Here is a 576,716-nt window from a genome sequence, read left to right on the forward strand (position 1 = left end):
TTTCAACTGGGAAAAAGGGAGTGGAAGGAGGGTTTAGGGTCGTGGCCTCAGCGAATCGACCAATCTCACTAAGGCAGGGACGCCGGGGTGGCTTGGGGGGGCCAGGAGCACGGTCCACGTTTGTGGAGCTGCCCTGCGTCTCAGATCGACGGGGTGCCCCCCCTCGCTCATCCGGGTTAGGGGAAGAAGGGGTCGGAGAAGGGGATGGGGAAGCAGATTCAGAGGGAGTAACAGATTTTCTGGATGGTTCTTTCCTTTCCCCAACCGAGTTTCGCTCGGGGTCTGATTTTACTACATCTGAGATCAACAAATGGAATTTAGGGAAGCAGTCTTCTATGGAGGGATCCCTACTGATCCCCTCTGCTAGCCTTTATCCCACTTGCTCCCAAAATTCTGTTTTGCGCGCGTCCTCGGTAGACAGACGGGGGAAAGCAAAGAACAACCACCGAACAAATTTCTTCACTAAATGTTTTGGGTAGGGGCCCTTCACCGCAAGGATTTCCTTAACTTGGGAATAAAATTCCTTTTGTTGGGCAGATAGCACGGTCCCCATGCTTCTTCCACCCAAACCACCTCACCCCTGGGGCAGTAAAAAAGAAAAAAAAAAGCAAAAAAAACGCAGGCGACTCCAGCAGCTGCCGTTCGTGCTGCGCACCACACGTCCCAACCTCAGGAACACGGCCAGCCCTCCCTGTATTAGCTGGACATGTTTCCACGACTAATACCAGACTGAAGTCTCTGCAAAGGAAAGCTGCCACCAGGGTCCGGGAGTCCTGAGAAGTGTCCTTTCTGCTGCCCTCTTGGCTGCGAAAGTTTGCACTTCCTGTCCCACGCAGGACACACTGTCTGGTCCCCCATGGGTGACGGAGACTTCACTGACGTACTTTGGAGAGCCCCTGCTCTCGGTTTCTTTCCGGCACGGAGCTGTGGTCCGGCGCGGACCGCTGCCCGCTCTGGCTTGGCGGCGGCGCTCCCCCCTTGGCGGCAGCGCGGCCCCAGGCTGGCGGCGGCGGCTCCCGGCGCTATTCCTGGAGCTCCGCGGTGAACCTCCGTCCACGCGATCAGCTCAGCGCTGGCCTCGGCCTCACGTTGGGGCGCCAATTGCGGCGTGGGTTTTCACTCTCCCCGGCTGCACGTGGCTCTTGGGAGCCCGGCTGTGGCGTAGCTTCCACGTGCTGCCAGGGTTTGCTGCCGCGGGATCCCAGACACGGCTCCGTGTCTCGGGCGTGTGGGCTGGCCAGCCTCTGTTACCGTGCTCTAGGGATCCGGCAAAGAGGTAAGGAATTTGTCCATTTACTCCGTGCTTGGCAGGAACGGTTTATTGGTCACGTGGCGCGGTTCGATGGAAAGACGCGACCGCTCCTGGCACTCGCATGGGAGAAAATGGCGCCTGGGCGCCGGCGGGATAGGGTTTTATGGAGGGGCGGGGTGAGAGGATCCACGGCCTGCCGCCCAATAGGGGCAGCTGCCATGGCGGTGATGCCAGCAACAGCGACCAACCAGAGAACCCCGCAGGGGCGGGCACCGAGCCTCGGGCTGAGCGGGATCGTGGGGATTGGGGTGGCCAGCACGGGGTTTCCCGGGGCCGGACGGCAGGGTGGTTACAGGAGCGGCAGAGGGGTAAGGATCCGGCAGCAGGCAGCACGGGGCCAGAAACCGCGCGGGGGGAACAACATGGGGGAAATGCGGGATTACAGAACTTGACTTATTTTAACATAAATTAAAAACCCTAATCTAAACCCAAACTCCGGGATGCAACAAGAAAGGAGTAAGAATTAAACAGAAGGGAACTGACATGGCAAAAGACTATAAAGACAAGTGAAGATAAAACTGAATGAAAGGAAAGCAAAAGCAGATAATTAAATTAATAAGAAGAATAGCTCAATGAACAAGAAGATAATGAATAAAATGATAACTGAAGTATATGAGACACATAACCATTAGAAGGTATAACACAAAAATTAGCTTGAAGCAGTTAAGGGAAGCAGTTTCAGAAATCTGAAAAATGCAACAAAATTAGAAGCATGAAGGATAACATTTACTAAATGCTGCTTAAAAAATCTTCCATGTGTTCATTACTGTTCCTCTTTCCCCTCTCCACATTTTTCTGATTCTTTCAAAAATCTGGTGCTTAATTTTCTTTTGTAGTGGTCAGCAGTCCATGCCTAAGATTGTCTTAAAAGGACCACTTATGGTTCATTTCAAAGGGTAGTTGAGCTTTGTATTTCTTTTTTTTACTACTTCCAGCTAGTAAAATTTGTAGATACTGCATTTGCTAATATACTGGCCCTCAGTTCCCTATGGATTTTGCCATCAGAAACAAGAACACGGCAATTATGCACATTTACTTTAAAAATAAAACAATCCATTACTCACTACCTGCTAATCAGGAACTGCAGTCACGAGGCATTACAGAAGAAAACACACTGTTGGAGATGTTTCTATCAATCAGAGAAAGTCTTCTGAATAAATGAGTTAAAGATCCTAGAGCAGTTTGGATTGGAAGGGGAGATCATTAAGTTCCTATCCCTCATCCATGGGCAGGGATAACTTCCACTACACCAGGCTGCTTGAAGCCCCATCCAACCAGGCCTTGAAGAACGCCTGGGATGAAGCATCCATGATGTAGGAAAGGAGTCCAACAATGATCTGTACAGAGAGGTCCACAAGTAGGAGGAGAAAAAATGTCACTGACTAAACATTGTTATAAAACAGGAAACCTTTCCCTAACGTGTATTCATTTGCACTTTCAGATGAAACACAAATGCTTTTGTGAGGACAACCCATGTCAGTTATTATAGTTATGTATATAAATGTATGTAAAACATTAGGACTCAGTTTAAACTTAGTGGCAATTTTCAAATCCAAATTAATTACTTTGCCTGGATGATATAAATCACCAACTTATAGATAGACTGATATCTTCTGATTAAGTACTCCCAAGCCAGAAGTCACATTTTTAAGAATACAAATGCATCATGCAGCCCAGAATAGGTAGATTGTAAGCCAGTTTAAATGGTGGCATCTTCCTTCTCTGACTAAGCTAAATTCTTACATTTTCCAGAGATTGAATACTAATATACAGATAGGCTGCACTCTTAATGATATTCAGCTGGCCTTTCCCCAGCTTCTTCCAAGAGATATTCATTGTGTTATAAAACACCTTTTTATTTTATTCACCCCTTCTTGGTGAATAGCTAATTTCCTTATTGTGAAAGCTTGGTTAATAATATATCTACAGCATTATGCTATTATGCAACTGTCTGTTTCTTGATTTAGAAGTAAGAGGGTGACCTCTCAATATAGCTAATTTAATCTGCAAAAATAATCTTGCAAATTGACTTGCCAGAAACTAATATTAGATGAAAACTTTGTTCTATTGAACCTGAGTGTCATTTGTGATTTTCCATAAAAGCCTTAATCTGCAATTTAAAAAAATCTCTGCTAATGTTGTCAGGTTTCATAAAATATCTATTCTATTAAAGAATTAGTGATGCTGATTCTGGTGGATTTGCAATATTTGGGTAGAAAACTTGGATCTGATTCAGATTCAGATCACCTTTTTGTATTAAAGTTTGGTAGAGCTGAAAAAGTGTTGCAGTAGCTAATGCTGGGAGCAAAGTCAAGAGCATATGGTTTTAAGAAAATGCTAATTCTTCTAGGAATGTGAAACATTCTTGTTTTCTATGAAAAAGAAAAGTTAGACCATTAGAATATTTTTCAGCAATGCCCATTTGTGACTGCAATTTTCTTATTACCTAAATAACTCTACACTTTGTTTTAGACTCCCTATTTCACCATGTAGGAACAATTAATCTTCACAGCAAAACAAATATGTGATGGTGCTGCACATTATAGGTAGTTCTACAAATTTCAGTATTAAAGCAGCAAATCAATCTGAAATAGATTTTAGACCTAAATATATTTAACTTTGTTAAATACTCAAGCAAAGATACAACAGCTATACTGAAAAATTAAAAATTCTTTGTGCATATCTGGAACAACCCCCACAATCACATAAAGGTGAGGATAAATAGGAAGATGATTCTCTAATGCTTAGGCTGTGCAGTGTTTGAAGTGATCTCCCACCAGACAGAGTGAAATGCTAACACCTTATAATTTAAAATTAAAATGCATAGATCAAAGTTATAGAGAAAAATCAAGCTTTGACTGGGTGCAAAATAGATGGGATTAGCTACTTGTGACTTTTCTATGATTCTTTTTACTTGCAGATAATGCGATGAATTGTATATGGACAAAGAGTATTATTTTTTTACATTCAAATATAATAGACTGTGTTACAGTCTAGTGAACAGACTGTTTTGTGAACTAACCAATGACTATATGTATGCTCTGTTCATACATATATGTTTTTACTAGGTCACGATTGGAGGCAAAAGGCAGGTTTAGGAAACAAGCGAAGTGTCTTTGAACACCACAAATTTTTGAACATTAATTCAGTTTAAAATTCAGACCTAGATGTTAGAACTCTTCCTTCTAATGGTCCATTGTATAGTACAATTAAGTATTGAACTGCATCTGAGGCCACAGCAATATCTATATATGTGTGTGTGTATGTGCATGTGTACATATTTTTATGTCTTTCCAGAATTTACCTGGTTTACATTTTGAAGTTAAGCTCCTGCTTGAGTACTGTTTTCAGTATGTTTGAAGAGTGTCATTGGACTTTGGCCTGTCACATCAAGATACACACATGCATGAGGAGTACAAAGACTTACATTTATCTGAAGTATATGTATATTGTTTACATATACTGTTCTTTATCATACCTCCATTTTTAATGCTGTCAATATATGATTATACAAACACATGCAAGAAACAAGATACATGTATTTGGTTATGTCTGCAAATAGCTATGTCAGCACGAACGAATTGCATAGATGTATTTATTAATATCTTTGTACAAAATACAACCAGGTGGAGTCTATTTCATAGCTGCGTAGACTTACAATTGTATTTTTAACATTTAAATCCTTAAAAGCTACCCAGTAAAGCCTAATTTTGGACATTATACTTATAATAATGGATCAAACTATCATACTGTCATTTTTATCAAATTTAATAAGTGAATTCAAAAGTGATGTTTATTTTTAAATTAACTGCCAACACTGTGTAGAATAAAGAAACTATTTTAATAGAGAAGAAATGGTAGCAGGCTTCTGTGTTGATATTACATAGAATGTGAACAACAAATAAACATCAATTCTAAATAAGTCATAATGATTACCCATTTGAATTGCAATGTCATTTTTGCATATTAAATAAAGAAGCATGCTAATGGGCCAAACAACTTGTAACTTGTATATGAAAATAACTTGTGTATGAAAAAAAAGGTCATCTGTCACAGTGTATGCTAGCACTTTCCATTGTTTCCTATATGCTTGGCTTGAACTTGGGCTATAGATATGTAAAACACCATATTTGATTAGCTTTTAGCAATCTCATGTTTTCCTAGTCAAAAAAAAAAAAAAAAAAAAAAAAAGCCACAGTAGGAACATCAATGTTTCTCTTGACAGTATCTTTTCAAAAAGTGATACAATCAAAGGAAAGCAATTTGCATCCTTATAGCATGTCTATCTCCATCAGGATAGTCAGTACATTTCTCAGATATTATGAAAATTTCCACCCTACAGTTAGAAATTATTGGTTAAGAGAAAAAGCTTTCTTAGGGAACAATGTGAGTCTGAATATGAAATGAACTACAAAAGGATCCCGGGATCTCATCATTTTGCTATTGCTGCTTGTATGGTGACTCATTCCAGTGGGCTTTGTTTCTCGAGCAGGCTGCAGCTAGGTCATCTGGAGAAAGTCACACATTCTGTGCTTCAGCTGTTGCAGTCTGAGTCACCCAAATCCTCCAGAAGGTGGAAAGAGGAGCTGTTCACATTTGGAAAATGAAAGGGTAGGACAAGGAGATGGAATACCAGTAAGGGTGGAACCTGAATCACACAGAGAAAGGTGGAGCTTGCTAAAATGAACCAGGGACCAGGCTGACCAGCCAGGGACCAGCAGTCAGGGGTTGAGAAGGGATTATGTAGACTTTGTTGCAAAGCAGACACAGCTGAAAATTGTTGGGTCAAGCCTTCAGGCTTAAAAATGTTGCATCCAAAGTTTTGTTATGGCAAAAGGAAACCAGATGTATGGAACAAGGAATTTATTGTCTGTTAGTGTTTTAACTGTCTAAAAGAGTAAATTATCATATTGTAACAGAAAAACTATGCTACTAATTCAACTAAATTGCATGTAAACAACCCACTACTGTTCCTGGTTTATATTCACCTTTCCTCTAGATCTTGAGTTTGAAATTTTCTATCTTTCTGAAAAAGCACTGAGTGTCTGTGAGCAGATGATACATGATATGTCATTAATAATCTAAGATTTTCACAGGGAAGAATATGATGCTCACAATAAGAGGCCCCTCCACTGAGCCTTGGGGGGTTCCTGCTCAGGCAATTTTTTGGCTGGTCCCAGCTGAGTGTGAATGTGGCCCTGCAGCCTCCCCAGGGTCAGCCACAGGGGCTTTTCTCATTTGGACAATGACCCCCTGGCTCTGCCAGACCCTTTCCATGGAAGCATTGGCAGGGCTCAGGCGCAGGCAGGGAAGGCAACAGGCACGTGGCTCCAAGGCAGGAGCTGAAACCAGCCCAGCCCAGCTCCTGCCAAGGTGAGCCCCAACTCTGAGACCAGCACTTGCAGCTCAGGAGTGTGTGATTTCTAAGCAGGATTGACAGACCTTATTGGTCAGGCTATGCCGGGTGCATTTCTCAAGCTCCCCTTGCACTCCATATGAATTGCAGAGATCAGAGACAAAGAAAAAGATGAAGGATGTTCTTTAGGGATCAAGCCTTGCCCATCCAAAGGTCTTGCCCTAGACTCCCCTCGCTGCCCCAAGTTGCTCATAAGCTCTTATGCACAGACTTAATGAAGGTGAGAATTTTTACATTCATTTACCCAGGCACTTGATAAGAAATGTAGGTGCAAAATCACACCCCACTTACCATAGAATTATTCATTCTGCACAGGATATTCATAATAATATGCTAATTCTTCATACTATACAGCTTAAAAATGTACCCAATCTTCATTTTCTTGAGAGCTTATTAACATAATATAACTACACATCAACATAAACATAGTCCTACCATTAAGCTCAGAAGAAATGTGCACAAAAGGAAAAATAATACGATAATTAGGGAAGAAAATAAGGAAGGAAGAAGTTTGACTGAGATCATCAAAACATCTTCAAGAGGCAGGAAGAAACCTAAAGCTTTTTCAGAAACCAGCAAAAAACCCAGCATAACTACTAGTCATTTGAACTATCAACTAATGAACAAAGGAATCAAAACATGGCAAAATGAAAAGTAGCTTTCTACACTCATATTTGCTGTGAAGGGCAATGAGGAAATTTCTTGACTCAAAGATAATTTTTATAAGGAATTGATGAGTGAACTTAACAAAGGCTGATGCCTCTAAGAAAGATGTTATTGAGCAACTAAAAAAAAAAATATCCAGGGTAGAAAATCACTGGAACCAGATGGTGGTGATGAAAGAATTCTGTAGGAACTGAAGTGTGAAATAGCAGAGGTAGCAATGAAGATATGCAATATATCCTTAATAAACCACACACTGTTCCCAAAGATTGGGAAGTTGTTATCTTAGGTTAAAAATAAAATAAAAAACCATATATGACCCTTGGCATTACAGACCAGTGGGTCTCATATTTGCTCCAAGGAAACTGGTTTCAAATTTAATTAAAGACAGCATTCATGCAATTATAGCCCAATAGGGTATGGCTTCTGTGAGGGCAAACCTTTCATACCTCCTAGAAGTTTTAAATGACAGTGGAAAAAAATTGGTGCTTCTTAACTGGCCAGAGTAATAATGTTTTGTAGGTTCGGCAGATTGCCAAACAGGTGTGGATCACAGTATACAATCTAGTAGATAAAAGTACAGGAAAGGTACTTCATTTTACGTTCCCAGAGTTATGGTGTCAGGAGAGGCTACTGGGTGCTTCTGAAGTGTTGTAATTACCATCTGAAATGAAGATGATCTCACTTGCTTGCTCCTTAACACTGTAATCTCAGGAGAAAATATTCTCTGACAACATTTCCAGAGGTAAATTGACTATTGACTTCTCACTGGTACATTTTTGAACTTGCTTTTACAGCAACTATAAGGGAGATGGTAATGAAAATTTAACTTTGAATAATCAGGCATCTACTTGGAAAGGCTTAAAAATGTTGCTTTAGGGGAACTAATATCAGTTTTTGTTATGGTCTCTTTTTTTCATTGCCAGAATTCTCATTTTCTACCTCACAGCTTGAAAGAAGGTAGCTGCTAGAGACTCTGAGGTAGCAAGAATTCATTAATTTTCTCATAGCTTCATCTTTCTTTCTATTCTTCATACCTAATTAGGACTGTGCAGAGAGAGGGACAATTCCATTTTATCAAAGAATGTATATTGCAAAATTATGCTATGAACAAAAAATGCAACCAAATAACCATTTATTTTGGGGAAAAGAAAACAGAGCCCTATTACAAGAGTGGAAGATGTGGGTTGTCTAAAAAGTTTGCATCCTAAAAATCCCAGAATCCATGTTTCTGTGTTCAATCCACATGGTTCAAGACTAGACAATATGGAAAAATTGTTTGGTGTTACAATACTAGGGTGCTGTGGGATCCTCAGCCCTGTGGCAATCAAAGTGTCTGGCAGCTGCATCAGCCAAGTTATCTCCCTCAGCAAATCTATCTCTGAAATGTCACCAGTGCACACTGTAACACCATGCAGATACATTAGCACAAATCCCAAAGCAATATATTCAAAGTTATATTGAATTCACTTTGAGGTCTTGCTTGTTCAGCACAAGAGCATGGCTCTGGGCACCATGCAGAGCCACTCTTACAGAACTGCACTCTTAAGAAGCCAAAATTGCTGATGGATTGTGCACGTAAATTGCCAGGAGCCTAAGCATGCCATATATTTAGGGCTGATTTACAAAACTTACAATGTTTACATCAGATTATTTTCTTATAGAAATCCTAAATTAAAAAAAAAATACTGTGCTTGGGATAATATGACACCAAATTAGTATGTACCTGATGTTTGGTTTAACCTATTTCTATACCACAAAGCCCTCATTGGACTTCCATCTACGTGCTCCTCTATCACTTTTCTTTTCAAATAAATACTATATCATAGTGAAGTTCTATTTTATACACTCCACAGTGCGCTGAGTTCTTGTTCAGGCAATACTTTGATACAGATGTTAAATAGCAGTAACAAAGATTTCATGCAAAATACAATTATGTCAGAAGAAACTTGGGTTCTTACTTGAAAGAGGATTATATATTTGCTAGTTGTATGACAGGTTAATTTTTTCAGTCTTTTAAAATAGTTATCTGGTTCAAATGGTCAATATGTTTTCACATTCACATTAGCCTCACTTGTAAATCAGTAGTACATTTATAAATGTTTATTTTTTGACATACTGAATTTTATAGCTTCAAAACAAATTATTTTTCAGCATGGTATAAACAGAACAAGGGAGTTAGTTATGAAAGTTGTTGAGTTTCACAATAATAACATATCTGTCTTCATATCACTTTTCTACTGTACAATACTCTTTTGTAATGCAAATACCAGAGTAATGTAAGCATAAGGCTAAGCTTAATTGCCTTACAAAACCTTTATCCATTTCTCAACATGCATTTTAGTCATTCAGCTATTCATTAATAGATAGTTTGCTATGTGGAGATGATATTTTTAATATGTAAGGCAATTTATAGAGTATAAGAGTGCTTACACTACAGAGCTGTTATACAGGTCATTGACCTGTAAGGAAATTAATGAAGAAAGCTTCTTAACTTAAGACTACCAGTGAAAAAAATGAGACATGCAAGCAATGCAAATACAAAACATTTATCTATGCAAATCTCTTCTACATATATATATAAAACCCCAGGAAAAAAATCAATAAATTAGATTCCTTTTTCTTTTTTCCAGCAACCACTCTGGAAATCATTAACCAAAGCAGGAAAACAAGAAAATGATCTTCAAGTATTATTCATTATTTTTTAGGGTAATATTAAAAAATTAAGATCTACCAGACATGAACCTTCTAAAATAACCCTTGCACATAGATTCAAGTGTAATTAAAACCCACATCAGTTCTTGGTTCTGAGGTCATCCTAATTATGTCTTAACACTAAGACACGTGCAGGACCTTGGATTTATTAAACTTCATAAAGTTCATGTAGGCCTACTCCTCCAGGCTGAAAAGGCCCCTCTAGATCCTTTCTGCAAGTGAATCAACTGCACTGCTCAGCTTGATTAATACTGGTTCCACTATAGACCTCTGAGGGACGCCGCTTGTTACTAATCTTCTAATGGACAAGTACTGTTGACTTCAAGTCTTTAGAAAGTGCCATCTGTTCAATTCCTTATCCATGTTATATTCCATCCATCAAACCCATATCTCTCCCATTTAGAGACAAGAATGTTGTGTGGGAACATTTCAAAGGCCTTACAGAAGTCAAATTACATGACACCTGTAGCCCTTCCCTCATCCACCAATGTGGTCAGTTCATCGTAGATGGCCACCAGATTACTCAGGCACAATTTTCCCTTTGTGAAAACATTCTTGGTGTTTCTAATCACCTCTCTGGCATCCACATGCCTGGATATAAATGCCACAAGAATCTGATATTACTGGAGATAAAGACAAAGCTGTTTGGACAGTAGCTCCCATGAATTTACTTTTTATATAGATGGCAAATTTTGGACATATATATTAGTATACCTTTCAATTTTTTGAAATGCTAAGCATATACATAAATGCTACTAGTATTTTATTAAATATGTTTTGACACGGGTGTTGTGGAAAGTACTGTATACATTTTTACAAGCATACTTTAGATTTCAGAAGAGTCCACTAGCATGTACTAGCTATTTCAGTGATTGATACTGTATGCTGTTTCTTGACATTAAATTAATCTGCTTTCTGATTTTAATTTGTGTTAGTTTCATACATTTGAAAAATATTTGACTCTGTAGGACATCTAGAGTGTATAAAGAGATTTTTGTTTTCCAGGTTTCTCATGTTTTAAATAGTTGTAAATATGTTATAATGAAATTATTTGAACTACTTTATGAAGTCAGTTATTCAAGCCCTTCATTATAAAGCTCTGAAATAGGGTTTCCAAAACTTGTGTCATTCATCTAGCTCTTTTCAAAATCCTCAAATATTTTTCTATATACTTTAGAGGAGTGGAAGTAAGGAGCAAGGAAGCAAGGATTATCATTGAAAACCTTGCACCAGCTGAAAATCTGTATCTGCAGATATATGAAGTAGTCTTGAACATCTCTAATAATTCTCAGTCTTTACAATCTCTGTATTCACACTTAGTATCACCATGGAGTTGTGCAGCATCACTTTCAAAATAAAGCTGTTTATTATTTCTGCTTTTGCAAAATAATTTGCTTTTTGTAATCCTCTCCTTGTAAGCATAATGCAAATGCTGCATTTCTACCAGTGTGATTCAAGCCATTTAGCATGTAGAACTGGCTTGTTCCATTTCAATGACTCTAGTGTGTTCTTCAGAGTGCAAGACTATTCATAGTAATCTACTCAGTTCTATTAAAAATCAACAGCATTAGGGATCTTATTTTGTCTTAGAATAGTTAGGAATAAGTTACTCAAACCTGTAGATCTAACAAAAAAATAATTTTCCATTTAGATTTTGCCTAAATATTTCTGAAACAGAAAATATGGCTGTTTCATTGAAACTATGAATTTGTCATCAAACTCTCCTGCAGGTGCAGTAGAAAAACACTTGTTGAGCATCTAATGCCACCTTCCCGTGCCCTTATTAATCTTCTGCAACTCTTATTTAAAGAAAATTGAAAACAACAAAAATCTGCAAAACAACAGCATCACACTTTCCTATGTTTAAAGTAGCATTCTCTTCCTGTGCTCACATATGCCTTGTCTTTTACATTCCTAGTTGAATGCTTAAATGCATTTCTTTCATTGGCACAGTCACCTCTACTTGTGATCTATATAAATATAACCAAAGCCAGTGGAGAAGTGGATAACACCTACATGCTATAGAGTCCTTGTCTACTGTTGTCTCCATCAGCAGTCCTCATGAAGACTTGTCAATATGATGAGGCTCCAAGTACATAGAAATTCAGGGCTGTAACAAGGGAAAGATGAATTGTGCTGTAGCTTTCTTGTCATTGCTGTTGGTACTGTCACATAAAAAGAAATACTGAAGCTTTACAGACCCATGGTCAAAAGAAAAGGCAAAAAACCCAAAAGAGACAGAATACTGCATAGAAGACTCCAGGAATATTAATCCTAAGATTTAGGATTACATTTTTACCATGTGCTCTCCTTGTTATGCTGGGGATTGGTTTTTTTTTAGTTATGTTAAATTTGAAATTTTAAGAGACAGTTGAAAGAAAGCAGATTATCACCCACTGTTTCCAGAAAGCATACCTACATAAAATCTTGTGGCAGCTTTGTAAGCAGGAAGAAACTGATCACAATCGGCCATTTCAGCACTGAATTCATGCATATTTCCCTCAATATTCGCAATTCCCATCCCTAATGGGAGCTGACAGAATGTAAATGAGTTCCTAAAGGAACCAGCAAAAATGGCAATTTTTCTCATTTAATCTTCAGATGAGCTGTCTGTCTCCCAGCTGCTGAGCTTCATTAGAATTCTGAAACTAATTTCACCTATCAACACATGATTATTGGTTTGAGTGAGGGTTTTGGGATATTCTGAGTAAAAATCACTACAACGCAGAGTTGGCTCAATAAAAAAAAAAAAAAAAAGGGATTTGAATAAAACTGGCAGGCTTCAGAACAGTCAGTTCTTACCCTGAAGAAAACTTTCATCCATCTTTAGAGTCTGGGAAAATTTCATTCTATAGATGATCAGCAGAGTAAAAAAATATGATAAGCGGGAAAGCTAGAAAGAATTACACTTTATTTATAAAACAAGTTAGAAATTATTAATATTTTTGTCCAATGACAAAAGTATTTAGCTATCACTGGTGTGTTTACCCAAATAAAATACAAGTAATAATGAGATTTAAATGACAAAGAAGTAGAATTTACTGAAAAAAAAAAATAGAATCACTAATTGATTCTTCTCTGCAAAGTGAGCAAATTTTCAATATTAATATCAGATTAATATTGTTTTTTCCATATCTTCCCTGAAGTCATGCTTTGGTCATCTCTAATATTTGTTTTCTATCAGTTGTTCTTAATCAAGCAGTCAGCAATCAGGTGTGTCTGTTTATCTCTTTCAAGATCTATGATGACCACAGATGTAATCAAAAATTAGTCATAAAACTCTATGTATACAAAGCAAGAAATAAAAAATAATTAGTTTTGTACATTTTAATTTATCCAGAAAATCACATATGTCTGCAGGAGATGGGTATAATTGTTATCATGACTGTGTGTCCTTGGCACTGGACAACTGTGTTTTGCTGTGGTTGCCTTCCCATTTATTACCAAGAAATCTGTTCTATGTCATCCATTTACCCCTGCATTTTGTTTTTATGGATCAGTACATGCTCGTAACAAGATGTATTTCATTTCTCTCACTGTTTTCATTTGGGAAGTCAAGTTTTCCCTAATCTTGCAAACTATTCAGTGCTCTCTTAAAGTACACAATAATTCAGCTTCGACCTAGTTATCAGTTACATCACAAATAATTTGTCTCTGTTGGTCCATCTGTTTCTGCACAGCTTACATGATTTAGTTTATTATGTAGGGGTAACAGAATGGCTAATAGTCTCAACTGGCAGCCAATTTCTTGTAAAGAAAGTTCCTTTCCCCTGTGATATTATTGAATGCATCACAGCAGTCTTGAAATTTCTAAGTGACTTTGCCTAGTATTTTACATTCCCTTTCTTTCTCCCAAAAGAGCATTGCTCTCAGCTTGCAAGACAACATTTTGATTGTTTCCAACTCTGATTTCTCTACGCTATTACCCATTTTAACTTAATGCAATTTTATACCAGGAACCTGTGACACATATGTTAAAGGACCATAGAAGCACTGAGCAGAAAGAATGTTGATTTCTTATCCCTTGGTCCAATGGCATGGGGCAGTTTGCAGAAAAATAAATATACCACAACAGAAATTAGCATAACCTGATACATGGAGATACAGTACAAAAGAAAAGGAACAAGCTAACTCTAAAAAAGAGGACCTGTTTTTCAAGGTCAGATAATTATATTCTTCTTAGAAATCAGGATGTCCCAGGAAATAAAAGAACTTCTTGAATACAGAAGACTTGGAGCTAGAATAGCTTCATATTCCCTTTTCATTTCTAATGGCAATGAAGTACAAGGATTTCTTAAAAATATAAAATTAAATTAAAGAACAAAGAATAACCATAAATACAACAGTAATTTGTGTTTTGTGTTAATTAAACCTCAACAGGCACTTTCAAAGAAAGCACTTATAAGAAATGAAAAGTAAAATTTCAACTATTTCTAATTCTAGTATACATATACAGGCTCGAGAGGTGGGCCCCTGCAAACCTCATGAACATCAACAAGGCGAAGCGCAAAGTCCTGCAAGTGGCTTAGGTCAATCCAAAGCACAGACACAGGCTGGGCAGAAAATGGATTGAGAGCAGCCCTGAAGAGAAGGACTTGGGAGTTTTGATTGATGAGAAGCTTGACATGACCCAGAAACGTGCAATCACAGCCCAGAAAGCCAAATGCATCATGAACTGAATAAAAAGAAGCATAGGCCAGCAGGTTGAGGGAGGTGATTATCGCCCTGTACTCCACTCCAGCAAGGCCACACTTGGAGTAATGCATCCAGCTCTGGGGCTGCCAACACAAGAAGCACTTGAACATGTTGGAGAGGGTCCAGAGAAAGGTCATAAAGGTCATTAGAGGGCTGGACCTCACCTTTCATATGAAGACAGGCTGAGAGACTCAGTGCTGTTTCAGCCTGGAGAATACTCCAGGAAGATCTTGCAGCAGCTTTTATTACCTGAAGGAGACCTACAGGGAAGACTGAGAGGGCTTTGTACAAGGACTGTAGTGATAAGAAAAGGGGTAATGACTTCCAACTGAGAGTAATACAGATTAGATACCAAATACAAATTCTTCACAGTAAGGGTGGTGAGGCGCTAGAACAGGTTATCCAGAGAAGTTGTAAATGCTCTGTCCCTGGAAGTGTTCAAGTTCAGCTTTCATGGGGCCTTGAGGAACAAGGTCTAGTAAAAGGCATCCCTGACATCATGAGGGGCTTGAAATTAGATGGTCTTAAAGGTTCCTTCCAACCCAAGGCATTCTCTGATTGTACATCACAGAATGCATGGTCAGTAAGCCATGTCCTATGTGCAGATTCCCATCACAGGCTTAAAAAGGACAAGTCTGAAAAATACTACAAGAGAAATAATTGCAGTAGCCCACATTTGGTATGAAAAACCTGTAACTGTATCAGAGATCCTTGTTATTTTTACAAACTAACATATGTAAGAATTGTTTATTACACAACTGTATTTTATGAATTTGTAGCTTCTTTACAGGAGCTTCGGCAGGATAACTACAGAAAGTCATTATTATTCCATACATATCAAGTGACTTTAACAGGACTCTTGTTCATTTCTCATAATCATACATTTTTTTATAGCTAATAACCCATAAAGCACCTTTACAGTCAATTTAACCTGCTTTAAATTTCTATTTATCATCTATACAACACACTCCCAATTGCTGCAGTTGTTTCAACAGGTTACCACTCTACTAATACATTAAAACAGCCTTCTAAGACCTAAACAGGGCCTAGAAAAAGTCTGAGGAGGGACTTTGTAGAAGGGCATGTAGTGACAGAACAAGGGGAATAGCTTCAGTGAGAGAGAAATTTAGATTATATGTTAGAAATTCTTTACTGTGAGAGTAGCAAGGCACTGGCACAAGTTGCCCAGAGAAGTTGTGGATGCCCTATCCCTGAAAGCATGGAAAACTGGAGTGGGTGGGATTTTGAGCAACCTGGTCCAGTGGTGGTTGGACAGTGTCGCTTTTGGTTCTTTTCTCCTCTCTCCGACTTCCTTGTTTTCGCCCGGACACTCTTTCCCGGAGCGCTGGCCAGGCACTTCCGGGAGCCGCTGGAGAGAGAGAGAAGCGACAAACACCTTTGCGGGTTCGTTTGATACGGACAGAGCTGTTTAGAGAGCGTGAACAAGACCGGGATAAAGAGACTTAAGAGAGTGGACACTTGTTGTGCAGTCCAAAGTAGGTTGTATTTGCCCGATCGCCGCACGTACAAGTGACCCCGATCTCGGGTCCAGACAAAGGTTTTATAGGGAAAAATAAGAGATAAGGTGAGACCAATAGAACAATGCCCAGTGTGAATACATTATAGGTAAAATCCAATGGGAATAACTCCAAGGGGAAGGATGAATACACGTAAAAATACAGAATAGAAACTCCAGCTTTAGGTTTAGGAAATAGAAACTCCCATCTCAAATTCACAAAGCCCTTTTACTCCGTTTGCGTAGCTGCACACTGCAACAGGACAGTGGGCTTGGAACTCAATGATCGCTAAGGTCCCTTCCAACCCAAACCATTGTATGATTCTATATTACAGTAAATTCAATGGTAAAGGATTTGACATATCATAGGAATTAATCCTAACAAAGTATTATCTGTGCTACCACAGTGTCTTTTCTGATTAATGTCCTTCTTTTTTATTGTTTTACTATTTGCTTTAATTCTTATAGTAGGTGTAATATGGACAAAACTCTTCTTTGCAAAAGATTTCATAGCTAGCTAGAAATGGCAATTTTTCAACAGGTTCAGTTCAGAGGCTCTCACTAACTGGATTTCTGTTCCTGGTAGATAAGTCTGTGATGATCATTCTTAATCTCATAATGAAAAAAAAAAAACAGATCCTGGGAATAGATATTGTTACACCAATTATTAATATGTGTACTGTGTCTTAAAGAAAAAAAATCTCAAAACAATTATTTAAAAGGTAATAATTATTGTAGAAAAAAACACCAACTTATTAAATAATATTGAAAGGAAAAGCATCTTGAATTGGATAACCAGCTGAAGATTAGACAGCTGAAGATGAGCAGCATATAACATTTGTATCATAGGAATACAAATTCATTCAAATTTTAATTTCTAATAACTAACTCTTATCTCTTCACATGATTTTGCTTACTTGAGAGGTCATTCTTTTTGTCTTATTTATATATAATGTTTTTTAGAGAAAGACATAGTTTCAAGGGTATGTATGGGAGAGATAGAATATTAAAAAAAAAGTCCCACAGTCTCAGAAATCACTGCTATTTCCCTAAAACCAATGAGACTACTTATGTTGGTTCCAAAGCTGACAAATCAATCCTAGACACCTCTAATCAGACAAAGCTGGAAAAATACAGCTGAGCTTTTATTAAATGAGTCTGAGTTGTTTTTTTCTTGTTCTTATTTTTTTTTATCATGAAAGGTTTTTGTCGGAACCCAAGGTGTCCCTCAGACACTCTTGGATGTTCTGGGCCCAGGGCAGAAGCCTCTGAGACCCTGGAAGGCGGCCAGGGACCCCTGTGGTCTTGAGCTTGACCCATGGAACAATTTACCAACCTTGCAGGAAGAACAAGAAATCACAAAAGTTTAGATATTATAATAGAAGTAGTCACAAAGTGAAAGGTAGGATTTTTGAGTGCTGTACAGGGGGGTTTTAGGCCTTGTACAGGGGGGTCTGAGTTTTGTACACGGGGGTCAGAGGTTCTAAGATGGAGGGATTTGGGCGTGCCCTGTCCTCCTTCTTTCTTCTTCCTATTCTCCATGTTCTTGGTGGTGTTGGCACTCACAGATTGGTTTAGAGTAGAAAGTCACTGTTCAACATAGGTAGTAGGCATTGGGAAAAAACTATAAACACCTAATACGTAATGTGTGATATAAAAGATAGCACCAGCCCCTCGGGGAGGGGAGACGGGGACAGCCGGAGACGGGGACAGCCAGAGACGGGGACAGACAGAGTCAGGGACAATGTCAGGGAGTCTGTGTGCCTTGAGATAATATGCAATAAACTGCCTTGAGACCGGACGACTGAAAACTACTGAATCTTTCTTTGAAGGCACGGGTTGGAGGAGAGACTTTACCACCATCCGGAGTCACCCAAATCCGGGGAAGACTCCGGCAGGTTTTGGGTTTTTTTTCTAGGGAGGTTATGCATAGATTTTGGATATTAAAGGAAAAACCAGGATACAGGTGTTATGGCATTCCAATTACTTTTACAAAGGGACATTCAGAAAGAGCATGAGTCATTGCTACATTCTTCTGCCTGTGAAATGGCTGATATTAAGAAAACCTCAGAAGCTAAATAACCTTATTTCAGACTTCTTTACCCCCTGTCATCTTTGTACACACAAAGCATGCATTATACCGGACCACTGCCCATGGCAGAATTTCATTTACATAAATGTTCTTCATGAATTGAACTTGTATTTTTCCCATCCTTTTTTTCTGGTTTTCTAGAACTATTAATATGGATATGAAGGTTTTTCATAGTGTCATTCACAGTGGTAGGTTATACTTATTCATTTGCTTAATTAGTTCATTTATCAAATGGATGTGCTCCATTGTAGAGAAGCCTGATTAAAAGCCTGTCTTTTCTGTCGGTTGGTTGGACTCCAGCTTGGCTGTGAGTTGATTTCACTAAAACCATCCAAAAAGTTTATAGAATGAAGACATGAGCCTGATCGATCTCCAGTTCCTCCTGTTGTGTTCACAAGAACATTAATAACAAGTATTTTTTTCTGAAATTACAGAAAATGAGGAATTTTCTTTCATTTGTGTGCTGAAGACAGAGTTAAAATTGGCCTTATTATAATTATTATTTATATTGCAGTGGTTTCATTGTGCATGCTACAAATGTGTAATACAGACTCATTTGAAAACCTAAATTCTAAAGAGAAGAGACAAAGGGGGAAACAAGAAATGGAGACAGAGAAAGGTGAAGTAACTGCTTAGAGACCACGCAGCAAGTCACAACAAAACCAAAAATAGAATGTCGCTTGTCTTTCAGTTCACATTGTCTCCAAAATCCCCAGTAAAAAATCATAAATTCTCTGAAATAAATTCTCTACGTGTTGAATATCAGTTTTCATGCGGTCGATTGAGTGAACATCTGCTGTTTTCTTGGCAACAGTTCCAGCCATTTTGAGGCACATAATATGTTTTGTTCCTTTGCAGTATTCATCATGGTACCTCACAAAAAATAAATATAATTTAAACTATGCTAACATATAGAACATATATTACAATATGTTTCACCTGAGGGCTGAATGGAATTGGCACAGGAACAGATCAAATTTTACTTGTGCATTTGTTATGTTTTATGCCCATTTTTGTTGAAAACAATACACATTAAAGGAAAAAAAAAACATACTTATGCTGTGAAACACAAGAGTAAAACAGTACCTAAAAGATAAAAAATTCTCTCACAAATAGCTGCATCTAGTAGATTTTGAATAAATAAATTTTAATCAGACAATCTGAGTGATTTTGACAAGATAGGAAAGGTTTCTCAAGGAATTGTATCCTTTTAATAAAGCTGATGGTTGGATCTTGCTCATCAATCTATCTTTTCCAAAGTAAATTATAGTCTAAAGCAATGGCAGTACAAAACCATTAAGTAAAAAGCTTGAAAGATTCTTGAATTTTGGTCATTGTTTTAGTTGTATCCCTAACCCATATAAAGCCAAGATTGAAGTCTTCCTCTCACATTTCCCATCCAAGACCTTAATTTCCCTGGGAAATAAATCTGGAAACACAGAACAGTAGGAAGGGGAGCAGGTTTGAGCTGGTTCCTGGTCAGGACACAGAAGAGATGAGGCACTCCACAATGTGCACAAAAGGGCAGAGGGAAGGAAGTCTTTGTCCAACTGATTTGCTTGCCAAATTAGGGGCTCAAAAAGCTTAAATATTAAGACTACAGCCAACTCCTATAAAGTTACCTTCCACTGAATTTTTAAAACTTGGGAGTTGAGGTTTTGGTGACTTTTTTTTGGGTGGGTTTTGGGTTTTGTAGGGGCTTTTTGTTTAGTGAGTTGGGGGGGGGGTTCTGTCTTGTGTCTTTGGGTTTTGTTTTTTTTTTTGGTTCATTGTGGTGTACTTCCTAATAAATAGGCACAAGGCCCTATTTAATTTGTATAGTTGTGACATTTTGACCTTAAATATGGCACAAAATGGACATATAACAGTAGATGAAGATGAAATTGGGAAATGATAAACAGCTTAAAGTAAAAGTCTCTGAAACCATTTAAACTTTGTTGATAATTTTAGTCTAATTTTAACCATCTCCAAATCAGTAATGTAATTGAAACTAATCTCCACAGTTCCAGCCACAGAGAAGGGAGAGTTTGACATCTCCTCATTCACTATAAATTTTGTATCTGCATTATTTTAAGACAGAATGAAATATTTTCTAACACTTTTCTGCTGACATTGACTCTGGATGGAATCCACATCTGTGCTCCTATGGAAGAGCAAATGCACCTTAGAAAGTTATTTCTCTCAATCTGATATTCTCTGAAGTTAGAACAAGCATCCTGATGCACTTGTTGCTCAGTCAGTGATTTATAATCTATTATGAATATATATTAACATAATTGATAGCTCAGCTTCCTTCTTGATTAGCCACAAAAATTGCTAAACTTTGAATTAGTAGAGAGGGGAGTAAGATAACTAAAAGCAAAATAACCACTGTAACCCTTGAAAATGTCTTCAATTTAGAACAGGCTCTCAAATAAATACCTCAGCAAAGAATAAAGCATCACATGTGCAGATTTTATATACTTCAAATTTACCTGCATATTCACTAGTGTTGCTGGCATAGCTGTGCACAAGGCTCGCACAAAGAGATGGACTTCCTTGTAATTCTAGCAAGAACAGAATATTTCTTTCCTTATCTTTCAATTTCTTCCAAATCACATTGTAATTTCCCTTCTTAGTTTCAGTTATCTTCTGCACTTTACTTCAGGCTTCTTGAATTTAATTTCATTGCATTTGGCTAAACTAACAAATATCTTCTTTTATAAGTTTCCTTATGAGTGCTTAGTGTTATTACTCTTCAACGTCAAATTCTATTTTGTAACCCACATTGCTATGTTGTTCCCTGCTGTTCAGCAATTTCAGTCAAGTGATTTCTATTCAAAGCTAATAAAAAATTGTTTGGCATCAGCTAACTATAGTAACAATGTTTCTAGAGAGAGAAAGACAGACAGACATTACAGTTCTAATTATTTTTATTAATTACGTAGTCTGCTAGGTTTTTAATTATACCAAACATAACTTCTTATAAGACTAAGGCCAAAATGCTTGCTTGCCCCTTACTTGCTTTCATTAACCTAGCCAACAAGATGGACACAAATGAGAATTAGATCATCTACTTAGTCATTTTTTTCTTTAAAAAAATCCTATAAATAACAATCTAGGTAACAGATAGTCCGATTATTAGAACACTCATCAGATGATGGAGGAGATGTGGATTACCTACAGGTAAAAACATACATCATCACCCCAAATGAGTTTTACAAACATCAGGTTATGAGGTAAACACCTTCAAAAATCCTGTCTTTCTGAACATATGTTACTTTTTGTAAGTACATAATTATCAGACTGAAAAGAATGAACAAGTAAGCACAAAGTCCAGTGACTGGGCTATGATCGACTTTTTGCACAAACAAGACTTGCATGAAAGATTGAAGAAAAGCCACTACAGGATTTCCATTAGGGTGGTAATAGCATAATCAGAAAGAAATTAAGAGCTTGAATTCAGATGCCCCTTCTGTTGGGTCTGGGATAACCACACTCACCTACAGGGCTATGCATGCAGATTATCCAAGAACATCTGCAATGACAATTTCATCAACAGTCACTAACCAGTTTGAACTGATAGCCAATTAAATGTCTTTTTTTTTTTTTTTTTTTTTTTTTAGTATGCCTAAAATAAGTTATGGACTGGTGGAATATATTGTTTCTAGTAATTTACAGCAGCTCTGTCAACTTTGGTTAAAAAGATCAAACAAGAGAGGTTGTACCAAAGACAAAGCAGGACAAAGCATCAGGAATAAGAGACCAGTGGTTTCTACTAAGAATGATGACATGAAGGTGTGAGACATTGAATCCACTTAAAGTCTTAAAGCTGTGAAAGAACAAGACTTAATCCAAGGAGAAAAGGGAATGATACAAAGCTCCATAGGACAAAATTGGTGAAACATGAAAGCTCCATTGCAATGAGGGGTTACAGTATAAAGACTATATAATACACTACTATCCTTCATTTCATAGCAGACCTATTTAAAAAAGACTAATATATATGGTTGTTAGGAAATACTGTTTCCTTCATGACCTTATGCTATTGTTATTAATTTCAAACAGATCTAAGCCAGTACTGATAGATATCATAAATTATTTTCATGTAAAATTTGTTCCTAAATCTTCATGTTATTTACACCCACAAGGATTCAAACATAAAAATGCGGCGTGGGTTTTTGCTCTCCCCAGCTGCACGCAGCTCTTGGGAGCCCGGCTGTGGCGTAGCTTCCACATGCTGCTGGGGTTTGCTGCTGCGGGTTCCCGGACACGGCTCCGTGTCTCAGGCACGTGAGCTGGCCAGCCTCTGTTACCGTGCGCTAGGGATCTGGTAAAGAGGTAAGGAATTTGTCCATTTACTCCGTGCTTGGCAGGAACGGTTTATTGGTCACGTGGCGCGGTTCGATGGAAGGACGCGACTGCTCCTGTCACTCGCATGGGAGAAAATGGTGCCTGGGTGCCAGCGGGATAGGGTTTTATGGAGGGGCAGGGCGAGAGGATCCACGGCCTGCCGCCCAATAGGGGCGGCTGCCGTGGCGGTGACGCCAGCAACAGCGACCAACCAGAGAACCCCGCAGGGGCGGGCACCGAGCCTCGGGTTGAGCGGGATCGTGTGGCTTCGGGTGGCCAGCACGGGGTTTCCCGGGGCCGGACGGCAGGGTGGTTACAGGAGCGGCAGAGGGGGAAGATCCGGCAGCAGGCAGCATGGGGCCAGAAACCACGGGGGGGAACAACACGGGGGAAGTGCGGGATTACAGAATTTGACTTATTTTAACATAAATTAAAAACCCTAATCTAAACCCAAACTCCAGGATGCAACATAAAATCTAACAAATTGTTATGAGACCACATTTTGTAACATGTAGCAAGACTGCAGTCTTTCACATCTCTCTATGTACTTCTAGCGAAGAAAGCATAGGGACAGTATGTATATATAAATTTCATTTTCATGTATATCCAATTTTGAACAGATAAAAGCTATATTTTTTGCATTAGCCTTCTAGCTATGCATATAGTACAAAGCACTCACAATACGCTTTAGATCTACGGATCCTACAATAAATATAGAATACAATGATTGCATAGCTGTAAATCAAATGTTGCTTTAGAGTGCACTAAGAATTTTTTCTCAGACAACTGAAAAGACAGGTAATTCTAATAGATTTGGAGAATTGTTGCATTGTGTCTAAGTAATATTTATAATATTTCATGCATCTTTGGCATTTCTTCAAGGTAGTGTCTCCCTATAACTAATCTGACACAGGTTTTTAAGGAATTTGGAAAAACACGTTTCATTATTTACTTCAAGAATCTTGGCTTAAAGATCACCTACTTGAAGGTAGTATTCTTGAAAGAGTATTCACAAATTAGAATACCTCTGAAGCTCATCCAGCTTATGCCAAGTATTAGCTTGAGCCCATCAGCTCTCAGAATACGAGCTAATAAGGCCAGCTATGGTGTTAACTCCCTTATCTGAGTGAAACGAGCCGAGTGTGTGCAAGAAGGCATGTTTGCACACCCCATTATGTAGTTTCATGTCATGTTCCAGACATATCTCGGTAGTTCAGTGTTTAAGAATTCACTTCTCATTGCTTTATACAGCTGATTACACATATAAAGACTCTGCTATTGAGCACACAGTGCAAGGGACTGTTTTGTTAACAAATGTTCTGTGCCACAGATGAGATGGCACATAATTACAAAAACACAGATCTGCTTTTCCTTTTGTTATTTTGTGAATACCTGTTTTAAAACAAGTAGTGAAACATTTTTATTCCCAAAATTATTTTCTGCAGCAATTTAACTTCATTCCTAGAGACTAACATTTATGGTTTCTATATTTTTCCTGTGTCAAATAATACTTTGAAGAATGTACGATCACGCCTTTTGTTACAGCAAGTCTTTCTTCTCATACCACCATAGCTGTGGGAATAGCTGAGATACATTCAATCATTAATTATCCTCAACAGCTGCTTAATGTGGATATATAGCTTTCAAGACCAGAGCAGATATCTTGTCATGGAGCTGTACTAACCCAGGAGATAGCTTAGAGTTGAATCTAAAAGGCCTAAGTAGTGCACTGCATTGATATGGCCTTCTTTTTATTTTGGCTTTTCTTAAAGTGTGGAATGAAATTCATGGGAACAACTCTAGTCTACAAAAGGAAACATATATCATATAAATACCTTAAGGAGATAATAGTGAAATAAATGTCATGTACATATTAAATCTCTATTGCATTACATTGTGATACTGAATTACTTAACTGCAGAGAGCAGAGCAGAACAGATACACCTAATTGAAGTATCATGCTCTAAACTGGCCAGTGGTTTTGACTCCCTAAATAAACATGCGAATGTGTAAGTTCCTCTGTTGACCAAATCTTGACTTCACTCACAGTCAGACTGTTTGTCCAAGATATACCTCAATGTACTGTGAGCAACAGAGAGCCCTCCCACCCATGTTGTGCTGCTTGAGGCGACAATAGAAGAGATAGAGGAGTTAGGAATGAAGGAGTGAAGGTGAATCTGGGAAAAATGAAAGTGTTTCTTTAATTTTGTCCTTGTTTCTCACCATCCAAGTCTATTTTAATAGGCAAGAAGTTAAATTTGTTTTCCCAAATCAAGTCTGTTTTGTACATGACAGAAATCGGTAAGTGATCCACATGTCTTTTCCTTGATCTACAAGGATTTTTATATTGCATCCTGTCCTGTTGAGCAGGGGGAGTGAGATAGCAGCCAGGGCATCCGGCAGTTGGCCAGGGTCAATCCACCACAGTCAGTAACAGCAGAACAATCAAGAACAATCACAAACACAAGAATATAATTCCCAATTTCCCAAAGAATTCTTTGTGTAATTTCCAGGGGTAAACATATATCTAAGGAGAACTAAATAATTCTAAAATAATTAGGCAAATTATTTGCACACCAAGAACCACATTAGTGAACAGCAGCCTTCAGAGTTCTTTGGATCTTTAAGGTCAGCAGCTTTAAATATTACAAATTCTTAATAAACAAATTTATAAAATGTTATTATATTTCCCTGATTGCGCTTAAGAATTCAATCTGACTATTTACAACGTTAATATTTTAGAGCCTTATCACAGTAGAATTAGACACACATGAAAGACATCACTCTACATACACATTTTCAATAAAATATTTTAAAGAGAAAGCTTCATCACTAGAATCATGTCATTCACCTCTTCCCAATTTATTTCCATAGAGATCTCCTAAATATGAATGAAGGTTAGAAAGATTTTACCTCTTTGCCTTCGCATTATGTATATTTATAATAAAAGAAAAGGGAAAAAAAAAAACAAACAAAAAAACAAAACAAACAAAAAAAAACCCCCTCTGTTTCTTGTCTTAGTCCTGCTCTAGTTATTTTGTCTTTGGAAAAACACCTCGAAGACCACGGAATGTTTGAGACTCCTGGCAGCAGATTTCAGCAGTTAATCGGACGCCACCCAGTGTTAGTAGAGGAAATCGCCATTACTTAGCTCCGCTCTAAAATGGATGGGCACTGGAGAATGAGACAAGGGGAAGGCTTACAAAGAAGGTCGAATTGTATTTTATTTGATGTAGTCTGCTTACTGCTGCTGTGCTATTAAATGGAAATTAAATTAGATAACGAATAACAGAGTAGACAAGAAATAGTGGGGGAAGTTTAACCTTCAGTTTTGAATTTTTATTTTGAATATCTATTGCAGGTAGTGTTGATCTAATGTTTAATATTGAATTTATAAACTACTAATTAAAAAAAATTCAACAGTGTTAGCCCACATTGTATAAAATATTTTCTGTCTTTTGAACAACTGTAGCTCTTGACAATTAATGGCTATTAGTGGAGACAATTTTGAATACTATGTCTTAAACCCCAGACACATATTCTTCAAAAAATATTTATATTATTTTAAATTTAAAACAAAACAAAACCAAACAAAAACAACAACAAAAATAAAGGGCCCTAATATATTACATAGTTGAAGGAAGAGAGTGCTGGGAAAAGAATAAATATATCCATAAAATTCAGGAGGTTTCTGAGAAGAAGAATCAATACAGAGATATAAAAAGCAACAATTGTTAAATCATTTGTGGACATGCCTCATAAAATATCAGGGAAAAGCAACAGAATATTTGAGAGTGGAAGGAGGTATTTTGCCTTCAGACACTCATGTTGTGAATATTTGTGACTTATAACTCATTTGGATGTTGCTTCTTTTCCTGGTCCAAGGCTGTTGGTGAGCAACTCATGATTGTTTCACTTCAGTTTATTTTTTGCTGAATGACTGCTGCTATTGGTTGATCTCTTGGTTGTTCATATTCACTTTGTTACTCTTGAATCTAAATTAAAACCTGCCTTGACTACCCATGCAGCAAATCAGCATGAAAACAGAGAGCCAAACCCAAACAGTTTACACACTGTGCTGTACTCAGGAACAGAAAATGAAATATCCAAGAAAACAGTGAGGTTTACTCGGTTGGTTTGGTGTATTTTATATATTCATGTGAATATATAATTCATTTTATTATTCATTTTATAATAATTAATTTTTATATTCATGTGAATAATTGTGCTGAAATCTGAAATCTTTTTGTACACTTTAATTCACAGCTAGGATAAAATCTTTATCTAAGAAAGTACCTGTGGCTATTCTTCATGTTTCTTACTATCATTTCCTAAAAATGATTGCTCAGAGCTCGAGAAAGAGCGTTTTATATATTGTTTTATACTATATGAAAAAAAAAAAGTCTATTCTTTCAACAATATGCACCTAGCAGATTAGATAACCACCATGCCATATCAACTCTAGTTTACATATACTGACAATGTGAGACATTTCTTAATGCCCTTTTTAGCTGATGTATGAGGAAATAGAACAATGAGTAGTCTTTAGAAGTATTTAAAGGAAAAGTCAATTATCATGAGACCTGTATGGCCAATTCTTTACTGCAGCTCCTAAGGTTATTTGAAACATTTCAGCTGAAAGAGAAAATACCTTTTTTTAGTAGTATATAAACAGCCCTTTTAAGGGGAACAATCTCTGCAATTATATCATCACTTTGTAATAAAGCATGTCAAATTCTTAATCCTGGTATTGTAAGTTAATATAGTGGGTACTTCAGTGAAAGAGAATTAAAATCAACATATATTAAAAAAAAAAAAAGAAATTGAACTTACATTGAATTTAACAGTTTGAAAAGAAATTCATAATATTTATAGGACAAATCAGAGCGTCTGCAATCTGCTTTTTCATGGTAACAATGGTTACCAGAACAGTGCATTCTTCATAAGCCAATAAACATGTAAGAGATGCTTAAAAACCATTTTATTGTTTTTAATTTAAATTTCAATAAGTTGTGGAACAAATGTCAAAGACAGTGTTGTTTGCCACTAAAGAGATTCAACATTTTCTAAGAAGCTGTAATTTCAGCATATAGTGGTATTTAGATTTCCATTTATGCAAACGCCTGCACTATAAAGTCAAGATGGACCCCAGATGCAAATGTAAAATTAGAACTAAATCCAAAGTTTTTCCAAACAGGCCTTGGAGTTTGGGTTGAAGTTCAGGCTGATTGATACATTTTTTCACATAAACATATTTTATACCCCAAAAAGAACAGAAAAATATATACTCTTCATCATTTTCTACTCTAAAGAACAGATAACTGACAACTGCAACAAAACCAATTTTGTTATATTGCTATAAGCATAAAATATAGCTGTACTTCCCAATTTAAAAGAATGGGAAAGAATGAATGACTGCTTTTATACAGTGTTTTTCTATTTATTATGTATCTTCTTCATTAAAAAGTCCTGAACTGATCAAAAAGAAAAAAGTAATTAAATTATTATCAGCACTAACAAGAAAAAAAGGGGTGGGAGAAGGATATGTAAATATATATGGTTAATAAATCTAATATTTAGTAATAGGAATCTCCTTTAACAGGTTTTACTCTGACATGACGGGGGAAGAAAACCAGTAATTAAATGAGTTTATGAGGCAGAAATAAATAAAATAATAATAATAATAATAATAATAATAATAATAATAATAATAATAATAATAGATTAGTCATTATTTAAGCAAAATATTATACAATTGTCACATTCATTTGTTATTTCAAATGCCATGTCTTTAGCAAGGAAATGAGTCTTTGAGTATTTCTTTAGATTTGTTTATTTGTAGAAATTATTTTATTTTTTGTAAATACAGTATATCTATATTTAATGTATGGATTATTTTTTCTGTTTAAGAGAGGAGCTGGTTAAAAATTAAATTATAGAGATTAGATATATTTTCTTTAACAAATTTTCCATTTTAATAGAGCCCAGGAGAATAAGTGCTGTTGCAAATTTGGTGGGAATTAATCACATCAAAATAGTTTACTTAAACCATAATTGCAAGCACTTTAGTATTTATATATGCAACCAGAAAATAGATGCAGTCATTATAATCTGTGATCTGAATTGTTCTCTGGGTCTGTCCTTCTCCATAGGAACTGAAGAAACATCAATTCAGTGATGATGGTGCCCAGTTTGAGTATGTGGGCTGTTAAGGGTTTCTGCAGTCTGAGCTCATCAGAACAAATACAGGTGAAGTCAGGCAATATAGAAGAAGGAATTAAGGAAAAAAAAAAAAGAGAAAAAAAAAAGAAAAAAAAAGAGAAAAGAAAAAAAAAAGGGGAAAAATGTCTATAACAAGAAAAAAAAAATGAGATGAACGAGGTCTGGATTCACTCCACTTAACTTGAGATAGCCTGCTAAGTTAGGATGATCAGTCACTCTAGGCTCCCTGCAGAGAAAAACAAATTAGACATAGGAACCTTCAGAAGGCAATTTACCCCACCTAAGAACCAAGTCATCTTCTGGTGGTTTGTCTCATACTGTTCACAGGGACAACCCTTGCTCCCAGATAAGGTATGCCACTTTATTCCTGCAGGTGTCTTTGAGCTTAAGTAAGAGACGGGCAAAGTGGCAAAAATAGTAAGGCATAGAAATTAATAGATGTCTAATCAGAAAAAAATTAAGAGCATGAACAAGAAAAGATTAAGCACAAGATAATCACCATGGAAGAGAAAAATTGCAAAGAGGAAACTGAAGAAACAAAGAAAAATGCAACAAATTACAAAGAATGCAAAACAAGAAAAAGGTTTTCTTTTTATTTATAAATTCAAATGAGCAGAGCTGGCACTGCTGGTGTGAATTAAGAGGCTGTGTTGCATTTATTATGTTTTATATTATTTTTATGTTGCAGTGCGCTGGAATAGCTCTAGCCAGTTGGCAAATGTTTGTCCATGCATGTGGTTTGATGAGCTACAAAGGTGATGATGATTTCAAGTATGCCGGGACTTGTAATATTCCAAAAAATCCCAAATTACAAAAAAACTACATCCATCCAGATAGGCAAAAATTCTCTAAGCACCCAGACCCTACTGAGAAATTCAAATTAATAACCTTTGTGAAACATGTATATTCATTCGCTACAAAGGGAGTGAGGGAAAAAGTGTGCAGAAAATGAAAAAACATCTTGAACTAATTTTTAAGCCATCTATGCTAACACAGGTTAACAAATAATTCAATGTCCATTATTTGTTGAGCCATGTACATCTTGTTAACTAGAAGGATAAAATACTCCAATTCCCCCATTGAACAGAACACTCTCTTTGACTTGGAAGTTGGGCAGCTACTAAACCCATTTAATTTACACAGGCTATCTAAGATGTTAAATGAACCATAAAGGGCAGATGACAGAGACAAATAATTCTTTTCCCTGAAAGTGCCGAGTTTCAGGGACTTGGTCTCCCTTTCACACTGACACACTGTGTGACACTGGAGGACATGGCTATCACTTTCTATAAATGGCTTAACCTTCAGCTTTGTGTGGTTTGTCTAGTACTATACCCTGACAATTAAAGAAAATCAATATCTGGCACTTCAATGCTGAAAACATGGAACCCACTTTGGAGGTAAATAATTAGTTCAGAAATGCTTCAGGCAATAATTAACTAAACTAGACTTATTAAGAACTCTTGCCTACAGCATTTTTCCTCTTCAGAGGTGTTTAATATCTATCACATAACTTCTAAATTATTTAAATTTAGGCATTTCAGCTTTTAACAGTGTTATAATTAACATTGTTTGACTGCTTACTCTTTTCATGATAAATTATTCTCAAATCACCACCTCAGCTTCACCTTAGTGAAGCTTTTGACCTTATGCTCATTTATTTCAGTCTTCAAAGAGAGAAGCACAGAAATTATTTGATTCAGAAGCCTCTGATTTACATTTCTATTTAATACTTATGGAGAGAAGGTATTTTTATATGTTTCTGTTTGAATAATAGATTATACATTTGATTATACATTTTCACAAAGAATTCCCATGCAAGCCACTGACCATGAGAGTGAAAGGATAACATCCTTAGCTGTCTGTGAGATTTTTTCCACTGCCTTTAAAAGGAATAGGAACTTAGGGAAGACTCTTATGGTGAAGTCCAGTGATGTGTCCAACATATTTCGAGTTTACCTCATTTGACTCAGTGACAGAAAATAAAAAAAAAATGTCATTCCTGTTGACTAGATACATTATGGCTCAACAGCTGGCTGGAAACAGAGAGTGGGAAGACAAGAGATAATTTTTGTCAGGCTAGATGTTTATCTTTTTCATGATCAGCTGTTCAATTCTTATCCAGGTTAGGTCTTAGCAATTGCTCAATTTTGAAAACATTTCTGTTGAAGTCAGCATTGCTTCTAAAGTTCTATAACATATGTAAATATTTGCAGGATCTGGGCCTCTAGGTATGTTCTGTCGCTATTATAACACTGGAAAAGTAACATTTTGAGGGCAAAAAAAGACACTTCATACTTCTGGGTGCAGTGGTTCTGTGGTATCCTCACTCTCTAAGCTATTTTCCCACCATGATTCTTATGCAAGTAATTTGCAAGAGCAAAACAAGAGCTTTTCACAAGGCTGGGCTTGGGGCTTGCATGTGTGTGTGTGCATGAACATGTGCATGCTGCTCAGAAATTCATCCTTCACCTTCAAAATTCTATGGAAAACACTTATACTAGAACATTTAAACTAAAAAAAAGGAAAGAAAAATTCTAAAGCCTAGTTTTGTGGGCCTAAAGCTAAACAAATCAGTCACTCACAGCCCCTCAGAGATCAGTGGAAGGAGCTACAGAATCTCTATATAGAATACTACCCCTTTTTCTCCTCTAATGCAACTGCTTGATGGATAAAATTGGTATTATATATAATCTATCTTCTCCAGTGCCTCATGAATATACCCTCATTTCATGGGTATAAAAGTATACTTCATCTTACAATGCTTTAAAAAACCCAAACACTGTAGGAATTAACAGTCATGGATTACTTTCTATATTTAAAAGCTTTTATATCATCCATTTAACAATTTAAAGGTGACTAGTCAGGAAAGTCAAACACAGAATCATAAGGTTTTACTTTATAAAGCAAAGTGAATACTTATGGAAATTGAGACACTTTAACACAGAAGAGAATTGTCCTGTTTTATTTCACCTACCAATCTTGAAATGTAGAAGTACAAACAATGCAAGCAAGATATCTGCTTTCAGTTACACACTTATGCTTCCTGTATACTCTCTACAAAGAGATTCAGTTCTCTGACCATTGGCACATGTCCTACACTAGAATACATAACTTATCTTCTGGAGTTGATTTATTGTCTGTAAAAGAGTTATAAACAGCTTATAGTATGGACAAATGGCGGCCTCATTTTAGTAATATAGAATGCAAGCAGCTACATACATAGGTTTTTAAGCTCTCATAAGTCAACAGAAATTAAGTTCATGATTTATAAGCTGTTCAGAGGGCCAAATGCTTGTGTCTCCCTTAGGATAAGGTAAATTGCTCTCAGAACACTATTAACAGTACTTACAAGTTCTCCACAAACTATATGAGAAGGTCTGAAAAAAGTTGCCTGTGCTTGAGGCAGGTAAAGCTAAACGAAGAAATTTCCTACTAAAGAAACTTAAGGCATATAAATTTAGGTAAGACAAACTTTACCTATCAGCAATTTCCCACTAGACATTTCTCTGCCCATTATCTTGTAATTTTTTTATATGAATGCCATATAACATGGTTCCTATTTTTACTTGTTTCTTCCAGTTTTATATCACTGACCTCACATACATCAATACTCATATTATATTAACAGTGTGAATGTTTAATTTTCTTTCCATGTATTTAAATTTTAAAGCTTAATTCAGTTACAATACTTAAGGCTACATCCATAAAATGTTTAATTAAACACAATTTATTTCAGAGTAATATTATTTGAGTGATTTTTTATTTATTTTCAGAAATTAAGGTAAAACAGGAACAAAATTTTTAAAAATGTCAATATCTACTATTTTTTTTAATAAAAATTCCACCAAGGATGTAAAGTATTCATTTAGTCAGTATGTTCTATAGATATTTGGGGAGAAAAACATAAGGTGGGTAAATACTTGCCTTGTATGTAACATGCAGTCACCTGAAATGCAGTCACCTGAAATTATTGTAAAAACACTCCGTGGAGGATTAAATAGGTTTGTGAATAAGTTGTTATAAGATTTTTGTTGAAGGCCAGGGTTACAAGAAAATAAAGTCAAATGGTGCATTTTATTATTTCATACCCATTACAACCTCATGGGTTGTAGATGGTACCCTTACTGCGAAAACAGATTGATTAATTTTCCGTATACTCCTATGTTTTTATATTGATCTTCACCTTATTTGTGTTCTTTTGTCTTTCATGGATTGTTTACCACAGAAAGTTTGGCAGACCATTTTTACTGCTACTCCTGTGTTCAGTGTAGAACTTCACTATGACAAGCATTTCATTCTGGTTTTAATGATTCAAGGGAAGTCTAAACTGAAAAATGAAATCCTGGCTCTTTTCAGAACAATTCATCTGAAGTCTTAGACATTTTAGGCACACTCAGCCAGCTTCTACAACATTTGGTTGATTTCCATATATTTCCATATATTTTTCCATTTCTTTGCAAACCTCTTGCCCTCCAGGTACATTTTTAATTCTCAGTAAATATTGCATCTCATTCAATAAATATTTCCTCTGTTGTGTTGAAAAAAGTGAAGACCCAGCTAATAGAACCATTGACAGTCTAGAAGCAAGATGCCATTCAAACTGAAGGAACAGAAAGAAATTCAAGTGGAGGAAATAACTTTACAACAGGTAATGTCTCTTGTTTCTGTATGACCACAAGTCATCCTTAATAGCATTTTAACATGAAACAATCATATAAGCCTCTGCCCAACTGGGATATGAGCTCAGTCTAACTAAGGCACACATTAGCATGAAAGAAAGTTTAATTACCACTCTCAACACTGTCAACTGCAAGGTTTTTGAACAATGAGGATTACATTCATGTCTCCTCAATAAACTCCCTGCTGTACTATAGGAAGATTTTCATTGGAGTTTGCCTAGATTTATTGTGAAACTACACATTATTATAAAAATGACAGCTTTTAGATGTCTTTAATGTAAATACATCCAACAAATATTTAATGTCTGAACTGTCCAACATTTTTCCAGATATTCAGGTGATGCTTCTGTGCTTGAAATAAAAGATGTATTTTTATTTAAAGATATTCCACAGTTAGTATTGGAAATACATTTATACTATATTTATATTTATATTTATATTTTCTGTCATATTTTTGAATATGTTGTCTCATGATCACCAACGAATTAGGGAACTAAATGGAGAATTTAGAGCATCCCATATCTCAACTGACCTTGTGTGTATCAGTGGAAAAGCAACAGGACACATGCATGAGATCAAATTATCGGCATTTCCTCTGACATGTTAGCAGTGATGAGGAAAGCAGATGGAAAAAAAACCATATTAGATATTGATCCCTTTCTCATTCCTGCATACCCTTTAATTAGATTTAGATTGTAAATAATGCTATTGTATCTTGTGACAGTATGCATGAAATGATGGCCTGAACTGTATCCATGTATATTTTGAGATATGAGTCAAACTGAATGGTTGGGAATTTTATGCATTAGAAACATGTTTTTCGTGACATTGCAAATTTTCTTAAAAATTAACATTAAAAAAATAGAATGCACTTTTGAATGCATATTGAGGGAATAGACAATGAAAACTAACCAGGACACCAATATGGTCAGGATTTTTGTCCTTTTGTTATGCCATAGCTTTCACTGCATCAGCATCTGTCAAGCCAATACCATGCAAACAAGCAAACATCCATTTTACACACAGAGTAGTACCTCACAAAATTATCCTTCACAAAGCTGAGGTGAGTCCAGCAGAGTTTTTCAGCTTAGATCTGTTGTCACACAGGGTCTGCTCTCTGACTGTAAAACAAGATCTCTCCTACAGTAGACCACATCAACAGCCTGACCACAGGCTCCTATGTTTTGCCAGAACAGCAGCAGCCCTGAGCAGCTGAGCAGTCTGGATAATTCTCCTGCATGCTTTGAATTCTGGACAGGCTTATTAGCAAGAGATCTGTGTTATAAAACTGCAATTACACTGCATAGGGTGCTGTGCTACTTCCTGGCACACAGATGATCCTAGATATCTGTTATTAAGACAGCCTGGATTCAGGAGTTTGGTGCAGAGAGACAAGAATTTCACACAGGGACAATTCTATATTGGTTCACTTCACATTGTTATGCTCTGTTAATCTCAAAATGTCATGACTTCAATGATGTTAAAAACAAATACATGAAAGTATACACCTGAAATTAAATATAAGGCATGTAAGTAAAGTTACTGATTTGGATTTCCCATTCTGTTACGTAGTGGTGCAGAGTAGCAATGAAATATATTCTTCTCAGTGGCGGCAAACAGGACAAGAGGCAAATTGAAGAACATAAAATTCCATTTAAAATAACAATTTCTCTTTTGCTATTACTTTTTACTGATAGGATCATCAAACAGTGGAATAAATTGCTGAGAGAGGTTGTGGACTCTCCATTGTTCAAAGCACTCAAATCTGATTGATCAAGGTCCTGAGAAACCTGCTTTAGTTGACAATCTCCACCAGTCCCTGCCAAGTTCCACTATTCTGCCAAAATACATATATTTTACTGAATAAGTCAGCTGCTTTTAAATATATAATAATAGGTATATTCCCTTTGAAGAGAATTGCATGAATATGCTGATGTCAGACCTTTCAAGTATTTTCTACTAGAGGATCAAAACTGGATATTTATTTTTTTTAAAGTGGGTTACAGTCCCCCATGATAGGACAGATCAAAAAACTCAGCATGCCATAATATGAGTTACAAAGGTTCCTATTCAAAGCCATCTAGTAAAAAACAAAAATGCAGTTTCTTGAGATTTAGCAAGTCCCTTTTATTTTTCATTTAAAATACTATTCATTGCACTCCATTCCACATGCCATGCAATCTATTTCTCTGTTCCTTCCTCGCAAAGCACCACCAAACCCAAGTATTATGAAGGATTTTGGAGGAGGGGAGGAGGTAGAGAAGAAGATTGAAAGAGGTTAATCCAGCCATTTCTCTTATGGACTACCTGTTGCTAGTGACTTCTCAACATATGGATACAGCAATGGGCAGCAGTGCTGAATCTTAAAATAAACTCAATGAGATGGTCTGAATGGAGTAGTCTTAATGGAGTGGCTGATCTTCAGTAAACACAAGCCAGTGGGAAGTCATGGATTACAGCTGTGTATTAGTAAGTGCACTATGGTTCTCCGTTGCCTGCAATCTACTCTCAAAGTAATTCCAAAGCCTCAGATATCTGGAGCTGGCTGCATACAGGAGACAGCCATAAATACAATGTCAAAGGCATTTGCTTTTCCTTCTTTAATCCACTGAAAATACAATTATCCCCAGAGACAGGAAATGAAAGAGACTTGGGAAAAGGGAATTTTTCTCAGTCCTACAGGAGATTGCTAAGAAGGGTGTCTTTTCAGGCTGTATTGGCTTCACTAATTTACTTATTTCCTGATTTCCTTCAGGCCTCATCACCTTTGTTAAGAAACTGTACTGTACTTTTTTTATATTTATGTCTGTAGTTTGAAAATTATTTTTTTTAAAGTTACTTAAGTGGCTTTGAGGATCAGTGGAATTTTGGCTTGAGTTTTTTTGGGGATTTGTTTGTTTGGTTTAGGTTGTTTTGTTTTTAAAGACAGTTGCTATTAAAATGTGCTGGATTAGAGACTAAATCCCTTGCAATTAATGAAGAAACATGTTAGTGTAAAAAAACCCAAACAATTACAAGGGAAAAAGAAAAGCAGCTTCCAGGGACTTCAGTGAGGGGGATCACAGCTGCCCTAGGCCAGCTCCACCCAGCTTGGCCAAGATGGAAACACCACTGGAAAAACAGATTTAACAAAGGTCAAAACACTGCACAGCAGTGAAAAGTGAGGTAAAGCACTGTGAGAAACAGCCCTGCAGACACATGGATCAATAAAGAGGGAGGAGGGGAGGTGCTGTAGGTGCCAGAGATAAGATTCACCTGCAACCTGTGGAGGAGACCAGGGTGGAGCAGGTATTTCCCTGCAGCCCTTGGAGAGATACTGTTAGAGCAGATATGCAGATATCCACCCTGTAGCCTGTGGGAGATGACATGTGGATGGTGTAGGTGGATATCCTGGTTTTATCCAGGATGGTGAATTTTTACACAGTAGCTGTGAGGGGGCGGAGGCTGAACCCGTGTGGATGTGTGGAGGTTGTTTTTCTACACCAGTCACTTCACTGCTGGGGAGCAATAGTAAGGGGCTCTCACTTCTGAGGAGGGGCATGTGACTGGTACTGTCGAGGGTCTGCTGCCATTTCATTCATTGTCTCAGGGGTCATTTGGTGCTGGATTGGTCAGTGAGCATATTTTGCATGTAAACCACCCTAATTTTGTATACTTTTGTTATTAATACTGACTCTGTTCCCCTTTGTTTTCTTGTAAATAGTTCTTATAACAACTTGGGATCTCTCTTTTGTCTCTCTCACCAGAGGAGTTGGGAGAAGGGGAGAAGCTTGTGATTTCTTTTTAGTGGGAGAAATTAATTAGTGAATACCATTCCTAAACCACCACAGTGGATAGGGTCTGAAGAAACTGTGGCATGTAGCAGACCCACACACAGCTGGTTTTCCCTTGAAGACTGCAGCCCCTTGGAAGTAACTCTCAGAAGCAAGGAAAAGTCTCAGGAGGCAAGAGCAGCAAAGAGACTGTTACGGACTCATCACTATTCTCCCACCCCAAATCATCCCTGTGCCTCCTGAGGACAGGAGGAGGAGGAATTTGGAATGAAGTAGTGAAGTTGAACTTTTGGAAAAAGAGGAGAGAAAAGGTGATCTTTAAATATTGTAATTTTTTCTTACTATCCACACCTCTTTTATTGTCAATGCCTTGGACTAATTCTCTCAAGTTCAGCCTGTTTTTATTTAAAGATTAATTCATAGGTTATCTCCCTGTGCCTGTCTCATTTTCTCCCACTGTCCTGTGGAGGAGCAGGAGTGAAAACAAGGCTGTGTAGGTATCTGGCTGCAGGCTAAGGTTAATCCACCATAGGTAAAAAATCCAATTAAAGTTACCTTGAATATCAAGAGCAGCAGTATTTTTGAATTCATTGTCAAGATGTAGATAGATTCTGTGAAGAGTCTGTAGCCTATGAATATAGGTATAGTATGTGCAGTACAGAAAGAATCCCACTGAAAGTACCCAACTTTTGTTAACAGTACCATAGAAGATGTGAAGAGAAAGTTTGTCTTGTAAAGATCAGCATCTCCAAAAGGCCAGAAGAACCCTCACATATGGAAGACTAAATGTCTCTCCCTCTACCACCTAAGATCTACAGACTATATATCTAAATTTTTTTACCAATGTTGATGTCATAGCTCCTGAGTGTAACAACTATGAGAGTGAGTAAGACAGTAAGCTCAAGCCAGAGCTTGAGCCAGAGTCTTTCACTATATATGTACAATATATACACATACATTTATATATTTAAGATAAAAATATTAATAAAATGGTAAAGATAAAGTTATCCTTTACCTGTGCTAAGATTATCCCACAGGTTGGTTTTTTTTTTCCTTTTAATTATCTATTTTCATACAATTTTAACCCAAGAAAGATGTTGTATTCAGGGCCTTGAAATAGGAAAGACTATTTGGTCTTTCAGCTAATTTGACACATATTTAATATCATACCACATTTTCAGGTAGCAGAGGGATCAAGGTGTCTCATTACATAAGAGCATTTTGATATTCTCAAATGGTGCTGCAAGGTATAGCATTTCAATACTTGAACACTTTTAACTCACACTTATTTAAGCACTGCTAATGGAATTAGAGAGTTATGCTGTTTCCTGACAGTAGGTATATTGTCCTGTAGATTTTTGCAGAACTTCCATTATCATTAAAGGGAGTTACACACTAGAGTAACAATGTCTATTAATACGAATAGCATCTTTCACAAACAGTCTTCTAAACAGTAATTTGGGTGTCCTAAAGCTCTCTAGTCATTCAGGAGAAATTACTCTGATGTCAACCCTTTAGCAGCAAAGAAACATCCATTCCTCTATAACCACTCACAAGAGACTCTAAAGCAAGACTTTTTTTTTTTGTTTGTTTGTTTTGGTTAGTGGAAATGTCTTCTATTCTTGAGCCTATTAACTTGTAACAATAGAAATAATAGGAGCTGAGACAGGTGTAGAAAGTTTAATTCTCTTCTTTCTTGTGAGCTTCAAATTTTAAAAGGGAGTTCAAAATTCATGATAAAAAAGGTTATTAAAATTCATGAATGCCAGTATAATATAATTTTGATCTGCACAGTTTTTCAGGGATTGTTGTCAGTTTCTATTCCACTGTTAGCCATCATTAACAGCAAATATGACAGATACACTAATGAAATCGATTTGGTCATGTTATCAATTTAATTCAAAAACGTAACCCCATTTTATTACCTTGTAAGTTATAAAGGCTTATAGGCTAATGTCATCTGTCACTGTAAGAGTTCTCTGCTGGACTCCTCTAATAAATAAATGTATGTTTATTTTATTTTTTTAATATTTTGAATTAATTACTTCAGTGCAGCAGTAATGCTGGTTTAGCTCATGGTAGGACTGAAATATTGGTCAATGGACTCCAGTAGGGCAACCTTTCAGTAAAATGAAAATAGCAATAGAGTATTGCCTTGGAGCCTTGCTACAGCTGAGCAATAGATCACTGTGCAGCAATATTCCCTGCAGTCAGCTCTCTGTCTAAGAAATGAATACATTCCTCATACCCCTATAAGAGGTGTGCCTTGTTGTAAGGATGTTTTTTAAGGTACAGTGAAAGTAGGACTGTCCTCAAACACATACCTCTCTCATTAATAACATTAGAAGGCTCAGCAAGATATTCCTCCTTGTAGATGGCAATATTTCTTTTGAGCATTGATTATCTGATGAAGCCACTTTATAACTTTTATATTTGTTTGGAAAAATAACAGACAAGGTTAGCTATCATTATGACAGGTGTCACGAGATGGCATCATTAGACACAGACCTCTGAATTATTTCACTGAGTGACTAAATGTTTAAACTTGGGAAACGTTTCAATTATGAATATAAGCTTAGGCATTATCTTAAAAAATTGAACGAATAGCAATATTTTTACTTCTGGTTCACATTTTTTCTTCAGGAAGAACTGTTTTGGAGCACAGGAAAATACTGTTGTATGTAAATAGTTCTTTTACAAGCTGATTGCCTTGTTTTTAGACTAAGGCATCTTTACAAGTAAATAGAAAGTCAACAAGCTTTACTGTGCGTCTATCTAGACTTTGTACTTCTAATTATTCACAAGACAGTAAAAGAATGATAAAAGACTTCTGAAAAAACAAAATTTTCTTTTTTAACTGGATAGAGATACTGAAGAAATCTTTAATACCTGTTCATCTCAGAAAGCCATTCAAATTGCAGTGGTTTCATATTATGCAACCTGTAAAAAATCCCCTCAAGAGTAACAAACCTGAGGGCTAATTGCCACCTGGCATACAAGTGCTCAGCTAGAGGCAACTAAAAGCTGGGCTTTTAGTTGGTACTGCACCACACAGTGCCAAACCCACACCAGTAGCCAAATCAGGATGACCAACCTTAAAATAATACCTTTAGGACTGCTGGTAACCATTGCAGTGGCTATGTCTACACAGCACTACTGGGTGCAACCAACGGGAAAAAAGGAGAGAAGAGGAAACTTCCTGAGTTTGCCAAACTGCTTAAGGAAACTACAGTCACCATCTAAATAATAAAAAGTGTCCTTGCCATGGAGTCAGTGACAAAGATTTTTTCCAGTAATATTTTGTTAATCCATGAAGAACAAATAATGAAGTACAGGAAACACTAACCTGATGTCTACAATTAAATGCAAAGATTTCACAATAACTCTTCCCTCTAACTTACCGTATTTATCTTTGGGTTTAGACAGTTTTCATGTCTAAAATTTCCTGATTTGGAAGAAATTCTACAGCAACACATGTAAGTTCCCGGAAAAGCCTTCAAGTTAAGAACAAGGCGTGGCCATTTGCTCTTCTCAAGAACTGTCTGTGTCATTTTCAGGGGTGTTAGTTTCCTGTGCACAGTGAGGTCATCATTATTTACTTAGCTAGAATTTGTGCCCCTCCAGAGCTCACCCTCATGTGATTTATCTTGCATGAGCTGAAAGTTACATTATCACTCTCATGTTGCTCTCTTCAATATTCTGAGAAGAAACAAATCTGTCTGTGGAGAAAACCAAGTGCTTCATGACTTCACTGAGGCAGAAATTTTAAGTTGTGTCAAATTAAACATAATTATCTTCAAACACCAGTATACTTTTTTGTTTGCTAATAGCACATTATTTAGGCTAATATGTTCTAAAGTTGTGGTCCATGTTGAATTTCTGCTCTGGAGTCTGCTAAATACATCTTTGTAGAAATGGAGAGTGTAGACAGAAGGAGCCACATTAATTTTCATCTCTCCAGGTGGAGATTGTCTGCATATACAGGAAGAAATATATGACCCTTGCACTTGCACTTACTTTAGTCATTGTGCTGGGAAGGCCCTCTTTACTGCCACTGGGGGTCTGTGAGCTGTTTTGTGCAATGTGTTTGTACATTAACAGCCAGACTGTTAATGTACAAACACGTTAACAAACACATCAGGCTTCTACTACCCACTTTTTGTAGCATCTTCACAATTCAGTAAAAAATTCTGGTTGACAGCTGATGTCAACCTTTCCTGTCTTTATAGCCTCTGCCTGAGGTGGGTGGCATCTCATGTTATGACTGTATGAGAACCCATACTAAACCACCTGTCTGATTTCTTGGGAACATAGAAATGTATACATCAGCTTCTTCCAGTGCAGTGAAGACAGACAGTTGCTCACAGTGCTTTATACAATGGTTTTGAGGTAATGCTCAAGCTCCTTAGATAATGTAAACTGCTCTCTGTACGTGCTAACATTGTTCCTTCTGCTATGTCAGACTCTATACTAACATAAATACCTTTGGAGTTTTTACTTCTAAACAAAGATCTTTGCAGAAATGTTCCTTTTTTATTCTAGATTTTGGTGTGGGTTTTATTTGTTTATTTTCTTTTTTACATTAACAGTCCTTATGTGTGTTTGGTTTTTTTCTTGTAGCTGTTCTTTGCATTTTATTGCTACTTATTAATACTTTTAGAAAAAACTGGGGTTTGATTATGTGTTAATCAACTAAGTTCATTTGCACAGGTCTTTTAGCATCACTGCAGCACAATATAGTGTTTTAGTGTCACTTTCACTAGCCTAATATTGGCAACATCGAATTTAGAAAATTGTGGGCATGGTCTGTCCAAGCCAGATGTGGAGGACATCAGTGCCATGAGCACATTGTACTTTGTGATTACAGATACATACTGTAAGGGTCCTCCAATGGCTTGCTGGAGCTCTGAAAAGGCATAACTAGCATAGGATTACCACATTAAACCAGTGACTTGACCTAGGCATTGAGTATCTTGAAACCAACATTAGGATCTATTTCAAGAGCAGAAGTCCTTTTTCACATATTTCCAAAAATTTGACATAGTTGAAGCCACAATTACTTTGATGGTGTAAGAAATGATAAATTGACATTCCCGATTTTCAGTTTTCCATTTTCTGCTAATATTTAGTGTCTATTTTGTCTCTGCATGTCTTCATATGCTTCCCATATCTTCACTAATCTGTGTAATTTACTGATACTAAAAAACTGTGCAATTTCAGTATTCATATGTCATTCATAGTCAGAAGGAGTACAGGAACTTGCATTGATCCTCCCACACAATTGCTCAGTATTAGTCACTATCTATTCTGGCTTATTGTCATTTCCACTTTTTAGTTTAGTTCCCAGTTTTTAGTTTATTTTTAATCAGTGACAGAATTACCTTTTCTATATTACCCATGGGTCTCTAAGTTTAATGGAATTTATATCTCAAAAGAAGACAACCATTATCAGTAAAATTCTTATCTCTGCAGTTAAAATAATGTTTCCTTTCTTATTTCCCTGTTTCAAATAATACTCCTTTTGACTCCCCTACCATGTATTGAATACTAAAAAACACTTATTAAACACTACATACTCTGAAATGAAAAATTTAATTTTTTCTCTGGTCTTGGTTGTTTTTTCCTTCAGTTTCTTTCTTGACCTCCTTTCTCCACTCAAGCCCCAGTCTGAAAGCAGAAGTAGAATACTGTGATTTCTGTCCATCTTTATTTGCTTAAGCCAAATATGAGAGATTGATTACTTTAATGTAGGATCAATTCTGTGATGTCAGAAAAAAATAGTCAAGCTATTCCTGTCTTTGTCTGTTATTCATGTATATGTGATTCTTAGTATACATCATACAAAGCTGTTTAAAAGGAAATGTCTTCTTATGTATTTTTTTAATTGGAAAAGATCCTGTATATATGTAAGTTTATGTGATGAAAGAGCGGGTTTTGGGTGTGGCTTTCTCCCCTGATTAAGTATAATAGATACTTCAATTTTGGTTTGGTTTGGGGATTTTTTGTGTTGCTTTTTTGTTTGGTTTTTTGTTGTTGTTTTTGGTTGGTTGGGTTTGTTTTTTTTTTTTTTTTTTTGTTTGTTTGCTGTTTGTTTTGTTTTTTTTGCTTTTTGTGGGTTTTTTTGGCGTCTTATGCTACATCCCCTGCTGGCTTGTTAATTTTTTCTTTCCACTAGATCAGTTCCCCAGGAATTCAGTGCTATGATTTTTCGGTCATCCAATCATTTACCACCTTCTAGTTCAGCTGTTCCTCACAGCTATAGAGGCTTTTCAGACACAGTGCTGAATTCTTTATTTTCTTCTCGAAACTCTAATTAGTAATCAGGATTGTGATGAATAGGCTATATGAGATAGTAACTGCCTGGGTTAAAGATTTATGCAACAGCACATGGGTACAACTTCAGTAAACAAGTAAATGATTGAGAATACCACATAAAAACTGAGCTGTTGCTAAGAAGAAATGAATTGGGAAAAAAAAAAAAAAAAGAAAAGGCCAAAAGCATAATTATGAAATTGGTGAATGATGTGTCACATTGATTGCTATAGTGTGCTAATGTTTGCTCCATTTGATATCCCATATATTAAAAGCAGTGCTTAAGTGTGTCCTTGCCCAGGCTAACAGAAAGCTACATAGAAGGTTTTTTCAAAAAATTTTTGGAGGTTTACTGCAGTTCTGAAGGTTGTTTTTATTAGTCTATTATGTGTTTTAATGTATTATTCTGTTCCTTTTCAAGCATGTTTTGAAAAAGTTACTTGTGTGCAAAATGAGAAATGATGGATATTTAATAGCATTCAAATAAGACATTACCCTCTGTGTTTTAAATTCTGCTTTGGAAGAGGCACATAAAATACTTTCAGAAACAAACAATTTTTTTTTATGTAACTTAGTTTTGTAAAATTAAAGTTCACAATATTCTGAAAACATATTGTTCCTGAGAGAGAAACATTTCACCACTGCTCTTAGAGTAGTAATTCACAGTGACAAAGGCAGCCAGTATATTTTGTTTGTTTAAAACTATACATTCTGGGGGAGGACGGAAAACCACAAAACACATTTTAAGTGTCTTGAAGTGTTTGTTGTACACAAGAGACTCAGAAACTAGAACGCACCTCTGAAGAGTAATCAGAATCTTTTTTCTTTCATAGTTCTTATCCAGAGTAGACCTTATAACCATGTACATCTACCCTTTTTTGTCTATTTAACGTAATTAGAAAAAAAAGACATAAGGTTGCATATTCAGAACTCATTGGACTGTACGATTCTAGATGTAAATATTTCAGATGTCCATTCTTAGATTCTCTTGTTCTTAGAGGATCCATTTTCCTGAAAATAAATGACCATAATATGATCTGTAACTGAACACATCAAAATGAACGTACCCAAGACATGAAAATGGAAGGGTAAAACTTCAAAACATAGTTCATGTCCTCAATTTCCAATTCCATCTTCCTCCCTGTATTCCTACCTTTCTTATCATCTGGTGAAATTCCTTTGGTGATGTCATGCTCAGGGAACAAGTCTCACTTATAAAAGGATTTTCTTTATTTTTCATAATTTAGCTGAACCAACACAAAACTGAATATTGTAAAGCAACAAAAATGATGCAACATCTTTCATTTCTTCTGTGTTTACTAAATAAGGCTATGAAGCTCCCTTTAAAATAAATCAAAACAGAGAGTTGGTAGAGTGAGGGATCTGGCTCTTGAGGTCTACATGTACAGTAAATCTATTTACCATCATTTATTGCATGACATTTTAAACCTGACATTGGTCATTTATAGTGCAGTCAGTCCATAACACTTTACAAGTGGCTGGGCTTTAATTGCTACTTTGATACTGGTCAAAATCCTGTGATTAAATAAGAATTTTGTATATATTTATTTTGCTTGAAGACAAAATAATCCATAGTTCATATTTTCCTGCAACCTATGCATTATATAAGCCTCAGTGTTTGAGTAGGCTTTAAAAAAAATTCTTTAATCAACTTTTCATTTTTGTACCTTTCATCTATGGTCACTTGAATAATCTCTACATCTTTTTCTTTAGTAGAATAGAACTAGCATAACACTAAAAGTTAATTGGAGTATTAGGTAGTATACTTGAAACCGTAATACATTTGCCAGGAAGAAATTAAGCTCCCTTGTTGAGTGTATCATACCAATATGTACTAAACTTATATGCCAAAAGGTACAGTAAAAGGAACATGGTTTTGTTTCTGTTTTATCATAATTTCTCCCTTGTCTATGCTGTCATTGCTAAATTTTCACTAACCAATAATGCTGAAAAAGTGGGCTTTCTAACAATGAGGTAAAACCCTGAAAATGGGATCAAGGAATAGGCTTCAAATTGACCCTTACATAAAAATAGGGGAGGGAAGGGAGGGAAGGGAGGGAGGGAAGGGAGGAAGGAAGGGAGGGAGGAAGGAAGGAAGGGAGGGAGGAAGGAAGGGAGGGAGGGAGGAAGGAAGGAAGGAAGGGAGGGAGGGAGGGAGGAAGGAAGGGAGGGAGGGAGGGAGGGAGGGAGGGAGGGAGGGAGGGAGGGAGGGAGGGAGGGAGGGAGGGAGGGAGGGAGGGAGGGAGGGAGGGAGGGAGGGAGGGAGGGAGGGAGGGAGGGAGGGAGGGAGGGAGGGAGGAAGGAAGGAAGGAAGGAAGGAAGGAAGGAAGGAAGGAAGGAAGGAAGGAAGGAAGGAAGGAAGGAAGGAAGGAAGGAAGGAAGGAAGGAAGGAAGGAAGGAAGGAAGGAAGGAAGGAAGGAAGGAAGGAAGGAAGGAAGGAAGGAAGGAAGGAAGGAAGGAAGGAAGGAAGGAAGGAAGGAAGGAAGGAAGGAAGGAAGGAAGGAAGGAAGGAAGGAAGGAAGGAAGGAAGGAAGGAAGGAAGGAAGGAAGGAAGGAAGGAAGGAAGGAAGGAAGGAAGGAAGGAAGGAAGGAAGGAAGGAAGGAAGGAAGGAAGGAAGGAAGGAAGGAAGGAAGGAAGGAAGGAAGGAAGGAAGGAAGGAAGGAAGGAAGGAAGGAAGGAAAACCTTGCTATGAAGAGCAATGAGTAAAATATTTTACACTCTATTTTTATCAGTACATAAAGACAAAAAAATAAAAATAAAATAAAAATAAAAAATGCCTTCCAACAGTGCAATGGTTGAATGCATTTATGTAATATAAACAACATTATTCTTTGCTTTTTCTACACAGTCCTCTCTGGTCATGCTTTACATCCACAATGTCCCAATGGAAGAAAGCAAACGACACCGGTCACTTCAGAGACAACTGAAGTAATAAAACACAACTTAACTCTGAACCACTTTTCATGACTGTCAGAGTTATCACGTTAATTGTTAAATAGGATTTTCTACAAATATACAACATATAAAAACTGTTAAATATATAACTTTAGGCTTTTCAAAATACATTTAATGATCTCTTTCAAACAAGTGTTACTTTTGTTTTCTCTTTAATTTGCTTTCTGGTGCTAAATGGTGTATCAGATGAGACATAGGCCACAGATGACCAAACATGCTCTTTGCAAATACTGTATTATCCAACTTTAACTATCAAAAATGGAACTGTAGAAGAGGCATGTTTAACTGGTTAAAACAGAAAATGATTTTAGTACGAGAAAGTCAATCTAAGTACAGAGGAATAAAGGTGCTGTGTAGACAGTTTGTGTTCTTTTTGTCCAAGTTTTTCAAACATAGGTCATTTTCTCTCAGTGCTCCGTTATATTCTCTTGAACATGGCATTTCAAGAGCAGGTCTCTGTGTTAGTTTTTACTTCAGCTTTCCATAAAGACTTCTGCTGGACAACATTTCAGCTTTGTGAAAGCTGGAATCATGTCTTTGTGGAGACCTTCAGTTTAATGACATAACTCTCTTAAGAGTAAGATTGTGTCCACTTTAAAATAGCTCTTTGGTCTATTGTAAATACTGAAAGTATAAGAAAATAAAAGCAATTCAGACAGTTTAGGGCACAAGAAGAGTTTCTCTTTTGCACCTCAGTGTCCTCCCATAGGCAAAACAGTCTTCTCTAAGGCTGATTGGGATGATACTCTTCATTGTAGCAGACTCTTCGGATTGAAACATGTAGGTAACAGCAAGTCCAGCAGTGGTGTATAACGCAGATGAAATGTTAACCATGAACATTTTTGTATTGCTAATGCCCAAGCATATCTCTTTTTTCTATATTCCTTATTCCAGTGATCCTTAGAATGGTAGAACAAACTTTAGCTCATAATGCAGAGGAATTATGCTGTCATTCATGAGATACAGAGAAACAGACAGTTGAGTTGATGACATATAACAGATGATGATCAACAGCAGTGAAACTTGACTAAGTTAAGTAGCTCACAGAGAGCCTAAACCACTCCTACGAGGATTCTGTGTTGCTGCATTTGTCAGGAGACCTGTAAATCAATAAGAACAAATGAGTCAGTGTGTTAATTTACAATTCTGCTTGTCTTTGCTGTCCATTATCATAAAATATACTGTACTGAGGTTTTTCAAGGAGACAGTTAATGAATTAGAAGATATTTATTTTGCACAGCATTTACCCTGAGAAAAAAACATATGAAAAATCATATATTTTATTATAAAAATGTTATGCTTTAATAATTATTTCTAATAAATTATAGCTTACAATAACGTCAATGCCATTTATATTCTACTAAGCTTCATGCACATTCCTTCTCATAAAAATCACAGAATGTTCTTTTACACACATTAAAGTTACAAACAACAATGTCAAATATACATGGTGATTAAGATTACTTTTACTTTTTATGTTCAAGATGTAATGAAAAATGGACTTGAAAGCCATGACCATGTATTAAAAATGCAAAGATGTTTGTACTGGAGGCTTTTCTGCAGTTAAGTTTCCGAAGAGCACTAGACTGTGCCTAATTTAAGCAATACTGCCCTCTAGCGATGCTATTACAAGTGCAAATTAATGTAAATAATGGTTATTAATAGTCAATTTAATCAGAAATTTGTTTTAGTTACAGACCAGAAAAAAACTAAACAAACAAAAAATCAAAACAAAACCACAAGAAACACAGAATACAATAAAAATGGGCAAAGTACTGCCCAATGAACCTGTTGCAAAAACAAGTGAATGGAAGAAGCATTTCTAAAGAGAAGCAAAGTTCACACTATTAAAGAAAACAAGAGTACTGGAAGACAGCACAAACACAAATGAGAAAATAATGACTTATTTATACAACAAAGAGCCAGCTACTCATGCTCACCCAAAATATGTGTTTAGAAATGGTTTAAAGATTCCACAGATTCTGTATACACCAAAATGTTGTGGGGTGTATTAAGCAAGCATGATTGTTACAAAATGCTGTTTGCATTTTCAAACACTATCTTCTGCTTTGGCATTGTTCTGTCTCCAAGTAGTCAGAACTGTTATTATTGATGGAAATACCATGCAAAACTCCATAAAATACTGAACAGTGAATGTAAAAGAGCAAAACAAATAAGAAAATCCAATTCAATTGGTTTAAACCATATATTGAATATTGCATTTTTAACCTAATCAGTACCAAGCAGTACATGAAAGAAAAATCTGCCTCCAAATCAATTTAGTGACAGCTTGAAACATATGGATCTCTATATATATGCATGTAGAAAGAAAGAAAGAGAGAGATAGACAGATGAATACTTTCCTTACAAGGCATAAAGTGTATGTCATAGATTTCTGCTTTTGTCCTCTCACCTTTTCCAGGAAAAAACACCCCAGAAATCTTGCAAACAGCCTTTCCTTTTCGGACTAGTGATCAGATCTCCAAACCACATGGCCTCAGACAGGCTGAAGGCAAAAAACCTGGTTGATTATTGTGATATATTCCCCTTCTTAAATATACTTTCAGCAAGAGAAATAATGTTTTGGTTCTATTAATTGCCCTCTTTCCTCTTTAAACTCTTTCTTGACCTTCCTGTAATGCCCCTTATTTTTCTTCCCATTAGAAAAGAACACAACTTTTAAGGTAGTAATACTTTTTAGGTTGCAAGACACAAACCAAACAATTTATGGTTTATTAGGTCTGAAAGTAAACTAGTATGTGTTAAGAATTAACTTGACATAGCTCCATCTTTCCTTTATAATGGCAGAATGGCCCACAGCTAAAAGCAACAGCGTAAACTGCTGATGGACTGTATGCTCAGTGTTTTCATAGTGTGCTTCTCTACCATATTGGTCCCAGGAAGAAGAGAGAGTTCAGGTGCAATGACATACATTCAGAGATAACCATCTGCTTTGTCATTTTATGGTGATAAAAGCCTCCTTCCTTCCTTGCTATCCCTGTCTCCACCCTGAACACCCCTACTGCATGAATATGGTATTAACACTTTAAAAGAAGATGAGAAGAGGGGAGAAAATTATGCACTTTAAAAATGCTGAGGAAGGGCATAGAGCAGGCTTGAAGTAAAGTGATGACAGGAAGAGGAACAGATTAGAAAACAGGAAGTGAATTTATAACTTTGGACAATGACAGGAGAAAATGAAATTAAAGGGGGAAAAATGTATATGTTAGCCAGGGAAGTATAAACATCATTTATTAATGAAGCCATGAAATATAAGTAAGATAGTTAATAAGATTAACAGATAAAAAGGAGAGAAAAGATAGCAGAGAGCATGATGAGTCGAGAGAAGAGGAAGAGAATGCACACCTACCCTCCCACCTCCTGTTTTTTCCCTTTCGTTCCTCATTACAGGTAAATTAATCACTCCCCAGAAAAACAGACAGATCAAATAAGAGAAAAGAGGGACTCCTAAAAAAAATAAAAAGGACTAGTTTACTATTTACAATAATAGTTCAATCCATAGAATATAATCATAGAATCTGTTAGGTGGAAAAATACTTTTAAGACCATCAAATCCACCCCAGGACTGCCAAGTCCAACACTAAACCATGTCCATAAGGACCACCACAAATATTTTAAATACTTCTAGGGATGGTGATGTGTAGTCTTTTCCAAAGCTTGACAACCCTTTTAACCCCTCTTTTAGTGAAGAAATTTTGACTAATATCCAATATAAACCACAGAAGTGCAACTTGAGGGTGATATCACTCATTCTGTCACTTGGGAAAACAGCCCTTATGGCTACAACCTCCTTTCAGAGTGATAAGGTATGTCTGATCCTCCTTTTCTCCAGGCTAAAGAACCTCAGCTCCCTCAGCCGCTCCTCAAAAATCTTCTGCTCTAGACATTTTCCCAGCTTTGTTGCCCTTCTTTGGATATACTCCAGTATTTCAATGTCCTTCTTGTAAATGAGAAGCCCAAAACTGAACACAGGATTTGAGATGTGGCCTCACCACATGGTGGCCACACATTTGAGATGTGGCCGAGTACAGGGGGAAAATCACTATCCAGTCCTGCTGACCACTCTGTTGTGAATACAAGGATTCCATTGGCTTTTCTGGCTGCCTGAGCATAGCTGACTCATGTTCAGCTACTGTTGATCAGCATTCTCAGGTCTTTTTCTGCTAGGTTGTTTTACATCCACTCTTCCCCAGCCCTGCAGCACTGCATGGGGCTGTTGTGACCCAAGTGCAGGACTCACCACTTCACCTTGTAGAAACTCCTAAACTTGTCCTCAACCCACTGATCCAGCCTGTCCAGAGCCCTCTGCAGAGTCCTTCTATACTCCAGCAGATAAACACTTCCATCCAACTTGGTGTCATTTGTGAATTGACTGGGGGTGCACTCAGTACCCTTGTCCAGATCATTGAATAAGATATTAAGCAGAACTGGCCCCAATACTGAGCCCTGGGGAACACCACTAGTGACTGCCTGCTAGCCAGATTTATTTCTATTCACCACAACTCTCTGGGCTCAGCCACACAGTATTTTTTTTTTTTTATCCAGTGAAGGGTGCATCTATCAAAGCAGCCAATTTTGCCAGAAGAATGTTGTGGAAAACAGTGTAAAAGTCTTTACTAAAGTTCAGGTAGACAATATTGGCAGCCTTTCCCTCATTCACTGAGTGGGTAGCCTTGGCATCAGATGAGGTTGGTCCAGCAGGTCAATACCTTTCATAAACCCATGCTCGCTGGGCCTGATCCCCTGTGCATATGCCCCAGGATGACACTCAAGAAGATCTGCTCCATGACCTTCCCTGGCACCAAAGTTAGACTGAAAGGCCTATAATCTTCTCCATAGAAGCCCAAGGTGGCAGTTCTGCTGACCTCCCTTTTTTACAACTCCAAGAATTGAAACACATGAATTGAAACACATGAGAAGTACCACTTCCCTAACAGGCAAGTTTAAAGTAAAATGGTGCTCTTGATGGCTGCTTGGCAGCAATTTTTGGAATATTAATTAGCTCATCAGATAGCAATAATAACTGTAAATTAAATAACTACTTACATAAAACTGCTTCAAATCCCGGGAAATTGGTTTTTGCACTGTTTTGGTTCTTTTTTCACTTCACTTAGGAATTTTCTAACAGCATCAAATTAAAGAAAGGCTGGATAACTATCACATAGAACAACATTTTTTCTGTTCATACACAGAACTCATGTCATTTCTAGGTACCAAAGCACATGTCTGTTTGTCACTGACTTCAGTGAAGTCAGAATTTCTTCCCAGCTCTTCAGCCAGCAGGTCCTGCTTCCTTTGGAAGGAGTCAAATATTTAGGCTGTAAGTTTGAGTTTCTTCAAATTTGAGGTACTGAGCAGGCATCTAGTACCAGAGATTAAAATACTACTATATACTTTCTGACTGTTTACATGGTGGAAGTCCAAGCCCCTGCATGTTACACAGGAATCTGCTCAAGAGGAAAACAAATTTTCCTGCTAATAATCCAAAACATAAGAAGCAATACAGTTCACATGACCATATGCATCTTTCTGTTGTTCTTGGGTGGCTTGAATATGTCCCAAGAGTGTTTGGCTTATTAGAGCAATTATAACACATTCCACTTAATTTGTCTTACTCTGGAGGGAGTAGAATAAGGGTCAGTCTAGACCCAACTGTGCCCTAATGGCACATAAAATATTTTATTTCTTCACTTTTATGGTCAAAACAAAGGAAAAAAGTTATGCAAGTCACCTTGAGAAGATAAGAATATAGGATGCTTTGCTGACTTACACAAGCATTTCACCAAAAGAAACCCCCACAAAAACCTCTCTTTCAGTGTAGTATCTAGGATTTAACTGAGTGACAAAAATGTTTGAATTTCTCATCACAACCAGAAAGTTGAGCCAGGCTTACTGTAAGTGTCAAATATTTTCAGTTAGGATTGAGTTTCAAGTATGTCTTGACCTTTTACTTTATATGGAATCCACATAAATACCAACAATTCCATGTCAAGCCTTATAAAACTTTAGCAGTTTCACCTGTTTTTTCACTCTGTGTTTTTAGAATAAAAAGTTCACCAAAGTTGTGGTTTTTGCTACAGGAGCCAAGTGCTCTCACATGACTCCTATTGCAGTCACATTGGCACTCTTTGATGACAATTCTATTATGTTTCCAGAACTGATTTCTGGAAATTTTCTGGATACCTACAAGTAATTGGTCATATTAAAGATGTTTCAGTGCTGCTTAAGAGCTGAACTACTTATATAAATTCTGTGTCTTGCACTTTCAACTACAGTCTTATGCCTCTGTGAATCTTAGGATTCTGTGCAGCATCCGTGAGTGCAAACAGCTTTTTTTTATGTTTGGGTTCTTTTTACCCAAGAAAATTCACAGAGATGGATGCTGGTTGAACCAGTCTCTGAATCACAAATCTACTTATAATAGAAACAGTTCCAAACCTTTTACCAACTGACTGCAAGTCAGATAAACAGCATGTATTTCCCCTCTGCTTCTGTGGCTCTCAGTTCCAGGTCCCTAAACAACTAAGCATATATGATGCAGAAAGAAAGATGTAAAAGCTTTAAAATGCCCTAGGAAAACCTTACACTGCCTTGCAAGACACCTCCTGCTTTATGGGAATAAAAATGTAAATTTCTGGTGATGATCCAAGGAGCAGCAATGATCTGTTTCATTCATGAGAACTCCCATAGTCCCTCCTGAAAATGTATTTTGTTTCCTTCCCTTCCTCTCCTTTTCTCCATGCTGTTCATATATACAAACTGAATTGCTTAGTCTTCAGAAAAAAAAAAATAGAAGACAAGTTACTCTAACTATAAAGTATCTAAAGCTATTAGGAATAAGAAAAAGAAACATGAAAGCTACCCTACTTAATGCTGTATTCTGTCTCACTAAGCTAGCCACAGGAAGAGCAATTTCAGAGTTCAAACCACAGTACCTATGGAACTAGGAGTTATAAGATTGAACAAATTTAGTGTCTGTGCTTCTGGATGAATATTTATAAAAAGAAGTGTAATGTATTAGGTAGTGTATATGCAGGTATATTTTGCCGTGCCGCATTCCAACAAAGTAGCAGATAGCTGAGTTACAGATAGCAGAATCCCACTATCAGCTACCTTCAAAAAGAACATGCTTTTTAACACCCATTGTATGTTTCTTTTCACTTCCACTATTCAAGCCTGACACAGAAAGAAGTGTTTATTCCCAATCTGAGACTCTTTGCATATTTTCCCCAATAACTATTTTAATATCAGTCTGTCTTAAAAAAAATTCCAAAAAGTCTCATTTCCCCTTAAATAACACTTTTAGTCCTATCTTCTCAACTTCCCCAGACCATCTGCCAGGACTGTCATCATGATCATTAATTTCCTTTTCTGTTAAAACCCTTTTTGTCTCATATTACCTTTTTTTAAATTACAAGATCTTGGAATACACTGGGTCAGATCATACACTCCTTTCTTCTGAATTGCCTATTACTTCATAAGCAATAGCAGTGAAGGAAGTGGGACTGTTGTTATAATTAGATAATCCTTACAATGACTGAAAATGTTGGAATCACATGTTGTAAACCAGCTGAAATACATCTGAACCTGGGTCATGCAGGTACCCCTTGTTTAAGAGCTCAGCCTTAAGCATGTGTAATTACACAAGTTTGGTTTGTGGCATCTGAGTATATGCTAAGGAAAGCAATGAAGGTGTCAGAATCACAGACTCATTTAGGTTGGAAAAGATGCCTCTAAGGTCGTTGGCTCCAATCTTGCATCATCACCTTGTCAGCTAGGCTATGGCACTAAGTACCACGTGCAGTTTTTTCTCCAACTTCTCCAGGCATGGTGACTCCACCACCTCCCTGCACAGCCTGCTCCAATACTTGACAACCCTTCTGTGAACAAATTCCTCCTGACGCCAAACCTGAGCTTCACCTGATACAGCTTGAAGCTGTGTCCTTTCCTGTCACTAGTTGCTTGAGAGGATGATCCCTGCCTTTTACAGCCTCCTTTCAGGTACTTGTAGAGAGCAATAAGGTCTCTACAAGTAGAGACCCCTGAGCCTCCTTTTCTCCAGGCTAAACACCCCCAGCTCCCTCAGCTGCTCCTTACAAGGAGCGCCTTGTGCTCCAGCCCCTTCACCTGCTCCATGCCTTTCTCTGGACACACTCCAGCATCTTAATATCTTTTTTGCAGTGAGTGGCCCAGAACTGAACATAAGATTCAAGGTGTGGCTCACCAGTGCTGACTAGAAGAAGAAAATCACTGCCCTAATCCCACTGGCCACACTGAGGTCAACATTGGTCCAAAAGAGAAAGACAGCAGCAAGAATATCTGTCCTCAGAAGATTCAAAGCCCTTGGATACAAAGGTGATCATGGGAGATTTTTTGCTCAAAGTAGCATTTAAAACTGTTGTGGATAACAAAAGAGCAAGGCAGGCCTCATTTCACCCCCTGTGAAAGTCTAAAATCAGCTCCTTCAAGCAACATGGGTGGAAAGAGGGAAGGATGAAGAGGATCACACATCTTATAAGGCACAACAATGCAAAGCAGTGTGTTTTCATCTCTCACGTGCTGGCTAAAATACTAAATATCCTTAAATTAACTCCAGATAAAGACCTTGAGCAAGTAACTCAATTTTATCTGATTTCTTTCTGCTCTTATAAATTGGTTAGAGGTGTGCACATATATGAAGGTTAACAGCAGATAAAACTAAGAGATTTGTAACTGGTGTGAAATTGTACACTTGAAAAATTACTACTTCTCTGTCACCCTTTTATTCTTCAAATAAAAAGCAACAGCAATATTAGCATGATTGAAAGTATCTAAGAATAGCCATGGGCTTTCCTCAGGATACTGAAAAGATATCTGGAGTTATTTTATATTTATATATTTATTTAAATCTATATTATATATAATATGTATAAATTTATATTGTTATATTGTATTATATTATATTATATTATATTATATTATATTATATTATATTATACAATTTCTGACACTTTTCTCTAAGGTAGGAGACAGGTTCAGATTAAATTACCAATGTATCTAAGAATTTATTTTTTATTTAAATGCAATACTTTAATTTTTACTGAATTCTGAATGTTCATACATATATATCTATATTCAAAGACTATATTCAAAGACTAATAAATCTTAAAGTTTTAAGCTTAATTAAATTAAATCTTTTTGTGAAAAATAATGATTTAAATATTTCTGTGTGCTAATAAATCTATGCATTACAATTATCTTCCATATAATAATGCTTTTATTGAAGCAATAGAAGAGTATTTTATTAAGAGGGTGATGTGACTTTTAATTTTAAAGTTTAAAAAATAATCTTGCCTATAGTTAAATTTATTAGTCTAACACACGGTAAAATTTACTAGTCTACATCATGGAAAAAATAAAGAAAAAAAAATAGTCCACACACAAATATAAGATTTAATTTTTCTTTTCTAATTACAAGGAGAAGATTGTTCAAGGACATCTGGGAGTACTATCTGATTGATTGTGTTGGTTCAGCCAACAGGAGGTTGGGATGAAGCAAGGTTAGTTGCACATTCAGTAAAAACTGGAACAGTGTTTTATTAAGACTGTGAAAAAAGTTGAATAATACATCAAAAGTGCATCATGCTTTTAGAGGGAATATTTAGGATGTTTCACCCATTAAAAGAGCTAATTCTGACTTTAAAAGCATGAGCTTTAAACTGGAAGTTCAATTGGTAGTGAAGGAACTGCATAATCAATGTTCACCAGTGAGATACTTTGCTTTATGTACTCCATTTGACAAGTGATTGTTTAAGAAAGCAGTCATGTTTCTCATCATTCCAGAAAGCAATGCAGCACTGTAAATTACTTCTGACAAGCAATCTTTAGAAATATTTTGTGTATCAGAAATAAATTTTTGTCTTTGGAATTATTCTGCTTAGCCTTTGTCTAGAACTTGAATAGAAAGTCGTAAATGGACAATTATAGGGAATCAGAGTAGAGGAGGAATATATATATATATATACACATATATATGTATATATATATATGAGATAAGAAGAATGCAGGAGGGTTTTTATTCTCTCAGAGACATGTTTGAAAACAAAAACAGGAACATACACAACATTTTTCTGTAGAAATAACACACAGACATTCACTGAAAGCAGTACAGCAAGTGTGGTCTTCAACACAGCTCACATGTAGGCAGATATATAAACAGAAGAAAGTCTATTACTGCTCTTAGTCCTTACGTCCTCTGCAAAAGGGAAAATCCTCTGAAAGTAAAATTTTCTAAAATGGAATTGTTAGACAGTCCTCTAATATGTACATGGAAAACAAAATAAGCATATAATAGCATAAAATAGTTCAGTTTCTTAAACCTTGATCCTATTCACTTTCTGTGAAAACCCCAAAAGTCCTGAACTAACAGATTGTTACATCCCTGTTAACAGGTTTATGAGATTTACTTCCTGGCCCTAAAGACGATTTTCAAAATGAGAAAAATCTTTCCCTAAAACAGCTCACCACAGAAACAGTGAGGTTCTTCAGGAACCTGAAATGGATATTCTTCAAAAAGTCAACTATCATTTTTTATCAGATTAAAGCCAAGGTTTTCTAGAGATCCTTCAAACCATCATTCAACCATAGACATTCTGAAAGCACAGTGGGAAATGTAGTGACTTAACACAGTGTTTTCTTCGCAATTTGAGGAGGGAGAGAATATTTCTTGAGGTAAGGGGAAAATTGACAGGTGTAGGGGATTGTGCATACAGCAACATATGCTGATCTTCTCTTTAATGAAAATGTATCCATACACCTTATAAACATTCAAGTCCCAGTTTTCTTCATTCCAGGAAATGTTTATGTTTGTTTTGTGATATATTCTTATAATCCCCAGTAAAATATCCTTTTGCACACCTATGATCATCCTCCAGTTTTAAGTTGTGCATGACTATGGTAAAGAAGTGGGAAGAAGGATGCAAGAGGAAATTTAAGGATCATTATCCCAAGCTAGCCAATTAAGACTATTTGATTCCCCTAGAATAACACCTTTAGGCACAGTGCAAATATATTTAAACTTAACACAGGTTATGGATGGAGTGTCTCAGAAACAACCAGTGTTTCAATGACTACTGAGGCAGAGCACTGTGCACTGTGCAGCATATTGGATCAAAATTCTTTGGCAAGATCACCATTACTCTCTCTACCCTGTTTCTCTGCTGTTTTGGCAAGCAGTTCTGTGATCAGATTTCTGCAGTAGTCTGAAAACAAACAACAAAAGAGGAAAAATAAACTGTGGCAAACTTCAAGGAATTTTCTGTAATTTGCAATAAATTTATACAGACAAAACACAGAACTATATAAAAGCAGCTTCAATAGAACTTTCGGGGAGTAGGAAAGGAAGTAAACCTTACCTTCTCTCAAAGATATCAGTCTCAAGTGCCTCTCCTAGAAGTGGGATGAATCCCCTACCTTGTAAAACCTTTCTCAACTAGACTTTAGACATACCTAAGCAGTGTCTCTTCCATAACAGCCCTTAAACTCCCCATCATTACAGTCTCCTTGGGTCAAATTCTGAGGTTATGAAATCTAAAAATGGGTATTATATATGATGATTATGACCTCAGTCAGGATCCACAAAATCTAGAGCTCAATTCTATGTAAGCATAGATGCTCAGTGTCTGTTGGACATGCTTAAGTATCTCTCCTTTTCTACAGATGCTACTTAAAAAGCCCTTGTTGCACACCTGAATATATCTTAGACTTCTGGAACATATAGGCTGCCCTGGACATATGAGTAAAGGGAACTGAATTCTGCCCTTATTCTCTTTGCACTAGCTGAAAAGTTCCAAGCAGCTCCTGCTTGTGGCTCAATGGGCCTCCTTGAGTCATGAGTGACCCACTGCACATGCATCAATGCCCAAACCATGTCTTTGTGACTGAGCATTTTGTCTGGGTTGAATGATGCAGATGACAAGGAAGAAGAAGATACCAATCATGATCAGTGGCTGTGTTAAAGAAGCAAGTGATTGTGGTTCAGTTAGTCAACATTATGAGACAGACCATGAAACATTTCTGTGGGTGCACCCTTAAGAAAGAAATGTCATCACAGCAATCCCATAGCATCAGGAGGATGAGATCACAGATAAGTGTCTTATTACACTAAGCACAAGTATTATGAGAGCTGTCAGTTTCTTTCTTAAAACATTTATCTGACCTTTGTTATCTTCCAAGCTTGTTTTCACATTTATAAGAATGACAAATAGTAACATCAGACCTTAAGACTATTTCAAAAGTGACTGAGCTATTTGAGAGATACTTCTTGGTTAAATCCGAGTAAAATGCTTGTTCCAATCATAGTTGTGCAATAGAACTTGTTGGTTCATAAAACAGTTATTCAGATGAAATGCAATGAACCTGAGAGGGAAATAAGCTTCAGGTGAAGACAGGGATCAAGCTCTAGTTTTGACAGTGTCATTAGTGAATCCATTTTAATGGCTCACACTGTTTCTGTGCTGGTCATCAGAGTACCATTTTTGTGTTCATAATCTAATGCAACAAATCAACTTCAGGAACCACTGACATGAAACTTATTTTTAATAAAATATTTTATGCTTTAGGACTTTAGGCCTTTCATTATGGTAAGATTTTTGCTGATGAGAATTCACAGATTTCTTTTTCTTATCATAGATTTTCCCAGATTTGAAAAAATATAGAAGAGATCTGAAAGAGTTCAGCTGCTGCCAGTATCAAGCCCTTGGTTCCTCTGGTATGTCTGGATTTGTGAGGAGGAGGTTTTCAAGACAGAAGGAAGAGATATCACCACGTTTTAGCAGTTACAAGAAAGTACATCAAAGTTAAGGGGATAGGTCCTAAAATATTAACTATAGTCCAGATGGCCTACGTGGGTGAAACTTGAGAATATTTAATGAGAAATCACACAAAACTCAGATGCTATAGAAACAAGAGACAAAACAGAAAAAAAGGAAAATGCATTACTGACTCTGCCAGACATGCTAGGCAACATTTCATAAATATCAGATGGAAGAAGTCATGATCAATCTTTCCACTGAGGTCAGGAATAACATGCCGTATAGAACAGGACTGGTGCACAAATGACATCGTATGTTTTGAGTTTCTGCTGTCAGAAGGATACATGGTTCTCATAATAGGTCTTGGCTTGGGCTAAGAGTTTCTTGGATGTCAGTGTATCAGGGTTAATAGGCAATGAATAGTTTGTGTTTCTCTAACAGTGACCATTTTTAACTAATTAATCAGAAATGGAAAAAATAGCACTTTTTTTTTTTCCCCCCACAAGTAGAAGCAGAAATCTGGTCTGTGTAGGAGACAATGTGGGTGTGTTCTACAGATTCTGCAAGATTCACAGGGACCACTGTGGGAATGACAACATAGACAGGAAAGTACTACTGAAAGACAACCTTGCAAAGTAAAAGTATGTTTGTCCCAGCAGTCATATCTCTTTGGAAAGCTTAGCTGCAATTCTTTTCTATATGCAATTAAAAACTCTGATCACAAAATCTTTTATCACTTCTAGACTCAATAGGTACAAGAACAGTTAAAAACTATTTAGAATAATTTTGTTAAAAAAAAATAAATTCCAGAAAGTTAAACTTCCATTTAAAAGTTTTATAATTAATTTTGCATTCCAGAAGTATTAATATGCAATAAGATACGAGCTGTGTTGAAAAGTAGAAAAAGCTTCCAATAGAAAAATAAAAACCTGGGCTGCAAATATTCTCCTATTGACCCCTGGGCATTTAAAAGCCTAACTAGCAATTTTGTTGGTCAATGAGACTTCCTGTAAAACAGACATTTTGAAGGGGCAATACAGTTTTTTTCATACATATTGCAACTACCTTTTTCAGGTACCTTCATGTCAAATCCTCTAAAAATGTATAGCCTGACAGTATTTGAGGAAAAAAAAATTGTCTTGATCATGTAAATGAAATTAAACCTTATCTTTTGGAAGGCCCTAGATTTCTACTGATGATGGGGAAGGATAACAGCAACTCTTTTCTGAAGTCATGTAGGTGGTAAATGCCTTATAAGGAAAAAATGAATCTGGATGTCACAAATAATTTCTTTGATATTTTAAAAATAATGTTCCTTAGGTTTTTTTGGTGTTTTTTTTTTTTATTAAAAAAACAAACAAACAAACAAACACACACACAAAAAAACCCAACTGCATGCTATGCAACTTCTAAATATAAGATGACATTTTCATCTTCCCAGCAAAAAATATTTCAAGCTAAGATATTAACAAGAAAACAGCTGCCTTTCTAATTAGTACATTTGATGCTTAGCTTCTTTTCATTACAGCACAGACAGGGAACACTTTGATCTAAATGTTTTAATGAGTTTTAAGTAGCATCAGGCCCCAGTAATTTAAAAATTATTTTATATATATACATGTATATGCACATATATATATATACATATAAATGCATATATATATGTGTGTATATACATATACACACATATATGTATTACACACTTATATGCATATTATAATTTTTAATGTACACCTAAAAATTGATCGGATCAATACATTCCCTTATAACACGTCAGCAGGAATTAAGCACATTATACTTGCTATGGATAGGCCATATAACAATGCCTGAACTGCAATGCTAATGAGAAACATTGTGATAGAACTGACGTTTCTTTTGGGTTCTGAAAGTAAAAATATTAAAAAAATAAGTAAATAAACTTAAATATCAAAGTGAAAATTCTAAGTTTTAACAAATATGATTAGTTGTTCATCTGACTGTTTGTTGATTTAACATTTGGGACAGAAAACTCTGAAATTATTCCTGAATCTCCTCCTTTTCCTTTTAAAAACTCTATACCAGCACACCATCTAACTAAAAGGTAAGGGTCAAGAGGCTTTACTTTTTTACAATATATGCACTATTAAGTCTTTAAATTTACTCCATACAATAAAGTATGCTTAATTAACCAATGGTACTTACTCTTCAGACAGACTTTCAAAATGCAGAACAGCTATATCAATGTGTAATAGAAGACATTTTCACCATAATTTTCTATTTAAAGGTGCACTTATGTTGATATTTGATTACACTAGTGTTCTTCTATAAATAGCAGAGTATCTGCATATTCCCCCAACAAGCTCTGCTCCTGGGAATTTTTGTTCAAAATCTGGCATGATTGTAAGTCAGAGCTCTGACATCTGGAACACTTTGGGCTACCTCCAAATGGGAAAAAAAAATCAGTATTTGCCAGAGGGTGTCTTTCTCAAAGATGGACCAACTAACCTTGGCCAAAAACATATAAACTGAAATTGAGCACCTTGCCATCAAAATTAACAGAGTGACCTGAAAAGAATGCTGTCACTCCTAGCAATGACACTGCTTTGCTCACTTTTTGGATATGCTGTTGCCTGATAGGCCAAAACTACACAAACTGTGTTTGGACAAAATTGACATGAATTATAAGTAGACATAATTTAGAAGCTACAGATTTAGACCTTTATTAATGTCAATGAAGAGAGAAATACATTTTCATTTAAAGCCTCATACATGGTTTGATCAGAAAGTAGTGCCAAGATTCATCAAAAGCTGTCAATTGCCATTTGCTGTGCTAATTCAAGACATGCATGTACTTAAATATACTTTTTTTTTGTTTGTTTTACAGAAATCCTGCTGAGTCTCCTGAGACCATTATGACTGGCTTATTTCCCAGACATATCTGTAAAGGGTATTTGGCTCATAGAAAATATAACATATAGTATCCTAAAGTGAAAAGAGTGGTAGAACACTTCTGTCTGTCAAGTTTGTGTGTTAAGGGTTGTAATCTCAAGATACAAAAGGTAAACTGAACTCTTGGCTAAGTCCTTAAAGCTTAAAAAAAGACAAGTAAAAAAAAAAAAAAAAAAAAAAACCACCTTGGTCCTTTTGCCAAATAAATATAATGATTTATTATCAATTTAATCCCTACTTTTTATTATCTATAATATAATTTATGACTGGTGAACTGTACGAACAAAGACTATGGTTCTCACAATTCAGTTCATAGTGCAAATAAGGCATAGAGTCTGATGTAATATCTAAAGCACTGGTTAACTGCCACACTTTACCTTAAATATAGCTCACAACTACCACCCAGAAACTGAGAAGAATGTTATTCACTGGGATTCTGAAGACAGGATAAAGTGTACATATCTGTAACATTTTCAGTCACAGAAAGAGATAAGGGGACTAAGCATATAATTAGTATATCAGTATCTGAAAGCAGTATGGCTGTTAGCACAGCAGAGTTATTAAATTTTATAATATCAGAGAAGCACTTAGCTGAATTGTATGAATCTGCAGGTTCTGGTTACTGTCTTAAAGCACAAAGTCAACCTGTTCACAGATTCAGGTCTATTTTTAATCAGATGATGAGTAAAGAACTACTCAAACAGTTTTTTGAGTTTTTCCCGTCTACATTTTTTTCCCTAAGGAACCATTCAAAATACTGTCTTCTTTGCTAGATTGCAGTTCCAAATTCTCCCCCGCTCCTTCCAATGTTCCTGGCTGCACTGTGGTACATCTATACAAGAAAGATTCAGCATTCATTTTCCCCCTTTTCTCCTTATCTCTAGACTAGAGATGAAGTAGATTTCAATTCCTACACTGAAAAGAGATCAGAACACGAGTTTCTTGCCTCATCAGTAATTATTTTCTATTAGGTCTAATCACTAAGTCTATAGGTTCAATTCATTAAACCCAGCATGCCATGTTTAGATGCCTCAGTGTATTGAGTGCTGATGGACCTGGTCAGGCTCCAGTGATCATGGATACCTGCCTATATTTCTTCACCAAGTACTGTATCTCCTAGTAGGGACACGGGTAGGCAGCTGTGGGAACTACCTCACATAGGAATAAATTGCAGCAGATGAGCCACTTCCTTGAAAAAAATCAATTTTGTACAATCTTCTGCCTTACAGGTATTATGTGACAAAAGTCTGCACAGGGAGAAGTAGAGCAGAATACCTGACTTCTGATAAATTGACTCAGTAGAAGTTTGGACAGCCCCAAACCTCAGAGGTTCCTAGAACTATTAGTCCCCAGGCAGCTAACTTGCAAAACAATGCTCAAACTCCATGAAACCTCTGACAGATTGGGTCCTGGTTTTCACTTTGAGTCCTCTGTGGTATTATTACAAAACCATGGCTGGTGCATTCTTCTCTTGTTCTAGTTTTTGAGAAAAAGACTTTTGGATCCAGTGCTTTGTGCAGAAGCCCCGAGTACCAATATGCACAGCGCCAGTTCAGAATTAAGCGAGGGAACATGCACTTAGAGGATATCAAACATGCTTAACCTCAAGGCAGCACTAAATTTCTCCATTTTGCCACAGTAGCCAGAACTTGGGGTGCATGCAGAAGTGAAATTATATGCCTCTGAGTAACTTTACTGGGAAAGAATATGTTTATAGAATTACAAGGACAAAGATACTAGGCAGACCATGTATCGAACACCATCTTGGATTTAAGACTCATCAATAAAACAGGAACAGCATGAACACAAATATGTTGCACTAGAGTATTCAAGTAGAACATGGTTCCATTCAAGAAAGCCTATTTACCTGTATGCTGTCACCAATAATCTGTTTCCATTTATATTTGTGCTTTAATCAGCACACCAAATGTATTGGCAACCATTTCTGAGCTCACCTTTTGACCTCACTGTTAGAAAACACTCATGGGCAACCATGGGCAAGATTCCTCAGGAATTTTCAAAAAGAAGTCAGAGTGGATAAAGCTGAGTGCGTTCTAGCCCCCGTGGGTTTTAAGTTGCTTATGAAAATGATCTTGGACATTTTGAATGTCTATTTTGGCATAATAGAACTTTTATTCAGTAAATATCACTCTGGTGCCTTTCAGTGGAAATATGATAAATACAGCATCACAAGACTCAAGATGAATGAATGTCTACTCCAGGGACAAGGAATGCTGACAGGCTTTTCACATGAGGGAGCAGATATCCTACTGTACATCTCTTCATCCTCACCATTCATCAGTCTCACTCTTCATGTTGTCTTTGAAGGATGTCTCCACCAAAGATGTTTCTCACAAAGAATTAATTCTGAAGGAGACCTAGTTTCCTTTTCTTAACAGAGTTAAGTTGCTTTGGAATTGCTGTAGGACAGAGAGCAGAAATCAGTAATTCCCCTTTGCAGATGTCTTTTGTAACAAAGTTGCACTGTAGGCAAGCTGGACTAACTGGACTACCTAAGGTCAGACCTTCCCTTAGAGCTCAGCCAGATGCTTTCAACAAACTCTATAAGATGTTCTGGAAACACTGAAATGTGACAAGTAAAATGATAGAAACTTTCATAAATGTATCAAACTGTCTGAGGACTGCACTAATGCATACTCTGTAATACTGCTAGTATGATCCTGATGATTTTTAGGCCTAAAAAATTAAATATTTTTAGTACTTTTTGTGTTTTATCTGTACTCATGAAAAATGAATACTTGAAAATACAAAGGAAAGGGACAATAAAAAGAAGTGCTGGCAATTTCTTGTTCTGTCTTTTCAAACAAATATATTTTAAAATTCCCTAACATCTGTTCTTTCCACTGGACTGCATGTAGCATCTAAGACCTTATTTTGCATTGCAACATCAACCAGCAATGGGTGATACTGCACAAAAGGAAGTGAGTATTGTTCTGTCTCATACAGCTGCCTGAAGTAAAGTACTGCCTGTCTGTGGTCCACTTCAGAGACACAAGAAGGAGTTCACATGTGGCACAGCTCTTCTTATAACACCTTCCAGCTTCACACAGCTTTCTCTCTCACTGAGGCCTGTCTCGTATTACGATACAGTCAATCCCCAATTTATTTCTAAAGCTAATTTGGGACCGCTACTGCCCGTCAGTTTAATGCCCATGAAGTGTATCAAATATCCTCACTCAACAGGATAGACAGGAGATGACTGAGAAACAACCTATGACCCTGAAAAATACCTTCACTCCAGCCACTGCATTAGCCCATAGTTGGTTACAGGGAAGCAAATGGAAATCATATAACTCCTTATGAAAAATTAAAGTCATAAAAGGTGCATGACTGACTGACCACTAAGACAAGCTTAAAAAATCTTAAAAAGGAAAAAAGCCCAAATTTAAAACTTTCTCTCATACTTTAAAAACCTATTATCTTAGTTTTAGAGGCACACTAATCCATTTATTTTCCTCTTGGAAAGAAGAAAGGTGAAATTTAAGGCATTTTTTGTGGGTGAGTAGCTATCAAGGGCAGCAGATGCACCAAAAATTTCTTAGTGGCTTTCAATATGGTGGGGGATCAGTCTCTTCTCCCAAATAACAACTGACAGGATGAGAGGAAATGGCTTTAATTTGGAGAGGTTTATATAAGATGTTGGGGAAAATTTCTTCACCAGATGAGTTTTCAGGCATTGCAGGAGGCTGCCCAGGGAAATTGTTCAGTCACCAGTCCTGGAGGCATATAAACGATGTGTAGATGTAGCACTTAAAGACATGGTTTAGTGGTGGACTTGGCTGTTCTGGCTTATGGTTGGACTCAAAGAACTTTTTCAGCTTAAAATTATTCTATCTTTCTATGATCCCTGATGGTCACCAGAAAAACTTGGGCCAAACTTCCTTACTCCTAATTAAAAATCAGCCAACCTTCAGTTGCAGACAAAAGTAAATGAGATGCCAAGATGTCATCCAGGGAAGATATGGTTGTCCATTGATTCTTGTACCAGAGAGGAGCTGTGTGTTGAGCTTTCTACTTATATCTGAAGTTTTGTTGATCCTGACTTTGGCTGTAATTGGGGAAAGGTTCTGTACAAATGTGTTGTTGTGTGCTATACACTAATAGGATCAAGATCTACAAAACCTTCTACTTCTTACAATATTGACATCAGTAAAATTCATGACAGTGACCTAAGGATATGTCAGTATTAAGAAGTCTTTTTTATTGGTATCCACAAACAGTGACTACAGTGCCTATTGCCACTAGTGTCGATTAAAACTTCAGGAAAAATATATTACAAACATTCAGTTTTAAAATCAATTTCATTGAGAAAATACATTGGTTCTATAAAATAAGCCCTACAAATGTTCTTGTTATATAGTGTCTTTCTCAGACTTCCATGTTTAATTTTGGTTTCTACCTTGGACAAAAATCATCTCCACTCATTCTTGGGTATTTTTTTCTGGCAGAATTAAAAAAATTATTGTGAGTTATATTTCTGGAGAAAGTAGATAACTCTGTCATTCTTAGTGATGGTATCACCATGACATTTTCAGGCACTTTGAACAACACTTGTGAAGATTATAATGTATTTCCACTCCATTGTGTACTCATGGCCTAAACAGAAAACTTCAGTTTCCATTCAAAAGGCAGAATTTTTGAACTTTCTACAGCATTGGAACTATATACACACATCATATTCAAGTTTGAATGCAAAGATAATTATTTTTAATAACTTTTTTGGTGTTCCTGATATGTTAAGAAAACACTAAAAAAAATCTAAACTAAAAAAAATCTAAACAGTATTACCATATAATAAATTTTTTTCTGTACATCAGTTGATTTCATCTCTCTTCATTGCCTCTCTCATGCTTTGTCACACAAGTGGAACAGTGAGATAAATCAACCATTTATTTGCTTTATTGCATACATCTCACAGCAGTAAAACAGAATTGATCACATAAGGAAGTTTAAGATGGGTTTCAGTGAATCCTTGAGACACTGTAAATTAATCATGCAAGTTGATATTATATTTCCCAAGGGAAATATATTTTAATAGATATTTTCCAAACCTTTTCCTCCTTTAATATATTTATAAATATTGTTACTACTCTTGTTTTTTTCTAAGATGATTAAACCATTATTTTTCCTTAGTCTTGTGTGTTGAAAAACAAGTCACGAAAATCTCTTTATTACTTATAAAAATATGCAACAAAATAACGGGGAAATTTTAAATGAAGGTACATATATATCTTCAGTAGCAATAATGTATTCCTAGCCTTTGTTTAGACCAAAATAGATGACACTGCAAGAGGATCCATAAAAATGGAAAGCTGCACTATATGTAGCATGTAATATACCCTGAGACAAGTTTTAAAGAAATGAAAGAAAACTGAACTAGTCAATTAATCCTTTGCATTACTTGATATTGTCCATAATATAGCATTTTAAATAATTAAAATTTTCATTTATTTTAAAGCTGCTTGATTTATAATACTAGAAAATACAGTTAAAATTCCCATTTGTGAAGTACAGATTAATGATTTTATGTGCAATAATATAATTTAAAACAGGACTGCTACTGGCTCACTACTGCATGAATGTTGTCAGTACATGATCATCTTCATTGCCATGTCTTCCTTTTTCAGGAACCTGAACTGGGAAAGTGCAGCCTCTGCTTGCTCTTGAGATCCTGTACTAAAACCTTCCAATGTCTACTGATTTGTGCAAGTCATGATAATCTTGTTCTAAGATAGCTACTATTCTGAGAATACTGAAACAAAGCATGAATACTTTTATGCTTATCCCCACAATGGAAATTTGCGGCGTGGGTTTTCGCTCTCCCCGGCTGCACGCGGCTCTTGGGAGCCCGGCTGTGGCGTAGCTTCCACGTGCTGCCAGGGTTTGCTGCCGCGGGTTCCCGGACACGGCTCCGTGTCTCGGGCGCGTGGGCTGGCCAGCCTCTGTTACCATGCGCTAGGGATCCGGCAAAGAGGTAAGGAATTTGTCCATTTACTCCGTGCTTGGCAGGAACGGTATATTGGTCACACATGGCGCGGTTCGATGGAAAGACGCGACCGCTCCCGTCACTCACATGGGAGAAAATGGCGCCAGGGTGCCGGCAGGATAGGGTTTTATGGAGGGGCGGGGCGAGAGGATCCATGGCCTGCCGCCCAATAGGGGCGGCTGCCGTGGTGGTGACGCCAGCAACAGCGACCAACCAGAGAACCCTGCAGGGGCGGGCACCGAGCCAGAGCGGGCTGAGCGGGATCGTGTGGCTTGGGGTGGCCAGCACGGGGTTTCCCGGGGCCGGACGGCAGGGTGGTTACAGGAGCGGCAGAGGGGGAAGATCTGGCAGCAGGCAGCCTGGGGCCAGAAATCGTGGGGGGGAAACAACACGGGGGAAACGCGGGATTACAGAACTTGACTTATTTTAACATAAATTATAAACCCTAAGCTAAACCCAAACTCTGGGATGCAACAGAAATTGACATCAACAAAAGAAGGGAACTGGGTTAAACTATGATTGGAAATGAAAATATTTTCCCTACCCCTAGTCTTAAATAAATTGTTAAATCTGAGTGTTGTTTATTATGGAAATACAGGATTGAAACATCTGAAACCAGTGATAGACAAAGTAACATTAATTCCTTTAATAGTCCAAACATATGTGATGGTTTTAGTTTGCTCAAAGACTAATAGCTCTACAGTAAGAACTGGCATATCTGCTTAGCTCTTAACCATCAGTCCTTTAAAGGAAGTCTGGTGATAATAGTTGTTGTTGTTATTGTTATTATTATTGATAATAATAATAATAATATTGATGATATCACAAATATTATTATTTTCCTAACAAACAGATGGGTGTTCCAGGTTGAAGCACAATACTATCACATAGTCTAAGTCATCATAAGGCTGATTCACCAGAAAGTGGTTTATGTGAATGGAAATCGTGTGTGATTTTTGGCATGGAACAAGGCCAGCAAACTTTGTACCTGATTTCAGAGTACAAACTAAGGGCTACTTGTGACCAGTGATATGGATAGGGTGAAAGACATTTTTTGAGACAAACTAGTAACACCATGGAAAATAACACTGAACTTTGCTGCACAGGGTTAACGTTGCCAGTAGGATTTCTGCAGGATCCTGTAACAAAAACATTATCTTTATCCTTCCATAATGTGGTTTTGTTTTCAGTGTTATTGAAATGAAATCCAAACAGATTAAGGGTATGGTAAATGTTTGTTGCAGTATTTTGCCTTGTTACCATAATTTGAAGTGAGTGATCCCTCACCATCTTCAGACAAAAGACAGCACATGTAAAATAAAACAAAAAGTTGAAATAGGGCAATTGATTGCAATAGTAAAGCCAGTGTTAATCTGCTAACTCTTTCACTTTGATTAGTAAGCTTTCCAGATATAGAAATAAAGGTGTGGTTTCATTATACTCTATGCCACAGTTCACTCTTAGTCTATTCAATTCTTCTCCAGCTTTCTTGCACATACACAGTTGCTTATCCACTTATTTCAAATCTAATTATGGTGCAATCAAAGACAGAAGTGGAACAGTTCAATGATCTGATAGAAAATTAACTCATTAAAAAAAAAGGAGAAAAAAAGACTTTCTGTCAGAGCAGTGAGCTCAACTGATTTATACACAGAATTGCTAGTTGCAAGAAATGGACATGAATTTCCAGCCATGCCTGGAAGAGCCTACTTTTCAGGGGCAATGTATACATATACTGACTCAGGTACAATCTCACAGTAAGTCCTGAGAAAGATAAAAGCAAGGCTAATGACTAGATGTAACATGATAGGAAAACACAGTGATTAGTAGTTGTTTGTCTTGATGCTTTGACATACACAAAATATAATGATTGCTTTCTATAGAGGCTTTAAATACATAGGACTCGAAGTATTTTATCAGATCTGTAGGTCTGCCATATTTTAATTGGACTAACAACCATAACTTTAAGCAGAAGGTTTTGCTATATTGGAAATATTTATCATATGATTTCAAACAATGCCTTTTCCATGACAACTGTGGTTCTCATCTTCCCAGGGATCAGCCAGCTATATAAAGACTACTATGTGTTTCATAGTATAATCATTTCTTAACTAATATTAACTGAACTCTACTAAGCTAAGTGGTCTTCTTTGCTTTTACTTATCTCCTTCCTTCTTTTCTTTATCTGACAAATTGCTTCCCACAGATTTGAAATTGAAAGTTTGAAGGCAAGTAATATGTCATATGTGTAAAAGCTGAAATAACGGTTGCTGATCATTTTAGATTATTTCTATATTAATCTGTGGGTTTCTTAGGCTTTTTTGGTTTTTTTGTTTTGTTTTTTTTTTTTTTTTTTTGGGTTTTTTTGGGTTTTTTGTGGTGTTTTTTTTTTTTTTTTTTTTTTTTGTATTAATAGGAAAAGCAAAAGCTAACAGCTAGGTTCAAGAAGGTAATTTTAAATTTTAAAAAGGATTTAAAATTAATTTTAAAAAGGATTCACAAGTCATCCACTATCTATGCAACATGTTCCAAATAAAGTTTAATGATGAAGAGAGGTGTTGGCCTTCAGACCTTTTTATTTAATGAGCTAACAATGCTTCACTTTCCTGGCCAGCACTGAGAACATTTTGATTTACAGTAGATGAAACTGGATAAAATGTTTACAGCTTAAGCTGGAAAATCTTTCTTCAGAGGCAGACTAAGCATATCCAGCTCCTGGCTAAAGAACTTTGAATCTATTTTCCTATCAGAGGTCAAGATTGTCAGCTATTTTTGCAATGGCTCAACCTGTACTGCACTTTCCACAGCACCTGGAAAGAAAGGATTAGTGAATAACCTTTTTCCACTATGGAGATCAAGAGTTAAAAGACTCTCACGGTTGCCTCTGAAGTTCCTTCAGATTATGATCAATGAGTTCATTCTATTTTCCTGATGCTTCTTCAGTTCCCTCACTACAGATTGAGCTAAGAGAAGCCCATAGTTTCTTTACTCTAAAGAAAACTGATTTTCAAGTAGTTTGATGGCTACTACAGTTTTGCTGAACAGCACACGCCACTTCAGAGTATTTGTTCAGTCAACATGACCAACATATCTGGGTAAACACACCAGATGAATACAAGCAACAAAAAGCAAGGGAACATGGCTGATCAAGCATGAAAATGAACATTTTTTCCCTTAAATGTCTTTGTGTTATCTTTACATTCAAAAGAGGCATTTCTATTGGAAAGAACTCTTGTCATGACAAAGCAATAAATATAGTTAAGAATATAACCTTTAGTGAAGTTCATTACTAGTCTTACTACAAGGAATTAATACTGTGAAATAGGAATATGAATGACCATTTCAATGCTTCTTTTGATTGGCTTAGCACAAAAACTTGGTATTACCTCTGGAAGAGATGCTTTTTAATATATCTAATCAGATTACTCCTCATATGTGGAGTAATTGGGTAGTAGCATATATGTAGAGAAGAATTTACTGCCATATCACCTAAAGACAGTAATTTTTGCCTGTTAGTTGAACTATTTCACTTGCACCTTCTTCCAAAAAAAGAAACTGTTTTTAAAAGAAACTTTAAATGAGAAATTTGACTCTAAATTTCCTCACTGTGTTGAACTACTATGTAACTAGTTTCCATGCATATGAGATCAATTATATTTTCCTTCTATCCACAAAACACTGTTCTTTAAAAAATGCATTGTTTTCAATTTAGCAGCTGCTTCAGGCGGTAAAAATTTAGAAACCATTCTACAGTGTGAGACAGGATAAACTAGAATGGCACATACCTTACATGAATGCCATATATAGGCACACCAAAGAAAATACCTGAAGCACATTGTGTTGCCAGTGCCAGTTTAAGTAGGCAAATCTTCTTGTTCCACCAAAATTGAAAAATATTGAGGATATTTTTGTTTGTTTTGCTGGCTGTCAGATGTCTTGTTTTTAAATGCTGTGACAATGTTGAAGTCTCCATTCTTTCCGAAGCTAGCAGTTCTGAACATGCTACATACTGTTGTATTGAAGTGACTGAAGCAAAGCCAAACAGAATATTTGTCATCATATTCCTGCATTTCCATTCTTTTCCCTGGCCTATCATTGGAAAAATTTGTCTTTGTCTTTTTCAGAAAATGGTCCCTTTCCAAATCACCCCTCAAACAGAACAAGCTGCCAGGAAGACTGAAAGGCACATACAACATGGTCATGATAGGTTGTAATGAGTGCTGTGGGTGTTAGACATTACAATGGGTGCATTTTGTGTTCCAGTTCAATGGTACTTTTCAAGATGACATTTTTACACATGGTTACTTCCAGTCTGTATTGTACATCATAAATAAGCATTTTCTGGGAGGCATATTAGGCATACTGACCAAGGAGGTACAATATTGTTATATTAGCAGGCCTCTGTTATGATTCATTTCCATATCATTTCACTACTGTTTTTTTCTGCATTTCATTCAGATTGCATTTATAGCTGAGGTGACATACTAATTTCTATAGGTTACATATATCTACCTTATATAGTATGCAGCATCCCAACAAGGCACCTCAGGTTTCTTTATGGCAATTTTAGAAGGTTTTTGAAAGATATCTAGATTTAGCATTTTATTGTGCTTGAAGTAGTGGTTTTACCCAAGTAACAAGCATTTTTATCACCCCAATATCTTTCTAGTTTGAGAGAGACATCTTAGTAAGCTACATGCACACACAGGCTGTGTGCTATAATCATGTTAGGAGTTGCAGTAACGCTGCTTTCCACATTTCGCTTGTCTAACAGAAAAATACCTTTTACCATTCTGATGATATGAGAGACTGTCACCTGTGACTCCCCCTACTCAGAAGGTGTTCTCTGGGAGCCCCTCTGCTTGGTCAGAATCTGAGTCAGAAGCTCTTAAGCAGTACCTAAAGAACAATCTGGTGTACCAGTTCCCCTCTGATTCCCCTGTTGGGGGCTTCCATATGGCATCAAATCTAACTTTGAGGATTGATGGTGCAGCTGTAAGGAAGCAGAAGGACAGAAAACGGTGATGACGAGCCCCCCCCCCAGCCAGGAAGAGTATTGAGGGATGAAGTGTATCTCTCTCTGCTTTGCATCCTGACCCTCCTTCTTTTTTTCCTTCCCTTTCACTTTCCTTTGTCATCTAGGAAACAGAATTTAATGGCAGATTCCTTGTCATGGAAGAGCGACACAGATTTGGATGCACACCTCATACACAGACCTTGTTGTCTTTTTCTCTGCTTCACTTCAGATGTGGCAGAAGATGAGATCATGGCCAAAATTCACCAGGTCATGGCAAACAACATGCTTCTGGCTCAGCATTGTGATGGCACAGCATCAACCAACCTCTAAGCAGGAAAGGAGATATCTCATAGGGACTGCTGAAAAGATGGCTCTTCCACTGATGCCACAATGCATCTAAAGCTGGAAATGAGCTTCAGCACTTTTGAATCCAGTCCTGTGGATAATGCATTGTATGGATATATGTGGTATTTGGGTCTGTAACATTTGTAGTTGTACCAAAAGGCTTCTGCAAAGACTACAGTGTGTTGTATAGCCACGGTAAGAAACGGGGCCTGTGGTCCCTCAGTGGTACCTTAAAATCTGTCTCTAATCATACTAAAAATGTAAACACCTGTATTGTTCCTATGGCTTTCATTGGAGGAGGTGGGTAGGAAAGACTGATCAACATTTCCATGTCTCTCTCTCTCCCCATCCCAGATCATGATACAAAGGAGAATAAAAGAACTTTCATTTCCATGCTCCAGGTCCTGGGTTAAAAAATGGCAGCTAAGCCATTTCACTGGTGGCTTGAGCAAACGGTGCTATAATGAGAAAAGACAGCTGCCATGGAGCCTTTCAATAGATTTCCTCCATCTGTGCAGGTTGCTGGCCAGAGAGGTCCTTCTTACTTTTCTATTGCAGTCTCAGTTTTTGAAATTTTATTATCTCTCCTCACTATTTCAGTGCACATAAGGTAAGCAGAAAGGGTTATCAAAATGTCTGTTGCATAAGCACACACAATTTGATGGACAGTTTCTTTCCTCTGAATGTGAGATCCTCTAGTCAAAACTAGATTTTAAACAGTATTATATTTACATAACCAATTTATCTCTACCAAATTATGACTTTTATATTATTCAGTATTTAATTTATCATTTCTTTTAACAATTAAATAGTTTTTTTCATTTCTTTCTTTGCTTTTCTTGATATTATGACCTAATGTAAGAGAAAAATCTTTTTGCAACACAGTTTCTATCAAAGTATCATAATTAGCTATAAAAGTATCTTAACAATCTTTATTCTTCATAATGAGCCTGTACCTTCTAACACTTTTGTTGGCTTGCTTACTCCCTTCATTCTGCATTGCTCTTTCTGACTTCATCAGATTATTTTTCTAATTGGAAAAATGCAAGCAGTCTAGTGCATGCTCCATTAATTACTAGTTTTAGTACACAATTTGCAAAAGGTCTTGGCAAATTGTCAATACAGGAAAAATGTCTATTGTAAAAAAAAAAAGGGAAAAAGTTTTCTGGTGAATTTTCTTTTGATTAGTCTGTGATGTTTTGGAATTTTGCACACTGGAATATCTAAACATTAACCATTTTGATTGGACTATAATTTCTCTGAAAAGGTCATATACACAAATTAAAAAATAGCAAAATCTTCACAGTTGCACACAGAAGGTGAAAATATGAACACAATATGAAAACAAAATTGTGGAAGAAATAAACTGGAGATGAATATGCAAAATAACGCAGATTTTAATAGCAGCAGCTTTCTGTAATACAAACTGTGAGGTGCTATTAGCTAAGTGAGCAAAGATAAAACACTAAGCTTGTAAACACAGAAAAATTAGGAGATGATATGAATAGAGTACTAAGAAAATAACATAGTTTTTGGGTTTTTTTTTTTTTTTTTTGGAAGCTCAAGTTATGACTTTTCTAGGAATTTTGGTACAGAATACTGTTGTGCCTAGTCATGTGGAAATTTGATTACTGCAATGACCATTTATAATTTCTGCCTTGACAGCCTGACAGTGTCAGCTGTTAAGTCTACAGGTCCCTGTATACAGCACTGAGATTTTGACCACACAGCTTTGTTGCTGTTCTTACACTGCTCAATGGCAACCTCCAGAGCTTTGATTCTGTTGCATTTTGTACTGTAACATTTCAGGCTGACATTTCTGGTACGGAACCTGATTTACTGCTTCTGCAGACAGTACACCAGAGTTGAGCTTCCTCCATGAGCAGAGTTTTCATGGTGCTGTTTCCCTCTATCAGCCTGCCATGGTTTGAGCCCAGCTGGAAAATAAGCATTATGCAGCCACTCCCTCAATCCCTCTCTCTCCCTTGCTGTTGTACCAATTGCTCCTCATTATGCCCTTTTGACACAGTAGGGTGCTAGGGATACCAGTCACTGTCAGCTGAACCACCACCAGACCGTTTTCCCAATTCATAGAATATCAGATGAAATTGGAGAAAAGCTTTATATTTCTCTTAATGCACAATTGTAATTTTTCTCTGTCCTTAAAATGTCCTCACAAGCTTGAAAAAATTTGTAAGCTCTCCATTTTCCACATGTATCCAGATAATATAAAATACATTCTGGCATATAAGAATAATTTCCAACTTTTAGACAACTGGATTTATTAGATATGCATAGGAAGAAAGATACTTGGCCTGCACTGTCCGTGGCAATGTTTCATATACGGCTCTCCTGGATTCTAACATACATACATACCATCTTGCAAGTTACACAGCCCTATTAGACTGAAAAGAAAATATTTAGGTCTGGGAGTCAGGTTCAATCTAGACTTTGAGCTCTAGGTTGGAGAGCTCGCTTTAAGTACCATCTGTACCGCAGCTATCTGCAGACACAGCATAGGGCATCTTCCCTTGTTTCTCCAAGGATTGAATGACCTTCGGCGTGACAGTCATTCAACTGATTCTTTTAATGTTTTAGTTAAATGCAAAACATTTCTCAGAGTTATTTCCCACTTGATACTATCCACAAGGCTACATCTGTTATTCTTTCCTAGTATTGCCCCCTGGTACATGAAGGAGAGATGATAAATCTGGGCTAGATTGCATCTGGCTTTGCATGGGCTTGCAGTGAATCAGACAAAAGGGTACAAGGAACTCCTCCTGGTTTCTTGAGCATTCAGTCAAGGGGAAGACACAAATTTATTCCTGATTTAGTAGAGCTCTGAATGTGCACAACTTTTGTATTTAATATTTATAGAAACATTGAGTGCCAAAAAAGGATCTAAGGCCATGGTCAGCTGTGGAGTTAGGTGACTTTTTTATTAATTTCATTCAGAAATACAATACAGAAGAGACCAAAAATACTAGGATAGGTAATTTGGATTTCTTGACTAGATTACTCCACACTTCAAAACAAAAACACCAAGTAAAACATTTCCCTTCTCCCTCAAATAAGAATAATACAATGGCAAAAAAAAAATATTCTGTTTCAGTTGTCTCTGTGTCTTGATTTTTTTTTCAATTTGATTAGCAAATTAAAAATCAAACCAAACCAAAAGAAAAAAAAACCAAAAAAACAGCCACACAATTTTTTACACAGTACAAGCAATGAGCAATGAGAAAGGCTGATGGTTAAGGAATACAAATTGTACCTTTAAAAAGAACAAAGCAATACAGCACAGTAAAGGCTCACCACACCCCTGATTATATCAATTTCATCCCTATCATACACCAGTACCGTCAATCACACTATATATTAAAATTTATTATACTGTTCATTCTCTTATTAAGAGGCTAATACAAAGCCTGCTTCCATTATTAATCAGAAACATTTTAATTTTAAGATCTCAATTGTCCATGGCTACTACTATTATTCAATTGTACCAGTGTAAACAATTCATTCCCTTTGGTGTTTACTTTCTAGCCTATGTCTATTGTGCAATCATCTACCTTCACAGGCTTGTTCTCTAGACAGGGCCACAAAGCACAAAGTCTCTTGTATTTTTGGGTTTTTGGGGTTTTTTTTGTTTGCTTTTGCTTTTGCTTTTTTTTTTTTCTTTTTTTCCTAGAAAGAAAAAAATCAGCTTATTTTACAAAACTGTTTTAATCTAATTATTCTAGTAACCCTTTTCTTTACATGTTCCACTTTGAAATAACCTTGAATGGTGAGTATAACTAAACTTAGGATTCTAGATGAAGTTTCATTTGTGTCTTGTGCAATGGCATTATTGCTTCTTTACTCCAGGATGTAGTTCTTCCATTGCTTCCAAGGCCCAGAACATTTAACTTATCAGAACTCATATTTGTTGGAGGACCTGATGCAGAAGTGATAGAGTTAATAACAAAAAAAAAAAAAAAAAAGAACTGAGTGTACTTCTGAGGATTTAGAGGAAACTATTATAACAAGACTATTAACTTTGGGTTGAAAGAAAAAAAAAAAAAACAACTAAAAGACAAATGCTGTTGGTAAGTCTTTGAGTCAGATAAGCTAGATTAAAATAATATTTGTGGGAAAACACAACTGGCAAACTGGGAAATAAGAGTTATTACAGTTAGAAATGGAAAAATATAAAGAAGATTAGCTAAGTAGTTTAAACCAAATAATCAAGGATGGAAACATTTCTGCACTGTGTTTATGAGGGTATAATTGAAAGCAGGAGATAGATACTTTTAAGTTTTTCCTTAGCGTCTTCCAATATGCTCGTGGATTGATTAGCCACCAGTGATTCTAATAAGGATATAGTGCCCACTAGAGTTTAACTTCATCTCTCAAACAGAACAATTTGAGCACATAAAGCTTTCTGTTCGGAAACTTTGAGTCATATTAACACTGCTATTTGGCATTACTTGTACTGAAATCAAGACCAAAGTAATTTAATTTGAGGCAACCATTGTAGTACTTTGAATGCCCCTAAAAATAGGTGGTTTTTTTTCACTTTTCCTTATTTACTTTTGTAACTGCATGGTCAATAAGCACATTGTCAAACTTAATGCCCGATAAAAGTTTCATTTCAGTTTGCCTCCTGGAAATCTTCATTTTATTCTAGAAGAAGTAAGGTTTTACAGCCTTTGCAGTTTCCCTGTTTAATCTTAATGTCTCATTTGTATTGAGACATTTGTATTGGTTATTTATCCAGTTTTGAGCTTTTTGCAATGTCTTCTAGCTCTCTGCTTGGGATATGTGTTCGAGAACATTTCTGGACGTTCAAGACAAAGGACTTCCAGGCCTCTTTCACATCCAAGTCAAATATTAATTTGAGTTGCCTGTATGAGTAAATTAATAAATTTTTTTTATCTTAGCTTGCCTCTTCAAAACTGATACCCTTTATTACATGCCTCTATTTACTCTTCTACTTAAACGACCAACTGCCTTATGATCATGCAGTCCAAGTCTATTTTCTACAACTGACATTTTCCATAATGTCCTCACTACTTAAAAAATCAAATTTTATAGGCAAATCAGCTTTGTTGTTTCATTGGTGGAAGTAACACAATTTCCGTATTCTGAGGGAACACATGTTTTATGGTCAGAAGCTCTAGCTGGGAAAAAAATCTGCTGCACATGATTTTCCCAAGGTACACACTTGACAAGATTTTGCATATTTACTCTCAAGAGTGTGGTGGCATAAAACTCTTTCAGGACAGGTAAGTTCCTTTGAGGCGTCTGCCTCACAGACAAGGTTCTGGAATACTCCAGGGCAGTGGAGCATCCTGGGATGCACAGAGCAGTATTTAAGGGGCTCTACTTACATTACTCTCTCACAATCAGGTGCAGTTTCACTTCTATTACACTTTGCTTCTTTATTTTTTTCACACTGAAAAGTAAGAACATGTTCCTCAAGCAGGTATATTCTCCCCACTGTTATTTTTTTTTCTTTCATTTCTCTTTTTCTCTTTCAAACAATGAAAAGTGATGTGCTTGAATAAACTATAAAATATAAGTCTGAGTTTTAATTAATAATGACTATGGAAATAATCAACTAACACATATGAATTATTAACTTTTTACTAGCCATTCTGTAACAAAGTAATTTCAAAGCTATTTCCAATTCCCTCACATGCCAGATGAAACTCGGTACTAAATAAAAGACGGGTGCCTGTGAGATGCAAAAGGAGTGGCAGTAACATATTTGTCTTACTTATTTTCATATAAGGCTTACACAAAGGAGGTCCTCTAGAACTAATTTAACAAATGTTCTGCTCGTTTGCATTGCTTTTTAATCTAAAAGGAAAATTTCTATTATGCTCTTTCTCTGAGGGTCTTTGTGGTTTCAGGTAAATAATTTTTCTTTGTAAACCATGACATTATTTTCAAAAAATTCAGTCAGACTCAGGGAAGGTCCCATTATTGTTCCATGGACTGTGTGGCTTCATATATTGGTACTGAATGAAAGACTCAATGCATTTCATCAGTATAAGAGCACGAGTCCTTTTTAGGACAACATTGGGAGGTCATACCTTTTTAAGGGATACTAGCAGAACACTAGTAATATTAAATATTCAAGATAGATTAAAACCTCATGTCCAAAGACTACTCTTTGCACAGTGAATACTCCCCCCACTTTCATTTTCATGGATCCCTTCATCCTGACTGAAAAAAAGAGCATTTAAGCACACACTCAGTTTTCTGTCAATATGCATGTACCAGTCTGAAAGCAGGACTGTGAATCACATTTCCCAGCATTAGTTAGAGGTGACTGTTATCTGGGGGCATTGCTTCACTGTAACTCCATTTCTTTTCACTTCTCATGTGGGGTCCTGATTTAGATTTCTGTGATTCTAGTGTAGCACTCAGTCTTTCTAATGAGACTTCAGCCCAAGTAAAGCCATGCACAAGCAGATTTTTATCTTCCTGTAAATTAAAAATTCTGCTAGAATGTCAAATGATTCTACTAAACACACAAAACTGGCCATGCTTGAAAATTAACTTTCTAGTCATTGCTCCAGTCCATGTGGCACTTGACAAGTGCTATAACACTAAGAAAAAAAGATGTTAATTATCACATGACTATTATTTATATCTCTATTTCTTGAGACACTATTCAGTTATTAAAGATAGTGAAAAATGGCACTATCCAGAATGAATATGAGATGAATATTCATAACATAGCTAATTGTCACTGACATCTCAAATTTCATTATAATTTCTGTTTTGCTTAGCACTTTCTCACACTCGCAATAAGCCCATCACTGTGCTATTCAATTACTGACTATAACACAAGTCCAGACAAAATTACATATATACAGTAGGACTCTACATTTCATAATCAGCAATATAGTTAGGATGTTTAGAGAAATGTTTCTTATCTCAGTATAGATGCATTTATGTAGCACACTGGGTCTTAACTTGCTTAACAGAATCTCCCACTTTTTTTTTTAATAGGCATTGTGTGTTTTAATTCACAGTAAATCTAATAATTCAATAGTTTTATACTTGTTAGTGTAACTAAAATCAACTTTTCCTGTCTATTGGGACATTATAATAGGCTTTATTTATTTACTCAGTGCATTCCTTTACTCCTTTGAATGTGCAAGTAGGAAAATGCAACTAAACAAAAAGGCTTACAAGTGAGCCATACTAATGTTTATCGAGACCATTATTTTTCTTGCAGGCTTGTTAAGCTCTTAAATATGCATCTGTATCAAGCTAATGTAGCCCATGCTTTTTGTGTAATATCACCTACTTCACATACACATAGACAATAATGGAGCTTAATTTAAAAATTACTGTGGTTATAATGCTGGCTATACAAAGCCAAAGAGAGATTATTTTAGCTTTAAAAATTGACTTGGGGAAAATTAACACAGTGAACAAGCATATTAAATGCTATCTGCTTCAAAGCATACTGATTTTTGCTGCTGCTAAAGAAAGGGTTATGTAATTTAAAATATCTCTCAGACTTTAACAAGCACTTCTCTTAGAAACACTTTCCTTTACAGTCACTATTATTTGAACTGCATTAAAAAAGGAGCTGTTTATTGTCAGCTGTTTAGAACTGAAAGTTTTGAACTGGACACTGTGATGAGGAAGTTTGTCACAGGTGGGAAAGTAGTCACTTGGGAAGGAGAATTTTTGATGGTTTGATCATGACATGTTTGCCAGAATTCCTTGGACTGTGGGTCAATAGATCTCCTTTTCCATAAAGGGGAAGAAGTCAATTCCTAACTAGAGGGAGGTCAAGCCACATGGAGCTGCAGAGCCAGCTGCAGAATGCCCACTGACTTCTGCTGCGATAAACGTCAGCCTCTGAAGCAGTTATTTACAAGTTCTGTCTGTAGTAGCCCTGAGATTTCCAAAGTATGGTTGGCTGCAGCATTATGCATAAGTTCTTTCTATCACAGTAACCAAGGCAATAAAGACTGAAGCTGACAGGTCACAACCCCATTACACTTTATGGTTACTGACATTCTTTTGCATTAATGGATACTTTTAAAAAATTTAAACCATTTTAAGAAACATTTTCCTAAGAAAATGTTTGTGTATCTATAAAAAATAGCTTCTCTCAGCTCCTCTTGGGTGTGCTATCATTATTTCTTTTACTTTCTGCTGCAGAAGTTGCACAGAGGTATATAAGCAGGAAGGGCAAAAAGAGCTGTGTGTATGAGAAAGTATTAGACTAACTGTATGTTTTCATTCTCTAAAAAGGGTAATAGGTAAAATTTAAAAAAAAATTCTTTAAAGGGAAAAATCAGTGCAGACACTCAGTTTAAAACTGATTTTGTCTGTCTGGTATTTACAGAAGCCATCCATGATTATTCTAACTTAGATAAATATTGAATAGAAAAAATGAACTTGAACAAACATCATAAGGAGAATCTTTCTTGAAAAAGAATTGTCTGGTGACACTCACAGGCCTAGTTAGCTGCCCCTCTCTGAAGAGGAACTAACAGCTAATGACAGTCTGCCAAAGAAGTTCTGCTGGAGGTCATATTTGATACTTGTGACATTTAAAAGAGAAATGTAGAAAAAAAAAAGGTGTTAATGCTGGGAAAAAAATCAGTGAACACAAACTGAAGCACAGCTGAGTTGTTAATCTTTATATCTATCTACAAACACCAGCATTTTCTTTATCCTGTGATGCAGCTAGCTGTCTGATACGTCCTTATGGTGTTTAAATATGCTAAACATAAATACTTATTTTAAGTGACTTGAAGAATACAATGGGAAACGTGTTTAAATGACATTTTACACAAGATTTTAAATATGTGTTTCCTTGAACTCCATCCTTCATCATCAGTTAATCAGCTGGGACAGAGTAGCTCCACTGTGGAGTTCAGAAGTGTATGAAACAGGGCATAAGATTCAATGCATGGCTAAAGTACTCCCAAAGATGCTGGAGTCACTGTTAATGGCCTGGATTCAAAGTCAAAAAATCCAGACAAGATACCTTGAAAATTCAAATGAACCATGAAAATTAGAAAATGTTCTCATGAGAGAACAATCGGGTTCTGTAGCACCACACATTCACTGAATTTTTTCCTAATCTTTGTGGTTTGGAGATAAATTTTCACAGGTGATCCATTAGCAAACTGGTGTTTTCTTCTTCAGTTTGCAGTTCAGCAGGACTGTGAAGATATGTTATAGAGCTTTTAAAGAAAAACAAGAATTTTAAGGGGAATCTTTAAATTTCCCTTTGGTGTGGTGGATGCTGCTTTTCTGATTATAGCAAATGTTGAGTGAAGCTGCTATTAAGTTCTTTATGGTTCCAAACTGACAGTACTGAACTCACTAAGGGAAAAAGAAATTGGTTGTCAGAAAAGAAATGGACAAATAAATAAATACACTGGTAGAAGTCAGAGAAAAATAATTTCCAATACTGCTATTGGAATTGCTGTAAAAAGCATGGCTTTAATCCACTAGAGAAACCCATTCAATGTGAAGACGATTTTGACAAGAACAATGGGAGAGTAATTACATCCCAGTTTATGACAGATTATACTATTAAACTGGCACAATAGTCATGTTTGACCTCACCTACACAGTAGTGTTTTGCAAAATAAGCAAGCAAGAAAACAGAACATAGTACCTGTAATAATAACACAATGTACAAAACCACTATTTAATTGCAAATTTTGATAATGGAAAACAAGGCAGCAAAAAGAAAGTGATATAATAAACCCTTCTCTTCTAAATATCCCTTGTTCTACTTAATATCTACAGGATATTTGAGTTCAGAAAGCAAAAGATCACCTCATTTGGAGATGAGATTCTTCTCATTCAGATATAGACATTAAGGTCAATGAGATTTACCTCACAGGTTTGAGACACCAAATTTATAGATCTACATGTGACTTACATAACCAAGACGTCAGTCCAGTCAGTAAAAAACTGTAGTTTCAGTCAGCTGTCTAAACACAGTATTGCCTTCCCATTTAAAATGCCTTCCAATTCGAAACGTCTTTTTAGAGTATAAGAGAAAACCCCATGGGACTGGAAGATATCATAGAGGACTTCAAGGACACTCTTCTGAAGAAGAGGCTGGAGAGTAGCCAAGAATACCTGAGGGATCACTCATAAATTTGACCTCTGTGCATGGAAAACTGGAGCACAGACATTTGATCAATTGATCCAAAGAGCTATTTAAGCCCCTCCAAAATGGACATCTTCAGCAGATGAACTGAGTTGATCCCTACATGCCCCTGCAGAGGACCAGGATAAAATTAGAACTATGAATTAAGTAATGTGCATCTACTTTCTCTTATGCATACATATTAAGTGGTTGGTTAAACATTATTCTGCAGTGCACATGTTCTACAAATGAGCCAAGCCTTGGGTTCATTATTAACCAAGTGCACTAACTTTTACAATCTAGCAGGTAAATCACTGGAAAGAAAGAAGATTATTGTCTTGTCATGTGAAGCAACTTTATTTGGAATACTTCATTCAAATGAAGGAACTACATTCTTAGAAATAGATTGGCAAATGGGAAGGAGTTCTTCAGAGAACAAAAGAATTAGGAATAAATACCTCAATTTTTACTTATTAAATTACTTAAATATTCCAAAGAACTCAGTGCTGGAACAACCACAGACAAGTGATGGAAAGGAAGAATAGTATCAGCTTGATACAGTACAACTCCTTAGGAAAGAAGGGGATTATAGTATACAGTACTCAGGGGTGTATTTAAAAAACAAAGACAAGAAATATAAAGAGAAACTTCCCATTCAGTGGTACTTTTTTAGTTATTCAGTAACCTCTGAAATATAGAAATCCCATTTCACAGGGTACTGAAAATCAAACTCAATTTAGTAATAGAAAATGTGCTTTAGGAGAGTTTCCTATATCAACAGGGAGACAGATGGGATAATTTGAAAAGCTCATATATTAGCAACACCTATGATTTTTCCCACACACTATTAGTTGTCAGATATTTTGTCAGGAAAGCAACTATCCTAAAAAAGAAACAAGATTTGTCAAGAGAATACCAAATAACTCTTACTCAGAATTCACACTGGTAGGCCCTTAGCAGGCTGCCTTAAATCATATCTATTCACCAATATTTCTGTTTAGCAGATGCTCCTTGGCTAGTAATTATTTTGGACTAGATTTAAAGAAAAGATTAAGGGCATTGAGTATTGATAACTAAATTAAAAGGGCTGGCTGCCAATAGCTATAACAGTAAGTAAAGAATAAAGAGCATTGCCTGCTCTGTGTCCTCTTGACCACACAGAACAATCATTAAGAATAAAGTGCTGTGATTCAGTCCCCCTCCTCCCTTTTCCCCAGGAGGCAATGCCTCACACACCACCAAGTATGAAGTACTCCGGGAACAAAGCCAAAAGGAGCAACTAGTTCTCTGAATGAGAACAGCTCAAAAATAGGTCTTACCCAAGACAGAGGGGCAGGGGGAGGGAAATGACAATGTTTCCTGCTATTGCTTATAATGCAATTTTTGTAAATGGAATGAAATTTGTATTAACTCATCTTTTACTGGCTTTCTTAAACAAAGTTCAGGATTTTAGCTAAATGATACTGTTCCTTTTATTCTTTTACTTTTGCAATCATATATACATACATATATATATATGTATATATATACATGTATATATATATATATGTATGTATGTATGTATGTATACACATATGTGTATATATATGTATATATACATATGTATACATATACATATACATATACATATACATATACATATACATATACATACATACATACATACATACATATATATATATATACACATATACACACACATACATATGTATACATATAGATATATATATGTATGTATGTATGTAAGCTATATTTTTGTCTAGCCGGACAAAAATTACTGTAACTTACAGTTACAGTAATTTATGTGTGAAGTTTAGAAGGAAATGCCTTCCACAATCCCACATCTTTCCTTCTCTTTTCCCCACTAATATCTGCTCCTGGTACACATAAACCAAAAATAAGCCACCAAACAGCTGCATGATACATACTACAAATAAATATACGTTATACACACACACACCACCCTATATGTGTATACATAAGCATAGACTTGCATTAACCCTTGTACTAAACTGAAGAGCTAGTAATAATGGCAGTAATTATTTGAAAAATCTCTTTTACAAAAAACCAAAGTGTAACTAAAAATAATAGCTGAAAAACAGAGCCCCTTCTGTTGGCTTGAGCTTGCTGTCTGAGACCGGTTATACAAAAATAAGGGCACTGACTTCACTGTAGTTGAAAGCAGGAACAAGCTACAATAAAAGTTATGCAATGTTTGCATCTCTTTAAGTTATTTAATTTATTCTTGGTAGAATGAAACACAACTGTTGATTGTCTCAGTTACATTTTCAAAGGGTTTCTTTCTCTTTTGCTTACAATCAACAGCTGAATCATTTCAAATACATGTTATTTTCCATTTGGAAAACACATTGTGATTTGTTTTTTTTTTTTCCTCAAGGCTTTCATTTCTAATGATGTTAAACATTATCACCAGTTTCCTATTTACTCTGTGTGCAGATCAACCTTGATTGTCAGAGAAACAATGTTGTTGGATGTGGTTTTTAAAATTAATATTCTTTAGAAGACTAAGTGCTCTAGAGAGCAAAAAATGGGGATGATATTGGAATCATTCAAAAATCCTCCTGTGGCTCCTGTTTAGGTGTTTTTAGATTCTACATTGATGACTACAGGGTAGAATAAGCTAAACACAAATGATACTGAATTCAGTGGCATTATACTGGTGATTCCTTTCATCAGGCATGTTCAGCATAAAGAAAATATTAAATACTCTCCTGGCTGTGGCTGACATACGAGCGGCCAATCTACTCTTGCAGGTGAGAGCCACTGGAAAACTGGGGAGGGCAGTCGAGGTTAGCAGAATTGAGCTGAGCAGTGACAAACAAGCTCTGAATCATTTCAAACTGTGGCTGAACTCCTCCTCCAGCATCCCCTCTCCAGAGGTCTGGCACCCTCTGAAAAGGCTTCAGTATGTGACAGATGAATCAGAGAGTATTCCTTGAGGGAATTCCACTGTTGCATGGCTCCACTTTGTCTCTTGTTCCCTCTAGCATAACACAGTGCATGCAGTTGTCACGTTCAAATATTCAGACCCTGGATTTACACAGAAATACAGATGTTTGCATCTGCATAATGAATACACCTCCAGTTTTTAGGGTATGCTCAGTGTGACTTCAGCATTTAATGTCTGATTATATTAGGAAGATGTGCATTGTGATTTTATATAAACTTCATGGAACAGTTCTCAGATCAACAGTCTGTGAATTTTAACTATTACATATCAATGTCTTTCAGTTGTTCCAAAATTTTGTTTTTATTCTTTTTAATACTCTACATACTGGGATAGGGCATGTCATACGTATTTTTTAGTATTAAAAAAGTATTACAGTAGATGTAAAATGGAATGAATATATGAACATTTTTTCTTGACTGAATAGTTTTCCTAATACCTGACTTTTAAATACCTCAGAACAATCTGGACACTAAGCTTACATTGCAGTCACTGGAGGGGGAAAAAAGCCCTCATGCAGAGAGTAATCAATATTATTTTCCAATAAGCATCTGAGAAAGGTCAGCACATTGGTAAGCGCTCATTTCGCTGTGTAACTTACAGATAGGAGCTAGGATAGATATCTGAAGCTCATATATCTACATTTTTGATGACTGTTAGAGAAATCAGCACAAACCCAAATGACCAATGCAAGTTAAAAAATGTATCTCTGTGCTTGTCCTCTTCTCTTTTTCCCTAGACTTCATCAAGGAATCACAAAATCTCAGTGGTTGAGCTTGGTGTGGACATCTGGAAATCCTTTAAGACCTACACTCAGAACAGCTAAAGCAGATTGCCCAGAGCTGTGTCCAGGTAGGTTGTAAATATCTCACACAATCCCATTGTGTTTGACCACTCTCAAAGAAAAAAGAAAAAAAATTCTTATGCATAAGTGAAATTTTCAGTACTTAAATTTGCATCTGTCTCTTTCCCTTTCACTGGGCATCACTGAGGCGAATCAGTGGCGAATCTCTCTTCTTTAGAACCCTCCTATCAAGTACCTCCAGAAACAGATAAGAACCATCTGAGCTTTCTTATCTCCAGGCTAAATAGGACAGATGCTGCAAGCCCTTAAAATCTTTGTTGCCCGAGTAAGTCCATGCTTCCCTCATAATGGGGAGACCACACTGGACTGATTTGTCTTTCCAGTCCTCACCAGAGATGAAGGCAACTCCTTCTGACCTGCTGGCAATGCCCAGTCTAATGCAGTCCAGAAGGCTCTTGGTCTTCACTGCAAGAGAGCTCAGCTGTCTCAGGCACAATTTGCTGCCCATCAAGACTTCCTTATTCTGCAAAGCAGTTTTCCAGCCTATCAATCCCCAGCCTGTACAGATGCATGGTGTTTTGCATTTCTTTGGCTGCAAAACTCAGAATTTTCCTTTGTTAAACTTCACAAGATCAATATTTCCATTCATTATAGGCATCAAGAAGTCAATTAATCCAATTTTTTAAAGTCATCCCAATGAATTGGAAAGACAAAATTGCTTCAAAGGGCAAATCATCCATCTATTGCACCAAGTAATGTCTGGGAGAATGGTCTACATCTCTCTCCATATCTGTAGCCAAACACAGACTGAAGAGTATTTGATGTTTTCTTTATGCTGAATATGTTTCCTTGCGTCACAAAAATTATTTTTAATGCCTTAAGCATTCTTATTTCAAGAAAATATGGATATTAAATTTTTACTAAATATGGTTGTGATGGTGTTCAGCTCTTCTTTGATCCCTGGTATTCAAAATGCAAATGCTCCTCCAATAGCATCCTTCCCCCAGTCTAAGGCATATCTTTTATTTGCTGTCTTATTTTAGTCTTTAGTTACGTTACACACTGTGTCAAAAAATTATTTTTAGTTGCAATAATTTAAAGATATTTTTGTAATATTTTATAAATCTCATATGATAAATATTCACTATTTCTACATCAGTCAAATTCAGTACCTTTAATATGGCTTGATTTTTTCACACGCGCCACTAATTTAGGCCCGATTTTAAAGTTTTCTTAATACGAACTACTTTTTCCATTGTACTTTGATCACTTTTAAGAGTTCATGTCATGGTAGCTTTCAGCAAAGAGAGAAATAACTGAAGTCAGTAAATTTAGTTTTTTTTTTTTTTTTTTTTTTTAACAAATGTAGAAAAGTAGTTGTTTTTATTATTTGCACTAGTCATTGAATAATGTTCGTATTGCCACTGGCAGATTAAAGTCCAGTGACAGTTCATACATTATAATCATAACTTGAAATTCACTTATAATTAAAGTATAGATTATTTTACAAAACTCTTTAGGGTCTTTAAAAAAAGAATTGAATAATAAAGATATAGGTATGCTAGTTAAAGGAACAACACAAACAAATGAAAATTTATATGTAAAGGAAAAAAGAAGAAATAACTATTCTTGTATCCCATAAGTTTTGTAAACACTTATGGCTAAAATGATAAATCCTGTTACTCTTGTAAAGAAGTTCTCTTCCAAAGTACAGCTTTATGATTGAATTATATCATATTAGACTCTGATTTTTTTTCCCAAAAAATATTTTCTTAAGAGTAATTGTCACACATATCACCCCATTAAGCCAAGTTCTGAAATTCTCATTCATTTTTTCATCTACTGAAGTGGCCTTCAATAACTCTTTCAAAAATGACAGAGCTCCCCCTCTGGCATGCCTTGTCCAGAGCTGTGACTCCTTTTGAAGAGAGGTCAGCTGGTGCAATATAGACCATGGAATGCCAAAAGCAGACTGTAGAGATAGGCCTATCATTTGAAGTCATGCATGCTTTTCTCCACCTTTTTGTGACTGTCTCTTCTTAATTTTTTAAGGCTGCTGGGAACCAAACTGGCCCCTGGCATAAGTAAGGCAATCTTAGCTGCCACTTTGCTGGGCTTAATTATTGCAGTGATGCAGAAGGGCTGTGCATTTATTTTTTTATTTTTACTGTCCTTGGTAGAATATTACTGAAGGACAAAGCAGACAATGTAATATATGTCACAACATATTAAAGAATTTCCATGAGGCCATATATTTTTTTAAACAACTTCAAAAAGAACTTTACACTTAAAAATGTAAATCTCTAAAAAAAAAGATAAACCCACCAAACATAACTAGAAGAAAAGGACATTGTTTGAGGATCTTACTGTGTCTTTAACTTTTTTCCAGCAAAAGCATATTCTGCATTCTCATATCAAAAAACAAAACAAAACAAAACAAAACAAACTCCTACCCCCCTAAAAAAAAAAACAAAAAAATTCACCTCAAAACTAAAAAAAAACAAACCAATGCCCAAAACAAAAGCAAACACAAACTGCTTTCAAAATATTCCAAGTTAAAAAGCACCAATAAGGTTTTTTAAATTACTTTCCCTTTGTTCTTACTTTCTTCATTGGTGTGAAGTCTACACTGTTTTCCTTCCAGGTCTGTCATCAAGCAATCTATGTAAACACTTGCCTGTCATTGTTTTCATCTAAGCAGGACTGATTAGTTAATTTTTTTCGGTTTTTTTTTTTTTTTGTTTGTTTGTTTGTTTGTTTGTTTTTAATGTCATAGGAACATAGGTTGATGCCACAGAGAAATGTTGGTGATATCTTCTACCGCTATGCTCCTTTGTTGAGAGAGTACAGGACAGCATATTATTTTACTTGGACCAAAATTGGTCAGACCAATCTAGAGTCAGACTAGGGATTGCACTTTTACTGCTGATCACAGGTGTTCTGTGGCATGATGAGCACTTGCATGGCTGCAGCTCTCCTTGCAGCCACACGCAGCAGGCCTCAGTGCTGTGGGCAGTGGATTATTCTGTTACTTCGAAATAACAATTCTTTTCTTGACACCCCTTTTTCTTTGAAACAGATATTGCAGCATCAATAATGAAACACTGTTGAATTGTATTGAAACCTAGAGCTTTCTATAAAGGCTGTCTTTTCCCCTGATTAATGCAGCTTTTCTTTAGCACTCTACCTCTGAATGGTTTGTCTGCTGTGTGTTTTCCTTCTTGAAACCAAAGCTGTCACTGCAAAATGCAAAAATTTTAAGAATGTGAGCAGGAAGATTTTACTAACTTTTGTTTCTAACCTTCTAATTTCTGTCTGCCATGATCATGTATAGATTTTAATGTTATGAACATGATTATAATGTATGTTTCCATCAGATTTCCTCTTTAAAAGTCATCATTTAAAGGAATCACTCCAATGAAAAATCCATGCTTTTGTATGAACTGTTTTTGGCTATTATTCTTGAAAAGAATATTTGAAGTTATAATCTCAGAGAGAGGAAAAGAAATTGTTCTGGATCTTCAGTCTTTATTTTCTGCACAGAACAACCTTGTTTTGCATCATCATTCTGTTCTCGCATTACCTTCAGTTTAAATAAAAGCATAATTTGGTTAAGTCCGTAAGAAATGACAGTATAATAATTCATAGGAAAATCTACGTTAAATAATTTTTTTCTCTCTTGACGCTACTACTGTTAAGCTTAAACCAAATTCCTATTTGTTACTCTAGCAGAAAAGAAGAAAATCTACTTTACCGTCAGAACAGTTAATCATTAGTGAGGGCCAAAGAATCATGTCCTGTTTTAATCATGATGTCAAGAAAAATTATTCCTTTTATTTGAAAACATGTCATAAGTGAGAAATTGCAGGACGTTTTGTTTTTCATTAAAGGTATTGACATTTTATCTCTGATTCTTCACAAAGGTAGCACCAGTTATTTCATCCTTGTGTTCATCAGCGTTAGAATCATTAAAGGCAGTGAAAAGCAGTTAAACTTTCTAAGACCTGGATATTGATCTAATTTAAAAAAATCTTCCCAGGTTTATTTTTATTGGATTTCTTAATAAGAAATAAAAGTGCAGGATCTGCACAGCAGTCATGCTATTCTCTATTAAGTCTGTCTCTTCTGTGGAGATGTCATCAGGGATGTCAGTTTCAGCCCTTGCATTGTTTTGCCTATACAGACTTTGATTTGTAGATTAATATACCTGTGCTGCACCTTTTTCTATCTAAGATATCTTGGAAGGACTATGGGTGTCTTCTACATGATGTATTTCATTATATTTTGCCTAAAGTTAGACTTCACATTATCAATACTGTATTTCTATTCTCAGATAGTCACACTAACCCTCTGCAGCCAAAAACTTACAGGAAACTATTAATTTACCCACATACACGAGGTACTTTAAGGTTGAGAGAAATCATTCACTGCTAGGGTCGGTTTCACTCCAGTGAAACTTCAGTATCTACACTTCACTGAGTCCAATTCCTTGTCTGTCTGCACATTCCTTGCCTAATGTGCAATTAAACCATGTCTCTATCACTCTACAGGAGTCTAGTCAACAACTGAAAACTAAACCCACATATCATATTTAATTAGGCAATTTAACCATGCTGATTTCAGGATTGCAGTTCTTTATGATTCACATTTGAAAACAAAACCCAGACTGTTTAGAAAGAAACTGTCATGTTGAACGGCAGCTGAAGGAGCTCTCCAAATCATAGTATCACTTTTTCCTGATGCATCAGCTCTTGAGTAGATTTCTCCAACAGTCCAGTAAGATTGGGACTGAGTGATAAATTGTAATGTTGAGGTCCAGGAAAGTTGGGAATTTGAATTATACTACAAGCCAACATCACTGAGAATTTAAAATAGAATCTACTTCTGTTGCCTTTCCCACATAAAGGTCTTTGGGCTTAGCTTAGGCTCAATGTAAAGAGATATTTTTAAGAGTCATTAGTGAGGCAGTATAATTTTGGTATATACATATTGCATATGTTCAGTTTGCAGTTTACAGAACTGAAAGAAGATCAGAGGTGGTTATATTGCATTGCACGTGGATAACCACGTTGCTCACCCATCTCACCAGAAAAAGCCTGAAATTCTATGACTGAACACCAGATAATAATGTTCTTAAAAATATTTTCAAAATTTAAAGTACTGAAAATGTATGGCATCTTCTAACCTCTCAAGTCTGCTCTATTCAGGAAGAACCAATGAAAAAGCAAAAATTTATTGGAGCCAGGATAGATTCCTTGGAAGTAATTTACATCAGTCTGTATCTCATAGAAGATATTCCTGGGTAAATACTGATAAAGCAAACCTAGATATAATTCTAGGCAATTTCAAACAAGAAATGCAGTTGATTATCTAACATCAAACCTCTTTCTCATGAGTCAATCTGTGAAGTTACAAAGCATTATTAGTGGTATATTGTTAGATTTTAAAAAATTAATGCATGTCAGAAAAAAATGTAGGAAGTTCATTTTTTTTTTTCACCTTGGTTATGAAAACTATAATTTGAACTTTTGGAGAGTCATCTCAGTAAATTCAGTCACCAAATGGTTTTCTTTTGTTTAGGAGCTGTATGATTGACTGATTCTTAATAAGTGCAAAAAATAGCTGTAGGCAAACAATACTAAGCTTGCAGTGCACAGAAGTAAGCTGAAAATCAGATGCCAGCCCTCAGCTCTTCCTGTATATTTTGTACATGGCAACAACAATAAAGTGATTTCTTGAGCATCTTTTCTAGCTTATTATTCACTACTATCTTATTTCATGTGGCACTTCAAAATGCTCTTTTATACCTAGGTTGCTAGAACAAGATAACAGCAGCTTTTTCCTAGTGCATAAAATTTAAAAGGTTGCTACTTAGAGGAGGCACCATTAAAAATCTGGATTTGCCAGCAGCTAAAGCCCAATTCTATACCTAGAATAGAAAAGCAATTATGGTATGCTGCTGTCTTTAGAAGGGTTGGCAAGTCTTGATCTCTTAAGGGTGACTTCTGTTCATAATAAGCAGAGAAACAGTGCAAGTAGGTAAGGTAGAATGAAAAAAATTATCAGAATTTAAGCTTCAAATGATAAAATTCCATTACCTTTCAAAGGTAATTTCATTTTTAAAAAATGTTGTTGGTTCTTCTGATTTCAGAAATTAGTTTGGAATCACATCTTTTTTTTTTTTTCTGTTTTGTGAAAGCAATCCCAGTGTTTGACATGAAGAACTTAATCCCACTTTTCAGCTTTAAAATGAGCACCACTAACAATTCCTGAGTATACCGTGCTCAAAGGGGATGAAAATCAAATGACTTAACATTCTAATTTTTTCCAGAATACAATCCTGCTGCCTCAGGAGAAATCAAAATAAATTCCCAGTACTGCAAAGAGTATGTGTGTTCTACCATACAGATATTTCTTAATGGCAGTGCATAGAGTGCAGCATGTTGAGCACATTTACTGCCCATCTTTTGCATTTGTTAAAATAGGAATATACCTGGCATTTTTGAGGTAGACTCAAAAGATTAGGAGGATAAAATTATTAAGAGATGTTCCTTTTGTAGCTGAAAAAGGTCTTATATTTGAAGCGACCAGTGAGCTGACTAGATTCCAGTATTGTTGCACATAAGCTGGATTTGTACTAACAATACAGTACTGATTATACCTTAAAGCAAGATTTACTTTCCTGTAGAAGATCATCCCTCTTTATTTACTGAGCTAAGCACTTCATGGGCAGTGCCTTGTCTAGCATGAAATAAAAGAGCTTGTATTGAAAAAGGCTGCTGATGAATGAAGAGTTATGTATGTTGTAATATATTTAAATTATTTACCATTTATGCATTTTAAATGGTTGTAAGAAACACACTTTTGTGAAGAATTGATACTAATGTTGTCAATTACCATATATAGCCTTTGGGAACGTAGTGACAAAGTTTTCTAATTCTGTGTTATCCCAAATTGGAGCATGGATGGATGTCATCTTGATCAATCATGTTCAGGTGAGATTTTCACCCTAAAAGTTAAAATATCTGGGTTTTTCTTAATACTCAAAATACTCAAAACTTGTATTTTTATCTAAATAAAGAATTTAATTCATAGATTCATAAAATCTTTGTTAATCCAAGGAAAACAAAATATCCTTTAAAAGCCACAGCAATTGCAAATGAGAGGCAAAAATATTTATTTTGCTTGCTAAAAATGGGAAAACTTACTTGATGCTGTAACAGTATGAGGTCACTGGAGATTGACATCTTCATATAAGCCAAGGGTTTTAAATTTTTTTTTCTTTTATTGCTATAGCTGCCTCTCTGGTATCAAACCACTAATCTGCTACTCAAATGATGTGTTATTAAATAAAAATAATGATATTTCTTTTACTTTGTCAATAGGAGATTTGTACTTGAAATGCAGCTAAAGAGAAATAGTTAAGACAGGAAATTTTCAAGATTTCGGGAAAAGTGTCTCAGCATTAGCCTGAACAGAGCTCATTCTATCTCAGTCTTTTCTGGACTAAAAAAGAGTCTTTTCTCCATAACTTACAAGAGGATTTCAGCCCCAAGATCAAGGCATCTCCTCATTCTCCATTTTAAATCTAATTTCCATTCTAAGAATTTAAGATACTGTGGAATCACAAAACTGGCACACAGAAATCCCACTAGAAGTACAATTCTGGAGCTCAGGTACCTGAAAAATGACACAAATCATAAGAAAGAAAATCCAGACTCATTCATTTGATTTAGTAGATGAAAAGGGAACAGATTCCAAAGAGAAAACTCCAACTAAATGTAGCCCTCATTCAGGCCAGTTCTCATGAGCACTAACATGAATTAAATCAAGACAAGATCTAAAAATTTGGCTTAGTAGGATTTGTAATTATGTGTGCCAAGGTCTGGCTTTTCTGTCTCTTTGAAGAATATCAATCTTTCTACATGCTTTTGTGTGTCTGTGTTTCTCTTCAGTACCAAATTTTTACAAATCTGTAGTAACACTTAAAATGTTACTCACTCTGCAAGTGTACTTTGGATTTAATTGATAGCAGGAGTGGTTGTTATTTCGGATATTTTGGGTCATGGAAGAGAATGATGAATTTCAGTTCCATGAGTGACCTCATGTAGAAATTCCATAGAGCAGTTCTGTGCACATAGGTAGATAGGAACTACGGTAACCGTGGTTGTGACTCTGACCTTCACTGGTGTTAATCTGAAAGTCTACATAGAGAGGCAGACATTTCAAATGGCATAATTTGATGGCAAAGGCTTTTTGCAAGGTAAGAGAAATAGTTCCTCCTGTTATTCCTCTTTATGAAAGTGAGACTGATCCTCATGAAATGATGAGCCCCATTGAGGAGGTCTTTCAATTCCTTACATTTTAACTGCAAGTTGAGTGTTTCACATTGTCTTACTTTTGATCTGGTAGATTAACTTATATCTTTTATTGACTTTCTTACAGTCATGGGTAGCCATCTAAAAATATAGATTTTCCTATAATAAAATCAGGATGGACTGGCACAGGAATGCCAAAATTCCCTAAGCAGTCCTCAATAATTTTGCACAGGTTTTTCTCTACTGCTACTGCAACACTAAGCATGTGTAAAATATCTCTCATGGACTAATGCTCTGAATTTTTCTATTACTTTAAACCAAAAAAATTCAGTGTGTGGTAAGTTGTAAAATTATGCTAAAGTCATGAGGTACTCCAACTGCAAAACTAAAAGCTTAACTACTTTATCAATATTAATGTTCTTCATATTAATGTTCTTCGTATTAAAAATAGGAAAATCTAAACTTAGAATCTTAGAAAGGAGTACCACTTGTAGAACTAGATTCCTCTTACTTGTAATATGAAGCTTTTATGCACATCAATTATACCTAAAAACTTAATGGAGAAAATACTAACAGCCTGCAACCAATCATAATTGTTCTCTCACGTTCTTAATTAATAAAAGTCATAGTACGATTTTTAATTTTACAAAGGAAGAAGTTTCTCCTAAGAGCTTCCTACCCAGCTGAATGTTAAATCAGATCATAAATTAATATACACTGCACATGAACTTTTGTTTCATAGCATTTACATTTCTTCCATGCATGCAAAGGAATTCCTAATCCAATCAAAATGCTGATAATCTTCAGTTTGGAGATTGGGTTTATTTGAGGGACATCTAGATTTTAAAAAGTAATAAAGGTAAAATATATGGGAACACAAAGAGTATAGCCAGGTAAATGAGCAGGTCTGATCCCTGCTACAGAACAATTATGACTGGTTGATAAACTGCGAATAGGAAAAAAATTCAGGGAAAAAAAACAAACAAAAAAGGAAAATTAGCATAGCCAATATAAGATTATATGAATAAAGAATGAATGACATTGATACAGGATGTTATACTAGATTCTGGGGTACAAAAACTCTGCAAAGTGCTGTGGGACTGGGTCTGGGCTGAATATCACTTTCCTGTAAGAGACTTATCTAAAATGCATATAAAGGGAGGATCTTCACTATTGAGTCAATGGAGCACTGCAGTCCAAGACGCAGCTAATTTTCAAAAAGTCTGTTTAGTTCTGCTAAAACTGTCATCTAGAAGATCACCAATAAAATTAAGAGGTTTCAGAAGATATTTGAGAAAATATATAAAGGAATGAAAACAGACCTTATGTGCAATTCAGAGAGTCCAGCTTGTCTGATCAAAGAAAAAGATTAATGGGGAAGAAGGGACTTAGTCACAGCCTATAAAGATCTATATAGGTTTTTATCTTGCATTTTCCTATCCAGAAAACAAAGGTATAATAAGATCCCATGACTGGCAGTGATGGCATTGATGATAGATAAATTTGCCTCAGGAGTGTAGCTAAATTTTCTAACTGATGTCTTTTAGAACCATTTATGTGGTATTACTTTTGAGCCTCCCCACCTGATGATTTAAAGTAATGCTTTTTAGAGCATTGTTTAATAACATGATGGTCTTTTCCAAACTCATAACCTACAGAACAACTTAACTGATAATTAGTGCTTCTAATATTAGAGGGTAAATTAATTCAGTGAATAATTCAGAGAAAATCCAAGGCTAATCCAGCAACAACCTAAATGAAAAAATGAGCATCATAAGCCTGTATTTCATGATTTAAACAATTTTTTTGCAAAAAAAATCCTAAAAGAAGATTCATTTCTTTTGGGTCAAGAAGTATGTTTCTTTATTCATGAGTCCACTGTTCTTTAAAAACATAGCATCCATTCTAATTTTGTCATTTGGGAAGGTAATATGCTGAGTTAAAATCTTGTCTATTCAGACTTTTTTTTTTCTGTAGGATGTGGACTACAGATAATTTGAACAGCAAAATTTCCTGTCTCTTGGGAAATATTCATTTGCTTTTAAACTCCAGCGCACTCACTGCAATCATGCACTAAAGCACCATATTTAAAACATGGAATGCTGGATATATTTAACAGGTCCAATTCTGTTTGCTGGTTAAAGATTAAGAGACCAAAAGATGGCATCTATTAACAATACTGTATAAAGAAAGGAATCACTGCACACTGAAGTAAGTCCCACTGGGGGCCTAACAAGCACCTGCCATTTTCACGTGGTGAGAGATCAATCAGTCTCTATGTGCAGCAAGATGACCTGCCAAAATCTGAACCACATGGGGGAGAGAAGAAAAATGATCAATTCCCCAAACTGTGTGCTCTGCAGTGATAAAACACTGTTCTATAAACACTTACACTCTTTTTGCAATTGTGATATCTTCACTTCAAAATTTGCAGTGAAACCCCATGATGATATACAGAAAAAAAAGGTATCAAAAATGTATTAGAAAATGAATTCTCTCTATTGTTAATGTGTAAATTCTTTGCATTAGGAGAAAAATAAGTTTTAGGGTTTTCAAACTGACAGTTGTGGAGAATAAACAATCAGGGTGTTTTCCTCATGTACAAGACCGCATTTCAAATTTTCCAGACTTCAGTTCATTGCTTATTTGATTCCTGGTTTTCATGGAGGACTGAGTTGGACAATGGAATACTAAAATGTTCTAAATATGTATCAAAAACACAACAGTGACAACTGGAAATGAAAATAAGAGAATTGGAACCTAGTATTTGTCTATTTGCTTGAAAGTGTTGTACTAACATCTCTATAAATTCACTTATTATCAAGAAGAAGAATAGCCCAAAAAAATCACAGAATCTTGCAGACAATTCTAAGACCTACCCAAAAGCCCAGGATATTCCAGTTTGGGTTGGTGCCAGGGCACCATACATTTACATGTTAAGGTAAGGAAAGCCAACCTCAATTTGCAAAGATGAGAAACCATGAATGAAATCTCTAGACAGTACTATTCTTTTCTAGGAAATTAAGTACTCAAACTCATCTTAACAGCTGACATGATCAAACAAAATTATCTGGAATTCTAGGGGAAGCACTTAGATAACGTACTTCTTATGTAATTAGCCTGGATTTTTTAATATTTTCGTATTCTCTCTCAAGTGTTCTTAAAGCCACTCTCCCACAATACGATGTGTGATTTTTTCATCTCCTGTTATACAGAAGACAGCTGCGGAGCAGTAGTACAGTAGTAAATAATACAGGATGAGAATCTGTTTGGTATACAGAAAAAAAAACAAAGAGGCTTATTAGAGGTATTTATTTGCATTTTCCCTTCACTATGTTAAGAGATGATTATACTAAAAATCCTCAATTAGAAACATCTAAAGAGGTCTTTCAATGTAACAAATGAAGTCCAAACTAGGAAAAAGGAAAAATAAAGAAGACAACAAAAAAAATCAAAGTACTGTATTATTCTTCATTAGTTGATTGGAAAGATACTTCTTTTTGAAACAAAACAATTCAAACGGTCTGAGAAAACAGTGTGCTTCTCATTCACTGGAGAAATCGTTCTGGAAGTGTTCATCCTTATACAAATATTACCTTTGTTATTAAGATCATGGTCTACAGAGGTTATCTGCTGACAAAGTGACTGTAGTGTTATCTCAGGAGGGACCCAAAGATGGCTATAACTGTTACATCAAACTTGCAGAAGAAAAAACATGACTTTCTCATAAAGAGACAGGCTTTTAAATAGCTAGTTCAGTTCTGCCAATTCCTGCTTTAGTCTAGTCTCTGACTTCAATTAGGCTTCAGCAAATCCATCTCCCCATTAGTTTTGCTCCTTAAACACCATTGTTGATATATTTAATTTTAATACCACACATTCAGTTGTCTCACGAAGACAAATACAACCTGACACTGGGTGGGATGTACTGCTCCTCAGTCTAAAGTAAAGTTCTGATTTTAATGAAGGGAAGAGGTAGACTTCCTCTGATTTCTGTGGTATCATGGTTTAACTCACAGTCTCTATAAATAAACACATCTCTAGGGTTTACACCATAAATTCTGTTATCACATGCCCTGACCAAGTTCCATACATTAACTCTTACTAAATTAACTTGTACAGTTAAAAAAAACCAAAAAACTTAATCAATGACAGTTATGTAGATAACTTTTAAGAAAACGCTTAAAATAAGCTCTTGATAAAGACTACAAAGATAGAAAAGAAACAAACAGAACCCAAAACCAACAAAAAAACCTCTTTGTATCCTCCAACAGAAATGCACATACAAGAAGGTAAACAGTAAATAATTTATTTCACACAAAACAGAAAAGATTTCAAACTGCATACTTGCCTATTAAATGAGAAGAAAGATATTCTTTCTTATTGGCCACAAATATGTATTCTGTACTTCTGTATGAGAGCCAAGTACAAAAATGCTGAACAATGCTGAAGTCTTTAGTGGTTGGTTCTTTTTAAAAAAACACTTCCAGGGTGACAAAATTTACTAGCAAGTTCTGTGTATGAATTGTGTATCACTTAGGCTTACTGTGATGCAATGCCTGTGGAAGAGATTCAAAGGTATAGCTGTGCAAAAATACTCAGAATATAAAATGAAATATTTCTCTTTCTAGGAATAGTAGACTAAGCTAAAAAATGCCTAAAATGATATTCAGATATCTTACATCAAGACATCACCTAATATCCAGTTTTACCTAGTCCTGAAAGCATTTCACTCTCTACCTACTTCTCAGTTTGGTCTCAACTTTCACTGTGTTTTTATATTAAATATCAATGTGTGTGCACTGACACTGATACACTGAGAAGCATGTGCTCTGGGGAGAACCCTGTCTTTCTTCTGCCTAAGCTTCCCTATGATCTACTGTGCCTAACCTAAATTCCACTTAACTCCCTAGAAAACTGCAAACACTTTTATGGTCAGTCTCAATCTAAAAAGCAAGGGAAAACACAGTGTTTAACTCCAAGGAAGCAACCTAATGGGTATCATCCATATTCCTTGCAATATAAGCTATAAAAGTTTATATTCACAGCCTGAACCATATTGAAAAGTTTTGAAGAGCTCATCTTAGAAGTTTGAATAAAAAATTGTAAATATTATCTCTTAGGTATTTGTAAGAATGTCAGTGTATTTTTCCTGGATCATTAGCAAACACACTGGCTAGTTTATGCTGAAAGACACTTCTGTTATCATTGAAGAAGGAATATTTTAAAGTACTACTGTGTTAAACAAATTAAGACTTTGCCAAGTATCCATAATATATATTTACGAACCACTCTAATTAAAACACATATCTCTGTATTTAGCTTAAAACCTGTATTTCAATCTGACTGCCTTATGATTTTTCAAGGTTCCTGTACCATATGCACATACATTTTGAAAAACAAATATAAATAAAATATGACAGAATAAACACTGATTAGAACATTTTGTAACATCATTAACATACCAGATTTACATGGCACAAATCTCCTAACATCTGCAGTGATTTAGAACCCCTCCACATCTTTCACAAAATGAAGAATAAAACAGCCATTTTTTCTTTTTGCTTCATTTGACACAATAAATAAAACAGTGTATTTCACTTATTTTGCATTTAACGAGAATCCAATATGCATAGAACATGAAAAGGGAGAAGATGGAAATATGACGCTGAGCCATTCAAGTCATCTGTTAGCCCAGGACCTAGGACAAGAAATTACCTCCATCAGACAGTCATTCATTGTTCTGGGAGACTCCAAGATGAATAACCTTGACTACAGCATCACCTCCCTTGGCACTTTTCACATTTCTTCATTTCATTTGTCCATATTGAACAATGGAATTTTAAACAAGGAACAATCTATTAAAGCTGGTGAAAGACATACCTGTATGTACACTAACATGCAAAAGGTTCTGAAGCCATTGCTGCTGACCATTCGTGACAAATATTAAGTCCTTGTTTATTTAGATGGTCATTGTTATTTGGCTAACTTTTAACTGGGAAAATGTTTTCTTGATTCTTAACAGGAAAATAAAAATCTGCCAAAAATGAAAATATATTCTGAAGGGTGCCAACTCTTGATGTAAAATGAAATTATATTACAATTATATCCATAGCGTGCTTGCACAAAGATGCAATGAGCATCATCCATTCAGACCTTATGAAAGAAAGCTCAGGTTAATACTCAACTGCCAGATTTTTCCTTCAGTTGAACTGTTTTGCTCAATATCCATTTGTATTAATAAATTAAATACTAGTCCTTAGTCAGCTTAAAAAAACAACTATAGTCTTCCCCTAATGAGAGTGGAGTGTACAACTTACCTAATTGCAACAGATCTGTGATTTGATACTATAGTCTGAACATTTTTAAAACAAAGAGTTCAGATCCATTTCAGATCTGCAGATGTTCATTGAACAAAATATTAAGTCTTTAAAAACAACCCTCCTCTGCAAAGTCCTACAGACTGTTGACAACCTCTTTAATTTGCAGTTCTTCATTTCCACAGAGCCATGTGGCAGCAATCTATCATCCACAAGGTTGTTTGTCTCTTTGCTCTTCTCCTTTGTCCACATCCTTTGCCCCAGGCATTATTCTGCTTCACAAAAATGAACTGCTTGTATTTCAGAAAGCCTGAATGCAAAATGTTATGCATTTGCAATTTTCCAAATCCAATAAAGCTGCTGTGCCAAAAGTAAGCTCTTAGATTCAGGAATCTAAAACCAAATCACTGAAACTTTAAGCTCTTAACCTTGGCAAACTAGTTTTGAAACAAAAAAAGGCCACAGACACCTTGTGCAAAACTACTTTTCCATGGGCCACTGCAGCTGTCAGCATTGCAGGGACAGCTACTGGACTGGGTATTGAGCAGGTTGTTGATCAGATACTGATTTTTCTACTTGTTATGCTGTTTGCCCACCTTTCCCTTTCATTCAACAGAAACCATCTCAGAATGGTCTCTTCCTAGCCATCTCCATGTGTATATTCCACACCCTATCAGGTGTGGGATCCCACATCTTCTCCCACATACTTCCCCAGTGAAGAACTATTACCATATGTTAAGATAACCTACAAAGCTAATATCTAATCATAAGATCAGTCTGAAAAACAAGTATTACCCTTACAGATTTTTTGACTACTTATCCTTTGTAACTCAGGGCTTTTTCTTTTTTAAAATTATATTTCAGATACATCACATACTTTTCCAAGGACAAAAAATGAAATGCATGCCAAAAATAATTTTAATGTGTATGTGTCATTCCTCACAAAAAATAATGGAAGATCTAGTCCTTGGCTCATAAAATTCTTCCTTATTTGCCTTTTTTACCATGCATTACCAATGACATATAAGATACATCCCTGTCTGCTATTTTAACAAGCACTTTTACTAAAATGATTGCAATTAATGATGGGCCATTTATAACAAATTATTTTGAAATTTTTACTTCCAAAAATGTTATCAGCATCACTAACAACAGACCACTCTGCACCATTAGACAAGAGAAAGGTAGCTTCAATAGAGCAAATAAAGTAGCAAAATTAACTTTTTTTAAATGAAAGTAACTATAGCTGCTAGATGTCTCATATTGGTTATATATTTCTTGTGCTTTCTGCATTTTTCATGTTCACCCTAATTTTTAGAGGAAATGGTTCCATAAGATTACAAAAGACAAATCATTCCTCCTAGAAAGATCAAAGTGCTCCTGTGATCAAGTCAAGTAATTCAGCTTGCTCTGACTCTATGGGAGGCAGAGAACTCAAAGAGCAGCAGCCCCTTAGATCACTGGCTCATTGGGTCACTCTCCTCTCTGTATGAAGACCTAATTCAAATGACCCAAGCGACTAGCCACTCACTGTAGATGAAAACTCTCTGATTAACCCTTATCAGTTCTGTGTTATCTTCAAAAGACTCAGAACTGTTCCTGTGATTTCTGATATTTAAGATGCAGTTCATCATTAAGCAGCAATGGGGATCTACAGCATGACCTTAACTGAAGCACCACTGTCTGTCTGGGACAATAACCATCTCACCCAAAAACTGCCAGAGTTGGTAGATGACACTGCAGGGATAACAGTAGAAGCAAGGAAATCTAAGATTTTACAGGAAACTTTCACAGAGATTTTCCCAGAAAAGTTTTAGGAGCGCATTGGCATGTGTAGTTGTATTAATAACTTTTGTATTAATGTATTTAAAAAATTATTACTTTTTTAAATAAGTATTATTAAAAAAGTATTACTTTTTGCCCCTTTCCTTTTTGCCCCCCTAAGTTGACTTCCGACTCTTGTGATCTACACTATGGAGTCCTCTCTAGAGGCCCAGTGCAGGAAAGTACATAATTTTATGGTGGCAATTGTAAGAGATACGGGAAGATTTCTGGTTTTAAGAGGCACGGTTGGACCAAAATATTCTACTGGACCATGTACTATCAACACTATAAAACCAGAAATGCATCTTATTTTACGGGGTTAATAATCTTTAGTGCAGTTATCTTATTCTTTCATCTTTTTATTGTCTCGTAATGGAATACCAATTTTAAAGGATATTGTTCCAGATAGTATCAGAGATTTAAGAAATACAACCGATTAGTTTCTTTCTGCACTTATATTAGGCCCCTTAAGAATAACTCACTTGGAAATAACTTGTGAGAAATAGTATCTCTATCTTATGGGCTTTTACAGAACTCAGCTTTATTTTTATGGATGTTGTTCATTTACTGAAAAGGTTAAAGATCTTTTAAAGTGTTTCATTATTCACAGCAACAGAACTTTACACACATTCTATGAACAAAAAACTTCCCCCATACCATCTGCAATTTAATTGTTTCTGCCATTATATACTAGCAGTGAAAACCCCAGATTTTTCTTACATTATACAATAACTTATAATAGGGTGCAGTATGATGAAATATATATATGTAGTGCTGGTCAACAGAATATTACCAAATCCAGCTCAATAAATTCTGATTTTCTATATTTAGCAAGACTCAGAAAAAAAAAAAAAACCACCACCATCAGCAAATAAGGTAAATGAATGGGGTTTCAGTCTTACTATCATGGAAAAAGAAAACAGGAAAATTTCACCCTGCTGAGGAAAAGTCGTTCAAATCATTTGTGCTTCAATTGCTGGCTTCCCTGAAAGCACAGACCACACATAGGGTCAAGTCTTCTAGGGCTGGATCACACTGCAGGCCAGAGCCAGCTGTGAGAAGTGGAAGCTGACTAATCCTGAGCCTTGCAGGTGCCCTCCTGCACAGAAATACATGGTTAGAGACAAAGGTCTGTACTAGCCTGGAGAAAAGGGGGCTGAGAAAAGACCTTATCTCAGACTTTGCAACTATCTGAAAGGATGGTATCCAGGTGGTGGTTGGTCTCTTTTGACAAGTCATAGGATAAGACAAAATGACCTCAAGTTCCACTGAAGGGGCAGGATGGTAGGGGGGTGTGTGTGTTAGATTGAATGTTAAGTAAAACTTCTCCACCAAAAGGTCTGTCAAGCATTGGAAGAGACTACCCAGGGAAGTGGTGGCATCACCAGCCCCAGAGGCATTTAAAATATGTGTAAATGTGGCACTTAGGGACATGGTTTAGTGGTGAATTTGGCAGTGTTTAGATAATGGACTCAATGATCTCAAAGGTCTGTTCCAGTGAAAACATGTCTATGATTTTATCATTCCTGTCATAATGCTTGTCTACCCCTGCATTTGTAAGTAGGCACAACACTATCACTGAAGAGGAAAGGAGAAAGTTTATTTGGGAACATTCTTCTCTCTGAATATGAATTAGTGGGCTGTTCTTGTACCAATGGACAGAGAAATCAATGCAATTTTATCAATACAGCATGCTGATAATTTAAAACATGAACCAAGAATTCATACTTGATGTTGTAGCGAATACAGTACAGTATGTCTTCAGTCTTGTTGATACTAGCAAAGGTTTCACAACATATACATGATTTGTGAGTAGAGATGTGCCTGATTCAAGGCCTCATTAAAAACAAAACAAAATAAGTAAAAGAAAAAAAAAAAGGAAAAGGAGATCCCAAAAATAGGAGTTGCTGAATTATTTATAGAACTCTTGTGAGATCTGTCATATGTTTCCAGTGTACCATTTTGCTTGCAAAGCTGTAACAACCTCAGATTTTAAAAACATGTGATATGTACAAAATCAATCAATAAAAATCTGTCTGAAAACATCAGCAATAACACACTAACTTTATTACCTAGCACTCCTAACTTGTTTTTTGATCATGAGGTTTACTAGTCTCTTCTCAAACTATTAGCTTTTCAGTCTGTGGGAAATAGAATTAGACTGCTAAAGGGTTGAAATGGACCTTAAGGATCATTTAATCCCAACCACCCCTGCCATGTGGAGGGACCCCTCCCGCTAGACCATGCTGATCAAGGTCTTATCATTCTGGCCTTGAACACTGCCAGGGTTGGGGCATCCACAACCTCCCTGGGCAACCTGTTCCAGGGTCTAACAAACCTCACAGTAAAAAATTTCTTCCTAATATCTAACCTAAATCTCCTCTCATTCAATTTGTACCCACTTACTCTTTTTCCATGTCACTACAGTTCCTGATGTACAGTCCCTTTCCAGTTTCCTGACAAGCCCCTTTCTAATACTGGACAGATCCTATGAAGTCTGTATGTAACCTTCTCCAGCCTCAACAGCCTCAGCTTTCTCAGCCTGTTTTTGTAAGAGAGATGCTCTACTCCTCTTATCAGTTTTGTGCCTCTCCTCTGGACTTGCTACAACAGTCCTTATGTTGGGGACATCAGAGCTGCATGCAGTAATTCAGGTGGGGTCTCACAGGAGCAGAACACAGAGGGACAATCACCCCCTTTGACCTGCTGGCCATGCTTCTTTTGATGCAGACCAGGTTGGCTTTCTGGGCTGCAAGTGCACATTGCTGCCTCATGTTGAGTTTCTCATCAACCAACACCTCCAATTCTTTCTCTGCAGGCCTGCTCCCAATCACTCCTTCACCCAGACTGTGTTTGTGCCTAGGATTGCCATGACCCAGGTCTAGGACCTTGCACTTTGCTTTGCTGACCTTCATGACATTTACACAGGCCCATTTCTCAAGCCTGTCCAGGTCCCTCTGGATGGCATTATCCCCTCCCTCCAGTGTGTTGACTGCCCCACAGAGCTTGGTGTCAGCAGCAAATTTGCTGAGGGTGCGCTTGATCCACACCACCAGCAAAGATGTTGAACAGCATCAGCTGCAGTAGTGACCCCTGAGGGCACCATTCGACACATGGACAATGAGCCCCAGGCCACAACTCTCTGTGTGCAGCCCTCCAGTCAGTTCTTTATCCACTGCATGGTCCATCCATCAAATCCACGTCTCTCCAGTTTGGAGACAAGGATGTCACATGGCACAGTGTCAAAGCCTTTGCATAAGTTCAGGGAGAAGATGTCAGTTGCTCTGCCCCTATCCCCCAGTGCTGTAGCCTTGTCATAGAAGGCACCCAGGTTTGGCAGGCATGATTTCCCCTTTGTAAAGCCATGTTGGCTCTTACCAATCACCTCTTTGTCTTCCATGTGCCTCAACTGTTTCCAGGAGAATCTGCTCCATCATCTTGCCTGGCACAGAGGTGAGACTGACTGCATTGTAGTTCCCCAGGTCTTCTGCTTTTCCCATTTTAAAAATGGGGCTTATACTTCCCTTTTTTGGTCATCATGGACTTCACCTGACTGTCAATTTTTTCAACAATGATGGATAGCTTTGACTGCCAGCCCCCTCAGGACACATGGACAAATATCATCAGGTCCCACGGACTTGTGCACATTCAGATTCTTTAGATGTTATTGAACCTGACCCTCTCCCACAGAGGGCCTTCATTCTCGCAGTCCCTGCATTTGCCTTTTTCAAATTGGGTGGCATGACTGAACATGCTGTTGAAGACTGAGGCATAGAAGTCATTGAGAAACTCAGCACTCTCTTTTTCCGGGGTAGTAAGGTCTCTTTTCCTTCTGGAGAAGGCCCACATTTATCCCTAGTCTTTCTCTTACTTGCAGCAAATCTATAGAAGCCTTTCTGTTATCCTTAATATCCCTGGAAAGCTAATAAGTGTGGCTATGTTGGTTTTTTTTGTGTGTGTGTGTTTTTTTGTTGTTGTTGTTTGTTTGTTTGTTTTTGGGTTTTTTTTGTTTGTTTCATATTTATTTGTTTGTTGGTTGTTTGGAGGTTTTTGGGTTTTTTTTCTTTTTTTTTTTTTTTTTTTTTTTTTTTTGTTTGGTGTTTTTTTCTGTTTTCTTCACATTTTGGTTAAGCTGAATAATACTGTAATGAAGATTTCCTTGAAAAGCCATATAAACCGTGCTGTGCAGATATTTCACTCTTTACAACCTAGCTACAATACTCTTCTAAGCTATGGTGCCAAATTTTTATGCAATGTTCAGCTTCATGGCAGAAGTCTGCATGCATACATACATTTATATGGCAGATGTTTTGTGCATGACATTTTTTGTTTTCCTTTAAAAAATCGTGTTATGTCTATGTAAATTCCCCGTACTTCAATAATTTTGCAAAGAGCTGACAAATACGCTCAGTACTGTATCTTTCAACGGGAATAGTACTCAAATACAGACTGCTTTGTCAACAACATCTGCAACACTTTGGGAGATGCTTCAAAATTTGTCATTTTAAATTTCATTAATTTGAAACATTTAAAATAAAAATGTATTATAAAATCATGCATTTCTGGCTTTCATTACAATTTTTACATTGCAGAGAATGCCATTTTGTCAGTACCCTTTATTTCTTTCAAGTTCACCGTCAAAAAGGCAACTATTCTTTTGTTAGTGTTAGAGTTTTATTTTCATAAGTTGAATTAAAAACAAATAAAAGCTTGGCACAAAACACACCATGAGAGGATGTTTTGACCCAGTTCAATTTTGATGTTCCTAAATGAAAAATAAAATATTATTTCTAGGCGATAGAATGGGAGTTGATTTCTACATTACTAAGTATATATATCCTCTCATATGAGCCTGATGACAGCCCAATGAGAACAGTGTGACTATTTCAGCAGTGCAGGTAGAGATATTTTCACACTTCCTTGAGCAGAACAGCTATATGTATACAGTATGCTACCAAAGAATTCTTGATTTGATTTTAAACATCTGCCAGTGGTCTTATATTTTTTATCATTTATTAAGAAGGACTAAGAGATTACTGATGAAACACAGACATTTGAGAAAGCATACACACTGTAATTACAGGACCTTCTATCTAACATTATTATATAAACACACATTTATTCTTCAAGTCATACCATTGATTTCAGTAGTTAGTTGCATCAAGAATAAGAGGAAAGAGAAAACAGCAGTTCACAAAGGAAAAACAAAGATGAAAGGTATGATATTTAACATAACAAAGCCCACTGAAAATCAGATGATTAAGTGCAAGTATGCACTTAATGAAATGGAGGTAAAAACAGTGTTGCTCTCCATGTCAAATTGTCTTCTGGAATGAGAGTAATAGGATGATTTGATTTAAAAATAAAGACATAAAATGTGACTATAAAAATAAAGCTAGGCATCAAACTTAAGTGTTTGAAAGCTTCCTCCCTCAAACGCATTTTGCACTGCTCGCCCAGCCTCCACTGAACAGGTTTACTGCAGCGTTACATGGGTAAATCTGATCCTCCGGGTTGCTTGCAATAGTCAAGATATCCACAGCCTCTGTTCAGATTCCCTAATGGCTCCAAGCTCTTATTTTCTAGAAATAGCAACTTACTATGAAAAGATTTCTGAAGTCAGTAGAAAATTCTGCATTGATCACTTAGCAAGTAACATGAAAGGAAAAGGCAAGCCACCTAAAAGGTTAAGTGATAAATATCTAAACCTTCTGTGTTCAATTCTTTTAATTTGCATGTCTTTTAGTATTTACGTTTATTAGATCTCTCTGAAGCTAGTATTAAATAAAAAAATGTTCATTCACATTCTAAACTGAGGCCCCTCTACTATTTTCCAGATTTAGGCAGAGAAGAATATGAAGTCTGGCTAAACCACCAGGATCAATCACGGAAGACATGGCAGTACCTCAAGCAATGATGATGACAATAGGACAATCCATCATTTGCATATCAGTCTAGTAGGTAGGCCAATCATTTGGGATGCATCTAGACCTATTTATGGCAAGGGTGATTGAATCTCCCATTCCTGCATTCCAGGAAAATGTCATGATCACCAGACAAATATCTCAAATCAGAATATTTTATCAGCCCCTTTTCAAAAACTAAAGCACTGTGCTGCAAGTCTGAAGTCACATGGAGAATTGAGAATATATTGTTCAAGCTCAATGGTTGACACTCATCAGGGGAAAGAAGAGAGGATAAAGACCTCTCTCCACGAAACATAGATACATTTTTATATTGACATGGGATAAAAAAACAGTTTGAAGGGATTTTATATTCTTCTGGAGATACCTAATCTGACTGCAAAGCCACTTGGGACAGAAATTTCAGTGTCCTCGTGGAGGTCTGGATAGGTACCCACTGTTCTGGCTGGATAGTAAAGTTGGCCACATTTGCTCATGTCCTTGTGAAAAATACAGTAATTGGCTTGTACTTGATCTTTCCCATGCTACCTCTACTATTATAAGAAATAAGTATCAGTCTTTCCACAAAATGTCTTTCTTTTGTGGCTAGAACAATGCTAAGAATTGTTCTGTGAGGGAAAATTCTCAGGACTTCATGGAGAAAAAGGAAAAGCAGTAAAAGCAGTAGGAACAAAAATGAAAAGAATAAAAGAGAAAAAAAAAAACACAAAGAAAAAAGTAAATGTATTAGGAAATAGAGATGCTACCTTTAAAAGCCCTGGTCCAGAAAAGTATAGCATCCTCCACAGATTAGGACATGAACTTTAAAACATCTTATCCCCTTCATGTAGGGGTACACTGGTGTATTTCACATGAGCAATGAATTTAATGCACTTTGTCTTTACTTCAGAGGCAACTTTGGAACTCTTCGGTAAGGGCAAATGGAGAAGAATAGTAGCATTGGCTGAAAAAAGTTAACTAGGTATCCATCAGCAATTGCTGATGGCCCAAAGGCATTGGAAATGTGTAATAAAGACAGACAGACTCCATAGATTTTGGCCTAGAATAATTTAATCTGCAATATTGTGGTCAGAAGCTGATGTGGCTGAAAAATAAAGTGATGGCAAAAAGTGATGCCTATTTTGGCATCCCAGACACTTCCCAGACACTTCCATAATCACTTAGTGCCTGACCAAAACAGAGGTCAGACATATACAGACAGAGTGAGGTGGGAGAATAGGAATGGGACAGTCTGGCTTTAGGCTGGTTTAGAGTACCAAAAAGCTTCACTGTCAATTGAAAGAAAAGATTTTATTGTATATGTGGCTGATTGATTTTACTGTCCCACCCTTGCCTAGCTTTATTTAGATCAAGGATCAGCCAGTTCTGTTCACTTCCAACCTCTTGTCTCATTCATGTAATGAGTTTGCTAAGATCTAATGAAAAACAGGAATAGCCCGAGCTTTGTGCTGTCACTTTCCTATGACAATGTAAACTGAATTGTCATTCTGCATACCTCTGCACGCTCATATGCAAGTGGCCAGGAGGAGTAGCTGAAAACAAAACCTCATGGGCAGGAACTAACTAGAACAAAAAACTGGCAACTTTATCCTTAAGGTCTGCCCCCAAGGCAAAGAAACTTATGTGCAGACATAATGTTACTGAGTATTTCTATTCCAAATGGTTAATGAAAACATACCAGGGGAATACTGAAAACCAGAAAGGTGTCTGCCTTTCACAGATTTTCAATAACGCTTAACAGCTTAATACCATTTATGCTTTTGAAACCATTCTTAATAAAATACTGTTAGACTTTTCACAAGTCTGTCACTTCCTGGGCCACCTCGACCTAGATCAATACACTCCTGTTAAGTGTTATTATGCACTGTTCACAGGTCCTTCACCAGTATCTTGTTGAAATGACAGTTTCCAATATGACAGGCCTTTCTGAATTAATTTTCAAGTATGCTTTTAAGAAATAATGTGTCAAATGTTATTATAAAAATCCCTGAGCTAAAACAGCTTTTTCATTTTCTTTATTCACTGCTTGGATTTTTTTTTTTTCAATCCAAGAATTCTAGCTTGCTTTGCATGATTTAAGAGAAATCTTTGTGGCTATTCTTAAAAATGGAGATGCTCCAAAATGGATATACAGTTGGATATACAGTGCAACAACTTCAGCTTCTAACTCTTGTGTTGTGAACACAAGTGCAAAATGGGTGTGTAAGAATTTTAGCATCTTAAATTCTTAGTGTTGATATGACATACCAGTTTCCAGCCTTCATAAGTTTACATTACATGCCCACAAAAAAATTGTTTTAAACTATATACCAAGTTCTGCATTAGTCTTTCCAGCTTTCTTCCTTGTTTGCATTATCAGATCTATTTTTCTTCCACACACACAGTGTATCCTCTAGTCCCCTCAGTTCAACCATAAGGCACTCAGCATCTATTGAATCCCTTCTTACACTGTATTGTGCTACTTTGTGCAAGAAATTGCACAAGTAATCTCCAGGTTTGTTTTCTCAGACAGTCTCTCTTTGCAGTCACTTATTAAATGAAAATTGATTTTTCCCATATTCAAACAAGAAATCAGTACCTTCAGACAATATCAATCTATCATGAAGGAGCAGACAGCACTGTCTCAAATTATCTGATCTAGCAGATGAGGAATGAGATTTAGTTGCTTAACACAGACAATAAGTGAACCAGCACCTTCTGTCTGACTTCCAGCTGTCACCCCACAAGGACACTGGTCTGTAGGTTCTATGTTACAGATGCTCACTCTGTGCAAGGTGCCATCAATACCCTTAAGTACCTGAATGCACTAAAATGATAAGTTGAGGAAACTAAACCACATTTATAATGTCTGTTTTGCCAAGAATTGTCAAAACACAAAAAGCCCAAATATTGCTATTACTAATAGGAAATTGGCTTATCTGATGCTTTTAGTCCATCTCAGTACTAATTCTTAACATGCTTATTTCTTAGACCAGTTACCATGCTATTTCAATATTTGGAAAGGTCTGTTTAAATGCAAATGATGACCAGGGTGTTAAACAATAATAAAAAAAATCTAGTATCAGGATCGTCATATACACTCTTTGATGGGCCTGCAAATTTTCCAGGCAGACACTTGAACTATCAATACTTGAAAATTCACTAGGTGTGAATTTTCTGTGCCCTGAGCCTTGCATTTTTAAATTTAGGCTATTTTTTGGTTTTGGGAAGATTAAAGAGAATCCTAACCCCATATAAAAACATAATTTTTACTGATGACCTGGAAAATTATTCAATTTAGAAAGAATTTCCTGAATGAAAGTATTTTCTGTTTATCAGACCAATTTAACAATTTAGACATTCTTTAAAATGCAGCTTTTAAAGCCTTTGAATACTTGAATATTCTTAGACATTCACAATTTATTGTATGCATTCATACTATCATATAGGAGTCAATGAACTTGCCAGATGTGATTTTATTTACATTTCAGACTTCTGGTTTCAAAGTATAGGGAAAAAAAAAGAAAAGGTTTTGCTTAGTGTTTTTACTGAAAACATAATTTATTCCTCAAACCCATTAAATAGATGATTGAAAATTATTATTATTGCCTTGGGTAGAAACAGCTTTTGTCTACTTACTGAAACTGACAGTTCAGACCTCAAACAGATCAAAATGTAGCACATTTTACAGTGCAGTAACTGTTTTCAAATATAGATTAATCTATATAACAAAGAAAAGCCAAAGTTCATAATCATTAATCAGAAACTAGATTTACCTCACTGAATCTAAAGCTGGCCTGTCTCTAAGTTAGCATAGTAAAATTGGACTGAATGCTGGAACACCCAATATGAATATGAGTTAAGTAATAGGAAGCCTGAAAGAAAATATATGTCTAGAATTCTTATCTATCTAAAAATTCTGTTTATTTATTTGCACAGTAATTGCAATATCTTTGAAACAGCCCATGCAGAAGTGAGCATTCATATTTTCTGTAACTTTAAAAGGACAACAGAAATTAGTGTATTATAATTCATTATAATCTGAAAATACATATTCTAAAAGTGAAGAACAAAACTTGAGTTTACCTAATTTCTTCCAAGGATTTATTTGAGATGTTAACAAATTATGATTTCACTTTGCATGCCATTTTACTACAAGATATTTTTGGTGTAAATTTTGATATCTTTTCAAGCAGTGTGGACCAGTGAATATCAATAGAACCAGTATTCAGCATTCATGACAGAGGAAGGTGGCTAATCTCTTTAAGGTAGTTCTTTAAGTATCTGACAGCTCCTTTCAATCTAAAGTCTACAAAAACCACAAAAATCTTTGCTAGCATTTTGGCTTAGGACTTGAAGATTACTTATTTGACGTGAAGAAGTGCATTTTGATAAGGATAACGGAAAATAAAATGTGCAGGTTTCAACACATTGGTATGACAAAGAAGTGCACAGCTTTGAAAAGATTGTACTAGCTGAAGCATTACTAACATGCAAGAAAACCTATATATTTTGAAAGAATAGTACGGCCCCTTCATGAGATGCTTTACCTTCATGAGGATTTTTTTTCTATTTAGATTTCTCTGTGCATGTAGTCCTTAAGACAGGGGTCCACAAAGGCCATCCTACCACTCTGTAAATTGTCTAAAGGGACTATTCTTTTCTAACACAAGAATTAGAAACATGATATTTAACTTTTCTGTAAATTATGATATCTAACTCCCATACTGCTTTTCTTGGAAATTAGCAGAAGATAATCTATTTCCAACACTGTCAATGATGACAATTTGCAGATTAGGATACCTTTTGTAAACAATGAGAGTAACGGAAACTGCTCAAAGCATTAAAATATTTTGTAAGCCATTGAAATAAATAGGTTGAATCTAGGCCTTGTAGCACACATCCATAGAGTGGCCATTGAAGCCCATGGTTATAACATGTAAAGAACTGGTATTTTCTCTCATAATTTATGTTAGTACTACTGAGAAGAACATCAAATTAATACAAAACTATTAAAAGGCTCAGTTAAAGCACTGTACAATGACTAGGACTGATTGTATAGATATGCTGTTACTTTAGAATGAGATGCTAATTAAAAGTAACCTAGTTCTGCCAGTTCATATAAATGCAGATATCATGACTTTTTGATCTCAACAAGATCTGCCAAAGTTATTCTGCAGAAAGTATCCTTTCTCAGTTTAGTGTGTATATATGAAAAGTAGAACACATCAATGTTTTAACATATGAAAGTTATTTCAGGCTAACTTCCAGTTATGTGGTATGGTCTTGGAAAATCTTAATCAAATATCAATTTCAGAAGCATACTACTGAGACCTGAGTTAGTTTTAAAGGACTTTGTGATGCATAATGCTTGGTGAAGCAATGGTCTCAGAGCTCACAAAACTGGCTGTCAGAAGGACTTAAGAATGTAAATGATTCTTTGTGGAAATAAAGATAGAGGTTTTCTTAAACCAGATTTCTCGACAACCAACTAGAAATTAAGAGTGAGTATATCTGAGCTTGACCCAAAAGACTTAATGATCTATTTCACCACAGAAGCGTATTTGTGAGAGACCTTTCTTCTGCTGTTAAGATTTCTCACAAGACAGTGGCAGGCATGCCATCATGAAGAGGGACACACAGAAAAAGAAAAGACAGAGAAGACATAGGGATTCAAATTGTGTAAACTCATGTGCTTCGAAGAAAAGATAGTCCCATAGGTTAAATACAGCCAAAGATCCTGATTCTTCAACAGTTGACTATAAACAATGAAAAATTCGGGATCCTAATTTCCTTCTTGTTTCTAAAAGCTAATACTTGGATTGGAGTGAAGGGATAAACCAGCTTGATGAAAAGTGTCCTCTGTAATTTTGGTCCACACATAGTGTTCCTGTTACAATTCGAACTGTGAAGGAGCTTAGCAGATGAATTGCTGACAGATCTATAGAGTGGAAGCACATGGCTATGATGTGTAAAGAATTGGTATTATTGTATCTGTTTCATAAGTTGACCACTTCTAACAAAGGGGAAGGGTGAAAATTAATTTGGCATGGCATGCATGCAACATTTCACTTCTCTAATCTGGTGCTGCCTGAAAGCTTGTTTTGGTAGGTATTGTATCCTGGAATGACACAGAACTAGAACTGGCAGAATGTCAAAATACTTCCAAAACCAGCTTAACCAAATGAAATCAGCTGAGCTGTGGAGATGTGAAATGCACATTTAGAAAGAGTCAGAGCTGGAATGTAGGTGAGGCTAAATACAGGAATACCAGTGTTATGTGAATACCTAACATCAGGAATATTACCAATAAGGACATTATACATAACAATATTTTTATTTCTAAGTTAATTTGAATTGATAAACCTCGTAAAATGTTAAGTTAGGACTCCCAAATTCACTGACCTATGGAGCTAAGAACTGTTAATCTTACTTCTATGGCTGGGGAAACTGAGGCAGAGAGGTTCAGTGACTTACCCAAGGCCACAGAGGGAGTCACTGTCAGAGCCAGGATTAGAGCTCAGGAGTTTCTGGCTCCCAGTTCCCAAGCTCAGACCACTAGACCATGGCCTCAGGATATTTCCAGCTCATCTTCAGTCTAAAAAAAAGTAAATTCTCAAGTATGTTACAAATATGTAACATATATATATATTTTTTTTTTTTTTTCTTTTTACCTGAATGTAATGGTATGAGTGAAAACACATTGTCCATAAGTCAGTGCTGAAAATCATACCAGTATATTTTATCTGAGTTATCTAAATCATACATATATGTATGATAAAGCTCTGCTGAAAAAAATTATGATTTAAATTACAGCCAATACAAATATGTATTGTATTTTTCAGGGTAAGGAACAAATTGCCTTTCCAACCCAGCCAGCATGTCATTTATATTAATGATGAGGCATTTCTATTAATGATAAGTTGCTCTGTGTGTATGTAAACTCTATTAAGAGAGTCAGGTCCCTTGGTGGAGCTAGATCCTTAGTAAATTTTGCTAGCTAAGCACTGAGTTCCATGTCAGAGTAATTACACCTTTTATCCACTGTGAGCTCCTCTCTTAGCTTCTCCATATTCCTTAATTTCCCACTTCAGCTAATTTAGCAGTAAAATCGCAAAGGTTTAAAAGGTTAGCTACTGAGGAACTGGCGCATGAATGTTCTGTTAAGCTCCGTGCATTGAAATCACATTATGTAGAAGAAGGAATTAATTAAGTAACAATTAGGTAGTGATGGATCATTGACAACATATCTACACTTGGGTGCTAAAAATTAATCTCCCCTGTAAAAACAATACATTATGCATCTTCTCATCTATACACGAGCAAGTTTTACACTTGAAATATAAAATGGATAGGCCCTTCAGCAACTTATTTTCGAAAAAGAGGCATATCTTCTGGCACAATTGAAACTATAAAATATTTTTAAAAATCATATAGCTTAATTTTAATAATTAATTGAAAAAGTAATGAGGACAGCAAAAGGAGAAGAAATTTTTAAAGGCAGGAAATTCTAAAGTGAGTGTAAGGACATTTGTTATATGAAAGTACTTAGTATGTTAAAATTGCTAACAATTGTGTAGTGTTCTCTTGTTATCTTCTTTTTCAAGTTGCCATGTTGTTTCCTCATATTGACAGTCAGCCTCTTAATACACAGATTGGCAGTTAGCCCAGTCAGTCCTCAATTCTAAAAGCCTCTTAGCCGATGAAAAATCTTTGGTTCATTCACACCTTGTAGAAAGAACAACAGGGCAGAAGTGACATCCAGATCCATTTAGAGTATACTTTGAGTCTGATTTTCCTTTGCCTTGCACCTTGTGTAGTCATTTATAGCTTTGCAAAGTGAGCACAAAATGGATATAAAACACTGCTACTCATGTGAGGAGAGAATTCTGATTTGGTTGCATTATTTCCAGAGGTGATCACAACAAGTGCCAGCCAGTTGAAAAATCTGGCTCTGCATAGAATGTGTAAACAATTTTGACACAAAATATAAAGTAAAAAGCAGCAGCCCTTTCCAAACATTTTACAGAAATTGCATTTTTGTTTTGCAGCAATGAATATGTTCACTTGCTGTTTGCTTGAAATTTTCATAGAAATAATACTAAATGCTTAACTCATCTACAGAAAACAATTCCTATTTTCCCTTTCTTTTAAAGAACCATATTTAATTATGAGTCCTAAAGTATATTCTCACTTAAAAGGGAGCTCATATCATCTATAAGATCTCTACAAGTTCTAACTTCCCACATGCTGCTTCTAAAACCAGTACTTAAAAAGTTGCATTTCTACAACACCTGCTGGAATCAATGTGAAAAGCTGGTATTATCACAACAGCTGGTCTCAGTCCATCAGAGTTCAACACTGTTCTGACTTTAGTATGGGTGACAAATTATTGTCAGCATTTATCAGTGATATCTCTGCTATACAATCTACTATCAGTATGATAACTCAAGATACTGCCAAAAATATCTTTAAGATGCAAGCTATATCAGCAGGAAAGGGCTGCTGATATTAGATTAATGAATGTGTTTTAACAAAATTGACAGTTAAAAAAATGAAGGACCTAATCTGGCTGTTGCTGGAGATGTGGTCAAAAATTATTTCTACTTCAGAACAGGATACAGTAACTAATTCAGTATGTCTTGACATTTTTTCCCATACTATCTTGTGGTCATTTTTCTGGCCCTTCCCAGCCAGAAGTCTTTCCTAGTACACTTAAATACCATGATGGCATGATAGTGCATGGCAACTCGTGTGTTGATTAGGAGCAGAAACAGCAGTTACTGCATTAGCAGCTATTGGTCTGAGAATATTGCTACAGTAAATAATGCCTCTTAGTGTTTCTGTTGGATTTTTATTCTTTTAATCACAGTCATGAATTCCATGGAGTCATCTTATGACAGTTTCCAAATTTACTACCATGGGCCAAAGCCTACTTTTCAACCAAGTAGCTAAAGAACATTTTTTTTTAATTCTTAATATGTTACTAATACTGTATTATAGGTTAGAATTTATTGCAGGGTTTTGAATTTGTTTTTCTTCCTGTCTTTTTTTTCCTCTCCCCCTTCTGCATTCAGAGCTTCTGTAAGCATTCTGAATTGCTAGTCTGGCTTGACTGGAAAGTACTGTGTGTTTGTTGTGTGTCTGCATGTGTGATACCAACTGTTGAAGACTGCTTGATGTTAGATGAGGGCTTATGCTCAGAGCTGTTCTACAGTTGCCTCTCTGGCAAAATCTTCTCTTACCGATGACAATGATGTATCTGTGTGGGGAGAGTCTGTTTTACAATATTACACTTGCCGTGGTCTTAATTTTACTGATGGGGCATGATTATGATTTCATTTATATTAATCAAATTCATGAGTCATTCCATTCATGTCAATAGCATTAAAGAGCTATAGAGACAAGTAAGAGTTCAAAATCAGGCTTCTGGTGTTTAATCTAAAAGCGTATCTGAATCACTTCATTAAAGACAGAAACTGAAGGATAGATCCTCTGCTTACTTTGCATTACTCAGTCATGCCATTAGCATTAAACATCAAATAAAGAGCTAAAATGACAGCTGGCAATGTGTCACAGTACATGGGTTTTCCGTTTACCTCAGATACAGAAAATACCCCTGAATTAATAAGATTCAAGACTATATTTCAAGTATGAAAAACTTATGGTATTAGATCTCCGTGCCCTTGAATGTTGGCATAAATGTTTAAAAAACCTTTTCCTTCTCTTGTTTTTTTTTGGGTTTTTTTTATGTCAATCTTACATAACTTGAATGTAAAAGATTTACATAGCTTGAATGCAAAAGATGTAAAGGCAAACTATATTTAAGTAAGACCTCAGAGATGAGTTAAGTTTTATAGCCCTGTCCATAAAGAATATTATATCTGGTAAATACAGAAGCATAAAAATAGTGTTCACAAGACATAAAATTTGTTTTGGAGGTATCTTATAAAGCATTATCAAATCTCCTTTAAAAAAAAAAATGAAATAATGTTAATTTTCTAAATACAGGCATTCTAAAACAATAAAATTTTTATACTGCTGTTTGTCTCCTGCTCAGACAGAGAAATTGTGCAGGGGATGATGGGCATTAATTTAGTCCTCACTGATAAGTACTTTTAAGACTAAATATTCTTGAAATTGCACTTATTTAAATTACACTCAAGTTCCCTGTAAATCTAAAAAAAGACTATAAGGAGGGAAAATAATTTCAAGAGGCCTAGCAAGTTAGCAGAAAATTGCTCTATTATATCTCTTCAGATTTTTTCCATTTATTAAGTCAAAGAGTTACTGGCATTTGAGAACATTTTCTAGAAATCTGTTTGATACATTATAGGCCCTAGAAATTATTACAGTCATATATGCTTTCATCTTCACCACAAGCATATGCCCCGAGATACCTAATCAGAGAACGGAAGGATTTATCAACAAACCAGGGCCAAAGCAAGCTGGGAAAAGGGATCTTTTGCTATATTTTCTGCAGATTTCACTGAAAACCAAAGATCTATCTGAGCAACTTGTTGTTCAAGTATAGCCAGAATAGCAAAAAATATTTTCTTTGGAACTCCCAGAGAAAGCTTTCTTTTCACCCTCTTAGACCACACATTGATTTTTACACCCTACACTAACGCAGCATAAGTTTGTATATGTTGAAACAATAAGATACTGTCTTCAGGCTGGATACAAATCTTAGTTAAGCCACTGGTGTCTTAGGAGAAAACCTTGATATAATGTCTACTCTTAGTAACCATGGGAAATATACATTTTCCTTTATTATCTTTTCCAGTGTTGTACTTTGTGATAATATTGCTGTATATTTCAGCATGCACACTTGGGCACACAGATTAATTATGAGGCAATAAACTTTACATAAAAATGCTGAAAAATTTCACTTGTTTTTCAACAAACCAAAGTGAATAAGAAATTGAAGTATAGAACAGAGAAGTCACCTACCGTGGTTGTCTTTATCCGTCCTCCTGGTTGTGTACAGGTCCAGCCTGATTTATTGATTAGCAAATCACAGCCTTCTCCTTCTAAACATGGAAGCATTTCACACCACTGTTTTGTTTTGATAATTCGTGCTATGAAACAGAAAAGGAAGAAGAAAAAACAAAACCAAAAACAATTGGCAGGAGAATTCACATATTACTTCTCTCTAAACACTTTCTCATTTGAGTTGTCTATTTTCATTATCCAATAATTCAGTAATAGTTCATGATGTAGAGAGTCCTAGGCAGTTTACAAAATTATTTACAACACCTACTGTGCAAACAAATTTAATTTCAAACTTAAAAACCAAAAAAAAAGAAAAAAAGACAGCTTTATTATAAATCAAAAGAATGTAGAAAATAGCTCTTTTTCTAATTTCATGCTCCTCCCAATGCCAATGAAGGAAACATTGTTGGTGAGGACTAATAATTGGAAACTTACTATCCCAGCTAATAATTTTGGTGTCCCACAACTGTGATCCATTGTGTTAGATTCTCTACAAACCCTAGGAAACTGTCCTTATCCTGAAGTGCTTGCACTGTAAATAGATATGAGGCATGCAGGGGAAAGAGAAAAGCCATAATAAACAGAGGGGTCAGTTTAATGACAGCAATTGAGAAACCCTCTGATACTTGCAAAGGTAGGGGTATAGTCAAGGGCAGAAACTAGGAACATAGGAAGCACGGGTATTGAATGAAGCAAAGGTTGAGAAACAGGAAGGAGACAATAAGCTGAGGGAAAAGACAGGACCAAACAGCCTATTACTACAAGGGAAAAGAAGTCTAGTTAGGAAGGTTTCTAACAGAAAGCTGGTGTGATACGTATTTCGTGTTTACTCTTAATGCTTGTGTCTCTGGCAAGCCAGTTCTGCAAAATTTCCACAAGGTCATACACAGCATGTAGTCTTGGAACAGCAGAGCCCTGACTGCAATAAAGTAAAAGCAAAGGAGTTGTAAGGGGAATCTTTTCCTCAAGGTATGGAGAGAAAGGGTTTTAATACCTGTAGACCTCTTTCTGGACTATAATACTATTTCTTTTGAGTTCACCTTTGTAGTATCTAGGTTCCTTCTCATAGAATAGAAAACAGTATTACTGATATCTGGTATTCTGTTATTCTTTCACTCTTCACTGAAGACAATATTGTACAGTGGAGTGTTTAGGATACTTTTCATAAAATACATATACAGACAGACACAGTGTAAGTGAAATATATTCATGCTAAACGAGGTAAGGTCTCCCAAATTAACTTTTGCTCAAACTGTAAGGCTTGCAGTCTGCAGAAAATGGTCCTCAGTTCCTCCAGGGATCATCTCACCATTTCTTGGCTGCATTATAGGAAAGCTTCAGCACTTCAGTTTATACATAAGTGTCCTAGGATTCAAGGCCAGAACTTGTCCCACATAGAGGGACACAGATCATGCTTTCCTCTATGTTGATGTGTGACACCAACACACATAACACACCTTCAATAATCATAAATAAGCCCAGCAAAAAGAGAACTACAGGAGAAGTACTTAGTAAAATAAGAGTACAAGAAGTTTATGCTGTACCAAATTAGTTTGGGGTCCAAGGACACTGAAAGTAGGCATTTATCCCAGTGAAAGCTGCAGCTTTATGCTCATGTGAACGTGTGATTCAACTTGACGTCTTCTGTCTGGAACTACTTAAGAATACAATTCCCAATGCCACTGGATCATGGCAAGAAATAGAAGTGCAATTTAAAGTATTTTAATAAAACCTCTTCCAATATTTTGACACAAAACAACTTGTGTCCTCAGCTCTGGTATAATTGTTGGTAAGCTCTAGTAATATAACAAAACCTGATTTCTTTCAGTGGAAGCTCAATCTGGAATTCTTATTAATATTTTAATTATAAAACCTCTTTAGCACCTAAATGTCTACATAGGAATTTGCACTGTTCTTTAGGGAATATATAAATCAATGGTGAAATGATTCATAACTAAATTTTTTTTGAAGCAACTCTGCTAGGGTTTTTAGCACATAATACACAGAAATGTGGCTTCTACTTGGGTACCCGAGATACTGCTGTATTGATAACTGGATCATATGTGTTTTTGAGACTAACCTCTCCTTTGTAACAGATAACAGCCTCAACCTTTCAGTGAAGGTCTGCATCCAGTTACAGGTTTAGCAGAAAAAGCTCAGTAAAATGCTAACACCAAATCTGACCTACTTGCATGCATATCTTTCTTAATTCACATATCAAAATGGCTATTTCTATAAATGTTTCAACAATATGAGGAATCACCGAAAGACTGAATAGTAAGCTAAACTCAGAAATATCCACTAGATTGCCTTTACTATCTCAGCCTTTACTACTGCCTTTACTATTGCCTTCACTATTGCCTTTACTATCTCACGAAAACCTCACTAGGAGTATTTCCTGGAAACATGACTCAAAGTAATATTATTTTTAAAAAGTATTGCTGAATTACTCTTAGTGTTTGCTTGATTGTTATGGGTATTATCACAAATCCTTGGGGTCGTTGCTCTGGGTATTGGCTATATCCACACAAATTTAAAACACACCAAGGGTATTGACAAAACATAAATTCTAAAACTTTTCTGTGCTGTGTATAGACCAGCTCACACATTTAAGCTTGAGAATCAGAACTTCTTTTGTAGGGAAAAGCTAGCTAGTTCACCTGATTTAAAGCTAATCAGTATCAAAACTGTGTCTCCTTAGCCCCCACGCCCTCTTCCAATCCTGCTTCCTGCCAAGATCTCTTCCCCATTACTGGTTTTACATCCCTTTAATTCTGCTTCTCCACCCACTCATTGCTTTGCTTCAGGAGCCTCACCAACACACAGGCCCTCACACACAGTGCCACGAGGGAGGCCTGTTCTTGTCCGCAGGACTACATCTATTTTTGCATTTTCACTTTTCAGTTTGCACATTATATCACAGTGTGAGAGTGAAGCTCTATGTGTAATATAGGAAGGGAGCAAAATGTACAACAATTTTTATCAGCATAATATCAAAGAATTTTCATCAGTAATTGAAACTGAGTTATACTAGTCAAAGCAAAGGAATATAGTGTATTTCCTGAGGCAGTGTAGTTGCCTTTTTTCTGTGTATATTCACCAGGGGTGTAATTCAGCCCTCTGCAGACAAAAGAGCAAAAAGCCTATCAGCTTCTTCAAATCCACTCTGAGCTCCATTATAAAGAATTAAATGATACACAGGCTTTGTGCAGAGCTTCTGCAAAGAACTGAATTTCAGCTTTAGAATCTGTGCTGACACTACCTTGCATCTCCTAAGAAAGGCTGTGCCTCTTCACACAAACTGGAGTTAATAGGAACTGACGTTGCTCAGCACATGGTAGAATTGCTTTCCCGGGTAGTGCCATTTGAACTGGAGAAAAATGGACTCTATCCAAGGGGTTTTCAGACAAATAGTTTCAAGGCATTGGATGCAAGCAGATGTTGTATCAACATCATGACAAAATACCCACCAATGTGATCTTAACTGTTTTGTAAGACAGAGAAACTTGCAATCAGTTTCCAGTTATTTGTAGAAAAAGTCTCCATTCATGATCAGTATAGTCTAATTTGAGACTGCTCAACTGAGTAGTGTTTCAGAACACCACAGATTGTTTTTTGCTAAATACTGCAACTAGATAAGCTTTGTCAATAAGCCTCTCACCTGGTTTAATATTATATTACTATTATACTATTAGTATAATATATTTCCAATGGAAATATTATATAATTTTAATATATATATATATTTCCTATGGAAAATAATGGTTTATTTTCTGTATACTCCCAGATTCAACCCACACTCAGGGAATTATCAATCTCTGCATCTCTAGTCAATCTTTTAACTGAAAATCATCAACTCTTTGTGATAGCAAAAAACTAAGATAAATCTTGTTCATCAGCAGTAAATACAAAGACTTACAGTCATCTAAAATATGGTAAATTAAACCACTCAGATTGTTGCAGTTTGTTGTCTTTCTTTTTTTTTTTTTTAGAGTTGGAGAGTGAATTACGGAAATAAAAGTAAAAATGTACTTTATTTTCACTGAATCAGAATATTGATTGAGGCAGCCTTTGGATACTGACACTTATGATCTCAGACTACATTATGCTTCTATGCATAAAAGGTGGTGTGCAAAGTGAATATTCTTTTTTTTTTAATACATTTATAAAATATAATCAAAATCATGATGCATGAGCCTAAATAAAGTAAAAAAAAAAAAAAAAAAGTAACAGAGAAGATACTTTGAAGTAGGGACAAGGGACATTTTTTTCCAAGCAGAACACAACATTTTGAAACATACTTCTTAAATGAGAACTTAGCCCAACTACACCTTTTCCAGAATGATGTTCTTCTTCACATTATTTTTTTTCAATGGTAATTTTTAGCAATTAATGCAAACTGTAACATATACATTGGAGAAAATATTTCCTCTTTGACTTTCATATATTATTTCACTGTGTTTTACTTGAACTTTGAAGAAAGCTGATCAGCATAGCGGATTCCCAAGGTTCAGAAAAGCTTATAGCTTTACCTCTTTAGAAGTACATAGACAAACACATTCATCTTAGTGTATTTTGCTTGCCCTATTAAAACTGAATAGGATCACATCTTTTATAATTATTCACCTTCAAATGATCCCAACTGGTTTCATAATCCCACTTATCTCCTAGCCTTTTTTAAATTTTCCTTTTTCCATTTTTTTCAACCCTAGCTTTTTGCTTTGACCGTTTCCCTCGTCTGCCTGATTCAGTACATATACACTATCTACCTATCAAAGATCCCTAAACATCTTACAGAACTTCCTATGTTTAATTAGTTTTATCTATGACTGGTAAATGCTGCTGATTGTCCCCATTGTGCACAGAGGTTAATCATCCTGACCAAGGTCACACAAGAATTTGTTGCACAGCTGGAAACAAAACCTCTGAATTCTTAGTGATCACTAGACTGGAGATCTTTCTGTGTCCCTTCTTCCTTCAGAGAGAGTGTATTTTAATATGTATTCATAAAAAAATTAAACAACAATAAAAATATGCAAAGTAATATGCTTTCAAAAACATATATCAGTTAAATTGCAGCAACAGGAAAAAGGCCATCTGAAAGACAAACTGAATCACACCACTCTAAGATACTGCAATCATGAACTGCCTTTAGAGCAGCAATTTGACTGTAATAGTGTAAAAACCCCAAATGACAATCTATTTTACAACAAGGAAATATCACAAAGCTTAGATACCTTTTACAGCAGTCATTCTGCTTCCTTAAAAAGAATTGAAGCACTGCTAATTCACGTAGAGTTAGATTGTCTCAATTATTTATAGGGCATCTAGACCAAAGACTATTTAGTTCTAAGAACAGCAATAGAGCAATGTCTAGACACCTATTTTATCATTTAGCTCTTGCTGTCAAGATTGGGAGGGATGTTTTAGCTGAGGTTGAGAAATATATGGGTAAAAGTGATCTCCTGTGGGCTACAGAGAAGCTACAAATTGAGACCAGGTAACTAAATCATGAGTAAAAGATTGAATGACGGGGCAGAGGCTTTTCCTGCAGCTCATCCAATCATAGTTCTACTGAGGGATAAATCCTATTGCAACCCCTGGGTTGAGAAAATACCGTCAATGTTCACTTGTACCCTGAAAAAGAATGACAATCTGGCTTTATCAGAATTTATGCAGATTGCACCTTGTACAACATGTATTTAGGAGAAGCAGGATAATACCTAGGAGACAATCTCCAAATTATGTAGTCATCCATATTAACCCAAAGAAAGACTCCCTAAGACACCACTGCCAGTTACATGAGTGGTCCCTAGGAATTTAGCTGAATTACCTGGAGTAAGAAGTTCTTGAATTAAACTGAGTGAAAGCAGGAAGCTTGGCAAACCACTGATGCAAAAACTACTTGAAAATACTTTGAAAAAGTAAGACCAAACTTAAACTACTCCATTTAGAAAGACATGCATACATTTGTTCAATTTTATGACATACTTAATGTTTTGCTTTATCTTCATAAGACTCAGTGAACTAAATATATACTGACAGCTTAAAAATAATTATACAAACTAAAACTGAAGTATAATCCAGATTCTAGGAGCACACTCATGAAGTTCAACAGCTCTTATCTTTTTTCCTGTTTGTGTCTCCAAATAAAAGAATTTCCTCATTATGATACCCCAAACAATAAATAAACAATGAAAAGCATACGAGACTAAAGGCAAAGGAACATGATACCTGACTTTTTGTAGTGTAGAAATTAGAATGTATTTTTCTGGCCTCTCTCTTTTCAGTTCTTGGAAAACTTTAATACTATGTGACTCACTGATATAGTGATAGGTACCTTACATTAGCCTACATCCAGATATTTAAATATTTTTATGACAGAAGCATTATCCTAACACGGAAAGAGTCCTACAAATCAGCTTCACTGTCAACTCGTGTCTGTTTCCATTTTACTTTTCAAGGGCCAGTATTCTTCTAATTGCTCTCATTTGAGATTGTAATATATCTCTGCATTTGTTCTCAACTCCTCAGTCTCTTACTGAGGAGTACTCAAATAGTACTCAAATAGTACTCTCACTGGCAAAATTGCTTACTTGGAAAAGTAATGCAGCAAATATAACACATATTTTCCAACTGGCTACAAAGCAGTTGGACAGAAACAGAAAAAAAATTATTATAATTTAATAAATTTCACAGGGTCACAACAAGCATCCTGGCAGCTATAATAAATGAATACTGATAAAATTTACATGTTGAATTTTATTTAGGGACAATACATGTGTTTCTAGTCTCTTCAAAACTAGTGTTTTCTAACTAAACATTAAAATGTCAGTCTTTAGAATAGGCAACCTGTCCTACAGCTTTGCCCAGGATTTCAGCAGTTGTCTGAATATCCATAGAGATACATATTCAATGGTTTTCAATCTATGAATGATCTTATTGCTTTGCTGTCTGTGGGTAGTTAGCATTTGCTGTCTAATAAGAGATGCTAATAGAACACCTATCCCTAGAGAAAGCCTTTGTCAGGACTCAGTGTTTTCTGTTTCTGTCCCCTGCTGTTCTGCTCTGCTTTATTCAATTAGTGTGCTGTAAGCAAAGGAAAATTACTAAAAATCTGATCAGTGATATGCCAGCAAAGAACCCTTCAGAGATCAGGTTTTCATCACATTTCACTTTGCTGCCAGCACATTGAGAACAGCAAATTTGACTGGAGAGGGACAGCAATTTCAGACCCAGAGGAGAGAATTTGAAGATTGTGGCAAATAATAGACAAGAAGGGTTAAAATGGGAAGCAGAGGGAAAACAGATATTAGGGAAAAAATAGGCAAGAAAGGAAGGAAAAAGAGGATAAATTCCAGCTATATGCAGTAGCTACTGAAGCTAATGGGCAAGGTCAAAAAACTTGAGCAACTTGTTCAGTGAGTGGAGGCAGTATGACAATGTAGGTAAGTGAAGGTGAAAGACCAGAACATATTGGGTTTTCTTCTCTCAAGTACACCAGTTTCAGTCCTCCTGATGATATGAGCAGAGAACTTCAGTGGAAGACCGGATTCACTATGATTAAAAGTCAAATGAGAACTGATGAGATACTCATTGCCATCCCTACGTTATGCAGAGAAGGCTGGGCAGCTGTGGAAGAAGGAGAAGGACCCTGAGAACTCTCATAGCTATGAAACATGTGAACATATAAAAGTAATCACTGAATACACAGTGAAGCAAGAATTTTAAAGAGGATGCCACAGTAATAATTAAACTTGCTCTAGGTTACATGGTCAGAGTTTTCACAAAACACACTAAAATTATAGCCAAGAATCAAGGTCCTTCTTGGGACTCTAGCTGTAAAGATTTCATGTAACTAGTCTTGCTGTGTACCTTTATTGAACTCTGTACATGCTTAGTAAGGAAAATAGAAAAAGAAAGAAAAAGAAAAGAAAAAGGAGAAGGAGAAGGAGAAGGAGAAGGAGAAGGAGAAGGAGAGAAGGAGAAGGAGAAGGAGAAGGAGAAGGAGAAGGAGAAGGAGAAGGAGAAGGAGAAGGAGAAGGAGAAGGAGAAGGAGAAGGAGAAGGAGAAGGAGAAGGAGGAGGGGAGGGGAGGGGAGGGGAGGGGAGGGGAGGGGAGGGGAGGGGAGGGAAAAGGAAAAGGAAAAGGAAAAAAAGGAAAAGGAAAAGGAAAAGGAAAAGGAAAAGGAAAAGAAACAAGGAAAAAGGAAACAAGGAAAAAGGAAAAGAAAAAAGAAAAAGGAAAAAAGGAAAAAGGAAAACGAAAAAAAAGAAAAAGAAAAAGAAAAAGAAAAAGAAAAAGAAAAAGAAAAAGAAAAAGAAAAAGAAAAAGAAAAAGAAAAAGAAAAAAAAAGAAAAAGAAAAAGAAAAAGAAAAAGAAAAAGAAAAAGAAAAGAAAAAGAAAAAGAAAAAGAAAAAGAAAAAGAAAAAGAAACACTCTCCATTTGACAATTGCTTTTGCAGGGGCAAAGCAATGAGAATCAGAATGTGAAATTTCATGTGCCTGAGGACAGAAATCCATTAGTCTTTAATCTTTTGACAGCTGTTTCTGGGATTTTTAGTTAATTTTCTTCATGTGTATTCAAAGGACAGGCATTTAGCTGATGGTTCTGCTGCGGCCCTCACTGCTTTTAGTACTTTCCAAGTCTGGTGTCAGCATGTGTATTGCTGCTGTGACATGGTGCTGACATTTTATTGTGCACCGAAAGAGATAATAATTCAGCTGTTCTCACGTACAATGGGCTTCCTTTGTCAACAACCACAGCAATGGGAAACTCTGCCCTCCTTTTGTCATGTATGTATGAACAGAACATGGAAGTAAATTGAGTTGAAATGAGCGTGATGACTAGCACAGAAAGAGACTAAGATGTCACTGTGAGAACAATTAAAAGTATTAGAAAATGGAACTCAGCAATGAAGCTGAACTTATCTCCTACCCAAAGTACTTTTCCTGTATTCCACATGACTAGATGCTGTGTTACAGTAAACTACATGCTTTTTGGGGTAAGCCTGTGACTTTTTGCTTTCATCAAATAGTAAAAGTAAGCTACAATTATACTAGGGATTTTGACACAAATCTATGCTTCAAGAATGAAGACTAAGAATAAATCCAAAAAAAACTAGTGAAACAGGTGAAAACAAAAAAAACAAACAAAAAAAAAAGGAACCATTTTAATGGTATCACTTTTCATAACGAGAATACAATTAATATAAGCAGTTGATTCTTTTGAAGCTTGTGTCAGTGACCCAGGAATCTTGCCATAGGGAACTGTGATGTTGAGCATTACATAGCTTGGAAACTGACCTTTCCTTATGACTTCTGCTTTCACTAGCCAGTGTTTGACCAACAGAGGAAAAAAAGTGTTAAAATACAGTAATGTTAGCTTATATAACATGCATTGTATTGATACACTATCCATGGTGAAACCCTGTTACAGGAGGATGTGCTCTATCTCAGCTGCACAGTCAATCACACATCTTGTCAGACAGCAGTTTGATATTATGGCTGTGCAGAATGATTTTTGACTGACAGGTTAGGTCATGTGAATTTTTTTAAGGTGCCTTTTGATCTATACAAAAATATTACTGTTCCTTACCCCAAAATTTTATGGTCTTATACAATTTTCCTAACTTTGTACTTCATTTGGACAACTGTTTGACTCATTACTTAGTCAAGCTTTCTCTGTAGAGCTTCTCTCATTATTTTGTAAGAATAAAAAATAAAATACAAATGAGTGCCTTCCATTGACCTTAGGTTGCTATTTTTAATTGATACTTATAATGCACATAAAATTGGGAAGTAGATACCTTAAAAAGACACTGCATCTCTAAAACTCAGCTAATGCAAGGACATTTTTACTTTGTATACCTAATGCAACAAAAAATTGATTTTCAAAGATCCTCTAGATTCTAGTACATAAAAATTATTAACACTACAGTTCAGAAGAAGATCTATAACAGAAATAGACACTGATTAGAAGGAATAGTCTTTCTTGGCCTAAGAGGCAATATTTGACATATAGGAACACGTCCAGCAAATCTATGAACAGACATATGTCTTCTTGATATTCCTACCCTTTTCACCACCAGAAAACCTAACTTTAAATTTTCAAAATTATTTTTGTTAAATCAAACTAGAAGGATTGGCCACAAAGTGAAAAGGGGAAATGCTGCCTCTGTCCCAGGGCAGGCAATGCATGTGCTCCCATGCTACAGCCACTCTGTTTGCAAGCAGGAGGCCTGTCTCCTGTCAAAAGCTGCACAGTGGAGGCTGGTTGGGCCAAAGGAGACAGCAATAGCACAGAAAATATACTCTGACTTACTTTTCTAAACCATCAAGTTTTAAAATTAGGGGCTGTAAGCATTTTTGGTTCTGCAGCAACTGCACCAATTGTTAAAAATCAGACCACCAGGCACAAAGCAGTTGATCAAGTCAGTACATCGAGAGTTAAAACTACTTTTCTGCATTGTACTCCTTTACAGGAAATTTGATAGTGTCATATATTTTAGGGGCAGAAACAAAAAAGTTTTTTAAAGGCCATAAAATTTAATCCATCAATTTCCATAAAAATTTTAACAATTTCTTGTTGACATAAAACATAACTTTTAGAAAGACATCCAGTGTTAACTTTCAGAAAATGCTCACATTTCTAAAAACTCTCAAGGCAGCTTATACAATTCAATGACAAAGACAAAACTTCTCAGTTCTATAGATTTTAGTATTAGTCCTATTGGACTCATTTAACTCTCATAACTCGTCTTCCTTTACTAAACTCCAAATGATTGAGTAGTCTACCACCAGCTAAAATAAAGTCACATCTCTAACAAAACAATCTGTGTGCCTAAAGGTTAATTATCTAAATTTTAAATCTTCTGCTTTTGCTTTTTTTATTTTTTACATTTGAAAGTATCTTCAGAAAAATAAAACAAACTAAGCATCAACACTGGAGAAACAGGAGATAATAACCCACAAAATTAACTGGAATAGAAGCAAGTTAGAATACTCCATCTGCAGGAATATAATTGTTTTCTTTTAACAGCAACTGTCTGAAAAAGAGCTTTCTCAAGTGACTCTTACTTTGTAAGAGCAATGGGAAAACCTCTTTGGAAATATCTACAAATTGTAACAATGCAAACAGTACAAGTTCACAGTCCTGACTCAGGCAAAACCTGAAATGGGTTTCTTGAGGATCCTTCCGAATAAAGCCCTGCTTGACTGAGTCTGCAGCTTGGAAATAGCCCCTTACAGATTAAGAAATAACAACTGCGAGTTCTCTGTGCTTCTCTTAAGTATAATACTGAACTATTTAAGTGTTCATTTAGACTCGACATTTTAAACATAGAAAAAAAAATATCTTCAAGAAATCCCCCCAGGGAAACTCCACATTTTTTTTTTTTTTATATTTTCACATAGCAAAATTGTTCTTTAAATTATCCCAGTATGCCTAATTATGATATTAAGCATGTGTGTATATATTTATGCATCTACGATATCAGGAATAAAAGTTGCTATTACTACATCACTGCAGTGTTTTACTCTGGTCAGCAGGATACCCTGTTTAACCACTTTAGTTGTACTGGAATAATAGAATACTTTGTATTGAAGTGTAGAATAATGTTCACACTTTCTCCTGTGAAACTGAAAAAAACTTTCATAATTCCATAAGTGTAGACCCTATTTAAACTTTTTAAAAAATCCTTTATGTTCAAGAATGGAAATATGTATATATTAGTATATATTATATTTCTTCCTAATAATGTTAGTAAACATAAAATTATTCAGATATCTTATGCCATTATCAGCATTTTGTGCATTCTAAAGTATTCTTCAAATTCCTAACTTTTGACTAGTGAAAAGGTAGATATTTTTAGCTGCCTATTACAAAGATTTCTCAGCATAGCAACTTAGAAATATTCACAAGATATTCAAAACCTGGGAGAATAATTTCATGAAAACAGATACATAGTCTGATAGTATGGAGGTTTGCAATTTCTACCATGTGCATAAGCAGGCACTTCAGTTTTCTGAAAAATCAACCTCAGAGCATATATGACAGAGGTATGTATAACACACACAGACACAGATTTGTTAGCAAATTCTTCAGCAGCTTTGCTGTAATATGAATGCTGGGGATTTTTGTGGGTTTTTTTTTTTTTCATTATTTAAAAAAAAAAAAACTTGTAGTGGATGATACAGCTTCAGTGCCCTGTTTATTACGTGTATGGTCTTGACTACTTGAATCTGTGCAACCCATTCAAAAACAGACTGCGAAATGCCAAAGATTTTCTTTCACTTCCAGCGCTGCTCAAGTTTTCTTTGAGGCAGTGCTTATCTGATTCATTGCCCGTTTCTTGCTTACAAAACATTCATATTCAAAGCACCATTAGCACAATAGCAATTAACAAAGAGTCTTTTATGCCAACATGCTACAACTTCATCTCACACACCCTTTACAGGAAAAAAGGTCTTTTCTTTCCAGTATCAGTGAAGCACTCATGCCATATGAAAAGAATGCTCCCTTTCAGTGCAGAAGGGACATGACTGTGCCTTATGTGAATCTACTCTACATACAACTGAGGGGAAGACAAGGTGACCTAAAAGATCTTTCTCATTTCTAACCTCTATGAAAGTTCATGGTATCAGGAATTGCATATTAACAACCAGATGCAGAATTTTGTGTGGAAATGGCACAGTGCTTCCACAGGATCTTTTTTCTTGATTTTTATCTGCTGTAAAGGATAGGAAAAGCACTTTTAGGTTTGTCACAAGTATGATCAACAAGAACAAGAAAAGACAGCAATTAGCCTTGAGTCATTCAGAACAGTCATTCACAAAATATTCCTAACATTGAGCAGTAAATGGGAAGCAGGAAGAATCTGCAGCTTTGTCACATTAGAATTGGTGGGGTTTATTGCCAATACTACTATATCAAGTTCCACATTGGCACTAAGACAGTGAGGTTTCCCATGAAGTTAGACTGTTTCTTTATAGTATGCTGTAGATGCAATGAACATATTAATTAGAGAAGAACAAGCGAACGTGGAAATGTTTTATAATTCCTCCTAATAACAATTATAATTTATAGTCAATTTCACAAGACAAAAGAGTGAGTAGCACAGGATTGGTCAGAAAAACACGGATGACAAACACATTTGCAATAATGGCATGTAGGCAATATCAAAGCGTTTTACAGTAATGTAAAGATAGATATGAGAATCTAACTTCCGCAAAGCATCTTCAATATCAGTCACTATATTTCCCATAGCTGAACTACACAAACCTGTGACATGTTAATAAACTCAATCATTCAAGAACAGCTGTAACATTGTCTAGAATGTGTTACCCTGAGTTCCCACTAGCACAACACACACTCATAAAACAAGAAACAAAAAAGAAACGACCCCTCAAAGGCTCTTGTGTGCCTTTATTTCACAGTGAATGAGCAGGCACAGTACAGCCTGCTGCTAAGCTTTTCCTTACCAGTTGGTCAAAACATGGATAGACTCTTGGTTACAGCTCCTAATGTGTTGATCAACTGACCCAGAATAACAAAGGCTAAGGGTAAGCAACACAGAAATTACTATACTGGATCAGACTTGAATCAGTCTAGTCTAACGTCCTGCCTCTGCAAGTAGCCAGAGGGATGTGTAAGAAACCAGCACTAGCCAGCTGCCCCTACTTCTGTATGTTCTAGCAAGAACTGTTCTAAGAAGAAATAATACACCTAGATTTTTTTCTCAATTATTGCTTTTCAAGCTGTTGATTGAGGGGCAAAGGGTGGAAACTGTACATCTCAGAGGAACAATTAATTTTGTTCTTGGTTCCCTGAGGTGTACGTAAGCCATAATACCATAAATTAATCCAAGGAGAATTTACCATAATAGATCTAAATTGATAGCATTAAAAATGTTCATACAGTTGTGTTTAAAAGTGCCTCTTGTGGGTTTTTTTTGTTTGTTTGTTTTTTAAGGATTTTTCATTGCCAGTTTGAAGGGAAAAAACTCACTATAATTTTTTTTCCATTAAAATACAGAAAGCATTGCATATGCATCACACATTAATCACAGATAAATTAAGGACACAGAAAAACAAATATGATAAATCACACATCCTTTTGCCTGAGATATAATACAGCATCAGGCTTCTATACCTCATTAACTGCTGTATTTGCCATTATTAGCACTTCACAAAAATGTGTGAACATATAGCTGCATCATGAAGCTGTTAAAAACAAAACTGTCTATTTTTTTCTGCTTCATCTTCCTCTACATATTAGATGAAAATCATCCATACTGCATACATTTCCTGGTTTAAAATATAAATCCTTTATAATGGAATCTGCAACATATTCCATTCACTGTAATACCTACAGCACATTATTTCCCCCTGACCCAAATATGAAATCTTTCCTAAATAATCTTGACTTGCTAATACTCTGTTCTGTTTCATTCAGCTTTTTACACAGCATTCAGCTGTGCTGGACCCAAGAGTGTCTTGGTAGGATATGATTAATGTGGCTTGCATTTACCATGTGCCTTCTCTCTCCCAGGACAAGAAGTATATGTGGTAAATGTTTTGTCCAACATTTCATTGTTTTTCTTCTGTTTTTCTTTTTCATTCTGTTTTTCTTAATGTGAATATATATATATATATATATATATATATATATATATATATATATATATATATATATAAGTTAGGGAAAAAAAGCCAATAAAACAAATCCTGGACTTAGAGTGGAAAGTGCTGAATCTTATCCTTAGCTCTTTGAAAAATTTATTTCAGTTGAAGTTAGGCCATGGAATGCTTTCCTTAGCACAGCCAGGTGCCAAATGAGGCTGCTGAATGCACTCTCATTCCTGCCCTCTCTTGTCAATAAATACATGTTTAATTATATTAACTTTCAGATACTTCTTTAAACATCTATCCTCTCTTCCATAGCAGCTCTCAAAATAACTCTCAAATTAAGAAATCACATTCATTTCCTAAATATACCCCATGTTTCAAATATTGGAAAGACTATTCTACTTAAATTCTTTGCTTCAGGAGAAAGATGACAACTGCTTTCATCAGGCTCTCTGGCACCTACCCGTAATACTAGATAATTTTAAACACAAACCCAAATTTATTATAAAGCAAAGTGTTAACAATTGGAACATGAAAAGAAAATATTAAAAGAATTTGGAATACTAATATCCATCTTCGTACAGGATGTTACTCTAGTATCTTACCCATTTGGGGTGCTAGTGGTCTATTTATTATTTAAGAGAGAGGAAGTTAATGGAGTTAAGGAATTCTTTCTATTATTTTTTTCTGATTCTATAGACTAAAATCTATAAAAATGAGGAATTGTTTCTTCTTAGCAGAATCACTGGTAAATCACACTCATACCCTTTAGTATGTTCTTTCACTCTCACTGCTATAGTTTCACATAATTTTTGTGCAGTTCATGCATAGATCATGAGAAATATTCACACATGCCAGTACCTGAGCAGTATATTTATACTAAGAAATGTGTAGCTTCTACCTTGTCCCAACAGCTTGACGGGGACAATGCATAATTAATTAATTACAAGCAGTTTAGAACACGTCCCAAGCCTGCACTCTTTCCTTCACCTTTTGAGAACATGAACAGCTCCTGCTTTCACAGCTTTTTTTGAAGCTGGAGTCTGGAACTGAGAACCTCCTCCAGGTACTCTGACTATACTGGCTACGTAACTCAGTTCCTTTAAGCTATGGTGTAAAATGTAAATAAGATTTAACATCTTCTGGTGATGTAGGCACTAGCAAACAAATCAGCTGGCTTGTCCTGCAGTGATGTATGTTGCCAAAGACACATTTCATTGGAAGATTTTGTCAAAGGCTTCAGGATTATCTTTCAGTCAGAAACAATAAAACTAGCTGTGGCCTGAAATCATACAGTCAACTACATAATTAACCTGTCCGTTTTATAACTAACTCATTAAAACAATGGGCCAGCAGTAACTTTGAAAAAAGGATTTTGAAAGATTATTGTTAAAATAATGTAAAGAGAAATGCCTTTATATAGGAGGGGATAAAAATAAACCCTAGATAGGAAAAAAACCATATTTTTACCAACCTTGATTTAGCATCAAAGGCTTAGCAGAAATGCAATTCTCAATGACTGTCTCACAGTAAGAATCACTGAAGTATAATTCCAAACTTTCCAACAAGAGTTTTTAAGATGTCTGCTTTTATATCCCTTTTTATTTATTTCAGCAAGTTACTAGAGAATGATGTAAATTAATTAGCATTATTATCAATATAAAGAGTATTTGTGTCTTTTTTTCAAGTGGTATAAACCAGAATAGTACCATTGAACAAAAGAAATCCATTTACATTAATACTAAATCTGGAACTGCTTGTGTTTATTAAGCATTGGGATTTTTCACTGAGATTTTATGTTTATCAATGCACATATTTTACAACTGACAAAATTGTAGTTGCTCTTGGAAACAAGAAAATTCAAAATATGTGTTACTTGAGAGAAAATGAAAGCCTGCACTTCACATCTTAGCTGCAACAGTTGTTCCTAATATAGCAAATAAAAGCAGGAATCAACTTCATGCAAAACTGTAAATTATCTCAATCATTTTAATGAGTGAATCTAAATAGGTTAAGAATGAAAAAATTATATATAAAAATGTATTTGGAAATATAAAAGCAATACAAGTTGAGGAAAAAATTATGAAACTGGAAAACACAAGAGTTGTTAATTTATTTTATGGATGAAGACTAGCAAGAATCATTGTAATTCTATATTCTGACCTCCTGTATAATGTTACCCAGAGGAATTCTCTGCATTCATCACTCTACTCACCACAGATAGCAGTAGCTCTCATAGAACTAGAGAACTGTTTTGGAAAACAAACAGAAAACCCTGACTTTAAAATTTTCAAACCACAACTTCAGTGACATATCCCAAAGGACAATGGCAATTGTTCACAAAAAAAAAAAATATTGTGCTTGTTTTGCATTTTTTAAAGTCAAATTTACAACATTGGTGCCTTAAACTCTATACTCCAGTTAGGGATGGAAGAGGCCTCAGGAGATTTCTAATTCTCTTAACTCTTGATCAATGTCTTGATTAGCACAAACTTCATACAGTAAAGCAATTTACTTTCATCATCACCAAGACTGCTGTCTGAACTCTTCTAAATTTTTCAATATCTTTATTGAGTTGTGAACATAAGAACTGAGCATACTAATATATTAAAATCTGTCCTATGTCTGAAAAGTGCAACAAAAAATTTTCCTATATTCACCCAAACTTTTCCAGATTTTTGTCTCTAAGATATTCACCTTTATGAACATTTTTCTTCTTCTAAATCTTTTATTGAAGTGTATATACTGGATCTAGCTGGGCTGGAGATAATTTTCTTCATAGGAGCTGGCATGGTACTTCAGACTTGTTATGACAAATGGCTTGGTAACACACTAGCGATTTAGTTATTCCTGAGCAGTGCTGCACAGCACCAAGGTTTCCTCTGCTTTTCATTCTGCCTTCCCACAGAGAGCAGGCTGGGGATGGACAAGAGTTGTGAGGGGACACACTTCCAACACAGCATATTCTGTGATTCTGACAGCTGATACAAACTGACCAAATGGATATTGCATGCCATACAATGTCACTCCTGTCAATAAAAAGCATGGGGTACTTTTTCCAAGGTAGACACACTGGCTGGGCATTGGTTTGCTTGGATGAGGTGTTGTGCAACTGCCTTTGCATTGTTCTCTCCCGTCTGACTATCACTTTAACTGTCTTTATTTTGATTCTTAGTATTTTCTTTTTTCTTTCTTTCTTTTGCTCTTCTTTCCCCTATTCTGTTGCAGGGACTGGGAGTGGGGGTCAAGCAAGCAGATGGTGAGTACTTAAGTTACTGGCTGTGATTAACCCAATACAGCCTATTAAAAGATACAGTTCACATGGCTACATACACTCTACCACTGGACAATGCTCCTGAAGCTTTAGTGGATAAATCCCAGTCTTGGCCTTTGGAACGTTTTGGAAAAAAATTATCCGTGTAGTCTTTACAGCAATCTATGCTGCCTACTTTCTAAATTGCCTCATGGTCAGAAGTGACTTCGTAGAGCTGCTTGAGTTCATGGAGGCATAATCCTCCAGTGCAATGCAGCAGATCCCACACAACTTTCTTTCCATATTATTCTTCAATCTCATTATGACTTCACATATGGTTTATCTTTTCAGGGGCAGAATGTAGTAAAAATCTTACTTGTAAGAGCCCAACACAACATGATGCTGAACAGGAAAATCACTCCATGTGCAGCCACAATTAGAGCCACAGCTATAAGACGTGCCCATGATGATCACTAAGAATAGAGCAACCTCACACCTTCCGGCACTTAGGTTCTACAAATGCTTCACTTATCTTCTATAAATGCTAGTCTTGGGCTCTTGCCCTGACATTGTAGGTTGAGAGCTGAAATGGGGGTTTCCCAGGCAACTCAAATCTGTCTAGCAACCACCCATGTAATCACTCATTACAAGGTCATCACAGTGTGTTTGCTATTTCCCATGGCATCATCTTGTTCCTTGGCAGCTACAGAAGACAGATGCGCATGGTGCCCGCTCAACCTTGTCTTCTGGTGCCAGCAATTGGAAGCTAGCTGGACATGTGATCCAACTTCTGACAGCCAGCAGCACTGTCCAATACTGATACAAGACCCAGCAGAGAAAAGCAAACAGAAAAGGTCCCTATTTAGTCCATACATTAGATGCCCTATGGACCCAGTGTCTGGTGCTGCCTGGTCCTGGTACCTGTCTGAGTCTGCCAGAAGACACAGGTAAACTAAGCACAAATCAGCTATCCACAGACGCATGTCAGGGAGAGCTTGAAGTATCCAGGGGATCCAGTGGAGGGGAAAGTTCTGGAAAGACTGTATTGAAATGGCAGCAATGGCATTTGGGACATCTGTCACTCTTAAAAGCCTTCCTTTGCAGAATGCAGTGACTGGGGTCACCTTAAAGGCTTGCAGTAGGAATGTAAATAGCTACTTTAGCATGAAGTGCCACCACAGGGGTTACATAAAGTTATCTAACACAGCAGGATGGGTAAAGCCATTAGAACTTCTGTGGCCATTGATGCTTTTTTTACCTCCTTTTAGTTTGTGAATCATTCACAAACACCAAAAGTGACCTTACATTTTCTCCCAAGTTAAGAACAAAGATTAGGCACTACAGATGAAAAGATCCACTAAAAATACAGCTCTGTAATGTGACATTCTATTTACGTTCACTTACTAATCTGCTAATTAATGACTTTTTTCACTTATTATGTGGCATGATTATTTTTAATTGTACATTGTTCTTGCTTGCTTCCAATTTTTGTGTCCATTGAGGAAGTACATTATATTAACACTAGTACCATTATTACATAAAAATGCAATTGATTTGGAAAAAAAAATAGTATACTAGCAGAAAATCTGCAATTTAAACTAGCCCAAGAGATCTGCAAATTGAACTCACCTCATTATCTTATTTTTGATATGCAGATTGAAGTAAACATGCTTCCATCTTTACAGAATAATTTTTATATTTAAGACTAAAGAATTTCAGAAACACTGTATAAGAGGCCCTTAGAATATTCACTGACACAAATAGCCTTTCAACATGTTATAGATACAGGCATTTTTTCACCTGGGATTACCTTTTCACCTATTGAAATTAAGTATCTACATTTGTACTAGACATTCCAGTGTTTGTCCCAAGTTGCCTTTAGATTATCAAGCAAAAATAACCAAGCTCAACCTCCACTTCCATGAATTCTTTTGACCTGTCCCTGGTCATTCTCCATATTTCCTTGACTTCCTAAGTACCATATGGATATTCAGAGAAGAGTCTTTACCTGGGTATTCTTTAATCTACAAAAAAAGGTATTTACTACTACTTTCAAATTAAACAGCTCCAGGGCTGCTGTAACAAAGTATTTCATTGCTATCACCTTCATCTAATATGATGTTTTCTTTTTACATAATTTTAGACATAAAAAGAAGAGGTTTTTCAGTGTAAAGGACTGCTATAATTGTAACAGATACACTGAGAGAGACATTGAGTTTATTCAGTAGCTGAGACAGCATTTATTGTAAAAGAATAATTTATTTGTTAGGGGAAAAAAACCCACAAAATCCAAAGTAAATATTGTTTGATCAGATTAAGTAGCCAAATACCATTGTTTACATACCCATAAAGGAAACTATTTTATTTGCCATTCATTGCTTGATGCATGCAAGCAATGTAATTCAAAGGAACAAACGCAAACATAAAAATGCTTCCATCTCACTTAGCAGGTACCTTAAATATCAGATTCTATAATCCATAAAAATCTTTGTCTTTCATAGGCTAAAACAGACCAGTCACTGCAAGTTTCTCAAGCAGCCTCTGAAAAGATACCTTTGAGAAAATCTCAGATTACCCAAAGGATTTGGTTTTATTATTATTCAATATAATTTTAATTTCAAATTAGGTAACACAGTCCTCTTTAAAACTAGTGAAGCAGTAATTTATTTCATCACCTGACATCAAAACAAAACTCTGGGGAAGCTTTTAAGAAAAGATACATAATCTTTAGCATAACAGACTCATGCCAGTATGGAAAACAAAACACTAATAAGAAAATAAAGGAAAAATGCCAAAACTCAGGTTCCTGTCTAGAAAAATCTATTGTCAATGAAATATTTTTTTATTTATTTGGATTAAAATTGAATGAAAAGTTTAAAATTCATCTAATAATTTAGAATAAATCAAAAAATGAAAACCATTGACCTACTGAATGGGACTGGAGTATTGATTAAATATTGATGCCGATTTAGATAAAAAAGAATGTGCTTCTACATTTGAGGCATCTCTCAAGATCCTCTTCCCACTGACTGCTGAAGACTGTTTACCACTTATGAATTATACTGGCATTCCATCAGTTTTACTTCACTCACAGCTCCTTTAAGAGGATTGAACAGTAAAGTAATATTCTAGAATGCACTTCAGTATTTGTCTTTACTGTACTAGGACTCCATATCCACATAGCCTCAGCTACCTACACTCAAATCAATGCTTTGACTTTTGATCAATTTAGAAAATAAATCAGAGCAAAAAAGTGCCATTTGACTTGGGTAATAGGGTTATACAGTCACAGTGTGACTCCAGGATTTCATGACCTGCACAGCTTCCACTTTGCTTTTAACCTAAAGGGAGCTCTGATACAAAAAAGCTCCAGATGTGCTCTGTTCCACCTACTTGAAGCAATACCACAGCTAGTATCAACAGAGAAGCTTAACCTAAATTTCTCCCAGTTTAAACAAAACTGAGTGTCAATACATTGTTTTCAATGGGAACTTTCTGCTCTATGGGACCCAAATCAACCAGATCCTTGAAGTAGAATTATCGTTGCCTCCCTTGCCTTCTTGAAATGAATCCATCAAATGACACTTTACTTTTATTCCCTATAGGTATGTTTTACTAGAATAATAAAATACCCAGGAAAACCAAAATAAAACAAGTCCCAAAACCACAAAACCAACCAAAAACCTCTTAAAGCACAAAAGTCTGAATGGCTGGGTGAAACTTTAGATGCTTGTAAATAATATATCCCTGTTCACTGCTCTTAGACTAAAGTGACCTTTCTTCTAGCTCTCCTTTTCAGTGTAATAATTTAGTGATTTTTTTTTACCTTGACAAGCTGGAGACATGGGCTGACAGGAGCCTCATGAAGTTTAATAAAAGGGAAATGCTCTGCATCTGGGGAGAAACAAACCCCAGTAAATGCTGGGGGATACCCAGATGGAGAACAGCTTTGTAGAAAAGAATCTGAAGGTGCAGGTAGATGACAATCTGATCAGGAGCTAGTAAATGCCCTTGTAGCCAAGAGGGCTAATGGTATCCTGGGTCACCTTAGGAGGAGTATATATTCTGCCAACCATGCCTTAACCTGGGAGTGGAAACCGCAGATCCTTTTCTCTGTATATTTACATGTCAGTAACACAGACAAAATCATTACACAGAATTTCAGATCTAGAACTAGCATAATTATCATCACTTCATTGCAATAGTGCAAATTACACTACTACAATAAACCAATATTTACAGTATTTCAGTGCAGTGTGAGCCAAAGAAAGCCTCACTTCCAGCAGTGGGAGATGCAGATTTAATATTTAGTCTTTTTCTCCCAAGGGAAATGTCAACTTTCCTGCCTTAATTCTCTTTGGCACGAAACATTCGCTTGAAATACACCTGGTTCAACAGAGAATGTTACAATTAAATACTGAATTCTGTTCTAAAATAAGCAGCTCAATTTAAATAATGAATGTCTCTTCATATTTTTTGCATCATTTTTAATTATAATACTACATGCAATTACTATTATGCAGTACTTTTCAGCTTCAAATTCCACAGCCAAAATTAGATCATAATAAAATATTTCTTTGGAACTTTTTTTAATTTCAATAAAAGGTTCTCTTTCACTCCTTTTTAATGTGAATGTTCATTTTAAATGCATCCAATTTAAACACTATAGCACTTTGACAGTGCATTACAATAAAACACAAAACTGACAGAATTAATTAATGAACAGTAATTACTGTAATTTACAGTAATTCTGTCTGACAGCATCTAATTACCAACAGAGCATCCCTATGACTATAAAGGTAAGCATTTTATTGCTTCTCATTTTTTAATGGGGAAATTGAAGCAAAAATGTTAATTAAGCCCAGAATACTGAAAAATTAGATGTCCAGAATTTAGTCTGGTATGTATCTGTGGTAGATTTAAAGCTTCTCTTTTTCTTCAGAATGGCTCATTAGTCTCTAGATTCTCCTATTGCTTCAGCATATTTTCAGAAAACAAACAGTCTGATTGGTAGGGGTAAGAAAATTTTGCAAATTATATATTTTGCTGGGGTTTTAATTTCTCACAAGGGGGCAAATCCCAAATATCTAAGAGGAATGATTATATTTTAGATTAGCTTGGATGGATTATTTATCTGGAATTCAAGTATAGCAGGTTTTAGGCTTTTTTAAGAGATTTTTCCTCCTCTCAAAACTCCTCAGATCTCTTTCTGTGGCAGCTATCTCCAACATCTCATTCCCCAGTCTGTATGAAATCCAGGATTGACCTGTTCCAGTCGCAGAACCCAGCACTTGCTTTTGATCATCTGGCTGGTGATTGCACAGCCCTCTAATTTGTCGAGGTCTCTCTGCAGGGCCTCTCTGCCTTTGAGGGATTCAACAGTTCCTCTCAATTTACTGTCATCAGTAAACTTACTTGCTATGCCCTCGAGTTCTCTGTCCAAGTTGTTTATGAAGATTTTGAAGGGCATAGGAATCCTCATTCCTATAGAATCCCACTGGTGACAGTTCACCAGAATGATGTCATCACATTAATTATAACCCTTTATGTCCAACCCATGAACCAGCTGCTCACCCATCCCATGATGTGTTTATCCAGCTGCTGTGTGCTGGACATTTTGTTCAGAAGGACACTGTGACAGACAGACAGCATGGAAAGCTTTACTAAAATTTAAAAAAAGTTGCTTTAGAGTCCTACCTTAAATCTCATGCTTTGCATTGTAAAAGTATATCAACAAATAAAACAACCTTGAACTAATCTAAATTGCTTAACTGAATACAGATAATGGTAACAGAATACCCTTCCTGATCCCATTTTCCCAGACAATGGGGATGTTTCCATTGTATTCAGGAACACAATATGCAAGTATATGAGTGTGGATGAGAACGAAGATCAGGTAGTTTATGATCATGTGTTCTTTGCCCATTTGTTGTAGTTTGGTGAAAAAAAACCCAACTCAACAGATTTAGATATTCAAGCTGCTGCACTACTTGTATAATCACCCCACTAATCTTCTGCTCCTCTTTGTTAGAACATTAGCTTATCCTTTCCTGTCACAGGTTCATCTTTCTGTCCCAGAATCACTTTCCACTATAATGGAAGCTTTTCCCATATAATACTACATTATCCCATACTTCTATCAATACTACCCTGCCACCAAGTTATTGCCAATATGAAGAAAGTTGAATTGGTACAAATCCATAAGATTACATATATGTTTTTGAACATGTGACAAAATATGGTTCTCACAGATACATTCTTTGGACACAGGAATGTCAAAGAGAGAAGGAATTCTAAGGTTTGCATTTCCCCACCCAGTTTTACTGTTTGTGATGGTACATATTCCTACACCATAGGCCAAGGCTGCAACTGGGCTTCTCCTCAGTTTTCTGTTTACAGAAGAGCTATGCCTTTCTCTGTTGTTTAAAATTACCAGAATGCAATTCTGTAAAAGTGCATTAAATAAATATGTTGGAAATATAGTAAAGACAGAAATATTTCTGAACTGGAAAATGAATGGTTTTCAAAGCAACACTATATCTCATCATGCTATGCAAATTGAACCTATCCCCTTGGATTTCACTGTTTCTTGGTTTCTGTTAACATATGAATCTGCTTACTTTAACCAACTTCTGGAAAAAATGAATCACCTAGAACAAGACCTGTGAGACTGCACTGAATCCTGCATGTACCATTGCACACTGCTTAATTCACATACGCCATAAATAGCAAAACTGCCATAATTTTTCTTAAAGGTATGGAAAATTCACACACATTGTTAGAAGTTCAAGACTACAAATATTTCTTCTAACATTGCCAAATAGCATTGCCAAAGAGCCTATAAAGTCACCATGCTATTTTTTCCCCTTTTCCTCAGAAAAGGGTAAGAAGCCAATACAGAAAGCTCACTTTCCATTTTCTAATACTTGTGGGTAGTGCACAAACACACAGCATCAGCCCCAAGTTCTCTCTGACACTGAAGAGAGAAAAATGAGACAGCACAAAAAAAGATAGCAGTTTAAATGGTGTCTACATTTGCGTATAAAAGACATTTGCCAAGCTTTCTCACTGGCTTTGTAACATTTACAGTTATAATCAGAGGTAATTAATAGATTACCTATAGTCTCTCCTGCATCTTCTTCCCCTTTTGGTTCACTAGCAGATGTATCACACATGCTCATATAAATACACACCTGTAAGTCTAGGAAACTGCTGATATTCTTACTATTCATACTGTTTGCACTATGATAATGTAGTTGAACATGTAAATAAAACAATGGCAAAACATTAAATCAAGATTTGGTGTGAATTATCCATTCATTGCATGCACCTTTAGTGCAACCTCTTTTTTAGTGAAGTGCAAATTCTGCAGGATCTCCTTTTCAATTGAAAAAGAAGCAACCTGAGCCTCTTTTGTAGCATCAGCCATGCAAATGTGAACAGAGTGAAAATGGATATTGCTGTGACTCTGTAATGCTCACAAGAGTCAGCTCTAGTGCCTCTGCCACTATTCCTACCTTCACCAAGCTGCAGAAGAATAAAAGCTGACTTGACTTTTGTCACATTTAATTGAAAATACTTCCAGCATTGTAGAAAATACAGTCACCTAAGAAAAGATTGATAAAGCAATCTGAAAGTCATGATTAGGCTGCTTACATACCACACTGAAATAGGTACTTGGCTGTCAGCAGCCTAACTACTTAACAGTGCCTGTTTGATGGGGAGCCCCATCAGGCCCTGTATAAATAGGACAGCAACGAAAGGAGACACCTTTGAAAAGTTTAACAGCTGCTGCAAATTACAGTGTGCTCCTGTATTACAATATTATTCCCTATTTTATCTATGCAGAAGGTCACTCCATTTCATGGGGAAATCTAATAGTCCAAAATCTAATTTCAATCTGATTAAGAACAAGAAAATTCAAATACTGAAATGCTCATTTAAAAGGGACACATTTATTGGATGTGAAAGCCCTGGAGCAGTTTGCATAGAAGTTCCAGGTTAAAAGGTCAACTCCTGAAATGCTGTAGTTTTTCTCACAAAGCTCAGATTTCCATACTGACAATTTTCCAGTATAATTTATTAAAGATATTTTGGCCAAATTGGACAATTTCTATGAAGTATTCCTATTTAAATATTCACTATATTCCAATGAAATACAGAGATTTTTCTATTCCTTCTGACTTTTCTCTGCATTCATGAGCTCTTCAGTTTCTCCGAACTATGCTTCCATCACTCAGGAACCACTTCACTGCTTAAGGACAAAGCAGGCTGCCTGGAATGCCATATAGCATTTAAACAAAGCAAGCTTAGTAATGAGAAGCAATATATTCTATTAGTCCTGTTGATCAAACTCATCTAGACAAGCTAGCAGACTTGAAACCTTTTCTTTGGGACCATACAGGACCACAAAAAAAAAAAAAAAAACTACTCATTTGACTTCAACTTGGATTTACAGTAGAACTTCACTGTACCATTCTGCAAAGAGGTAGCAGCCTTGGAATGCAGTTCATGCAGACTTGCATTAGCTAAATACTGTGGCAGCTGCAAAAGAGCTGCAGTGCAAATAAAACTCAGTGTTTTTCTAACAATTGCAAGGATCAATTTCAAATCAAGACTACCTGTAAAATCAAGAACACCTGTAAAATCAAAAACTTGAAAGCACAGCAGCAACATAAAGTGAATTCTAAGACTCCAGAAATCAACACTTTTTATTTGCTTTTATAGGTTATATAGAATAACACAGCATAAAGCTTTAAAGAATTTCGTGAAAATATATTTCACAGTGATACAAAAGAGCTGCATAACAAAATACAACACACTTATTGCTCAGAAATAACAGACATTTTTTCCAGTGAGGAGTAGATATAATGTGGGGAAGCCCATGACTTTTATCAGGTAGCTGTCAATTTAAGTAAAAACATAAGGAATAAAGGGGAAAAACACCTTGGTCGGTTGCTTGGTTTACAAGCAACTTGCTAAAGAACAATACTTCAAACCTGCATTTTAGATGTCATTTCTCTAACTTTTTTATCCCCTGTAATCCATCAATATAATATGACACTTCAAAGCTAGACTCTAATCTTTCAAATTAATATTTTAAATATATTGCAAGTGTTTTTGTTTGACTCTCTGGAAATGCTTTTTATTTTAATGAATAGAAGGCAGACCTCACAATGTGTGTTCATAATTTTATTGGTGCACTGCTGATACTGCTTTCTTGACTTAAGAAAACCAAGATACTACAACTGCAGTTAGTTTATGTCTCTTATCACATATTGGCTATCAATAAATTTCAGATATAGTTTGTCTGGATTAAAATCTACCGTTAGCCAAGTCCCAATAGCAGTGTTCATAAGAATTTATTTTATTAAATTATAATTCAATTTGGAGCATTCTTAGCAGCACTATCAACCTCTGGCATTTTTGACAGCAAGGTAGCTAAGTCTCATAGAGTACAATTGGTAGATGTTTTTATTATACCACAGTGCCCTAAAAGCTAGGGAATAGTGTTTTCTCTTTTGATATCAATTCAAAACTTCACAGGCTCTGTGAAGACTCTGAATCTGTGTTACTTAGATCAGTGCTGCAATTGCTATTAGGTGAAAGGTGGGTGAGGACTGGCACTGCTTTATTTTGCAATCCTGATATTTTGGGCTCATTCAGTATTGAGATGAGATTATTGTGTAGCTAGGAAATGTTATAGCTCTAAATAACCAATCATGATTAATTTATTTTCTACTCTTGGTTCATTAGTTGCAGCCATATCTTTTTCCACTAAAAGTCCCTTTAAATGGTTTCTAATTTGTTGGTGCAGTTTCACTACTAACTGTGAGGGAAAGAGGAAAGATTTTCCGACCTCCAATTGAGTGCTACATCAGCTTGTCTTAGCAAATGGCCAAAAATAAATCAATTGTAGTTTGCTCTACCTAAAGAGACAAATCATTCTAATCAAAGTGGTGATTTAACAGACTACAAGCTAGTGAGTTGCTTGGTTTGTTTTTTCTTTCATTAGACCAACTAAAGATTTTGTTCCTTTAATCTTTATTCATTATGTGACAGAATCCTATGTGGCACTAGACTAAATAGCAACTTAGTCCTTACTTGTTTAGTAAGTTCTTGTTTAACAAAAACTAGAATACTTTACATTCGTCTTACAAGCCTTCTAATCTGTGCAACAACTTAATGTAAAAATAAAAAAAACCTAAACCTATCATGCTCTTTTCTTTTGAAATAAAGATAGAATAGACAGGACCACTCTAAAGAAGTGATATTTAGTGATGTTCCACAGTAGTTCTAAGAAATCCCCCAAACACATGCATTTGTTTTTCTATCAACACTGAAATAAAGTAAATAGGCAGCAGACATTTTTTGATAAACAAAATATTCTGAGCCATTTTTTTCACCAAAGTCACAACTTTTCAATATTTCAAATGCCATCATTTGAGTTAAATTAAAGCATTGAGAAATTTCCAGTACAAATTTATACAACAGGAAGGTCATGGTGAAGGAGATGATGCTTTCCAAAGTATATGCTGGCTATTGTATGGACTACAATTATTTGATTAGAATTAGATTATGCTTGATTACACTACTTAGAATATTCTTACCAAAAATTTCTTATTTGCAATTTTAAAATGTGTTTGTTTGCATCTTAATTGTATTTTTAATAGCTTAAAGAATAACTAAGATTATATAATACCAAAAGTAAATAGATGATACAGTCTCAATAGTTTTCAAAGATCATTCATGTGAAAGTTGGAAGAATGCTTCTTCACACAGCTGAGGTTGCTGGATAATTTATAATCTTTTGTGAAAACTAGGCACACTATCATCTGAAAATGAAGATATTCTAGTGTGGATAATAGACAAATCTACAAAGACATTTATTAGTCACCTTTAGTCTTTTGTGATGGCTATTAATAGTAAAAGTACATGATTAACAATTTTTTAATTAAATAATAGTAAAAGCATAATGAAATGCCAAGCTTACTATTAATGTTATAAGGATCCCTCACTCCTTTTTCCTGGAATTTATGAACATTTTCCAAAGCAGCAAGCAGAAGTATACCTCCTTTTTTAGTCTGTTTTTGATAAAGAGCCTAATCCCTTTTAAGACAACAAAATGTCTGATTACTTAAGTGAGCAAAGCATTTTACCCAGAAAGTAAATAACAAACAAATTCACAGTAACTTAAAATTTCACACTTAAAATGAGATTAACTGCTGTCTCATCCCAGTCTTCAGTAAGAAAGTATGCTATTCTTTTTAGATACAACAAACTCCTATTTTAAGCTTTTGTCTGTTAAATCATTTGGACAACGTATGCTTAAGAAATAAAGACAAAAAGTAATTAATCTTCTGAAATCACAAACACTATAGGAAATAAGTTCAAAGACAGCAATAAAGTGAAAACTTAATGGGCCACATTCCCTGGAAGCACCACTTCAGGGTAGTTTTCTATAAAAATGAATTCAGCCCATTTCTTTGTGTTTCATGACATCGATTGAAAAATGATAAGAATGACAAAGAAGTAAAAAAGCTAATGTCTCTAATATCAGACAGACAACAGTAACAAGGAGATTTTAAACTGTATTTATGCACAAATAACAAATGCTTTAACTTGAGCCTCCATCCTGCAAAACTGGTATTTGTTCATCCTGGTAGATTCACTAATGCCATTGAGATCACAAACGCTTTCAAAACTAGAGACTGGAACCTTGTCTACACCAGAGTAATGTTTTGCTTATAAATACACTCAAATATTGAAAACAATCAAATTTTTAATCAGTTTTCCTGTTACAGCACACTTTTAACAATCTAGCACCCAGTAAAAACAAGAGACTGCTCTGACTGGCATAAATTCTATCAGTGAAAACCAGACATGTACATACAACTTTGTCTGCAGTGTCAGCTGAAAAATAGAAAGTGTATCCCTAACTAACCCAATTATGCTAGAAAATCACAAGTACATTTGGACTTATTTCTATTTGTTTAACATTACACAGATATTTGCAAATGACAATATATATCCCCAGAGGAAGAAAAAATAAACAAAAACAAAGAGAGAAAATAAAATATTTTTGAATGCAAATTGAAAACTAGAGAATCAGCTGAATAATTCTGTCATGCCACAGTGTCCAACTATAACACTGAAGAAACTGCTAATAGTTCAAAAACAGACAACTGAGGAGGAGGTAAAGAGATAGCAGCAGGAGGTGTCTGTAGTAGAGGCAGCCTTAGTTTCAGTGATAATCTAGACTTCTCAGCTTCACAATATAAGACATTTATCTGATTATGGAATTCAGAAAGATAGGAAGGAATGAGTTCTTGAAACAGCAAAGTAAAATTCCTGTGTAAGTAATTCCAACCAGCACTGAACAGACATATATACATAGGATATATTTCAAATTTTCCTCTGTATCATGACTTTTAAAACGTAAACAAATCTCAGCCTGTTCTAGCCTCCTCCCAAATTTTCCTCCCTCAATGTGGAATTCTGTCTGAGACGTTATCTGAGCTATCTGAGAATGAGAAATAATTATGTCTGAATGACTAATTTCCTCTCTCTTCAAAAAATACTTACTTTTATTGTTCTGGTGGTACTAATAAATGGATAGTGAAATTGGTCCAGAAAAAAATGGCCTGCAATTCAAAACAATTTTAAATATCTCACATTACAATGACCCAGTGTAAGAGCTCTGGATCTTTTTGAAGTATTCCATAATTTACTATGTTGATACAATATTTTATTATAACAAATATTTTATTATAAAATATTCAATATTATTGCTTAAGCGCCTTGGGCTGATGGGATCCGGAAAGTGTTAAAATATCATTTCAAATGTATCTAAGAGTGAAATTAGGAAAATTAAACCAAACCAAACCAAACCAGTTGTGTCTGTATTAAGAAAGAAAATGTTCTCTGTTTGTTTCTGGGCAAATTCTAATAATTCCATGCTTATCAACAGGCAGCTGATAATGGCTTCAGATGTTTTAACTCTCTGAGATGTTCTATGGGGGAAAAAAAAACAAATAAGGAAACAATTAAACAAAAAATAACCTAAAAAATGTTTAGCAAATTAAAGGGTTTGGCAGATAAATTCTCTAAAGTTACTGAACATGCTTCCTTTCCTTCATGATCTCCCTACCTATTACTGATCTCTGAATAGAGATCTTGTGTGACACAGGATAGCAGCTTCATTACAATGGAGAATTTTCCTCACAGTTTGCTGTTATTATTGAAATCTAAAAGAGAGAAAACTGGCACAAGGTAGTGGAATAAATCAGCACAGGAAGGACTGAGATGGGCAAGAAAGACTAGGTGGGTATGTAACCACAGCAGGATATTGCCTCATTAAACTCAAAAACTCTTCTACTGGCAGCTAACCTGAAACAGCTGAAAAATGTGTCATGTATTTCTAGGGGCTGATACAAATAAGCTAAGATTGTCACCAGTCACTTTGTATCAAAGATTGCTTTGCAATATCTAGGAAACTTGTAGCACTAGCAGGAAAATCATCTAGTATCCTTTTTTTACAGCCTTTGCCTTGAGGGTATTCTTCCCCCACCCAACCCACCTGAAATCCCTTGCTTTTCATCAAATTATTAACGCAGAAAAAGTGTGGCATAGACCCCATGGATTCTTCCATAATTTTTAATTCATGTGAAGACCACATTTTTTATAGACCATGCCTTTTATAGAGAGCAGGGAAGAGGTTTGTGGGAAAGGTAATGTATAGTGGCAGCCATCATCATTTAAAAGATGTGCTCATTACCTTTCTTGACATTAGAATATTTGATTAATAACCCTGGCATTTCATATTTTTGTAAGAGATAAAAATGCTTGGTAATTTGTGTACCATCTGATATAAGTGTGCATGTATACATATTTAAGGTAGAGCAGCTTCTCTGGCAACAGTCTTTTTTTGGTATTGTTTTATGTGTAGCAACGTTCCTTTATGTTTCATATTATTTTAAAACATTATATTTCCAAGCTAGGGTTTATCAGATTCTCATTATCCTGATATGAAACTTTGACAGAATACGTGTCCAGATTAGAAATATTTTAAAATAAATCAGTCTCTAATTAATTTAAAGAGCTCATTTAAACAGGTATGTGAAATTCAATTTTTTCTTTATACAAACTGGTTGTTTAGTATTTTTTTTTAATAATGTGTATACAAATATTGATTCTTTTCATTTTTTTATTGCTATTTTATAGAACATTCTAGGGGAAAAAAGTCTTGGAGGATCTTTCCATTGGTAGCCTTTATAATAAGAATTCCATATACAAGCGACTCCTTTAGAACATTTACTGGTTGATTGCACAAGAAAATTCTTACTTTCTCACGACAAAGATATTGCTTAATCGGGAAAATCAGTTCAGTAAATACGCAAAGTTTTTACATTGCATATCTTAAAACTGAATCAAATACTGAGCCAAAGAATGTTCCTGAACAAAAGGAAGCACAGCACTGCTGGCTGAGGTATTTAAAAGGTAGATGGGTGTGACACTTAGGGGCGTGGTTTAGTGATGGACTTGGAAGTGCTTAGTTAATGACTGGACTTGATGATCTTAAAGGTCTTTTCCAACAAACTTGATCCTGTGATTCTGATTCTGTAAACTACTCCTGTGTGAATTAGATTCTTTACCCAACAAAAGAGATGTGACCACTGACAAACTGCTTTATAACATTTACTAATGTATCTGAACATTTATCTGGATACAAGAGGGTAATTTTGTTATCAGTTTAATCCCTTGCTAAAAATCTGTTGTATCCCTCTGTGCTAAAACTGTATAGCTGGCCTTTGCTTCTCTGCTGAAAAAGCCAAAAGAAGTTCAAATTTGCATTATCAGAAATAGTGTCTTACAGTGTGTTCTAGCATAAGATCCAGTGTCCCCAGTATAATCAGTGGAAATGTAATCAATACAGCCAGATAGTTCGAGGTAGCTCAGCTCACCCTAAAGTAGACAGTTAACACTAGGTAAAAGTTTGTCCTTGTACTCCATTGACTAGAGTAGGGTTTGCTTCACTTTTCACACAAAAACATCCTGCAAATTCTGAAATAGTACAGGCAGTTCTGCCTACCCTTCCCCTGACCCTCTCAAAGGGCAAAAGTCTTGCACATTTTATCTCATATCAGCCACAGAAATATTTGAACATTTGGGTAGCACGGCAAGAAATGTCCATGAGTGCATTACTAAGTCAAATGCTAGATCTCCATCAATGAGAATTGGAAGTTAGACACCTGCTGACATGTAGATACTTGAATTTAAGTACTTTAGTACAGATATTTTTCAAGTGAGAGCTGGGATGTACTCTTGTTTTCTCTAGCCATTGAACTGACCTTTCATTCTTTCATATCATGTGGATGCATTTTGAGACTTATACATGATAAATTGGATCTGAACAAAAGCTGATAACTTATAAAAAGTTCCAGGAGTGGTAATAATCTTTTAAAGTCAGAAACTTTAGGCATTATGTTGCTTTTCAAAACCATTGAAGGACCTTTTTCAAGAGTAATAAAATTATATAGAAATGCATGGAATCAGCAAGCATAAAAACACAAACCAAAACCAGACAGACAAAACACATGGAAGAACAATATCACTTCAAGTATTCTGAACCCATCAACAGAAATACACTTCACTGTCATATGAAATAAAATCAAGGATCATACTTACCAAAAACAAGTTTCCTGGTCAAATGAGATGGTGATAACATAATTTCTAATAAGAAACAAAGTGAAAGCTGTCTTCCTGAGAGGTTTATCTAACTGAATGCTAAGGCTGTGACATAAGGAAAGTATAAAAAGAAACTCATACCTTGAAATAATGCCATAAAGTTGGAGAGTGAGGGGTAGAAGGGATGAAGGGATGTGTTCATTACAAGTATTTCTACATGGTATTTGAAAACTAGAGAGCCCGGGTATTTCCCCTTTTTTTTTTTTTTTCTTTAAATCTTCGGCACTGCATGCTGAAAGTGACCTACATCACTCTCCATACAGTACATCAAATAACCCATTACTTAACAAATCAGTGAAGCACCTCTACTAAATGAAAGGGACCTATAGCTTTAATCCCACTTCGATTAACTTTGTTCTTCTCAGAAGGCAGACCTTAATTTATATCAATTTGCAGTAATCTTTACAAGAAAATTCTACTTCACTTACACGTGCTGTTTGACAGAAAAATGAATTTCTCAGGCATGTGGATACCCTATGATGGTTCCAATAAAAATTGCCCCTAGTAACAATGAAAAAGCTGAACACTTTCTGTCTGCTTAAATGATTTCTTTGGTTAGACAGATGATGAGGTTTAATGATGTATGTTGTGAATTCTCTCCACTAACAAATACAAGTAGCACTTTGATCAGCAGAAAGACCTCAAGGACATTTGGTACAGTCATTTAAAGTTTCCTGTACGTCTCTGTAGAAAGGCATTCTGTTACTGTATTCAGTTATACTATTACATGTTTCTGTAAAATAACTTAAATATTTCTAAAGGTCATCAAAACAGCATGTTATTTTTACCAATGGGCAATAAAGAAAAGGAATCTTTCAGGATAATGTTTTACAAGTGGAACAAACTAAAGGTAATACCTTAATTGTATAATTAGGCATTATACTTATTTTAGGTGCCCCAATTTTTTGAGAACCACCACTTCTCAAGTTAATTGATTATTTTTCAGAAGTCTTGTATCTATGAGTGCAATTTCTCAGGGTGTTCAAAGACCAGGTCTGCAAAGACAGTCAAATATGTATTGCTTATGCATTTCCTTAAGTACAGTGGGATTTAGAAGCTGAAGCAGAAATAGAAGGTATAATTTGTGTGTACACTTTTGCAGAGTTAAGTCTAAATCCATAACAAGAAGATGCCAATGGGATGCTCAGAAGTCCTGTTAAATTATTCCCTAATCCCTTAATGATCTGAAGCCACAGAGAAGTCACATTTTTGCTGAATAACAAGCATGCAACATATTCCTGATATGCCAAAAATGTCTAGTGCTCAGATGCCAGGAGATCAGCCAGTTCATTTCTTTTGCATCTCAAAAGTTATCACACTCGAGGAAGTATATGTAAAAATAGATGCTGGAATAGTTTTGGCAGCAGGAGCAGACTACCTGTGAACTTGTTTGTTAGCACATACACAACAGCCAATGACTCCACAAGAGGAAGAGTCAAAAAAGAAGTAGGATGCCTGTTGTCAGGTTCATGTGCTAACATGAAGCAGAGCCTGAATCTAGATTGTGAATACCTTAGCATTCAAGCTGTAAGACATGCATCATCTCTGTAGCCTCCTTTATTCAAATTACTATTAAAAAAACTGATTATCAAGTGGAATATCTGCAGCAGAAAGGACTGGGACAGCCTTTCACCAAAATAAATGCTTTCTGAAAACTGAAAAAATTGGGCCTCAGAGTTTCAGGTTTGAAATGTGCTTCACCTCTGGCAGGACAGTATTACAAAACATATGTTCGGCCATCAGTGGGATGTCAGAGTAACCACAGGGCCTCAATGTATTTTGCAGATGAGGGAATGGTTGCTTATTTTCAAATGATCAGGACTAATGACTGGACTGTCTTAAAAAAACATAGACATAAAGGATCCCAACAAGTATGAGCAGAATTAGACACCTCACGACAAACTATGTTTAGGCAGAGTTAGATCTGACCTTAAGTCCAGACTAAATTTTGACATCTGAATCCAGACTCCTGTTCAGTAGGTCAGTCACAGTACTTTCTGAAGTGTCATTGGGTTCCCTAACCTCCAGATGGTGGTTCAAAAAGGCAAGTTTTCTGTCAAAACTGCAGGCCTCAAGTTGATGCTTTTGACATTGCAGAGCAACTCATGTGTGTTGGGTGGCTATTGGGCTTTAGCCACCTAGAGTAGAACCTTTTGTTCATGCAATACAAAGAGTTAAGTGAGTTATTCACCTAACCAAATAAAGACATACATTTTATGCTGAATGGCTCTCTAGATTTTCTTGACTACAGAATAGGCATTAAGATGCCAACATTTAGATAGGTTTACCAGAATATTGAACATTGCAAGATCTAGGATCTGAGGCAGATAATATAAATCACCACAAAACAGTTGTCAAAAAAAAAAAAATCAAATAAATTAAATTGTTTCACAAAGCTGGAAACTCTCACTTCTGGTTTGCAATTCTGTGATTGACATAAAATTTGAGAGAATTTCACTTTCATTAGTGAAAGACAGAGTAGGGAAGGGTTTTCTGAATGGTCTTTCTCACAAACAGTTAAGCAAAAGATACTCTCAAGTCAGCTTAGAATTTAGGATTTCTAACGAAAGAAAGATATACCAGTCCTGAAATTCATTTTTATATAATTTTAGATTATTTCCCACTGTGTCACACTGTGAACACATGAATAATTAATGTGGCAGCAACAAATCCAAACATATGGATTTTTATGTTTTGTGTTGGTCTTTGTTAAGAGGATAACATTCTGTACAAATACAAACAAACCCTGTTGCCCTTCATTCTTCCCTCCCTCTGGGATTAGCATTGTACCAAGAGTAAAGGCAGACAGTTTACAAAGCTTTTTGCTGTTTGAATACATAGATGTCTAAGTAAATGGTATAATTTTGCAGTAAAGTTTTATTTATAAATGACCTTTTATTGATTTCTTGTCAATTAATAAAGCAGCAGGTATTTGACCTAAGTTTGGATAAAACATTGCTAGCGCAAATATGGATTTTGATGTGGATGTAGTTTTTAGCTGATTGTGTTTGGTTGTTTTTTTTTTTTTTTTTTAATCCCTCTATTTCATATATAGTTCAAGAAGAGACATCTCACTGAGTCTACATCAGTTCAAGTTCATTGCATTTCTAATTTGTTGTTCAAGCAATTATTAGTTCAACTTTGAGATAAATTTGTAAGAATGACAGTAGGTATCATAATACTCATACTCAAGTGATATTTTATCAAGGCAATTAATGACAAGAGTATAAATTGGCTTGGATGATACTCAGGTTCCAGGAGGAAGTAATTTTTAAAACAAAAAAGAAAAAAAAAATGAGCAATTATAAATAAACAAAAAGACAAGAAAGTAACAGTTTCTGAGCACAGTTTTCACATGTGAAGCCCACACAGGGGCTCAGATGTATTTGTAGTTAAAATAGAGATGCACCATAGGAAATTACAGCTTTCCTGAGGACAAAAGGAGGGGTTGGAGGGACTACCATGTGTTTAAAATTAGAAACTCTTCTCAAAGCTGATGATTACAGTTAAATATAAATGAGGGAATCCAGCCCATGACTGTCAAACAGAAACAGCTTCATAGCCCTAAGGGCCTTTCTAAAAACCATCTGAGTTCTAGTCTGCTACAAGAAAGGTGATCAGTCACGCATCCCACACTCATACAGGGGAAAAATACTTAATAAGAGTCGTAAGATATTTGACCCAAAAGATTTGATCTAGTATTCTTTATATAATATAAAATTATTTTGCATGACTTCATCAGAAGTCCCTGAGGAGCTATTGCATAGTCACTGCTACTCTGTTTTGTTAGCTGCCCATTTTTTTCCTCAAATGAACCTTGTTGGAGATGCCTACTCATTTCAGCTTTCAGAAGTTCATTTCTGATTTTTGAAATCATGGACGAAATACAAAAAATACTGATCTTTTTGTCTATAATTAACTCATTTCCCTGTTCACTAGTTCTTTTTCTTCCCTTCACTCACCCTCTTTTCCCTTTTGGCCCATACTCATTTTGTGCATGGATGCCTCAGGTGAAAAAAATCCTAACTCATAGATGCTTTTTCTCTTTTAACAAGTTAATGAAGAAATAATAGTCCAGGTTTAAACTACACTGAAAACACAGAGTCTTTTTCTTTATCTGACAGATACAATCAAACTGTCTTCTAATCAACAGCAAGATATCTAGCTAGAAATTCTGCCAACAGTATTTCTTTTATTCAATGGATAGTCATTCAATCAATATGAAATGCATCTCAGATTAGAAGGGAACTAAAATTATTTATGAATCTTAAGTAATTTGAAAAAAATGGAGCAAACAAGAGAAAAAAGCCAGGAAGTATATAAGCTTGTTTCCCTGCTTGTTTGCATGTTTTTCCTCTGGTGAAATACTCTCCAGTATGAATGAGTTCATGACCAATGCCTGAGATTCAAATTTTTTCTTCTAAAAACCTACAAGAAACCACAAGTTATTCCTCTTGCAACTAAAACATCTGCACTGCCATGGATTTATTCCATATTACACTTTTAATTAACTTGTTATGTGCATAAAATTTGAAGATGAAAAATGTATTTCCTAATACAAGCAGGCACGGTTTTCAATATCTCAGATACCATTTATTTTTCTTTCAGATATGTTACAGCACATAAAAAATCTGAGGGCTGCCTGAAAGACTGTATACTAAAACCAAGTGTTTCTACAAGTAAGATTTAAAGTCATGAAGTAATAATCTCTGTTTTGCAATTATTTACCTAATTTGCAGTAAGAATTCCTACTGCAAGTGACAACTAAACAATGGCTAAAAAAAAGAGTAGATATTCACTGCTTCTACCAATTCTGCCAGCACATGATGTCTGGTATTTTTTGTGTGCTTTTTGGTTGACTTGATTTTGGTTGGTTGGTTGGTTGGTTTGGTTTTGGTTGGTTGGTTGGTTGGCTTGTGTGTTTTTTTTTTTTTTTTTTTACTAAAGATTGGACCCTTAAGAAAGCAGGGAAAACCTTATATATTATATACCATGAGGTTGCTGAAAGACAAGAAACTGAGAAGGGCTTTTTTTTCCTCAGATTTTCCGTAGTCACTATAATCATAGTTGATCTTTAGGCACTTATTTTTCAGGCAGAAGTGATTTTTTTAAAGCTATTGCTGACCCTTTAAATTGCTAAAATGTTTCCCCTTGTTTCCAGATTTTAATGGTTTTTAAAAATTCATCTTTTTTAAGAAAGAGCTCATCAGAGCTCTTTCTTAGCCCAAAAGTAATTCAAAAAAACCCAGAAATGTCTTCCTCACTAATTTGACATGTCAAGAGACAGTGTTTGGGAGGGGTGAAAACACATAATTAGCAGAGCTTTATAATGAATAAACAACATCACATTATGTGCAAATTGCTCTATACCATACAGCGTCTGCCTCAACCCCTCAGTATTGGCCTGGCTAATAGGAGACTCTATCCTGATTTAAAAACACATATACAATGTGTCTACTCTATTTTCTTTCCAGAAAAAACAAAACAAAACAAAACAACAAGAAAAACAACAACAACAAAAACCAAACAAAAAAAACCTCAACCTGTTATAAACAAGAGACATCAACTTGATACTCTGCTTGGCTGTCAGGGGAAGAACTTATTTCTCCCATCAGTAGAGACTAGAATACCAGAAATAAAAAAATACAGTACAAAACATAAAACAGTGATTGAAATTTCACATCTGGATATGCTCAGTGATGATCTGCTAAGATTTTGGCAGAGCATAATGAAGAACCATCTTCTTTCTGACCTCACTGAACATTTTCTCTGCCCAGTTTGGCAGGCACATCTGCTCCTAAAACAATTTGCATGAGGCAAATTTTAATTGAGTCACTGAAACACAGAGCCATGGTCTGCAAAAACAAAAGGACCAACACTTCTTTTGTGGGGAAAAATGCAGCTCAGAAAATAATAATAATTAGTCTAGTAATGTTAAAGTATTTCCATGCTTTGTTATTTTACCTCCTTATTGTCTTTCTATTTCTAAATTAATCTTTTTTTTTCTGCCAGCAACAATATTTTCATTACAGCATACATAGATATGCATCTTGCCCTATCAGCCTGCTCTGAAGTGGGACCTCATTGCAGTCTTCAACATCCTCATGAAGAGAAGGGGAAGGGCAAGTACCAATCTTTTCACTCTTGTGACCAGTGAAAGGTCCCAAGGAGACAGCATGAAACTAAACCTTGGGGGTGGTTTAGGTTAGATAACAGGAAAAAGTTTTTCATCCAGAGGGTAGTTCCAGAGCAGTGGAACAGGTTCCCCAGGGCAGTAGTCACAGCACCAGCCTGACAGAGTTCAAGAAGCATTTGGACAATGCTCTGAGATATATGGTGTGATTCTTGGGGTGTCCTGCGCAGGGCCACAAGTTGGACTTGTGATCCTGACAAGTCCCTTCTAACTCAGCTTATTCAATGATTCTTCCAAAGTGAATGAAGCTTAGTGATCGAGTTAACCAGCAAAAGAATAGCATTAGTAAAAAGTTGAAATTTCACTGCAACTCCAACCAGTTGTCTCAGTAAAATGATCATTTCATCCCCAATTAAAGATGGTTACATCTGACACTGAGACCTGTACAGGATGAAAAGCTGGGTGGAGAGGAATCTACGGAAGCTCAGCAAAGGCAGGTGTAGGATCCTGAATGCAGGAAAGAACAGCCCCATGCACCAGAACAGTGTTGATCTGCTGGAAATCAGTTCTGACCCACTGGAAAGCAGAGAAAGACCTGGGAGTCCTGGTGAACAATAAGTTGTCCACGAAGGAAGGCCAGTGGTATCCTGGGGTGCTTTAGGAAGAGCACTGCCAGAGGGTCATGGGAGGTGATCCTTCTCTTCTACTCAGCCCTGGTGTGACCGCACCTGGAGCATTGTGTCCAGTTCTGGGCTGCTCATTTCGAAAAGGACAAAAATCTGTTGGAGATGGTCCAGTTGAGGGCAACAAAAATGATTAAGGAACTGGAGTATCTCTCTTATGAGAAAAGACCATCTTGTTTATCCCTGGGAAGAGATGACAGAGGGAATCCTATCAATGCACACAAACATATTAAGTGCAGGTGTCAAGAGAATGGAGACAAATTCTTTTGATTGGTGTGAATGACAAGTGAAAGGACAAGTGATAGAGGGCAGAAACTGAAACACATGAAGTTCCATCTCAATATAAGGAAAAACTGCTTTTCTTTGAGGGGGACTGAGCACTGGAACAGGCTATCTAGAAAGGTTTCTGAATCTCTTTCTCTGAAGATACTCACAACCTGTCTGGACACAATCCTGTGCTACCAGCTCTAGGTGAACATGCTTTACCAGGAAGATTTGACTAGATGATCTCCAGGAAGCCCTTCTAAACCCAACCATTCTGTCATTTTGTGACTCTGTGATGATTAAATTGTAAAATAAGCAAAACCATTTCTGTTCTCTCATATCTGGGAAAAAAATGCAAAGAAAATAAAAATATAAAACCAATTACATTAAAATAAATGTTCAGCTAACATTTTCTTTAAATCTAAATGCTGACATGAAGATTTCTGCCCGCAGTCACATTGTACGTCCAACATTAAAGTGAAAGTTTTTGATCTTTAATTAAAGTCTGAATCCTGTAAGCTATTTTTAGAAGTATATACATATGTTTGTGTGTATACACACACAGATCACACTGTCCATTATGTTCATAATCACAAAGTTTTCACAGCACTTAGGGCAAGATGACAAACTGGTAGTCACATACAGTTAACAAGCAATTCACATCTGGTTTCCATGCTGGGACTGCAGTATGAGGCCAGTCTGTTGACATGAAGATTTTGGGATAATCCAAATTCTCTGTCAGAGAAAGTGGAGCAGCCAAGTTGTCGGAACAACACTGTAGTCTACTCCAGTACTGAGCTGGACACTTAACCCAGTCTTATGCCACAGCACAGCACAAATCAGGAGCATTTTAATAGTCCATTTGAGGGCTGCTTTCAGAGTAAGCCTTTAAAGAAGCCCCACTAAGCACACAACACTCTGAATCTTGCCCACATGGAGATGTTGGAAATGTGGCTCATGTGGCCACAAACACTAGCCAGCCTAATCCACCCTGCAGCCAAGCTGGTTGACATCAAACATTGGTCTGAAGCTCAGGGAGATCCCTCGTCAGCACTGTCGATACATGCTGACCCACAGCAATGGCCTGAGCTCTGGAGATCTACAAATACTCTACATTTGTAGATCTCAAATTATCTGCAAATTGGCAAAACAATTTCTTTAATAATGAAAATATTTTTCACTGCATGTACACAAAGTTTGTTTACCAACAAGCAAAACTCAGAAATACATTGTAGCAAAAGGGCAGTAAAACCCCCCTGCTTGTGAAATGGGGTTGTATTAGAACTGCCACAGGAGTTCTAATGTTTTGCCGTTTCTAATTCCATTCATAGTTGTTCAGTTTTACCAGAGCATTAAAGTGCTTAAAAATGTTTTCATGCTTTGCGTACTATATCCTTTCCAGGCATATCTATAAAGTTCTGCTTAAAATATGCTTATACACCTAGAAAAGAAGCCACCTATTTTTCATTTGGCTTTATTCAAGTATCCTGATAATTCATTGAAAATATTGCAATACAGTTCTCATGCAGTACTGGCTGCAGATCCATTAGAAATAGGAAATCGAGTCAAGAAAGCATGCAGGTAATACACAGTGTTTTCTAAATACAGAGATCAGGCCAAAAGCCAGCACAGTGTAAAATGGGAAAGCATCCAAAAGAGAGCTTTATGCTGTTCTCAGGCATAAATATTTATCAACCAGTGCAAGAGAATGTCACATTCCTCCTCAAGCAAAGAATTTGCCCAGAAAGCATTCCAGAAGAGACAGAAGGGAGAGAGAATGAAGAAAAAGGGAAATAAAAAAAAATGTAAAAAAATGTTGCCTTTATGATGTAAAGCTGGGTTATAGCACAGAGCCCCAAATAAGAAGCTCAACTAATCACTGTTACTTTTGTTGTCAGGGAGAAAGAAGCCTCTTCCAGATCACCAGCCATCTCCATGACTGGCCAACACTGAGTGCAGTACAATCAAAATGGCAAACAAACATTATGCCATGTGAAAGTTGAAGATAATTTAGAGGTTGATGCATGTGCTAAATGAAGAAAAGCCAGCTGTGAGTATGCACCATATTCATCTCATTAAAGCATCACACACCTTTTCTAGCTTACATTCACTTTCCTCTCAGAGAAATACAATCAGCTTGCTTAGTTTCCTAATGAGTATAATAGACAATCATGTAAAGTAGACTATCACTTGGTAAATATGTAATGGAGAACTGCAGGCAGTCTATTAGATGTAAACTTGTTTAATTCTTTAATTATGTGTCTTTGATCAAAAGCAGCTCACTTGGAAAGATTTTTTAAAAAGCAAAGTAATGAGCTCTCACCTTTCATGTACACTATTGACTGTTAGGCCAACCTGATATAACTGTGGTTTCACTGCTTGTATGTCAAGCACACCACTAAAATTGAGATAATAAATATTACTTACAGCTATTAAAGCTTTTCTCTCAGAGACACCGACCTGTAAGAACTGTTCTGCACTTTTAGCTTTTCTTTCCATCTCTGTCAAGTATCTCAGAGAATTTTTAAAAGAGCTAATTGAGGCCATTTATCTTTATTTTTTTCCTTCTTTGTCCTCATCCTCTTTTCCTTTCCTCATTAACCTCAAAATCTCTGCTGAAGATCTCTTTCCTATTACTTTCCACACCTTATACTGTTGCTTGGATTTCATCTTCTGACAACCCTTAATCAAGACACAATCTCTTCAAGTCTCTCCTACCTGCTACCTACTTATCACATGCGGCTATTTCCTTCTCATCTCCTTCCTACCTGGTCCCTCAAATAATCTCCTCTGTTCAGGTCTGGTGTGATTTTGTAAAGGCACAAGAGAGTTGCAAACCAAGTTAATGTCATATGCCATTTAGTTTTTGCAGTCATGGTAAATAATCAGCCTGAAGGTGGAGTGACAACAGGAGAAGTTTCAGAAACTGCGGCTCCAACGTTTTGGCTATAAGTATAGGCAAATTTCTGTCATCTTTGACTGGCCAAGGGTCCAGACCACATTGCCAGAAAGTGGTGATGAAATCATTAGCTACATGACAAAAACAAAGAATTGAACATGAAAAGGTTTTGAGCCAGTCTGAAACATGTCGTGATAAGTAGAGTCTAGAATGCAGTAAAAACCCCTTTTGAAGCAGTAAAATTGGAAGTTAAATTACTTGGATATTTTCAGTATAGAATTGTAACTATCTATCAACATGTCTTAGGTAAATTTCCACAAACATAGAACCCTTGTCATGAAAGAGTAAGCACACTACATGTTCATTACTGGTTCTTCTGAAGTATTAGCAAATTTATGACTGATATGGAAGACAAGGCTCATTCTTGCTGCCTACTTCAACTTAACTTTATTGGAAAAAAAATAATAATAATATCAGCTAAAAGACTGAAACTAGGCAGAAACTAAAATATAAGAGTGCAAAGGAATGGTCTCTGCAGCATTACTGCAATTTACTGGACACCAGGAAAAGTGAGTGATTCTATTCCTCTCCTACAAGTGTATCTTATGCACAGAAACCTGTAAGAGTATTAAGCAGTGCAGTTTGAATTCCTTGTAATTGATTATGAGAATCTATTGTTAATATAATTTTTCTTTTCCATAAATGAAAAAGCCCAAGTTTTGTTGTATTCTGTTACAACCAAGGGGTAAATAAATACTCCTTTTTTGTAAGACTAAAAGAACCTATACATCGAACAGAAAGTACCTGATTTGTATTCTCAATACAAATACAGCTTGTGCAGATTACTGTTTCATAAAAATAAAAAAATAAATGCTTAACAGTATTGTAGGAGGGCTTACCAAACCCCAAAATGTCAAAAGAAGGAAAAAAAAAAAAGGAAGATAAAAACAATTCCGAAAACTTTTTGAAACTCTCTGTGCTCACTTACTGAAAATACAGTACAGAATCCATTCCAGCTCCCACAAATAACAGCTTATATTTTTATACTGTTTCTATCTGCAGTTTCCTCTCTATTTCAAACATAATGACCTAATTCTCTGAAATTCTTGTTAGGACACATGCAAATCAATATAATGTTTTGCCACATACTGCCTAAATTTTTGGGGTAAATACATACATAAAATTACTAGATCACCGAGATTTACTTGGATTTTAGTCAAGAAAATTTTTCTTTGTTTGCATGAAATGCTGTTCTTTTTTTAAAATACATTCTTGGACAGTTTTCAGCAACATTTCCAAGATATCAGTGCTTTCTGACTTTGATGACAGTATATCATGTAATTTACATTAATGCTACATTTCAGAAGAACATTTTTTTAATATATATAAAATACCAGAATGTTTCAAATATTTTTCAAATTTAACTTGCCTCTCAGAATCACAAATCACATCATTAAAAATCAGCCCAAGTGAAAATACTGATATTATGTTAGAGAATAAGATTGACAAGAGTAAGAACTGCAGTTATGACATGCCCTAAGCAACTGTTTCAACACAAATAAAAAAATTAAATTACTTGTCACTGAAAATTGATGGTATTAAAAAAGTGAAACTTCAATTTAAAAGAATTCCTAATTGTCTCAAACCAGGACCTCTATGAAATCCTGTTTGTCTGTTTTAAAGTAATAAAATTAGTACAGCTTTCCTGCTCCATGTCTGTTTAGTCTCTCATTTCTTCTTCTGACTAAGCTGAGTTTCATCAGTCAACAGCTGTCTGTGGCAGAGTGAACCAAATAGTTTTCACCAAATGAACAAGCACATTCCATTGCAGCTTGTCCTGTTCTGACATACCTGTGGTAATTCAATCAATGACATACATGCATATTTACTGCACACAGCAGGAAGAACAAAAAGTTATGAACATAAAAGCCTGAGTACAGCAATAAAGGGAAGGTATGTTCTGTATTTTTTAACTTTTCTTAATTTTTTAAAATTGGGTGAAAAATATAAAATTTGTCTCCTGAGATTCCATACTAAGTTTCAAGGAAAGATAGCTAAGAAAAAAATGGTTCTAATGGTAAAGTCAGCACTTCTGATTACACAGCCTTTGAAGAATTTTTTTTAAGTTTAGAGTAAAATATTACACAGGAAATATCTTCAAAGTATTCTAAAAATACTAATGTGAGATTGCAGAGTTAATTCTCAGAACACAGGTAAACAACAATGTTTCACCGTTTTCTTTGAGTCACTAATGTAACCTAGAAATCTAATTTACAGTGTCTTAGCAGTTTTGCAGAAGGATTGCTACCCTATGATTTTTCACGCTTCGTGATTTACTCATCTGTTGATTTCTGCACATCTTCCCGTTCATCCGCAATGCTGGTTTTGCTTCATCCTATACCTCAGAGTTAAAAAATAAAACTTAAATGCCTGATGTAATGTCATTTCCCCCCACAAAGTTAACCTGCATATGTAGGGAAAACAGCAGCAGTTCAGAGCAGGAAGGTGCTACATACCTGCACTGACATACTGGCACATCTGTTTCCATTGTCAAAGATCAGCTCAGACTTAGGCTTCATTGCACATACCATAATGTGTTTCATACACATTCAGTCAGCTCTTGGCACTAAATCCTGCAACCTCTCTGATTTTACACATTTCATTAATTACACTAAATGAGGAGCATGGTCAACCAAGTTTCCTTTGCTATGTGTGGAGGGAGACCCTTTTCTCCTAAGACACTCAGCACAACTAAGAACTTCGCTTTGGAGATTCCTTTGTCTCTCCAATGAGGATGAAGGGTGTTTAATGGGACTTATATCTTGATGCTGGGGACTTTGAAAAGCGTCAGAAGATAGGTAAGATCAATCTTGGCCCCAAGCACTGCTGGCATATGTAAGAGGCTGCATGAGGCAATGGCACGACTGGTCATCTCATGAAATTTCAAACAAGGTTGTCCAAACAATCTGAAAGATTGTACCACAATCTGAAAGTTCATACCACAGGTACCTTAAATCTTCCACTTCTGAAAGGCTGCCTGTTCAACCTATTAATTTAAGCAGGATTTAAAACACTGAATAAGGAAGGAAGAAAGAGAAAGAGAAAGGAACTGAGCAAGACAGACAGACCTGTATCTATCTATAAGACTTGAAATCTTCCTGTCACACTCTTCTTTTTCCATTGACTTCTTCCCTAGCCGTTTGAGTAAGGACAGGAATCTGGATTACTAAAGATTAGCCTTCCTCTAATAATGAGATGACAAGAATATGAGAAAACTTTGTTTACTTAAGCCAAGATGACAAAGAAAAGGGTTAAACTTCCTCTCTTTGAACAAAAGTTATGACCTAGTGGTACGAATGGAAGACTAAGACTGTGGAATTTGTTCTCTTTCTTGATCCAAATAAGCTGCCTGAACTTATTTTTATTTTCTCTGTGCCACTGTTTCCATGTGTCTATAATATTAACAGTTCCTCATAAGGTTACTGGAAAGTTTAATTCATTAATGTGTGTAAAGTACCAAGCAATTCTTAGAATGGGACTGTGGACATGTGAAATATTATTAATCTGTCAGATATTTTCCTAAAAAAATGAGACCCTTTTGTCTAAGTAAAAAATAATTGGTATGACAAGAAGACTGAAAGCTTTTAAGTATAACATAAAAGCTTGCTTATAATTATGAGATTGTCAACTGACACCACATCCTCCAGAAATTGTGATTCAAAGACCATAGCATGACAACAAAGAATTATTTTAGCTAGCATAGTTCACATTTATACGTATTGCAGTATTATTATTACACACACAAAAAAAGAAGAAAGTACAAGGCACAAAGAAACAAATGCACCTCTGAGAAATCTCTACCAGCCTGACATTTAAAAAGATACTGCTCCTCTGCTAGAGTTTTTGATGGATATTAGAGGAGTCAAACTTTGGAGTTCTTTAGCAGACATTAAAAACTATTAAAGCATGTGTTTCAAGGAACTGCATCCAGAGAGATGCACTATCAGAATTAAAGAAGAATAGTGAAGAGATATTTGATACCTGTAAAAGAAGGCTAAGATTTTATCTCATGGGAATTCTGGCAAGCAGTGTGCCTATGTGTTATAATAAGGACTGACTATGAGAAAAGCAGCATGCTGGGAATACGCAGAAAGTTGACAAAGATGATGAAGGGCAGATTTTGACAAGGACTTTTTCAGACAGGCTGAGTTTCTTATAACAGAAAGCGTGTTTGAAGAAGGCAGGTTATGAGCCAATGAGTGGTAGCATTAATGAATAAACCAGACAGGCAGGAAAGGTACCATGTGCTCTTTTTATCATCTTACTTTAGACAGGAGCCATGACAGAAACTCAGTCTGCCTCCTATCTTTCTAATTCTTATATGTGATAGCAGAAGCTTGGTAACACCACTTCTTCCCTAGCAGTGAATCATACTGTGTACTGAGGTTCAAGCTAGCACAAGAATGAGTATTTGAAATTCCTTTCACCACTTCTGTTGCCTTCAAGGGGGTAAGGACCAGATGTTACATTTAACACAGATGTAATGCCACACAGCCTCAGCTTCTGTTTGGTTCTGCAGCTCCCATAGCAACTGCTATTAAGTGTTAATAATACGATTAGGAGGAAAGAAAGAACTGCTTGAACTACTAAAAAGTAACAGAAACATTTTATTCCGACCCTGTGTATCTTTATACCTGATGTTCTAGGAAGAGCAACTGAAAACACTGTTGATGACTACAAAGAAAAAAGGAATGAAGTATGTCAGATAGTGCAATAAACACTTGGTGTAATAAATACTTCTATCTCATATTTGATAGAAGGTAGCAGTGTGCTAGAAAGCAGAGTGACAAGTGTGCCTTTAAAAGTATAAAGTGACTGATGATAAGAGAACTGACTCACTTGCAAACCAAGTAATCTTATCTGTAAGCAAAAGAAATGTAATCCCTGCATAAAATGTCCAAACTGGGGTATTTTATGACTTTACTAAAACGGAAGAAACAGGGACAGGACAAGGAAAAGAATACATGGTTGCAAAACAAAATTCAAGACTGTAATTCAGTCGAGGTCTCCTGACCCCACAAAGCACAAAAGCCCAACTCAAACGGCTCCTGAATGACAATGAATGGTTGAATTCCAGCTCCAGAATTTCAGCTAAAATCAGGATGCAACATAAACCAGCAGAACAAGACTCTTAAATCTGTTTCTTACGGTCTGAAGGTGAAAAATGTCAAAAAAGCCAAAATGGCAGCCGCTACCATTTGTGAATTTTAAATAGATAATTAAATGAAAGAAAGGATGCTGTACACAGACAGGAGATTTAAAAGGTTAATGAAGGTATAAAAAAGATGGAGATTTGACTATGCATGCAATAGTGGCTTGAGAAAACAAATGTGAATAGCAGGCAGGAAAGAAAACTGATTAGAATAATATCCATTGCACTTTTGCCTTCCCACTTGCCATCTACTTTTCTAGTAATTTACCATACATAGGCACATACATAAACTATACATGATCCTACTTGTGGGATCTCAAACTATGACCATCTCCCATGACCCATTCTGAATCAGTAAGGCCACTATGAGAGCATATGCATATTTATAAAAAAAACCCTAACAAATAATTTTTATTTCAGCCAATCTACTTTACCTTGCCAAGTTTCCACATGCAGGCTGATCTTAATGTAGCATTCAGTAGCTATTTTAATCTTGTCATAATTTTGAAACAATCTAAACTAATGGATGGCAGAAATTATTATGATGTTTTACTTTTCCAGACACAAAACTTGGAGGTAACACTGGAGGTAAATACAAACTTCCTCTCGCTGACTTTCAACTTCCTCAGGGTGGATGGTTATTTGTTTCTTCACAGTAAGATTTACAAAAGGTATGACACAGCATTAGGGTTAACATAATAGGTCTTAGAAGTAGTATCTTCAGGCAAACTCCATCTTAGGCAATATTTTAACTTTTCAGAGCCCTTGAATATATAAATAAATGCAACATGTTTTGACAGTGTCAGGTTATCCCTGCATTTCTCATTTTCCATAAAAATATTTTTGTGATAATTCATGCCCTGCGTCCTCTTCATGGAATACTTCAAAAGATCAAAAAGCATTCTAAACTTTTCTCTAAATCCCTGAAATCTCATATTGGATTTACTGCCTGTAAGAAATTATTTAAAACTATTTAAATGCTATTTTTATTAATTGAAAACATGCAAAATTAGGTCAGAAATGTATATATATTTGATTGCATAGAATTTGTTCACAGCATTACAGTTCTCCCTCAGGCCATACCTTACAAAGTGAGCTTTGAAAGAATCAAAGCTCTTCTTACTATAAATACCACAATGTCTTTGTATAGACATTAAAGTAACAAATATTTATTCTGAATTCCGTATCCAGCTGTAATACTGTTCTTAACCAATGTAAATAATTTTATAGTTATTAAAAAACTTAATAGTTGCTTACATCCACCTTATTCCAGTCCTGGGAATGTAAAGAGAAGCAAGAAGCTTTACAAAGTATTTTTAATGATAGAATAACCAAAGCACGGGGTTTGTCTGAAATATCCTCTAGCTCTAAATTCAAGTGGCACTATCTCAGTGTACCGGAAAGTGCTAAACTGTATGTTTAATTTTATAAAGCCTTTCATCAACACAAAGAGACATAATTTAGCAAAGTCTACCTGGAATTAATGCATTGGGCCCAGAAGTTGAAATCTATGTGCTCACAGAAAGGTGAATTTAAGTAATTTTGTATTTCCATCTCCTTTCTAAGAGTACTTGTCTACTGAGTTGGACTTCAAAATAGGTTAGAAAGGACTCAAGGTGTTAAAATGTATGCCTCCTTGCCAAAGTGTCAGACTGACTAAAACCACCACCAGCAATGTCGCCTTTTTCCTAACTATGCCCCTTTACCAGAGAACAGGAAAGCAGTCATGTTGAAATTGTACAAGTGGTCCTAATCCTTTGAATATTTTCTGTGTAGGAGGAATTTGGGATAGTGGTAGGTTAGCATATATTGCAGGAAGAGTGCAGAGCGTCCTCAATAAATTTCAGCTTTGGCAAGCATATTCTCACTGATTTCATAATTGCTGACAGTTGTCAGTTGGCTGGAACCAAGCTACAAGATGATTGGAGTCGAGAGTAAGCAAAGCAGAGAAACTGCTTAAAAAGGGAAAAGGAAAAGAAAGGAGTGCTCTGGCATCAAACATGAAGGGAATCAGTAAAAAAAGCTGAATCCTAATACTGATGATGGAAATAACAGTGATTCCACCTGTAATACGCCATTCTGCAATGCCCCAATGTAGAAGAAAAGGGGCAAGTCCTCAAGGCAGCATCCAAGTAAATCAAACAACATACAGACTACATCCATGATCTATACACCAACCACATAGAGCCAGGGTGTTATGACACACAGACAAATGTCCTGGCCTGAGATGTAGCTGACTCAGTCAGCCACAAGAAATTACTGAACACAGCACAAGGAATTGTTGGAGCTGGTAAAGAACAGTATGAGAAGGTGACACAAAGGACAGAGTAGTGGCGATGAGAGGAGTCCCATGAGAACAACCAAATTGCATGCGTACTTGAAGGGCAGAACTGGAGACCTTTTGTGGAGAGAAGAGCCTCACAAACCAATATCAAGTAGTGCCATAAAATATCAAGATTACCTAGGTAATGAGTTTGGGTATGGATGTAGCAAGCTCTTTTACTCATCAGCTGAATGAGAGATCACTGTGGGTATTCACAAGGGTGTCAGTTGGGCATGGTTTGGTTTGTTGTCCATGTGGCTGGTTGTGCCTTACAGTGTGTGTGGGGGTGTGCACAGATTCACTTCTGTGTGCCTGCACAAACACCTCTGTAATACATACCAGCCCTGCCACAAGCTGGACCTGCAAATGGGAATGGCAGCAAACAGGCTCAGAGGAGAAATTACCTGAGCTGGAATGTCCACTGGATTAGAGTTGACATAAAAGAGCTTGTCTTTGGAATTCCTCTGCTCCCCCTTAAGAACAGGGGGTTTTACAGCTGGAGATGGAGAACCTGTGTTGATACAATAAAACTAAAAATCAAACTGGATGTTTAAAGGAGTTGCAGAAGTGAAATATATGTACTCTGTCTGGCTAAGGAAAAAAAAATATTTCTTTATTTCTTTCTCTTGCTCCATGCTCATTTGTGTTTATGCGTGTGTGCATAAATAGGTAGATAAACCAAAATACAGGCAGATAGATGATAAAGAATCAATACATATCTGATGAAACATTTTTTGTTCAGTTTGAAATTTACAGAGGGACTGGGTATATTTGTTTGGGAAGGGGCAAAAGCTTCATACTACAGGTGTCACCAACTGTACCGTATTTACACATAAAGCTTCATTTTGTCAGACAGATATAAGATTAATTTGCATTTCTCTGAGGTTTTATTTACTGGTGGGTTTTTTGGGGGTTTTTTGGTGGGGGGGTTGAGAGGGGTTCTTTGTTTGTTGGGGTTTTTTTTGCTTTATGTTGGTTTTCATTTGCTAATCATTGTTTCCTAATGTAGACAGAAAGTGCATGAACAATTTGAATAGATATACAGCCATGCCTCTTCCTAGATTTTGACACTGTTTTCAAATATGTCACTCAAAACATGAGTATTTAATGGTGATCATATATTACTAATGAATCCAAATGCTTTGAGATGAACACAAGCTTTCATCTCAAGAGTGGTTCATCAATAGTACAACCTTGTCATGAGACTATCCAGGGAATAGATATACTGATATCAGCATACTAAAATAATTAGGCCATTATTACTTACTTCATGCATCTGCCCTCTTATTTCTGGTTTTGCCTCTGTGATTACATGGAAATAGCACTGGAACGTCCAGTAACACCATTCAGTTAAGATCTACTTTTGTTTTCATAGAATGTAGCTTTATATGAGATTTGACTAAGTAAATGTCCATAGACAGCCACCCTGAATGTCACCCTGCCTACTATGAAAGAAAACAGAGGATTCAATCCATTGATTCAACTTTCTTTGGAGCATAAATTATCCCAGTGCCTACTCAGTGGGCAAAGCTGTTGCAGTTGGGTCCCCAGCTGGAGATCTCTGAGGTTGAACTCCTAAAACTAATTGTTATCTCTGCTTCAAATGCTTGTGAGATTTGTGAGATTGTGAGTATGTTGTTATCTATATATCTATATCTATATCTATATAAATATTTTTAATGGAAATTTATATTACACCATACCAACAATTAAAGGGGATAAGAAAATTATATGGCACACTTGTAGATGCATTGCAAGAATCTTCATGTAGTGTTTTTTTTCAATTTTATAGTATTAATTTCAGACATGAAATAGTAATTTATAGTATTAATTTCAGACATAATTTAAATAGCAAAAAAATATTTTTTAAACATTCCGCCTTACATTAAAAACAAAAAGCATCTTTACAATAATTATGACGGAATAAAGTAGAGGTTGTGGACTCTTATATTAAATTTATATAGTTCAAACCAAGGTTTTCAATTTTGAAGATGCCAACAGACGAAAGTCTATGCATGAAACAGCATTTGTGGGTGAGGGAGTAACCATATCTGTCAATCATGAGGCCACTGCTGCTATAGTCAAAATTAAATTCTAGTGCTGGATGCTTCCCTGTGCACTAAGCAATAAAGCTCAAAAGAAAAGATTGCTTGTTATCCTTATTGGCCAGAATTGCAGCTGGGTTAAATGGCTACATCTTTACTAACCTTAGGATAGCTATGTTTACATGTATTACCCATTTCTTTAGAGATAACATTTATGATGTCTTTCTATTCAAGAAAGCATGACCAATCATACATGTAGTTCCTAAAACTGCATCAACTATAAATACACACAGAGACACATTCAAGAACTTTTCTGTCTCTGGTATAGAATTCTTAAAGCTAAAGTGTAGAGATAGACAAGATGATTGTATTCAGACTATATAATTTCAAATGAAAATTCTGCCTGTGAAATTGGTTTGATCTGTAGACAAATGTCAGCTCTGTGCCCTATTAAACTTATAATTGTTTTAAAAGGACATATCAGTGAGCCCTGAAATGTTGAATAAATGTTAATTGGAAGTCAAACAAAATATCATGAGTAAAATAAAATATGCAAAGAAAAAACATTTTGAATCTATAACTTGGTAACAAGTAGATCCAAGAAAGAAAAGCATTACCAAACAGTCAGAAGACAAGAAAAATACTGGGAGCTAGTTTAATTTAAATGAGCATAGTCCTTGTGTTTATTATTTTTTAAAGTTGTTACCATGAATATATATATTAATTTTAAAGATTAAATTGCATGATTAAATTGATTGTTGAGCTACCTATTAGCAATCCCATATGCTTAGTAGGGTAAAATGCATGTGATTTATGATTGCCATACCATAATATACTCATGTAAAGCATCGAGGATTTGTATAATCTAATTAGAATGAGGAAATAACAATTTGTAATGTTCTACCTTTTTTATTATTCATTCAAGACTAAGTATTATGAATTTTTTTTTTTAGGTATTTCAATCATTTTTCTCTGGGAAATTTGTACAGTTTGACAGCAGCAATTTAAAAACTAAGACAGAAGAGGGATTTGATTTTTATTTTTAATTATGGAAATGCAATCTTCTTCACATCTACTTTCAAAATGATGACTGGAGGCTATTTGCTTAAGTGAACAGTGAACAGTATGATGAGTGAATAATCACACTTATTGCAATAACTGTATAACTTATGAAATTATTCTAAAAGGCTGCTAGATATAGTACTAAAGGGAAATACCATCAGAACACTGTATTGTATATCCTCTTAGAGTAAAAACAGCATTTTGATGGTATGAAGTAATCATATCTTCATGTGGGATAGCAGTAAAGAATTTTATGGGTATACTCTTTCCTAAATCTTGCTAAGAATTTTATAATGTGGAAAAAAATATTTTAATCCTAATAATAACACAAAACCTGATTATTTAAATTCATGTAGTATGACCAATGTAATCAACACAGACCTTAAAATACTCAAATACAGTAATTATTACAATGTTGTTGGATAGGGAAAAAAACCAAACCGAATTAGTTTAAATTATACCTAGTTCAAAACAAATCTGGTAGACTATGACAACAAATGAAATAAACTGACATTGCTTATTCTCTGAGAAAATAAGATATAAAAGCTTGGTTTCATATGATTCAGTGAGAAGTTTCTTATTGGCAAAGGCTGAGGAACTATTTGATTTTAGCCTTTAAGCTTTTTTTTTTTTTTTTCTAACATGAGTAGTCCAATTTCTATTTCTGCTAATCTGATACTTTGACTGCATGTTACTGAATTTTCTCCCACTCACACTCTTAGAGAAGAAAATATTTGATAAACTACTTTCTGAATTTCCTAATAACAATAAAAAAGACCCTCTTACTATTCATTTATCTTCAAGTGCATCTGAAGAAACATTTCTTTTCCATGGAAAAGAATATAATATCTATTAAATTTTAATCCTTGGCTCACTACCTATACAGACCTAATTCACATACTCTCCAGAGAATCTTCAGTTTAAATCTTGAAATATAACCAACCAGCTACAATGGAGTCAGTCAATCAATGTCAAGAAGGCAGTTTTAGCAACCTTAACTAAACATACCCTTTATTTTTCAACTGTAGAGAAAAAGGAAAGAAGGAAAAAAACCCCATCTTTTCTTATTCTTTCCATTCCTCTTACTTTATTAGGCCTTAACTGAGTGACAAAAAGTTTGGCTACCCTACAGTTTTACTATGGCAAAAGCTTTGTGACCTGGTTTGTTTAAGCACATGTTGATAACAGCAATAAGATTATACATATTGCATGCTGTATATGCATATGAAAAAGAAATCTCTTTAATTCAAAATAATTCTCATTTGGTGAGATGATCCTGCCTTGTGTTAGTTTTCAGCTTTCCCATCCTGCTATGCTTCATGGAGCGCATCAACACTTCAGATCAATCTCATAGTCTACAGTCATGTATTACTCATCCCATTTCTGTATATTCCTTCTTGTTTGACTCATTGTCCACACTGTTGCACATTTATGGGGGCAGATAAATCAGAATCTTTGGGGTTGATGGACTATCCAGTTTCATCACCTTTTACTATTATTTATCCTTCCTTTTATGTCAGTATGGCAGCTACAGAACAGCACCATCTTCTTCATTTCCCAGAAGGGCAATGTAATAAAGGGAATGGAATATATCCTGTGCAACTTCAGATATTTATCTCATCTAAAATTGGCTGTCTAAAGCAATTCAGATAAACCAAGTCCAGTAGTGCCTATTTCTCTCCAATGAGTAGGGGAGTTTAGGATGGTTAGCTGAGATGCAGTCATTTGAATTGAGGAAGATGAATCCAAGTCCACCTGTCCAAGGTCATCAAAGTAGTCTGAAAAGACGTTTCAACTCACATCTCAGGTTTACTTTTTGTATTCTGGAATATTTGAGAAATAAAGTGATGGAATAGATTTTTCAGACTAATGAAGAATGGTCAATGTTGTATTAGTGTTCTTATGAACTGAAAGAAAATATTTTATTTATGGACGTCTTCAGAGTCCCATTTGATATAAAATATTGTAATACCTTTGAAAATGTTAGATCCCATAGTTATGGTTTATGTTAACTAATTCAAAATTTTTAAAATAACCAGCTCCTTAAGAAAGAAGTGCAGTTAAAAAACAAGTTTGCAGGTTTTTAAAATTATATACATGGATTTGAGATCTCTTTGCATCTAGGACCACTTATTCCATTTAACATAATCAAAATGAAGAGTCAAATGATGAATATTTGAATACTTATTAATACTTATTTAGAGTTGTACAAAAAGAAGGCATCTGAATATTGTTAATTGAGCCATTGAGTTGGCTTGTCAAACGACAAAGAATGTCTTTATAACACTGAACAATGCTTCCTCTTGACTCAGATAATGGTATTTTATGCAAAAAAAAAAAACTAAAAAAAAAAAAAATTAGTGGAACCATATCAAAACCTGATAATAGGTTATCTTGTATTTTTTGCTCTTGGTAAATTCCATGATCTGGACCTTTGAAAATTAGTTGAACAGTGCCTATGAAAGTACCAAACAACAGATGAAATAAAGATAAGGCTAGAAGTGAACAAAGTATTTATTCAGTTTGATCTCCAGCTTTCAAACTATTATTTACAATACATACTGTCCTTCTCAGGTGAAAATGCGACTCCTATTAGCATAAGGTTGTACTAATGGCCAACACAGGAAGACTCTAAGTTCCAGTTCTTACTAGGCAATTACAATAACAACATAAAAATTAATTACTTTAAAAAAAAAAGTTGGGTTTTTCTGCGGGTTTTTTTGTCGCTGTTTTTCTGTTTGGCTTTTTGTTGCTGTTGTTGTTGTTTATTTGTTTTCTTTTATTAGCTACTTTCTTAGCTTTACAGAACACTATAACAGAGTAACTGACTGAAAATGAAAACCTCTGTATTGGTCACATCCACTCTTAAGGTCAGAAATTATTTATGCATATTTTTTAACAGAGTATTGTTTGCTTTGTTTCATCTTCTTGATGGCTTTCATATTTCTCCACCTGCGTTTACTAAAGAAGACAAAGGGCTGTGTTTTACTTGCAAACATAAACAAATTCTAAGCATCTCTTTCCTGCACAGATGCTTTCTGTGCAACTGTCATTGCAGGGGTTCACCTTTTACAGTTAACATTGTTACATTTAGCAAATGAGAAGCAAAAGCTGAGCAAGGACAATCTGACAAATCCAATCTTGACTTGCATAAGGCATAAACTGGCCTACAAATATCAAATGCTTTGTGTCAATCTTTTAGCTTTTTAAGCAGTGTCTTTTCTTTAACAATACGTTATGACAATCCTAATAGGGACTGAGTGATATGGAGTTACACTGGTAGAGCCCTTGCATTTCTAGCATCAGGTTCTCCAGAATTTCTTGATGGCCATTGCATAACCAACTCTTTCTCTCACCAGAACATGGTACATACTGGTGAAGCAAAGATATGTCCTCACCTTTTTTCCTGACACTTCTCAAATGGTTTCTATGTTAAATGCTACCAGAAAGACCAGAAGGCTGCAACTGTGCCATCTAACATGGATAAAAAGGATGAAAGCTTTTCAAAAATCTTACACAGGAACAGTTTAGTTTATAGAAAAGCAGCATAAAGAGATCTTACCATCTTCCTTATTTCTCAGGAAGCCCACCTGTACTATAAGCTGAGAATAGATTTCTGAATTAAATATCTGTCTTCTCTAAACTATACTTATCACAAGAACACCTGCCCACAATAGGTAATAGAACTAAAAGCTGTAGGTGTATTCAGTCTCAGAAAATCTCTAATTTCCTCAAAAAAAAAAAAAAAAAAAAAAAAAAAAAAAAAGCAGTATTTCTGTACAGTAAAACACTGTAACTGTTCTGGAATGAATAACATTCCCAGTCCTCATGATTATTTCTAGCAACTCAAAACAGCGTGTTCTGCTTGTATAACGAGTATTTAATTTAGACTCATATGCACATTCACTTCTATACAAGCTGAATGCCATCATAAGCATCCTCTTCATTTCACTTACCTTGATTTACCCTCAGAATCACTTTGAAGACTGCAATATACAGAAGTGATTAGAATGGATTAAAATCACAGAAGAGGCCTGATCAAGGAATATAATGTATAAACAGAAAATAGTACCACAAGGATTTTTTTAATACTTTTCTTCTAGACTCAACATATGACAATATAGCATGCCTTATTATGTGATGGATGGGCTATAATTTGCTAGATGGCCTATAATCTGGAACTTTTTTTCCTTGCTCTTTTGACAAAAAAATACACTCCCATCACCAATCAAACTCTCCTCAAAACTCTAAACCTTCAAAATATTAAAACTGTTCTCAAGTGTAACTTTCAGTATTACAGGATGATTGTTGATCAATAAGGTGCACAAATCACAGCCTATAATTTCCTTTTAGTAAACAGGATTTATTTTACTCTCTCTTTTAGGTTACAATTCCCAAGCCATATCCCCACCCCCATCCTTCCCCCCCACCAAAAAAAAGCAAGACAGGAGAAAGAATAAACATCATCCAATTCCTGTAATTTAAGTAGGAGAATACCAAATTTCACTGTGTTTATCAGTTTCAAGTGCAATTGAAGTTACTCCTAGAATCACAGTATATGCTGAAAAGCACACAGATTTTTCTATGTCTTTGTACTCACGTTCTTGCCTCTATGTTTTTTCTCATGTATGTCTTTGCAATACAATGATCAGATCGGGAATGTACTATCAAACTGGAAAGTCTGTATTCTGATGAAATGCACACTCAAATTCAAATACAATAATAGACATCAAAACTATTCTTAACTTCTTATAATGATGTATTATGCTGAAGAGAAATAGTAGAATAATTTTAATTTCTTGACCACAGCTGTGATTTGAGCCAGGTTTTTTTCAGTGCTAAAGGAAGAACAAGCAGCTTGTTACCTCTGCCATTCTTTGAATGTGTGTTTTGGAGGACTGAAGGATTTGTTCAGTAGGTCTAACTAGTTTTATTCTGAATTTCTGACTACCAAACAATGAAAATTTCAAAGGCAAAATAAAAAAATAGGATGGTTATAGGACATTTTCGAACACACACAATAGGGGTTTTATTCTTCCATTACCTATGTATCATAGACTCCTTGTTCAAATTTCATCCCAATGTAAAGTAAAATGCAATACATTCTTATAGTTGTGTGACTGATAGGCAGGAGGTCTTGGCTTTTTGCTAGTTTTGCTAATCACTTCTAATACAATGGTGAGTAGCTTAACAGATGCTGCCAATAGTCTCCAGGGAAGTGCAAGTATATTAAGATGACTTTGCAATGCGTCACTCCTGCTTACAATGTAATTAAGTTACAGTTTTCTGTATATAATTTCATTAATATGGATTAGTCAAAATATCAATGCACAAATAAATGCAGACTTGCAAAATGTATCTGTCAATAAAATAAACATAGCACTCTAGTAATAAGGTAGGAGTGTAACTTCCACAAGAAGCCAATTCAATACTGCTACTCAATTGTCATTCACATGAGTAACTGAGGTTATCTGAATTGTGCATTTATGGTCACATCCTTTTGACAATTCCTCACTATTCTAATATACTGTGAGAAATGCTTTTTCCCCCCCAGCTGTCTGAAGGCAGACTCTTCTGTTTACTTGAATCAGTTCTCCTGGATAACATTCTATGAAAGCAAAGGTAAACAGGAGCTCTGCAGGATGAATCATGTGAAGTAAGGCAGCTCATAAGTGAGCCAGTAGCCCATCATAAGCGACCATAACGTCAGCAAAGAATCCGTCACATTTATAGTCAACAGGAAAATTAGATTTAAGAAGATGTAAAAGAAATCTCGACTGTATACCTGAAGAAACATTATATATCCAAAACTAATATGGTTTTCACACAGTATGTTTGGTTCCCTTCCCTTCTTTCCTTTTCTACATCCTACTCTGCTTTCCCTTTGAAAATTAATTACACTTACAAGCATGTATGGTTCTATTTGTAACTTGTCCGTAGTCAGCATTATGGAATATCATTCCAAAAAAACCCAAACTATATACAAATTGATGTTTCCACTCTCACCATACTGGAAAAGCCTTTGAGAAGACAGAATTGTCATTGGATAATTAAGAATATGTAAAAGATTTTTATTTACTGACCTTTAGGTTTTTATTACACTTAATGTCAAGATAATACATAAAAAAGCAAAACCATAAATGCTGTATAATAGAACATACTTTTAGATCCCTCAGAGAAATAGAAAAGAAAATGTATAATCTCCTTGTTAAGCATTTTTATAGTTATATATATATATATATATATATATATGTATATATAAAACTTTTTTCAGTCTGAGTTTATACAGAGGAATGACAAATAACATCTCCAGGCTCAGTTGTGTTTGCAGATTAGTATTGTTTGAGTCAGAGAGAATTAAGCTCTTTCACCTCCCACATCAAAGGTAAAGGTGATAAGCTTCTATTAGTATAGCTAATAAAATCCTACATTGCAGCAAACTATCACAAATGAATCACGTGTTTCCAGCACCAGGCATTAAGATGTTGTACATTAAAAATAAGATTGATGCAAAGAAACCAGACTCAAGCTTAAGTATAAAGGCATAGAGATTTACCATGTTGCTCTACAGAAAACAAAATGGCTTACAATTCTGTACAGCTCCTTAAGAAAAATAAACAGACATAATCCAACTGCTGTTCTCTAAAAAGACAGGGGAGTAGCACACTCTTCAAGCATAAAATAAATTAATAATTATGATAATTCATTCATTTGAGCTTGTTTTAGAGCAGGTTCCCTGTTGGTTTCTTAATGAGGATAATGATGTATAATCTTTACAACTGAAAGTCTCAGAGGAAAGTTTACACTTCAGAAAAAAAAAAAAAAAAAAAAGAGACTGAGACAAAGTGCCTTAAGAGCAACCTAAAGCCTCACTGGGATAGATCCAAACAAGTGATATTGTAAGGAGAGGCTCCTACCCAAGTTGTGCAGCCCTATGAAGTCATGGAATAACAGCATCAACACTAAAATAACACTAGAGCTCCTAATTCCGAGAAACATCTCTTTTTAGATACCAAAACCACATTAGCATAAAAGACTAGGCAGTACAACTGTAGTACTCTGTCTCATATGAAAGCTATGAAAGAAATGATCTTTCTACCCATCCTATTTATTAGGAAACTGTGCAAGATTTTATACCAAAAATATTATCTTCCTAGTACTGGCTGACTCTGTGCTTTTGTTTCAAGAGAGGATTTGACAGGCAGTGAAAGGTAGCCACCTGCTTGCAGAAAAACAAAAACAGACATTCAAAACTGCAAGCACAGATAAGATCATAGAAACGTAGAATCATTGAAGCTTTTAGATTGGAAAAGACGTTTAAGATCACAGAGTCCAACATTAACCAAGTCCACCACTAAGCCGTGTCCCTAAATATCACAAGTACATGTCTTTTAAACACCTCCAGGAATGCTTACTACACCACTTCACTGTTCTGGTGCTTGACAATCCTTTCTGTGAAGAAATTTTTCCTCATATCTAATCTAAACCTCCCTGGTGCAACTTGAGGACACTTTCTCCTCTCCTATCGCTTGTTACTTGGGAAAAGAGGCTGATCCCCACTGGATTACAATCTCCTTTCAGGTAGTTGGAGAGAACAATAGGATCTCACTTGAGCCTCCTTTACTCCAGACTAAACAATGCCAGTTACCTTAGATGCTCCTGATTAGAGAAAAGAGACATACATACATACATATATATATATATATATATGTATGTCAATAAATTTGATGTTAAAACTAAAATAAAAATACAACCTAACAAGCCCAAAGCACTTTGTCTTCTTTACATCTGGAATTTTAATTAAAATTTTAAACAAAAATAAGCATGACATCAGAAATGTAGCTATTACAGTAGGGCAAAGGAGAGCAATGCTTGTTTGATATGGTATTACTAAGTTAATAATGTGATAAATCTACTTATTACTTAGCATTAATCCAGAAACTATTGAGAAGCACTTGATAAAATCTGCCCTTAGAGAAATGATTTTCTCCTTGTTTGAGGAACACATCTAATTGGGTTTGAAAATGGCATCTGATCTGCTAATCTGACAATTTTGAATGAATTGGGTCTCTCAGGTTTTATATACTGATAAATCTACAACTGCTGGGCTTATGGTAGCATTCTCATTTTTAACATTTTTTGAGATGAATCAATGCATATTTGGACACATCACTCTCTCTCTCTCTCATCTTGATTAATCCATTAAAGTTAGTGCTTTAGACCTCGTCTGCAGCAGAATCTCCTTGAAAACCTGGTAAGGCAAGTTAATCACGAAAACAGAGTAATTTCACATCACAGTCCTTAATATGCCCCTTCTGATAAACTGATTAGTAGATAATAAATATTAGGTAATTACTTTAAGAGACAAGGAACCAAGTTTCCAATTTAAACTTTGCATTACTAACTGCAAGAATTAGCTTACTTTGGTCAGCTATGCAAGAATATAAAAGAATACAACTAAATGACTTGCAGACTTCAGTTCAGTGTACGAGCAGTGAAGAACATTTCTAGTCAAGTAATGTTTGTAATATAAATATAGATCAGTGACCTAGAGCAAGTAAAAAGAATAAGAATGGTCTCAATGGTGAAGACACTGATACACAATAAACACATTAAATAAAGAGTGCAGTTATAGGACTATCCCAATTTTTGTCTTTGCTCTCATACATAAGAAACTTATTTTGCTGCTTCTGAAACAGTCAACTAAAAAGTTTCCAGTACTGCACAATAGTAGCAGTTATTGAACATATGATAAAATGACTGATAAAGCAATGATAATATGTGATTGATAATTAAAATTATCTGCTTATAGCACAGGAGTCTCCTGCAAAAATTTAAGCCCAGATATCAAAGAACTCCAGAACAACCACTTTCTGCATCCAGTAGAGTTTTAAAATCTAGGACACTTCAAAATACATTTTATGTCTCCAGCAAATACTCTGTTAAAAAAATCCTCACTAAAGCTACATTTTTCTAATGAGCTATTCAGGGTTAGGGAAGATGCCGTCCATCTATTAAACCAATAATGCGCTCAGGGATATTACCTTATGCGGAATTTTAATTTCTACAGGTACTCCCTATAGGTGAAATCAGTGTTTTGGATAAAGCATATATAAACATATATAAGCATATATAAGCACATGTAACTTGCCAACAGTTGCAATTAAAGCATAAAAGAATACAGGAAATATCATTCACATTCTAATTGAGCATTTGTTTTAGAAAACTTTATTCCTTACCAGAAGCTGAACCAGGTGAAAGACATATCACACGCAAAGGAATTTCAGAAGTTTTAATTATAAATATATTCAATATTCTTAACACTGCTTTGTTTTTGTATTAATCACAGAACACTCATCATATGCACATAAAAAGAGTAGACTGCCACTGCAGTAATATTCATCAGGTGAAGACATCAATTCTACTATTTTGAGAAGTTTTGATGGATGAAAAAATAGAAACCATCACATCATAAAAATTTGAAGTGTTAAATTCTAGTCATTAAAAAAATCCAAAATGTTAAGTCATTTCAGTTGGACCAAGATATCATCCTCAAATCTAGACATTTTCAGAGCCATGCTATTTCCTTAAAAGAAAAATAAATAAATAAATAAATAAATAAATAAGTATTTAAAAAAAAAACCAAAACTAAAAAAGAGACCCACAAAGAAAAAAGAGGAAAATTAGAAAAAGGGGGAAAAATGGAAAAAAAAAAAGGAAGAAAGGCTACAGAAATTCTGATTTCCCTGTCTAGAATAGGATTGGGCTTTTAAGTCATCTGAACAGAGGTTGGCCTCTAAGGCATTTTGTTTACAGCATTTTAAAGCAGTGAAATATGTAAGTTTCTGAGGTATTTCAGTGGAAAGGGGCACACTATGATGAGAACCTGAGTCACAACTATAATAAACAATTAGGAGAAGCACTATAAAGCCTGGTAAAGAGAAAAGACAAATTGTTAAGAAAAGCCTTCCTTTGAACAGAAATCAGCAGGAGGGAAGAACTCTCAAAAACCTATAACAACTCCTAAGTGCAGATTGTTGGTATTTACCATTTTGTAATGCTTCTTTTGGAGTTCACCACCTTTTCCACTGATTAAGAGAATTAATGTTCCTGACACAGCAAATTTTTGTTTGTTGGTTTTATTTTCTGGTTTGAGGTGTCTGAAATAATAGATGACTGCAGCTGCTAGTGGTGGTATTTTTTATAGTATGCAACTACTTCTGTGCCATACTCTAGGATAAGACATGGCAGCACATGGGAGTATTTGTTGGTGAAAACATGTTGAGATAGTAATGGAAAACTGTGGAGGGAGCCAAACTTTATTTTATCTTGTTCACAATGCTTCTTCAGGAATGGTCTCTGGCATTTACTCCCCCAGGCAATGTCTCAAAGAGCACTGACTGGCCCAGACCACAAATGTGTCAGGGACCACCTTGATAAGAGGGCTGGATGAGTGCAGGTCAGGGCCCATGCTGTTGCTCTGGCTCTGTTTTACTTATTATAAAGATCCCTGATACAGAGCCAGCAGGACACAGAGATGGGAGATGGACAGAAAAGCTGGATATGGACAATAAATTGTCTAAAGGGTTTCACTGATTTTTACTGACAAAGAAAGAGCAGTGAAGTGTGGAAATCATGTTTGTATGCGATCATCCTTCTACCTGTTTTCTCCAAATTAAGCCCATATCAGAGAATCACAGAACCACAGAATATGCTGAGTTGGAAGGGACTCACAAGGATCATTGAGTCAATCCACTGATGTGTGTCTTCCATCAATGTCATTCCAAGTGATTTTATTAATTGCTAGCTCTTCATTGTAGCCCCTTTCTGCTTAGTTCTCATCTTCTCTCAACTGGCTTCTACCAGTTTCTTCCCTTTCCTATCCATTCCTGAGCCTATGCTTAACAGAGAAGAAAGCATTATTTCCCCAGTCTCTTTCTTAGAAACAGATGAACCATATTTAGCCTCAAGGAAGCAGCTGTAATGAAAAAAATTCAGTCCATAACCAGAAAGTTTAATAAAGTTAGAAACAATCAAAAGCAAATATCTGTCTTTGTGGAAGACAACTAAAAGATGTGTGTATAATACACATAGCCTTTTGTACACTCAAAATAAAGAAATTCCCTAAAATCCAACCATGCCTGACATCTATTTGGCAGTGTAGTCTCATTGGAAAGATTTATATTTTTGAGACTAAAATTATTTAAAAAAAACAGTTGCAAACACAACAATGCTGGGCTTATTTTGAACACTTAGCAAAAAAGAAAAAAGTAAAAAGAAAAAAATAGAATGAGATGACCTAATCAAAATGAAAACTCCAAACATTTCTTGCCTCACAGGTCACCCAATACTCTGAACCGTGCCTTGTAATTCTTCTCAATCCAGGGGACCTTTGGACACTGGAAAATAAATAACCTTATTTCCTCTTCTGCATGTTGTTGGATGTGCCACTAAATAGGAGAGATGTGGCAGCTTTGACATAAAAATTGAGATAACTTACTTTTAAAAAAAAGGATGAAGAAAAACCACCCTGCCAGAAGCAAACCACAATGTTTCTTTCCTTTTGACACACTTATGCAAACTATACAAAATAGAACTATAAGTTTTCCAAACGTGAGACCACTGTCCTAAAATCAAATCAAATTGTAAAATCACATGCTAAGTTGAGTCTCATATGGCAGCAAAACAAAGCCCTGGAAAACAAAGACCTTTAAAAGGACTGGAAAATCTTTGTAGAAAATGAAGTTTTATAACCATGTGATGTAAGACAACAGTTTAAGCTCATATTAGAGAATGCAAAATTATTATTACAGAAGTCAGAAATTTATATGCATCATTGATTTGTACAAGGTAATGACACAAGTTTTACTGAACAAATCTTTTGTTTTAATCTTTTAAATTATGAGTTTTGTGCCAGTACTTAAGGTAAAAACTAAAGCAGTGAATAGTAGCCTGATAAATACTCTAGTTCCTGTACATGAAAAAAACTTTAAAAACCCCAAAAGTGTCAAAATTAAATAGTTCATATATAAAGCTATCAAGTTAACGGAGTATCTGAGAGCTAAAGACCTTCATGTGACAAATGTGACAAATTTGTGTGAGTTAGTGTGAATGCTATTTTGGATATCTAAGATTCAACCAAAAGAACTTTGCTGCTGCCTTAGTGAGTACATACAAGCAACAGAAATGAGGTTTACAGGATATGCACTTTCATTGGATGTTATGAGACAGTGGTTATAGTTATATTGTGAAAACAATACTTTAACCGTGATATACCTTGAGAAAAGTATCTCTTACTTTTCAGAGCATGCTAATGAGACATAGGATGGAAATTGTCTACATACTTCATTTTCATTTTCTCTTAGGGAATCTGTATTTCCATGAATCTGCCAAGACTACCTCATAAACCAGGTTACTCAAAGAAATTGTTGAGAGTTGACTAAATTATAAGAAGGGCTATCTGTAATATTCAATAAACTCTGTAATATTAGATAAATTCTGTAATAGTGCATGAATGGTAATAATTGGATAATTGCAAATGCTTTATCTCAAAATATTACCTACTGTAATTGTGGAAGGATATAAAAGTGCATAAAGAATTTCGAGGATAAGTAGAGGCCTTTATAAATAATGCTACCATATCTAAGTTGTATTCTTGTACTTCTCAGTAACAGAACTAATTTTGAAAATAAAACACAGGCATTCTCCTTTAAATACTATATAATATACAATAATATAATGAATGAGAAAACTTTCAAAATATAAACCAAATATGTTCCCTGTAACCTAAGTTTGAAAATAAAGTGATGTCATTTGTTATGAGAGGCTGTAACTACCTCATTCACCGCTGTATGGAATGCATGAGAAAATAGCAAACATACACTAGAAACATCCATTAATTATTGTGAATAAAAAGTGTAAGGCTATAAGAGGATTTCTTGGAACTACACACAAATCAGTAACAGACAGGAAAGAATAAAGGAGAAAAAAAAAAAAAAAAGGTCAAGGGAAAAAATCCCTTCCATAAAGGAGAAGCATTTGAGAAAAAGATTTTTTTTTCATCCATACTTTGCTTCAGGTGAGCATTGCACATATAATTGTTATAAGTGGAGCTGGTATTACTTAATGACTGCTTACCATTCAAAATATTTAAATGTTAATTAATGTTTAGAAAATTCACTGTTTTAAATATACTCCTCTAATGCCTGTTCCTGATCTACAATTGTTTCAGAGGTTGTTGACTACATCATTATGAGTATGAAGATGAAAACTAGAAAGTTCCATTTCACACAGTAAACTGCTAGGAATTTTGCTTTATTTTTTCCTTACTATTACATTAGTTATTGCTGTTTTTTAATTATTGCTATAATCTATTTAGAGTATGCTCAAGGCAAGCACTAAAAAGTTCAAATAAGAAACCCCAAAAATAGTGAATGGTGCTCCAGGAAAATCTCAGAAATATATTTGAGATTTCAAAAACATAGATGAGTTCATGACTTCATTCTTTTTTTTTTTTTTCACAATGTGGAGAAACAAGCTATTATAGCAACAGAAATAAATGCTGAAAGAAACTGTTTTATTGAAAGAGAAACGAACTGGATAATATTTTGTTAGGTCTGTTGCAGGGCAGGGGATTTTCAGTCATACAACATCCAAATGTTGCTAAAGAGATTTCAAAGAATCTGTGCTATTTTTTCCCATCATAACCTTAAGGTAATTTATAAAAGCCAGTGCTTTATATGCTGACTGACTGAAAACCTCCAGATGCATCTGTTCATGTGGCAGAAATGGTCGGATATGAAACAGTATTTGTGAACTCAGATCTGACTTCTCTGCATGTAAACCAGCTTTATCTTTCACACAGCTTTATAAATTCAGGGGATGAAGGAGTTACTAGCTTGAAAAGATAAATTCTAAAACGGAAGAATACTTTGAATTATTTTGAATATATTTTCTATACACATGATAAACCTAATAATACCTGCAAAAAGCTCTGATAAAATCCCTCAAATCCCTCATAAAATATAAAAAGATGAAAATTTTTCTTTATGACAGACTTTTGATATAAAAATGCAGTCAAAATACAGAGAACTAAGTAAAATAGATCAAGCTTTTTACATCTCAACATTCTTAAAACTCTCACACTGAAGTTTGTTCCTCTCTCTCTCTCTGCTTTGAAAGATTATTTATTGCAAAGATTGGGAGAAAAAAATATTTCAACAGGAAAACTAACCAGGAAAGACATTAACAGTAATCATGTTTTGTTAGCAAATATTCAATTTGTGCCCTAGAATCTCAAGCCATTTTACAAACATTTCCTGTTAAAACATTTTTATCAGTTGTACAGATTTACATGCCAACATTTACCAACACATATGCTTATCATTAACCAATGTTACACAGTTATTTAGTGATTACATCAGCTTGTTAGAATTATATTATGATAATTGTCAACTCTTCCCCATGTTGGCATTTTTGGATTATCTTTTTTGTGCTGTTCACACTTCAGGATCCAATCCTGTTAACATGAGAAGTTTAATTTTTTTAAAAAAGATTTTTAAATTAGAAAATAAAAAAAAAACCAAAACACTTCCTGTTAGCAGAACTAGGAAAATTATTCTTTGGTGATGTGAAAATATTTTACTTCTGAGAGCAGACTAAGATCAACCTTGGCAAATAACATAAGCATTAATCAATAGTGTTGTTTCTGATCCTCCTAATTAATGAAGACCAAAAACAACAACAAAGCAAATGAAATCTGAGGTGTGCACAAGATGTGTGAAGGGCAAGACAGTCACGTGTGTGAGACAGATCCAAAATAAAATATTGAAGATATTATTAGCTTAGGAGGTCACATCCACGTTGTATGCAGTACTCATCTGTTTCAAAGCACTTTTGGTCAAAAAAAAAAATTAATAATATAAAAGAAAACCAAATTTTCATAGATGAGCTTTCTTAGTAGGAAGGACAGACACATCAAAGTATCAGGATCTGATTAACTGAAAATGTGCCCTTTGTTCTTACCTACAGTGGAACTTGTGTCCTCTAATGTGATATACAAATAGTTAACTCCAAACTTGGTATTTCCTTAAAAATATAAAAAAAGCCTATAACATCTTTGAAACTAAAATGCTTTTAAAGTGAAGTCCTAGATTCCATGAAGAACATTTTTGCTTCATATTAATTCCAGGTTTTCTCCCACAGCTCTGCACTGGATTGGACACAGTCTGTCTATATGCTACTTTGGGATAATATAAAATCTGAATTTATAGAATATATATATATATATATATATATATTCTTCAAGATGCTATTAATAACTGCATTTCATAAAATATCCTCTTTCTGGCACATAGTATGTTGTACCTATCTGATAGGTCTAAAGCTGGTGGGCAGATGTTGCAGATAACCCATATTATACCCATCTCTCTAGAGCCTGTGTGTGCAATAGCCAGACATCTGTTTTCTGGACTCTCTGATCTCCCCAGTCTTTTAATGCCAGTTCTATGGAGAATGGCGGCAGAAGTGGCTTGTCATCTAGTAAACAAGTATCAGATCAGTTCCTCTACTTTTTTTATATTCCCTGCATAATACTGCATGGGTTATTTTAATTATAAGCCACCTTGTTAATTGCATTCTGTTTGTTGAGTTAAACCCATGTAACCTGAAAGTTCTCTAAAGAGATATAATAAATTTGGATTCCATAAGTATTTAGCAGTTTTGCAATTATGGCTAACATCTTACAGGGAAAAGAAAACAAAGGTAAAAAAAAATCATAAGTCACACTTATGTCTCTAATCATCTTGGTAGCAAGTTTTCTGCAAGTTAGATAAAGTAGTATATTATTAAATGTAGTACTTAACAATAATAGTGATAGAAATGCTTTTAGATACTTTAAAATGTCATCCAAAGAACTCTAGATTGTTCAGTGTACACCTGCTCTGACAATTCTACTTTATAAGGATAGCTCTGTGTCATGTAAAATCTGCCTCACCAGTCTGACTTTCCTTTGATTTAGTTTTAATCTTTTAATTTTTATTCTATCTTACCTCTGTGCTTTGGAATAGGCCACAGAAATAGAAATATTATAAATATTTCATCAATAATACATTCTATTCTGAGATTTAAATATGACATCTTAAAAGAGAAAAGCTGTTTAGAATTTGCACAGAAACATGTTCTTGCGTCTAAATGATTGTTTTAATGCTTTTATGGACTTCAGTATTTTCTTTCATCCCTTCTTAACTGCAGCATATAGAGTGGTGATTTGATCAAAACCTCTTACATCTAGGTATCTTATAATGACAGATGAAGGCAGTGTCTTTTAGCAAGACAGTGTATAGACAAATTGAAGATGGGAAAAGAACAAGATAGTTAACTGCTTTACTAAGAAAACCCTCTCTTCTGAGGTATGCTGAAGATTTTTATGTTCTTTTAGTTGATAATTGTAGAATTAATTTATTGCAGACAGCAACTAAAACAGGAAATATCACACAGGTTTCAAATAAACTTTGTTGCTTTATGATTTTAAATATTAAGTACGGAGAAATCAGACAGGAACTTATGAATTTCTTTTTTAATGAAGATTTTGAAAAGTCGTGAATATTGGTCACAGAATATACTATTTATCCATATTCTACTCAGCTGATAAGAAAGGGTAAGCTTTTTCAGTACACTAAATATTATAATTCTACAGGTGTCCAGAATGCACCATGAAGTAAATCAGCTTGTCTGCTGGCTGGGATTTAGACTGTCTTGCCAAAAGCCTGCCAGTTCAACTGAATAATTAATGATATTTCATGATGTGGAGTACTGTCCACAGAAGAGACAAACCGACTCATTTTTCTTTTGTCCTGAAATTGGACTCAAAATGGGAGGCTAAGAAGAGAGGAAAATATGGTTTTACTCTTGCATCTATATAATCTTCTCACCTTGTGAGAAATGCATTATACAGCTACTTGTGACCAATCATGTCCTATGGTATAATTGCTCTGATGAAGAAGTTGAGGAGCTTGAAAGAATGAGAGTTTTCTGAGGAATGTTTTGTTAAAACTCAGGAGGTAAACTGTAATGAAAAAAGTGACAGAAAACAGATCAAATTTTGTAACCCGCTATTTTTGGATCTGTTTTCCTACTGAATTCCTATAATGAAGTGGTTATAATGGTTTTGTATTAAGCATTACTTGTGTTCCTAAAACCTTTCTGCAGGATATAGTAAGGACGTTTCTTGGGTAATAACCTGATTCTCAGTAATTATTTTTTTAAGTTCTATGGCAATTTGCCTTAACAAATGGCACATTTTTTTGTGTCATGCCTCTGTAACCTTTTACACATGACTACATTCAGTATGGCATTTTCTACAGAAGAGAATATTAGTATAATGTCAGCAACACCAATGTTTTCATATCCAAAGTGTTCTCATCAGAGCTATGGGGTGACTGGTACAATCTCATTACTAACAAATAATTTCAAAGATGTCTATAGCTCTAATCCACTGAAGTTGTGGTGAATTTCACTGAGTTAAACCACCGAAAATTCAAATATGGAATTGCATGTAGATGCAAAGCAAGATGAGAAGTAACATTTCTATATCTTAAAATCTTATTTATTATATTTGTTACTTTTTTCTTAATAACTTTCAAATAGCTTACTACTACATAAGTTATATTCTTATGTGATTCAATGTCTGTGAACTTTAATGCCGTATTTATATATGCATATAGGATACTATCCTCTGATTGATAGGCTATTTAATAAGGAAAGAAAATATAATAATCACAAAACCTGAAAAATATGTTGCTTATATGCTCTCAAAATAAAAATATTCATATTATGCCTTTCATTTTCTAAACTCTAGAGTTCGGATTTAAAAGCAAAAGATTTGTCACTTAGCAACGCAATAATCACTTTTAAAATCTGTTTTCATACTTCTGCATTATAAAAAATTTAATGTGTGTTAACAGAAAAAATAAGAAAATATATTAAAATGCTCTAAATAGATTATCCCAGAATTTTACTTTCCCATTCCTCATAAGATAAAATTATATAGGACAGAAAAATTCTTATTCAGAATGTCACTTAAAACTTTTAATGTAACTTTAGTTTTTAACAGTGTTCAAACCGGGGTGGATGAGTCTTTTCATTCAGGTAAAAAGCAAGAGGATAAAAAGAAATGTCCTTAAGTTGCACCAGAGCATGCTTAGATTGTATATTAGATAATATTTCTTCACCAAAAGGCAAAAGGTTTACTAAGAATTCAAAGAGGCTGCCCAGGGAAGTGGTGGAATCACCATCCCTGAAGGTATTTAAAAGACATGTAGATGTGGCAGTTAAGGAAGTGTTTGGCAGTATTAAATTAGTGGTTGGTCTCGATGATCTTAGACATCTTTTCCAACCTAAAATGATTCTCTGATTCTACCACTGATCCTCTCAGTTTGGTGGTATCTGCAGACTTTACCATTGGGTCCTCCAGATAATTAATAAAGGTGTTAACAAGACTGCCCACAGATATCTGCATTTCATTGACCACATATGGTGCTCTGGTTCCTCCTGCCTATTTACCAGATTCCATGTCTTTCTGTACTTCCACTTGAGGCAGATATCCATTTGCTATTTTTTGTCATTTCTGAGGTCCCTCTTCACATAACTCAGAAGTATTTGCTTTCTACTCTTGAACACTACTTCCTCACTTGTCCCCCAAATTCCTGGTTTAGAAGAATCTTGTTACCATGTTGGCTAGACTGTTGACAAGGATGTTGACAAGGATATTTACTCCTGACAAGGATGTTCTTGCCCCACTTTCTCAGGTGATCCTGTCTGTCTACCCCGGAGTCCTCAGTGCTCAGAGTGAATCTCATGGACATAAAAGCCAAATTGGCACAAGCTGTTGAACTAGGTGTTATCCAGCAAGATTCATCTGCTCCCACCTAAGCTTTTCTTTTGTACCAGCAGGACTGAAGAGAGAACATCTGGGGCCCCAGGTCCTTCAATCCTAGAGCTCTGTAGTGATTCTTGGTGTGCTACAGCCATTCCCTGACAGAGAAATTTAGACAATCAAATGTAGAAAGTTTCCATACCAGCTATTTTCACATTGGAGATACCACAGAAAAGCTTTTAATAGGAAGTGATTTCCAAGACTTTCATTAGCAAGGGGAATTACTATGTGATTTTTTTTTTTTTTTTTTGCCTTGTCTTATCCATTTTTTCCCTAGCTTCTTTGAAATTACTTAAGGTGATCATAAATTACTAGGCTGTTCAGGAAATACCAATTCCACATGCAGAAAGTCATAAACAAAAAGCTGATTGAGGGTTAGCCTGGTTCAGCCTGATTTGCTGAAGCTAACAATACTTAAATGCATACTTTCACCTCAGACTGAGTTCACCACCAAGCTGTGAGGATATTATAATCATTTAATCCAATACTGAATTTCTGTTCGCATCATGGAATGTGATTCCATGAAGAACATATTAATAAAATTATTCAAAGGGGCTATTTCATTCATTTTTGGAAGTATGTAATTAAAGACAAATTAAAGTAATAAAACCTGTCTCTCTGCAACTTGTCTGTAACCATCTGGTTAAGAAACCAGTGGTGTTATGGTATATGTAGTTGCTTCACTGGACAATATGTGAAAAAAATGTTAATAATAAATATTTCCTTGTAGCTTGACATATATTTTAAAAAGCTCATTTGTTTTCTCATAAGCACAAGGAATAAAAATTATCTTACAGTATATTGGACATAGAAGAAAATATTTTTTATTCTTATAACAAGAATTCCTAATTTAACTGAGTTTTGTATCTGATGATGCCTCTGAATAGCCATTATATTATCAGTAACATATTATGTTAGAAAATTGTTCAGATATTTTAGTTTTCAATCACAAAATGCAGATGTTAGGCATAAGCATTACACTAAAGAGAATCAATATTAAAATGAGTAAAGATAGCACTGTACAAGTCCAATGAAATTGCTGTTTTCTCATGCAATCTATAGTAATCCTACTCTCATTTAGAAGTACAGCAATTTTTATATTCATCCCTTGCAGCTAATGCCATCAGGGTGTATAAAAATAATAACATTGCTGTAGACGTCAGAAATAAATTGTTTAAATAGGATTTTGTCATTTTTCTTATTCTTCCCAATTCTATTCTCTTTATGGGGCACCTCTAGCAAAGGTTAGATGAGATGCGTTTGGTTGAATGACTTCATCTGCCTTGCTGCAATTCTTGGTATTATGGTCTGCAGAAGAAGCAGCAGGGTGCACTCTACTGTGTTCAAGCAGGGTAAGAGGCGAGCTGTGTGCTAGTCTGAACAATGCCAGGAGGGGCAGCAGCATGTTGTACAAGGGGACTTTGCTGCATTTATTGCTACTTCACTTGCCCCATCCCCCAAACTCCTTTGATTTCTTCTTAACCCAAGAAACATTTCTGAAAATCTGAAGTTTAAGTAATATTTCAATCTACCCAATGACTCAGCTGACTAACACAATTCTTCCTATGCCACCTAACAACATATAGTATTAAAATATGAGATATTTTAATCACTCATGACTAGCTGTGACAACAAAAAAATCCTTGCCCCTGCTGCCACCTGTTTTCTAATATACACTAAGTTTTGATACTCCATTTAGACTTTAAGGAGCTGAAACAGTACATCAGGACATGAAACATACCTACTATTTTTTGGGTAACAAACCCAAATTGTGCAGGCAGAGCACATGCTATGGCAGTGTTAAGCACCAGTGCTCATTACATTACTAACTGCAAGTAGGCGTTCTTGTTCTACACTGGCACTGAGATTTGTTAGACATTGTTTATATTCCTTCACTCCTGTTTAAATAACTCTTCGGATAAATGAAAATGGAATATATGACTCCTGACAAGTGTTTTGAGTTGCTGTCTTGTTCCAGAAGTGAGATATCTCCTGTTGTCAAATATTTTGTTCCAGCATTGTAATACCAGTACTGGTAACCCCAGGAGCACAACGTCAGCTACAAGACACCCACATTTATCCTAGCTACTGTCATCTTAACTGCTGAAAGTTACTAATCAAAAGGAATTATGTTCTGTACTCGCATGTCCTATAAACTGTCAAATCCTAAAATCTTGAATTCTAAAGCATAATGTAGCAGCATAAATAGTAGGCTGTAAGTGTTGCACGTGTACAAATATAATTTTTATGTGAAGGACTCAAGCACAAAGTGCCAAATATAGGTACTGTACCCACAGAAACAAATATTATATGTGATTGTGCTCTATTAGGGTTAATAAGGCTAAGCTTAGTTCCTTCTTACGCTTGTACACACTAGGAAACAAACCATAATTAATTTGCTATAGAAGCAATTCCAAATGTAAACTCTGTAAAAGAAAGTTAAAATATGAAAAAAAAATTAAAGAGAGTGTAGCTTTTAAAATTAAGCTAGTACTATTTTATGCACTAAGAGCTCTGGTTCATTTTGACTGATTAATCTTCGTAATTCATTGAGAGATTGTTATGATGTCATAAACAACCAAACATGGTAGTGATATTGTAGCAATCCATGGCAAACCACAATCTGAGACTGTTACCCTGTGTTGGGATTCAAGGGAAAATGATAACACTCCTGCAGCAGACAGCCATCTCTCACCATTCTTAAAAGAATACACTATTCATCTTCAGACAGAAAAAAACCTTACAGGTGCCTCTTCAATCAGGAAAGTCCTACAAACTGAGCAAAATTTACAGAAGTCTCAAATCTTTAAATGCTATATTTTTGCATTATTTAGAATTTATAACAGCATTTTTAGCCTAGTTTTTCATAACATGGAAATAAATTATCTCGTAGAATATGGTCAGCTATCACCAGTCTGATATTTGAACCACAGCCCAAAAAAATTCAGGAATTACTTTAAAAAGTGGTGACCAGAAAAGAAGTCCCCATTATTCCTACCTATGAATTTTAGATCCATAGGTTTAAGAAAAGGTTTATGTATCCTACTGCACAGGAAATGGGATTTGCACATAGGGATCTCTTAATTGCATACATCCCTAAAAAGGAAGCTTTGCTGGAGTGTAGGACCTGTCCTGGCTTTGAAATATTTGGTAATAAGGTTACAGTATATAAGGAAAGCTTATCGTATACTTAGGGAGACACTGCACAGTAATTTCATCATTCATTATTTTCAAAGATCAAATATTATTATCATATAGAAACAGACTAACATTTCCAAGCCAGCATTTCAGCTGTAAGTCTTCTTCAAGTGACAGAACTGATAGAAGCATTAGAGAAAACAATGTTTTCGTTTTATGAAAAATTATCATGAGCTTCTTCGGACAAAGGTCTCCTGTAACAAAGCATCTGGAAGAACTGGACTTCTACAGATGAAGACATTTGTTATCCAGTCTTCTGATTCTGAAAAAAAAAATTACAGGATCTTTGAAGAAAATTAAACTAGTGAAATCTTTGACATCTACTTATGAATTTTTAAAGATAACATGAAGATAGGACTTTGTTTTTCCTCCCTGAATTAAAAATATACTTTAAATAAAGCTTCTCCCTACTTCACTACAAAACTTAAAAGTAATAATTTAGTTTGAGGACATTTTCCAGGACATAAACTATGTGAGAAATAAATAATTAATTGGGAGGAAACTCTGCTGTGCCACTGCCTGAAGTGCTGACTGTCAATCTTCAGGTGAGATTTTACCAAAGAGTGGACACAAATGTGCCATGAAAACATAATACATTACAGCACAGAAGAAACTGCAGTAGTTTTTGTCATAATGTAGAAAACTACAAGATAACTCTGACTGACCTTCAACAACACACACATAGGAGTTCATGTTGTGAGCGACTGGATTATCTGAACAGTCAGAGGAGACTGTGCGGAACATGAGTCTTGTCTTGGACACAAGGTTGGAACCAAAGCCATAGAAACAGGCATGCCACCAACTCCTGAAGAAGACTAACTGCACAGGCGACTTGTATGTAAAAAAGATGGTCTTTGAAAAATTTATGTAAATTCTACTTTCAATACAAGAAGTACTTAAAGCTATTGCACTATGAAATACTGAAGGAAATCTTGAAAAATAACTTCACTACCAGTCCTTTCAATCATGCCTCTAAATCCATATACTTGGCAGTTCACAGAAACAAAATACTAATGTTCACCTTGCCATGCTTTTAGCTCTAATACACCATCAGTCCATTTCTTGTTTGCTTACTCACTAAGCTCATATGCATCTGAGGAATGCTAACACAAGCACTCTAAAATGAGCAAGCCTGGTGCATATATGTGACATAATACATGCTTTTTGAATACTGTCATTTAACTACAACTCTTTGTAGAAATTAATTTCTCCACCTTTACTGGTTTTCTTGTACGTTCCTAAACAAACAATCACCATCCATTCATACTCCTCTAAAGAAGACCCTGAAATACCACTAGTCACTTAAAAAAATCGCTTGAAATCCAGAAAGCTAACTGTATCCTGTACAAATCATCCTCATTGATGGAAAAATGGGATAATGAAGGGATTTCTACCAGGATACAATAGTTGGAAGATAATTCATAAGACTAATATTTCCTATCTGCTATGAAATGTAAGCTATTCTAATAATGCTTTAAGAGACTCATTTTTTACTTCATATGTAAAATTAAGGTAAATTTACAGGGATTATGTTACTTTGTTAATATAGATAGCAAACATAAAGCTAGCTGTTGAGAAATGAAATCCCTTGGAAATACTTCATAGATCTACTTCTGTGAATTTCTTTCAAGCATAGCTTAAATGAAACAAAAAAGAAGGACTTGCATGTGCTGATTGACATAAGGATGGTCCTGGAGGAGTTTGTACTTGAGCATACAAATATGAAATAAATTAGCGTGCTAAGGAAATTAACACTAATATAAATACATTCCAGAATAGTCCCAGATAGCTAATCCCTGGGAAGAATAACTTAAATTCTGTTTTTATTTATGAAAATGGATTCTAATAGAGTTCCACTTGCTAAAAATGTTCAGAGCCTTAGGCTATGCCTAAAGGCAGAGACACTATATGTACTGAGAATCCTAACTATTTAAAGTATTTCTTCTTAAAGCTACACTAAATGTGGCAAAATTTTAATACCATATAATGAGCTTGACATTCAGTTCCATTAACTGCATATATAATGAACTAATTTTCTGTTTGAATTATTTGATAGATATAATTAAATTACAATTTAAAATACTATTAATCTTTGCTAATCAGCAGCAGTGAATGAAGACACCTCAAAGATAATAGGTCTTATCTTCTCTTAAAAAGCTTCAAACAAAACTAAACCAACTTGTTCTAGCACTAGTTCAGTAATGAACATAAATGCACTTACCACCTAAATATCTGTAAAAGGAGTACAAATATCCAAGAAGAATGACAAATTAAATATCTATACCTCTATAAAGCTGGCACTTTTCTCTAATAGAATTAATTTTTTTCTACAGATGCAAAAATGTATAATCTAGATTAAAAAAAAAAACATAATAAACACTAAACCAAAAACAGTTTTACAATGGCATGGAGAGATAATTTTTTAAGAATATGAATTCCCAAACAGAACTTTTTTTCTGTCTTTATCCCAAAATTTACTTTAATGTTTGATTAATCCAAAAACTTTGCTTATTTTCTATACAGATGATCACCAGAGAGTTATTTTAACATGTCACACACAAACCCCAAAGTAAATAAGCTGTCAAAATAACTATTTTCTTCAGCTTGTATCAAACATGACAACATGCCATCTCAGTGATATAAGGTCAGAAGTAATTTTGGCTAGAAGCTCAGATTTACAATCAATTATTTTACAAAGGCATTTAAGAGATTGTGAGATTACTTATAATTTGCTGATGGTAAAATATCCTACTGTTTTAGTGTATATTGACTTAAGAGAAAAGAAACCATCTTGACTTCTTAGAGTTTGAATTCACTCATGTTATAACTAACAAATTGCCAGGTATAGTATTTTTATTAAGGGTAAAGGATTCTTGTAAACAGGCAGTACACATTTTTTGTGTGAATTTGCATGAACTAATGCTAGATGTAAAAGGCAGTCTCAATTACATTTCCAGCCACTTGATAATCATAACAAGTTTTTTCAGCTTGCAATAAATTAAAGCTTACATTACAGAAAAAAAACAAACAAATGACAAGGAAAAATATTTAAAAAATAAAAATGTGGAAAACAATCAGGTTAAGTGCTGGTCAGCAAAATAAACTGATTATTCTACAATAAAAATAAACTTTCCAAAAGTAATTGACTACTGACATCAGGCTAGAAAAAAGACCCAATATACTGATAACAATTCCCAACCCAACAGAAATGTCCTTTTCCAAACAACAGTGAGTGATATTATTACTTTATATTACATGAATTAACTTATCATAGGCATGTTCTCCTTGCTTTTTGCATTCCTACAAAGGGACATGGAGATCAGAAAGAGTAAATTTAAAAAAGCCAAGGACAACCTGAAGTTTAATAGTTTTACTCAGAGAAAACTGCAAAACTGTGAAACTTGTTTAGTTTTAATAAACAACACAAAATACAGATGAACAGGATCAGAATGTCCAAAGCCAGGAAAATGTGATGCTGCAGCTTTTACTAAGCTGGAACTGTGAGGTGTATATGCTGATGTCAATACATTACTCTGAGTAGTAGAAAGAAAATTGTGAAAGCTGCAAATAGATCTTATACTGCTGTGAAATCAGATGATAAACTGGCAGCCGAAATCCAACGTCAATAAAAACAAAGTAATGCACATGGAAAAAAATAGCTCTAGCTATAGATATACAGGAATGTACTCTAATTTAGCTGTTATCATCTCAGAGACAAATCTGGAAATCAAACCAGAAATGTTTCAAAATAAACATCAAGCCAGGGCTCAGTAACTGTCAGAATTGGATGCAGAATGATACAAGTTACTAAAAAAAGAATTGAGAACAAAACAGGAAAAATAAAAGCGCACCATTGCAAAGCTACGTAAGCCCCAGTATCTACCTTGTCAGTTTCAAAACTGCAAAGATGCAGTTGAAAGAAAAGTGTTCACAGAAAGGAGCAAATAAGGTCTTATTACTGGAACACCTAATGAGGACATGTATATATGTACACATACACAATTATGAGCATCACAGGAAAAGTGAGCCATTGCTTACAACGAGACAATAAAAGAACAATGGACTTAATACAAAATTTAATAACACAACAAACTCTGAAGACTTTGAAGAGACAACCAAGTGGCTGAAGGCCTAGCAGAGGATACAGTGTCTTTACCAGTAACTTGTTTGAAAGTACCAGTGTTAAAGGAGTACTGATAAATTCTTGCTGCCCTCATTAGCTTCACTCTCTCCAGCAGAACATAAAAATGGACTACGGAGAGCTGCCATCTTCTAGCTTTGCCTTCTAAGCTAATGTATTATCACCATTATTGGACACTGTTCAACCCTCACCAAGACTTCTGTGAACTTAGTTGCAAACTCCTAACAAGATCATTAGTCAGTATTATGATGGGGCAGAAGGATGAAGAATAATGGATTTTAGCATTTAATTAACTATTCTGGAGTTATCAGCAAGCAAACATTTACTCTCAGGCAGATATGAGATATCACTCCTCTCTCATTTGTAATACTGCAAATAGTTTTCTACTAAATTACCTATCTCTCCATATGAAATATTTAGTATCACATCTTCTATTTTACGCATCCTGACATTGAGCATACTTCAGTCTTCTCCACTCTAAACACTCCATCCACTCACCTTGTCTCATGAAGCTCAGGATCTATCTATATTTTTAAACCAAAAAATTATACACATATGTATAAAGCAGACATTGAGGATAAAAATGGGTCAAAAAGATGAATGTCTATGAAAACATTATCCATATTGTCCTTGCCTTACTACACAAGCAATGAGGAACAGATTTACTCATATTTTAATTCACATTATATTTAGAAATATGATTAACTACTTTACAACAAAAGAAGAGCATCCTGGTCTGAACAGTCTACCCAAGATAAATGGGAGAGAAAAGTAGCTGAAGAAACCTCTGCACAACAGTTACTTGCAGGAGAAAAGGTTTCCTCATGTCGAAGATACTTTATTATTGAACATAAGAAGAGAAGAAATGCAATTAAAAGTCCTACACCAATGTGGATGTCAAGTAACTCTGGATGGCAGGCATATTTATCTTGTGTTTTAGGTGATGGCTGTTATTTCCAAGTTCTTTTTGTAAGAGGACGAATAACCGATGAATATCTGTTAATGGATTTGTGAGAAAAGTGATAAAGATTGAGGAAGCGAGCAATATGACTAACTCAATTTGCTCACTAATGTCTTCCTTTAGGAGTTTAATTAATCCATTTGATTAAAGCATGCATTATTGGTAAAACCAAATAATGTTTCTCTTATACTAAAAAATTAAAAAGCAGCTCAGGAGAAAGCAAAAGTAAGGATATATTCAGAGATATATAGCAATATTAACTTCTGTTTCACCTTCCTGGTTCAGGTCCTACCATCCCTCACAAATATGAGAACAAAATGGGCTTCTGTTTCTATCTTCAGGTAAATCTATACCTGTTATTTTTATTTCTGCTAAATTCAAAGCTAATTACAGCTTTTACTCACTTGGAAAGGCATGCTATTACCACTGCAATTATTCAGTTCCTCTGTATCGCCTTTTGATTTACCTCATTAGCCAACCTCTAATTTTACTTAACCAGACCATAGTGTTTAGCTCCTTGTCCTTGACTCCACCCTCTCTCCATCCTCTGTCTTCTTGCTTTCTTCTACACTCCTGCTTCTTTTTATAGGTCCAGGAGTCTAGCATCCAACAACACTATTAACTAACAAAACAAAAAGAAAAAACCACCAACAAACTAGCAAACCAAAAACCAACAAAAACAAAGCAAAACCCAAAAAGTAAACTTTACCAAAAAAACACAGTCTAGGATAATATCCTAAAAATAACATCAGTACATATATAATCAGCAAAAGAAAATATTTTGGAAGCTCAAAAATGTTGTTAAAATGCTGATAAGACTTCCTCTATTCTGTATTGACTTGCTCTGACCCTTTACTCTTCCTTCTCTTACACATGCTTCTCTGCATACCCAAATTTCTCAGGATCTTTTCTACAGCTGTATCCCCTTCACACCTTTTCCTTTCAGAATCTCTTTCCATCATAAATTGTTTTCATTTGGCTCTTTCAGCTTTCAGCACAACTTAATTCTGCTACACCCTACAGAAATTAACAAAATGGAACAAGCGTGGAACAAGATTATTTTGTCTCATATTTTCTCTAGTAATTTTTGGCCCTTTCTCCCTCTAATTTCTATTTAATTTTCAGGAATGGGATTAACTGTTATTTTGAGTTTCCACAGCATGCAGCATAATAAAGGACTGCGATTGCCCTTGCACACTACTATGGCAGCCATGAGAAGCAATAACAAGAATCTTGCCAATCTTCTTTTATAGATATATCAAATGTTTTTCTAATCTTACTAATTTTGACTGATCTAAGAAGTCAAAATTATTGACATGTGCCCAGTCTCATTTGGCTCTAGAGGATGTGATATACTTTTGGTGATGAAAGGATATAAAATGGTAAACTAAATTATGAACACATTATTATTTTTCCTAAAAATGCCTTTATGAAAACCGTTTTAAATAGGCTACTGAACAATCTCAGAGATGTTTTTGTCTTCGTTTTGTTTTTTGTTTTTTTTTTCCCCAGAAAGGGTATGGAAAGTGTTATTTTCTTTTTATGTTGATGAATCCAGCAGCAACAACCAATTTTCAGAAAAGATCTTTACTCGTGATTACATCTGCAACTCTGCTACTGAATGTCTACTAGAAAATTGTAACTATGCAGTCTATACCTGAAACAGATATCACTACTGCTCTACTGAGATCAATGATTAAATACTTTGGTGGATGAAAAATTCTTATAAAACATATTAAAAAAACCCACAAAAATTTGGTTTCAGTAGCTACTGATAATCTTACAGGAAACAGGAAAGGCCTTCAGAGGTAGTTATGCCTTATTTTTCTCAAAATGTCAATGACTGCTCTTAATGCTACTCTTATAAGCTACTGGTTATCTCTCCTTACTCAGCTGCTGTGCCTCTGCAGCATAATGAAATTCTGGTCTGATGATAGCACATCCTATTAATGAAAGTAATATGGACACAGATGGCTATCAAGGTTGCATATTGCTGAACACCAAGACCATAGCTGATTTTCTAGCTGATATCATACAGTATTTAGAGTCAACAAATCTGGGACACAAATAACTTTGTAGAAAGCATAATCTAGTACTCAGTGGAAACCTTTTCCATTCAAATCAGGGCATGCAAAGGATATGGAAAAGAGGGGGAGAGGGTAAGGAGAGGGAAAAGAGTGTCTACCCCATTTTGATTCTCATGAATATTTTTTTTTCAATTGGCAAAATCTTTTCAAAACCATTCAAGTGGATTCAGCTTTACATCATAAAGGTAAAATCTAGGAAAGGAAAAAACAAATGTTTTAATTCAAATTGAAAAAAGTCTGCTGATAATCCATTTTTTTAATATATTTGAGCATACTTACTAATACTCACATAATTTTCTTAAACCTCACTTTCACAGACATCACAATAAATTTATACTGCTTTAATTTGAATCTTTACCTCCTTTTTTTTCTTTATGCTTCTCATGTATATATATAGTCTGATGAATTTTCATAATTGATAGACTGTGCATATCTTATTGTCATACACAACTTTTCTGTAATTTTTCATTTACGTTAAAATATGTTATGCCACTGCTTTTCAGTACAGAAAATCTTGACATTTTATGTTATGGGAAAATAAAAATAAAAAGCAACATGTTATATTATACATGTAAAATACTATACATAGGCACAGTATTCTGAGAAAGTGAAAATTTGAATCTTGAATATTGTGCAAATTAGCATTTAAGTGAAGTTCTATAACTTTGAAGAATACTCCAAAATTAGGTTGAATATTGAAGCTAGCAGGGGCACTGTAACAGGATGTCACACCTCTAAATCTCATCATATTATGATATGAATTCAAAGATCAAGGGAACACTATTTTTCATTATTTTAATAGGCAGATTCAATGCAAAAGAAATTAAAAAAATAAATAGAAGCAACTCTTTATGTTAACAGTCCACAATATAATTTAAAAAAAAACAAATTCAGAGTACAGAAAAAATCCAATGCAAACTGAGAAGCAGTTAGTCTTTCTCATATCACAATTTCTATTCCAAATAAAAGCCTGAGTAGATTATTACTAGACTATAGTGAAAAGTACACTATTTAAAGCAATTGTTATATAAAAACTTAGAAAAAAGGGAAATAATTTGTACAAAGAATTTCAAATTACTCTTACATGAATCTGAAGATCTTCAAATTTCTTTCTTACGGGAAGCTTGTCACTGCACTGATCCCATTTTTTTTTTTTTTTTTATTATATCTAGCTATCCAGAAGAGTACTGATCCAGTAAATCCAAATTCAAGGAAACAGGTTCATTAGCTTCAATAGCATTCTTAATTTGACTAAGAGGTTAAAGTATGTGAACCTTAAATTATAAGAATATCAAGATAGGAATCATGTCTCTCTGTCTGGGTAGGCTATTTTATTAATTCTATAATAGGATCTAGACTCATGCTCATGTTCCAGATACAGTCATCAACATCTCAAAGAGAAGCAAAAACTACTTCAAGTACAGAAACCTTTCCATAATCTTTATTTGCATGCTGAACACAATGTCATTGTAGAATTTCCTACACAAAGAACTGGCACCACTTAATTCATAATAAATTAGTTTAGACATTGTAATAGCTGGATGGGCTCTTACACTGGTTTAAACCTGACTTGAGTCCTCTGGCTTGTCCTGGAAACTACTCTCATGGGTGTAATTACCAGCTTAGGACAATTACAATTGCTAGGTAACTTTGTACAACAGTGAGACTTTTTTACTTGCAAAGTCATCCTTGACCAGGAAGGTAATATTGGAGCAGAAGCACTAAATGTTGGGGAAGAATTTTGTATTTTGGCCTTTCAGCTTCTAATTTATTCACTCCAATGTCACATAATAATATAAATATAAAGGGGTTTTCTGTTTTCTATATATTTATTCATAAACAAGATATAGATATATAAATATACAACTAAAAGATAGGGATAAATATGAAAAATGCCGTATGATTACCAGAAAATAAAATCTTATGCTACACACAGTACCTACAGAACTGAAGTCAACACAATACTCAGCATATATTTTTTGTTTCCACATTAACCAAAAGGTTTTAAACTGTGCAAATAGGTTAAAAATTAGCTGTACTCAGCCTACCTAAAAGAACAGGAGGCAGGGCAAATTCTGTGAAAAGTGAGGCATGCACTCACATCGCATCCCCTGGAGCCTCTTGTCCGGCCCAGAATGACTGTCTGCCACTGGCACACCAGAGGCCCCACCTGGAGAGAAGTGTCCCAGGGGACCAAAGCAGATGAGAGCAGTTGCACAAAGGCACACATGGGCAAGGCCCAGCATTTGGATTTTACAGTAGGTATAATTGCACTGGAATTCAAGTGGTGATTATTAACCTTTCTCTGCTCTCTGTTCTAATTTCCTCCTCTCAAAATCTGGGTAACTTAAAGTTGGATGGGTTAGAGGTTTCTAAGTCAATGCCATGCAAAATGCTTTATTTGGATTGAATATTTGCTTTAAAATTTGCCAAGTACCCTTATTTTCTACAGTTTGACAGTAAAAGTTTGTTGTGCAAACCTCTTGAGAATGTCATGTTTCTCCTGTGCCCCTGCCTCAGGGTATAAAAAACCTAAGCCCCTTTAAGAAACTCATCAAACAAGTCTGGGGCTTAACACCAACCAATGCAGATAATGCCATTCATATCACTGGTAAAGGAAGACAACACTAACTCAGCACTTTTTAGTGTAGGATGGTGAAACCACAAAAATTAAAGTGTGATGTGAATTCAAATGAACAGAGGTCAGGTACTTAAAATATTCAAACAAACCAAGACTTCCACTTCTGACATGTGACAAATGCAAAATTGCAAAACTCAGTTCATTAGCATAACATCTCTTCAGGAAATCTGGTACTAAAAGCCCAGCAGTATTTTCTAACAGTAAAAACCTAACGAGCTTTTTTAAACCCAAATGTCCTCCTACCCCAAGACTGTGAGGCAGTTTATCTGCCTGTGGCCCACCACTTCAACAAGGAGCTTCACATTGAAGTTACTAAGCAGACTGCCTGCAATTGAAAATAAAAATTCAGATAGAATCTATACAAAAGAGACAGACATCTGTGGGAGTTCCTGAACTTCTCTGAGATGAAATGCACAGAGAAAACCTTGATATTATTAGCTAAAACATGATACATTCCTGATCCAGTTTCACAAAGTCAGATCACAATAAAATTGGGTTCCAGGCACTTTGTGGATAGCATGATTTGTCTTCTGAAGGAAGATTAAACTTCAGCTAGGAACAAATTGCTGATGCTCTTCACACAGGCAACAGGCCCTTCGAGAGGGATCCCATCAGGTATTGCCCCACATAAACACATAGTAAGGCAACAGGAGGATGTGTCAGTGCACATGACCAGGTGACACTGGGTCATTTATATTTTGGGCAGGGCTATGTTGGGACCTGGACTCAGCGCTTCAGCCTTCTTTTCCAAGGCTGGCATTTCCCTTGGCTTTATATTTATATATAGTGATTAGACTTCCAAAACATACATCAAAATTCTGACTTAAGGCTGTTGAAGCAAGAGTGTCAATGCTGTGTCTAGGGTAACTACTTTTGAAAAGCTGCTTAGAATTTGTCAATATTCTTAGCAAGCCCTCAATGTTTTATGCTTAACAAAATTAAAAATTCAGCAATGCATGCAAAGCTGAAGCCTGAAATTTAAAATATGCTTGCTGCTTTGTGCAGAAGATGTCTATCCTAAAAAGAAAGCCTTTTCTTGAATTATTTCAATCTGTATTACATGTACCCTAGACAGTAAGCTTTAAAATACAATAAAAAAATAAAATTAAAAAAAAAAATATTCTCAAGGTCAGGAGGACTGAGTCTTTCAATTTTGTAGACTGTTACATGATATAATTGGAGAGAAAACAGGTGATTATTTCCATTGGTTATTGTAATGCTGCTGCTAGTTAGTGCACCAAAACATTCCAACAACTGAAAAAAAAAAAAAAAAAAACCAATCCATAGGCCTTTCCTTCCTTAAAAAAATCAAACTCTAAATCAGTTTTATTCTTTATCTGAAACACTTTTTTTTTCTATCCCAAATAAGAATTTGTTTCTCCTTTGTGATGCACAGTCTAGACTGATAAATCTTCCTTCATATTCAATTAGGGCTGAACCTTGCCCTCTCAAAAGGGATGAGAATGGGTGGAAGTTCTCTGTGTATGCCCTTCTCAAAAGGATGCTAGATGAACCCCTGAAACTCTCAAAAGACATACTCTGAAACAAGTGAGTGGAAATTCTACTTTTCCACTTCCACCTCATCTGGGAGTACAAAGAAGCTGTGAGGGCTTGAGGGCTTTCCTCCTTATCCTACTCCCTGGAATGTGGATAATTAACAAAAAGAAGCAGCTACATATCCTTATTGCCTTGTATCACCAATAAGGTCCATCCTTAGACTGCAAGAGCTTTTAGTCTAGGACTGTGTGAGACTGGCTTGTGAAGTGCCTTGCATGTCTGTGATACTGTAAAATAACACAGCAGCAAAACATAAGCAAAACAAGTTAGAGAAATAAAAAATAAATACATATTAAAGTTTATTTCTGATATGAAAATGCCAGTTTTTATGACACAAATATTTTTTTTCCTCCAATATGACCTCATCCCATAACTGCAGGGGAAACACAACTCCTTCATATCACCATAAATATGTGGCTTTCTAAAGTTCTGTCTTCAGAAAAAATATTTTCCCTGAATCAGCACTGTGAAGAATATTCTGAAAGAGATATAAAAAAATGCTTGGCATTAACTACTCTGTCTCCATACCCAACTCTGTGTTGGGTATAATAGTGCTAGTAATGTTGTCATTAATTTAGCAATCAATTTTAACATTTTCTAGGACTCTTCTGACACATCATCTATCACCACAGATATTAAACCTAAGTTTAAAAAGTAAGTTAAAAAAAGGTGGTACATAGCTTTAAAATGCCATTTCTAACCATGTTATAGCCTTTCTTGATTCACTTTTATGAAACTTTTTGTTGTTATTGTTTACAGTTCTTTGTGCTTAATGGGATTAGTGGCAAGGGGAATATTCCTTGAACATGCTACTTTCACATAGTGTCTGAAATGTCATTTAGTAATAGTTATACCTCACCCATTGATGGCAGGGGTATTTGCAAAGGTTCATCTCTCTATATTCCCTTACACTCACTGGAGACAAACATGTTGCCCTGGCAGAAGCCTACCTTCACACATGAATAATTTTGGACGTTTCTCTTTTCCCACTCTTCTGGGGATAACTGGAAGGTAGGATAACAACCAGAGGGAGTAATATAAACATGTTACATTTTTTTCCAAACTGCCTCTAATCAGTGAAGACAGTGGCTTTTCCAGAAGGCAATCTGAGCAGCTGATCAAATGTTTACATACATTACATTCAAGCAGAAAACCTATCTGCTAGTCAGCCCATGTTCTCTTCAATGCCATAAAAGAAAAAGAGACAAGTTTTCAGAAGTGATTCCAATATTCACACTACGTGATCTCTGAAATGCCCATCACAGCCCCCTGTCTGCAGAAGGAGATGCAGAGGGAGCTTACAGTGACCAAACTCCTGAATTTAGGAATGTCATGTTGACCTATTGCCTGAAGTTAGGTAATGAATCAGACTGCAATCAGACTGCTGTGGTTGTTGATAGCGCCCTGCCGCAAGATATCAAGCACAGAAAACTCTACCCAGTGATTCAGTGCATGCTTATGCTAATGCATAATATGTTCTCTAGTTATTTTGTCCAGTTCAATTTAAAATGTCTGTAGTAATTAGGCTTCTAGTCACTTCCTTAGAAAATGGTTCCACAATCTAATGTCACATAACCTCTAACCATTTTTCTTTGCTGAAACTGCCATCAGAGCACATAGATGAAAGAGGATTAGACTACATGGGTGGCTGCATAGGAATGTCAAGGAAGTAAAGAAAATGAAGCTGTTAGCATTGATGAACTAATGCATCCAATCAAACACCAGGAGGCTGAAGGTGTTGTCTTTCAGATGAAATGTGAAAGCAAGGCACTAAGCATTAGAGGCAATTAAAGTTCTCTCAGCACTCTTTGCACAGTATAACCCCTGGTTCCTGGCCACCTTCCAAATCACATAAATAATTCTGCTTTCCTAAATATTTCCCTGCCCTATCATTTAAAAAGGCAGCCATCTCTTTACTCGAAATAGTATATTGACGCCAGGTTTAACCTCGAAGTAGGATGCTTATAAGTGAAAAGTGTTTCCGGGTCTTTGTTATAGGTACAAGGGAAATGTATGGATCATCAAGTCCAATCCCTGCTCCTCTCAGGGCTAGAGAAAACCATATGACAAATAATGCTTCATCTGTCAGACGGATCACCACCTCTAACATTAAAAAGCAAAGAAGAGTAATCATGGTGGGTGATTCCCTTCTGAGGAGAACAGAGGGCCCCATATGTCAACTGGACCCAACACACAAGGAGGTCTGCTGCCTCAGTGGGCCCAAGTACAGGATATACCAGGAGACTCCCTGGGCTGATTCAACCCTCTGATTATTATCCACTGCTGATACTCCAGGATGGCAGTGATGACATTGAAAAGAGAAGCATCAGGGCAATTCAAAGGGACTTTAGGGCACTGGGTGAAGTGGTTGTCAGGGCAGGAGCACAGGTACTGTTCTGCTCAGTCCCTTTGGTGGCAGAGAAAAGGAATAGGAGAGCCCACATGATCAACAAGTGCCTCAAGGGTTGGTGTCATCAGCAGAACTTTGGGTTCTTTGATCATGGGGCAACTTTTACAGCACCTGGCCTGCTGGGACTGGATGGGCTCAATTTCTCTGTTAAAAGCAGAAGGATTTTATTTCATGAACTGGCGGAACTCATTGAGAAGGCTTTAAACTAGGTTTGAAGGGGGAAGGAGATGCAGCTGGGCTGTCTGGAAGCAGGCCCAAGGGTGGTGAGCCTGAGTTAGGGTTGAAATTAGTAGTGCAGCTGAAGTGCATGTACACTAATGCATGCAGCATGGGTGACAAACAAGAGCTGGAAGCCATGGTACAACAGCAGAGCTGTGATGTAGTCGCCATCACGGAAACGTGGTGGGATGACTCACATGGCTGGAGCACTGCACTGGATGGCTACAAGCTCTTCTGAAGAGGAAGGAAAGGTGGAAGAGGTGGAGGTATGGCCCTTTATATTAGTGGGCTTTTGATTAAAAGGGTATTAAAACTAATGATGATGAAGTTGAATGCCTATGGGTAAGAATCAGGGGGAAGGCCAACAAGGCTGACATCCTACTGGGAGTCTGTTATCATCCACACAGCCAGGAAGAAGAGGTGGACAACTTATTCCGTAAGCAGCTGGAGAATGTTTCAGGATCACCAGCCCTTGTTCTTGTAGGTGACTTCAACCTACTAGACATCTGCTGGGAACTTTATACAACAGAAAAGAGGCAGTCCAGGAAATTCTTAGAGTGTGTGGAGGACAGCTTTTTGTCACAGCTGGTGAGTGAGCCCACCAGGGGAGGGACTATGTTAGATCTGTTTATTTGCAAATAGGGGTGGGTTGGTGGGAGATGTGGTGGTTGGAGACCACTTGGGGCACAATGATCATGAAATTATAGAGTTCTTGATATTTTGTGAAATCAGGGGGAACATCAATAGGACTTCTACATTGGATTCTGGAGGGTAGACTTTGGCCTATTGAGGAGACTTATCCAGTGAGTTCCTTGGGAAACAGCTCTTAGAAACAAAGGAGTCCAGGACAGGTGGGCATGATTCAAAACAGAGACCTTGAGGGCACAGGGGCAGACTGTCCCTGTGTGCCAAAAGGTAAGTTGATGAGGCAAACATCCAGCCTGGATGGGCAACAAGGTTTCAGAAGAACTTAGGAAGAAAAAGAGGATGTAATATCTTTGAAAGGAGGGTCAGATCTCAGGATAAGGGTTGCTAGGGCATGTAAGAAAAAAATTAGGGAGGCCAAAGCTCAGTTCAAACTTAATTTGGCAACTTCTGTAAAGGAAATTAAAAATGTTTTTACAAATATATTAATGGCAAAAGGAAGGGTAAGACCAACCTTTTTCCTCTACTGGATGTGGGAGGGAACTTGGTAACTGCAGATGTGGAGAAGGCAGAAGTGCTTAACGCCTTCTTTGCCTCAGTCTTTAGTGATAAGACAGCTTGTCCTCAGGACAACTGTCCTCTTGGGTTGGTAGATAGTGTCAGGGAGCAGAATGGTCCCCTGTTATCCAAGAGGAGGCAGTCAGAGAACTGCTGAGCTATTTGGATAGTCATAAATCTATGGGAACAGATGGGATCCATCCCAGGGTGATGAGGGAGCTGGCAGATGAGCTTGCAAAGACGCTCTCCATCATTTACCAACAGTCCTGGCTCATTGGTGAGGTTCCAGATTACTGGAAGCTGGCCAGTGTGATGCCTATTCATAAAAAGGGTGAGAAGGAATATCCTGTTATTTATAGGCCAGTTAGCCTGACCTCAGTACCCGGCAAGGTAATGGAACAGTTTATATTGAGTGTCATCACACAGGACTTGCAGGATGGCCAAGGTGTCAGACCCAGCCAGCATGGGTTTAGGAGGGGTAGGTCGTGTTTGACCAACCTGGCCTCCTTTTATGACCAGGTGACCCGTCTGGTGGATGCAGGAAAGGCAGTGGATGTTATCTATATGGGCTTCAGCAAGGCCTTTGACACTGTCTCCCACATCATACTCCTGGAGAAGCTGGCAGCCCACGGCTTGGACAGGAGCACTCTTTGCTGGGTTAGGAACTGGCTGGATGGCCAGGCCCAGAGAGTGGTGGTGAACAGTGCTGCATCCAGCTGGGGCCAGTCACCAGTGGTGTCCCTCAGGGGTCTGTGCTGGGGCCAGTTCTGTTTAATATTTTTATAGACGACATGGATGAGGGCATCGAGTCCTTCATTAGTAAATTTGCAGACGACACTAAGCTAGGAGCGTGTGTCGATCTGTTGGAAGGTAGGAAGGCTCTGCAGAGAGACCTGGAATGATTGCATGGATGGACAGACTCCAATAGGATGAAGTTTAATAAATCCAAGTGCCAAGTCCTGCATTTTGGCCACAATTATCCCCTGCAACCCCCTGTTACAGGCTGGAGATGGAATGGCTGGACAGTGCCCAGGTAGAAAGGGACCTGGGGGTAATGGTTGACAGCCGACTGAACATGAGCCAGCAGTGTGCCTTGGTGGCCAAGAAGGCCAATGACATCCTGGCCTATATCAGGAATAGTGTGGCCAGCAGGACCAGGGAGGTCATCCTTCCGCTACACTCAGCACTGGTGAGGCTGCACCTCGAGTGCTGTGCCCAGTTCTGGCCCCTCAGTTTGGGAAGGACGTTGAGATGCTTGAGCACATCCAAAGGAGGCAACGAGGCTGGTGAGGTGCTTGGAACACAAGCCCTGTGAGGAACGGCTGAGAGAGCTGGGGTTGTTTAGCCTAGAGAAAAGGAGACTCAGAGGTGTCCTTATCACTCTCTATAACTCCCTGAAAGGTGGTTGTAGTTAAGTGGGGGTTGGTCTCTTTCACCAGGCAGGAACTGACAGAACGAGAAGACACAGTCTTAAGCTGTACCAAGGGAAATATAGGTTGGATATTAGGAAAAAGTTTTTCACAGAAAGAGTCATAAAGTACTGGAATTGTCTGCCCGGGGAGGTGGTGGAGTCACCATCACTGGATGTGTTCTTAAAGACTGGATGTGGCACTTGGTGCCACGGTTTAGTTGAGGTGTTATGGCATGAGTTGGACTCAATGATCTTGAAGGTCTCTACCAACCTAGTGATTCTGTGATTCTGTGACCAAGAGTATTTTCCAAATACTCCTTGAACTCTGACCAGTTTGGTGCTGAGACCATTTCCCAAGGAAACCTGTTTCATTGCCTGACCATGCTCTCAGTGAAAAGCCTTTTCCAAATGCCCAATCTGACCTTCCCTTGATGCTGTCTCATTCCATTTCCTTGGGGCCTAACACTAGTCACCAAAGAGTGGGATCTTCCCCTCTGCTGCCCATCTTGATGAAATTGTAGATTGAGATGAGATCACCCCTCAGACTTCTCCAAGCTGAACAAAGTGACCTCAGCTGCCTCTGTTAAGTCTTGCCCTCAAGACATTTCATTATCTTGGTCACTCTCCTCTGGACACACTGTAACAGCCTGATGTCCATCTCATATTGAGGCACCCAGAACTGCCACAGTATTCAAGATGGGGATCAGTTGTTTGAGTTTAGGTAACAAATATTTCAGAACATAGTGAAACCCTTGCCTACCCTTCTTCATTAAAGTACTCCTTTAGGGTAGTTATCAATCTGTGTGCTACCTTCCTTGGCAGGGCTTTGGGTTTATTTTTCATTGGTTGCTTGCTTTTTATGTCATGTGTTTGGTTATTCTTTTTATGCATTCTCAGTCAAGAAAGAAAATGAACCTTACCTCCCTGTATTTCTTATAGACACATCTTTCTTGCCATTGATGGTGCAGCTACTGATATGTTCCATTTAACACTGCTCAATTTCTGTCTTAGGGTTGAACAGTCACATTCCTTCCCCAAGGAACACTTCAGTCTCTAACTGACACTTGACATTCATTATCATAGAACAAAGGTATTCAATGTGAACGTGTTTACATGATTTTACTAAGTTTGTGATATTATTGAGACAAGAAATTTCACTCAACTTCTTTTGGAATGTCACATCTTGTCCTTTGTTTGGAGCTGAAAGCAAAGTAACCAAAATGAAACTTCCTGTGTGTTTCCAAATGAAAAGTGACCTGCAAGGTGGAAATTGTCAGACTGTACACATAGGAAAGGGAAGCTCATAAGTAATAGAAACAATTTTACTTCTATATCAGCAACTAGGAAAATCTGTAGTTCTGATGGAATTTTCTAGAGGTAGTTGAGAGAAAATAAAGCTTTGTACATGCTCTGGTGCATCTATACATATAGATGCATTTGTGATGGCATATGTGGGAGTTAGGAAGAGGAAAGGAAGAAAAAAATTATTATTTCTTCAAGCCATGTTGAAGAATATGTTTGATATTTATAGTTTTGATATTTGATATTTGGTAGTTTGATATTTATAAGTTTGATATTACTAGTTTTCCTTTTGGCTTTACTTGTTTTAAAGAGACATTTCTTAAATGCAATTAAGTAAATTATATAATAATTACAATGAAGGAAGATTTGAAATATCTGCAATAAAATAATTATAAAATAACATAAATATTGTAATAACAAGCATATTAAATACTCTAAATGGAAAAGCAAAAATTCTCATTTTTAAAAATAATTATAGTTCTGTTTTCTTTTTTTTAATTTGCTCCCTGCAATATGTCTAGGATTCTTTAGAATGATGAAGCTTTCCAGTTATTAAGCAGTTTTGTTTGAAGTGCATGACCTAGGATTCTATTAATGATCAGTTCTGACCCCTATACCTCCCTATAGAGTCCCAGAGATAATAAGAAGAGCAGGGAATTATTGATTGAAACTAATGTGGTTTCCTTGTAGATCCCGTGTTAAACAAAATCAATCAATGCCAAGTGAAAAGCATGTTAATCATAATGTATGAACAACTTATATACACTAATATCCCATAGAAACCAGTATTGCTACAACTCATGCAAAAGCAATTAAATATTACTAAAACTCTAAAAAGTAGAAAAAAAAAAATCAAACCACATTTTGATTTGTAACAAAAGGTGTCTGAACACTTTTAATTCACTTACCTGAGCTACAACTGTCCAAATTTAAGATTTTTGGACAGTTGGGATTGATCTCCTGGCATTTTTCATAGCACTTAGTTGACAAAAAAGTAACTGGTACTCAAATCCAGAGCATAAGAGTCTTCTAAACACAGAATTCAGGTAAGCAAATTAATGATTGCCATCCTAATTTTCTCAGGCAAATAAACAAATTCTCTCATACCATTTTTCCTCTCACCAACAGTTTCTATTTTCTGAACAAAATTGCAGTTTATTTCATTTACCTATAAATATATATTCTACATATATACTTTTGAATTATTAAACATTTAAAAGTTCTTTGCACACTTCTCAGGATACTATCCTTGTATTCTAAAAAATGCTTTGGCATAACAAATCTTTTCAGATTTATACAATTCTTGTGAAAGAACACAAATCATGGGTGCATCTGTCGACAAACTTTTATCAAAGACTTTTCATCACTTTTCATCACTTGTTTTAAAACAAATTTAAATTAGCAAAGGTACTGTACAAACCCAAAGAATTCTTATTCTTATTCTTTGGGTTTGTACAGTACCTTTGCTAATTTAAATAGCAAATTGCTATCTTCCAATCTCTCACTGGTTCCAGCTTAAAAACTGATGAAGCTTAACTGACACACAGGGAAATTACACTGGTGATAAACCAGATGCTATGTTGAAATAAAATATCTTATCAAACTAATGCAACCGAGGTCATTGCTATGGAATTTGAGCTCAAAAATAGGACTAGGGAACACCAGTTGCAAATAAAATTAATATGATGAAAAGTGCAGGCAAACTGCTGTCATAATATCACAAACCCTATATTCATGAATAAAAATTACATCATAACAAAACATACCAAATATACATTATGACTATGTGGGTGTAGAAATGAAGCAATCAACACTAAATCAAGCTTTAAATCAGGGTGAATAGCGATGCCATTTTTTCAGAATACATTAGCAATCTGCCATAGTTAAAGATTGCTAGAAAAAAATACAAATCCAATCAACCTTCTCCATCACATGGAAATATTTCAAGAAAATCTCTATTCTTTGTGTGCTGCTCAGACCAAGTTCTAAACACTGTATTTCCATTTCTAAAAATTCCAGTTTTATCTATCTGACATTCACTGTGTTTCCTTTCTTAAGAAAAGACTTTCAGTGATGCAGCAGTGGAAAGCAGAGTGGATTTTGATAATCAACTCAGGACTTACTCTAAGAGTGATGTTGACAAGTGCAATCTCACCCAATATTTGTAAAGTTTAAGAGCCCTTAAATTACCTACTCCTTTTGCTGCAAGAATTGACACTTGCATTTCAAAACTCCAGGAATTATACTACACAACTGAACATATTCTAAGGTACTTCTCTCCATTGAACATTGTAAAAATGGTAACCAGGTACAACACAACCCATTTTAAAGTTGTAAAAATTACCAGCTTTGATACTGAATTCTTAAACCACTCTCTTGCTAGAAGATGCAACAAAATTGTTAGCTAATATTTTCTCACAATTGGGTTAGCAGGTCACACTTAATATGCCTGTTTCCTTCACATATGACTTTGCATTAAAGGTCTAAGGTCCACCTTCACTTTAGAAATAATCTCTTTAAAATCAAACTATATACAGAATGAAATTAAAAGAACCAAATTTTTGAGTTTTTTTTTTTTTTTTGACAGCAAAAATGAAATGTCAAATAGCAATTATATACTTACTATCTACTATAATGTAGATGAAGAAAAATTTCAAAAGTACATTCTACATCCTATTTAAGAAAGCCCAGGGAAGGATGTATTTGTTTAAAAAATGAGATTCTTTATTTTATTAAAAGAAAAACAACCCAGCAATTATGTTTGGTTGTTACATTCCTAAACCAGCAGTGTTGGACTGAATATTGGAGACAAAACCAGTTTTCTGCTACATAATTTTATGTAGCATTCATGTCATGTTCAGAATAAAGCTTTAAGGAGCTGTGTTTGAAAAAATTCATTCTAGAAATACGTATAAAAATATGGAAGAATTCAGTGTTAATTCTTTAAAGTATGAACCTGGTAAATTCATAGATGGATACTTGTCAGTCAGTGGCTAATTTATCTGCCAGCTTTACTTGCAAGCAGGTTGGAGACAAGATAAAGTGCTTGTTTATTCTTTCCTATATAATTGTGTTGATGTTACATAAAACTAATTTTTAAACTTCATTCATGCCAAAACCTACAGATCAAAGGTTTGACTTTTGCCTTCATTTTATTCTGGAAACTTGATATACAGTTCTAAGTATTACTTAGAACTCTGATTTTTGAGCTCTGATTGCAAAACATCCCCAACAATGCTGAGGAAAATAAAGTAGCATGTCCTACATATCTTGTAGTTATTCTTAGCAAAGGGCTTGACATCCTAATTCTAAACATTTCAGAAAATAATGAAGAACCATGTTATTATATCTTAATAAGCCACAGAATCAAAGAATACCAGGTAGGAAGGGAACCTCAAGGATCATCTGGTCCAACCTTTTTAGGCAAAAATGCCAGTCTAGACCAAATGGCCCAGCACCCCTGTCCAACTGAATCTTAAGTGTACAATACCAGGGAATCCACCAGTTCCCTGGGGTGTTTAAAATGATGATTTTTCTCATTTTGAAAAGTTATCATTCTGTGTCTAATTGGAATATCCACAGAAGAAACTTGTACCCATTATCCCTCATTTTTTCCATGTGGCTCTTTGCCAGCCTTAAAAAAATAATTATGGTATTTAGACACAAATGTTAAAGGGAAGCTTTATTTTTCAACTGATGATCTTCCCACTTATTTTTCAAACATGAAGTATTACATAAAGAACCTTCTCTGACTACATGATCTCAAACCACAGATCCTGTCATTCAGTTCTCTGTTTTCATAAAATGTCGATCAAGCACCTTGAAAGCACAAGCATAATTTGAAACAGATTTTATTTGTGAGTTTCCCCCAAGAAATAAGTAAAGAAAGAAAAAATATTTTCAAATATCAAATTAACTCAAAGTTTCCATATTTTCAAAACAATCTGAGATAATAATCGAAGGATGAGGTGCAGTCATGTCTTCTTAGTGAAATTTACATTCCAGCTAAGTTTCATCTTAAAACACAGGTGTATCAAGACAAGGCAGAAAAATAGTGTGTAACAGAGAGTGATACATCTGACTTATCCTAGGCAGTTAAGATGAGATAAATTACTCTGAGAAGGTCCCTTTTGCTCTTTATTGGGTATAAAGAAAAACTGGAGTTGCTAGCAGCTACCTTTGGATACCCAAGTTACAGCAAATCAATCTAACCATAGGCCAAAACTGACTGACGAAAAATTATGTTTTGTTCCCATCAGCTGGTGCAAAACCCTTTTTTTCTTGCTTAGAACTTTGTTGTTTTAAAATAGGAAATATATGTTGAATATTTTAATTGGTAATAAGCATTTTTCCTAAAGTCACAACTATAAATGACAAAATCATTCCTTTCTTAAGCAGTTATATCTTATAATCTTACAATAAAACATGAAAGGAGAACTACTGGATATAGTATTATATTATGAAAGAGACAGCTAAGAAACTATCTCACAGAATACTAAAAACAGTGAAAGAAAAACGCAAAAATAGAATGTGCATGATGTTCTATATTCAGCTTTGTGGGTTGGCTCTGAAATCTCCTTTTGAGCTGTCTTTGATAATCACTTGTATGACCAAATTCTGTGGCAACAGTAGGGTGTTCTCCACAATATTTTTATCTAAGGACTTAAACCAGCCAGTATTCAAAGTTAATCCATATTTATTTTAGTTCTATGCATAAGCATATTATTTTTAACTTTTGTTAATGGAGACTAGATCAAAACATATAATTCTACATCATTATTTTCAATATATCTCCAATTTCATTTTTAATATTAATGCTTGCTAAAAGCCCTGCAAGGCAGACCTCTCTTGAAGACTCTCCCACTGTTAACGTAACAGAGAATTTAATTTGTCTCAAAAAATTATTTCAAAATGAAACATTTTCATACCTCCCTGTATTTGAGCAGTTTTCCAGCTACATGCTATCAGTGCATCTGCAGTGAATCATACAGAATATTATTTTAAAGAGAGAAGAAATACTGGACATGTGATGTACATTCAGATACTGTGTTCCAGTTATAGCATCAGTGCTTTCTTCAACAGCATTAAATATCACACAAGAGCAGTCATATTAGCCTCCCAGCGGCATAAGACCTTTGAGGCTTGCTTGCTGCATTTTTTTAATATTATAAGGAATAAAAAGTAGAGGAAAAAATAATGCCATTTCACTGCTGATTCTGTAATCACATGTAGAATATAACAGCACCATGCCTTAAATATTCAACTGCCTATCAAGTTAAAACAAGAGTAAAATTCCCAATGGAAAAATTGTTATTGTAATATCTATACTATTGCTCAGTATTACCCTTTGGTTGAATTTCAATGCTATTGCCTTTGTTAGTTGGGACAACATGAAAATTTCTTCTATAGAATTTTTATGGTTTCTTGGGGTTTTTTTATGAGACACCACTCTTGTATTGGCAGAAACTGATTTAATAGATTTTTGCTTCTTACCATCAACACATGCTGGCCTTGCTCTTGTTGTACCGGCAATCTGTCCTTTTTTACATGCACAGCGAGCTGTTTGTCGGGCTATAGTCCTTCGGGGCTGACTGCTATCTCTGTCCAAAGTGACAATCTCACATGTACCTGCAGCCAGTTGACCTGGAAAAAAAACCAGCAACAGGTACCAGAGTCACTGAATGCACTGCAGGAAATCTATTACAGCCAAATAGAGCCACGTCCCTAAGTCACAGCAGACACTCCACAACAAATGGGCAGCCAGATGATGGATATAATAAAACTGAGATGACTTACAATTTTTCTTTGTGGTGGACATACAAAAACCCTGCACACTGGTTCTGTCAGAAAATGATTATTGTTCCATAAAAGCCAGAGAGTTGAGGTTACACAGGTTACTTTTACTTATGTTGGCTAAGTAAAGTAACAAACTTTCATGGCAATGGAATTTAAATGGAATGCTCTTTACATACTTTCAGAAAAGAAATTATAAAACATACAAAAAATAAAAATTTCCCCAAATTTCCATGAATACAATGAAGTCTTAAGTGTTTTGTGTGTTGCTTTTGAAGGAAAAAGCCTTTCAAAGCATGCTCACGTTTGACAAACTGTCAGTCCTTTGGCTCTTGCTTCATCTAAACTGAAAGGTAATTAATTCTCTTCCTAACTCATATTTGATGTAGCCGTTAATTTCTTTTTTTTCTTTTACTAAATTTACTATGTAACTGTCAAATGTCTTAAATGACACCACACCCTTAGGTCAGTAATTACTTCCTTTTAATTGACTTGTCCAATATAGGTAGCTTTTCCTAAGTACTAAAGAAATCCACACCACCTAATTCTGAATTTGGACTGTGCTATGAGAAACAAAACAAAAATTTCCAAAAATTATTTTATGAAGGTCATTAGTTTGAAGTTCATGTTATACTTTTAAAGCAATGCAATTCCTCTGGTACAATTAACAGTAGGCTAGTAGTATACCAAAATAATACCTTTTACAGGCAGGAAAGATACATTATTGAATTTCAATGTGTAGAAAGACCAAAAAAAAATTCCCAACTACTACTTTGCATTACATACATTACTTATTCTGAGGTTTATAGTGCAGTAGTAAACATGTACAACACCATCTGCAAATCACAAGCTTTCCATGTTTTAGCTTTTATTAAAGAAAAAAAAAAAAAAACAAAAAAAATCCATATTGTTTTTAGAAAAAAATACAGTTTAAATAATATTCACAGTAAACCATTTTATGCTGTAGAAATAAAAAGAGAACAAAGCAAAAATTCTATTATAACATCAAAACTAAAAAAATAAAATAAAATCAACCTGAAATATATATGAATGGCCTTTAAATCAAAAGGTGCAATGCTATTTTTCTATGCTCCTTTCTTTTTTTTTCATTCAGAATACAAGTTTACCCAGTCTATTCTTCTCAGAAGCAGTAAAAATGCTTGTTGTGTGGAACAGCAAAATTTTGCAGATTGTCACCAGCATTGTGTCTCGTTCCATGCTAAGGCACCTAAATTTTAAGTTTCTGTGACTATTACACTGCAGTAAATTAATTACAAGATGGCAAAAATTAAGATTTCAAGGATGGAACAAGGTACTACAAATTAATGCAAATATATGACATATGTAAGTAATATACATTAGGCACTTATAGACACATATATTATATTGACAATAGTGAACATTATCACCCCAGTGTTTAATGGCTGCTGGCAACTACACTCATGAGCTATGGTCAGTCCTGTGTTTCTACTCTTTTCCACCCAGTCTGTTAATAAAAACATCTTAGGATAAACATATTAATTAGTGGACTTTTATTCTGTTATATTCTTCTTTTTTTTTTTATTCATTCAAAAATACCGGATTAGATGCAAAGGTTTAGCAAGAAAGATAGTGGCACATAATTTTCTAGAAAAAGACAAGGGAGATCCAGCTACATTCTAACATGTTGAACTGAAAAAAAAAAAAAAAAAAAAACAACCATTTGCCTTGGCACTAATATATTTCATTCTGGGTTGTAGGAGATGTATTGCTCCTAAGGAATATAGCTGTTTTGGTAGATCGTATGAAACAAAAGATAATCAGAAGTGTATTTAGATCCTGATGCCTTAGGCCACAAAAAAGTGGAAGTGTAAGTAAGACACATGTAAGTATATGGGTTTCCATATTCTCAACTATCCATGAGTCTATTTCTTTCATTAAAAAATCATACAATCTAGGCGAATAATTGTATAAACTGTCATTTCAGAGGAAAGGAACCAAACTTACAGCACAGCGAAGGCAAATAATGACTATACTCAGAGAATAAAAATAATCAAGCTCTATGTCAAGATAATTTGTGAAGGCAATGAGTTTTCCAAGGACTGCCAGCAATGAGTATCAATAAGAATAGCTAATGGCATTTTCTCCTTTTGGACCTGTAGAATTTTAGTTCTGCTTTGGTTTTCAGAAATGATAATTTCTTCCAGGCATAGTGACCTAATTTCCTTTATGAATTTTGAAAACTAGGATACCTACACAAGAGTAACTGCTATACAATTTTGCCTGTTGCTTTTCCTTTTTCTATAGCAGAAGAAAATTGTAAGCTGTTGTAGAGCTACAGGAGCTCTTACATATATTACATAAATATTTCCTCCTGATTGTGTCACAGGCTGCAAAGATTGCAAGCATATTGAGCACTGCAGCAGACAGTACATTCAGTGTTACATGGCTTTAGATGGCTGTAAAGCATGAAATGTACTAGTTAAGGTTATGGAAGGCTATCTCCAGAGAGACAGTCATACTGGTGTGAAACATGTCCTCTCTGTCTTTCATTAGGTAGATGATAAGTCTACAGGAGTACACTTAGATGATGTGTGCTACTTTGGCATTTTAACAATTTAATCTAGAAACACAAGGAACAAAGTAATGGAACTAAATTAATATGCTTCTTGCAAGTACTGAATTGCAAAAATTCCCTTTCATTTTCAGGGAAGTTAGCACAGTGACCTCTTTCACAGATGTTAATGAAAAAAGGCTGTTCATTGGTGAGCCTCTGAACATGCTCCACTTCACTCCTAAAGCCAGAGAAGAAATCTCAAGGCAGCAATGGCTGGAGTTTCACTGGAGCTTTTCCAGTTGAGAGATTAAGAGCCACAGTCCATGAACACTCATAAAGGCTCCACACTTTCATTATATTTTCTTTATGTACTCGCAAGTCACCACCCTCCAACCTAAACAAAATAATCTTGATGGAAAAAAATACAAGTGTAATTAAAGAATAGAGTCATACTATCCTAACCCATAAGCCTAACCCAGAGTCATAATAGTCTAACCCAAAGAAAATTTTGGGTTTTACTGTTTTATGAACCAAACATGAAGATTATTTCAGAAATACCATAAAACTAGAGCTTTCCAAGTTAATTAGTAGATATTTCTTTGTTGTGGTTACCATTACTATATATATATGTAAATATATTTAATATTTATTTTATAATTTTAATCCAGTAATTAAGACCTCACTGGCAATTTATTTGATTTTGTGTTTTCACCATCTGATTACTAAACAGAGAAAAGTTTCAGTTCTTTAATGCTCTTTCATAGTGTAGCACTGCATTCTTAAAATGCCAGCAGATCTCTCCCCACTCTCTCCCACTACAAACATAAATGCTTCTATATGGAATTATTTCAGAAAAAGGGAAAACCACAGGATTCTGAATTAAAAATGGAAGTCAAAATAAACAAAAATAAAAAATTGCACAACTGCTAAAATTTTAAGTAAAACAGGACTGCGGTCTTGGCTTGTCTCTTGAAATTGTTTACAGTAATACAGTATACAGATGCTGTATACATCACTTCTTTTGTGTTTTTTTTTTTTTTTTTTCCTAAATGAAGTCCATTTATGATCAGTTCTCAAACTGCTCTTTGTGAGACTTTCATGGAAGTGTAGGAAACATGAGTATAGGTATATGTATTTAGCAAATGTGCAGGAAAAATCTCAAGGTAAAAGAAGCATATTTTTAAAAGATCATTAGTACCTGCATTCTTGAAATAAAATAATTTGTTATTGAAAAGCTTAAAAACAAAGGGCATTTTTCATGCTTGCCACTAAGACTCTTCTGTCAACTAAATGTCATTGTTGAAAGAACAAAGATTTTAAAAGATCTATATTTTCTGCAATAGTTAAAAGCCTTAAATACTAGATATATTTGTATTACATGGAGGGTACTTGGGATAATATTTTAATTTTATGTGGCTAAAAATACTTCTGTTCTTCAGTAGGAAATAAAAACCTAAATAATCCACATTAACTACAGCAATCAAGTTACAGATTTTTTTTTAATTTTTGATTATTGTAAAGCTGAAGGCTTTACCTTAAACTCATTTAAAGAAATAAAATCAAATTATGAACTAATGAAATCTGTGGGTACAGTGAAAGTAAGTCTTGCTCTAAATATACAGATTTTTCCAGAGGTTTAGATTTCATGCTCATCCAGAAAACCTACTTGTGATTTGTACATGCAAGCTTATGTTATAGTTTCAGTGAACAATTTTTCCATGCATCACCAATTTGATGCCTAGCAACACAAGCACTTTTAGTTCAAAATGCATTAAGTTAGATGGTATTAAAATTCTTGGCTAGATTCAGATATGCTTTTGTCAGTGAACACAATGCAGGAGTTGTTTCAAAATCAGATGATAGGAATACATTCAGTAGTTTTTTATTACAATATTGAAGTCTTTCTGACAACAGAGCCATGCCAACTCCTGAGCAGAGCTGAGGATCAACAATCCCTACTGAAATAAGGGAGAACTGAAATACTTAGTGTCACTTATTATTTGTAATTTGACATTAACTTGAGTAACAAATATTTTAAAATAATTCAATTCAAAATATAAAAAGCATATGTTTAAGTGCAACTCAATTTTTTGTTATATATATTTCCTCAAAGAAAATGTCCTGAAAGATCTCTTACACTGAATATGATCCAAGTCCAGACAGTCCAATTACCTTTTCTTTTTAAACTTTAGTTCATAATGAGGGAGATTATGGCAAGGAATTGATTTGCCTCAAAGAACCACATTCATGTTTAAGCTGCAATAGTAAAATTTGTGAAAATCCAGCTAGCATTAAATAAGAAAGAACAGTTTCTACGATGCTTCTGGAAAAAAAAAGTATTTAAAATAAAGTAATTAAATAAATAAGAACAGAATTGGCTCAGCCAGTATGGGGAAAAGTTTTTCAAATTAATCAGCACCATTTGAGAATAACTGTCAAATAAGAATATTGTTTCAGTTGTTAACTTAAGTGATACAAAGGCATTTCAATTTTTCAATAGATTATGTTTAAGGAAATAAGCTATCTCCCTTTCCTCTTTTCAAAGTCAGTGACATTAAAAGCATTACTTTCCAAGATGTTTCATATATCATTTTGGACCTTATATTCATTTCATTGAAACAAATGTTGTCTCTGTTTAAGTAACAAGACTACACAAAACAAATCTTCATGCAAGTAGAGTTAGACAACAGTTTGAAACAGTCTTGACTAGTTTTTTCTTGAGGGTATGATTATGTTGTCAGTAGAAGACAGGACCAATGTTACTGAAACAAAAAACTAACTAATTTAGATAATCCTAATTTATTGGTGTAACCTACAGGTGCCCAGTAGAGTAAAATGCAGTACAGTTTTTCCAGAAGAGTCCTTACTTCACAACGTGATTAATGATTTACTTTGTTACAGGTTCAGAGCTATACTTGATGAGAGTCAACTTTACAATGTGACCTTTGTAGCTTCTCAATCTTAAAAGGAGTGATTTTGAATTGTAGTGGTATTAAAGAAGAATATGTCTTAAAATGTGTGGCCCATTTTATGAAGAAAAAAATTTCTGTAGAATGTAATTATGTAAAATTTATGAATAATGAGAAAAATATCATTAATGTCTTCTCCTTTAAATATTTAGTTAAAATATTTTTCAGAGTTCCGCTGCAATGAAACAGTATATTATGTCCCCCTAGTAATGACTAATCTTACTGCAATTTTCAGACTACCACTTAGCCATCTCAAGGACATAAACAGCACAGACATTAGGAAAATAGTTTTCAGCTCCTCCATTCTGAAGTAAGCAGTAAATTTTAATTAAGATAGATCCTGGTCTTTTAAGTAGTTGCACAGGAAAGAAAATCAAGTCTGTGGAAATTCAAGATACATTCAGGGCCAATTTTGAGATTTCATTTTTTCCCAGATAAGAGTAATGCCCTAACTTATTGCGCCTAATTCTGCTATTACATGTAATTGCTTAATGTTTTATTGTATAATTAAGAATAATTTCCCCTATATCTGACTATTAAAAATACAAGAGAAAGAAAAATAAATGTAAAACCCAACTGCAATAAAAACAACTGTAAGATTTCAGATTCCAAATGGAATTCTCAATCAGAATTGGTACACAAAGGAGGATTCCAGACCAGAAAAAGATCAAAAAGTCAAGGATGTATGAATAAATGTGGAAACAAGTCATTGTACATAGGAACCTAGTTCTAACCAATTTTCCTCCTTTATTACTTTAAAACATAATTCATACTGCATATGTAGAAATGACAAGGTGTTTGAGTCCTTTTTCTTTAACTAATTTCTGCCTCTGTGTAAGTCAGTGTGAACTGCAAATCTCAGCTCCACAGAGCTGTTCCAAGGAGGACCTGCAGCTCCAAGGGGTTAGTTAATTGCTTCTGGAGGCCTCAATTGGTTACAGAAAGGAAATAACTGCAGGAATTCAGGATTGAATGAAGATTTGCTTATTTGCATAAACCAGGAAGTGGCTGTTATTCCAGTACTTTCCTAAAAATATTAAAAGATGTTAAAAAAATAAAAAGGAGAAAAAAGAAAAAAAAAGGCTAAATAAAATTAAATTGAAAAAAAAAAAGTAAAAAAAAAAAATCCTTCTATGTCTTTACCAGCCTCTACATGTAAAATAAACCTAGTCTGTTTATAAAATAAACAGAATAGCCATAGGGGAAAAAATGTTATTGGAGGGATGCTGATATTCCTCTTGAGAAAGATAGGAATGAAAAGCACAGGTTTGTCTAAAAAGCTACTGACATTTCTTGGAGCCAGAAGCTGTATGTCGGGAAGGAACAAGTCTGTTGTGTTAGCAAAATATGTCACTGCAGGGAGCATGAAATCAGTTTGAAAGAACATGCAGATAAAGTCATATATCAGAAGTACCTAAAATGCAGCCGCTCAGGTAAGCAGTGTTTTCAACTTCTCAGGCTTTCCTTTGTACTATCAAACCATTACCCTAGGATTACCTGATTGCTATTCTAGAAGGACTTGAAAACTACTTACAAATGAAAAGTCTTTAAAAAGTCATCATACAAGTAGCCATCCTACTTGTATCAAGATGTGCACTGCAAGATTCTGGGTTCAACAGCAGGTTTTGGGTAAAATTTGGTCCAGTAAGGGTCATGCAGGAAAGAACTAGCATACTGAAATTTTGTTTTATTGAATCCTGTTGATATGAGTCAGTCCTTAAACTGCAGAAACAATAACCCCAAACTCTAATTACCATCCACCAGGAACTAAGTTATATCCTATGCAAAAAGAACTGCGTCCTTGCCTGTAGCAGGTTTCAAAACCTGAAGGCTAAAGTAGGCAGCTGAAGACAACAACTACCTAACACTATCCAGCCTTGTTAACATGCCATATGCTAACTCATACCTATGTATGAATAAAAAATTCAAATTATGAACATTTTCTGTCATTTTTGTAGGACAACTATTATCACAGCAAATAACCTACTCTCCTGTTAAGTAGGCCTAAATGATTTCTTTAAAATGAAATTTCTTTAAAATATTTTCACTACTGCCTGTAACACTACTCTTCTTTTTCACAAAAGACTATGACAAAAAAAACCCTAAAACATTTTCTTTCTAGTAATGGCACTGTAAAGCAGCTGTTTTTTTGGTAATCTAGATGGCAGGCAAAATGTTCCAGTAGCTAGGGTAATTATTTTGCCATCTTTTTTGTTTATGGAAAAAGTCCATAGACATTATCCATTTAAAATAAGGTCTCTCAAGACTTGGTTATGCTTCACTTGCTGTGAACATATAGGTACAACAGCTCACACATAACCACAGGAAAATATAGACTTATCTTAGGAACACAGCAAAAGTAAACACTGAAAAAAAAAAAAAAAAAAAAAAAGCTCTGAAGTACAACAGTATCTGTATCCAAGAAGGAAACAAATTTCAACAATTTTTAATGTCTTACTATACCTGAGAAGAAGTAGTCCTACTGAAAATATATGACATTAATTAGAAGTATTATGGATGAATCCAAATCAGTCTCATGCTGGGAATCTTGAGCAGAAAAAGGATCCTCAAGCCCAAAGTTCCAACAGGCAGAATTTGCATCTCTTGTAGTGTGTCTGCAGTGATCATAAAGGAAGTTTATGGTGCATGTGTTCAACTAATCTGGATGCTAGCATAAGTGCTCAATTCAAGTACATCATCAGGACCAGAGCAGAACAGCTTGTACCTGCTGTGTCTGCTGTTTCTTCTTCCTTTGCTCTCACTGTCATCACTGATCCCACCAGAGCAGTTCCTCCATGTGTACAGCAGGGCTCAAGGAAGGGAAGCATAGCCCCCTCATTCAGGGGCTACACTGAGCCCATGGCTACATTCAGCACACAAGCCCCACTGCTGCAGGTACAGCACCAAGGTAAGAGTTAAAAAGACAGATATAGTACGCAAAAGAAATATGCCCTTTCTGTTAGGCTAATACAAAACTCCAACCAGAAGGAGTGAACTTCAGACAGGCTCCTTAACTGATTGAGTGATGGCTTTCATTTTAAAGGTTTGGGAACAGGGTTTTACGCAAGTGTGACAGAGAAGCATGAGTAGCCTGGCTATTATTCTCAGATGTTCTGCAAGACTAGGAGGAGTGATTTTCTATCTAGGCCAGCTTCACTGCTGCATTTTCCTTTTTTATCTGTTTTGCTCAAAATTACTTATGAAACAGGTGCATGCTGAAATGAAAAGTTTTCATGGATAAAATCCATGATTTTTATATCCTTATTTCTAGTCCTCCAAGAATATAACCATTTATGGGATAAGATTCTCTTCTGCACAACTCAGAGGAGGGTGTCAGAAAAAGAGTTTTTAAGTTGCTCATGTATCCAAGGCTACCCAAAGAGAGAGCAGTTAACGAGGATGACTGTCATCCCACCCACCTTTACCAATCAGTAAAGGGCTCAAGATTAGAGACATACACAATATCTCCTCCTACATCCCACTATCCAGGACCAATGTCTTCCATTAGCACAACTAAGTGTTCAACCATTGCACACTCACAACTCCATTATTTCAACTCTACAACATGTGGAGGGGCTCCTGCTTAAAGAAAGTATATCGTGTATGTTTACACTAGGTGTAGAATTAATCTCAAGTTACTGAAAACCTGAAAATATTTTAACTGTACAAATTAATTTTCTTCTGGACTTAGTGGCTGCAAAATAAACACAAACAAATCTATCAACAGAAGCAAAAATTATATGATATATGTGTTCATATCATAGAAGGCAATGTCACAAAGACTTTATACACTGATGACCTTTTAAAAAACTTTAAATGAACCTTTATTATTATTATTATTCCATCTATAACGAGGTCCATCTTTTTATGTACTGCTTATCAGTTTTACTAGCTAATAAAAAGTTAAATTATGCCATCAATTCCCAATGAATGCCTAATAAATAATACTTCCTTAGTTCAAGGTCCTTAATAAAAAGGAATAAAAATGAAGCCTGACACCATTTTGCTCAGCATTTTGATGAACTAAATTTGCTATTACTCATGGTGTACCATCATGAAATATGTTTTCTAAGACGAAGAATAGACTGCAGTTAATTAGCTGCTAAACACAAGCAAACTTGCATAAATTTGCACACATATACATATATAGATATTCTTCACAGAAGAGTGTGTTGAAGATTATGCAGAAGGCATTGCTTCTGATATTGACCATGAGGTATAAGCAATTTGCCATGGTTCCTCACACATTACTGTTACATTAATAACACAGAGTGAATCACTAAGCCTGCTCTTTATTATACCATAGTCAATGGTGCAATATCTTTACAATACACAACTTTTAGTCCAACCCAGAGAAAAAATTCATAGCAGAAACTACCTGTGTAAGAATTTCCACTTATTTCTAAGGGAATGCAAAAATAAAAAAACATCAGGTCTGAGTCTGGTGTTGGCTATACTTTACATTGTTTGTTCCCATCTACCTGCTAGAATATTAACACCATAGTGTTGACTGTAGACAATGTTTCAGTGTTCTGAGTGTGTCTGGAGGATGACACTAAATTCTTCTCCTTAATTTGGGATTAAGTGCATCAGAGACCATTATAAACTATATTTCATCTTTCATCAGCTAAGATCCTAATAAGAAAAGCTAACATGTGAGATTTGACCAACTCCACGTGTCACACTGAAGTAGCACCAAACAGAATTTTCTGGAGCAGAGGACAAAAAGAAAACTCTCAAGGTAAAGAGCACTGAGTGTAACTAAATTCTGCTCCTCAAACAGAAGAAAAGCTGAAGGAAAACTGTTAACATAATGGAGAAGCATTAGCATTTTCTGCCTTTCTATTGGTCAATATATTTAAGTTGTTTAGATCAGTGGTACTGATATTGTGCTTCTGTGGTAATGGTATGTAAGCAGGAGAAAGTATAAAACTCACAGAGAGGAGAATGATCCCACAGGGATAAGTAAGACAGCAGTAAAGCAAGATTTATTGAATGAATGTTTGCACTCACCAGATGTAATAAAACTTGAATGATATCGAGCAACTAATGTACATATATGAGATATACATGGTCATGTTGATCACTTATGGCCTGCCCTTCTTATTTTAATTTTATCAATAGCAATATAGAAACCTGAATGAAAACTGAGGATAAACTGATAGGAACAAGAACAGAAAAGCTAGCAATAATATTTCATTAAAAAAGGGTTTCTGAAAGGCCATATAACCTTTTGTCTAAATGCCTCAAATCCAAAATGTATTAGGTTCAAACAAAATAAAGTATTTTTAATTAGGTATAGGTAATCAGAATTTATACAGCAACAGCTAAAGAGAGAGTGATTATGACACTAAGACAAATCTAATTGTCCAGATCAAAGACTGGGCAGGCTATGTCTACAGAAAACAGGCCAACATAAGTATGTATTACCTAAGGGGCAAGTAAGTGTAGTGAACTGAATGATTAATCACAGCTGTAACTATGCATCACGTTATTTGTGTGTATGTTGATGCATAAACATGGATATTTTGGTTTGATATGAGGTGGACAACAGCAGAGGGACACAGTAATTTGGTAATAAAGAGAACGTCGCAACCACATTGCAAGAGAAACATGAGCCTACTTATATACAGAAAGCAGTGACTATGCTTTTTATCATTGAACTTAAGGAATGTATTAAATAATGATTACACAGTCTTGGTTCTAAACAGGTATGGCAATCAAAAGGCTAGGATTCAGTTTCTGAGGTTATCATATATCTTCTGTACTAGCTAACCATTTTGCTCTTGTTAACAGGAGTATAGAACACTGTTTGCACTGAAACTACAGCACCATTAAACTAACAGTAGCCCAGAGCTGAAGCCATAAGGATGTGGTATTAATCAAAATTCAGTTCTTCTAATCTGCTAAAACCTAATGAATTAAAGAACAATCCTTCCCTACTCTTAAGTGAAAACAGTAGTACATTTTCTGTACAACATTAATCTTTTCACAGTGACTAATCTCATTCCCAATAAAATCAATGGAAGTTTTACCACTAACTATATGGACAAAAAAAATCAGCACCATAACAGTCTCCACACTCCCAGCACCAGTCCTTTAGCAAATTTGTGTTACATCTTAAATAACTGTCTTTCTAACCAAGGACATATGTCAAATTAATTCTTAAGCCAACTGAAAGCTCTATTGTAAGAACCATTCACTTTGTATGACTTTGTATGTACCACAAGTCATGGCAGCAGCTCAGAAAGTGCCAGATCAGGAGGCAGAGGTACATGTAAAACCAGAGACACACTTGTTCAGTGTTGCACTTGGTATGACAACTCTGTGGTCTCCCTTTTTTTTTTTTTTTATTGTATTAGATAACCTCCGGGCACCCATTCCAACCTAAACATTCTATGATTAAATTATTACAATAATGTTCCAGAATACACTAGCGTACACTGTGGGTATAAGCAAGTACACACAGTATCTATACTCTTGTATGCATAGTTGTTGACATTTTAGTCTTTAAAATATGTTAGACATGCCACATCTATTCTAGCAATTTCAAATAGACAGTTTCTATTTTCTACTGCTTCCCAATTTCAGATATTAGTATCAATTTTCCGTAACATAACTTCTCTGTTGATATGAGATAAATGTATTCCAAAGTTATTACATTTAATACCTGCTTTCTGGTATCTTCAATCAAATGAAGCTGGTGACTGTTGGAGAAGCAAACACAGTAATAGATCCAAAGACTTAATAAGAGTAAGGTATACAAATAAACTCTGACAATGCTAAATTCCTTAAAAGAATACAGAACTACATATATCAATGATCTAAATACTGTATATATGTAGTATCTCTGTGTAAAATGCAGGATATAAATTATGAATACCTAGAAATTGTAGCTGTATATTCCATACTCAAAAAATTTAGAGATGTACAGATCCAGATTTAGTCTGTCCAGATCCCTCTGTAGAACCTTCCTACCCCCCAGCAAATAGATACTTCCACTCAGCTTGGTGTCATCTGTGAATTTACACTTGATCCTATCATCCAGATCATCAATAAAGACATTGCAGAGAGCCGGGCCAACACTGATCCCTGAGTGACACCACTAGTGATAAGATGCCAACAGGATGCAATGCCATTCACCACCACTCTCTGGGACCAGCCATCCAGACAGCTCTTAATCCAGTAAAGGGGCTACCTGTGGGCTACCAGCTTTTCCAGAATGCCATGGAAAATGGCATTTAATGGTTCCCTTTTCCACTTCCTACTAATTAGCATTTTACCAAGCCCAGCATTAAAGACAAAAAAGAAAAGTCAAGACTGGATTTGTTGCTTAACCCTTCACATAAACTTATGCATTGTCAGGGAAATGTTATAAAACCTAGACACTCTTTCTCCTCTCTTTTAAACATTACATAACTGGTATCTTGTATCCTCTCCTACACAGAGAGAGTTTCATAGTGGTTACCGAGATTGTATATACGCACATAAAATGTATGGTTATATACACAAACACAGATACATATCCCACACTACCCTGTCCTGGGATAAGCCATGTCTCAAGTTTTCTTGCCTCCCTCATATTAGAAAATCCACTGATAATAGTTACTGCATGATCAGTATTCAACTGAGGAAAAAAAAAAAAAAAAAGAAACAGTAAAAAAGAGAAAATCCTCAAGCTGTCTAGGCAACCAATCCTTTCCACATTGCAACAACTTTCAAGTAAAGAGACTTCCCTGGAGTTGGTGAAAAATTAGAATCTTTGCCAAAGTCCCTTGGTGACAAAGGAAATGGATTTTGATATTTAAGCCCTAAACACAAAGTAGAACCAGCAAAACATAAAAGAAAAATCTATTTAATAATCTGATCAATTTTACTTTCTATTTTTCCAGTGATGGGGCTGTATCCAGTGACAGTGTAAACATTTTACTTTGCACAATACAAGAGCCACAATAGAAGAGTGTAATTAGCACTGGAAAGACATTCTTGAGGAAGTACTTTGATTTCAAAAGACTGTTGGAGTGATTGTCACCCCTGCTGTGGTTGGATTCTCTCTTGATGTGCATAAAGTGTGAATGCAGAACGCATTATTATGAAACTCACTCGTCCCTGCATTTGTGTGCTCATTGCTTTGCCATCTTGTGGTAACCAAAAATAGAAACCTACAGAGCAGCATATAATTCACACTAGAATAATGCTGCCGTATCTTTTAATGAATTCTTCTGTGCACTTGCTGGAAATCTACAACTGAAACCATGTTCTGCATTTTGTTATTTATTTAACAAATGTGCAGTCATTTTCCTTTTAAGATTGAGATCACTGAAAAATACAAACTCTTGTCTAAACATTAAAAATAAGCACAAACATTAAATTATTTAATGCTGCATGAATGATTTCCAAAGAACTTTACCAAAATACACTGAGATCTTTTGTTTAAAGGAAGTAAAATTTACTTCCTTGTTTAAAGGAAGTACAGTGATTCTATTCTCTCAGCACATATAAAAGCTATACCTGTAAAAAAATTGTCCAACAATAGGACAGTTTAATATGTTATAAAGGAAATTGGATTCGGACTTCATAAACTAGTCAATAATTATTTATGGAGCAAAGTAATTTGCTGACTTTAGTTTGGGGTTTCTCCTTTAATTATCATGGGAAAAAGTAAATATAAAGCATCTACCCCTTCTAACTTTAACTTTTAAAAGAAGTAGCACATTTTTGAGTTAGCAGTCCCAAGGGAGAGAAGATGAGCCCTTCTGTTGCTAAGCAAGAGTTTGCCAGTTATTTCAAGCTTTAGCTGAGTACAAGCAATAATCACTATTGCCTGAAATATATTGGAATGAAAGTACATGGGACCATTCATGACACTTCATCAGCATGCAGGAGGCAAACAGAGTGACTGCAGTGATTGAATACAGGCTCAGAACTACTGGCTTTAATCTCCATCTCATTCATTCAGCCCTTACTTTTGGCACAGCTGTATGATAAACATTCTGACATTTCTTCCTTGCCCACCCTCCCTTGGAATCCCATGATTGCTGTTTGTATGTTTGTTATGTATTTAAGATCATCAGATTTGTTTTTTCTTTCTTTGTGGTCGTGGCTCCACCCCCTTCTTACCCACCCTCCCCCCACACACAAAAAAAAAAAAAAAAAAACCAAACAACAAAACAAAACAAAACAAAAAAAAAAAAAAAAAAAAAAAAAAAAAAAAAGAGCCTGGGTATGGGTAATATCCAGGCTTACAATTGTTATTATCAAAACACCTTTATTTTTGAGAAGAGAAACAAAGTCATAATCACTTTGCCTCTGTGGTCATCTTACATTAAAAAAAAAAGCTAAATTCACAATTAATACTAATTTTTCCTATGACCTTTTGTGCAAAATCACATCTATACAGTGAATGTATATATTAAAAAAAAAAAAGTATAACTGGCTTATATTGGCATTATATAGAATTCTAATTGGTGCTAAAAAAATTCTGATGTTAAAGAGAATAAAGTTTGTTACTCCGTAATGGGGATTTTGTTTGGTTTCTTTTCTTCTTGTTTGGATTATTTGTTTTTTTTTTTTTAATTTTTTACTGTACATCACTTATGATGACAATAAGAGCTGACATGCAACTCCATATCACCAGTTCCTTGACTCTGCCTTGGCTTTGCAACCACTGGGTTCTAAGGGTACTCAATACCTTAAGGCCTAATTGGTACCTTAAACATCCTACAGTAAAGTTAATGAGTTACATATAAACCCAGTAAGCACAAGCAACCTTTGCAACTGGGTAGCATCTATTACAGTGGAGTGACACTGGTGTCGAAAAACAACTTCTATTTTATATTATTCCATCCTCATATTAAAATACTTAAGAGTTTTGGGAAAATCTGCCTAGTCTACTTACAGAAGTTGGACTGACTTCTGCTCAGTACGCCAGACTCCTTGAATTCACAAATCTGCTACTTGAAACTATCTGATTTTAACTCATTTTGTACTGAAATTGATGATGTATGATCATTATAACAGTTGTAATTTAATCAAAAAGATACTCCTATGACAAACAAAACACTATAAAGAACCTATTTAATACTTTCCACTCCAATATGGGAATATATTTGCAGTTTTGCTGACTGAAAAAGCATGTGGCCATTCCTTAATGTCCAGAGGTAAGTGGGATAGAGCTCTACAGAGGACTGGGCCTACAGTATCTGTTACTGACATGAAGATGCCTTTTCTCTTACACTAATTTTTTCTGCTGCTAAAGAGCTACTGAGCAGTCAACATAACAAAAATGAAGAAAGAGAGAGAAAATAAACCACCTACACCCTTTTAAGGCAACATGCAACACCACCTCTCTCAACTAAGTAAAAAGAGCAATTGATACACTGCATTGAAATCTGGAGGCAGCAAACAGATCAATGAGATAAGGAGATAGATGAACTTTGCAGGTTCCCAGGGAGATGCAGAAATATCCTTGGAATAGCTAAAATAAATCTTTTAAAGAAAAAAATTATTCCATTAACTATAATGCCATCTAAGGAATAGGACCTAAAATCAGTCTCCAGAAGACAAGGCAAATTCTGTGCTGTACTTAAGTAGCAGCAAACAATCCATTACCTTCCTCCTAAGAATTCTTACTGTACTTTTAAGGATCAAGTTTCATTAGTTATTCACTTCAATCAGGAAAAAAACAGAACCCTTGAATATGAAAAAAAAAATAGCCCATCATGTGAGACATGAAAATCTAAGCAGCAACAACAAAGGAACACAACACACAGTGAGACAGACTAATCTTACTACCTGTATGTTGTTATGGAAAAGGAAGCTAGGGTGACTACATCTACACTGTAGTGCAAATACATTGAACTGTCAGGCAAAGACTGATGCCAGTATAATTATTCAACACTTTCTTGCTGTGACTGTTCTATCTTTCCTGAAAACAACCATTCACTAGTAGCAGTTGGTCAGCAATATTGAATTATTTAACTATACCAGCTTACATTATGATTTTTTTATTATTTATTTAAAAGCAGAATATCACTGCTACAAAACCACCCAAGTTCCAAGGTTGTCTTCAAAATGTTCATACTGGCTGCTTAATTCAAATAATTTCTTCTTCATTAAAAACAACAGGTTTCCTGACAAGAAGTTTAATGTACTACCAAAAGGAAACAAATCCAAACAAATAAAAAGCAAACAAAAGCAGAAAAAATAAGCCACAATTGTCCAACTGGGTGCACAATCTGATTTATTTATGACAGCTATGCAATATATGTCTCCTAAAGAAACCATTCTATCAACTGTTCTTATTTTTGATGTGGAAGTTATTCAGGATATATTTTAACTGGTGGGCTAACAGACTAAACAGACCATAGAAAAGGAAAGCTGACACGTGATTGCAGGCAACTTAGCAGCTTACTGGAAATATAAATGATGAATATCACAACGCACTGAATCACAACGCACTGAATATCATCAGTGCATTGTGACCAGCTTAAATTAAAAATAATTTTAAAAAAGTCATATTTTTTCAATTACAGTGAAGTTAGATCTTACTTCTAGCACCATCAGGCAAAAAACCCTGCTCTTTTTTTTTTTTTTTTTTCATCTTACTTCTTTTCCTCATTAAATGTAGGGCAAGAGCAACCTTGCTTCCCAATGTCAGGATTTATGAATTCCCATTCACAGTGTCCAAAGATTTGCAAGACAACCATTCTGACCTTGGCTAAAAAGGAAATCACTCTGAATGAGTTTAATGAGGATTTGAAAAAATGTCCTTGGAGGTATAGCTTGAATGAAAATGTAATAATGTCTAGATTTTGCCTTGTACCTTATAGGGAAGCAAGAAACAAATTTTATTCAGGATTTTGCACTTGCTACTTTCAATCTCACTGAAGCTGCTTAAACAAAGCTAATAGAAATTGGCTCAATGAGGCATTATTCCTTTCATCTGCAGTGCTTAGTTCCATTTTTTTATGCTGACTTCAGAAATTATGTATGAAGACAAGAGAACACTAAGTTAGTATCACTGTGGGTAAACTTATCAGACTTTAGGGGCAGCTGATAATTGCTGGTGTCTGAAATGTTTCTTTTGATTTTAGCTGAGAAGTTTTGGTGGTTTTTACTGCTCTTATATTGATTTTTTCTTAATGTTTTAGGAAGATGGTGTGTTTTTTCTAAAACATACATCACTGCTCCACTGAAACTTAGACACCTATTCTGCCTTTAAAATAAACTAGCTCATCAACAAAAACATTTTTCTCCCTTTTAATACACTTCAGGCATGTGGTCTCATCTGTCATGTTCTCTTTTTGGATGTCAAGGGCCCCAAATGACATCACTCTGAATTTCAACTAGTATTGCACAGACGTGTCAATATCAATGACACAAGAGATGTTTGCAAAAAACTTTTGTTGCTAACTCTTAGTTAGCTACACAAAGCTAAGGAACTAATTTGTGTAAGATACAGCACAAAAACACATGTTTATCAGAGAACAATCAAATCAGATGTCATATAACGAGCTTTGGTGAATAAGAATTCAGAGACCAGAATGTTCCACAGTATTGCCTGGGAACACAGCAGGGTCTTTCTTTCCACTGACTTCAGAAAGAACTGTAAGACCTAAGAACTAGTAAGATACTACTGTCTGCTCATATAAACTAGTCCAAATTCAGTGTTGAGAAATTCACACCTCCAACACAAATGGTTTAGTTTAATTTTTAACAGATCCTTCTATGGTACTAATTTACACGTTCCCATAAACAGAGATTGAAAAGATCGCCAAAATGGTAGAATTTGAATTCAACTTTTCTGCAACTGTTTGGACTACTCTCTACTGCTCCAGTGCCTGACCAGAAGAGGAGTGAAAATAAAACTTCCACCTCTGTGTAATAAGCTATAAAATAAAAATCTGCATTAATCAAATGCTAACCTACATTCTGCAGGTATAAGTTTGAAGATCACATGCTAGGAGAAAAACTTTTAAGCAGAAGCTGCTGCCAACCTTAGCTGGAATAACCTGTGTTCTTTAGACTTCACAGCTTGTCTCTTGAAAGTTCTCTGGCAACATGTGCTTTTTCACATTTGTCATCTAAATCACAGATCCAAATGTAAAATATAACATTAAAGAACAGTAAGTGCATTTGTGACACTCCTTGGAGAAATCAGGTACACATAAGGTAGTAAATATGTTACATGGAAATATTACCAGCCCCTAATGTGACTTTGCTACACTAATTTAATTTAGAAAGATCAGTTGTCCTTCCTAACATCAGTGCACACCACTGATACTCTACTTTTCAGAAAACTTTGCTATCCCTAGGTAACAATGAAACAAGATACGTGACAGTTTGGCACAGTAGTTCAAACCACATAGTGTTACCCTTATTATTCACAATGCTGTACAAGTGCAGGCAAAGAAGTATGAAAACTGATTCCTCAAATTGTGTGTTCCACTGATTGCGAAATGTAAAGCAAGAAACATATTTTCCTTTCATCTGTGACACTGAAACAGCTATACTGAAGAACTTAAACCAGACTGTTTGAACTAATTTCTCACTGTACTCTGCAAAATTCTCTGCAAAAACCTAGTACACATAAAGTGTAGGCCTACCACAAAAAGTTTATTCAGAATATGGGTCAGGCTTTGCAGAATTTGATATAAAATCAGGCAATCCCTTTGGCATGAAATAATAATACAGAACATTATATTGCTGAGTTATTAAATCTGGTGCTCAGTTTCAGAAATTAGCTGATGTTGAGGAAATTCCTTAGGCAAAGGACTGATGATGTGGTAACATTTCTACCCACCGCATGTAGGAAAAAATATGTAAAATACATGGTAAGATGGCTTACACAATCAATTTCTCATCAGAGTGAGGTAGCCCATATGAGTTTTGCACTTCCTAAATGCTGTCCAGGATCACTTCATCATAGGAAATAAAACTACTAAAAAAAAAAAAAAATTGTGCTATGGAATGACAGCCTTTAAAACTGTCAGTATCATCAATGAACAGTTCTTTCATCAACAAAAACTATCCCAAATACTTTTCAGAAACAACAAGCACTAAAATGAAATAGAATTTTGCAAAATGCTTGAAAGGCATTGCAGCTGCAAATCCAGCTACATGCTTGCCATAAAACCACATATGCTAGTATACGTCTCACTGAGTACTGCTCTCCAAATTTATTCAAAAGTCACATACAGAGTACAAATCTCAGAAATACTTTACTTTTTTTTGAGACATAAGGCATATAAAAATTCACATCAGTCACCTTTTTTTGTGTGTTTTTTCTTTTTTCTTTTCCCCAACAGTAATTTAATAACATATATATATATACTAGCCATTTTTACATAAAAAATTATATTTCAAATCTATCCTAAATGGGGCTAATCCCATCACTACTATCCTTCAAAGGTTTTTATAGAATGAAGCTTTAAATCAAGGACTTAGAAGAAATCTTGATCTTCAATTAATAAATAGTTATTAATAAATAAATGTTATGACAAATTCAGTTACTATCTTGAGGAGAAACCTACAGTTTTCATGAAAGCACTAAGTGAATATACTTTATGTATTCCCTGAACACAGAAAATAAGAAGACTCTCAACAATAAGATCATTTAACAGCAGGTAACCAACAACCCTAGCCTTCTTTTCAGGGCAACACACTAGACAAGAATATACTGAAAACTTTCTCTATGTTACTTAAAGATTTGCAACAGATTTTGAGGATTACTACAGGAAATTATGACCAATTCCATCTGGTGCTAGTGTCACTTCACTAAAAGAAAAAAAATTACAAAACTAAAAAACCCATCCTTTGATGGAAAGGTTTAATTCATCTGAAAATATATGTGTGTGCTTCAGTATTAATACCATCTTTGTAAAGATATGGTTTATATTTTCTTGACCTTCTTTAATACTTGTTGCATTTATATGTCAGTCACTTTTGACTAACAAAAACAGTACTTTAAAAATTTTACTGAACTGAAAATAAATCTTTCCAGCAGCACTGAATAGTCATTTTGGTTTATAATTCTGTTTCAAAAAATGCATGATTACAGTCTTTGGATAGAATGTAGCTATCACTTTTGGCAATTTTTTTCCGACTTGCTATTTACTTTTCTCTGGTAAATCTAGCGCTTGGGCTCTGAAGGCCTCTAGTGCATTTATTTGGAGCTCCTACTCCCTAATTTGTCTTGAACAAATTTCCTTTTCTTACTTTTCTATCATATAAATCCATCCACTAGGATGATTATGTTCAGATTCAATTTTTAGGTTTTTTCTCCATGTAAGTAATTTATCTTAAACATTTTCAAATAATGGAATCGTACTTTTTTAAACATGTATCATTTAATTACATTCTAAAGATTACTTTGGGGTTTAACTATTATAATGCATAGCCTAGGCAAACAAAACAGTGAAACGAGACATTTCGACCATGAATTCATGCATTAATTAAAAACAGTTTAAGAAGTAAGACAATCTGCACATCTATACAGTTACCTATTTGGTTTGTACAGCACGAAACTGAGGCAATGCTCAGGAAAAGGTGTTGTGAACAATAAATAAATAAAGAGATATTGATTTATTCTCAATTGCCCTGTATTTTAATAGCTTTGTTTAAGATCTTTGAAATTTAAAGCTATTGCTGAACATGAGTTTATTTCAGTAGGAAACATGTCTTTGGCCTAGTAAGTGTTCTGAGGACTGTCATTTGAGTCTGTCCATCTTATTCAAGCTAAAAATAAAGAGGAAAAAACCAACCCAACAACAAGAAAAGTAAAGTAGCCTTCAGTCCAAAAATGTTATGAACTTCAGATTCCTCTCCCAGCTGCATCAGGTAGTAAAAAGTTTCTACAGTTTCATAACTCAATTAAGAGCCAATCTACACTATATTTTATATAATTCTGGTGGGTGTTTGTATGAGAGAAACCAGTATGGTGAAATACAAACTTTTCTTTGTCAGACTAAAGATTAAATGACTGTATCTACACATCATGGTTCACAAAATAAACAAATAACATTCATAAATACAAATGCTATATATATAACACGAAATTGTAAGTTACTTAAAGATTCAGATGTACTCTGTTTGCTTTTTAGTACAAAATTCAATACATGTTTTATATGTTATGGGAGCAATTAAAGGGATTTATGTGGAAGAGAAAAATCTTGCCCTTGTCACTTGCTTTTAAATAATCTATTTTGAAAGAAATAAATTACTTAGGACACAACATTAAATTGTGAACCAAAGCATAATTAATCTGTATCCTGACTCTGCTTAGCTGTAGGAAGGAATAAGAATTGTTTAAACACATATTCTGAACTGATTCAGCTTACATGACCGACAGAGAAACAGAGTAACCACATCTTTGAGATATCAAAGTACTTTATAACAGCATTACAAGAGCTCTACTGACACCCATGATTAGCTGGAGCATATGCTGACCTCTTTCAGTTAACATCATTCCATTCTGCTACTACACCCGAGATGAGGCAAAATAAAGCAGCCCAGAGGGCCTTTTCTAACTTGGGAGGAATATATATATATATATATATATATATATATATATATATATATATATATATATTTTTATATTTATATATTTATATATATATATATATTTATATATATATATTTATATATATATATATATATATTTGCTTGATTTCTCATTCATAATCCTGCAGCAAAGCAAAATAAAGGTAAGTCACTCTGTAATTCCTGCTTCAAATTTTTTTTTTTTTATTTTTTGTGTAGAGTCCATATGGCTTCAGAAGTACAAATCTCCACCTCTCCACAGTACTGGTTATAAATCAGAATTCTACCCTGGTCTTAGGTTTGAAACATCCAAGCAGAAGGAGGAAAAGTTGTGAATTTGCAGTTGAAAAAATTCCTGAAGAAGGACTGCTAGAGACAAGCGATCCTTCTTTCTCTCATGCTGCTCTTACTTGATGTAGTAGTCCCCATAGAACACCATACAAATGAAAATATCTTGAGATTCAAAGTTGAATAAGGACTGGAAAATGTCTCCTACAAAAGCAGCACCACACCAGGTAGGTGTATTTGTTGCAAGCTTGGTGGATTTCAGAACTAAGCTCTAGGTGGCAACTAGATGTGCAGACTCCATATGCTAGGGATGGAGGCATCTGAAGAAAATAAGACAGCTATGTTAATCTAAGGTGGCTCCAGTTCAGCAGACAAACTGCTTCCCACATGCTTAGCTATCCAGTAAGACAATCTGTTGAAACAGCTGATTTCTAGCTCACTTTGTTGTCATATGGACAAACAAGGATTCTTCCTGAAAGGCCTTATCCTGGCAATATAAAAAGAGACAGCTTGCCTGGAAAAGTGTAAGAAGAACTAGTATATACACTGGGGCAAAGATAGGAAGCCTTGTCTTAAATAAAATCCAGTGCCTTAAAAAATAAAGGGTGTTTTCTGAGGATAACATATCACAGAAAAATGAAGAGGAGGAGGCTGTAAATATGTATATACACCATATTGGATTATAAAGACTCAACTGCAGAGATCTGGATTCTTTCCCCCTCTTTTGGTTGAAAGGAATATCCTTAGGGAAAGATGACAGAGGCTAAAGTTTTTGAAGGCTCAAAGCACTGACCCATCTCAAATTTAACAATAGGTTAAGTTATTGACTGTGTGTACTGGAGGAACTAATACTAGTTTCTCTGATTGCAGATTCACAAGTATGTTTTGGAGGATGCCAGAAGCTGGTCTGGCTCTTTTCATTTCCTTTTGGTACTCCATTCAAAAACACAGACTTCAAGATGTGCTTCCTCCTTCTTCACCTTTCCTTTATGTTCCTGTTTGCAGTAGTTCACAGAGTTTACAGTTACTTAACTGTGTTTACAACTCCTGATTTAGTTATATGGTGACTGAAATCTGACTGCAGTTTGTAGTGAACTGCACCACTAAAAAGAAGTTCATGTTATTTTTCTTTCTGTGGGGCATGTTGCAAAATATGCATTTTGTCTATATTATTTGTAGCTGAACTCCTTTCTACACAGGGACAGAAAGCCTGACACATCTCATTAGCGTGAGCTTCAAGACAGTGACGTATATACTGAACTTCAAGGTCAACTGCAGCCTCCAATCTCTGAGATCACTGAAGTGAAATACCCATCCAAGGAAGGCAGAATTAATCACTACTAACTTTAAAAATGTAAGTGGAAGTGATGCCACTATGTGCCACCCATAGGGAAATCTTGCAGAGTTCTTCACTCCCCATCTGTACTGGGAACCTGTGGGGAGCAGGATGCCCATCCATTTGAACAGTGATTTGGGGAGTATTTTCCCCTATCAGCATGTTCATGGAGACACTACGTACCTAAAGGCTTCTTGTAAGATCTAGGAAATGAAACAGAACTAATTACTAAATTTCATCACAGTTATTTGCATGTTTTCTCAGTAGATATTCTCAGTATCTGTACTGTCCAAAATTTAAATCCAGCCTAAATGGTGGGATTTGATTGAATCACACTGTTCTCTAAGCCAGAATAAGCAATTACAGTGAGGACAGTTTGAGGAACAGTGGAAGAAATGGTAGATTAAGTCTGTATTACTAGTACTTTACAATCTGCACAATCTTAATGAGATAGTTGAAAAGAACTGAGGATGTGGTATGCACTTTCATTTCCACTAATGGTTAAAGAACACTACTATCTAGGACTTCAAATGTAGGTTCTCTGGGTAGTTTGGAGGGAAAAGAAAGACTTCTATGCTCACTAAGAAAAAACCTTTTAAGCTGTGTTTTCCACAGTATTTCCACTGGAAACTGCTATATCACCAAGTCTCATTGTCATCAAGCAACTATTTATTACTAATAAATATATTTTTTCAACACTTTACATCTATAGATCATCCTAACAACCCCTGCTGTTAAACAAATAACCCCAAACACTTTCATGATTACACTTCTGTTCGATTCTTGTCAGCACAGATTGATGTCTTCTCACTGATAATTCTAAAAATGTCACTGAAACTGGCTTTTCTACAGCTATATAAAATGACTTTTTTGTTTAAATTTCCTATCATCATAATAATTTTTTAGTTATGATTCACTGAAAATGCAGGACATTTTCTGGCTAGGAATTAGTTGCATTAAAGACTGGCACTTGTACAGTACTATGTACACTGATGGTAGCTGCATAGACTTTGAGCTGTACTGCTATTTGCCATGGGATCAAAAACAATGAAAATACAATCTATAAAAAATATGCCCAGCTTATCTTAAAACAAGATTTGAAAAATAACATGTGTTTGCTATATCTGTACTCATTTGTCATATGTCAAGTACAGAATTGGATACAATTTGGCAACTAAGCCATAGGTTGAAAGTATGAACATCTAGAGTAACACAGAAAAAAATAACAATAATATGATGCTTTAAATACAGTATGATGCTGCAAAACTAGCATAATGCTAAAAAGATAATTGTTTAAGATCATTAATAAAATTTATGCTATTATTTCATGATACAGGCAGTGGAGACATCTTCCCTGGGGAGATTTAAAAGGAGAAAATATGTGGTGGGAAGTGAACTGAAAAATCTAGTAACTTTCATCTTTAATTTCTGCAGGGTATGATCTACTTTCAGTTACCTTGGTGTAAATGCCAAAAAAAGAAACCAGAATTGCAAATTCAGATCTTTCTTCAGTTCTTCAACACACCTCTTATAATTATAAGGACATATCAAGTGATGAAAGACTGGATATCCTAATTTGGGACACTGCTTGTCCTGCTAGCCACTCTGCAGAAAGCAGATCCTTAAAGACCAGTAAATATGCTTACCACACTAAGTGAAGCAATATAAAGGACTATGTTTCAAACAGGAATAGATTTCTAAAATATGAATGCAATGACAGAAAGTTATGTTCAAATTTAATTTTCCTGCTTTGTCTTCAATCTGAGGAGCATCAGTCTCTAAAAGTGATCTCGAAGCCCATGAAATAGATTATTAAAAATAAATAGTTACTAACAAATATTTTGGCATTTAATGGGAGGCCGGAATCCTCTTCTAAGCCTACAGAAAAGCCATGAAGTAAAGGGACATATAGACAGAGTTTTGGAGGAGTCTGTCTTTCACAGCTGGGGAAAATAAACTCCACTATATTCTGAAAAAAAAACCCTACAAAACAAAAACAACACCCCCCCCGCAACACCCCCCCCCCAAAAAAAAAACACCAAGAAAAAAAAAAGAAAATAGATTGTGAAAACATATTCAGAATATGTATGTCCTACAGTTGATGTTCCATTCCACTGTTTCCATACATGCCTCTTCACTCATAGTAATATCTATCAGACATGCACATGATGGCACTGTTCGCAACATTTCCTATCTTGTCCAGCATGATGTCATCACTGGTGAGAAAAGAACTGCACCATCACTCTCATCTTTTTATATGCTAAGAAAAAGTAGTATTTCAAGAACCTTGGGCAGACTGAAAATCTCTGCAGCAGAGATCTAGAGGCATGACAGTGGGTCTGATTTTGTCACTGTTGGGTTCTGTCTTTAAAATGCTGGGACAGAAACTCCTTATGCTCTGAGGGGTACTGCATAATCACAGAAAATGTAGTGATCACATCCTGGAATCAGATGAGCAGTAGGACCAACAGGTAAAGACAAAAATATATAAAACTGACAGATAGGATAACTTGTGAACATTTGCTTCAGCCCTTCATGTACTTTTAAGTATCTGCGTTTCAGCACTCCTCTCAAGAGGTTGTGTGTGTCTGTGCATGTAATTATGGTATAAAACTGATGATATCAAGACCCGATAGAATTAATAACCTTTACTAATTTTACAGTACAAATAGCAATGTAAATATAATTCAGCTTCAAAATTTATGTTTGATGGTGTCCTGCAAGCCCATCCATTAATTCAAGGAGTTTATTAATTTTTCTAATAGCTTGGAAAGCACAAGCATGTGTGCTAAGGCTGGCAGATCAATCCAATTCGCTTTACATCACTTTCCCTTCAAGATGGTGCAATATTGTTGCATCTCTGAAACATAAAACTATATTTGAAATTATACGCTGAATTTAAATGGTGGAGAAATTAAGCCCTGTTATTAAAGCCCTTACAGTGAAACTGAGACTCAAAAAGTCTTACAGTGCCTGCTGAAGCATCACTAAGATCAACCTACACAGCGTCCTGCTCAGGTCACTCCCACTGCCTGCTCACAGACTGCAGACATGAGGCATCTACTAAATCACACACACTTCTCAACAGACTAACTCAATCTGGAATTTTCCAAGTGATCGCTAATACAATACTATCACCTGCCTTTTAAATATTCTCATGTACTTAATAAAAGCTCCTTCAATTAATCTTTAAATAGCCTTTAAAGGCAGTTAAATATCCTTAACTGGATTTAGGTGGAAGTACTGAAGGTGAATTTAGGTGGAAGTACTGAAGAAAGTCCAATGATAGCCAACTGAAATATACATCTAACCACAAAAGGAGAGTTGAAAAAGGACTGCAGGATTTCCGCACTAATTCTATCAGTTATTTCTGTATCATGTGCTTGCATATTGCAGTAAGATGTGTGTGCCATATATAGTAACCAAGACAATTCCCTAAGTTCAAAGGCATGTACCTCCCAGTTGACCCACTAAATAAATTTTGGTGATACTCAGTGATTCTGCTCCACTAAGACAGAATTTAGTATTTTGCTCTGGCATAAATTACTGAGTTTAGTTTTACTGACAGAGTTATTGACTCTTTCCAAACATTTTCTTCTAAATAAAGAACAGCAAAAAAGAGTTCATCATTGAAACCAGATGTGATGAAGTAAATAATAAGTGAGTATCTCCTGAATGTTATAGCATGAATGGGAATATGCCATGAAATAACAACACACTACCAACTTGAAATTGTACCATGTTACAATGAAGTTCCTGGTGTTGATGATAATTCAACAAATGCAAGTCAAGTAAAGTATTCCTTATGATTTTACATTACAAAACTGAGGAATTATTTGCTCCACTATCTCAACCACCTGCTTTAAAATTTGATCTGGTTAACAATGAACTGAGACCAATAATTTGTTCTTGGCAAGATTCAAATAATTTCCTGAGAGTTATTTAGTTCTAATTTGACAACCTCATGTGATGGAAAAATCACTTGTTTCTCTTGGCAATTTGTCCCAGCAGTTAATCACCTCCCTACTGAAAGTGTTTGCCACATATTTAATTTGAATTTTGGCTTCAGCTTCTACTAACTTGCTTTGCTAAATTAAAAAGCCTTTTATTACTAAGTGTTTTAGACACAGTTAGCAAACCACCTCTCAATCATATCTGTGATAAGTTAAATGTATTCAGATGCATCTGAAACTGTATCATTTTCTCCTACGAAGAGCTCAGCTTTAGGGCTCTTTTCTTCACTCTTTATTTTCAGTATGAAAAAGAACAACCACAACCGAGTATTAGTTCTGCCACTGAGGTAAAATAACTCCACAATACTTATTTATTACTTTGCTCTACTTACTCAGATAGCTTAATTACTCTGTTGTCACTGTTGATGTTCATTCTGAACTAATTTGAAACTACAAAGAAGTAGTCTAATTTAAAGACTTACTACTGATATCTTTCCTTTATTTCAAATCTCTCTCCCCAAAATGTTTACTGCCTCATTGAGCAATTGATTTAGCATTTAAAAATCTGTATATGATCAGTAATTGATTTGGGCTGCCATGACGCTAAACATTTTATAAACTTTACATAGTTTACTATGCTACATTTACATTGCCATACATCAACCAATCTTTTTGTTTCAAGAAAAACAAATTCATAGGTGAAATGTTACCTGCTTAGAAAAGTCTGCTACCCTTTCTTAACTATATTTTTCTGCTTTAGGTCTCTATTTATTTGAGTCTCTTATTTTGCCCATAACTGATACCAAATGAATCAATCAAGAAAATACCCCTCACTTGAAATAATCAGAAATGTTGAATCCTTCTGTCTTCTGGTGCCCTGGGCTCTATCAAACAAGAAAGTCATGAGGTTGGAGATATTCTTACCTAAATAATTAAAGAATCATGGCTGATAACTATCCATAAATTTTAAGGCATGTACTGGTCAGATACATCATCCTCATGACAAGAAGATAGTAGCATAGACATGGCAAGTATTTGTGTTAAATACAGCATACTATTAAATATAACATAGCTGTGTTTAATGTGTAAAGAGCCCTACATATGTGAGTAGTTTTGTTTATAATTTTTTGCTTTAAATAATTCTAAAAGCATCTCCAGTGAAAAATTAACTTAATGTCTTTTAAACGGAGGTGGAGGAGGAATGGTTCAGACAAGCATTAACTAAGTGAACATTTCTCTTTATGATCTGAAGAAGTATTATTCAAACTACATGACAAGTTTGTCATGCTATCACAGAAGTCCTTTATGATTACAGTGTTTCCTGAATGCAAAATTACATCATAAATTAACATTACCTTCCTATAAACTATGTAATATTATATATAGAAAACATGTAAAGAAAGAAAACAAATGTTTCTGTAATGTTCATAATTATGTGCCAGACATCATTAATCTGGGTTGCTGACCGAGATTTGTTAGACTGTATACACTGAAGCTGTGGTCACCTTCATATGGAAACTGATGGAAGAGAAATCATACAATATGATATCTGGGTCCAGCAATCATTGTTGATTTTTCACTCCTCTCATTCATAGATTCTCCCTATGAAAAGCAAAAAATAGTCTCCTATTACAAGTATAGCTTTGCCAGAACTGAAAAAAAAAAAAATTAAAAATAAGGCATAGGTGAAATTAATTTTCCATGGAAGGAAAAAAGTAGTTTTGTTTCCTTGAACAACAATTTCTCCAAAAGATCAGGCTACGAATAATTCTATGTTATTGATTCTGGTTTGTTGCTTTACTTATAATGATTTATAAATTATTTAGTAGTTGGTTATTAAGCATGGCAAGGTGATGAATAATGTGCCCATGCTAGAAGTTTTATATTTTTATTAAACAACTATTAGATATATTATTCAGTGCTGTTCATGGAACTGTGAAAAAGTAGTTGTAGTAATGGTTTAAGTACTTAAATTGTACCTAGAAACACAGGTTTAGAAGAGAATTCTCTATATAATATTATAATGTCTTAACATTAACCAGTGTTTACTGACTGTATTGGTTACTTTGGAAAGAGGTGTAGTTCTCATAAGAAAGATTCATAGTCTATGAACCAACTTGACAGGAAAGAATAAGACTCTCAGTAAATAGTGCCACAATTAACAAAAAAAAAAAAAAGTGTATTTTTCTTCCAATATCTACTGCCCTATAGCTTTACAAAAAAAAGTGACTTTTAATATAAGCATTATCTACATTGCCAGATAAATTTAACAGCAGTAAATATTACCTCCCACACTCCATTCCAACAAGATATAAGAGTGTCATCTTAAAACCCTACTAACAGAACAGGTTTTGCTGTCTAAAGTCCACTTCACAATACTAACATAAAACTGCAAATATATGTTCATATGGAACACCTTATTAAAATATGCAAATGTAATGCAAATACAAAACTACTGATAGATGCCTTTTACATATTCTTAAAAATGTGTTCCACAAATAATAACAAAAAAGGCAGCATTTCAATCACATTTATTTCACTTCTTCAGTGTAATAAATAATTACAAGAAAGGAATAATTAAAGAAAAGCCAATTAATCCCTGGCAGCTCAACCAGGGAGCAATGGTGCCCACCAAGCAGAAAACCATGGCCTCTCTAAGCTCTGCCCCCAAGATGACTCTGCAGCTGCCCAGAACCCCAGTGGGAATGTGCTGTCAACACCAGGTTGCAGCCTGTGCCCTGCTCTTAGGGCAGGAGCAGGCCAGCAGCAGGGAGCACAGGAGTGGGAGGGGCACTGCCCCTGCCTGGACAGAGGAACTCCTCCCCTCATTGCCAGAGCTCAAGCAGGAGATAAGCAGGCTGAGGAGCATCAGGGAGTTTGAGAGAGATTATACAGAGATGCCACTGGAATGGCACGCTGCCCTCCCTGGAACAGGCTCAGCATGCAGACAGGATGCATGGCAGAGAGGATTCCCTGTCCTCTCTCCACCAGCCTGAACACACTGACATAAGGGACGGGGCAATGGTGCTGAGTTCCTACCTGGCGCAGTGGGTGCATCTCCTGTGTGACTACCCCGCTGTCCCAGCACCACAGGCATGAGGCTCTGCAGGTGGAACTGAACAGTAATGAGGATGATGGTCCATTGAGTTTGAAAGTGTCACCAGGGTTGAGGTAGGCTATGCCCTGCATCAAAACTACATCCATAAAGAAAAAGGTTGGGTCATTGTGATAGAAGACACCTTCCAAAGGGAACAGAAGGTTCTATCTGAAGCCTAGACCCACTTCTTAGGGAGATCAGCTGTGTTCCTGGGGTCTGGTTTAAAGTTCTGAAGTGAAAGTTTCCTATCCTAGTACAGCCCCTGGATTATTAACTATTATTTTTCAGGTAGGAAGCAACAAAGTTGCAGAAGAAGGCTGCCTAGGGAAGTGGTGGAATGACCATCCCTGAAGGTATTTAAAAGATGTGTAGGCATGGCACTTAGGAATATGGTTCAGTGGTGGGCTTGGCAGTGCTGTTGGAATCAATGAACTTAATAGCATCTTCCAAGATAAAAGATTCTATGAAAATAAGTCAGTAGTAATTAAATTATCAATCACTAATTTGAAAAGTTGCTATTTTTTCTTCCCAAAATGATGTTATACTTTTCAGAACAGAAGCACAACTACTTTGCTTTTTATTAGAAAAGATGAAAATACAACATTATGAACCCAATCTCAATAACAATGTACAAGGGAGCATTTACAAGGGACAGTCAGATATACATACAAAACCACAAACATCCTCACCCTACTGAGTTGCAAACCAGACATTTTCTTAACCATATTTTCTTCAGTATGAGCAACGAACGCTCAGCAATTTATAAATTAGGTCAGTGAGAATCAACAATTTAAAGAGATTATTATAATATTGGTACAGTAAAAATATTATCAGAAAAAAAAGAATAATCGTGAACAAACCATATAAACACTGGACAACTGACAGACTCAAGAGTGCAATAGCATTAATGTCATTATATAAGCTATTTCTGGAAATTCCTGTTGCTTTCTGCAATGGGTCATTTGTTTGTGTTCTGAGGCTCTTTAATTCACTCATATAGATAGAATATGTCTGCCTAAAGAAAAGGCCAGCTTTTTAAGGATAGAATCAGCACAGCTATTCATGAGATTAGTAGGAGACAGAAGATGAAAAGCCCACTTTTTTCTCCATGGCACAGATAAGTGGGGTTTTTACACCCTCCTTTAGTTATTCAAAAAATATGAGTAAAAATCAGGTTGCTCCTTTAATGCACACTCTCATATTTTGGTTCTCTCTTCAAGGGAAGGTCATACAGTGTTTTGAAGGGTACCACTCTAACAAGAACACAAGCAAACATTGTATTTTAAGGAGCTGTTTATCTGGAAGCTTTGAAAATTGAAGTGCTAGTGTAACTACTACTATTTTCTTCCTTTTTCAAATACTACTACTCCATTTGATTTACATGACTCAGCTTTTGCTGCGGGTTTGGATAGATGCAACATGGATTGAATAGTTCTATCACAGAATTTGGTGCTGTCTGTGCCTCCTGTGGAGAGTCCTTGTGCTGAAGCAGTGATGAGAAATGTATCATACCAGGTCTTCATAGGGAAGAATTGATAGAAACAGAAGAACTTTACATAATCCTTCATAAGCTTCCTTGGGGATATGAGAAGCCAAGAAATAAAACCTTTTCCATTCCTACAAAGTTGTCTCAGGTAACTGCTGACTCAGGTTGTCTAACACAAGCCAGAGATAAAAAGCTACTATTAAAAAAAAAATAAAAATTTCTTACAAGAAAAATATTTTCTAAGAACTCAATACCTAAATGTCTCAATATATTATTAACATAAAAAACATTGTATATGACAATACAAAATTCAATATAAATGTTTAATCATCATTTCTATAGGTTAAGAAAGCTACTTTGAATTCTTCCAGACCTGACTGTTTATGTTAATGACATAATGACAATAATAATGTGCTGAAAGAGAGGATAGTTGAGTGTGAAGGTTTCACAAAATGTTGCTGACTACTTCAGAAAGACTGTAGTGATTGTCAGCAAAAGGCGAAAAGAAACCCAAACAAAAAAATAAAGTAAGACTATTTTTGGAGTATTTTGCTGCTAACTCATGAACTGGAGATAATGTATCTGCCTTTTTTACTTAAAAAAAAAACCAAAAAAAAAATCATATGAAAGGTTAGGGAAAAAATTAACTAAAAAAAACAAGATGGAAAATACCCAGCAGATGGTACATCTGAGCTGAAGTTTCTGAACTCAAGGAATAATAAAGCAAGAAAAAAACAACACCTTTTTTTTTTTTTTTTTTTTCATAATATCTGTACTAAGTAGAACTACTTCCATCAAGCTGCATGAAATACCAGGAAAAGTCCTTTACAGGAGCTATATCTGTTCTCAAAAATCTAAATTAAAGGAAGCAATATGGTTTTTGGGTTTTTTCTGAAGCCACAGAACACAACTCATGTAATAATAAATGAATTACTGATAACAGTTGTCTGCATCTAAAGGAATAAATGCCGCCCATCAAATTTTAAATATATCAAGTCTTAAAGTCCAACAAAAACCACTCAAATATCACAGTACTGAATTCACTTATGCGTCCTGAAATCACTCCACCAAATGAAATTCGCTTGTTCTGTGTTTAACACTGGAATATTATAAGCCTGTGTAAAGCAAAGGCCTCAACAGATCTTTGTAAAAAGAACTAGAGGGGCAATAACATCAAATACTTTATGTGACTACAGCCATTCCTATTCTCTAGTATATTAAGCTGTTAACACTTTGTAATGAAAGTGCATAAGGGAGATTATGGTACAAATTGATGACAATAAAACAACACTATTACATTGTTTCTCATTTGTTGCGACAGAAATTTTATGTGCAATTATGTAATTATGATTCCTAAAGAAAATTGAGATTTTCATTCCTTTGCTGTTGAGAGGTTCAAATCTTACATAATCCAAAAAGCCAATAATCATAAATCTGTTGCTTCTAGTCCATTATATTCTACAGATATGAACTGATGAAAAGTTCATACAAATTTAGATTTCAAAAATACATTACTTTGAAGATATATCTAAAACAGTTACTAGATTACACACCATAAATTTAAGATGTTATTGTATATATTTAAGTACCTCATCCCTAAAAGGTAGATTCATACACTTGGTAAGAAAAAATTAAACCAATTTGGTGCTAAAAACCATCAGAAATCTCAGAAACATCAGTGTGAGATCACTTACCTTTGGAATACTTACAAAAATAATGAAAAAAAAAGTATGAGATATTTTCCCTGATTTAATTTTTCTTTTAAAAAATGCTGACCAAATGAAGCTTTTGTTAAGATGGATAGCAGTTATTTCCTGAAAAGATGCACTGTTCCTTGTAACAAATTGAAAATTGTTATTTGAGTCCAACTTTTAATGGAATAAAAATCAGCTATTATTTTTGTTTACTTTGAAATTCTGATTATAAGTGAAACAGGCACAAGTAACCACTTCTAAAGTGAATTCTTTGCTCTACTTCCTTCATAAGTTTTCAGTATTAGAATTAATAGCCCTAAAAGACTGGAGAAGCAGAAAAAATGAAGCCCTCATGTGATCATATAATTTTGCTTGCTAATATGACAGAATTTACTAAAGGGTATTAAAAAGAAAATATGGACACATTAATTGTTCTCCTTGAGGCAGAAAATACTGCAGTGAAGAGGTTCATTACTACATATTTTACCACTGTCCAGCTGCCTTACAGTCAATTATGTTTAGTTAATGTGCATATTAATGAAGATCTTGACATACAGTTATAATCACAAACTGTCCACTCCAATGTCAGTCTTCAGTTCGTGATTGGTACTTTGTTGGCATAATATAACAAACACTTCTCCTTATGTTTCAGGTCATTAAAATTAAAACAGAGTTCAATAAAAGCAACTTGCAACATGCTATTTATTTTAATAAAGACATAATCCTATTCTAGAGATGAAGATTCAAGAAGTAATAAAAATGTGAAAAATGTACAGACTAAAACTATTAATATTATACCTGTTCAGTACTGAGGATCACTTTCATTTGGTTATTAAAGTTATTATGCAAATATCCTCCATAGTAAATCAACACAATATATCAGTGTTGATTTTTAGGAGAGAAGATATATGAAAAAAAAGAATATCCCCAAAACACAAAGGTACTTCTGCAGCAGATTTCCCTTTGATGCAACCATGGAGGTTGCTATGCTTGAAAAACAGATAATCATAGACCTATGAAGATGATTCAGGAAATGAGAATACTGTTAAATGACAGAAAATAAGATATGTAGCAAAACATGCTGTATTGTTTCAATTGAAGATTTTTAGTCTGAATACAGTCTCTAACTTACCACTGGTGATACCATGAGAACATCTCAGTTGCAGGTTGTGAGTAGAGTATTAACTAATATTAACAGATCCCCGTATCTCTCACCAGGGAGGAAGGGGACATTGTCCCAGGCCACAGGAGGGGAAACACTTCTCAGGCAGCACTGTCGACTACATCAGCTTGAATACAGATTATGCAATTACCATGTAATTACCTTGACTTTATTTGCCCCTTTTTAGATGAAGGTCATTCCATTAACTCACACTGGCAGAAAATAAAGAATGTATGTTTCAAGGCATTAGGAAAAATAGGTAACTTTGGGGAGAGAAATGGGATGAGAGGCTGGTCTTCAGCTTTACTGTTTTATAAAGTTACAACTGAGACTTCAGCAGATTGCTACTTCACAATGTTACTGAGAGGAGAAAAGAATTCCAGCCTATAGGAAATTATTGTGGTATAAGGAAATCATATTTCAAAATATCATCTCAATGGAAAATATGTCTAGTTAATGCACTAGAAATAGGAATATCACTGGTCTGAGAAGAATATGTGAATTTTACATGAGTATTTTTACAGCAAAAAATTGCTATTTATCACATTCATTATGCACTTCTCTAATTTTATCTATTACCATAGACCTCTTGTGTTAAATCTTTCCTAGTTTCCTCATAAGTATGTTCTAATGCAGTAGACTGTAATTTTTACAGAAGTGCAGAGAATAATACTTCAAGATAACAGTTCCAATATTCATAAGAACACATTATGAAGTGATGGAATTAAAAGATAACTTATCTAATTTTAACTATTTAATGTCTGTGGGAGGAGGAAGGAAATTAAGAAATTATTAATTCTCTTGAACTCCTAATTAAAACAACAATCAAATTTTTCCCACCTCATCCTCGCCTGCCCCTAAGTGATGAGATGCAATAGGATCTTGCTTACAATCTTTGCAGCCTGGATATATTGCATGACAATTTTATTACCACTGTAAACTTCCAGTCAGTGAAGACTGACTAGGCAAAACACAAAAATGCTGAAAAATTCAGGCAGTTGGAGAATTTAGAAAAGCTGGGTCTTGCATATTTAGCACCTTTCTTTCTTTGAAGAAAAAATGTGAAGCAAAATGTTATCACATACCAGAAAACTCATTCTCCATTTGAATGTGACTCAGGTTGTGAAAGAGTTAAAGCTTAATCATTTTAAATCCATGGAAAGCCTCAACAGGAAAAATTATTTTATTTTAAATCTATACAAAAGACTGCAAATATGTGCTCTGCTAGCATTTTCTGGTTGTATTTGTTTGGTATTTATTGAAAAGAAAAGTTGGTTTACATGTGTATCCAAAAACTATCATTCTTCCTGTAGACCTATCTCTTGAATGCCTCTAAGTGCTGTAAAGGTCTTAAATCAACAGGAAATTGATTTTTTTTCTTTAACTTTTGTACTACCTCTATGTTAATTTTCTCCTCTACCTACTATAAGAAGAAATGGATAAATTCCCTTTGCCTAATGACAAAAACATTAAAATATGTTTGATTCACCTTCCAATTCCAAGTCTTGTCAAAGGGAAATGAAACTGAGATAGGAGATTTCTCCCTTCTGCTGATACTTTGGTTTCCCAAATCTGGCCTACTTGGGCAAGCAGCAGATGCCACTTCCCCTGTGATGCCTATCATGGGGAGTAGTTACATTGGTTTTCTCACAAGTTCAGAATGTAGCCAGTGCCGTAGAATGAAACAATTCTCATACACATGCAAAGATTTTAATGATTCAACATCTTGTAAACATCATTCTTCTATTGCTCTGCAAGAAGGATTAGTAAAAATGTGCTAGTCCTGTCATCCAGAAACTAAAATTTCACAAAAAGTTTCCCTGTCATAAGCAGAATACTGAGAAAAAAATACTGATAGTAGTTAGGCCCTGCTTGCAAAATAAAGCTATTTCCCAGTGAAATATCTCAATGTGAAGCTCTTCTAGGGATCAGCACAGAAAAAATGAAAGCTGTGAAGTATATGAGTACTTGCACCAACCTCAGTTAAGAGGAGAGAAACAATTATGCCTGCTCTGCTCAATTACATAATTTCCAAATTGAGATAAGAAATTCATGAAGGAAACACTGATTTTCATGGGAAGCTACAGCCTAAAGTATTGCATTTGCCAAGAATCCCCAGGAGTGACTATTAACTGCTTGAAATTTTTTTTTTTTTTTTTTAATCCAGAAAAGAAAAATCCCATATCAGTTTGTGATAGACATCAGACATTTTGCTCCTCTTTTTAGCACACAGACCTGCAGGCATACATACATGCAGACACAAGCACACACTTTCCTTCATTGGGAAAGAAAATAAAAAAAAATATTTTTAAACAATTCAAGAATTAACTATAGCTTAGCCCAGAAAACCTTAGGAAGAAAGATCAACTAATATTTTCAACAATAAAGTGAAACATTTTAAAAGGTTACAAGCTTGTGAAACACTAAGGGCACGTTCTTTATGAGGTACTACATAAAACAATGAGATAACAAAAAAATCACACAGTGACTTAAAATAGTCCCCTGTAATTGCCTTGATGTACTGCATATACAGCCTGTGTGCTTGAAGCTTGCAATAGAACTGACCTAAGGAACATTCTGCAGAACAAGGCTCAGCAGGGCTAGGAAGTCATTCAATGAATCTACTGAATAATCAAAGCTATGATCACACAAGTTGTTCATCCTGCAGTGAGCAGTGATGTAGCACTTTTGGTCCACAATTATGAAAAACACCAAAACCCATGGAAAACACGTCAATAAACAGTTAAATTGATGAAAATCCACACCCATGCAGAGATATAATTTGTTTTCCAACCATGTGATGCACACAAAAGACCTGAGGAGAGCCAACTTGTCTCAGGGTTCTCCTGGTCTTCCCCACAGTACCAGGCAGTGAACAATTACCTCCTTATTCCCAGCTTTGCTGGCCAAATACATTTAGAATTGTATCACTATTGTACAGGGGCTGACCTATGTAAAATTCAGTGAGTAACCCTAGTCTTTCCCATACTGAAAGATTTATCAGCAGACAAATCGTGTAAGCCAATTGGGTTATGAAAATTTACTTCATAGTAGGAAAGTGTAAATTTTACAAATATTTGACTGGCTTATTTTAAAACTGAAACTAGAATCATATAAAAAGGTCTCATGTAGCAACTTTCCTGCTTAGCTGTATTTCTAGATTACCTCTTAAAGAAGACTCTAATGTGCAATGCAACTCCATAGCATCACTTTATCAGCCTGCATTGAAATATACCTTGATTCATACCTTAGAAATTCCATTATTTTAGAATTTATCTCCTGATTTAAACAGAGATATTCCAATTAAAAAATCTTATTTTTTTTACTATTTAATGTGCATATTACAAAATTATATCAGTCATCTTCTGCATTGCTATATGGTCACCAATTGTATTACTAGAAATGGGTACCCAGAACACCATATGTAAAAATCTGTCATGAAGAAGGTAATTCTAAGCTTCTCAGGTTACTTAAGAAAGAAACTTATGCAAAGTCAAATGCAATGTAGTTTTCAGCTGCTTGAGTTTACTAAGCAAGAGACAAAAACAAACCTCTATCATCTAAGTCAATAAAGAACCAAAGTAAAATTATTTTTGATCACACTTGATCTAAACAGCAGTCTTTCAGAAAGCCTATCATGAAAAATGTCTATTTTCTTTGTAAGTCTAAGATAATAAAATGTCTTTTTATTTCCTTTTCTTTTCAAACAAAACAAGCAGTTAGGGAACACAGATATTTGAGGACTACCCTAATTCTGTCAACCAAATACTTGTAAAGTTTTCAAGTGATTTAATTCCAAGTTGTTTTCTGAGCCCAAAAACATTACAGAAAGGAAAACTACTGCCACTGGGACCAGAAAACTGTCACTGTGAACCTATCCTCAAAATAACATTCTGATAGGGCACTACTAATTTGCTAACTATTGAATATTTTAACTTTAATGAGTGCAATAAACATAGAAGAACAAACAGGCAATTAACCTCATTTTCTTTGCAAAAATGTCCAGAGAATATTATTTGTGCTATCATTTACTATATAAAAACAAGTTAATACTGGTAAGTTTTTAATATACAAACAGGTTTATCTGTCAGCAGCATTACTTTGAAATATCACATACTGCTCTACAAGCTGGAGAAGTGGGCCCATGAGAATCTCATGAAGTTCAACAAAGCCAAGAACAAGGTGCTGCACCTGGCTCAGGGCAGGCTCTGGTACCAATAAAGGCTGGAGGAAGGAGGAATTGAGAGCAGCTCTGCTGAGGACTTGGTAGTGCTGCTGGATGAAAAGCTGGACATGACCTGGCAATGTGCACTTGCAGCCCAGAGAGCCAATCTTACTCTGGACTGCATCAAAAGAAATGTGTCCAGGAGGTTGAGGGAGGTGATTCTGCTCCTCTACTCTACTCTCACAACAGCTTACCTGGAGTGCTGCATCCATTGCTGGAGTCCTCAGTACAAGAAAAACATGGACTTGCTGGAGTCCACAGGGGGGTCACAAAAATGATAGGACGTCTGCAACACCTTTCCTATGAAGACAAGCTGAGAAATTTGGGGTTATTCAGCCTTTAAAAGAGAAGGCTCTGGGGAGATCTTACTGTGGACTTTCAACACTTAAAGAAGGCTTATAAGAAAGATGGGCACAGACCTTTATAGGGCATGTTGTCAACAGGACAAGGGTTAATGGTTTCAAACTAAAGGATGGTAGATTCAGATTAGATATTAGGAAGAAATTTTTTATGGTGAGGATAGTGAAAGACTGAAACATGTTGCCCAAAGAGGTGGTGTAGGCCCCATCCCTGGAAACATTTAAGGTCAATTTGGATGGGTCTCTGAAAACCTGATGTAGTTGAAATTGTCCCTGCTCATTGCATGGGGACTGGATTAGAATGCCTCTAAAGGTGTCCAACCCAAACAATTCTGCAATTCCTTAACAGATACAGACAAGTCCTAGGCAAATATCTTTTACTTAGGCAGAAATAATTCCATACAATATTACAGATGAAGGTCTGAATGCCTAGAAAGCAACTTTGTGTACAAAGATGTGGGGTCCTGCTGGACAAAAAGTGAACATGAGTCAGCAGTGCACCCTTGGAGTAAAGAAGGCCAACAGCCTCCTGGGCTATATTAGTATGAGTATAACCATCAGAGATAAGGAAATGATCCTTACAGCCTATTTACCATTTGTGAGACTCCATCTGGTGTGCTGAGCCCAGTTTTGAGCTCCCTGGTACAACAAAGAAATAGATGTACTAAAATGAATCTGCTGGGAGTCACCAAGCTGGTCATGGAGATGGAACACAGGACACACAGGAGAGGCAGGGAGCTGCATCTGTTCAGCCTGGTCAATAGAAGGCTTGGGAGTCTGCAACTACCGAGTTGGAGGGTACAGAAAACAAAGTGTGCAGAGCAAGAGTCAATGGACTTGGGAAGCTCCAAGTAGATACAAGGAGGAAAAAATTATCCTGCAAAAACTCAAACGGTGGAACGTGACCCAGAGATCTCTATCGGTTTCTGGGCCTCATGCTGGGCCTGGGGGTTCCTCTATCAGGGGGAAACCCTCCTGGAGTAGTTCTGTGTCAGGAAAAGGTGCGCACAGGACTTTTTCGGTCTTCAGCTTCTTGTTTATTATCTTATCTGAAGTTTTGCACACCGTCTGTACCAGACTCTGCACGCTGGAAAAGCACCACAAAAAATGGCTTAACAATCTCTTGTTACAAGGTCTTTTAAGACTAAACTATCAAATTAAGAAATGACACCTAGATTATTTTCCCTTTTAATTCAATAACTGATCCCTCAAAGCCCTCAATGCGGACTTTTCTGCCCTATTATAAGATACCACCCAAACTCATGAAGAAGAAAGAAGAAGGTGAAGAACAACCTGCCTCTGCTCTAAAACCTCCATCTTGTTCCCATCTGCAACATACTAAAAATCCCCAAACCCAAATTTCTCACCCAAGTGACATGCTATATTACTCTCTATAATCTATTTCACACTTGTGTGGACTCTAGTCTATCTTGAATATGTAGTAGGTCAGGAATTTGGTGCCCAAATGTACATGTCAAAAGGCTGTATCTGTTCAGCTCAGCATCTTATTTTTAGTGCTCTCTGGGCACACAAGATTTTTACTCGATCATTATCCCATAACCTAAGGACACCTAGAGTTTTCTCCTTTTTTTCTACCACTACTTCAGTCACAATGTTTCTATCCTTAAATTAATTCCTTCACGGACTACACCTAAGCTGTAACTGCTAGAACAGGAATTGAACCCAGACCTTCCACAGGCCGGGTGAAAACCTTAATCAGCAGACACTGACTCATGATGCTTCTCACCCCTCTTTCCTCCTCAGCGTGGCAGTTCCCGGCTGTGCAGAGGAACAAGTGCCTTTGCAGAGCTGCACAGGTGCTGGGACTGCCCACCACAGCACACAGGACACCCAGGTGCCAGCCTCTGTCCCCAGAGATGCAACTGAACACCCTCAAAGTCAGAAAGAAGCTCATATGGAAGAGGTAAAATCTCCAAGACAGAAGATGTAGGTACCACTCACTGTTTCACACTAACATACATCCATATTCTCCTTCCAGTTAAAAGCAACAATAAGAATTGATCAGGGTTGCAGAAGCTCTGTTGTACCTATCAGGTTGCAGATGGCAAATGCAGGAAGGTGCCATCCTGAACATACTGTGATAATATGGAAAAGGAGCTTGATCTCCAGGAAGACTAGAAATTTCAGACAAACCAGCTGTGTTTATCATTTCCTACAGGCTTCTGGCAGACAGTACCAGGTAGGCTAGGCAGGTAGTTATCAGTTTTCTTTAGACCTCATTCAAGGCACCTATTTTTTCCCCAAAACCACACAAAATATCAAGAAATTGCAACATAGGTTTCTTATTTAGCTACCAGAATCTATTCTCTACCTTGAAACGGGTATCCACTAATAGTCAACTGTGAATTTTACATTTTTTTTTAATTTACCTGGTAACTGTCATGTCTAAAATCTGTAACAAGATCTATATGACCTAGCTAGAGATTTCACAAGTGTATTTTGTCTCCTGAAGTCTACATCATCTGTTCAGTCCTGAACTACCACAAAATAGGATTGTTACCCAGCTTTCAAAAAGGAAACATGCAAGTGATTTATTTTACTCCAAAAGATAATAAAGATGCTAGGAAAAAAAAAAAGTTCTTTGCCTATGTCAAACAATGAAAATATAGAACGTGTATTACTAAAACACAAAACAGCAGTGGGACACTAATTTGTTTTTTAGAAACTGCAACTTATTCACTGAGTAGATGTCTCAGTAGGACACTATAAAATCATAACAACAGATATCCCATAATAATCTTTAACAACACAGTGAAAATGTAGAAAACATCACCACGTAATTCCACAAGATGAGGCTTTTAGTGGGGAGAACTGGCTATACAAGCAGGAGTCAGATGACCCAGATTCAACCCAGCTCCTCCACTGGCTCTGAGCTTATCTACCCAGGGAAAACAACCTATAATAGCTTCTCCTACAGACACTCTTATTCCATTAGTCCAAAAATTTCTATGTTCAGGTAATTTAGTTCACTTTAGTTTAACTGAAGACAGCATGGAATACTCACCATGTTTAAATTTCATATGCCAGCCTATATTGCAACAGGTTCAGTGTATAGACAAGATTTGATTGTAAGGCTCAAAGTAATGATTCTATCACTTGGTGCTTTGATTTATTCAAAGTGTAGATGACAATAATTCATGCTATATAAATCAGAACAATATTTTGAATCTGTAAATATTCAAAAATTATGTCTAGATCTTCAAATAATGTCATGCATATCTAACACAGATGTACTTGGCAATTTTTTTTTCCTAAATTGTTTAACAATTATGTAAAACACTGTTTTCTGACTTCTACTCCTCCATAACTTAAAAAAAAAAAAAAAAAAAATTAGCTAGTTCCAGATACAGAAAAACTTAGAGATACGTTTCCGGGAAAAGAAGGGAGAAAATTGGTTTCTCTGTGTGAAAATTAAAGAGGCATCCATTACCTATGCACAACATTTTTTGGTAAATTGCATGTTAGAATGAAGTCAATAAATACAGTGGATTTAGAAATTATTTTAATTCAAAGTGCACTTTTCTCCTTTTATGAAGCATCTTTGAACTGTAATCTAAACTTAGAACACTTCGTAAGTGAATATAAAGAGTTTTGTGCTATACCTACATAATACAGGAAACCAAAATAAGCAATTGTGCCTTATTCTTGATCAAAACATAATTTTAACTTATAAAACTGCTTGGTTTCCACCTGAATTACATGTCTTAAAGCTACAGGTATTCCTACTACTTATCTATGTTTGTTATGCAACTCAAAAGCAATAAGTATGTTTCCTTTTATCCCTGATATTTCAGTAATCAAAATGCATTTTTGCTTCTTTGTGTATACTAAAGCTAAGACTACTTAGTCTGAAGAGTTTTTTCCAATAAAAACCTCACCATAAAGAGATAAGGTAGCATTGTCTCATGGAATTAAAAAAAATAAATCAATTACGACTGAATACCACAAACAAAGTAGCACTTGGGGAATTATTAATGAGACATAATTCTGTTGAAGAGTGCTCCTGAACAGAAGTTTTAATCTTTAAATCTTAGAGATTAAGTAAAAGCCATACTGACTTTGGCTGGGTCACTTGAAATTTCATCATAGTTGCTGGTACAGGGATGTGTTTTAGATTTGTGATAACACAAGGATGATTTAGTAATTGCTGAGCAGGGCGTAGGCAGCATCAGGGCCTTTTCTGCTTCTCAGGCTGCCCTGCCAGCAAGGAGGCTGGGGCTGCAAAGAAGCTGGGAGGGGACACAGCCAGTACAGCTGACCCCAACTGACCAAAGGGATGTTCCAGACCACGTGACATTCGTGTTGAGCAATAAAAGCTGGGGGAAGAAGGAGGAAGGGGAGGATATTTGGATCTGTGGCACTCCTGTGTAACACCTAATGTCTGATAGAGCCCTGCTTCTTTGTCAGATAACTCCGAGAAACATGACGTGAGTTAGCATTGAAATTTGCTAGTTACATTATTTTGTAAATTCTTCATATAATGTCTTGTAAGGGTAAGATTTTCTCATACTTTTTTCTCTTTTTTGATAAAGGTTATTTTTTACATTAAACAGTAAGTCTAGGTCTGTCTCCCAGAATGGTAAATTAGGTTTGCCTTTACATCATGAAGCTACATGAAGCTTCAATGTGGGATACTAGAAGAAAGAGGAATAAGGACACTTTAAAGAAACTGAGTCTTTTCAGGACTTCAAACATTTGACAATTCCCAATTTCCATTCTATCTAAAATGCATTTAAAATATTGCCTTGCAAGTGAGTGAACAACCTATTTAGATTAGTGGACTGATTCCAGGAAGCTACCTTCTCCTCTCCCTTAAGACTATGTTACAGATATTTTAAAAATCAAGTCATCATAACAGTGTTTCCCTTCTCCACTAAAATTAGACTGATCACTGTTATCATTTACTGAAAAAAACCCCACATCTGGTTTAGCAAAATTCACATGTTCAAGTGAAATAAATTTTGTGCCCATCCCCTCTTGCATACAGAGTTTGGGGTTGTTTTAAATCCTAAATATATATGCAGATTGAATGTCTGTTTATTGCTAGGGTAAGGCTAATAGCACTTGTATGGTTTTCCTAACCATAGTCTTAGTTATTTCTTCAGAAGAGAAGGAGGAGGATATGCAGGAGAAAGAAGGAGCTGTAATTTTGTAGCAATTTAACTCTCTTGCTTCTAACATTATTTCACTTGTTTTCATGCCACCAGATCTTTACATTCACTATTTTACTGGCACTATTGTTGGACCAGGCTATCAAGGCTTTAGATGGTCCCTTCAAACAGTGATGAATGTTCCTGGTATTCCATATGTTTTGTGACATTTGAGACAAATACTACATTTAATCAGTGCAATATGCTTCAATGGTTCTCATCGTCACACAATCTCTAAATCAAAATAACAAAACAACCTCCCTACAAATCATTTTAAATGTGATACTTTATCACAGTTGCCAGCAAAAATTTTCCCTTAGTGACAGCTCAGTTTTCTTCCAAATCCACACATGTACCATTTAAAAATATTCATCCTATTTATGGAACACATAGAACTATGCAATGACTTGTAGTATGTGAACACTCATTGCCAGATTTAAAACATGTCAGTGGATTTCATTGAGACGTGGAACATTCCTAAGAAACTCTTTTTTTCTCTTATCTAAGGACAACATTTATTAATTTAATAAAATGTCATTTAATTAGTTGATTAGAAGAAATATTTTAGTCTTACTGGCTTAGTATATTTTGCTATTCATGTCAAAAGACTAGCTGTTTAAGACTACCTACTCCACTGGAAATTCAAAAAATTTCAACTCCAAATATAAAATAATTAGGTCCATTTTTTCAAAATCAGTGGAATTTGAGGACATGGTGAACATTGTGGTGATGCTGGGTTGATGGTTAGACTTGATGATCCTAAAGGTCTTTTTCAACCTTAACAATTCTATGATTCTATGATTGCTGATTATTCATTACATCTTCAATACTGTAGGATGTCCTACCTTATTTCTATTCTTTATATATAGATATTATATGAAAATATCAGAAAAAAGTTCTGCTAATATAAAGTCTTAAGGACTTGAATCAGCGTGACAGATAAGAGTTATGTGTTGCTCTTCTGAAAATATTTAATGCTGAGATTTTTTTAATTTTCAAAAGATCAATATAAAACACTGAAACCTTTCTGAAGTTATTTTAAAAAATCATAATACTTCAACAATTTGGAACAATTCGAACAATTTTGGAATTTCTACCAAAAAAATGGGAACCCAGAGAGATCCTAGAGTACTGTAAGATATAAAACTTGCTTTCCTACTTATCCTTACATTTCAAATTCTCAATTTAATAAATCAGGCATTTTCCTACACTCAAGGCAAGAATAGGACCTTAGGAAACTGAACACACATTCAATTCCCTTGTGTTGTAACTAGTGATTTCCATGAACTCTGCATCTGTAAAGAAAAACAAAACAAAACAAAACAAAACAAAAACCTCAAAAAAAACCACCACAAAACCAAAACCAAATAACCCTCCCCGCCAAAAAAAAACCCAAAACAAACACAAAAAGAAAAAGGCAACATGGAATTTTTAGTCTGCCTTAGTGTATACGCACCTCACTGAGGTGTTCTACTGACTGCTAATGAATGAAAATAAGGTAAAATAAGCATGCATTCCCTTATTCTTAGCATAAGATTGTATCTCCACTGGACATACAAGTAGAACATAAGAGAAATAAAATAATTTAGAGTGATCATGAGATAAAGAGAAATGGTTGCACAAAAAAGAAAACATTAATATCAAATCTTTATTAATTTCCTCTCCAAATGCAGCGCTGCACCGTGGGAAGATCTCCATATTGTAAAGAGAGATGGCAATTACTTTCTTTGAGGCCTTATTTTAACTGGAAACGTCCATTAATTTTTTGTGTAAGCCTTTTCCCAGCAGAGAATAACAATCCAAGATAAGCAAAAAATTTCCAAAAAAATCTATTTATATTTTAAAATCTAAGGCCAGTACCAGGATTATTTCCACCAGTAGCTCTGGCAGCTGATCTGTCTGTCCAGTGTTTCCTCTTTCTGCACAAGGCTGCCAAAAGTACTGATATGGAGCAGAGCTCCTAAGGTTTCTGGCTCAGTAAGGATGAAGGGCAGCCAGACCTCCAAGAAGCTGTTTGCCTCCTCAGCAAATACATGTTGAACTAAGACACAGATGATTCCCTTCCTGAATCATCTACCTGCATATCTGGCCAGCTCTTATAGCAACCAGCCCTTGACCAACAACATGGACACTTACACTACTTTTTCCTGGCACCAAGACTCCTAGAGCACCTGGGAAGCAGCTCTGGCAGCCATTCAGACTGGCAAAAAGATTTGACTTTTCTGTTTCTATGATAATTTGAACCAGTAAAAAAAATGAAGGCAAAGGGTTAATATGGACATTAAACTACATCCAATATTCTAGAAACACTCAATAAAATAATTTAGTAAAATAAAATGGCAAAAAGACTACACAATAATAAAAAGATCCAAAACAGCCAAATTTAAAAAAAAAAAAAAAACAAAACAAAACATGACAACCAAACAGCAACCAGAATAAACCCATGCAAGCAAAACCCAAAAATCCACAAATAAAATAAATTCTAGAAACCAGAAATTAAGAGAGAAAAAGATTATATATCATATTCAAACCATATAAATTTCTGTGCACCTTGTTTCCTCAAGGTAATTCAACCTCAATCTGCCTTATTCAGCCGGAAGGAATTCTACTGGCTTCAGAAATCACAGAGGAGGCCACATGCTGTCTATCTCAGAACAAAGGATCTCCTTGCCATTAAAGCCCTCCTAAACATTCCAGAGCACCTACAGCAACTTTTCACATACTACTTTGCAAATATCAGGAACCTCAAAGTGAAGGAAGGTAAGACCACATTTTCAAATTGGAATAGGAACTCTGGCTGTTTTACATGCCTTCAATAAGCTCAAACATTCAAACGTACACCTTGCTGACTCTCACAACACCTGTCAGGAGTTCTCCTTCCAAAACTTCAGTATGCTCCTTGAAACATAGGCTTAAAACTGTCTTGCTAGAATGCTGCCTCTCTTTCTTTTGTTAATGTAAAACAATGCTCAACAGAAATACGTACTGTTGCTTCTCAAATCATCTGATGAATTAGTCAAGTCAAGAGCAAATTATTTCAGGATGTATTTAGAATCTGTTTCAGACCTAACATGTGTGTGAAATTCTGGAGGATTTTTCCAAGTTTTTTATCAGTTATTCTAGTAAGAGATACCTTTCCTTGTTTCAGCGAAGTACCCAACAAGAGAGAGTAAGATGAGAATGTGCTGTAACATCATCCTGCCTCCTTCAACTCTTCTTGTCTTGCTGCTCAGACCTGAGACTGTCAGATCTTTGGGGCAGAAGTTCTTTCTTTTTGTCCTGTTTTTGCACAGCACAAAAAGATTTGAGTCCAAGACTGGGCACTAGCAATATGGCATTACAAAATAATTCCTAATATTCAGGAATAAAATTTAATGTCTGAGTTTGAGCTGAAGTATGATTTTAGAGAAATATTTTCTACTATGAATTCAAAAATTTTGCTGTTCAGAAGAAAGCATACAGTAAATTATTACATTTATTTGATTAGATTTACTAGATCAACATTGTATTACCTATGTGATAAACATGCACATAGAAACACAGTCTATACTTTGCACACTTCAAAAGAGTAGCCATTTTTCTTTAAAGATGCCTTTTTAAGAACTTTCTCCAGGAAAAATATGCTATCTGAATGAGTAAAAAAAAAAAAAAAAAAAAAAAGATAATTTTCAGATGATACTGTCAAAATTATTCAAGAAAATTGTATTAGGCAGTGAACAAACCTGGGCAACATTAGGATATTAAAACTAGAAAAGTAAAATCAAATACAGCTATAAGACTGATTTACAAGTGATTTTGTCTCACAAAGGAACTCCAATACAGCAATACAAAACCTAGAGGTATGCGAAAACAGTGAGTGCAAAATAGTTGTGTAACAAAATACAGCAATCAAAGAGCTAACTGCCCCTAAGGGTACCCCATGACTGAGTTTTGTGTAAAGGTTGGGAGAGTTAAAAGGCAGTAGAAGGCAATGTGGCATCTCTGAAAAAGGACTAAACTAACACAGTAGCTTCACCGGTAATTCAGTCTGTAACCTTCAGCATATTTCCCTCCTCCTCCTCTGCCTTCCTTTTCTTTCACTCTTTTTGGCAATTTGAATATCTGCACAGATGTGGACAGACACTGAACTCATTCTGACTGCACTGCACAACAGCTGAATGGGAATCATCCCCAACCAGAATGAGATTTAATGACACTGTGCTGGGGTGTTCAAGCCAACAACGCATGCTGACATCTCTCTATATTTACTATCTCTGTCTCCCAAATGGATCGTAATGTTTGATTTTGTAATGTAAATAAAAATATTTCAGACATCAACAAAATGACACCAAAAAAAACCTATCAAAATACTCACATGTACTGATATTCATTTGTGTAAATAGAGGGAGCGTAGCCAAAGATGCATAACATGTCATAATGTTATAGTACTGATAGATATCTTTTGGACAGGCCTAAAACATAGCCCCAGTTTGCAGATTAGAAAGTGACCTGTTGGGGAGTATATTTTCAAATTAGTACTGTCTGTGTCTTCATTTATTTTGGACACTCCAGCATCCAGCTATAACAGCCCCTGAGACATTACAGTTCCTGTAGACAGAATCAGGCAGTGTTGATACTACCAAACTCAAAAATATAGTGTGACAGATAAGAGGAAGTCCAGTTCAGGCTTAAAAGCTTTTAGGTTCAGATAAATATTTTTGTGCCTGGTGGAAGCCAAGCTGCCTGCTGCTGTGGTTATAATTTTATCAGTACTCATACCAGCTGTATGAGTACTCAAAATTAGTTTAAGCATAAGATTTGAGAGGCCTTCATATCTCATGTGTATCATGATCTGGACAAGGGGAACAAATCAGTCATTTTACAGATGACACCAGGATGGGTAGGAACATTGATCTGCTATGGGGTAGGAAGGCTCTGCAGGGGGACCTGGACAGACTGGATCAATGCCAAGAACAGCTTGGTTCAACAAGGCCAAGTACCAGATCCTGCACTTGGGTCATTACAACCCCATGGAATGCTGCAGGCTGGGAGCAGAGTGACTGGAAAGCTGTCTGGCAGAAAAGGATCTGGGGGTGCTGGTTGACACCAGCTGGACGTGAGCCAGTGTGTGCCTAGGTGATCAGATGGGCCAGTGGCATCCTGGCTTGTATCAGAATTAGTGCAACCAGCAGGACCAGGGCAGTTATCGTCCCCCTTTACTTGACATTGTAAAGGCACACCTTGAGTGCTGGGTTCAGTTCTGGGCCCCTTAGAGCAAGACATTGAGGTGCTGGAGCGTGTCCATAGAAAGCAACAGAGCCAGTGAAGGGTCTGGAGCACAAGTCGTATAAGGAACAGCTGAGAGAGTTGGGTTGTTCAGCCTGGACAAACGGAGGCTCAGGGGAGACCTTATCACTCTAGAGCTACCTGAAAAGAGGTTGTAGGCAGGGGTTGGTATCTTTTCCCAAGTAGGAAGAAATAGGACAAGAGGAAATGGCATCAATTTGCTGGGAATGAGTGTGTGAAGATTGGATATTGGTAAAAATTTCTTCACTGAAAGAGTTGTCAAGCACTGGAACAAGCCGCATAGGGAAGTGGTTGAGTCAGCATTCCTGGAGGTATTTAACAGACATGCTGATGTGGGGCTTAAGAACATGGTTTAGTGGTGGACTTGTCAGCGGTAGGTTCATGGTTAAACTTGATGATCTTACAGTTTATATCCAAAGTAAATTATTCTATGATTTTATGATTCTAAGATGATCATCTTTCCAGTTGTCTCTGTATCTCTCAAATCAATTTGTTATCTTTCACTAATAACTTCTTTCACTCATGTACTTACTTTACAGAAAATTCAAGGAGTCTGTCTCCTTTCATAAGCTAGAGAGCCTCTGGTCTTATTTCTGCAAATATAGGTTTTGAAATGCAGCGCTTATCTAAGAAATCTTGTAGAAATTGTTCCTTTGCTAATTAACAGATAGGAAAATACTAGTAGACTTCATGTAAAGCCTTTGCACTATGACAATTATGCTAATGTTCTCTGAGGCTTTTTCTTATTTTCTTTTTAATTGTAGAGGCACAGAACATAATCCTGTGAACATCCAAAATTGATGGCGTTTATTATCAAACTGAACACTAGGCAATTTCCTTTCTAAGTCCTTACATTTAATGCTGCCAGTATTTTTTGTTTTGTTTTGCTTTTTAAACAGCTGTCTCTAAAGACTCACAGGCATGAGCAGCTCTAGAAAAGATCCTCTCTTCCAGTACTTGGCTCTGTAATTCAGAAGATGCAGCCAGCATCCTCTCCCTACAGACATACACTAAGGCAAATGAGAAGACTCCTGTGAGTCATGGTACAACACAGGCTAAGTCAGCCATTCTTCCTGCACTTTCATAAATTTCATGATCAGGAGTTTAGCTGTCATATGCACAGCATGTGATTTACACACAGATTTGTCTCATGTATACCTATGATGGGCAAAAATACAAATATACCGCCACTATGTATAAAATCTGAAAAAATTTGCAATGTTTATGCACAATACTATAAATAAACATAGTGCCTTAAAATCAGTTCTCAGAAATGGAAACTCATGAAAGAGTCATAATCACATAACTGCAGAATAAACTTCCATCAAAACTGTTAATTGGTAGGCAATGCAGTGCTATTTTCACTCTCTGTATTAGCATTTCAGGGCTCTGCTCCCCTATCTCCATTTGTGTTTTTCAAATCTGTAATTCTTAAGGTTTATTTTCATTGCAGAGGTACATCTGGTGCTGCTAAGCTGCATTGCCAGTGTTTGTACCTGGGACAAAGATGGTAAAATACCTACTCTCAGCAGGCCATTCTGTGGCATAGGAAGACCTCCTCAAATGGTCGATTAACATGTTAGTAGGACATTTTTGCCTGAATTCCCTGACTATAACCTGAATGTCTGTCTAATTCCAACAAGATTATTTGGAGTATGAACTAGTGGTTACAATACCCAAAATTTAACAGCCTACCTGAGTGCAAAAGTAATGTGGATGTCATACTTAAGCTTGTCTTTAAAATGTGCTTAGCATCACATTTAAATTGCATGTGCAGACAAGTAACTGCCTCACTTGCCCTTAAACCAGTTTTTACAGCTTTCATATCAAAACACTCAGAAATGTTCCTGGGGCAGTACAGGATTGCACCCAGCCTGCTCTGCCAGCAGGTACACTGGCCACAGAAAACTCAGCATGTCTATGGACATGCCCGCCCTTCCAGACCACAACCTACCTTAATGCAAGCCTGCTTTTTGTTTGATGTTTTAAGCTAAAATGCCAAGGAAGTTGCTAGCATAGCTGAAATACAGCACTGGTGTGACTGTTCTGTGTTCTGCACCACCAGTTTTGATGCAATGAACAGTAACTTCCAAAATAAGCCTTTTAATACCTGAGAGCTATAATATTTTACAAGGATGCAGACACATTTACTTTAACTTGTCTATCAAAGCATGTATTACTACGAAGGCTTAAGTGCAAACCCATCTCTCCTTCAGGTGGTCATGACATAGACAAGTAGCCTTTTTAAAACCAGTCAGCAAGTGAATCTAGACTTTTTTTTTTTTTTTTGCCAAATCAGACAAAATATTATAGCAAATTAGTTTAAAATAACAAAAAAACCTACATGCATACCTAAACTTCTTAATCTTATACTTAAATCCAGCCTGTGTTATATAAGCTTTCCTTTGAGTTATGGCAATATAAATGACAGTTCTAATTTCTCTAGAAAATATCACAGGAGGTTGTTTGCTCACTTCAAGGTTTTCAAAAAGGCCAATCCTGTCCAGATAGAGTAGAGACTGCTTTTTATATGCAGTGATGGCTACTAGCACTGGGTTAGGACACAAAGTCCTTCTTTTGTCTCAAAGTGGTATTCCATTAGGAAATCCAACAGGCCCCTTTGGCCAAAGCAAAGCTGCTGTAGCATTTACAGTTGACAGTGGCAGCTCTTGTTCTTGCAGTGAAGCATACAGAGCTACCCTTTCTCCCTCTCTCTCCATCCTTTGTTTCCAGACATGCTGCTGGCAACACAACTACACCCCTACTCTCAGAACTGATGATCATTTTCCAGTGTTCATACAGAATGCTATTACAGCACTCATCATATTTGTATAGTGTCTTTCTCCTATTAACATTATAGTGACTTATACTATTTTGAAATATATCCTTTTAACCAGAATGTCTTTTCCATTTATTATGACTAGAAGAGCAAATAATCAAAACTTCTACGATCCTCAGACCAAAGGTTCTTAATCAATGCATTAAATACCTTCTGCAATAGGCTATAGTTACATTTTGAAATCAGTACTTAGAAATTTACTTTATTATATATATATATTTAAGCTAGGATTAGTTTTATTTTTGCTGTATTAAAATATGTGCAAAAGCTAATATTTGCTATTGTAAAAAACATTATTTCAGAATATGAGAAGGCTTAAACCACTTCTGTTACTAAGCTGCTGGAATAGTCACAATGCATTAGTACTTTCTGTAACAACTAAACTTGATTTAAAGATTGTGTACTTAAGAAACTGTGGTCTAATTTTCAAAAATGGAAAGAATTACCTCAGTGTAAAAGGTTTAGTGTAACTGAAGAATAAATTGGGAACCCAAACCTCCTCTCATCTGCCTAATTTTAAAACAACCCTCCACCCTAACATATTTATCATCAAAATTGCCATCAACATATGCTGCAGTAAACACATCTTCAGCAGAATGAAAAATAGAAAATGTGCTCTTTCACAACTGGCATAAACACCTCACATAACAGAGCCATCAAACTCATGGATCCTCTGCACACACGCATGGAAGGCACCAACACTGGTATAAAATTATGAAGGGCAAAGTGAAGAGAACTTCTTGTACCAGCAGAACTCACATATTAAACAGTAAAAGACAAGACATCCATTTTATGGAAGAACAGTTTTCACAAAACATTTCTTACATTTCTGATCATTCAAACTCTTTCCCAACAGAGACATACAAAATAATTTGAAAATATAAGCTTTGGGACTAAAACTTATAGCTTTTCCAGATACTAAAAATCATGGATCTAACAATGACACATTATTATCACACTCACATCTTCTCTCTAGATAACTTCCACAGGTAATAATTATCTGTCTCTTTTCATCCCACAGAGCTAACAACTTGAATACCTCCAGACTTGCTAGCAGCTTCTACTGTCCCACAGGTAAAAAAAAAACTTTTCCATTGTTTCTCAAACTGTATATTAAATTAACATAAATAAATTAAACTGAGCAACTATTTTCAACATGTAGTGTTTTATTTCAGTTTTGAAGAGATGGCTTTGTATCCAGGAACTGGCTTATTTTCCAACATCTCTTGCTTATAAAACTCAAATGCACACTCACACACACACACATACACATCTATCCAAACATATATAATGAAGACTTATTAATATATATTTACACAATTTAATATATGTGTTTGTGTGCATATTTATGTATTTTAATATATATATATGTCTAAAACTTCTTAATATATCTTCATAAAAACCTTGTCTTATAAAATCATTAAAATGTTTTCAAAGCTTACATTATCACATCTCAGAAACACATACTGGCTTAAATAGGCAAGAAAAGATAAAAATCATTAAAAATTAAAACCGGAGATAATAATCTCATTTTATTGAGCTCGCGTGGTCAGGTTTTGGTAGTAGGGGGACTACAACAGTGGCTTCTGTGAGAGGCCGCTGGAAGCTTCCTCCATGTCCAGGAGAGCCAATGCCAGCCAGCTCCAGGACGGACCCACTGCTGGCCAAGGCTGGTCCAGTCAGGAATTATGGTAATGCCTCTGTGATAACACATTTAAGATGGTAAAAAGTAAAGTTATTGTGCTTTTGTAATTGTGGCCAGAGAAGAGCAGGGTGAGAATATGTGAGCTGAACAACAATGCAAACATTAAAGTCAGTAGAGGAGGGGGATGAGATGTTCCAGGCAGGAATTACTCCACAGACCATGGTGAAGCAGCTGTCCTGCTGCAGCCTGTGGAGGTCCCCAGGGATGCAGAAATCTGCCTGCAGCCTGTGGAGAAGACCCATGACAGAGCACATGGATGCTCAATGGGAGGATAGGACCCCATGGGAAGCCTGCACTGGAGCAGGCTCCTGTCAGGGACTACAGAGGGGTGGAGGGAGGGAGTAGAAACACACTAGAGCATGTTTTCTGGTAGGATTTATAACCTTGTGGGTAATCCATGCTGGTGCAACCTGTCGTTGAATAACTCCACCCATGAAAATATACCCACTCTGAAGCAGTCCATGAAGAACTGTAGTCTGTAGGAATGACTCACACTGGAGAATTTAGTGGAGACCTGTCTCCCATGGGATGGATTCATGCTGGAGCAGGGGAAGAACTCCTCTCTCTGAACAGCAGCAAAAACAACTTGCGATGAACTGACAAGAACTACCATTCCCTATCTCCCTATGTTGATGGGAGAGGAAAGTATAGCCCAAGAAGAGAGGAGGGGTGTGGGGAAGAAGATGTTTTCAAGATTTGTGTTATTTCTTATTATTCTGCTCTGATTGTCACTGGCAATAAATTCAATTAATTTTCTCAAGTTGAGTCTGTTTTGTCTGTGACAGTAACTGACGAGTGACAACTTTCCTTGTCTTTATATCAACCTATGAGCCTTTTGTTACATTTAGTCTCCTCTGTCCAATTGTCCAGTTAATTGTCCAGTTATAGCTTTAGTTTATGAAGTCCTATTCTTCTTGTTTTTCTCTCTTCAGTCCACCATTGTTTATGCTCTTGGGCCTGAGATTTGGATAATTTGTCCTTGGTCCCCAGCTATAGAAGGAATTGTTTTGTCTACCTGCTCTGTGAAGAGAGCTTACTACCCCCTAATATGAAGCTCAGAACTACACACTAAAGCAGCACAGAATCTGAGAAATAGAAAAGCTAAAACCTGAGGCATCACTTATGCATCCCCCTTACTCTGGGGGAGGGCACCACACCTTTTGAATATTCTTAATACAGATTTGCTTTACCTATTTTAAGCGTCCAGAGACAGAGATGCCCTAGAGTTTTTCCAAGTATTTAGCTGTCACATCAAGAGTTTTTTTGTCCCAGATTCCCAGTGTTATGGAGCATGCTGATTATTTTTGTTCAATTTGTTACCATTTGGGAAACAGAACCATCATTGCTCATGCTAATCTTTCTTACATTAGAAGATAAACTTTTTTTATAAATAATAAATACTATTGATATACATACCTCTCAACCTTTCTATTGAGTACTAAGAAGTGTTCTTTTGTCCTTCTAATATCTGCTGCTGATTATTGTTTGTCTCCTCTGGAGGCCATCCAATTCATCTGTTTCTTTCTTTAAGCCTAATGCCCAAGACCAGGCAAAATGCTTCTGTGATATCCCAGTCAATGAAAACTAAGCTTAGTAGCAACTCCCATGTGTTGCAAATGACATTCCTGTCTGCATGTCCCAGGGCTATTTGCTCTTTTTTTTTATGCAGAAGAATCACATCATTAATTAATTTCAATTTGTGGTTATTCTAACACCCAGATATATTTATACACTACTGATGCCTACACATTGATTTCCTATTTTTAATGCAAACATTAGATTCCCCATTTCTAAATTTTAGTAGTTAGCATTTATCTTTATTGATCTTCACTTTACTGACTAAAAAACATTCCTCCCATTTATCACTCATTTTGATCTAAGTGCTGAGTACTCTTAGCATCTCCATGCTATCAAAACAATAAAATTGCTTTCTGTTGCAAACAAAGGATCTTTTTACCATTCTCTAGTTGTATCTTATTATACTCATGGATCAAATGGAATATACAGTTCTCTAGGTTTAATAAACTTTGTGATCACTGTTTAGTTCATGGAACATACAATTTCTAAATAAGGTGCATATATTCAATCTCTCACCAAAAGTGTTCATACAGTACTGGAAAGAGGACTTATATTAAAAACTTTAAAACCAAAGATAATTCAGTATAAAAAGAAACAAAAAATTGTAAAGAAGAAGAAATAAAACAAACTCAGAAAGCACAAGTTATGACAAAGAAAAGAAACTGCTATGACTTTCTACATGAAAACACACTGCTAAACAAAAACTGACAAATAATCCCTAATAAAGACAAAAACCTACAGAAAAAAATACCAAGAGGAAACAAAGAACACCTGTATACAGGAAATTCTACAAATCTTTTGCCAAATCCACAATTAGAGGTCAATACAACCTCCAAAGTAGATTCTCAGAAAACTTTGTACTGCCTTCAGATTTTAAAATAAATACTTAAAAATACATAGACATGAACTCAGCACATAATTTCTGGAAAAAAATATATATTGAGCTAGATAAGGTTTTTCATATTAAGGAAAAAAACATTTTAAAGAGAAAAAAAATGTAAATTATAATTTTTCACAGTCTTGAGTTTTTTTCATAATAGTACAGCTTCAGGCAGAGGAGGGATAGAAGAGGAGCTAGGGACAGGAGGAGATAATTCATGAAATTCATTCACAGCTGTCAGCCACATCATCTCCAAGAAAGAGAATGTTGATCCAGGAAGGTCAGCAGGAAAAAGTAAGGTGTAACAACTGGAGAAAGAAATTTACTGAATAAAAGGGTATTTTTGTACTGCACAAAGTAAGGATGAAGACCATACAAATAGAACAAATAAAAAAAGAATGAGTATAAATCATATAAATACCCCAAAATGTTGTCTTGCCACTGAGTGCAGTACACTGCAATAAACATTCCTACACTTTAAATCTTATGCAACACTTACAGTAAATGATAGTATTTTTGGTTCAAATCTCCCAAAACTCCATTCAAATATGATTAATTTATTTTTACTAAATCTTTACGAGTAACTATAGTTTCTACCACTTTACAAATGTATTGACAGACAGTGTATCTTGTCCAGTCTCACACAACAACTATGAGAGGATGAAACTATTTCAAATCCCAAATCTCTTCCAAGTATTTTCTGAAGACTGGCACTATCATCAAGGCTTACAGCAGAGTATTCTGTTTTCATGGTGTGCCCTCAGCTGTACCACTAGGTATATAAACAGAGTCATACAATCCACTTCTTTTGGAATAAAAGACTTACTAAAAAATGCACTTATAGGTGGGCAATTGAAGCCTGGCAGTATTGAAAGCAGATGCAAATACATTCTGCCAGTTTTACTATGCGTAAGCCAAATGGAAACCCAACACCCCAGTTCATATTCATGGCAAAACATAAGTCAACTCAATCAACAGTGGGAATAATTGCTTAGAACAGTTCATAGACACTGATCTTTGGCAGACACCTTCAAACCCTTTCTCTCATAGCAAACCTGTTTACTTGCTAAATCGAAGAGGAGGATTCAAAGGTTTTGACATTAAGCATTTCAAAATGACTATAAATTATGCATTCTGTAACCACTTAAGTGAAACAGTTCTGAGATTGACAATTCAAGCATTTCACAAGTTAAGAAGTAAAAAAATTTTTTCCAACATGGGGAGCCAAAGAGCAGTTAATACATAGAAATACATGAATACAGGAAAAGCCTCAGTATGAATAAGCAGTAAGCGAACTAACAGACAGTTTTCTAGGAAACTCAGGTCTTGCATTTGATGGATCATTGATTCTTAATATTTCTCCATAATTCAGCACTTACTAATAAATGAACAGCAAAGCCTCATCTATTACTATTAGAATTCGGTAGTGGCACAATAGGCTGACACATGTTTCCACCTACACAAGCACATGGATTTTTCCACCACGCACTGAGCAGGGTGCAGTGATCAGCTGTTGCTTGGAAAGGAGCTGATACTGCAGTGCAGTGCAGCAACTGCAAAACTGAAAGCTGCCACTGTCCTGTTTTGAAGCTGTTACTTCTGAGGGTAAGGATGGATAGAGATATGCTAATGCTCTTTCAAACCCACTCTGGGATTCTGATAAATTTTCCTACCTACCTCTCTTGAATGGAAAAATAAATAAATAATAATGAAAAAATATGCGCAGATTTTAAGAGGCAAAATATCATTTCTCTCTATCTGCTGAGAGAATAACAGACTACTTTCAGAAGCATGTTTCTCTATATCAATTTACCCTTCAAAACTGAGACTGAGGAAAACACTGCTTCTGCTCAGTGTAGAACTAAAGCTAACTAACAAGTGATTCTCAATTTTAAGAGTCTCTCAGATTCTCAGATTTTTCTCAGTATAATTTCCATTTTGAAACAAAACTTCAAACCAAGGCTTCCTCTTTACAAGCAAATTGTAGGAGCTACATAAGCACTGGAAAACTGGGGAAAAAAGCACGGTTCAAAGAAGATAAGCTCTTGAAAACTCTGGCTTGAAAATCAACTTTAAGTCATCAGTTAGCATATAAAGGACAGAGTTTTTACATACCAGTTTCTTCTTTGTACAAGGCTACAATCAATTATATATTTTAGGGCAGTATATCCTGTTCTACTTGTCTCTTGAGATTCAAAAATGCAAGTCACACCAAGAATCTTAAGGGTTAATGAGAATAATTCTTTCTGATCCAGGACAACTAATTCAGTATACTATACTAAAGGAAAATATAAATACTATTTCAAGAACTTCTCAAAAAGTCATACATTGACTCTTACTCCCTGAAAGACTGACCCCAACTCATGACACTTTTTCTTTATAGAAGATAAAATTATTCTAAGAAAAGGGTTAATCTACCTCACAACTTTTTTTATCTCTGCTCATCTTGTCTACCACTATGTATGAACAATAGCTTCAGGTTCAAAAAACAAATTTTAATGAACTCTAATATGCACATATGTGGCTTCTCCACAAGAGACTCCACCAACCCACTGTTCACCATTAAGTTCTGAGAAATGCCAGATCTGACTCTTTGCCATCCTGTATTAGGGCTATTAATTAGAGCTACCTCTTTCTAGCTTTATTGCTAAATTAAGCAATAAAGAAAAACCTGTGGATCACATAAAGATGGAAGCTCATGTGGCATGAAGAGACAGGCAGGCTGTGTTCTGCTGCATCTGAAGCTACTGCTTTTATTTAGTGCTCTTGCAGTTCCACACATCTCAAAACAGCATGAGAACTTCTGCTATTGCACATTCTGCTATTGTCAGTGCTATTGCACATTCCCTACATGCACACACACACATCAAATCTTGATTCAGTAACAACAGCCTGCACCTCAGCGATCCCCAAGTACTCATTGCCTTCACTGCTTCAGCAGCGCCGAATTGCTATCCAGCCTCTTTCATCTGGTACCTGTATCACTGACCTCAGTTCCTCCCTTGCTCACACCTAAATCCATGTCCTGTCAGCTACCCACGCATTGCTGCTCCCACTTGCCATGAACCTTTCATAAGGATTTCAGTATTCCTTGCAGTCCCCATCTTCTATTTCATGTTTCTTAGGCCACAAAGAGTGCTTATAGGCAGTTAATATACTCAGGTTCTTCAGGAAAATAATAATAATAATGCTGTCATAAATTAAAACTAGTCAGCTATTTCCAGTGTAAAGCTCTCATATTTGGAGGGAATGGTAAGACAGACCATGACACCTGGAACAAATAATCCAAAATGTCTTGGAAATATAAACCTGACTCTCTGAAGCATTGGGACAGATGTTTTGCTTGAAGACATAGATTCATCCTCATTGAAATCAATGTGGCTGACACTATACAAAACCACTTTTAAAATAAAGAGTACCCAGTGACAACAACTTCTGTCAGTCCTAGTAAAGGTCCACAAACTGTGCCCTGAGCTGAAAGCCGCCAGAAGGTAGCAGCCTGGGCAAGGAAACACATGAAAATAAAGCCAAATAGGTCCCAGAACTGAAGAAGTGGGGATTGTCATTATGAACATCACAGTTCGCTCAGCAAAAACCTCATGACAGTGATTGTATAGCTGTACTGACTGTGGGCTGTACTGACTGTGGGCTAGGAGAAGCGATAAACCATCAACCTGAAAACCCAAAAGGAGCCTTGAAGGGTGAGCACAGGACAAGAGAAAAGACACTATGGTGGCTTTTATCAAGAACCATCTTTATAAAGACTTTAAGGCTGTTGTTATTGAGCACTTTTTTGGTCCTCACCTCTTCAAGCTCATTAGAAGACTAAAATAAAACAAGAAAGGTTCTAGCTCCTTCAAGGGCTTGACACTCATCAAATTTAACTTTGGAATTCCTGCAAAACTGAAAGGCTGATATCACAAATATCAGTTGCTTGATACTCCATAGATTCATAGTTTAGTCATATAAGCATGCCAGGGATGAAAGGACTTTAAATTGCATAGCATCCCACACCTTCTCACATAGCTATAAATGACCATGAGAGGTGGTAGGCAATGGATAATTGGGTCCATGGTAACTACCGAGTCCAAATGAGGACATTTACTTGTTTTAAGCCATCAGGCTGAATCTAGACTTTATCCATATATATGCCTCCCCTGTACACTATAAAGCACATGAGCCAGCTTGTAAGTGACAGGCAAAATGCTACTGAGTCTGCTGACTCTGGGTTGCAGAACTTCAGAACACTGCAAGGATATGAGATATCTGATGGACTTGAATTCATCCTTCAGCAAGATACAGGTGGAAGTAAGTTTTAGTGTATAAACTCTACTAGGAAAATAATGGGAAACGAAGACAGTACTCGTGCTTTTGTGTTGCCATACTGCACACTGAAAATGAGGAGTCTCCTCTACCATATAAAATACAAGGAAAGGAAAAAGTAATTTTACCTTCCACAGTGCAAATGATTTCTGTGTTCAGTTAACACTATTTTTTTGTCTTCCTTGAAGTGCTGAATATATTATTTTGATTGCAAAGATCTGTCTCAACATTGATTCAGAATATATAGAAAATCACTTATGAAGCAAGACAAGGTAAAGCGTTCCTTTAAGTAAATCTTAAAAATAAAGCAGCTTCATAAGACCATTTCATGAACACAAAGGCCTACCAAAGTTCAGAGTTTTTAACAGATGGGATTCTGGCTTGAACTCTTCATTGATATTAAAATGAACGTTAACCCACAGAAACTACTTCCCCATAGTGAGTGAGGCTTTCCTTGTAGTCATAGACTATTGTTGAAGGCCACAGTCACTGTCAGGGACAGCAGCTGTACTGTGCCAGTGCTGTGCTCAATTTCATCATTTTTTACTTCATTGTGTTGCTTGTTTTCACACTTCTAAAGGTGTCTTTCTATGACAGTTACTTTCTTAATAAAAGCCTGACTGTGATCAAAATGTTGAGGCAATTTCTTCATGAATTGCTCACAGTGGGCATGGCTTGACATCTGATGCATTTTAGAGGTTGCATCAGAACAAAGAGAATACATTTTGGGACTTAGCTTCTCATTCAATTTCCTCTATGTGATAGTAGAAGATGAGTGAAGGAAATATGGGCAAAAAAAAAAGATTCAGGAAAAGAGGTACCTCTTTCCCAAGAAACACTGATTTCAGTCAGAAAGATAAGTACTCTTATTCCAAAGAAAGTGACAAACTACAAATTTCAAAAGTTTAAAGTAAAAAAGCTCAAAATCTCCCTGACCTTTTTGCTTAAAATATCTGAAGGTTTTTAGATATTGAGGGAAAGCAAGCATAATTTAAAAAATTGCTACTATTAACACTACAGAACTCAACATATTTTCCATCATATAAAGACGCATATCCTCATGTGGATTAGAAATGCTAAGGAAAAATAGCAGGTTGAGGTTCACAGTGATTTACGGAAAACATTACTCAGCAGGTCATTATATGAAAGCATTGTCCAAAAATACCTGGGGAATATTTTCTAATAAAGCAAATACATATTTTAGTCTATGTTCACATGCAATATAAAAGACAGACACCAGAATGTGTGCCAAATACTACGCAAACCCCTACAAGTTCTGTGATTTATCACATTAAAAACAACATATGCTTTATACAGTAACAAGTAACTGACTTTACCTTACATTTGTAACATTTTTATTACTCTTTGGTCCAATAATCCATCTGTGATCCTTCTAATGCCTTGACAACTAGAGTATTCTACCACAATGCTTTAGAAATTTGCCTTTTAAAATTAACTTATAACTTAGGAAGATTACTCAAACTCTTATTTAGGAAAAAAAAAATCCATGAAAAAAAATGAAGAGGGAGAAGTTAGTGAGTTTTCTGGCTAGAATTTACTGAATTAAAAAATAAAAAAAAAAAAAAAAAAAAAAAAAGGCAAAATCAAAAACAAAAAACCAAAACAAAACAAAGCACCCAACCAAACAATAAAAAATCCCAAACAAAAAAAAAAAAAAAAAAACCCACCCAAAATACTAGAAATTATGTAAAAAAAGTAAATATTTATTTTATTTTTATTCAGTATGTTCAATATGTGTATGCATGTATGTATATATAATAAACCTGCACACATAAACAGGTAAGAGATTAGATAAAAAACTGAGCTCAATTATACTGTAAAAACAGAAATAACTTTTTCTTAGAAGACTAACTGTAAATTTACCCTTACACTTTCTTCCTTATGTTACCCAGTTGTGTTTCCATAGTTACTCAATTTTAAAAATTACTGAGTCTTACCAGAACATGAATAATGATAATATTCCTTTATCAATACATTTTATGAAAAGATCAATCAGGCTAGATTTCTAAGATGTACAAAGTATTTTCTCCTTCTTTTTTTTTAATTATTATTTAAATTCTAAATTAGACACACATCTAAACGTAGCAAACAAATGGAAAAGAATGTCACAGAAATATTGTAATTAAAATTGATTTTGAGCTTTAATTCCAAATTTAATAATAACTTTTTTGATTTCTATTTAATGATGTGTATATTTATTAAAGATATTTTTTTTGGTTTCTAGCATTGACATTCAAAAGGGAAAGGAAAGGAAAGGAAAAGGTGGGAAAAGTGGTTAATGTTTGAATCAAAGTATGGCTTTGTAGGTTATAGAAAGTACCCAAGCATCTACTCTTGATTGAAAGTTGATGTTCGAGACAAGTTATTATAATCAGGCTTTTCCTAATTAGATCACAACAAAAGATTTGTTCAAGTCCTTAGCTGAAATCAGTGTGTTGTAGCATGTACACAGAAATCTGTTGGCAAATCTGGGTTGTCATGATACAGCCACATAGAGAGAATCCTTTTTTTCTGAGCCACCATTTTCAAAGTATAATTAATTTAAAAAATTCTTTCCATGTTGAAGGATAGTAGGGATAAAGAAAGAGAGAGAGTACAGAATCACTGCTTTAAGTAGATAAAAGACCAGGGGTAAGTGCATCCTCCTTTTTTTTTCCTCCCCCAAAGGCATCACCTATATCAGTGCATTTATTTACCCATTATTTTGAAGGCACTAGAAACTACCTTTTAAATGTAGTGTCTCAGTGTAAGCCATCTACACTTTCTCTTTAAAGAGATAGACTTATTTACAACTTCAGTGACTGCCACAATTTTTGAAATTAGTGGTTTAGCAACTATAACAGCCAGTTCCTTCAGGACTCTGGGATGCATCTCACTGAGTCCCATGGACTTAGGTGGATTCAAATGTGATCTTCCTCTACAATGGGGGGATTTCATCCCTCAGTACCTGCCCTGAAATTCAGGGTCTGGAGTGATGTGGAAAAAGAGATTACCACAGAAAACTGAGACGCACACACACACAAAACCTACTAGAAATGCCCTTAATTCCATCCTCTGTCTACAAAATAACACTACATATTACTCTGCTAAAAAAAAAAAAAAAAAATCAGAATTGTTATCTCTTCAGCTACATGGGACTTAGATACTTCAGTCTGAAAAAAGATTATCAAGAATGTACACAAAATCTCAGCCCCAAGCATCCTAAATAACCTGATAAAGGTTCAGTCTGCTAACCCAATTGCAGTAAACTTTTATCACCTCCTTATCACCAGATTCAATTTTCAGTGCTTACTCACTCTTATTCTAGTCCCAAAACGTTCAATACATTTGCATAAAAATGCAACATACTTATACAGGCTCAAAAATCCCACTGAATGAAACATGTTAGAATTTTATCAAACTGAATTTGACTCAAGGGTCAAGATTATGTCCTTCCATGTAGGACAAAAATCAGTTTTCAGAGAAATCAGAAATATCTCACTAGATGAAAAATAAATTGATGTTTCAAAGACTGAGAAGATTTTCTTGGTTGGTTGGGTTAGGCTTGGTTTTTCTCCTACTTCTGCCAATGTCTTGTTTGCATTTCAAAACAAAACCACAACAAAAAAAAAAAAAAAAAAAAAAAAAAAAAAAAACCAAAAAACCTAAAAACCAAACAAAACCAAACAAAACCAAAAAGCCAAACAAAACACAAGAACACAAACAAAAACAAGCACACAAAAAAAACCCAAAACAACCCAAACCCATTAAATCATTAGTTCTTTTCAGTGATGTCATGGCTGGAAACTGTTTATGAATCAGGATGCTCAGTGACCAGCAAACTGTTACATGACTGTGAGAGGCAAGAGAGCTCAGCAGTTTCCAAGGCAATACTACTCTTTAGAGGGATGTATCTCCAGGGCCTTCCAGGATGACTTCTTTCAGCACTATCAGCTGGCAAAATGTAGAATGAAATCAAGACTCTGCTATACTCTGGGAGGTTCATACGTAGCACAAGGCCCCCATCACTGTGGTGGTTTGACCAAGGGCCACTGTCACCTCCAGTGGCACAGTAACTGATACTCATGGTATGCAATGCACTGTCCTGCCTCTTGATGGGACAAGTGCCTAGAACATGCATCAGGAACCAAGGAAAGAGGAGAAGGAAAGATGACAAATCACTTACCACTGCTATTGGACAAAACCAGTCCTGGTTCACTGAACAGGCTGTCGGTGCCCAGGCCTTGGGGGCTGCTTGGGGGTCTGTGATGGGAGGCTGGGATTGAGCTGGGCTGGACATGGCCAGTTCCATATGACTCCAAGCCACCCACCACAGGGCATAGCTGAGCCCCTTGCCCACAAAGGCAGCACCTCTGGGAATTTGCATTTAAGAAAGAGCAAAACCACTAGAAGTAAAGTAGGACAAGGAAAAAAGTGTGAGAAACAGCCCTGCAGACACCAGGGTCAGTGAAGAAGGAGAGGGAAGAGGTGCTTCAGGCACCGGAACAGAGATTGCCATGCAGTGCCTGGAAAGGGGCCCAGCAAAGCAGGTTGCCACTCAGCAAACCAGGGAGAAGACCATAGTGGAACAGATATCCACACTGCAGCCCATGGAGGAGCCCCATGCCAGAGCAGGTGGATATCCCTTAAGAAAATGTGGCCCACAGAGAGCCCATGTTGGAACAGGTTTATCCTGAAAGACTGTAAGCTATGTGGAGGATCCATGCTGGAGCAAGGGAAAACTGTGAGGATGGAACTTGAATTTTAGCATTCAGCTTCTAATTAAAGAAAAAGGTTTCTATTTTTTCTTTAAAAAACACTCTGTTGGTAGTGACTTGAAAACTTTTAGGAAAAATACACTAGACAATGGAAAACCCACATAAAGAAAAATGTGCAATCTCCAAGTAACTTATTGGACCAGCTGTCCTAAACTGGCTTTTCACCAAGAATTGGAGGCTCTCATAAAATGAACTTGGTTCAAGAAGCTCATAGCACAGGAAAGAAAGAAAGCAAGAGCCATCAGCAAGTTCAACATAACAGGAAGAGAAAAAAAAAATTTGTTTCCACACTTAGAATTGACTAGACAAAGGAAAATACATTAATACTATCTAATAGTAGATGCAATAAGGTCAGCTAAAATTCCAACAGGGTACAAAAAGAAGTAAATTTGAAGAAACCAGTAGCTTACCACAAACTTCAAGAGGTCCCTCTAGGAAAACCACATCAAGTAATTCATGTTTAAAGAAAAAAAAAAAAAAAAAAGGAAAGAAAGAAAGAAAAAAAAGAAATAATTCAGTCCTATATAATAAATACTCTTATAGGAAAGATAAGGTTAAAATCAAGAGGCTGGCCCTCAGGGCTTTTTTTCAAAGTAGTCTTGATATTTTAGAAGGTATGAGGGCCATGATATGCTCATGACAGATTCATTTTTCCATTAACTCATTCTTTGGTTTACTTTGCTTAAAATAATTTCTATTTTAAATCACTTAAAGGGAGCTAATGAAACATTTTCTTTCTAAGGAGGATTTTTTAAGGGCAGTTATTTTTTACAGCATAGTTACTGAAATAGCAAGCCAGAATGACTATTAAACCAAGTAAATATGTTTACAAATTCTGAAGAAAATACTGTGGTTTCTGCGCAGACTCATATTTAAATATCAGTGACACACAACTTTCAAGATCCCATTAAATGTCTATCCTTCAAAATGCTCTGCAAGCATGACTCTTTCACATCGGGAAATGTGCTCTGGTCCTCTTCCCAGAAGTCTAAGATACTTCCAAGTACCAATGTAAATGTTTTGATAATTCCATTATGTCCAGAAAATGAATTATCAATGACAAGACCACACTATAAAACAGTGGGCAAGCAAAATGTTCATCTTTTGCCAAAGCACATTGTTTGTTCTAAAGTTAAAACTGGGGGTGGGGGGGCATTGCGTTGGGGGAGGGAGAGGAGCATATATGAATTAGATGGGAAGAGTACTCACACATTTAAAATATATCTCAGTATAGTTCAATAATGAGGAGAAAATGACATATGAGAAAACATGAGAAAGCACTGACTTTACCATTGTTGATTTTAGTCTAGAAGCATTTTAAAGGTTATTTGAGCCCAAGTATTATACGGCCTGATCTAAAAGAGATGAAACAGTATCTCAGCAAGGACATTTTGTACAATTGCAGCCCTTGGTGCTTATCCTCCTTGGTCTATAACTCAGCTGGAGGCTAGCAGAAATAAACTATGCTTTGTAGAGAAATAGTAAATAAAAAATCCTTCATTTTTAAAGGGTTTCTCCCTATGTTATTATGCTTCTGAATTATTGAAACCACAATAAAACTAATTTTGTCATATAATTGATTTCTATATTTTTTGCATTATATATTCAGCTCAAATACTAAGGCTTGTCTAGCCATTTTCTTTTTATTTTGTGTTAATTTTTATCACACATTAGCCCTTTTTAACAGGTGAAATTTTAAATAAACTAAAATATATTCATTGATAACTGATATTGATTAATCCTTTGCTACACAGAAACTCCTTACTGACATCAGACTTGGGGTGATGGGTGTCCCTTCACAGCTTCACTAACCACGGTGATTATTCCAAACAGCTCTTGATCTGGTCTCCAAACATACAGATGTAGGTGTGACTAGAGACTGAAAGTCTCTGTATCCTCACAGCTATTTGCTGTGTTTATTAACAAGGCAAATACACGTCAGGCTGCTCATCATGTGTTGAGGGGTGAAACTGAGTTAATAGAAACTATGTGTAAGACAGCCAAGAACAGCCCTGTTTCCAGTCATGATTAAAGTTATTGATACTTCACCCTGAGATCATTTTATTCAAATATCAGTTTTTCCATGTAGAGAAAACAATTTCATCATAAAAATGATAGGTACACATATAACCCATGTAAAAGCAAAGCATGTCTGTGACAGTCTATTTTAAACATCTGAGCTTGTGCTTTGTTCAGTGTAACATACACACTTTCAAACTGAACTGTTATCAGAAGACTGCAACTCCTAACTCAAGGAAACAAGACTGCTGACAAAATAGGTTTGAAATGAAAGAATTTGCTTAGTTTACCCAAAATGAGCAGCATTAGTATTTACAAATATAAAATCTTGTTATTTTCACTTCCTTCAACATCTGCTTGGGCCCCAAGAAAAATACTAAACTATGTGAAATATATCTCTAATAGTAGCAGGTTTTCTCATTAACAGGCAATTTCTTCTCACTGACTTTGAGACAGAGCAAAGTTCTAAGCAAAATATTCTATTTATTAGAATTATGCAAAGATATCTTACATTTATGAAAATTAAATCATTTAGCAACTTGTATATGGTTAATGAAGCATAATAAATATTAAACTAATGACATTGTAAGTCCACAGAAGATAATATGCCAAAGCAATTCACAGACATCATCTGCCGTAAAGAGAAGTCTAAATTTTCACAAGCGTAGTCAACTCCCTAAGCAGATATGAGGGATTTATTATTATTGCTATAGCTAATGGATCTTTTTCACAATTTTTTAATTTTGTTACACAGCAACGTTTAGACACCCTATGAAGAGTTAGACATATGAAAGGAAAACTGTAAGATTAATAAAATTTATTATAAAATTTGATGATAAAATCAGATCAAAAGATCTGTTTACAGAAGATGATGAACAAAATGAGAATGCAAAAGCATATTAGTAAACTTTTAATTTTCCTTTCAGTCTTTTGGTGATGCTAAGGCTTTTTCAACTGAAATTAATAGTGTGTTTTATCAGGGTTGGATATTTTTTTATATACATCAGGAATCTATCTACCTACAAATTAAGTATTTCAGTGTGAAATCAAAAACTAGAAGCTTTCCTTCCTCTTTTCTCCCCTCCTCAAAGCCAGTAAGAATCAAGTCTTGGACTATCAGCCAGGAGACACAGTGATGTTCCACCACTTAGAGGAGCAGATCCCTTGTCTTTGCTCTCTGCCAAAGGACACAGAAATTCTGCATCAAGAAGGAAACAAAACACCCACCCCAAATCCAAGACACTGTGTTCCTGTCAGTACAGAAACTGGATCTTCCTTGTGAGCAAGCAGAAGTCATGTCCTCTAAGAATCTATGCCCTTCCTAGCAGCAAGAGGACAGTGTGCAGCTCTGGCAGAATCACAGCAGCCCTGGCTGCCTCTGAAGGGCCCAGTTCCAGCTCCAGCCCCAGCCCCAGCCCAGCAGCTGAGCAGAGCAGCTTCCAGCCTGGAAGGGACAGGTCTGCAGTGGCTGAAGAGGAGCCAGAGCCTTGTGGCCCAGCGGAAACAGCCTCCAGGCATGCTTGGAGTAATCAGATCAGGCAACTCCTTGTCAGTGAAATGTTAATGCTCATGGGGCAAAATTCATGACAGTCTCACAATTTTAATAAAGTTGGCACATGCTTAAGGTCCTGATCTGGGAAATGTCACTTGACTTCCTACTCAGGTTATAAGACCAATAATGTAGCTCATGTTATATACTAATGTTCTTCCGTGTGCTCTGCATCCAATTAGTCACATAATAATAGAAAAATCAAGGAAGCTTCTCTTTTGCCATAGATCATCACACAGCAAGAAAAATTGATATTTAAAATGTATCCTTACATCAAAAAGTTTTCAGAATGAATAAAGCTTAGGAAACAAAATGCAAAAAACTTTTCAGTAAGAAGATGATGAAAGAAAAACTCAGAAATATGTCTTATTTTTATATAGGTATAAAAATACAGGTATACAGATATAATATTTTATAAATTACTGTATGTATGCGTATTTATTAATTCTATAGCTTATAATTATATGATTGATTGATGGTTATATACTTATTATGATTATAATTTTTGGGTTTATATATTTGTGATTTTTCAATGACCGTGTATCTGTTTAAAAAAAAAAAAAAAAAAAAAAAGCATCCCCTTTCTGGCATCGTATTAAAAGATTGTGTTACATGGGTATTTTAGTTTTTTAAGAGTTATTAAATAACTCTTCCTAAATATTATGTTGATTAGTCAGGAAGATATCTTGACAAGAATTATTGTGGCAAACCTCCCTTTGAATCACCCAGTGGCAGACCTAGCATCATTCCTTTGGTAATTACATCCTCCAATCTAGAAAGGAACCTTACCACAACATCCAGTTATTAGAATAACGGGATGCATGCCAAATTAGTTTTGCCCAGGTCCTGAAAGTTAGTTTTGCCCAGGTCCTGAAAGACACGTAAGTAGATGCACATATACACATGTATTCACACAGACTATATTACGTGTACTCCCTTCTAACACGCAGAATCAGTTTGGACATCTCTAAATACTACAGAGAACTTTAGATTATACTCACTGTTTTTCAAATCAGTCAGAAAAGCAGAAATTAATGAAATTCCTTCATGTTCACTGAAATTTGTATACGAACTCTAGAATCCCTCTGATCAGGGGGATCTTGGTCCAACAAATGTTTTCTACCACTGCATTTGAGTACCAAGACTGTGCTTTATAAATACTCCACTGAGTCTGTGACTCAGAAGGAACCACTGTGTCCAAGGGACAAATGTTGCAGTCAGAACCTAAACAATCTACTGAATTCAAAGTTGATTTTGACCAAAGTAATTGTGTCCCTGCATGTTTATTTCCTTCTTTTGTCTTGGGGAGGGGAATAAAATGGCTGAAACTGTTGATATAAGTAGACCCTGGAGAAATTATTTCCTCGATAGTAAAGCTTCCTTCATGCATGGTAATCTTTGGCTTTTAGGAGCAGATTGTGAATCTACACAGACTGACAGATTTCCTACAGCATCAAAAGTCTGTTGGATGCAGCAGATTTATGATGGGATGCAGCCAGGAAGTATTTTCTGTCCCAGGCTTAGAGAATACAAGGCCTAAACAAGGAAATGCTTTTACTTGTCACAATCAGGAACAACATGTAGTCATAACACAACTAGGGAGACAGCCAGAGTATGCTGTGCTCCAGCTACTTCCCTGGCATCTTCTTTAGAGGAGTAGTAGTAGAGAATAAGGACTAGCATTGACCAACTATAACTGTACTGCCATTAGAGAAATTAAAATGGGGAGCTGCCCTGCATGGCTCATCTTCTCTGAATGGAAGATGTTCAGTGGGAACTTTCATTCTCACTGCTAATGCTGGGATGAACTGACTGAAACAGCTTCCCTAAATGTCTTGCATGATACACTCCAGTGTTCTTTAGCAGTACAGATATGAGCACTTCAGTATGGAAAAAAAAAAAAAAAAAGAGTTGTCTCATGTAGATTTGCAGTGGCAACCTCCTGAGCTAAAAAATATGAATTCCACTCTCTGGCATCAGACATACAAAGTCAGGCTGGCTCTGCCAGAAAGGAAGAAAGGAAGTCAAATAGCCAAAAACCTGTCCTGTTTCAAAATCATATGAGCCTGAAAATGACTTTTTTGGTTCCTCTGGTCACTGGACAACATCCAGAATAAAATAGCTGTTTACATTAATGCAACAATTCTTGAAAGCCTAAGACTATTCTTTTCTCTTGATCAAAACTCTTGTTATGCTCTGCCCCTTCCATGAGGATACTTATTCTTTTAGTAATGTTGCCAACAGTTACAAGATGTTCCATTCTTGGCTCTACAGCAAATCTATTCACTTATTAATCAAAAGGAACAGTCTCTTTAGCACTCTGCTTTTCAGATCTACTGATTCTTGAACCAAAAAGATAAGGAGGGGAAAAAACTTCCAAGGAAGCTGTCAGAAGCCAGAAAATAAGGGGTCACAAAAATGTTCAATAGGTTGCACTAATACTCTGAAAGTTTCCTGTTTGATGCATGTGGATATAGTTTCCTCAGACTGAATTCCCTTTGATCTCTAAAAAAAAAAAAAAAAAAAAGGAAAAAAAGGACTCAGAATATTACTCCTTCTGATGCAGAAATGACAGGAGGAGTAGGAGAAGGAGGAGGAGTAAAACTGACTCATCTTCAGAATCAGATTCAACAAACTCTAGATATATTATCCATATCAAGAAGCCTCTAAGCAAATATATGAACAATAGATTATGCTACATGGATGATGAACAAGGAATAAGAAGTAGGCTAGGTGCAAGCATCAGCCTATGGTACTAAGGGAGGTAATTTTGATATATTTAGAGATGCTACAGGTAGTACAGCTTTCTATCTCCTATAGCCAGATCAGATGGTAGGATTACAATACATTTGCAAGACAGGAAAGGCAAAAAGTTAATCTATTAAAAATTATTATTTACCTTCCTAAAGAAAGGAGGGAAAGAAGTTATGGGAGGAATGCAGAAAGTTTACTAGTCAGAAAAAAAAAAAACAACAACAAACAGGCAAAAAACCCAAACCGTATTCTGCCCACCAACTGCTTAGACTGAGATAAAATATCAACCTAAAAAAAGTCCAAGTAAATTTTAATGCCTATTGGCATACCACACCACAAAAGGACTCTTTCCTGTAATAGTGCTATAGAGAGAATCAGGATAATGATCCCATTTAATTAATTCAAAAAACTTTGAAGGTCCTAGTGATCCCTAATGACCAAACATTTGCTCAAAATCAGACCACAGTCTATTGGCAAACTGTGTGATGCCCAGAAGCTTCATATTCACTCAGAGTGCACTGGTGTAACAGACACAGACACAAAAGAGCTGTGAAAACCCGTGGGGTTCTCTGACCAAAGACACCTTGAAAGAATAATTTGCCTCTCTGAACCCAGGAGGTATTTGCCCATAAAGTGTCTGTAAAAGCAGCTACACCAGGAAGAAGCATTATTCCCTATGTGTCTGATTCCAAATCCTTTACAGCTGCTCTTATAAAAAGAGAAAAACAGCAAGGAAAAAAAAAAAAAAAAAAAAAAAAAAAAGCAAATACTGTACACATATTTAAAAAGAAACAGAAAAAGAAAAAATCACTTAATGAATAACAAACAGAAACTTCTCATAAAAGCAGAAAAAAATGAGTTGGTCTCATTTGTTTCAAATGTGTTTGAAATGTATCTATATTGCACCTCACATACAAATCTTTTTTTTTTCTTTTAATCATTAAGTTTGTCTCTAAAAACTAAGCATGCTTTTCACTTAATTCAAATAAAGTAGTTTAATTACTTCTGCTGGCACTAATTTATAGCCTGTAGATTCCTGCTAATTAAGAATCCTAATCACTGTTTCAATCTTCTCCATCATACCTCTATCACCTGGTGTGATTCATACCTGCTGATTCACTTAGGCGCTAAAGCCATACATCAGAAAGACATTTCCTAGGATAAAAGTAAACTTTTTAAGTATTTAAGAATTAATTCAAGGAGACTTATATGCCAAAATGTTATCCTTACAAGTTTTAAACAAAACATCACAAATCCTGTATTCTACAGAAAGTCAGTGCTCTGAAAAAGTTTGCAATTCAACTTTAAAAGGCTTTTGACTTCCAAACCAAGATGTTTTCAACTGTTTTTCATTGATTTGCTAGTTCTTCATTGAAAATGAAAGGTCAAGAATGGCTATCAAGAACACCAATACCAAAACCCAAGAACACCAATTTTTACTCATAAAATGTAAACCAAGGAAAAAATTAGCAATGGGAAAACAAAATGAATTTCAGAACAAAATATTTTTGTTTTGCTATTAATTCATTGTGTTTATTAGGTCTTCAAAATTTCCACACTCACAAAGTCTTGTTCAGGAGAATGCAGGGATTTTTCAAATACTGCTACGATAAGACTTAGACCTGCAGTAGTCTAATGTGTATTCATTTAAGCTTTGTATGGGTTCTACTGCACTCCTACAATAGAATCTACGGTACTTAATCCTTTAGTTTAGTTTCCAGTTTTTCACAAGCATAAGCACTATGAGGAAAAACAAATCAGAAATAATAAAATTAGAGTGTAATCAATATAGATTTTAAAATAAAAATACAGGATATCCTAAAAGAGGATAACACCACATTCTTTTGCTGAAACTCTTACATTTTTATTCTCAGGGTTGTTTAGGGGGGGGCAGGTTGTGTAAGAAAGCATTTTCAATTCTTCTATACATTTTGTTTTTTTTTTTTTTTTTTTTTTTACTTTAAATAAATTATAATATACAGTCCTTCCTATCCACAAGGAGTTTGAAACAAATGGAGGAATAACTTAAAAGAGGTGGGACAGGTTTAATGCACCTAGATCAAATTGCTATTCTTACCAAGCAAAAGAATAGAAACTCCACCAGCACAAAGTATGCTGGAATAGGCCAAAATTAACAGAAAATCCTTTTTACATTTGCCAGTCTTGATTTGATAAAAATATAATTTTTTAAAGGTTAGCTATTTCTACAAAACCACAGCAATGAAAATCTAAAATTAAAACCTTTAACTATTAATAAGGACAGTAAATCTAAATTGGACAAATGGAAATCAGGCTTACTTTGCTTAATTACAGCTAAAAGATCTACTGTCAATTTTCAGTTATTTTATGACTTCTTATAAGAAAATACTTTTAAGAACCAAATATAATAACTTAGATCTTCACATGTGTTACAACAGGACTTCCACAACACTCACTCTGAAAACACACTGAAGTAAGAGATGCCCCCATTTGAATAAATGCTATTACACTTGGTAGAACTTTACTTTTCTCATTTACTAAATTTACATAATTCTACACTACCACGTGTGGGTGGAGTAGGAGTTCAAAACAAATGAGTCAATATTTTTCTTCAGGAAAAATACCATTAGCAGAGCATTCATGAGCAATCATATAATCACAGGCAAGTGTCCCAGACCCATAATATATGACGACAAACACACTTCAGAGAAATATCTCAGGCAGAGAAAAAGCTCAGTATGGAAAAGCCATGATGTTATTCCAAGAACAATGAACTTAAGCTTGACAATTTTCCTGCATACAGTTATAACACAGTCCCCCCTCAGCTGTAAAATGAGTTTATTAGCATTCCTATTCTGAAAATTTTACATCTTTTGCCTAGTCATACTTGAAGCTTTTCAGAGCAAGTACTTTGTCTTATGCTTTTAGCTAAATCTACTTCAATGGGTTTCATTATATTCTGTTAAAGAACAGAAAAGATACACTAAAACCACAAATTCCCATTGTAATACATTGGAAGTGTTCATATTCCAGAACTGAACAAGTTGAATGACCAAAGCTCCTATTTATTTTTTTTACCACTTCTTGTATGCAGGAATTTATGCAGAACACCCACAGAAAAGACTATTATTTTGTTCTTTAAAAATTTCAGAAATCCAATCCACTATAAAATTTCTAGCTCCTGTTTTGCATGATAAATTTGGAGAACATCTTTCTGTCAAAATTATTGAGAACATTTTGTAGTAAATTGCCCTGCTGTCTGTCAGAAAGCATGTATAACTGCAGCCAGAATGATCACTGAGTCGAGTTCAACACAGGGTCAGCAGTGACTGCACTGGTTTCAGTGAAGATACTTTATTACCACCTTTTAAACAACAAAGTTTTTGTGCCAAACAAGAAACACTCTAAAATGGTGAAAGTCTGGATGTGAGCAGTCAAGTAAGGGTTTATTCCTGCAATGGAAACAGCAGGTCCGTGTCAAATGTCACTTCTCCTTGTCATCCTTTACTTATCCCTTATCCTTGTGAACCTCTGCAACCCTGCAGCCCAGAAAACACCGTATTGTTCCTGCTAGGAACAAGCCACACTGTCTTTGAAACCAGCTTTGCATGGCCTAGGGACTGACACCTGTCAGACTTGTTCTGACTGGGCTTGTCTTGGTCTGCCTGGAGCTTTGCTTTAACTTTTCTTGGTGGAAAAACAATTTTTCTAAGGTTCAGGTGGCTACAGCCTGATTTGTATTTGAATAAGTTTGTGGAATATTCATAATTTTTACAGTCAGGAGTCACAAGTAATTTTCTGAAGACAGAAATACTAGGTCAGTGTAATGGTGTAATGTAGAGGAACAGAGGCATGATACAGTAACAGAGATCTCAATAGCGATCTCAATAGAATATAGCGAGGTGAAAGTGAAAACATGAGACAATAAGGAAGTGGATACTTTAAGGACCCCAGGACCAAAAAAATGCGCAGACATTAAAGAACAGTACCCTCCAGTGTACATTCTAATAGATTTGATTGTAATGTGAATTTGCAGACTGAAGAATAAAACATTAGGAAGAGACCAGATTATTATGAAACAAATTACATGTAAACTTTGTTCTATATTTTCATATTGCTTGAAGGAAAGATGTTGAAACATAGTTGCTTGATTTTCAGGGAGACCCTCAGAACTCAAAGACAAATCACCCAAGCCAAAACTCAGTCTACATAGAGCATTTTGATTAGAAATGCTTTGCTGTATTAATTCAGACTCATATTTTGAACCTGCTTGCTGTCTTTTTGATTAAGATGTTGCTAAGACTTAAATAGAGCAGTAGTAAATTCTTGGGTCCATGTTAAAGTATGTTTCCTTTTGCCTAGAATAATATTTTGACTGCAAGAGGTCAGCATTTATTTTTGGTACAACAGCAAAAAAATCTCAGATTAAATAATTAACATTTATAATAACTACCCTGCCTCCAAAGGGTCTGCTTTTGATCAGCCTTCTCCCTTATCTGGCTGAAAACCCAGAGCCTCTTTCTGGTGGTGAGGGTTCATCCCTCTGTCTTACGCCAATCAGAGGTTTTGGCATCACACACCCCAAAACTCACTTCCTGCCCTTGGGGTTGCAAACTGCCACAGGAAAAGCATCCTGGCTCCTCCACAAAGGGCAAGTGCTTTGAGCTACTATCATTCCAGGCTCCCATAGCAGGAAATAGTAGCTAAAAACCCTGCTGGATTAAGATACTGCCTACACAGAAATAAAAAGTAAACCCTAAGTTAGAATGACATCAGCAGCAGTAACAAACTTCTACAAGACCACACATAAGCAGTACAAAGTGTAACAAAATGAGTTTGGGAAAGCTTTTAGTGAATCTATGTTCTCAGCAAAGCATTAACTTCCAGTGAGCACAGAAGCACTTTTCGTTTAGCCGTCATGGAGTAATGTTCTGTATTTGACAGTGAGAGGGAAGGAATGGCCAAGAATTCTCATATTTCTGGTGAAAGTACACAGACTTTACATCCATAATAAAGTACTAGATATAGTCTTGTCCCTAAACACCAGGATCTAGCATGCAGAATCTACTGTGACACATTGACCACATCTGTACAGAAGTACCACGTGTAACTAATTCTAATTTAGAATGTATAAATGAAAAGTGACAGAAAAATCTGTGGATGTTTAGCCTGCATATGCTAAAGATATGAGTACACATAAATAATTAACATCTAGCCTTGCTGTTAGACACCTGTTTCTTGAAGCATATTAAAAATTAAAGGAATACTATGGATGACAGAAGGAAATTACATGTTTGCACAGGAGCAGTATGACAGTAACAGGAAAGCAAATGAGCATTTAATTCCAGTGAGCTGCACTTAGTTCAGCCAAAAGTTGTTTTCGGTAATTTAGTGGAGTATACTAATTCTCCTCTGGGCTGCTTTTTCATAACTTTAAATATTGACCCTCTGGACTAGCTAATTAGCTACTTATCTCTCATTTAAGTAGTTATGAAATTTTCTATCACAGGAAGTTTCTTTTCATGCTGTGGAAAATATGTATTGTATTTGTTTTAACAAAGCTATATTACTATTCAGTATGTGTAAACCCTGGAATATAAACATTAATATTTCTATTAACTGAAACAACTAATCAATAGGAAAATACACAATGATGCAAACACTGTATGTGTCCCACTTACCCACAGATATGAATTCTCCAAACTCTCATCAGAACTAATCCCTGGATAACCTCTGTGTTTATGCAATGATACGTTGCATAGGAACACTGAAGGACCAAAATGGATTTCAGCCTCTTCAAAAGACTGCTTGACTCACTAGTCTGAGATCTTGTGGCCCTTATGCATTTTTTCTGTTTCAAAAATCCCTCAATCCCTGGTTCCACTGGGGTTCAGTTTTGACAGGCACAAGGGGTGCCTTTAGGGGTTTACTCTCCTTTATAGGCTGAGAGGTGTGAATAGGAAGCTGGTCTAAGATTGTGTGTAGAGAGACATAAACCTTTCCTTCAGGGGCTACTCAAAGGTCTGCTCAGATAAGTACTCCAGCAGACTCATTCAAAAAACTAAGAGAGGTCCCTGACATACAGCCCAGGCATTCTCTTTTGGTCATCTCTGCTGAGGCTTGATCAATTTACAAACACACTTAGTTTTTTTTTCAACAAGTGTACAGAAGTCCTCGTAAATCTAGCCTGCATAAACTAGCTGACATCTTCTCTATAGGTGCTAAAGCCTAAAGAGAGTCTTGTTCTTTCTTTTTGTGACTCATCTTCTTGTTGTTCCCAAATCTTATTCAATTTTCCAGCACAGTATCAGATATTCAGGGTAGGATTAAATTTATAGATTAAGATGGCCAAATCCAGGTTTGTATTTTAAAACAGTTCCACAGACATGCAGACAGCTACACGTCAGTAGGCAGAATTGCAACCCCTACCAAAGAATAAAGAGCAAAGCTAAGAGAAAGGTTTCCATAAACAAGAACCCCAAACATTATGCCTGAAGTCTCTATGCTCTTTTGAGCCGTGAATGACAGGAGTAGTACAGGGAGTTCAGTTAAGGCACTGTTCCTCAGATCTCCCTTATATGCACCTAACTCTGCATAACTCACCTAATTATTTTCATTTCCACAGGAGTAAGGGAATATTTCACTTCTTCTACAGACATTAAGCATCACTAGAAGAGAAGGATGTAAGAGGTCTCCAAATACTTCATTTTCAACATAATTTTTACCATTCCTTTTTCTCATTACTACACAGAAATACCAGTAACATGTGTGAAACTTGCAGGCTTCAGTTTTGGAGAGAGATTGCAAAATAACAAATAAAAAAACAAAAATTAAACAAGTCCAGATCCTGTGCTAATGTTACACCTCCAATCTTTGCCAACGTGCACAGAAGTGAAACTACTGCCTATCTTCAAGCTTGAGAAGCCACACTGGTAAATGTTCATATAAATTTCCTATCTTTAACTACAACAGAATCTCAAGAATATTTATTATTAAACCTAAATGTTCAAGTCCGTAGAAATGGCAATTCCCAGTTAAAAAAAAAAAAAAAACAATACCAGCCTTAATTGAAGTCTTTGTTAGGTGTTTTTATCTAAATTCTTTTCCAGTTTCTAAAAAAAATAAATCTGCTGCCTCTTGTGTCTTTTGTGAAATGCAAAGAAGGCAAAAGCAGAAGAAATACATCCTTGAGACATCCTCCTAGACTTTTTTAGATCTTTGGCATAAGCACTAGACAAAGTTTGCAGTCAGGAAATGTCAGTGGTATCTGATTATCACTTCCCACTGCCACATGTATTGTTACTTGTCTTTTTGCTGAGCCAAGTGGGAAATGCAAATATTTATTTTTATCTAAAAAACCCAGGATATGCAATTTCTCTTTTTATTTCTATGCAATAGACTAATGACTTCTAAAAGAGAAATTTAACAGAGAGACAATTTACCATGATGGCCCACTGGATTTCTCTATTTATTTTGAGCCAATGAAAGAAATTATTGTAAAGAGTTTTATATTTTTCATAGCATTGTTACAACCAGTCTTGTTTGCTTTACTAGATTCCATTTCTTTCAAAAAATTTCAAGACATAACAAGTTTCCCTGTCCCAAAATGGGAACAGAACCTTATAGCTATATCAGCTTCTTCTGAAATAGATATACTGCATTAAAAGATCAGTGAAAATTATAAGTCAAATTATATCCTTAGAGGGATAATCAGAGAGGGAACCCTGAAATTCTAGCAGACAATTCTAAAACTTCTTCCTAAAACTCTAAGTATTGTCTATATTTTCCATGATTTCTTAGGATTTCCTTGTATAGTATGAACTGCCCTCCTACCAGGAATATAAAATAAAATAATAATTCTATGTGGTTGTTATACATCCTGTGTTAGAAAAGAACATATAGAATAAGTTACCGAATAGTCTGACAAGCCCTCAGGAATGTATTCTGACTTTAGAAATGCGTGTTTGATTCTGGCAATGTAATGCCTATGCAATTAAGATAAATGAGATAATCATGCGCTTAGAACATATCACACCAAAACTTTAATTGTAGATATCACACATCCCAATAACAAGTTCCTACTCCAAATGGAGCACACTAATAGATGTATAAGAAGGTTCCCGAAAACTCAGTAGTAGTGCAGTCATGAACAGCAATATTGAAGCTCTTTATTGGTTTCACACTGTGAAAGCCACTAACTTTCAATTTTGGGATGTTATTCAACACAATTTGATCAGCTATTTTATGCCACTGTGGATAACAACAACAAAAGATATAAGAGAAGTAATAAAATAAGAATTTGTTAAAGTCAACTGCCTTGTCACATTATAGAGATGATAGGATGAGAAAGAGGCAGTAAGATTCAGAATTGTCAGTCTATTAAAAGAAATTAATTTTGCTCTGCTTGTGCCAATGAGAACAAAACAAAGAAATAATTAAATAAGACAGCATGTTTTTCAGTAGTTGAAAAAATACATAGTTCCATTAAAAAAAAATCAAAGAAGAAATGCTATATTTAAATCATAGTATCTACAGATTTCTTCACTTTTAGCTCCTCAGATGTGATTCTGAGGACATGTTCCATGCTGACATAAGAATAATCCAATGGGGTAACCTATATCTGCTTTCCATGATTTGTAGTTTCTGCTATTGCTTTTTTTTTTAATATAATTATTTTTTCTTTGTATTGGCTTTAGATATGCACTAAAACAAATACATATAAGACATAATTTTCATATCTTTTGACTGCATATTTACAAATCTTTCAAAGATCTAGAAAACACACAGGGTAACGTTTTTTGATTTTGTTTTTCAGCAGATAAAACAGAAGAAAACAAACCCACAAAAACAAAAACAAGAACAAACAAAAAAAAAAAAAAAACCACAAAAAAAAACCAAACCAAAACAATCCAAAATCTATAAAATGCTGAAATGTTTCTTTATATAGATACTACTGATAAAACTACCACATTTGATTCTTACAGTTGTGGTCTAACATTATTAACTAACCAGTCTAAGAATGAAAAATGTCAGAGAGCAACTCTCTTTCCATAAAGTACCCTAACATTTAACTAGCAAAAAGTGATTAGCAAGAGTCTGGTGTTTTATTTAAAACAGTTTAATACAGTGTTCACCACCAAAATCTTCTAAAGATATATTGGTACCTAACACTTTTAAATGCCTCTGAGAGTCCCCTCAGACACTTATAGAAAGTAGCCCTCATAAAGAGCTTTATAGCTGAAGAGTTATTTTTTTTTCACAGAGAAAGAAACAGTCATGTAAAATTATATGCTACATATAATCAAAAGCAAATTTCAAATCCTAGGCTAAACTAATATTAATGATATTACATTATTAATTACCTCAGAGTTAATGTCAGAAAATTTGTATTAAAAATATGTACCTTTGCAAAAGTCAATTTATTTCCATCTAATCTACCCATATATACACTCAAAAGAATATCAACTTTGTGAGTTTGTATTTCATATAGAATATATTACATTAAAAAATTTGTAGAAGTGAAGTTTTACTGGGCAATTTTAAAAACCAAACCAAACCAAACAAAAACTTCCTTTCTCCTGTGCACAGATTATCCCCGAAAATTCAAAGGTAAGCACAAACAACCTTGTCAAACGTAAAATAGACTACAGAAATAACAGACCAGATACAAAAACTCTATGAAAAATCCAGTTCATTTCCCTGTCATCCTACAACACAAATCAAAACAATACATCAATTATGTTAAAGGATCTTATTAAATAACAATTCAACATTCTTCTCATTGTCTTAATGTTAGCTGAGTCTTTGTAGAACTGCAACTTTTTTCAATTTGTCCAGACACACAAGATAGTTAAGAAGATTATTGCAGATTCTTGCAACAAAAGTCATACATCTCACTCGGTACCATCCACTGATTGCTGTCTTCATGTACTGAGCTGTATTCTTGTCTCATCAGAATTCAATAATTTTCAGTAATGCATTATCAGAAAAAAAAAAAAAAAAAAAAAAAAGCAGTATGTCTCCAGGTACCTTACAAGGAAATTTAAGAAATATTTGCCTCTTACAAAAATTCAATATTTCTAAACCATATAGATACACTGATAGAAGGTAAGTTTGCCAATGTTGATTTGACCTTCTGTTTCCCTTTGGAATTAATACTCCATTCAGAGAGAAGCAAATACAGCCACGTGGGCTATTCAAAAGGGTCATGTACTTATGTTATGACAGGCATTGATTACAGTATTTTGATAAGTCAGCTAATGAAATAGCACTAAAACTAGCTTGCAGTGGAACCTTGCCAAGGTTCTATTTAGAAAACCACATCCAGCTATATAAAAAACTCTTTATAGATTAATGAAAACAAAACAAAAAAAAAGGCAATATATTAATTATGTTCAAAACTAAACTCTCCAATTAAATGAAAAGAACTGCACTTTGCTTCTCCACATATTCTCATTCTAGTTTTAAAAATAACTCCTTGTCTGAAAGGCAAATGGGAGCTAGTAAAATGCCCTTAAAAAAAAAAAAAAGGAGCATTCTTGGAAACTTCTACCAAGTGCAAATATACCAAGTATGTGCCATCTAACAGAGCTCTGCTCCTGTGTTTATGATTCAAATTAACCCAGTGATACCATGACATCCCAAAATAAATGGCAATAAACCATGAGAAGACATTTACATAGAAAAGCTTGTCCAAGAAGAAATAAAGGCAACATTCACTGGGTCTAAAGTCTAATCCCAAATTCAGTATAAAGAAACTTTATTTCTCTGATTTGCTTCTGAAAACAAAGGTCCCAAGCACAATACCTCATTAAAGCCATGGAAATTTTTATGTCTTTTCAGTATGGACTCTACTTCCAGCAGAGAGTAGATGCATCTCTAAACCACACAAAAATACACCCTGCATGGATGCAATTTCTTGGTAGATATAGAGCACACAAACTAATTTTACATTATTACTCTAGAACAGGTTCAAAATTATGAACAGCTACAGATGTTGGCAATGCATGCACCCTGATACACACCTACTAGTTTAATTAAGAAATTTTTAATGATTCCTATACAGTCCCATTAACTCCTTGAAAATGTAACATACTTTGAAAATATATCTACCTCATAAAAATATTAAGGATCGGCTGTAAAGCAGACTTCATTGTACATGAATTATGGTATCCTTTAATTCTTGAGGGCCACAGAAATAAAAGTCTAATATAAAAAGCTCTATTAAATCAATCTCAAACAATGGCATAATCTTCCTCTTGTTCTTCTTCAACTCCGTTCTTATGCATTAATATCCACTTCACTTCTTTGTTCAGCCCTCCACTTAATACATACTTAGCTCTATGACCAGCATGTACACTGCTCTCTGGGTGCACCTTCAGAGGCAACCAAAGAGTCAGAGTCCCACTGTTTAGTCCCACTGCATAGCTGCAGTATAAACAGTGGCTGCAATCTCTTCAGGAGATTGCCCACCTCCAAGGTTCATCCTTGTTTTCAATTAACACACCCCTAAAGCCCTGGAGAGAACACTACATAATATGCTCTCCACTACAGCATGTGCAACTAAAGATTTTGTTCTGTACAGACAAGCTGCATTGATACCGAAAAAATATGAATGGAAGCATGGCAGAACCACCCAGACAATCAAAGCACATGAGCAAACACAGCCAGAAAAGCCAGACTTGCTCAGGTTTCCACAGGCAATCTTTTCAGATGGAGAACCAGGAATGGCTCAGACCATACTGCCCTTGCTCTCTCTGCACTGGAAAACCACTCCTACAAAGACAACTAGGAGTATTTCTATCAGGCAACAGAAAACATTGCTATGAAAGAATACTGAGGCAGATCACAATTACAGGAACATCAGTGACCATCTAAGGAGCGTCTGGGAATAATTTAGCACTTGCAGTGAACCAACATAGGCAACTGAGCACTGAAGGGAGCTTCACTGTCTCTACGTCCACACTCTGTCTGGGGCACAGTGCTTTTTATTTCTCCTCACTGCTGACAGTACACCTTCACAAGCTGTCCCTATCCAGGGTCTACAGGAGAGGGAAAGCACCCAAACAAGAAATCAAAGAAACTCCTTAGATTGTCAGTAACTAAAATAGTTAAAACAGCAGCAGTGGGAAAAGAGTAGAAGGACTGGCTTGGAAGGTAGTTGGAAAATGTCAGTTTTATTAACTGCAATAAAAGAGTAGATATATTCTCAGGACAGGATGGGCTGAACACTTTCTTTTCAAAGCAAATCTTCAGCTATCAAAGGCCCAGTCTCTGGGCAATAAGTAAGAGCTAAGGATGTGGCTCAAGACCTTTTGGTCTTCATGAGAATTTCTTTGGGTAAGCAAAACCAGCAAAGCAGGTAGGTATCTTCACAAGATACATCCCTGGGAAAAAACAAATAAACAAACAAACAAACAAAACAAAACAAAAAACAAACAAAAAAAACACCCAATCAAAACCAAAACAAACAAAGAAATAAAAAATATTAAAAAACACCACCTAAAATTCTAGGCAAAACTCAGACAGGTAGAAGACGTTGCCAGTGATCAACAAGGTCATGAAGTGAACTTAGGGTTTGGTCAAGAATGTTTCCAGCATCCAGCAAGGCTGTAATGCATCCAGCAAGGCTGATACGCATCCAGCAAGGCTGTAATGATTCCTGAGACATCAACCAGGGGAAGAAGTACTATGTAGAGGACGAGCTGTAATGACAATGATACCCATGTAGACTCACTGCAGAACTGCTGTGCTACAGACTGGCACAAGCCTGGTTATGGCGAGTTTCCAGAGCACAATTCCTTTCTGCTTCTGGGCTCTGATTCAGAACTAGAAACGAATGTGCAACTTTCCCTCATGTCAAGGGCAGTTAATCACAAAGAGCCACCAAGGTTATCTTGCAGGTTTAAAAATTATCAGTCAGTGGGTGGTTATTTCATGTCTGATCCCAAAGGGTTTACCAGAAATATGGACTGCCTGTAACACAGTCACAATGCTTTACTGTGCTGAGCAAGACTCTCGAGAGATCAATATGGCTGTGATGGGTTGACCTTGCCTGGATGCCAGGTGCTCACCAAAGCTGCTCTGTCACTCCATTTCTCAACTAGACAGAGAAGAGAAAATAAAAAAAGACTCACGGGTTGAGATAAGGATAAGGAGAGATCACTAAGCAGTCACCATCACATGCAAAACAGACTCATCTTGAGGAAAATTAATTGAATTTACTGTCGATCAAATCAGAGGAGGAATTTGAGAAATAAAACCAAATCTTTAAAACATCTTCCCCTCACCCCACCCTTCTTCTTTAATTTTGCTCCCCATTTTCTCTGCTTTCTCCCCCTCAGTTTCACTGGGGGATGGAAAATGGAAGCTGCTGTCAATTCATCTCAGATTTTCTCTGCTGGACCTTTGTTCCCAGGGAGAGGACTCTTCACACTCTTCCCCTGCTCCAGTGTGGGATGCTTCCCATGAAAAATAGGTCTTCACAAACTTCTCCAATGTGTGTCCTTCCCACAGGATGCAGTTCTGCACAAACTGCTCACGAATGGAGCACAGTCCTTTAGTCCTGTCCTGGTTCAGGGCAAATTTGGGAGAGAATCCCCAAAGGGGTTCCTCTAGAAGGCAGATTCAATTGGCACCTCCCCCCAACCGGTTCGGGAAAAAATACTTCTTTGAAGAAAAGTGGAAAAAACTGTTTATTAAACAAGAAAACCTAAAAAATATTAATCAATAAAACTTCTTGCCACTCCAAAAGAGGGACAAATGCAGAAAAATCCCCCCTCCCCTGGGCTGCAGGTTGGCTCACTCAGTCTCTTATCAGTCCTTCTGGCGCTGGGCCACAGGTGCGAGCTGCCGTTGCTCTTCTTGATGTTCAGTCCAGAGCAGGTCCAAAGAAAAGAAAAAGCCGCAGTCCAGGGAACTTCTTTGCCTCAGCTAGCTAAAACTAACTAAAAAGCAAAGGAGAGCTCTGTCTCGCTGTCTGTCCGTCCACAGACAACACAGTCCAGGAGCAGGAATGTGGAGGAGTGAGTGCAGTTTCTGAAAACAAACTCTGCGCTTCTTCACCCCCCCCTTCACTCCTGGAACAAGTCTTAAAGGTGCAAAATGTATTATTCAGCATAAACAGAACAGACAATTTGGGATAAAAGCATCATACAGTCAACTTAGGTCAAGTCCCTTATGGGGTCAAAGTCCTGCCAGAAAACCTGCACCAGTCTGGGCTCCTATCTCCATGCATTCACAGATCCTGTCAGGAGCCTACTCTAGCACAGGTTTCCCACAGAGTCACAGCTTCCTTTGGGCAGCCACATTCTATGGCTGAAGGAGAATGTCTGCTCCACCACCCGTAGCACCTTCTTCTTCACTGACCTGGGTGTCTGCAGGACTGTTTCTCTGACATATTCCCACTCCTCTCTTCTCCAGCTGTAATTTACTTTTGTGCAGTAACTTTTTCCCCCTCCTTAACTATGTTACCCCAGAGACTCCATCACTGATGGTCCTGGCTCCATTGGACATAGGGGAAACTTCCTGCAGCTTCTCACAAAAGCCATCCTAGCATCAACCCCCACTACCAAAACCTTATCATGAAAACTACCCAGTGCAACTACCCATGACATAAGCTGGGCAGCACAGACAGACAGCTGGTGGTCTGAATCCTGCTCCATTTCTAGCCATTTTCTTCCATTGTTAACACCTGATTGGCTTATACTATGATTGCAATAACAAAAATTATGCCAAGCTGCAGCAGTTATCAGATCTCCTGAGAACTGTATGACTCAAGGGTTGTACAGAGTAGGTCAAGACCAGCACACCTAAGAAAGCCTTATAGTAAATTTTGTTGGAGTGGTGCCATCCCTGAAAGCATCAGCCAGACTTCCAGTAAAGACGTCTGAACCATTCTACAGAGCCTATGTACCTGAATGATGAACAAGCACTCCAGGATGAGACACTATCATTAGAATCATAGACTTCTAGGTTATACTTTTAAGTAACCAAAACAAGTAGAACCACAAATTCTAGGTGAATCCCTAAACCTAGAGCCTCTAATTGCATATGTATTCTTTATGCTCCAGTGCTCCTTAGACTCTCTTTGGTAGACAGCATCTGATAGCACTAATTTCTCTCCTCACAAATCATAGCAAAAGAGCAAAATCAGAGGCCAACCATTTCAATAGACCTGTGTTCTACTTTTAGCTCCACATAGGCCTCTCATGGACAACTAACCTGCATATATTGTAATTTAAACTCTCAAAGCATTATAATAAAAAACCTCCACTACTTCAAAAGGTAGTGTGAAAATTAGTTCATTCATTATAAAGTATTATGATTTTTTTAAAAGAGAAATGCTGCAGAAAAATATTATCTTGCTATGAAACTGTAACAATCTTTTACAAATATTGACAAAGTGCAGAGAGGATTATGACCTTCAAGAAAAAAAATTTATTTTTGATCTTGGCATTTTTGTGGACCTTATCTCTGTAAAGTCTGAACAATTCACAAATACTAATTAACTGAGCCTTTTTAATTATTCTCTCTGCTTACACAAGGGAAAGCCTAGACCCATTCCAATCTAAGTTCTCCTTTAACATGAGATGAGTCAGAAGAAAGGAAGGACAAAGCACAGTATGTAATGTTGATACTGACTGACCTAATACATTCTTCCAAGAAGGCTGTGAGAAATGGAGCAATTTCTGAATTATCTGAACTCATACACAAGGTCTCATGGTGCCATACGTAAAACATTTATAATCCTCTCAGCAGTGGGTCCAAAAGCTCTATACTGTGTGCATAACCAATAAGGCTTAAACTTGTAAAACAAGCAATGTTAATATATTCAATACTCATTCCCTTGAATCCAAGACTGTTTCTTGAAACATTTGTAGTAAAGGATCATAGATTAAAAAAAGCCTAGACAACACAGTATTACAAACCTATCTAAGAGATCAAAGTATTTCTTGCTAATAGCAAGACTGTACCAATCTGTCTGATTCTGCTTGTACATGCTTCACTGAAACTACAAAGTAAGCACTACTGCATTCACTCTGTTTTATTAAGCTGCTGAAAAAAATCTGTAAGCATATATAACACTAACAATTATCAGGTGGACTACAACAATGCTTAAAGTCTCAACTCTTTAGTTCTAGTTTTTGGGGGAAAAAAAAAAAAAAACAACAGAGAGATGGAGACATTTGCCTAATGGAAAAATAGAGATTTTCTATCGACACTGTAGTTATATTAATTAAGAAAAAAAAATATGCTCTTAATTCAGCCAGTCAACATGCATCTTCACTGAAGAACATAACAGATCTCATCTACTTTTGGCTCAGGTTTGGCTTGTTTTGGTTTTGCAACATGTAGATGCCTCAGTCTCTTCCCCCTTTTGAACAGCAAGGGACTGATCCTACAAACAAATTAGTGCCAAACTGCAGCTAATATTTCAATTAGGAATGGGAATGAGTGATGAAATTACTTCTTTTCAATAATGAAAAATTATATATATATAATGAAAATATTCCTTCTTTTGCTTTTTAAACATAGAATACATGGGCTGCTCTCACCTGTTTCTTTGAACATAGACCCTTTTCTCTGCTCTTTCCGCCTTCTTTATTCAGGTATCTAAGTCAATAACAGTTTAATTGACCTACCCCTGTCTTGCCTTTGTCTTTCTTTTAGCATGATATGTACAGATATTTTTAGGGCAGAGCCTTTAGTGAGAGAAATATTGTTCCTATCAATCTGCAGAGCATAACTAATGTAAAACAACATAATCATGTGAAATAATGTCTGGGAAGGATAGCTATGACAAGCTTGGAATGCAGTATTTACTAGGGGAAAAAAAAAGGAAATATACTGCCAATTTTCTAGGTGTATTATCAGTGTCAAAGCAACACAAAAGTTAAACACAAGCAGAGTTTCTAGATACCAGATACGCTCAACCAAGCACAGAAGCAGGAACTGAAGGATTGATACATGTCCTTGCAGGCAAAGTTTTGAAATCATTATTGCATGAGATGACAAAATGGCGAGAATTCAACAGTACCATTACTAAAAGCTCTGAGAAGCAGAGGGCCTCTTCTTCCCCCGCAAAGCCGGAGCTCATACATGAAAATGGTACTTCATGAAACAAAAATACCAGCATGATGGATGCCACTGCAGCCTTATCAGATACAAATCCCTTTTCTGAGCAACACAAACTGCACTCATTCTCTCAATGGAACTGAAAGCAGTATTTTTACTGAATTGCATGCTCTGGCTTTGGGGTGGGACGGTATGCAATCCTGAAGATACTCTCTCAAAGCAGAGCTACCAATGAGGTAAAGTTAAAGGAGTGCTGCAGGACAGACAAACAAGAAGCTTCCCTATACAGACACATAACCAGGACAAATTATAAACTGCCCATTTTGCTTCATTATACCAGCTGCTCTCAGCTGGAAGCTGTACAAGGCACTTTTCCTACACCAAACAAGTGCAGAAAAGGAGCTCTTGTCCCCATAAGTCCACCAGAGAATGTTTTCCACAATGGACATCTAAGACAAAGAAAGGATGAGCAATCATCAAGTTTTGGACAAAAGTTTCTGCTCCTTAGTAATGACAATGTTGCAGTCATTTGTGATACTACTCAACCTTTTTTTTTTTCAGGTCCAGAAAATATTGTGTTCCAAATGACAAAACCCTATTCTCTAAATCAGCCATTTGCTTAAAAACCTAATTTCCATTAAAATCAAAGAGTTGTAAAACAAGTTATCTGCTGGTTTATTGTGGTTAGCAAGCATCTTCATCTGGATTTTTTTTTTTACTGGAAATTGCATGGGTTTTTTTAAACAATTTAATAGCAAGGCTCCCTCAGTTCTTAGATTGAATACCAATGGTAAAATAAGAAGATGAAAACTCTTACAACATTCTATTCCAACCACTTGTACGTTTAATGAAAAGATAACTACGACTTCATTGTGCACAGTGAAATAAACTATTAGGTCTAGTTTAAAAAGATGGCAACAAACTCTGCCTTGTTCTCTCCAATTGGTTGCATTACATGAAATACTACAAATTAATATTCTCATCCAACATTAACCAATGAGATCTTCCTAATGGGTAGTATATTCCACATACTCCATTGACATTGCATACCCTTGTTTAGAGCATCTAACAAGGCAAAGCTAATTAAAGACGGCTGACAAGCTTCATATTTTCATGACAGAACAGAAGGACAAATCCTGTTATACTTCATGTGCATGTTCACAGCTGGCACACTGTCAAGGGGCATTGTAATATGAATTAAGGTCAGCATATGAATCACAGTGTCAGTGCATGTACAGCTGGACTCTTAAACAGACTCATGCAAAAGACTCATGTTTTCACACAGAACCATATCTTCTAGCTCATACTTTCAAAAATAACCATCAAAACAGAAGAAAAAACTAACATTAAAGTGTCTTTCTTTGCTTAATACTGCCCCTGTGAATGCAATTTTTTAATGGAAAGAATAAATAGGTACCATTCTCAGATTATTTCGTATCAGATCTATATATAGAAAGATCCTTCCCCACATGCATCATTCTTCCCATGGAGTATAGAAGAACCTGGGCCTGTCAGCAATTCTTTCAGGTTTTCCAGACAATTGATGGTATCTTTGATTACATCTTAGCAGCTGCAATGCCAGCCTCAGTCCCTGGCAAGAGGAACATAAAAGCCATGAAGTGGATGTCTGCGGTGTAGAGGAGTAATCAAGGTCTTTGTCCACAGTTAGAAGATCCTGGATACTCGTTTTCACTGGGGCTGGAGTCAGCTTTTCTACAAGAGTTAAATGAAGAAAGGGGATAATCTCAGTTTAATATCATAAAGTCAGTTTCTATTGTTCACCATCAAACAAAAGAAACCCTCCAGGGAGGTGAATCTCCAACCCTATTGATTTCATAACAATGGGGCTAATTTACATGGGTTTTTTCCACGGGGTGCTGTTTTGCTGCAGACTGCTGGCACAGCAGCACCGGTGCTACCAGGACCCTCAGCAGCCCTTTGCTCTGACTGCCTCATTCCCTGGCAGCAGTGTGATCCAGCCTCCTCCGAACTCATCCCTGCTGAAACAGGGACAGCCAGGGGACAGGGTGATGGCTCACCTCTGCTCTTCCATCAGGCAAAATGGAGCTGCCAAACTGAAGACCATCAGGCAGTTTAGATTAAATTAACCCCCATCTCTGAAGGGCAGCCTTTCCCTGTTTCTACTTGACAAGCAGTGTTAATATGCCAGCTATATTCCAAAATTATTCAAAGCCCAGTCCTGTGCAGACTAAATACATTGAGTATTTGGTAATATTTGTTATTTAAAAATATGCCATTTGTATTAATATCACTTTCTTCTGACTGGAATTAGTTTACACTACATTGAAAAGCCTATTCTATTGACCAAGAAGCAGAGTAAATTGAGAAAATTAATGGCATGTTGAAATAAATGACTGCTTTCTCCTCTATTAAGCACGTTGAATTTAGGAAAAAAAACCACAGATGTATGACACAAACTGTGGAGCATGGTCTTCTTAACAGTAATATATTAAATCATTGAAAAAAAAAAAAGCTAAGCGGAAAGGAACTTAAATGTTTAAAAAAAAGGAATATAAAAGAATACTAATGATTATTTGGAAATGTCCATTTTCATACTTCCAATTTTTGCATAATCATACCACTTAATAAAGCTACAGAAAGATACTGTGCAGTGCAAATTTTAATTTATGCAGCATGTAGTTCAGCTGCAGTTCTGAGACAGCCTTACTTCTTAGAGGATTAGAGCACAGTATTTTAATGTTGCTCCACAAAGATATTAATTAAACAGTATATTGATACGTTCAAAGCTGGTTGAATTTCGGGCCAAGAAAGCTTTCTAGCTATCTTTTTAAATGTCTTTTGTAGACATTTATCAAATTCTGCAGGTTTGCTTGCTGAAACTGATAAATCTTACTTACATTTGAGGAGTTTTAACCCAACCTGTTTGGTGGCTCAGATGAGCAATGTTTAGATCAGTTGCACAGCTCTCCAACCTGCACAGAATTTCTTCCTGTGAGAGCTCTTGCTACTGCCAGAATTAGTCTGTGTATCCATTTTCTATGAGCATGTTTGTGTTAGCGAAACACACGCCAGAATCTTGTCAGCTGAACTCCCTACTTGCTGTCTAAGCACTGCTACTGCTGCAGCCACTGAGAAGAATATTTTGACTTGAAGGATAATATTTATAGCATCTCAAGTTAGTAAATAATGAAAAAGTCACAGCATATACAAATCACCCTTGCAGGTTCTAAATTCTATAATAGCTTTACTTTTTTCCTTCTAAGGTTTGAACAGAAAAAAAAAATATTTGAAAGGCATAGAGGTATCTCCAGCTTTTGCTGCAGTATTTGAAAAACATATATTACAGTAAAAAATCCCAGCCTAAAATAGAAACCCTTAGTCAGCAATTACTGTGGAGCAATGTAAATCCTGATGTATTTACAGATGAAAGAGGATCACACAACTCAGCCAAAATACTTCATTTTCTGAAAATCACAATTCTAGTTGTGTTTGTAATATTAAAAAAATCCCTGTATATTTACAGTCAGCTTACAGGCAGCTGGGGTACGCTTCCTTCACCAGTAAAATATGTACTTTCATATAAATCAAGTTTATAGTTCACATGGTGCTGTAAATGTGTGTTAAGTCTGTTCCTTTTAAAAGTGTATTAACAATTTTCAAAAGAAAAGGGAAGAAGCCATTTGTAAAGCACATGCCTCCAAAAACCTCCTGAGGGGAAATTACATGATAGAAGGACCAGCAGGAGGTTACACTTTCTTCACTCTCTCTGGCACAAGGGACCAGGACAGAATTTTGAGGTCGGTCCATAGGATAAAGGACATACTGCATGAGAAAATTAGACATGAAAAACAGCTTACAGGAAAACACCTGTTTGTTTGTGAGTTCATAATCTAAATTCTGCAGTTAATTTCAGAATTAGACATCTCAAGATCTCAGACCATCCAATTTTTACTGGTATAGAATAAAATCAGAAACATCTCCTTGATAATATAGTTTGGTTCAAAGCTGAGTCATTGTTCACGTAAAAGAATCATGAACTTCTGTTAATCTTTCTGTGAAATTAAGTCAGTTAAGTGCTTCTTATAAAAAATGGAAACTAGTTTTGCACCATACAACTGCCCTAATCTTCTACTTCAAAGCCAGTAAAAAGTTAGTATTTGTAGTCACTTCAACTTGTCTGAAAAAAAAGAAAAGTTGAGATGTTCTTTCACAAATGAAAGAGGCAAACAATGTGAAACAATTATCCTTAGGGAAAAAATATGTATTTGGGAATCTAATTTTACCCACTCAACTGCTAAAAATGGTGGGAGTTTATTTTGGGGGATTTGCTCATTTATGTGTTTTTTTTGGCTCTTTTTTTAAATCAAGACAGGAATTTGGTTACCAAAACCCAAAGCTTTTGTACCACAATTCATCTTTAACTGTTTCTACTTTATTCAGTAGGGTCTTTTCAGGCCTAGGCAATTTACAGGGGTTCTTAATTAAAAAAAAATATAGCAAAACTCTGAAATTATTCCTCTCCTTTCTCTCCTACACCCTGATTGTCTATATGCAGTAAAAAAAAATGAAAAATAAAAGAACTTGAAAAGCCTATGTCCCTAATACACTGAAAAATATGCAGTCTAATTCACAAGATACTAAGCTTTTATTTGTAGACATAAAAGCCGTAGCAATTCCAAACTATATTTCTCAAACAGCAGGTATCAAAGAAGAAAGGAAAATATTGTTGTGCAACTGCCAGAGAACAAATAATCCCACTAATTCTTCTGTTCATACCTTTTCCTAAACCCACTAAGTGAAAACCCTTACACATTTTGAGTGGTTTTATAAGTACATACAGGAAGACAAAATGCAGAACATAAAATGAGAGTTGATTAATTAAATATTAATTGACATAACTAAACCAACTACCGAGTTCAGTTCTGAGAAAAAAAAAAAAGAAAAAAGGAAAAAAAAAAGAGGGGAAAAAAAGAAGAAAAAATAAATTAAAAAGAAAAAAAATTAAAATAACATAGTTTTTTAATTTAATTATGGAAGCCTAAAATATTAAAAGATGGAAGTCCTAAAAATGTGAGCTAATAACACCATCATATACCATTCTTGATCAAGTCTTCAGACAGGTAGCAGCAATTTTAGTTTGGAAATTTAATCTCCAAATACCAGTTCAAACCCATATCATATCTTAAATTATGTTTTTTTTTTTTTTCACAGTGCTTTTTTTTATGTGCAAAATAAACCATTACTGCAAATTTAGTTACTGAATTCTTTTTATTGTACCTCTGAATTAGAAGCTCAAAAGCTTCTAATTCAGAAACACAAATTGTGAATGCATTGTTAATACAATAAAAGCTTAAAATACAACATAGGAAGAACTGAATGCCTTTCTGATGACGAGTTTAACAGAAGTGGGATGAGAACAATGAAATGGAAAGCCAAGTAGGTAGGAACTAAAAATAATTTATATGAAAAATTTGTGAATTTACTGGTTGAAAATGACAGAGGAGAAAAAAAGGACTATAATGATGAACTGACCACAGATTCATGGTACACTATCACCCTTATGGGGCTGTGAAAGGACAGCTGCTATCCTAACAAATGGGAATGGGAGAGGCAATGCTATAAAAAGAGGTAAGTATTAGTGTTAGTGCTCAACACCACTGCAAGACAGCTAAAGGTAAGATGATAGTTTTTCAAACCACAGTTTGTGGGGAAAAGAAGTAATGACAAGTACATATTCTGAATAAAGCTGGAAAAATATCTATTTTTCTTCAGCAGGGCAAAATAAAGGCTAAGAAGGAAAAATGTATATTAATAACTTAAGTGGGTATACATATAGGAAGAAGGGAAAGTGTAAAGTAACAAAAGGGCACGTACCACAAATAAATTAAGGTGGAAAGAAAAAATCAGATTTCCAGTAAAAACAACAATGAAAATCTGAAACAGCCTATGATGGGATTAAGAGGTGAAAAAATCTTCAACAAACTCAGTTTATAGACAGAATATGTTGCATCCACAAGAATATAATGTAGTTGACTGTTATGGCCTACAAAGTTCTGGTGCTCAACTTGAAAAACTTAATTAGATGAATAAATGTTGGGAAAGGACAAAAGAGACAGTAAAAGGGCTTGAGCAACACAACAGCTGTAGAGCTGATCAAAAGAGAGATGGGACCTACAGTGTTTATGACTATTAACTTTACAAGGAAATATTATACTTATAGTTAGGGCTGAGGAAGCTTTTTGCCAATAATGCTTCAGTGTGCAAGTTCAGAGTTTGCTGACTGCAGGCAGCAATTGTCTTTGACTAGTCAGCAAGTCTAGAATTAGTCTCTATCTTCCACCTCTTGTTACAAACCTTTGAAAAACCAAGCTCATTAAAACTAATGACATATACTAATAAGTATTTAGTCATAACATTCAAGGCCCTTCCATACAGTCTCTGACATATTTTTAAGTTTCATGTTCACAGTATATGTACACCTAATACCTCAGAACATAAACACGCACTTCAAACATGTTAACTCAAGTTTCATCACAGAAAAGTAAAGATATATAAATAAGAATGTTTTTGCCTGTGCAGAATATGGAAAGCATGCATCCCAACTATAAATAAACCTTTCATCACTTTCTTTTTTCTTTCACTAAAAATTTGATACCTTGTATGCGATCACAAGACAACATACATTCATACATTTTCATCACACACATATTTTCATCCGAAACCCAAATTTCAGTCATTATATACTACTGAAAACCAAAAGCACATTTCATATACCGAGATGCAAATTAACATGTAAGGAAGATCTCTTACAAGTACAGCACATCCACATTGCTGCTAACAGTCATTCTTGCAGCTAAACTGAAATTTGGTCAAACTACCATCCACAAATGTGCATTTAAGCCTGTCAAGCCTCAAAACTGTACATAAACTTGGAGGACAGCTGGACTGTGATACAACCAAAATACAAAGTAAAGCCTTGGTAGAGAGGGATGACCAGCAAAGCTTCACCATACATTGCACATTCACTGCACACAGATATGATCTGAGATACTTGCAGAATTTAAGAAGAGTACATGTTGTTCAAGCTGAATTAATTTCTAAGAGTTCTGGTTACTCATTTACCTGCAGCATAGCATAGAGCTATCAAACGTCCTTTGAGAAATCATAATTGCAGACTATGTAAATTATGCCCCTGAAGAACAGTGTGGGTCTCATTGACATTGCAGCCTGTCTTTTGCATACAGTAATACAAAGGACACTTTGTGTTACTGCAGTTTTAATGAATCAATATGTTTATATATGACTTAAGCATACAATATCTGAAATATGAGCTACTCTATCATAATCACAAGTACAGTCAAATATTACTTTACTTGAGGGGATGCAAGTCATACTGTTGTAACATCACAATAAACAATATAGAGAGAGGAAAAAACAATTAAACCATGCATAGTTTGTGCCTAATTTCTACAATTTAAGATTGCAATGTAAAACTACATATTTTTGCTACTTTTAAGTCTGTCCTTCTATGTGATAGTAAAATGATTCCTAAATTCTGTGTCATGGCAACACAGTCCATTTATTGTAGATGAAACTATGCTGTCCCATATTCACTGTTACTCATTGTCTGAAGCATCAGGTGGAATAAAGGAAGATGGAAAGGAGATAAAATTACTAGTTTAAAAGTATCCTGCAGTGGATCCTGCATCCTAAAATGCTTCACAAAGTCACATCCACAGAAGACAACTTCGTGCCTTTCTATGACATTAGGGTACTAGTAAAATGCAGCAAACCTTTCATTTTAACACAATTTAGAGAAGAAGGACCTAACTGATAACATCAGTTAGATAACATTAAAGGTAGTCCAATACAGTTCAATTCAGTACTAACCCTCCATTCTTGCATTCCTTTTCTATTTTTCTGAAGAAGTGGCATTTTCAGAAGCACAGATCCTACTTCCTTGAAGAACTGACATCGTGCAGCAATGTATCAATCACCCCAAGCACAGGGCTCAATTTATCTTCAAGTGCCAGTCCACACCGAGCTCATTCAGGGCCCATTACCCCATTCATAGAGTAATGTGCATGGCCTTCAAAAGACAAGTATATGTCTGCCACATAGTATGCAAAATGCAAAATGCAAAATGCTGGTAGTCTCCTGATGCATTTAGAGCACACTCAAGGGACTTTCTTAGTGGATCAGCCACAAAAGCAGATCCAACATCAGGGCCTTGAAGGTCCCAATGTCCCTGCTCGGCACACCCTGCCCACACCCCAGGACCTCATTCCAACCCACAGGGCCATCAACTCCAAATCCAGCAATGCCACAGCAGGACTGGTCTCCAGCCCCCTCCAGCCTTTCACTGTCCAGCCATGGGCCCAGCCTGGCCTGTCCCTTTTCCCAGGGAAAGGACTGATGTCCAGGACCAGGCCTATCCCAGTGCCCCTGGCTGCCTGGCTCTGGGCTGTGGTGGGACAGGTCCTGGCTGCCAGGTCTCCCAGGGAGCCTCAACACCCCCTGCATCCCATCCCCAGAGAGCTGCCAGCCTCACAGTAGCCTGCTACAAAAATGCATAACATGGACCTTAGCAGTATATACGTGGACCTAAGTATATGCAAGGAATATTTCCTCATAGACTTTGCCCTCCAACATGAAATTTAGTTACCATCTCTATCATAAAGAAACAAGCTACGTATTTGCCAAGACTTTAGAAAACAGAAACACAAAGTGAGACTGCACAGAGCAGCAATTAGAGATGGATGATTTTCAAAAACATTCAAGATTGTCAACAGTAGCAACTGCATGTTCTAAATACTCCCAAATACTCCCTAAATGTTTCCATTAAAATGGATTTAAAACATGACTTTTTATGTCCCATTGGACAGAGATTTGCTAGATTCGCCTTCAAAATTTAAAGGAGAACAAGATTTGCTGTTTTGAATACCTTCAATAATTTGCTGGTTTGAGTACCTTCAAAGTGCTGCTTTGAATACCTTCAATACATCAAATGAAGAGGAACTCATGTATTCTTAACACAGGAAAAAAAATCAGTAGAATTCCCCCTTACACATTTACATTTCCATGGGAAGCAAAGCATCTGCACAAAGACATTGGTCATAATATCAAATGAATTGTTATGAACTATAGTCACAAGACATGTTGCAAGTCCTGGACAACCACAGGGGTGGTCAGACCTTAATGGATGCTATTCCTAAAAAGTAAAATGCACAGACTTGCATTTAAAAATTCCGGAATATCATCAAATACCAGCCCTTAGCAACCTCTAAAACCACTAGTGGTCTGGGATATTTTGGGAAAGCAGAGGACAAGTACTCAGGACAGTACAAGAAGCCATTTTGATGCTTCTTGCGTGTGATGTGAAGCAGGGGCCTACAAGAATGTAAAATCTTGAGGATGGGAGGAGAAACACAAATCATGGCCAGTTACTGGTTACTGAAGAAATGTTATCTTTGCGAGTTCAGTAGAAACAGCACAACAAGGAAAAACAGGGAATGTGCATCTCACACTCTTGTGTGAGGTGCAAAAAATAAAACAAAAAATAGCCATAGAAAAATGGCTACTGCTTCTTCAGGGGCAGAGGCCAAGGAATAATGGGATTGTCCAAGTGCCTTCTCAGCTAGGGATGCCACACCTCACCACTGATTCTGGGTGTCCTCAGCAAGTCTTCCTCCTCCCTAGCAGTGACTGAACACTGCTTTTTGATTTGCCATTCACTACATTCTGCAACTCCAACCCAACAATCATACATAAAGTACTATCTTTACAATTTAATTGGGTTAAGTATGTTAGGATTTCAAAGAGCTCTTTATGTGTGTGTGTGCTTTCTGCTCCAGCCTTCCCACATGACAAAATGATTGATACCACAGCAACCACTCAAGAGTAAATGCAGACATAACAGAAGAGTGCAGCATGACAATCTGGGAAAGCTGTAGAATCTCCATCATGAGAGGTCTGAAAGCGAAATGATGGTCCAGGTATACTCAGATCTGCTCTGTGCTTTTTGACTTCTTTTTTATGGTTCTATAGGAAAAAATAAATGCTAATTGAGAAAAAAATGTACTAAAAATCTATAATGGGAAAGGAGACTTTGGAACAGAACTGCAGCTGAAAAATGGTAGTGGTGGTATACATTAGTGCTATCTAGTCATAAGTACTTCTTGTTATTACATTTAACATATGTAAAAATGAGATCTATTATTAAATCTAGCACACCAGTATCAAATAATTACCCAAGCTATAACACTCAACTGTATCAAACATAAGCAAAAACTTCACCTTAAAAAGTTACACAGCTCAGACCTTCTACAAGTCAAAAGGTCATTGGCAATCATCAGTAGGGATGGGCTCAACACAGCAATAGTTAGAAGGCATTAGACAATAGTTGGGTAAAAACATTATTTCATACACAGTTCCTAATAAGTTTTAAATATATAAGTAGCACTGAAAATAAAAAACTGGCTGTTTGCTGCGAGTTGAGATATGCAGTAAGTTAATTAGTAAAAAACCTGACCCTACATATTGCTTCATAAAAGTTATTTGCTCAGTTTGGCTGCATGTGGAATTAGAAAGGTAACAGAACAGCCCATGGCACTCAGAACTACAATTTATAAAACTCACAGTGCATAGTATTAAAACTGGCCTTTTAAAATAGCAAATATTAATCCCATTATTAAACTCCATCTTTTCATCTGTTCAGCAAAGCCCTGTTGAATATAAAAATATTACTGGTAAGTTTTTTTTTAGAGAAAAAAAGTTAACCATTTTAATGGAATTAAAAAGAAATTTATGGGGACAGAATATTGTTGCATCCCGGAGTTTGGATTTAGATTAGGGTTTTTAATTTATGTTAAAATAAGTTCTGCAATCCCGCGTTTCCCCCGTGTTGTCCCCCACCGTGGTTTCTGGCCCCATGTTGCCTGTTGCCGGATTCTTACCCCTGTGCCGCTCCTGTACCCACCCTGCCGTCCGGCCCCGGGAAACCCTGTGCTGGCCACCCCGAGCCACACGATCCCGCTCAGCCCAAGGCTCGGTGCCCACCCCTGCGGGGTTCTCTGGTTGGTCGCTGTTGCTGACATCACCGCCACGGCAGCCGCCCCTATTGGGCGGCAGGCCGTGGATCCTCTCGCCCCGCCCTATCCTGCCGGCAGTCAGGCGCCATTTTCTCCCATGCGAGTGCCGGGAGCGGTCGCGTCTTTCCATCGAACCGCGCCATACGTGACCAATAAACCGTTCCTGCCAAGCACGGAGTAAATGGACAAATTCCTTACCTCTTTGCCGGGTCCCTAGCGCACGGTAACAGAGGCTGGCCAGCCCACGCGCCCGAGACACGGAGCCGTGTCCGGGAACCCGCGGCAGCAAACCCCGGCAGCACGTGGAAGCTATGCCACAGCCGGGCTCCCAAGAGCCGCGTGCAGCCGCGGAGACCAAAAACCCACGCCGCAATTGGCGCCCAATGTGGGGCCAAGGCCAGCGCTGAGCTGATCGTGTGGACGGAGGTTCACCGCGGAGCTCCAGGAACAGCGCCGGGAGCCGCCGCCGCCGGCCAGGGGCCGCGCCGCCGCCAAGGGGGGAGCGCCGCCTCCAAGCCAGAGTGGGCAGCCGGGGAGAGCAAAAACCCACGCCGCAGAATATAATGTTTAAAAATCTCAATATTAACTGCACAGTTGCTGTTGCAAAGAGATGCAACAAAATCTCATACTGAAAAGCACCTATATATTCTACATTTTTTTAGGGAGGAAGATTCAAAACAACAATTATCTTAGGAACAGCACAATTAGAAAGCTGATTGGAAAAGACTCTGTTTGCATAACTTACTAATGTCTGCATATTTTTTTATGTTTCACACAAATTTGTGGCCAAATACACAGAATTATGCTCTTATTCACAAAACTAGAGAAACTTGCCATGCATGTTAAGAGTTTCCTCAGTCTAATACATCAGATTCAGAAAATTTTTGCAACCTACATATTACTATGGCAACTGTTTTGTTTCTTCAAAATGTAAATTAACTTTGAGGCTTTGTTACAAACTCTGTATTTCCTTTGTGTTTGTACATAATTTTTTCTCATATATGGAATCAGAATAGCTTTTTACTTTAAATGGCTACAGTTTATATAAAAAAATAAAGTTACAGTGAGAAGTTGGGATTAAATCAGTTTGTAAACACATCTGCTTAACCTTGACTTTTAAAACTTAACAATAAATAAGTGAAGGAGAAAGCAATCAAACAAATGAGTTCTATGGCACAGATTTCTCTCTTTGACTTTTACAATTATAAACCTCTAGAAAATGAAAATATGCTGCATATTTCAGTCCTTTTCTTGCTCTTTTTACTGCTAATTCCATTGAAAGCCCCCTTACGGGGTTTTTATTCTCTTTTTTGTAACAAAAATTTTAAAATTCTGGAGAAGGAAGTATGACTGCTCTCCTTTTTTATGATGAAAATTGTGTTTTGATATGCCTCTCTAGTTCTGGACAGATGTACTAAGTTCAAGAACCTGACTGCCTTAAGATGCACCGGTGTCTACAGTTCCTGTTACAGTGAACATTACAGGAATTATGTAAGCCCAGAGATAGATCTGACATCTTCATCACCATGTAAGAGAGTCATAGCATCAGAATGAATCTGAAAGAAAAGCTATTCCTTTTAATTTGACTCCAATTTCTTGTCTGCTGAAAAAAAGAGAATAGCAAATCTCAACTTGTGAACTGACAAGAATTTTCAATCTACTCATTAAAATACCTGCAGTAAATAGAGACATTCAATACATTTTACACCATTACTAAATATATATAATTTCTATGAACTGAGTTCAATATTAAAAATTTTTATAAATCTAATGCATTTTAGCTCTTATCATAATGGAGCTCACAAAAGAGAGGAAGAAAACTTTAAAACATGACAATACAATAAAACACACGTGAAAATGTGGGAGGTTAACAACATATAAAACTTGGTCTCCCTGCCATGGGCATCTAAGCAACCTGGTCTAGTAAAAGGTGTCCCTGCTATGGAAGGGGATTGAAATAGATCATATTTAAGGTCTCTTCCAACCCAAACCACTCTATGATTCTGTGATCTGTGCTGTCTTCCTAAGAGAACAGTTGCCCAGAGGTTTGCAACCAAGTAATCTAGAAAAATAACCATCTAGCAAAGGCAAATGACTTATAAAAAGGGCATAAAGCCCATGTTCATCCTAGTTCTCTGTCAGTACTAGAAAAAAAAATCAGACTATATTCTAACAAAATTAAATCAGGATACTGGTAATTCATTAGCTACTACACAAAACCCTAATGCCAAGTGAACTAGATCATGCAGCCTGCCCTATTCTAAGCTAAAAAATAGACTGAAACAATTTTATAATGGGTGAAGGGACAGTCAAGGCTATACTTATAGTTATATAAGCACACAGACAGTGGGAACATGGAATTTATTTCTAAGAGAGCCTAGAATCCAGGGGAAAAAAACCCCACAGTGTTCAGAATCATGAGATCCCTTGACCATTTCCTTTTTTGTCCATGTTCACCTGGGTGCATGCAGAAGGAAGCTGCATTCTCTTCAGAGAGCATGAAAGAGAGAAACCAAAAGTAGACAAGAACTACTAAAGAAATTCAGCATCGAGATGATGAAAAGCATTATGCTTCTGAAGAGACACTGAAGAGAAATGATATTTCATAACTTCTGTTATTTTAACTACTTGCTCATGTATAATTTAACAATCTTTTTCTTGCACTTCTTCTGTGAACAGATAGCGTCTCTAGACTTGTTAAGTGACTGCAAAGATACGGTTCTGGCTCTAGATAAAGCCTAAGTGCATAATTAAGTAGAAGCACATACTACTAACACTAATAATTTCACTGCATTAGAGTATGTAGCTACACAACAGATAATTTTTAGGGTCTGTGGAATAAGAAAAATAGCCTTACTTTACCATCAGGAAACAGTGTCATCAGGACCTGCAGTGCCCAAGTATGGCACAAGGAACTGTAGTGTGGAGCAGAACCTTCCCAGTTAAATACATTTTTCAATCAGTTGTTTTGAAAGAGTTTCAGTATGGATTATTTACCTCATACACCTTACAGATGGAAAGGACACTTTCCCAGGTCAATAAACCAAGGCAAAAATATACCAAAGTAGAACCTCGATGCTGCACAGGAGCATAGATGAAAACAGCAAGAAGTTCAACATAACTTCAATGGAGACAAGATTTAATTCCCAACATCAATCAATCATATTTTTCCCTTCAACTTTCATACCTTACAGATTTACTTTCTTAAGGTTGTTACCAAAGTTTGAGTTTATTTAAGTGAAAAGTCATGTGTGGTTTGCAAAATGCTTTTGGGGTCCAAAAAGTGCAACAAAAAAGAAAAACTGCTGCTAATTAAGCATATAACACCTTTTTTTATAAATATGTAACAGTACACATGATGCCTATATATCATTACTAAATGGATATTTGTCTAGCTATGAATTAACCAGTAATTATAATAAATCTCTTGGGCCTTGACATTAAATTAGTAGGCGGACATGGCCACAAAATGCTCAATACATGTTTTATCATGCAGTCTCTAACTGCAGGTAATGGGAGTTCTTGGGTCTTCAACCCAGATGAAAATCATGTCACTATTCACTAAATAACAGATAAAATACATGTTTAACATTTTAATTATCTTTAGGGAAGACATAGGACTTATTAGAATAATAAAATACAAGAAGTTTTACTAAAATGTTAATCAAAATAATGGAAAGTTGAAAAGAGTCAACAAAATGGGGCTATTACTATATTCTACCAAAGAAAATAACACACAGCAAAGTGATTTTTATCTTTAAAAGCTTGCATCTAAAACTCGTCAGCATCCATTATAATTCCATAAAATAAGATAAGGCAGCATCTGGTACAATCTATATAGTTTTATAGCCAAGTACACAAAAATGCTTAAAACAGTTCCAAGATCTTTTCACAATAAATGAAGCTGAAGACTCTTTACTTCCTCTACCAGCATGTATTATAAAAACAAAGGCAAAAGCTAGAACAAAAGAGGAATAAAAAAAAGCATTCATTTTTCTTAATGACTAAATAATACTTTTAAAGGATTAACAGATAATGGGGACCTGCTGATGCACAGGAAGAGAAAGTATCTTCAAAAGCATTTTAGTTTAATCTCAATTAGTTCATAGCCATAAGCAAGGTGATACTCAAGCACTGACCATTTCAAACAACTGTTTGATTCTCTTGAGGCTAAGTCTATTCCCAGATTCACAATGCACATCTCCAAAATGTGCAACTCTGAGTAATGGAGCACAGGTTTGTTTTTTTTCCCCTCCTTAAAGCCATAAATTTGTATTGAAAGAATAATGCAGGAAAAAAAAAAAAAGTAATTTAATACAATAAAAACAGTAGCAAATTTCAAAAGATATCATATAACATAATTGTCAGGATTAATTAGCAGTCAACACAAAACCACACGAAATGCAAGTGCTTTTTCAAAAGCTAGTGTAAAGGGACAAAGAAATTTTAACTTGTCATATAGTAACTTAAAAAAACTTTTATTTTTTGTCTTTTAAGAAACATTAGTGCTGCTCAAGAAAACAAGAACTAGTATCCAGCTCCTCTATATCTCTAAGCAGAAAACTTGGTAATGTGTAACTGTTCCACAGACACAAAATAATTCCACACAAAACTTGCTCCAAGCACAAGCTATGGACTATGAATATATTTGGATTGCATGTCAATGTTTGGGGAGAGATGGAGGGGATTTAGAGATGTGTTCTATGAGAAGCTGCTGGAAGCTTCCTCTGTGTCCAAGGAAGCCAGCGCCAAGAGGTTCCAAGATGGACACACCGGTGGCCAGCAGCATCCAAAAAAGAGAGAGGCATGAGAATTATGGGAGAGAAACAGACAGCCCTGTTGACACCAAGGTCGATGAAGAAGGGGGGAAGGTGCTCCAGGTGCTGGAGCAGAGATTCCTGTGAAGACCATGGTGAATCAGCTGTCCTCCAGCAGTCCATGGGGATCCACAGTAGAGCAGAGATCCACCTGTAGCCTCTGAAGGACCCCTCCATGCTAAAACAGAAGGATAGATGGATGCCCAAGGCCTTATGGGAAGCCAGGAGCAGACTCTTGGCAGGACCTATGGATCCAGGGAGAAAGGAGCCTACGCTGCAGCAGTCTGTCCCTGATTGACTAACCCCATGGAAGGACCCATGCTGGAGAACTTTGTGGAGGACTGTCTTCCATAGGAGGGACCCCATTCTGGACATGAGGAAGAGTATGAAGAGGAAGGAGCAACAGAGGCAATGTTTGATGAATTGATTGCAACCCCTCTTCTCCATTCCCCTGTACCAATCAGGGGAGAAGGCAGAAAAATTAGGAGCAAAGTGAAGCTCAGGAAGAAGGGAGTCAAGGGGTGAAAGTCTTTTAAGATTTGGGTTTGTCTCTTGTGACTCTACTCTGATTTTCATTGGCAATAAATTAAATTAATTCTACCCTGAATTAATTCTTTATTAAGAAGAATTTGTCTGTGATGGTAATTAGTGACTGATCTCTCTCTGTCCTTATATCAACCCACAAGCATTTCTGTCAGCACAACTTGCTAATTTTCTTTTTTGCTACCAGATTTGGAGCTACACAGACATTAAAAATTGGACAGTACCGCATCAAGATACACACCACTGCAGACTGCAATGAACACAAAGCTTTTAATCACCCATAGCACCAAACAGGCATATGTTAGCAGAGAACTTTACGAAGCCATTTGCAGATCACCCTGTTGTGGGGCAGGTTCTGTGTTTCCCATACCAGAGGTCAGAGCAGCCATGAACGTCACAAGCAGCCACAGGATAACCTGGAGATAAGCCCTTCCCATGCTGGGGTAACAAGAGCAGACTGACAAAAACAAACAATCCTTAACACAAATCTACATCTTATAAGAAATACCAGAATGTGAATTAGACTAATATATCTACTTCACTGTTCATTGAACATGAAGAAGTACAAACAGAGCACAGTCCTGATTCAGGACAACTTTGAGTCCTAAATACCTTGCAAGATAAACAGTACTTAAAAAGTAACCTTCATTTACATGAATCATGGTATTTTCTGTTACTCTTTTTTATTGTCTGTTTTCAAATTATATCTTCAATTCAAAAAAAAAAAAAAAAAAAAGTATGATTTAGCTAATAAAATACTTAAAACACCAGCTGATTTCTTGGATTTTTTTTTTTTTGTTCTCTGATACTTTCAGACCCTAAGATAATTTCTCATGAGCCTATTGACTTCAGCAGCCAACAGAAAATTGCCCTGAAGTTAGATGTTTAAATATCTTTCACCTTCTTAAGTTTTAGGTAAATGCACATTTCAGAGACTCAGACTTCAAGGGACTTCAAGAAATCACCCAGTCCACCTGTCTGGTTCAATTTAAGAATACTGTTCCCAACAGACAAGATTGTAATCTGAAAATAAAACTCTCCTATTCCACAACTTCTCAAGAAAATCTATCTCAATGCTTAACTGTTCTTGCCAATAGCAAGTTCTCCCTAAAGCACCAGCACAAATCTGTCCTGCTGCAACCTTTCCCAATGTCTAGCTTAAATTTCCCTCAAATCAGTTTGCATTCATTGCTTCTTATGATCTCCCTACTTTACAGAAAGGATGGTTTGTTATTCTCAAGGTAGAATTTTACCCACTGAAATCTCCTATCATGCTAGTAATCTCTAAACTTGGTAACACTAGTGTCTTAGTTCTTTTTTCTAGGTCATATCTCCTAAAGATTTAGCTATTCCCTTTGTTCTCCTGTGGATCCACTTAATCTTTTCTCATGTGTGATTGCAGTTAAACAGGCAGACTTTGAAATACCACAAAGCTGTGTGGAACATTAGAAAGAAGCTGAGGTTCAGAAAATACTTGCCCATTACAAGTAATTTTTTTTACCTGATAAATTAATACATTTTCCTTTCCTTTATATGGTCAAAAATAATACATCACTCATGTAAAAACACACATTAGTACACGATCTGCCTTAAGAAAATATTAGTACTGTTTATTTCTATATTAATTTCCTGTTTGGACATACTCCGAACATGTTACTCATTGCTTCTCACAAGACTAACAATAATTGGTAGGAAGATCTATTGCTCTGAGTAAGATTTACTTGTGAACTGATGTGGTGCCAAAGGTAAAATATGATGAATAGGCAGATTCACTATGGCGTGTTGGATTTCTAGAACAAGCACAGAAAGCACATTTATGCAAATAATAGGATTTTATTAAACTGAACTTACTATCACTATGGGTTATAAGTAGCACAAGGATATTATTTCTAACAAAAATAAATCTTAGCTAAAACGCAGTACTGGGTGGGATAGATACCTCAGTTGGCCAGTCATACTCAGCTGAATGATCAATTCCAACTGGGTTATCTAAATACTACCATAAAACAAATACTGTTATTTTAATTAGTACAATTGTGTTGCATCTTTTCTTCATGTGATTATAAAGAACTCTTTTTTAAATATATACACAAAGAGAATAATTTTACCTATATTTTGACCAGTGAATTTAAAAAAAATATGGCTTCTCTCAGCAATATTATATTGAACTCAACTTGTAAGTAAATGATTTTTTTTTTCCATTTGGCCTTTTTAGTTCAGTTTCAAAAAGTCTCAGTTGTGTGTGTCTTGTTTGGACAGTTTAATATTTGATACAGTGTATGCCTGCTAAGAAACAAGAAAAATAAATATTAACCAACAGATCTAAAAAGCATGCACTTTTGTATGATGTGACTCACACCAGTCTATAATACTGCCTTTAGGAACAGGTGGTGCTGATAAATGCTGAGAAAGGTCAATAATTCATCACTTGTGCTCTTGGGCTATGAAAACAGGCAATTTTAAAAAGGCTACTGAAAAATCTCTTACTAATGGCTTTTTTTAACTTGCTCAGTTTAGGAAAACCAGGAGATTTATACCATCGATAGTGCAGTTCCCTGTGAAAACATACAAGTCGTTCATATTAAACACCCAAAGTGAAAGACTATTCCAAAGCTTCCTCCCATGGGCAGAAAACCTGTCAGACTCCCCCTCTTGGTACATTCCAGCACAGCAGATGCCACATAGAGAACATCTTTCCTGCCTCCCTGAAAAGAAAATGATTGAGAATTTTGTCTGCATTGTTTTCTTTCACTGCTACTCTTCTCTAATCCTATTGAAAAAAAACAAAGGAAAAAAAACAATGGACTGGAAACATAAAAAAATTTCAAATACAAAGATATTTTATCTTAAAGCAGGACCTCCTCTCATTTTTCTGCAGCTCCAATGTGCCACACACCATCACATAGCCACTGAACTGGGTCTTAATTCTATTTAGTTGCCATAAAACTATACCAAAAATGCAAAGAAAGACTGGATACCTTTCACATTTTCTTTCCCATTCAAGCCCCTATTCAAGCTTAGGGCTTTTCAATCACTGATTCTGTTTCCTAGATAGGAACAGTAAACCTTCCACTTCTGCATTTTGTACCTCTCTCTACCCTGATGTCCTGCACTGAAAATGTCATTCATATCTGCCTCTTCACAACACCCGTCCAAAAAATGTATGGAAGACAGACAGTAGAAAAAAATTATACTACAGTGCATTAAATGTAACAAACTCTTCAGCAAATTTGCAGCTGGGACACACTGTCCTCTACTCAGTTTTGCTATATATAGGTAACATATGCAGCACATCTGGTATGCAAGGTATCTTACTGTTTTGAGAAACAGTTAAAGCATAAAAGGGAAAACTGAAAAAATAAAACAAAACAAACCTTCCTCCCCCCCCCCCACTATATTCTTAAAGTAATTATCTTTCTGCATTTAACTGGTTCAAGTATTTTTTTGTTTTAAACATAAAAGAAAAATTAAAAGATAGCAATATTATCTGTCATACTAAGTCACATTCAAGTTCTTTCTAGGAAAATTTTGAGGGCCAAAGGCTCAAAACATTTTAGAAGATAACAGCTCCTTTCCTCAAAAGGTTTTACACAGCAGTCAACATTAGCAATACCAGCTTCCTCAAGCCATCAGGTTATATGAGCAGAAAGCTCTTTAAAAAATCATCTTGGGTACACTCTCAGTAGACATTTTCAAACATTAGCAGAAGTAGCAGAGTTCTTTGGGATTACACAGCTAAATAGAATATGTGTCTTATTATTGTCAGTGTCAAAATGTACATGCTACAACCAAAAATATGCATAAAGCTTTTTCTGTAGTTTTAGAGCTGGATAAAGTATTTAAATCTGTATAAAAAGTGACAGAAAAAAAAGATATTAAGTATAAACTTAGGCAACTGATTATGTAAGACTGCATTCTTTTTTAAAAAATTGCTGTAGTATTTTCCACTATTGTGACAATAATTCCTATATATAGAAATGACACAGAAGTGCCTACAAGTGTAACCAATAATTGCTAATTTTTGCTTGAGGGAAAAAAAAGATAACTATGAAAATTTTGCTAAACAGGTGCCTTATTCATATATATATAAGTATACACTAAAGTGGCAGAAATGATACTAAATTTTGGTTTATAGCCATAATCATCTGATTATAAAAGAAGTACTGGAATTCTCTTGTCTCAGCTACTGCAGTGTATCAGCAGAAAATCACCTTATTTTACAGAGCTTACTGAACATCTACCCAACAGATTAGGAATCTAGTTTTGGGATCTGAATATTCCAATCCCCTATACTTTAAGAAAGATTCTTGAGATTTAATCTGCTTCCATGCAGTGCCTCTCCAAACAAGGCTAACATCACCCAAATCTAAACCATTCAAAACATCAACACACCTTTTGGTAAACTAGACATTTCTATCTCCTAATGAACTATCAACACACAAACAAAGCTTTAAAGTATATCCAGGGCTGTAACACACCTTGGCTGCCATGTACACATACCCTTCTTAAGTTACTCCATAACTGCCCTACTTTCCACGAGACTCAGAGACACATTTAGAAACTGTATCCTTTACCTTTCCCCATCACTGCAGTGTCTGAATGGTTAAAACCTTTTACTATATGAAAGAGGTCCTTGTCAGGGGCAAAGGATTTCTCACAATTGATGGGGTGTAACATCAACTCAAATGTTTTTCATTTCTCTTTGAATAAATGTGTTAAACAATATTAGATAATGAATCACCTAAAATTAGATGTGGGTAGTGAATATACTTGGTTACTTTTAATTTTCAATAGTCTGTGCAAAAAGTTTTAGATACTGAAATTTTAAACACTCCATACTGACTGCAGCTGACTAGAGTATGTTAAACTGCTTTGCTTGAAGATCAGACAGGCATGGGACTGCAATTATATATCACAATACCCTTTTCTGGGTTCACAGCTCTATTCATCTTTTAGAAACACTGAAGGACAGATTGGACATAGGGGAACGGATTAGCCACAGGGTGACCTGTATTTTCACACAAAAGCCTAAGTGTGGAAAAATGGCACCCTGTGTTACCCATTCTTTACTTCCTGAAAAAAACATATTCATGAAAATAGACATTTAAACAGCTCTTTCCCACTCATCTCAGAACAAGTGTTCATTGTTTCTTAACACCATTTATACAGTAGTAATGTAATGCTACTACTAAACCGCCTCAATTCACAAATGTATATAAAAATATTGAAGAATTAAGTCAAGACCACTTCAGCACAGGAACTAAAATTAAATCAACACGAAATTAACATTAAATATGAAAAAAAAAATCTAAGTTGCCTGTTGCAACATACAATTTCATATTTATGAATGGGGCTGAAGGAGGGTTTGGTTCTGGTAATAAGTTTCAGCTGGATGTCATGGAAGTTCTACACACTAGTCATGCAGTAGCCATGCAGTACAACTGAAATTATAAAAATACATTGTGTTAATAGGTCATAAGAGCATAACCTACCACACAACATCAGTAATTCAAAGTGAGTAAAAGGAAAATGAACACAGAAAAATACATGTAGTAATTATATAATTTTGTATGAAGTGTAGATTATGGCAGTTTTCTGTTAAAATCCATCTCTGGAAAAATAATAAGCAGTAAATATTTTGAAACATGAAAAAATGGAAAGAATATCCATTAATAAATCAGGTTTGAGCTTTAATTAATTTTACATGTCATTCTTCTTAAATCAGTTGTCCTGCATACAATAGAGATGCTTGGTGTATGGACTTGTACCAACTTGTCTCAGGAGATAGGTGTTATCAGCTAATCTGATCAAGCAAGTCAAACTGGTAGGTTATTTGAATGTTCCTCAGGACAACAGAAAGTTATCCTTCTGCACAAGCAATAATCAAATTAAAATGTCCAAGCATTTAACTTAGGAATTGACCACACAGCTGAGTTACAAACAGCAAGCCTGTGTAGCTCATTAGGCTCCAATGGGAAATTAATCTTTTTGCCAGGAAATCAACAGTCTAACATCATGTGCAATGAGACATAGCATTCCTAACTTTTTATAAAATTATAATGTACAGGAATAACTCTGACATCAGAAAACTATTTCAAATCTTATGAAGGTAGTGAGGTAATCTCACATGTGTTCTTCTTTATACATATTTACTTAATAAACTAGTTCTTTCCTCACAATTTTTCTCTTTGTTTTCTTATTGAAAGTAACATAAAACACCACGTTCAAAAATGAAAAAAAGTAAATGTAAATCTTATTTTGTAAACTGCTTACAAGACGTAGTTTAAATCCAGTGTTATTTATTTCTCATTCTTTTATATGCCTTCATTTAGATATCTTATGCTTAAACCACTCACTCTTATTGGATATTTTAAAAGTTCTTCATAAAAAAAATAGCTCAGTCATACCATGCAGACTTTCATTCAACTCCACCAAACTATTCAGTGTCTCCAGGGAGGAGGAAATAGATACACTGCTGAAGTAATTGTATGGAAAGGGCCAAAATGCTATCGTGGAGATTATCACCTGTCAAGAAAAGTCTGACAGCTGTCCCAATATATGCAATTTACAGTCAGTATATAGCTCTCATTGCTAAAGAAAGCAGAAATTGTTTCGGAACAAATATAAACAAACTGATGTAATTAAGTTTTCCAACAAGCTGAAGAGCTTCACTTTGCTGTCTGCAGTCCATGTTAAAAATGGTTATAATTGCTAGAAAAATGTAGAATGTGTTAAAAGTCCTTCATGTTCCACTATGGGATCTGTTTTTATATAATAATTTGCTAGCTTTCTATTCCTAAAAGGCAGGATGCAATATTTTAATGGAAACAAAATGCTGCTTCTTTTAAGGATTTTTTACAATAACACAGACCTCAAGCCCTAAAGACTGAAGAAGAAAATATCAGTATAATGGCAAATAGAGTAAAAAAATAGCCTGAAAGTCTGCAAAATCTCCTCAAAACAGGCCATATCATTAGACAGATATATAAAAATACAGTTGTCTGAGCATTTGAAAAGAATGTTAAATAAGTCACTATGTGGGAGGCATTGCACACAATGCAATTACAGCATGGGTAGGCTTCGTAAAGGAGAAATCTTTAGCACTGGAGGTATCTGAATAATGTTCCTAAATTAACCAAATCAGGCAAATCAGAGTTTATTAATTTCAGAAAAAAAAAAATCTGTGAAAACACAGAGTCTCATGCTTTGCTTAGACTGACACTAAATTAAAATCAGTACTGACGCTTCAGAGGTTGCAAGGTAGTCACTTTGCCCAGCCTTGAGTGAAACTTTGTCCCAGTCACAAAAAAGTTTTTTCCCTGCTTTACACAGCCAGCATTCCAAGCTGAGCTTGGCTCCTTTTTCCTCCAGCTATATCCTCAACTATATTACAGTGGTAAAAAAAGAAAAAATAGGTTCACCAAAACCCCCATATTGTTGTGCTATCTTTGTTAACACTGCTTAAAAAAACAGAACTGGTCTTTTCCATACACCATGAAATATATATATACATTTTTCAGGATTCACACTTGAATCTCAGACTAGAATTTGCTATACAAGTAAAAAGCTAACTAATTATTTTAGCAATAGGTGTAAAAAAAAAAAAAAATACTAATTTCCTGAGGGAAGAAAACAGAAAAGAAGCAATACAAGGTTTACTTCCCAAGAAAAGTCCTCTACTCACTTAGGCAAACATTTTTTCTACCCAATTCAAGTAGGAAAAAAACTAAAAAAAAGATGAAAGCTTGCCTCACAATTCAAATTATTTTCTCATGTAAATTGTAATCACAGTTTTCTAAACACAAGGTGGTAAAAACAGAAGCCTTGAAGCCACGCAAAGGCCTCTTCCCGTTTCGGGGCAGTGAGGAGAAGGAAGACGCTGAATGCCCAGGATTTGCTCTGCCCTGCCCTTTCCATAGAACTTTAGTGCCATCTATTGAAAATGTACTGAATAAGGAAGAGGCAAAGGATGCCTATTGATTTGGTATAAAAATAAGACGTTTACTTGTTAAGGGTTTTTTTGGTTTATTAATATTCCCATGATGACTACTCTTTTGTGGTCATCTGATAGCAACAAATATTTTCTATACACTATACATGCCCCAAAAAGAAATGAGACGTCAGCTAAAACATCAAATATAAACATCATACAGATTTCATATATATATATATATATTTATATATACATATAATATATATACATTTACCAAAGATGTAAATCTAAGCCTATCTATTATCTAAAGCAACAAAACTGAGAAGGCTTAAACGGAAAGGAAAAATAGCGTGAAAGCATTGCTGTAAATAGAACATACTGGAAACAGTAAAAATAATTAAGGCATCTCGTAAAGATCTTAGTATTAAAGAACAGGATATGTAGACATGCACATACAATTACCTTCTTTAAGAAACTGTGAGTGGATGACAAATATAAGAAAACAGCAGATCGCTGCTCCTGCTAGTGCCCATAAAGCTTTCAAGAGCTGCATCTCGGTCTGAAACTCAGTAAATACCCAGAAAGTCACACAATGAATTTCCACAGCGATGCATCAACGCTTCCCTCTGTGCGCCAGGCGCGGCGGCTCCCGGCAGGGACCACACTCCCGAGCAGGGCGGGCGAGCCCGGGGCTGCGGAGGAGGGGCCGGGGCTTCACACCCCGCGCGGGGGCAGCGGCAGCGCCGCGCTCTCCTCGCCGAGGCAGCCGGCGCGGGGCCCCATGAATCAGCGCTCCGTCTCCGCGGGAGCCGCGGCGAGCCGGCGGCGGGGGCAGGGAGCCGGCAGTGCCGGGCAGGGTTGCGCAACAGCGCCCGCTGCGCCGCGGGGCCGCCGCCGCCGCTCAGGGCGCGCCGCCGCCGGCCGGTGCGGGGCGCGCAGGGGCCGGGCCCTCCCCGCCGAGGCTTCGCGGGAGCCGCTGCAGCATCGCCGGGCTGCGGGTGCCGCTCGCTCGTCGGGCCGCTGCTCCGCTGCTCGCTGCCACGGCTTGGGGAGGAGAGAGCGAACGGGGAGGGGAGGGAGCGGGAGGGAGGGATCTCTCTTTACTGCAACTTCTCCCGGCTGGCGGCAATTTGTTGCACCCCCTTCCTCCTCCCCCGGCTCGGAGATGCTCTCCAGTGCGGGTGCGAGGGGCGGGAGGGAAGTCAATTCAGCCCGCCGTCCCTGGCAAACACGGGGCCGCTCGGGGGCTCTCGCACAGATCGCTGTTCTGCCTTTGGGCTCGCACCTCGGCCGCCGGAGCTCCTCGTCTCCCGGCCCCGAGAGGTCCCCCAGGTGCCGTGGCTGGCCCCGCTCCCTCGCCCGCCGTCCGCCCGCGAGGTCGACCCTGTCCCGGGGCCGCGCCCCGGCGGTGGCACCGCAAGGCGCCCCCCGAGCAGCCGCGCCGGGCTACGGCGGGCTCTCTCAGTCTACAGGTTGATGCCTCCGCTGCAGAAATCCCCGCGGAAAACAGGAGCGCAAATGAAAGACTCTAATAAATCAGTGTGAGAAAAAAAGGAAAAACAAAAATCAAACCGAAAAAAAAAAAAAAAAAAAAAAAAAAAAAAAAAAAAAAAAAAAAAAAAAAACAAAAAAAAAAAAAAAAAAAAAAAAAACCAAAAAAAAAAACCAAACCCAAACAACCCGGAACACCAAGGCTGTGATTTGCCACCCTCCCACTCCAGGGGAAGGAGCCTGCCGCGGCCACCGGCTGCCGTAGAGCAGCCGGGCGGGGGGGGCGGGAAGGCCGGGGCGGTGCTGCGATGCGGGGCCGCTCCGCGGGGACTGCGCGCTCGGCCCCGCCGTTGCGGGACGCGGTGTAGCCGCGGCCAGGGGCAGACGCGGCGCGGCGCTCCGCACCCGGGGGCCGCCCCGACGGCCGGAGCTGCCCGGTCAGGGCACCGAGCTCGGTGCGCACAGGCGGCCGGCGGCGGCTCGGCGGTGCGGGGCAGGGTAGGGTTAACAGCCCCACACCGAAGTGCTGCCGGCCGTACAGGAGGCTGCCCGAGCCGGGCCCCCTCCCGCGCAGGCGGTGCGGCTCCGCGCCTCTCGTGTTCAAACGCCGCTGCTGCGCCGCGCAACCTCCGCTACGCGTGCGTGTCCCGCAGCGCGGCCGGCGCTGCCCCGCGGGGCGGAGCGAGCAGCGGCCGCGTAATGCGGGAAGAGGGGCTCCAGCAGCGGAGGTGCGGGCAGGGCAGGTGCGGTTCGCAGCCCCGCGGAGGCTGCGGGCAGAGGGCTGGCGGCCAGAGCGCCCAGCGGCCTCGGCGGGGCGGACGGTGCTATGGCCGGCACAGCGGAGGGTCCTCCCGCCGTGCAGCTCCGCGACACGCTGGAAGTCGCGGGGCTGCTCGGGCTGGCTGTAGGTTCACTGCACAACAGTGACAACGACGGCAACGCACCGACGTGAGCTACCCCGGTTTCTCCGGGATAGACATGCATAGTTTTGGAGACTTAAACCAAGTAAGGGAATACGTGTACGCTGAGAGCTTTTTTTTTCACTGCACCTTGGTTACGTCTGCATTTATGATGTCGATTGGGGTTTTGTTTTTTTGGTTTATTGGGTTTTTTTTTTTGTTTTGTTTTTGTTTTTAATATTTCATATTTAAATATTTGCTTAATTTTAAGAAACCAGGACAGGGTTTCCAGATGCTTGAAAGGACAGATTAATAAAAGGTCAGTATTTTTATTGGGCAAACATCTCCCATGCTGTTGATGATGTGTCTTAAACTCATCCCTATGCTTTTTCATTTTTCACAGATAGCACAGAGAAACATTAAAAACAACCATCTTTTGAATTTTAAACTTCGCATAAATCCCTATAAACCCATGTATTGTATTTACTATATTTGAAGATTACAGCAATGCAATGTTAAAGCAATGTCATAGCTACACTAGAGAAATTCCGCTGTAAATCATTCATTCTGAAATGCACACTTCGGTGAGAAATTTGCCATGCTTGGGCACAGTTCAAGTTGGGTTTTGTTTGTTTATTTGTCTTCTGGGTGAAAGAAAAAAGTGTCAAGTAGCTAAAGAAAATTCACACTTTTTATACTTAAGCAAACAAATCTTTCTCCCCCTTGCCCCCCACTGACATAGCAGCTTTAAAATCCACAGGTAACTTTAAAATCCACAGGATTTTAAAAGTGTCAAACTTTGGAGTTTACACAGTCTGCAATAACTATCTTTTAGTCTGAAAACATTTAGAGAAAAATCCTCTGAAAAATTTTACTCATTGCTTTCCTTTTTGACTAAAAAATCCACACAAAAATCCACTGTCAATGGGTCAGAAGCCCCAACAGCTTGTTCCTTGCTCCTTTTGAGGTGCAAGATGGTGCTTTCTCTCATTTTAAACTAATCTTACTTCTTTGTGCTTCTGAATTAGACAAATACGCCTGGGTTTCTGTGGCCTTTAGGTCAGACCCTTCATAAACAAAACATCAGAACATTGTGCTCCCTGGCTGCAGCGGAGTCACTCTACTTGCACACTAGTGGAAGTGGGAACAAAATCTGGTTCAGCGCTCACACTGTACAGACATATTTAGTCTCATAGCAACAAAGAATTCCAGAAGACTTCTCATATGAGAGGACAGTGGTACCTGGCAACGCCACTTGCTATACTACATATGGTTCACTCTCAGTTTTGTGTTTTCTAAATAGCTTTGGACTTTTCAAACAGGGTGAGTACTATTCAAAAATACCCATCTTCAGTTTCTTTACTTGTTACCTGCATAAAGATTTATAAATATTAAAGATAACTCAAGTTACCCGTGTAGACTTTTCTGGAAGACTTTTCTGAGTAAATTCCACTGATAAAAATCCCCCCTTATCTTTCAGCCGATTAAGATTTGCATCCCCAACTAATGGAATAACACCTGTCAAACAATTTCTGAGCTGCTTAGGCCATAACAGATTTGCAGACCTATCTCTGCATTTCCAGGTTTTGTCCTGACCCCATTCATCTTCGCAGCACAGAGGCAAAAATCTGTGATCCTAGCAGTTGCTCCTTCTAGGGAACCACTCCACAGGGGTTTTCCCCATTGTGTTTTAAAGTTGAAGGAGCAATGCTCAACACCTGAAAGCTGGTAAAGGATGGTGATGGTGTTGGCAGACATTTCTGATGTAGAAGGCTTTTGTAGCTGGGAAGAGAAGTGAGGAATACATTTTCCTGATGATCAGGGAGCAACAGCAAATGTGTAAGAGACAGAAGATCTTCTGAAATCTTAACAAGAAAGCAGCAGAAAAATGAAGTGCATAATTTTCAAATGTGTGTTCTCTTTTGGGAATATAGTTCTTTTCACCAAAAATTCAGTTGAGTTCTACAGAATTACTAAAACTGGAATTCGGTAGCAAAACCAGCAGCCTTTGCTCAAGTATAGAGACTTCAAAAAATTATCTATACTCTGCATTTAATTTTGTGAAAAGATTCTACCAGACTCTGTAAGATTTATTCTTCACTACTGAGATATTTTATAAATAAAGATGTGCTAAAATTCCTGAAAAACAATTATGATCAGATTGTATTCCACATACCTAGAAATAAAGTCGTACTATTTCCAGCTGTGTCAAATGCCTCTTGCATAATTATTTTATTCCTGTTCATGCAATAAGCCCCCAAATTATGCATGGCCAATGCAGATCTAAATGCGGGAGCACAAGATGTGATGTTAGCCTATTTTAAGTAATGAATTTGGAAACTACTTCTGGCTTTGGAAAAAAAAATAGAAAATACAATAGCTATTATTAGGTTATTTAGACCTAACTTTCTCCAATGCCCACTGGATTTCATTTTTGTTACTTTTGAGTTACTCAGGCAATAGTCTGTCACCAGCCACTTGAGGTGATTATTCCAGCCCAGTGGTTCTCTCAGCTGGAATGTTTCTCCTGATGCTAAGTTTAACATTTTATTTTGTTGAAATTCACCCAGTTCATCCTTCACATATACCTGAAATAGCATGATAAATCCTTTTCCATTTTGAATCTAACCAAAATATAAGATACATGGAATATATAGGAATGAGTACAGATAAATATATTTCCACCAATTAGTTTTAGCAGCATTTAAGCATTTTTTTCCTCCTCTTTTCTCTGCATACCAATGGCTGGCTTGCTTTTCTTTGTTTTTGAGCTAGGCACAACTACAACAGTCCCAAAATTTTATTCCTGGTCCTCAGCTGATGCTGGGTAACTGCCACTGGAGTAGAAATTAACATCTAAAGAGATGTATTGATCTCTGGTTTGTGACATGATTCGGCTACCATAGGAACCACAAATACATTTCATCATCTCTTTCCATGAAGAACTATTTTTTTTTCCCTTGACTTACCAAAGTAGGTGATATTTTAATAGATCTTTAATATTTTTGACAGGCTATATGATGTTTCTTGTCCTGTCTCCTAGTGGTAGATTCATAAAAGGGATAGCACAGCCTAGATAATTTAGAATTACCACTGTGTAATCTCCTTGCTAACAGTGCATGTTTACTTAGAACTTTTGACAGTTTAGGGTTTTTTTTTTTTAAAGTAATTTTGTTTCATTTTGCTTTTCAGTTGCATTATTTTGCTGTTCATGTCTTCTTCCTACCATCTTACTGACTTTCTATTCAGGTATGATTTTCTTTTCTATTTATAAAGATTTGTGCCAGCAGTTGATGCCATGTAGACAGTTTTCCACTGGGAACTCACTGAACATTCTCCCACACAGCAGTCACCATTTGGTAACAGCTTTTGGCCACTACCAAAAAAAGAGCTGCCTAAGAAGTTACAGGTCTTGTGATCTGATCCCTTGAAGCACTGATAAATTCTCCCAAAACACACATCTGAAATCACACAATGCACCAGCACAGGCACTATGTGTAGTGTAGTGTCCTAGATTTGCTCACGGAGGGGGAGCCTAGAGCCCTGGGGCCTGGCCACATTGCTGTTCCATAGCGCTCACATCATCGCTGCCAGGGGGGTTGGTTCCAGGGGAAGGAAAAAAAGGAACATACTCCAGAAGTTCACCATTTTGTTCTGTTTCTTCCTGAGCCCAGCTGAGTGTGTGCCACGATGCCGGTGTGAGAAGCAGCCATGGGAAGGGAGCAGCAGAGCCTGAGATGAGCCTGAGCTGAGCCTGAGCCCAGCCAAGCCCAGGCTGAGCAGACAGGAGCTGAGCCAAGCATTGCTGGCCACAGTGAACCCGAGGAGTGCAGAAAGGAGGCCAGTACCACGGAGAGGATTTTGGGGGTTTGTCCATCATTGTTTTTCGTTGCCTCAGGCTCAGGGATGGGGAATGCTAGCTGCAGGGTGTCCACCACCTTGTCTTTACCTCAAGAATAACTGTGAGCTGCTGCCAAGCTGGAGGAATGTCCCCCATATTTGTCTCAGCAGCCACGTGGAGCTAAACTGAGGTGTCAGTGAACACCTTTTGTGTGTAAAGAACCATCTATTCCATATACTTTTGTTACTAATATTGCTGCTGGTACTGTGCATTTCTTATTCCACTGCTGTTTGCTTTCACTAAATTGTTGTCTCAACCCACAGTCTCTGCTTTTGTCCCTCTCTCACCAGATGGGGGCTGGAGAAAGGGGAGTGGCTTATTTGAGGTTTAATTACTAGCAGGTGTTAAACCACCACATGCAGTCAAACACTGCTACCCTATTCCTTCATCCATGTTGTATTCCTGGATCATCATCCTCACATCTGCCTACCAAGAAATCTACCCTTATATAATTCAAATCTTTAAGCAGTTCAGTTCTGAAATGTTTCTTTTGTCCTCTCTCATTTTGCTTTATATGCTCCACCTGTTACAGGGAGCACCTCAATTTGCAGTAGCTGCTCTGACACATTTAACAGCACAATTATAGATGACTTGGTAACCACCCATTGACTAAAAATAACCTAGCAACTGAAGACACACTTGGGTATTTATACTTAGATATCCCAGAGGAACCCTTCACAGCTCCTGTAGCTGGGGAAAACATATGTATCTCACCAAATGCAGTAGGCTAGGAATCCTCAGGGGTGGGGGCGGAGGGACGCAGGGGAAGTGATAACATTGCACAGCTGAAAGATTTTCCAGACAACACTCTGCCAGCTAATCCAACTCTTATCCAACTAGCTCTGCAATTAAGGTTTCCTACTGAGAACAACGACAGCGTTATGACCTGGGGAATTTTCTACATAAAAGACCTCTTTGCAGCTGGGATTGAAAAATGTAGAGCCTTAAAATCCAGCTCCTACACTGACGGTATTTGCCACCATTACAGATCCGAAGGAACTCGAATGCCAGTATGCATATGAGAAAATACGTGAGCTGCAATGAATGAACTGCCAATGAGGAGGGAGACAGGCAGCATATCCTCTGTGAAGAATGTGCAGTGCTGAAACTCATTCTTGCCTTCCAACACACAGATTATTTTATTTTTTTTTAATTCAAGATGTACCAAGTTGTCACACAACCTGTTCAGGAGGAAATATTCTGATATCTGAACAAAGAGACATCTAAATGATGTGATTTAATTTCTATGATACATGATTACATATGCCATGGCTGCCTGTGGCTAGTTTTCTATTTGAGCAGAAGAAGAAACTTGGAATTTAATGGAAAGAACCCCATATGTCTTAATGGAGAACTGGTATTACTGCAGTGTCTGTCTGCCCATCCTTTTTCTACTCCTCATTTTTTTCTGGTTTATCTATGCCCTTCATCCATTCCTGTCTTCAAAATTTGCATTTATTCACCCTGAATAGTTAGCAGATTACAGCAAGAAGAAGAACTACTAATCTCAAAAAGAGATTGTACAATGTCATAAGGGCCTTTCTACCTGCCCTCAGTTGTAAGATTATTGTCTTGAAATGAAAATGAAGTGTTCAAAGTGAGGTTGGATGGGCCTTTGAACAACCTGATCTAGTGAAAGATGTCCCTAACCATGGCAAAGGGTTTGGACTAGATGATCTTTGGAAGGCCCTCCCAACCCAAACCATTCTATGATTCTGTGATAATTCAGAGAAAGCATACAACTCTTGAAACTTACACTTAAGACTGATGTGCAAGGCACAGGCTCAAACATTCCAATGACTGTAGGGCTATTCACAAAAATCACAAATTCAGAGGGCTTATCCTCATATTTTTACATTTTATGTATTTTAAGATCATCTGAACTTTTAAACACTTCTTGAAATACAATTGTTCACTCTTTTTTTTTTTTCAGAAAAGGGATTTGTATTTTAACCAGGATGATTAACCACATGAAATTAGGGGAATGTAATTATGATCCAGGTTTCCAGCATCAATTCTTGAGGGTCTAGCTTAAAAATACACAACTAAAATGCTGCAACATTCAGGGAATAAGTTCTTAATTGAGAATGAGACCCACAGAGAAAGCCACTCTGAATACACACAAACTCTATGAGCCATGACACAGCAAGCTTTTATAGAATGGCCAATACCAGTGTTGCATGGAAAAGTGAATAAGCTAATGGATTTGTAATGTCTGTTGTTTTCTTCCATCTTAGTGGAGGGAGAAAATAAAATAAAATAAAAATAAAAATTAAAGAAAAACAATTCTATGGAAATGAATTCTGCTATACAAGCTCATACTTGTATAGATATCCCAGAGGAACCTGGCAACTTAAGCAATGAACTCTTTGACCTGTAGTTTTAACTTTAACCAGAGAATCTCCTTTATATATATTTAGATTTTGACTTTACACATTTTTCAAAATCTGGATGCTACAAAAATTGAAGTTAGGCTCAATGGCCACTTGAATTCTTTCTATTAGCAATTCTTATTGTAGTATGTATAAAAGGGAGCTGCAGCAAAAGTGATCCATATCCAGAACACCACTAGGCACCTCCACAGTAAGTTAGAACAGGTTCTGAACATATGGGGAAGAGACAACAACTGCCTCTAATATTTGAGCACATTGGGTGATGCTCCTGAGAGAAGTAATCTTTGGTTTCTATTAAGCTAGTGAAAAGGAAACAAATATTTTTCAGACAAATGTTAAGTGCAGATGGTTTAAAATTATCCAAAACCTTAAATAAACAGTTAAAATTATTACATGCACAGAATTAACAATTATTACATTTTACGTATGAATTAAAATGGGTTTACCACTATGGCACTCTTTCCTTAAACCTAACAATTCTTATGTTTTCAAGAGATTATTAGACTATGACATTAAAAGAGGGAATTTTTAGAAGTTTATTCTGGGTCTTTATTCAGGAATAAATAAAGGTGAAATGGTTGTTAAATTTAAACCTTTAATCTGAGTACAGAAACTTGTTTGTTATTCAGAAATATAAAACAATCATTTTACAAGCCATTCATGTATACAGTTCACTGGTTCTTGAGAGTAAAGAAAAAGTATCAGTGACTCTCTAGCTATTATTAAATATGGCCACTTAATACTAAATGGTATATGACTTCTTTTTTTTTTTTTGAGTTGGAAGAAAGTGGATTATTGAAAGCTAATCTCAGGTTTATTACTGGACTCTGTGGAATTAACACACTGGAGGCCTCTCTGTTTACACCTGAGTGGGATAATGGCAGGAACTGCAGATTAATATAACTTTCTCTTGCATGCACAACCTGTTCATTATTTGCTTGTCTGTTTGTTTTTATAGGAAGTTTATTTTTTCTATTTACCAAATATATCAGGAGTCCTATTGCTCACTATATTTAAGGAAGTAGCCACTGCATAGCACCTTTTTCACAAAACATTTTTTAAAAACATATTTCAAGTGGCAAAAAACCTCTTTGGTTTTATTTTAAATTATGCTGTCCTAATAGGAACCATTTTTCTGCATGCTTATATTATTTTGAAATAGAAAGCTTTAATTACAGCATGAAATTGAGCATCTAAGATTTTTGGCATTTAACAAAAAAACAGTACTAAAACATGACCCCTGGGTCATGAGGCAGTGACAGTGCACAACCTGAACTAACTTCTGTAAAAATCATGGAGATATTGTATCTGATCCAGCTGTATTTCAGCTGGAAAAAAGGATTACAAAGAGCATTATACAAACATTGTAAGAAATAAATCCTTCTGTACAGCAGAATATACTCTCTCCTTGGACACTACTTAACCTTGAATATAGAAGGAATGGAGTGCCAAGTCCTGGGACGTTTTAGCAACACACCTGTGCTGGAATGTCTCAATCATGCTCATCTTCAGGCTTTTAAACAAGAGATAAAAAGCTTTCTATGATTTCTTAGTGTACACTCAGTGAAAGCCCCACACCAACAGCCTATATACTCCACAGGTGAAATTCACAAGCCCTTAAGTTTTCAGTTGTCTGTGTACATAAATGAAAGGGGAGATGAGTCATGATAACTAATTGTTCCTGACTGAACAGGGGTGTGCAAGGTAATATGTAGATAGTAAGGATGATAGAGGCATTACAGCTTGAACTGAGTATAAATCTTAAACTAGCAGATTGGTTAAGACATGCCTGCAGAAACAGCTTTGACCTTAAAGTCACAGTAAAAATCTGAGCCTGATTTACCACACCAGTCCTAATATAGCGGTAATAGAAATTAGATTATCATAATATTATACATTGAATGGCTACTATATTAGAAGTAGACCTATCAGAAGTGGGCAATGATGAATTCAAGTTTTTATGCATGAGTTACCACATACAAATTAGATACTGTATTTAATTTTTTAAAAATACTTGTTACCTAATTTTTTTAGGAAAAAAATATTTATTTGGTTTTATTTAACATTTCAGATGAAACTGGAATAGTCTATTCTGTCAGTAAACCGTAAAATATTACGTCAGTAACACAGTTTATAAACTATGATCTCAATCCATGCCATAGTACTTTGAGAATGTGTCAACACTCAGTGATTTCCTTACCCAGCTCAAAAGCATCTTGGAGGCACCCCGGGCAATGTCTCATATACAGCCATTGAGGGTTATCCGCTCCAAAATAGCTGTTATAATCTGAATGGAAGAACCATAAATGATTCAATTGAAATCATGCCTGAAAATGCAAAAGGAAACGAACACAGAACAAGCTATAGCATTAGTGGGTCTAACAGTGTGCATACCTGAAGGTCTAGAATTGAAGACTGGTGTTTCCCCTTACAGTCATCCTACTCTATGAGACAGCTACTTTAAGATGCCAAGAATAATACGTATAAAATTAGCCTTTACTGTTGTTTGGAAGAGTTATTTTGCATCATTTCAGATGTAAACAAAATCATCCAGTCACCCCTGACACAACTGAAACTTAGTAGAGGCTCTCTCTCTACCCTTTCTTTTTTTTCTCTTTGAAAGAGTTTAAGTATTCATATCTTTCCTATGAAGTGGTTATAGTATAGTACATAGCACCTACCTAGTCATAGCCTTCATAGTAAAACCATTTTAAATAAAAACATACAGGCTAAATACAGGATCCAAGTGCAGCTTGCTTTGTGGATTTTTTTTTAACTTTATGAAGAAACTTGATCAGATTTTTTTTTCAAACAGAAAACTAATGGAATTCTATACAGTCAGACCAGATTGAATTCCCGAAACATGTGACAATTACTTCTAGAATTGAGGGACTAGTAAAAAAGTAGTATATTTACTAGAATAATTCTTATCGTTAAAAAGGACAGCTTGGTTTTATTTTGAATGACAATCACTTTTTAAATTGTTTTCTCTTTGCCTACATGTAATAAATCTTTATTTCTTTCCATTAAGACCCATAAGGTTTTAAAATGCTTTGTTTTCAAAATCACTTCAGAACAATAAAAGGGGGGATATAAGAAGCAGGTGTGTACTTTATGTAGTAAACTGAAATATCAAATAGTATGAGCAAGATAACATCTAATTGTATATTAAGTATCGCCTGAGGGATGAGCAAGGCGATGCACAAGTAATCAGAAGTTTTTTTGTTGAAGTAAACATGTGCAACTGGCATCAATCCTAAAGACATTCCAAAGGTAGGAAGATCTTTATCAATAATGTCCTGTCAAAATGGATAGAATCCCTATACAATCAATGACCTCCTATTGTGAGAAATAGCTGCAATTTACTTTGCCATAAGAAAAAGGCCTTACTCTTTCCAGATTATGTGCCCTGCTGCTTCTCATACAGGAAAGCATTCTCAAGAAGGCAGTCCTTAAAAAAAAAAGAGGAATACAACTGTAACAGTTTCATTACTTTTTACCAGGTGTACTACCAAATATGTGTAATCTTCTTTCTGACAGACACAACATAGAACAAAAATTCTGTAACAGAAATTTGAATTTTCCACTGTTAGTGGTGATGATATTTTTTAATTGATTGACTATCAGAACTGAGTTTTGAAAACAGGTATCCTTTCCTTTTAATCCTTTTTTTTTCCAAACTACAATAACCTTTAGCATCCCAATTATTTTTGTGTGATTCATACTGTGTCTTAAAGAGGATTAATTTAACACAAAATATAAAATATTTCCTATTTTTTTGAGAAGATAAAAATAGTCCTTTGAGTTACAGTCTTCCTGAATATTTTGCTAGATATTTTAGTGTTGCTGCACTATGACAAAGTATTTTTGCAGGAAATTTCTGGTAAGAATAGATTTTACTAAAATAATGTTCAATAACCAGAGACATAAATAAACTAAAAATTGAAAAGATGTTCGAATGTACATAACTGAGACAAAATACTGGCTCACTAACAATTGTGAAATTATGCTTCCTCTCTTGACTTCATTGATAATTTTTTCTTCAATCATACATCAACTTGAATTGCAGAACCTTGAATTCTGATTAAGAATCAGGTCCTGCATTTACTGAAAAACTGAAAGACAAGATGATACTGAGTCTTTTGCTAAATCCAGAAAATAAGTATACATGACACTGGAAGCAGCCTGATGGTTGTGAATTCAAATGAAGATTGGGAATGGATGCTTGTGGCTCCTTTTGTGGTAAGTTTTTACAGCACTGCAATAGTATACTTCTTTCATTTTTGCTTCTTCTGTCCAGAATAGTATATGTTATGTATGTGTATAATAGAGGATATCAACCCTATTCAATCTCCAATACTCATAGAGATAAGGAAAAAAAATTACAAAGCTCTTTTCTCTTGCATTGTGAGGAAAGTCTTAACCATAGCAGAATATAATATTCATCTTGAGAAGCATTTACACCGTCACTCATATGGGAATGTTATTAAGAGCAATTCTATTCACTACATATTCAAACAACGATAGAGGAGGGATGGACTTCATGGCAAACAAGCAACCTCATGAACCCTGGCACGAATGAGGCCTGTGTATTTAACTGCAATTAACTGAATTCCTACAGTTCAATACTTTATAAGACCATGTCAATTCTCTACATTTAATGCAGTAGGAAAGGACATAGGATGTTCCCACCACTGGGACATTTACAGAGACTCTATCTTCTAATGATGATTTCATCAGCATTTTTGTTGAATTCAACCACTAAATTAGAAAGCTTTACATGGAAACACAATAGATATCTGTTTTTCTGAGCCTCAAAAGTTGCAGAGCCCTGTCCTTACTGACAGCTCACATTCTTCCAAATCTCTTACTTGTACAGTGTGTCTGCTGCTACTACTGTCTATAAATAAAAACAAAACAAGCCATAGCAAAACAAAATTTTTTATGCAGTCATTGCAGCAACTTTTCCCCTAATTTGGAAATCTTTCACCAAATCCTTTCCAAAAGACTAGGGAATATTGAATACTCTTTTTCTGCTCCTTGGTGCTTATGTCCTGAGTGCTACATTCAGATTTTAACACTGACCAGCATTCAGCCAGGAAAATTAAAATGAAATTATAGTGGCTTACCAATTTACCTCCCATCAGCGCCTGGTTAATCTGGTGTAACTGTGTGGTGTGTCTGAATTCACACATGTGAGTGAAGGTTATTTCAGAAAGAAAGGACAGACTGAAAGAACAGCCTATATCCACAAGGAAAAAGTAGAGTAGACATCTGAGCAAACTGTTTAACTTTAAAGGCAATTAGGCAATGAAATTACTTGCCTGAGGAAGTAGTTTAGACAATGTAATGAGAAGTGCTTAAAATAGAATAAACTGTTTGCAAGACAGATACAGATGTAAATAATCCTCCATGTTTTGAGCTAGATGAATCAAGAGAGGTATCTTTTCTATTCAAATGTCTGACTAAAAATGGTATTCTCTTTCTTTGGGAACAGCTTTTCAACTTATGACTGTTTACACCTGTTCTGAATACTAAAGTGAAACTGCACTCCAAAAGGCAGTTTAACCTCACTGTATCATTATAAAGTGGATTTATTCATAACAAGCATCTATGAAAAACTTCCAACAAAAAAGCCCTTAGTCAGGGAGATGCACATTGTTGCAAAAATGGATTGTTTCTCTAAGTGCTTATATGGCCCCATTGCTATAGCATCCAAGTGCCTTACAAACATTAATGAATGTATTCTCACAACACCCCTGGGAGATAGAGATAGTATTATTAGCTAATGCACAAAGAGTAGCTTGTCCAAAGTCACACAGAAAGTCTGTGGCACAGCCAAGACTCAAAACTGTGATTTCCTGCCCACTGCTGTAACCATGACTATATTCTCCTATCCATATACAGCATTTCAAAATTTGTTAGATATTACCTTAGATCTTTACACAATAAGCCTTTCTGTTCAGCTGTAGATCCAACCACTGACGTAATAAAGAAAAATAACTTTGTTTATCTGGAAGTTTCATTACAGCAACAAATTTGCAGGTTACTCAAACAATGACAGTTATATGGATCATAACTGGTACTGATATATGAGAGCAATGAAAAAGAATCCCCTGATCATCCATTCAGAACAGAAGGCATCATATCCAGAACATGACTTTGATACCTAAATACTTTCCTTCAGATAATGTACATTATACAGAGAAGTCTTGTTTTGAGAATAAAGGGAAGGAAAAAAAAAAAAAAAAGAAAGGCTAGCTGTATTCCCCAAACAGTTCTTTGTGGGTAAACTATTTCTGCAATAAAGGACACACACAGTATTTCTAGATGTAATGAGGTCAGATCTGTAGGGACAACTGCAGTAAATGTATTTACACCTGAATATTAGAGAAGAAAATATGACATACATTTGATATTATTATCATGTAAATATATGATATTGAGACATTATAGATAGATAGATAGATAGATAGATAGATAGATAGATAGATAGAGTTTTGCAGTCATTTAATGAATTCAGAGATCTGAACAAATGATAACAGGATTATTCTAAATCAGGAACAAAGCAACTTGTCTTTTTTCCTCAAGTGCTAAATAATTAAAAAAGAGAAAATAGTGGACAACTGCATAAATAATGGAAAATGGTATGATGGTATGGTAGATCACAAAGTGAATAATGATCAAAAAATACAACATTATTGTAATAAAGTGAAGTATAATCTTAGAATTTATTAACAGAAACAAAAGACAAGGTAAGTAGTGTCTCCTGAATTTCCATCAACAGCACTTTTCTCAGTTAATGGCTTCATCTTTTAAGAAAGATGCAAATACATTAGACCTGGTTTTAATTAGAGCTACCAGATAGGCAAGGGGATTTACATTAGATGCTAACTGAAAATAGCTCATCTGTCAGGACAATTAAATAAATAATGGAGCTGTTTATTATTGATAGTGAATCCACATTTCAACACATGTTTAAGAATAAGTTAATAAATACCCATTGGGGTGATCCTAATTCACATGATAGGATAGACTAGACGGTGTCCTCAGATCCATTTCAGCCTAACACTTACATCTGATCACTGTTCAAACAATTATTCAGATCACTTATTGTTCAAGAACTCCTATTGCAGAATCTCTTATCACCGCTCTTCCAATCTCTATTACTTTTCTCTATTTTCTTTCGTCCTCTTTCCCCCATCAATTGTGTGTCTTTCAGCCCTCCCTCTGTCCTTTCTGTGTGCACTTAAAATCACACGTCCCTATTTGGACTGAAAATTCCTGAGATGTTTGCCTTTAGCAACCTTAGCATGTTAAAGAACATTCTATACTTAGAGATCATATATGTGTTCCCTATAGACTACATCAAGGTCCAAATTTAGATAAAATATTCTTTAAGCTACTCATACTCTCACTACAGGACCAGAAAACTGCAATGAGTTGGTACTTCTGCATAATTTTTATTATCATTTTTATTACCAAAGTAATAGGAAGATAGCCTGTACATTAGCAAAATTATCAGGTTAGAGAAAAAGAGACTCTTGATATTAAGGTGCTTAGGTGCTCAGTTCAGTTGCAGGAATAGTTTTTCATTTTCTCTGGTTCTCCCAAGCACAGGGCCAGATTTTTTTGCCTGTTCACTACCATCACAGCTACCTGTTCATGTTTGCACATACAAAAAATTTCCTCCGATTTAACCTGTTGTGCATGGATCATTCTGTTTCCTAAAAACCAATGTCACATGAAAGACAAAAAACTGTCCTGTACCATAAATTTGTCTCCTTTAATTTCTTTTGAGACTGTTGACACAGGGATTGGGTAGAGATAAATGGAAGGACACTCAAATGAAAGGATAATAGGATTTAATTGTTCCTAGTTCCAGGTGAAATGTAGTCAAACAGGATCGTAGGAACTGTTTCTAACAAAGGACTAAAGGAAGACTTTACACTTAGAGCACCCTCTTGGAGATATAATCCCTTCTGGGACTGTTCCCTAATACTGAAATCAGGCCATGTTATCTGGTTAGAACAGGTTCTTTGCCCTATTTTGTTCCAACTTATATAAAGCTGACTGGGTCAAACCATTCCTTTATCTGAAATTATACAAAAGCCATAACAATATCAATAAATGTATTTTGACTTTTTGAAATAGCAGCCTGCATATCTCCCACTAAGAAGAAGTACAGTCCCCTATACATAAAATCCATATTCACTGGCATAGAGGTTATTAGAATAGCTATATTTATGTGCAGTTTTGAAGGGACAGTATAAATGATTGACTAAAAGCTCACATGTCTGGCAAGTACAGAAGTGCACACATGAAGAAAAATCCTCACTTGAGGAGAAAAATCAGCCTTTGCCTAGAATGCGCAGGAACCTGCAGGATGCTTTTCAGACAATCTGGGAAGAAAGACTACTGAAGTTACAGCGGGTACCAGAGAGCCCACTTACAAGATGTTAGCAAGGGCCCTCTGCTGTGAAGTGTGTGGAGTGCCTGGCCAAACGCTAATGAAGAAAGCCACAGGAATCCCATACTGGAAACTAAAACTTAAGCAGTTAAATATGAACATATGGAGCTAGGCAAGCTGTAGGAGTCCCAGATAGTGGGGATGGTTTAGACAATAGCACTGGTTATTCCTCACAGGATGATCATATCAATGAGAAGAGTCTCAGAATTCTATCAGTTAAAATGGATGGCTTCACTTAAAATGGACAACCACCATCAACATAATCAGTGAAAGAAGTCATGATGACTCAATGAAAAAAAAAAAAAAAAAAAATTCACTTGAAATTTGGACATGATCAGCATTGTGCTAATTTTACCAGGAGCTAACAGACTGTCAACAACATATAGGTGGGAAGATCTTAAAGAATGTCAAGTGAAGCACATTCCCTCTTGTGAAAGGTGATATTTTTATTCTTTGCATTAATAATCCCTGATATAATATGACAATACCAAAATACAGTCAGAAATACAGCTGTGGGGTAATGATTTGTTACTTTTGATTTTGCTTGGCTTATTTTGTGTCTGTGCTTGACTACGGGAAAACACATGGCCTTTCTGACTTTCACACAAAAAAACAAGGGCCTAATGAGTGATAAATGTTTGAGGAATCACTGCGAGCTATCACCTAGAATCTCAAATGAAAAGATGAGTCTGCTTCATGTACCTTCATTTCACTTGATAACAGAGGTAATTTCCTCTCATTTTACAGGATTGAGTCACAGAATAGTTGTAGTTAGAGGAAACTTCTGGAGATCATCTAGACAAATCTCCCCGCTCACAGCAGGGTCAGCTGGGGATACACAAAATTGAGAATTCTCTGTGAGGATGCAGATCACCAAACCCTGGTGGACATCCTCTTCTAGTGCTCAAACACCCTTACAAATAATAATTAAAAAAAATGTAAATTGTATTTCAATTTATGCCCATTTTCTCTTGACTCATCATCATAATTTAGGCAAAACTCAGACAAAATGGAAGAAATCAAAGGAGACTGTTTCTGAGAGAAGGGGGTGACAGAAGCTATTGTTCAGCTGAGCAGCAGCATGCAATAATAGCTACCACATGGATCTACAGGCCACCATGCTAAAGATGTCTTCTATGGGCTTCCACGTCCACAGAAATTTTACTGCACTCCACTCCATAAGAATACTGGCAATAAGCTACATGGATAGTGTTTTCTTGCCCCAAAACTTTATATAGAATTTATGTTATTTGATAAGGACAAAAACAACACCTACCTGTCAGTCTAAGAAACAGAAATTTGCAAAACACTGACAAAAGTTAGAGCTGAGGCAGATTACAATATTTATTGATAAAACAAAGTTTAAGGGAACATTTTAAAATCCATGTAGAACATGCATACAGCATAAAAAAATTAAAATATCACTAGGATTTTCAAACTTTGCTCAAAATGTCAGAGATTAAATTCCTAATGACTGAGTAAAGAGGTTAAGGAAAATACGAGCAAAGTGTGAATTGCATCTTTAAAACTCTGCTGATTTTATTTTGCTTAATTAAAGATTAATAGTTTGAACTTTTCCTCAGCAGTGAGTAACATAACAGAGTAAAATCACATTCCAGACATTACAAAAAAAAGTATTTGCAGGGAACCTGAGAGACAATATCACATCATGCTATATATTGTTTTAACAAAATAAAGGGAAAAAGAAGAGACATAAATAAAAAAAAGCCCCAATACCTTGGTTTGCTTTCTCCTAAGCAATAAAGCAGATTCATTTTGAGCAAGGACTTAATCACAACCCTCCTAAATGTTTCCATGATCCTAGAATGTAGCGTGTTCCATAAAAAAGAATGTTACAAATAATTGTTTATAATCAATGATATTTATTATAAAAGAACTTAAACAACTCTTCTCTGATAATTTCAAAATAATGATTATATCCTAATGCTTTCTATGCCCCCTGCCCTAGCCTCCTGCTGCAGCGCTTCTGTCTCACGCTGCCATGAGCTGTCCCTTCAGCACCACAAGCCACCACAGCAGCTGAACCACTTAAAGCCCTCCAATCAACTCCATCAGTTAATTGTCTCATGAAAGAAGAGTGCTGCCATCCTATTCAGACTCTAGGGATATATGTTTAAGAGACATAAATTAAACTATATAAATTGAGTTCTGAATTATGCATATGTAAAAGTAGTCATTTAGAAGAAACTAGAAATACTGGTAATTTTATAAACCAGTACTTGTATAAGAGACAAAGAATTTCCTTCAAAACTATGTATTTGATAAATCTATATGTGTTAGAAAATCCTGTCAGAACTGCAAAGTAAGAAATAATTTCTTCTCAACAACTAAGCATGCATAATAGAATTCCTTTAAACAGCCAACTAATTTTACTTAATCCCACTTTACAAAACTTCCTTTTTTTATATGGGTGATAAGTGTGTAGATTTTCTTTCCAAAACATTTCAATGTCTATTTGATACAAAATTCATACTCTGTAAGCACTAAAAAGATAATATGAAGGAATATCTTTGATGTGCTGCAGAACTCTGTTTCTTAGTCAATAGAAAAAATGGGGAAAAAAAAAATCTGAGACCGTCACCTGTGCATATACATGGCAAGATGAGATTAAAAGTCCAGGTTTAAAACCAGTACCAAATGCATTAAACTATTTAGATGGCCACAAAGTTATTGTCTTCTACTGTATTTATACCTATAAATACTCTTGCAAATTTGAGATGTAACTGAATGTCCTGGGTTCAGCTAGAGTAGAGCTCATTTCTTCTTGGTACCTGCTACAGTGCTGCCTTTCAGATTCAGACTGAGAATGGTGTTCATAACACACGGAAGTTTTGTTTTTTTGAGAAGTTGTGTTTATCCTAAGACAAAGACCTTTTTTTTTTTTCTTTGTCTCATGCTCTGGCAGTGAGCAGAGCACAGAAGAAATTGATTGGGAGCACAGCTGGGACAGGTGACCTGAACAGACCAAAGGGTTATCCCATACCACAGAACATCATCCCCATTGTATAAACTGGGGGAGTTACTCAGAATGGGAGTCCAACCTGGGTTCAGGAAGGAAGGTCTGGAATCTGTCAGCAGGTGGTGAGAAATTACTTTGTGCATCGCTTGGTTGGTTGGTTGGTTGTGTTTTTTTTTTTTTTTTTTTTTTTTTTTTTTTTTAATTATCATTCTTATTATTATTTACCATTCTTATTGTATTTTGCAGTACTTAAATTATTAAACTGTTTTTACCTCAACATAAAAGATTTACTTCAATTCTCCTCCCCAGTCAGGATTTGAGAGTGTGGCTGTGTGGTGTTTTATCTCCAGCTGGGCTTAAAACAACAGTCCTTTTTGTCCAATATGGGGCTCAAAGGGTTGAGATAAGGACAGATCTGACCAGAGGGTTTTAAAAGAAAAATAATATAAACACTCATTGCATTGGTTTAACAGTTGCTAGTTAAAATGTGGACTTATTTGCTCTAATATTTGTGGCTTTTTGTCTCTATTGTACCAGTAATACATTCCTTGCAGTACGTGTTCTCTGTGGTGTATTTCATAGGATGGGCTAATGATATGACAATGTTGTTGGTTGGGACAGCAGTCTGGTGTCTACATTCAGTATTGCAGGCACTCTGTGCTTTGGGAGTTCTCCCGGGAGTGATTCATAGTCACATCTTTCTTGTTTTCTCAGCAGAGGAACAATCTATGGGGAAGACACCTTCGTAATTTTTTTCTCCCCCCTTTTTTTTCTCTCTTGTCCTACAGGCTGATTACAGAAGTTCAGAATTTTAAAGATTTTGGATATCCTTTGACTACCCTTGAAACCAAACAACTTTGTTTTGTTTTGTTTTTGCTAGAAGCATGTTGTTCTGTATGGTTCAGTTCTTCTTTATGGTCAGAAAAATAATTAAGGTTATTATCCAGAGGTCTGCCCAAAAGCTGGATATTTCAGAGTTGTGGGGTGTGTGCGATTGTATGGGCAAGTACCCAGGGCAGTTGGTACCTCCAACATGTTTGCACCTTACGTCTGAATAAGTCCAGAAGCCAGAAAAACTAGTAAAATATTTTTTAAAAGTGTGCTGGCACCTGGCACTTCAAAAAGAACCCAAATCATTGCAATGTGTTGGGGCCTGGCCCAGGTTTATTGAGCCATATTCAACGCTGCTCAGTGCCTGAAGGAGAAAAAGAAGGTCTCTAAATCTGACAGTGAGACAACAGGCCCTGAAGCAGCTCCAACCTGTGGCTGCAGTATAATACTTAAGAAGAAATTACATTTGCTCCCTTTTGATGTAATGAGGAGATTGTTCGTGCTGGAAAGTTCAGAACTCCACCTTGTGGTGGTAATTTTAACTGTAAGTTGAAAACTGGGGAGATGAACACTGAGATGCAACCAGAGAAAGCAGGAGAAATTCAGGTTTGAACTACAGTGAATAAATTCTGTGGAGGTTTATTTGAAGAACCTTTCAAATTCGCTTAAGATTTGAGGCAAAGAAAAACTTATAAGGATGTCTTTATTTGGGAAAAAAAATTACAGAACACCACAATGAGTAATATTCACTGTGGAGATAGGCTTTCATCACTGCTCTACTCCTTCTGTTAAGACAAATGCCTGAAAGTTAGCATATATCTATGCTTACAGAGAGCATTCTATGGGTTCCTTTAGCCTTCTTATAGGAACAAATGCTAAGCATTCTGCTGGACTTGAATTGTTTAAGGAAATCCAGGCTGACTGTCTCCCAACACAGACTGCAATGAATACCTGATAATCAACAACATAAATTCCATCATTGTTGGGGAAGATGAAATAGCAAGGCCCTATAAATATGAGGGCCTGGCAAAAGAATTAGAGAATACAGATATCGAGATGAAAACGAGGTTTGAAATACCAGACCTTAATCACTGAGCATCTCGAAAACAATAATGCAATCCCCCCTTTCTGATAGATCCTAAGGTCAAATGGAATGTCCTGTCTCACCCCCCAATGTATGGTTCATCCCATACCTGTAACCCTCCCCTGAAGTATCAGGTATCTGTAACCCCATTGGCCCAAGTCCTGTCCCAGCCCACCTTGAAGCCCCCTGATAAGGTGTGGCCGAGGGACCAGACGCTCTCTCTCTCGGACCCTCCTGCTGGGACGCCCACCTGGCACCATCTCTCTCTCTCCCTCTCTATCCCCCCGCTCTCCCTGGGCCTGCCACGAGTTGTGGCTAGCAACTCTAAGCAGGGCCCTTCATCCTTTACAATAAACCCTATGCTCTAAAGACCGGGCCTCAGAGATCCTGCGTTACCACCCACCCAAACCATCCTGGAGTCCAGCAGTCCCCGCAATCATTCAGTGTTTCTATATGAAAAACAAATAATCTGCTAGGAAAAGATCCATGCTTTTAATTTCTAAAACAATACCTAAGTATCTAAGCATCTGGAAATCTTCTCCAACTTAAAACAAAATGATCATAGCATCAGTCTGATGTACAGAAGCTGAAACATTCATATGCATTTATTGAAAAAAGTTCCAGGCACTACCATTTTAATTATAATATTGTGGTTTAATTTTTCATTATCCTACAGAAAAAGAGGTTTAAGGGTGACAAGTTGGCCGAGCAAGTTATTATTCCAAATTCCTAGAATTCCTCTGATGCTCTGATTTATCTGTTTCTTTTTGGTGAATAAAAATGCATTTTGAGGATCCCTGTTTCCTTTCATTATACTGCTGACTTGTAACTGAGAATCATATGCTCTACTGCTGATGTATCTTTGCAGAAAGCATAAACTGAATTATCTAATTTATTTTAAAAAACCCAGAAATACTACTAATTTATCTAGTAATAATACTAGTAATACTTGTTTGGTGTCTTTGTTTGTTTGTTTACACTAATTATTTTACTTGGAAAAGCCACAGAAAGTCTTTTCCTGGGGAAGAGGCCAATTCTTGTACATATTCAGTCACAGAAATTTATAAAGTAAAAAAACCCAGAGAGTCTTGACTGCCAGGGATCCTCAGCTGTTCAGTGTAAGTAACAAACCCTCATTCCTGGTCATATATTCCTTTATTACTGGAAGTATCAATTTGTTGCAAAAGATATTAATAGCTCTACAGATCACATACAAACAGAAGAAGACATCATCAACTATTCCTTTGTATTCTTGTCTAACCCCTTCTACACCATCAGGAGTCTCCTGCAGAAGGAGGGTGCAAAGTCAAGACACTCTGACAGAGTTCAAGACACATTTTCCAACATTCCCAGGTACATGGTGTAAGTCTTGGGGCCTTCTGCACAGGGACAGCAGTTGGACTCGATAATCCTGGTGGTTCCTTCCAACTCAGCATATTCTATGATTATATTCTATGATTCTATGCTAATCTTCTTAGAGAAGACACTAGAAATAGTCTTAGAAAAAGTATTCCTATGTTTATTGTACACCAGAGAACATTGTGCCTCAACAGCTCACACTAAAAACATGCCTGCACACAAGCACTGTGCACCCCTGACTTGCTAGTATTTCAGAAAACCATTGTGTAAATCTTAAAAAAACAAGGACCAAGCCTTTTCAACAAATAAATGAGTTCATACCTGTCTCTGGAATATACCCTCATGGACCACCACTAGACTCTTTAAAATTATTCCACAACTATAAACAAATCTACATAATCCTAATACACAAGGCACATACACTGGTACATTTCTATCCTGACATGAAACTAGCAGCAAAAGCAATAAATAGCTTACGTTCAGGGCTCACGAACAACTATAAACATTTAGGTCATGATAGTATAAAGGTTTTACCCACTAGAAGAGAGTAAAATCTACAGTGCAGCTATAAAAAATAGTAAGCTTTCATTAATTTTTAGCATGGTTGCCTCTTAATGAAATGTTGTTGCCATTACTCTGTACTGCACAAAGAAATCAGAATGAAGGCCTGCCAAACTTATGTGTGCAACTGCAGCAGAACTCTGTAACACAATAAAGTTTTAGTAGAAGAAATGAAATATTTTTCTTATCTTCCTTTGGGTCCTGTACTGATCAATGCACCCTACCTTGAGGCACCTGAATTAAAATTGAGCTCAGTGTATGAATTAATGAAACGTAATAGATATTAGGCAGAACAGACAAGCAAAATGCACATCATACCAAGACTTCTCCAAATCCCAAACATCTAAATGTGCAGATTTATGTAACTCAGTCACCAGGGAAATAAGAGGTTTCCTAGGTCGCCTCTCCTTTCAGTCTCATATTTTCCCTCAGGTTCCTACACCTAACCTGCCCACAGAGCTCTCTTCACACTAGAATAATAGGCAGGAGTTTCATTTGGAACTTCCACATTTCTCTCTCTTATTTTCAGATTTTCGAAGTTCAAAATTCACCAGATACCCATGTGACTTTTCTACTTTTTATGCTCATTCTCTCTGGGAGTAGAGGATAGTAAGTAAAGCCCTATACTTAGTTATTATCCTCTTCTATTATCTATTATCTATCTATGCTCACTTGTAAGGATGGTTTATGTATGCACTCTGTCTCTGACAGTACTTAATGTTTTATTACAATTTTTATGCTACAATGAGTTTTAGAGAGGGAAGCCAATGGCAATAACTTGGGGTCAATTTCTAAGTGAGAATTTTTTTTCTGAAAGAAACTTAGCCTATATGCCTTTATCACAACCAAATTCCTACATGATACAATAATCAGAGTCCACATAAAGTGCTTGCTTTCATTGGTGTTAGTGTGGTATGAGCAGATTTTCTACAAAAATTTCTATGAGATTTTTTTTTCAGCTTCTCAGGGATTCCAGTCATCTGCCAAGGGCCAAGGAGCTCATCTGAGCAGTTTCTCGGCACCTTCTCCTGCACTGATCACCCTAAATATTGCTCTGCCCTGGGACTGCCACTTGATGATTGCAAGATGCTAGCTTTGGTACCTCTCTTCTTTGTGAAGCCACCATTTGTGCCTTACTCAGCACCATTAGTCAGTGTTGTTGGCAATCTCTCACATTAAGAAAAAAATACAGAAGTAGTTTAAGGAAATATACTTTACAGAAGAAATTCCACTGAAAAATGAAATCAAATCCATAAAAAATTAAACAAAACAATGTTCTGTAAGCAGAACTTTTGTTTCTTGAACAAAAGAAATGAAGAAATTCTAAAAAGCAGATGCATAAAGAATCTTAATTAGACATGTGTAATAAATCACATACAATGTTTCTGATTAAATGCACACTACTTTTGCTTCTACATTTTTAGGAAAAAAACTGTATGACTTTCTCAATAATCTTAAATTGCATTTCCTACCAAAGTTTTTAAGTATCTGTTTCAGAATCTGATATTCTGTTGTGAACTACCGACAACAAAGCCAGCCCACAAGTTAGCACAATTAACAATGTCAACACATAGATTATTTGCATACATTATTCAACATTCCAGGTAGTCAGGAGAACTGTTCACAGTCATGAGAATTTAAGTCCAGCTTTTGCAATTTAATATTTGTAAGATGTTCATGCAAAGTATTTTAGAATACTTGTGGCACTGCATATATGACTTTCATTTTCCAGACACCAATTTTTTTCCAATTTATCAAATATTTCTGATATATATGGCTACAGCCGCAGGTACCTTTCCCTTCTGTGAAAAAATACAGGCAATAAAGCACAGCAATACATTAGAGTATTATTCCTAAAGCAGCTTCATTCAAATTCAAATACTTTTCCCTTTAAAACACGTTATCTCATCAAATCAACTCTTCACTTGGGTATGATCTCATTTCCAAGAAGCACTAAGTATGCCTGCTTATGGAGGACAACTTTAAAATTACTTATACTGTAGAATGGCTTTATTTAGACTTAAAAGAGCAACCACAGAAACCAACATGGTTAATTATGTTAATTATGGCTACATTTTTAAAAGTATTTCTGAATTTTATATGTATTTATGCTATATAGAAAAATATAAGGAGAATTTTTTTAACAAAAATTTCAAGTTTCTTTATAACCAAGCCAAATTAAGTAGCAACTGAATACAAATATGTTAACCAGATAGTTTACTTGCTAATTTAGTAGTTTAATGTTGAAAAAATAAAACAATAATTTGTTTTAAATATCATAGTTTGATTGCAAATAGCAAGTTTACAATTAAAAGCTTTGACACAAAATCTGGTTTAATCTTATTATCTACGGTTTCTGATGTATCTTATAGATAGATGAACTGTAGTATATTTTTAAAGAAAAGTAAATACGTAAAAAAATTCTTTGCTCTTCTTCTTAATGATTTGATTAAACTAAAATAATTTATGTGAAAAAACAAGTGTCAATATTAAAGGTTATGCTTTCCTTTTGGTAGAAAATTCCTAGGCATAGTACCAAGAAGCCAAATATAATGCATTAAAAACCTTTTTATTTCCAGGAAAGGAGGAGGAGGTACCAGAAAAGGTCATTTGAAAATGTCATGGGAAAGTGTAGTACTGACTGCGGCATTTATAGTAATTACAAAGGAAATTAAAATAAAAATAAAAATCGAGTCCTTCTCAAACATTTATAATATTCCAGGTGAGTGAATGTACTTCTGAAAAGTTGCTTTTTGACACTAAAAAAAAATTCTGCCATTTTTTTCTATCCTTATCACTACTCAATTATTCCTGACTTCAAGATGTCCAAGATTTGTTCACTGGATTTTCTTAAGGTCCCAGTGCTGCAGTAAAAATAATTAGGCATAAACTCCCCCCAGTACTCTGCAGGGTAGTTGTCATCAGTCAATTGTGAAGGCACAATATAAGCACGACAACTGTTTCCAATTTGGTGCATGGCTCAAAGCAGATACAAACATTCCATTCGTGGTTGTTGGCAGGGGCTGGGTAAGAAATACTAGCAAACACCTACTGCTGTTAGCAGTGTGCCAAAGGAGAATTCTGCACAAGAAAATACTACAATTCTCTTTGGAAATACAAAATCCAAAGGAAATCACGCTAATAGAGAACAATATTTGCTCAGAAAATGCACGCACACATATGTATGGGCTTATAAAAAGTTAATAAACAATGCTTTGTTCACATTTCACACATTTTGAAAAACTCAAAGTTTTCCACACTGCTATAATAGCAGCGATACCATGTTGTTGTCCAACAGCCACTGTGTAAAATCTCTACTACAAAAAGCACAGCATTAAGGTGTAGAGTTTTGTACACCAGTGAACCAACAATATGTGACAACATGAGCAATAATGGAATGTAACTTCCCTGCCTTTACATGTCCTTTACATATTCATATGACTTAGAAGAGCACTTTGATGAAAAGAAAAAAACTAACCAACCAACCAAAAACCAACTAAACTTTAGAAGTACAATCCTAATTCACATTTTCAGGTAAGAAATTACAAGAAACTCAAATTTCTCCCAACACACAGCCCTCAGACATTTGGCTGAATTACAGAAAGACAGTTGATATTTTCACATCTTAAAATGGGAAGTGGCAGGTTCACTCAGACAGTGCTAAAGAAAGAAATCTTACTGAGCCCTGAATGATAGAACCCAGCATATAAGATCTTCCAAGGAAAATCATACAAATAGGGTGATATGGGAAGTGTCCCCAACTCCTAAGTCAGTACCAGAATATCTAGGTTATAACACTACAAATAGTGTTAATTGAAAGTTTTCTGATACACATTTCTTGCCATTAGCCTACAGGCTCAAACACTGGTAGCTGGTATATTTGTAAGGCTTAGTTGGTAAGTCCGTAGCAACGATGATATGCAGGAACATTTATCATGTAAATAGCAGCTAGGCAAATATCAGCACTTTTTAAAAGCAGCTTCTGATTATACCATCAATTCTACTATCCCATCAATTTATAACCTGGAAAGAAAGAAAAAATAAAAGAAAATATCATGAAAAGTTATTTAGGGAGTATCAAATGAAGCTACAAGAACTTGGGAGTTTCAAATAAAGCTAGTAACAGTCATGCTCTTGGGAAACAAACATACATGATTCTCAAAACAAATACCTTGTGATGTTGTGGATTCAAGAGAAGACAGGACAAGTATGGAGAAGAAATTTCAGCTGACAGTAATGTAAGAAATCACATCACAGTCAGAAAAAACACCTAATATGGGAAAAGCTGGAAGAGTTGTTCTGACATACCATATATGCTTGTCTTGTTTTCAGTCCCCTTGAATACCAACAAATGGGTGTTGCTGGAGACAGGAGGAGATGGATCATTGAGCTGAACTCACGTGGTCATTCCTAGGTTCTTGCTTAAAATATTCCAGTTTCTTTGCCATAAATAAGTGAATGAAATAAACTCCCACATTTTCCTTAACATTTTACACTTGTGGTTTATGACCATCTGGCCACCAAGCCTCACACAGCCACTTGCGTACTCCCCCACCAGACAGATGGGGGGAGGGAATTAGAAAGGTAAAAGTGAAAAAAATCATGGGGTGAAATAAAGATACTTAAATAGGTAAAGCAAAAACTGCACACAGGCCAAGCCAAACAAGGAAATCATTCACCATTCCCATGGGTGGGCAGGTGTTCAGCCATCCCCAGAAATCAGGGCCCTATTATACATAATGGCTACTGGGGATGACAAACACCATCACTCCAAGTGTCTCCTGCTTTCTTCATCTTCACCCAGTTTCCCCCAGCTTTTATGATTACATACAGTATAGAATATCCCTTGGGCCATCTGGGGTCACAGCTCTGTCCCCTCCCAAATACTTGTGCACTCCCTGCCTTCTCCTTAGTCATATGGTATGAAAAGCAGAAAAAGACTTGGCTCTGTATAAGAATTGCTCAGCAATACTGAAAACATCTTTATATTATTAACATTATTTTCAGCACAAATCCAAATCATAGCTTCACACGAGCTACAATGAAGAAAATTAACTCTACCCCTGCCAAAATCAGCACAGCTTGCATAATATCCTTTTAATGTAAAGAGTACCTTTACATACAAAAGAATGTAGCCTTTTTTAGTCTATTCAGGAGACTACATTTTCAGTACTTCTGCTTGTTAGTATATTATTAGGATGGCCATTCATCCAAAATGCATTTTCACTTTTATTGGAAATATAATCGGTGTATTAATGATCCATGTTGCAAGTCACATATTGCCATACTTTTCTTCTCATAATATATTTTCAATAGGTCTCTGATGTCCATAGAGGGAAAGCCTGATTGTCATAATAATACAGCAGCATGGAAGCCAATTGCGATTTCATGCTAGAATACTACACTTTCTGTGGCCTTTTGCAATAAGCACCACACTAAAAATAATTACTTACATTTAAAATCTAAGCCAATTTTTTTGCTGCCACTTTCACTCATCTTTGATAAATTAAAAAAAGTAGAGATCTTAGAGTAGTTGCAGTCCAAGATCAGATCTTGGCTTATGATATACATCATAAATTGTGTTTATCTGACTCTTCCTATTCTGAATGCAAGGAAAGTTCCAGGGTGGTGCAAAAAGGGGGTAAATCAGTTCTCCACGGCACAGATAAATAATTTTCTGAAATTTGAGGTATTCAATTTTGCATTATTGGAAATAAATAACATTGCTGGTATCTAGTCTCACATTTAACTTTTTGCTGGTTTTGATTTGTATGCAGGACTCCCTTCTGTGCAAGGGCTTTTAAAATATGCTATTTTTTCATTTAGACTGTCAGATTATCTACTTTCCAAATTTTTAGCTATTGAGGTTGTGACACTAAAACAGATATTTATTTCTTCACTATGTAAGATGTAACTTTTATTTGTTTTTACTATTATATTTACATTTTAGATTCCCAAAAAATTGCTTTTTAGTAATGTTGAGAAATACATTAGATTGGGTTTATGATCAGTCAAAGGACTATTAAGCAGCTTCAGTTCACTCCTCTATCCTCCAGTTCAACAGACCATTTTCATGACTGAATTGTTTACAGTACTTCAAAGAGAATTTGTGAAATTCATATTTCACTTTCAAAACATTATCCACACTTGTAGATTGTTTTTAAAAGTGAGGATACATTTCTGATTTTAACAAAAGTGTGTTATACTTACAGCATTTAATGTTATACTACTAACATTACTTTCAAACAGATGTAAATACTTCAAAAATGCTGTAAAAATAATGTAAACAGAAAATTGGAACATTATGTTTTATGTTATACACTTAAGTAAATCCACATTGTTAAAATAAATTCATAAAGAATTTTTGTTCACAAGACCTTCAGTTTTGTTATTAAAAAAAATCATCTGGTACTTGGAATATTTCTATGTTTGAATTCTATACTTTAGATAGACTGAATAAATTAAAATAGTTGTTTTCTAAGAGTTAACAAGATTATAAATAAATTTAAATCAATAAACTGACCCAGACTTTGCATTTTCCCCAGAGATATAACCCCCAGACAGAGAAGAAAGGTGGCAAACTGAACTTACATTGTTAGATATGCCTAACAAAGCTAATCATAAATGTTAATGCTTTAAAAATTGCTATGATATAAAGTTTGTTGAAGACATTTGGGAATCCTTCTTCTTTAGTAAAATTAATTAAATGAGAAACATTAGACTTTCATAGTACAATAGAGGGGAATTTTATTATGAGCAAGCTCTTTACAACAAGTTCATTTGGGAGTACCATGTCTCAAATTGTACCTATTCAAATAATTTTATTTTTAAAACAGATCATATATATCCTTCCTCTATGGCTCATAATTCATAAACAATAAAACATTTGAAATGCTGAGGTTTTTATGGTTGTATGTGATTCATTTACACAGAGTGACTCAGAATAATTCAAAAGAATTCTCCCTATATCAGGATTTCAACTTCTAAAATTTCATTAAATTATTTTAGTAGGTATACTGTAAATTAACCTCATTAGAATGTTTGCCCATGTCCATAACTTCCTGTGTAATAGATTCTTTTACATCCATTGGCCATCCATTCCCTTACATCCATGTCTTGGCCTAGGTCCACACTGTCTGTGTCTCTGAATTATAATATACCAGACTTAGCAGCAAGTATGTATTTGTTGTCATATAAACCATCTTTGTGTTCACACTGTTCATACTGGAATTGTGAGGTGGGTTTCCATCTCTACTCAACTCAGAAATACTGAATCCTTTTTTCACAGGATATCCATAGCAATCACCATGTGTGATTATTTGAAACTAGGCCACTGAGTAACCAGGAGAGCAAGCAACACTGATTCTAAACTAGTAGTAGCTAAAAGCAGCAATGAGTTTATTTGTTTAATGTCTAAGGTGAAATGGATTTGTATTCAAGGATCTGCATTTGGAACCAAACCTATAGCTCCTGCAAATTCATTGCTCATTCCATTAGACTAAAATAAGATATTTACTACCGTCTGTTCCGACCATTGCATCCTTTGTTGGCATACAGATTCAACTTCTAAAATAATCAGTACTCGTATCCATGGCCCTGTAGCCTGGTTATTACACTACTTGCCAGAAATTCAAAAGATTAAATTTAATGTCCTTTCACTTAACAGACTATTTTAATCATTAGCTATTAAGCAAAAGAGGAGTGTTGTAAGTACAACCAGTCCCCTCCAAAAAGTCGGCAGGTCGGATCTTCCCTGTATGGGAAGTTATTTCTGACCATTTCCTATGGACTTGCAGAAAAAATTTGAGGAAGCATGGCTAGAAAGCTGCCAGGCAGGAAAGCAGCTGGGGTGCTGGTCAACAGCAGCTGAACATGAGCCAGTGTGTGCCCATGTGGCCAAGAAATCCAAGGGCATCCTGGCCTGGATCAGAAATATACTAGCAGGACATGGGCAGAGATTGTCACTCTGTACTTGGCACTGGTGAGGCAACACCTCAAATCCTGTGTTGAGTTTTGGGCCTCTCATTTCAAGAAAGACACTGAGGTGCTGGAGTGTGTTCAGAGGAGGGCAATGGAGCTGGGGAAGGGTCTGGGGCCCAAGTCTGGTGAGAAGTGGATGAGGGAGCTGGGAGTGTTTAGACTGGAGAGGAGGAGGCTCAGGGGAGACCTCATGCTATACAACTGCTTGAAATGAGCTTGTAGGTTTTTGGCATTTTCTCCCAGAAAGCAAGTGGAAGGACAAGAGGAACTGTCTTCAAGGAGCACCAGGGCACATTTAGATTGGATATTAGGAAAAAATTTCTTAAGGAGAAAGGGCTATCAAGCATCAGAACAGACTGTCCAGGCAGGTGGTTAAATCACCATCCCTGGAAGGGAGCACCTCTAGATGTGGCACTAAAGAATATATTTTAGTGGTGGACTTGGCAGTGCTGGGTTAATAGTTTGACTTGATGATCGTAGAGGTTTTTTCCAACCTGAAAGATTCTATGATTCTATAAGAAAGAACTTAATTGCCTTCTGGATACAAAGTCAAAGAGGAGTTCTCTATCTCAGAAAAATACAAACTGTCCACAAATCTTGAAAGTATAATTAATGTATGTGTTTTGTATTTTGACATCTAGAATTATTGATTGCAGTGGATTCAGGTTGTTCAGTAAGTAGAAATGTAGATATGAATATATAGAAAGCAGGTTAGGGGTTTAAGTAGAATCTCATTTTCTTAAAGAAGGAAAACATGAAAGACAAAGAAAAGAAGGAATAAAACATAGCTGATTTTATATATAAGCTACAAAACATTAATTGTAAATACACTTATATTATGAGAAGATAAGTTGTTTTTTTAAGTGCTAAGTTTCAAGCACTTAAAAACAACACAAGAAAGAAATTAAGATGTCAAAATTAATTACTTCTCCCAGCTATCCATTAAATAAAATCAATATCTCTTTTCCATGCAACCAGCTCAGAGATAAAACAGCAAAATACAACAAATGTACTTACGTGTGATTTCCTCAGGTCCTAGGTACAATTTTTCCTCCTTGAATTCGATCACCTGTGCTGGACTGCTGATATAGCACAGCTGTATAACCTCAGCTCAGACTGCTGTGAGAAGCAGTTGCCTCCCCTCTCCTTTGCTGAGAAGTTTGAGTTCAGGCTCTTGTCCTTGGCTGCTGACTGAGCTACAGTATTACCATGTCTGTGCCTGGCGATGTATCCTGCTGATCCAAATCCTGACCTGGAGACTTGACTCCCTGGCTTGCATTTCAAAACCTTCACCAGCCTTCTCACCCTGGACCTGCCTGGGATCCCTGCAGTGGGACTGAACTTGGTTGTGTCACTGGACCTGATCCACATTTGCTGACTTGACCTTCTCAGCTTGACCTGGGACATCCTTCATCACTTCAGTTTTGCCTGGTGCTTTAGACTCTCCTCAGACTAGTTAATGCAACCAAACTTGCTTTGCTCATTGGGTTTGGGTATTGTAGGATTGGGCCCTTGCTGGTGAGGGCACTGCTGTCCACATTGCTTCACGCAGCACCCAACTTGCTTTTCCTCATGAAGCAGCCCATTCTTGCTGCTCTCTGATGTCCCTAATAATGGAGGGGGGTTAAAATTAAATCAGGCAATTATCCCATCTTCAATAATTTTCTTTTCCTACATATTAGAAGATACCACAAAAACTAGGAAGTTCTTCCAACTAGCAAAACTTCCAAGTACTGCTATAGGATTATTAGAAATAAGGAATGGGTTAATAAATAAAATAAGAATTAAATAAGTTAAATTAGAATAAAATTAATGATACAGTGAAGGGATAGTTTAGAAATAATACTGAAATCAGATGTGAAATTCTAGTATTCAAGATTTTTTTTAATATAGAGTATTGCACTCAATTGAGCACTTTGAACAGGAAATGTAACTTGATAAAAACAGTATTAATTACATTACTAATGGCACCAGAGGTGTATTTCTACTCAGCTAAAATAGACTAACTGCTATTCCAGTAGCTGCATTTAAATACACCAAATAAAAAATCACTGGAAGTAAAGCACAGATAATATTCTATAATGCAATTCAAGACAAAAGTTCTTTTAAAGAAAAAATTAAAATGTAAACTCATAAAACAGGTAGGATAATATAATTAAAAACATTATTATTACATAAGGTGTACATCTCATAAATCCCATCAGCATTGCCTTAAATGTGAAATATTTCTATTATTTCAAATGTAAGCACAAAATTTAAGATAAGCTCATGGTTATCTAGGCACTCCACCATGAGTTTGTGCATAGTTGACATACATAGCCCTGGCTAACCACTGTTAAAATGAGAGATTGAAGGAACTAACTTTATACACACAGTATGATGTTTCTAGAAGCAATTTAGGCCGTTTCAGCCATTACTGATCTAATGTGAAGTTAGTAAGAGAGAATCAATTGGCGCAAGTAAATCATCATTTAATCATGTATGATGTAAAGTATGAAATTAGAAAGAGATAAAGTGAAAAAAATATAAATAGAGAGATAGATTCATTTAGAGACCTTGTCTTAAAAATTCAATTTTACAGTCAGATCATTTCTATAAGCAAACTTCATAAATTTCAGGAGAGTTAAAGTACAAAAGAGATATAATGAAAAGCATAAACTTTTTTACTATTCAACTCTGATAAAAGTAAACTGGCACAAACAAGATTAATCTCACCAAAATTTTGAGTTTTGTAAAGCATAAATGCCTAGTCTCCCTCATCTAGTCTCTCTCTAACCTTAGAGGAAGGTGGCACCATAAGTGGTTTCACTCTTGTGTTTGACTCCTATGTAAAGACAACCACGTGTCTCCTCAAAGTTTAAGCAAAGCCCAGATGTTTACCTGTGCTGTTGTACCTACAGTACTCTAAGAACATGGATGAAGCAAAGATTGGGAGTTGAAATATGTATTTAGAGTATTATAATTCATTGGTCTAGAATGTAAGTATTGCAAAGTTAGTGCTGCATTTGGTTGATGTTATCATGTCTGCCTTCATACACTCTTCAGCTCAAGCAAGATCCCTGCTGGAACCATAGAAAGATGAGGTGAGTCACGCTGAGTGAGCACAGTGGTATGGAACTTCAAAGCACCACTGCATATACTTACAAAGGAAGACAAACTTCTGTAGTTACTGACATATATAATACAACCTCAGCTGAAAAAGCAGCAACAACAACATCATGCTGCTGTTTAAGGTACACAGAAATTAAGATTAAAGAAGCATTGACTGCTGTACTTGGACAGTAAGAAAAGACTTCACAGCAATAAATTCTGTAGCCCGTTATAAGAAAATAAAGGTCTGTGTGGTAGTAATGAGGTGGAGAGAGGATTGTATTATCCTCACTTACCAACCTACCAATCCAACCCATACCAAATACTGAAGCAAGCTTTGCTCAGTCATGAGCAATTGATGTACAATTTGGAGCACAGGACACTGAGATCAGATCTTCTTTCTGACTTACACCACTGTGCATGCACACACATAAAACCACTCCTATACTATGCAACTCATTGGACAAATTAGGTATTGCTACCTGTTCTCTGATATAATAGGATTTTTCCCTGCTTTTGAGAAGTGCACTTTTTCACATGATGATTTGCCCTATTTTGTTCTTAACCCTGAACTAAAATCAGTAATATTGATAGCATTGTTTAAATCCTTAATTTAAACTTGTTTGTAAATGCCCAGCAGTAATGTGTTCTATACTTTCTAGATTTTTCATCCATTTCATAGTTTGAAGTTTCCCTTCACATAAAATTTTTATTATTATTTAACTCTGCCCATAGGGAAGTTTCATGCATTATGAAGTTAAGATTCTAGATTTAGATTCCAGATCTTGATATTAGAAAGAAAAGGTGTTTGGGGTCTTTACCTTATACAGACATCAGTATTACTAGATTTCACTTGTTCTTAATTTCTAATATAGCAAGTGGTACTTGAGTACAATTATCTGATACTAGAAAATTTCTCCAGAAGAATTAAATGTTTTCACAATTTGGTTCTTTGCAAACTATTTTGTGGGCTTGTCTGAACAGCTTGGTATAGAAAGTATCTCATAAATACAGTCCACCCTGCAAGCATATTTGCCGAGTACTGTGCTGTGCTAATGACTCCTTCCTCTTCCCTTGTTCTCTAGATACCCAAAAGAGTATAAATTATAGGGACCGTGACATAATTGACTTATTTTAAGATCAGGGAGCTTTAACTGACCACATTCCTAGTGGCTAAATATTTACACATTGTGGCAGTGTGGCTGAACATCAGGTGTCTATCAAAGCCTCTCCATCACTCTCCTCATCATCTGCACAGGGGAGAGAAAATAGAACAAAAGGCTCATGTGTCAAGCTAAGGGCAGGGAAAGATGATGCACTGATTACCATCACAGGCAAAACAGACACAGCTCAGGGAAATTACCTTAACTAATGAAAAATAAAAACTAAATCTTTGAACACATTTCCCCCCAGCCTCCCTTCTTCCTAGGCTTAACTTTGCTCAAGATTTCTCTTCCTCCTCCTGCCCACAGTGGAGGGTGGAGGATGGGGACTGCAGTCAGTCCATGTCTCTGCCACTCTTTCCTCCACAGAGGGAGGATCCCTCACACTCTTCCCATGTTCCTAGGTGGTCTTCCCTGAGCTGCAGGGGCACACTTCCATAGGCTGCCTCACCATGCACCAAGGACTGCAGGGGAATTTCCACACCTCCTTCTCCTCCTGCGTCACTGACCTGGGTGTCTGCAGGGCTGTTCCTCTCCCGTATACTCACTCCTCTCTCCAGCTGCAATTTCCTCTTGTGCAGTAACATTTTCCCCTTTTTAACTATGTCACCCCAGAGGTGCTACCACTGTCCATGATGGGCTTGGCCGTGAATCAAGCAGTGGGTGCACCTGGGAGCCAGCTGGCCCTGGCTCCATTGGACACAGGGGAAACTTGCTGCAGCTTCTCACAAAAGCCATCCTAGCAGCAACCCCCACTACCAAAACCTTGCCATGCAAATCCAGTACATATAGTTATGTTTATTAGTTGAATAATAAATATATTCTAACTGGCAAAATAGACACTTAAGCAAAATAAAAAAGCTTAAGCACAGTTTGCTTTTTTGGGTTCTTCTGCTGGGGATTCACAAATATTTGGGATACAGAGAAGATTATTTTCTATTGTGCTTCTCAGAATAACTCTCTGTTCTTGAAAATGATATAGTTTTAGGCATGCATTTACAAGGTAGGAAGTTATCCAAATTAAATTTCAGTGAAGTGATTTTGTGCTAGGAAATTCGTGATTTTTTATTCAACATAAAAGAAGCATGTAACCTCTCTATTTGCAATTGAAACAAATAATTTACAGTTCCATCTGAGAATGTTAAAATTTTTTTGCCAGGAAAAAAATTATACTTTAAGCACAACTAGGAAATGCTTTTAGAACTCCTTTTAGAAGGCCATACAAAGTCATTAAAATGTTTATTTAAAAATATAAACAATCTCTAAATAGATTATTCTTGAATTTGTAGATAAAAGAGTCAAACATATACAACTACATGTGTGTGAGGACAGCTCGTCAAATTCTAGAGCAATCATGATTTTGTCGTTTAATCCATTAAGACAGCAGTTTTTATTAAAACTCATTTGTTACTTGTGAAAAGTTGCTGACACAAATTGATGATTAAACTGCTATGACCTTCACTGAACCCTAGTAATTCTCATTTACATTCTCATTAAAGCTGGGTTTCAGTCGCATCTTTTCATATCTGTAATACAATTCTACTCAAGTCTTTCTACTCTTCCTCAAGAACAATTATTTGGTCTAAAACTAATGTTTAACTTGTAATATATAAGCATATATCATTTTGTATAGAAATATATCTAAGTAAATGTATAATTAATAAATATAATTAATAAATATATAAGTAAATGCATAATTAATAAATATATAAGCAGGTATACAAGAACGTATATTTATATTTCTCTTTATATATATATATAAATATTTAAATGGATACAAACAAGAGGTTATGACATATACAATTACCTTTCTTTAAATTGAAGATTATGGATTGATTTTTATTTTTTTTCTAAATCAAGATAAATTAAGAGAAAAATACTGGAATAGTATTAAAAGTGGCCATGGCAGTTATTATTATATATAATAGAAGCTACTTTGGTATTCTGAATTTTTGTAAATTCAGTACTCCTATTTTATATGTGCATTTAACTAGGTTTGTTTAAGTATTTGATATGGCTTTTTCTTGGCAAGGTAAGCTAAGCAATTTGCCAGAACTAATTTACTGAGCCTTACTTCATGAAAGAATAGATCTCCTCTGTAACACAGGTCAAAGAATCCACAATTTTAAAGATAAAGCCCTAGACACAACAGTTTTTTGTGTTTCAGTTAGAATCAACAGTGGTGAGGTTGGTGCAAATATTATGTGTTTTCATGCACAAAGATTAATTATTTTAAAGGGTCTTTGATATCAGCAAGTAGGAATTCTTCAAAAAGGAAGTTACACCATGTCTATCTGAATCATATTGGAATCTAGGATTATGTCTCCCTATACCTGCAATGTGTTAAATTCCTCTTAAGAAAAAAGAATTTTCAAAAAAAGAACAGCTAATTTTGTCTTCAGAATCATCGCCTTTTCATATAATAAACCAACTGAAATCTTATTTCTACTTGCATCCTGATAAATGAACTATATGAAAAAAATCTATTCAGACAGCTTCTGGTGCTGTAAAGAATGGCAGTATTCCTAATCTTGAGTTCACATTACTTTTACAGAAAGTAATCTGCAGAGTATTCAACTTAAAAAGACAATTAGTATTAAAGAAAGACAAATGCAGTAGCTTTTCATCAGGCCTACTTTGACATTAATCTTTAAAATTATTATTTTTAAAGAATATAGAAGCTATTTCTAGTGCATCTCATAGAAGGACATAGACAAGTCAAATATAAACACTTTATTAAAAAAAATTGCTCTTTAAAAATTATAAAAATAGGCAAGTGACTGAAATTTTCTTAAGTCACTTTCTTTTATATCAATTCCTATAACAAAATTCAACCTTGACAATCATCTTAATTAAAAAACACCAAAACAGCACAACACCCAAATAGGTTCATTAATAGATATTAGAACATCCTGAAACTATTTTAGGCATCATGTGGTTGGCAAAAATGCTGATAGAGTATCTGAAATGATTGACCTAATTAAGCCCATGTTAAATGTAGTCAACAAATTTTAACTAATTCAATATGCATGACTGAGCAGAAAATAAAGGGTAAATGACTAAGACAGTAAGGCAACAGAAATGTGTATACCAGTGATGCCTAAACTGCAACACACTGAAAAGGGCGATTTTCCAGCCCCCAAAAATTTACCCAAAAGCCCAAATGACTAGATCTCATGACTCCACCTTGCAAGTTTAATTCATACAGACTTCCAGAAGAATTAATGAATGTCAAATTCACATAGGACACTCACATTCACAGACAGTCCTGAAGGTATTCATCCCTTCTGATGGGGCACAACTGACTCAGCTACACTGATCTGAGAGACAGCTGTCATGTCGTAGAAGGTGCCATAAACCAACAAACACTCTGAAGCACTGCCAGACTAATTTCTGAGACCTTCCACCAGAGGACCACACATGAGCCACAAATGTTATGAAGATCTAGTGTTACAAAAGATGGTGTAAAACATTCCTCTCCACAGAGGAGCTGTCTGGGCATTCTCTTGTATGCCTGAAATATATTAACCCACTGAACTCTGTTTTGTGGGACCCCCCCCCATGAGCAAGAGGACCAACAGGACACTGTTCGATCCATAGTGTTGGTGACTGCTGTTCTACTTAATTTGTCTCTCTCACTTTTTTCTATTTCTCTCTCTCTTTGTATCTCACATTAACAGTTAAATAAAACCCATTATATTGGCTTCAGCATATGGCTTTGTTTGCACCTTAATACAGACATCTCTCTCTAGTAATTGGATCTTAGCCCTTTAACCAGAGCCATCCCAGAATCTTTCCTTTCACATTTGCCTTTTCAGTCTGGGCAGTAGAAAGAAGACATGTGCTATGGTTAATGTCACTAGGAGATATTGTAAAAATTTTCATGATATCCAACTTTTTCCCAGAAGGCACTAAAGAATAAGCTTTCACAGTAAACAGAGAATGCATTTAGATATTTCCTGTTTCAGACATTTCAAGAATTAAACTTCATTCTCTATCCTCTTGAATTCCTTTCCTTTCTTTGAGCAGAGGGTGAATTTTCCTGCCTTTATAACAGATTCCAGCAGACATGTCAAGTTGGGGAAGTCGTATTTTGAAAATCCTTTTATAAAAAAAAAATATTTTAAAAAATAACATTAAAATTTCTTGTAAAGACTTAAACATAATTTTTCCTAAAGTGGTCTACTGTTCAGCACTGAGAAATTTACATGGTCACCTCTTGGATGCCTTTTCTGTCTTCTCCTTTATTAAAATAATTAAATCAATATTATTTCTTTTAAAAATTCTAACAGATTTTATTGAGAAAAAACATATATATGGCAAATATTTTTACACCTGCAGTATCACCAGATGGTTTTTATCACATTGCATTTCCTCTAACTCAGGCAAATTGATAACATGTTAGTAAGAATTCTCAGCATTCCTAAATACCACCAGATGACAAAGGATGGAAACATCACTTAGTTCAGTTAATCAGTATTTTAAACAGCTTATCTTTTATAAATAAAATTATGGTAACTAAGGAAATAACCACAATCTTAAGAGGATACCAAGAATAGGGGATGCAAAGTATTACTTCTATATTTACAGGACTCACTCCAAACCTATTCAGGGGGTTTCTGGAATACTTTGAGTAATTTGTACAACATATAATTGAACAATTATTTTGCTGCTGTATGTTTATATTTGAGGTGATATGAGAACAATCCCTCATTTTGATCAATTTTTTAAAAGAGAAAACATGACATGACATGACATGACATGACAGGAGAGGAGAGGAGAGGAGAGGAGAGGAGAGGAGAGGAGAGGAGAGGAGAGGAGAGGAGAGGAGAGGAGAGGAGAGGAGAGGAGAGGAGAGGAGAGGAGAGGAGAGGAGAGGAGAGGAGAGGAGAGGAGAGGAGAGGAGAGGAGAGGAGAGAGGAGAGGAGAGGAGAGGAGAGGAGAGGAGAGGAGAGGAGAGGAGAGGAGAGGAGAGGAGAGGAGAGGAGAGGAGAGGAGAGGAGAGGAGAGGAGAGGAGAGGAGAGGAGAGGAGAGGAGAGGAGAGGAGAGGAGAGGAGAGGAGAGGAGAGGAGAGGAGAGGAGAGGAGAGGAGAGGAGAGGAGAGGAGAGGAGAGGAGAGGAGAGGAGAGGAGAGGAGAGGAGAGGAGAGGAGAGGAGAGGAGAGGAGAGGAGAGGAGAGGAGAGAGGAGAGGAGAGGAGAGAAGAGAAGAGAAGAGAAGAGAAGAGAAGAGAAGAGAAGAGAAGAGAAGAGAAGAGAGAGAAGAGAAGAGAAGAGAAGAGAAGAGAAGAGAGAGAAGAGAAGAGAAGAGAAGAGAAGAGAAGAGAAGAGAAGAGAAGAGAAGAGAAGAGAAGAGAAGAGAGAAGAGAAGAGAAGAGAAGAGAGAGAAGAGAAGAGAAGAGAAGAAGAGAAGAGAAGAGAAGAGAAGAGAAGAGAAGAGAAGAGAGAGAAGAGAAGAGAAGAGAAGAGAAGAGAAGAGAAGAGAAGAGAAGAGAAGAGAAGAAAAAATATGGATATTGATCTAGCACCAATATATAGCTGTGACGGACAAAAACTCTCTAACAGTTTTAAAGTTAGAAAGTGTATGTTTATTGCGACACTGGACAGCGTGCGGGATAGCTCCCAAATACACACTGTGTCTTTCACATGATTACAGAGTCCTTTTATCCACACAAGAATTGAATACCCAAAATGCAAATACATATTCATCATTTTGGTACATCCCATTCCTCGCTTCCTATGCTAATCATTTCAAAAGCTATTAAGCATGCGTAGTTTGTTCCTTGAAATGGGTCGGTGGTCCCTTTCATGGGGAGGGGTCCCAAAATGAGGAAGTCAATGAAGTCTTCCTCATTCTGACCTTTATACCTTTTCAATGCAAATATGACAAATGAACCTTGGTAGAACTCCCATTCCTTGTCTTCAATTGGTTTCAGAACAGAGGAGGCCCACAATTGTCTTATGTTCCTAAAAGCTATTTGTCAGTTTCTATATTCTTCATTATAAACCCAGCTAACTAAACATTGTGTTGACAAGCAATCAATTATTAGTTAACTACTAACTCTTAACTTCATCAAGGCCTACTTACAGAATCTTTTTATTTTAATTAACTCTAGTAAGGCTTATCTCCAACTAAAATCTTAGCTCCTCTAAAATCTCTAAATCTCTTAAAGTTTATGTTTCAAGAAGAGAAATCTCCATGTATCTGTTTCTCAGTTCTGATACAGTTATATATTATTTTTGCTACCATATCAGTATTTCCTAAGGAAAAAAAAAAGTCCAAGGCCTGTATGAGCCACAAAGTGCACTGAATCACTGCTAAATTACATGGACAACAATTTCTTAAAAAAGGATGTTTAGCTTCTTTGCAGACATCTGGATACAGGAAAGAATTTTTTCAGGAAGGAAAAAACACCTTCTGTAACTAAAAAGAAGAAATAAGAACGTCCTAACTAGCAGTTGTTTAGACCATAGTAGTTTTCATAAAGATTAATCAACACTTCAACCCCCTCACCCTCATGTTTTTCAGAGGTAGGAAGAAGGGCCTAGGTGGTGTGTTTACCCAGATATAACACTGAGAAGAACTGCATTCTTCTTTAGGTCACAAATCATTTACCTGGCCTGAATGGTTAATAGTAATAATTAGTACCAGTACTAAGAGGAGAAAGAAATTAATACTTAGACTGTTATTATGTCACTATTCTGTAACTGCTGTGAAGATATAAGGGATATTAGGTCATTTAGTTTAGGCTAAAGTATTCCTAAATAGCTTCTGTCATTCCAATTCTGAATTATTTTCTTATGATAAGAAAACCTTTCTTAGGTTTATATAGTTTAAGAGATGCATCTACAGGAGTTTGCAGATTAAAAAAAAAATATTATTTCCAATTTTTGTGTATTCTAATATTTGTTTTTTACAAAGTCGCCATTTAAAAATGAACTGATTATGCAACCTACAATATACTGATTTTCAGGAGAAATATATTACTGTTGAGTATTTTGAATAGTTTAGTATAAGACTTCTTCAGATATGCATACAATGATTTACCAATACAGAAAAGGGGACACATACACAGAAAAGCTATGCATAACTGCATCAGTAAATTAATTTTTTGAGATCTTTGCATTCTATACGTTTGTTAAGTTTCATAGCTATAAATTGTATTAACTCAGCTGAAAGCTGCTAATGGCAAAACTGCTACATGAAAAGTACTTTTCTAAACCACAGAATTAGGTTTAAAGCAAGGACTACTTCCTACAACAGGCTTGCAGGCAATTATTTTTCAATAAAAACTAGAAAAAAAAATTCAAAAACTCAGATAGAATCTGGTTACAAAACTTGAAAATAATATCTATGCAGCATTGGAAAGTGAATAGGATGTATTTACTGTAGAACATTTTTCATCAAGGAGCTCATCTTCCAGAACTTGTTTTCTTGAATATTCTAAAGTTAAAAGCATGAGATAGATTGCATATTTACTGATATCCCAGCAATCTTGGTGAGTCAAGAAACTTGGAAACCTACATTGCTAAGAGCTTTGCTGCTGAATGTACCCTATGGTTCAAATATTTTAATGAGAGTCCAGTGTAGTCTGCATTCTGAGGGATCTGGTCTTTCCAGATCAATGACTGAGACAACAAGTTTTTAAGCTTGGGCTAAATTACCTCTCTTTTGAACTAAGTTTTACTTAAGGCAACGCCAACAAGAGTAGGAGTTGCAATGCACTGACAAAATTGGCCAAACTGATCTCACATCAGCATTTTTTAGAGGCAAAGATTATTAGGGAGAAGATTAATAATAATCCCTGAGTAATAAATAGAGTCATAAATCCCTCTCAATAATAAAAAAGTGATGACTATATGAATAAATTAGTCCTGATGTCATGAAAACAGTCCTTAAAAAAGGACTATTTTTACAGACTACATCTGTATTGCCAGTAAATAGATTCATCCAACTGTATTTAATGATTACCCAACATACTCCAATATTTTCTTGATTTGATGTATTTTTACATCAGTGCCAAGTCTTTCATGGTTTAGAAGACAGTTTACTAAGGAAAGACACAAAATCCTACAGGCTTTTTTTTACCCTCCGGTATATAGAATGTTTATGCAGACTTCATATATTATAGAAGATTTGGAAGATGCCCTTCTTGTTTATTTAATTGCCAACCAAGAGGCAAGATACATAACTGAATAGGCATTAAAATAATGCCTGTACGTGATATACAAACCTTACAAGATAAGATAGTCATTGGAATCTTAAATCAAATAGGGGAAGGTAGAAACAATTAAGAACAGGATATTTCTCAGACCAATTCATCCCTTCAGTTTTGACTCTGTGCCAGTTCTGTCTATGCTTATTTTCAAGCCAAGTTGATAGAATTCTCTTAAAAACAATCCAGAGAACTCCAGTAGTAACTAGTCTGAATACATGTTTTGGATATGGTTCAGCACTGATCTCTTATCTAATCCTAAAGTGAATATCTTAATCTAATTTTTAAGCAAGACTTAAATGTACAAAAATATTATTAAAGCCCATTTTGCCTTTTTAGTTTATTTCAGTTAGTGGCATTGTGGTTATGTTTTTTATTTCTTAATCTATAATATACAAATACAAATGCTAATATACAAATACTAAGACCTTCTTTAAAGGAAGAGAACCCTACAAAATACTCAAAATACCGGTTTGAGAAGTTTGTTCTGAGAGCAGAAAGGAAAACTGCCTGTAACAGCATAAAAACAATATTGCTGCAACTCATGACAATAAACCCTAACATATCTCATGACATGTCTCTTTGCAGAAAGATAGGAAGGAATTACCATGGTGTTAAATATAACTAACAATGATTTTTGTTTCTTGCTTTAGTGTTCATTGTAATCAAACTGGCATCTTTCTTTGCAGGAGTTTGTGTACTGAAACCAAGCATCCTCCTTTGTGGAATATTAATGAGCAGATAATTAACTAAAACAATTTCATGTAGGCTATTAATTAGCTATGGAGTAAAATATTAGAAAGTAAACCATTGCTTTCTGTGAGAAAGAATCCTAACTTTTCAAATCTCATAACTTCTCCCCATTTTTTTTTATTTTATTTAGGAAGAATTATCATCTAATAGTTAGTCATTAATTTCTTACTGACCTTGATGTCTCAAGTGCTTAACATACTCTCAGATTACTCCTATTTTAATAATTTTAAAATTCTAGTAAGTAAAATAATTTTCTATATCAGCACCCACTAATACTTAATTTTTTAAAGTGTCTTTACCTTCAATGGATCTCACTTCTACCCTTTGAACCCAGTACTTCTTTTCCTAAATTGCAAAGCTATCACAAAATTAATTGTACTTTCCCCATCATATTATCTTCCTTCTATGTTTTGGCTGCCAATCACAATAAGTACAAAAATCAAATTGTTCTACATGTAAAGAATTTCCAGTCAGAGTCTGTGATACCAGCATCTCCTTCACTCTTAAGTTTCTCCTGCTGGCATACACAGTGGCAGAAATTGAGTAATAAAAAGCTTAACAACCAAGTATTTCACTACACTTTTTTTTGTGCTAAACCCTCTAATTATCTTTGTTATCCACTCTCCTTTCTTTTAGTTTTATCTGTTGTCATTTTCTAATCTTTTAAATTATGAGCTCTTTGAGTTACCCATTTGAATGATGTCCTAATAAATGGAGTCTGAAATAATTGAGTTATCCTTTAGCAGCCATTAATGCAATAAATACTAAATATATTATTATTACCCCATTAGAAACAAAAAAGTTATGTGCATTCCTTTATTGCCATGTATCTATTTTAGAACCCTACAGCAACAATTAGGAGATATTGGAGGTAAATGAGGCACAAAATAACTACTCTGCCTTTCTGGTCTTAGTACAGAAAAGTTGCAAATCTGCTAAAAAATGAGCCCACTGAAAAAGGACAAATTCCTAGCAGCAATGGTTTTTCCCCATCCTGCCTTAGGAAAGGACCCCCCTTTGACTGTTGGTCCAACTCACCATTTCCAAAACTTGGGGAAGGATGGTTACTGGAAGTAATATGTGCAGAAAGGCAACCAGTACCTTTCTTCTTAACAAAGCAGCTTAGGAGGAGGCAACCATTTCCTCTTAAAGTGCTCCCTGCTGTGTTGACTCAGTTCTAAAAACCATAAACATGAATAAAAACATTAATATCTTGCTGAGAAATTAAGATAATGAAGAAGGTTGGTAAACTATTTAGCATTAAACTCAGTATACAATAAATACTATATCTTGTAAATGTAAACACACAAATCCTTGTCTCCTTTTGATCATAATGGAAATATTTCCCCTCCCAGATTTTGTCTTTTTATTATTATTTTAGAAGCATCTGTAAGGGGCTTTTCAATTCAACACATTATTATAATGTTGAAATTTGCTTTTTGCATTTTGATTTCTGTCATTTATGCTTTTACTCTTTATGGACATTAATAAAGGAAATTAGCACTTGTAAGTATAATTTCTATTGATGAAGTTTTTTATCTGATAGATAAAGCAGCATTATAATGAAATGTCCAGCTATTTAAGAAATGTCCAGCTATTTAAGAATTACTATCCAAGATACAATAGGAGTATGGTTGATTTAACTCAAAACTATATGTGCTTTAACTCAAAATCAGTCTAAAGTTAAAAAAAATATTAGTTGAGTATTATGTTAACTGAAAATAGGAAGGTTTTTGATGAAGAACTTGAGAAAAACCTCTTTCTGGAAGTACCAAAGTGACAGAGGATAAATCTTGTTTTCAGAATTGATCTAGGGTACTTCCTGAATTTTATTTACTGAACAGCTCACAAGGCCATAACCTAAATATCTTTAAACATTGTAAAATTAACACAGTTTCAGAAGCCAGACCTAAACTACATAAACTACATAGCAGATAAGTATTTACCCAGCTTTTCAGACTCCGTATGTGGCTCCAGGCCACATACAATTGCAGGAAACCCAGTAAAAGCCCTTCTCTTAGACAAGTTAGAGCTAGTTAATACCTATATGTAACCATAAGAAAATATGCATGAGCTCCCTTGTAAGGACATTCAGGGATATGGTTACACATCCTACATGTCATAGGCCCTGAACAGACATTACTTGGTGCAAGGACAAAATCTGTCACCTGCTTCTTCTCTGCCCAAAGTCTCTGTAACCCTGTTTTGCGCAGGGACATTTTCATCCCTCTTCTCTTCCATGAAGCCCACTTTACAGAGCCACTGTTTGGAGCAGTTTTAGGTAGGCTTAAAAACTCTCTTCAACCCAGAATAAGAGAATGAATGCAATTGGAGAGTACACATTTCGCACAAACAATTTAAAAAATAAAACGTGTTATTTAGATCAAAGACAGCCATGCAAGTACATAAATTCAGATATAAATTGCCAAATTTACACTTAGAGGAATACAACTGTGGGACTGACATAACTGAACAGACAGGCTACAGGCTGGGGTGAAGGTTTAGAGCAGGTTTAGAGTGCAGAGTGGCGCTGCTGTGCAAGGCTCACCTATGTCCCAGCATCTTTCATCTCCCCGCACAGCCTGATAGCTGTTAAAAGCCTCATTCCCACCCACTGACCAGGAGAATTTGCACTCCTGATACCAGTACCTGTGTGAGCATAGTTATACCATAAAATGTAAGAATCTTTCCTCCACCTCCTTATGGACTTAACTGACATTCAAAGTGTACCATTTCTTATCAGGAGCCGCTACATTTTGAAGTTTAAAGATCTAACAAAGATTTTCTCACAGATTAATAGCTTTGCTTCATGTCAGAGGAATTCTTTAATTTTCCTGGCTAATCTAAGCAGGCTGCCTGCCTAATGCCAACTGCCCCAAGGAATCTCTTTTGAAAAGTTGACTGATGTTTGTGCAAAAGTGTTGCAGCAGGTTAGAAAGGGCACTTCACATGATGGAATGTTACATTTCTAGGTGAGATGGTGCTACGTATTTCATGTTAAGGAAACTGAGATGAGAAATACTGGAATAGGGAGACGAATAAACAGCATCTCAATTTAAATAAATCAATTATTCAAAATAAAGGAACCAGAAGGATTCTTTTCATTTTCAATGAACATCTTAATCATGGGGAAATTTTTCTACTAGGGCATTGGGCAGGGAGATTGGTTTATGTTTTTCGGATGTGTAACTAAATTATAGCCATACACTCTTGCAGGCTATTTCACTCAACCTCTAAGCAAAAATCACCATGAGCGGCATTAACACAGCCACTACTGTGAATTATATACATGGAACTCCTCTGTTTCCAAGTAACTGTTATTTTTCCACAGAGATCACATTAGTGAAAGAGGGAATGCCAAGCACTTATAATTCAAAATATTGTAGTTCATATATCAATTGTTCAAAGCAGTATTTACATGTTAAGTATTTCTGTATTTTAACCTACTTACAACCTTTTCAATACAATATTTAATAGTTGGAGAGGTTCAAGAAAGAAGTAGAAAACCAACACCAGAGAAATTTAAAAAAACAGAAAAGGATGAAACATCAGATCCCAGTAAAATCCTAACCCAATAGTTCAGATCAGAAATGTAGTCCTAATCAAGAAGTGCAAGCATATTAATTTTACTGAAAATTGCATGCATATAAATAAAAATGAACCATTTAATAGTTATTAAAATTGTTTTATGTAGACACACAAATTGTTTGCCATGGTTTGACAAGTAAAACATATAGAGCAGAAAGAAGTACATCTTGAAATGTACTTCAGAAACAATCAGAATGCTGAATTATGAGGGTTCTCAAATGGAAGGTGGTTCAAACACCTCTGATTTTCAGGGGAATATGTGCTACTATTTGCAAATTTCATGCTTTTTTTTTAGGCTACCAGTAAATATTTTATATGTCATCAATTCATGACTTATTTATCTTGTGGTTTTATTTCATATTTTTATATAATCACACTAATAAAATACACTCTGTTCCCCAGTGAACAAGTATAGCAACAAGATCTATACTGCATCCTGCTGGCTATGAACCCTTGTCAGGCCTTTCATCCTGCCCACAGCTCCAGTAAGAAATTACAAGTTATGGACACGGGATTTATTTAGAGCATTCTTAGCATTCCCTATCATTATATGCAGTTGAATCACCAGCATCCTGAGGCAGTGAAAATCCTCAGTCACTAACTCTTCATGCCGTTGTTGCACCATGTTCTGAAATACACAATGAACTTTTAGCCCCAGGCTAAGTTCGTTCCAAAGGTTGTTCTTTCTCTGCCCTACTTTCAGTTCATTTTATCATACAAAGCTTAAAGCCCTTCTTCTAATTTATTTATTGGTCCGAACACCAAAGAAGGTTTCTATTATGACCTGCAACCACAGATGTAATATCCTGCTAAAACTAGTAGGCATAATACTTGAGAGTGTGTGAAAAAATACTGGCCAAGACAGGGAGTGATTTAAAAATATGTACAATCAACAAGAGAAGTTAAAATAATCAGGAAAGGTAGGGGCACAGTTGACTTATATATTGAATTCAGAATTCAATTTACTTACCAGCGCAGTTAGTAAGTAAACTAATGCAGATGTTAATTATATATTTTGTCACATCACTGGCCCTGCAAGGTAGATGGAGATGGCATTTGGCAGACTTTCTCCCTGTAATCCTGTTCATTGTTCCCAACAAAATCAAAAATGGAGAAAATTAGGCAGAATGCACCATTGAATACACAGAAGAATTTAAAAATAAATAAATCTCCAAAAGGGGCACTGAAAATTTCAGCAGTTTTTCAAATGCCAGTACATGTCTACAGCCAACCAAGGAGAAGAAAAGGAGCCTTCCTTGCCTCTTCAGAAACAGATTTATCTCATATGCAGTACTTAGTGCTGGCCAATAAAACAGTTATACAAAATAAATCACTTAAGGGGAATTAAAAAGATCATAATTTTCAACAGTATTACAGACCATTTGTTTGATGATGAAAGTGCATTATTGAAACTTTAAAAGCACAACCTGAAGCACTGATGTCATTGATACAGTAAAATGAAATGGCAGTCTTAAAACCAGTTCCATTTTAAATAAGTAAGCAAAATTCTTTGGAGTTATTTAAAAAACCCTCATATGAACTATGTTAAAAGAACACCTTAGTATGCTTAAATACATATGCCTAAAAAGTTATAAAAGATCAACATTGATTCCAGTCTTTATGATAAATATTCGAAAATGGCAAAAAGTTCTAAATTGTGTCACAATACCATTAATAACCATTATGCCAGTTTCAGATGAAAAACAGCATGAATATTCTCTTAAGCTGTGTACTCTTAGCTATGTACTATTTTACTCTCAGTCTTAGAGACAATACTTGATAGTCTATTGTGTTGAAATTTCAATATATTCTGAACATACAGAAGGTTTCAGCATAGGAAAAGAAAGCAAGGAGTTTTCTACAAACTGTGTATAACATTTGGCTGTTTTTCCTATTTCTTAAAGACAACAAAGCTACAGTAACTCTACTTTTTTAGAAAATAAGCAAACTGAAAAACTTCCCTATTCCAATCTCCTAGTTCTTGCTGAAATAAAAGCATATTTAACTTAATTTATTCCAGTACCACAGCACTTTGCTAAAAAATTAATGTAAATTGAGGGCAAATTTGCAGAACCCATTAGTGAAAAAATTCCAACTCAAAACATTTTAAGAATAAACAATTAGCAATTTTTCAGTTTTCTAGTCTTCTGTGTTAGAAAAAGTATGAGGTGGGGGGAAGATTTGGTAGTCTGACTTAAGTCACTATAATGATTTTCACATCCTAATAAGAACTTCTGTCCTTATTAAGTGATCTTAGACAAAAAAACTGACCTCTTTTCAGGCCTATGCTTCCCCTGTCTGAAGTACAACACCATCGGGTTTTGGTTGCTGAAAGGTTTTCATTGCACACTGACTGGAGAATGAGATTCCACTTTCAGTTGCAATGATGCAAAAGCCATCATGACCGAGTTTTTCACAGTTCTCTGTGGAATGATGCCAGTAGATATGAAGATTGTCTGCAATTCACATATTAAATATATGTTTTAGACAGTGTTCTTCACATACTTCCTTAAGGAACTGAATACAGTTGCTTGACTCTTAAAACTCAACTCCTAAAATACTGAGGGCTACTGAAGATGGGTGTTAGAACCATTGGAAATTTCTGAGTAGTGTTTATAGATTGACCAAGGAAAAATGATGGGATACATTTAATTATGTTCACAGCTGACACTTTTCCCTTTGAGGAGCCGGATGTGAGGATGGATAGAATGGGATAATGTTGTCTGGAATAATCTCAGAGATTGTTTTCTTTGCAGAAGTGTGAACAAAATGTTTGATGCTGAACCAACAGTGAGATCAATTCAGCTGCTGCTTCTCTGCTTTTCTCATCCATAAAAGGCAGCAAAAAGAACACAATCTGACCCCTCTTGCTGCTCATGAAAATGGTAACATTTGCTTCTTCTGTATTCCAGAGTAAGTTAACCTTAAAGTAAAGTAATTCCATCTCTTTACCTCGCACACAAACATGAGTTCAGGTTTAAATAACTTCTCTTTGTAAGCAACAAAACATTTAGAGATGTACACTTCAAAGACATGAAGAACTGAAAGCTTCTAAAGATGCATTGTGATGCATGTTAAAGCATACCTGCATACCAGGTCCATGTTAAAAAGCAATTTAAAACAATAGAAATAGGGCACTAAGTATATACACTGCTTGTAAGTAAATTAACAACAATATGGGTTTACTTTGATTCATCAGTTCAGAGTGGTGTAGCCCACAAAGAAGTAATGCCAGTTGTAGAGCATACATGGTGCAGTACTCTCCACAGCACTTTATATGGGTTAAATTTTGCTACCATTAATATTTACTGCTTTTGAAACCACAGTTCCTTCTCTGGTCCTTGCTTCTTCGGAATTCATATCATTTCATGACAGGTAACATGTTTGGCACAGCTTGATACAACACTTCCTCTCCTAGATACCTCACCATCCTTCCACCTGAGTGAGATCTCACTTCCCCCTTAAGATCTTGGGACACTACAGTAAAAACTGATGTTGTGTTTGTACTCATACGGTACAAAAAAGAAATCAGGCATAAGAAATAAGCAATACTGATTGATATTTCTGTTCTTTGTGCTTGTTTACATAGTTTATATGTTTATATTTTATGAACATTTCAATATTTCTGCTACTTGCAAGGGTTATTATTTTTTTTTTCTTCTTGCTACACTATGTTGTTCCTAGATACTGCATTCCCTTGAACCAGTAGGCACTGATTACCATGAAAGAGAAGATAAAGCAGATTATGCTGGTACTTTGGCAGGTATCCTCTGAAGTACTACTTTGTCTTACATGTTCAGGGTTTAATCAAACATAGGACTCTCAGTAAGGGAAAAGTTTTTCTTTTGTCAGGTGGACAGAAAACATTGCCTCTTCTGTTGTTCACAACACAGTCCACTTGGACTTTTTGGTTGGGTAGTTCACTTAACAGAAACGTTTTACATAAAACAGTGCTTTTTTGACTGACAGCATTTGAAGTACCAAAATTCTTCCTCCTTTATTCTTATAGCACATTTTTGTTGTGATGCTTCATCATTTGCCAGGTCTAAATTTCATTACAATATGTTGGGAAATTGTTCTAAACTTGGCATGTGGTTTCATTGACTCCTCTGAATAATTTTTTATAGCATTACTGGCTCTAGTTACAGGCTTCTTTCTTTTCCTTTAACTTCTGTATTTTTACAACAAAACAATCTAAATTGTTACAGTAAATCTAATATTTCATTTCATTGTAGTTTAAAAAATATAACAATCCCTTAGCTCAACATTAGTTTGTATTGAAATAGATTCAAATGAACCTGTGCACTGTAGATTTGAAAGATAAGCTGTCAAAACTACAGAAGCCTTGCAAAGAGACTGAGAAAGAATCTTTAATGTTGGCCATTTGGAACAAACTGCATAGCTATAATTGATCAGGAATAAAATTAAAAATATAGCAATTTAATAATAGTCAGGAAAAAAAAAAAAAAAGCAAGCAGAATGTGAAAAGGAAAGCCATGCCAAGAAACTGAATTATTCTGAATTATTTTCCTGGAACAATTAAACATCATTGACTAAAATGAATAAGGCATGGTCCATGACATGACTTTATTATTTTAATTAAATACTTTTAACATACTGTTTCATGATAATGTTAGGTGGTGTTTCAAAGACCATATGATTTATAAGCCAATGGGACAACATGATCCTAGGGTGGCTCTGGATATTTGGGATTTGAAAAATGTGAACTGCAGATTACAATAAGAATTTGAATAACAGAAATTGAAATAGAGTTGCAGAACTCCAAAATGAAAAAAAAAAAAAAGATAAAAGTAGTTGTGATAAAATATACTCAGGTTTTTCCAATTACTTTTACCAATATTGAGAAATTAGGCTACATTTTGTAATTATAACCTGGGTAGAGATTACTAAAGAAATAACCCAAGAAATTTGCATAAACTAATGTTAAATTTATTTGTTATGCATATCACAACTAAATTCTCTCTCCACAGTTCTGATCCACTGGTAATGACAGTGTAAAATGTAAGAAACTTGGCTCAAATATTATTCAATAGTCCTTCATTTCATTTGGTGTATCTTCATAGCAAGTACTTTAATAACTTGAAGATGGAATTTTACCTTTCTGGAATTTAAAAGATTAGTCACATTTCCATTTGATCTATGTTCTGTAAATCTTGTCAGAAAGATTTCCCTCCATGACATAATCCACAATACAGAGACTTTCCAGAAGTGGTTAATTATTAACAATGACAGTGACAGCAGCTGCAAAGAAGACAGAGGCTCTCATTTCACCAGGAGCCATATGGAGAGGACACGGGGTGGCAGGTGAAAGTTGCACCAGGAGAGGTTTCAACTCAACATAAGGAAGATATTTTTTCACAGTGAAAACAATTATTTACTGCAACAACTTCCCCATGGATATGGTAGAGTCCCCATTGCTCAAGGTTTTCAAGGTTTCCAAGGGACTGACTTTCAAGGGACTGCTCAAGGTTTTATTGGACTGAGTGCTACATAATGTCATCTAGACTCCCTTTTCCATGAAAGGTTGGATCAGAGCATCTGGTATGTTCTATGACTCTGTGACTGCATATCTCTACATCTCACCCTCTAGTATGGAAGGCAGCATCAGTACCTCCATTTTTAGATGGAAAATCTGAGGAAGAGAAGTGACTTGGTTATCATACAGCAGGTGGCCAGCAGACCTGGGTCTAGAATTTCCCAACTAAAGAGTGCTAAGTGATAAAGGGATTGTTTACAATAATTTATTTTCACTTCTTTCCTGATTCACTGATTTGCTAGACCAAGGCAAAAAATGTGAAAAATCTTTAAGATTTCCAGTTCCCAGTGGTATCTATTTATTGAGTAATTTTCTCTAAAGCTGAATCATCTAAGTAAGATCTAAATTTGTCCAGAGCCAATATTTGCATGAGCAAGTGACAGAACTAAAAATATTTAAAATGGAAAGAGGAAACAATTTGTGGGGGGTAGCAAGGTTTTCAAAACAAAGTAAAAGAAGGCAAATGAGTCCAATATCCCATCCCAAGATGCTCTTTTAAACACATGTGGAAAAGAAGTTCATATCAAGCACAATGAATGCAAGACATAAACATCTGCAAGTAAAAGATAATTTTGGGGATGTTTTTGTAAAACATTTTATCTCAAAAAATTATAGGAAAATGAATTTATAAAAAACTGTCTTTGATGCCTTCCCAATTTAATTAGATGTTATTATATAAGTGACCATAATTTATAAGAATTTTTCTTTTTATTAAATTGTCTATATACAAAAGTACCACACATAATTATTATAACTATAACTACCAGTACATCAAAATAATTTAAATCTCTGGAATCTTCAAAGTCTGATTAGAATGATGTGAATGGTGAACAGCTATGTTGATGTCAGCAAAAATGAATCCCCAGCAAAGGTCTGTAGCCATTTAACTATTTTGAAAGAAAAATAGAAAATGAAAAGTTAATAACAGAATGTTTATAATGGATCCTATAGGATCCTATAAATAGTTCAATATAAAAATTAAGGCAATTTGATACTTTAAAATAACTGATGTGAATTGTAAAAGTTAGGAATAGCATACTTAGGGTCCTACTAAAAAACATTTTCATTGAAAAACTATTCACTTTATTTAACTTAATAAAACTTACTCATCATTCAAAAATGTCAAAGACAGATGATTTCCATCATGCTGAGAAGAACTGAGAATTATTTCATCATATTATTTCAATTATTGTTTGCAATTCCATGTATTCAATTTTCTTAATATCTTTCATTTAAAGAATAATTCCACAAACATCTCTGAGTAATTGTATTGTTTCTTCTATTAGCACTATCATTCAAATCAATAAAATAACTATCAAACACTAGGTCAAGTGGAAAGTGTTTGCAAAAGCAAGAATTCTCTAGTATGAGGAGTGACAAGGATTTATCTTTTTGGATACGGTGTAGGGTTAAGAATAGTGAAATTTGAAAAGCACCTGTAAGTTTTAAGGAGCATGTATATCATTTCTAATATCAGCTAACTGTATAAATTCAAAGACTACTGAGACTTTGTAGCTACATATAGCTCAGTTAACTGAAGACTTTAAAATGAATTTATAAATATTTGAATACTTAGGAAAAATTTAATGTCTCTATTTTGTAATGTCTTTTCAGTCAGTTTTAGTAATAGTAAATCAGTACAGTCAACATGATCACCTATGGGCCAAATACATGCTTCTGTTTCACCTGCTATCCTGCAAGATTGGTGGAATGGGTGTTATAGAAGTGGACACAACTAAGCATGAAAATGTGTTTTCCCCTCATTAGGGCTTGAAGCAGTTTTGCTTCTCCTGACACTTACTGCATTAAAGACAGGAAGACTTCCAGCTTATGCACAGCCCAGCACAGGGGAGGCAAAGGGAGGCAATATTACCTTGGCCCTCAGTGTCCTCTCTCCAGAGACAGTGTTATCTGAATATTGTGCCCAAGCACTGCTCAGCAGAGAGAGCAACAGTACTAAAGCACAGCAATAAATACAGTAACAAAGATTCACAATCTTTCTTGCAATATACAGGCTGCTCTCACTCTAAGGATAATGAACTGTAATTCAAAAGCATTAAAACTTTAAACCTGCATTTAAATAGTAATTATACTGATTGTTTTTAATATCTGCCTAATTTATTTTCTTCAGAGCAGCTGAGTATCTTGCATGATTAAATACAAACTCTGCAAAGAAGTCCACTGTCTCTTACTACAAATGATATTTTATAATTGCAGCTATTTTAATTTTGAGACATCATGTAATCTGTTAAACACAAAAGTTGAATGAGGCCTTTTGACTTTCAATATGCTGCAGCAAGTCATCTGCACATTAAATTTTGTGAAAACTCTGTAAAGCCACAATAAAAAAAAGGAAAATTGCCTTTTTAAAATCGCATTTGTATGGAGATGTGTCCCTGTGGCTTCCGCGTATCAGCTGCCAATGACAGAATGCACACCAGAGGTAAATGGAACTGAGCTGCCCATCTGCGTGCTTCAAACACAATTGTTGCCAAGATCTAAGGAGTGTACACACAGAGACACAGATATAGATGTGTACAACATCCAGCTCCTTCATCCTGGAAAACGTAGCCAGAAGAATAAAGCCATGGTAGTAGTCCATGACTGCCATCAAAGTTAACAATGCATCAATTGCAGCACCATTTGCAACTCTGGGACAGAAAGCATCACTATCACACTGCTTCCAAAGCCTTGCCAAGATGAACATGTGTTGTCAGGGCAGACATCAGTGGAGAACAGAGCTTGACAAGCGAGCACTAATTCCACCCTCTTGGTGAGAATCACTTGCCAATTATGTGGAAAAGGAATTTCTGAATTTCATAAATTAATTTCTACATGTATAAAAATTTTAAAAATATATAATTAATGCTCTAATCTTCTATTGCTTTGTTCTAAGTTCATTTTTCTACAGATTACATTAATATCCAAGGAAGCATGGCTCAGATTAACACAGACTTGCATTGAATCTACACAGATAATTAAATAAGGTTTTGATTGCATTCTGCTACCATAATGTTCTAATTATGAATAGGTATGAAATATTTGCAATTAAAAAGTGGAATATAGTGAAAAAAAAAAAAAAACAACTGAAATGTAATTTGGTCATCTTTATACCTAACAATAGTTATTTATATATTTATTTTTCTTCCATGCTAAGTTTAGTTGGCATGTAACTATTAAAAGACATTTCCTAAACTTCACTGTAGTCAAGCTATAAACGAATTCATTACCCATTAGCCTACTTCCACCAGTTTTTCATATGACATCTTTTATTACGTATATTTTGGAGCAAAGGTTTTAAAGTAATGTATACTTCCACTTTACATACTGAGAAATAGTCTTACAATTAAATTTAAAGCCATCTTTTACAAGTCCTATAAAACATCCTTAGCAAGTTATGTTCATTTCCACGGGTGAACAGATCAACACTGACGAATCTCAGCACCCTAGCAAATGACTGTCTAACGTCTAAACTTCCTCCTTTTGCAGCTTTAGATTGACTAATTTCTTATAGATGTTTCACTCTATTTCAAGTTAATTTGCTAATGTGCAAAGAAATCTTTAAACTCATCAAACAAATGATTTCTCAATAACTACAGTATTGCTTTTGTATTGTCTGTGTGTCATCCCATTGGTCTATTCAGTATTATGTCCCCTCAGAAAAGTTGTTTGATTTTTTTCAACTCCACTCAGATTGATCCTTCTATGAATTGCAAAACACATTTTAAGATCAGGGTACTACAGTCTAATAATCCAAAATGCATTAGATAACATGGCTCAATACTGAAATACACTTGTATGGAGGTTGTAGGGCTAATTTTACAAGTTTATATTTGACTTTGATGATACTGAGTCAGTAGCAAACTGATCAGTTAGAGAATCTGATAGGTTCAGGTCTTCAACTACATAAACAAAGCAAGGCAGAAGACAAATTCTGGCAGTTAGTCAGTAACACAGGACAATTGAATTCTTTGCAGCCAGATCTATGCAAAACACATGTAACAACTATAGAAGACTCCTTTCTCCCTGATTAGAGTTAGTAAATAAACAGATACCTATCCACAAGTATGCTAAACACTGGAAAAGATCAGCACAGCAGCAGAATTTGGTACTTAATGCACAGGGACACCACCTGACAGAACAGAAGCATCCTTCCTTCCTGGACCCGACCGACTGGCCTTGCCAGTGCTGCTCTGAATGAACAGTTCTCAGAATGGCTCTAAGCCCATCATGCACATCTGACACATATGCCTGTTCTAGCTTGCACCTTTCCTCCGGCTGTCTCCTAAGTCATCAGCTCACTTACAAAGCAAGAGAGGATGATAAGGGTGAAATTGTGACACTCAAATTAAGTTTTCTCATGTAAATTGAAACTTCCACAGTATAGATATTTCAATATCTTACCTACAAAGATTCAACTGATAGCCAATGGGGAGGAATGGATTTTTTTGGAAATGCCACTTACCACTTCTCACAAGGCATGTCTGGGAAAGGTTAGGAGAATTGCCCGAGGTTAGGTGAAAAGGTTAGGTGAATTGACGGGCCTTTCATCAGTTAAAGAGAAAAAGTAGACAACTAACTCAGATGTAAAAATGTACATGTGATTGCTATGTTAGGTGAGATGAAGTTCATCTGCTTCTACACTTTTCTGTTGAACCAGTGTAGATCAGGTGTCTAAAATTGTCTAAAGAATCCAGAGTCTCATTGCATCACTGAGGATTATTTTGCCAGTGCGGGTACTATAGGAGACAGTTTTAATAATGCCTACTAAAGAGTAAGACAAAGCTTGGCATACAGAGTGTCATATTCTGAAATCAGTCAGTTCCTGAAGAAGCGTGAGGAGATACCATAACCTGATAACCAATACTGACATCCCAAAATTTTAGAAGGTCATAAGAAGGAAGGAATGAAAACAGCTTCCTTACAGTTTTTTTTTCTCTCTCTAGGTGTTTTTTCTCTTATATATATGTCTTTATAAAATAAAGTTTTAACATTGTTTTTGAACCATGATTATAAAATAGTGAAGAAAAAAAGATATGACTTTGTATCTATCAAAATTTTACAGGTAGATAATGTCTGTGATCACTTATATTCCAGAATATATATGTTTTTCAGTGGTGAAAAACAAATATATTATTACTTTATTCCATCAAGTAGGATACTAAATACAAAGTGGTTTAGATGAAGTATACTGTGATAGATTGAGCCTACCAGCTGAGTCAACAAAAAGCTCCTGATTAAGAGAATATATTTTAGAATTAAATCAGTACTCAATATCCAAACCTCTGTATCATAGTGCTAACGTTTAAACCACTTGATCTCCTAGATTAAAAAATTCTGATATTATGCCTGGCTTACTTGAAAAAAATGACTAGAATTATTCTTATACAATAACATTTTTTCCATGAACAGAAGGTCCATATGGGAATTATTTGGGAATAATTACAGCAGAATTACTTCTGGTCTGTTTCTCTTCTGTAGACTAAATCTTTGTTTTAATACAATTCTACTGATTTCAGGAGAACTACTTTCAATTTTCCCTAAGTGAAAGATGAGACTCAAGCTCATTTTCTTCTCATCATTTTCATATGTTAAACCTACGGTGCAGTCTACAGTTACTAGTATTTGTTGTCTCTAGACGTAGAGGTCCCATTCATCAAACTATTATCATCCATTAGAGAGATTTTCAAAACATCTCTGCATCTAAGAACAAGACATGACTTTATCCCTTTATACCCCTTCATTTTTTTTCCTAAATATGAAATCCTCTCTGCGCAGACTATTCAAGCACTACATTTTTCAGTGTCAACTAGGAATATAAACCTGATAATTTCTCTTGTATCTATTTTAAAGGAAAATAGAACAAGGAATGGATGAATGTCATTTCAGAAAGATACATGTTTTTATGGGAGAAGAAGAAATCATATTTGCTTCAAGGAACTATTTTTTTTTTTTTTTAACATACACTAGTAGGACACAGACTGTCAGTCATTGCCTGCAGCCATCTTGAAGACCTCATTGAAATACCTGACATTACACCTATCAGGTGCCAAAATCTACCAGATTACATGATGGAGGGCTCAGAAGGTGAGGCATATAAGAAATGTATTTCCCTCTTAGATCAGCTAAATTAGAAGCAGTGGCTTAGACATCAGGGGACAATTGGATCAAATTTGAAATGCTACAGTTGATTTAAACAGTCTAATATCTGTCCTTGAAAATCGTTACTTGAAAACTCCATATAGTATAGATAGGATCTTAAATATTTATAATTAATACTTATTTTTTTAAAAGTAAAGAACAGCAAAAGAGAAATTTTATCCCCAAGAGGCTTTTTTTCTTAGACAAATACCTGAAATGGCATGTAAGTGTCCGACATGCAAAGATATCTGCCACTTTTACCATTGTCTCACAATGACCTTACAACATCAGAACTAATCTGAGGATTTGCAACCTATATTCCAACAGCCTGTGTCTACTTATCACTGTAAAACATATTGCCGTTCACATGAAAATTATGAAAAAAATCAGCATTCAGTGTTTAAACTCTATGTAAAACAAACTAATAAAGGTCAGTGCTCCCTACTGATTTAAGTTAGTCTAACCCCTGTTTGTCTCAATTAAATGAGAGCAGAAACAAGCCCAATCAATAGCTACTAATCTTAAATATCTCTGCAAGAAGTACTGGTACTTTAAAACAAAACACTGACAAGATTTTGTTTGTGCAAGTGTGTGTGTGTGTGTGTGCGTGTGTGAGCGTGTGTTCACAAGCAACTGCTAGGACCTGAATCTAGGACTTTGACCTTTGTGTGTAAACCTCAGAGAAATATCTATAACATAGTTCAACAAGTTGCAGTTCTCATAATTACATAAATTCCAGGTAAAGATGGAAAATACAGTGTCTAAAAAAGAAAGTATGTTCACAAAGTTGTTAAAATCACTCTACAAGGACCAGCTAAATTGTTATATCTTTTAATTTTGGAGTACTTGAAATTGAGACATGAATATTGATTAAATATATTTTTAGCTTATTTCTTAGAGGAACAAAACATAAATAATTGCTTTGAATATTTAATTTTCTGTCTGGTGGACCTTTTTAAACTTTTGGATAATTTCTGTCCATCTATCAAACATGGTCCATTACTTATCTAGAAGTTTGAGTGAGTTGTTAGGTAGAGAATCTTACTAAAAATGAGATGCAGGGAGAGCAGAGCCTGTAACACACTGACAGCAACCAGGTGGCCCACCAGATATTGGACAGATGATCAATATATGAATAGGTTGAAATGAATCACAGTGCTGTCTCTTGCCTAGAGGTATTCCCATAGGAGAGAGCTATACTTACTGCAGCAGGAAGGAAGAAAATATTTGGGATATAGAATACAAATCCCTAACAAACTCGGTTGTTGTCTGTCCCACTTCTTAGGGAACAAACTGTTTTCCACATACTTATATTAACTTTCATTACAGAAACCAAACCCTAAAGCACAGGTGAAAGAGTAAACAGCTATTTTTGATCTTTTATATGTATATGCAAAGTGCACAAAATCCAGAGAGGAAAAGTATTTCTCATTCTATCACAAAGTAGGTTCTGACTACATGGGAAATGGAACTTTGTTTTCACTCAGGGTCAACAGGAGTTGCCTACACCTGTGCCTGCATCACCTGCTCAAGGCACTGTCAGGTGGAAATGTATTCAGCTCTACAGACATTTCTGATTTCTTCTTTTGTCTTGCAGCAGAGAGGATAATTTAGCAAGCTTGGTGCAGCCATAGGAAAACAATGGTGACTACAGAATGAGAACAAACGACACCTTCTCCCCATTTTCATGGATGATTTTTTTTTGTGAGTTGGAAGAAGATTAGTTACTTCACTGTGATTTCATCTGGTTAGAATGTTACTAAGAAGTTTGTTTATTTATTAGGACAGACAGATAGTGTATGTTTGTACTTTCAAATCCTTTTAAATGAGACCTGAATTTGTGTAGCTCTATGAAAATTATTCTGTACCTGAAACTAATCATCCAAAATCAGAGACACTCAAAATAACCCAACACTTTGGTTTACAATTACTCATATATTCACAGTGAAGAACAGAAAATTGACCTCTGTTCTTAACATTGTTCTTATATCACCTATTTTAAAACTTTACTTATCTAATTGATGACATAAAGTATTATTGAAGCCTGATTATCATTTAATCACATTGATTGCATAAAAAATATTCTGGCCTCAGCAATACAAGATAGTTTATGTTCTATACAATTTGCACAGGGCAGTAATTGCAGTTGTGTGCATATTCTGCAGTGAAGATGAGGCAAGAAAGTCTTGTGATGATTAAATATAAAACAGCGTACTTTGTAATTTCATGAAGGGTGTGGCAAATGCCTGAGGGCAAAAAAAAAATAGAGAAAACTGTGAAGATTTTACATTCTAACAAATTAGAACAGTTGCTACTCCCTGGATGGAACACAGCCATGCCAACCTCCCACACACAAAGGAGGGCTAAAAGGAGGGTGGAAGAGAATGGAGGCACCATGGCCAGACTCTGCTAAAATCCTTGCAAGAGGTGGTATCTTGCAAGTGATAAGCCACATGGCATCTGTCAAAGGGAGAAGAAAGGAGATTTCTTGCTGTTGAACCAGCAAAAGGGGCAAGATCAAATATGTACATCTCCATCCTAAAGGCTACCTCAGATGTAATACTGACAGTATCCACCTCCAGGCTTTGACCACTGAACATCATGTATGACCAGAGTCACATAAGCTCCACCTAAATGCAAACTTAGTATAAAAGTAAGCAAAAATGGGGAGTAGTTAGGGAAGGCTCCATTGTAACTGCTGGGATCAGTCGATGGGAACCTCTCTTCTACTCCATAGGCATGCCTTTCCTGGGGCACTGACAGACTAATCAAACACAAAAGGTTTGACAAAATCTTTCCTTTCATGTAGCAAATGACAAAGACAAATCATAAAGACAACTGGAGAAAAGTTGTTGTCATGGAAACATAACAGTTAAAAATTACTCATGCTCCTTCAAAACATCAAATTTCAATAATCAAGTTGAATTCCCTGCTCCTCATAGCAAACTATTTGGTGAAACAAGTGCTGGTATGAGTTTTTGACAGCACATCATCTTCAGTGGTTGAGCAAAGCCATATGTCTGCATTGCACTGTAGTACAAAGCAGAAGTTTCTTGAATTCCTTGGACAGCACAGTGGAGGAAAAACATCAAAATTTTCATATAAAACTCCAATTTTAGGCATACAGTTATTTTTGTCAGAAGTATTTAAATTCAGCTTCTTGTTTTCATACAGAGCAACAACTGTTTATAATAGTTTTCACTTTAATGTACCCAGCAGTGTAAATTTCTGCTAGTCACACTCTTCCCTAAAAGGCAGTTACTATACAAATTCTAGCTTTAATTTCAAAAAAAAAAATCATCACCTGTGCCTCTTGATATGCCAGTACTTAGTTGTTTTATAAGGAAATAGCACTGTTACTAATTGACTTCTGCTTAGGTCAGCTGTTTCATCTGCACTCAGCACTCTCTAAAGTTCGCTCAAATGAATGGTGACTCCTCTATGAAATCAGCCCGAGAAGCATGACTGCAGATTTTCCATGAAATCTGTTATGAATGGCTGCTGTAGCAAAATGGTGAATACCAGACAAGGCATTCAAGATCTGGTAAGGGACAGAGATATAACACACGGGCTCAGTGAAGTCTATCTCCAGAATCAATCTGTAGGATTGAACTTTAACTTGAACTGGAAATCTGTTAACTTTAAAATAAAAGATAAACATTTAATTGTCTCCTCTCCCACATACAAGAGAGTGGCCATGGTCTAAATGGAGAAAAGGAGAGAGTTCTAACACTACAGATTTGGCAGAACTAGTAAGGAATTATACATTACTTTTAGAGGTGGGAAGAAGGAATCAAAATTGCACTAGTAGGTAATTTCTGCTTCAGTACCACTGGGTTTCCAAAGGCAGAAATATCTCCAGGACATAAACATTTTATGATAATTCACAAAGAAAACACCAGCCTACTGAAGTAAAGACATACTAAATCCCCTTCAGTCTGTTCTGTACATTGATTCTTAAAATGACTTCTGCCTTCAGAGACAAGGACATCATGGTTGTCTTTCTTTTTTTTTTTTTTTTCTTTGGCCAAAATCTATGCCACGCAGGAGTATTTTATTTTATGACATATGAAGAAAAGATTGTGTCTAGTATCAGCTGTATTTAAAATTTGGAAAACAGGTTTCAAGTGTACTCCAAAACTTTCCATTTGCAGTAGATCTCCATGCAAAGCTCCTAAGTGTAGAAAGCAATATTTCTCATAATTTCCTTTGCCTAAGGCTATTGGCATGAACAGCACTATGATACTGTAATCTAACAATAGGAAAAGAAATGGTAATATCCAAATGCCTAAGAGGATCTGCAACTAATCATTGTCTTCGGAAAAGACAGAAAACAACTGCTGCAGTTAAGTGTGAATGACACTAGAACGATACTTCTCTTTCCAAACCAAGTCCATGCATTGTCAAAATTACAAGTGATAATAATAAAAATCCATGAACAAGCTGCTTAGTAATTCTCATCCAAATATGTAACCACATAAAACTAGATCAGAAAAAATATCACCAGGCTTCCTTAGATTTTTTCTTTTTCTTGAAATGCACATGCAACTCAATCAACTCAAGTAATATGTACATAATTTTATTAAGAGAAAGTAGACTCTGCAATAGTTTTGGCAGAGCTTTTATTCTGGGAAGGAAGGATCATTTTTGCTAGCTTGGCTGCTAAACATTTAAATGTAGAGTTCCTGAAATGTACCTTATCTTTATGAAGAAATAAAATACCAGTAGAGCAATATAAAAAATGTACTAAACAGCATGAGGTTAAAATTACTGTCAAAGTATCTTTTTTTTTTTTTGAAAACCCTTGATTTTTCTATATAGCCTTCTAGATTAACTCTTTAGAAACTGAACAGTAGGAATTATTGATCTTGGGATTTATCATCCATATTTAGAAAGACTGACAAGTTGAAGCAATTTCTTTCTTGCAGAAGAAAGTTAATTTGATTAGATGCTTAGCTGGGTAAGCTATCAGCAGAAATTTTGACCTGCAATATAATTTAAGAGCACTTAAAAAAAGATGGATGTTACCTAATCCTGCTTCATGAGTAAAACGTACGTTGATATACAGGACATTAAGCTAATATTTGCACTAGGAAACACTTGGCAGTTTTCTGGGGACAAATGGCTAAACCATTGTGATCAGTGCAGTAAGCATGTGTGGGCCTTGGAAAAATAAATGAAAAGTTAAATTTTAAGACAAACCAAATATTATTCCATCCTTTAAGAATTTTGATGCCAAAAAAAGACTGTCTTGGTACATAATAGACAACAACTCACCAAAACCTTCTTTGTTATCAAAGCTTAAATATAAATAAACTAACCAGAGATTGGTCCAGGCTTACTATTGGCCAACTAATTCAGAACCTTAAAGCAGCACTTGATATTGCATCCATCTTTCTGAAGTAGTAATAAATTTGGCTCATTCAGTTAATTCAGTCATCAGGTATCACTATGAAAACTATTAAGAAAGAATGTTTTGGGAAGAGAAAGCATCAAGAAGCTCAATTCATGTTCTAAGTATAATTTTTATGCTTTTATATTGCTGTATTTCTACAGATAATAACCAAAATGGCTACATACGTACTTTCCATTGCAACCAAATGGTTTTGAAATAAACTTGCCGTATGTATATTTATAAACACCAGTGATTTAGTGTCATTTCACTCAAATCCTCCCCAAGGGATCTATTATCAACAAGAACCTCAGTCACCCCATCTTCAGGGGCAGGTTGTAACAAGAATATCCTCTGGTACAAGGCTTTTTAAAAAATACCATTCTTACTCCTCTTTACTGGAAACTTTACTATTGCTGTACTTTCTTGTGGCAATGATGATAAACAAAATTTACTGCCTGTTTAAATTGTACTTTACCAGGCTAATACAGCAGCAATGATAACAGCTTAGAAATTGGATTGCATGTGATTCTGAAAGTGGGACATATGAGCGAAAGCTTCTGCTTCTCATATGTTTGCAAAACAAGCTCCAGGGCCCAAATATAGAAAAGTAAGGTACAAAGGTCTGAACATATGTGCTCTGGGAATGTTTAGAAAAAGGATATGCCACATCAATGAACTGCAAGATGGTTTCCCCCAAGAGAAAGTAGACAAGTTCACACAACTCTGTCATTTATTTCTCTTGTCTGCCAGCAGGATATCTATCATATTTCTTTAACTTTATTTTCACCAAACTATTTTATTCTCTTTTTCTTCAGAATGGAGTTTCAGAAAAGAAAAAAAAAAAAAAAATATAAGATGCCTGAAAGGAAACAACCCATTTTTTTCAGGGAAAAAATGATCAAGGAATTAGGGGAAGTTACTCCACTAAAACAAAACAAAAAAGGACATACATTTTAAATGACATCTAAAAATCTAGCCTAATCCAAAAGAGACCACGAGCAATCTGTTTCCAGAAACTTTATTGTGTTCTGTGAAAATCCTTCTGTAAATAAACCTGTCTAAATTATTTAGATCAGCTTGAAAGATTAAAGTTCTGTTTTCATGGGATCTCATATAAAGCTTTTACCAGTAAGTGAGCACTTCTGGGACAACATTTCAGTAATTCTCCACATAAAGCGCTTTAGTACTAAACACATAATCTTCCTGACAAACATATCCTCTATTTGCCTTCTCCATCCATTCTTCTTAGAATAAAAAAAAAAACAAAAAACCACAAAACAAAAACTTTAAGGAAGTCCTCAAGTCCTCATCTCATGAGATTTTAGTTGCTATTATTCATCTTTCCTTAAGGTTTTTTATTTTTAATATTAGTTCATTTCTAGCAAAGATGAAAGACATGCAAATTGTCAGAGTTGCATAGAACTGTTTAGAAGGTATAACAAAATGCATAAGAAACCCGTATAAACTAAGTATCTCAAAATATAAGAAAAACTGGAGAAATCCTGAATTGCTGAATCTATTTTTCCCCCAAGTCTTATTGAGGCCAAGTTATCACTGGGGTATGTTGAACTATGCACTAGAATCAGAACAAGATGACCTAATTTTATGTTATATTGAATAATGTGTGATTTCAGAAAACATCATTTAATTCCTTACAACTTCAGTTTCCACCTTTGAATAATAGGGACAATGTTTTTTACATTATCAAAAGATGCTTCAGAGAAGTGGAATATATATTATTTCCACTACCTCATCTTGGAAAAGAAAAGCCACAAAGAATTCCTTGATTAAATATGTGCTGCATTTTGCTTCACACTGGCAATTGAATAAAACACTACTATTGCCCTTTCCTGCTTCTTCATCTCCTTCTTCCCCTCAAGGATCAGTCAGATGTCAGAGAACATCACACATCTTTGAAAGGCGAGGAAAATGTCTAATGGGAGAGATGTCTAATGTCTAATGCATGAGAACAGAGGGTTGCTAAAGTAACACAGCAGTAGAAACGGAGGTATCACAAAGAAAATGAGTTATTGAATCATTTTGGTTCAAAAATCTAGTATGAAAAACTTGCTAATGGATAAAAATGCTGACTCCATCAAGTCAAAATGCTGAACATGATGCTAAACTAGATTCTGGTTGTATCCATGTTATAATTTGGTCATTCACCTCTAAAATTTAATATCCAAAAAGAAGTACAAAACAAGTAAAAAAAATGTTGCCCCTCTCTTTCAGAGAGGTGGTTTTATGATGGCATTCAGGTTTCATGTTCCCAAATCAAGTGCTGTCTTAGAATCACTTCTGTATTCAGTGCTCACCTGTCTGGTTATTTTTTAGAGTACAATATTTCTAAAACACCACAGTAGATTACTTTATATAAAAACCTGCATTCTTATTCTCCTCTTCTAACTTGTCTGTGAGAATGACTGTACCAATCAAGATTGATCATTGTCATGAAAATACTTTTCAGCAGAGAATTTTGAAATTCCTAGCTGAATTCTGTTTTAAGACCTTCTGGATCCAGGATCCTCAGAGGAGCCTTGGGAACACTCTGAGAATCTGCTGCCAGATAAGGAGAAGGTAAGGCCATGTGTGTGAGCATGAGAAAGCTCTAGCAGCTTCTAACAAGCTGAACCAGCTGTCTGTGACCCAAGCATACCCACTCCCAATTGAGAGTGTCAAACACCCTTTAAGTGTGGCTGTGAGGGGCCAGGGCTGAAGCACAGCTCCCAAACTGTAGCTAATGGATGCAGGAGCACAAAGAGGGGGGGTCTCATCTCAGTTCAGACCACCCTACATGCTTTCAGGTACAGGCATGTGCCACAGCGCAGGTTCCCCCAGATGGTGGAGCAGCTGCCTCTACCAGGGCAGAGGCTGCAACCCCAACAGAGCTTCAGCCTGTGGGTGCAGCCCTGTGAATCCCAGGCTACAGGGAATCCTTGGGGCCTCTCCCTGGGGCTGAGAGGTGGTCCCCTCTCTTCCGCAGGTGTGCTGCTCTTGAGGAGCTGTGTCACCAGTGGAGGAGTTACACAGGAAGTGAACAGGCAGTGCAATGTCAGAGTGGATTAGAGAGTGATCTACAGAAGCAACCAGGACAGGAAAGAAGACCTGTATTGCAAAACAGATGGTAATGAATATCTGATCCATATCAAAATTCCCTGAAACCCTGAAAAATTTCTATTCCTGATCAGATCAACCCTGGTCACATATCTTTCGAACTCCTTCTGAAAGGAATACGATTTACAAGCTTCAAAACCATTCTGCAATGTAAGGACTGTAAATGTCCTGATCTACTTTTATCTACACTATTTACATCTTCTATATCTTTTTATTTTCATAGTTTCAATGCTGCTTTCAGAGTTTCTTCTTTCTCAAGTCTCTTTAAAGATTACTCACATTAGAGGGGAGAAAAAGTCAATTATTTGTAAGGAAACACCTAGAAAGTTATGACAAGATACAAAGAAACTCTTGGTTCTAGTTTTCAGGGAAGTAGCACTTTATAAAATGCAGTTTAGGAAAGCCCTATTAGAGATGTGTAGTAATTAATTTAGCCCAACTTTAAACAAATGCAGTTTTAAAAATTTACTTCTGTATCTGACCAGTATATCTGATAGGGATGGTAGAGAATAGTCATACTATAATGAGATGGCTACTCAGACTGGAAAATTTATATGACATGCCAAAGCAACTTTCCGTATGGTTCATACACATTTTGCAGGAAACATTTATCATGGAAGATCCTGTTAGCAGCTCAAGAAGTAGCCAGGTAGGTGCTGCTTGCCAGTGGCTTAGAAGCTGACATATGTGATGAGGAATAAAATAATAAGAAATATTCTGACTGTTTAAACATTTTCCTGATATTTGAAATAATAGCTGTGCGGGAGAAAAAAACTTATCCATACCTGCATACAGGCATATACAACAGAAAGAAAATTTAGAGATCATGCTGCTCTAAAGAGGTTTAATTTTTCCAATTGATTAGAAAATGTTCTTAAGAAGTCTATTGTTATTACATATTGGAAATATTTATCTATGCTTAATTTAGCTTGTTTGGGATTTTTTCCATTAAAAAATGTATTTTCTCAATATAAAGACTTTGGTGTTAGTCAAGTTTCTTATACACTTGCATTCTATGCAAAGATTGTCAAATTTGATTTGAAAAAACTTCTTGATTAATGTGTCCGCCTTTTACTTTCGATTACCAAAACATCTCCTCAAAAAACATTATTTAAATTAATCTTTTTCACCTACATAAAAATACCCTATTTTATAACTATTAGTCAGATGCTTCAATATCATAGATTTATTGTATATATTACACATGGTATAGCCTGTTCTGTCCTATAAAAATTAAACGTTAGCCATTTCATTCTTTCACATGGCAGCATGGTTAGATGGCTGTTGAAGAGATACAGAGTTACAGAGGGGTGGAAGGAACAGAAGTGATGCAGTTCCGTAAGCCAATTGCAATTGGAAACCCATGTTCTGTGTTGGCTGTATCAAAACACAGGACAAGAGGTTTCTGGCACGGCCCTGGAGCCATTCAATACCAGATAGCAGCACATTAGATAGCAACCAGAATGGAAAATAAAAAATTCTAAATTAAAGAAAAAAAAATTCTGACAAATGTCTGAAATATTTTGTCTTTGTATATCTATCTATGCCTTAGATAGGTATCTAGTTGTGCCTGCCAATTGTACCTAGAGGAGCACTAGCTTTTCTGTGTATACCAAACTAATGTTTCCCCTTTGAACAGCTGATAAAAAAAAAAAAAAAAACTCTACTGGACTTTAATAAAATGTCATAACAAAAGTGGACGGAGCACTTTTGTCTGACTGCTGTCTGCTTTCAGCCTCATTTCTGCTTGTGCAAGATGGTTGCAAAATGCCTGCAAAACTGTATCGTGGTTTTCTTAATTGCCACTCTTCATGCTGTAAATGATACATTCAACTGTGGGTATTCAAAATATTTTCACACTGAAAAGCTTTTAAGTTTGGTTGCTTTTCTTCACCTATATATTTCATACTACACCAATAACACCTTGAAATACTGTCGAGAAAGGTTGATTCCATGTTCTTCTTTGCTGTTCCCAGCTGCTGAAGTATCTTCAATGCACAAGGCCACAAATTAGGAGGAATAGGCTCTGGAATAGTCTGAGGCAGATGGCAGGTAGTTTTTATATGTCTCCATTCCCTTATTCTCAACACTGTTCCCCCAGTCATCTTAAGTGGAGCAGTACTTTTCTTAGCTTTTCTATCTGAATATGCACTTAGCAGATTTACAATACCTCAGCATCTTTTCCTCCTGCTGGTCTACACTCATGTTGTCTGTGTCAAAAAGGCAGTATTAGCAAAACTCCAATTTCATCAAAAGACTGATTTCATCCTCTGAAACATTTTGAGAAATTATATGAATCTGATTGATTACCTTGTAATTTCATAACAGTCATTGTTATTGCCATGTTCAATGACAATTTGTAAAGAACTTATTTTCTGCTTTCTGTACTGTCTCCTCACCAATCCCTTGGGCCAGGTTTTGTTGGTTGGTTGGTTGGTTTGGGTTTTTTTTTAATCATGAAAGGTTCAATCATACATACTCAATGTTATGATGAGAATTCAGGAAGCTTATTTCCATAATCTTTTGATATGTAAAGTGTTTTTATTTCTGCTGAAGGGAAAAGGATATCTTTTAAAACTTATAATTATATTCAAATAAAAAATTGTATGAGGGAGTTTAAATATTTGGATAATTTAAAATACATCTCTACAGTAATATATATTATCATAATATTTAAAGTAATTTCTCTTTTAAACTTAATCAGGAATGTTTTCCAAAATTTTTAATCTGAAGACATGCACCTTCAATTTTGATGTATTTGTATAATCACTGAGGAACTGATTGAAACTAAGATAAAGTGTTTTTAAAAGCATCTGTTGTTACACCTGTTTATCCTATTTCTTTGAACAAGGAAATAAGTCAGTTATCAAGATTAATAAAATTTCTCACTTAGAGATGTGCTAGACAGATTACTGATATCAGATGTCAGCAAAATCTGAAAAATCCAGCAAAAAGACACTATGTTCACTACAGAGGGTGACATTCTATGGCCTATTTAACATGAGAAGACACTGTAGTAATCCCTCTCATATCCAAATACTGATAAGGAGAGTGTTTTCCAAAGGAGCAAAGAGAAAAAATACAAAATACCACACTTAATAAATGATCTCTACAAAATATGTTTGAGTCAACCTTTCCTCTTCCACTCTCTTGCTACTTCTTCTGTAGCTGCAGTCTGAAATGATTAAGCCAGACCCTTAGTCTCTGATTTACTTGCTGTTCCAAATATATCATGATATAATAACACATTCCTCTTGTAAGACACTAGTGGTGTACACAGCAGGCCTGAAAGAGCCTCTGCTATCATGAAGTTTTAATTACTGTTGAAAATAGAGACCACTGAGACCTACTACAGATAACTTAATGGCTCAAACTAGCAAACATGTTCTGATCAACAGATAAATATGGATACAGTGGGAGGAATATGTAGCTGTTTAATGACAGATAATCTTGTATGAGATGGAAAAGTTAAGATTCCAAAAATCTAGAGCATAACTGCACTTCTAATTCACACAACTGATTTAGGAGCCTACTGGATGAACCTTGACCTTTCAGATCTTCAGAATATTGAATGAAATTCAATGGAGAGCTTGATATTTTCTCTTGGAGAACATTTCAGTTATTAGGAGGTATCCAATAACAAAATATATTCAAAGATCTAGTTGCATGTTAAACAGACCATACCCATATGCCAATGAAAAGAGATGCATTCTGCAAAACTACTTGAAATTGGAATATTCTTGCATTAGTACTGCCATTATCAAAGAATCAACTAGGCTGGAATAGAGCTTTGAGATCATCAAGTCCAACCTATGATCTAATACCAGCTTGTCAACTAGACCATGGCACTAAGTGCCACATCCAGTCCTTTCTTAAACACCTCCAGGGAGAATGACTCTATCACGTCCCTGGCAGCCCATTCTGTGAAGAACTTCTTCCTAATGTCCAAAATTATATTCACAGAGAAGAGTAGTCATACACACTAAAATTTCTTAGCCTCACTGTTAACTTACGTTTTTTGGCTTGTTTTTAGTGTGAAAGTTTTCACTTCCAGACTTTGGAAACAGGGCCTCCATGGAAAGACCTGTAGGAACTGCACAGCGCAGAGTAAAAGAATAATAGGCTTAACTGAAAAGAAATCAGTCTACAAAACAATTATATGCATATTAAACTGTACCTTGTGAGGATCATCAGAGGATTGACCAACTTGAAGCACTAAAGTGAATCCTCTGCAAAGAAAAGTGGGACAATACTAATACTATCTCTTTTTACTCTCATTTTAAAGAATGATTCATGCATTTTGTTAAGACACAAAGATGCTTTTGCGGTCTTCCTGAACGATCTATTAATCAGATTAATATTCTAGTGCTTGAGTACTTCAGTACAGTACAAACATTTTATTTTCTATACATTTTCAGAATAAACTGTACAATTAGTCACAAATTCCTTGCATATGCCCTGCTCTCTGCCTCCTTTTGCAAAACGTATTTAATTATTGTCATGCACATTCATGGTAGGTATTTTTCAGGCATTCAAAGAATATTTTTCAAGTGATTAGTCTTCTTCTAATGAAAGGTCATGGCCAAGGAGCTCTCATAATATAAAAGAAACTAACAGATTGTCAAATGAAGAAGACAGATGAAATATTCTGTGTCATATACCATATACTCTGAAAAGGAGTAGGTAGGATGGTTGGGTAGACAAACAATTAAAAAATGTTTTCCAAGCTATCAGTAAAACAGCTAAGAATGCAGACTGTCAACACTTTCTTCACCACAGATTTTTTAATTTCCTTCAGTAAAACATTTATCTGAGACTTAACTGTATCTTCTTTAGCTGTCTAAAAGACATTTATCTGACATTAGTCATCTTGGTTCAATCGGGGGCCACCATCATCAACAAACCATTCTGTCATAAGATATATGCACAAAATAATAGGATGGATCAGAGCTGGTTCTGCCTCTTTTTGATTGACTCTGGAGAAATTTTAGGGAAATGGCTTAAATTAGACAGTTAAATGTTTTGATGTCTACAATTTGTCCAGATCCAAAAGTAGTTACAGTTTTGTTCTCTGGTTGTTTTCAGAATAGGAAACTGTGAGGCCTTCCAGAACGGAAACCAAAAGAGCAAATATAGGAAAGCCACCTGAGACATACAGAATAACACTACAGACTAACAGTATAAACACTGGATGCTAACAGTAACTATGAACACTGTACACCAACTGAAAGTCTGAGGGGTGAATGACTGCATAAACAATTAGATAAGGAACTTAAAAGGGAGGAACTTCAAGTCCAGTTCCTCTTTCAAGGCATAGGAAGGAACTGAATGTTTGTGTCTCCAAGAGCCCTTAAGAGATGGGACACCACTACAGCTTTCTCTCAAAAGCCTGTAATTTTAGGTGCTGCGTAATTCTGTGGCTCACTACCATAAGCATATGTTACCTTTTAAAAAGAGAAAAAAGTGCAAATACATCCCATGTATTGCACTTACACTTAATTTGACAGGTGCAAGCCCGCTACTTCCAATTTAGAAGTTACCATGCAGAAAGTGTGGACCCTGATCCTTTGAAACCATCAGATAAATTTGAAGGTGAAGATCTTTGTCTTCAAGTTACCAAAAAACAGTAAAAACCCAAGAAATTAAACAAACTGAAGGAAGGCTACTACATATTTTTATATGACATGCTGACATTTGTTTCCATCTTTAAGAATGAGCTAATGAAAAAGTCATCTTCAGACGGAACAGGACTATGGTATTATCACAGTCCAGACCTTATCAGAAAGATTAAAACTGAATCTCAAAATGAGCATAAGAACAGTAGCATTAGCCACTTCTACAATATAACGTGATTTTTCTTTATGTTATGACCACACCAAGTGAGTTCTCTAAAATTCCAAAACTGTACCTGTAGTGATTGTAACCAGAAGACCACTGTAAATTGAGGAGTTAGTGATCCACACAACAGTTAACCTGAGCAGGGGGTGCATGTGTTGCTCTTTGCTAGACTTATGTCACATCAGACCCATCACATCACACATGTGCTATCACAGCTGTGCTGTGCTGTGCTGTGTGATCCCCTGGCTGCAGGAGAACCATAGCCTACCCACAGTAACACAGGAGCCTGTGAGCAGCTACTCAGTAGGGGGATTGTATTTAGGCAAAAAGGCTGGAAGAAGTTCTCATGTGAACATCACTTTTTTTTTTTTTTTTTGACAGTGAAATTTATTAATAGAATAGTTTTCTTTTACGAAAATCCTGTAAAATCTCAAAAGACCTTTTCCTTTATAGTCTTAGCTCAAATAAATGGCATTTTTAAGTGGTGTTCTACAGTGTGAGTGCCCTCCTTATTATGATGGTAATGAACCAACACTTGCAGCTGCAACACAGTAACCAAGATACCTGATGCTCCAGCTGAAATTGCAGTCTTTAGAAATAAAAATCTTTCTACTAATATTTCTGGTGTTAATAATACTTTATCCAGACCACAGTATTGTTATCTTACCATTTTTTTTTAAACACATTTAATATATATCTTAAAATGAAGGGTGAAAGTGGAATTTTTTGACTAAGCTTCAGGTGCCGTCCATACCTCTAACATTCATGATGCTGATAAACCTGCTTAAGAGTGAACTAACTGCCCAGCTTTTAAAAAATTCACCATCCCTATTATTTCCTTGTTTCTGGTACTGTTTTTAAGAGCTTCATACCTAATATACAAAAAACTTTAATAATGTCACCATTTCTTACTCACATGACTGCAAAGTGCAACCTTCACCTCCTTTTTACCCACATTTAACAGAAGCATCTTCCTACAAGAACGACTGGCTCTCATCCAAGTCACTACAAGTTTGTTCTGGACCCTCATTTAAAGTGATGTCCAGATCAGACTGAAAAGATCTCAGTGCAGTGGATAAGTGTGGCTTTTACTTATAACGACCTCAAGCAGCCGAAAAACCCCGGCTAGCGCTGCCTTTGTGAGACCATAGCCGCCACATGAACGGGCACTCCAGGGTTATGGTGTTTGCCTCCCTGCTAGTGCTGAGTGCTCCGGCATGGGTAACGCAGCTTTGGTAGCTTCATGCTGAGAGGAAGTGAAGGGACTTTGCTTGCGAGCCTGAGAGCGTTTATTCCATGCATGGTCGCAGTGATGGTCGGAGCGACCGCTCACAGCGCAATTCAAGGCAAAATGGAGACAGGACAAAGAAAGCATTAGGTTAAGTAGGGGGTGGGTGGACAGGGTGGAAACCCTCCTCACCCAATAGGGACAGACAACAGGGGAGTGACATAGAACATAACAACCTATGAAAACATAACAGAGATGGGTACAGCGTTCTGGGACAAAGAGCATTGCAAAGGTGGGTTGATTTATACAGAACTCTCAAGAATAAGCAGGGAGTGGTTACAAGATTGACATGTCTGAGTGACAAGAGCTCCTGTGGTAAGCAACTTGGAGCAAACCATTGTGAGGGAAAATAGGGGTACAGAGAACCAACCTAACTAACATTTAATAAAATCCCTGACTGAACCAACCCAACATACAACAGAGAAGTAATTCCAAACATAGCTATTCAATTAGATAATAAAATACATACATCATTAAGTGCCTTTTCTGAAGGAGTTCATAAATCCTGGCAGCTGAAAAGACTTTCCTATTTAGGAGGAGCAACAGTGTAAGAGAATTAAGAAAGTTTAAATGTAAAAGTTCTAAAGTCAAATTTAATTCTTACATCTCTATAAATTCTGATGAAGCCACAGACTACAGAGAAATACTCCAGATGTCGAGTAAACAAAGATCAGGCACTAAGACATAAAACTCTCATAATAATTCCAGCAACTTCTATCTCCTCTAAAACATACAATTACTTAGGTGTTGTGAAAAGTCTTGGGTACTTTTTTGTTCCCAAAGATGACACTACCACTGATTATTTTAAATCTTTTTATTTTTACTTGCTGTATAAACAGGCATAGTTAGTAATTATTTTTCTTTATCTTAGATGCTTGAAGATATATGCTCCTGACTTAAGGGAAACATACTGTCTATGAAAAGCCTCTCTCCTCATCTGCATGGTAATTAAGCAGTACTCAAGGTGCTATCAGACAGCGTACAAGAACAGGGCTACAAGGCAACTAGGGAACAACTACAAGAGTCTGGAGTGCTGGAATGAAAAGTTAATGCAAAGATTTTTTGTGAAAACTTTTCCATCCAGTTCAAATTGCTTTTACAGGCTGTGATTCTGAATTCTTAGTTTCTTTTCATCAAAAAGATGTTTTATAAAAGATGGACAGTCAAAATACAGAAGTATCAACCAATGAAGGAAGAAAACCTTGCAGAATATAAAAAACACTAAAACGCCTTGAGTGCTCACTGTCAGACAAACCACAGTTCCAGTGAACAGATCTCTGTTAATTTTCTAAATGGCACATTCAAGAAAGAAAAGCCAAATAAAAAGAATCATCAGTTCAGCATTTAAGAAGAACACATTTGATAGTATATTTTTAAATGGAATCTCCTCCTCCAATAAAAGTGCCATGTTGCAATCTAGTTAAGTCTATTCACAGTACTCCACATTGATCATCTCATTCTTCTCCTGCAAAAAAACTCCAGAGGACACATAATGACAGTGTAATCAACATTTCAATGAATTCACCAGACATTGTCCAATCAGGACCAGGAAAGCTGTAACAATAAGCAGCACAGAAACTGTCTTCACTATCCTGTATGGATGAGTTTCCTAAAAGTGACTATCTGAAAGTTGTAAATGAAATTAATTAATAGAGAGATAATGGAAATAAACAGCACTACAGGCTTATTCAGACTGATGCTGAGTCTTATCATCTTCCATATCATTCATCATAAGGTGAAGGCCCTTAGCAGGATTGGTATGCAGGATGATTATTCACTTATACATTTCATCCACATCCTGGTATTTATTCTATCTTATCCTATAAGAGAATCTGCAACACACCTACTTTTCATTCTGAATATGAAATGTTTTTTTTTTTTTGAAAATTAATTTGTTCAAAACCATAAAGTTACAGATTTTGTGGCCTTATTTTAAGATGAAAAATGAATATACGTCAAAACTACGGATATAATTCACCCACCAAGATCCCAGTAACTAAACTCTCCCCACGCAAATAAAAATCCTAAAAAAAGAGGATTGCATTTTGAATCCAAACCTTGAAAGCCCAGAGGATCTATCTGATTGCACCAAGAAATGGATGCCAATCTTACATTCGGGATCTTTAGTCTTTATCACCACTCACTGAAATATACAGAGCTACTAGTTCCATTTAGAGAGCTGCTAACTGTATTGCCTCAGAGGAATAAGTTCTGGAAAGTCAAGTTTCAAGCTCTGTAAGACTCATAAATCAGTATCAACTCCTTATACTATACCCTGACATAAATGGGAAAAGCCCCTACACTGCCATTTCTCTTTCTTACATTACAAGTCTGTATAAAGAAAATACACCACTTTAGCAATATGCATGGCATACTGTGACTGCCATTCTTCATACTAACATTATTCCCCTCTGGTCCTCTCAGAATTTATTTTCTTATCTGTAGTCTTACAGCAGAATTGTAAATTTGCTGAATGGAAGTATCGCTATTTGCCAATTGTTTGGTACTTAAAATGAAATCAAGTTCCTATGACTGTTCCTGTTGCATCCAGGAGTTTGGGTTTAGATTAGAGTTTTTAATTTATGTTAAAATAAGTCAAGTTCTGTAATCCCGCGTTTCCCCCATGTTGTTGTCCCCCCCCCCCCCCCCCCGCGGTTTCTAGCCCCAGGCTGCCTGTTGCCGGATTCTTACCCCTGTGCCGCTCCTGTAACCACCCTGCCGTCCGCCCCCGAGAAACTCCGTGCTGGCCACCCCAAGCCACACGATCCCACTCAGCCCGCGGTTCGGTGCCCACCCCTGCGGGGTTCTCTGGTTGGTCGCTGTTGCTGGCGTCACCGCCACGGCAGCTGCCCCTATTGGCCGGCAGGCCGTGGATCCTCTCGCCCCGCCCCTCCATAAAACCCTATCCCGCCGGCACCCAGGCGCCATTTTCTCCCATGCGAGTGCCGGGAGCGGTCGCATCTTTCCATCAAACCGCGCCACGTGTTCAATAAACCGTTCCTGCCAAGCACGGAGTAAATGGACAAATTCCTTACCTCTTTGCCGAATCCCTAGTGCATGGTAACAGAGGCTGGCCAGCCCACACGCCCGAGACACGGAGCTGTGTCCGGGAACCCACGGCAGCAAACCCCGGCAGCACGTGGAAGCTACGCCACAGCCGGGCTCCCAAGAGCCGCGTGCAGCCGGGGAGAGCGAAAACCCATGCCGCAGTTCCAAGCCCACAGCATATTTGCACAAGGCAGGCTTTTAAATATTTACATTAATTGACATATTTGTCACTCAATAACATGAAAAATAGATGAAAATTTTTTTGTTTCATTATAAAGAGAACTAAAGTTTAGGTTTATGTGATGACACAACACAAAGGCAACAGACATTTCTAATGTTTAGGACAGAAAATGTTTCTTTCATGTAGTATTCATTAGGGATACAAGAGTCAGTTATCACATCCCATGCAAAATATCCATAGATTATCCAGAGAGAAATCTTGTCATAGGCAATAGCAATTCACAGTTTAAGCTTTGGAAGTCTAATCTTCTTGAGCCTTCAACAATTTTACAGGAATGCATAAAATTTAGCAAAAGCAAGTGCAGGATTCTCCACCTGGTATTGGAAAATCCTGGTTATACATAGAAATTGGAGAGTGAGAGGCCAGAGAGCAGCATCACAGAAAATTACCTGGAAGTCCTGGTCAACGGCAAGCTGAATATGAGTCAGCAGTGCCCTGGAGCCTGGGGCGCCATCAGGCACAGCATCACTAGCTGGGCAAGGGAGGGGATTGTCCCACTCTGCTCTGCTGGGGTGGCCTCACCTCAAGTGCTGGGGGCAGTTTTAGATGCCTCAAAGGATATAAAGCTCTTGTAGAGCATCCAAAGGAAGTCTGGAAGATGCTGAAGGTCTGGAGAGGAAGCCACATGAGGACTGGCTGAGGTCACTTGGTTCGTTGGGCCTGGAGAAGAGGAGACTGAGGAAGACCTCATTGCAGTTACTACAATTTCCCCAGAAGGGTAAGTGAAGGGGCAAGTGCTGATCACTGCTCTCTGTTGACCAGTGATAGGACAGGAGGAAATGGAATAAAGCTTCATCTGAGGAAATTCAGGTTGGACACTAGGAAAAAGTTCTCCACTGAGGAAGTGGCCAATCACTGGAAGAGTCTCCCCGGGGAAGTGGTTGTGGCACCAAGCCTGTCAGAGTTCAAGAAGTGAATGGAAAATACTCATGGCCATATGATTTAATTTTAGAGCGCTGCAGGGATCAAAGAGTTGGACTCGGTGATCCTTATGGGTCCCTTCCAACTTGATACTCTATGATGCTATTATTCTGTGATTCCATTTTGACAGATTTTTTTCCTTTACACAGCTTCATGATTTTTCTCCAGAAGATGTAAAGCCAGTATCCGTAATGCTATTAAACTAGGAGAACTATTGAAGAATAAATACATGTAGTACATGCTTAAAAGCCATACAGAAAACATCGTAAATAACAAGATATATATTATCTTTGTGTAATCTACTGGTTTTATTAAATTCTTCTTAGACACTGAGAAAGAAGAGACTAAACTAGCCAAAGAGGATTAACACCATAAAAAAGAACAAGAAGGATTAATTTAAACATGCTCAGAGAAAAAATATTTTGTTTCAGAAGATGATATTGCTCTATAGTTTGGCAAGCTGGTAGCTTGAATCACTGCAAAATAAGTAATTGCCTTCTTGGCTTTGAGTGCTACATCTGTTTAATTGACTATCCTCTGTCCTTTGTCATTTCAAAAATTCTAAACACACAATTAAATAGTTTCTAGCAGACAGCCAAGCTTATCTATTCCTTGGAAGATATCAGGTAGCTTTATGTGTTTTTAAATCTTATGCAGTCAAAAAAATGGCAATGTGTTTGGTAAGACAGCTGTGCAGCAAATAATAGGTACTTTCCATGAGTGAATAGACAGCCTCATAGTTAAGGAAAATTCTGTTGTACATCAACCAGTTCAGCTGGGATCGGATACCCCTTTTCCTTGCTTCATTACTGTTGCCCATGTGCTGAGGTACTTCTGCCTAAAATGTTAGAAAAAATCACTGAACCATATAGCTTGCATGAAGTGCACACACTACAGCAGTGACTGTTTGTTGAAGTTATAAGATATGCAAGAGCATCCGTGCTGGCCTATACATGCTGGGTTCTTATAACATTTATGCCTAATATTGATTTAATGCACAATATTTGTGATTCTCATATAGTGATGGATGCATAAATTAGCTCAGAGCAGCAGCTAAAAATATTTTTGACACTAACGGTACCCTTAATTGAGTTTGGCCTCATAAATATTGATATCAATTTCTTATCAAGAATAGTTTATATGGAACAAGTTTATTGTGGTATTATTTATTTTCTCCATTTCAAAGTTTGTCCTAGTTGATCTCTTTCTGTTAACTAGATATGATAAAAAAGTCCTTGGTCCTATGCAGAGATTTTCTCGACACTCAGAAAATGTTTTACAAAGAAGGTTTAGCATTGTGATCTCCATTAATACCAACAGAGAAACATACACACAGATAAATCAAGTGCCTTTTAAAGCATGCTCTACACACAGCTCAGAGAGCTAAGCTAACAGGACTCAAGTCTCAGTCCTGTGCAATATTAAGACAGCTAGGTTCTCTCCTCTACAGACAGAAAAAGCCCAAAGCAGGTGGCTAATTACAAGTAACTGCAGACAACCAGTAATCCTTGAATAATCCAGTTTCAAGCACCCTGAATTATTAGATTCATAGATTCCTTGTAAGCCTCTGAAGTAATTAAAGCCTGACTGAGAAGCTAAACAATCTTCAGCTGAAATCCTATGAATAGATTAGTTTGAGAACATAATGTATGATGACTATTAATGGACTGTTTTGCTGTTTGAGCAGCAAGTGTCATTCAGCAAAACCTTACCCAAACTGTACATGTAATAGATTCACATCATCTTTACAAAGCTAAAGCTAATGTTAGAAGAAAGCATCAAAAAATGTGATTTAATCTCTTACTACATCAATGACAACATGAGATGCAGTAATTGACAGAACACAGCCAGATACTTCAAGGCTCCAAGGGATGAAGATCTGTGAGTCTTTCCATAAATTCGGAAATTGAGCAATTTCTGATGAGGGCAGTCTCGTAACAGGAATATGAACTTGTTACTTTCTCATCATTTTTAAACAAAGATTCTCCATATTTTGGAAAGAAATTTTAATATTAAGGGGTTCTAGAATTATTAACATACTGTTAATTTTGTATGTTTTAAGACAAAACACCCTTGGAAACATACTATAGTGTCTACAGGACACATCCTTGAAATTACCTAGAATCTCTCCATTGATCATGCAAGGAGCAGAAATTAGACTCATATTTAAACTGTATGTGTTGAGCAACAAAATATTTATATCATAACGATTGGACTTTGTTCTAAAGAAATGTTCACTAACTCATCCCTGTGTCTGAGCTCATTAAAATCCCCATCACTTAATCAGAAAATAAGAGATTGCTTATTCTAATTCAAATTGGACTCAACCTAAGAATTTATTTTTAATAGTTACAGTCACTGGGTTTCTGTCAGTCACTAAGACTAGAGTCTCCTTCTGAGCCATTATGTACAATTAAGCTCAAGTGTGAATTTGATGCAACTTGACAAGAATAACATCCATCTTTGCCTAAATTCTTGGCCTTTGTTTTTTTTTTTCCTACTTTATGCATCCATTTTATGTAAATTTTTAGTGCACATTTTTAAAGAAAGTACAATTCCTGGCATGTCTGTTCAAAAAAATCCCCATCATTTTAGCAATGAGGCTAGAGCCACTTTGGACGACAGCATTAACTGACCAGTGCTTAGGTTTGTCACAGCTCTTCCTCTTGAGGAATATTTTTTTGCTGAGCATCTGTTACAGAGCTTTCACAATGCAGAACCCAGGACTTGAGACATGAATGAGTAGCAGCATCTGCTTATATTACTACCAGCAGCAGCATACACAATGAATGCCTCAGGAAATGTGTATTGCTCTCCTAATCTTATCTTCCTGCCTGCCCATATCTGCAACTTCGCACTCCATGGAGCCACATCTTCCATATTCCTTCCTCCTCTCCCAAGAGAATCTGATACCAAATGGGTCCAACCTGGTCCATCTGCCCAAGAAGGAGCAAAGAAAAATAAAAAAGCTAAGCTTCACAAAAGTGCAGCAGAAAACCATCACAGCTATGCATTCCGTTTTGACCACTTTTTCCACATATGTGTCACGATGCCTCTTCAATGAAAGAAACCAGTGATACTGGTGAGGCTTTCATATACTGGCCTCATGACTGACTCACTTCTTTGTTCTAGTCACAGATTCTATATCCTCTCATGACTTCTCTTTGTTATTCTAAACATCTCCAAACCTTTTGTTCCTTCCCCATGTGGAGGTCCTGATGGTATTTCCTAACTCTTGGTATCATTAAGACTCATCAGGTTTACTTTCATATTAAAAAACTTTCTTTAAGGAACTTGTGTCCTTTTCTAGACAGCAAAAGATTAGGGAGAATCTCATTTCTAAACATAAAACGCAAATATTATGTAGTTCAAATTTAAAAATTAAAAAAACCTATTTCAATTAGCATAAATGTTCAAAGAATTCTTCATGCCTGTGCAAGAAACTATCACTTCTGATCTAATAGCTATGGTTCTGAAAATATGCAGGTGATGAAATATTTCTAAATTTCCATTAGAAGCTTAAATTACAATGGCAGTTTAATGAAAGAGTAGAATTAACCTCACTGAAATGCAAAATTATACTAGAAGACTATTTATATTACACTAACAATGAGGTGAGATTATACAAGCTTTTGAGACAGGATACTGTTGGGTCCAATTTTTCAGCTGTGCCTTGCAAAGTTGAGAAAAAAAAAAAACTATTATATCTCTGGTGCACTGCTAAGAAGCACAGCATACATATAGTTAAAGTGAATAGGAACAATAGGTCAGCATGATGGAATTTGTCAGGAAAGAAAAGCTAGGAAATGTGTAGGTCCACAAAACTAAAATATATGTATCATCCCTGAAATGATCTTTGGACTCATGCATTATATTAAAAAAAAAAAGAAAAAAACCCCACACATATAAAAGAGAGACAAAATAACAGAGAGCAACATAAAAGTGATAGAATTTGCAACTACAGTAATTTGAATCAAACCCTGAAAAACTTCAGAAGGTTTCAAGAACTTTATAAAACTTATACAGAAATTCAAAAATAATCTGACATCTGTTCATTCTTCTGACACTGTTGCACTTTCAGATGTGCATCCTATATATTCAGTTAACAGCAAGAGTGAGAGAAAATTTAAGCCAACCGACCTCTATCACCTCAAAAGATTTCTCACTATATCATCCTATTATCTCCCAATAAGCCTATAAAGCATCTCTCTTATTTGCAACATAAGAAGAAAGTTACTAGACTGACAATTCATCTAGTGTAGCACCACGCTGCTGACAATGGCCGGGTTCACCTTCTGTAAGAGGAAATTCTGCTCCTAACAGTTATAGAATACACTGTCTGTGTGGAAGCCTCTCCATAGCTATCGTAAGCTAAATTGTGAGGATTTAGAAGAATAATTTTATTTTTATTAGAATTAACAATATTTACATTTTCCATATACAGAACAAACTTGGTTTCAATTTAATCCACTTTTCTATATCCTTGATTCTTTCTTGAACTAAGCTGAATGGTTCATCATGTGCTATCTAAAGAGAGAAGAATTTTATTAATTTTGGTGGTTTTTTTCACTGTTGTTAAAAATTAATTCATTTTTTAATTATTAGCTAGGAAAGTGGAAGCTATAATAGGTCCTCTATTGAAAAAAAAAAAAGTTATTATCTTTATACTAGTGCTGTGCTCTCCAGCATCTAAACTCTTATGGCATGTTTGGTCCACCTTTGGTCAACATAGTGCCCCTCTTTTCTCTGTAATAATGATGAGCCCAGATCCACAAAAGTATGCATGCAACTACTGTCCTATTTGGCTACTAAATTCTCATTTATCTAATATGAAATAGGAACCAAAACATTAAAAGATTTCATTCTTTGAATTTTAGAAGTTAAAGAAAAAATAATAATTAGTTATATTTGTAATTCATCCCACTGAAAGTAATTTGAGACAGATATCTGAGTTACAAACTGTAAAACCAAAGAAATAAAAATATCTCAACTATTAACAACAATGAACAGCCTAGAGCAATTAATGATTTTTTTAAATGACAAATAGAAGGAGTTTGACTATAATTTTAATCCCTCTGTCATACTTTTCTTTCATGTTTAATAGATTAGGACCATTTACTGTTTTTTAGTTACAGCTCTAAAGATGTATTAGGATATGACAAGATCCAAGAAGCCATACTTTTAAATAAAACTTATTCATCTTGTAAATATTCCTTTAGAATATCTGGCTTTTATAATCAGTTTTATGAAGTCTAATGGATCTGTTATTATCCCTCCCCTTCAATGGGGTGATAAGAATAAAATATAATTAAGTGTGTTTGAAATAAAAGAACAAAAGCTGACGATGTGGGAAAAAAAGAGATAGATACAGTAATACTACATGAATGAGAGGTCAGGAAAGCTGCAAATAACTTTTCTGTAGGCACTCCAGACACAGTCATTCTATGATTCCAAAGCTTATTCATAACCTTTCTGCAGCCTTCTAAACTGGTTACATGGCCAATTGAGTTATGAACAAAATGAAACAACCTGGGTGAACCTGGTAAATTTTTTCAGAGAAAAGCGAGTCATATTTTATTGAAAGTTAGCTGGCTGTATGAAGCAATAATTGTGAAGATTATGTTCATTTTTTGCACATTGTGACTGTGCTTTATTTAAATTAAGGTGACTCTACATGCAAAAGGATGTCTGATTAGTGCCCAATAAGAAGAAGAGAAAAAATTATGTTAAATATCTGCTTTCAAGAGGCTTCTTGTCTTTATTTTGCTATTTTTTAATAACTTTGTTATATTAATTATGCACTGGGTAGAGGAAAAATTCCTAATTTGAAGAAAAATTAATAACAAGATAAGGATGCATATGCAAAATATCAACTTAAAAACCCCCTACTTGTAGTGTCAGTATTTTTCTTGGAAGTTATACTACACTGAGAAGTTTCTACATTGAACATTGAACAAGGCGTTATATGGAAATGTTTTCCTTTTTTCCTAAAAAACTGAAAAATTCAGTTTGGATTTGTATGACAAATTGTAATTCTACTACAAACAGATAAACAAAATCTTTGATTTTATTTTTCACATTTTTGAATAAGGAAAAAGCATTTAAGCTACTTCATAGGGAGCATGATATTTCCCTTTCTTACATAACACTAGAAAAACACACCATATATCTTGTGTTACACATCTCTCATTAATAAAAAGAATAATTGGTTTTATCACAAACCTATGACTTCCCATCAAAGTAGTACAGCTTACAAAAAAACCCATGAAAATTCATACTATGCTCTCTTTGCTTCTCAATTTCAGTATGATATTTAACAATTTTATAACTTAACATCTTGCAGTAAAATTACTTAGTATAGTTTCAGCACAGTCAAAAATGGGTATGGGTTTATAAAACAGAGGCAAGGAAAAAACCCACAAGGTTTGTATATGAAGCAACAAGGAGGACAAGATTAAGTAATTTTATTTAGAAATATCATAATGAACCTGATCAGGAGCTGCACAGGAAAGTTATCACTTTTCTCCTTGGACACTTTTAGCTGCACTACTTGTTAAAGAGAAAAAAATATCTGGAGGTAGATCAGAAGGTGGACTATTCTTGGCTGTGATGTTGTTTCAGCTCATCAATGAGATCAATGAAATGCACAAGAGAGAAATTTAGTTAGTCTTTTGCATTCCAAAAAGGCAAAAGTTACCCAATTCCCCACACTGTTTTCTCCCTACACCATCTCTTGAAATTCTTTCTAGATTTTCATAACGCATGTTGCTCCTTTAGTGATTAACTCCTTTGGTTTATCATTTCCACTATAGAGGATCTACACTTTTCCTTGAGGCCTAAGGGAATTTTACCAATATAGTACAACTGAAAGTGCTGAGCAAAATGAGCAGTGAGCTGAATCTCTGCATACAACTAAGTTGCCTAATTTTTTTCTACAAAGTATGAATTTGAAATAATATAAGGCCATTTAGATTTCTATTTCATGCTTCATATTTTTTTTTTTTTTTTTTTGTCAGAAACAGAATATCAGTATGTAATTAAGTGTCATTTTTCAGGAAAACATTGCAAATTTTTTTTTACTCATTTTCCTTTCCAATACATGGATAACTAAATGCAATCCATTTTTTCCCATTGTTATATATACCTAAGCTCAATAGAGTACAAAAATAATTTTTCAGCACCTTTTGTCTATTTCCCACTTTGATGGATAAGTGGCCTAAAGGAGAGCATCAAGGTGGCCAATGATTCCTTCACGACTTCTTGGTTTGTATGAGTTGAATATATGGCAACACAGCAAGACTCTTGGGCTGTCCTATGCAAGGATAATCAAACATTTAGTAAAGAAATAAAGTTAAGCAACTTCTCCTTCCCTCCCTTTCACACAACAGTAGAGCCACATGGGTATTCAAGCTTGTTATGCACAATCCTGTTGTTACAGGAAGAACTATTCCATAAGAAGATTAGATATTAGCTTAAGCTGCCTTGATACAACTGAATAAGTATGAGCCTGCAGATATACAAATGCTAAATCTACTGGCATTATAATTTCTTAAGAATTTAGAAACCTCTGAGCTTGTCTAGATGGTAAAGCATCCTACTACACATAAGTCTATTTCACAGACATACCAAATCTGTTTATTTGGAACAGAAGCAGCATTGTTCAAGCTAAGTTATAAAGTAATAAACAGATTAGAGCATTAGGCAACACAATTATTAAAACAGTAAGATCCTCAAAATGAAGAAACAAAATGAATCTGAAGTTTTCTGTCAAATAAAAAAATGTGGGGAAATTAAAATTAAAATGCAAGGAAACTCAAATCTAGCTCAAAATAATTTACCTTTTGACATCATATATGAGTAATTCAGGTACTAGTTCAGAAAGTAAATAACACTTCATGTTGAATGAAATTGCCATCTCTTTTGAACCAGTGTGGATTTTCAATTTACAGTAATCTGTAGTCATGTATTTAGGGCACTATTGTTAAAGTATTGTTCATTACAGAAGAGACAGGAACTTTTAAGATTGCAACTTGTTCCTGGAAATCTAATGCATTTCATTTTTTTTTTTTCAATTGTTCTCAATAGCATATGGGAGAATTGGCTCAGTGAAAATAATGCAAATGGACTATATGTAACATTTTCTTTCACCAGCAAAGGTAAAATTCACAGAGAAAAGGTTCCTCCACTACTCCTCTTTATCAGAATTTAACTAATAAAAGATTAAGTCCTGTGCTGGACCTTGACACAGAACTATCTTATATAATTTTTATCATGTAAATCAATTCCATCTCTTTTGAGATCAATTTTATCAATTGCTATTACAAAGGGAAATATTACATCAAGAGTCAAAAAACATCAGTGATCCTTTCTGAGAAGTTTTCTTTACTAAAATATAAAGGTGACTATAGTTGTGTTTCTAGCTGTGTGTATCAGTATTTTCATACTGAAGTACAAAGCCTGAAGACTAAGAACTTGAAGTGGTTCAGTTTTTCATAAGAAAAGATTTTGCAAATACTACCAGAACCTGCCGAAGCAAGATTGAGGGTGGGAATGTGGATTGCTTTCAAAAACTTAAAACTTATGAAAATCTAGCTGTTTATAGTCTCTTCCAATCAAAGGGACTTTATAGCTGCCCTGATTAACTTTATAACTGCCCTGATTAATTGTGCCAAAAAAACCCCAAACCAGTATTTTTTTTTTACATGTAAACACCATTGACCTAAGTTTCCATAACTTTCTAAACTTCACCAATATTAAAAATCCAATTAAATGTTGAGAAACCATAAAATATTTAGGTTACAAGATAACCTGATAAGGACAAGAAGCTCAGGCATCCTGTTTAAGCTCTTTCAAAAGAGTACAACTTATTGGCAGCTATATGTCTCAAGAATATCTGTACTCCATCTCTAGCCAAGAAAGATCTAAAGAAAGAACTCTGTCTCAGTGGTAGAAGTATCAGGCCTTAAGAAACTGAACAAAACAAACTGGTGAATATTAATGGGAAACAAGAATAGATAATTTTCTCCTAGTTACACTATTATGCAAATGTTTGGAAATATTTGTTCAAATCATGTTTTAACTCTTTGTAATATTTAGCCCGTGTTGTCACATAAATGGGAGAATACCATAGTGTGCTGTTTTGATAGCACAGAAGTCAGCTCTAAAGGCAATAACTTTTCATATGTATGAAAATATATGTAATCCAAATATGTATTTGGATTCTCAGACGTCCCTGCTATCTGCGGACACAGATGCTAAGGGTAAATAAATCACAACAACAGACTCCAGACTGCAGTATATGGTCAGGTTTGAATGTGCTCCAGCCACTGTCAGAGACAAAATACTAGACTATTTGGAACCTTGATCTCTCTCAGGGGAATTTCTTATACTGTTACCCCTGAGCTCAGTTTTGAAGCATTATCTTCAAATGAGAACATTATCTTCCAGGTTTGACTACTCTATAGGATTCTATACCACTGAAGTATTTCCAAAACCTTCAAAGGATTAGAAAGAATTGATTGATGATGTTTCAGACATTTGAGACAAACCTGGGGAATTCAGAGATAACTATAGTAGGATTTTTCTGATCTTTCATTTAAAAAAAAAAAAAAAAGATATTTTTAATGAGTTCTTTTCTGGAAGACTTCTATGTGGAACTTTCATAGAACTACTTCTGTGTCAGTAAGTCAGGGAGCATGCTTGTTATTCAAGATTTGCTGTCCCCACCCGTTCTAATCCAGAGCACCAACATATATACCATTCAATTTTCCACCTTTACCTTATCTTATACATAAGACTGAATACCTGGAATGAAATATCTCAAATATCTCTATAGTAGGTTATACTAATTCTTCCTCATCTTCTCATGCTAGCCTTATGGTTTCACTGCATTTATTCTTCTCTTTATCTCATTGTTCTGTGACGTGGAAAACATCTGTATACTGTTGACAGTACTAGTTGCTGGGAAACTGACTCCAAGAATTACCCCCTCACTAGTTCCATTTTAAAAAATGGAGTTTAAGAGAAAATTCTTGAGACTCACTCTGCTACTGTGCCCTACTTTTTCGTCTTGCTTGCACGTGTCATATTTTAAAAACAACCTTGGTTTGTAAAACAGGAGGGATCTACTTGAAGTCAGTGTTACTCATTTGTAGAGAACAAGCTTGCATTGGCTTTATTGGTTTACATTTCAACTACCTTGAGACACTATAATGGGCAGAATTAGGCATTTAATGCTATAGAATACATATTGTAACTTTTATGTGAGTATTTTATGTCAAATCCTTTACAGAGAAAGCTAACATAAGACTAACATAAGTAAGTGAACAGAACTGATAAAAGAAACTGAGAAATTAAGGCAAGGGAGAAAAACTAGCTTGAAAAAAGCTATCTCAGTGTGTAAGTGTGGAACAATTTTGGAATATGCCCTGCTCCTTTCATACTGCTGAATGCTTTCCTTGATCATAGCAACAATAAGAAGTACTGGGTTTTGGTAATAACTAAAGATAACATGGGGTAAGATTTCTTGTTTAAGAGTACCACAAGGTCAAACTTTTCTGAAAAAAATTCTTTTCTGAAATTAAATTCTTGTTGAATTTAATATAGATTCATATTAATGAAGAATTCTAGGAGGGTTACATGGAATTATTAAATAATTTCAATACTTTTTTAGCATAATTTCTGAAGGTTTTAGTTAGTTCTATCTCTATTAACATTTCTCAGGAACCTTGACAAAATGTGGTGATTGATTTCAAGCACATGCTAGAAATGCAGACTTTGTATTTAGTGTAATTTTTGTTTGGTTTGGGTTTTTTTTTGTTTGGGTTTTTTGTTTGTTTGTTTTGTTATGGGGTTTTTGGTTGTTTTTCTTTGTTGTAGCTCTGTTTTGTTTTTGGGGGGTTGGGTTTTTTGTTGGTTTTTTTTTGTTGTTGTTGTTTTGTTTTGTTCTTTGTATTTTGGTTTTATGTGGGATTTTTTTGGGAATTGTTTTTCTCTGTAATTCTTTTATAACTTTTTCATTTCTTTACCCACTGGCTTGAAAGTGCACTAGCAGTAAATGATCTTGTGACGTGCCGGAGATATCTCTAAGTAGAAAAGACAAGACTTGTACTCCAGGACATCAGCTGCAAAGGAAAGCATATGAGTAGGAGACTCCCTGAGAATTGCTTCATTTCATGTATTTTCACAACACATGTTATTTCCAGCTTTTTCAAAGCATTTATCATTGCTAAATTTAACAAGGACTTGGGCAAAGATTTTCCATATAGTCCTTTACCGGTTCTATGAATCTCTGTGTAGGCTATACCCATAATTTTCTTCAAATTACATTAAAAGAACAGTTATTCTTGTGCAGAAGAACTTCTTTTCTTATTTTTAGGGATTTCTAGGCAGGCAAAATTTGGCATTGTCTTCTTTCTTTTTACAGCTTACTCTGCATCCTTCTCTAGCAAAGTTTCACCTTCAAGTCTTACTCAACTGTTTTAAGCCACAATAATACATGCTCAACGAAAAGAGTAGGTCTCTTTTCTAACCAAAAATACCTTACTGACTTGGTAGACAAGAGAAGAGCAATGGATATTTTATGGATAATGTCTACTTTAACTTCAGTGAAGATTTTAACAGTTTCTCTCTCAAGACCATAACAGAGAAGCTGTTGAAGTATGGACTGGATGGGCAGACAGTAAGCTGAACTGAACAAAAGCTGAATGTCCAGGCCCAGAGGGTCATGATCAATAGCACAAATCCTTGATGGAAGACAATAGCTAGTGGGGGTCTGCCCTTATAAGGGGTCCAGTCCCTTATAACATCTTCACTAACAATCTGAATGATAGGGCAGAGTGTTCCTTCCGCAAATTTGCAGGTGACACAAAACTGGGAGAAGTGGCTGATATGCCAAAGGGTCATGCTGCCATCCAGACAGACCTCAACAGCTGGAAGAAATGGCCTGACAGGAACCTTATGAAGTTCAACAAGAAGTTCACCAGTATATGTTGTACACCAATCATCTGAAAAACAATCATTTGGAAAATAGCGTGGCAGAAAAGTAGACAGGAATGTGACTGTAAGCCAACAATGCACCCTTGTAGCAGAAAAGGTTAAATGGTATCCTGGGCCAAAGCAGATGATTGTGGACAGCAGGTAAATGGAGGTGGATCCTTCCCTCCACTCAACTCTGCTGAGGACACAGCTAGAGTGTTGTGTCCAGTTCTGGGCTCCTCAGTACAAGGCATGGACATGAAGGCATGAAGATGGTAAAGGGACTGAAGCTTCTCTCCTGTAAGGTAACACTGAGAGAGCTTGGCCTGTTCAGGTTAGGGAAGAGAAGACTTGGGAATTTGATCAATACCTCAATATAAAATACAATTTGATCAAAGGAGTGTGTAAAGACAGAGTCAAGGGCCTTTCAGTTGTGTCCAGTGATAGGACCAGAGGCAATGGGGCACAAACGCTGCAGGTTTCCTCTGAACATCAAGAAACAATTTTTTACTGTAAGGGGGACTGGATACTGGCACAGGTGGAGTCTTCAACCTTAGAAATACTAAAAAAAAAAAAAATCATATGCAATCAGCTTTGGATGGACCTGCTTGAGTAGAGCTGTTGGACCAGATGAACTCAGAGGTCCCTTCCAACATCAACTGTTCTGAAAATCTATGATTCTTTAATGCAGACTTGTGACTGAAGCCCAGTGAAGATAAAGAATTCAATAAAAGTGTTCAAAGCTTTATAAAAAAAAAAGCAGCAACATCCTACATCAAATTGAAATGTTAATTGCATCAGGCTTAGCTTTGACTGACTCTATTAATCCTCCATTTAAATGAATATTAAATCCAGTAAAATAAAGTTATTTTCCACATACTAATATCAACACTTACTTGTTTGGTATTACACTATCTGTATGTAAACACTGCTAATACAAATGCTTTCATATAAACACTCACATGAATGTCCTGTTTGGCATATTCATAGGAAATCACTATACCTGTAAAGTATATTGATTCATCTTTTATCACATTGTTTCTCCATTTAGACACAAACAAAAATCAAGAGTCTTTTTCTTTATATTAATCTTTGTACTTTATAACAGTAACATTGTTAGATGTTACAACTCATACTAGTGCTATGAACTTTATTATAACTAGAAGAAATTTAGAGCTGAGGAATATAATAGGCAATTATAGATAATATATTAAGATAATTTTTCTCTCCCACTTCAACCAACTGAAGCTCTCCCAGAAAAAATTGTGGCTCATCCAGTCATAAGAAGAGATGCTCAATGTTAATGTTGTTTCTATGAGTTTTTTGAACAGGCAGTTCTGACTAAGAAGTAATTTACACTAGGAAGACAAAAGCACATAAAATCATCAAGCTAATGAAAGCCCATTATTCAGAATCCTTCACAAAATCAAAATACAGTTAACTTAATTTTATGAATATTTTCAGTGCTTTTAACAGCACCTGGATAAGGAGCAGCTGTGAAGATAAAACATTATGCCATAATGCTTTATGATCATAAATCTCATCTGTGTGTTTCCACTCTCATTTAATTTTATATCATTTCAGGCAATGGGACTGCATATTTCCATGAGCTGCATTCCATTCATCAGATAATCTTTAGGAGGGAAATACCATCAGTGTATTAGAAGAGTTACTGGTATGAAAAAAGTAGGTATAATAGAGTTTTGTGCTTTGGGGAATAATGGGGAATAAAAATAACATAGTAATTATTTGAGGAATAAAAATAACAGCTCCGCTTACAGGCAACAGAGAGACTTCAGTCATAATGTATGTGGTGTGGTGCGGTATTCTCTATTATTAGCCCTGCATGGCACTGCTAAAGAGAAATGGTGGCAAGTCAGGACTAATATAACAGGAACTGGAGTATTTGTAATTCCCTCCTCAGCATCTGTTGCATAAAATGTAATTTGCTCATTTGTACAAGCTGTGCTTCTTTAGAGGCAATCTCCAAATCCATTTTTTTGGATGTACCTGCCCTAATTTTCACAATTTGAATGTGGCCCAAAATAGCTTGCATTTAGGTTTCACATAATTTGAGGATTCTGCAGTGTGCAAACTGTTTATTTAAATTACATAAAATACAAAGCAACACAGGGGTATGAGTGATCGGAAAGTCTGAAAACAAAGAATTCAAAGAGGATTTTTGTTGGGTTTGTTTTTGTTTGGTTTTTTTTTTTTTTTTTTTGGTTGGTTGGTTTTGTTTTTTTTTTTTGGTTTTTTTTGGGTTTTTTTTGTTTTTTTTTTTTTTCAAGAGGCAGAGCTCTCAAATCACCAGGAGGAATATTAAGGAAAGCAGTTAATATGTAGTTAAAGGAATCGTAATGCATATGAACATATGTTGTTTTACCTAATTTTGATCAACTTAAAAGTAAAAATATCTTTATTCTTTCAGTTGGGTTTAACACACCATCTGGTTTAATTATTCCTTAGGTAGCACACCATAAAGTTAATAGTAACAGTACTGTTAAGCCAATCAAAAAGAACATTTCTGATGTGATTTTTCACCAAGGATGTTTCTCTTAAACCCATTGACTATAAGGTCAATGTAATAAGCTTTTGCATAAGGATTATGTTACTGCCAGTGCTTGACAGATGTTAGTTGCGAATAATCACCTCTCAATTGACTCAAATCTGCTTACTAAGTGAAAGAATTTAATCATAATCTAAAGTGTTCCTTTAATCTAGAATTTTGGGCAAATTTTTCATTTAAAAGTTGTTGAGAAACTATAACAACATTAGAACCCAAAAATCCTACAGGATTGTCTACTAAAACGAAATAAACTGGAGTTTATAAAAGTCATGTTGATTAAAGAGACAGAATTCTAAAGCTAATCTCAGTCCCCATTTCAGCAAAGAAAGATGAAGCCTTCAGAAGCCCAGTGAGCCTTCTGAAATCCACTTCTTTGATCAACTAAGCAAGTGAAATATAGAGTGTTCATTATTCATTGTAATACCAGAGGAACAGTAGAGATTTAGGGATTCGCTTCAACATCTTTGAGTTGAAAAGTGACTTCAATCAGTTTTGCATAATCCCAATTTTAAGGAGTTTCTAGTGAAGTTCACCATTCCACTCCTGCTGATTTTCAACAGGCTTAATTATTGTTTAAAAATTTAGCTAGAAATTGCTTCATGTTGTTTATCTTCAGAAGTATTATTAAAAAAAGAAAAAGAATGCTGTAACAAATTCCCATAAAACTGAATGCTTCCTTATGGTCCCAAAAAACCTGTTTCTGAACTGACCAGAAAATTATAAGGGGCTATAGAACAGAATTTCATCTCAACAGGTTTATAAGAATTACTTTATCAAACACACAGTATGCTATCCTTAATTTATCAAAAGAAAGGGAGAAGATCTAGAATACATTACATGAGTGCTTGATATTATTATCATAATATACATTTCCATTTAAAGATGTAGTATTATATGTTCTCATTTCCTATTCCAGACTTTAGCTATGTGTGTGATAAAAAATGCTACATGGTGATCATGAATTAACAAACCAGATATCAGTCATACTGAAAAAAAGACCACATTAAATCACTTTAATGTCGCAATTAATCAGTGTTTTCCCAATTCCTATACTTTGCTGCCCATTGTCACAGTGTACAATTTATGGCATAGTACTGCCATTCTAAATCACACCAGTTACAGTGGAGTCCAGTGATCCCAGGAAATACAAGAGGCAAAAAAATAACTTAATTTCTTAACAGCCATGCTAAATGGAGTTAATGGAATTAAATTTTCATTTACTAAATGCCCCTAAATCTCATTCAACTGCAGACTCCCTGAGCACAAAACAGCTTGGGAATGGAGAACTTGAGACATAAGTGTCCTATAGCCCTGTTCTGTCCTTAGATTTCCCTAAGTACACATTTGCAGCTACCTCTGTATGTATTGGGCTGAATAAATGGTTGATGCAACCAAGTAAATTTGTTCCTCTGTTTCAGCATAAATAAAGAACTGAACTAAATAGAACTATAACCCATAAAATGATTAAATCACATCAAGATAACTCTGGGTACCTAAATGTGTCTTCTCAACAGAAGAAACATTACACAAAAGACATGGATCTCTCCCAGGACTTTGGGGAAGTCCTATAGATAAGAACATACCATATTGATGAACAGAAGTCATTCCATCTGTAATATAAAACTTGCATTTAAAAAGTCTTATCAAACAGTCCAAGGGAGTTAATCAACTTGTCAGAGATATCAGGAGATGAAGACAGTAATCCATAGGTAATTCCATGATTAAGTGAATATTTATTGGAAGGCATAATCTCAGCCACATGATCCTACACATTCTTATGCAGCCACAGCACTCAAGGAAGCTATCTGTCTGAAACCAATTTGACCAAAAGAGTCAGCAGACAAACAGAAGTCTACATGAGATCTCTTCAAGTAATCAAATCAGGTGCCTTGGTACCACAGGTCCCTATGTAATAAAATACTGTTCCTAAATCAATTTAATCCACTTCCACTTAGTCCTGAACCATTTTTCCAAATGTCCACTTATTTTTCTCCCTAGTTCAGTATGAGTTTCTGAATAACAGAAATTATTCATGGCTTTGCTAATCAAGGCTAAACTATGATGTCTATAGTGACATTAATGCTTCTCTATTTTCTAATTCACCTTGGGGTCACACATCTTTTTCACAATTCCAGTAATGATTCTACAAATTCTACATACAGAGACTATTACAACAGCTATCTGATTGTATATATAAAAGAAAATTCTTAATACTTTTCATTTAGTAGGAAGCAGCTGTACTCTTTACTATGTGGAGAACAGGAGGGGAAACAGCTGTTTAAAAAGTAGCAACATTTGTAGTGAAAAATGGCGTCAACTTTGGGAATGATTGATGTTGCCAGTAGATTGTTTGAAAATTACCAGCAAAGCATTGACATAAAATGCATTAAAATTCCGTAGACTTTTAAGTACTTTTCAATGTGAAAATTAATTATAATTATTAATTGTTGGTCTGTTCACACATATTAGTGGTCAAGAATACACAACTGCAGCTTAAAATAAATTCTTCAGTCACTCACTGGTAGCTGTGACTAGAAGCTACCTAAACGTATCAGGAAACTTGCAAAAGGGAGCCTTGAAGTATAAACAGAAAGTTACCACTTCATCCCTTTCTATCATTATTTCTTTTTCATTGCAAGTTCTCATAACTTGATCAATGAAACAAGGTACCCAAAATTATTATGGGTTTTTTACCATCAGTTTTCTAAGTGAAGAACTACATAGTTGAGGAACAAAAGATGCACTGGGATTTAGTGAAGACTAAGCCTTACCCTATTCTTTTTGTTCCCATGTCAATCCAGTAAAAGAAAATATCAATAGCTTTTCTTCTATTTCAATAAGTGTACTATTCTTTAAAAATGAGATCAAACTAATTATTTTCCTGTAGAGAATCTGACACAATATTTTCTAATTAGTGAAGTACCTGTTTTTCTGTAAACACAGTTACAAGACATAGATGTCAAGTTTTAATGTGCATGTGCAGAAACGTACATTTATGTAACTCAGAAAGACTGGTCATTTGATTATGACTGCTGGACAAGCATTAAAAGTACTAAATCATGCAACACTTTGATGTCTCAGTGCTGGACATGTTATCAGCTGCTGGCCAAAATCTGATCAACTTTTTCTAAGCAAAATATTCAGTAAAGTAGTAAAAAACCCTTCTGTCTAATACCACCTGTCAGCTGGGCTTCAGACCAGGCCACTAGCCTGAGACAGCACCTGTGGCTCTGCTGGATGACCTCTGCATTGTAGGTAAAAGGAAGACAGTCATATCAATTCTAATAGACTTGGCACCTTTGATATAGCTGATCTCCAAATACTCCAACTTTCATCCCAAAGACGGTTGCAGACAGCAAACACTAACAGCCTGAAATTGCTCCTCCCATTTTTCTCAAACCATAAACATGGGAAAGTATCATTCATTTTCTCTACCATCTTCAGACTCTCACAGTGGTTGCACTCCTCCTACTTACTTTTCATCAGGATCTAGATCTGCTAAGTGCAAGAAGCAGAATCCACACACAGCATTCAAGTCTACCCTGCATCAAGTATGAACACGAACAAATTCTGTAAAAATCTCCTGTTTAGAGAAAAGGTGGTGAGAACCAGATCCAGGAAGGCCAAAACAATGCGTGAAGCATGACACAAGTGCTCACAAAAACCTTTCTCTTGAATAATTTCCATTTACAAATAGATTTGTGGCATTAAAACAGGTCATAGCTTCAAAGATACATTTTCTTCCTCATCTTTGGCTCAGATACCATGGAATCAAAAAATGTTTCCCTGGATTTCATCTGAGATTTACTGGAACTTATCCAAGCATGGATTGGTCCTGGTGAACTAGTCAGCCATTTCTCCAGATCTGCACTGCATGTATGAAAGGAGGAGGGAACTGTGATTTTATGTGGAAATGAAGTTTCAAAGGAGACAAAATTCAAAAGAACCAACTAAGTAATAAAAATATCTACAAAGATTACTTCAAACTTTCAAAGACCTACACCAGTCCATGAAAATAACTCCTGTACTCATTTGCATTCCAAGAAAACAATTATGTTTGTCATTCTTCACAATGAAGTGTAAGCAACAAAAAATTTTATGATGGTATTAGCATCATTGTGATACTAATTCCCACAAGATTAATAGAATACAAATCCAATTTATTCAGATTAATTTACCTTCATTTTCTTCTTTTACACACAAAATAGAAAGACTCCTATAAATTAATTGAGCTATTTATTCTCCAAAGGAGAGAAAGGGACATGCTTGTTGGCAGTGTTTTATGAACCTGAAAGGTAATGGGGCCCATAAAACTCTTTGACACATGTTTTTGAGCTTCACATAATTAGTCTGTACCTCATACTTGAAGTGTAAAAAAAGACTAGTTTCTTTTGCCTGATCATCTACCAACCAAATTTCCTGCTTACATATGTCATAGATTTTTACTCCCTTCTCTTTAAAAAAGTAATATTTAAGTTCATTGAGGTAGTACATCTTTTATAAAAGGCAAAAATAGCAGTTGCGTTATGTCTATCCTCTAAAATCAGACACCACAACCACTCTTTTTCAATGTTATTGAAAACATATGAAGAAAATGAAGTCAAGTTCAGAAACATGTTACTGTACAATCAATATTCTTCATGGAAAATTGAGATTCATCTTCTTGAATTAATTGAGATTCTTCTGTTCTTCACAGAAGAGTGTCTGGGCATTAGAACGGGCTGCCCAGAGAGCTGGTGGAGTCACCCTCCCTGGAGATGTTTAATAAAACTCTGGACATGGCACTTACGGCCAAGGTCTAGTTGGCCAGGTGGTGTAAGGTCATAAGTTGGACTGGATGATCTCAAAATTCTTTTCCAACCTTAATAATTCTATAATTCTGTGTGAACTTACATAGACCTGTTTTTTTTCATCTGTATAGAATCTAGTCAGGCAATGGGGAAGAAAATCTACTATAAAATGAGGCTTATGCTGTGTGTACATGGACTCAGTACAGATGGAATAACTCTCCAAAATAGCTGTAGGAACAAAAGATACTAATTTCTGGTATTCGTAAAGTTTCACATTTAGATGAAAAATTTTTACATGTGATATAGAAACTAAAATGAACAGAGAACTAAAGCACATTTAAAGTAATACCTCAAAGCTACATTTAGAAACCTAGCTTTTTTCAAAATAAGCTGTATACTTAATTTCAACAGAGTAAGTGATATAAAATAATATGTATCTTGATATTATCTGCATGTGTTTCTTATGTGGAAGCTCTTCTTCCTTTGTTTATTCTACTGGCTCTGACAGCACTGCAAATTTCCAATGTGTTGTTTCAATATTAGTCATCTTAAATCCAAGTAAAGTCTTCTCTTTTCACCATTAGTACTCTTTCATCATCTGCAATTGATTTAAAGAAAGGCTTTTCAACTGTTTACATAAAATAAATCATTCCTAATCTTGTGTACTTAAAACTTGCTCAAATTCCTTGTTTTTAGGAAATAAACATTGTGGTATTATTCCTGGAATAATATAAACTGTTAATATATGTCGGTATTAAATGTATCAAAAAACATGCATTCTGTCTGAGAACAGTCCCAGCAAGAACTACTTTCAATGCGAGAGAAAATACACTTTTATGGTTATCACTATTGTGTTTTATAGATGCAAGCACTGCAACATTTCATGAGTCTTGCGGCCAAGATTCCTGTTAAGTGTACATAGCAAGTAAATGAATTTGCCAATACACATTCTGTAAGATCTTGATTTTCCTGTCTCTCAGCTAAAATACTACAAAAGGTAGGAATGAACATTTTGACAGATTGTAACCACTTTAATTCCTGCACTACAACAGTTCTCGCATTGAGCAAGGAGGTAGAAGTGTATGTTCTCAGCAGGCACAGCTTCCTGACTAGCAGCAATGCTTCAGACTCAGGTGCCTGTGGGAAAGACCAAGAGAGACACATTTCTTTCCAATGAAGCAAAACTAAAGTGGATGATCCAGAGTATCAAATGGTCTTCTCATATGTGTATCCCTCTGCTTATTTTGTTTTTATCTGAACTGTGAAAGTCTGTCAGCAAAAATATGTTGAAGTGAATAGGAGACCAAGACAGGAGGAGAAAAAAAAGAGATATCCATATGATAAGGGAGACGTAGGTAAGAGGAAAAGCAACCAACACACAGATAAGCCTCAGTGTGGATTCAGAAGCTTTCATTATTTAATGACAGAATTTTCTCTGACAGTTCTCTATTACATGTACCTGATTTAATTCAAAACTTTACTCCTCCATTATTTCTTTAAATGTGTATTTTTTCCTTCTAAATAAAGTTAAATTAAAAATTGAAATAGAAGCAAAAACGCCCAACTCATGGCCTATCTCTGATCTTCCATATAAGAAAAAAAAGTGCAGATTTAGAGATGTATGGAAAAAATGCTACATTTTGATCACTTACGTTCAGCTACAGTGTTACACTGTTACATTAAATATGTGAATTTATAGTATTATAGACTGAGAAGAGTAAATTAGAGCAAAGTAAGAACACAAAATTGGTCAAAATCATACTTCAGAAATGTTGCTATTTGACTTTACAAGAGTTCTGTAATTCTCATTCCACATGCTTTATGTCACCATCACCTTCAAACAAAGACCAAAACCAACTAGCTATGATTTAAGTTCTAGCTTTCTGACACCCACCTTTAAGACAGTTGTTTCTGTTCCTGGAAAAATGGATACTATTTGGCTAAACCATAGGTGTCCTTTGTCACATGAAACATATAGGAACTCAGTAATATTGACAGCCATCTGAAATTCAGGGGCTCTTGTCATGACAACTGATACATAACCATCACATCTACCAGGGCTCTCCAGAATCCTGGCAACCTAAAAGGCTTGTTCAAAGTACATGCACTGAAACAGAACGCATATTTTTTCCTCAGTACTTCAGTACCACGCTTCTGTGTATAATCATATCTGTTGCTTAATATACTTCCAAAATAATTGAAAACAGCAGAAGAAAACTTAAACTAAATTCTAACAAGGTACTTAGACTCAAGACTACAGTATGCTGTATCACAGACTTTATAATTGGGCTCAGAGAACCTGATGTAGAAAAAAAAAAAACAACATAAAAAAACTCAATTCTCAAATCACTGCAGATCTAGCAGTTGGGAGAAAAATTCTCTACACATATATCAAGTTAATTTGTCTGAGAAGCCACTGACAAACTGTGATTCACATAGCAGTACCTGTCATGCCAACTAACAGAAAAGCACTTCAGAAAGTGGCAAGACAAACAGTAGGGGCAATTCACCTGACCTTAGATAAGAAAAATAAGGAAGCAAAACTGAAAAATATGAAAGATAGAAAACTAATGTTGGAACTCAATGCCAACACTGAACACTAAATTCAAAAAGAAGCCCTCAGGAAGGAAATGTTTATCATTTATTATAAACAGTGAAAGGAATTGGGAATGTGCTCTAATCAGATAATGTAGGAGATGTTTTCTTGTGTTCTTTGATGAAGACAAAAAAAAAAAAAAAAAACAAAACCCTATAATTTCCAGGAAATTTACTAAGAAAACTAGACAGGTGCATTATTTGATATTTGTGTCAATGCTTAAATTAAAATACTACAGGAAAAGATTAGTTTCACTCTGTGAAGTTGAGGATTCTAAAGCACATCCTTTTCCTCTATAAAGAGATTAATTATTAGAGAAAACAATAGACAGTGATTCTTAATACTACCTATTGTCAGTACAATGTCAATCCTATAAAGCCAGTATAATATTTATGCCAAAGAATATTCCAATGTGTACCTACAATATGCCAATGTATACCTACATTGCCATCAAATGTCAGGGCTAATTTTTAGCAGTAGCTGGGAGGGGGCATGCCTAGGACAGAGAGATTATTCCATATCACCTGAGGTCCTTGCCAGGTGAAGGGGAAAGCACTCTCACTTCTGGGGAGAAGGGGTTCCTTCTGGTCAAGAAAACATGGCAGGGGAACTGTCAGGTCTTGTTTATTCTCATAGAGTCCACAGTGAACATTTTTGCACGTGAATCACTCTCTTTTGCATACTTTTATTATCATTGTTACTTTTATTATCATTGTCACTGTTCACTTCTTATATAATTTCTGTTTCCAGTAAATTGTTCTTCTCTCAACCCATAATGTCTTGTGCCTTCAACAGGAGGTGGGGTGGAGGGGGAACAGCATTTGGGGTCTTTTAGTGAGAGTACTAAATTGGAGAATACCATTTCTAAACCATATCGAGTAAGGCATTCCACATTTGTAGGAAGGATTAAGGTAGAAATCTCTAGTTACACAGGCAGTACAAACAGAACTGAACAGCTTTAAGACAAAGAATTCATGAAGATATATTTACTGTGAAAAAAAGGTGAAAAGCAATATATTCTTTGAACAAAAACATATTTATAAAACAATGAGCTACAGAAGGCAACAAATCTCTCCAGATGAAAAGGACTGTAGAAATAGCACTTACACTGAAGAATGGAGAACTGGAGGAACATCTCGGGTCATAAAGCCCAATATCCTCTCAAAAATAACCACATAACATTTTTCATACTAAGCTTTTATTTTCTTCATATCTGCTTTTATATTCAGGGTAAGCATTTCAGGTCTTCTTTGCCCCTGCAGCTTCTTATAAACGTGTACAAATTGTTCACCTTTAAACCTTTTCTTACCTAAGTCAGTAGTAGATAAAGGTGTTTCAAATGTTTTAACCACACTATAAAAGTTTGCATGGTGAAAATGTGTTCAATATTGCTTCATATGGAAGAGGCTTAAAAAAGAGAAAAAAGGAATGGTAAAGCTAATAGCCTTTGGTACACACTGAAGTTCACATAGGTTCCAGCTTCTGGGGGAAGACAGTATTTTTAGAGTCTCCAGAATGTGACAATACTGGCAAAGAAACTGGAGAACTTGCAGTAAGACAAAATATTGCAAAAAATATTTGGGATTAAAACTGTTTGCAAAGATGTCTTCAGAAAATCCCAGTAATTTATGCCAACTACATCCCTCAAATTGTACAAATCCTTTGCTGCATTAATTCAATACCTTGACCTAGAGTCTTAATCAATCTGTATCACAAGCCCATTTTTCTGTGTTTTCCTTTCCTATAGAAATACTGAACCAGTTACTTGGCATTAAACATGTTAATATTAAATGTGGGCCTTGGAAATGGGAAAAGCAACATCCTAAAGATGCTGTAATGATGGACTGGATGAATATGATAACATATATGTTAAAATCTTAGCAAGTTGTCTATCTGCCAACAAAAACAAGCACTCCTGCAGCACGATTTACATCAAACTCTAATCTTTACCATGTATCTTAAAAAGGTCACATGAACTGCACTGTGAAAATGTATAAACATTTTTTTTTCACTGACTTTAAAATGAGATTATAGTAAATATAGATGACTACACTGCAGAAATCTAAAGTAAGCAAAGATCTGTCCTGTTCAGATGAAATTATTTGTCAGCTGTTTCTTTTAATCTATAAGGATCTGACTTTCAGAACATATATATATGGGTTTGGTGGTTTTGTTTGTTTGCTTTCCAGCTGGAGCTGATAACTTAAAATGAAAATATCTGTGAAAGTTCTTTAAAATGATATCTTAGAAGAATCATTATTCCAGATAATATGCTCTGCAAGCACATGTCAGGTCACATGCTTTAGAGCAGGCAATTTCATCAAAATTATTACCTTTCAAATCAAATATCAAATTTTAAAATTTTTATTTTTATTTTAAATATTGATATGTTTTTAATGAGCACATATATGCACATAACCATATATACTCTCACCCTAGAATGAATGTTCAATAGAGCATTACTGACAAGTAGATACTTAGAAAGCTCTGTAAAACCTTTCTGATATTTTTTCAACAAAATTATTTTCAATAATAATTCAGATTACTATATTAGTTCAATTCAGGAAAGAATTTTCTATTTTTTATGATTCAAGCTGATAAAGAGAACTACATTGGAATTTGTTCAGTATACAAAGTAAATAATAGAAACAGCCACATTTCTTTTAGGTTGCACACAAGAAAAGTGTCTACCCAAGGTCTAATTAAGTAGAAGGGTCATTTTGGCTCAAAATACAAGAAACCAGTGAACCCCTTCAGTAATGCAAGAGAATGCTATCAGTAACAGGTAAACTCTCAATATCTGTTATACTTGTATTTGTTTAATTTAAAGCAAGAGAAAAAATGTCATAGACTGGTTTGGGTTGGAAAGGACCCTTTAAGATTATCTAGTTCCAACTCCCGCTACCATGGGCAGAAGCACCTTCCACTAGACCAGGTTGCTCAAAGCCCCAACCAGCCCGATCTTGAACACTTCTAGAGACTGGGCATCCACAGCTTCTCTGGGCAACCTGTGCCAGTGCCTCATCACCTTCACAGTCAAAGACTTCTTATGTCCCATGTGAATCTACTCTTTCAGTTTAAATTATTGCTCTTTGTCCTGTCGCTACAGGCTCTGGTAAAACATCTCTTTCCATTTTTCTCAAGTATTCTCAAGCCTTCTTGATATACTGCAAGGTTGTAACTAAGGAATCCCCTAAGCTTTCTCTTCTCCAGGCTGAATAACTCTACCACTCTTTATTGGTCTTCATAGGCTTCAGCCCCCTGATCACTTCTGTGTGCTTCCTCCAGGTCTGCCAGAAGAAGTGCCAGAAGCCACTGTTCCCACAGCATTTCAACATTCTTGCATTCAACTGAACCATTTATTGAACAGCACAACTGCTTAGCTTAAACCCATCTCTGTCATCTGGCTAAGATGTTCTGCCAAAGTTTGCACTGGTCTAGTTCAATGGAAAAATTAAATATCCACTAAAAGGAATATTGACAGCTGAAAGCCTGAAGAGTGATAGAGGTATCCAGGGTTAAAGGTATCTCTATTCGTCAGTTTATCATCTCTTAGAACACATTTGTCAAGATCAGCATTATAAGATAATCAGAAAAAAAAAAGAGTTCCAAGAGCAAAGGTCAAAGCCACCATAAATTATACTAGGACTAGCAAGAACTCAGAAAGAATTCCCATGCACTTTTTGTTAGACTTCATTTCATATGTAGTTATTTTTTTTCCATATGTAGTGATTTCTCCTTTCTGTAAGAATTAAGGACCCTTCTCTCAGATGACACATAACAGAAACATCAGGTTCTAAAGCTATGCTTAAAGTTGGTCAGTACAATTCTCCCCTACAATGGATGAAAAAACAGGAATTAACCCAATAAATAAAACTTGCAATCTGAAATATTTCCAATCTTGTAGGCATTCTGCTCTGTGCTTTTAGTCTGGGCTGTTTCTGGTACAGAAAAATACAAACAGGACACATCTGTTAATTATGTTCTGGAATTAACCTCCACACAAAACAAAAACAGAGGCAGTCCCACTACCAGACCTTCCAAACACTAGAATGAACAATGGGGTCATAGCATAAATTGTTACTGTCAGTTGCAGGCAAAGGCAGAAGGATATGTTTTTATGTAAGGTATGTGATCCTAAAAACATTGTAAGATCCCGCCCTGTTAAAACACTTTCCTGTTGGAAGAGCAGGATATAACAGTGGAGGAGGATTCTTGAAGCTAAGGGTCAGATAAAGGCATGAGTTAACTCAGGTTGCAAGAGAATGAGGCAGCCCAGGAGTGGGACCTTTTATTCAGCCATTTAATGATAGGAGAAGGGGCAATATTTCAAAGCATTAGTAGCTTCAAACTGAAAGAGGGGAGGTTTAGATTAGATATTAGAATGAACCTCCTTAATGTGAGTGCATTGAGGAACTGGAACAGGTTGCTCAGAAAAGTTCTCATGCCTGGAACTGCTCAACATCAGGCTGAATGGGGCTCTGAGCAACTTGGTCGAGAGGAAGGTGGCCCTGACCATGGCAGGGGGTTTGGGACTAGCTGACCATTAAAGGTCCTTTCCATCACATAACATTCCACGATTTTATGAGGCAGAAATATACAAAATAAACAAACATATATAAACAAATTAAAAACCCATCAGAACTATAAATGTCACACCAACCTACAGCCTTGAAAGACACTATAACAAGAAAAATTTAAGGTCTCTCTACATATAGTTTCTATTTTGTCCAACAACAAGATACAACTTGGCAAAATAAATAACACTTTCTTCTAGAGAAGCAACTTCCTTATTGCTGTACTGCTCCACAAAGAGAAGTGTTAGGACATGCAAAAGCACATATGATATTCAGTAACTGGATGCTACTCAGGAGAAAACCAGAGGGGTTGTTGCTCAGAGACCCTTTTAAAAAATAGTCATACTCCTCACTTCAGTTAGATGATTTCCTCTTATCTGAGAGCAATCAAGTGTTTGAAGAAGCAGTCCATTCAGAGATCAAAATAATACACAGGCCACACAGTTTGGAAGAGATCCAAAGATCATCACATAAATGCAAAACCCTCTACCATTTTACTTGTTATTCATGAACAGTCCTTTTTTGAAAAACATGCACAAATTCTTTGAAATAAACCTCCATACCAAAAATATTGGAAAACATAATCTAAATACGGTTCATATATTTTCAAATAGTCACCACGTAACATTTTCCTATTTGTAGGGCTAACATAAAAGCATGAAGAGATGACTTTCAAAACATTGACAATAAGCAAATTTGCCAACCATCTGTCCAAAAAGCAGTCTAACTTAGACTTAAACACAGAGAAAAAAAAAAAAAAATAGATTCCCAGCCCAGCAGTGGAACAACACACTTGATCAACCATGAGATCAAGCATGGAAACATTATAGTTTGCAACAAAGAATATGCAGACCAGGAAGATTGTGGCTAATCAAACCTGCCTGGATTTGCCTATATATCTAAAACTTCCATATGAAGCTCAGTATCCAAGTGCATTTTTGAGTTATTGACAACATTCCATGCACACCTCTAATAAATAATATTTGACATGCCAGATGCTGGACTAGCTGTCAATGTGGTTTTTTTTCATGTAATAGCCTTATGGCTAGAGCACTCTCTAAGAAAGCAATAAACACTTTAAAAACTGAGATATTTCATGCCATCCTCTTCTAGCAGAGAAGAATGAGTGGGCAAATACCCACCCCTAAGGGCTAGGCTCAGTGAAGGTCTTTCTACTACTTCGTCAGTGGCACCAGTAAGGAAAGACCAAAAGATTAACGGGACCCCAGTAAAAGAAAATCTAATCCAGCTCATGCTTACACCCTTAGCTGGAGCAGCAGAGCTCTACTCCATGGCCCCAGTACTGTTTTCATAGTATATGGTAATGTTATGTGTATATGGGATAATTCGTGCATATAAAAATGTTAGATGTATCTTATATATATATTGGTAAGAAACACCCTGATAAAAGATTTTTAAGCACACAAGTCAGTGTCAGGGATTGCATCACAGTTTCGAAAACACCTGGACAAGAGGAAGGAGAACCTCATTTACAAACGAATTAACATAGCCGGCCCAGAGATGGGTCATTCCCCAGGGTGATTCGAGGAACTCCCGGACGATGAATATGCGATAAATATCTGAGATTGAGATAGCCAGAGCCATCACTGAGATACATCTCAACACCGGACCCCAGGAACATGATCATGGATGTTCATCACTCCCCGGACATGGTTTTGTTCAGCTGGTCGCAGAGAAAGAACTCCACATGAATATGTGCAGTCCTGAAAGGAAGAAAAGGGACTCTGCCTCGGGCAGGAAAAATCGTATAGAAACTGCTCGGGTAGGACAGTCGTCGTGAAACATAGGGGACCCTCTGCTGTAGCAGTCAGACCTGTGTCTCACCCAGCATCGATACCCGGGCTCAGCATTGACCTTTTTTGACTGGATTGTAGCTATCTGGGACCGAATTTCAGTCGCATAATAAAAATCTATTTTTATTAAATATTAAATTTAGCTCAATTAATTTTTACTTATAACAGTAAGAAAAAATAGTACATTACATAAAGAGCACAAAAAAAACTGTCAAAGAGGTCTCAATCTCTGTCCTGTCAATCCTGCTGAAAGATATAGAATACTTCTCTACCACATATTTAATTGAAAATATCCATTTTCTTCTAGTTTCTCTGCCCTACCTACTTCCCATTATCCATCCACATCAGTGGTTATACTTGCAGTGGAAGTATGAATTGCCAGAATTCAAACACATTTGAGAAATTGTAATGGTGCTTACTTAGCCTTTGACTTACTTAGCCAAATTCAATATTCAAAGCAGTAAGAAGACATTTCTTGTGTTGATGCCAAGGACTTCTATGTAATACATCATCTGGACAGGATACAGCACAACTGGTGAGACAATCTCAGTGTCGATTTGGTACTCACATTGACAGCTAGTATGTTGTAGAAGCCATCAAGTTCTAAGCACTGGTTTTATCACAAAAATTGAGTCTGCTTCAAAAGGAGCAACTGGGACAGTACATAAAGAAACAGAATTTTAATATTTTATTTTTCCTATTTAATGTCATAAAGGCATTATTTTTCCTTTCTATATACAAATTAGACGGAAAAAAGTTTGACTTACGACAGTTGCTCTCTATGTTACATCCTGCAGAGTCTGGGAAAAATACATACAGAGTGATTCTTGCAGAAAATATAATAAAGTTGCAGATCAAGTAAACAGATTTTTTAAAAATCTGTGGCTTTCAGTTTTGAAAACAGAAGGGTCCTGAATGATAACAAACCAATAACAGGAGCTGTAGGCTTTCATTCAGAGCTAAATGGGCAGTGACCATTTACCATCTAACAGCTGTTCGGTAGCCTGTGCATGATGACATAGTAGCCCCTGTTGTAGAAGTGGCCAGATGACAGTCACAGTTAATTGCCATTCCTGCTGTCAGTCTCAAAAAAGGAAACAATAAGACCTGGAGACCATAGTAGCCCATGTCTTTTAGATAGAAAGCAACTCTAGAACAGGACAATGAAAAGGTATTTCTTAAAGGTATTTCTACAATATGTAGAAGGATCTCAATTTAATAAAGGTTAATATAATATAGCTAATACAGTATTTTTCATGGTTTAACTCCACCCAGGAACTCAGCCCCAGGTAGCTGCTCACTCACTCCCCATAAGCAAGACTGGGGAAAGAATCAGAAAGGTAAAAGCTAGAAAATGCATGGGTTGAGAGAAAGACAGTTTAATAGGGAAAGCAAAAGTCATGCACACAGGCATAGCAAAACAAGAAATTAATTCATCCCTTCCCATGGGCAAGCAGGTATTCAGCTATCTCCAGGAAAGCAGGGCTGGGCTCCATCACGTATAACAATGACTTAAAAGATGAACACCATCACTCCAAACCTCCCCTCCTTCTACCCCCCGTTTTGTATGCTGAGCATGATGGCACATGGTCTGGAATATCCCTTTGGTCAGTAGGGGTCACCTGCCCTGACTGTGTCTCCTCCTAACCTGCCATGTACCTGCAGTTTCCTCACCAGTGTGGCAATAAGGAAAGCAGAAAAGGCCTTGGCTCTGTGTAAGCCCTGCTCAGCAACAGCAAAATTATCTCTGTATTATGTTAGGGGAAATACTTTGCATTCTGGATTTTTAGATTCTTTTTTCCATAGTAAGCATAAATGCTGGTTTTTATACTGTTCTCTTCCATACACTGTACTCAAAGCAAGGAGGTCAGTGTTCCAAGTACCATTCTGTTTAGGTAGCTCCTTTCAAAAAAACCCATTTACTCACCCTCAGAAGTATTACCTTAATGGAACACTAGAGCATGGGGCTCTAGTGTTCAACTCCTTAGGCTTAGAAAACAGTATAAAAAAGAAAAAGTAAAAGCTTGAAAGGAAAAGTAACAGCCATAACTTTGCTAAAAGCTGATTCCTATATTGCTTAAAAAGTTGCCATTTACACATAAAAAGCTTTTCAGTATTTACATCAAAGTCAACTGAATAAATGCACTAAAAAGTAGTTCCAGATCAAAACTACGTCATTTAGATTCCTGATGTAGCAGGCAGCTGTGATACTACATAGAACTTCCTTAATTTGACAAAACTTTCTAGCATGAACAGAAATGCATTCTCCAGTTATAAAGAAAAAAAAAAAAAAACAAAAAAAAACCATAACAACAAACCTATTCATTTTACCTTTAAAAGAATAGAAGACACAACGTGAGGTATTCACTGTAGGTACTTCCCTCTGGTTTACTACTGTTTATTAAGCAAGTATGCAAGATACATGTCTGGAATCAAAAACAACTCTTTTAATTCTGAATTGCCATGAAGGTGGCCACCCTCTACCAGGAGAGCCTTCTGAGGCTGTTTTTGCAATTAATGATGCTTCTGCTTAGTAAAATAACTCCTTCTTGGTCACACCAAGGACCATAAACAGCCTATTTCTACTACTTTGGTTTTGTCTTCCCCTGTTGACAGCCTATCAAATCAGACCATTTTCCTTCAGATGGAGAATATTACATTATATTTATCACTATAGCAACTAACCTAATTGATTTGATGCAGGTTTCTCTTCCACCATAGGATGGAGCCATTATCCCTAAGTATAATCTAAACATTTAAGAAAGAAGAAATTGTCAGTTTATCATTTTACCACATCAGTAGGAATATAATTGGGCTTCATATTCTAAAGGATAAATGAAAGTCTAATGGGTTGTACATGTACATCCAGAACATTCTTTATAAATATGTTTATCTGTCAAGTGGAACTTAAAGTATGGTGTTTACTGGCTGCTCCCAGTAATAGGGATGACTATTGTACAACAAATATACTTCCAGAAACTAAGATTCATGAAGTAATTAAAAGGAGAAGCAATGTTCAAATAATTGATTCAGAAATAAGCTTTGTCAGACTAACAGATTAAAAATGGAAATAGGCAAGATACATCAAAAATTGTATTTACAGTATTATTAAGAAAGGAAAAATGGAAAAGTTCTTTTCCAGATTTTGTTTTGGAGGCTGCAGGGTGTTTTCATTAGAATGATACAATGAGATAATAAAATATTAGGTTCCTGAAATTAGTATGATAATATATTCACCTTTATTGTTATACATCCATATACCTGGCAATAAGGTGTGGGGGAAAATAGAGACCACCTTACATAGTCAAAATATTTCCTTTTACTTCCTATGAAATATGGCAATCCTGTTATTTTAAAAGTATTTTTAAAAGTTATCACGTACCCCCCAACACCCAAATTTGCTTTTCTTCAAAAACAGGCATCAGACAAAAAAAACCCTGATTAAACTCTAGCTGATTTTTAAGATAATTTATAACATCTTAAGTGCTGCTTTACCTAGAAATATTGCTTTTTAACAGAGCACAAACCATTTTTTTCAATGTCTCAAATACTACCACTAGAGAAAATGTTCATGATGCTTCATTAACATTTGGAATTGCAATTGTCAAATCAGTGAAGTATTACATAAATGGTGGAGTGTTTTGACACTGCATATTTTAAGCAGCATGGTGCTTTTCAGTGGTATATGAAATGAAGAGTGTACTGCATATTTGAGGAACACTGTCTACACTGGTTGAAAGAAATAATTAGAAACTGATCTTTAAGCACACTAGAAAATGTCTTCAGATTATCAGCCAACATTTGCATTTTTCATCAGTAAACAATGCAAAAAAAAAACAATGAAACAATTATGTTCAATTCAAACAATATGTAACAATTCAAATGGATGACTACATTCCTTAGGATAAAATATTGTCAAAATTCTCATCTCTGAAAATAAGTAATTTTTAAAGTGTCAGAGTTCATGGTTGACTCTTTTTGAGGCCATGCTGATTGAAAATATATGCACAGAAGATCTCATATCTTCTCATAAGAAGCCTGTGATGCTTTGGACACTTCTAACACAAACTTAACAAAATATTTCCTATCACTAATACTAAACTGAATTTCTTTGCACTTGAATTATTCATTCTGTAATATACACTCCCATGATACAATAAATTATTTTATAACTCACTATGTTGTTTAATGTTGAATATAACATTATGTAAAAAATTATATTATTTAAAATGCATCCTCTTTACTATGATTTTATTAGTGAGAAGTGTAATGCAAAATGTGCAAAATTGCAAAAAAAAAAAACCCAAAATATGTTATTCTTTTTGGCATAATTCACTTTCAGTGTCATCAGTATAAAGGACCCCTGTAATATGCAAAACAGAAGTGAATGAAAGGTTCTCCTAACCAATTACAATCTTGTTTCAAAAAAAAACCCAGAACACATACATAGAAAAATGGTCAGTGTAATATAGTTGGAGGAAATGGAATAGAGGGTTAAGAAATGCAGCAGGTATGCTCCTGCAAACCAGCATCTATTTCCTATTCATCATAGCCTACACCTATTACAGCTCAACAAGGCAAGCCTTGTACAAAATCTTTTATGCTACAGATAATGAAAACAATATGCACCATGGGTAAATTACAGACCCCATTCAGCTCAGGGTGGGAAAACACAGTGTAGATTCATTTTGGCAAAGCTGTGTGGGTCCTTCCTGATAGATTGCGTTTCCTTTTTTTTTTTTTTTTTTTTTTTTTTATTATAGCGTAAAAACTGCTTTTTCTATTCTCTTTGCAAGTTTCCTACTCTGGTGCTATAGACTTACTTGCATTCCCTAACTTGAGGTGTGGGCATTAACTCCACTTTAGATTATATAACTGCTTGAAAATTATTCTTGCTGAAAGTAAAACAAACAAAAATGACCAAAAACAAACAAAAAAAAAAAAGCAGGAAAAAATAAAGACCTTTAAAAGTATTTATAGTCCAAGTACTTGATTCTTACAGATACCTTATCTGCAACACTTTAATTAATGGAAAAATCTATCAAGCCTGAAAAAAGAATATAAAAACTCTACTGATAACCTGAGATGCAGCTCTAAAACTGGCAACATGGACTTTCTAAACTGGTGAGGATATGCCAAGATTTGCTCTTATGGAATTTCAGAGAATCACATATGATCCCAGGGATGTTAAGACATCTGTCACTTGATGAAGTATGTGCTTCCTAAAAGAATGAACATAAGCAAACCAGCTCCGCTTCATGGAAGGTGGACAGAGTTAGGAGAGCATGTATGTGGAGGGAACAGCCTCAGAGGAATCTGACAATAAAGAGTGAACAGTGGATCAGGGCTACTACTGCTAGAAAGTTTGTTTCTGAAATCCAAGAGATGTTATTGTTTGGACTGGAAATGCCACATTCACAACCTAAGGACATCTCACTCTCCTGAGAAGCAGCAGTATTAAAGTGCCAGTCTACCTGCTGTGCCATAGGGGAGTGGGGAAAGATGTGCTGAGGAGCAAGTCTAAGGCACAGTACCTGTGCCTGCCAGCTTCAGAGCTTGGCCTTCGCCTGAAGTGTTACCTCACATGAGAAGGGTGTGGATTTACGCCCAGCAAAAGCACCAGGACAAACATGTACTTACTGCAGTAAGCGATTAGGAGACTAGCCAGGATCATGATAGCCCAGAAAGTTGAGGACATGCTTGGCAAGGCGCTGGCATCTTTCCTACTGCTTCTCCTGGGAGATGGAGCCATTGAAGCCACTTCCCCGGTGGGGGGGAAAGTCAGACAGTTTCACCAGCCAGCTCTCCCCTTGACTGATGGCCTTGCTCCACGTGTAATCCTCAAGGAAGGCATCTTCCAACGACTCTGCTGTTCATCATCAGCAACATGGTCCTGTTGTAGGAATCATCTTCCAGCCAGAAAGCCAAGGCGACTCTAATACACGCGGGGCTTGGGAACAGCGGCCACAGCCAGTTTTCCTCCTGTCACTGTGGTGGGATGCACTAACATAGAGGGTTTCACTGCGGCTGGGATGCCTCGCGTGGTACTGAGCTTCAAAGATGTGCCACGAACGAGCCTCTTTATTTTTTTCTTTTCTGTTTTTAATTTGCAGAAGTTGTTCCGCTTGCCGTCCTTCCCCCTGCCTCCCCCTCCCCGGGGGCAGTCCCCGCAGGCGGAGCGCGGGCCCCGGCGGTGCTAACGCGGCGCCTCCCCCGCCCGCTCGCGGCTCTACGGCGACCCCCGCTCAGGGCACCGCCGCCCCCCAGCCCAGGCCAGCATGGCCGCGGGGGCCACCGAGGGGCGAGGGCAGCCCGGCGCCACCACCGCCCGCTCCGCCGGGCAGCTCCGCGCAGAGAGGGCGACCAGCGCCCCGGCCCAGCGCCCGCAGGGCGAGGACAGCCCCGTCCCCCCACGGCCTGTCCAGCCTGAGCTCCCCTCCCGACCGGTCCTGCTGCTCGACGGCGCGGAGGCGCGGGATGCGGCCGGGACACTTTAGGCGGAGGGTCAGCAGCGGGTCTCCTCCTCTCCGTGCGCCGCCCGCTCCGCTCTCAGGCTCTGCCGCTACAGCAGCGCTGCCCCTTCAAGTAAAGGGAAGCGGGAGGAGGAGGAGGGGGCCGGCGGTCACGCCCACAGGTGCTCAGCGCTCCGAGCAGAGCGGTCCTTCCCCTCGCCGCTCCGCTCGTGCGTCCCCGCCGGAGAAATGCGCCCGCCACGGGGCTCGCATCGCCTCCCGGCCCCGCGCTCTCCCCGCTCCCGTTCCACGGGCGGCGACCGCCGGTTTAGGGAGGGAGGAACGGCGGGGCGACTGTCCCTGTCCCCGCGGAGGCTGCTGCCAGCCCTGCGGGGCCGACGGTGAGAGCGGGCTGTGCGGCGGGCAGGGGCCGACGGGCGAGCCCTGTGTCTCGGCGGGGTACAGCCGGCACCGGCCCCCAGCTTCTGCCCACGGCCGCCGATGGAGAGGTGGCGCGGAGGAGAGGCCGGGCCGGGAGCGGAGCAGAGGGGAAGGGAGTGGAGGCGGTGCCCGCCCCGAGCCTCCTCTGGGAATCTTTGCTCTCGGCTGACATGGGGTCTCGACAGAAGAAGTGGCCCAGAGAATTGTCTCTCCCAGTCCCCTCACCTGCACGGTGTGGCTCGAAATCTCCACGATGTATTGCGCCTCGACACCACCACAGATGCTAAAGGAAACAATTCCTCATTGTGTATCCATCTGCGGTCCTTATGGGGACTGCTGTTGGCACGCGGTTTCTGTCGCTGAAATGGCAGCGACACATCGGTATGAAATCCACTTTAGAGGGCTTGAGTTCACATGTGTGCCAGTATCCCTTATGATTAAAAGCTTAAATATTTTAAGAGAGACCAGGTAGTTCAGCTTTTCTGTTCGGAGTCTCCATAGCAATGTCTTCAAATTAATATTTTAAGTTCTGCAGAAGGTAGTCGCATTCCAAGTACAGGCAGGATTGGCAGATTAGAAGAGGAGCTTAGTCACAAAACGTCCCATTATCTCCTCCTGTGTTTTACTTGCATAATAGAAAAGCCATGAAAAAGCTGATTTGTATTGCTTCAGAAGCCCCAGGTTTGCCTGATTGTTTGCCATTTAAACATATAAACATAAAATTGCAAATGAATGATGCAATATTCACAAGACAGGACTGTAAGGACCTTTTTAGTATGGCTGCACTTGATTAGATATTTGTAACTCAGTTTTGCATTATGAGGACATTGCCAGTGTAATCGCTTTGATTTTAGAGAAGATTTTCTGCCAGAATAGTTTCATCCTGAACTGGTAGGGCAATAAATTAATGTGTTCAAACATGCTTCAGAGATTAAATTTTAACTGTTGTTTGAGTACAACTACATTTGGGTACCAGAACACTTCCTTCCAAGATGTCACCTTCTTTTCCCTTATTTTCATGGGAATTTCTTTTCTAGTATATTTGAAAACTAGATTAGAGCACAACTCAAGCATTAAGACAACATGCTAAGCTATATTCTCCTTCTCCATATCATTTGAAAGAGCATTTATATGTAGAGGCAAAATCTTTGTATCACCTTCCATGCCTAACTTAAGCACTATATTTTCCTTCTAAGTCAACTTTAATTCATCATCCCTCTAGGAATCCTGAAGTATTACTTCAATTTGATGTTGTAAAGTTGTACAGCTTCATGAGCATTTTTTAAAAATGAGGACTTTCAAAACTCCTCTTCTCAGACTAAATGTAAATAAGTGTTAAGCAACAAAAATGCCTCTGCACGTTATGCTGCTGTTCATTGCATTTCCAGGACTAACATGTAAATTAAGCATTTTTCTATATTTATGAAAACATTTGATTTCCATTATAGCTGTGAGTAATGAATGTCCACTTAAATAGCATATTTTAAAAATTACTATAAAGAAAAATCAAAAGTATCTTGAAATGAGTTATGTAGTATCATGTATAGATCAAGAGACTCTAAAGCCATAAGGGACAGCTGTAGATGTATATAGGCAACTATACCTTTCAGTAGAGTCCACAGAATTCTATATAGTAAATCTTACACTTTACCTTGTGGTTAGACAAGAGGATTTCCCTTGAAAATACATCCAGCTTTCAGCCTGAGGAGTGGGAGTCATGATGACTGCTCACCTAAATAGAGCTTGAAGGTTCATGCAGAAGTTTAAGTCTTGCTTTGATAATTCTGAAAACGGACATTCTTCACTTGAGACCAGGTTAATTCCCATGCTGGAGAACTACTCAGTTACTCAGAAAGTAAGGCACCACTCACTGAATACGGGAACCACTGAGCTTGAGCCTTTCTGTTTCTATACAACTACCTTTAATAGTTTTACAAAGAAATTTTAAATTAATAAAGATTTTCAAACATTACATTTTGATTTGATTGTCAAAGACAAGACTTAAAAACACTCTTAAAATGCAATTTTAGGTCACTGCTGATTTGTTTTGTAGGTGCATTTTGATTTCCAGTAATGGCCTGGCTGTTCTGCAGGGTCCTGTATTGAAAAGTATTTCACCCTACAGTGACAGTATTCACAATGTAAAGCCTTACTTTAGGAAGAAGTGGCAGAATGTGATCTCAAATTAATTTGCTTACCCATTTCTTGATATGTTCCACATACTTTGATTTTCAACGGAAATTATGTGAGGTCTGTCTTTATTGCCCCCTAATCTCCCAATAAATTCCCAGTATTCAGACCTGTGTATATGGAAATGTAAGAAAAACAATGATTAAAGTAATGAACAGATGTCTGAAAGCTGAATAGAAAATAGAAACCTACATTAAAGGCTGTATATCAAAGTGAAATACCCTTTTCAGAAATCAGATTTGTTCTCATATAATCAAAGACACAGATCTCTTATTCTGCCATTACTGTTGGAGTTAATATTTGCAAGGAAATTAAAATAGTATTTAAGCTGTTTACTAAGGCTGTGCTGCTGGTCGCATTGAAATTATAAGCAAAATTGACTAGAAAAGGCATCGTTTGAAGCCTGTTGTAAGCTGTAGCTATGTCAGAGTTTGAACATGATGTGTGTATGTATCTCTGCTTTCTTCAAGGCAGACCTGTGAAGTCTGTGTAGTGATGTTGACCTCTATTTTAGGTGAGAAGATAACCTACAGAGGATAAATCTTAACATTCATTTAGCATCAAGCATGTACATGATAGAAGGTAGATAATGTTCTTCAGGTCTTTACAGAGAGACCTTCTGTTCTTTTTGAATTTGCTTATTTGCTTTGAAAATAGAAGGTTTAAATAAATTGTGGATAAGTTACATGGCATTGTACTGGTTCAGAATAATTCAGAGAGAATTAACAATCAATAATATTCAAGCCAACAACTGAGTTTTCGCTTGGGATAAAATAAAAATCTGCATTAGATTCTAAATGTTGATTTCAAGGAAGCAACAGAATATCTGAATGGACATTATTGATTAGATTTGTTAATTTTGAGATAAATATGAGCAAAAGAAGATGTAAAAGAATAGCAGCATTTAAAACATTTTTACAATGTTAAAAACACGAATTACATACAAGAGCTGTGTAATATAAGGTTGTTGTTATATCTCAAAAAATTTTCAAAGGAAGAGCAGTAGAGCATAATACTAAGAAAGTAAGCTCCTCAACTTTATTTAACAATTTATATTTTCCACAAATTAGTTAAACAACTCTATAGTCTCTTTATAAAAATCCATAGCACCTCTTTAACAACCATAGCAAATATAAGAAGGAAGGAATGCAAGAGAATTGCAATTTTCTTCATTTTCCTTGATATGGAGACCAGTCAGGGAATATGGATTCATGGTTGAAGAAAAATAATAGTTTTGGTTAGATTTTATGAGAAGATTTGCTATCTTTACATTTGCTCGTCTTAGGCCATCTTTAGAAAAAATATTTTATCTAGACACATGCCTCAATTATTTTTTTTAATACCTGTTTAGTGTCCAGAATATTGACCATCTATTTAGTAGGGAAGTTTTTGCTATTGATTTACATGAAGCAGAAAATTATTGTATTTGTGAACAAAGAAAAAGTAAGGAAGAAAGAGAGACAGTGTGCAGTTGAATGCTTAATTCATTGTGAAATTATAATTTAGAGAGTTCAGTTCTTCAGTAACAGAAATCATAGCTTTGTCTAAATGGCAGTGAACTTCATACATATGAAACTGTGGGAAAAGAAACTTAGTTCTCACCCACTAGTTCAGTAAAAATCTTTATTTTCAGAGTACTTTAAAATTTGTAGAGAGATATTTTGATACGCATACATGAAAGAGCCTTTACTATGGTCAGTAACAGTAAGGTTCTTAATAAAAATTCCATTAATGCATAGTCAAATATATTTAGAGGGTTAGAGGGAAGCCATTGACCAAATTCAAGTCATGTTGCTTTATTGCATTGTATTGTCTGCATGGCAGGTATTCACACTGAAGAGTGCTTTTGTTGATTTTTACAAATGTAAACTACAGCCTTATTACATGTAGATTGTGCCTTTTCACTGATCTTCTTTCTTTAGCAAGGTACCAGTTAGTAGTGTTTTTTGTTTTTTTTTTCTAGCCATTATTAATTTAGCTGGGTTTAGGGTTTTTTTCCCTAATTTTAATTACGTGCCAAAGATATTACAGATACTGTGTGATATAGATACAGTTTATAAAGCTATATGTGGTTTTGATTTGACATGAAAGCTTTCATAAGTTATAGGAAATTCTCACCCTGTAAAATAAAATCTATGAAGTTGTCCACTGACAGCTATATTAACCTGTCCAATTATATGCAAAGCCAAACATTTAAAAAAAGCAAGGAAGTGACAGTGGGAATATGTTGCCAATACAAAACATTTTTATACCTGTCTGTAGAGCTGATGGGGTGTCACAACATCCACATTATCATCCTGACTGAATTTTATTTGTAGACTTTACACTAAAATGCAATGAAGAGAAATACTTAAAGGTGCATTTTAATTCCACTTTGTGTCAAAGACAAGTCTGTAGTTTTTAATAAAAAATGACACCAATATTACATCCTTTCAAAATGTGTCTGACATTTTTTAAAAGAAATACTAGTTGTAGACGACCAAGAGATTAAATGAACTTTTTGTAAAAATATTGCATTCTCAGTTAGGTCCTAAAAATATAGAGATTGAAAAAAAAAATACTTTACTGTTGTCATGAAAGTGCAAATATCACATCTAAAGTTGGGTTAAAATAAACTGCATCTTTTCATAGCTTGTACTAATAAAATGTTTATTGTTTATAATGTGGGTGTGTAAAATTGTTTCTTTGCATTGAAATGCCTACACCTGATGTGGCAGATAAGTACATTCCTGTCACTTAGCAACCTCTACTAGTTCAGAAAAAAAAATTGGGAGGGGGTATCTTAAATACTGTTATAAAAGTTTCTGGAATTTAGCAAATTACCAAATCATTCAGAAGTGAGTCATTACCTGAGGTACAGTGATGTAATATACTGGATTTGACAGCAAGAACAAAAATAACTAACTTGCATACATGGATAATTTAGGAGGTGAGTTATTTTAAAAACTTAGGAAAGAAATCAGAACATGAAACAGCAAACAAACCTGAAATAAATCCGAATATGGTAAATTGCTTTCATTACAGCAAATAGATAGAAAATGAGAGGGATATGAAACCATTACTCTAAGCAAATTTTTGTCTTGGAAACTACATAAATTATTAATCAGATCTGTTGTGAGTTAGATCCAGTTTAATTTTGTGCAATCAAGCAAAAGGGACACTGATTTCAGTTCCAAAGTGTCCAGAAAAATCTGCTTTTGATTACCTGACAAATAACACATGCAATTATTTTACAATATATTTAAAGTTACGAAAGAGTAGATTACTTGCTTGGGAATATATTCCATTTTGTCTTTTTTCCCCCTCTAATTTCACTCTACTTTTTTTTCCTTCAATGACATACCACAATTTGATAACTTACACGCTTGACACTTACATGTGTTAAGAAGTGTACAGTCACAAGATCTAATTTTTTTTGTCAGTCCTGTATTTTTTTCTGTCCTGTGTCTGTTAGCTTCCCTGCACAGTATTCTCTAGGACAGAGAAATCAAAGTATCCTATACATGCCTGTATATACAATCAGGAAGTACCCATTCAAGAGAAAACAGCATCACTGAAGATCTGGCAACTGCATCATCCTGTTTTTCATGAGTGTTCTCTGAAGCCACCTTTGGATTTGCTATGTAAGTCCTTATTTCCTTGGACATTTAAAGACACACACAAGAGATGTAATGGCATATGAGGCTATGTCTTCTTGCCCTTTTCTGGAAATCTTGCTCCTTCTTTACAAACCTTGCTATAGGAGAAGAAATAGGTGGAGAAATAGGTGTCTGGAAGTGGAGTACAGGGTTGTGTTTGAGAGCTGAATTCTTTTGATGATGAAGCCAATACATTTTCTGAGCAGCTCTTTGATAATGTCTTAAATGTCTCTTGTTGCCTTAGTTGCTACCGGAATCATGAATTCTTAATGTTTTTGGGTTGTTTTTTTTTTTTTTTTTGGTAAAAATTTTGATAAAATATTTTAAGTGTTCTGTTTGAAGGTGAGGTAGCCTACAAATATTTAAAAAATGGATTTTTAAGAACTCATCTCTATGATGCAGTGAGTTCAGATGTGCTCAGTGTAAACTGATACTTGAATTCTTAAATTCACCATGCAGCAATATATTTGATCAATGAATAGTAGGAAATCTTCTCAGGAAAATAAATCATGACAAACCATGCAAAGCTGCAGATTTAAAAGCTGGAATTTTCATCCAGAGTTGATAAGACTAAAAGAGAATGTAGCTCCTTTTCATTCTCTCACTTGCCAGTTCAACTATGTGTTCTTTAGAGCAGGATGAAATTATGTTTCTGGTATCAGAATCCTATCTTTCAGAAATCAGATAACTTTCTGTAACCAAAGAAGCCCTCAAAAAAATCATTGCCTTCCTGAGTGGAAATTAGAAACTATTGCAACAGGTTTACTCTAAACTGTAGCATACAAACTGCAACCTGTGAACCTGATGGACTTATTTTGAGAAGCAGACAAGCTGTCTCTTGAATGATATTGCTGAGGAGCAGACAAGGGTTGAAATTGCCAATGTTTTTTCTGGTGAGCTGAAATACTCCATCATCAAACACTATTTGTTTTTATCATATAAAATAGGATTTTAGATGTAGGGTAGGAAAAGAAAGGCTACTAGAAGGTGGAGTAGGCAACAGTAAATTACAAATAGGAGCAGTTTACTGGAGATCTTGCTGGTAAAATAAGTTTTAGTTTGGGATTTTTGACTTTGGGTGAGATTTTTATGGGGGGGCAGAGGAAGGGAGAACAAGAGGTGGTGAGATGGCAGTAAATGCTGGATTAGAGAAGAGTATTTTGTTCATAAGGCAGTAGACATGTTTAATTCTAAAACTATCACTTCCATGTGCATCCTGCAAAATTTTGGCAATGCTGAAGCATTACTTTGGGTAAAATGTTTGGCTTTCAGAGAACACTAAGCTCCTAAAGTTCAAAATTGGGAAATGTGAAGTCCTGCATCTGCAGAGTCCACCACTATGGACTGGGGCCCATGATGTGGAAAGTGGCTTTGCAGAAAAGGACCTGAGAGTCCAGGTGGACATCAAGGTGACCAGAAGTCAGCAATGTGCTCCTGTAGCAAAGAAAGCCAGCAGCCTCCTGGGCTTCATTAGGCAGAGTGCTGCCAGTAGGTCAAGGAAGGTGATCCTTCTCCTTTAGTTATCACTGGTGAGACACATCTGGAGTGCTTTGTCCTGTACTGAGCTGTCACAAGAGGTAGTACAGGAGAGCATGAGAAAGGTATGTCCAGCTCTCTCTTTAGTGCAGCAAAGAGCTGAGAGAGTGGTTAAGGAATCAGAGCATCTGTTGTATAAGGGGAGGTGGAGAGACCTGAGATTGTTTATCATCAAAAAGAGAAGGCTGTGGGGGTATGTGTGTTTTTGTGTGTGTATGTGCATGTCTTACTAATGGGTCCTGATGGGGCAGGACAGACTCTTCCTAGCCAATGAAAGGAAAAGAGACAATAGGTACAAATTGAAACAGAGGAAATTCCACTTAATTATAAGAAAAAATATTTTACTTTGTGGGTGATCATACACTGGAGCAGGTTGTGCAATGACATTGTGCAGTCTCCATCCTTGGGAATATACAAAATCTGTTTGGATAATGTCCTGAACAGTCTCATGTAACTGAGCCTGCTTTGAGCAAGGAGGTAAGACTAGATAAATTTCATAGGTCTTTACCACCTTCAACTGCTCTTTAAAAAGTAATTGAGTAATGCTAAATATATATAAAAATACATATTTTAAAATTATAGTTTTTTATCCTTGCCTCTTTTCAAGGTATTTGACTATTATCTAAGACACCAAGTAACATTTGTGCTTTCAGACAGCATGATGAGGTCTAGGTACCTCAGCACAGGATCTGGCCATAAAGTCAGTAAATGGTTCAGCTTAAGAAATAACATGGAGGTATCCACTTTAAAAAGCTGAGGACGAGGGTAACTCCTGTCGTCTTATTAGTACTCTAAGTGCTTTTCTATCCACCTGGATAACCTACTCCTGAAAGCTGTTACCTATAATCCTTCCTTCTAACCAACTATTGTGTTTAGAAGAGAATGAAGTGGTGGCAATAGGACAGGTGTCACATCAGGTCCTCAAGGCCTCCTAGTCATTACAACATTTATTCAGGACGTATGGCAGCTCAGTTCAGTTCTCCTCTCTGCCAGGGGCAAATCTGCATCAATCAAGGGTTCTATAATGGGGCACTTACAATCCCCTGGTTGGGACAATGTCACTGCACATGTAATAAATCAAGATTTACAGGGCAGAAGGAGAAAGTATAAAAGTGAAACTGATTCTGTAGCTAACTGTTTATGTGGGTACTCTCCTTGAGAGGAGATCAATCTTTTCTTGCCAGATCCCAGGACAGTTTGTATAATTTTAACCATGACTGCATAATGTGCTTAATTACGAAAAAGACATGCCACTGAAAACGATCAATATCTGAAAACTTTATTTACCAGGACTTCGCTTCCATGCTTTGTCTGAAAATTGAGTAGTAGCTAGTCTAAGTATGTAGCCTTCATGGCAAATTTTTGGATAGTTACATCTAGGACAGGTTTCATTAAACAAGCAAAAAAAAAGAAATTTTTACATTAGTATTCAAAACAGTGTTTTCTGAAAAGATCAAACAAATATTGTAATTAATACACTGTTATTCACTCCACTGAACACTTTCTTTCTTTAGGCTCACATTCTTCTTTATCCTACCCAAACACTTTTATTAATGCAAACACTTCATTAGGTTACTGGAAATAATACTTTCCATAAAAAATATTTTTAATTTGTCCAAAACTTGTTTGCCTTCTCCTCCATTGCTTCATTGTTTACCCTTTAAAATCTGCAGGTTGCAATATGAGAAGTCAGATGCTTCTTCACCGTGTTTGGGATTATTGCAATACAACTTAAGCAGTATTATATACTTCTACATATATTGCTGTTTGCACAGAACCCATACCTAACACTGGAGCCTCTGTGGTGAGTAGGAATATGGACAGGCTTTCCTCTGCTACACCTGTGGCACTGCACCACTGGTGCCAGCTCTGATGGGGACACCCCCATCTCTGCCTTACCTTTGTGAGGTCCTGGGTTTTCAGAGCCAAATTTGATGTAGCTGAGGGGTGGACACCTGGCATCACAGCAAAAAGGAGTGTCAGCATCAACTGCCTGTGGATCCTGTGCAAGCTCTGATTGCAGCTGGAGAAGATGACCCTTGGTGAAACTTGCTCAGAGGGCAAGATAACAGCATTATCTTTCTTCATTATAGAAAAGTATATAATATTCAAACCTGTGGAATATCCAGCACTATAAGTAGGAAGACAGAATGGCTTAGCCATTCATCATAACTTGACATAAACATATTTCATAGAATCATACAATGGTTTGGTCTGCAAAGGACATTTACAGATCATCTAGTCCAGCTATCCTAAAATAATCAAGGACATCATCAACTAGATTAGGTTGCTCAAAACCCCATCCCACCTGACCTTGAATGCTTTCAAGACTGGGTTCTCTGCCACTCTGGAAAATCTGTTCCAGCATTTCACCACCATCCTTTTAAAAAAATTTCTTCCTTAAATCTAGTCTAAATCTACTCTCCTTAAATTTAAAACCTTTAGCTCTTGTCCTATGACAACAGGTCATCCTAAAATATTTGCTTCCATATTTCTTATAAGCCCTCTTCAAGTATTGAAAGGTCACATTAAGTTTCCCCAGAGCGTTCTCTTTTCCAGGCTGAACAGCCCCAAATGCCTTAGACTTTCCTCATGTTAGAGATGCTTCAGCCCTCTGGTCATTTATGTGGCCCTCCTCTGGACCCTCTCCATTTGGTTCACATCTTTCCTGTGCTGAAGACCCCAGAGCTGGATGCTTACCCATTTGATTCACAAGACTGATAAGTGGTTATTTGCCACATGTTCAGCTTATTAGAACTGGTTCATTGGCACCCTAGGAAGGCATCTTGGTTCTTTCTCCTGTTGGGCACACTAATGAAGGGCTGGGAATATTGATTTTGTGTGTCTCTTTGAGACATTGCTTAGCTGCTCCCCTATGGAGCTTCATTTCCTCCATCATGACACTATCCTGCAATATTATCTCCAGTTGAATGGAACTGCTTTGTGTTTGGAGCAGTGTGAGCCACATAATCTGTTAATACACTTTTAGGTACTGGACTGAAAAAAGAGTTTGCAAATTTTTAAAAATAATTTAGCTTCAAATGAGGAAGCAACATACTTAGTTACAAGACCACTAATGAATATTTTAATTAACTTCTATTCTTGTACGGAGGGTAGCAGGACAATAAAAACAGAACCCAAACACATTTCTATCATAATGAATTAAATCAATCAGAAAAATTTCTTGACAAGTTACCAGCCTTCATCATTAGGGACTTCTCTGATGCTCATTCCACAATGAATTTTTAAATCTCATCAGCTGTGTGAACTATCTTTGTCAGGCAGGAAGGACCTTACCAATGTCTTTGTTTATTATCAGGACCTCACATGAAACTAACATGACACTTCAAGTCTGATGTGAATTTTTCTATGACCATAGGCTCTTTCAAACATGCTGAGTGTTGATACCTGGTATGACAGAAACTTTCAGTCATCTGTGCTACTTAAAGTTGCACTGTGTTTTTCCCCTGTCCATCCCCAAAATCATCTACTATGATCAAAATGCCCCCTTCTCACACAAAGATCTCTGTGTTTTATGTCAGATCTGGATATTTTATGCACTTTAGTCATAAGAAGAATTGGCTTCAAGAAAAAATTGAGTAAAATCCTTATACATTTTAAAATACTAATTTGAGAAATTTGGAGGATGAAAACTGCAGATTTTGACTGATCTGCATTCTTCAAAATTCAGAAATTATAAAAATTGAAGATAAAGAAATTTTTTGAATAGGATATTTCAATTATGCCCTCGGAGGTTATGTCTCCTCCTTTATGATTAACTGTGGTGCTTGGATGAAGCTTTTCTATACAGTATTCTTTTCTTTCTGTCTTGTCACTTTAAGTTCCAATATAATTTTAAGAGATAGCTTTTGAATCATTAGATTTTTCACCTAATTGAAAAGCCATTACAGTCAAAATATGGCAAGAAAAGAGCCTGTCAATGCACCCATTTCTTTTAGTTTAATTGTAGTCCATCTACCTTACCTTCTTTCTGATCTACTTTTAAATTTAGATAACATTCTCTATGAGATTTCCCATAAACTGTCATTCTCGGAAACTGTGATACTTTCCAAATGCTGCAGAATCATGCATATTTTTCTAAGGTTATTCTGATGCGAAATGAGGAGCAAGATAATAGATATCTTTTAAATAATGCCAGAAAATTGTCATCTTGTCTCTTTAAGGTGAAAGTAATTTTGACAAAACATTTTTTCACAAAAAAATGTTGTCTTGATGAAATCAAAGCTTTTCACAAACATCTCTTTCTAATAAAGATTTCCAATGAAGTTTTTTTTTTTTTTTTTTTTTTTTGTATGTCCAGGATAGAATTTCTAAACGACTTCTGACAAATTGAGATGCACTTTGTGATCAGGGCAAATTAGGAGATCTGGGTTTAAACTGTTTACATCGAGCTGCAGAAGGTAACTGAGCCTGGGCCTAGCACTCTAAAAGTGTTTGTCCTCAGCACTTGAATGCTGTTTTTTGAGGTAAATCGATCTCAGAGCTCTCTTCAAAGCTTTTTATGTATCATAGTTTTCCCCCTACATGGAGGTAAAACAGAAGAGAAAATGTCAACTATGATGACTAAAATAAAATTCCTTTGGTCTCAGGCCCAGTTATCTTTCAGAGTGCAAACAAAAATGCTGTTTGGATGCATTTAGTTAGGAAGGCTCATATGGCATATTTTAAATTCCAGTTATAATTTCAGGTTGCAGTTCTGTATTGATTCACAACACATAATTCTCCTTGATTTAAGTGAAATTATCTCTATAGGTGCATGTAGACAGCAGGAGTATTTCTGTTTATAAACTTTGGCAAAGAGAAAACCCTGCAATTTTAATGCTAAAAAAAATTTGAATTTGTCATTCGAGTAAACAGTTTTATGCACATTTTATATATCAATAAAATTCTCTGCTTAAAATACTATGCTAGTCTTTCATGGGGAAGATTTTAATATTCCATTTCACAATAATATAAAAGACTTTAGATCAGTTAAGGAATTAACCAAATAGTTGAGGATGTTGGTTCTAAATAATTAAAAGTGTTAACATTGCTGGTAGCCACTATTAAAACAGTCAGGACAAAGAACACAAGCCACATAATATAATATCTTCTGTTTTAATCTGAGGCACTCAAAATTTTGGAAGATGATTAGAACTGTCAAGTGGGCAAATGTGCATATAAAAATATGAGAAGATATTTTTTGATTTCAACATAAGATTTGTGAAACAACTTAGCTATTGGGAATGAATGACTAAAATTTATCTGTTTAGATTGAAAATATCTGTGTGAAAACCAAATTATGATAGTTTTACAATAAAGATAAGCTGTTATATGATAATAACAAATAGTGATACTGAATGGACTTACATTAGCATATTTAAATAAAGGTAGTATTTCTTTATAAGATTTTAAAAAGTATAAGTACCTTTTAAACTGGACTAGACATTTTGTAGATCATGAACAAAATGCTATTTTGAGCTTCTTGACAATCATCTTTTTAATGCATTTTGATTAAATGGGAATTGTCTAGCAGTAATTGAGGTCTCTGCATTCTGAAGTATGGGTTTCTGAAATAAGGAAAAAAGTGATTTGCTGTAAAACTGCAACCTTGTTAATTACTGCTTAGCTGCCATCCATCCCAGGACCACTCAATTACAGTAGGCAAATCCTTATTTAGCTTACCCCAGTTTTTACTGAGGTTTTAGAATTCTCTACCTGCGCGTGACCTGAATTGCCTTACTTTGGCCAAGTACCTATCTTCTGCCTGTGACCTGCTGAATCTGTGACACAGCCATGGCAGGGTTCAGATGTGCTAAGTACTCTCACAGCATATCAAATGCACACTATCAAAAGAGCTATGATAAAGTGTATCATGTCCGCATTCTTTCTAAAATCAGTTCTCAAGATATAGAAGGGTAAGCTGTTACCTCTCACATTTGAATATTAAACAAAAAATTAATACTATTCCCTCATGAAACCTGAGATAACTTGTATTTTAAACCTTTCTCCAGAAGAGCAGCTTCAAATTCACCTTTCTTGCTTCCATAGAAAATGATCAAGTTTTACTGCACAGAAGACATTTTAAAGTGGGGGATAACTTTAAAGTGACTCCAAGTTTTAATTTCTCAATTACAAAATAGCTAAAATAATTACACTCCTACCCAAACATCTTGATATTGTTGATGAAAATCACAATTTAAAAATGAATACTTCAAAAGTGTCCAAGTATCATAATACTTGATGGCATTTCTTTCCAAAATTAATTACAATAATATTTTCTAAGTGTTGACCATATTTCCATATAAAAGATTGATTCTTTCACTTTTCTCCAATAGGCAGGCAAAAGGTGATACACTGCTTGATTATTTCAATATTCTGGTTTTGGCTGGGATAGTTAAATTTTTTCATACTAACTTGTGTGGGGCTATGTTTTGGATTTGTGCTGAAAATCCAGTGGTAATGTTGATAACCCACTCCTGTATTCATTTTTGTTGAGCAATCCTCACACAGTGTCAGGGAATATTCTGTTTCTCACTTGATCCCACCAGCAAGGAGGCTGGGGGGCACAAGAGGTTTGGAGGGGACACAGGAAGGACAGCTGACCCAAGCGGCCCAAGGAAAATTCTATACCACATGACATTTTCCTCAGCAATAAAACTGGAATGGCTGGATGTGGGCCAGAGGTGCTGTTTTTCCAGTACTGACTAAGCATTGATCAGTTGGTAGAGAATAATTGCTTTCTTTTGCATCACTTGTTTTTCTTAATTTTTATTTTCTTTCCTCTTTGTTTTGTGGTTTTTTCCTTACCTTTTTCCTCTTAATATTATTAAACTGTCTTTGTCTCAAACCATGAGTTTTCTCACTTTACTCTTCCCATTGCAGGGAGGTGAATAAGTGGCTATGTGGGGTTTCGTTGTCAAAATGGACTTAAATCACGACAGTGGACTAGACACTGCCTCTCAGTCTATTCACTTCATACATTACTGCATGGGAAGGAAGAAGAAAAAGGATGAAAGAAGAATGAACAAAAAAAAAAAAATATATATATATACACTATATATATATAATCACTTACAATTCTTGAGTAGTTGTATATCCATAGCAAAGAAAATCACTGGGATGCATATCTATTCTCAGAGCATGTAGACTGAACAATTCAGTGGAAGGCAGTATTTTTCTTTGTTTTCATTTACTTAATTGTTGCATCCCAGGCTGTGTTCAGAGTAGGGGTTTTATAATGTTAGTTAGCCGGTTCTGTGTACCCCTTTGTACACCCCTGTTCCCCCGCAATGGTTCGCTCCTGGCTGCCTGCCATTGGAGCTTCCCCACGTCACTCCAGTAACCACCCCCTGTTCTTTCCTGAAACTTCCCTGTCAGTTATCCCATCCCTGCGTCCCCATTCGTCCCAGAGCCCTGTGTCCGCCCCTGTCGCATCCCCATTGGTCGCCGTGGTCCATGTCACCACCACGGCACCTGTCCCCATTGGGCGGGAGGGCTTCTTCCCTCCTTGGCCCACCCCCTATAAAATCTCACACACCCCCGGTCCTAGCGCCATTTTGTCCATGCGGCGCTAGGGAGCGAGTCACGCTTCTCCGCCGCAGCTCCACGTGACAATATAAGCTCTGCAGCTGACCACGCAGACAGAGCAGACATTCCTTCCCTCTTTGTCTCACCCCTCGCGCATGGCAGCAGAACACGGCCAGCCCCACCCCAGTGTGCATAACACAGCAGTGCCCGGGAGAAGCGGCATCCCGGTCCTGCTGAGAAGCAACGCCCTTGCTGGGCTCTCCAGAGCTGCCTGGGACCAGGGAAGACAAAACAAAGCCACACTTAATATTTGTTTATCTTCTCAGACCGAAGTACAAATAACTTCCTGAGAATGAAATTAGACAATCAAGTGAAATGACTGAGAGCATGTTCATTTGCGTCCTCTCAAATGTTCTTCAGAAGAACATGATGCACTCTACTGATTCTAAAGAACAGTAAAGTTAAAGTTAGTTTTGTAGTAGTCCCTCTAACAGAAAGCAATTTCCTTTCTTGGCACTCCACAGACTGTTATTCCATTGAGACTCATGCTCAAGAAACTGCCATTTGCTTACTTTTTTACATGCTACCATTTTCTGGTCACTGTGTGGCTACTTCAGCTACTTTGGCACAAATCAGAGCAGCTACTTTAGGAGCAGAAGTTTGCTATGTAGTCAACAGAGAGCACTAGACACTGCTTGGGGCCAGTTCAGAATGTTTAAAATTAATTAAATTGGAATTCAACTAGTCACTATAATCAATGGAGATTAGCACTAAGGTTTTATCATGCTTATAACAATGACAAGTTCAGCTGGGAACTAAATATTCTTTCTATTGATTGCAAAGCTAGCCAACCTATGACTAGATCAGACATTACAGACATTTAAACTGAGATGAGATGGACTGTCTTTCCTCAGCTCAGACTATTAGCACTGGACTTTGCAGCTGGGGATCCCACATTAATATACCCAGGCCAGACTACCTGGATCAGTGTAGGTGACAGCTTTGAATCTGTCTGCAGCTATTCCCCTCTGAGGAGTTTAATTTCTCCATTGCAAAGGCTTTGATTGCCATCTGATCCCACAATACACATCCATTCTGGTCATCATTTAGCACATAAGCACTGTGAGAGTTAGGAAATCCAGATTGAAGAAGGGCCAAAATAATAATTGCACTGGGGAAGTGGTATTTGTGAGGACACAATAATTGTGTTCTGCAGATCTGTTTGAGAATTTCAGTCTGTCTCTTCTCTAAATTTTCAGGGACTTGCTATTTTTCTGGTGCAGTTTGAAAAATTCAGTCTTGGTCCATACCAGCAGTTAAACAATCACTTGGATTTTTTATTCAAGCATTTTAATTTATTTAATTTTATTGGAAATAAAAATAGAGATATTATTAATGTATCAGCAGAATCTATCAGAAACTATTGTCTTGATTTTTTTTTTCTTCAGTTTTTGTCTCTTCTGGAGATCATCCAAAACCTATGAAGTTCCTAGTGAAGTACCAACATTAGTCCCACTTGGAATTACTAACCATGGAAAGAAAGTGAACATGGTTCTGCCATGTTATACTGGTTTCTTGAGTTTATTTTTAAAATAGTTCCACTAACATGTTTACCACATTTTTTCCCCTGGAAAACTATTTCACTATCTCACTTAAATTAAATTTGCAATCTCCATATATTAACAGCCTATATATATATAGGTATATTTAGGTGTGTATATGTATATATATACTAATCTGTTTATACCTAAGCAGTTGAAAAGAGATTGGTTTTCCTCATTGTTTACCTCCACTACATATTTACAAAGGGTAGGATTATCTCATCTCAGCCTTAAATAAGCCATGTTTATATGTAATGCCATTTTGAATCTCTCCAGCTAGGACTTTTCACTCATCGAGATCAAAGTGGTGTGAAGTATTCTAAAAGTTTTTGCTTCTGTTAATGCTGATTTCTTTACAGGCTGTGGTATGTTCAGAGCAAAATGATAAGGCAATGAATCATTGGCCAATGAAAAAGCCACTGTCGACTGTTGTTGCATCCCGGGTTGGTTTAGTTAGGGGTTCTAATAACTGTTAGTTAGCCTGTTCTATGTACCCCCATATCCCCCACGATGGTTCGCTCCGGGTCACTTACCATTGGAGCCTTCCCATGCCAGTCTTGTGGCCACCCCCCCTGTCCATTCCTGAGAGTTTTGTGTCTGTTACCCCATCCCTGCATTCCCATTCGTCCCAGAACCCTGTACACACCCCTGTCATGTCCCCGTTGGCTGCCATGGTCTACGTCACTCCCCCGTTGCCTGTCCCCATTGGGTGAGAGGGGCTTTCACCCCTGTCGGCCCAGCCCCTATAAAACCCCATGCGTCCTTTGTCTCGCCGCCATCTTGTACATGCGGGCACGGGGGGATGGACGCCGCCCTCCACCACGGCCATCATGCGGCAATAAACCTTCTCCAGCCAACAGCAAGGCGAGGTGTGCCATTCCTTTGCCCCTTCATCTCCTTCCAGCACCAGTTACAGAGCGCGGCAGCCCATGCCAGTGCACTAAGCACTAGAGCGCCCGGGAACATGGCAGCCCCGGACTCCCGGACAATACGCAGAACCTAGCCGGGCTCCCCAAGCAGCCCGGGACCGGGGAGAAGAACACAACACCACAGACTGTAGTGTACTTTAAATCCTAAATTTCTTTATTAGCAGGAAGTAAAAATGATGGAAGTGAAGTTCAGAACTGGGGAACACTACTTTGGAATAAAAGAGAAATTACCTAATTGAGAAAGGCACATATGAACTAAAATAAATCTGGAAAGGGAATAACTCTGACTTCTGGAGGTCAAATCAAGTCACTACAGGCATTTTCCTGTTCTAGTGTGAGTTTTGTAGGGCTGTTATCTTGTTTCCCTACAAAGTCAGTGTTGATTAAGTGCCACTTAAGAAGGTTTACCCTTTAAAAAACTCACCATGCTGATGTGTACAAGAATCTGAGTGGCTGCAACATACAGACCAACAGGACACAAAGTTTGAGTTAAGTGCAGTGGAGCCTCAGTAACACATCCACACTCTAGTCTGTAAGAAACGGGATGTTGAATCTGACCTGTCTTGCAAAGCACCTTGAAGTGTAAGTGATTTTAGCTCTTGTGTGGTACTCAGATCTCCTGAAGATTTGTCCACAACATTGCTTTATAGAGGTCTGTTTTCAGATGACAAACCACTATACACAGTTCCATGAAAGGAAAATAACTGGGGCTAAGCACAGTTGTAGATGAGTTGTTTGAGATCTCTGCTTTAAGAACTTTCCCTCTGTGGAGAAGAGAGGAATACCAACCCTGCCAGTTAGTGATGATCCACACATGCATTGGGCAGTGCTACGAGCACTGGCAGCTCCCTGGAGCCAGGTACCAGGAAACATGAGGGATCTCTATGAGACTCACCAGCCAGGACACATTCCAGGGCACTTGGATAGGGAGCAGGGCAGGCCAGGAATGAGCTGGGGCATCCCCAGGTGCCTCTGTGGGAATGGGGATGACAGGCTGTGGGTTGGCCCTGCTGTTGTGTGGCTGGAGAGCCAGACCCCTACAGCACCATTGACAGCTCTGGTCTGGGCTGAAACAGAGCCCTGAGCCATGGAACAGGAGCTGGGAGCCCCAGGGAGCCTGGATGGGGCTGTTGAGGGCCATTACTCCCCTCAATGCCCTGACATTTAATGACCTGTATGTGAAACATAAAAGGTCAGTTTGTCTTTGTCAGAAAGAATGGTTACATGCATCTTGATCTTCTGGGCTGATGACCTTTCTGTTCACATTGTTTCCATAAAGATAAAAGAATCTGGCAAGGAAAAATAAAGAAACATTAATGTGAAGAGCCATTTTTTGACATTTCTTACCTATGCTGGGAGAAAAAAAAAGGATGACAATACACTTATTATTTTTAAATAAACAAGCTAATTTCAAATTAGAGCACTATGGATTGTAGTAAATTTAAAAGTCAGAATGTTGCACTTTTTATTTTTCTCTTGGTGTTCAGGAATGCAATAACCCCTTGATTTATTTAACACGGAGATCTGTTGTTCATGGATTATATTGCAGATGGCTTAAAGAAATGAGCCATGATTATCTCTTTCTTACCTTTTATTTCACAAGTTCTCAGCTATACAGAAGCACCTTTTCTTTTTTAGCAATAGAATATCAAAATGTCAAAAGTGACCTATATATGTGTAGCATGACTGTTATAAGAGCATGTCTTTAAAAACTTGGTAATGAAAACCTTATTACTTATTCATGGCATTAGTTGTTCACAAATACAATAAATCACTATTTTTCATTTACTGACCTACAAGGCTTTTTCATTTCTGATTTAATTTCACAGCTGCATAAACGACATCAAAAATCAACACATTTAAAGCACTCGGGTAAAATAAGGGACAACTTACTACCATGAAATGGCAAAGTGTATGAAAATAGATGAATTTGAATTGTGAGCTGAACAGTAAAAAAATCTTTCTTAACATGGAATTATATATCTTTGCAGTTTAATTACAATAAGGACTGTCACTATAAGATTAATGATGAGCAGTTTTTCACTTCAAACAATTTCAATTGAGTTAACGTAGTGTCATTATTCTTAGACTGACAAGGTCAAGAAGAGGAGGCAAAAGTGGGCAAAAAGTGGAAAACCAAACTGTACTGAGAGAACATTCTGTCCTATTCTATGCTATTTAGAATATTGCAATAAGATGATAAAATACTAACAAGTTTATATTTTTTTGTTAACCATGAAAAATCACAGGGTTTAATACCATTTTCAGAACTGTGAATCAGAAATAATTTGTGCATTGGCATCTCTCACTCTTTTCTGGAAATGTGATAAACTTTTCTAGTATGTATACATTACCTTCTCAGTTAAATATCTCATACCAGTACTCATAGGCAGGAAGGCCATCTGACCGTATGGTAGGGATAAACTCTGAATTGGTGATTGTGAGGTGATTTTTTAATGCACTGGTAATGTGACCTTGGGAGTCACTTTAGTTTGTGCCCTTATCCCTTGATATAGAAAAGCTGTAGCTCTTTTCCTTAGGGAAGAGACATTTAAAGAAAGAAAGAAAGGATTGTTGTTACTTCCGTTATGCCAGAATCTGAGAAGAGGAAGTAGGTCCATAATCTTAATTTTCAGCCTCTTTTCTGGACACTTTGCCTTTAAGCATTGTTTGCATTCTCAAAAATATCCATAAGATTTATTTGAATCAGGAAAAATGATTTTCAAATGCTGCACCATAAACTCTGGTCGATAAAATAGGCCACCTGAAGATACATAAAGGGGAAGTGGAAGAGACATGCACAGTCCACTAACCCCACTAACGGAAAACATTCCATTCAACACAGACTGGTTTACTTTAGGTCTACTTCTTTAGTAAGAGTTAAAATACAATATAACAAAGCCTTAGTAAAAGTGATTAAAATACCCTGATCAATCATTCAATCATCACAAATTTTATTTCAGTTTTATGTGTTTGGTATAACCAGAGTTCATCCTCTTCTACTTTTCTTGCAAATCCCAGTATCCTGGTCTTTCCTTATTTATTTCTTATTTATGTATTTATTTATTTATTTATTTAAATTTGCAGTTATTCTTATAATGTCTAAGGAAATTTGTATTTCTATTTGCTTTGTGTGCACATAATGTCAACTTTTGGCCATTACTGACCTCTTTTGATACCTTTAAGGATCTCCTTTATATTTAATAATGCAAATATATATTCAAAACCTACTAGAATTTATGATGAAATAGAAATCACATCAAAGGTTTTTGAGAAGGAATCAAGTTCTGCAACTCATGAGGATACCTTGAAGACTAACAGTGATTGTGATAAATATGAAGACAAGCATTTTCTGTCTTTATTTATCTGCTTTTCTAATGAAACCTCTAGGGAGAGTGCAGAATCTGGCTTATACTTAGCATTAGCTATACCAAGAAGCAGGCATAAGCAATGTGTTAGCAATTTACCTTGTTCACTCTCTTAATTCAGCACATAATCTCATATTATTTTCAGCCTGTGAACTAAAGAAGCTACTCTGTCTTTCTGACTGACAACAAAATTAGTTAATCAATAAACATGATTTTCTGTTTTAATTAAATTAATATAATTTGGTGTAATATACAAGAGAACAATAATGCTAGGTTTTCATCCTCCTTTGTTAATAAATTAGTTTGTCTGAGAGATGGTGCTTATTCTGAGCTCTTCTGGATGTGAATCACTTAAAGAGAAATTAAAAACAGAATCATCTTTCAAATTCTCATTACTTGAGAACAGATGTTTCACACTCTTGTTGAAAATAATGCATACATCTTTTTTCATGCAAGTGCATTTTAGGAAAACACAAACAAATTCTTCTTGTTTGCTACCTAATCTCCACGAATAAACTGGATCTGAAATCAATCACCATGTAAAATATATTTCCTTTTAGGTAAGAAAAATGAAGAACAACTAATCCTTGAAATTAAAAAGCCAAAAACAATCTCAAAGGATGTTTAGATCTGAAGATGTTTTTGGCTTAAAGAACAGTGTCAGCAGAGCACAGAGAATGCAGCTCAAAGATCCAGCTAATAGACCAATAATTAGATTAAAAAATCAATACTTACTTGTATATCATAAGCATTTCCTCCAGAATCCAGCAATGTAAGGATCCAGATAAAGATTTTATAATACAACTTGGTGCAGAATGAAATTTGAGTTTAATACTTTTGAAACTAACCTATAATGTGGGAATATAAATGGGATTCCTCTAGAATATGCACAATCTACATGCAACTGGTGTTCATCAGAGTAGCCCTGAAGCCTGAGAGGAATCAGCCAATTTGTTCACTCAGACTTCAAAGTCTAGACACTGCTCCTGAGGACATCACAGTCATAAACTGCATGGTCACAGATCATCTATGCAAAACAAAGTATTCCTGACCTCTTCAAAATGCTGAGCTAGCTGTGTTTTCTGTTTAGATGATATTTGAACTAGATTTTTTTTGTTTGCATTACTGTGTATTTCTGTAAGTATATATAATGCTATATATTTCTGCATATAATACTACCTATTAATTGGCCTTACACACTTATTTTACTTGTATTATTTTGAGGAAAAAAAAAAAGATGACAAAATGCCAGTAACCTTATACAATTGACAATAGCAACTAATGCTAGTGCATGATAGGTGACCCTAAACTGATATGAAGAAAGCATTAATCACAGTGTCTTGAAAGGAAAAAAAAAAAACAAAGTGCAACAGCATATTGTTTATAAGTCAGTAAACTTAATTTACTAATTTATCCTGAAATATTTTTAATACATACATTGCATTGCTAATGCATAGAAACCATATATTTTCCTTGTTCAGGGTGGTGTAAGCTCTGAAGGCAATAAATCTGGATATACAGTTAGCACTGCTCTCTGTTGCCCATAAATTTAGTAAAAAGCAGAGTTTCCAAAAATATATATTGCACATATAGAACTTCCTCTAGACAGAAAAGCAATATAGTAAAAATATTTTCTCCTTTTTCACAGTCCTTTTATGAGAAGGTATATAGCTTCTCTCATTCAATATATTCAAAACTGAGTCTTTCACTCTAAATCATTTGATGTGGTATGACCAATATAAGTTACATTATTCTGAGATTATAATAAATGAAATGCAAACCATAATATTATCATTATTTTAATATTTCTTAGGTTTTGAGGGTCAAAATGAAATTCAGAAATTGAATCCCCAGATTGACCATTTATATTGTATAAACTATAATTTGTAAGCTTATAAACAATGAAGCAAAAACTATGGATCTAAACAAAATTTTTTAAGATACCCTGAAAGAAGAACATTCCACTTACATAGCAAATTTTCAATGTTTCTTTTGTTTTTCTTGTGATATAATTGATGCAAAATGTCTTCTGAATTTAAACAGTCCAACTACCTTTCTTTTCCCTGCCTTGCACAGTCAAACCCTTTAGAAAAATCCAAACACAAAACCTGGAGTAGAATTTTGATGAATTATGATTTTCTGCTCTGTAAAATAAGATCTGTGTTACACACAATACTTGCAGCATTTTTTTTCTCCACTCAGCTCCTCCTTTTTCCTTTTTCTTTTATGTAAATACACTGAGAAGTAGGTCAATAATATACCAAACAGTTTTTCACAGTTGTATACATAGAGTGGTTCATTATAATTAATATCAGAGGTCAGCCTCTGGGCTGGCTTTCACATCTGCCATGCTTCTGTAACTCCAAGCAGTAGAACAGGTTGCCCAGAGAGATTGTGCTGTCAGTCTCCACAGCTGGAGGCTTTCACGTCCTAACTGGATAAAGCCCTGAGCAACCTGGTCTGATCTTACAGTTGACTCTGCTTTGAGCAGAACATTGAACTAAAGACCTCCCTTCTGGCCTGAATTATCTCATGATAGTGTGATTTTGAGTGATACTTAGAATTTCTGGGGTAAATGTACATGTGCACATAGTGTAGTGCAGTGTCATGTAGAGAAACTATAGAAATGCATGTTTTCAGAACACTGTAATGTGCTAAGCACATGTGCCATAATGTGCCTTTTGAGAATATGGGAACTGTTATATTTTTAATACAATGAGAAGTAGATTCATAATTTCTGAGTGAAGTTTATTATTTTAGTTGCCTTTCTCAAAAAGATTTGGGACACTCAAAACATCACACTGCTCATGAAAACCTGCTTTTCTTTCTTATTGAAGTAACACAACAATAACTGGTCTGGTTGAAGGAGCTGCTCTAATCCCCTGAGGTGCAATAAAGGTTCCAGTGTTTGATTTTTTGCTTACAAGTTTAAATTACTTTAAATTTTATTTTATTTGCAATGTAAGTAATTTTGCATTTCACAGGAGTCTTCATTAAATAAATAACTATTTGTGTTTATTCCTGATTTGATATCTATGGATTACAAGCTACTGTACCTGTTAATGACATTTGCCTATTTCCATTACCATTTTTCAGCTTCTTGTCTTCTTCCTTTCAAGTCCACTGAAGCAGTGCTTTTGCTCACAATCCATCTCCATTCTTCATGCATAACCAAACAAGCTTTCCTTTTTTTTTTTTTTATTACTGCTATGGATCACTTCTTTTATTCCATTGTTTTCATTTAGCTTCTGACTACATCCTTAAAGAATTAAAATTAACTACTCTGCTTTCTAATTCAAAATAGAATCTGTATTTATTTCGGATTATAGATGCAATTCAACAATGCTGAAAAGACCTTAAATAACCAAATTTTGTTGCCATTACAGCTGTTGACAAAATTATCCTCTGAACTACCAAACAGTATTCACAAAGGTTTCAGTGACTAAAGCAAGTCAAGAAAAATCTGCTATCATATTATAAAGATGGAGAAACATCTGTTTTAAGAGCGTCTAAATGCCTCTAAACAGCCTCTAAATGCTGATTATTATTTTTCTGATAGCCATGACAGTCTAAAGTACAGTATATGCTGTTTAGAGATTGCTTATGTTAGTTAAAGTGCAAATCTCTTTTTTATAGCATCTTTTGTCTCGAGTGTGGTGGGTTTTTTTTGTTTGGTTGGTTGGTTGGTTGTTTTTTTTTTGTCAGAATGTGTAAGCAAAACAGAATTGAATATTACTTTAATACAATTAAATAAGACTTTCCATGAAATCCTGGGCTGTTGTACTGTGCAGTATGGGTCACAAAATCATGGAAAGTTTGGGGTTGGAAGGGATCTTAAAGATCATGTACTTCTAATCCTGTTGCCATCTTCCACTAAACCAGGCTGCTCAGGGCCCCACCAAACCTGACCTTGAACTCTTCTAGGGATGGGGCATCCACAACTTCTCTGAGCAATCTGTTCCAGTGCCTTACCACACTCATAGTAAAGAATTTTTTCCTAAAATCTAATCCAAATCACCTTTTTTAGTTCAGAACTGTTCCTGTTTATTCTATCTATCTGGGCAAAAATTCACTATCCCTCTTTTTTATAAGTCATCTTTAAATGCTGGAAGGCCGCAATGAGACCTCCCAAAAGCCTTCTCTTCTGCAAGCTGGACAACTCTAACTCACTCAAGTTCGTCTTCATGGGAAACTTGCTGCAATCTTCTGATCATTGTTGTGGCCTCCTCTGGATTCAATCCCACAGGTCCATGCCTTTCTTGTGCTAAGGATCCCAGACCTGGATGCAGCAGGTGAATGCAGATGTGGTCTCATGAGCACAGGGTGGAGAGGGGAATGCCACTTCCAGCTTTAACTCATCACTGAAGAAGTGCAGTAATCTGGTGATAAACTGTTTGGTTTTTTTTTTTTTTTTTTTTGAGGGAAAAAAGGTAAAGCCTGGCTCCTGTTTGTTCAAGAGCACTGAGAGATACTTCATAAAATACAGCTTCCATGGAACAAATATTTCATGTGAAAGGAAATTTTTTAAATTTTTTTTGTAAAAGACTATACACATTGCTAAAATTTACAGTGACAAGATTCATTTTAATATGTAAATTTGTAGTTGATATAAGCTATATTTCAGATGTGGTATATCAGAAAAACAATATATTTTATAGAAGCCAGACTGTGGATATAGGAAAACACCAAAGCTTTCAAAGTGCTGCATATTTCTAGAGCAAGCTTCTCAAGTCAGTGGAAATAGCTGCCACTGCAGAACGCTTGTTGACTTTATTGCTTATATGTCCCAGTAAAGACCTGATTGCCTCAATGTAATTCAAATTAGCTAAAGGCAGTGTGTAACCTATTAAAAAGACATCCTGCATTTAACTAACAGGCACTAGCCAAAATAAAAAAGTCTTAGCTTTCATTACATGACCCTATCCATTTTATTTCTAATAAAGATAAGCTTGCTTTTTTACTTTACTTTCCCTATAGCACTGTGATTTCTAAATGGAAAATAACTATAGTATTTCAGGGCTGAAGTTTTTTCTTTTCCCTATCACTTTTCTTTTAAATGCATGTTATGGGCCAAATTTCAGCTGAATATTTGATACTGCTTGCAAAAATTAGTTTACACACAGCATTATCAACATAGGTGTTCTGCAATTGCATTTGTAGATCTGCTTTTTTTATTATAGGTTTAATTGGTCTTGACTGCATTGTTAACTCCATATTTCAAGGAAAACATTCCATGAAACCTGGCACAAAAACAAGGATGAGATGCAGGGTTTATTTCCATCTCAGTGAATACTATCATACTTATCTTGGTTGAACTGGGACAAAGTTCATTTTCATTTTAATATCTGGTATAGTGTCACAGTTTGGATTTAGCATGAGAATAATGTTGATAAGGCACAAATGTTTTGGTGTTTGCTAAGCAGTGCTGGTCTTAAGTCAAGAACTTATTCAGTATTTCATGCTCTGTCAGTGAGCAGGTGCACAAAACACTGTGAGGGAGTGTGGTCACGAGAGCTGCCCCAAACTGAAAAAGGATATTCCATATCATAGAATTTCATGTCTAGTATATAAACTGGGGAGCTGTGCAGAAGGGACCAGAGGTATTCGAGGATAGGCTGGTTCTCAGTCAGGAGGTGGTGATCAATTTCATCGTCTATCACTTGTTTCTTTTGGGTCCTGTTTCAATCTCTCTCTCCTTATAATTACTATTATCATTAATCATATTATCAGTATATTATTATTACCGTTATTATTGTTTTTATTATTGTGATCATATTTTATTTAGATTATTAAATTGTTCTTGTCTCAACCCATGAGGTTTATCTTTCTTTCTAATTTTCACCCACATGGGGTGGATTGGAGGAGTGAGTGATGTGCAGCTGCATGGTACTAACTTGCTGGCTGAGGTTAGACCACAGCAGTTCTCTCCTGAGAATTCAATAATAATCCACTCTTCTCCTAGAAAAATTTTTCCAGTGATAAGTTGTTACCATAAATTCTACTGTGATCATATCTGAAACATCAGTTCAAGTCCACCTTAAAATCTTTGCTGAGTTAATGATATTTTTTTCTCTTTTATATTTTTTAAAAAATTGTATTATTTACTTTTTGTTACTGAAAATGGTTATTCTTATAAAATGATGTCTGACAAGCAATTTCTGACTCATAATTTTATGGAGACCTAAAAAAATATCTTGAAATGTATAGAGGAACCAATGAACAAGAATTAAGCGCTACCTTCTTCAATAAAACCCTAAAGCTGAAAGACAAATAGCCAAGTACTGCACCTAGCCCCATTAGCACAGAAGTCCTTTTCTTATTTGCTATTTAGGTATTAACTAAGAAGTGTAAAAGTCACAGATGCTAATGGCAGCTTCATATGTCATCAATTACCACTTTGAAACCAGACACATTTTCTACATGACAAACACACAGATCATAAAAGATATTTCAACACCAATCTTTAAGTAATCATGAACTTAAAACCTTGAGGGAGGGTCAGACAGATTCAAGAGTAAAGTAGGTTAAAACACCCTCTTCTTTTAATTTCCTAACTGATCTTGGAAGAATAAACCAGAATGAGGTGAAAAAGTTTTTTTCATTACTGATAGAGGATATAGGTAATAGAATTGCCTGTACATTGGTTTTAATTTGTATAATATCCTGAAAATGTAAGCTAATAGACAAAAGAAAATAATGGAAACATATCCCTGAAACAGCCTGAGATCCATTCTCACAGAATCTCAAGAGCTGGAGCCTACACTGTGGTAATTGATGTTGCATGAAGTCCTTGGGGATATTGGTAGAGGAAAGTTTATCTTCTGGCTTCCAGTTAGTCCTAAGCTCAAGCTCCACTATACTGTCAAGACATTGACAGTTATATTTTTATTGATTTTAGAGTGAATAGTTTATAGGTAATTTTTCTACCAAGATCTACCCCTCCCATCAATATAAATCCTTCATTTCAGCCGCAACCTGATATTTTGCAAGAATAGTCACTCGATTTTCCTGACTTCAAACAGTATGGCAATTAGCAGAATGGAGTAAAATTTCATATTACCAGTCAAACTTCAGCCAAGAGACGTAATAACTGTCCAGGTTCCAAAATCTGAATTTGACTAATTTCCTTCTTATATAATTACATTGTTACACATTGCTCAATTTGCTAATTGACTACATAATTTGCCTGACATGCATATATACTTTAATCAGTAGTCTCACTGGGATTTGGTCATTGGAATACCTGCAACATTTGGTAACATCCTGACTTGAAAGGATATTTTGAACTGCAATTTTGTGTGCACATTTGTGTACAAATGCATGTATCTATGGCTTTCATCTAGTACAGATAATTCCTTTGAAATTTTTTCTTCACTAATGTGTTTGTGCCAGCATAGCATAATACTATTCAGCACTCTTCAGTACAAGAGAAGTCCCAGCAACTTCCCTGGTTGTTGCCACATAACACTTTTATGATCACCTATAGCATAGGATATGTCCCAGAAAAACAGGAGAGTAAAATAATGCATGGGAATGCAAAGGTGTCCCTTTGCATTTTAGTTTTCTCCACCTTTTAGACTGAAGTTTTCGGAATTTGAGTCAGGCACTTAAATGCCATCTAAATCCTGATTTTTGTACATCTTACTGGCTCAAGCCACAGTAAATTTGGTCTGAGAATTGGTCAGTAAATTAGCATACTAACAAAAATTCCTAGAAGTATTGTTGTGGGCAAGACATGAAGCAGAGAAGGAAAAAGCAGATGTGGTTAAAAGCAAAGAGTTTTCTAGAGGCTGAGAGCTCATGGCAGATAGTCCATAGGGAAGGAATGAGCATGGAGACAAAGGGTGATGGGGGGAAAGACCTGAAAGGAGTCTCACAATCGAAGAGGATATTGGCAAAAAGACAGGGGGGAATGTTGCCTGTACAGTGTCATGCTTTGTTTATTGCAGAAGCTGAAGTACATGAAGGTTGATGTTATATTTGCAGAAGCTGAATGTTTGTATGGAAACGAGATTCTGTCTATGCCTCTGCTACTGATTTTCATTGTATTTGATAAATCACTTCAACAATACTTTTTAAAGGTGCATGTTCATTATAGTCAGAACATATTGCTCCTCAGTTACAACAATATCAACTGTTCAGAGATTTGCTATGTTGTGAATATATGAAGATCCATTAATGCAAATAATATGAAAAATAAGGTTGTAGGTATTCAGACTAGAGATTTTTTAATCTTAGTCCTTTGATGTTTCAGTTCTCTCTCTCTAAAATGGTGACAGTGCCTATATATGAAATTTAATTTATTAATGTTTATGAAACAGTAACACATTCTCTGATAATGTTGTAGAAACACTTCTGGGGAAATTAAGAATTCCTTCTCCAGGCCAGGCTTTCAGTCTTATGGAGAAAATAAGGAAGATGGCCAGTGGACAGGCAGTGGACATTGAGGAGAATATGAATTATTGAATAGACCTGAGATACACACTGTGATACTGTAGAGACAGGGATCCTAATGAGAACAGAGGTAATTAGATGATATATCACAAGACGTATCTTGCGATACGTATATAGAGCATTGCATTAACTTTACAGTGAATATCTTTAATCTAGTCAAATTTTTCCATGGCTTGATTTTTCAATTAAGAATGGAATGGAATGGAATGGAATGGAATGGAATGGAACAGAATAGTTCTAGTTAGAAGAGATTACAGTAGCCATCCATTGCAACTGCCTGACCAAAAGTTAAAGTGTATTATTAAGGGCATTGTCCAAATGACTCAAACACTGACAGGAATGGGGTATTTACCAAATTCTAGGAAGACTGTTTTGCTGTATGATCGCTCTCTTGGTAAAGAAATACTTCCTAATGTCCAGCCTAAAATCCCCCTGGTGCAGCTTTGAACTCTTCCCTAGCATCCTATCACTGGTTACTAGACACAAGAAAACAGTACTTCTCTCTTCACTTCCTCTTCTCAGGAAGCTGTGGTGAACAAGGTTGCCCTTGAGACTCCTTTTCTCTAAACTAGTTTAACCCAGAGTCCTCAGCTGCTTCTCACAGCCCTGTTACCAGCTTTATTGCCCTCCTCTAGCTACATTCAAGTACCTTCAGATCCTTCTTAAATTGTGAGGCCCAGAACTTCACATCATTGTCAAGGTGATGCTGTGCCAACACTGAACACAGTGGGATAATCAACTCTTTTGAGCAGCTGGCAATGCTGTGTTTGATGTACCCCAGGACAGGATTTGCCCTCCTGGCTGCCACAGCACACTTCTGGCTCTTACTGAGCTGCTGCCAACCAGCATCCCAAGAACCCTTTCTCTTGGGCTGTCCTCCAGCCACTTTCCCCCCTGTCTAGACTTTTGGCTGACCATACTCCATCCCAGGTGCAGAATTTAGCATTTGCTCCTGTTAAATTTCAGACAATTGCTCAATGATCCAATATATCTCGGTCCCTCTACAAGGCATCTGCTTCCTCGAAAGAGTCAACAGCACCTCCCAGTTTATTATTGCAAAAAACTTGCTAGTAGTGCATTAACCTCCTTTGTGCAAATCAGCAAAACACTTTCAGCCCTACCGTTCAGCCAGTTCTTCACCCAGTGCACTGTGCACCCATTCATCTCACAGCTGGACAACTTGTCCAGAAGGGTCAGTATCAAAAACATTAATAATTCCAATAAAGTTACATTTACTTTCTTCCCTTCATTACTAGGGAGGTGACTTTACATTGAAGGACATCAGATTAGTTAAACAGGATTTTCCTTTTTGTGAACCAATATTGACCATGCCTGATTGAATTCTCCTTTTAATTTCCCTCAATAGCACCTGGTATGATCTACTCCATAATTTTTCTAGGTACTGAAGTTAAACAAACAGGTCTCTAGTTTCCAGGGTCTTCCCTTATGCTTTCTTTTAAACTGGAAGAATGTTGGCAAACTTCCAGTCAGCAGGGACTTTCCCAGACTGCCAAGACTTTTGATAGACAAAGAATGTTCCTGCTGTAACATTGGTAACTCTTCAAGTATTTTGGGATGAATCACCATCAGGCCATACAGACCTATGAACATATAACTGTTCCTTAGAATGTTAGTGTCCATAAATGGAAAGCCACCATTTCCATTGTTGTGGACTCATAGAATCATAGAATATGCCAAGTTGGAATGGACCCACAAGGACCACTGAGCCCAGCTCCCTGCTTCTTGCAGAAGTACCTAAATGTAAACCATATGACTGAGGTCATCATCAAGGCACAGATTTGGTGCTACAACCAGAAGAAACCGATACCACTCAGTATCAGTCCAATATTTTTCTTAGACCCCCTCTTGATTTTATTTGGTAAAGCCTCTTGTTTTCTTGTGGATATTCTCAGCTCAGCCAGAGAGAAAGAGAAAGGTTTTCTAACCAGGCAAGAGCCTGGGAAACAGTTGGGAAAGAATGTAAATAATTCTCTAATCTATCTTGTTATTCGCATTGTTTATAGATATGCTCTGCCACTGTGCGTCATTCACTGCACACCAATGGTGTGACATGTTTTTACCTACGACCAATGAAATTAGTCTTCTCGATGTTCTCTATATATAGAGCGGTATATTTGAAATAAATCAGAGCTCATTTTCTTTGCCTTCTGATCTGGAGTTCTCTGTTCCCATCTGCTCGACAGCGACATTTTCTGACACAAGACTGGCCAGTTTCAACTGTACTTGAACTTTTTCAATATTATAAATTTAGCTTCAACTTTTCTGTTAAAAAAAAACCCCACCTTCTTCTTCTTCTTCCTATGTAGTCTATTTTCCATGACCATATCAGATATGCAGGGAATTGTGGGCATATGGATTTTGATTATATTTACTAATATAAAGATACCTGAAACTAGTGGTTATATTCATGAGCTGATGGTAACAAAATGGATTTACAGTCTGTTACCAGCTACTGGGTAACTGATGTTTAATAAATCACTGATCATCATTTAGCCTCAATTTTTCTTTCTGATAGTTGGATAAAATTATGATTTTATCCATATTTTATAAAATATTATAAGAAAAACTATGTGAGTAAAATGTTTACCTATATTCTATTAAATATTTGTTTTCTTAAATTCATACTGATATTAAATATTCATTCATTTATTGTTTTTTTTATTTCATTTTATTTTATTCTAATGCAAAAAAAAAAAAAAAAAAAAAAAAAAAAAAAAAGCATGAAGTAGCTAATTTCCTCAACTCAGCTTCCTTTGCTTTTGCCACAGATTGCACTCAACCCTACAATGGTCCTTTGGGGAGGCAATGTGTGCTACTCTTAAATATGTCTGAGTAGTAACACTTGAGTCTCCTAGGGCTGGCATCATATTTGGCAGATGATGGGTTATTTAGGTCCATTTCAGAGAAGTTCCTGGTTCATTCCACACAGGTTATCCTCCAGCAACCACCACCAAGACCTGATAGGTATGACCACAGGACAGACACCCATATAAATGTGTTACTTTTTGAACAGTACACCTAGGGAACTTAGAACTAAAGGAGATTATGAGAATATTTTTTCTCTCCTCACTTGCCTACTTTGTGATGTCTTTTCTGAGGAACTGGATTATTTCTATATGACTGCCGACTGACAGATTGGACATTTTGTCCACACCTTCATAAAAGAGGATAATTAAATGTCTGACATGTTTCATTTCACATCTTCCTAATATTGCTGTGTTTTTCTCATTTATGATTATTGGAAATTAAATTGAAAATATAAGGTTAAAAAAAGGAAATAGGAAATTGCACATACAATAGACATCAGGGAAGGGAGCAGAGGCAATAAATTGAATATAAACAGATCATACAAGTGATCTGATGGCTCAATATGTATGACTGCACTTCTTTAAATATGTCAAATATTCTGGAATGAAAAATCAATCTTCTACAAAAATAATACAATATCAAATTTCTACAATTATAAGAAGGGTGCTAGACCATTTTTTTTTTCTGGGAAAAAATGGTCCAAAATTAAGAAAATTTCCATTGTAGAAATTCAAGAAGGATATGTATTATTGGACAGGAAACAAGAATCAATAAATTAAGGTTTAACCTGGTGTATTCACAATGAAGAATCAATTCCTTGTTCCCATACAATATAGTATGTGTAATTATATATAATATATTCATAGGGACAAAATAGAAGATGGTTAACCATGTTCTGCAGTTTCTCTTAGATCAAGCATTTGAAGATTGTCACAGTCATTCTACCTGCAGTGTATGAAATTAATTTTTTCATAAAATTTTACGTGATGATTAATCTTCATGTAACTAATAAACCTTGAATCATTCATTAAAAATTAGTAAATTATATCAAGATCTCTCTTATACAGTTACCTAATTCCCTCTTTTTACTGGTGTTTTGATCATATAAACACGCTCTAGGGGAATTTCAAGCTATAGTTGTCTGTTTCATCAAAGACTAACAATCCCAGTCATGTCTATGTTACATGCCATGACATCAGAAGGCGCCAATTAAAGTATGATAAAGTTAACCATCTTGCTTCTCAGTTTCAATGTCTTAAGTCATCAAATTGACCATCATGTTGTGATGAGATGAAAAACAGGTTTTCTGCCAAGACAGTTTGAGTAACAGCTGTGTTCAGAAAAATTGACACTACATGAAGGAGAAAGTAATAACAAGAAAAAGTTAAAAGCACATGTCACAACAGTACTTAAACATTATTGGATTTTACTTTTTTTTTTAAGAACAACAAGGACTAGAAGCACAGATCTCAGCCCATGATCTCTTTTTTTTCACAGCAAGGGCTATAACAAGTGCACTATAGAGTAAAACTCACTTTTTCAAGTCCAATAAATCTTCAATTGTTTTCTGCAAAGAAACTGCCTTCAGCAGACAAACTTGATAATGCCACAATAACAGAGCAACTCAAGAGCACATTTTTAAGAGTTAGGAGATGTGAATTTTGATCCTTAAAAAAAAGAAAATAGTACTTTGGAATCTATAGTACTAGACAAGTATGTTCAGGAAATGATTCTGCTTCTTCACTATGCTTTCTTCTTCTGTTTTGAATATTTATGATGTTGTTACTGCTCCTAAACATCAAAGTGGGTATTTCATTGAAAACTAAAATTTCCTGGCAACATGGTATTCTGTCTTATAACTACAGTCATAAGTGTGTTTTCTGTTTCTAATTTTTTTTTAACATAGGTTCGGTTTCTATGGAGGCATACAATGGACTGGCCAAAGCATATCGAATTATGAAATGCAAATATATAGAAGCCATAGATTTAATAATTGCATAGATTTAATTATTACTTCATATAAAGTAAAAATTAAAATACATTGTTTAAAATATTTACAAATTCATACAACATGAAGTGTGGGAATCCAGAGCATCCCTGTGGCTGCCCTGGAAGGTTTGGGATCCTGGCAGGGGGTCAGGAACCCCCCTGTACAGAGCCCCGAGAGACACTGTCTCTGATCTCTGTCCATGGACAAGAGTTTTCAATCTTACAGGATGAATTACAAGCTCTGAGTGTTTGATATAAGTAGTAATTAGTGTGGCATGGGTGCAAAAGTAGAATTTCAGGATTCTAGATAAGGCATTCAAAGGAGGCAAGACAGAGGAAACTGAGTGTGCCTTGTCCTTTTTCTTCTTCTTCATGCCCTCCATGTTTCATTGTGGTGTTGGCATTTTTCTATTGGTTTAGGCTGGGGACACACTGTTCAACATGGGTGATAGATATTGGCACGTTATTGTAAATATAGCACACGTAATTTCTAGTATATAATGTTTGTAACATCCCACTGAAGGGCAGAGCCCCGCATGCTGTCCTGCAAGACAGACCTGCTGCAGGTCAGAGAGAAGGTATTTTAGATAAGAAGAAATAAACAACCTTGAAAACCAGCACAGACGAATTACGACTCCTTCTTTGGCAGCGGGGCTGAAAGACAGAGACTTTCTACAATCGGGATCATTTAAATATCACAGATCCTGACAATGAGGTTTTTAAAATACTACATGTCAATATCATACCATTCTAAACAGAACTCTAAGGTATTGGGCTGAACCGAGTATCTGCATTTTTTCCACTGCAATCACTAGAATGAAGACATTAATTCAACTGTGTAAGTACTGTGAAAGTGGCAAGTAATTAACAAATTGACAAATAAACAAATTGAGAAACAAAACCTGACAAATAAACCAATTGGCAAACTGGAAAACTGACAAATTGGCAAACAGCTCAGTAAGATGGAGACATGCTTGAAGTTTATTAGAAAGGGCAGTTTAGGTTGGCAAATTTGATTCAAGGTCCTATCTGGCACTGGATAGAAGTTTTTCACTGAGATACTACGAATGAGAAAAGGAGTAAAGTGTAAGACTAGGAATATGGGCTTATACATTTTAAAATTAAGTTGTGTGAATTAAATATTACTTGAGAACTGTATATCTTTGGATTACAAGCTAATTTATCTTTACTGCACATAGCTTTTTGATGAAGAACTCTCCCACACTTCAGAATGCAATATCTAAATGGTAGCTCCTATATGAAGTATGCAATGGCACTGGGTAAAAGACTGCTTGATAGGAAGAGCTGGTTCACTTCCAGACAACCTCGGGCACAATCCTGAGCCCACATGGTAGAGTTTGGAGACAATGAGATTCACATCACCTCTTATTTTAGCTTGCAAGTTTTAAGTTGTTTGATTATTTGTTCTTGTGGTGGATTGACCTTGACTAATGACCAGACACCATCCACCCACTCTCTCACTCCCCCTCCTCAATAGGGCAGAGAGAGAAAATGAGATGAACTTCCTTGTGTATTGAGATAAGGGAGATTACCTACCAGTTACAGTCACTGGTAAAAAATGACTTGACTTGAGGAAATTAATCTAAATTGTTAAAAAAAAATAATGTAAGATGGTGAGAAATAATGACAGAACTAAAACCACCTCACACAGACACAGACACAGATATACACTTTCCCGTTTTTTCAAAATCATTTCACTCAGCAGGGAAAAAACATCAGATTTAGTGAGCTAACAATAGTGGAAACAAGAGTGTATTGACTGGATTTTGTTTTGGTACTGAATCTTCATAATTATTTCACTCCCCATCAACTTCATAAACATTTCTTCAAAAAGTGAAATCAATGGAATTTTTCCTTCAGTGAGAAAAGGATATTTTTGGTTGCAGCCATATCAAGAATTATGTAGAACACTTTACTTTTCAGCCAAATACTTTCTCTGGGAGATGTCCTAATTAAGCAAATATTCCAATGAACTGGAATATTTAAATGGAGCTGGAAGTACTTCATCCTTCATACAGTATATGAGTAACAGATGCAATACAGAGATAATGTCAAAGAAACTGATTTGTTTTCTAGATTAATAAATAGCTTTATTATTTTATTCAATTATCTTTTAATAGGTAATTGGTTGAGAATTGAATATGTATTCCTGAGAGAAACTTCCATGTTTTCCAGTGTTTGCTTGACTGTAAGACCATGGTATCTGCTGTCTCTTCTAACTGTTTTGTGTTAACTGCCAAGAAGTTCTGGATGACTTTTTGAAGCTGCCATTGCAAAAACTGTAATAAGTTGCTCTTTTGCAAGGTCATATATCAGCTCAAAGATCTCCAGGTATACAGACTGTTTAAATCTATCATTAACATCCTAGGTTGCCTAAGAATCATGCCCTTTCTGCATTTACCCTCTGTCTTTTCATTTATGGGCTTTCGTTATTGTCAAAAAACCATAGGAAAACACATTTTTAAAAATCAGCCTTGATAACTCCAGCTGATAAAAAAAGATGAACAGGTCACAGAAGAAAAGCATATAGAAACCTCAATTTGCATTATCGACTGCCACTATCTCAGAAGATTCACTTCAAAGGGACCAAGAGCTTTTTTCCTGATAGTAGTATATAAATGAGCAGAGTATTGAGGTTATGCACTGGTTTCACACAGTCAGATGTCATTTTACTGGCTCTCAGGAAGAGCAGACAGGTACAAGTTGTCCTTTTCATCTATATACTGTCCTTGAGGATTAATAATTAAAGTGACTTTAGAGCTTGCCAATGGCTACTATTGTAGCTACAAGCTCTTCCTTGTGATAGGCTTCATCAAGAGGAAAAGTCCTAGATTTTATTATCACTTTCTTCTAGAGCTTCTCTGATTTAAGAAATAAACAAAACCAAACAAGAAAGGCCTTCAAAACTCTATCAGAAAGGGGAAATAAAAGTACTTTGAGAAATTACTGGTTTTCTTGCCTCAGTAGTGGCTCAAGGAAGAAACTACAGAAAAATCATAGAATAAAGCCTTTCTATTTTCCCACATTACTGTTGACTACTCTGAAAGAAAAAAGGATGTCAAGATGAAAATGGTTGTGGTAGAGAAGCAAACAGAACAAGCAGAATCATTTAAAGGATGAAGACAAAAAAGTTTGGACTGCTAGATTTCTCTTTGAATGAGTAGCAAACTGTCATCCATACTGGCAGAAGCTGACTGTTATAATGTTTGTCCCATCTCTGGTGGCCATGTACAGTAGCCCCTTCTTTGTAAATGAAAAAAATTTCTCTCTTTTGTCTCTCTTAAAAGAATATGATTCACATGTTTTCTCATGTCTATGAATGGTAGATGAAAGAAGAGAGAAATATGGGAGTATAACAGAAGAAAAGGCTTTTAGAATTGCTTCAAACTTCCTGGCTCTTGAGACACCATAGAACTAAATACTCTAACTGGATACAGTGTCTGGTCACAGGCATATGATTAGAATTACCATTTCCATACATTAGGAGTCAAACCCTGTGTGTTTCTGGCTCTTGCACATCCTGTCAATTCACGCCTGGCATACTTCAATCCTAAACTGCCAGAACATAGCCTAGAAGTCAAGCTCTTCATGCCAGCCTGATATGCCAGCCCATAGTAGCTGGCATGCACTGGTTGTACTCCAGTAGCTCATCTTCCAGTTCTATTTACTCTGAAAGAAATCCTACTTACACCTTTTGAAGTTTTTTCTTGCTGTGAGTCTGGTTAGGGAGGTTGATTGGGAAATTCACTTCAAAAATGCATCTAAATCACTAAATCCTAACAAGTTAAAAACTAAAATGAGAGAATATAGTTAGTATTCTAAGTTATATTGCCTTAAAATGAGTACTTCTCAGACTGCAAAGCCGAACAACTGCAGAAATGTCTGTGTGTCATCACATAGGGAGTAGGGGTAGGATTTATTCTAGCTGATCTTCCTATACCTATGTATATAAAAATACATTCTTTCTTTGAACATTTGTATCTTGCTTGAATTGTCTTAATCTAGCCCAATGAATAATGTTTATTAGGAGAGCTGTGTATTTATGCTTAATAGTTGATACAGCTTGATCCCCAGTTGCAAAATGATGTGAAACAAATAACTGCTTCCTGAGACACCCAAATAAGGGATTAACTGCAAATATCTCAGGTTAACCTGCAACAATATCTGATTTTAATTCATGCTTCGTTTTGAACAGATGTTGTGTACTGTTCTTCCAAATTAACCTCTGTTATCAGACATAGCACCAGCTAAATTTACAGAATAAGACTATTCCAGTATTTAATTGACTTTTTATTACAAAATTAGAATGACTCTTATCTCAATTAATAGTAAAGACCAATAGTGCTTTTTACTTGGTCCAGTGACTTAACTAGCTTTGAAGGGAACTGCTACTTGAGACCCAGAGGGCTCAGATTTCCAAGGACATATCATCCTACCTTCTGTGTTTCAGAGAACTTCATAGCATCTCTAACTTACTTGTTTTTAACTCAAATGATTCAGTTAAATGTAGAAGAAAGAGCATTTTGTCTCCCAGAAGGCTTTTTTGACACATGATCCTTTTATTTATGTATTTGGTTTAGTAGATGTTTCAGAGTCTAACTGGGCTTGCCATTCACCTTTCCAAGAGTGATACAGCATTTTATACATAATGTAACAGAGAAAGTATTAATTTTGCATACATATGATAAGGGTAACAGGCAGTTGTGTGACTTGACACTTTTGGCAGCAGAACCATATTCTCATTTACCCTTTCCTTCACTAACACTCTTGTCAGTTCATTACTTTTTATATTGTGCTTGCTTTAAGGTAAAAAACCAAAACAGAACAAAACACAAGCAACCCTGCCCCCTATCAAACTGTAACAAAGTTATTTTTCTGCCTGTCTAAATTTTCCACAGACAGCTGTTTGAACAACAATTTAAAGAAGTTTTTCTATGAATTTTTTCTACCCTGTATCCAAATCAAGCAAGTTGGAATTTCTGCTGTGATTTGTGCACTGTGATTCAGTTCTAAAAAACCAAATAACTGTAGTAAAAACAAAATAAAAACCCATTTTCAATATGAAGTATAGTGAATAAAAATTATTATTTTTAAAATTAGAAATAAAAAAGATAAAGTTTATAAAGACTGGATGTGGAAATAGAGGGGTGAAATCCATACGCACAGGGTTGATGAAGTCTCATCAGTTTATAAATATGAATATATATAATAACAATGATATAGTCTACGACTTCATTAAAATCGGGTGATGTACTTAAATGAAAACAACACCTATAATTAGGAGTATATGAATAAATACAAACTTACTTTTCAAAAGACACTCCTATTTCTATTAGCAGAGTAAAAATAACTGCTGAATGTGCTAGATGTTGTGAGCTCTCAAATTGTTAAACTTTTAATGAAACTAAATAATGATCATTCCTTAAGATTTCCTGTAGTCACTTATCTTTTGAGTTAATAAAGGGCTATTCATTGCATTTATATGCTTTAAATGAAGTACATCTGATACCTTTAATGATGGTTTGCTGGCCAATTCACATCATAATGAATAAAATCCCAAGGATCTTACATATAGTAGAGAATTAATATGGTCAATATACCAATATACATATAGTATGACACATTGCATAATTACACTGTAAGAGGCACACAGTGAATTAAAAATAAATAAATAAATAAAAATCCTAATATATCCAGTGTCAGTTGGTGTATTAACATCACAAAAGGTTTACTTTTATTTGGCTCTACTTGATTGGGGGCTCATTTAAACTGGGGGGTCACCACATGACAAAATAAGCGGCAATTTGAAAAATGGGTACACATTTTCAGGTGGTTGCATTATGCCATGGAATAGCTTGTTTTTTGTTACATAATTTTGTTATGTAACTTGTAACACAAGTTTTGTGATAAACTTAACATTTAAGTCAATGATTCAAAAGTATGCTTATAGTACCCAAAATGGTGCAGCTTCAAGGCTGCTATATAAGCTGCTGCTACATTAAAAATGGATGGTGTCATGAAGTCCTGGATGTCTTAGATAATATTTGCCATGTAAAGGAAAAACACTGTTTAAACACCAATTGCCTGTGAAGAAAAGCACTGCTGTGTTGCTAAATATCTGAATCCTATTTCTGCTATGAACAGATGTTAACAAGAACAGTCATTATATTAAACTGCATTAATTAAATATTGACAGAACAACCTTAGTAGATGAATTTATTAAAACAGCACGGGGCTGATTAGCAATTAGTAGATTGATGTATTCATGATTATTTGTATGTGACAGCAAACAATCAAACAGTAGAGAGAATATTTTCCATGTTATAATCCATGTTATATTTTCCTACTATTTAAACCAGGAAATTTCCCACTGGATTAACAGAGTTAATGACTCCCTTAAATTGTTCACAAGTTTGTATTAATTCTTATGACATTCTGTTACCACTGATTCTGTTAACAACAAACAAAAGAACTCCAACTTGTAATGCAGTTACATGTAACAGTGCTAGATGATACGTTGTTAAGAAGTGAAAGCAGTATTTTGAAGAGTTTTTTTCCATCTATAAAACAGGTAGAAAAGTTAGTCAAAGCAAACTAGTGTTCCTTTATTACAGGAAGACATCTGTTGCAGAAAGGGTCTTTGCAGAGTATCCACAGATGCTTTATTCAGCTGTGCGGTGAGATGTTCAGAGTCCCAGGCATACACACATGGAGGGTGCAGGTTCCTCTGTCTCAAAGGGCCCAGGGTGACCCTGGTCTCAGGGCAGTACAAAGATAGGGGCCAATCAGGGAACAGGGAGGGAGTGGCTCAGGAACACAGGAACCGACATAGGAACAGGGGAAGGAGCCAATGGGGTTTTGTTGGCTTTTGGAGGGAAGCTTCTTATGTTTCCCCATCCCAGGGGATGCCTCCCAGCGTCTCTGCAGAGATCATTCCCAAAAGTCAGCTTATCCATACAGTTCTTTTTCTTTTTAGTAACTTTAACCTTCCACCATTAGGTTCAGAGGTTCCTGAATTGTACTGACTATGATTCTAATCAAAATAATTGAATATTAGCCATTGTATTGATCTAAAGGAGGTAGGTAGTCTTAGCTCATTATTTCTATGAAATAAACTGTTTCTTTCATATATAATGTCTCTAGAAGGTGAATAATTATCTACTGTTAGTTTAAATTTACCTTCATGAATTCCAAGTGCAATAGATTAAATTATTACAATTAAGTCATAGAAACATACAGTATGAGCCTGTGATTATATTTTTAAGAAAAACTTTTAAATACCCTTCTTTATTGCTATATTCATGCACATGCATAGTTAAGATCACATCTTCATTGTTACTTACAGATGCCTGGTCAATAGCAAGCAAAACAGTCAACACTTACTGGCAGTCTGCACCTAAGAGTGCCAATCCTCGGTCTAGTGCTGTCTGCTACAGTCTTCCTATGGTGGCTGATAAAGTCAAAAGATTGATTTGTGTCATGCCAACAAGCCCCCCACAGCCACTCACTCCCCCCAGTGCAATGGGGCAGTGAATTAGAAGGTAATAGGGAAAAAAACTTTTCTGCTGAGATAAAAACAGTTTAATAGGCATAGCAAAAGTTTTGCACACAAGCAAAGCAAAACTTGGAATTAATTCATCATTTTCTATGGGCAGGCAGGTGTTCAGCCATCCTCAGGAGAGCAGGGCTCCATTATACATCATGGTTACTTGGGAAGACAAACATCTCTACTCCAAATATTGGCTCTTTCCTTCTTCTTCCCCAGCTTTATAGGTTGAGTGTGATGCTACGTCCTCTGGAATATCCCTTGGGTCAGTAGTGGTCAGATGTCTCTGCTGTGTCCTTTCCCAACTCCTGCCCCCCCTGTCTCCTTACTGGTGAAGTGTGGTAAGAAGTAGAAAAGGCCTTGACTCTGTGTAAGCCCTGCTCAGCAGCAAAGAAAACATCTCTTTTATCAACACTTGGCAGCACAAATCAAAAACCCAGCCCCATACCAGCTACTATGAAGAAATTTAATTCTTGCACCAGCCAGAATGAGAAGAGTATCAGAAAGCATTTGCTAGAGAGAAACCTCTCATTTAATATCTTCTAGCTAGAGCACACTAAAACATCTACCGAACTGAAATGCTGTGTCACAACTGGGTGTAGCTAAGGGACTTGCTAAAATTTTGTGCTATTGCTACAAACTGAATTGTTAGTGTAATTGCAGTGTTATTAGTACAAACAAAGCACCTTTCCCATAGCCTATTAATGATTATTCAAAATAACAACTTCAGGAGGATTTATGAGAGTCAGGAATAACCAAATATTTCACTGTACCCTATGCAGTAGTGCAGGGTGATAACAGTGGATCTGTAAGACCATCATTCCATGCCAGCCTTAAACAAACTCTTCTTAATTTGAATACATTTTCTGATATATTTTTTTTTAGTTTTCTGAATGCTTAAATATGATGAGACAAATTGTCAGTTTCTGACCTTGATTAATTTTTTTTGAGGTAGCTGTTCTATGAAAATGAACAAGTCAGAAGTTTAGCTAAGAAAAGGTCTTTAAATATTGTATTTAGTACATCTGTATATGTGTATTTGTGTATGTCTGTGTGTGTGTCTTCTTCTGGAAGTAATGATTTCATAAAGGTCAATAAAGTATTTAATAGTTATACTAGATAATCCGAAGATGTAGACAACAACCACTGGTTGGATCAAAACATTATTTCAAGATACAAAGACATCAAAATCTCATTTGAGATACAGGAATTCAGAAGAGTCAGTACCTAAATCTGGCACACCACATTTCACAAGAATGAGGTTAAAAGCAATTTCTAATATATTTACAGATATCTACTTCAGGCTACGGGGCATATCCATCTACTTGGGATGCCTTTCAAGAAGGAAAGAAGAATCCAATGTTTTCTGATAAAATAAGTCAAGGAGGAGATTTTCTGCTTATATAATAATTTTTTTACACACATTTAGACAGAAGTCATTTCACTGCAGGCTCCACCCTGCTAAAGTAAATGCAAATCTATTTCTCAACCCCCAACAATGCCTGAATTGGCATGTTCCTTATCCACGTCCTGCCCAATTAGAAAAGGGTTCAAGAGGGTTCATATTGCTTTGGAGAGCAAGTTCAAGACTGAGCCTGTGTCAGCAGCAATGCCACTTGGTCACTTTGAGAGACAGAAACCTGGCTTCTATGCTCCAATGTCTTAAAATTAATTGACTGGGAGGGGACCTGATTAAACTAAATTATGCTTGAATCGCAGAATAGATGCACTTTAATGAAATTAATTTTAGAGAGAAATTTTTGCTTAGTTCTGAATGGCAGACCTTTACAGAATTTTTTTTAAACTTAATGTAGTATATTTTTTCTGTAAGTCTTTATGGCAGAGCTTTTGTTCTCCTACATCAGAGCCAAGCATTTCATTTCCATCTCTGAAATCATCTTCTGAAAGTACTTACTTAATCTCTGAGATTAGATTCATACATTTAACAGGTCACAGAAAAACTATGAAAACTTCAGGCATAATAAAAAGTTAGCAAAATTTCCAGTGACGGAGCTCTTGGTTTTCCTAATTAAAGGCTTCCATGTCTTTATGCCTCTAGAACTTTTGAAGTCCACTAGACTAATGAGTATTACATGGAAAAAAACAATAAAGAAATTTGCTTCAGTCTGGTTTTGCTTTTCAATAACTGTGTGAAAGCTGAAATTCTTTGTGTTTCTGTGAAATTATCTGTCATAGTGAAAGAAATTAAAGTCTGTAACTCAGAATCAGTAAATACAGGTATGTAATTTTAATAGTTCTGAGTAGCAATGTAAATTTATGTAAGCTTACACAGGGTAAGCCTCTATTCTCCAGAGGAAACATCACAGATGCATACCATGGAAATAGATAAATGACATGATTTATTTTAAACTATAATTTTTAAAAAATTATTGAATACATAGGCTGGTCTAGTGAGTGTTGATGTAGTTCCTGCACCAGAAAAAAAGAATATAATTTGTTTTGGTAAGTGTTCAATAATGATAATTCTAAGGTTCTTTAAATGAACAATTATGTGGGTTTTTAGATAAACGACTGATTTGCAAAATTCTGTTTTTAATGGAACAGTAATATAGTTTCTTTCTTATGTAAAATTTAAAATTATTGATACTGTAGATCAACAAATGTAATTCCAAATTATGAATATGATCAAACACTCAATACAATTGAGCTTCACTTTTCATTTTATTATCAACTTTTAAGGAGGTAATTTAAATGTGTTCTGCTTTATACAGGTTCTACTTAGGCAAACCTCTGATTCACTTAAATAAGATTTTTGCTAAAGAGCTCTTAAGCTTATCAATTATCTGAAAGATGTATGCAAAATTTTGTGGTTTGTGAGCTTTTCACTGGGGTTTGTTTTATGTTGTTTTCAGGGTTGTTTTTTTTTTTTTTTTTTGCTTTTGTTTTTGTTTGTTTATTTTGGTTTTGGTTTTGTTAAGTTCTGGGGTTTTGGGGTTGCTGGTTTGTTTTGTTGAGGTGTTTGTTTGTTTGGGTTTTTCTTAACTCATTAATATACAATAACATGTAAGTCATCTGTCAGTCCAGAAGGTCAGGGCATCAATTGTGCTGTGAGATATATGTTCAGAAAACTTCTTTTGGTGTTATAGCTTCTCATCTTTAATCCACACTGCATAACACTTCACCATCAGTGTCAAAATCCATATCTGTAGAAACCACACCATCATGTTTTGGTAAGCACATACTCATAATTTAAACTTTGTAAACCTACTCACAGGCTGAAGTGCAAAATTCTGCAGAAATTAAAAAAAAAAAACAAACCTGGCAGCACTTATGAATCCCCACCCCTGTCAGGGCAACACCCTCTTCATTTTTCCCTATCAAACTATCTCTTAGAACTTAACTAAGGGGTTATTTCTAATACATAAGTGCGGAAAACATTGTAAGAAAATTACTGTAAACTTCAGTTACATTCTGCAAGAGATTTTTGTAGGGTAGAAATATCACTCATCCCATAAAGTCCATTTTCAGAAGCAAGCACCAAACCCAACATGAAAGAATATATTAAGTGGCACTTTGGTATTGTCAGGCATGCTTTCCTCCATGACACAAGTCTTTTTTCAGTACAAAGCAGTCTAACTATGAGCAGCCTGAGATAAATATTTGCTGCAGGTGCATAAGCCATCTGTGATGCACTCATCTCACTCAAGAACAATAGCTATTACCAAGTTCCACAGCCTGTGAAATATGTAATACAAAAGGGCCACTAGTTCTGGGAAAGCTTCTAAGAATTTAGCAGCTGATATATGAAATATTCTGTTGAAATAAATTTATAACCTTCTCAGGAAACTGTAGAAACAAAAGAAAGCCAAGATTTAAAAAAGCAGAAAACTGAAGCTGATACAGTAATATCTAGCTAGAGGTATTTTCAGCATGCTAAAACATCTACTGGTGCTTATTTGGGATATCACTACATTTGCACAGCTGCACATTGCAGTCTGGAATCTTATGACATCAAAATTCATTATGGGAAAAATTTCTATTACTGTAATAATTAATTGCAGTGATATGCTAATTCCCATGTTAAAAGCATCTTAGATGTAATGAATACACAAAATAACTTTGTGTTTTTATTGCTTCTGCCAGTAAGATTGTGGCCATCTGAAATGAGAGTACAAATTAAAAGCAGGGCAGATCAAATATAAAAGTCGAACATCTATTTTTGCTAATGAAATGTAGCAGAGTTCTAAACATAGCAGGCAATATGTTGAAATCTGAAAAGGTCAGATGTTGTACAATGCAAAACCTGCATCTTCTAAAATTATAATTAATTTCAATCTATGCTGTCAAATGGAAACTGCAAGCTACTCCCAGGGTAAATTCACCAGAAAAATTTAGGTACCTCTAGAAAGAGCCAGCCTGCCAAGAAAAACTTCCCCTCCCCAGAGTTAAATTGAAAAAGAAAATATAGCTGTTTATATTTTAATAACACTATAACATATTTATAATCTGAAGTTATTGATTGCCCAGCAATAACTGTAATTTTGAATGGAAATATTCAAAAAGCTATTTATGCATTCCTTCAAAAATGTTTTGAATAGTATCTTTTAAAAATGTAAAAGGATATCTACATTCTCTATCATTCACCAAACAACGATTTTAGTGGAAATCTTTCTTTGTAAAAATCTAAGTGCTCTACCTTTTCTTTTCATCTCTGTCTCCAGTGCAGCAATCACAACTTAGCTAATGACTGATTTCAGGTGTACTAAAGAGCAAACTGAAGGATGTAAGCAAAACCTGTGGACATTACTGGAGGTAATTTTAATTATTTATACTTTTCAAATATACAAATTTTTCACTTTATAAAATGGAGAAAAATTAGGTGTTTAAAGATCATTGTTTCTTTCACTTATAAATGAAGTCTATACACCATTTTCTGAAGACATTTGTTTGAAACTTCAGCATTAATTTTCCAGATGTAAGCCAATTGTTTTAAAACTCTTACATCAAACTTATTCAGTTTTGTTGCTCAAGAGATGTCCAGCTTCAGTAGTTGCTGTTCAATATGTTCTCAATTACTGCCACATTGAAATCTAATCCAAAGTCCTTATAACATACACACACACATATATATATGTATAATCGGTCTTTTCATCAGCTACAGAAAAAAAAAATTATGGAATGATATTGGATTCAATTGCCTATTTCTATCTGGTAATTAGCCATTGGTAATGGTTTATTTAAAAGTCTCACCATCCTCTCTTACTCTGCTGGCCATACAATTGCCTATATTTTTTTTCCTTATGAGCTTTCTGAATTTTTTATCTAATGGTTTATGCTAAGTGTTGCCAGTTTTCTCTTTATTGAAGTTTATTGGATTTTTTTCTCTTTGTCTTTTAGAAAAAGCTGATTTATATCAGAAAAAAAATGAAGGTTTTGGGGAATCTCATAAATCTTTTAAGTAGCTCCCAAATATTAATTATATTGGTGGGTTTTATCTTCTTTCTCAGTGTGATTGGCTTATAATTTTTCCACTTTATGAAACTGTCACAGCATCATAGACTTTAAAGCAAACAAACCGGCACATTTTCCCCAGAGTATAAAACAAGCACTTCAGGCTCTTTGCAAATGTAGACAAGTTACAGCCCCTTGGAACTAATCAACAACTAACTTATAGTTCTGTGATCTGCTTCCCTATGTTTCATGGAATGAAGTTTGGGGTAAAATTGAAGTCACAGAGTATGCAGATCCTTGATTCTCCTTAGATGTAGCAATTGTTTTATGTAAGCACTTACAAATTGCAAAGAACAGCTTTGAACCAGTAACCCCAGGCTTTTACCACAGACTACCAAGATTTACCAAGTCTTTTACACAGAGTTACCAAGTTCCTTATGGCTTTTTTACTGTACTTCATCAAGAGTATTTAATGAGCACATCTCTTTCCTAATGGGAGGGATGCTGTGGTCTTTAGCACACCTTCAGTTTTATCCACTAGAGTAACAATCTGTGAGAATCCAAGAATATTTGGAACTGAGTTTTGGATGAGGTGATGATATACTGCACTAGACTAGACTATACCAGACCAGAATCATTATGGTTGGTGAAGACCTCTAAGACCATCAAGTCCAACTACTGATAAGTTAAGGCCTTCCATTTGTTTTGTTTTTCATTTTGTTGCTTTAAGTTTTCCTAAACAATTTCTTGTTTGTGATTTTGATATTCTAATTATATGATTCTATCTACTACTTTTCAGTAATATCAATACAACTGAATTTATGCTCATAAATGAGCAATTTATGAGCTCAAATTCTTACTGTTTAGAAGCCAGTTTCTTGGCAGATATATAGGGCATTAACTCTGTTTTATGTTTAGTTTAGTCCATGTTGATTCAGTCAACTGGGTGGTCATCTTGATGGTTTTCCCCTTTTCACTTCAATAAAGCTTACTCAAACTTAGATGCTACTCTCTTAAAATAAAATATGGGTCATTTACCAAAGTTTCTGTCATATTCTCTTCACTGATAGATGTTTGCTCTCAGAATTTTCAGGGAGTGAAGCTATCAGGACACAGCGCATCAAAGCTAAGATAAAAACTCATTAGTTAATTTCATTAAGTTTCAATTTCTTTTGATTACATGTGTAGAGAAATCATTACTGAACTGTCACATGTTCCTTTATGGTATTACAAATAGTTAAAGATGGGATGTAGCTTGTTTAACACAAAATAAGAACATCATTAGGGGTTCCATGGTCAGCTTCAGATTTTAAATAACAGAAAATGTAAGATGTATTTATCCTCTGTTCTCTTGATCAAAATTTCAATTTAGAGCAGTTGAGAGCAGAGTTGCCTGCAAAGTGGAGACCTTTATTATCTGTTCAGGGATCACTTACATTTTACAGAAGAAATCATAGTGATATTCATTACTTAGTCTGTAACTATCATCAGCTTTATTGTTTACATGTATAGGTTGGATGTGAATCAATGTAATCACTCTAGTTATTACTGAAATCCAGGGTACATTCTTCTCAAGACATCACATTTCACCTTTGGATCAATATCAAGTTCTATAGGACTAAATCCAGGAAGCTGCATGACCCCCCATACTAATCTGTGGGAAATGATGGAGTGGCTTTTGGCTGGACATTTTTTGATAGATTAAACCAAATTCTCCTGCAACAGAGACTGCATTTTCAGGGGGATGCAATGGTGAGCCAAGAGACCTGCTTCAGCAACTACCAGCACAGAAATGGAGAGTGTTGCATCCCAAGTTGGGTTCAGATTACGGGTTCTGATAAATGTTAGTTAGCCCCATTTCCCCTACACTATGGTCTGCTCCAGGTCACTTCCCATTGGAGCATCCCCATGTCAGTCTTGTGGCCACCCCTCTGTTCACTCCTGAGAGTTCTATGTCAGTTATCCCATCCCCGTGTTCCTGTTCTTCCCGGAACCCTGTACACACCCCTGTTGTGTTCCCATTGGTCTCTGCGGTCCATGTCACCCCCCTGCAGCCTGTCCCCATTGGGCGAGGGAGGCTTCCCTCCGTGTCTGCCCACCCCCTATAAAACCCCCATGCATTCCTTTGTTCGCTGCTATCTTGTCCATGTGGGTGCTGGGGGCAGACCCCGATCCTGAACGCTGCAGTTACCACATGACAATAAAAGCTCTCCAGCCACACAGGACAGGATGTGACTCCTTTGCCTCCTTACCTCATCCCAGCGTCAGTTACACAGAGTACAGCCAGCCCATGCCGGTGCGCTAAGCCAGAGTGCCCGGACCACGTGGCAGCCCCGGTCCAGCCAAGAAGCAGCACCTTTAGCCAGGCTCTCGAGCTGCCCCGGACCGGGCAGAAGAATGCAATGCCGCAGGAGAGAACAGAGGGAAGCTGAGGAGGTTGTGGTGATTCCCTCCGTCTTCAGGAAGAAGAGGGTGTGGTGATGCCCTCTGTCTTCAGGAAGAAGAGGGTGTGGTGATGCCCTCTGTCTTCAGGAAGAAGATGATCTCTGTTCTTGAGACCCTTGGGAGGAAGAAAATGGGGGGACTGTGGTCCCAAAATGAGAAGTTGAACTGTTGTCTCTTTTGGTCCATGGCAAAGCATCCTTAAAGGAGCCCTATGAGCAGTCTGTCCATGCACGGTGGTGAGAGCACTGTGACATGGAAAGGAGAGTGTCACACTGGCAGATTTTCTCTGGGTGGTGCCATGTGTGACATGGAAACACAAGGGTGGCAACTGTGTTTCCTGGGGTGTCTGTGGTGCAAGAGAGGCTCCTCTCTCCCTTGATGGACTGAGTATTGATTATCTGAAGGGTGGCAACTTGATCAGGAATCTTGGGTGGTGTTTCACTGTGGTGTGTTGGAAATTGGGTGGGGGTTGGAGGAGTGTTTTGGAAGGTTTTCATTTTGGATTTAGTGTGTGTGTCTTTTATAGTAGTAGTGACTTAATAAATTATTTTCCCTTTGTTATTAAGCTTGGGCCTGCTCTGCTCTGTTCCTGATCATATCTCACAGCACTTACTGGGGAAGGGGCATTTTCATGGGGGCGCTGGCATTGTGCCAGGGTCAAACTCTGACAACCACAAATCCTAATGTAATACCATTCTAATTTAATTTTCATGCAAACTACAAGGAATCTAAGAAATAAAATAAGGGGTTGAATAAGGGGTCTCCTTGAATAAGGTGTTACATTCCTTATCTCTTCTATTCAATCTGACACTTGGAAGCCAGCAGTACTATTAAATGTATTTTGAAAATCTCTCAGATTGTAAAAAGTCTAAATATATGCTAAGTTGAAATAGGGGACTTCAGTTTGAAGAAAATTCAAATGAAAATAGAATGATATGGTTCCACAAGAGTTAGGTTTGAGAGCCATTATTTTATCTACTTGATTTCTGTTGTACCATTTAAGCTGTTTAAGGCAATACATTACTTTATTTACAATGCTTCACCACAATATTTATTGTTCTAATCAAATCTGCAGCTGGTTTTCTTAAATGGAGATTCAGTACTGGCTCCTTTATGAACAGCACTGAATCTCCTTAAATTTAAATATAGTGCTCAAGACAATATGTTCATCAGGAAAAAAATCGAAGCAAAAACCCATTCTGTTCATTCTGTTTCCATTTTAAAGGATGTGTTTGATGCATGTTAATGTTGAGCTCTGTAATGTTTTCACTTGAAATATCATATAGACTGAATTTTGCTAGAATATATGTCATAATGTTTTCTGATATTTTCAGATGAGCTGAAGTATATATCTGTTCTTAATCTATTCCCTCTTCTGAGGCAATGTGCATCCTCAGCAGCATATTTAACCAAATAGAGTTTTTTTCCTTAGCAGATCAAACTGAGTTCTGCTGCAGGCACAGAACTTCCTATTTAAATGACAAATGTCTCTGCTTGCAGATTTGAAAACTCACTTATTGACTCTTTCATCTTGTGTAAACAAATAATCAGCCCATCACCAGTATGGTGGGGATAGTGGAAGAATTAAAAGGAAAAGGAAATTTTGGGAGTACTGCCAAATACTGCATTACTTGGAATAAAAAATTACTTGTTTGCTGTTAATGTTGCCATTATACACAAATAGTAGACAGCAATGCTGAGAAAGATCAAAGAAAAATTTACAAATTTGCTGTAATACTAAATACTTCTTCACACTTAGAAGGCTGTGAGGTTTTGGTTTTTTTTCCTATAATGACAGCAGAGAAGTTCTGATTTTTAACAAAATATTTCAAGATTCTTTTTCAGTTAAATTTTGAGAATGCTATTTATTTAAGAAATTTTCAGTTTATTCTTCAAGTGTCTAAAGAGTTTAAATGTAACTTCATTTAGTCATCCTTTGAAAAGCTTGAAGTTAACCTATTTCTAAGTACTGTTTCATTGTTATGTGGCTTTTATTTTTAGAAAAAGCATATATATGTATCTGATACATATATAAAGTTTATATGTGATATATACATATATTTCTATTTATAGAAAGATAATGGATGTAAGGCAACTCATATATTTTGTTGCTTCTCTTGTTTTGTTTGCTTTCTTAGCAAACTGTTATGAGAAAAATGAAAAATCAATGGTTCCTAAATAAAATGATATCTGAGAGCTCTTTTTTTTCACATAATGATGCTTTGAAATGTGCCATTGCTGAACAGCTTCACCAGGTAAAGTAGTGGAGTTGCTCAAGAGATAAGGTGATATCCACTATAGGTAAAGCAGTCTTAGGGTGAGTTAAATCCATAAGGAAGAAAACATATACTGCAGGATTTAGGCCTAATCTGCAGCTGCTATGATTAGAAAATCACCTGCCCATATTGAAGAAAAAGCATTTCTATGTTAGGTCCTTGGAATGGCATTGGTAAATATTGAGTTTGGATCTGGAAAAGTAAGATACTCCTTCTCAAAGTAGGATTTGTGCTTTTTTTACAAATGTTTTATGGCTCCCCTAAATTAAAAGAGGACACTTACTGAAAGCAGGTGGAAGTGATATGTTACACCAAAGTCTCTAAGAACTGCATTCAGTGAAATTACTCTTCTGGATTCAACTATTCCAAGTCTACAAAACAGTACAGATTTACATTTATTATTTGATCTTTGTTCCTGTCTAATATTAAAGTCTGCATTCATCATACTTAAATATGCATACACAAACATAAAGTCTTAAAAATGTAAATCCTCTTTCCCAACTAGATTGTTTTGCAATGGAGACAGTAGGTTAATAGAATGGATGCTTGCCATAAATTAATGAAATTTTAAGGAATACAAATCAGTGATATGAAGTAATTTAATTACAGTGTGCTGGAAAACAAACATAGAAGAAAGTAAATAATACTTTTGCTCTAAATCTTATGCTAATTAATTTTTCAAACTAGGAGGCAGCAATTTGTTAGATACTATTGCTCCATCTATATTGGTGATTTTTTTTTCCTGTGTATGAATCACTTAGGGTAACTCACTTCCATTTTTAAATATTATAGAAAGCTGCAAACTCATACTATGGGTGAGAAATATAAAACTCACAATGCAAAAACTTCACAGGAATATAAGAAATTAACAGTTTGAATCAATCTGGAGGATGAAAATATATGTACATAGAAGACCTGCAAGCATTTATCTAAGGAGTGATTAAATGAATACTGTCAGAATATACTGTGTTGTATATCTTTTGATCTCTTAATTTAAAAGTAGATTTTGAGTTTTACTTCATCATGAATGTATATTAATTACAGTAAGTTTTGGAATAATCTCATGCAGACATATATGAGAGGGACATTTTACTTCTAGTTGAAAAAAATCTTCATATATTCCCCCAATAACTTTTTCATTCACTAAAGAAATTTCTAAAATCCTCAACATTAATTATCTTTTGCATTTCCTTTCCTAAGCCTAATAGTGATTTTGCTCAATATTTACAAATCAATTACTGCTCCTATTGGACACTTGTGTGGAGTGATACAGGGACGAAGATATGAAGAAAAAAAGAGAAAAGTTATTTATTATTATTTATTGTAACTATAAAGAAAAGTAGAATCATAACAAATGAAATTCACTGAATAAAATTGTACTGTGTCTTGTAATGGTCTCAAATAATGTTGTACTTGCCTCTGCAGATTCAACAGGCATTTTTTCCCCTCTTTCAGTAAGAGAAATAAGTTAACTCAAAGGAAAAGCAAATAAAATAAATTAATGATAAAATATAACCTATGGGGGAACTTTTTCTGTCAGATGAACTGATATAAAATCATTATCTCATTAGCTTCATTCTTTACACCATATTTATCTTGGGATAGTTAGAGTATTATTTAGTCCATAAGATCTGTTACAGCAATATAGCTTAATTGATTGAAATGGGAATGATCTATCATTATAGAATAAATTAGATATGGAATATAGTCTTTGTTTTGAGTCTTCTGTAGATACTTCTCACAAGGCTAAAGAGGCTAGAAATAAAGTTATTTTGGTGTGTTTTTTAGTTTCTGAAAAAAACCACAGTTAAACCATCCTGAAGTGTTTTGCACATAGTTATTCACAGTCATGACTATCATATCAGGGAGCCACCACCTCAGTTTAAAATTCATTCATTATTTATAAAACTGTTACCTTGCTTTCTTCTGTTTGCTGGGTGAGGAAGCTAATCAAAATCTAACTTTTGCCATCACTCAAGGACTCCCAGATAGAAAGTAATCTGAAGTTTTGGAATGTTAGAAGCCAAGAGCTGGACAGCTCAGGAATCATTTCACAAAGAATGGAACCTATCTCTCTCTGAACCACATGGTTTATTATATATATGACAGGTCAAATCTTCAATTTATTTAGACAACCAGACCATTAGTGTGGAAGTTCAAAAAAGTAAAAGCATCAGCTAACTTCAGAAAGCATTTTTAGTCAATAAGATGTACCTCTAATGACTGTGAATACATTTTAATCAGGAAAGCTCTCCTTATAAATCTCAATTACATGGCTTGTATGATTGAGGAACATTCATGCAAGTATCTACCAGGCTCCAAAGCATGGAGTAGAATTTGAAGTGTAGAGTAAATAAATGCATATTCTTCACTAAGTGTTCAGTATGTGTGTTCTAGCAGTTTATTCTTGATCTTGATTTTAAACAAATAAAATTTAAACCTGGAGAAGGATTTTTAATTTTACATCCTGGCCTAGTCAGTCCATCAGTCACCAGGCACAATTTGCACATTATAGGTCTGCTTGAATAAGCTGTGCATTAGTCATGTAAATTTTTCATGGGCATTTTGGCCATAACTAAAAATGACAAGCTGCAGTGAAAGCAAAGAAAGAAACAGCTGAAAGTGAAGATTTTTTTTTACCATTTTCTTCACTGCAGAACTTAAAGTATTATGTGTGAATAAAAAGTATTCAATGCATTCAGACTCTGAAAACTGTGGTGCTGAAAAGTAATAGATTGAATAGAATGGAATTTCTCTGTGAGACTTTAAAAACAGTTTAAAATGACTGAAATTTAGGAAGAATTAAGTGCCTAACTTACTCCCCTACACTCCTCCACAAATAATTTGCTTTAAGGTAAATATCTAGTTTGAAATTATATCGAGGATTTAAGTTACAGTTTCCTCAGCAGATACCTACAATGAGAAAGGTAATTTGAAATGGCTGCAAAAGTTGGACGGATGTCCCAAATGTTTCTGGTCTCACTACTATATAATTTTAACAAGCGGTCAGAGAAATTATAGTATGCTATTAAAAGTTCTTCACCATTATTTATTATTCCAGTATGTCGCCAGTAGTATTAACAGTACTGTGATATTAGTATAAGCCCTCTTACTGTATATTCTGTCTTGATGAGCTTGATATGTCTGTATGCATATTAATATGTATACAATCAAGCTAAAATTTAGAAATTAAATAATTTCCACAGTTTGCAGGGCTCACAGAATATTACAGAGGTTTTTGCTCCACTCTAATCGTAGAAATGAAATAATTGAAAACTGCTGAATGGTAGGCTGTGATCATAATAAATTATGGAACAACAAACTGAAATTGAGGCCAAAATAATGTGGCTTCCCTATAGTAATTGCCTGGTCACAAAGAGAAAAGAACAACTAGTCCATTTTTCTGAAAAAGCCACCAAGACAGAACTTTCACAAAAGGTTGCCTTCTAAAAACCCCAAAGATCTGCAAGCAAAAGGATGACTCTTTGTTGGTTACTGATGAATACTAGAAATATTAAATTCTCTGTTTCTAAGAATTTCAAAGATTCGTTTATTTGCAACTAAAAGCCAGGTAACTGTTGTGTTTTGCCCTATTGGATCTATTCCAAATGAGTGTCCAAGATTGCTTAAAAAATCAAGGGTATGAGCTAAAAAACAGATTTAATATTAAGTGACAGCAAGATTCACTCTACTACTTACAATACAGTCAAAGCTCACCAAGGAAAAACAAGCAACAACAACATCAAACAAAATCCAGACAATCAGAATTGCACTGAGAACTATTTAGGGGGTGTGTGTGTGTCTGTGTGTGTTCAGGTGCTTTGTGAGACAAAAAGACAGTGAGGGCAAGGATAAAAAGGATTATAGCCTTAAAATTTAATAACACTCAAACTTAATTGTATTTTAACCTAACTTACACCTCAAACCTAATAATTTAACAAAGGAACACCACCTTATATCTAACTTAATTTCTACCCTAATTTATTAACTGCAACAATTTAAAATACAACTTACACTTAATAGCATTTTACCAAACCTATAACTTTATACTTAGCTGCTTAGTGAAAAAACAATACTTAGCAGCATTTAAGTAAGATTAAGTCTTAAGTCACAAGCCTACTTAGAGGCCTAACTTACTTAGATATCTAAGGTACTTAACATCTAAGAAAGCAGCATTTCTCCCAGATTTCCTGTAGCATGTGCACGCACAGAGACATGAAGAATCGGTGTAAGAAAGGTACCTGTGAAAAATTCCCCTGAAGGTCGGTGAAATACTCACTTTGGATGCCTTTGCATTGGAGGATAGACGAAGGGTTGGGCCTGGAAGAGTGAGGGTGTAGGCACACAGTTTGTGGTAATTGGGAGTGGGGCTGCAGCTGAGCCTCATCCCCAGTGGGTAAGCTGTGAAAAGCAGGTGAGCAGCATTGACAGCAGTGAGCCATGGAGTGCCCAGGTGCACTGACCAACCACCAAAGGGAACAGAGGGCACACAGGTGTAAAGCATGAACATCAGGGGTATAAGAGATTGGGCTAAAGAACAAGAAGGGTAAATGCTTGCAGCTGTCTGATATGGTATGGTGTTATTCTGCATAGGTTGAAGGTTTCTAAAATTGTATGATGATACTTTGTGTATTGTGGTAATCTCAACTGCAGCATATGCTATGACATGAAGGTATCAGCCCAGGACTTGTCATTGTTTGGTGATCCTCCAAGTGTGGCAAGTGTGGGAGTTTGCTGGCTCTGAGACGTGTCTCCCTCAGAGGGAGGCTGCCAATTGCAGGTCCAGGAGAGCTCTGAGAGCCTCTTTTGGACTACTTTTATAGGGTCACAAGAGAGGCTTTAACTACAATATTGTTTCATCCTGGCCACAGTTTGGGTTGGCACTTTCTTTGAAAGAGTGAGAACAGGAATGCTATGCTGTTTAGGCAAGGAAAATATTTTCCAAGGCTGTTCATAAGGATAACAGGGACAGCAGTTTCTGGGAGTGGACAGTGTTTCTGATAAGCTCTAAAAGATCTGAGCCCAGGTGCTCTTTGTCAAGGCCCAGGCCTAAGGATCATTTCTCAGATGCAATGTGGCCTGGAAAGTGTGTGTGTGGGGAATATACCATCATGGGATCTTTAGTATTATTTATTTCTGTATATTTTAACCAAAATACTTATTGCTCCCTTATTTATTTGTCTGTTTATTTTGTGAATTTATTTTATTATTGTGAAAAAAAACATGTTTTGTGACACAAGTTTTGAATGCAGAATTGCATGTGACTTTAGCATATAATTATCTCAAATTGCTGTGAGCTCACTAGGTACAATTGTTGTTTTTGAAATACCTGGTGAGGCACTGACGTGTGTTTTCTTAGCTGAGTATTTTCTTTTACAGACAGTTCTAACAATGGTCAGTCATTTCAGTATGACTGGCAGCACTGCAATGAGGGTTTATTGTCTCTTGAGTGCTGATACTGTGCTTCTTGAGTCTCAATGTCTTCTATGCAGAAATTTATTACTTGTGATACCTGTTGCCCCATTCCTTCCCTTTTCTTTTCTTTCTGTCTCTTTGATTGTCTTTCTTTGGAGTTGTTTCCATAACATGTATCACCATGATGTCTATGACCTTTAATGCCATTATTGCATTTTCATTTACTTTAAGACTTTCCTGAGCACAGTGAGTCATGTAATACCATAGTAGTAGCCACATAAGGGAGGGAGGGGGGTAAAGATATTGTGTAAATCCTGAATTTGGCCTGCTGAAGCAGGACAGTTTGAAATTCCAGTGTGATAAATTTTCCTTATGTTTCTATGTAGTTGGAGTTCACATCTATGTGCCAAATAGCTGAAGTATTAAAAAACTTTTTGGACAGATCTTGTTTTGAGTGGGGTGTTTTTTCTTTGTTTGTTTGCTTTCCAGGAGTTTATTGCCAATTTATTGCCATATCCTTATTTTTAACTGGAAGTATCCTAACTAATCATTTTGCAATGCAGAGTTTACTGTGTTAGATGACAGTTCTCACAGTTCTCTATAAGGCTTGTGAGATTCAGAAAAGCTCTTTTCTTTGCATATCTTTCCTTGTATTTCAGATGATTTTTCCAGCACATATACGCATAGCTTCCAAAATAACACTCTCATATTTTATTTTCTGGCTGGAAAGGGAAGGTTTAAAGCCTTGAATACCTTGAAAGCAAACACATTTTTTTTTTTAAGTCAGACTCATAGCCTGTATGTCAGAAAATTAGTTTTGTTTTGTTTTTTATGCTTTTAAGTCTCACATGGAAATAAAGTGACCCAAATCTTCTGGAGGAGAATTGAAGGCAACACAAAGAGAAAAAATCCAGTTCATATGGCAGTGTAATTGTTTCCTACCCTTCTGTGATTGCTCTGAGGGAGCTAGAGGCTTGAATTTTAAAGTTTTCAGTAAATCTCATGTTACGTTCTCAGCACAGTATTAGCTCTCCTGTCAGTCACTATTCACCCAGAATGTGTTACCAGTAAATAGAGGTTGTGAGAACAGATTTGTAGTAATGAGAGTTATTGCTATTAGTGAGCCAATGAAATATAATGGTTCCATAGACATTTTATGGGCTTTCTTAGCATTTAATTTTTCCAATACAGTTATGTTCTTCAATTTTAGGACATTACCACTTGGGGCAATAGACTTGACCAAAGAAACTTGAATAACAGTGAATGACACCATTTAGAATACCTTGACATATTAGAATAATTTTCCTGCTTGTAAAATTTTATCTTCTAATAACCAAACACTGCCATCTTTGGATGATAATATTTTTTTGAATAAGTTAATTATGTCTGTTTGCTTACATACTGCCAAATTAATTTTAGGGAACAAATGTTTCAGAACAGGAAATTAAAATTGTTCTTATCTTTTGCATGACCCTCCAGAAAAAAATTGCTATTCCAAGGCTCACAGAAACAGGGAAAAATAGGCTAGAAAGTTACAAAGTTCTTAACCAGGTATTGGCCATTTTGTTGTTTTCCAGTAAGCAACAAGTACATAGTCTTCTGCTGTTAGTGTTATATCAACAATGAATAATTCATGTTCTTATTTTGTATAAGATTTTTTGCTTAAACCTCCACTGCATTGTGCACCCCCCTCATCTCATTATAAAAACAGGACAAAGATATTAATGAGATTTATGAAGTTCTGGTGGGAGTGTGTGTTACATCCTGGAGTTTGGGTTTAGATTAGGGTTTTTAATTTATGTTAAAATAAGTCAAGTTCTGTAATCCCGCATTTCCCCCGTGTTGTCCCCACCCGCGGTTTCTGGGCCCATGCTGCCTGCTGCCGGACCTTACCCCTCTGCCGCTCCTGTAACCACCCCCCCATCCGGCCCCGGGAAACCCCGTGCTGGCCACCCCAAGCCACACGATCCCGCTCAGCCCAAGGCTCGGTGCCCGCCCCTGCGGGGTTCTCTGGTTGGTCGCTGTTGCTGGCGTCACGGCCACGGCAGCTGCCCCTATTGGCCGGCAGGCCGTGGATCCTCTCGCCCCGCCCCTCCATAAAACCCTATCCCGCCGGCATCCTGGCGCCATTTTCTCCCATGCGAGTGCCGGGAGCGGTCGCGTCCTTCTATCGAACCGTGCCACGTGTTCAATAAACCGTTCCTGCCAAGCACGGAGTAAATGGACAAATTCCTTACCTCTTTGCCGAGTCCCTAGCGCACGGTAACAGAGGCTGGCCAGCCCACGCACCCGAGACACAGAGTTGTGTCTGGGAACCCGTGGCAGCAAACCCCGGCAGCACATGGAAGCTACGCCACAGCCGGGCTCCCAAGAGCTGCATGCAGCCGGGGAGAGCGAAAACCCACGCCACAATTGGCACCCCAACGTGGTGCTGAGGCCAGCGCTGAGCTGATCGCGTGGACGGAGGTTCACCGCGGAGCTCCAGGAACAGCACCGGGAGCCGCCGCCGCCGGCCAGGGGCTGCGCTGCCGCCAAGGGGGGAGCGCCGCCGCCAAGCCAGAGCGGGCAGCGATCCATGCCGGATCACAGCTCCGTGCCGGACGGAAACCGAGAGCAGGGGCTCTCCAAAGTACATCAGTGAAGTCTCCGTCGCCCACGGGGAACCAGACAGTGTGTCCTGCGTGGGACAGGAAGTGCAAACTTTCGCAGCCAGGAGGGCAGAATAAAGGACACTTCTCGGGACTCCCAGACCCTGGTGGCAGCTTTCCTTTGCAGAGACTTCAGTCTGGTAAGTATTAGTCGTGGAAACGTGTCCAGCCAATACGGGGATGGCTGGCTGTGTTCCCGAGGTTGGGACGTGCGGCACGCAGCACGAACGGCAGCCGCTGGAGTCGCCTGCGTTTTTTTGGGTTTTTCCTTTTTTACTGCCCCAGGGGTGAGGTGGTTTGGGTGCAAGAAGCATGGGGACCGTGCTATCTGCCCAACAAAAGGAATTTTATTCCCAAGTTAAGGAAATCCTTTTGGTGAAGGGCCCCTACCCAAAAAATTTAGTGAAGAAATTTGTCCGGTGGTTGTTCTTTGCTTTTCCCCGTCTGTCTACCGAGGACGCGCGCAAAACAGAATTTTGGGAGCAAGTGGGGAAAAGGCTAGCAGAGGGGATTGGTAGGGATCCCTCCATAGACAACTGCTTTCCTAAATTCCATTTGTTGATCACAGATGTGGTAAAATCAGACCCCGCGCGAAACTCGGTTGGGGAAAGGAAAGAACCATCCAGAAAATCTGTTACTCCCCCTGAATCTGTTTCCCCATCCCCTTCTCCTACCCCTTCTTCCCCTAACCCGGGTGGGCGAGGGGGGGCACCCCATCGATCTGAGACACAGGGCAGCTCCACAAACGTGGACCGTGCTCCTGGCTCCCCCAAGCCACCCCGGCGTCCCCGCCTTAGTGAGATCAGTCGATTCGCTGAGGCCACGACCCTAAACCCCTTTTCCAATCCCTTTTTCCCAGTTGAAAATGCCAGTTTCGGCACTACCCCGCACAGTTCTGTTTCTTTAAACCCCTTTCTTTGTTCCTCTGAGGAGGCCGAGGCCACGTGGTTGATCCCTTTGTCTTCCCAAGATGGAGGGCAGCCACATGGCAGGGTCTCTTCTTCCCACAACCCCTTTCTGTTCTTTGTTCCCGGTGTCCCCGCATTTGACCCAACCCCCACCTGCCTCCCTGTGGGCATGGGCGCCACCCCCTTGGGAGGTCAGGTTACTGCCTCACCCATTGTTCTCCCTCGAATGGGTGTTCCCTCCAGTCCTTTGCATGTTGTCCCTGCTGAGTCATCAACTCCGCCCTCCCCCACCGGGGAGAGCTCTGCCATCTCCACCCCGCTGCCTGAGGGAGGCAGCCCCCGTCCTGTTGCCCGCACCCTGTCCCCATCTTCCCATGGGTCCTGGAGATCCGGGCGGGAGGGAAGAGGGGGGAGGGAGGAGCAGGAACACCTACCCCCATCTTCCCATGGGCCCCGGAGAGCCGGGCGGGAGGGAAGAGGAGGGGGGGGGGACTGGAACCCCTACCTCCAAGTTCCCATGGGCCCCAGACGTCTGGGTGGGAGGGAAAAGGAGGGGGGGGAATCGGAGCCCCTGCCTCCACATTCCCATGGATCCCGGAGACCCGAGAGGGAGGGAAAAGGAGGGAGGGGGGAACAAGAGCCCCCGACTCTGCAGTCCAATGGTTCCCAGAGACCCGGGAGGGAGGGAAGCAGGGGGATGTTGGTCTCTGAGCATTTTCCAGATTCCGTGGAACGGATCGAGCCGACAGATGAGAGGCATGTAGAGGGATCGGAGGTTCAGGACAAGTTTGTCCTGGAAGCGGTATCCATGAACACTGCTGCCTTGGATGCCGTGCCTCCAAAGAACGCTGGTCCGAAGCAGCCTCCAGCAAGACGCCAGTGCTTCCACTGCAATCAGAGAGGACATTTTGTGGTTCAATGTCCATTTCTGGGCAGGGCACCCCCAGGGACAGTGGGAGGGGGGAGAGGCGGGGAGGGAGACCCCATTCCCCCAAAAAACTGAAAAAACAACGCGCACCTGCCTCGCGTGAAGATAAAAGTAAGGCAGGCCACAGCACCTTAAGGGGAGCTGTGATTTATCAAGTAATTGTGCAGGTGGTAGTTCAAAACATCAGGGTGCCTTTGAGTGCGGCAGATGACCCCACCAATTGGGGGGTTGCATCAAACCGCAGGCAACGCAAAGAGAAAAAGGACCCTACGATCTCCTTAAAAAATGTTTTTCCCCAAAGCCCCAGGAAAACTTTCCAGCCACCCCAGTCTGTGTGTGTCCCAAATCCCCTTGTTTGTAATAAAGTTGTCCCAGTTTCCCTATCCCTAAACACCCTGAGAAGAACCATCCCCAGTACCATCTCCAGGCCCTCTCCACCTGCGTAGCAGCCACTGCAGTTGCAGCAGCAGAAGAAGCTAGGAGAAGAGGCCACTGCTTGAGAGACTGAAGCAACACCACTGCTTTCTTTTTATATTTTATTAAGCGAGGAGATGTTGCATCCTGGAGTTTGGGTTTAGATTAGGGTTTTTAATTTATGTTAAAATAAGTCAAGTTCTGTAATCCCGCATTTCCCCCATCTTGTCCCCACCCACGGTTTCTGGGCCCATGCTGCCTGCTGCCGGATCTTACCCCTCTGCCGCTCCTGTAACCACCCTGCTGTCTGGCGGCGGGAAACCCCGTGCTGGCCACCCCAAGCCACACGATCCCGCTCAGCCCAAGGCTCGGTGCCCGCCCCTGCAGGGTTCTCTGGTTGGTCGCTGTTGCTGGCATCACCGCCACGGCAGCCACCCCTATTGGCCGGCAGGCCGTGGATCCTCTCGCCCCGCCCCTCCATAAAACCCTATCCCGCCGGCATCCTGGCGCCATTTTCTCCCATGTGAGTGACGGGAGCAGTCGCGTCCTTCTATCGAACCGCGCCACGTGTTCAATAAACCGTTCCTGCCAAGCACGGAGTAAATGGACAAATTCCTTACCTCTTTGCCGGGTCCCTAGCGCACGGTAACAGAGGCTGGCCAGCCCACGCGCCTGAGACACGGAGCCGTGTCCGGGAACCCGTGGCAGCAAACCCCGGCAGCACGTGGAAGCTACGCCACAGCCCGGCTCCCAAGAGCCACGTGCAGCCGGGGAGAGCGAAAACCCACGTCACAGTGTGCATCCATTCTTCCTAGGGTAAGAGCTTCTCCTGGATTTGCCTTAAACATTTATGTCAGGATAGCTCTGTTCATTGAGGAAGCTGAGTGAAGAACACTCTTTTTTGGCAAAAAGTATTTGTACTGAACAAAATGGAGACAACCAGCTTTGATCAGGCTTAGGAACGTGCTCATCCGATACAGAAAAAGCCAGTGGTTTGGCTTTGGCACAGGACTAATGTCAGAAGCTACTAAAGAGGGTATAGATGTTGAACATCCATGAATTAATACCTTAAAGTTAAATTCATTATAAAATGACTCGGTGTGTGTACCCTTGGCTTCCTTTAGCTTTCTCTTTCAATGATGATAGGTACATTTTTTTAACTTCATGCAATACTTTTCTTTGTTAGCCTTTATGCTTTGAATGTAATTTCATGATTGGCAGTGTTTATAAGAAAAGTTCTTTAGTGGGTATGGCACTATATTTATAAAAAAAATGCAAAGTCATAAGTTTAGACTTCAAATATACATAAGAAAGCTTATTTATTTCATACAATAATATCAACTTTGCTGCAATATTGATGTGCTCTGCATTTTAAATGTTTTGATCATAGTTTCAGAGGTATACTACATATGTTAAAATTAAAAGAATTCACAGAATCCAGAGATGCCTGTCAAAAACAGATTCAGTAACAGAAAATAAGAAACATTACCAGCTGGTTGGTGCAGCAATTCATTTTGTGTTAGACTGATGAGATTTCTAAAGGAAGAAAGAGCCACATGGGTCATTGGGATAACTTAGGACTGTTTCAGCAATATTTTACACCCTGTGAGAATGTGATGAAACAGATAACGGTCTCTATCTTACCTCCCAAAATGCCATTCTGGCATCAACAGCAAAGACTAAATTATTCTTTCATGAAATGAAATGTTACAGGAGTTCTTTGTGCATAAACATCACACATATTCTTTTTCCTAGGACCTGTTGGAATATGAAAATACCAGAATCCTCATATCCAAGGATATGAGTCTTTTTCTTCTATTCTCTAAAAATCCCACATCTCATGGGCTTTCTGCAATATGTAGTGTTTTAATTATAACAGCTTATAGACCACTAAATAGAAATATTACACTACACAATTCTTTTTGGAAACTGAAAGTACCTAGTTCTTTAGAACATGAAATTAAAATATGCTACTTAAGGGTAGGCCTATTCTAAGTTTTTCTATAGAGGAAAATATATGCACTGATGACAACTATTAAGGAATGAACTCAAAGTTTTCTGTGATGAAGAGTATGTTTTTGAAGTGCCTTAGACAATTTGTTCACATCTTTATTCCAGTCAGATAAACTACTATATTTTATAATGCTAAATAAATTATATATATTAAATGGCTTAAAAAATCTTTAAGGAGAAACTATTGTAATATAACTGAGATGAAAAAAGAAATCCAACAATGATGATAACTCTCAGCAGATGACAAGCTATATTTTTAGAAAGGATTATACAACAAAGTATAAACAGTTAATATTTCAAAAAATATTTGCTTATGTTAAATCTGGGAATGTTTAATAACTATGCTACATCTTCCACCTATATTTTCCAACTAAAAGCAAGTGTAGTCTTCAACTGTGCAGTTGCATCTGAAAATGGAAGTGATTGGTTTTTATTATTATTTTCAGAGCAGACTGTCTACTTTATAATGATGAACTCTGTAATTTATAACCATGTCTTAATCTCTCTCACTCCTGTATTGAAAGGCAGGAATAAAACTCTCCTTAAAATTATTTTAAGTGAAAATTAAACATGTTAATATTAATATAAAACTTATAGCTGAAGTCTGAGAAAGCTCAAAGTTGATATGAATAGATATCTATGCTACTTACATTTCTTTGGTATGCATAGATTTTTCTGCATCCTTTTTTAATAAAAAAATAAGCTATGATATTATTTCATACAGAAGAAATAAGTATTTTCAGCTCAGGATGACAGACATGTAGAACCTGCTAATTTACATTCACTGGAGCTTCTTGTGACTTATTACTCTGACCTGCATGGACTCCATTTGTAGGTCTTTCCTCATATTTCACTTTGTATTTAGAAGATAATCAAAGAAAATTATAGTGGAACCCATAAAGGTGGATCCTCCACCCTGATGTCTTGAATTTATTCAAGTGTAATTTTGTAGACACTTATGGCAGGACAGGGAGTCAAATTCACTGATTTCTATTTGGTTTCCATTAGAAACCATAAATCTTTCCCTAGTGCTAGAAAATCAGCCTAGGTATCTCCACATTCAGTTCCAATGCACTATCACATTTGCAAGTCAGAAAAGCTCTCTGAAATGAATGATGAATGAATTGTTTTCTGTCAATCATATGATAAGCTGGCTGTGAAACCCAGTATGTATGTATTTATATATCAGTCCTTCAGAGCTGACTTCCATAAAATGTAGGAAAAATAAAGAACCCAGGGATTTTTGATAATCTATGGGACAACCAAAGGAATGAAGCTATTATAAAATGTTTTTATTTAAAAGCATCAATCTAGTTAAGAAGTTAATCATAGTCTGAGTTTCAATACTGAAGAAGCCTTCTGCAATTGAGCCCCAGTGATTTCACAGCAGCATGGAGACAGATGTGGGAACCGAACAAGGCTTCTTCGTGTATCCTTCATCTCAGGAGTTCAAGATGTCTGTGCTCCAAACCCCTTTTTTGTTAAAGCATGGTCATATGTCCATGGCTCAGTTTTATTGTGAAAATTGTTTATTGTGAAAAAAATATGTAAGAGTACATAAGGTATACCATGTATACATAAGAATACATAAGAATTTATACATAAGGTATATAATGTATACATAAGAAAAGTAAAACCACAGAAGTGTAATTGCTAAGTTGGGAATTGTTAACAGATGGATTCACAAAGTAAATACTGGCAAAAGAAGAAAAACAGTGACTCAAAAAAGAGCAAGACAGCAACATGAAAGATCAGTCCAGTACAAGGAAAATCATTCCTATTTTGAACGACAGCTGACAACCCTACCTAACCTCATCACCTGTCTCACTGGGTAAGTGGAGTTTATTAAGGTCTTCCTTACTGACATGCTGAAGTCTCAGCAAGCTACTGTGTTCACTTGAGTTATTTAGATCCTGCTTGTAGTGTCTCTTTGCTAGTGTCAGAAGACCCACAACTAAAATGATCTGTAAGGGTGGATAAAAAAGGAATAAGAATTCCCCTCAATATGTGTTCTGTTGGGAAATAGAGATGGAGAAGGATGAGGGCAAATTTATTACATGCTTTGAAGCCTGGCCTGGGAAACTGATATAAATAAAGCTCTAGAAGCTGATTGTAAAATGTCCTGCTGCTGTATATTTTTGGTTTTCATGCAGCTTCCCCTTCTTTATTGACTGGATGATAGGAAAAGAACTTGCTGCTTGAAGTATGTCTTGCTACCACATTTGTTCAATTCTGTATGTGAGTCATTTTGTTATCTGTTCTTCCAGGCCTTTTTCACTTTTGTTCCTTTGTTCACAAATAGCCTTTAACTCTCTCTGAACAAAGTAAGTATTCCATGCTTTCCTCTCACTCCCTTCCCTTCTGTCACGTAATCAAACATTCTTTGTGTGGCTTTGTTCATAGCAGGGTTTCACAAAATTATTCAAAATTTATGATAGTTTGAAGAAGGCTTGAATGCACTCTACATTTAGTTTCCTTTGTCTGTGTGAAGTCTTGCACAAGTACTATCACTTCCTTTTATCATTTCATCAGAAATGAGAAATACACTCAGTACAAGACAAAATTTTCTCCATTAACAATAATGCACGATTTTTTCCCTCCTTTTTTCAATGTTGTAGATTATAAGTTGTATTCTTTTTGGTTTATCACTTCAAGTATTTAATTTTTAATTATTTTTTTGAAACAAAAATATTTACTAGGCATCTTGGTTTACTCTATAGTTAAGAAAAGCAGCAAAAATATCTTTTTAAGTTCAGTAGTTTTCATGGAGTACTAATAAGTAATCACAAAGCCATGTGCTTTTAAAGTGTCACATTTTATAAAAAAAAATATAAGCAGTGAGTCACATCAGCAGTAATTTTTTAATTTTCTTAATCTCTCAATGAATGAATTTATAGTGTGCTGAGTGTGGAGGTTTGGTTTTGTTCTTTCAGCAGATGTTTGAAAACTATTGGATTTGATGTTTGAAAGCTAGTATCCCTGTCAAATTGCTATTGCAATCTATTCCCTCAGATTTTATCACTTCAGATGTTTTATACCTAATTATTTTGGTTATTCTATAAGACAATTAACATCTATGAACTTTGACTTTTTTAAAAAACATTTGAATACGAAACTCCAATTTCATCATTCAAATAACATAAGAAAATCTTCAATGGAATAATAATAATGATTCTGCTACAATTGATATAATCCAGATTTCCCAAAACAGTGCTTCAGAAAAAATGTGCTTTAACAGCCAAAAAAAGGCTAAGTTGTAAGTGCATATATTTCCTTTGTGCCTTTTATGTATCATGTGCCATTAAGAGATGTCCAGATAACACAAAAAATCTTTTCTTAGCAGGAAGGATTTTTAATGTTAATCAAAGAAAAACCCCAAACTATAAAAACAAAGTCTATAATTTATGTGCATTACAAATTTCTCATTTGTTTATAGTCTTTCCAGGAGTAACTGTTAGAAAGAACCCAACATCACATTCTCATCGTATGAGAATCATTTTAGGAGACTTAAGCCATTAGTATTTCATTTTTCTGGCGTGAATGTTACTGGAGAGTTCAATGAGAAGGCATCACACTGGGGACCATAGCAAAGTTGAGGTGAAAGCCAGATCCCCTGGGGTCAGGAGGTCCTTTGTGAAGAACTAGTTTTCCTTTACATTAGGGTATTTATAATGCAGCTTTAGAGGTTGGAAGTGTTGTTTTTTTGTTTGGTTTTTTTTTTTTTTTTTCAGTATGCTCACTTTAAGTTCTGCTTCAAAGCTATGACCTACCTTCCATCCAGTTCCTAAATACAAATTATGGTATATTTTCTTTAACTATGCTTCTGTAAGTAAATTTCATTGTTCATGCTGGTAGACCCATTATTAGCTATAAATTTTAGTAGTTTGTTTTTTGTTCCTTTTCCTTCTCGAAACACTTTAATAATTAGATTGTCAAATCACAAAAAAAGCTACTGCAGCTTGAAATCTATCATGTGAATATTTGTAAATTGTACATGTGGGCATTTTAGAAAATAACTTTTTAATAGATTAAGTGTTGACAGAAGTGAAACTAAAAGGAGGTCTAACCATGGATGATAGGAACTTTATAAAAGCAAACATAATTGCTAATTTTATTAGGAAAGTATTTTAAAAGTTTACAAGAACAAAAGGAATAATTTACCTAAATTCTTATTTTTAATGCAGAGTAGTGAATGGAGCAATTCATAGAAAAACAGGACAGACAAATGACTCCAGATCCTTTTTTTCAGATTAGAAGTAACTTTACAAAGAATACATACAAGACCACAACTAGTCAAATGCAAAAATTGTGCTTAAATGACCCACATGAAGGAATTTTCAAGCGAGATCTTTCCATATTTATGCTGATACTTAATTTTTTTTTTTTTTTTTTTTTTTTTTTTTTTGCTTTGTTTTGTAGAAGAAATCAAAGGGTGCAAACTTGGTTAGGTCTGAATAGATTTGACTGAAACTAACTAGTGCACCATAAGTCAACTGGCTTGAATAACTGATGAAACCCCAATTATCAGCAATATATTTCAGGTCACAATAATAAAACATATTCATGCATATATCTTATCATTCTCTTCTCATCCCCCTAATGGGAAGTACCTGCAGCAGGAAAAATGGCAAGTGCCTTGGATGTTATCATCATGCTTTGCCTTTTGGATACATTTGTTGAGGCAAATATTATAGCCTTCTCAAAGATTTGTTTTCCAGGCACCTGGTGAAAATATTTGTTTCTACTTTCCCTATAGCTGCCTGTCAGTGTATTTAGTTAACTTGTCTAGGAAAGAAGTAAAACAGAACTTGATGATGGCTGGTTCGTTCATTCTCTTTTGTCTTCTCTTTCCTCTTTTCTTCTCTGGTGAGAAAGAACATATATTAAGAAGTTTAAGAATTTTACATTTAGGAAATTTTACATTTATTAAGAAGTTTAAGAATTGCTACTTTAATTTAAAGTATCATCCTCTATTAAAAGAAAAAAAATTCAAAACCACAAACCAAAGAAAAAAGCCTTAATATTTTTACCAGTCTTAACTTATTGTGTCAGTGATTTCAATGCTTACAGCTAATATGGAAAACTCTACCTGCTGGATAATACTGATTTAATGAGTCATGCATTTCAGTAAGGGCTAGCATGCAAAGATGTTACAAAGCCCGAAGAGTGTGCGAATGGGTAAATGATGACCTGTCAAGGTGCTCAGGAGCTGTCTTTACCCTTATCATATTCTTCCAGCCAGTCTGTTTCTGTTGTGTGATTTAATTGATCTTGCCTACAATCTCTTTCACAGCCCTGTAAATATATATATTTTTTTAAAAAAGAGTAAGTAATTCACAGATAAGTCTAGATAGAAACATGTCTAGATGCAAATAAGAAAGAAAACTTGGTCATTTTGGTCTTAGCTGGAATCTTAATGAAAACTAGTGAGTGTATTGATTATAAATAGTAAAACTTCATTTGTCATTTAAGACAATAACTCCCTCAAAAATCCAATAAGCAAACAGGATAAAAATAAGTAAAAAAGAAGAAGAAGAAAAAAGGCTCATTAATCAAACTGTTATGAGGTACATGATAGGCTGTAATTACTAAGAGCATGTATTTTTTATTCATGTAAACATTTTTTGATCTTCCAAAGGGCGTCATTTAAATCCCGCTCATTAAATGAGTAGATGATTGACAGATGATAATACAGAAGTGTTTCATATTTTATCAAGCAGAAACAAAACAAAACAAAACAACACAGCATTATACAAAACTAAATAATTTGGCCATCTTTCTGATACTATCCATTACTTTGAAAGCCATCATTTTATGCTTCAAAGGAACATGTATGTGTGTTAAAAAATCATGTATTTCAAATCCATAGATTTTATTGGTGTGATGAGAAGTACAAATGTTACTGAAGTGAAAAAAAAAAGAGGGAGGTCCTCTAGGTGTCTGTTGTAACTGGAAAAATTCAAGTAGTGCAGGACAGAATATTTGCCTGTACTGACTGTCTGATTTCAGTGGCTAGTCAAGTAATTAATGGTCCATTTCTTGATATATTTTGACTGCTAATTACAAATTAAAATACCTACAAATTCAGTCACATGCAGAATATGAAAAAATATTTTTCTATCCTTTGTGACTGCAAAATACTGAAGTTTTACTATTACACAGATGAACAAAGCCAAAGATTTTTAAAAGTGTGGTGGGAAGTTGTGGCTTTTTGTTGGTGAGGCTTTTTTTTTTTTTTTGATTGCTAGGTTGGGTGTTTTTGTTTTGTTATTAATTCCACTTTCTAAAAGCACAAAAATACAAGGCAGAGAGTAGATATGACTTCACAACTGCTAGCTGACAAATGACTCCTCTTCTCAAAATACTGCAGAGTAATAGAAAAATAATTATCATGAATGAGTTGGTGCAAGTCTTGACTAACTGAAAAAATTGTGGAGAAACAAAAGGGAGGGACAACAAAAACTGAGTCTTCTTTATTTTTATGTTTTTGTGAAAACAAAGATTGTTGACATGATCAATCAATTATTTTCCTTCACATCTTGTTGTGGAAATTATACCAATTTAGGTTTGTTGTTATGGTTTGACTATGGTGTTCTTTCATAGTATTGAATATCTATCATAACCCCAAACAATTTTTAGGAAGCTTGGACACATAGGTTATGAAGATCTCAATTTCAGTATTTACAGAGGATGATAAAAATTAGTTTCCCACCAAAAGGAAAAAAATCTCCTGTCTTCAGTCTCCAGAGTATTTATTTGCTGTGGGCAGTTTTCTTATTGCAAAGCTCATTTCCATAGATTTTTTAGAGAACAAGATGAGATAAAAGAAAAAAGAAATTGAAAAGCATTGTAAAGGATCTTATCTATAAAACATATATAAAGAAGTTCCTAAAATCTGGAGGTGATTCAGCCAGAGAACACCTATTCTTCTACTTTATTTTCTGTTTCCTTGAAAATGTGTTTCTGGATGGATGGTCTTTTGTTTTCTTTACCTCAACTATTTTCATAGTCTTCAATTAAGCAGATCTTTCTGCTGTTGCAGTTGAGTTACAATGACTCATTCCTTCTCTGTTTGGAATGTAGGATATGATAGTAAATTGATATTTTTTGCAAACAATAACTTAGAAAAGACAATTGCCAGCTAGTTGAAATATCTCTAAAACCAACTTTCATATTCTTTTGTAGTCTTTTTGTTTCATAGGCCTTTTTGGGGGGTCTTTCCCTTTGTGGTTTTTTTTTTTTTCTTTTTTCCTCCTTTGGTTAGGGATATATAAAGACCAAGAATAACCATAAACACAGTTCAACATCTGGTAGAAACAAGTTCATAGCAACACTGAGACTGTAGGTAGAAGGGTGTTAATCAATAGACCATGACTAGAGGGTTGAGACTGGTATTGAGTGAAGTCATCCCATATGTTTCCATGAAGCCTGGCATTCTGACTCAAAGGGTGCTGAGAGAACTTAATGCCCTTGAAAAAGGAAAAAAGATTAAAATGAAAAAGCCTGATGAAAAAAAAATTAATCTACATAAATGTAAAGACAATTTTTTCTTTCCCCTAAGCTTTTGTCCAGAAGCATAGGGCGGATTCTGTATTGTGAGTGAAGTGCAAGAGAGACCTTCAGACTGAATTTCAGAACTTCATCAAAGATGAAAGTGATGTCAAAATATGGGTAATTTTGAACAATCCTGTTTGTTTCCACAAAAGAGCAAAATGAAACATATTTATTGTTGGTTACTATTATCTTTCTATTTATCTTAGGTATATCTATCATTAAAGGAAATTGCAAAGATAGACAGCACTGGTCTCAGGAGAGACATGCAGTGTGAATCTGGGAGCCCAGAGAAAACAACAACCTAGAACAACTCAGTTATCTCTTTGCTGAGCAGAGATACTCCATTGCACAATATTAGCCTTTCATTCTTCATTCATCTAGATAGCAAACATGTAAGCTGCCATGTATTCATACAGTCAATATAAGATAACAAAATATAAATGTTAAATATGCAAAAAAATGATATGTTGGCATTTCCATGCTTAATTCTCTGCAAGTACTGATTACTAATAACTAATTTATTGATTCCAGCAGTACATGTTACAGAAAAATGGGAGTCTGTTTTTGGTCAATTTGGCAATTATTTAAAAACATTAAATGTGTTTTTCATTGCAGTAGGACAAACTTATTACCAACAGAAGTCTACAGGTGAACAGATATAGAGCAAAAATAGTCTGTCAAAGAAATCTTAGCATATATTTTCCAGCCTGAATGAAGACCACTTACTGTTTACATAATCAAACCCCCTTTTTTTTAAGAAATCATGAAGCCATGGGAGTCTAAGTAGTTACAGCAGGAATAAAGGGTCTTTAATAAATGAAATTCAATTGAAACACAGAGCAGTAATGTATATTCAGTAAGCATTTCAAAATTAAACTGATAAATGTAACTTTTATTCAATATTCTCTAGATTTAATTAAAAGTTAAATGTCAACTTTAGAGTCTGAGTGAGTGAAAGAACTATGAAAATTGACTTTGAGAATTTGATAAATATGTGCTGTACAGGTACCTGTTAGTCCCGTAAATCTAATTATGGCAGAAGAATAGTCTGAATTTTTTGAGAACACATCTTCCCTTGATGAAGTAGCACTCTCTCACTCTCTCCTTTCTCTACTTACTTTCTACTCTGTCACATAGCAGGGAAATAATTTTAAAACTGAAAAATTTATAGCTCAGAACAATATTCATGGAACACAACATTGCTGCATGAATGTGTGGTTAACCTTTGATATGTAGTCATAAAACAGAAAGCTGATATTATAGAGGATTAAGTTTGGGCTGATTAAACTCAATGGCAAACATTCTCTAGGTCTTGAAGAATCAAGGTTTTGACTGGTGAATTCTATTTGGCATTTTAAGGCTATGATAGAGATTTATAAAGTCAGAAACCTTGGCTCTCTCTTAGCATAAATCCAGAATATTGGGCATGTAAGGTATAAATGACCCCATTTGTAAATCCTTTCATATAAAGCTATTTCAGACTCAAAAGGACATTGCAGCTTCAAAATGACAACATTGAACCATATATACCAAATGTCTCTTTTTCAGTTAAGAAATTCTCTAAAAGTAAAATTGCAATCCATTTTAAATGTGGTGTGGTATAGCCAACAAGCCAAGGCAAATTGTAAATTCCAGTCTCTGAAAAGCAAAGATAAGATAAAATTTACTTTAATAATCAGTCACTAGTGTGGCAGAAACACTGTTTTTATTTTGAATCCACTTGGAATACCAATGCACTCTGCAAAAATATTCCATATTTTCATTCCAGCCAGTGCAGCCGCAGATGTCCTTTTAGGTCTTTAGTCTTTCACCATTAACACCAGCACCATGTGTTAGCAGCAAATATGATAACTATTTGACATGTCAGAAGAGGAAGATGGAAAAGATGTAAAACTCCCCCCGCCCCCTCACCCCCCCCAACTGTTACACTCTTCTGGAGGGGTCATAGTGGAACAACTTGCCTGCTTTGTTACCTGTTCATCAGCTGATGGTCTTTTAATTTCAGACCTTCTCATTTGTTTGTAAGTTCCTGCAAAAGCTTTAAAAAGTTGCATTTTTTGAATGCAATTGGGAAGAAGAATAGAAATTACAGTACATTTACAAGGAAGGGATTGGGGATCAGCAATCTCAACCTTTCAGTTACACAAAATTGAGACCAGACATGACTGAAATGAAGTGCACTTTGCATATGATTAATGCCTTTTAATGTTGGTCTGTGGTATTAATGCTGGTGCAGACAGAGAGAGGCCAAATTAACAATCGCTTCTATCAGCTGGTAATGCCAAACAGCCACCAAAGAAAGGAAAGGGCTTAACATTGAAAATAAAAAGTTATTTATTAGCAACTGCAGTGCCAGTATTGACTTCTGGTACAACAGATTAATCTGTGGAAAAGAAAAGCCTCAGTCTTATGCCAAAGAAAACTTCTATTTGTCAAAAAAGTAGGACTTTGTGGTTTTTTGTTTGGTTAGGGGAAAATTAGACTAGATCTGCAAGCCTGAGAAAGACAAGGCTTCCTCAGCTCCCTGTTGTCAGGTTCAAAAGGTAGCAAGGCTGAGTTCATTCCCAGGATATGCATGTGGAGGTTTGTGGAGGACAAGTATAAACCAGAGGTATACAGGTCTAGCCACACATAGCAGCTATACCATATACCAGTGACAGATCAGTCACTTGAGCAAGATGACATGAATGCCCTTATCCTGCTCCCCTCTCTGCTGAGCAGGATGGAAATCTGCTACTGGGAGCATGTATATATGCATGTGTTCAGAGTGGGTTGCCCACACCTGGGATTAGACACCTAGTCTGCCCATCTCCAGCTGCTGGCAAAAATGCTTTCACACACGGAGGGAACTTGGGCTCTCCTGGCTCCTAACAACCACTCCACATCACTCCTAGAGATCTCACTCATCTCCAGGCTCCCAGATCACCACACTGACTTGGTGGCTTGCCTGATTTGATCTTTGCTGGCACTCACACACTAAATTTACACACCTGCTCCAGTGGTTGGCACCATGGACATCTATCCCACTCCAGGTTCTGGCACTGCTATCCACCCACTGGGCTCTTGGCATTTGCTGTCACCACAGACATACAGACCCTCCAACCTGTGGTCTGGCTGCAGTCCTATCCCCCTACACACACACATATGAGAGGCCCTCATCCAGGAAAAGAGTAAAAAGTAGTGTTAATGAAATAACAGGACTTGTCAAAGAAGGACTTTTAAGGAAGCAGTTTTCATGTTTTCAAGTAACCAACCACTACTATCCAGTACTCAGGTTTCAAAATGAAAACTCATATGCTCAGAATGAACACTCAAAATATTAAAACCAACTCAGCAGAACTACAAGTCTAATTTTAAGTAGTATTCTACTTGGAACATAGAAAATGTCAGCATTTAGGATCTAGAATTTCCCCCAGATGTTCAGAATTTTGAGAAAAAAAATAATTCTGAGGAATTGAACTGCAATTTACAAAATTTTAAGCAGATTTTTTCAGCTAAGTTTATCCTCAGAAGTCTGTACTTGCTTTTCTCCTATCAGTCTTCTATAGAAGAAATGTCTAGTATGCTCATGTTCTCAATTGGAGCATGTTAATGAGTCTCAGAACCAAGTCTGATGAAACAAATTCTGTATTTTATAAATAAGGAAAAATTTAATTTTAAATTGCAAATTAAAACAAAAAGATAATATTTCTTGCATGAAAAATATTGAGATGTCAATTTCCTTCTGGACCAACAACTGGAAACTAATTGAGATACTGTAGAACGTCTACATTTAGGATAGTGACCCAACTTTAGCTTATGTGTGGAAACCTCATTTTAGGTGATCTCAATATTCCTTTATAATGATACTTTTGAAATCACTGAAGTATTAGTGTATTCAGTATAAATCCAGCTTCTCAGATGATCAGTGCTATGGTGCCCCAGCTGCTCTGTGATTGGTACTAGAATTATTTTGAAGCTGAGTACATATCTGCATAGGCTTATGGCAGGAAAGGACTCTAGTGCTGCTACACCCAAACCCACGTAAAAAAAAATAAAGCTATTTTGAAGTCACCAGGTTGGAAATAGAAAAGGTACTGGGAGAGAATGTTTTCTTTCTTCTTCTATATGGCAATTGCAAAAAGGCAGGATTTAGAAGAGAAGAAACTGAGTAGAGTGAATCTTCCTTTCAAACCCCGCCTCATACAAAATTTCCTTGCCCATTCTCCTCGGCCCATTCTCTCCCTATACACTCTGTAATAATTCACCTCTTGTCTCCAAAATTAAAATGATGTCTCCTGTCCTTATAATTTTGCTGTTTAACAGTTTACAATCTGTAATGTTAAAGGGGTAAAGGTGGTAGTGTTTACAAAGAGGAAAATGCCTCCTGAAAAGTACAGTTGAACAGTGTGATATGTTTATGCCAACAAAATAAGGATGATTATCAATGTTGGCCATGACTAAAGCAAAATCTACTAAAATTAGCTGATCATTCATGAAAATATTTTTCTATTTTTATGCTCAGCTCTAATATTGAGAACCTCATTAAGACAAATGTTTAAACTCAAAGGAAAATGCCAGACTGGTTGGATAAAATCCACTTTTGGTAAATCAGGATTTATTTTAATAGCTGCAGCCAAATAGATGATTTCCTTAACACACTCTTCTTACATTTTATCAAACCTAAATTGTTTATAGTTCCTCTCTTATAATTCCTTTCCTACATTTTATTCCTCTCAAATTGCATATTGCAAAAGAGGAATTGCAAAATACTAATTTTGCTTTTCTTCAAACATTAAGTACAAAACCTGTTGATAGATTTAATAGGAATCAATTTCAGTTTCATCTGTCAATTATTCAGTGTTTCTGATAAAGGTTACTAAATCTTCCTGACACCAACAGTCATCTGAGTTTTATTTCACCTGAGCTATTGGAATTTGCATTTCTATATAGTTATTCTCATTAGCCATTCTGCCTTTGTCACTGTGTTATAGAGTCCTCTTTATTGAAAACTGAGATGAAGCATTCAACTTTTGAGCCACATCCATATTATCTTTAGGACAATACCCACTTTTAACACATTGCTACTCCACTTTTCTCCCTATTTACTAGAAAATATTTTTCACTTGTTATAATTGTCTTTGCAAGGTTTATTTCTGCCTGACTTTCAACAATTCTGAAGTTATGAATAAAAATTGAGGTCCACCCTTTCAATAGTCTTTTCCACCTACTGAGATATAGACCTGCCACTTATTTATCACCAGTAACTTTTCTGTCATAAATCTAGTTGACAATGACTCTTTTTACTCAGCAACCTTAATTTTCCACTGCATCTTGTTTATTAGCCTCTCAATACCACATACTCCCCATTATATCACAAACAGCAGAAACAGATCATATTTAACAGAGGCCAACTAGAAAATAGTACAGGAGTCACACATACCTGGCTATTGTGAACTGTGAACTTCTCTGTAGAATCTGCATTATTTTCTACACGCACATGCTCTGCTGTAGCCTTTCTCCATTATCTCATTTTGGCTACATCTTGGATGTGCCTGATCACAGCTAAGTTTTGTTTTGTAGAATAAAATTTATGTAGAATCATAGAGTCATTAAGTTGGGAAAAGTTTAACCTTTAACTTAAGAGTCCAACTTTAAACTAGCACTACCATGTTCACCATTAAAGCATGTCCTCAACTGCTAATGCACATATTTTTAAACACTTCTGGGGACTGGGTCTCTACCACTTCCCTGGGCAATATGTTCCAATCTAATCTAAATCTCCCCTGGAAAAACTTGGGGCCATTTCCTCTTGTCCTGTCATATGTACATAAAATATAAATATAAATGTACAAAATAGACTCCACCATACTGGTAACAATTCATACAGAATTTCTGAAACTGATGCGCTGAAGAAGTCGACAGGATGTACCTCTTGTTCCTGGATACCACCAGCAGCAGAAAAGAGCAGTCACTGGAGTTATACCTAGCATAGATTTAGAAAAAGAAGGCAAGTCAAGACGATTCTAATTCTTTGCAGAGCTTGGGCCTGAGAGTGATGGGGACAACCTGTGGTCTAAGTACTTTCATTCCCAGATCAGATCAAGAACAGCGCCCAGTGGCTGAAGTCTAAAAGTATCTCTTAAGCTGTTTTACAGCAGGAACAACTTCAATGCTGTCAGATCAGGCAGAGAAGCACAAAGCTTTGCAAAAACTTCTGGCTGGCTGAAATCAAGAATACAATAGTGAGGGGCAGACATGTGGTGCAGCCTCCTTGAGGGAGGCTCCGAGCTGAAAATGGGAGCATGAAACTGGAGCTCTCTGAAGTATAGTTTTTTCTTTAGACTGCTCTCTTCAGAACTCTAAGGCAATACCCCAAGGCTGGACGTACTTGATACTTAAAAACTTCCCAGTCCTAGCCAATGAGTAGAACATACTCTTACACAGAAGCATGCTCTTATTTTCTGTACAAAAACATAAATGCACATCTCAATGCTGTTAATATTCTTTTATTCCATATAGATGGTAGGTTCTTTATAATGAAGTTATCATAAGTAGATTATATATACACTCTCTTTTCCCATGCCCTATACATTGAAGAAAAGGTATAAAGTCTTTGATGTTTTGCTGCTAAAAGGAGCAAAAATGTCTCAATATAACTGCCATTTCCCTAGTATAAATGTCAGACAAATCCCCCTCTGTTTCTTTCTCTCCTTCATTTTCTAATAATAAACTGAGGAACTTTTTAAAAGAGCTGCATATTCATCATCACAAATGAAACTTCACTTTTTTCTGTCTGTGGAAGCAGTAATTATAGGTTTGCACTTCTAATTGAAACATTGATGAACATGCTTCATACTGCAGCAAATATAAAATAATTGTTAGGCAAGCTATATGGTTTTCTGGGGGGGGGGAAAACCTAACAAAAATTGAAAGCATCACTATGAATCCTGATAATGACTACTCCAATGGCTTATTTCCTTGTATCACTGTCAGGAGAAATTAAACTAGTGGGGGCAGGATATTTTTTTAGAAAATGACAAACTTCTGGTTCTTCCTCAATAACAATCACCTGATGCCCAGAGGTCAGATCTAACCACTGTATTTGTAGGGCAGTACAGCCACTCCTCAAGGAAAATCAAAGGAGGCAGAAGCAAATGTTTTCCTCTCTGGACAAATGATCTCCAAAGAATCAACCAACCAACCAAAAAATATTAAAAAGACAGGAGAGCCATATAGAGCAGATTAATAACTTCCTACATCTCTTAGAAATAAAAATCCAAGTCTGCCACTTATGGTGCAGAATGGAAAGAAAGTACTTTGATTCATGGTTGGTTGCTCCTTATTTCCTCTTTTTGTTCACTAATATATAATATCTTTGTACTTGTGCCTCAGTCTGAGACACTTGTTAGCAGCAAATTCAAAGGTGACAACAACAGAGAGATGGAAAAACAAATCAACTCCCCTGTGGTTCTCTTGAAAGCAGCACTAGATACACAATTCAATCAAACAACTGCTTTGCACAGCTTGAATATGGCAGTAGAGTCTATTGGTCTCTGAAGTTACTAATACTGGGGGTCTGTCCACCCATACAACATTATGAGATCATTCATAGCTGATGCAAACTATGCAAGTTTACATCATTGAAAATAAAACCTGTAGATTTGAATTTTGTTTAATATAAAGAAAAAGCTAGAAAATTAGGAGCAGTATATGGCTTGTTAGGTTTTTTTTTTGCATTTCATCCAAATAGTTTGGGTTGTGGATTTCCATCTGTGTTGTCACAATGACATTTCAACCACTTAAAAATTGATTTAATTTAGATGAGGAATAGAAAATCTTTATTATTCTGACTGTTGCTCATTTTCAAACTCTGCTGAAAAGAAATGCAATACTGAAAGACTAACAGCCAGAGGGAGTTCTGCTGCAAACTAATAAGAGATCAGAGAAAGTTCTTATTTGAGATATTCAGATTATGATTATTGTTAGGGAAAAACAAAAAAGAAAAAGTTTAAAGCTAATTACAGAGGGAAAAAACCCAAACAAACCACAACAAAATTTTTACGGTAAGCCAAATTGAAAGCATATGGAATAAGAGAAAAAGGTAGGTATTCTCTTCCTAAGTTCTCCTTTGTGCAAAAATAGAATCGTATTTTTAAATATTCTTCATATAAAATAAAAAAAAAAAAAAAAACATGGTTGTCACAGATCATGAATTTGACAGTCAATTCAGTGAAAAACAAACCAGCCAACCCAAAATAGCATGGAGCAGGAAAATCCTCTCTTAATGAAGATATGGGACTGAGAGACCTAACATTAAGTGTTTTAGAGTGTTCCTATTAAAGCCTCCTGTCTTACTGAAGGAAAAACATTATAAAACTCCAGGTAACACTTTAAACCACTTAGACTGAACCTCCTATGCTCAGCCTCTTGGCATTTTGGAACTAGCAAATTAATGCAAATATTTAGCACAGGAACAGGTGAGAAAACTAATGACTAATTCCTTCTCTCTTCCAACTCAACTACCACCACTGTCTTTTAAAAATACAATTCTTATCACTGCCTGCTGTTTCCATTTCTTGTCAATCTCATTGCTCTGACATGGGGCTGCAATAAACAAACAGCTGGACCCATTATTCTACTGTGAGTGGAACAACTTCATTCCTGCAGCAAGAGCCTTGTCTTAATGTGCTCACATTGCCTCTCTTGGAAGGGTCAAAAAAATCTGAACTCTTCTAAAGGGGATCAGCAGCATGTGTGCTGCAAGTGTCATTGTTTCAGTTTGACTGCCAAACTGAATAAGCTCCATTAGAAAGATACCTTTTTTTTTCCCACTATTTTTCAGGCATATGTGATAAAAACAAAGGGAGATGGGACAGATCCAAAAAATTCTATTCAGCAACTCAGCAATAAGGGTATTCATCCAAGTTTTTGGTGAGTGGATACAAATGTCTGCTCTGAATCAGCTGAAACAGGAGTTGATTTAACTGTGCCTGCATCAAAAAACAACATTTTCAACTTTTCTCACCTCAGCTACTTCAATCTGTCTCTATTAAGTACATTGACAGCACTTGCTTTTTTTTCTGGATGAATGACCTTGTCAGTGACCAGAGAAGTTTTTGCCAGGCAGATCTAGGCCTATACCGACTTCTTCTTCTTTAGTTCTGACAAGCCCCAAGGTTTGCATAAGCAGTTGAGCTAAGAAGAACATATGAGCTTAGAAGAAACATATGATCCTACATCTTCTTCCAATGATGCATGTAAGAAACACTGATGAGGGTGCTGGCTGAGAAGGAGTAAGGAGACTTGCTTTCACCATAGTTTGAGGGAGTACAATTCATGGTGGGCAATTGCTAGGGACAGGAGCTCTGCTTCAGCCTTTGGCTGACCAATGACTGGGAACTTTTACTGCAATGTTTTTGCTCTTGGGAAAAAATGCCTATTTTTTTAATTTTTTTTTTATTAGACCTAAAGGAAGTCATTGAAAAAATGTTAAAAATGTTTTAATTGCAGCATAAAAAATTCATCAAAATTCTCATACATCTGCAAACATTTTTACTTGCTACAAAACAGTCTCTCTGGTAACCTAACACCATCACAGTAAACCCTGTGTATTAAGCATTTGAACTGCATACATGACAAAGTTTGATAGAATATAAATGTGAACTTAAGTACTAGCTAAAGCTAGAGTGAATAGAAATGCTGAAATGATAAGTGAAATATAACAAAAAGTAACAGTTGATTGATAATGAAAAGGTTCATTGCATCCATACATGAGTTCAGCTGTGTGTTCAGTTCATACTGTCTTTGAAAGGGGTGAAGTCTTCATTTACTTACGTCCTGTTGGAAAGCTGAGCTTTTTAACTTCACAGCAACAAGCAGTAAGAATACAGAGGGAACTAACAAACAATAATTAGAAAAAAGTTACAAAGGTTTCACTTCAGATACCAAAAATTTGTGTATATTTCATTACTTTTGCTTTTAAATACCATGGAAACCAGATGAATTTTTAAAGTCATTTAAAATGTTAGTTGAGTTGAGGAATTGAGCTGGGAGGGGGAAATAAATTGAAGAGATGGGTCTGAAATAAGCATTTGTTTAAAAGTATCAGTTTAATAAAAGGAATCTCTTTAAAAGAGAAAAAATAAGCATGAATTTGCAGGAGCACAAATTTCTGAGGAACATTTAGGCAAGAGAACTTAAATCTGCACAAGACAATGTCAAATTCATCCTCTCCCTTCAGTGACCACTGTGTCCACATGTATAGATAATTTTCAGGGATAAAAGTTAGGTGTGTATGAATTGGTGAATTGTTCTAACATACATTAGTGAGGTGACAGAATTCTTCACTAAAATCAAGTGGAGTTTTGGTCTTTTGAAGCTTAATACAAAGCCCAATATTGCTATTGCATAAGGTCCTAGTTCTGAAAGCTTATTATTTATTGCCACTATCTTTTGTCAAAATCCATTGAAAAATGTCAAGGTACAGTGGATTCCTCAGTTGACATTAACCAATGAAAATGAGATGTCTCACAGAGCAGAAAGATAACTTTTGCCTGCATACTTAGGATAGAAAAGTTTTTGGTTTTTTTTACTAGTTGTTTAAAAATAAGATTTTGGGGGACAAATTAAAAAAACCTGCAGGAATTCTATGTATATGAAACATATCCATTAAATGATATATATCCATTATATGGAATAAGAATGAAAAAATTGAGCCCATTAAGAGTAAGTATGCTGAACTTTTCCATTGTCTGTCAAAATAGTATCAGCTTTTCTCTGACTGTAAAGCTGTCTCTCTAGAGATAGATAACTCAGTCCATTACATTATAATTAGTGTGAGTTATAATACTCCAGTATCAAAACCTGAAATTATCCACTGAAAATGGATAACTGATATTAATTCTTTAGCTATTGAACTTTCAAATTATGACTCACTCAAACCCTTCTAATTCATTTGTACCTGTAGGTAAATATTGAACATACTGTTATGTGAGTCCCTTTACAGAATTTTTGTCGTATTATTTTTGATTTTTTTAGTATCACTTCTATTTCTTGCTCTGTTCTGCACCACTGTCATAATTAAATCATTTTAAAAGGAACAGCAACTTTTTAGTAGAAAAGTTTCTGTATATTAAAAAAAAAGGAAAAAAAAAAAAGAAGGCTAAACCAGTAAAAATTCACAGTGATATCTAATGATTTGGTTTCAGTAGGATTTTTAAACATGCAACCATGAATGACTGCTTCCAGAATTCTCTTTTGCACGTAGCCCAAGTTACTCACGTATGAACAGTTAAAAAAATTTAAGAGAACAATCACAAACTACTTCAGAAATATAATGGTGGTGTAAATTATGAGACTTATTATATAATGATTTTAGTAACTGCCCAAGATGTGAACACAATAAGTGATTACAAGGAGGGAGAATGATGATTCCTTCCTTCCTCTTTCTTAGATACACTGGTATTAATCCACAATAAAGGACAGTCTCATCTACAAAATGGGAATGTGAGTTTGGGCTCCAGCATGCATGCAAAAGACAGAAATACTTATGATGGAATTGACTCTTCAGGCAAAGTCTTTAAATTACATTAGATTTCATCAGAACATAATTGAAAACATTTAGAATTTTAAAATAACAGGAAATTCAAGGAGACCAAATAGAAATAAACCATTTATAAATCAGCACATCTCTATCTCTGACATATCCTTTCAGAATAACTTTCTCCAGTGTTGCACTCAGGTGTGTTATATTGTGTTTTTATATCTCTGTAACAGTTCTGTAATGGTTTGCCCCTTCACCCCCCATTTTTTCCCAATGGTTCTACCCTGAGCTTTCCCACCTTTCCCTGAATGCCAATCTCCCTGAAAATGCTCAGTCATTCCCCTGTCACCTCCCTGGTACCCTGTCCATCACTCGGCTCCCCATCCCGCTCTCCCAGAATCTTCCACCTTGGGCATTGAGTGAGTGAACGAGGGGCAGGGGTCCCTCCCTTGAACTTCCCCCACTGGTTTGTGTGTCTGTCTGTCCTTCCGCCTTCCACTCCCCCGAATTCCCCCATTGGGTGGTGGGCGTCCCTTCCCCCTTGTTACTGCCCCGGTACTTAAAACAAGTAACTGAACTCTTCTGTTCAGAACTCTTCTGAGAGCCTTAAGGCCACTGGGACAATGGCATTGAGAGCTCTTCGGAGCTTGCATTAAACCTGAGACTTTTTCCCCGGCCTTGAGTCGATTCCCTCGTTACCTCCTCAGACACCGCCTCTCCTCCTTACAAGGCAAACAGCGAAGCGCTTTGTCTTAGCCGCTCCCCGAATCTCATCGAGACAAAGGGGAGTGTCCACTGCTGCTGACCGTGCCTCGGCCGGGCAGGCAAAGCCAGGGAACTTCAGGCAGGCACAGCGGCACAGGTGATGAACAGCTCCCCTGTTCCCTCTGACTTCCAGAAGGGTGTTTCTTTGCAACACTTTGGAAGTCTGAAACCTTATTCCTTTCAGGACTCAACTCCAAGAAAATGTTTAAGATGCATTTACCCTGAGCACTAATACTATTTATCTCATTTGTTTATTTAAGAGTTATCCCATTTTCAGTATATGAAATACATGTTTTTCCTGTTTCTGTATTATATCCTGTTTACCTTATAAATAAGATTCAATTGGGACATTAAACCCAAGCAATTAAATACTACAGTTGAATGGATTATAACTATAATACTTTTTCAACCTGGTTAAGCCTTCTCACATTCAGTCGAATGAAGTGAGAAACTATAGTAAGTTCTAATATGTCACTGTACCTATCAGTCAACAGAGTAATAAAAGATGTTGCCAAATACAAAGCTAAACTATGTTTATACTTTTATTAATATACTTAGTTGAAAAAGATAACATTTATTTTTCTGGTTAAATCACATTCTCTATAATAACCATATGTATAATTTTATATTATGAATGTTTTATAAATTCTGGACTGTCACTTCTCAGGAGACTGGTATACAGTTAAGGGTCTAGATGTGGCTTATTATTGGGAAATATCTGCTGATAAAGATATTGGTTGCATAAAAATTCTGTAATTATTACTGCCAAACTATCCAGCCTCTGTACATAATTTAAACAGAATATGACATATGAGAGCTTTGCAGAAGCTGCCAGCTCTGTCTTGTAGTAACATTCAAGAGTTTGACATTTTTCAAATTACTGACTGGAATAAAAGCAAGATTTAAAAAACATTTAAGTGAAAATTAAAACTCACTGCATAGATTTCCCTGTGAGATTTTCCACTCAGTAAAAAAAAACAAACAAAAAAAACCCAAACAACTTATATACACCCTTATGCTTAGAGCACAGGATTCAGAGACATGACAGATGCAATATTCCACATTTCAATTTATGCTGACAAGAGTGGTAATGTAAGTCAAAATCTCCCATGTTACACACACAGCCCTTCCCATGAAGTTGCAGAGCACTTAAGAATTTTTTATTCTTTTAGCGAAGTCATAATTTCCAGCAAGTAAGAAATCACTGAAACTAGATCCCTTAGACACTGATGTCACAGCACATTTAGATGACATCTTAACCAGAAGTGTCTTACCAGTTCTCTCATTCTATTTTAGAGGGAAGGAGAAACTCTCAGTAGTCACCAAAAATTAGCTCAAACCCTTGCAATTTCACTAAAACTTTATAAATAATATAAATTCTTTTTGGTTTTCCTATTCAACTATTTTAGGAAGAATAACAGCATGGCCCTTCAGTTGATAACTCTTGGTATATATACCATTTCTTCAGAGTAGCAAGCACCAATTAGAGCACCATTCCTGTTCATCCAGCTTGCAGTGGAAATTTGAGATGATGACAAATCAACCCCACAATTCTTCAAGCAACATTACAGCTAATTTCCTGTAAAGTTCAAGTAATAAGTCAAAAGCGTTGTGAATGAAGATGACTACATGCTGAGCTGTAAACTTAGCTTAAATTTACCTTTATCAGTAATTTTCCCACATTTTCTTTTTTTAAACTTACAGTAGCTGAAGCTTAGACACTTACAGTACCTAAAGCAACTATTAGGAAGGAATGAGGTTAGAGGTTGTGGAGCAACAATACACACTTTCATAAAACCTTTCTTTAAGAGACAGCCTCTTTTATATTAGTCAAATGCTTCAGATAAGACAACCCCTAGCTGGAGCAGAAGGAAAGATAAAACGTTTCAGCATTCAGCCACACTAGAGAGAAAAGCTTTCATTATGATAATAGTTGAAGCAAATTCTGGAGCAAGGTCTATCAATAGTAGCTCCTAAAAGCTTTGCAAATTAAAAGAATGTACAAGATTTTATGGTGAATATCCTATTGCCACTAATTCTTTTAAAATTCCTGAATAATTTGTCTTTTCTTTTATAAGCCACAAATAAATCACAGATTTATGAAGTTAGCAGGAAAATTTCTTCTTGTTAGGTTACTTCAGAATTGAGTATTATGAAGTTCCTTGGAATTTCTCCTATTGTAAAACAGCCACGAATACAACAACTGACCATACAACTATATAGCTTATAAAAATTACTGTATTTTTGACTATTAATATGTTTTTCTTGGAAGCTGAAGAATGTGAAAGAGAGGTAGGATTTGCTGTCTCGTATGATAGAGCAGAGCTGTTAAAGCAGTTATTTTGCTTCTGAAGTTACATGATTTAATAAGCTTTACAGGAAAAGCCCCCTTAATATGCACAGAGAGAGTTACGTGCTAGTATTTATGTTGGTAAGTGAAGAAGTTCTGACCCATGCAATAATCAGATGGGAATTTAGAGCAGAGATAATTCTGTCATTGGATAGTCTTGCTATTGATTAAAAGATCATTTGTTCTAAAAAGTACAAGAAAGAGGTAAAACCATTGTAAATATACATCAGTATGAATTGCGTTTCAAGAACAGTAGGTTTTCTAGATGTGTTGTTTATTAGCTTTCCAGGCATTCTTTCTTCATTGTTCACAGTATTCTATCAGACTTAACACATGATTTACAAACTGAAACTATCTTTAAATGCAAGAAAATAATGTTTCCAACACTATTTGTACTTAAAGGTTTTGCAGTGTTGAGCCAGTCTGAAATCTGCAGTGCCAGTGTTTCTAACTACCTCAGAAACTCTTAAGTAGAATACAAGCTGACTGCTGCCCTGGAGCATTGGATGGACCCAGCATGGGATGATTTTACAGGGTGAATTATAAGGATATATACACAAAAGGACAAAAATATTTACTTTGAATATGATTTTTCTTTAGTCTTAGGGTCCTTCTGCTATCATGGTGACAGTCTAAAATAAGTGACAAATTCTCAGTTCAAGGAACTTCTCAGCATATGTATGTATAGGTGTATATATATATACACACTCATATACACAACATGCATATATATATTTGTTTACATGTGGCCAGATAAGGCCTGCAGAGACCCCTTTTTTCTTGAAGTCTCACCTCAATAGTAATTGGGCTGAACAGAATTTCCTTACCTGCTACATTTCCCATTAACCCAAAATTACAACTAAAGAAATGTTGTGGTTGCTACCAAAATACTGCTTTATAGTTGTGCAGATTCTGCTACACACAAATAAGAGCTAGGGAGAAGGAAGTGTGACTGGGATACAGGATAAGAGCAGGACTAATAAAAATGCAGGCTTCCATTCTGTTTACCATAAAAAACTGTTTTAAAGTAACTGTGCTGTATTTTTCAACATGTGAAGTTTTCATAAGGGTAGAAGAAACTCATTTTACATCCCAGTGACCTAGTTTTCCAGGAGGAAGGGCCTCATATCATTATGCATAACCCAGCAGTTTTGAAACCAGCTGTAGAAGAGAAACACAGAGTAATGAGGGGAAGAAGGCCTACAGGGATTCAAGAGTTAGTACACTGGTGAAAATGAAGCTAAATATGCCTGCAGGCAGCAGCAGATCTAATGCTTCTGCAAGAGTGAATTAAAACTCAGAGGCAAAGGATATAAATTTCTGGTGGGGGCTAAGCCCATTACTCCTGAATAAAATCTAACCCTGCATGCAATGCATGAGGAGATAGAAAGAAGACAAAGCATTGTGAAAAGTACATTTTCACCTCTTAGGTAATTTAATAACAGAAGGAAGACAGCAAACTAACTAAACAGCAGTATCAAAGGGCAAAAAGAGCCAGGCCTCAGATTCATCAATATGATTTCCCAAATACCTTTTGACTTCTGAATGCTCCAGCTTCCCTTAAAATGTTTACACTTATGTCTCTTTAACAAAACAATCTATAATAGTGTCCCAGCTGTTTACAAGGAAATTTTATTTACCATTGCCTTGTAATTATAAGATGCAAGTCTTTTCTCTGACTTGTTCTCTTTCTGCTGTCTCACTTTGATCCTCATATAATGTTCCTGAGCAAGGATTAGGCATGTGACTGGGCAATACAAAGCAGTTTTTCTTGGTAGGAACCTACTTTTCCAAAAAGAGCTAAGTCACCAAAGAAAATGAAAACCAAGAATGTTTTTAAACTTGAGTGAAGTTAATAACTGCTGGAAAAAAGCCTTAGGCAAAGCTGAGGTTTCTGTAATATAGTAATTAACAAATGTTTTGAATCTAAATTCTTGTTTTGAAATGATCAGTTTTGTACTTTAAGAGAAAGGAGGAAGTGAAAGTGGAGATCCAGGGTGAATCCAGTGGATATCCTTAATACAGTCAGGAGATGTTTGAAAGAAATTGGGTTAATACTCTTTTCCATATTTCTACTCAAAAAAAAAAAAAAAAAAAAAAAAAAAAAAAAAAAAAAAAAAAAAAAAAAAACAAATTTGGCCTTAGCTTCTACTTCCAACCAGGCAGCTCACTGCAGAAAACCAGTTGATATACTCTGCCCAATGGCTGAGCACAAATGAACTCCACTCTTGACTTTTTATTACCTCATTTTAACACTGATAACAGGTCAGAGAGAGAAAGATTAAATGCAGTAGTTTCAGGTCATTCCTTCCTAATAGTTGCAAGGCCTGTATACTTAACCAGGAGAAATTTAAATTATTTTTTGTTAGTTGTACTCTGGGGAATTGCAGTGTCAAAATTATTTAACGACTTTGGATTAGCCAACCCTATTCTATCTGAGCCTTACTGCTTATCTCTAATGTCAAGGGTTGTGTGTGGAAACTATGAGAGGACCAGTATTAGACCCCTTTTCACATGATAAATATTGTTTTTTCAGCCTTTTGCTATGAGATTGCTAATAGTGGGACAAGAACAAACATATTCAGTAAACTGCATTCAAATGCTGTCCTAGGTTTGCTCAGCAGTGGTGGAGCTTAGAGCCATGTGGGCACAGCCAGATTGCTGTCCTATACCACTTACCTCATAGCTGGGGGCAATGATTTTTGGAGGGAAGAACAAAGGAACCTATCCCCAAAGGTGCAGCATTTTATTCACCCTCTTGATCAGGAAAGGTAACTGTGGTAGCACTGTGGACTCTCAGGACCCACACTGCAGACTGTGTCCCTCCAATGCTGCCACCCAGCCCTCCTCCATTCCTCCCAGACGTGGCTCTGAGATTCAGAAAATCTATCCAAGATGCAGGTCCAGAAAAAACACAGTGGCAAACCAAGGTGAGGAGCCAAGCCCGAACTGAGCCTAAGCCCTGGCAAGCAAAGCACTCCAAAGCAGTGGTGTCGTGCATCGTGGATGATCCAGCTCTCTGGGGCTTCATCCATCATTGTCATTGTCTGGAGCTTGGGGACAGGAAACACTAGCCACAGGAGCACCTGTGACCTTGTGTTTGTCTCAGCATCCATGCAGAGCTAAGTCAAAGTGGGGTGAACACCATTTGTGTGAAAAGCACCTTCTCTTTTGTGTTCTTTTGTTAATATTTTTGCTGTTGCTGTGAGTTTCTTATTCCATTGCTGTTGGCTTTCAGAAAATTGTTGTCTCAACCCATAGTCTCTGCCTTTGCACTCTCTCACCAGAGTGCGGTGGGGGAAAGGAAAGTAGCTTATTTGGAGTTTAAATCCCAGCTGGTGGTAAACCACTACAGATACTGTAAACATGTACTATTTATTTAAATATATTATAGTGTTGTAAGCTCTCTCAGCAGCCTTAACATTCCAATTTTTCACTCATTTTCTTTCTCAATTTGATTCAATATCCAGGGGAACTCTTACCTTCTGAGTAGATTGCCACGGGTTGCCAGGTTTGTATGTAACATCTCAGATGATTCCAGAAAAATAAACAGAGGCGGGGTTATAAAATGGCTTTATCTGCCTCTTCCCAAAACAGAAGTATGTTCTATTGATCATAGGCTGTAAGTAGGCACCTTAGGACCTAGCGATGGATTCAGCAGAGAAATAGACAGAAAAGCAAAAGATCAAGAGATCAGTTAAAATAAGTAGTACCTGTTCTTCTGTTAAGATCACTGTTGCTGATACAACAATCAAAAACTGCCAACACATTGTCAGTGATAGACAAGAGTTGGAAAAAAATTCATGCAATCTTTTACTCATGGCATAATGTCCACTTTTTCTCCCACGTGATCTTAGATAAATATCAGCAGACATAAACTCTATATGTAATGAATGATTTTTTTTAAGGCCCTGAAGAGATTTGTAGAAAACTGCAAGTTTAAGGGAGTGCTTGTGTTTTTTTCTTAAAAAGTTTAATTATCCATCAGAACAGTCACAGTTCCTATTTTTTATTCAGTTTTGCTTCCGGTGGGGGGAGGAGGTTCTTTTAACAGTCTGATATGTTATATAACCTCTAGAGTCCACTCCAGAGGCATCTATGATTATGGTTGTACAGTACTGATTATTTGGTACTCAGATGTATGAACCATGCAGCCTGGCTGATGCATCCTGGAGTTTGGGTTTAGATTAAGGTTTTTAATTTATGTTAAAATAAGTCAAGTTCTGTAATCCCGCATTTCCCCCGTGTTGTTCCCCCCCCCCGCGGTTTCTGGCCCCATGCTGCCTGCTGCCGGATCCTTACCCCTGTGCCGCTCCTGTAACCACCCTGCCGTCCGGCCCCGGGAAACCCCGTGCTGGCCACCCCAAGCCACACGATCCCGCTCAACCCGAGGCTCGGTGCCTGCCCCTGTGGGGTTCTCTGGTTGGTCGCTGTCACTGGCATCACCGCCACGGCAGCCGCCCCTGTTGGCTGGCAGGCCGTGGATCCTCTCGCCCCGCCCCTCCATAAAACCCTATCCCGCCGGCACCCAGGTGCCATTTTCTCCCATGCGAGTGATGGGAGCTGTCACATCCTTCCATCGAACCGCGCCACGTGACCAATAAACCGTTCCTGCCAAGCACGGAGTAAATGGACAAATTCCTTACCTCTTTACCAGACCCCTAGCGCACGGTAACAGAGGCTGGCCAGCCCACGCGCCCGAGACACAGAACCCGCGGCAGCAAACCCCGGCAGCACATGGAAGCTACGCCACAGCCGGGCTCCCAAGAGCCGCGTGCAGCCGGGGAGAGCAAAAGCCCACGCCGCACCTGGCATAATTTCATCTTTTGTGACATGCATCAGTTGCCTCAGTGAAAGATGTTAGAGGAGAGATGGCAAATAAACTCCCTACTAGGGATGAAAGGGGGACAGGGATAGGTTGCCAAATATTTGGATTGTGGTAATATTTAGTCTATAAGTATGGAAGTTTTGCTTATGATTCTTATTCTTTGTGTTTTCTCTGTAATTATGGGTGTTCTGACCATCTGTAGAAACATTAAGTTTATGAATTATTTCAGGGTTTTTTTGACATTTATGTGAAATTGTGTTTTTCTACCTAATCCTGAGCTGAATGAAGACAGATGTCCTATTAGAAGTTTCTGTAAGATTGCTTTTATCAGCCATTCCCTGCTTGTCACGGTATGCACACAGCTCAAAGGAAGTGCTCCATGCCAGGTTAGCCAAATTTGCATATCACTTTTCCATGGGAATGTGTTCATGGCTAGTTTTGACTGCTAACACAGCTCCTGTATCCACAAAGTCTTTATTGAACTTTAGTCATCAGTCTGCTTTGTGGGTGCAATAAGCAATTTCTGATTCCCTCTTGGAGATGCTGTGATGACTTTCCTGCAGAGGCTTGGATGTAGCCTGCTGCAACGTCAGATGGGAAGTACAAGCAGACTCAGATGAAGGCTGAATTGACTCTGTGAAATCTGAATGTGGGTGTCACATGCTGAGCAGATGTTGGCAGCCTGGGCTCTAGAAGAGCCCTGAAGCCAACCAAGCCAAGCTAAACCACCTGCTCTCCCCTGTCTAGATCCTTCAGTAGATCAATGGAGGGGACATTTTTATCAATTTCAATCTGTTTTAGATTGCTCATTGCCAGTCTAAAAAATAGAATGTAATGGGAAACTCTTCCTTTTTTGTGTGTTCAAAGAGAAAAAAATATGAAAGTTTGTAATTTTCTGTACCGATACTATTAGTGATTTTCATAAAATCTTTATCTCATTACTCTATTATCTACAACAAAAGTTGCTGATATTTATGGCCAGGGAGGATATTAAAGAATAGTTTTTGGCACAATCACTTACTTATACAAGTTCAAGCTTTGAAAAATTAGGATTTTTAAATCATAAAGCTTTTTTCTCTACTTTCTTTGAAACCAATATGAATATCTCCTTTTTAATAATAAAACATATAAAATATTTTTTCACAAGTTGTGTTAGGAAAAGAGCCATGCTAAAAATGTATAGTTAGTCATGAGAGAAAAAAGACTTTAAAAAGCTCATTCAATCCAAAGACTATTTTCTGATTTTCAAAACTAGTTATTTATTTTCAGGTTTACTGAGCCAGAAATAAAAAGAATAAAATATTATGACTCCATTTGGACAGAAAGTCTCATTATGGTTCTTGCTGAAACTTGGATTCTACATAGAGTTTTCTACATATGCTAAAAAATTAAATTAAGTAGGAAAGGGTGATTTTTTTACTTTTCCATCTCCTTCCATGTTTAAATTATTTTAATTTAAAGTTGACTCAGAACTTAAATTACAGCAATAACAATACACAAAAAAATTATAGATATGGAAAAAAATCAAAGGAGAAATGCTTTACATATCTCTGTTTAAACGGAGACTGGAAAGTACAAATCAAATTAGGTGAATATTTTAGAGATGATCTAGTAAAAGAATCAGCCACAACCAGAGGAAAATCCCCCAGAAAGTTATAAACTGGGAGGAGGGGTGGTGATTTTAAATAAAGGATCAACTGAAAATATGTTTCCTGAGTAATATAAAGCAAAACCCAAAACCAACCAGAAAAAAACCTCTTCAGCCACCTTTGGAGCTTTAAGGAAACCAAATTTTGTAAAACTGAAGTGTTTCAGTGCCATCTAATAAGGAAATGTGACATAATACAGCCTGAAATAAACCCCTTGAAAAGGGAATGTAACGTTCTCTAAACAAAGAATGAAGTATTAGATTAGTCTTGAGAGAATAGAAATATTTCGAGATGAAATACTGACTTCTGACAAGTAATATAAATGCATTGCAAATTACAGAAGGTAGTTGGTCTGACAGTGTATCAGACTGTTTTTAAAAGATGATCTTTAAAAGATCAAAACTGTCAATGTCCAGAATTCCTATTCTTACCATAAGCAAAGTTACATGGGTATGCATGGTCTTGGCAGATGTGTCTGGTTTGCATGGCTAACAAAGATATTCTTACAGCTGCCTGCCAGTTATGTGAGCTCAGAGGGGTTAAGCTTCTCAGGTCATTAATACTGGCAAAGAATTGCTTTGCTCAGGGAAAATGCAAACTTGATGCCAATGAATACAGGGGGTGATCCTTCCCCTCTACTCAGCCCTAGTGAGGCCATATCTGGAGTGCTGTATCTAATTCTGGGCTCCTCAAAATAAGAGATATGGAGCTCCTGGAGCAAGGCCAGTTGAGGACAACAAAGATGATTCAGAGACTGGAGAACATCTCCTGTCAGGAAAGGCTGAGAAAGTTGGATCAGTTCAGTCTCAAGAAGGGATGACTTCGAGGTGAACCCATCAATGTCTATAAGTATCTAATGGGAAGCTGCCAAGAGAATGGAGCCAAGATCTTCTTGGTGATTCCAAGGAATAAGACAAGAAGCAGTGGGCAGAAACTGATGCACAGGAAGTGCCACCTGAATATGAGGAAGAACTTCTTTACTGTGTGGGTGACTGAGTACTGGGACAGGTTGCCCAGAGAGGGTGTGAAATCTCCTTTAAAGGAATTATTCAAGAAATGTCTGTATGCAATCCTTGCAGTGTGCTCTAGGATGACCCTGCTGGAGCAGGGAGATTGGACCAGATGACCACTGTCATCCCTTCCAAACTGACTCAGCCTGTGGGTAACTTTTCTATTTCTGTACTTGCCAGAAAATGAAGTTTTGTGAAAGCCTTTCAGAAACATTGAGGAAAACATGAATATGCTTAGACTTGCATATCCAGGTAGAAATAGTGACATTTCTTCTGTTTTAGACTTAAGACCATCAAGCAGAAATTGAAATTGAGAGTTACCTTGTAATTTATCAAACCTGGCACTATTTCTTCTCCTATTAGAAGACCAAAATGCAATACCTGGGACAATATTTTCAATAATAACAATAACAATAGCATAATAATAATAATTCTAAGGTATTTTACTTTTGAAAGCAAGTTGAAAGAGATCTTTCAATTGTCTTTATAGGAAATCTCATAATTTTTCATAAACCCAAGAATTCTACTAACTTGTAACCTAATTGAATGCTGTAAATTTTCTTATACTTCCCATTTGACATGGTATTATTCTTAGCTTCACATGTCACATGTTATTAAGAATGTGGTATGCCTCCTAAACCTTTTCCCACTTTAAAAAGGTGGGTATCTTCATTTGATTAAATGAATCAATCCGTATGCAAAGTATGCACATGACTTTGACATACTCACTGAGAAAAGGTGCTGTGTTAATGTGATATATAATATTGTCCTAAGCAATAGAAGTAGACTTCAGGGAAAAATAAGAGAGACCCAGCTTCATTTAAATAATGATTGATGGCAGCACATCATGATACAATCACTAATTTCCTTACTGGTAAAAACAAATCAATGAGTAGTTGTAGATACTATTCTTCAAGAGAAGGCGACATTTAGGTTTGATCTTAGTCATGAAGTTCAGACAAGATTCCTACTGATTTTACATACAGTTTCTGTGAAAGTCTCATGGCATTAACCCTAACAAGAAAGAAGTTATTGGAGAAATTGATATCAAAAGGAATCCCACCCTCAGTGCTCATGTTTATCTAGATAATTGATAGTTTCTGTAAATGACAAAATATATGCTTAATTCAAGGACTCCCCTGGAAATTTAGTGGTATTTAATTTAAAAAGGATGTTTTTTGTTGCATCCTGGGATTGGGTTTTAGGGGTTCTTATTTGTGTTAGCTAGCCGAGTCCTGTGTACCCCAGTGTCGTTCCTCCCCCCGCGGTTTCTGGCCCCATGCCGCCTGCCATTGGATTTTCCCCTCTGCCGCTCCTGTGACCACTCCCCGGTCTGGCCCCAGGAACCTCCGTGTCCGCCGCCCCATCCCCACGATCCCACTCAGCCCGAGGCTCGGTGCCCGCCCCTGCGGTTTCCTGGTTGGTCGCTGTCCTACGTCATCACCATGGCACCTGCACGGATTGGGGGGGCGGCATCTGCGCTCCCTATCACATCCCCTATATCATCCTGCTCCCTCCCGGGTTCCGGCACCATTTCCCCCACGTGCAGTGGGAAGTGCGGGTCGCTACCCCCCACTGCAGCTCTCAGCGACAACAAAGCTTTCCTGCCTTCTTCGTGGGTGATCTGGACATTCCTTCACTCTTTACCTCGGGCCCGTAACGCGGGTGACAGAACCCGGCAGATCCCGACCCGCGTGCCAGTGCCAGCGGCACACGGGAGAGAAGTGGTGAACCCGGAAATCTGGGGGGAGGTGGCGCCGGAGGGCATCGGAGCTGCCCCGGACCCTGGAGAAAGATAGAATGCCTCAGTTTTTCCTCTTGTAGAGAGTAGAAAAATTCTGCAAGAACTTAACTGTCCTTGAGTGCATCTGCCTGTATGGGCAAAATAAATGTGTTTTCCTTCTGGTATTAATTCTTCTTCTGATGGTGCATGTTTGAATTCCTTCTCAGATACCTAAGAAATTGTCAGTTGTGCAGACTGATCTTACCTCCTCAGTCATGCAGTTCATTTATGGGGCAAGAGGCTGGGCGGCACAATTTACTTGGGATGGGTCAGGTAAGTTTGGCACAGGAATGGGATTAGAACTGACTTCAGGATTGTGGTTTAATGCCTTACTACACACTGAAGTCTCAAAGTCTTGGCTAGAAGACCAATCTGAAAAAAAAATTTGTTGTTGTCCTTTTACACATGATTTCATTTGAGGATTTTTAAGACTTATAGACTTTTTTTTTTTAATATTACTGATTTAGGGTAATTAATAACATGCCTCTAGACAACAGAAACACTTGATTCCAGACTCTGAGAGAATTAAGCCCATTTTATTTCTCTGCTAGACCAAGTTACTAGTAAGTCATTCTTTCAGCTGAGTAAGTGGAATTTAGCCTCACTTTCCCCCAGAAGGTATCTTTGATGTAGAGCTGTTTGTGTTTCAGTCTTCAGAAATGAATCATAAAGCATCTTAATTAGGTGTGGGATAAATCTCCAAGAAAACTGCTACTAGAAAAAATTTGAAGCAAACAACTTGAATTAACTAAAGTTGAAAGTACTGTCTGTGGCTTAAAAACTAATACAAAATGACTGTCTGATTAACTGGCAAAGCAGGTGTCTCAGGTGAGTAATGGAATAAACCATCAACCAGCTGACAAACAAAATGACTGTACTGTGTGGGTAAATTGACATATATACTGAGTTCTAATCCATGTCTGCTTGTTTAATTGACTGATGATTAAGTGTAACTCTAAATGTAAACTGAGCACAGTTAAATCTAATCTGAGATACCAGCACTCAGGACGCCAGTGCTTCAGCTGCTCTAAAAGTTTGTGCCAGGAAGAATACAACTCATGCAGTGAATATGCAGATTAGGAAATGCTTGAAAGGCAATCAGATCACTGGTGGTAACAAGTTAAATATCATCACCCCTACTAAATTTCAGCACAGATTGCCCCTGGCAAAAGAAAGGGAGAAATGTGGCCAAGAGCAAAAAGCAACAGGATCTTTAACTAGGCTTCAGCAGAGTACTATTTCTATAGCTTAGCGTTTACCCTGACAATGCAGTCACACTTCTTCAAAATAAATGTTTTGCAGGTATATAAGACATCTTTACCAGTAAGAACTGGAAATTTCATATACAACTTCAGAACAGCATCTTTGTTTTAATGGGAAGTCAGTCTTTCCATTCACTTATTAATGTCTGCCTGTCATTTACATAAACAGGTGGAGTTGATGAATATGCAATGAGAGACTGAAGCTGCCCATTTCTCCTCAATATGGCTTCCTGCTGCCCCATCCACCTGCTTTGTATTTATTTCCAGAATGCAGCATTTTTCACCATTTGCTCAAGTGCTTTCTAAGGAGAGACTCCATCCTGCCCGCAATTTGTTTCCCAGAGAATATATAATATGGATCCCCAAGCACAGTATACCATTCTGTATTATTGTAATTGTTATTGGTATAAAGTATTCCTGCACAGAGTATAAACTGCACAGAGTAGCATAAAGTAGAAGCCCACTAATAAATACCATCAGTTAAAGTGTAACAAAAAGAATGTATTTTTTCATTACAGAAAAATCTAAACTGAACCAGCTTTGCCAAAAGGACTGGAGAGTGTAACCTTTTTGCTGTCAGATTCTTTACTATTTGACTACATACTTTCAAACCAAGGAAGCTTCATGGATGAGTAAAATGAGACTATGCTGAATCACCCTGAATGAAGGTTGTACAATGTAACTCAAAAATTGCATATCAGAAAAAGAGTTAAATAAGATAACTCCATAATGCTTGGCTAAAATGACACAATTTTAATTTATGTCATCAAACAAAATAGTATTTAGATTCCTGCAGTTACCTACTTCCTAAAAATATTATAATTTACCTATAGTCTTGCAAATCATCAGGATTTAGTATGGTGAATGCTACGTTTGATCCTTGAAAACTTCCAGCAGTAGGCATTCTTGAACATCCCGAAGGATGAATGTCCTAAAACAACCTTAACATTTTAAAAGAAATCCAGACTATAACAAACAGGTTAGACTGAGAAAACAGAAATTAAAGCATGAGGCAAAAAAGAGATCAAATAAAAGATTTGTACATAAGAGAGTGAGTGGGATTGAGTTCACCCACAGTAAGTTCATGTGTGACACCAAGCTGGGTGGTGCAGTTGATCCTGTATATGGGGAAAAAAAAAATGCACAATGCAATTGCTCACTGATGCCAGACCCTCCTTCTTGAACCCAGGTCAGCCCCCTCTTCTGGTTGACTACCCCCAGTTTATATACTGGGCATGACATTCTGTGGTGTGGAATATCCCTTTGATCACTTTAGGTCACCTGTCCCAGCTGTGCTCCCACCCAGTTTCTTTTGTACACCTCCTCACTGGCAGAGCATGAGACATGGAAAAAAAGTCTTTGACTTAGGATAAACACATTTTAGCAAAAAACCAAAATATCACTGTGTTACCAGTGTGTTACCTACACCATTCTCATTCTGAATCCAAACCACAGCACTGTAACAGCTACTGAGAAGAAAGTAACTCTACACTAGCTGAAACCAGGACTCACTAGAACAGGTTGCCCAGAGAAGTTGTAACTGCCCTAGCCTGGAACTGTTCAAGGCCAGGATGGATAGGGCTTTGAGCAACCTGGTCTAGTGGAAATGTTCCTGCCCCCATGGCAGGGGTTTGTAACTATATGATCTTTAAGGTCCCTTCCAACCCAAACCATTTGTATGATTCCATTGTTCTATGATAAACAGTGGCAAATTTTCAGGGTATTTCAGTCTTTAGTTCAGTACTCCATAAATGATCGCTACAGCTGACATCATATTATCACTGCATTATTGCATTGACATCACTTGATCTTGGTGTGCTTTCTACAGACTGTAAGAGGATGGAAATGCTACATATATACAAGCATTATGTTGTAAAAGAATCAAAATTTCAAATGCTGTTTAGGCTTATGTAGTTAGAATTGGTTCCTAGGTGTATAAACATACTTTATATCAGATTAAAATAATGCTAATTTTGGAACAAGTATTGAGAAGCATGGAGATCCGCAACCAAATGCTGTAATATTTTGATTACTATTAATTGTCTTACCTTCTTCTGTCTCTGTGGCTTTTGTGGCTGCTGAATGTCCTAACTTTATCAGCAGACAAGGACCACATTTTTAGCTAAAGAATCTGTGTGGTGGTTTGGGAACTCTCATTATGTCTACTGGCTCCAAGAGGTTATAAATTGTTTAAAACCAATTTCCTACATTACAATAATAAACAAAGCTTGGGATGCTAGCCAGTGACTGCTGAAGTCAGTACTTTGATAGTTAATGGATAAACATGCTTTGAAGTTCTCTTTATATTTTGTCATTTGATGCTTAGGTCCTGACTACAGCTAGATTTGTTTCCATTAAATAAAGGAAGAAAATTCTGGGGGAAAGAATTCACTTTTGCAAAATGTAGATGAGAAATCAAATCTGAAGATCAATAGTCTACAAATACAACTATATTCTATTTCTATTTAGTGTTCCAAAAATTTTAGCATACTGATGTGCTGCACATTGAGGTCAGAAATTTTCCTTGTTTAGTAATTTGAAGTTGGTGCAGAAAGAGATAGTTTTCCTTGTTGGAGAGGAGAACAGGAAAATCAGGAGTGGCAATGATGCATGGAAATGAGAACGAGGGAAAGAATGGAAAGCTTGAGGAAAAGGGGAAAAAAAGGGAAAAACACAGCTTGTCTGTCTGTGCTGACAGAAGTGTTAGTTTATAAAATGGAACAAGAAACTTGTTAGACTTGAAAGTAAGAAAATAAGGCTTGAAGGTTAGTCTCCTCCATTGTGGTATTATCCTTACTGAAATAATTGTAGTGAACCATGGGAAATGAGATTAATAACTCTATGAGATAAATTTTTGTAACTCTGGAAACATGGGAGGATGTCCACTTGTAGTGGTTTTCTGAGTTCATTCAAAAAATATAAACAAAATATTAATTTTCCTGAGTACACAATTCTCTTAGAGGAGTCAGTATCTTTAGTATTTATCTCAAGTAAGGATTGTACTGAATTTGAAAAGTAAAATACTTCCACAGGCAGAGGAAGTACTTTAAATCCAGATCCTTAGTTATGGTCCTTATCATAGATATGGAAAAGTTAGGAAGGCTGATTATAAGCAAAGGAGAATAATTTCTAGAGGATTTATTAATCACCTTTACAGCACATGTTACTGGTAAGGTAACATGTGGTTACCTTTCAAAGCAGGTTACTTTGAATTCATAATTAGTTGCAAAGGTTCAGTAGCATGAAAACAAAGCTTACTTAGCTACTGAAAATAGCAATAAAGCATAGTTGGCTTTTGGGTGATATGTGGGCACACTGTGTCTAGAAACTGGAAGAGGAATTTCATATCTTCACAAGTATGGGGAGTGTTTATGTTTGTACTCAAACTTTGCCACTGCTACCAGTCTCTGTTTAGAGCTGATGTAGTTTGCCACCCATAGCCTATGACATTCCAACTTGCATCATAATCTTCAGAGCTAAAACTCCACAAAGGAATAAAAAATATCAGATGGAGTCATGTGATTTACACTGAACACTGCAGAAAAGGCAGCCAGGTCACAGCACATTGGGGGAAAAAATCCATTTTTGTTACTAAGCAGAAGAAAAAATAAATCACAAATAGAAAGGGATTAATTTCTAAGGGACCAGCTATTAAATGTAGCATGGAAATTGGACTCTCAGAAGTTTGCAGAATTTAACTTCACAAAATATATGCAATGGTGAATTATTACTTTAAACTCATAACCCAAGGCTGCAATGCAGGGACATAGAAGGTAGAAATTAATTAATCAGCAATCTAAGTTGAGAGCAATATTTGCTTTTAGATGCCTGGTGAATAGAAGTAAGGACACCAAAAGGACTTACATAAATTATAGGTCACTGGAGATAACAGGACTCAAATCTGTGAAGGTCCCAATGTTAAATGCAGAAGTGGTGTAACAAGATAAATAACAAGTGTTTAATGATGGCAGGAAAACAATAATAACCTACAATCAGATGGATAATAAATTATGGACAGATGGTAGTTGGAGTCTTCAAATATTTCACTGTCCCATCTGCCTTCATCCATTGTTATAAATTTAAATTAGAATAAAAAAAAATAAGCTTTTATTACTATTTTTGTTGTTTTTTTTTTTTTTTTTTTTTTTTTTTTTTTCACAAATACATTATTAGAATCATGTTGTGTAAATCTGTTTCATGGTTGGCTGTAATACATCACCAACAGGCCTTCATACTGTGGATTTTCAGTACTGGAAAAAAGACAGGGTAATTTTGGTTTTGTACATTTTTGTCTTATAAAATTTCATGAAACAAAATTTCCTCTCTAAAGAGCATTTTTATTTCAGAAAACATATTTGAAATTTCTCCTCAGTCAGGCAGTAGTATGACTTTGAAAGTAAAGCAGATTTTTCTGTCCAAATAAATACATTGTACAAACACAGTCAATACCTTGACAGTCAAATAGCATTCAAGGACAAAGTGCATATATATACACATTCATTTGGAGATGCTGTGAAAATTACCAAAAATATTTAACTTTTTAACTTCATAGGTCCAGAATAGAGAATATGAATTTTTCTTACTTGTGATTAAAGTAAAATTTCTCACTCAAATACACAATGTGAAACTTGTTTTTTTGCATAATATTTTCTATGCTTTCATATGTATCATTCTCAGTTTGAGGATGCTGATTCTTAAATTTAATCTGATCCTACATAAAAATGAGAGGAAAAAAATAAAAAAGACCACTTTGTAGGAGTTTGTACAAGGGGGAAAAAATAGTAGGAGACAGCACTTTGTAACACCATTCTCCTTAGTAGGCAGGAGGGTGAAGAAAGAAAGAGAGAACTTCAACTCATTTGAAGCAGGCTGTCTATCAAAGGCACTTGCAGTTCCTCAGACACAACCATTTATCACCACTATCCTACTAGAGGAGAAAAGGGCTTTTACAAGCAACTTAATGAGCTTAATTCTGAAATCTGACAGAGTTTAGCCCCAGGCAGCTGAGCTCTGAATGGTCTTAAATTTAACTGCTTTACAAAATTCTATCTTTTTGTAAAGTGTATGTGGGAATTGGGAAAGGGAATTGCAAGGGCATTTGTTTTGTTTCGGTAGTATTCAAGGATAATAGATGAAGTTAAGGGTGAGTTTTCTTTGATTTATATATTTATGCCAAACTAATATGCTAATATCTTATTTAAATCAAGGCATATGGATTTGCATACTGTAGTGTTCTATATCCCATTGAGATCTTCACTGCCTCAGTGTTCTGTGTTCTCCTTGTGCTTCAGTTTCAAGGGCTTTTTAACCTCTGGAAGAATTTATTATGTGCTTTCCAGATGGAAAGAGGAAAAAAAAGCCAGTTTATTATAAAACATCTAAAAGAATTATTAACCTTTCACATGTAGAACACAAGACAAAATCTATGGTACTGATATGCCAAAGAAATTTGGGAGAGTGAACTAAATTTTGGAATTGAGAGAATGAATTATATGTTAATGGATTTCTTATAAATTTGCAGAAAGCCATTAAACAGTACAAAATAATCAGGAAGCAAGGGACATCTGTGGTGGCTTTTTCCCCAAATGCTTTGCTTTTTGGGGAAAGAAAATGTGTTTCAGACTTCAAAAAATGAATGATAGGTAGGATAGAATGGTAGTAAATAATATTCTGAAGTGGTTCCATTTGTAAGGTTTTTGCAGAAACGTACCTATTTGGTGAAATTTGAGTTGTCTCTGTGTCCCAGATCATTCAGACCAATGACATTTTTTACATGTGAGCTCTGAGAATCAATCACCCCACAGAATAAGGAAACAAATGATTAAGGAAGGTAATTGAGACTCTAAAAAAAAAAAAAAAAAACCAAAGTAAAAAAAAACCAAAAAAAAAAACCAAACAAATGAACAAAGAAACAACCACAAAAAACACCCATGTATTCATTTAGGAGCAGTCTGAAATAAATACAGTTATCTTTCCATTTATTTTTATCCATAATTCAAAAGTTTAACTCTAGAAAATCGAAACCTCAGGAAAAAAGAATCCTGCCTGCAAGGAAAGGGTTCCTGGCAAAAGGAACTAGATTCCAGAAGCTAAGAGGGAGAATTACAGACCATTCAAAACTCAAAGCACTAAGGATGTTGAAACTGGTAAATTAAAATATTTGCAAAAGCCAGTGAAGAAATGGTAGGGAGACTTGATTTGGAGGACTTCCAATGAGCCTGACAATGATACAGGTAAGCTTATTTTGAAGGCAATAGCTGAATTTGTATGCTGTTCTGTATAATGAAAGATAGAAAATTAGTTTGGGATTGAATCAGAAATGGCCTGAAAGAGGCTATTAGAATAAGTTGGTATAAGATGGAGAATAAGCATTTTACCTGAAATGAATTAAATGAAACAATTTCCAAATTATTCCACAGGTATTTGGAAATTCGGAAAAATTATTCTCTCCATATTTATACTCACATCTTAAAAATAATCACAAAATAACTTCTCAACAAAATTAAATCAGTTAAACAGAATCTGCAATTTGTGATCTGCAGAAGAAATTCCTCTAAAACTAAAATACATGCCTCTTCCCCTTACAAATATGCATACAAGAAATTATTTCCTAAAGACTTCAGTTACCCTTTTTGCATTACTTATACAGAATTAGATATAACAGTGAGAAGAGGTGGCAATTGTATGTTGTAGTTTCTATTCTGTTCTCATGCCAGCACTTTATTCAATCAAAACTACAATGATTTTCTAAGATCCAGCCCATCTTTTCTCAGAGCTCATCCTCCTAGGAACAAATATGGTAATATCCTGAAAACTGTGCAACAGGTCACAGAGCTTGACACATGCCATAGATAAAATTGTGCAGCTTGAGTTACTTTCAGTCTTGAATGTTTCAAATGTAAGGGCCGACTTCATGCTCTGGGTGTTTTGACTCACATCTCTGCACTTTAATCTTGTTTTTCTGTTTCCTTACTGTATATGGAAGCTGACTTGTGTGCATGCTAAGTTAATCATATTCACTTAATAATCCTAATTCAAATTTTTATTTCATCATAAGCTTCGTAATTTGGTGTAGTGCTCCTTTTCATACCCTTCTTTCTCAGTGGTATGAGTCGACTCTCTGTCTCACCTTTCAGAATATGAATTAGAATTTAATAGGAGTCAGTCTCTCCCCTTGTCTCTTTATTTAATGTACAGCTCCTAAATATTAATAATATAGTTCTTATTTATATGAAGAACATTTCATTGAAATATTTTCCCATTTTTACCATAGTTCTAATGTTTTTAATGATGTCAAAACTCTGTTCACTACTTCATGAACAACATTTCTATTTTGTCATTGACTCTTCTGCCATGGGAAGAACATTGTCAATCCTTTTCAATGCAGAGAAATATTCTAAATTATATTTTGAAATATATTCCCATTTAAATTGTAAGCTAGACTCCTTCTGTATATGGATGGACTTCAAGTAAGTCCTGTTTAAAATCAATATTTTATGTCAGGAAGGCAAAATGAAAACTTCTTTGATATTTATTTCTCTGGTTTTTATTTTTTTTTTTAAACAAAATTTGCATATAGCAGCCTTTGTCTCTTTTGGGAATTGGGATTATTTTTAATATACTGACTCCCAATTATTCAGGTTAACTTCTATTCTTTTGATATAAGGCTGCCAGACAGTAATAACAATTGCACATCATATATTCTGATATTTTTGTAACACTACACCTCATATAAACTGATGAACCAGTTGCTTGAAGTCTGTGGAATGTTATGTTGTAATTACAATTCATCTTTTCTCATTTCACCTTCTGCAATATTTCAACATAAAGATTTGATCCTTTTGAGGCTGTGGGAACAGGCAGACATAATGACATTCTTACTGCATTTATACACTTTTTTCTCCCGTTATTCCAGACACTGAACATGCATGAGAAATCAGTTCATTGACTAATACCATGTATTTTATTTTCAGTCACCAAGTGTGGTGATCAAGCTCAAGGTATAATGCCTGCTCAACTTGGTGTGTTTAGGGGAAGGTAGTTGGATTTTGCAGCTCCCACTGTTTTTCCCAGCTCTGGGCAGCTCCCGTGCCTGGAGCATCACCACCTTCCTCTGGAGACTGTGTTCACCACTTTTTCCTGGGCACTTTGCATTCTGGGAAGGTGGGCCGGCCAGGCTTTCCACCGCTACACGCGAGGGACGTTGGTAAAGAGTGAAGGAATGTCCAATTCACCCACGAAGGAAGCTGAAAGGCTTTAATGGCCACAGTGAGCTGTGGCGGAGAGGCCGCGACCCGCACTTCCAGTGCCTGCGTGGAGGAAATGGCAGCGGGACCAGGGAGGCGGGGGGTTTTATCAGGGGCGGGGCGAGGGGAGCAGGAGCCCCCCCTGCCCAATGGGGACAGGCACCATGGCGATGATGGGGACCACAGCGCCCAACGGGGACGTGACAGGGGCGGACCCTGGGCTCCAGGGCGAAGGGGGTCGTGGGATAGGGGTGACAGACACCGAATTCTCCAGATGGGACAGGGAGTGGTTACAGGAATGGTGTGGGCTAGCTCCAATAGTAAGAGACTCGGAGCTGACCACCGTGGGTGAGGGGGGAAACGCGGGGGGTGCACGGAGGTACACAGCACTCAGCTAGCTAACATAGATCAGAACCCCTAATCTGAACCCAAACCCGGGATGCAGCAGGATTTATTCTGGACTACCGCAGCAGAAGCAATAAAAGTCTCAGGGGGTTCAACAACAACTTTATTTGCAAACTTTAGAACATTCTGATAGAATAATGCACTTGGCAAAACCTAACTTGTGTTTGCATTTTACACAGAGACAGAATGTTTCTGGCAGGTCCATGAGGTCTATCCCCAGCTACAGTACAGACCAGTGTCTGACTTCCCAAATGTGCAAGAGCTACACAGCACAGTGTGAGAGGTCTCAAGGAGGAAAGGAGGGGGTCCAGCACCATCCCACCTATGCAGAGCTCACCCTGATCCCCTACCACTTCCCACGTGGTTGTTCTGAGCCAGTAAACCATTCCTCCAGTCTCCTACACAAAGCTGCTCCACAGGTACTCTCAGACAGAACCAGTCATGTGGCTACATACTTTGTTGTTCTTTTCTCACATCTCTTGACCTGCTTTTCACTCTTGTTTTAACTCTCTTTCTATGCCTTTGTGTGCTCCTGGTTAAAATCTAGCTGTGCTTACTTTTTTTGTTATTTTCCCAGCTGTGCTGCAACAGTGCCTAAATTTGTTATTTCTGACAACGTTACCTAGGCAATCCATCTCTTATATGGCCTTGTTGGTACACTTACTTGGCCAGCTGGTCTTGCAACACTTCCTCCCCAACAGGTCCACAATTCTTCCGTTCAAGTACCTGTGCAGTTTGACTGTCTCTCCCTTTGACCTATGAAATCCAGCCAACCCTTGTGGTACTAACTATATCTCATGTCAGCACATCCCTGGTTTATTTGTTATGGCCAACAGTTTCATATCCAGTAGTTTTCCATGCCCAAGCCAGTTAGTTCAGCTTCCAGCCAGGGACAAGGATGTGCCATAATCATTTGCCTGCAATCCTAACACAGCCCATTGCCATTTTTTAACCTAAATAAGTTTATCAAAAATCTTTTCAAGTATTTTCAAAATATTTACGAGATTAAGTGTGGCGGCTGCCTGCCACGACCTCAAGCAGTCGAGAAGTGCCGGCTACCACTGCCTGTGTAAGGCCAGGTGGCCACCACGTGTGTGTGGGCACTCCAGGGTAATGGCGTCTGCCTCCCTGGTAATGCTGAGCGCTGCGGCATGGGTAACGCAGCTTTGGTAGCTTCACACGCTGAGAGGAGACGAAGGGACAAGAGAAGGACACGTTGTTTGGGAGCCCTAAGAACTTTTATTCCCCCATACATGGTCGGAACAAAGGTGCTCTCAGCACAATGCAAAACAAATGCCAGAGAACAAAAAACGACAACAGATTAAGTAGGGGGTGGATGGACAGGGGTGGAAACCTGGCTGGCCCAATGGGGACAAACGATAGAGGAGTGACATGGATTATAACAATCAATGGTAACATAACAGAGGTGGGTACAGCTTCTGGGACGAATAGAAGGGCTAAGGTGGGGTGACTGATGCTGAATTTTCATGAAGAAGCTGGGGGTGATTTCAAGATTGACACCCTGACAAGGAGTGAACAAACCTTGGCTGACAGAACCAAATAAGGAGAAAACAGGGAGAGGTGAGGAGACTGATAGGTAACTGTGGATCTGAGTGGCAGGACCTTTTGGGTAAACAACTTGGAGCAAACCACTGTAAGGGAAAAAATAGGGGATAGAAGGAACATACCTAACTGACATTAATAAAACTCCTGCCTAAATCAACCCAACCTACAACAATTAAGTAGTTGATATTATCATAAGTATAATTTAATTTAATTGGTCCCCTACCTTTCCAATTTGATAATTATTAAAGTGGTAAGCACAGAAAGTGCAACATTTTATTCTATGAATGGTGTCTTATTGAAAGCCAGATTGCAAATTTCTCTCATGGAAGGACCATGTTAAATTCCAGCCATTGAAATTATATACTCACCCATGAAAGAGCTCAATATCCAATATCAATATCTACTTTCTGTATTAGTTTACCAATGATACTTATCAGATGGCAGTGGATAAAAACTTAATGGCAAACAAAAGTAAAAATCACACAAATTATTATTCATGTAAGCTTTATTTTATATTTGTGTATGTGAATCTTCATTCTGTACACATTTTGTCATAGTTTGCCCCTCAAACTAAGATGAACTGATATATAAAAATGGGATAGGAGATAAATTATTAAAATATTCTACTATATACTTAATTCCAGTTCTTTTGTCAGAAACTCTTAAGTATGCTAGAGGATTAAACAGATTCAAATGGGAGCAGTAAAAGGAAGTTACTAATTCTGTAGGAAAAAAGTTCTGGCTCGAGAGCAGCAAAGGATTGAAGACCAGAAGAACATCTGAAAGTTAATGTAATTTTCACATACACCTGCTCTGTTCTCTTCTCCCAAGGATCTCCTGCTACTCATGGTTAACAGCTGGGTACTACTGGCCCAGGCTGATCTCTGGACTAAAAGAGTATACTAATGGTAATATTCTTATGGTTTAGAGAGCATTCCTCCATTAATACAAGCTTCTTTTGCCATTGTTTAAACAGTCATTGAAATTCCCATTATAGGATGGTGTCCAGAGAAAGGATGTTCAGCCAGATAAGCTTTCAAGTGGTTGGATTTATATAAAATATTTTTATTCATCAGTGTAACTTCTCTTTCTCAGGTTTCTAGTAATTTTTACTTATACTGTATTTGAAACACAAAAGCTACTGCAGTTTATCTTATTTCTGATCAAGAGTACAACTTATATCACAATTTAATTCTACCATATTCCCACTTCCTTTCAAAACAACATCATTAATATTCTCAATAGGCTTTTGCTCACAGGATAAACTCTTACTTTGTCCAGGCCTTCTGCCAATGCAATTCAATGGGTCAACTTCAGAAAAACCTTGGCATCAAAATAAGCACGCTGAGATCCGTCCATGTTAGTATCTCTGCAGATGGCATCTGCATGATAAGGATAATTTTGTGAACGAATGCATAGTTAGCCCTATTTAAACCTTACTCTCATGACAGTGTTTCAAGACTAACTTTGTAATGTTTAGCTATGTCCTCAGAGAATAAGCTACCAAGTGAGAACTGAATTCTATGTAGAAGGTCTGCTGAATTGGCTTATCATTTTTTCAGGAAGCATCCAGCTCTTGAAACCTTTTGTCTGAATTGGATGGTTTTAGATTCTCCATTTTAATTAAACTGTAGGATAAACACTATGTGTGTAGACCTGTTTGGCAATAATTAAGGTTAGATCCTTTCAGTGCTCTATGAATGTCTTAAAACCTAGTATGGATCTTCCATCCCTGTTAACATTTCACTTCCTCTATGGTACATACAGCAAACCAAGAGAGAGTAATTTAGACTTCCAGTAAATAAATATTTCTACTCTCACGGACAGCAGTCAAAATTAATGTCTAGAAAGACATAGATCTTTTTTTAATAATGAGGGTGTTAATACACTGGAACAGGTAGCCCAGAAGGAGGTAAGTGCACCACCCCTGGAAACACTGAAAGCCAAGGTGGACAGGGCCCTGAGAATGAATGAAAAATTTAAAATGGCTCTGCTTATTGCAGGGTGGTTGAAGTAGATAATCTTTAGATGATCTTTAAAGGTCCCTTCCAACCCAAACCATTTTATCATTCTATGAATATAGGAATATAAATATTTATGGATGTTTTCATAAGCATAAATTTTTGTGATTCAAAGTTACACATATTGAAGATAACATCTTCGGGTTAAATAATCTTGAATTATCATTCTTCTAAAAATGTATCTAAAAAATGTTTCTGAAGCCATGTGATCTTTTGGTAATCAAGCATCATGTGGAAAAGAATTCCATTACTTGATCATCATCATAATGTGAAGAAGTGACTCCCCTTGCTTATTTTTTTGAAACTACCACTTAGTTTAATTTGTTTACTTTATCAAGTAGGAATTTTGTACTCTGTTCACCTATTGAGTGCTGCTACTCATGCTTGTGTAGACTTCTATCACACCTGGTTTTCATGCTAAGGAGTTTATCTAGCTTTATCCCAGTTTATCCAGCTTTTCCTTCAGTGAAGGCTATGTCTGGAATTATTCGCACCAGATCAGCGAAATGCTAATTCCCAGATGGTAGCTTCTGGAAAAGACATTTTCAGGCAGTTCCAGTCCTTCTTGTGAATCATGTCTTTTCTTCCCTCTCCCTATATAATGACATTTTTATGTACTTGTCCTGGACTACTGCTCCTGCCTTGTATGCACACGCTTGAATTCTCAGCTTTGACAGCTACACAGACTGATTTTTCTTTCTGGCTAACTGTCTACAGTCAACAGATTATGACTCCCACTGGCAGTCTCAGAACTAATAAATGTCTTAGATTTGTGTGTCAAACAGCTGTTTTAAGGATCCTTAAACAGTTTCAACCTCTTTTTCTATTTAAAGAAAGCAGTCATTGGAAGGAACAAGTCCAAAGGAACAATGTGATGATACTTGGAGTACACAATTCTTAATCCTTTCAGACATATTTTCAATGTGCAGAACAAAAACCAGTCTCTCGCTCTATTTTGTAGCACAGATCACTTAAAAAAATCCCATTGATTAGTCTGTCATGGCTTGACTTACAAAGTTGCCTCTGTACTTGATTGTCTGGAAACTGGCTCTCTGCTTCATCCTGAAAGAAGACTCACCTCTCACTGTCTCAGACTTCTTTTAAAACTGTGTGGGTCTGTGAAACAGGAGAGAAACAAGAAGACTAAGTACCTGCTGGGTAGTCCATCTGTCAGGTGGTGATACTAAATTAACTTTCTGTGTAAAAGTACAGCTCTTTTTCAGTGGTGAATAAGAGTTTTTCTGGATTTTCAGATAAAATATCAAATTTATTTTCCTTACTGTGTAATGTTGGGACTCTTGTTTTTTGTTTTGTTATAATTTTTTTTTACATTGTTACCTTGTTTAGTTTAGATTTATTCAGGCTGCTTTACCATTTTCAAGGTGCCCCTGTGGTTTTCAAAACTTGTGGGATGATGCTTCATAAATCAGGCACCCACTTCTGGGAGAGCAATTGCTAGCATGTTAACTAGGCATCAGTGCTCTAGATACATCATATGCAGGACAGGAAAGCTCTGACATGCAGCTTGTGCGAGTTGGCAAGGAGCAGCTAATACTCTCTTCCAGCAGTGCTTAGATGTCCCCCTAGAACAGAGGCTACCTTGCTCTAGGATCAAGGTCCAGTCCAGATACAGGCCTGGCCTCACTTCCAACCCTGACCTACCCAGCACCTCCCTGTGAACAGGTTTCTGGCAATTCTTACTCTTGCTCTCATTTGCTCTTTAAATCCAATTTAAAACTGATGAACAGTCATGAGAGTTGATATTGACAAATAACTGCCTCTAATATTAAACATTTCAGGATCTTAAGGATGTAAACCTCATTTTTCTTGAATTTGTTTTTTTTTTTCCCTAGAGTTTGTTTCCTAAACCTAGATTTCTGAGATTCATTTGTATACCACTAGTTGTCCAAAGGTTTTGCTGCATGCCTGGCCAGCTGTTCCGATATTCATCTGAAACATGAATAGTAGGCAATCTTTACCTATACTTTAGGTATTCTCATAACTACAAAATTACTTTCAGCGTCTCACTGGTGTACAATAGGGAATCTATTTCAAAGTATTTCTTCTCCTCGCTTTTACAGCCATTGGTCTTTTTATTATGAGAATTGTTATGCTATAGAGGTATTAAAATTTTTGCTACATCTGAAGAAAAACAGAAAAAAATTACATCTGAGTTGTATTTATTCTCATTGACATAGCTGCTTTCTTTTTCTAGAGGGAAAAATTGAACTTCCAGAGATCTTGCTAGTCATAAAACTGCTGAAGCAAGGTCAGGCATTTCAATGTGGATATAAAATGTTAATATATGGGGGCTATTGTCCCACACTCAAAAATTTATGCACTACATCAATATGGGATCATTCTTTTCTTGGTTAAATTCACCTAGTAATTTCTGACTGTATTCATGGCCCAAGGATATATTTCTTTACAGTTAAATATCACTAGCTTAGTATTTTGATAGAAGAAATCCAGAATACCATTTATAACCTACACAATAATAAGTGAATAGAAAACTGCCCCTTGGAAGAAATGCTATAGAGTATATAAAAATACATTATTTGGTTTCAATTACTTATGCTGAAAAGCACTGGAAGAAATCCCAGTTGGAATTCTAATGCCATTTCAGAGCATCTTCATTTTTGCTTCTCTAAGAATGTAAAAGCAATGATGTATTGATAGTCAAGGCAATGTAAGATAAATGCAGTCTTAGAAAAACCTTGAGATGATCAAAGTAAATTTTAAGAGCACACACACTTCTCTATATTTTGTACAGTTCCAGATATATTGTTGTAATAAATATCTTTCCCATGGCATAGGTAATTACAGGAGCATGCAAATAAAATGATCATTGCCCTCTCCTCCTATTTTACTCTTTAAATAGATCTTTTAGAGATCAATGTACTTATTAAAAAGAGGATTGAGGGGTTATTTGATCAAATTTTCTAGCTGTCTTCACAGGGTAGAAGTACAGGATATTAAAAAAGTGTTTAATCTAGCAGCAAACAAAGCTATGGGTACAAAAGATAAAAGAATCCAGGCAGAATTTTTTTTTTTTTTTTTTAAATTTTTTTTTTAATTTTTTTTTTTAATTTTTTTTTTTAATTTTTTTTTTAATTTTTTTTTTTTTTTTTTTATATGGAGTGAATATCTAGATATCCAGTGAAGCAAATCATGAAGAAAAGAGTAGTAGCCTCATATCTCAATATCATCAAAACCAGACTGAATGCTTCTGTGGAAAATCCCAGGCATTCGGTCAAAGTTGTGGCCTTGATATCAAAATTAACCTACATGAATGGCCTAATCACCAGTGCCCTTAAAACCAACTTTTCCCTCTAATTTGCTTTTCTACCTTGCCTTGTATAATGCTGATAGTTTTCACTAAAATTAACTTATTGAAATACTTCTTCAATTCAAAGCAATGTATTGACAGTGATAAATGCACAAACAAGGCTGGGAAATATTTTTATATTTATTCTCTAATTTGGATAAGTAGATACATGGATAAAAGCTGAGATAGGCCAAAAAAATTTAGCAGAAGCACACGAGGACATAATCAGCAGTCTATTGGTTATGCAGAATTGTAGAGGTTAACACTAAAAAGGAAAAAAATAAAAAAAAGAAAAGTTCACCTGATCGCTTGCTTTTCTGTAGACAATATTCAACTCCAGGGACAACTTGTAGTTGTAGCAGTTGACTTTTTGCTAGGTCAAGGCATATATGTAACCTCATGTCTTTTCATAAAGGGACAGATATTTCATGTCCCAGTCTCACTACACTCCAAAAATATAAAGTTGAATGAAAAGTCAAGAAAAAGTCATTCCTCACAAAAAGTATACCATCATCTTTTCTTTTCTTGGAAAGGGATCCGTGGTTCAGAGGCAAGGAGATATTTAAACTTTCCAGCTGAATTTCTTGACATCTAATGATCAAACCAGAAATATCTGGTGTAGAGCAATGCGTGTACAGGTACCTGTACATGTAGAAAGCACCTTTATTGGTCCTTTTTTGCACTATATTTAAGTAACGGAGAATTTGTTTAAAAATGTTTTGGTTGGGGGCTATTGTCTCCAGAGATTGAGATGGAATTGCCATCAGGGTAGTGTGGCAGAGTGGTCTAAGGTCCTGGATTGAAGGCTCCATTTTTGGAGACATGGGTTTGAATCTCAGTATTTTCTAGGATGAAGTTGGACTGAGTAAATCTGGACACAAGTATAAGTTTAGACAGAAGTGGTGGGAGAGCAGCCCTACAGAAAGGGATCTGGGGCCGTTGGCTGACAGCAGGGTCAATAGGAGTCAGCAGCGTGCCCCCAGCAAAGCCCATGCTGGGGCACATGAAACACAGCATAATTAATTGGTCAAAAGGGGAAATTGCCTGGCAGCGCTGGGCAGCTGGAGGAAATGAGGCTCAGCAGCAAACACTTTGCTCTCTACAGAAACCTGGGGAACTAAAGTGGGTAGCAAGGTGCTGATTTCTTGTCCCCAGTATCCAGTGATAGGACATGTGGGAATGGTTAAAAACTGAGCCAGATAAGGTTTAGGAAGCATTTTTTTTCTGAGAGAGAGTGGTCAAACACTGGAACGGGCTTCCCAAAGAGGTGATTGATGGTCCCAAGCCTGACAGTGTTTGAGAAGTACTTGGACAATGAACTTAATAACATTCTTTATGTTTTGGTCAGCCCTGAATTGACTCAAACAGTTGAACTAGTTGAACTAGGTAAGGAGGACATAGGACTGCTGGAGGCCATGGATATGATCAGAGGGCTGGAACACCTCTCCTATGATGACAGGCTGAGACAGTTTGGGTTGTTCACCCTGGTGAAGAGAAGGCTCTGGGGAAACCTTACAGCACCTTCCAGTACTTAAAGGGAGGCTGCAAGAAAGCTGGAGAGACTTTTTAAAAGGACATGTAGTGATAGGAGAAATGGCTTTAAACCAAAAGAGAGTACGTTTAGATGAAATCTTAGAAATTCTTTCATGTGAGGCTAGTGAGGCGCTGGAACAGGGAAGTTGTGGATGCTCCATGCCTGGCAGTGTTCAAGACCAGGCTGGACAAGGCTTTGAGTAACCCGGTCTAGTGGAAGGTGTCCCTGCCCATGGTAGGGTGATTGGAACAAGATGATCTTTAAAGTCCCTTCCAACCCAAACCATTCTATGATTCTATGATTTTATGATTCTATGATTCTATGACTGTTGTAGGACTTTTCCAGCTGAAATAATTTGTTCCACTCTCTTTTGTTGTGTGACCTTTGTGACTCAATGCTCAGCTCACTGGGGCAATCTGCCTTCCCAACAGGAATATGCAAGAGAAGTCCTATGAAACACTCATCTAAAATTATTTCACACAGCTCAGTCTCCTAGGAAAATACGGTAAGCAGCTTCTCAAGTCCATGCAGTAGTTCTTAACTGACATCACATGTGAATTTTGAAGCAAGGCCATCATCTCAGGGTTACTGTAAACATCCAGATATAAGTGTCACAAGAAATATCATACTCATATTTGTATTCCAAGTCCATCAGTCTAAGAAAACAGATCTTCTTGAGGAACTACTCTGTATCTCAAATATTGAGCTGCCTGTCTTTGTAAGAATACTTGAATTCTTCCTGTGTAAAATAATGTCCTCATACAGGCTTAAATACCTACTTTTACAGGAACTTGATCTCAAAGTATGGTTGAGTGGAGCACTTGGTGCTTAAAATGGCAGCAAACTTGTGTTGGTGAAATTCACAGATAGGTCCATCCTAAGCAATTCCTTAACTCTTTCACACGCCCTTCCTTGACATCTTCTTACCTAACTGCCTACAGATACTCTATCTTAAAATTCAAATGACTATGCTACTGGAGACATCTCTACTTCTCTGACACCTCTAAATATTTTTCTTTGCTGTTTGCAACAGACCCCAGAGCACTGTCCCATTTCTGCCCTCCCTCCTCTCCTCTCCTCTCCCCCATCCCAGACGGTATCTATTTTTTCTTATCTTCTATCCTCTTGTCTTTTTCCACCTCCACATATGCATCTAGAGACATACACACTATTTTTGTTTGGCTGTGGAAAGTTTGTATTTTCAGTTCCTTACAAAGTATTTGAAAATATGGCATTTTTTGCACTAATTAGAGGCCATAAAATATCCCAAATTATGCCTTAAAGAAAAAGGCTGCAAACACTTTTGAAAGTACTGGCTTGTGGTCACTGATGGAAACCCATTCCCTTAGCACAAATGAAAGGGGCATAGAGTATGCATCTGGAATCACGGTTCTGTGTTTTGTTGGTTAGATTGTGCTCCTGTTATTAAATAAACTAATAAAGTCCTTCAAGAAGGATGAAGCTGTGGTTGGTTGTTTGGGGTTTTTTTTTTTAATTATGATATCTGCACATTGTGGCATCTCCCTATGGCCACAGACTTGCTAGCAGTTACACAGAAAAAAAGGAAGAGAGACTGCTTTCAAATGTCATACCTTCACTATGTGAAGAACTCATGGTGCCATTGAGGCTATTTAATTTTGGACCACAGATTCCTATTATATGGCAGAGAGTAATAACTTTTAACAGGACCACCATGCAGAAGACTCAGCACCTAAATCATGTAAGACTTTTCTGCTAATAGTAGTATTCTGGTGATTTCTCATAGCTATTTCTAAAGAAAATACCGGACAATGTACTGGATTTCTTTTCTGTGTTCCTATAAAACCTTCTGTTAAGCAGCTTGCTAGTGTCTTCACTATCTAGCCTGAGACATGGGTGGCATATCATATTAATTAAGGCACATTATGATTAATGGCTCTTTGTGTCAGTCAAAAGTAGATAACACAGCCAAATAGCTCCAGATGTCCAGCAACTCTCCACACTAGCTTGGCGAGCACATATAACTCTTGATTTTCCTCAGATGCTCCTAATGTTCCTTTGCAAGTCTCACCTAATCGTCTCATTTCTCAGACTCAAGCACTTCTGGTGTGCTTCTTACTCTTCTATTTTGTCCCAGTCTCAGCTCCCAGTTTGTAGATGTGTACCTTTTACATTCCAGCTGTAACCTTCAATTGTGTATGTAGTTTCCACACACATTTAATCTTCAGGACAAAAGTGACTGTTGCTCTGCTGTCTGGCCTTATTATCATTTCTGTCTTTATTATAAGTGCATTAACCCATCAACAGCTCTTTGGAGTCAGTGGGTCACAGGAATAACAGGACAAAAGCCATCTTCTATCACCTAGTGACCATGGGACTGTACTTCCTACCCAAATTTTTATTTTCTCAGGTTTAAACGAGTCAGAATATTTCTACGCTCTGATGCAGCTATATAGCAAATCATAGGTTGTACCATCTGAACAGTCTTTCAGTCATTTCATTAGACTGGATGTTCTTGTTCTAAAATAATAAGCCAAGCATTTCTCTGCTTGCACAGGAGATCACTCAATACCTATTTTTGGATGTTATGTGTTGAAGACAGAACACTCTGTTTAGCAGTGGCAGAACGGACTGACATGTAAGGAAGAGACTAAAATTTTGGAAACTGGAAAAAAAATCCTTAAAGGGGATACATCAAAACAAAACCAAACCAAAACAAACAGAACCAATTGGACAAAAAAAGAAGAAACCTTCAGCTATTTTGTGCAACTGAACAAAAGAGACCATGAAGATTTTATGCGGAAATTGTTCTGTATGCTGAGTCACACTAGATTAGCAAATTTATTTATCTCAAGATTTGTTTTTCTGCTTATTTCCATAAAAAGTATTTATTATTGGCAACAAATGATCAGACTTGAACAACAGGGACATGGCAGAGTGTTGTCTTTATTTTCTGCAAACTTTGTTTCTTTCATGACTATTACAAAGCTATGGCATCACAAACCAATTATTTTAGATGAGCACATAAATCTGTTTTTCTTGCATGGTACTGTACAAGAAATTCTCAGGGATCTACATACTTCTATGTGGGCTTTCCTCTCAGCTACAGCTTCAATATGTTCATTAAGTGGCTTGGTTAATATAGGTGTCCTATATGATTGAATGCTTTTGTCATGGGAGGCATTGTTTCAGAATGAATTGAGTATATCATCATTGTGTCCTTCTCATCTTTTTCCTTAGTGTCTCCATTCATCTGGGGCTGATACAGCCATCATCACCTCATCATGTTGTTGTTCAAAATATCTGCAAGGCTTTCTTTGCTCTTTTATTAAAACATCCCCTATTTTAGTTTATTGCAAGAGGTAAAAGTATATTATTGCAGCTACTGCATAGGGTTTGAAATTACTCAATTCAGCAGATTGATTCTGTAATCTGGCTTGCCAGGACCTGTCCTTGTTCTCAATGAAAATGTTTTTATCAACTTGTTGGTGCTGCATATCAGCTATTGTGCAGATAGGATGATGCTATCTCAAGATAAACCTGATAGTCTCTTGTGAATGCTTGTTAATATGGATTTTCTTATCTGCCATTTTCTCTTCCTAATTTTGATGAAACTGTTAACCCATATGTTTGACTTAGTGATGTTTTTATGACACTTCGTTGTTGGTTTTGAATTCTAATTGAAATTCCTTCACTATTTTCTAGTTAGGCTGCTTTCAGCAGGAGCTCTAAACACGAACACTCTATTCTTGGTATTTCTGGAGCTGGCACTTATTTCCCCCCTTCAGCCTTTTTACATGTCTTATCTGCTCTTTCCCTAGGTGTAGATAAGAAAATGACCTGATTTTGATCAAACTAAATACTTTTCTTGGACTACAGCAGTTCCTAAGTATTAGGATTTCATTCTAAGTGGAATATTTTCAATTGGTTTCTGATAAAATGAATTAATACTTTCAGGACTTTCTTGCATACTGTGTGTAATAAGAGAGATACTTGTAGGTCCTCTTCACATTATCTTTCACCAAGGCATTCAAATGGATTTGGAAATCTTTTTTTCTTGTATTTCCAATGCTCAGAATTTCTCTGAGATAAAGATAAGAGTATTTTCTAGGTACTCTTCATTTATCTCTTGACTTTCACACACTGACAGGTTTTCAAATAAAACAACAAATCTTTGCTTTGTGTGGGCTATGGCTGCTTTTGACAACATGTTATGCTGTCCTCTTTATATATCAGGAAGCCAGATTGTGACCAAGGATTTAACATTTAAAGTAGAGCTCACTCTATTAAACTCAAAGCACAATAGCTTCATCAGACACACATAGTCCAAGATCCCTTCAGTAATTAGATATAATTAAACAGAATTGGAAGAGGTGTGACTTTTGTAATTCTGAGTTGTTCCTTAACTTCAAATCTAGGAGGACTATGTCTAAAACTGCCTTTAGTGAATTTGAAGTTTGTGGTTTTTTCTTTGGAATATAGTCTTGTTCACTACCAGGATAATATTTTAAAGATCCCTGTGTATGTCTTTAGTGACAAACTGTAGAGTATGTGAGGCTTTGTGACTTTGATAAATACAGCATGTTGTTAATGAACATTTTCAATTTTGTCAATGGGAAGTTATTTTACAAATAATTTTTACAAATAAAATCTACGAACATACTATTTAGGTTTAGTTATTTTTGCTCATATTTATGTAGGTTTAAAATAATCTAAAATGAAAAGCAAGAGGCAAATGAAAGCCAAGACACCATCTCTGAAATCTGGAAAATGAAACAGCTTGTGAATCTGCTTTTAAGGATGGTATTTAGGATATATTATAGTCCATTCATTTTTTTCGTTTGCACCAAACTCAAAAAAAAGAGAGATGTCAAGAGAAAATAATTTTTAAAAAGTAATACCTCTATTGTTGTCTCAATATTGATTTATATAATCTGATATTTCTTTCTGACATTAGCCTTTAGTCCCCAATATATTTTAGAGAATAAAATGCTGACTATATATTTTGCAATAAACATCAGAGAAAAGTATGAACTACATTAGTCTTTTCTTAGTCTTCTGCATAGTCATCTCTGAGAATCTTACTGTTTAGTTCCTATAAATTAATGTTCTTGTTGACACAATGAAATTTTTAGTGGAAGGGCTGTTTTGTCAGGGGATTTCTTTAAGACACACTCTTTAAAGATGATCCATGATCATTTAAAACAAGACTTCATTTAAAACAAATAATGGATCATTTACTCAAGACTTTTTTAGCCTGTTGCAGTCTCTGCTGAGCATGTTCTATTTCTCATTTGAATTTTCTGTTAGCTGTGTTTTTAAGAGAAGAGATATTATCATCTATCACTCGAACCTCTTTAAAAAATCCTATCCATCCCTTAAGTTCTCAGATCTGCTGTTGCATATCTTCTTAACAAAAGTTAATGTGTCAGAGACCTCCAAAATTATTTATTTTGCATGCTACACCTAAAACAGAATCAGGTCTTCAAAGCATAGGCAGTCACTAGTAGAGAAAACCTGAGGGATTTTTTTTTTTCCTAAATGTTACATGCCACATGATTTTATTTTACAGTGTTGCTATTATATTTTTTTTTCTTAATGGATTATGAAACAAAGTAATATAAGTATTGCATTCTGAGTCACATCAAATATCTAGTGGGATAAATAAGTGTCCAGGAAGAGGACACTGAGGAAGAGTAAGAGGAAAACGAACGTATAGAGTAATGGTCCCTTATACACTTCCACTCTCGGCTGTGGAGGATTCCTGAGACTCTTGCAGTTTCTCTTGGTGACTTCCTATGTATGTCACTTGCAAGAAACTCTCTGGTCAACCTTTTAACTCAGAGAAATCATTTACATTCACACAATCCTTTGCCAGGAGGACTACAGTTTTACCTGCTGGATTAGGAACTACCCCCTTTCCTAATAGAATATTTGGGATAACAAGTACATTGCATATATTATTTATTTACCTATTTATGCATGTAGTGTTATCCAGCACTTCACTTGATAGCTTTTATAGAATGGCTTACAATATCCCAAAATTGCTTCTGAGTGCTTCTGCTTCATTGGTCAGCTGAGAGCCTCTCATTTGTATATGAATCTGATATTGCTTTTCCCTGTGTGTATCAATTTTCATCTACCTGCACTGTATTTTATCTACTATTAGATAAAAGATAGATAAAAAGATTACTATTAGAATATCCGGTTACTCAGTAGACTTTTCACAATCTGTCATCATCATTAGTATCTTGAATTACTCGGCATCATCAGAAGCAAGAGTACTTCTTCAACGTCATTACTAGGATATTTATGAAGATGATGAATGGCACTGAACTCCACTACTGACCTCCCCAAACCACAGGAATTAACATTTCACTCCTGTTTCCATTCCTGTTCTCTCAACCATTCATTCATTACCTTCATCCATGGAAGAATCCCACTGCACTGATGCAATGGCTCATTGTTTTCCTTAAGATTTTGCGATAAAGATCATTGTGGAAATCCAGACAGACTATATGTACTTAATAATTTCTTCCTCTGTGATTATTGACTTTGGGGACAGAAATTCTCTCCGCAGAAGTCTCTGGATTTCATTTTCACCAAAGTATTAACAAAGAGATTCAGTAAATGTATCCTTTCCAATTGTCTTTACTGATTTGCTTCATATGAAAGGATTTTTAAATTGGTATTTAAAGTTTAAGATTATTAAATAAAAATGCTATAAGCCAGAATTCATGTATTGAGCTTCAAATGAGAGGCTACCTTCTAGATTTAGTAGTTTATATATTTCATCATTGAATTAATTTGAACTCTTAGGTGAATACCACCTTGTTCTCGTGAGTGGCTGACATTCCTTCTGTGTCTGTGTATAACCATGGTAGTTCAAGTATAGCCACCCCATAAATCCCTCAATCCCCAAACATGTCAAGGGATTCCAGATGAAAACCTTCACCATAAAATGGTGAATATAAGTTAAAATAATATATGCAACTTTTGAAAAATATTTTTTCCTGAATGCTCCTTTATATCTCCATGTACTGTGTACATCAGAACAGAATCCTTATTTCACCCCCTGCAAGAATGTTATGAAAGGAGTTTGATTTGTTTTGTTAGCTGACTTCAGAACTTTTTTTTTGTCTGACTCGCATCTTCTAATACAAGTGCCATTACTATGCTTCAAAGTTCCCTTCCTTCCTAGCTGTCTCGAGTACAAAGCACAGCATCTCTTTATCAGTCATCTGGTAAGATTTTTTTCCCCTGTGTTGCAGTAATAAGCAGATAGGATTCAGTTTTTTCATGAAGGAAAAGCCAATTCTTTATTCACATAACTGATTTTTATACCATTTTTACAGACCTCGTGTTCAACTCCAATTGGCTACTAGTTTTCTTGCCACTCAATTCATTGGTTAGAAAGTGGTTTTGTGTGTACATGATAAGGCTTTTTCTATTCACATATTTTCTTTGTGGATTCTCATGGGACAGATCTTTTGTTATTACAGGTGCAAACTTATTTTCCTCACAAGAATAACTTATGTCAACTGACTTTCATTCTCAAGAATCTTTCACATGGGAACTTAGCTAGCTGCTTAGCTTTACTTAGAAAAGTAACAGGCCTAAGCCATGATTCTATAAAGTTTTTCTTTTATAAGATTTCTACCTGTATACAACAGCCCTCTCCATTATATCACACATCAAATATTTGTGTCTAATTTTTTTTTCCTGAACAAATTCTGATTGTTTTCCTGGCATTTATTTTGTGATTGAAGGATAGAGGGTAGAGTTGATGAAAGAGGAACTCACAAGTCAACTGACATTGCTCCATGCCATTCATGATCCTCCCTCTCAAGTCAGCAAAGTAATTTTCTCACACAAATGATTTCTGGATACCTAGGCCAATATGAATTATCTGCAAGAAAACTGTTAGTTCTAAAACATGATTCAGAGAGCACTTTCAACTGGCTAGTCTCAAATCATTATTAAGGAATAAAGTAAACAAAAAGGGGGTTTTAAAGTAAATATAAATCATGAAGTCAGTTCCTTTATACACACTTAAATGTTGTCGACTCTCAGGTGGTATGTGAGGGTGTAATTGTTAAAGAGGCAGTGATTCCTACATAGCCCAGGTTGAGTTCTGGCTACTGTGTTTTACTTCCCAAAACTTTCAAAAAGCAAAAGGAAGGAAATACAGCACAAATATTTTCAGAATGATCATAAAGCAGGAAAATATCTCATAGATTTTTTTTTCTAAATTAGTTTATATTGTGCCATGTTACTATGTTAAGGTACAATGTAGATATTTTTCTTAGTGGAAGCAACTCATCAGGTTTCCATGAAAAATCCAAAAAAATGTTTTGGAAACCACATATATTTATTTTTGAGCATTTCTTTTTTGCATTGAGCCATGGTTCAGAAATAAAATCTCAGATTTAGCAAAGAACCCAGCTCCTAACATGTCTTCATGTTTACTTGAATGGTGTATGAATAGAGTCCATCTTTTGAAATGATTCAGATACTGTCAGAGACCTTTGCTTTCTACCTGTTAGAGTGTATGCAGAATTATCTCTAGACTGACAGCATCCCAGTTACCTAAATGCAATTTGTGCACATGCATACATCACAGAAAATTAAATCCCATATGGTGCTGAGCCAGTCACAATTTGTACTGTTTGAAAATAGCACACTTTTGAAGCCTGATGACAAATTTTATGGGTTTTCTCTCAGTAATTTATGGAAAGATAGCTCTTAACCATTTATCAACAGAAGCATTGCCTAAGCTGTGGCTGTAAAACTTCACTGCAGGAAATATTCCTAAGCAAATCACTGCCTATAAAACATAGAGGACCTATGAAAAAAGACTTTTCCTCTCAAAATACCTACAACAGTTTTTAAATTTCCTGCCTTCTCTAGGTGATGATGTGTTTTACTAATCACAAATGAAAAAATCCCAAGCAAAGGAGATAAACCTAGCTTTTTCTGCTACCCCTCAGACACAGTCCCGTTACTGTGAGTAAAACAGATTCACAAATAGAAAGAGTGAATACTTTTTGGCACAGTCTGAGGATGTGTTTGTGCCTTCTATTGGTCAGCCAATGTAGCTGGTAGTGTTGGCCAAAAGTTATCTTTAAATTGTTGATGAAATATCAGGATATAATGAAACAGAAATGTTATTCTATTCTTTTCTGTGCTTAAAAAAATGTCCTTGGTCATTTGTGTAAACTTTTAGAGTAACCTGTATTGCTTAACATGATATTTTGTTTGCTGTGAGTGAAACTTGTAAACTACTGAAGCAGCAAATAGAGCATTTAATCTTTGTATTTTCATAGCAAATTCATGCCCTGAGACTGGAGCTCCTCAAATGAGATCCTGGGACATATAATAAAATCTGGAGACATATTCCATATCTCCTGAGAGAGGCACAAACCTATCACAGCCTAGTGCCAGTTTTGCCTGAGTCAGCTGTTCCAGGTAGGGAGGAACAGGTAAGGGAGGAAGAAAGCAAGTGTTGTGATCCTTAATTAATACACTGGGAAAGGAATTCACTGATTAATTATTGCCTTGTCAGTAAGTGCACAGGGGCCCTGTCAAGGGTGGTGAGTGAATCTCAGCTTTCTGAGCCACATCTCTTTACTAGCAGGACCATCCATCTGCTTCAGAAAATGAGGGAAATAGATTTGGATACCCTTTTAAAAATGGTTTGGTTTTTTTCCCCTCTCTTTGTCTCTACAGTAGATTGGAACTTCTCTCTCAGTCTTACATCACTGTTCATCAATGACAGTCTGTGCTTTGTGGTTTTGTTTCCCTTCTCATTTCTATATAAGAAGAATATGGACTGTATTGAAAAACCTGCTCTAAAAAAAGAATTGCAAATGTTTTGGTCTTTCTCAGCCGCAGAAGTGTATATATATATATATGAATCTATCCAAGTAGAAACTTTTCCTTTGCTCTTTCATGGAGTCTGTTTGGCTTTGCCTCACTTTCATAGAAAGAAAAAGAGATAATTTGGTACTGGCAAAAATACTGGTTTTTGGATCCTAAATAAGAAGTACTCTGTATTTCCTTTTTGGATCATTCTAATTAAAATCATTGTATAAATTAATGAAAAATAAAAAGTGTGGTCAACAAATATAAGGATTTCTGCGGTAAGCAAAACATCTATTTATTTTACTGAGAATTTTTATTTAACTAAACACACTTGCTTACAAAATTTTTGTCCATCACTCTGATGGAATAACCTACATAGACCAATATTTATGAGAAACTCAGGGAGGCTCCATTAAATCAAATCCATGTTTTATAAGTAAAAAAACCTAAATATTATAATACATTCCTTGAATCTACTTAGCTGTGCAGCATATCCTGTGCCAGTATTACTCTAACACATCTACTCCACTCTGGTGAAACCCCACTTGAAGTAATCTGTTCAGCTCTGGAGCCCTCAACACAAGAAAGGCAGGGACCTGTAGGAGCAGGCTTGGAAGAGGGTCCAGGAAATGATCAGAGGGCTGGAACACTATTCCTATGAGAATAGACTGGGAGAGTCAGGGTTGCTCAACCTGGAAAAGACTCCAGGAAAACCTGACTGCAGCCTTTCAGTACTTAAAAATGGCTTACAGAAAGATGGGGACAGACTTTTTAGTAGGGCCTGTAGCAATAGAACAAGAAGTGATGGTTTTAAACTAAAAAAGGGTAGATTCAGGCTAGATATATGAAATATAATGATATAAGTTAATAGTGGATTTATAATTAATTCTTAATTATGTAAGACATGCTGACAAAAGTCTTTCATACATGCTTAGGATATTCTATAGCTTAACAAAGATGTTCAGTTTAGTATTAACTCATAAGTGAGATTCTTAAGCCTTTCTGGTCAGGAATGAGATATTTTTCCACTTAACTCATTTGAGGAGCTGACTACATAGTCTGAGTCTATGTTCATTCTCCCCTGACTTGCATAAAGTGTAAACAAACCAAGGAGAGAATGAGGATGCATGTTCATAAACTCTAAACGGGGTATAATTTGCAGGAAGACTGGGGACCAAGCCTTCTTTCTTCTCCTTTGTTTTCCTCTTTGCTAGTGAGTTTCTTTTAATCATCACATCATTCTCATAGATTTTCTTTCTTTAATGTTTTGGTTTCTAAATGTTGGGCTGTGAGTTTTACCTGGTAGAAAATCTTCTTCAATCGACATTGCCCCAAAAGGTGGGAGATAGGGAATGGCAAAAAAGGAATTGAGTCCTCTGTAGCTTCCTGAGATTGCTACTCTAAGAACTATTACAAAAATAAGCCTGACTCTTAATAGGAGGCTTACTTGAGTGTCCAGTGCATCTGGAGTTAAATCTAAAAGAATCAGGATCCTGTGAGTCAGTTAGAGCTGTGCTTTCTGACTGCTAGTGACTTCTCATATGGCATTGATCTGGAAAGAGCAATCCAGGAAGCTCTCTCTAGAGATTTTTCAAAGACAAATTTCCCATATCAATTTTCCCTACCCAAAGCAGAGAGACTGACAATCAAAAAATCGCATTAAGACAAGAAGATAAATAATTTATGTTTGTCTATCATATAAACAAAATATTAAACCAATGTGGACTCGATCTGACCCCATAAATCTGCTGGTCTTGGTTCATAATTCTGTCATTTTCATGACATCTACAGACTCTTATCTCTGAATTTTTGTCCCACTACAATTGTGCTATGTGTGTATGCCATGATATGGCATACCATAATCACAATATCTCATATTTTAATATTCCAGCCATTTGTTTGCCAAGAAGTGGCATTATTTTCTGGTCGTGGCAATAACTATTGTATGGCCATTTATCTGATAATTTGTCTATTTATATATATATATATAAAATAAAAATTCAACAACCTAGGGCTAGGACTTTATTCTGTTTTATGTATATAGTAATAAGTTAGTACTTATAGCTTGTTAGTACCTATTATATATAAATTTCTCTTTGTGAATTTTTAACAGCCTGCTGTTATTGCACTTGCAATTTTCCTGAGTCCTGTATACTATATTATCTGCTATAAAAAATGTTTTCTATACACCACACAAAAACATTTGTTATTGGCTGTTACTCCAAGAATTTCTCCCACTGTAGAAGTGGAAAACTATTTATTTGTAGAGACACATATATATATATATTTTTGGTGAGTCAATAAGCAA

At 36.2% G+C, this 576,716-nt stretch overlaps 1 protein-coding gene across 4 annotated transcripts; it reads right to left on the minus strand.

Moving 5' to 3' along the window:
* Positions 1 to 46,535: 46,535 nt before the first annotated feature.
* On the minus strand, positions 46,536 to 449,856 carry TAFA5 (TAFA chemokine like family member 5). 4 transcript variants are annotated; one of them, XM_053943951.1, is made up of 4 exons: positions 449,398 to 449,856; positions 220,886 to 221,035; positions 121,038 to 121,165; positions 46,536 to 47,808 (listed from the first exon to the last, which is right to left on the minus strand). In XM_053943951.1, the coding sequence occupies exons 1-4, from the start codon at positions 449,507 to 449,509 to the stop codon at positions 47,800 to 47,802; spliced, it is 399 nt and encodes a 132-aa protein (XP_053799926.1). In that variant the 5' UTR covers positions 449,510 to 449,856; the 3' UTR covers positions 46,536 to 47,799. The 4 variants fall into 4 exon arrangements, with proteins under 4 accessions (XP_053799926.1, XP_053799928.1, XP_053799925.1 ...); XM_053943953.1 differs by lacking the exon at positions 46,536 to 47,808 and adding an exon at positions 49,144 to 49,214; XM_053943950.1 differs by lacking the exon at positions 46,536 to 47,808 and adding an exon at positions 50,089 to 50,176.
* Between the last annotated feature and the right edge of the window lie 126,860 nt (positions 449,857 to 576,716).

The sequence above is a fragment of the Vidua chalybeata genome, chromosome 5, assembly GCF_026979565.1.
Source record: "Vidua chalybeata isolate OUT-0048 chromosome 5, bVidCha1 merged haplotype, whole genome shotgun sequence".
NCBI classification, from domain to species: domain Eukaryota; kingdom Metazoa; phylum Chordata; class Aves; order Passeriformes; family Viduidae; genus Vidua; species Vidua chalybeata.

Excerpts from the sequence above, each read along its gene's own strand:
- TAFA5 (XM_053943950.1), bottom strand. The coding sequence starts at position 449,509 with ATGGCTCCATCTCCCAGGAGAAGCAGTAGGAAAGATGCCAGCGCCTTG. Across the intron at positions 221,036-449,397 it reads TCTCCTAATCGCTTACTGCA|GTCAACTGGCTGCAGGTACA; the intron begins GTAAGTACATGT and ends TTTTTTTTCCAG. Across the intron at positions 50,177-121,037 it reads GACGGATAAAGACAACCACG|GAGTCCCTCTTTTCTCTTAT; the intron begins GTAGGTGACTTC and ends TATTTTTTTTAG.